The sequence below is a fragment of the Anomaloglossus baeobatrachus genome, chromosome 1 (assembly GCF_048569485.1).
Source record: "Anomaloglossus baeobatrachus isolate aAnoBae1 chromosome 1, aAnoBae1.hap1, whole genome shotgun sequence".
Taxonomy (NCBI): Eukaryota; Metazoa; Chordata; class Amphibia; order Anura; family Aromobatidae; genus Anomaloglossus; species Anomaloglossus baeobatrachus.
In genome coordinates, this window is record NC_134353.1 from 972,235,305 (window position 1) to 972,812,020 (window position 576,716).

Below are 576,716 nucleotides of genomic sequence, written 5' to 3' on the forward strand. Positions count from 1 at the left end.
ACTGTACAGGAGAATATAGTGTAGATAGTGACCTGTGACTGGGGAGGTAATTACTGTACAGGAACAGATAGTGTAGATAGTGACCTGGGACTGGGGGAGGTAATTACTGTACAGGAGAAGATAGTGTAGATAGTGACCTGGGACTGGGGGAGGTAATTACTGTACAGGAGAAGATAGTGTAGATAGTGACCTGGGCTGGGGGAGATCATTACTGTACAGGAGAAGATAGTGTAGATAGTGACCTGGGACTGGGGGAGATCATTACTGTACAGGAGAAGATAGTGTAGATAGTGACCTGTGACTGGGGGAGGTAATTACTGTACAGGAGAATATAGTGTAGATAGTGACCTGTGACTGGGGAGGTAATTACTGTACAGGAACAGATAGTGTAGATAGTGACCTGGGACTGGGGGAGGTAATTACTGTACAGGAGAAGATAGTGTAGATAGTGACCTGGGACTGGGGGAGGTAATTACTGTACAGGAGAAGATAGTGTAGATAGTGACCTGGGACTGGGGGAGGTAATTACTGTACAGGAGAAGATAGTGTAGATAGTGACCTGGGACTGGGGCAGGTAATTACTGTACAGGAGAAGATAGTGTAGATAGTGACCTGTGACTGGGGGAGGTAATTACTGTACAGGAGAAGATAGTGTAGATAGTGACCTGGGACTGGGGGAGGTAATTACTGTACAGGAGAAGATAGTGTAGATAGTGACCTGGGACTGGGGGAGGTAATTACTGTACAGGAGAAGATAGTGTAGATAGTGACCTGGGACTGGGGGGGTAATTACTGTACAGGAGAAAATAGTGTAGATAGTGACCTGGGACTGGGGGAGGTAATTACTGTACAGGAGAAGATAGTGTAGATAGTAACCTGGGACTGGGGGAGGTAATTACTGTATAGGAGTAGATCGTGTAGATAGTGACCTGGGCCTGGGGGAGGTAATTGCTGTACAGGAGAAGATAGTGTAGATAGTGACCTGGGACTGGGGGAGGTAATTACTGTATAGGAGTAGATAGTGTAGATAGTGACCTGGGACTGGGGGGGGGGTAATTACTGTACAGGAGAAAATAGTGTAGATAGTGACCTGGGACTGGGGGAGGTAATTACTGTACAGGAGGGGAAGATAGTGTAGATAGTGACCTGGGACTGGAGGAGGTAATTACTGTACAGGAGAAGATAGTGTAGATAGTGACCTGGGACTGGAGGAGGTAATTACTGTACAGGAGAAGATAGTGTAGATAGTGACCTGGGACTGGGGGAGGTAATTACTGTACAGGAGAAGATAGTGTAGATAGTGACCTGGGACTGGGGGAGGTAATTACTGTACAGGAGAAGATAGTGTAGATAGTGACCTGGGACTGGGGAGGTAATTACTGTATAGGAGAAGATAGTGTAGATAGTGACCTGGGACTGGGGGAGGTAATTACTGTACAGGAGAAGATAGTGTAGATAGTGACCTGGGACTGGGGGAGGTAATTACTGTACAGGAGAAGATAGTGTAGATAGTGACCTGGGACTGGGGAGGTAATTACTGTATAGGAGAAGATAGTGTAGATAGTGACCTGGGTCTGGAGGAGGTAATTACTGTACAGGAGAAGATAGTGTAGATAGTGACCTGGGCCTGGAGGAGGTAATTACTGTACAGGAGAAGATAGTGTAGATAGTGACCTGGGACTGGGGAGGTAATTACTGTATAGGAGTAGATAGTGTAGATAGTGACCTGGGACTGGGGAGGTAATTACTGTACAGGAGAAGATAGTGTAGATAGTGACCTGGGACTGGGGGAGGTAATTACTGTACAGGAGAAGATAGTGTAGATAGTGACCTGGGACTGGGGGAGGTAATTACTGTACAGGAGAAGATAGTGTAGATAGTGACCTGGGACTGGGGGAGGTCATTACTGTACAGGAGAAGATAGTGTAGATAGTGACCTGTGACTGGGGGAAGTAATTACTGTACAGGAGAAGATAGTGTAGATAGTGACCTGGGACTGGGGGAGGTAATTACTGTACAGGAGAAGATAGTGTAGATAGTGACCTGGGACTGGGGGAGGTCATTACTGTACAGGAGAAGATAGTGTAGATAGTGACCTGGGACTGGGGGAGGTAATTACTGTACAGGAGAAGATAGTGTAGATAGTGACCTGGGACTGGGGGAGGTAATTACTGTACAGGAGAAGATAGTGTAGATAGTGACCTGGGACTGGGGAGGTAATTACTGTACAGGAGAAGATAGTGTAGATTCTGACCTGGGACTGGGGGAGGTAATTACTGTACAGGAGAAGATAGTGTAGATAGTGACCTGGGACTGGGGGAGGTAATTACTGTACAGGAGAAGATAGTGTAGATAGTGACCTGGGACTGGGGAGGTAATTACTGTACAGGAGAAGATAGTGTAGATAGTGACCTGGGACTGGGGGAGGTAATTACTGTACAGGACAAGATAGTGTAGATAGTGACCTGGGACTGGGGAGGTAATTACTGTACAGGAGAAGATAGTGTAGATTCTGACCTGGGACTGGGGGATGTAATTACTGTACAGGAGAAGATAGTGTAGATAGTGACCTGGGACTGGGGGAGGTAATTACTGGACTAGCCAGGTAGTCACAAATAGCGCCCCGCATAACACTTGTCCCTCACAAGCTAACACCAGAAAACCACATTAAACCCTAGTCACCTGCCTCAGGGGTTGATGGACACACCAAGGGGCGTGCCCAGGCGGTTGGACATGCCCACTGAGGAGTTCACAGGTCCTGAGGCAGGAAGCACAGTGCAGTCTAGTTAGAGTCAAGGAAAGTGGAGGCAAACCTGTGCCCAGGTCTGCAGCAGTCTGACAGGTGTCTGGGTTGGAGCCCAGGCACCTTTGGCTAGGAGGCATACGGTGGCCTCAGCCTGCAGGAGCCGGGAAAATGGCTAGGTGGAACCGTGGTGGACCGGGACAGGGTAGAGGCCCGCCGGTACCGACCCGGGGACCCGACCAGGAAACCGGAGCACAAAGGGGGGTACTCAGACCCTGAAGCTAGGTCCAGAAGCTACTGGGGACTAGCTAATTAACTGATTGAGGCTAGCACTTTAGGTCCTTTCCCACCCAAAGTCCCGACTGAAGACAACGTCCCAACGAAGGGGATAAAAAGCCACCGCACAGGCAGAGAGATCCCACGGGCCAGCGTCTGCGGGCAGCGGGCTCTCCCAACACCCACAAAGCCGTGAAGCGGGCTAGCGATGCTGAAGCGCAGGCAGCCACAAAGACAACACGGTGCAGGAGAAAGGCAGAGACCACCAGCCGGGTAGGGGACCAGACGCAGCCGGCTGCGGGCACCGACCACCATCATCTTGGTTTACCAGAGACTTGTGTGTGTTACTAATCGTGAGTACAACAGTGCCCTCCGGCCGCGCACCTTCCTGCACCACCCATCACACAGACACCCCAACGGGTCCCGGGGCCACCATCCCTACCCACGGAGGGGTTAACATCTTGCTGCGCAACATCTCCCCCAGGTGCCCAGTAACCGCAGCGGTGGTGCCCACCTTCACCACAACCCATGGGTGGCGTCACAAACTCAATCATGGCTCCGGTCGTACACCTACGTCCCCATAAAGCGCCAGTCCCCCTTCAGATTGAAGTGGACCACGGGGTCCCCGGGTCCTGAGACGCTCGAGCCACCACCCGGAACGTCCGGACCCGAGCGGCTCGGTTGCAGCCGAGCATGGGGCGGTACAGAATATAGTGTGGATACTGACCTAGGACTGCCATAGCCATAGCCACAAGCAGCCTGCTGCGGTTCCTGTTACACCCAGGTGCCGGCCGCCATTTTTGGCCATGCCTTGGGTCGTCCAGCTGGCTGCTTATTCCGCTACTTCTATGTGTGGAGAGGTGGCTAGTGCGCATACAGTCATGGCCAAAAGTTTTGAGAATGCTACAAATATTAATTTTTACAAAGTCTACTGCTTACGTTTTTCTAATGGCAATTTGCATATACTCCAGAATGTCATAAAGAGTGATCAGCTTAACAGCAATTACTTGCAAAGTCAATATTGGCTAAGAAAATGAACTTTAACCCCCAAAACACATTTCAACATCATTGCATTCCTGCCTTAAAGGAGCAGCTAACATTGTTTTAGTGATTGTTCCAGTAACACAGGTGTGGGTGTTGATGAGGACAGGGCTGGCGATCAATCAGTCATGATTAAGTAAGAATGACACCACTGGACACTTTAAAAGGAGGCTGGTGCTTGGTATCATTGTTTCTCTTCAGTTAACCATGGTTATCTCTAAAGAAACACGTGCATCCATCATTGCTCTGCACAAAAATAGCCTAACAGGGAAGAGTGTCGCAGCTACAAAGATTGCACCTCAGTCAACAATCTATCGCATCATCAAGAACTTCAAGGAGAGAGCTTTCATTGTTGCCAAAAAGGCTCCAGGGCGCCCAAGAAGGACCAGCAAACGCCAGGACCGTATCTTAAAACTGTTTCAGCTGCGGGATGGGACTACCAGCAGTGGCGAGCTAGCGCAGCAATGGCAGCAGGCTGGTGTGAGCGCTTCTGCACGCACTGTGAGGCGGAGACTGCTTGAGCAAGGCCTGGTTTCAAGGAGGGCAGCAAAGAAGCCACTTCTCTCCAGAAAAAACATCAGGGACCGACTGATATTCTGCAAAAGGTACAGGGAGTGGACTGCTGAGGACCGGGGTAAAGTCATTTTCTCAGATGAATCCCCTTTGATTGTTTGAGACATCTGGAAAACAGCTTATTAGGAGAAGAAGAGGTGAACGCTACCACCAGTCTTGTCTCATGCCAACTGTTAAGCATCCGGAAACCATTCATGTGTGGGGTTGCTTCTCAGCCAAGGGAATCGCACCACTCACAGTCTTGCCTAAAAACACAGCCGTGAATAAAGAATGGTACCAGAATGTCCTCCAAGAGCAACTTCTCCCAACTGTCCAAGAGCAGTTTGGCGCCCAACAATGCCTTTCCAGCATGATGGAGCACCTTGCCATAAAGCAAAGGTGATCACTAAATGGCTCATGGAACAAAACATAGAGATTTTGGGTCCATGGCCTGGAAACTCCCCAGATCTTAATCCCATTGAGAACTTGTGGGCAATCATCAAGAGACGGGTGGACAAACAAAAACCAACAAATTCTGGCAAAATGCAAGCATTGCTTATGCAAGAATGGACCGCGATCAGTCAGGATTTGCTCCAGAAGTTGATTGAGAGCATGCCCGGGAGAATTGCAGAGGTCCTGAAGAAGAAGGGTCAACACTGCAAATACTGACTTGCTGCATTAACTCATTCTAACTGTCAATAGAACCTTCTGGTCTCATAATATGATTGCAATTATATTTCTGTATGTGATGTAAACATCAGACAAACACAATTAAACACCAGAGGGAACAGATCATGGGAAAATAGCATTCTGGTGTCATTCTCAAAACTTTTGGTCATGACTGTACACGTGTCGATTTACCCCAGCCAGAGCCCAAGTCCAGTGTTTTGCCTAGTGAGCATGCTCAGCCTGTTAGTTAGCCTGTTTGTTAGTTAGTTCAGGCTAATGAGCATGCTCCCACACTTAGTGCAAAAAGCCTCTTCACACAGGTACTTGGACTCCGTTCTGTGTCTAAGTCCTGTGTTGTGCCTACTGAGCATGCTCAGGCTGATAGTCTGATTTCCGAGGCTGTCGGTTGTTCAGGCTACTTAGCATGCTCAGGCACTTGGTGCATTGGAGACTAAGTCCGGTAAGGACTTCACTGGGCATAGCCGTGAGGTGGCAGACCCTGATAGGCTGGATAGCGTCAGGTATCCTGATGACGTGGCCACTCCGGACTTGCTCGCTTGCTGGCACCCCACCATTGGTCATCAGACGATGACTGGTGAGGTGTTTGGGCCATTGTGTCATCAGTGACGTGGCGATTCCGGATAGGCCGCTGGTGACGTCACTGATGATGTGGCACTCCGCAATTGGCCTCTGGAGGCGCCATTGTGGCTCACCCTGGGTTTGGGGCGGACCCTAGGTGATAAAAGGGGCTGCAGACAGCATGGAGGTGCGCAGTCTTCACATATGCTCTGTGATAGCACACCGACATGTGTAGAGCCCATTGCGGCTACAGCCTTTTAGATTGGAAGCGGTAGGTAGGGCTAAGCGTCTGGTGCCTTTCACGCCAAGACTCAGGGTCAGGCACTGCGCTTCCCTCCTACCGTCCAGTCCTGTGTTGTGCCTACTGATCATGCTCATGCTCTGATATCCTAGGCTAAGTTGGTTGTTCAGGCTACTGAGCATACTCAGGCACTTAGCCTCCAATGCGCTAAGTCCAGGAAGGACTTCACTTGGCATGTCTGTAAGGTGGCAGGCCCTGATAGGCCAGAGGGCATCAGGTTCCTGTTGATGTGGCCACTCCGGACTGGTTCGTGGAGGCCCGCCCCTATGACCTGGCACCCCACCATTGGTCGTCAGACGATGACTGGTGAGGCGTTTGGGGCTGTGCTGCTGCAGTGCCCCATGGGGCAGGTGGTTAACCTACTCATCGCTGGGCCTTTTCGAGTTGGGTCAGGTGTTGTCATGGGGTGGCCTTGGCTGGTTCCGTTGCCCTGAGGCGTGCAGTAAATGGTGGGTAAAACGGGGTGATTGGGGAAAGTTTTTCGTGACGCCACCTGTGGTGTGCGGCCAAAGAGTACCCGCTGCTGCAGGGTTCCTCTCCGGGGCAGGTGTTATGGCAGCCGGGATGATATCGCTCCCCAGAGGCGGAACGGACTCTGGGTGAAAGATGAGGGTTGTAACCGCAGTTGGCGCCTAAGCGCTGGGCGGCGGCCCCGGTAAGGATGAGCCAACACAGTGTCTGCGGGTTGAGGGTGTAGTTTACTCACAACTTCAGCTGCCAGCCCGGTCACACTGGTCACTGCCGTGATGGACTCCAGTCAATCTCAGATCCGGTAAGGGGTCACCACAAGTGCTTTGAAAGAGAGAAGGAGTGAGAGTCCTATTTCTAGGGTGTCCCCCTCCGCAGTAGGTACCCTGGCTGAGCTCCCGCCCCAGGGCCCAATAAAGTCCACATTCTCCAGCGATCTCTTGTCAGAACTATGGTCCTGACGGGTCTGCTGCCCTTGATGTGCGTATGTTGTGCCTATTACTACCCCAAGTGGAACCCGCCCCCCAGGTGGCTGAATACAGTGATCGGGAAGTCTTTGTTCGTATTGCCACCCCCCTGTGTTGCGGGTGGGGGCTGCTGCTGCTTCTCTCGGGGGACTGCTCGGATCCGGGTTCGCTGCTGCGGCTCGAGTGGTGACCGGACCCGGTCTCGCACGGCCGCCCGTCCTCACAACCGAAGGAAAGGGGATATTTACAAGGGAGGTGTTGTGTCTGTGACGCCACCTGTGGGTTGCGGTGAGGGATGGTGGCACCGTCGCGGCCTGGTGATGGGGCGCCCGGGGCTAATGGAGCAGGGCAGCAAGATGGGATCCCCTCCACGGGTAGGGGAGGTGTAGTCCCGGGGCCCTGTGTCGGAACACGAGAGTGATGGCTGCTGGAGGTGGCGCACCGGGCTGGACCGGGGGACGATGGTGTACTCACAGTTCAGTAATTTTACACAAGTCCAGTAGTAAACCAAGTTGCCAGTGGCGGTCTGCCTTAGGAGGGTGCATTCGGGTCCCGCACCCAGGTTGATGAACAGGTATCCCTTCCTCCTGCACTTTGTGTTTGTCTTTCCTTTTTGGACGACATCACTTGGAACGGAGAAGTCCACTCCTGGTTCTATGTGTGTTGGGAGCTGTGGCCCGCGAAAGCTGACCCTTGGGATTTCAGTGGGTTCTGGCGGACACCCTATTCCCTGCGTTGGGCTTCCATTTCGCTCTATCTGGGCAGTTAATGGGACAAAGTCTGGAACCTTGTTCCCGGCTGGTCAATTGGAGAGGGGCTTGCAACCTTCCTCGCCCTAGGGTCTAGGCACCTCGACTGTGCACGGCCTCCAGACTGGATTCCCGCTGTCTGCACCGGCGGGCTACAACGCTGCCCTGGTCCACTTTAGGTCTCCCGCGACCGGATCTCCATCGCCTGTGGCCCTGTTCACTAGTCTGCCACCTAGCCGGGTAGTCCAAGGGCTCCTACCCCGGGCTACACTGCACAGTCGGCACTTCACTTCCACTACAACTATCAGCTTCAACTGTCAACTCTTGTCTCTCAACTCAACTGACTTGTTCCTGCCTCTGTCACCTCAGGACCCCTAGGTGGGCGTTCTCAACCACCTGATCCCGCCCACTGGTGTGTCCTTATTATCATGAGGGGGTGGCTAGGGTTTAATGGCTGTGTGTTATGCCTAAGTGTTGGTTTCTGGTGGTAACAAGGAGGATGTACAACTTTTGTGACTACCTGGTTTTGCCAGGGCGTCACACCTGCCTACCCTGAGCCAACCCCCTTTGTGGGAAGGCTCCTGAGCCATATGTAGTGCGTGAATGTGGAAAACCGGTGATTAACCACCTTCCTTTTTTACCTGAGATTGATACCGCACTTTAACTGAGGTGCAGTACCCTGTGGCGACAAAAGCCTCAGGGGCGCCACACTACCATTGTGTCATCAGTGACGTGGTGGTTCTGGATAGGCTGCTGGTGACGTCACTGATGATGTGGCACTCCGCAATTGGCTCCTGGAGGCACCATTGTGGCTCACCCTGGGTTCGGGGCAGACCCTAGGTGACAAAAGGGGCTGGAGACAGCATGGAGATGCGCAGTCTTCACATATGCTCTGTGAAGGTGTACCGCCCCGGTGTTGGTCGGGCTGCTCGGATCCGGGATTGTGGCTCGAGGGGGTCGTCTGGACCCGGCTTGGCAGACACTTCAATCCGTAAATGGGAATATTTACAGGGGAGAAGTTCGTGACACCACCTGTAGGTTGCGGTAATAGGAGTACCGCCGCTGCTGTAAGGAGTACCAGGGAAGATGGAGTTAATCAGCCTCCACAGTTAGGGAAGGCCCCGGGGCTCAAGGGAATGTTAGTTGGTGGTTATTTGGGAAGGTAGGATGCAGGGATCAGAGTACTCACTGTGGTAGTCGTGGTGTTGGATGAGGTTTATAAAGTAGACACACACACTGCAGGTAAACCAAAGGCTCTGTGTACCGCTGCCTCTATGAGGAGCCTGTACAGGTGCCTGCTCCCACCGGCATTGCTTGGTAATCCAGAGCCTGCCTCCGTGCACTATTTAATTGTCTGTTTGTGGCCCTCTAGGCTTGAAGCTGGTAGGGCCCCGCTCACTATGTATAGTGTAGCTGTGCTCTTGATGGCTGACACTTGGGATTTCAGTGGGTTGCTTTATCTAGAAAACCCTGTCCCCCACTGATGCCTTCAATCTCTGAGCTCTTAGGGAAGTTCATGAAGATTAATCATAATCACAGACGAGGATTCTTTACTGTACAAGCAGTGAGACTATGGAACTCTCTGCCGCATGATGTTGTAATTAGTGATTCACTACTAACATTTAAGCAGAGCCTGGACGCCTTTCCTGAAAAATGTAATATTACCAGTTATGTATATTAGATTTTATGACAGGGTATTGATCCAGGGAACTAGTCTGATTGCCGGATGTGGAGTCAGGAAGGAAATTTTTTTCCCCATTGGAACTTGTTTGCCACATTGGGGTTTTTTTTGCCTTCCTCTGGATCAACATGTTAGGCTACGGGTTGAACTAGATGGACTTAGAGTCTCCCTTCAACCTTAAAAACTATGATACTATGATACTCTCCCTCCCAGCTTAATTATCAGGACGTTGAATCGGTTCCTGACCAAGGGTCTGTAACCTGTCGTGCTTGGTACCGGTCCAGTTATTGGGCTTTCTGGTGCCAACAGTCCTCCAAAACTATGTCCGTTGCACCCTTTTCCAATGTCACTGTTACCAGTCCTCGAATACTGTGGTCCCGGACCACCGTCTGCGACCCAACCTAGGTCTCGCTCCTCGGGAACCACTACTCCCAGCTCCTCACTCTTTGAGGGTTCTCACTGGCTGTCTTGGTCCTCTTCCACCAGTCTGCCTGACCCCTAGGTGGGTGGCCCTATTCCAGCTTCACCAACCCACTGGTGTGTCTGACAGGTTTGATGTGAGGTATGGTTGGGATTTGTGGTGCTGATAGTAGTGACACTGGTTTTTGGGAACCTGCAACCATGGGGGGTAGGTCTTGCACCCTGGGGAGAGGCTGCAGTTCCCTGTAGCACTGTGATGTAGTCAGGGGCGCTACATTCCCCCTTGCTTAAACGTAGCTCATCCGCGAGCTACAGGGCACACAGAGTTTTTTTTTTTATTGAACTGAAAAAAACATTTTTATATTAGAGACTCTTCCCACACAGGGGAGGCAATACACTTACAGTAAACATTGCAAAACTCACAGTCTAACAGTAGAACACCTGGGAATGCTACCGGTTGTAGCGGTAGTCGGAGACTCAGTCTACTCTGCTGCAGCTACTTCCTGTGACAGTCCATTCCTATTGTTCCTTTCAATTTAACTCACCACCCAAAACACCTGAACCCTGGTGCCATCTCTAATCAGGGTGTTGCACCACCCTGAGTTCCTTGCTGTGTTCGTGGTGACAGGATTGAAGCCCTGATGGTTCAGGGGACGACTCTGGTAGGCACACGATGTGCAACTATTTACAAGAAGCACAAGTTCATGCTGGCTGCTGCCAGTCCTGCAGCCATGGTCCATTTTTAATACTAAGGTCCATGCACCGGGTGAAATAATTGTAAACTTTAAATCATGTGACTCATTCGGGTAATTGGCATTTTCAAATAATCAGCATTTTACAAACATTTACATTAACATAACACACAACATTGTAACTAGATAGCCAGGTTCCGCTACCATTTTATTCGCGAAGGTAATCTGGGGCGGTTGCAGGAGCTTGCACTATTTTCTCTCCCGCCACGGCATACCTATTAACTTCCAAGGCATACCAGCCCCGCTCCTCACAATGCCGACAATATGAAACCAAGTCACTTGGTTTCAGGTTTCGATCAGGGTGTTCCTTTGGGAGGTGTTCTGCGACATCCCTCCTGGAGACAAACACCCCAGCAGCAAGGCCCGGCTCAGAGATGAACCCACACCCCTTGATGGGGTCAAAACGCTCCACTTGGCCTCGGTACCGTGGCTCTCTGACCCAGAACGTAGCCTTTATCAGGTGCTCCTTTTCTCTATTAGTACGGGCGGTAACCACCACTCAATGCTGCTCTCTGGCGGACATCTCTGCAAGCAACTGCTACTGGTGTCATTCCCAATAGGGGGCACTGACCTCGGGTTCTGCCTCCTCCAGGGGAACTGGCTGCAATCGGATACCTGTGGCTCCGGCAGTTACCGTGAGGCTGCGCTGCAGTTGAACCAGCATGTCGGCGGGCTTCTCCACTGCAGCGGTGACTAGATGAACCGGCTGTTCCACAGCCAGGATAACAGGGGCCGGGTGCTCTGTACTGAGGTACGGGCCCAGTGATGCGGTTGGGTCTGGTCTGGCCGTAGATGGTACCGGAGGCGTTGCGGCCTGGTCTGCTCTGGTCTGGTTGGTGGTAGGGCTGGAGGAGTTGTGGCCTGCTCGTCTGCCACAGGGGCTGGAGACTCCGCTGCCAGTGTCAGAAGCAGCTCCTCGACTATAGCTTCAGCCGAAGGTGGAGGAGGTGGCATGGCTGTCGCGGTGGACGGGGACAGATCGGGTTCCGCGTCCGGGTAGGCCGGATCAACTGGGACTGGGATTCTGCTTACTCGCTCCACACACAGGGCTTCCATCTCACGGGCCCGTACCGCCGTGGCCACACTCCTCATCTCGATCCTCCAGTAGTCCAGCACGAAGAGGAACTGCGTCCGCATCCTCCTGCAAAGCCTTTCCGCCTCCTCCTTGATCCAGGTAGCCATTCCTGGAACGGAACGCACAGGCGACCAGTCTCTCGGCTCCAACATCCTGCTTCTTCAAGTTCCAGGAACTTTTTGTGCAGAGTCCTGGTGTTCCTGCGCCTGCTCCCGCTCTCACATCCTGCTCCCCCTTGGTTTTCGTCACCAAGCTCTCTGGAACAGATTCAGAAGTTATTCAGTTCAAAGACGGGTAACTAGACTACTACAAGGAATGGAGATCGCCCTATGATGAGTAATGGAGGCCGCATGTATGATGAGTAATGGAGGCCGCCCGTATGATGAGTAATGGAGGCCCGCCCGTGTGATGAGTAATGGAGGCCGCCCGTATGATGAGAGGTTGAAAAACTTAGATATGTTTAACTTAGAAAAAAGACACCTCAGAGGAGCTCTCATTTAAATGTATAAATACATGTGTGGTCAATATAAAGGACTGGCACATGACTTATTTCTTCCACAGACAATACTAAGGACCAGGGGACACTCACTGCGAGTGGAAGATAAGCGATTCCAGCAGCTAAATAGGAAAGGGTTCTTTACAGTCAGAGCAGTCAAATTGTGGAATGCCGACCGCAACAGGTAGTAAAGGCAGACACTATAACAGCTTTTAGATCAGGGCTGGATGATTTCCTCACTACAACATTGTCTGTTATAAATGTCTTAATGACAAAACGTATATTTGGTGGAGGAAAGTTGAACTAGATGGACCTAGGTCTTTTTTCAACCTATGAAACTATGTAACTATGTTGTCATGCTCTATAATTTACCCCTCCTCCTCTTCCTGATCTAACATCACAGTACAGTGCGTGTGCCCCTCAGATACCTGAGTCTCATCTTCATCACCTCCATCCCCGGGGGTTAACATCAGTTGACGAGGGTCGGGATCCTGCTGGGATGCTACTTTGTCCAAGCCAAGATCCAGAATCCAACTCACAAAGACTTTACGTGTCGGTGCTTTCCTCCTCTTGAGTCTGGGAATCTTTGGGGCAGACTTGTGATGCCCATGGAATATAATGTGTGAACACCTCTGCAGACTCGCCCATGTGTGGTTACCCACAGTCCGTTTGCTGGCTGGAGATTTGTCACACAGGTGCAAGCAAGTGTAATTGGGTGGCACCTCTGAGGAATGAACTCTTAGTGATGTTGAGGTGGAGGAAGAGGAGGAGAGGCCACTTGATACAGCGCTTGCCATCCACTCTAGCACATGCTGTTAGCAGCCTCATTTCAAAGATGAAGTGATGTGCGGCTGCCAGAGAAATCTAGTGGAGTAGACTGTGCAGTACCGGAAGTTGTTCTCATTTCTCTTGGGATAGGATGAGCCAGCGATTGCTCACTAGAGGTTTGACTAACAGAACTTCCCACACGTGCACCTCCAACACCCCGTCCCTTCCACAACAACCTTATTGGGATTTACCTCTCATGGTTATTGTACCCTTTCCCTTTGAAACAGGTGCTTTGCAACCCTATGACCACACCTGTCAGACACCTGACACATAGGATACATTTTTTAGTTACTGCCTGAGTTGGCAACATTGTGAAGGCACTAAAAAGTATCGCTACCTACAAAAGCAGTTCACTGCATCATTTGGAGCAGGTTAGCAAGACTCCATGATGCCATAATAATCATACCTGCGGTCCCAGTGCCACCAATAGGTCACATGCCGCAAGCATGAATTCTATGTAAATGCATGAAAAACAGGAGAGAAAGGAATAAATTGTGCAAATAGTTTATTTTCAAAAAGGGGAACAAAAGGGGGTTCAAGTAGATATACATAAAACATTAAGTGATTAAAAACACACAAAAGTGGGAGCTGGGTATGGGCATATAAAACACATTATACATAGCTGTAATTAAGGAAGATGGGTACACAAACAACAGGTAGAAATAAGAAGAGTATTATAAAGACTGCAGGCAGAATACTATAAAAGTGTCAGTGCACATCCAAGATATCTCAAAGAGAGAATAAGCAGTAGAATGCCTTCATGTTAAGTGATGATTTTTAAAGTGTCAAATGCATAAATAGCCTGACGTACAAGGCATAATATCCACCATTAAGTATAGGTACCCACCAGTAAAGTGCAATTTGTGGATGTCAGTAATAAAAGCCCAGACAGCCAGGTCCCAGGAAGGAGAGTTCCCCCCAACCCACCGACACATGTTTCGCTGTCAGGGAGCAAGTGCACCCCGTTAGCTTCATCAGGGAGGGAGAGAATGGAAAAAGTTCTTCACTAGAGCGAGTATATTTAAATAGCCCGCCCTGCACTATTACCGCCCACGTCATCCACTTGAATGACGCATGCGCAGATATCCGCCCCACCACCGCGGGTGAGGGAGCCGTCAGACAGGCACGGCGCACGTGCAGGAGCGGAGACGCGTCATTCCGATCCCGCACATGCGCCGGCGTCACCAAGATAGCACTTTTATTGAAGGGCATATAACATGTTCTTATGCCAGGGAGAACAAAAGAATAAAGAAATTTTAAAACCATAAAACAAATATGCATATCACCCAGGAAGAGGTTGGTGTACGAAGGCACACAGGCCGTGCCCATCGCAGTGCCCCACCTCTGAAGATAAAATTGATCCTTGAAAAGAAAAAAATTGTGAGTAAGGGTAAAGTGGAGCAACTCGATAATTAAATCCCCCATCCTGCCACACTGACTGTCCATCCCAAGGAATAATACCTTCTTAAAAACCATTCCTCGACATTTCAAGGCGTTTCACTCCTGTGACTCCTCTAAGTTGGAGATAAGGGGTATCGATGTGGTTCAAAGGCGGTGACCTAAAAAAAAAGTTGGCCCAATATGAGGCCCGGTGGATCAGCATTCTTGACACATTGGTCCCCAAGGGACTAAATGAAACTACCATTTTTGTAATATGCTGCCCACCTTTATCAACCCCTCTTTTATTATGATATGCATATTTGTTTTATGGTTTTAAAATTTCTTTATTCTTTTGTTCTCCCTGGCATAAGCACATGTTATATGCCCTTCAATAAAAGTGCTATATCTTTTTCTTATTTAATTTAGACCTGGATTATTCGCCATTTATCTGTCTTGAGAGACCGACATATTGAAGATTGCTCCATTGGATGACTTTGCCCCTTATGTCACAGAAAAAGAACAAAATGAATATCTCCCCTGCCATTGAAGTGACAGGGAATTTATGTATACTCCTGTTCCTGCCATATATGTGTATATAATATGGCATGTTCTCCTTTCCCTTTGACAACACTTTGTACTATTATATCCTACTTCTCTCATGACAGTTCTGGTCTATGTTTACCTACTATTACCATCTGTGCCTGCCGCGTACGTCATCCCTCTGAACGCATGCGCTGTTGGCCCCTGCATCATCGCTGGCATGGTGCTGTCTTGGTGACGCCGGCGCATGCGTGGGATCAGAATGACGCATCTCCACTCCTGCGCGTGCGCCGTGCCCGTCTGATGGCTCCCTCACCCACGGTAGTGGGGCGGACATCTGTGCATGAGTCAATCAAGTGGATGATGTGGGCGGTAATAGTGCAGGGCGGGCTATTTAAATGTACTCGCTCTAGTGAAGCGCTTTTTCCATTCTCTCCCTCCCTGATGAAGCTAACCGGGTGCACTTGCTCCCTGACAGCGAAACACGTGTCGGTGGGTTGGGGGGAACTCTCCTTCCTGGGACCTGGCTGTCTGGGCTTTTGTTACTGACATCCACAAATTGCACTTTACTGGTGGGTACCTATACTTAATGGTGGCTATTATGCCTTGTACGTCAGGCTATTTATGCATTTGACACTTTAAAAATCATCACTTAACATGCAGGCATTCTATTGCTTATTCTCTCTTTGAGATATCTTGGATGTGCACTGACACTTTTATAGTATTCTGCCTGCAGTCTTTATAATACTCTTCTTATTTCTACCTGTTGTTTGTGTACCCATCTTCCTTAATTACAGCTACGTATAATATGTGTTTTATATGCCCCATACCCAGCTCCCACTTTTGTATGTTTTTAATCACTTAATGTTTTATGTATATCTACTTGAACCCCCTTTTGTTCCCCTTTTTGAAAATAAACTATTTGCACAATTTATTCCTTTTTCTCCTGTTTTTCATACATTTACATAGAATTCGTGCTTGCGGCATGTGACCTATTGGTGGCACTCTGACTGCAGGTCAAATGGCGCCGAGCCAACATTGTCTACGATTCATATGCATACGGATATATGACTTAGGCAGCCAATCACAGAAGCCCCTCTGTCTGAACCTTGTGGATGTTTGTTGTGCCGTGATTGGCTGCAGCAACATCCACAAATTATGTTATGGGAAAAAAACATGGTGCCGCACGTCTGGCTTCTCCCAGGCCAGAGTCCCTTCCTCATCCACTGATTTTACACCCCCCCCACATCAAACAGCACCACAATCCTATCCAAAAGTAGAAAATACTCTTAAAAAGCATTTTTGTAAATGTAGACAGCGTTCAGGGGCAGCAAATGAACAAAGACGACCATTAACGACTTTTGAAGAAGGGGCTTGGAGTTGCTGAGCCTGAACAAACAAGCTCAGGCGCATAGCGAATCTGAAATTGGTGAACCTTTGCTGTACAGGTTCGCTCATCTCTAGTTGCAAACTATTTTTATTTGACTTTATTAATATATAACAATATTTCATATGCTATCCTGTGTTTTGGGTGGTTCTATAAATGCTATGTTGTCTATATTTTTAAGAAATGCAGAATTTTGCATTATCTCTACGTCAGATGATACTATTTAGAAATTGCTTCCTGTTTCAAGATTAATTTAATGGGTAACACTACGGGACCGCCATGGGGTCTAATGCAGCCCAGTGTACTTTTATATAACCAGTGCGGAGCTCAGGTGTTGTTTGTTGACTGTAGATAGGCTTTTATTTCACATTGTACGATCAACCTGTGTTACAATGATGCGATCGTCTTTATGTGCACTGACAATATTTCACTGTACCACATGATAAATACACAATACTAAATTTGAAAATTCACAATGGTTCATCCAAAGATTGAGTTTAGCTTTCCTGATACATCGGTGAATCCATGCAATGGCAAGTTACTGATTGACGTGGCCATAAAAAAAACGGGCAGGCCTTTTTGTTAATTATAGTTTCCATTTTTAAAGCCACCACAAGGGCCTCACCAAGAGCCAACTGAATAATAATAATAATTGATTGCGAAAATTAACCAAATGTCAACAAGATTGGATGTAAAAATTCAAGAGAAGAGGGTAACAACTGGCTAATAAGGAAGCCAAAGCTGCCTCTGTGTTTGATGAAAGTGTTAATCCTCAATCATCATCATCAGGCTCCATGTTATCAGATATGCGTGAGCTGGAAAAATTATTGTTTATAGAAAATAAAACGTGGTGGGATTGTACAACCTTAAACAAATACATCTCAAAGGATATGATTCCGAGAGGTCTTCGTATTAAAAAATCACCTACCACGATTTTTTGTTCTGCCTTTCAAGAGGAATGGAATCAGATTCTCAGTACCTGTTCATTGAACCTGATGCGACTCATTGTCAAGTATGAGGAGCTCAAATTAACAGAACTTCAAAAGGACATTTCCACATTAAAGCAGAGTGTTATCTCACAATATAACAAACAGGAATTTGATACTGCCATGGAACGAATTAACAAATCAGTTTCTAATTTGGATGACGACATTATGTTTTTAAAAAGGAAAAAGTTCCAAAGGGATCTCAATGACTATGCTGCAAATAAAATTTATGATTGGCATGAAGAATTCTTCTATAACAGGACACCAAAATCCATTCTCAAGAAGAAAAAATGTAATCGAGCTTCACGTGTGAGTTTCAGTTCTTCTGAGGCAGAAAAGTCTGATGGACATAATGTGGACACTGATAATGTTTCCAATAATTCCTCCTTCAATGAATTGCCCAGGACTTTTGTACCTTCTAAATCAAAAAACGGAGGAGGGGGAGGAAACATCGGAGGAACCTACAATGTTATAACAAGAGGCAAGAAGCACAATTACCGCTAAATCAGAACAGCGTTCTTAATTTGTCATCGCGTCTTTTATCAGATGACCATATTGAACTCTTATCACGAGGTATGAACTTTGTTCCTGCACGGGACTTTAATCTATTTTCAACATTACTGGATATTAACAGGTTTATGAGAATTCTCACTGTCAAAAAACATTTTTTTCATGATGATGTTGGAAAGGATTTTTTTAATGTGAATAGTCCTGTCAGTATTAACCCTTATCGTGCTTATGACTTTTCAGAACAACGTGCAGTGTTGTGCTTGGAGGATTTGAGTGTGAATACTGCTGATGATAATTCCATTGATCAAGCTATCCAGTTTTTTCCAAAAACCCTGCATTTTATCCAATAAATTCACGGGTTGAATGCATGGATAGATTTCAGGATTTAATAGAACAGGATTTAAAAAAGCTGCATGACCGTGTTCACACTCTACCTGCCAGGCACAATTTGTCTTTTAAATTAAGAAAAGCACTGCAGGATCTTGAAACAATGACTGATATTGTAATTAGAATGTCAGATAAGGGTGGGGTTGTTGTAGTAATGGATTCACTGGCTTATTGCACCCAGGTAGAATCCATGCTCAACGACCCCACTGTATACAAAAAATTGGATTTTGATCCCACTGAGAAATTTTCTGCATTGATTGTCCGATTGATTGATGAAGGTGTACATTTGAATTATATTACTGAGAAACAAAGGGATTATCTCATTGTACAACATCCTGTTACCCCAACTCTGCACGCTTTACCCAAAACACACAAGGGAATATCCCCTCCCCCAATGAGGCCAATAGTCTCAGGTATCGGCTCTTCCAATGAACACATGAGTGAATGGCTGGATTCAATACTGCAGCCTTTAACCCATAGAACTCCAGGGTACATCAAAGATAGTATTGACATTCTTGATCAGTTTTCTAACAAAATTTGGCAAACAGGCTTTAGTTGGCTTAGTTGCGATGTTATATCACTGTACACTACCATTCCTCTATCTGTAGCTATACAAGCTTTGATTTTTCATTTGAATAAATATAGGTCCTATTCTTCAGTGTTTCAAAATTATATCGTACAAGTTGTGCAATTTTTGATGGAGCATAATTTTTTTGTGTTCAACAAACAGTTTTATTTACAGCACCACGGAGTTTCTATGGCTGCTACATTTTCGCCTTCAATTGCGAATTTGGTTATGGCTCATTGGGAGGAAAAATACTTATATGATATTAATAACCCTTACTGTAAATTTATCCACTGGTACGGTAGATTTATTGATGACCAGTTATTCATTTGGAATGGTCCCATCTTATTAATTCTGGAGTTCATGAATTATTTAAACAATAATCAATTCAATTTAAAATTTACCCATTTTTGTGACAGTAATAAAATTAATTTTTTGGATTTGACTTTCACAGGCATGCCTAACCAGATTATATCCACTTGTATTTATCGTAAACCACTGGCCGGAAATACAATTTTACATGCTATGAGTAGTCATCCCAATCATACAATCAAAGCTGTACCAGTGGGTGAATTCACCAGGGTTTTGCGTAATTGCAGTGAGCATTCTGTATATAACAATGAAGTCAGATCAGCTGAATCCAGATTAAGTGCAAGGGGTTATCCATCCTGGACACTTCAGAGAGCACGCAAGATAGTAGAAAATAAAAAACGTGATCAATTGATAGATTTTTCAAATAAAAATTCTGAATGTAAAAAATAATAATAAGAATAATATGAAATTGCATAATAAAATAGTGCTATCTTTACAATACAGCACGCAATTTAATCACATCAAAAACATCATTAAACGTTATTTACCCGTTTTAAATGAGGATCCTGTTCTTGCAACCATACTGCAATCTGGTTGCAATGTGGTTGCTAAAAAAGCACCTTCACTGGGCAACATTCTTTCACCCAGTTTTTTTGTAAAAAATAAACCTGTTTCCACCTGGCTTGAACACAAGGGATTTTTTAGGTGCTGCACCTCACACTACCGCACATGTGAATTTGCTTTACCTTGTAGCTCATTTTCAAATACTGGTGAGACTGTCACATATTCCATTTTGAGGTACATTAATTGTAATACCACCAATGTGGTTTATTGCATTAAATGCACCAGCTGTAATTTACTTTATATTGGTTGCACAGTGAGAAAACTCAAGGTGCGTTTTAATGAACATATCCGGGATATTTATAATTCTAAGGGCACTGTTATTCCAATAGTATGAATCAGCTCACCGTGGAAAAAGCTCAGTCTTGATTTCGTCCTGGAGCACAGACAGGCACTGCCACAGCCCAAAATAATGCAAAAGATGAGGATGTCCAGCTCTTCAGGCAAAAAAATCACGTCTTTATTTTATCATGCAGACACAAAGAATGACATGACCAGCACAACGCGTTTCAGGTGAAAGCACTCACCCTTTATCATGATACTGGATAGATGGTGCTGCAAAGCTTATATGCAAATGCTAATCAATGTAACAGATGTTTAAATTACTTCAGCACCTTACATGCACGAAATAGGTTTTACCATGAAAAACATTACATACATATACAATTAAAAAACAATGATACAATACAATACACATTTTTCAATGGTTTTCTGGATTTGAAGATATATATGTTTATAACCAAACCAGTTGCAGTGCGCCATTCAGTGTGTGCAGATATAACACCTTCAAGTGTAATGCACATACATATGTGCCAATATACCATATTTAAATACATAAATCTGCACTCAACAAATAGCGCACACCGAAATTTTTTTACAAACATATTTACTCATGTATATCCCCATGTATATGCACACATATTGCCCTTCTATGTATGTGCTCAGTTGTCATACTATGTAAAAGCTTTTAAGTTCCGACATGGAAGTTTAATATCTATATTATGTGGATTTTCCTGCACTTCGGAGTACCTCAATGCTTATATATGAACTCAAATAGATTTATATACTTTGAAAGAAGCCTCATTTTTTATTGTCAAAAGTTTATTTTAATTATTTAAAAAAAAAAAAAATTTGAAAAACCTTTTTTATTTTTTTGGTTAAATTATTATTTAAACTATGCTTCAATGAAAGAAACACATGGTTGTTCTATATTATGGTAGAACACAAAGCGCCATGTTGAATGCAACGCAATATAACCGCACAAGTCGCAGATGGTGTAAATTTGGTGTGAATTAAAAACGCAAGTAAGAGTTTTGGCTATGTATGCATGCACACTGCCTCTATATTAGTGCTCGATTTATATTGTGTGGGGGCTGTTAGAAGATTTAATATCTGTGTTATATAAGTTTCATCCTACTCAGGAAACATTTTTTATCAATTGATGTCTATGAAACATGCTTTAATAAATTTATATGCTTGAAAAAAAAAAAAAATATACCACAGCCAAATATATAATGAGCTGACCTTCAGCTTTAACATTAGGGGTTAAACTCGCAACAATTGTTCCAAAGAGGCTAAAACACACCCTGTAGTTAGCATTTGTGAAAAAAAAAAAAAAAATTTTTTGAAAAACCTTTTTTTGTTTTTTTGGTTAAATTGTTATTTAAACTATGCTTCGATGAAAGAAACACATGGTTATCCTATATTATGATAGAACACAAAGCGCCATATTGAATGCAACGCAATATAACCGCACAAGTCGCAGATGGTATAAATTTGGTGTGAATTAAAAGCACAAGTAAGAGTTTTGGCTATGTATGCATGCACACTGCCCTTCTATATTAGTGCTCGATTTATATTGTGTGGGGGCTGTTAGGTTTAAACTAGAAGGTTTGATATCTGTTATATAAGTTTCATCCTACTCAGGAAAAATGTATCAATTGATGTCTGTGAAACATGCTTTAGTAACTTTGTATGCTTGAAGAGAAATACCACAGCCAAATATATAATAAGCTGACTTTCAGTTTTAACATTAGGGGTTAAACTACAACAATTATTCCAAAGAGGCTAAAACACACCCTGCAGTTAGCATTTGTGTCAACCACACAGAGGAGCCAAGTATCTCCAACAATGAGGGGAAAAAAAAAAAAAATGCAACGAGCGCATAGAAATTGCAACTCTCAGAAAAACCTCCAAACTGAAGTAGACACCATTAATATAAGTCTCAAAAAAAGAGGTTATAAAGAATGGATGTTAAATTGAGCACAAAAGGTTGTAAAATCAAAAATTAATTCTACGAAAACCACCACTCAGACCACGACTAAAAAACAACCAATTGCTAATTCAGCCATCACTTTAGCCTTACGATATAGTAATCAGTTTGCGGACATACGAAAGATTTTTTTCCGCAATCTAACTATATTAAAAACAGACACAACCTTGAAAAAAATTCTCAATAATAATTGTAGAGTAGTTGCCAAAAAAGCAATGTCACTGGGAGATAAGTTATCTCCAAGTGACATCAAAAATAAAAATAAACAATCGAATCTTCTAGGCACCAACTGGCTGTCTCTAAAGGGTTTTTACCATTGTGCGAGAAAACAGTGTAAGATGTGCCCATTGACTCCTAAAAAGATCACATCTTTTGAAAACAGTGATGCTAGCAGTAGCTATGCGATAAAAACTTTTATAAATTGTAGAAGTTCATATATAGTGTATTTGGCAGAATGCATAACTTGCAAACTAAAATATATTGGAAGTACAAAACGAGAACTGCACACACGCATAAAAGAACATATATACGATGTAATACATAAAAAAAACCTCTGGGGGCACATCTCAGTTATCAAAACATTTTATCAGCAAACATCAAGGCACATTGGATACTTTGCGGGTGTATGGCATAGAAAAAATACAAAAGTCGCATAGAGGGGGTAACATGGAAAAACTTTTGCGTAAGAGAGAGGCCTGGTGGATATTCAAATTAAAAACCACCTTCCCCTGTGGTCTGAATCTCCGCAGGGATCTCATGATTTTCTATTAGGTGATAGAAACTAAAGCCTTGTCTTGCACTGCTTCTGGTGGGTGGGAAAAACAATCTTGTGCCAATAAATCCATTGCCATATTGTTATAACATTGGTATATTGGCTTCAAAAATTAAAGGGGGAAACAAATATACATCAATGATTATGTTATAACTCAAGAACCCACAGCCAAAGTTGTAACGTGCGTTTTTAATTTACACCACTTGTGATTTATGTGGCTATAGGCGTCACACTTATTTAGTTGTTGTGTGAATTTTTTTTCCCTCATTGTTGGAGATACTTGGCTCCTCTGTGTGGTTGCAGCAAATGCTAACTGCAGGGTGTGTTTTAGCCTCTTTGGAACAATTGTTGCGAGTTTAACCCCTAATGTTAAAGCTGAAGGTCAGCTCATTATATATTTGGCTGTGGTATATTTTTTTTTTCAAGCATATACATTTATTAAAGCATGTTTCACAGACATCAATTGATAAAAAAAATTTCCTGAGTAGGATGAAACTTATATAACACAGATATCAAACCTTCTAGTTTAAACCTAACAGCCCCCACACAATATAAATCGAGCACTAATATAGAAGCAGTGTGCATGCATACATAGCCAAAACTCTTACTTGTGCTTTTAATTCACACCAAATTTACACCATCTGCGACTTGTGCGGTTATATTGCGTTGCATTCAACATGGCGCTTTGTGTTCTACCATAATATAGAATAACCATGTGTTTCTTTCATTGAAGCATAGTTTAAATCAGGGCTGTGGAGTCGGAGTCGGAGTCGGAGTCGGAGTCGGAGCTCATTTTGGTGGAGTCGGAGTCGGAGTCGGAGTCGGTATAAAATGCACCGACTCCGACTCCTAAAATATATAATAAATTGGGGACAGGAGTGCAATGCAGAATGTGCTGAATATTTTACTAAATAATAACATTTAGTATAATGCTTATATTTAAGTGAAACATTTATTGTAGTACAATGTGAACATCAGACATTTAATTGTTTTTATGATACAATAATCAAGATATTTGGATAGAACATAAAATATTTATTGGAATACAACTTTAGAACACAAAAAACTACCGTATATGCCGGCGTATAAGACGACTGGGCGTATAAGACGACCCCCAACTTCTGCCCTAAAAATATAGAATTTGGGATATACTCACTGTATAAGACTACCCCGCTCCCAAATGAAAAAAAGTCTGCTTTGATTGCAACATGTTAATTTTAATTCCGCGAGAGCCGTACAATATGTTTTTAAAGGGCCATTGACAGATCAAATCGCTCCAATGTTCACTTAGTACAGCAAGGAATGCTCCTCCCTGCTGTATAAAGCCACAACTGGACTGAAACAATGGTACTACACTCTGCTACAAACAGACACACACAACTCTGCTACAAACAGACAAACACACACAACTCTGCTACAAACAGACAAACACACACAACTCTGCTACAAACAGACAAACACACACAACTCTGCTACATACAGACAAACACATACAACTCTGCTACATACAGACAAACACATACAACTCTGCTACATGCAGACAAACACATACAACTCTGCTACATACAGACAAACACATACAACTCTGCTACATACAGACAAACACATACAACTCTGCTACATACAGACAAACACATACAACTCTGCTACATACAGACAAACACATACAACTCTGCTACATACAGACAAACACGTACAACTCTGCTACATACAGACAAACACGTACAACTCTGCTACATACAGACAAACACATACAACTCTGCTACATACAGACAAACACATACAACTCTGCTACATACAGACAAACACATACAACTCTGCTACATACAGACAAACACATACAACTCTGCTACATACAGACAAACACATACAACTCTGCTACATACAGACAAACACATACAACTCTGCTACATACAGACAAACACATACAACTCTGCTACATACAGACAAACACGTACAACTCTGCTACATACAGACAAACACGTACAACTCTGCTACATACAGACAAACACGTACAACTCTGCTACATACAGACAAACACATACAACTCTGCTACATACAGACAAACACATACAACTCTGCTACATACAGACAAACACATACAACTCTGCTACATACAGACAAACACATACAACTCTGCTACATACAGACAAACACGTACAACTCTGCTACATGCAGACAAACACGTACAACTCTGCTACATGCAGACAAACATGTACAACTCTGCTACATACAGACAAACACATACAACTCTGCTACATACAGACAAACACATACAACTCTGCTACATACAGACAAACACATACAACTCTGCTACATACAGACAAACACATACAACTCTGCTACATACAGACAAACACGTACAACTCTGCTACATACAGACAAACACGTACAACTCTGCTACATACAGACAAACACATACAACTCTGCTACATACAGACAAATACACACAACTCTGCTGCTCTGTGGGGCCTGCACCCGCGGCTCGGCGGGTACAGCACCCGCGGCATCGGCGGGGGGGGGATTGGCAGGGCATACATCTGGGGGGTTAGAAGCAGCTCACCGGGGCCCATAATGGGCACAAGTTCCCCTGTGTTAGATATCGCCCCCATAGTGCTGCCCATGGCCCCTATATAGATCGCACAAGTCCCCCTGTGTCAGATATCGCCCCCATAGTGCTGCCCATGGCCCCTATAGATCGCACAAGTCCCCCTGTGTCAGATATCGCCCCCATAGTGCTGCCCATGGCCCCTATAGATCGCACAAGTCCCCCTGTGTCAGATATGGCCCCTAGGCTGCTGCCCAAAGTAAAATAAAACCCTCTTTCCTTACCTCCTCCAGCGCTGAGCTCCCTCCTGTCTGCTCCGTGCTTCTGTTCTTCCACTTCCTGGTTCTCAGTGCGGTCATGTGATCGGCACAGCAGCCTGAGATCTCTGCCTGATCACAGTGGAAGCAGGGACACGGGGAGAAACACTGCAGGGGGTAAGTAAAGCTTTTTTATTTTAGAATGAGCAGCAGCCTGGGGGCCAAATCTAACACATGGGGGACATGTGCGATCACAGTGGGACGCAGGCTCATAATATGCACTGCTGCCCCAGCCCCTCACTGCGTGCGATTTCAGCACCATTGGAGATGGACAGCGGCTGTGCATATTATATGAGCGGGTGCAGGAGATCAAAGGATGCAGCCCGCAGCGTTCCCCTGTGCTCCAGAGCTGCTTCCACCACCTCCCCTGGACGCTGCAGTGTACATATATATATATATATATACACCCCCCCCCCCCCGTATATCCGGCGTATAAGACGACCCCCCCCACTGTAGCCATTATTTTAAGGGGGTAAAAAGTCGTCTTATACGCCAGTATATACGGTAATAAATTGTAAATATGTAATATATATATATATATATATATATATATATATATATATATATATATATACACACAGTGTATATACACACACAAGATATATATGTAATCTACTGTATATTACATAGTGTATTACATATTTACAATTTATTACAGTTTTTTGTGTTCTAAAGTTGTATTCCAATAAATATATTTTATGTTCTATCCAAATATCTTGATTATTGTATCATAAAAATTATTAAATGTCTGATGTTCACATACACACATTCATGTACTACAATAAATTTTTCACCTAACTATAAGCAATATATGTAGGAGTCGGAGTCGGAGCCGGAGTCGGAGTCGGTGCAAGAGAATTTGAGGAGTCGGAGTCGGAGTCGGAGTCGAAGGTTTGGCTTACCGACTCCACAGCCCTGGTTTAAATAATAATTTAACCAAAAAAATAAAAAAGGTTTTTCAAAATTTTTTTTTTTTTTTTTTTAAATAATTAAAACAAACTTTTGACAATAAAAAATGAGGCTTCTTTCAAAGTATATAAATCTATTTGAGTTCATATATAAGCATTGAGGTACTCCGAAGTGCAGGAAAATCCACATAATATAGATATTAAACTTCCATGTCGGAACTTAAAAGCTTTTACATAGTATGACAACTGAGCACATACATAGAAGGGCAATATGTGTGCATATACATGGGGATATACATGAGTAAATATGTTTGTAAAAAAATTCCGGTGTGCGCTATTTGTTGAGTGCAGATTTATGTATTTAAATATGGTATATTGGCACATATGTATGTGCATTAAACTTGAAGGTGTTATATCTGCACACACTGAATGGCGCACTTCAACTGGTTTGGTTATAAACGTATATATCTTCAAATCCAGAAAACCATTGAAAAATGTGTATTGTATTGTATCATTGTTTTTTAATTGTATATGTATGTAATGTTTTTCATGGTAAAACCTATTTCGTGCATGTAAGGTGCTGAAGTAATTTAAACATCTGTTACATTGATTAGCATTTGCATATAAGCTTTGCAGCACCATCTATCCAGTATCATGATAAAGGGTGAGTGCTTTCACCTGAAACGCGTTGTGCTGGTCATGTCATTCTTTGTGTCTGCATGATAACATAAAGACGTGATTTTTTTGCCTGAAGAGCTGGACATCCTCATCTTTTGTACTGTTATTCCAGCCAGAAATCTCTCATCGGCATCCAGACATTTCATTTCACATCATAATTGCAATACTAATTCCCTGCGTATTTTTGGTTTAGAAAAATCTCTCCTCGTGGTGGTGATATCCAACATCAGGTTCTCACTAGAGTTGAGCGCGGTTCGTGGTTCGTGGTTCTCCAGTTCGCGGCTCGAGTGATTTTGGGGCATGTTCTAGATCGAACTAGAACTCGAGCTTTTTGCAAAAGCTCGATAGTTCTAGAAACGTTCGAGAACGGTTCTAGCAGCCAAAAAACAGCTAATTCCTAGCTTGGTTTCCGCTGTAATAGTGTAAGTCACTCTGTGAATCACACTATTATGACATTTCAGTGTATAGTGTGCGTGAACAGCGCCTTCAGATCACTGCTGTTTCTATAATGGCGATCGCCATTTTTTTTTTTTTTTCTTGTCTTCCTTCCCTAAGCGCGCGCGTCTTGTGGGGCGGGCCAGCATGTCAGCCAATCACAGACACACACACAGCTAAGTGGACTTTTAGCCAGAGAAGCAACGGCATGTGTGATAGGATGTCCATGTCACATATCCCTGCATTATAAAACCGGACATTTTCTTCACGAACGCCATTATCTGCCTTCTGCGTCTTTGGTGTCAGACATCAGTGTCGCAGCTCCGTCCTCCTGAGTCCTATAGCCGATACAGCTGTATGTGCTGCATACACAGCGTAAGGCCTGCGCCACACATCCGTGCCTCCGGCACGTGTTTGTCATTTTTTACACGTACCGGCGGCACGGAGACACTTTAACCAATGCTACCCTATTGTAGCAGGCACACACACGTAAAACCACACGGAACGTGTGTCCGTGTGCGTTTGTACGTGTGTGCGATTTTCAAAGCGCTGACATGTCCGGTTTTTCGCCGGCAGCACGGGTGTTACACGGCCCGCACCCGTACTACACGGGTGTAGTGTGGATGCGGTCCCGTGTGACACGCGCCGGAGAAAACACACATGTCAGTGGAAAAAAAAAAAAAACATTAACTCACCTTCTCCAGCCCTCCTGTCTCTGCCGCTGCTGCCTCTTGCTGCCGACCGCCGCTCATTATTCTCATTGAATATTCACTTCACAGCCTGGCAGCAGAAGCAGCGGGGAGACGGGAGGGCTGGAGCCGAAGATCAGCACCACGGACAGCAGCGCGGACAGCAGGAAGGACCAGGTGAGTATAATAATTACTGATTCTACGTGTGCTATCGCGGATAGCACACGTAGAACACACGTGTCACGCACGTACCAGAGACACGTACTTACCTGCACACAACACGCAGGGAAAATACGTGTCTCTCGGCACGTGCGTGAAATTCACGTGAGTGTGGCAGAGGCCTTAGACAGCTTAGGGAGAGCACTTTATAGCAGTCCTTTTAAGGGCTCAAAGCGGCAGGGTCAGAGCCATAGGTGACAGGTCCTGCAAACAGCAACAGCGTCTGTGTAGCCCAGGTCAGGGATTTCCTCCCTGCATTTCACCATTAGGAGGGAATAGAAAGGCAGGCTTCCTTTCCTCTACCCAGAGCCCCACAATCCTGCCACTGTACCCTCCTGTCCTCTGCACACTCCAACTCATTATAACTAAGCCATTATACTAGCACACACTCAGTGTACCTAGTGGCATCCTAAACGTGGCTATTGGACTTTGCTATAGTCCCACTAGTGCCAAGACATTTGCAGAGCGCATCTGCCTGCGTTGCACACTCCAACTCATTCTAACTAAGCCATTATACTAGCAAACACTCAGTGTACCTAGTGGCATCCTATACGTGGCTATTGGACTTTGCTATAGTCCCACTAGTGCCAAGACATTTGCAGAGCGCATCTGCCTGCGTTGCACACTCCAACTAATTATAACGAAGCCATTATACTAGCAAACACTCAGTGTACCTAGTGGCATCCTATACGTGGCTATTGGACTTTGCTATAGTCCCACTAGTGCAAAGACATTTGCAGAGCACATCTGCCTGCATTGCACACTCCAACTCATTCTAACTAAGCCATTATACTAGCAAACACTCAGTGTACTTAGTGGCATCCTATACGTGGCTATTGGACTTTGCTATAGTCCCACTAGTGCAAAGACATTTGCAGAGCACGTCTGCCTGCATTGCACACTACAACTTTTTTAAACTAAGCAATTTTACTAGCAAACACTCAGTGTACCTAGTGGCATCCTATACGTGGCTATTGGACTTTGCTATAGTCCCACTAGTGCAAAGACATTTGCAGAGCACGTCTGCCTGCGTTGCACACTCCAACTAATTATAACGAAGCCATTATACTAGCAAACACTCAGTGTACCTAGTGGCATCCTATACGTGGCTATTGGACTTTTGTCAATTCACAGTATTGGAACGTTATTTGCAGCACGTCTGCCTGCATTGCACACTCAAACTTTTTTAAACTCAGCCATTATACTAGCAAACACTCAGTGTACCTAGTTGTATCCTAAACGTGGCTATTGTACTTTTGTCTATTCACACTACTGCAAATCTATGTGCAGCACCTCTGCATGACAACCTCCTGCTCTGTTTTTAATAAGCTATAATGATAGCACAAAATACTGCCATTTAGTGGCATCATAGAACTGGCTGTTGTATTCCATTAGTGCCCCACTGGTGCCAAGCTATTTCTAGCACCTCTACATCACACCCTCATGCACATTTTGCTACGCTAATGTTATAGCAAACTCATGGAATTCATTGCTGCATTTCATAATTCGGAGGGATAGAAAGTCAGGCTTCCTTTAGCTTTTCCTTCTGTTCATAGACAGCATCTCCAAGACAAATTTCCCCTCCACGTCTAAGTGTGGAGAGGCAGCTAGTGCGCATGCGTGTGCCGATGTACCCCAGCTGCAGCATAATTACAGTGTTTCGCCTAGTGAGTATGCTCAGCCTGACTGTGCCATTCCTGACGCTAAGTTTTCATTTCGGGATACAGCGCATGCTCCCACACTAAGTGTGAAAAGCCTCTTTGCACAGGTGCTTGCATTCCGTGCCGGGTCTAAGTCCTGTTTTGGGCATAGACACCATGCTAAAGCTGATAGTCTTTTTTCAGAGACTGTATTTCATGCTACTGAGCATGCTCAGGCACTTACTGCATCAGAGACTAGGTCCGGTAATGAACTCTTTGGCCCTGGCCCTGATGTGGGGGTCCCATATAGACCACAGGGCATCAGGTGTCCTCCCAAATGGCTTGCAGAGGCCCACACCTATGACTTGTCACCGCATTATTGATGCTCAGACGATGACTGGTGAGGTGTTTGGGTCATGGCAGCCATGAGGTCATCATTGAAGTTGCGTTTCCAAATAGGACGCTAGTTATGCCACTCATGACGTGTCACTCTACTTTTGTCTCCAGGAGGTGCATTGTGGTTCACCCTGGTTTGGGGTGGACCCAGGTTATAAAAGGGGCTGGAGCCAACAAGGAGGTGCGCAGTCTTCTATTATGCTCCGAAAGAGCACACCTCCATGTGTTGAACCCATTGCGGCTTTAGGCCAGAGGTAGGCAGGGATCGGGTGGTGGATGCAGGCCACCACCACAGTTGGTAACGCAGAACGGTTAAGACCAGCTCCTGTCCTAACAGTCCTGCTTGTGCAGCCCAGTGGCATTAACAGGCCTGCTGCTGCTGATGCGCCTGCTGTCCACAGGTGTGGCCCCTACGCACACGGTCAGCGTACTCAATGGCCCCTGTGTTGTTAACAGGGAGTTCCTGGGCTGGGTGGGCGTGTGGACCCTGTGACGCTAACAGGGCTCACAGTCTCCAGATCCGAGTGGCGTCTAACTCGGTTCAGGCTACTATTAGTTTCATAGCCACACAGCTCTGTATCCTCCACCTAACCTTCCAGTTGCCAACCTCTCCTTTTCCAACTGGGAGCACGGTGGACACTGACTGCTGATGGGGATATATACCTTTCTCTTTTTTTTCTTATTAATTTTCGTTATATAGCGGTAACATAGTATATACCACTTTATCCAAATCTGCCAGTCCCACTGTAACAGATGGTGTTTCTTCAGCAAATGTTACTTTTGCTTAACCACCAAATCCACGGACCAAAACTTTTTTCCCCTTTCCAACACACCTGTTCCCCTTTCCAACAGCATCTGTCCTTTTTCAACTCATTTTGTATATGACCAAAAGTGCAACTCTGCAGAGACACCGTACTCAACGCCATCTCAGCACAGCAGCCAGCCCTCGGTCCCTCAGATGTGGACAAGTAAAAGACCATTTCCTCCTATCCATGACAAAGCGTTGAGATTCACTCTGTGCAGCACTGGTGTTTAGTGTAAAAGCAGATCTAAGATTGCGTACCACATTCTGCAGATACTCCTGCACACGTGCGTCCCTTTCTATGGCAGGAATTAGTTCGCCAAATTTTGTCTTGTACCGGGGATCTAACAGTGTGGCAACCCAGTAGTCAGGATTACTTTGAATTCGTACAATCCGAGGGTCATGTAGGTAGTGCAGCAAGAAGGCGCTCATGTGTCTTGTGCATCCAGGAGGACCAAGTCCTTGGTGTGTTGGTGGCAGAGAGGTGAGAATCGTGCATCCTTCCTCTGCCCTCTCCCCCCAACCGAAATGTGAGCAAGCTCTCACTCATCTGCTGAGTCTTCCATGCCCATCGCCAGTTCGTCCTCCATTTCTTCATGGGCTCCTGCACTTTCATCAACACTTTTTGCTGATACTATGCGCCCTTGTTAATCCCTCTCCCTCACCATGACTGCCGCATAGGTGCCGCTGACCATCTGGACCTCGTAGATCTTGTTATCCCTTCCGCATATGACTCCTCCTGTACTTCCTCCCCTTCCTCTTGTCCCAACACCTGACTCAGAATAATAATTACAGTGTGCTCCATCATGTAGATGACCAGAATTGTCACGCTGAGAATGGCATCGCCAGCGCTAAACATCTTCGTCGACATTTGTAAACTGTGTAGCAGGGTGCATAGGTCCTTGATCTGACACCACTCCAGCAGCGTGATCTGCACCACCTCTGGATCAAGTTATCCCAGGCTATATGTCTTACCGTATTTCAGCAGGGCTCTGCGGTGCTGCCACACACGCTGCAACATGTGCAGATTCCAATTCCTGCGTGTCGAAACATCGCATTTACGGCGTTTAACTGCCAGACCCTAAGACTTCCGGAGTGATGAAAGTTGTTGAGCTGCTGTGTGCGCACGATGGAAGTGAGCACATAGCGAGCGTGCCCACTGCACAAGGCCATGTAGGCCGTGATGGTGTTTTAAAAATTGCTGGCGAATTCGGTTCAACACGTGAGCCCTAAAAGGCACGTGTGTCACATTGCCCTTAGGATGGCCCGCAGCGAGGTTTGCATCATTGCCGCACACGGCTGTTAAGTCACCAACGGAGTCCGCTCCGTCAATTTGTACTCCGGTCGCCAGGTGACAACGTGTTCCTTTCATGAATAGTGCTGATGATGGGAGAGTAGTCGATGCCAGCGGCGCAGGTGGACGCAGGTTATGCTCACCCACTGGGCTGCATTACCTTGACAGATGCAGAATCTCTGGCTGAATGTAGGTGGTGGGTGTCTCACAGATGAAGTACCATCATTCAGCTACAACCAATGGGAAGACACCACACCCTTTTTTAGGCCCCTCCTGTCTGCAGACCACTGCCAGACATAGCTATGAACCTCTGGTTAATTTTACCCCCAGTTCAGTTTTATGATTTTGTGTGCTTGTTACCTGACTACTTTTCCTGCTTGCTGTTTATGTACCTTGTTGGCCGATCCGCATTTCACCTCTGCTTGTTTTCTGATTAAGTCCTGGCCGTCCCATTCTGTTCCTCTTCCTCAATTAATGTTTTGACCCTGCCTGACTACTATTCTCTGGAATAGCGGTGTGACTCACATTTCCCATACATTTCACAGTAAAGCTTTGACCGCCTGATGGCATTGAGCTCTGCTGCCAGCATAGTAAGGAGGTGTGTGGTAGTCCTTGTGCGCAGTTGCAAGGAAGGGTGGCCTGACCACACAGGGTTTGCGCCAAGGTAGAGGACCCACACGAGGTTGAAGAGGCAGAAGCAGTGTATTAACTTCTACATACAGAACAAGGATTGAAACAACTCGTGGGGACGGCAAGACTTGTACAGCAGACCCTTCTCCATCTCTCACCATAGTTTGCCAGTGCCCAGTCAGTGACATGTAATGACCCTGTCTATGCTTACTGGTCCAAGTATCTGTGTTGAAATGCACCCTGTCGCACACAGATTTTCTCAAGGAAGTGGTGATGTTGTGTGCGACATGCTGGTGTACCGCGGGCATGCTTTTCTTGGAGAAGCAGTGGTGATTGGGCATCTGGTACTGGGGCACAGCGACAGACATAAGGTCTGTAAAATCCTGTGTGTCCACTAGGCGGAAAGGCAGCATTTCGGTAGCCAACAGCTTACAGAGGGATAGAGTCAACCACTTAGCTTTGTCATGGGTCGCAGTAAGTGGCCTTTTATTTGACCACATCTGAGGGACAGAGATCTGGCTGCTGTCTGTAGACGGTGTTGAGTAGGGTGTCCCTGGAAAAATGCAGGTTTGTGAGAAAAGTGCAGGCGGAGACATGATGTTGCCTTCATCTTGCCTTCAGATCTGTTCATCTTGTATCATTTTTAAAAAACACAGCAAGCAAGGGTTACTCCAAGCGGAGTCTACCTTTTTTCCCCAAATTGGGCACACAGACACCCCATCAGTGGCAGGACTTGTGCCCTAGTTGCAAACAGGATGTTTTGATTTGCATCAAGCACATTCCAAATCCACAAGCATTTACTCTCCCCAGGATGACACAGGGGTAGTAAATTCCTTCTGGATCCATGACTTGTTCATTTTGATGAACGTCAGTCTGTCCACATTGTCACTGGACAGACGCGTGCGCTTATCTGTCAGCACACACCCAGCAGCACTGAAGACACGTTCAGAGACAACGCTGGCAGCTGGACACGACAAAATCTTCAAGGCGTAACTGGAGAGCTCTTGACATTTTTCTAGATTTGAAGCACAAAAGGAGCAAGGCTCCATTTGCAAAGTCATTGCATCGATGTTCATTTGGAGATACTCCTGTATCATCCTCTCCATCCGTTGACTATGTGTCAGACTTGTTGTCTCTGGTGGCCTTGCAAAGGAGGGTCTAAAAAAATTATGAAAAGATTCCATAAAATTGCTGTTACCGGCACCAGATACGGTCCTACTGGTACGGGTAGACTGTTGAAGATGACGAGGCCGTCCCATGTTTGTCAAGTTACAACTGGGAGAATCACTCCCTTCACCTGCACGGTTGTTTGGTGGAAAAGCCGAGCTAAGATCGAGTAACAGCTTCTGCTGATACTCCTGCATACGTGCGTCCCTTTCTATGGCTGGAATTATGTCACAAAATTTGGACTTGTCCCGGGGATCTAATAGTGTGGCAAGCCAGTAGTCATCATCACTTCTAATTTTGACAATACGAGGGTCATGTTGGAGGTAGTGCAACAAGAAGGCACTCATGTGTCTTGCGCAGCCATGCGGACCAAGTCCACGCTGTGTTTGTGGCATAGAGGTGCTAACCGTTCTTTCTTCCTCTGTCATCTCCCCCCAACCTCTTTCAACTTAAATTTGACCAAGGTCCCCCTCATCAGCTGAGTCTTCCATGTCCATGGACAGTTCGTCCTCCATATCTTCATGTCCTCCTGCACCTTCCTCAACATCTCGCCTGCTACCATGCGCCCTTGTTGATCCCTGTCCCCCATGGTCCCATGCCTGCCGCGTTGGTGATGATGAACGTCTGGACCTTGGTGATGTTGTTGTGTCTTGCGCATATGAATCCTCCTGTAGTTCCTCCCCTTCCTGTTGTCCCACCCCCTGACTCCGAATAGTGTTTAGCGTGTGCTCCAGCATGTAAATGACTGTAATCGTCATGCTGATAATGGCATTGTCAGCGCTAAACATATTCGTCGCCATGTCGAAACTGTGCAGAAGGGTGCATAGGTCCGTGATCTGAGATCACTCCATCAGGGTGATCTGCCCCACCTCTGCATCTCGTTGGCCCAGGCTATACGTCATGACGTATTGCACCAGGGCTCTGCGGTGCTGCCACAGTCGCTGTAACATGTGGAGAGTTGAATTCCAGCGTGTCGCCACATCGCATTTCAGGTGATGAACCGGCAGGCCGAAAGACTTCTGGAGCGATGCAAGTCGCTCAGCTGCGGCGCTTGAACGGCGGAAGTGAGCACTGCAGACAGTTTCCGTGCCCTGGTCAGAAGGCCATCTAGGCCGGGATAGTGTGTTAAAAATTGCTGGACAACAAGGTTCAACACGTGAGCCATACAAGGCACGTGTGTCACCTTGCCCAGTTGAAGGGCCGCACCCAGGTTTGCAGCATTGTCGCACACGGCCTTACCAGGCTGCAGGTTGAGTGGAGACAACCATTTATTAAACTCGGACCGCAGAGCTGACCACAACTCCTCAGCTGTGTGACTCTTATTCCCAAGACATGTCAAGCTAAAGACCGCCTGATGCCGTTGCGCTCTGCTGCCAGCATAGTAATGAGGGGTGCGTGATTCCTTCTGCGCAGTGAGAACGCTGGTGGCCTGACCAGGCAGGCTTGGGGCGGAGGTGGAGGACCCAGATGAGGTGGAGGATGCAGAAGCAGTGGCGGAACTTGGACAGACAGAGGATTGACACACAAGTCGTGGGGACGGCAAGACTTGTGCAGCAGACCCTTCACCATCTATCACCATAGTTACCCAGTGCCCAGTCAGCGACATGTAACGTCCCTGTCCATGCTTACTGGTCCAAGTATCGGTGCTGAAATTCACCCGTTCACACACAGAGTTTCTCAAGGAAGCGGTGATATTGTGTGCGACATGCTGGTGTAGCGCGGGCACACCTTTCTTAGAGAAGTAGTGGCGACTAGGCATCTGGTACTGGGGCACAGCGACAGATATAAGGTCTCTAAAATCCTGTGTGTCCACTAGGCGGAAAGGCAGCATTTCTGTAGCCAACAGCTTACAGAGGGATAAAGTCAACCTCTTTGCTTTGTCATGGGTCGGAGGAAGTGGCCTTTTATTTGACCACATCTGAGGGACAGAGATCTGGCTGCTGTGTGTAGACGGTGTTGAGTAGGGTGTCCCTGGAAAAATGCAGCTTTGGGAGGAAAGTGCAGGCGGAGACATGATGTTGCCTTCATCCAAAGTTGGTGCTATCGATGTCTGAGAGAGCTGTACACACTCACTTGTTTCCCCTTCCAAACCAACTGACGACCTACCAAGCAAACTGCCTGTTGCGGTTACAGTGGTGGAAGTTGTGGGTGGAAAAACAGGTGTGACAGCTGTCCCCACAGTCCTAGAAGATGACGAGCGCGCGGATGCCCTGGAAGGGGCAGGCGGTGGATGGTTGGCTCCACTAGGCCGCATTGCAGCACGGTGAGCTTCCCACCAGGCCATATGATATTTATTCATGTGACGATTCATGGAAGAAGTTGTCAAACTGCTGAGGTTTTGACCTCTACTAAGATAACCATGGCAAATGTTACAGATCACATAATTTGGCCGATCTTTTTTTATGTCAAAAAAGGACCAGGCTAGGCAAGGCTTAGAGGCCATGCGACCTGTTGATCCACCCCGAATAATGCTCAGAGGCAGAGTGGTGGCTGAGGATGCAGTTGTAGACGTGCTACCAGTGCTCCGACTGTGTCCAGGAAGGCGCCAGGTTACTTCGACGTCGGTTGCATCCTCCTCCACCGCCTCTATTGACCTCCTCGAGTGTCTGACTGTGGGTTGACAGTAGGTGGGATCTAGAACTTCATCATCAATTGTTGTGTTTGCACTCCCCTCCCCCTCAGACCGAGTTTCTTCTTGCCCTGACCGAATATTTAAGTTGTCATCCCAATCGGGTATCTGCGTCTCATCTTCATCAGTATGTTCCTCATTGCCTATAACCACAGTTGTTGGAAAGGCAGCATTTTGGTAGCCAACAGTTTGCATTTTATGAAAGTCAACCTCCAAGCCATGTCATGCCCTTCTAAAAGCATGTATAACACAGCGAGGGGACTCCAACCACAGTCTCCCTCGTTGCCACTCACTGGGCCACACACACCCCACTTGACTGGCATCGGTTGAGCCCCCTTTTGAAAAAGAAAAAGATGCTTTGCATGAAGCACTCTCAAAAATACGCGTGCCTTTCCCGTCCCCTGGCTGACCCCGGGGAAGAAAAGTCCTCTGAGAGCCATGACTTGTTCATCTTGGTTCTTTTAGAAACACAGCGAGGGGACTCCAACCACAGTCTCCCTCGTTGCCACTCACTGGGCCACACACACCCCACTTGACTGGCATCGGTTGAGCCCCCTTTTGAAAAAGAAAAAGATGCTTTGCATGAAGCACTCTCAAAAATACGCGTGCCTTTCCCGTCCCCTGGCTGACCCCGGGGAAGAAAAGTCCTCTGAGAGCCATGACTTGTTCATCTTGGTTCTTTTAGAAACACAGCGAGGGGACTACAACCACAGTCTCCCTCGTTGCCACTCACTGGGCCACACACACCCCACTTGACTGGCATCGGTTGAGCCCCCTTTTGAAAAAGAAAAAGATGCTTTGCATGAAGCACTCTCAAAAATACGCGTGCCTTTCCCGTCCCCTGGCTGACCCCGGGGAAGAAAAGTCCTCTGAGAGCCATGACTTGTTCATCTTGGTTCTTTTAGAAACACAGCGAGGGGACTCCAACCACAGTCTCCCTCGTTGCCACTCACTGGGCCACACACACCCCACTTGACTGGCATCGGTTGAGCCCCCTTTTGAAAAAGAAAAAGATGCTTTGCATGAAGCACTCTCAAAAATACGCGTGCCTTTCCCGTCCCCTGGCTGACCCCGGGGAAGAAAAGTCCTCTGAGAGCCATGACTTGTTCATCTTGGTTCTTTTAGAAACACAGCGAGGGGACTCCAACCACAGTCTCCCTCGTTGCCACTCACTGGGCCACACACACCCCACTTGACTGGCATCGGTTGAGCCCCCTTTTGAAAAAGAAAAAGATGCTTTGCATGAAGCACTCTCAAAAATACGCGTGCCTTTACCGTCCCCTGGCTGACCACGGGGAAGAAAAGTCCTCTGAGAGCCATGACTTGTTCATCTTGGTTCTTTTAGAAACACAGCGAGGGGACTCCAACCACAGTCTCCCTCGTTGCCACTCACTGGGCCACACACACCCCACTTGACTGGCATCGGTTGAGCCCCCTTTTGAAAAAGAAAAAGATGCTTTGCATGAAGCACTCTCAAAAATACGCGTGCCTTTCCTGTCCCCTGGCTGACCCCGGGGAAGAAAAATCCTCTGAGAGCCATGACTTGTTCATCTTGGTTCTTTTAGAAACACAGCGAGGGGACTCCAACCACAGTCTCCCTCGTTGCCACTCACTGGGCCACACACACCCCACTTGACTGGCATCGGTTGAGCCCCCTTTTGAAAAAGAAAAAGATGCTTTGCATGAAGCACTCTCAAAAATACGCGTGCCTTTCCCGTCCCCTGGCTGACCCCGGGGAAGAAAAGTCCTCTGAGAGCCATGACTTGTTCATCTTGGTTCTTTTAGAAACACAGCGAGGGGACTCCAACCACAGTCTCCCTCGTTGCCACTCACTGGGCCACACACACCCCACTTGACTGGCATCGGTTGAGCCCCCTTTTGAAAAAGAAAAAGATGCTTTGCATGAAGCACTCTCAAAAATACGCGTGCCTTTCCCGTCCCCTGGCTGACCCCGGGGAAGAAAAGTCCTCTGAGAGCCATGACTTGTTCATCTTGGTTCTTTTAGAAACACAGCGAGGGGACTCCAACCACAGTCTCCCTCGTTGCCACTCACTGGGCCACACACACCCCACTTGACTGGCATCGGTTGAGCCCCCTTTTGAAAAAGAAAAAGATGCTTTGCATGAAGCACTCTCAAAAATACGCGTGCCTTTCCCGTCCCCTGGCTGACCCCGGGGAAGAAAAGTCCTCTGAGAGCCATGACTTGTTCATCTTGGTTCTTTTAGAAACACAGCGAGGGGACTCCAACCACAGTCTCCCTCGTTGCCACTCACTGGGCCACACACACCCCACTTGACTGGCATCGGTTGAGCCCCCTTTTGAAAAAGAAAAAGATGCTTTGCATGAAGCACTCTCAAAAATACGCGTGCCTTTCCCGTCCCCTGGCTGACCCCGGGGAAGAAAAGTCCTCTGAGAGCCATGACTTGTTCATCTTGGTTCTTTTAGAAACACAGCGAGGGGACTCCAACCACAGTCTCCCTCGTTGCCACTCACTGGGCCACACACACCCCACTTGACTGGCATCGGTTTAGCCCCCTTTTGAAAAAGAAAAAGATGCTTTGCATGAAGCACTCTCAAAAATACGCGTGCCTTTCCCGTCCCCTGGCTGACCCCGGGGAAGAAAAGTCCTCTGAGAGCCATGTCCACATTGTCAGTGGACAGACACGTGTGCTTATCTGCCAGCAGACCCACAGCAGCACTGAAGACAGGTTCAGAGAGAACGCTGGCTGCAGGACACGACAAGATCCCCAAGACGTACGTGGCGAGCTCAGGCAATTTATCAAGATTGGAAGCCAAGAATGAGCAGGGCTCAAGTTGCACAATAATGGCATGTTTCCTTGCATATACTCATATATCTGTGTGTCCTCCTCTTTTTCCTTGTCCAGCTCTTTTGTTTTCGCATGAGTATATGTCCTTGTCACTTTCCCATGTGTTGTGAGTTGTTTGTGACCTTTTGGACACCTTTGAGGGTGTTTTCTAGGTGTTTTTCTGTGTTTGTGATTGCCTGCCATTGTTTCCTATGCAGTTCGAGTTCGGTTCGTCGAACGTTCGACGAACCGAACTCGAACGGGAGGTCCGTTCGGCGAACCAACCTCGAGCCGAACCGCGACCGGTTCGCTCATCTCTAGTTCTCACACGTGAGGCTTTTTGGATATTTCATTTGGGAACTGGAATACCCAATGGTCTTAATCTGAGACGAGATGTCATGTTTCATTATTAAATCTTATTAAATCTTGGTAGATCATGTTCACTTGTACATTTCGGATGATAGAAAAAATAATTTTTTTTTTTTCTTTTTTATGCGGAATTTTAAGATTAAAAATTCTTCTTTTATGTATATATATATATATATATATATATATATATATAAGAGATTTATATATTTTTTATTGTTGAATTTTTGTATTGTTGTTTTGTATATTATCTACCCCATGTTGGTGTGTCGCCCTGGGCAAGCCAGGGGACACAGGTCACAACACCACCACACCCCACACTCCAGGTAGGCACACCATGCTAACCAGAAATCCTTGTTGCCTTCCTCCAGGAGTCTGTTGGTGCACACCAGGGGGTGGGCCAGGCGGTTGGCTCCGCCCACCGAGGAGCTCACAACTCTGGAGGCAGGAAGTTCCAGGCAGAGTAGCCCAGGCAGGGCTTGAGTAAACAGCAGTTTAGCCCGGGGAGGGCAAGAGTAAACAACGGAGTTGAGTGAGGAGCAGATAAGAGAAGTGAAAGAGGAGGAAAGAAGAGTAGAAAAGGAGGAAAGCAAGAAGTGGTGGCAGCGCAGAGAGTGTGCAAAGCCTGAGAGCCCAGCTTTGTGTAGGGCCAGAACAGCAAGGTCAGCGACGGCGGTGACTGTCCGGAGGGGGACCGTTTGGAAGTTCCTGGAAGGACCCCGTTGGCTGTGTGCCCAGTGGTCTGGAGCAGTGTTCCGAAGGACAGTCAGCACCAGGGCAGGGGCCTCTCGGACCCCGGCAAGGCTAGGAGTCGCCAAATTTGCCGAATCCGTCAGTGAAGGGGACGTAGATCCCCCAACAACCAAGTCCCGATTGACGGCAACAGCCCGACCATTACCGGGGAGACACCGCCACCGCCAGGGCACCAGTTTCCCCAGGACCAGCGCCTGCGGGCAAAGTGCAGAGCTCCTCCGGCCCAGATTGCAGTCGGGGAGCGGGTAACCGGAGGGAATCCACCGCTACCATCAGACAACACAGGTGCAAGGAAGAGGGACATCACCGTCACCTACCGGGAGTGCAGGTGCAGCCGTCTGTGGGACCGTCCTACCAGCCGTTTGGTTTACCGTACAAACTGTGTCCGTGTCTCAGGCTGAGTGAGTACCACAGTGCCGCGAGGCACAGCGCTGCCCCCGCGTCCCTGCGCCCACCAGGCCCCGCACCTCACAACCCATCACCGGGTCCCGGGATCACCAACCCCTACCCACGGAGGGGCAACACAACACCTGGCTGCTCCCATCACCATCCCCGGGATCCCCATCCAGAGCAGCGGTGGTGCAATCACCACAACCGTGGGTGGCGTCACGAACTATAACAATCCCCACACCCAACCACAATTTCCCTTTCACTCACGGGCGAGGAGTGCCGCTCGAGAAACCCCGGGATCCGGCCCACAGCTCGAGCCACCACTGAGCAGCTGCCGGACCCGAGCAGAAGGGGTGAGCACGGTGTGCTGACACCCTCCTCCCCGCCCGCGACAACTTGGCGTCACGAACAGGATCTTACCGCTCTGCCGTCTGGTAGAGGTGCGCCTTGTTACCGCCGGAGGTATCCGGCAGAAAAATTTCAGAAGCCGCCATCTTTGGCGCGAAAAGTTCCCGCTCGAGCGTCTTCTCGAGCAGTAGAGGCGCGAAGGCCAAAACCCCGCCCCGAGAGAGGAGGGGCCGGAAAGAGCTAAGGGGGACGCGATGGCGGCTGGCGGCATGTAGTCGCCGCTATAAAAGCAAGGACGCCAGGACCTTGCCAGAAAACCGTTCCTGGAAGCAAACAGAAAAGACACCATGTGGATGCCGTCCCGAAGCACCGTGGCCCCCGCATCGGGAACCGCAGCGTGGGTGGAGATCCGGACCGCGCAGCTCCACCTAAGGCTGCAGGTCAAGATGCAGCTCCTCTTGGAGGAGTGGGAGACCGACATGGCGGATGTTATAGCCACCGTGCGGAGACGCGAGGAGGAAGCGGAGGAAGGGAGGGTGAGTGACCCACGCCCCTATGTCCCGGAGGGACTGGTCGCTGCGGCTGAGGGACCCGGTCCAAGCCCTCTCCCCCCGTTGCCTCCCTCGCCACCCGTCTCGGGGGCCGTGACCCCGCCACTAGGCCCGCTACCACCGCCACCGGTAGCGATACCCAGCCCGTCCGCCCCAGCGGACCGACCTGTAGCCGGAGCCCGTAGCAAACCGGAGGCATTGCCTTGGAAGGCCCCGAAGATTGTGCCAGAGACAGTCCCCGAGCAGATTCCCGAGCCGGAGCCGATGACCCGCTCCGAGCCGAAGGCCCAACTGCGGAAAGCCCCTGTGCCCATCCCCCACACCTCGGCTGAGATGGCGGTGGGTTGTTGCTGCAAGGCAGCGCCCAAGGCCATGACACCGCGGGATACGCTACCCACCTTCCTGACAGTGGGTAACGTGCTGGATGTCCCGCGGGGCTCAACCCGTGCGCCGGAGCTGGCAGCAGCTCCATACTGGGACAGGGAGCCGACAAAGCTGGGCCTGGAGATCGCGGAGAGGGAGCGAAGGAAAGCCAAGCTGGTGGCCCGAGCCATAAGGGAAAAGAAAACCTGTGGCAAGCGACCTTCCGTGTTCGGGGCCCGTTCTACGAGGGGCAGGTGAGGCGGTTTGATGTCCGCCGGGGCTACGGATTCATATACGAACCGGGCCTGGAGGCCGAGGTGTTTGTAGCCCGGCGGGATGTGAATGCCCACCTGCCCGAGGAGCATCCTGGCCGCAATCTCATACCGGGAGACATGGTGCGTTACACCCGGCACTGCGGAGAGAGGGGGTGGTTTGCCCTGGATGTAAGGCTGAGGGGCAGCCCGGAGAGCAAGGTGAGCTCTGCACCCCCTCCCTCGGATGAAGCAGCAAAAGGACCGGAGTAGGGCAGCGGATGCCCGTTGCACCGTCCCCGTGGGGACCACCAGAAGTTTGAGTTGTTTGTTGAAAAAGTTTTGAAAGTTCTGATGATGATGAAAATGATAATTTACCGAGTTTTAACCTGATTTGTTTGTTGATTTGCAACCGGCTGCAGCCGGCACCGTTGTCCCCGTGGGGACCGTTTAAAATACATGGGAACTATCCATGGACAAGCCCGTGAACTTGCAGGGCACCACAAACGTTAAGTGGCTTGTAAATATGTTGGTTACCGTTACCGTTTTCCGCAATGCCGCCTCCGGAGAGGCAGGTTGGAGGGAGGGCCCTGAGCAGAGCAGGCCAGGGCCCAGCCACCAAAGGAACCGGTGGCTACCCTCTGGAGGGAAGGACAGATCCCGCTCGGGTACCGTGTGCTGGACTGTGGGTCAAGGGGTGCTGCCTGGGCTTTAGGGGCAGCATCAGGGCCAGGTTGCTTGGGTGGGAGAGAGCGGAAACCGTAGCCGTAAACCGTTGCAACGTTAAAAGTAAATGTGCCTCCCGTCTAGGGAAGAGTTTTGATTAAAAATGTTATCTATGTTTGTTTAACCCTGTTATCCCCTTTTTACAGAAAAATAAAACCGGTGTAGGACGGCAGCCCGCGGACGGTCTGCATTTTGCTAAGGGGGAATGTGTCGCCCTGGGCAAGCCAGGGGACACAGGTCACAACACCACCACACCCCACACTCCAGGTAGGCACACCATGCTAACCAGAAATCCTTGTTGCCTTCCTCCAGGAGTCTGTTGGTGCACACCAGGGGGTGGGCCAGGCGGTTGGCTCCGCCCACCGAGGAGCTCACAACTCTGGAGGCAGGAAGTTCCAGGCAGAGTAGCCCAGGCAGGGCTTGAGTAAACAGCAGTTTAGCCCGGGGAGGGCAAGAGTAAACAACGGAGTTGAGTGAGGAGCAGATAAGAGAAGTGAAAGAGGAGGAAAGAAGAGTAGAAAAGGAGGAAAGCAAGAAGTGGTGGCAGCGCAGAGAGTGTGCAAAGCCTGAGAGCCCAGCTTTGTGTAGGGCCAGAACAGCAAGGTCAGCGACGGCGGTGACTGTCCGGAGGGGGACCGTTTGGAAGTTCCTGGAAGGACCCCGTTGGCTGTGTGCCCGGTGGTCTGGAGCAGTGTTCCGAAGGACAGTCAGCACCAGGGCAGGGGCCTCTCGGACCCTGGCAAGGCTAGGAGTCGCTAAATTTGCCGAATCCGTCAGTGAAGGGGACGTAGATCCCCCAACAACCAAGTCCCGATTGACGGCAACAGCCCGACCATTACCGGGGAGACACCGCCACCGCCAGGGCACCAGTTTCCCCAGGGCCAGCGCCTGCGGGCAAAGTGCAGAGCTCCTCCGGCCCAGATTGCAGTCGGGGAGCGGGTAACCGGAGGGAATCCACCGCTACCATCAGACAACACAGGTGCAAGGAAGAGGGACATCACCGTCACCTACCGGGAGTGCAGGTGCAGCCGTCTGTGGGACCGTCCTACCAGCCGTTTGGTTTACCGTACAAACTGTGTCCGTGTCTCAGGCTGAGTGAGTACCACAGTGCCGCGAGGCACAGCGCTGCTCCCGCGTCCCTGCGCCCACCAGGCCCCGCACCTCACAACCCATCACCGGGTCCCGGGATCACCAACCCCTACCCACGGAGGGGCAACACAACACCTGGCTGCTCCCATCACCATCCCCGGGATCCCCATCCAGAGCAGCGGTGGTGCAATCACCACAACCGTGGGTGGCGTCACGAACTATAACAATCCCCACACCCAACCACAATTTCCCTTTCACTCACGGGCGAGGAGTGCCGCTCGAGAAACCCCGGGATCCGGCCCACAGCTCGAGCCACCACTGAGCAGCTGCCGGACCCGAGCAGAAGGGGTGAGCGCGGTGTGCTGACACCCTCCTCCCCGCCTGCGACATTGGCACATGTGTTTTCTGATTAAGCACACTCCTCCCATTGGTAGGAGTGAGTTTAAATACTTGTGAGCAAGATCTATTCACTTAGGCTTGACAAAAAACGCAGGCAGCGTTCGAAATGCGTAGCCTCATGCCACATATGGGCTCCCTATTTTTGTCATTGTGTCATTTTTCACGTCCTTAAAAAAATTGCAGCAGTTTTACTATTATTCCGGAAGCTGGACATATTTTCTTCTCTTTCATTTAACAACCACATACAGCTTGAGTTCACAATATAATAGTAAAAGAAGCTACAAGTGAGAACATAGGGGTTGATTGATTTCATGACCCCAAAAGATTTTTCAAATACCATAAAAAACATTTTTTTCTAGAATCACTGATGAAGGCTTAACACTAGAAGTCCCAGGAATTTCGAACTCCATAGGGTTTCAATGGTAGAAATGTTAAATGACCCCTCTCTGGGACTTCTAGTGTTAAAATGAACCCAGATCTATTTTGGATGATTTAGTTCTGCAGACATCGGTCACACGGGATTTGTGTCACAGACATGTGGACATAGAAGGACTTACGAAACTTCTGTGTTTATTTTCTGCAGAAAACTTAGTTTCACCAGTGCTCATGTAGTGTAATGACCTCAGCGGTTTCTTTGTTCTTCAGTGGAATCGGAGTGAATATTTTCTCACGCTATGGGTCTTATGTAAACTCCTTACATCTATAAGTGGGGGCTTCCAGGAGGCAGCAGCAATCACTCTGAGCTGAAACCCTCATCCTGAAACAGACCAAGAAGCCCAAAATGAGCAAGATCGAGCTGTTTGCTACAGAAGGCTTTGGTGGAGATGAAGTTAAAATCTTGTCGGACATAAAGGACTTTAAATCTGTGTCCAACATCGAAGAAGTGAAGTCCATTAAAGTATCGGATGGGATCTGGATCGTGTTTTCTGAAGTCGACTACAAAGGAGAGATCGCTGTGTACAAGGAAGGAGACTACAGCCATGGCATAAAGATCCCAAGAATCGGCTCGTTGAGAAAGTTACCTGGTGGTTTGGAGGACCACATTATTACAGTCTACCCGGACACGGACTTTAAGGTGGACTGTCAAATCTTTAAAGGTGAATCTTACAAAAAAGTTGCCTTCAGAGTCTTTTCTCATGAGGTGGAGAAAGGTGTTTGGCTTCTTTATGATGATACTGATTTTGGAGGAAATAGTATTGTCAGCGTCATTGGAGATAAATTTCCGAATGAAATCGCAAAAGCCTTGAATGGACCTGTGAAGTCTTTGAAAGCCTACACATCCTATGAGTAACCATAAGAAAGATGGAAGCCAGGAAATCCACCAGTGTTGAGATCTATGTCATCGGCTTACTGGATCACTGCCTGCCTAACCTGCATCCATCTCCAGGGCCTCCATGGAAGAATGTTCCTGACACCACCCGAGCAGATGGGAGATTTTGTGTTCTTAATTATTCAAGTTTGGTCACTTCTGTGGGGTGAACTGTTCTAGGCTAGATGTATGGTTCCTTCATTTGGTATCCAAGAGAAGTTAGTCATTGTTTCATGTCAAACTGATCAGAGCCCTATTTTCTGTTAAATGTGGATTGTCTGTTAATTATGCATTTCCTCAGCGCCTTTGACAACATAATTAAGGGGCAAATTATGCCATCAGATTGAACTAGCAACCAATGAGACAACAGCCATGTCTATTAATCCTGTGAAACCTAATACCCTGAAATGTGAACTGAGGGATATAAAAGGGGCTTTACTTCTGTCACAATGTTGATATTATACAAGACTTCAGCCTAGGATCCACGGTTCCAGCTGGAGGATAACAAAACTGCTTCACTGCTCAAAGCTAAGCCCAAAATCTCACTTGGAGAACTCAGGTTGGGACAATTAGGTGGCCTAGCGGCATACTTTGCTGTGCTCAATCAGCTTCCTAAGCTTGCCTCTATCTCCTCTCAGTGGGTGCCTGCCAAAAGCGGGGTGCTGCTGGCTGGGATAGTTGGCCCTGGAAGCACTGAAGTCACAGAGACTCTAATCCCTGGCGGGCCAGTGGAAGGGTGAGACTGTCACTTGTATTACCTTGTGTTTTACTGGGAATGTACTATATGTCTTTGCCTGTTGGTGACTAATAAAGTCTTACCAATGTGTGGTTCCCTCACCCTGTGTTGTCTGAGTAGTGTTCTGCCCATGGGGAATGAGTGTGAGCATTCAGTGGGATGAGCCCTGGTCCGTATGGTCTTTCTGAAGACATCCAGACCAGCAGATGAGAGCACCTGCTGACCCTCGTGTCTCCACAGAGAGCACCCACTGACCCTCGTGTTTCCACAGTAGAGCACCCAGTGACCCTCGTGTCTCCACAGTAGAGAACCCATTGACCCTCGTGTCTCCACAGTAGAGCACCCATTGACCCTTGTGTCTCCACAGTAGAGCACCCACTGATCCTCGTGTCTCCACAGTAGAGCACCCACTGACCCTCGTGTCTCCACAGTAGAGCACCCACTGACCCTCGTGTCTCCACAGTAGAGCACCAACTGACCCTTGTGTCTCCACAGTTGAGCACCCACTGACCCTCGTGTCTCCACAGTAGAGCACCCACTGACCCTCATGTCTCCACAGTAGAGCACCAACTGACCCTTGTGTCTCCACAGTAGAGCACCCACTGACCCTCGTGTCTCCACAGTAGAGCACCCAGTGACCCTCGTGTCTCCACAGTAGAGCACCCATTGACCCTCGTGTCTCACTCTCCACAGTAGAGCACCCACTGACCCTTGTGTCTCCACAGTAGAGCACATACTAACCCTTGTGTCTCCACAGTAGAGCACCCACTGACCCTCGTGTCTCCACAGTAGAGCAGCCACTGACCCTCGTATCTCCACAGTAGAGCACCCACTGACCATCGTGTCATCACAGTAGAACACCCACTGACCCTCGTGTCTCCACAGTAGAGCAGCCACTGACCCTCGTGTCTCCAAAGTAGAGCACCCACTGACCCTCGTGTCTCCACAGTAGAACACCCACTGACCCTTGTGTCTCCAAAGTAGAGCACCCACTAACCCTCGTGTCTCCACAGTAGAGCACTCACTGACCCTCGTGTCTCCACAGTAGAGCACCCACTGACCCTTGTGTCTCCACAGTAGAGCACCCACTGACCCTCGTGTCTCCACAGTAGAGAACCCACTAACCCTTGTGTCTCCACAGTAGAGCACCCACTGAGCCTTGTGTCTCCACAGTAGAGCACCCACTAACCCTTGTGTCTCCACAGTAGAGCACCCACTGACCCTTGTGTCTCCACAGTAGAGCACCCACTAACCCTTGTGTCTCCACAGTAGAGCACCCGCTGACCCTTGTGTCTCCACAGTAGAACACCTACTGACCCTCGTGTCTCCACAGTAGAGCACCCACTGACCCTCGTGTCTCCACAGTAAAGCACCCACTGACCCTCGTGTCTCCACAGTAGAGCACCCACTGACCCTCGTGTCTCCACAGTAGAGCACCCACTGACCCTCGTGTCTCCACAGTAGAGCACCCACTGACCCTCGTGTCTCCACAGTAGAGCACCCACTGACCCTCGTGTCTCCACAGTAGAGCACCCACTGACCATCGTGTCATCACAGTAGAACACCCACTGACCCTCGTGTCTCCACAGTAGAGCAGCCACTGACCCTCGTGTCTCCAAAGTAGAGCACCCACTGACCCTTGTGTCTCCACAGTAGAGCACCCACTGACCCTTGTGTCTCCAAAGTAGAGCACCCACTGACCCTCGTGTCTCCACAGTAGAGCACCCACTGACCCTCGTGTCTCCACAGTAGAGCACCCACTAACCCTTGTGTCTCCACAGTAGAGCACCCACTGACCCTTGTGTCTCCACAGTAGAGCACCCACTAACCCTTGTGTCTCCACAGTAGAGCACCCGCTGACCCTCGTGTCTCCACAGTAGAGCACCTACTGACCCTCGTGTCTCCACAGTAGAGCACCCACTGACCCTCGTGTCTCCACAGTAAAGCACCCACTGACCCTCGTGTCTCCACAGTAGAGCACCCACTGACCCTCGTGTCTCCACAGTAGAGCACCCACTGACCCTCGTGTCTCCACAGTAGAGCAGCCACTGACCCTCGTGTCTCCAAAGTAGAGCACCCACTGACCCTCGTGTCTCCACAGTAGAGCACCCACTGACCCTTGTGTCTCCAAAGTAGAGCACCCACTGACCCTCGTGTCTCCACAGTAGAGCACCCACTGACCCTCGTGTCTCCACAGTAGAGCACCCACTAACCCTTGTGTCTCCACAGTAGAGAACCCACTAACCCTTGTGTCTCCACAGTAGAGCACCCACTGACCCTTGTGTCTCCACAGTAGAGCACCCACTAACCCTTGTGTCTCCACAGTAGAGCACCCGCTGACCCTCGTGTCTCCACAGTAGAGCACCTACTGACCCTCGTGTCTCCACAGTAGAGCACCCACTGACCCTCGTGTCTCCACAGTAAAGCACCCACTGACCCTCGTGTCTCCACAGTAGAGCACCCACTGACCCTCGTGTCTCCACAGTAGAGCACCCACTGACCCTCGTGTCTCCACAGTAGAGCAGCCACTGACCCTCGTGTCTCCAAAGTAGAGCACCCACTGACCCTCGTGTCTCCACAGTAGAACACCCACTGACCCTTGTGTCTCCAAAGTAGAGCACCCACTAACCCTCGTGTCTCCACAGTAGAGCACTCACTGACCCTCGTGTCTCCACAGTAGAGCACCCACTGACCCTTGTGTCTCCACAGTAGAGCACCCACTGACCCTCGTGTCTCCACAGTAGAGAACCCACTAACCCTTGTGTCTCCACAGTAGAGCACCCACTGAGCCTTGTGTCTCCACAGTAGAGCACCCACTAACCCTTGTGTCTCCACAGTAGAGCACCCACTGACCCTTGTGTCTCCACAGTAGAGCACCCACTAACCCTTGTGTCTCCACAGTAGAGCACCCGCTGACCCTTGTGTCTCCACAGTAGAACACCTACTGACCCTCGTGTCTCCACAGTAGAGCACCCACTGACCCTCGTGTCTCCACAGTAAAGCACCCACTGACCCTCGTGTCTCCACAGTAGAGCACCCACTGACCCTCGTGTCTCCACAGTAGAGCACCCACTGACCCTCGTGTCTCCACAGTAGAGCACCCACTGACCCTCGTGTCTCCACAGTAGAGCACCCACTGACCCTCGTGTCTCCACAGTAGAGCACCCACTGACCATCGTGTCATCACAGTAGAACACCCACTGACCCTCGTGTCTCCACAGTAGAGCAGCCACTGACCCTCGTGTCTCCAAAGTAGAGCACCCACTGACCCTTGTGTCTCCACAGTAGAGCACCCACTGACCCTTGTGTCTCCAAAGTAGAGCACCCACTGACCCTCGTGTCTCCACAGTAGAGCACCCACTGACCCTCGTGTCTCCACAGTAGAGCACCCACTGACCCTCATGTCTCCACAGTAGAGAACCCACTAACCCTTGTGTCTCCACAGTAGAGCACCCACTGACCCTTGTGTCTCCACAGTAGAGCACCCACTAACCCTTGTGTCTCCACAGTAGAGCACCCGCTGACCCTCGTGTCTCCACAGTAGAGCACCTACTGACCCTCGTGTCTCCACAGTAGAGCACCCACTGACCCTCGTGTCTCCACAGTAAAGCACCCACTGACCCTCGTGTCTCCACAGTAGAGCACCCACTGACCCTCGTGTCTCCACAGTAGAGCACCCACTGACCCTCGTGTCTCCACAGTAGAGCATCCACTGACCCTCGAGTCTCCACAGTAGAGCACCCACTGACCCTCGTATCTCCACAGTAGAGCACCCACTGACCCTCGTGTCTCCACAGTAGAGCATCCACTGACCCTCGAGTCTCCACAGTAGAGCACCCACTGACCCTCGTGTCTCCACAGTAGAGCACCCACTGACCCTCGAGTCTCCACAGTAGAGCACCCACTGACCCTCGTATCTCTATACTTCCATATTCAGCATGTAATTGTGATTTCTTCCAGTTCATTAGACCTGTAGACAGTGGTGACCGGTGGGTGCGGAGTTGCTCATGTCGGTAAACGAGGTGACATGGTGTCCGTTGTTGATTTTAAGCTTTTCTCTAGAAACAGATTGGATAATTCAAGATTCACCTAGAAAGTGACCACAATCTAGGTATAAAGTGTATATCGGGTTCATGTAACGTGGCTTTCCAGTAGATCCCGGGGCTATCTTGTGGTCAGCTTTGTAGATAATTCAGCCTTTTCTTCTCTCTGCGCAGCTGACGCAGCAATGTATGAACGCCGAGAGCTGGAGGGGACTCACAATAGTTTGTGCTTCCGACTTGCATGAATTAGAGTGAATTGTAGAGATCTCTGCGCTCTATCACTGAGCATTTTATCCAGACGCTCAGCACCTCTCCGGATTTATTCCTTCTCACAGCTGAGATTTTGCTGCAATGTTGTACTGCAGCCAAATTCTCTGTGAGTGACACAAATCTCCGATGTGTTCTATTGCTACAATGTATCAGTGTTAGTAAATGCATGACACAACCTTTGTATCCCAGAGGATTGCCAAGTCTGGATACATTGTAACGACACCTCAGCTGTGAAAGTATTACATTTCTTTGTGTGGCTTCTTATTATACCAAAACATGTCTACACCCACAGACAGGTAAAATGACGGAAGCACAAAATAACCAGAAAGTTCTAGAACTGTTTATTATACAACTACTTTCTATAGACGTGAATGTAGCGGGGGGGGGGGGCGGGGGAGCGGGGGGCACTGCTATGGGGTCAGTGGCATTAATGTTCATTATGGGCACCAATAATACTGATCAAGGGACACTAGGGGCAATATTACTAACTAGAAGGTGGCCGGATTCTACGCATCGGGTATTCTAGAATTTACGTATTGTGTAGTTCATGTATGATTTCTGTTATATATATAGATGTTGTTGTGTGTAGTTACCAAGTTTTTGTGTAGGGGCTGTACATGTTCTGGGTGTTGTCTGGGTGTGGCGGGGGGTGAGAGCGGTGTTGTATGTGTGTTGCGTGTGTTGCGTTGTTTGTGGAGCGCTGTGTGTCTGTAGCGTTGTGTGTGTGTGTGTGTTGCGCGGTTTGTGTGTGTGTGGTGTGTTTTGGGGGAGGTATGTTTTGTGCAATGTGTGTGTGTTGCGTGGTATGTGCGTATATTTATGTATGCCGCGGTGTTTGTGTGTTGGGTGTTGTGTGTGTGCAGCGTTGTCTGTGTGTGTGGGTGTCTGTGTAGGGCGGTGTTTGTGGTTCCCAGTGTGTGTGTGTGGTGTGTTGTGTGTGTGTGTGTGTTGGGGGAGGTGTGCATCTCCCATCGTGCTCCATCCCCCATGCTGCGCACCCCCCATCGTGCTCCATCCGCCATGCTGCGCACCCCCCATCGTGCTCCATCCCCCATACTGCGCACTCTCAAACGTGCTCCATCCGCCATGCTGCGCACTCCCAAACGTGCTCCATCCACCATACTGCGCACTCTCAAACGTGCTCCATCCGCCATGCTGCGCACTCCCCATCGTGCTCCATCCGCCATACTGCGCACTCTCAAACGTGCTCCATCCGCCATACTGCGCACTCCCAAACGTGCTCCATCCACCATACTGCGCACTCTCAAACGTGCTCCATCCGCCATACTGCGCACTCCCAAACGTGCTCCATCCACCATACTGCGCACTCTCAAACGTGCTCCATCCGCCATGCTGCGCACTCCCAAACGTGCTCCATCCACCATACTGCGCACTCTCAAATGTGCTCCATCCGCCATGCTGCGCACTCCCAAACATGCTCCATCCGCCATGCTGCGCACTCCCAAACGTGGTCCATCCCCCATGCTGCGCACTCCCCATCGTGCTCCATCCCCCATGCTGCGCACCCCCCATCGTGCTCCATCCCCCATGCTGCACCAGCATCAGCCTCTCTGCCCCCAGCATCAGCCTCTCTCCTCCCAGCATCAGCCTCTCTCCTCCCAGCATCAGCCTCTCTCCTCCCAGCATCAGCCTCTCTGTCCCCAGCATCAGCCTCTCTCCTCCCAGCCTCAGCCTCCCCCAGCATCAGCCTCTCTTCTCTCACCCTCCCCCCTCCCAGCCTCCCTCCTCCCAGCCTCCCCCAGCATCAGCCTCTCTCCTCCCAGCCTCCCCCTCCCAGCCTCCCCCAGCATCAGCCTCCCCCAGCATCAGCCTCTCTCCTTCCAGCCTCCCCCAGCATCAGCCTCCCCCAACATCAGCCTCTCTCCTCCCAGCCTCCCTCCTCCCAGCCTTCCCCAGGATCAGCCTCTCTCCTCCCAGCCTCCCTCTTCCCAGCCTTCCCCAGCATCAGCCTCCACCTCCCAGCCTCCCTCAGCATCAGCCTCCCCCAGCATCAGCCTCTCTCCTTCCAGCCTCCTACAGCATCAGCCTCCCCCAGCATCAGCCTCTCTCCTTCCAGCCTCCCCCAGCATCAGCCTCCCCCAGCATCAGCCTCTCTCCTCCCAGGCTCCCTCCTCCCAACCTCCCCCAGCATCAGCCTCCCCCTCCCAGCCTCCCCCAGCATCAACCTCCCCCAGCATCAGCCTCTCTCCTTCCAGCCTCCCCCAGCATCAGCCTCCCTCAGCATCAGCCTCCGCCTCCCAGCCTCCCCCAGCATCAGCCTCCGCCTCCCAGCCTTTCCCAGCATCAGCCTCTCTCCTCCCAGCCTCCCCCATCATCAGCCTCTCTCCTCCCAGCCTCCTCCAGCATCAGCCTTTCTCCTCCCAGCCTCCCCTAGCATCAGCCTCCCCCTCCCAGCCTCCCCCAGCATCAGCCTCCCCCAGCATCAGCCTCTCTCCTTCCAGCCTCCCCCAGCATCAGCCTCTCTCCTCCCAGCCTCCCCCAGCATCAGCCTCCCCCTCCCAGCCTCCCCCAGCATCAGCCTCTCTCCTCCCAGCCTCCCCCAACATCAGCCTCCCCCAGCATCAGCCTCTCTCCTTCCAGCCTTTCCCAGCATCAGCCTCCCCCAGCATCAGCCTCTCTCATCCCAGCCACCCCCAGCATCAGCCTCCCCCAGCATCAGCCTCTCTCCTCCCAGCCTCCCCCAGCATCAGCCTCCCCCAGCATCAGCCTACACCCTCCCAGCCTCCCCCAACTTCAGCCTCCCCCAGCATCAGCCTCCCCCTCCCAGCCTTCCCCAGGATCAGCCTCTCTCCTCCCAGCCTCCTCCAGCACGCCGTCCTCCTCTGCCGACACTCACAGATCCGATCGCATACACTCACACTCACACACACACACACCCACCCGATCGCATACACTCACACCCACCCGATCGCATACACTCACACCCACCCGATCGCATACACTCACACCCACCCGATCGCACACACTCACACACACCCGATCGCATACACTCACACACACCCGATCGCATACACTCACACACACCCGATCGCATATACTCACACACACCCGATTGCATACACTCACACACACCCGATTGCATACACTCACACACACACTGACGATATTGCACATACGCGCTCACACTCACAACATCCGGAGATACCACATGCTTCTGGCCATGTGATCCTCCGGCAGGTCCTGGAAGCTCACAGCACAGTATCGCGGCCGAGAAGCAAGCTATATCTCCGGATGCTGTGAGTGTGTGGATGCGATGTGATGTGTGTGTGAGGTGTGTGTGAGAGTGAGTGTGATCTGATGTGTGTGTGTGTGTCTGTTGTTATGTGTGTGCGTGTGTATGTTCCACCGCTGCAGGACCTTGATGCGCTGGTAACTATGCTACATTGGTTACCAGCGCATCACGTCCCCCACTCGCATGGGAGCCCACACCAGCATACGGCGGCAAACCCCAGCAATGCGAGGGTATGTGTCGGCTGGGTTGGCGGCGTATGCTGGTGTGGGCTCCCGGGGGTACAGTACTCACCTGGTAGTCGTGTCTCCGTGTCAGTTCGGGGGATGCGTGTGGGGGGCGGGGCCAGAGCGAGCGTGCATTGCGTGAGGGGGGGCGGGGCGTGGCCGAGTTGCCAATACGTGCAGGTTCCGGGGCGAGAGGCCAATCCGTGTGGGGGGCAGAGCCTGTGCGAGCGGCCGGTCAATCCGTGTGGGGGGAGCCAGGGCGAGCGACCAATCCGTGCGGGGGGGGCGGGGCCATGGCGAGGCCAGCGGCCAATCCGCTTTGTGTCACCGTAAGGACACAATTTTGGAGCAAGACAGACAGACAGACAGACAGACAGAATAAGGCAATTATATATATAGATTAAGGGGAGCTATGGGTAATATTACTGATTGGGGCGCTATGGGTAATATTACTGATTGGGGTGTTATGGACAATATTACTGATTGGGGCGCTATGGGCAATATTACTGAATGGGGCGCTATGGACAATATTACTGATTGGGGTGTTATGGACAATATTACTAATTAAGGGGAGGTATGGGTAATATTACTGATTGGGGTGTTATGGGTAATATTACTCATTGGGGTGTTATGGGTAATATTACTGATTGGGTGTTATGGACAATATTACTGATAGGGGTGTTATGGGCAATATTACTAATTAAGGGGAGGTATGGGTAATTTTACTGATTGGGGCGCTGTGGACAATATTACTAATTAAGGGGAGGTATGGACAATATTACTGACTGGGGTGTTATGGACAATATTACTGATTGGGGCGCTATGGGCAATATTACTGACTGGGGTGTTATGGGTAATATTACTGATTGGGGCGCTATGGGCAATATTACTGATTGGGGCGCTATGGACAATATTACTGACTGGGGTGTTATGGGTAATATTACTGATTGGGGCGCTATGGGTAATATTACTGATTGGGGCGCTATGGACAATATTACTGATTGGGGTGTTATGGACAATATTACTGATTGGGGCGCTATGGGTAATATTACTGATTGGGGCGCTATGGACAATATTACTGATTGGGGTGTTATGGACAATATTACTGATTGGGGCGCTATGGGTAATATTACTGATTGGGGCGCTATGGACAATATTACTGATTGGGGCGCTATGGACAATATTACTGATTGGGGTGTTATGGGTAATATTACTGATTGGGGCGCTATGGACAATATTACTGATTGGGGCACTATGGGCAATATTACTGATTGGGGTGTTATGGGTAATATTACTGATTGGGGCGCTATGGACAATATTACTGATTGGGGCGCTATGGGCAATATTACTGATTGGGGCGCTATGGGTAATATTACTGATTGGGGTGTTATGGACAATATTACTGATTGGGGTGCTATGGGCAATATTACTGACTGGGGTGTTATGGGTAATATTACTGATTGGGGCGCTATGGGTAATATTACTGATTGGGGTGCTATGGGCAATATTACTGACTGGGGTGTTATGGGTAATATTACTGATTGGGGCGCTATGGGTAATTTTACTGATTGGGGCGCTATGGACAATATTACTGATTGGGGCGCTATGGGTAATATTACTGATTGGGGCGCTATGGACAATATTACTGATTGGGGTGTTATGGACAATATTACTGATTGGGGCGCTATGGGTAATATTACTGATTGGGGCGCTATGGACAATATTACTGATTGGGGCGCTATGGACAATATTACTGATTGGGGTGTTATGGGTAATATTACTGATTGGGGCGCTATGGACAATATTACTGATTGGGGCACTATGGGCAATATTACTGATTGGGGTGTTATGGGTAATATTACTGATTGGGGCGCTATGGACAATATTACTGATTGGGGCGCTATGGGCAATATTACTGATTGGGGTGTTATGGGTAATATTACTGATTGGGGCGCTATGGACAATATTACTGATTGGGACACTATGGGCAATATTACTGATTGGGGCACTATGGGCAATATTACTGATTGGGGTGTTATGGACAATATTACTGATTGGGGCGCTATGGGCAATATTACTGATTGGGGCGCTATGGATAATATTACTGATTGGGGCGCTATGGACAATATTACTGATTGGGGCGCTATGGACAATATTACTGATTGGGGTGTTATGGACAATATTACTGATTGGGGCGCTATGGGCAATATTACTGATTGGGGCGCTATGGGCAATATTACTGATTGGGGCGCTATGGACAATATTACTGATTGGGGTGTTATGGACAATATTACTGATTGGGGCGCTATGGGCAATATTACTGATTGGGGCGCTATGGGCAATATTACTGATTGGGGTGTTATGGACAATATTACTGATTGGGGCGCTATGGGCAATATTACTGATTGGGGCGCTATGGGCAATATTACTGATTGGGGCGCTATGGACAATATTACTGATTGGGACACTATGGGCAATATGACTGATTGGGGCGCTATGGGCAATATTACTGATTGGGGCTCTAGGGTGTATACAGCACTGGGGTGGGGGAACATACAACTCTGGGGGTATACATCACTGGGGTGTGGGGACATACAGCTCTGAGGGGGTATACAGCACTGGATGGGGGGACATACAGCTCTGAGGGGGTAAACAGCACTGGATGGGGGGCATACAGCTCTGAGGGGGTATACAGCACTGGATGGGGGGGACATACAACTCGGCGGGACGCTAGCGCTGCTACTTTCTCACTTCATGTGTGGAACGAGAGCACGTGGTGCGCTAGCTCTGCCCACAGATGAACTTTAATGCGCCGGTATGCAGTGTTCAGCAGTGAAAGAAAGCCATGGAACCCATAGGGTGGAGGGGCGACATGACTAGAGGGAAGGGAAGGAGTGATGGGGTTAATGGAAACAGGAATGGTTTGTTTATAAGGCAGAATAGAGGGATTGGTGGGTAGGAGGAGTTCCCTGGAGGAAGAGGTGGGACAGTTGAGGGGTGTAGGTAAAGGACCTTGACTTACCCCCTCTCTCTTGACTTCCGGATATGGAACGATCTGACTGGAGAGGTTCCTATAAGGTGTCAGGACGTCACCTTCTATTTCTCCATGGAGGAGTGGGAGTATTTAGAAGGACACAAAGATCTGTACAAGGACGTCATGATGGAGGTTCCCCAGCCCCTCACATCACCAGACTTCCGGATATGGAACGATCCGGACGTGCGACAGGATGGCTGCTACCCGGGAGCAGCGGATTCATCATGGCAGTGCACGGGCCCCTGGCAGCACGGTCCCACGTCTTGGCTGCTGGGGGTTAACCCGTTGGCACTTTCCCCTCGCTCCCCTGTCAGCTGCGGGCGGCGTCCCCCCTCCCTCATATCTCAGGTACTTGCCGTGTGCGGGGGGAGCGAGGAGGAGATGCGAGAGCCCCTTTGGGGACCCTCCGCGGTAGGACGTGGGCAGGGCAGTACTCAGCTGCTGCTCCGGCCGCGGGAGGAATCTCCGTCCGGGCCGCGGCAGCCGGGAGGGGGGCGTGGCTTGGCTGCGGCCTACTTCCGGTCCGAGCCGCGGCCTGGATTGCTGGATGCGGCGGCTCCCGGACGGGGAGAGCGCCCGGCGGTGACAGAGGCCAGCTTTACCCCTCGCGGAAGGCGGGGGGGGCCGCGGAGCTGCAGCCAGTGGTGGGTCCGGCACCAGGGCAGGCGGGCCTGGGGCGACGGGTGCCCAGGAAGCGTCGGTGAGTGGGGGTGACGGCAGGGGCCCTGCAGTTCCTGCTTGGTCACCCAGATCAGGTTGCAGCTCCCGGCCGCGGCGGTCTCCCCCAGGAGGGGGAGGGCCCAGCGGACAGAGGCTTTCATGGGGCCCAGGAGGGCTGGATGCGGCGGCTCCTGGCCAGGAGAGCGCCCGGCGAGGACGGAGGCCAGCGTTACCCCCCTTCCCCCCCGCGGGTGGAGGGGGGGGGGCCGGGGGGCTGCAGCCAGCAAGGGGTCCGGCACCAGGGCAGGCGAGCATGGTGCGACGGATGCCCGGGAGGCGTCGGTACGTGGGGGTGACGGCGGGGGCCCTGCGGTCCCTGCCTGGTCACCCAGAGCAGGCGTGCAGCTCCCGGCAGCGGCGGTCTCCCCCAAGGGGGGGAGGGCCCGGCGGACGGATGCCTTCTGGGCCCAGGAGGGCAGGAGGCTGGCGGCTCTGGATGGGAGTCTGCTGGCAGCGGGTCGGGCCACAGGTACCCCCTGTCCTTGCAGGTAGCAAGGGGGGGGTCAGGCCAGAAGATGAGGCCCGCGGTGGCAGCCCGTAGGACGGGACGGTTTCCGGGGTTGTCGCCGCGGGACAGAAGATGGAGCTTGGAGGATGGTGCCCACGCGGCGTACCAGGAGGACGGCCGTGGTGGTGGCAGCGCTTCGGCGGCGTCTGCATTACATGAGCCAGAGGCGGTCGGCTCCAGCGAGGAGGAGGAGGAAGCAGCGACGGATGAATCAGACGTCCGGATGGCGTGATTTTTATTCCAGGATATGCCGGGTCGCGGTCGGGTGAGACGGCCGTGGATTTGCCAGGGCTGGGGGGGGGGGGCGGCTGCGGACACGGCAGCGCCGAGTGGGTTGGTGTTTTGACCAGGTATGGGGTTTACTGAAGTGGTGTATACGGTTGTGGAGAGTGCGCATGCACCGCCGGCGGCATGGACGGGATCGGTGGTTAGTAGGCGCAGGTGCGGCAGGCAGAGTGAGGGCGCATGAGGCGGCAGGGGAGCATTTTCGGGCAGAGGCGGCAAGGGCTGTGACAGAGTGAGTGGTGAGGAACGAAGAGGGGGATGAGGTGGTGCGTCTGGCTGACAGTGGCCAAGTGTGAGAGGTATGGGTGCTTCAAAGGCCCGCTGGGGGGGCTCACTTGCTGGAGGATGTGAGGGATAAGATTTGAATGGGGAACGTGTAGCAATAGTTTCGCTGCTCCCCCGGGAACAGTTTCACCTGGATTAGGTTAAGCCAAGTGATTCCAGGAAGGATAAGTAGAGGGAGGGGAGCGCCGGTGGAGGCTCACCCTCGTACATTTGCAACGTGGCTGCGGGCATTTGCGTTTTTTGGCAAGGGTATCGGGGGAAGGAATTGGGTAATTGGTTCGGCATGGTTCGGTTATATGGATCCATTTGGGGTGGCTTGTTAGGTCATATGGCGGTTTAGTCTGGCTTCAGTACGCCGAGTAATTTCAGCAAGGGAAGGTGTTGCGTGCCAGTATGCGGTAGGATCATACGGGCACATCCTTATGGCTGCAGTGGATGGCGGCTCCTAGTCAGCCCCCCCCCCCCCTTTTTGGGGGGTAGTTGGCTGTTCGGGGCTTGGAACCCCGGCGACACGGACGATGAGGGTTTTTTGGGGGGAATAGAAGGATGGGTGGTGCAGATTTGGCGCGGACGGTTGTCTTAAGCATAAGTGTTGGGTTGTGGTAAGGAACATAGTAATTCTGCGTCATTCTATTTATATTGGTGGATCTTTGCCTCCTTATTGGAAGTTTGCGCTGGGCTAGGGGACACCTGGTGGTTGTCAGTGGAAAGAGGGGTCAGGAAGTGGTGTTGGGCAGGATGGGTGGGCCATTCGGGGCCCTCCTTGTCACGATTGGGTTTCTCTGTTGGGGGGTAGTGCCGGAAATGAGCCGTATATAGATGTATATATTTCGGCTTGTTCAAAACGTATCTTATCTGGAGGAGTCATCGGTGTATGCCTGCTTGGCTCCAGAATTGTCGGCGGTTTATTATGTGTCGTTTGACAGAGGGTGGGGTTTGGTAAAGGCGGTGAGCCGGGGAGCATTGATGGCAAATGCGAATTTGGAGGTGGCATTTAGGTTGTTACTGGTCCACCCTGCTAGCTAGCAGTTCTGGTGCTGCGGTGGGGAGGGGAGTTATTATTATGTTGATCGGTGGGTGCTAATGGGTTGTTGTCCCATTTTATGTTCCTTTGGAGGCGGTTATTTCTTGGTGGAGTGGTTTGTGCGTGGTGTGTCCAAGCTTACACCTCTTATTCATTATAGGTTGATTCTCTTTACATCGGGTTGGCGGGTTGATGATTCGTTGAGGTTGATTGTTTTATTACAGATGGTGGTGGATACTCTTTTGGGCCTGTTGGCGCAGGCGAAGACTGAGGGTCCAACGCCAGTGATACGGTTTGTGGGGATAAAGTTTGATGTTCTGGTCAGAGGGGTAGGATTCGTGGGTAATGGTGTGGTCCTATGGGCTGCGATAGAGGCAGTTAGGTCAGCTAAGACGGTGCGGTTTCAGGCGGTGCAGTCTTTGCAGGGGCGGTCGAACCACGGGTGCAGAGTTACGCCGCTGGGGTGCGTGTCTGCTGGACGGCTGGCGATGGCTGCGCCAAGGGTGCAGCCATCGGATCCTTTGTGTGTGGTCACGAGGGAGATCAATGATGATCTGATGGTGTAGGAGGTTTTTTCTTACGGCGATTTAGTGGCCGCGGATTGTGGCTGGGTAAGGTGCTACCTGATGGAACGTAGCTGCGGTACTCGGAGGCAGCGGGTCCAGTTGTTTTCTGGTTGGGCATTGTGGGGTAGCGCTTCCAACCGGTGGTAGTGGTCGGGTGGTGGAGGTTGGCAGTTTTTTCCAAGAGGAAGGTGTGCTGTCATTCTGGCTATCAGTTGGTGGAGAATTCGATTAATAGTTGGTTTGCTAATCCTGGGGCCAAGGGTGGCGTACTTGCGACAGTTGGTTTCTCAATTGGATGTGTTTTTAAAAAAAAAAAAAAAAAAAATGTTATGCGTGGCGCAACCAGTACTGGGGTTCGCCAAGGGAATAGCAGCTGCTGTGTTTCCTTCCAGTTCTGCAGGTCTCGGGAGTTGAGGCCGGGTAGCAGACGAGGTGGGCACGGTGTGTCCGGAGGGCTTGTGGAGTCTGGTGTGGCTGTGTTGGGGAGCGGCTCGGTGCCCAGTGACTGAGGTTATTTGGGGCTGATATTCAGAAGTATGGGTGGCGCGGATAACGTTTGGGACAATGTGTGAGGAAGGCCCAGTGGAGTATTTGATGGTGGCGTTGGCAGTGGTGAGTAACGGTTTTCAGGCTGCTAGGCCGGCGTCCGCAGTGGAGCAGAGGGTGGCGGCTGTGGCTGTCTTGTTAAGGATTAGATGTGGAGAGATGTTTTCGCAGGATCTTAGGGCGCGGCAGGCCTTGAAGGGTTTGGTCGTAAGGGTGTGAGGGAGCGGGATACAAGGGTCCGTCTCCGTTGTTTTGTGGCAGCGTTTGGTGAGTGGTTTGTGGCGGCTATGTTCATCTGAGCACGAGCGGGTTTTTGTTTCCCTTGTCCAAAACGGTTTGTGTTAGCCTTTTGGGGGGCTTTGAGATTGTGGGGTTGGTCAGCCCATCTACGGTCAAGAGCGGAGGTTGGATGTTGGAGGATGTGTCCGAGGTGGTGCAGTGGGTTGAGCGCCGGCTTTGTCGCTCACCGAATTAGATTAGGCGGGTGGTGAAGGTTGGTGTTGTTATACGCGGTCCCGGGTGCGGAATTATGTTGTGAGGGCGCCCAGGCTCATTATTGTGTCGCGTTTGTTAAGGTACCATTTTGTGGCAGTGCTGCAGACTTGATTGCAGGTGGCGGGGGTGGGCGCCCGGAATACTATGGGTCGTATTCCTTCTGGATTGGGCTGCCACGGAGGCCCCTCGGTGGGCTCAGAAAAGGGGTTGTGAGAAGTATTGGGAGGTGGGAGTCCTCTTGTTTCGGTGTTACGTTTGGCCTCAGTTGTTATCGGGTTAAGGCAATGGGGGCATTTGAGTCTTTTGGGAGTGGAATGGGTTGGCGTAACAGGTTGGTGTTATCTGTGGGTTTATAACCCCTGGGCTTTTGTGGTGAGGGTGTGCCTCATTTGGATATTTGGGCATTCGTTGGTTCTCGGGGCCTCGACGGTCTGAGGCTCGCCTGAATGTTGCCAGTTGGGTCTGGACGGGTCGATGGTACTGGTCCAGTAAATTGGAGGCAGCGATTTGGTATCTCGAGAAGTTATTTATGAATGTTTTAAAAAAAAAAAAAAAAAAAAATTGTTGGTTGTTGCATTGTGTAAGACATACCTGAGCTTAATCGTGGGGTAGTTTTGATAGTGTGACCAGGTTGGAATGGCGTGTGGCTCGTGCGATAGGCAGTATCAATTGAGCCTTATTGGGGGGGCGGCGCCAAAAGTTGGTGGCGCTGAACGGGTGGTTTTGGGGATGCGATGGGGGTGCATCTTCACGTGCTTGGTGCTGTTTTGTGGACGCTGGGATTGCGTGGAGGTGTGGTACAAGCTTTTGGTGTGTGGCGGGTCCAGGCCACGTAAGGAGTCACGTGCCCTGTCCTGTGGCGGGGGGTAGGTCTGGTCCAGAGGCGGTTGAAGGCAATGGTAACTGGACAGAGAGACACCATCTTGGTATGGTGGCTCCAGGTTCCGGGATGTTGCAGGCACGGGGTTCTGCAAAGTTGGGGGGTTAATCCGTAGGTGATTAATACCTCATCTCTGGGTCGGTGTGTTGCGGCCAGGGATACTGGGGTGAGAAGTGGTTCCTGGACTGGGCCTACTCAGGGTTGTATATTTACTGTATTGGTTACTGTGTTACCTATTGTTATTTGTTGGGGTCGCCCGTTGGACGGCGCCCCCTTGTGTTAGTATGTAAATAATAGGTAATAAAGGCTGCTGTGGCCAATTTTAAACCAAGTCACATGCAGTTCGTGTATTATTTACAGATGGTATTGGTGGGTAACACACATACAGCACGACTGGAGAATCCTTCCTCAATGGTCATGCTGCATGCAAATATGGATTTAAAGAGCCGGCAGCCAGGAAAGTGCGGCTGCTGACCCGAGCATTGCACTCCCAGAACTTGGCCCCAGGGGCCACAGAATACATCACCACCAATGCCGTTGGCTAGTGGGCCCACCTGTCTGTTTAGGGCTCCAGCACTTGCTAGGGTGCACCGTGTGCTAACACCGGCCCTTGTTGTAGGTTGTAGCTAGAGATGAGTGAACCTATTTGGTTCGCGTTCGCCAATTTCAATTTGAGATTCAGATTCGACAATTTCTGGTTTGCTCGGGCTCGGCTTACCGACTACTTTGCTCAAAAGTCAGCAATGGTTCGGTAAGTGTCTCCACCAGATTTCAGCACCAAATTTGCACTTCCTGCCATAAAACAGCACTGAAATGGCATCAAAACCGTTTTTATGCATTTTGTTTCCAAGAGATGAAGATTTGGTGCTGAAATTTTTACACCATATTCCTTCACACAATCTGCATCTCCTGGCAAAAAAATTACATCACTTTCGCATTGTACCACATGCGGTAATGTTGCTTTTTTTTTTTTTGGCAGGAGGTGTAGATTGGGTGCAGGAATATGACGTAGAAATTTCAGCACTAAATCTGCATCTCTTGGCAAAAAAGCCACAATTTTCTGCGAGGAGATGCAGGTCAGTGATTTCAATGAGAGTTCATTGAGGTCCCCTGAGATCAAGTTTCCTGCAGTCACAGGTGGAGGACTGTGGGAACCTCCAGCTGTGGCTGCAACTAACCAGAGTGACCTGATCGCTCATTGTTGCTGCTCAGTCTCTGCCTGAAACTCACAGCGGGCAGTCATGTAGTATGAAGCCACACGCTATCAGTTCAATGTAGCAGAGCTGGAATCATTGTGGGAGCTCATGTGGATTACGTCAGACCTGGTGTTTTGGGGGTTAATAAAGTGTTTAAAGAGGGTTTTTTGTATTTGATTTAAAATAAAGGATTTAATCAGTGTTTGTGTTTATTTACTTTCACTTAGATTAGTAATGGGGTTCTCATAGACACCTCCCATTGTTAATCTAGGTGTTACTGGCAGCTATGAGCTGACATTAACTCCTTATTACCCCAATTGCCACCTTATCAGCGCAATTGGGAAGAGTCGGGTAAAATGCAACTGTCATATAATGGATGTGACAATCCTGCGTGGCTGTAGGTTTCTATTTTTAGGCTGGGCCTTCCCAGTCTGAAAATACCAGCCCCCAGCTGTGGGCTTTATCTTGGCTGATTGTGAAAATTGGGGGGACCGCAGTCCATTTTTTTTTATTATTTATTTAAATGCTTTAAAAAAAAAAAAAAAAAAAGCATGTGGTTCCTCTTATTTTTATATAGAGCCAAGATAAGTGCACAGTGAGGGGCTGCAGCCTGTAGCCATGGCCTTTATCAGACCTGGTATCAATTTTAATTATTTACTAGCTGTAGCACCCGGTGTTGCCCGGGATAGTAACTGTCTCTCTGTCAATCTCCCAGTCTCTGTCTGCCTCTCTTTGTCTGTGTCTGTCTGTCTCTCTTTGTCTGTCTCTTTCCTTGTCTGTCTGTCTTTCTCTTTCCCTGTCTATCTCTCTATTTTTTTTCCATGTCTGTCTCTCCATCTCTTTCCCTTTCTGTCTCTTTCCCTGTCTCTTTGTCTGTTTCTTTCCCTGTGTCTGTTTCTTTCCGTCTGTCTCTTTCCCTGTCTGTCTGTCTATTTCCCTGTCTCTTTGTCTGTCTGTGTCTTTCTGTCTTTTTCCCTGGCTGCATTGTGACATACCAACATTCCATTTAAGGGTGTGGCTGCGCATTCTTCTGAGGTTTTGGCTCCACTGTAGCTCCCAGCTCCATTGACTTTAATGGAGACAGGTTTTTTGGTGAATAACTGTAAAGCACGGGGTTACAATTTCCCCTCAAAACATAGTCTATGACGTTCCCTGATTCAACTGGAGTGTCTGTGCAAAATTTTGTGATTGTACATGCGACGGTGCAAATTCTTTTAGCGGACATACACACACACACATACATACATACACAGCTTTATATATTAGACTAGTTGTAGTACCCGGCGTCGCCCGGGATAGTAACTGTCTCTCTGTCTCTCTCCCAGTCTCTGTCTGTCTGTCTATCTGTCTGTCTCTTTCCCTGTCTGTTTCTGTGTGTCTGTCTGTGTCTATCTCTCTGTTTCTGTATCAGTCTTTCTGTGTCACTCTATCTCTGTGTCTGTCTGTCTCTCTGTGTCTGTCTCTCTCTGTGTCTGTCTCTCTCTCTCTGTGTCTGTCTCTCTCTTTCCCCATCTGACTCTTTCCCCGCCTGACTCTTTCCCCATCTGACTCTTTCCCCATCTGACTCTTTCCCCGCCTGACTCTTTCCCCGCCTGACTCTTTCCACGCCTGACTCTTTCCACGCCTGACTCTTTCCACGCCTGACTCTTTCCACGCCTGACTCTTTCCACGCCTTACTCTTTCCACGCCTGACTCTTTCCCCATCTGACTCTTTCCCCGTCTGACTCTTTCCCAGTCTGTCTCTTTCCTTGTCTGTCTTCATCTGTCTGTTTCCCCTTCTCTCTCTTTCCCCGTCTGTCTTCATCTTTCTCTTTTCCCGTCTGTCTCTTTCCCCGTCTGTCTCATTCCCCGGTCTGTCTCTTTCCCCGATCTGTCTCTTTCCCCGGTCTGTCTCTTTCCCCGGTCTGTCTCTTTCCCCATCTGACTCTTTCCCCGTCTGACTCTTTCCCCGTCTGTCTCTTTCCCCGTCTGTCTTCATCTTTCTCTTTTCCCGTCTGTCTCTTTTCCTCTTTTCCCGTCTGTCTCTTTCCCTGTCTGTCTCTTTCCCCATCTGTCTCTTTCCCCGGTCTGTCTCTTTCCCCGGTCTGTCTCTTTCCCCGATCTGTCTCTTTCCCCGATCTGTCTCTTTCCCCGATCTGTCTCTTTCCCCGGTCTGTCTCTTTCCCTGGTCTGTCTCTTTCCCCAGTCTGTCTCTCTCCCCTTCTGACTCTTTCCCAGTCTGTCTCTTTCCTTGTCTGTCTTCATCTGTCTCTTTTCCCGTCTGTCTCTTTCCCTGTCTGTCTCATTCCTTGTCTGTCTCTTTCCCTGGTCTGTCTCTTTCCCCGATCTGTCTCTTTCCCCGATCTGTCTCTTTCCCCGGTCTGTCTCTTTCCCCGGTCTGTCTCTTTCCCCGGTCTGTCTCTTTCCCCTTCTGTCTCTTTCCCTGTCTGTCTCTTTGGCTGTCTTTGTCTATCTCTTTTGATGTCTGTGTCTTTTGCTGTCTGTCTCTTTTGTTGTCTGTCTCTTTCCCGGTCTGTCTCTTTCCCCATCTGTCTCTTTCCCCGTCTGTCTCTTTCCCCGTCTGTCTCTTTCCCCGGTCTGTCTCTTTCCCCGGTCTGTCTCTTTCCCCGGTCTGTCTCTTTCCCCGGTCTGTCTCTTTCCCCGGTATGTCTCTTTCCCTGTCTGTCTCTTTCCCTGTCTGTCTCTTTGGCTGTCTTTGTCTATCTCTTTTGCTGTCTGTGTCTTTTGCTGTCTGTCTCTTTTGTTGTCTGTCTCTTTCCCGGTCTGTCTCTTTCCCCATCTGTCTCTTTCCCCGGTCTGTCTCTTTCCCCGGTCTGTCTCTTTCCCCGGTCTGTCTCTTTCCCCGGTCTGTCTCTTTCCCCGGTCTGTCTCTTTCCCCGGTCTGTCTCTTTCCCCGGTCTGTCTCTTTCCCCGGTCTGTCTCTTTCCCCATCTGTCTCTTTCCCCATCTGTCTCTTTCCCCATCTGTCTCTTTCCAGGTGTGTCTCTTTCCAGGTGTGTCTCTTTCTCTGTCTGTCTTTGTCTGTCTCTCTCCTTGTCTGTCTCTCTCTGTCTTTTTCCCTGCCTGTCTTTCTCTGTCTCTTTCCCTGTCTTACTTTGTCTGTCTCTCTTTCTGTCTCTTTCCCCGTCTGTCTCTTTGCAAGTCTGTCTCTTTCCAGTTCTCTTTCTAGGTCTGTCTCTTTCCCCGTCTGTTTCTTTCCCTGTCTGTCTCTTTCCCCATCTGTCTCTTTCCCCATCTGTCTCTTTCCCCGTCTGTCTCTTTCCCCGGTCTGTCTCTTTCCCCGGTCTGTCTCTTTCCCCGGTCTGTCTCTTTCCCCGGTCTGTCTCTTTCCCCGGTCTGTCTCTTTCCCCGGTCTGTCTCTTTCCCCGGTCTGTCTCTTTCCCCGGTCTGTCTCTTTCCCCGGTCTGTCTCTTTCCCCGGTCTGTCTCTTTCCCCGGTCTGTCTCTTTCCCCGGTCTGTCTCTTTCCCTGGTCTGTCTCTTTCCCCGGTCTGTCTTTCTCCCCTTCTGACTCTTTCCCAGTCTGTCTCTTTCCCCGGTCTGTCTTCATCTTTCTCTTTTCCCGTCTGTCTCTTTCCCTGTCTGTCTCTTTCCCTGTCTGTCTCATTCCTTGTCTGTCTCTTTCCCTGGTCTGTCTCTTTCCCCGATCTGTCTCTTTCCCCGGTCTGTCTCTTTCCCCGGTCTGTCTCTTTCCCCGGTCTGTCTCTTTCCCCGGTCTGTCTCTTTCCCCTTCTGTCTCTTTCCCTGTCTGTCTCTTTGGCTGTCTTTGTCTATCTCTTTTGATGTCTGTGTCTTTTGCTGTCTGTCTCTTTTGTTGTCTGTCTCTTTCCCGGTCTGTCTCTTTCCCCATCTGTCTCTTTCCCCGTCTGTCTCTTTCCCCGGTCTGTCTCTTTCCCCGGTCTGTCTCTTTCCCCGGTCTGTCTCTTTCCCCGGTATGTCTCTTTCCCTGTCTGTCTCTTTCCCTGTCTGTCTCTTTGGCTGTCTTTGTCTATCTCTTTTGCTGTCTGTGTCTTTTGCTGTCTGTCTCTTTTGTTGTCTGTCTCTTTTGTTGTCTGTCTCTTTCCCCATCTGTCTCTTTCCCCGTCTGTCTCTTTCCCCGGTCTGTCTCTTTCCCCGGTCTGTCTCTTTCCCCGGTCTGTCTCTTTCCCCGGTCTGTCTCTTTCCCCGGTCTGTCTCTTTCCCCGGTCTGTCTCTCTCCCCTTCTGACTCTTTCCCAGTCTGTCTCTTTCCTTGTCTGTCTTCATCTGTCTCTTTCCCCGTCTGTCTCTTTCCCCGTCTGTCTTCATCTTTCTCTTTTCCCGTCTGTCTCTTTCCCTGTCTGTCTCATTCCTTGTCTGTCTCTTTCCCTGGTCTGTCTCTTTCCCCGATCTGTCTCTTTCCCCGGTCTGTCTCTTTCCCCGGTCTGTCTCTTTCCCCGGTCTGTCTCTTTCCCCGGTCTGTCTCTTTCCCCGGTCTGTCTCTTTCCCCGGTCTGTCTCTTTCCCCGGTCTGTCTCTTTCCCTGTCTGTCTCTTTGGCTGTCTTTGTCTATCTCTTTTGATGTCTGTGTCTTTTGCTGTCTGTCTCTTTTGTTGTCTGTCTCTTTCCCGGTCTGTCTCTTTCCCCGGTCTGTCTCTTTCCCCGTCTGTCTCTTTCCCCGGTCTGTCTCTTTCCCCGGTCTGTCTCTTTCCCCGGTCTGTCTCTTTCCCCGGTCTGTCTCTTTCCCCGGTCTGTCTCTTTCCCCGGTCTGTCTCTTTCCCCGGTATGTCTCTTTCCCGGTCTGTCTCTTTCCCCATCTGTCTCTTTCCCCATCTGTCTCTTTCCCCATCTGTCTCTTTCCAGGTGTGTCTCTTTCCAGGTGTGTCTCTTTCTCTGTCTGTCTTTGTCTGTCTCTCTCCTTGTCTGTCTCTCTCTGTCTTTTTCCCTGCCTGTCTTTCTCTGTCTCTTTCCCTGTCTTACTTTGTCTGTCTCTCTTTCTGTCTCTTTCCCCGTCTGTCTCTTTGCAAGTCTGTCTCTTTCCAGTTCTCTTTCTAGGTCTGTCTCTTTCCCCGTCTGTCTCTTTCCCCATCTGTCTTTGTCTGTCTGTCTCTTTCCTTGTCTGTCTCTCTTTGCCTCATTCCCTGTCTGCCTCTTTCTCCGTGTGTCTTTCTGTCTGTCTCTTTCTGTCTGTCTGGCTTTTTTTTCCTATATGTCTCTGTTTGTCTCGGTCTCTTTCCCTGTGTGCCTCTTTCTGTCTATGCCTGTCTGTCTCTGTCTGTTTCTGTCTGTCTGTCTCTCAGTCTGTGTCTGTCTCTCCACCGACATCATATAACCTCACACATAAGCTTGTTATACTATGAATGTCCTTTGTTCCTATAACAACCAATCACAGCTATAGGAGAGTAACTGTAAAGCTCCGGGTTAAATTTTCTTGTCAAAACAAAGTCTATGACGTTCCCGGGGTCACATGGGGTGTCTGTGCAAAGTTTTGTGATTGTAAATGTGATGTTGCGGATTCCTTTAGCGGACACAAATACATACAAATACATAAACACATAAATACTACACACAGCTTTATATATTAGATTCTATACTATGATATCTCTCTCTGTCTCTGTCTCTCTGTCTCTTTCCCTGTCTGTCTCTTTCCCTGTTTGTGTATTTGCATGTCTGTCTCTTTCCTCCCTGTTTGTCTCTTTCCTTGTCTGTTTCTTCCCTGTCTGTCTTGTTCTCTGTCTGTCTGTCTCTTATCATGTCTGTATCTTTCTGTCTCTCTCTATCCATCTTCCTACCGACATCTTATTACCTCACACATAAGCTTATCTAATAATGTCCTTTGTTGCCTATAGCAACCAATCACAGCTCCTATTAATGAGCTGTAGCTTCCAGCTCCATTCACTTTAATGTAAGCAGGTTTTTTGGAGAGTAACTGTAAAGCGCAGGGTTAAATTTTCCCCCTTAAAACATAGTCTATGACGTTCCTTGAGTCACATGAGGCGTCTGTGCAAAATTTTGTGATTGTAAATGCGACTGTGCAGATTCCTTTAGCGAGCGGACATACATACACACACACACATATACACACACACACACATATACACACACACACACATATACACACATACATACACATATATACACACACACACACTGTATACACACATATATACACACACATACATACGCACACATACATACACACATACACACATTTATACACACACACACACACACACACAGCTTTATATATTTGATAAATACTCTGACAAAGGGGATTACACTTGAAGCCTTTACAAATGGAGCTGAACACAAGGTTTAAAAATTATTTTATTTTATTTATGATACTTTTAATATTTTTTCATTTTAATGTAAGAGAGGATGACACAGAAAACAAACAAGAGAGACCTGATCAGTGACTGAGATAGACACCAAGGTTAGTATACAGAACACTGTCACACAAAATTATGCAATCTATATAATTATTGCTTACAAATGTATTAATACATCATGTAGAAAACAATGATATAAGGTGGATATCTAATATATAAAACTCAGTGTATGTATGTATGTATGTATGTGTATGTATGTGTCTGTGTGTATGTATGTATGTATCTGTATGTATGTGTGTGTGTGTATTGGGTGTGTGTGTGGGGATGTGTGTGTGTCTGCTAAATGAATCCGCACCGTCGCATTTACAATCATGAAATTTTGCACAGACACCCCATGTGACTCAGGGAATGTCATAGACTATGTTTTGACCAGAAAATGTAACCCCGTGCTTTACAGTTACTCTCCAAAAATCAAACTTTTCAGCATTAAACTGAATGGGGGTGGGAGCTACAGGCTATTAATAGGAGCTGCGATTGGTTGTTATAAGAACAAAACTAAATTGTTAGTATAAGAAGCTTATGTGTGAGGTAATATGATATCAGTGGGGAGATGGATAGAGAGAGACAGAAAGAGACAGAGACGAACAGACAGAGAGAGACAGAGAGAGGGAGACAGGGAAAGATAGACAGAGAGAGACAGACAAAGAGACAGACAGAGGCAGCCATACACAGCCAGACAGGGAAAGAGACAGAGAGGGAAAGAGACAGAGAGGGAAAGAGACAGAGAGGGAAAGAGACAGAGAGGGAAAGAGACAGAGAGGGAAAGAGACAGAGAGGGAAAGAGACAGAGAGGGAAAGAGACAGAGAGGGAAAGAGACAGAGAGGGAAAGAGACAGAGAGGGAAAGAGACAGAGACGAACAGACAGAGAGAGACAGAGAGAGGGAGACAGGGAAAGATAGACAGAGAGAGACAGACAAAGAGACAGACAGAGGCAGACAGTCACAGCCAGACAGGGAAAGAGACAGAGACAGAAAGGGAAAGAGACAGAAAGGGAAAGAGACAGAAAGGGAAAGAGACAGAAAGGGAAAGAGACAGAGATGGAAAGAGAAAGACAAGGAAAGAGAAAGACAAGGAAAGAGACAAGGAAAGAGACAAAAACAGGGAAAGAGACAGAGACAGATGGGGAAAAAGACAGATGGGGAAAGAGACAGATGGGGAAAGAGACAGAGACAGGGAAAGAGAAAACAGAAAGAAACACAGACAAGGTACAAGATAGAGAAAGAGACAGGGAAAGAGACAGAGACAGGGAAAGAAACAGAGACAGGGAAAGAGACAGACAGACGGGGAAAGCATACCTCCCAACTTTTGAAGAAAGGAAAGAGGCAAGTTTTGACCACGCCCCTAACCAGACCCCCTAGCCACACCCATTTGGCAGTAAGGGTCATTCAGCAGATGCCCCGGACTGTTCGTTAATAGTCATAGCAGCCAGAATTTTCTTATATTTCTATGTGTCACTATATGACATGTTGCTTATTCGGCCTATAAGGCCGTGTTCACACGTTGCATAAATCCTGTTTCTTTTTGTTTCTGTCTGCACCAAACTGCACAATAACAATCTTCTCTGATCTTTTCAGTTTTGCTGCATTTTTTCTGCCGTTTCTCCATTATTTAATGTGTTTTTGGTTCAGATGTGAATCTGCGTTTTTAGTTGTTTTTATTGTAGAAAAGCTTTTCCCTGCGTTTTTTTAAGCTCCACATAGAAACCTCCAGAGAAAAAAAAACCCCGAAAACCGCAGAATTCAGCGGCGTCTTCTCGTGGAATCTGTGACGGGAGTGTACAACAGAGCAAAGGATGGACGAGGCCGAGGGACGATCCAACAGGTTTATTAACAGGAATACAGGAACAGCACACGATAAGTCCACGTAAAACAGATTCGGGGGCCCTTCCCGACAATCCTCGGACCGGATTACAAAGCAATCGTCCTTACAGTAGTCCAAAGAGTTTCACACAATCCCACGGGCCGCCACACAGGCCTAGCTCCGTCCGTGTCCACAGCCACCCAGGCTGGGGCTCCTGCTCTCTTCAAGTTTCAGCTCACTCAGACTGAATCTCCCAGGTAAGCAGAGTTTACACTAGTTGGACTCTAGGCCCACCTCCCCCTACTCCCAGGGATGGAAGTGCCTCAAGAGGATATAACCTTGCATTTTAGGGGGGTGATTACCTACAACAATAGAAATGTACACAGAAGTAGTTCAAATAAGACAATGAACCCAGCTTGAAATAGGAATCTGTACAGCATATACAGTGAGAGGGTAAATTACATCTTCACAGAATCCACTTTACTTGGATAATTAAATACAGCAGAATAAATGTGAAAAAAAACAGCAGAAAAACCCGGCATTTACACTACATGTGAACACGGACTAATTGTCCAAGCAAAGTGGATGAGACGTCCTGAAATCTCCGCCCCTGGTGTCTAAAGACGCCGCTGAACTGTGCGGATTTGAGTGTTTTTTTCTTTATAAGTTTCAGGACTCACATCTGCAACAATCATGTATCAAATAAGAGGATAATGCATAAAAAAATACCGCAAACACGCAATAATCAGATAAGAATGTTATCACGCTTGTGGTGCGGACAGCGGCAAAAAAAACGCAGCATTTACGCTACGTGTGAACACGGCCTCAGTGATACATTTTTATTACATTTATTATGGGTTTTAATAAAGAAAAATAATAAATTGCACCATTATTTTATGCCATTTACCGATCCCCATAAATAATCTGATCGCTGCGTTGATCGGATTGTTATGATTACAGGGACACCAAATATGTCCAAGTTATTTGCTGATTTGTGATGTTTATTATATTATAAAAAAAAGTGTAATAAAATGACATTATTCTATTTTTTTTATTATTTTTAGTAATTTTATTAGAAGAAAAAAACCTCTTTTCCTCTCCCTCTAGAATAAAGGAGATAGAGACACTGCTGTGTACAATGGAGCTGTGTCCTGTGTAATCTGCTGTGTAAGAGGCTGCATTGTAGGTTCATTTATGTAAAATCCTCCCTCTGACATTGTCATTCTTAGTGGCTCAACAGCTTAGATGAGCTAGAAAAGCCAGGAGGCTGCTGGATACATGTATGAACGTTGCTGGTTTGAATCCAGGGTGGTGAAAATAAAAAAAATTGTATTTTTTTTCCTCATTACTTTATAGTAGTTTTATGGGAACAAATGAATCTGACTCTTTCCTTCACCTACAAAGAGATACAGTATTTATCTATCTATCCCTCTATCTATTTATCTGTCTATCTATCTCTCTATCCATTGTCTATCTATCTATCTATCCATCCAGCTATCCTATATCTGTCCATCTAATATCTATCCAATATCTATCTATTGAATCTATTTTCTAACCTATCTATTCATCCCCATCTATCCCTCTATCTACTGTATCTATCCCTCTATCTATCTATCTATCTATCTATCATCTATCTATCCCTCTATCTATCTACTGTATCTATCCCTCTATCTATCCATCTATCTATCTATCATCTATCTATCTATCTATCTATCTATCTATCCCTCTATCTATCCATCTATCTATCTATCATCTATCTATCCCTCTATCTATCTACTGTATCTATCTATCTATCTATCTATCATCTATCTATCTATCTATCCCTCTATCTATCTATCTATCTATCTATCTATCTATCTATCCCTCTATCTATCCATCTATCAAATCAAAATCAAATCAAATCAAATAAGCTTTATTGGCAGGACCAAATACAAATTAGTTTTGCCAAAGCAGGTGTACATTAGGGGCTGGGGCTGTGGGGATGGGGGGTGGGGACTGTAGGAAGGATGGATGGGGCACATCCAGGGTGGGGACTGTGGGGGCACTTCTAGGATGGGGGCTATGGAAGTCCATGGCTTATGATGGGGCATATCCACGGTGGGGACTGTGGTAACGGTGGATGGGACATATCCAGGGTGGGGATTGGGGGGCCACATCTGGGATGGGGGGCTATGGAAGTCCATGGCTTATCATAGTTCTCTTTCTCGAAGTCTATGACATTCGCTCACATACCGCGCTGCTATCTCCACTGCGCTCTCTTCTTCCCCCAGCAGGATATATATTTTCTCTTCCTCCTTCATGGAGCTGAAATCCGGGAAGAGATGGGAGAGTCTCCTGAAGTGAGTGTCCCTCACTGCTGAGTACTTGGTGCAGTGTAGCAGGAAGTGGGTTTCATCCTCCAGGGCCTCCAGGTCACAGTGTTGGCACAGTCTGTCCTCCCCTGGCTTGTAGCTCTGCTTGTGTCGACCGGATTCGATGGCTAGACTGTGGGCACTGAGTCTATATCGGCTCAGGGTCCTGCGGTCTCTGGGGTCCGGGATTTTCTCCAGATACGGGGCCAGTCTGTAGTCTCTCTGTAGTCTCTGGTACGTGGTCAGTTTCTGTGAGGTGTTGATGTCGGTCCTCCAGTCACTGACATACCTCTCCTGGCCCTCGTCTACCATCTTCCTGATTCTGGTTCTTGTCAGGCTGCTGTGATTGGTTATTTTGTCCAGTTGGGTTTGGGAGAGCTGTGCCAGGGGTCCTGGTTCATCTGGCCCACGTATATGTATCAGAGCTTTGTGGTGATGGGAGCTTGGATTGCTGCTCTGTAGGTGAGCCTGAAATGATAGTGACCTCTTCAGAGCTGCTAGGTGTAGAGGGAATCTGCCCAGCTCAGCTCGACAGGCGCTGTTGGAGGTGCTTCGATGGACCTGGAGAAGGTGCTTACAGAATTCCAGGTGGAATATTTCTGTTGGGCTGGAATCCCACCTTGACCAATCTGGGTAAGTGTGAGGGCCCCAGACTTCGCTGCCGTACAGGAGGATTGGGGCAATGATGGAATCGAAGATTTTTAGCCAGACCCTCACTGGTGGCTTCAGATGATACAATTTCCTTCGGATGGCATAAAAGGTTTTGCAGGCCTTGTTTTTCAGGGTCTCTATGGCTTGTTTGAAGCTCCCTGACTGGTGAATTTCCAGGCCCAAGTAGGTGTATTTGTCTGTTCCTGTTAGAGTGCAGCCGTTTACGACAAATGAAGGATGCTGGTCAAATCTTCTTTTTCTCTTCTGGAACACCATGATGTTGGTTTTCTTTAGATTGATCGGTAGTGCCCATGTGGAGCTGAATTTCTCCAAAATTTGTAGGTTGTCTTGGAGACCTTTCTCGGTTGGTGACACCAGCAGTAGGTCATCTGCATAGAGCAAGAATTTCACCTGGGCGTCATGGAGTGTGAGACCTGGAGCAGGTGAAGATTCCAGAGCAGCAGCCAGCTCATTGATGTAAATATTGAAGAGCGTTGGACTTAGGCTGCAGCCCTGTCTGACTCCTCGGCTCTGCTGGAAATAAGCCGTTCTTCTACCGTTCACACTCACGCTGCAGAGGTTCTCGGTGTAGGAGCTTTTGATGACATCGTAGGTCTTTCCTCCTATTCCGCTTTCCAGCATTTTTAAGAACAAGCCCGGGTGCCACACTGAGTCAAAGGCCTTTTTAAAGTCTACAAAGCAGGCGTATATCTTCCCATGCTTTGTATTGTGGACGTGGCTCTGAATGAGACTGTGCAGGGTGTAGATGTGGTCCGTGGTGCGGTGGTTTGGCACGAACCCTGCTTGGCTTTTGCTCAGGACATTGTGCTCGGTAAGGAAACTGATGATCCTTTTGTTTAGGATGCTGTTGAACAGTTTTCCCAAGTTACTGCTGACACATATGCCTCTGTAGTTGGCAGGGTCATACCTGTCCCCACTCTTGTGGATCGGTGTAATGAGTCCTTGGTTCCAGGTACGAGGGAAGTAACCAGCACTCAGCACAATGTTGAACAGTTTAACCATTGCAGCTTGAATTTCTGGTGGGCTGTACTTCAACATCTCTGGGGGGATTCCATCCAGACCACTAGATTTTTTACACTTTATGGAAGTGATTTTCTCTGCAACTTCCTGTAATGTAATTGGTGTGTCCAGTGGGTTTTGGAAGTTTTTGATTTTCTCTTCCATTGCCTTTAGTTTTGATGTTATGTTTTCCTGCTCTTGGCTTAGTCCTTCTTTTGGGATGTCTTTGTAGAGGTCTCTGAAGTACTGGAGCCAGATGTTGCCATTTTGGATATGGGTATCAGTCTTTTTCTTGCTCTTTGTGTCCATGTGGCTCCATATTTCCCAGAAGGAGTTGTCTTGGAGGGCGTCTTGGAGTTGGCTAAGTTTGGTAGAGATGTAGCTCTGCTTCTTCCTCCTGAGGATGGTTTTGTACTGCTTTTGTATGGTGTCATAGGCTTCCCTCAGGTCTGGGTTGTTGGGGTCTCTGTGTTTATTGTTTGAGGCTGTTCTCAGGGTCTTTCGAACGGCTTTACACTCTTTGTCAAACCAACCATTGATCTGCTTTTCTTTTGGCCTCTTGTAGTTGACTTGTTTGAGGTTGGACAATTTGGCCATGGTGTGGAATATTTTGTTGAGGTCTTTTGCAGCTTGATTCACTCCTTCTGGGTTTGACTTGTACTTGTAGCTGTAGAAGTTGTGGAGCATCTCTTGTAATTCCGGTCTGTTGGGAGCCTCTTTATGTGAAGCCCCACAGGTGTAGTGTCGGTGCATTACCTTCAGGGACTCCACGTAGCTGGATCCTGTCACAGGTAGGAGATCTTCTTCTTGTCGTGACGCCACTCTCAGTATTGCGGCCAGTAGGGACCGCCACTGCAGGTTGAGGGACGCCTGGGGCTGATGGTGAGTGCAGTTAGTTGGAATAGCCTCCTGAGAGTGAGGCAAGCCCCAGGGCCCTGTGTAGGTGCGTAGAACCACAAGGCGCAGAATAACTCCACACAGGCAGAATGTCTTTCAGGGTTTTTACTCACTTCAGGTGGCAGGGTGAGTAACCCGGGCGTAGCTGGGATGAACCAGGCGGGAACCAGGTATCCTTCAGGCTGACTTCTGATGGTGACTACCAACTCGCCTTCCTTAGCCCTTGGTGGTTTGGGGTAACCCCGACTTTTAGTCCCTATGGGGGTCACCCAGGGAAGTTGCTGAAGCCTCACTCCCCTTCGTTTGCCGTTTGCTTGTGGCCTGGACCAGCTCACTCCAGCTGCTTGCCTCCTGTGAGCTATGGGCCCTAACTGTGGCTACGTGGCTGCGGCTTTTGTGGTGTTGTGGTGTGGGCTTTGAGGGCCCCACACCGGCAGGTTTAGCAGGGAAAGGTGGATCTATCCCCACTCCGGGATCTGCCGCCCGTTTGGGCCTGGTTCTCCCTAGCAGTCTCCTTACTTCCCACTCTGTGCTCTCTCTCTAGCTGGAGATGGGTTTCGGGTAGCACTCCTAGGTGACCGTTCTCCCCCGTCGGTAGCCACTGCGCGGACGCTGTCAGACTACAGCAGCCCAGGGGAAGGGGTCAGCTCTCCTCGGAGCTCCCTGGACTCTGCACTGAACCGGCTCACTCGTGGGACCTGCACTGCTGCTCCTGTCTGAGCTCCACTTCCATGCTCCTCACTCCTCCACACTCTGCTGCAGACTCTTTACTCCTCCTTCTCTTTTCCCTTTTGTGCCTGCCTACGCCACCTAGCAACCAGATTCTCTTACCACACCCCTTGAGAGGAGATGGAGGCTTTTGGCCCCCTCCACTATTCCAGTGGAGGTGAAGGCTTTTCCCCCTCCTGGGATCCCCAGGGGTCCTCTCATAGGTACATGTGTGAGACCTGATCACTATGCGCCTGTGTAGTCACACCTCGGTCAGCCTTCTGGATTACCTGTATTGTACTGTCCCCAGCCTGGGTGCAGTACTCAGTGGTGCCTGACCAGGTCAGGGGCGCCACATTTATATTTTATTTCTGACGTCTTGGACCATTTATAGGATGGAGGTCGCTTGTAGAGGCTGCTCTGCTGTGGCTTTTGTGTGGATGGTTTCTCTGTAGATTTCATGTACAGGAGAAGTTGGCTGTGGTCTGACAGGTGCGTTTGTGGGGTGACTATGAAGGCGCTAATATTTGCCGGGTCCATATCTGTAATGGCGTAGTCTACTACACTCCTTCCTACATGGGAGTTTAGTGTGTATCTTCCCAGTGAGTCTCCCTTTGTACGTCCATTAAGAATATGAAGACCTAAACTTTTACATAAGTTCAGGAGCTTTTTGCCACTTTTGTTGACTGTACTGTCATAGCTGTTTCTCTCTGAGTGTTCTGAGTCGTGACTGTCATTCTCTGCCCCAAATATGTAGATGTTTCCATCTGTGGTCAGAAAGTCTTTTTCTCTCCCTGTTCTTGCATTGAGGTCTCCAAAGATGAGAACTTTGCCCAGGACCTGATAATGGGTGGCTTCTTCTTGTAAGATCTCAAAGCTGTCTGGATTGAAGTAGGGGGACTCTGGCGGTGGTATATAGGTGGTGCAGAGGTAGACATCGGACTGAGAGGTGAGGATGGAGCTGCTGATTCTGATCCATATGTGGCTGCCTCCTCTCTTCACTGGTGTGATGTACTGGTGGAGCTCTTCTTTATACCAGATCAATATATCTATCTATAGATAGATAGATAGATCTATCTATCTATCATCTATCTATCCCTCTATCTATCTACTGTATCTATCTATCTATCTATCATCTATCTATCTATCTATCTATCTATCCCTCTATCTATCTATCTATCTATCCCTCTATCTATCTATCTATCCCTCTATCTATCCTCTATCTATCTATCCCTCTATCTATCTATCTATCTATCTATCTATCTATCTATCTATCCCTCTATCTATCTATCTATCTATCTATCTATCTATCTATCTATCCCTCTATCTATCTATCTATCTATCTATCTATCCATCTATCTATCTATCTATCTATCTATCCCTCTATCTGTCTATCTATCCCTCTATCTATCTATGTATCTATCTATCTATCCCTCTATCTATCTATCTATCTATCCATCTATCTATCTATCTATCTATCTATCTATCTATCCCTCTATCTATCTATCCATCTATCTATCTATCTATCCCTCTATCTGTCTATCTATCCCTCTATCTATCTATCTATCTATCTATCTATCTATCTATCCATCTATCTATCTATCCCTCTATCCCTCTATCTATCTATCTATCCATCTATCTATCTATCTATCTATCTATCTATCTATCTATCCCTCTATCTATCTATCCCTCTATCTATCTATCCCTCTATCTATCTATCTATCTATCTATCTATCTATCCCTCTATCTATCTATCTATCTATCTATCTATCTACTGTATCTATCCCTCTATCTATCTATCTATCTATCTATCTATCTATCTATCTATCTATCTATCTATCCCTCTATCTATCTACCCATCTACCCATCTATCCCTCTATCTATCTATCTATCTATCTATCTATCTATCTATCTATCTATCTATCTATCCCTCTATCTATCTATCTATCCCTCTATCTATCCCTCTATCTATCTATCCCTCTATCTATCTATCTATCCCTCTATCTATCTATCCCTCTATCTATCTATCTATCTATCCCTCTATCTATCCATTATCTATCTATTATCTATCTACTGTATCTATCTCTATCCATCTATCTATCTATCTATCTATCCCTCTATCTATCTATCTATCTATCTATCTATCTATCCCTCTATCTATCCCTCTATCTATCTATCCCTCTATCTATCTATCCCTCTATCTATCTATCCCTCTATCTATCCATTATCTATCTATTATCTATCTACTGTATCTATCTATCCATCTATCTATCTATCTATCTATCTATTACACTGGGGAACAATTTGAAAAACGTTTTCTGTTGAGTTAGGTTTTTGAGCTGATTTATAGTAAAATTGCTGATTCCAAAAATGTAGTCAGTTTTTTTCTATCACGTCAGGTTTTTCCTCCTCAGTAGTGATGAGTGAGTACTAAAAATCTCGGGTGCTCGAGGCTTGGGCCGAGCATCCCAAGATACTCTTGTACTCGGCCCGAGCACCGAGCCCAATGTTATCCTATGGGAGACCCGAGTATTATTCTGAAATGACCCCCGGCAGCATGTAGAAACCCTAAAAATGTAAATTATAAAAAAAAAACGTGCGTGTGTGTGTAAGCGTGCATATATATATACATGCGGAGTGGAGTGCGGGAGGGGCTGTAGCCGAGCGGGGAAGTGTCGAGATAAAGGCACGGTCACGCTGTGAGGGCCGGCCAATCACTGCAATTCCACAACTAACGGCTGTGGCATTGCAGTGGTCTGCCAGCCAATCCCTGCATGAAGGCTGGCGCTAAAAAGAGCGCCAACATGCAGACCACGAGTACAGCACGAGTATCGCGAAATTACTCGGTCCCCGCCGAGCAGCCCGAGTACAGTGATACTCGTGCGAGTACCGAGTAGTAACAAGCATACTCGCTCATCAGTACTCCTCCGCTTCCTGCCATAGAAGCAGAATTGCACTGATTTCTGTAATAAGACTTGTTATCTGAGCACAATGCGCCTCATATAGAGCTACGTGGCCACTTGTAATAGTCACAGCTGCGACAGTGGTGAGAGGTGTGTGCAACTCCCAATACCTCATAATTATCAATATCTACACAAAAAATGTATCACAGTAGGAATAAATAGGATTTGTGATGGCTTTTCTCTTTACATTGGGCGCTTAGTTGTAATTTATATATCTTTTATGATTTTTTCCTTTGTTAGTTTTCAAAGCTTGTAACTTTCCATCTCAGTGTTTTATTTACTTATGTACATATTTCCTTTGTTTCAGATCATGTCTGCTCCTTCTTCCTCTCGTCGTAAATGCCTAAACAACCCTGACTCCTTCTGCTATATTTGGGGTGTTTTCACCATTCCAGTTCAAAGGGCAAACATCAGTGCATTTGTCAAACAAGCATATTTGCATATTTTAAAGTAAAACTCGGTGATGAAGATAAGCCATGGGCCCCTCACATAGTGGCAAGCAGCGTGTCGAGAGTTTACGGGTGTGCACCAAAGGAACACGTGAAAAGTTGGCATTTGGTATCCCCATGGTGTGGAGAGAGCAAAAAAGTCATTCCACAGACTGTTACTTCTGTTTAGTGAAAACATCAGGATTTACCAGGAAAAATAAAAGTAAAATAGAATCTCCAAATCTCCCGTCAGCATCAGACCAATGCCTCATTCAGCTGAAATTCCAGAGCCAGTGAACAGCGACCATCTCTAGAGGTTCTGAGCGATGGTGAGGAACACAGTGACAGCAATGATGCAGAATGTGACATTCCAGTGCCAGTGAGCAGCGGCCATCTCTAGAAGTTCTGAGTGATGTTGAGGAACACAGTGACCGCAATGATGCAGAATGTGAAATTCCAGAGCCAGTGACCAGCGGCCATCTCTAGAAGTTCTGAGTGATGTTGAGGAGCACAGTGACCGCAATGATGCAGAATGTGACAGTCACAAGGATTCAGTGCGTAAGGGATCTGATCAGCACGAGTTAATGATTTAGCACGTGAATTGGGCTTATCAAAAAAAGCTTCAGAATTACCAGCATCAAGGCTGAAGGAGAACAGTTACTTGAACAAGGAGCGAAGGTATCATACTTTCCTACTAGAGAAAGTACATTTGTGCAGCACTTTCGGTGTGACAGCGGTTTTGTGTTTTGCCCTAATATTCCTGGTTTACTACAAGAATTAGGGCTTTCAATGTACTATCCAAATGAATGGCGACTGTTTATTGATAGCTCAAAGCGGAGTCTTAAGTGTGTCCTTCTACACAATGGCAATTTATTTGGTGAGGTCCCTATTGGGCATTCTGTCTCTTCGTGAAGAACATGGAGATGTAAAGAGAGTTATTGAGTTATTGAAATATGACACAATTGGATCATCTGTGTTGACTTTAAAATGGTTTGCTTCCTTCTTGGTCAGCAACGTGGGTACACAAAGTATCCCTGCTTTCTCTGTATGTGGGATAGCAGAGCTCGAGAAAAGCATTGGGTTGAGTCGAATTGGCCTCCAAGATCTGGTCTTAAACCTGGAGATCCGAACATTCTACATCAGCCACTTGTTGTCAGGAAGAATATACTATTCCCACCTCTGCACATAAAACTAGGTCTCATGAAGCCATTGCCAACTGACAGCGACTGTTTTAGGCCCGTTTCACATGTCAGTGAAAAACAGTGACGTTTTTCACTGGCGTGTAAAACACGCACATGTCCCTCCGTGTACCGAAAATAACGGCACACGTGGGTCGTCTAAGTGCAATCCGGGCTCCGTTCTCCGTGGCCCGTGATTACACTTAGAGATTCACTCACCTGTGCCCGCTCCCGCTCTCCATGGTGCTGAATCCTCCCGCGACGCAGCATCCAGTCGGCGGTGACCCCTGCAGGAGCTGCTTCCGGGTCGGCTGTGTCGTGCATAATGAATATGCGCGACAGTAATCAGCCGGCACAGAAGGAGCAGGGAGAACGGGCTGCAGAGGACATCGCTGGACGCCGGGTGAGTTAAAATGTTTTTTATTTTAAAAGCACGTTTTTTTCTGGCACGTGTTTCACGGATCACACCACTGCGTGGTCCGTGGGACACCAGTGATGCCAGAAAAAAATGGACATGTCTCCGTGCAGCAATCACGCACACGCGGGTACGCCGCATGGAGACACGTGCAGTGACAAATCACTGACGTGTGAGCAGACCCATTCATTATAATGTGTCTGCGTATGTCAGTGATCCTGGTACGTTTAAAAAAAAGCACAAACGTCCCAGAATCACTGACGTGTGAAAGGGGCCTTAAGTACATCATGTTGGCACTTCCTGGACTGTCCATTGAAAAAATCAAGGCTGGTGTGTTTGATGGTTCACAAATTCCACAGCTCATCAAAGATGAACATTTCACCGGGACTAGGTCAGATCTTGAGAAGAATGCTTGGTTATCATTGAAAGACGTCGTCAAGAACTTTCTTGGAAATACACGTGCAAGTAATTACAAAGAAATTGTTCAGAAACTATTGGAGAGCTACAAAGTGCTTGGTTGCACCATGAGTATTAAACTACATTTTCTGCATTGCCATCTCGCCAACTTTCCGGAAAATCTTGGTGCTGTTAGCGATGAGCAAGGTGAACTATTTCACCAAGATATGAAGGTTATGAAAGCCCGTTACCAGGGTAGATGGGATGTACATATGATGGCTGACTATTGCAGGAGCATCAAACGGGATTGTCCTCAAGTTACACACTCCAGAAAAAGCTATCAATGTACATTTATATATATATATATATATATATCCTTTGTAAAAAACATGATAGTGTTAAAAAACATATTTGTCAAGCCTATTTCTTATATATTTCATTTTTTGTTCATATTTGTACTATTTAAAAAAAACCAAAACACTTTTTAGGTACAGTAGTTTACATATTTTTGAGAAGACAAAAATCCTATAGTTCAAAAACTTGACGTGATAGAGAAAAACTGAGATCATTTCTGGATTCAGCATCCAGAAATTAATTAAGAACAGTTGTCTGACCTAACGCCTAAAAAATTGCGTTCCCCAGTGTTATCTATCTTTCTCTCTCTCTCTCTCTCTCTCTCTCTCTCTCTCTCTCTCTATCTATCTATCTATCTATCTATCTATCTATCTATCTATCTATCTATCTATCTATCTATCTATCTATCTCTCTGTCTATCTATCTCTCTGTCTATCTATCTCTCTGTCTATTATCGATCTAATATATATCTATCATGTATCTATCTATCTATCCTTTACCTATCCATCCATCTGTATGTCTATGTATCATGCATGCATGTATCTATTATCTATCGTATATCTATATTTCCATCCATCCCTCCATCCATCTTTGCAGCTGAATAATCTGCTTCTGGTGTCTCACCTGCAATATAGAGGTCAAGATTACCAAATCTCCCTGTGCTTTTCAATACAGGCAGTGGCTCAGTGGTAGAGCTGCTGCCTATGGACAATTAATTTATTCACTGCACTGAGGGGAGGAGCCGGGAAATCAGCTGTGAGCCTCTAAAATCAGGGCTGTTGGGAGGTATGGGAAAGAGACAGACGAGGGAAAAAGACAGATGAGGGAAAGAGACAGATGAGGGAAAGAGACAGACAAGGGAAAGAGACAGACAGACAGACACAGCGATAGAGAGAGACACAGAGAAAGAGAGAGACAGACAGAGAGATAGACAGTGCCAGACAAACAGACAGACATGGATAGAGAGAGACAGACAGTCGGACAGAGCATTCAAACAGGAGAAGAGAAGGGGTTAACACTACAACTTTAAATCTTCATTTGGCTGATGCGTGGCGTTAACCCCTTCTCTTCTCCTGTTTGAATGCTCATCCACGTGGGGCTGCAGCAGACGCCATTATCTCATGCTTAAACAGTGGTTGTGACGTTCACAGCCACAGTAGGTGAGTGTATATATCCTTATATATTACTCGTGTCATCTGGTAATACCCTATCAGCTCTTCTTTTCTTCTAGTTTTATACTAGATAGTCGGACAGAGACAGACAGAAAGAGACACAGACAGACAGACAGACAGAGACAGACAGAGACTGGGAGACAGACAGAGAGACAGCTACTATCCCGGGCAACGACAGGTACTACAGCTAGCTATATAATAAATGTCATAATATGAGGTAAATAATAAATAATATGAGGTAAATAGATATAGTATGTCACAAACAGCCGGGGGAGTCACTCAGATATCCCGCAGCGGTTCACTAATTTGTCATGAACATGGCTACTCTCTAGCACCCCTCTTGTCTGCAGGCCACTTTTGGTACTGCAGGACAATGAACAAAATGAGGCTGCTGAGCTAATAATGCCAAATATTGGAGGTCTCACAGCAAGGGTAAATGCATATATCACCGATTCCCGCTAATGGAATATACTGTATATATACCTCGGTACCCTTAATGATAGCACCCCAATAATTCTATGCAAGAATAATTCCGCTGCCACAACCGAAACTTTCTACAGGTGGTTCGGACACCCGTTACAGATAGCAGAAGGCTTTTCGGACGAGTTTGGGTTTGTATATAGAACAGGAGGAAACAAACTATTAAATTTTATATATTATATAATCCGAAAATAGGCAGTGTTTAAAAAATATACAAGAATTTACAAAAGGGAACAACACAAATACAGTATAGAAAGTTACATAAAATAAAAGGTAAAACCGTGAAACTTACTAAACTCGTGCCATAGATGTGACGTCCAAACTTAGGGAGGGAGGGGCTCCAAGAGAAGAAGATGGTAGAAAGATGGCCAGCATCACCCCTTACTGATGCCTTCTAATACTGACTCCCCCCAGCAAGGAGCTAATTGCTCTTATGCCCTCAGGTAACCCCCCTTCTCTGTGACCTCATTTTACAGTCTATTGTGGGCTGTGTCAAGATTGTCACAAAGTTCTGTAATTCTAGCTTTTCACATATCTTTGCCCTTGGGCCACACAGGTGAAAGATATTAGCGTCAGATTTTATATCTGGATTTTACATTTACATAGATACCAAACAACGCATCTAGCATGATTTTACTGGCCAATACTAATTTGTCGTGATACCAGCAATCTCCTAGTAAAGCTAAACGGTGCACTGGGTTCAGCGCTCCACAGAGATTCTGGCAATATGTTTTTCATTTTTCTAGCATTAACGGGCCATGTAAAAAACTGTATTAGAAGATTTCCCTCCAACAGATCAAAGAGATGTATTTTCTATGCATCCTTTGGCTGTAGCTCTACCATCACCTGAGTCGTAAATTACTAAACTTTCAGGCCGATCAGATAATCGTCATGACAATCTATGGCTGATGGTGGGGAGGGGGGTAAGGACCCTTCAAGAGTTTTACATGACACAGTATATAAAGTGCATACAGTATGTTATATTCTTGTATAAAAGAGGTAATTACTGGTCCTAACAAAACCTCCAACAGTAATAAGTAATGTGAGCTGTTATATCAATTGTGGCCATTAGATGGCAGCAATGAACCTTTAAAAGGGAAAAAATACCCAATGGCTGTGTGTGTGTGTGTGTGTGTGTGTGTTGGGGGGAATGTGACATTTTATAGCAGCAGATCGTAACACAAGTTGCCAGGTATGATGAACAAGATAAACTTCCCAAGTACGATAAAGTAATTGCCTCTATATATACGGTTATATCTCAAGTCCCTCCACCCCGACGCACGTTTATGGGGGGCGGGGGTCACAAAGTGCAGAGTAGGAGCTTCTTAATGAAAGAAATATCAGGTCTGTGATCACATACTTATTTCATGCAATAAAATGCAAATAATCATTTATAATTCATACAATGGGATTTTCTGGATTTTGTTTTATTCTGTCACAGGTGAAGTTACCTACGATAATAATTACAGCCGGCTCCAATCTGTGTAGAGAAAACTGCAAAATCAGCAGAGGATCCAATCCTTATTTTCCTCCCTGTGTACTAAGTCTCTTTCCATGTATTTCATTGCTGCTCCTGTTCTCTGCCGTTATGATATTATTGGGTGTTTATATTGCATGGATTACGGCGATGTTCTGAAGTCCCGGGATCCCCTGTCGATTCAATGGTGCGCATGCGCACTGGCTGTTCATCTCTTGCTGTCTCCATTGGGGTCTTTCTTATTTATGGTGGGATTGTCTTGGTTACATGTAAATTATTTGTTCTTGTGGGCGTCTCCGTTGCTTCACGGTCTTCCCCATTCTGTGACGCCTTTGGAGTGACTAACCGCCTATCCAGATCAGCATTGCATGCACCAATCAGCATCTGAGTTATACACGGACACCATGTATGGGGCATATTCATTGGCTGGCCTTTAACTTCTGGATCTCCACCAGAAAAAAGCTGAAACGAGTGTAGAGCTAGCGGTGCTGTAGTAATCCAGGTATAATATCTCCCATATACACTGGCATGCAAAAGTTTGGGCACCCCTGACCAAAGTTACTGTTATTATGAACAGATTAGCAAATAGAAGATGAATGATCTCTAAAAGGCAGAAAGTAAAGATAACACATTTCCTTTCTATTTTAAGAGGAAACAAACATTTACATCTATGACATTTTAAAAATAACAAAAAGGAAAATGGGCCAATGCAAAAATTTGGGCACCCTGCATGGTTAGTATCTAGTCGCACCACTTTTTCAAATGTATCACAGCTTGTAAACGCCTTTTGTAGCAGCCAAGAGTCTTTCAGTTCTTGTCTGAGGGATTTTCATTCATTCTTCCATAGACAAGTCTTCCAGTTCTGTGAGATTCCTTGCTCATCTTGCAAACACAACTCTTCCTTGGAGACATCTTCCAGTTCTGTGAGATTCCTGGCTCTTCTTGCATGCACTGCTCTTCCTAGGAAAAGTTTTTCAGGTCTGTGTGATTCCTGGCTCATCTTCCAGTTCTGTGAGATTCCTGCTTTATCTTCCAGTTCTTTGAGATTCCTGGCTCACCTTGCAAACACTGCTCTTCCGTGGAGACATCTTCCAGTTCTGTGAGATTCCTGGCTTGTTTTGCATGCACTGCTCTTACTAGGAAAAGCTTTCCAGTTTTGTGAGATTTCTGGCTTGTCTTGCATGCATTGCTCTTTCTAGGAGAAGTCTTCCAGTTCTGTGAGATTCCTGCCTCCTCTTCCAGTTGTTTGAGATTCCTGGCTCGTCTTGCAAACACTGTTCTTCCTTGGAGAAGTCCTGTAGTTCTGTAAGATTCCTGGCTCATCTTGCAGGCACTGCTCTTCCTTGGAGACGTCTTCAGGTTCTATGAGATTCCAGGCTTGTCTTGCATGCACTGCTCTTCCTTGGAGACCTCTTCCAGTTCTGTGAGATTCCTGGCTCGTCTTGCATGATCTGCTCTTCCTTGGAGACGTATTCCAGTTCTGTGAGATTCCTAGCTCGTCTTCCAGTTCTGTGAGATTCCTGGCTTGTCTTGCATGCACTGCTCTTCCTTGGAGATGTCTTCCAGTTCTGTGAGATTTCTGGCTCATCTTCCAGTTCTGTGAGATTCCTTGCTCATCTTCCAGTTCTGTGAGATTCCTGGCTCATCTTCCAGTTCTGTGAGATTCCTGGCTCATCTTCCAGTTCTGTGTGATTCCTGGCTCATCTTCCAGTTCTGTGAGATTCCTGGCTCATCTTCCAGTTCTGTGAGATTCCTGGCTCATCTTCCAGTTCTGTGTGATTCCTGGCTTGTCTTGCATGTTCTGCTCTTTTGAGCTCTAGCCACAGATTTTCACTGATGTTCAGATCAGGTGACTCAGGTGACTGAGGCCATTGTAAAATCTTCAGCTTGAACATTATGAGGTCGTCTATTGTGGATTTTGACGTGCTTATCATTATCTATTTGTAAAAGCCATCCTCTCTTCTCCTCTTTTTAACTTCAGATTTTTCCCAGATGCTATTATGTTTGAATCAAGAATATATTGCAATTTAATTGAATCCATTCTTGCCTCTACCTAGGAATTGTTCTCAGTGCCATTGTCTGCAACACAACCCCAAAGCATGATGATACAGGAGTGTCGAGTTAACTAAAGCAGGTACCTCTAAATTGGCCCTCAGACTTAAGACCCTGCACTGTCCCTTATCCCAGAGGTAGGCTTGATAGTAGGCACGTCTAGACTGACAGCATTACCCTAACTCCTGTCCAAACCCTGAGCTAACACCCCCTCTCCTCCACCACAGGAGAGGGCAGGGACCTGCGAAGCAAACCCCACAAATACCACAGAAAGAAGAAAAACCAAAACACATGCACACTGCAATCAGACAGAAGGGAGAAACAATAGGTTCCCAGGAAGACATAAAACACAGGGAGGAAATAAACTATCAAGAGGGATATTTCCACACCACTGAGCAAACCACACCATAGATCACCAGGCTCTGGATCACTAAAAGAAGGACCAGTATCGCTGAAGCAATGCTGAGCTATATTCGGCGAGGAGCAACTGGATCCAGTACCTTATAAAGAGTGAAGGAGGCTGTGAGTGGTCAAAGTAGTCTGAGCTCCTAATAGCAGTTCATAAAGCCAGCAGGAATTAACTCCTGCTGGACTGGAGAGCAGTGAAGCTAAAACAGCCAATGCCCGAGTCAGGCTAAGCAACTACGAGAGCTCAGGTTCTTTGTCAGACTTTATGGTGTGCATAGAGTCCGATGCTGCCATGACACCAAGAGAGTGAAAAGCTGAACACCGAATGACAGTACCTCTCCTTCTACAAGGGACATCTGGACCCTCGGGACCACTAATACCGGTTTCTTAGGATGGCGGCAATGAAAAGCCCTGACAAAAATGCTCTGCATGTGTCGCGGGCAGAGGAGGGGACGCTGCGCTCTCCCACTGCTCGGGTCCGGCTGCCGCTGCTGCTGCGGCCTCTGCTGCTCGGTGGCTCGAGCGATGGGCCGGATCCCGGGGACTCGAGCGGCGCTCCTCGCCCGTGAGTGAAAAGGGGATTGGTTTTGGGGATTTATTGTCCGTGACGCCACCCACGGTTGTGGTGATTGTGTGGACACCACCGCTGCTCTGTATGGGGATCCCGGGAGCGGTGACAGGGAGCAGCAGAGTTGTTAGTTCTCCCCTCCGTGGGTAGGGGTTGGTTGTCCCGGGGCCCAGTGATGGGGTGGAGGATGAGGGATGGCAGGCCAGGTGCGGGGCCTGGTGAGGTGCAGGGTCGCGGGGGGGGCAGCGCTGTGCCTCACGGCACGCTGGTACTCACTCAGCCTGAGACGGTGACACAGTTCTCGGTAAAACACACGGCTGGAAAGACGGTTCCCACGGACGGCTGCTGTTGCTTTTCCCCGGTAGTTAACGGTGACTGTCTCTTTCCCTGCACCTTGTATAATGTTAGTAGCGATGGGTTCCCACCGGTAACCCGCTCCCCGACTTGGATATGGGCCGGAGGAGCCCCTCTTTGCCCGCAGGCGTTGGCCCTGAGAAACTGGTGCCTTGGCGGTGGCGGTGTCTCTCTCATACGGTTGGATGGTTGCCTTCAATCGGGACTTAGTTGTTTGGAGACCCGGAGGTCCCCTTCACTGACGGATTTGGCAAATTCACGGCGACTCCTAGCCTTGCCGGGATCCGAAAGGCCCCTGCCAATGGTGCTGGCTTCTCCTTGTGTACCGGTCCGGTACCGCCGGGCCACCACCCATCCACGGTCCTTATGGCACCTCCGATAGGCCACTCCTGAAGACGGTCACCGCCGTCTGCTAACCTTGCTGTCCCTGTCCGGGGTACACACCCGGACCAACTTCAGGCTGCTCTTTTACTACTTTCCTAGCTTCACTCCCACTCCTCTCACTTGCTCCTCTACGACTCAACTCCAACTTCAAAACTCTTCTGCCTGGTTTTCCCGCCTCCAGGACTGTGAACTCCTTGGTGGGCGGAGCCAACCGCCTGGCCCACCCCCTGGTGTGGACATCAGCCCCTGGAGGAAGGCAACAAGGATTTCTGGTCTAGCTTAGGTGTACCTAACCGGGGTGTAGGGTGTGGTGATGTCATTACCTGTGACCCCTGGCTTGCCCAGGGCGTCACATTCCCCCTTAGCAAAATGCAGACCGCCCGCGGGCTGCCCATCCAACGCCGGTTTTATTTTTCTGAAAAAGATAAAAAACGGTAACACATACAATCATATTAACATCATCCCACAACGGGAGGCACTTTTCTTAAACGTTGCAAACAGTAAACGGTTACGGCTTCCGCTCTCTCCCACCCAAGCAACCTGGCCCTGATGCTGCCCCTAAGAAACAGGCAGCACCCCTTGACCCCAGTCCAGCACCAAGTTACCCGAGCGGGATCTGTCCTTTCCAGGGGACCCACGTCCATGGGGAGCCCCTGGAACCCCCAGAGGATAGCCACCGGTTCCGGTGGTGGCTGGGCCCCAGCCTGCTCCACTGCGGGCCCTCCCTCCAATCTGCCTCTCCGGAGGCGATAACGGTGGAAGCTGCAACAACAACATATTTACAAGCCACTAACGTTTGTGGTTGCCCTGCAAGTTCACGGGCTTGTCCGTAAGGAGGCCCTTACGCAACCTTAAACGGTCCCCATGGGGACAACGGTGCCGGCAACGACCGGTTCAATCACGGTTCAATCAGATGACTTCCTCAGTTGATCACTTATCATTTTCTCATAACTTTCAAAACCTTTAAAACTTTTAACACACATGGTGGTCCCAACGGGGACTGTGACAACGGTATCCCGCTGCCTTTACTGTGACTCTTCTGTGTCTATTGGGTCCTCTGCCACCAGCATATCAAACATGCAGTGACAGGCTTGCTGTGACATGGGCGCCCGGTATCTATTCCCACCATTACGCGCGGTGTAATAAACTACCGGTTCTCCCACATAGCGGAGACGCTCACTTGCCTCCTCACCTTCAAGGGCGGGTTCAGCACCAGAGCTGGAGTCACTGGAGTCACCATCACTTGCATCTGCGTCAGGCGGATTGCCGCCAGCTGCCGCAGCTTCCTGGCCTTCAGCATCCAGCACATCAGATCCTTCTGCAGTAGCACGGGGCAGCAGGTCAGGCGAGTTTACACCGAGGCGCCCCATAAGTAACGGCAAGGGTGATGCATAGGTCGAAACTAGGCCGGGCCCCTCAGCCGCAGCGGCCGATCCTGGTAGGACATAGGGACGTGGGTCACCAGTCGACTCTGTTACATCTGTTCCCCCCTGTACATCGGGGCAGTTGCAATCAGCATCTCCACCTCGTTGGTCCACTGCTCCATCATCCGGAAGATCTGATCCTGCTGACGCTGGAGAAATTTAATCACCCGGGCCTTCATCCATGCCACGGTCCCGGGCTCGGGGTCTGGCGCAATCACTGCTGGGACTTCTGGCACATTTTTGTTAAGGGGCCGCGGTCCTAGCGGTTCCCCCGGGAGGGATTCAGGAACGTCCTGGGCGTCTGAAGCCGGTGGATCCGCCAGGGCGGATTGGCAGGGTATCGCTACCGGTTGCGGTGGCAGCGGGCCTAGTGGCGGGGCGGTAGCAGCTAACACGGGTGGCGGGGAGAGAGGCAGAGTGAGCGGATGCGGGCCGGGCTCCTCAGCCTCAGTGGCCGATCCCTCGGGAATACAGGGGCGTGGGTCTCCTACCCGCTACTCCAAATCCTCTTCCATCTCGCGTCTCCGCATAGCAGCCACTACGTCCGCCATGTCGGTCTCCCACTCCTCCAGGAGGAGCTGCATATGGGCCTGCAGACAGTTACTCAACGGGGCAGTCCGGCCTCTCAGTCACATCGCCGTGCCAGGTGCGGGAGCGTCCTCGTTGGCGGTCAGACTGTACATCTTGGCAATCGTGCCTTCCAGGAACCCAGTATTGCTGCAGAGTCCTGGCGTCTCTGCTTTTATAGCCGCGGCTACATGCGACCAGTCGCCATTTCATCCCCCTTAGCCTCTTCCCGGCTCCTCCTCTATCGGGGCGGGATTTTGGCCTTCGCGCCTCCACTACTCGAGGAGACGCTCGAGCGGGAACTTCTCGCGCCAAAGATGGCGGCTTCGGAAATTTTTCAGTCGGACACCTCCGGCGGTAACAAGGCGCACCTCTACCAGACGGCAGAGCGGTAAGATCCTGTTCGTGACGCCAAGTTGTCGCGGGCGGAGGAGGGGACGCTGCGCTCTCCCACTGCTCGGGTCCGGCTGCCGCTGCTTCTGCGGCCTCTGCTGCTCGGTGGTACTCACTCAGCCTGAGACGGTGACACAGTTCTCGGTAAAACACACGGCTGGAAAGACGGTTCCCACGGACGGCTGCTGTTGCTTTTCCCCGGTAGTTAACGGTGACTGTCTCTTTCCCTGCACCTTGTGTAATGTTGGTAGCGATGGGTTCCCACCGGTAACCCGCTCCCCGGCTTGGATATGGGCCGGAGGAGCCCCTCTTTGCCCGCAGGCGCTGGCCCTGAGAAACTGGTGCCTTGGCGGTGGCGGTGTCTCTCTCATACGGTTGGACGGTTGCCTTCAATCGGGACTTAGTTGTTTGGAGACCTGGAGGTCCCCTTCACTGACAGATTTGGCAAATTCACAGCGACTCCTAGCCTTGCCGGGATCCGAAAGGCCCCTGCCAATGGTGCTGGCTTCTCCTTGTGTACCGGTCCGGTACCGCCGGGCCACCACCCGTCCACGGTCCTTACGGCACCTCCGATAGGCCACTCCTGCAGACGGTCACCGCCGTCTGCTAACCTTGCTTTCCCTGTCCGGGGCACACACCCGGACCAACTTCAGGCTGCTTTTTTACTACTTTCCTAGCTTCACTCCCACTCCTCTCACTTGCTCCTCTACCACTCAACTCCAACTTCAAAACTCTTCTGCCTGGTTTTCCCGCCTCCAGGACTGTGAACTCGTTGGTGGGCGGAGCCAACCGCCTGGCCCACCCCCTGGTGTGGACATCAGCCCCTGGAGGAAGGCAACAAGGATTTCTGGTCTAGCTTAGGTGTACCTAACCGGGGTGTAGGGTGCGGTGATGTCATTACCTGTGACCCCTGGCTTGCCCAGGGCGTCACACATGAATAACTGATGCTGGCACCCAAGTCCTCTCCTCCACACCATAATCCCCCCAGTGCACCAGATACTGTAGAGAATGACGAACCAACTGGGAGTCAATGATTCCAGACATCTCAAATGCCAAGAAACTGTTAACCAAAACTGGACATAGAGGGGCAGGAAGAGAGGTTCCTGCACCCACAAATCTCTTTAAAAGAGATTTGTTGAACACATGCTGCTGTGATGGCCCCCACACTGTATGATGGTTGCTACGGTGGCTTCCACACTGTATGATGGCTGCTGCGATGGTCCCTACACTGTATTATGGCTACTACAGTGTCTCTCACATTGTATGAAGGCTGCTATGGTGTCTACCATATTGGATGATGTCTCCTATGGTGGCACTCACACTGCGTAATGGCTGCTAAAGTGGCTCACACATTGGATGGTGTCTCCTATGGTGGCCCCCACATTTGATGATGGCTCCCACATTGTATGAAGGCTGCTATGGTGGCTACCATATTGGATGATGTCTCCTATGGTGGCACTCACACTGCGTAATGACTGCTACAGTGGCTCCCACATTGGATGATGTGTCCTATGGTGGCCCCCACATTGTATGATGGCTGCTACGATATCCCCCACACTGTATGATTTTCCTACACTGTATAATTGTGTCGCCCGGGGACCAGGGGGTATTCAGATCCGGGCCACGGGGTCACTTCTGTGGGTATCACGGTGGCGTGACCCGGTCTGTGATCCCAGGCTCCACAGTAAAAGGGGATTTGGTAAGGGAGATTTATTGTTTATTGTCCGTGATGCCACCCACGGTTGTGGTGAGGTTGTGACACCACCGCTGCTCTGGACGGGGATCCCGGGAGCGATGGTATGGAGCAGCTAGATGTTATTTCTCTCCTCCGTGGGTAGGGGGTTGGCTGTCCCGGGGCCCAGTGATGGGGTAAGCAGGGAGCAGGGCGCAGTGCTGCGGTGCGGTGCCCAAGGGCACGGGCGTACTCACAAGTAATTCACACGGAGTCACTGGTAAACTAGGAATTGCCGGTGTCCGCATCCTTCGGTACGGGGGTGTTAGTGTCCCACACACGGTGCAGCAGCTCCTGTTCTTTCCCTGCAGCCAGGTGCCTTTCTCTCCACTCTCTTCCTCTTTCTCCTCAGCCGGGAACGGGGAATCCACTCCCCTGTAGCGATCCGGGTCACCCTAGGTACCGAGGGGCCACTACCCTGCTCCGGCTACCTCTGGCCCCTTCCTCACTACGGCCTGTCCCGGCTCTCTCGGAGCACGCTTCACTTTCAGCCTGGGAGCTACAACTCCAGGCTTCTCTTCTCTCTGTCTCTCCAAACACTCTGCTCCAGCCCCTCCCCTCTGCTCTGCTTTTCTCTTACACTGGGGGCTGTGGTTTGTCCTGCTGCACCGGTGGGAGATCAGATTACCAAGGAGGATTAACTCTTTCTGTGACAACCTGGCTTTGCCAGTGCGTCACACACCCCCTTGGTAAAACACGGCCCGTCCTCGGGCCGTCTGGCCACCAACATTTATTAAAACTGGAAAAAGGAAAAATAAACACATTACAATCATACATCTTCCCACATCGGGAGGTACGTTTTCTTAACTCTAAACTGTTCTGCCGCCCCCACCTGCTGTGCAGATGGCCTCCTCCTGAACTTGAGGGCGCTCAACAGGGGTGACAGTCCATAAAACAGTCAACTTTTTAACTTGTGGGTAGCCGTCCATGCTCCACTACCACTGCCACTGCCGCCACTCCCAGTACGGGGCACGGGTTCCGTGCTCTGCCTCCTGCTCAGAAGCCAGGCCCACTTGGATGCCCTCGGCGCCGGCTACAACCAGCCTCGCTAACTGCCGAGGGCTCCATCTCTCACTAGCCTGCTCCTCCTCCCTGCAGGTGCACTCCGGCTGCTCCACAGCCGTGACGGGGTACCTGGGAGCGGCTGGCGCCACATCTGGGGCAGACTTCCAATCGGTTGCCACCTCCGTTGCGGCCGGGCGGACTGCCGGAGCCGACGTCATCACCGTGGCGGCTGGGCGGACTGCCATAGCCGGGTAAGATGTCATCGGGGTTACGGCTACTGCTTGTCCAGGAACGGAATTAGGCAAAGTCCTGGCGTCCCTGCCTTTACAGTCCTGGTCACATGAACTGCGGTTCCTTCCTCCTGCTCCCCCTTGGTACTCGGGAGCAGTCCTTCTAGCAACTTTTAAAGTTTTCCATTCGCTTCCGGTCCTCCGGAACTTCACTTCCGCCCGCGTTCTCAGGGGACGAAGCCTCTTTTTCGCGCCCACCGCTTGGGGAAGAAGGCACTGGGCGGGATATTTTCACTCCCAAAATGGCGGAAAAGATGGCGACTTTCAAAATATTTGCAGCGGAGTACCGCTGACAGTCCAGAACAAGGCGCACTTCCTCCAGGTAACTGGATGGGTTTGATCCTGTTCGTGACGCCAAATGTGTCGCCCGGGGACCAGGGGGTACTCAGATCCGGGCCACGGGGTCACTTCTGTGGGTATCACGGTGGCGTGACCCGGTCTGTGATCCCAGGCTCCACAGTAAAAGGGGATTTGGTAAGGGAGATTTATTGTTTATTGTCCGTGACGCCACCCACGGTTGTGGTGAGGTTGTGACACCACCGCTGCTCTGGACGGGGATCCCGGGAGCGATGGTATGGAGCAGCTAGATGTTATTTCTCTCCTCCGTGGGTAGGGGGTTGGCTGTCCCGGGGCCCGGTGCTGGGGTAAGCAGGGAGCAGGGCGCAGTGCTGCGGTGCGGTGCCCAAGGGCACGGGCGTACTCACAAGTAATTCACACGGAGTCACTGGTAAACTAGGAATTGCCGGTGTCCGCAGCCTTCGGTACGGGGGTGTTAGTGTCCCACACACGGTGCAGCAGCTCCTGTTCTTTCCCTGCAGCCAGGTGCCTTTCTCTCCACTCTCTTCCTCTTTCTTCTCAGCCGGGAACGGGGAATCCACTCCCCTGTAGCGATCCGGGTCACCCTAGGTACCGAGGGGCCACTACCCTGCTCCGGCTACCTCTGGCCCCTTCCTCACTACGGCCTGTCCCGGCCCTCTCGGAGCACGCTTCACTTTCAGCCTGGGAGCTACAACTCCAGGCTTCTCTTCTCTCTGTCTCTCCAAACACTCTGCTCCAGCCCCTCCCCTCTGCTCTGCTTTTCTCTTACACTGGGGGTTGTGGTTTGTCCTGTTGCACCGGTGTGAGATCAGATTACCAAGGAGGATTAACTCTTTCTGTGACAACCTGGCTTTGCCAGGGCATCACATAATGATCCCCGCTGTGGCCCTAAGACTGAATAATGCTCCCACAGTAGTCACCATACTGTATGATGGCCTCCACACTGTGTATTGGCCTTCACCCTGTATGATGCCCCATTCATGTCTACCTTCTGTACTGCAGAGCATGCTACGCTTATTGATAGAGTGAAGAGTGGTGAATGCTACGGGTGGGCCCTCTGAGCGGCCCGGAGCAACTGCCCCACGTGACCCAACATTACTGGAGTAATTAACCTCCTTCAGAACAGCTGCCCCTCTCATCTCCTGGACAGACAGAAATAAACTTTTTATACTATACTATAATTAACTTTCATAAACAATAAAACATTTACAAGAAAATGGAGAATTCTCTGGAAAGACAACACAGAGATGAAGCAGCAACCCTGGAAGCCCGGTACAAAGGTCCATCTTCTTGTTTCAAGCATAAACTCACAAAACATTTACTAGACCAATTTAATCTGTTCAGAATTTTATTATGGATTTTTTTAACTTTCTAATGCGGAATAAGACGTTCAGGAAAGCAGCGAGGAATGAAGGAGCGGTACACATGGGATGCAAGGGCAGCCCTGCAAGAAGACATGAGTGGAAATGCAAAGGGCTGCGGCTGAAGAAAGACTCCCATTTCTTGTAGCACAAGGGTAATAAATCTTTCCACAGCTTGGAGAATCTTTACAGAGTGATTCCTTTATCTCATATAGTCCCATATTTGGGAAAGAGTGGGAGGAATCTCTCGACATGGAGGGTCGCTGACCGGCCTGCTGAGACCTAGAAACCACCCATCAGGTCTAGATCAGAGGGAAATATACAATATATTCCGCAGACCAGAAAAGCCACAGGCAAGCTAGAGGAAATGTCATGACTCATGTCCACATAGATTATATATGTCCATAAGCGATGCAGTAGATGTATTGGGGAAAAATGTGGAAAGTTGGGAGATGCTGAATATAAAAATATTCACCCATTTCCCACAACTTATCTATCAGGTCTTTATGTATCAGCCTTTGCTGAAATCCAGATGGGTGATATCCTCGGTTCCACATTCATCCACCACAGTGACATGGAGAAATCAGATCAGCGTGACATGATCGGCAATATATAGGCAATGTGGAGGACCTTCGCGAACCCAGCGTCAATCACTGCTCCTGATGATTCTCTCCAATCATCCCCATCTTCTCGCCCATACAGCGCAGAGCCTCCGGACTGGCGGTGGCCACCATGGTCCTCATCTCACAGATCCAGGGCAGCGGGATACTACACCTCTCCGGGGACAGCAGAGGACTCGCCTTCACACATATCTGAGGACTCTTCGTTTCAAAATCTCTCCTGTGTAAAGAGAGAAAAATATAAAGAGAAAAAAATGACAAGAAGAAGAAGTGTCCACAGTGATGAGGACCTGGGATTGCCTATTACTAACAGTTATATGGACAGACAGCTAGTCATTTCCATGGACAGCTGAGGACAGGTGGTCAATCGAGGACAGGCGGTCAGTAACTTCCATGGCGAACAGAGCACAGGCAGTCAGTCTCTTCCATGAACAGCCAAGGACAGGCAATCAGTCACTACCATGGACAGCTGAGGACAGGTGGTCAATCGAGGACAGGCAATCAGTCACTACCATGGACAGCTGAGCAAGCCGGTCAATTACTTCCATGGACAGCTAAGTACAGGCGGTCAGTCGAGGACAGGCGGTCAGTCACTTCCATGGCGAACCGAGCACAGGCAATCAGTCTCTTCCATGGACAGCTGAGGACAGGTGGTCAGTCGGAGACAAGCGGTCAGTCACTTCCATGGTGAGCCGAGTACAAGCAATCAGTCTCTTCCATGGACAGCCGAGGACAGGTGGTCAGCCTCTTCGATAGCGAGCTGAGTACAGGCAGTCAGTCTCTTCCATTGACAGCCAAGGACAGGCGGTCAGTCTCTTCCATTGACAGCCAAGGACAGGCGGTCAGTCTCTTCCATTGACAGCCAGGGACAGGCGGTCAGTCTCTTCCATGAACAGCTGGGAACAAGCGGTCAGTCACTTCCATGGACAGCCAGGGAAAGGAGGTCAGTCACTTTCATGGACAGTCGAGGACAGTCAGTCACTTCCATGAACAGCTGGGGACAGGCAATCAGTCACTTTCATGGACAGCTCGAGACAGGCATTCAGTCACTTCCATGGACAGTTGAGGACAGTCACTTCCATGGACAGCTGAGGACAGCTGGTCAGTCACTTCCATGGACAGCCAGGAACAAAATAAACACATACAGCTGCACTCTAGAATGCCAACAATGAATAAGTGAACTCTGCTATTGCATTACTGCTATAGGAATATTTGAGAAAAGAGATACTTGCCTTTTGTATTGGCCAATGCATGTGAGCCCGATAACCAACTGCAATGTGAGGTCTTTTCTCAAATATTCCTATAGCAGTAATGCAATACCAGAGTTCCCTTATTCACTGTTAGCATTCTAGAGTGCAGCTGTGTGTGTTTTGTAGTTATATTTTGTTTTCAACTAGCACCTGTTCACACCCGTTGGATGTCCAGATTAGTCTTTTTGATATATTTGTAGCCAGGAACAAACAGTCACTTCCATGGACAGCTGAGTACAGGCAGTCAGTCACTTCAATGGACAGCCGGTCAGTCACTTCCATGGACAGCCGAGGATAGGCAATCACTCACTTCCATGGACAGCCGGTCAGTCACTTCCATGGACAGCCGAGGACAGGCAATCACTCACTTCCATGGACAGCCGGTCAGTCACTTCCATGGACAGTTGGGGACAGGCAGTCAGTCACTTCTATGGACAGCTGAGAAGAAGCAGTCACTTTCATGGACAGTCAGAAACAGTCAGTCAGTTACTTCCATGGACAGCCAAGGACAGGAAGTCACTTATTTCCATGGACAGCTGGAGAAAGGTGGTTAGTCTCTTCCATTGACAGCCCGGAACAGGCAATTACTCACTTCCATGGACAACCAGGGACAGTCAGTCAGTCACTTCTATGGACAGCTAGAGACAGTCAGTTAGTCACTTGCATGGACAGTCAGAGACTGGCAGTCAATAATTTCCATGGACAGCCAGGGACAGGCAGTCCCTGCCATGGACAGTCAAGGACAGGCAGTCAGTCACTTCCATGGAGAGCCAGGGACAGTCAGTCAGTCACTTCCATGGAAAGCTGGATACAGGCAGTCAGTCACTTCTATCCACAGCCAGGAAAAGGCAGTCAGTCAATTCCATGGACAACCAAGGACAGATCAGTCACTGCCATGGACAGTCAAGGGCAGGCAGTCAATCACTTTCATGGAGAGCCAGGGACAGTCAGTCAATCACTTCCATGGAAAGCTTGATACAGGCAGTCAGTCACTTCCATGGAAAGCTTGATACAGGCAGTCAGTCACTTCCATGGACAGCCAGGGACAGGCAATCAGTCAGTTCCATGGACAGCCAGGGACAGGCAGTCAGTCACTTCTATGGACAGTCAGGGACAGGCAGTCAGTCACATTTATGGACAGCCAGGGACAGCCGGTCAGTCACTTCTATGCACAGCCAGGGACAGGCAGTTAGTCACTTCCATAGACAGTTGGAGAGAGGAAGTCAGTTACTAATACTCTCATGGGCAGTTAAACATAACAGGAAACTAAGGTGACCACTGTCCTAGGCCAAGCTGCAGAGGCCTCTCTAATGTGCCAGACTGACACACTCCTCAATGTGGAAATTACTGCACTAAGCAGGAAACACCTTGACATGATGGAAATCATCAGATGAAGACACTAATGATCTGTAAAATGGTGAAAAATGGAAACTCACCAGCCTCGGCTGCTATCACTGAGGTTATTAATGGCATCTGAGGAAGGTTCTGCTGCTGAATACACTTGTACAAATCATCAAGATCCGCTGCTGGCAGCTCCTGTGTAATTTCTAACCAATGTCATCCCTAATGTGGTTGATTGAGAGAATTCCAGATACAATGCAGCCATGGGAGACAAGTCTGGAGACTCTGCATCCATGGGAGACAAGTCTAGAGACATTGCAGCCACGGGAGACAAGTCTGGAGACTCTGCATCCACGGGAGACAAGTCTGGAGACATTACAGCCACGGGAGACAAGTCTGGAGACTCTGCATCCATGGGAGACAAGTCTGGAGACATTACAGCCACGGGAGACAAGTCTGGAGACTCTGCAACCATGGGAGACAAGTGTGGAGACTCTTCAGCCATGGCAGAAAAGTCTGGAGACTGTGAAGCCATGGGAGACAAGTCTGGAGACTCTGCAGCCATGGGAGACAAGTCTGGACACTCTGCAGCCATGGGAGACAAGTCTGGACACTCTGCAGCCATGGGAGACAAGTCTGGAGTCTCTGCAGCCATGGGAGACAAGTCTGGAGACTCTTCAGCCATGGGAGACAAGTCTGGAGACTCTGCAGCCATGGGAGACAAGTCTGGAGACTCTTCAGCCATGGGAGACAAGTCTGGAGACTGTGCAGCCATGGGAGACAAGTCTGGAGACTCTGCAGCCATGGGAGACAAGTCTGGAGACTCTGCAGCCATGGGAGACAAGTCTGGAGACTCTGCAGCCATGGGAGACAAGTCTGGAGACTCTGCAGCCATGGGAGACAAGTCTGGAGACTCTGCAGCCATGGGAGACAAGTCTGGAGACTCTGCAGCCACGGGAGAAAAGTCCAGAGACTGTGCAGCCACGGGAGAAAAGTCCGGAGACTCTGCAGCCACGGAAGACAAGTCTGGAGACTCTGCAGCCATGGAAGACAGGTCTGGAGACTCTGTAGCCATGGGAGACAAGTCTGGAGACTCTGCAGCCATAAGACACATGTCTGGACACTCTGTAGCTATGGGACACAAGTCTGGAGACTCTGCAGCCACAGGAGACAAGTCTGGAGAATTTGCAGCCATGGGACACAAGTCTGGAGACTCTGCAGCCATGGGAGACAAGTCTGGAGACTCTGCAGCCATGGGAGACAAGTCTGGAGACTCTGCAGCCATGGGAGACAAGTCTGGAGACTCTGCAGCCATGGGAGCAGGTTTGGGCCTTGCAGGCTGCTAACAGTAGTACAAGGAAATTGCAGCCTGGGGGTGCCATGTGGAAAATGGCTCCTGGGACATTTTGATGAAATAGCTGCACCACTGATTGCGTATTTTCTCATGAAGGCATATTTATGGCATTGCCTATTGAATTTCCAGACTAATCTCCATCTATTATGGCAGCAAAGACCAAAGCCGCACTCCTGACTGAGGAGGACAGCCGTCCACTCCAGCCTCCATTGCCATTTTGTTCTCTACCATGATGGCCTGTGAGAGCCTATTAACCTATTATTCTCTTTTTTCCCCCACTGATCTTCATCCCCCTATCTGTACAGTTTATTCTCCCACTGGTCCCACAACCAAATCAATGTAATGCCAAGGTGTTATTGCCCCTGGAGTGAAGACTAGAGGGGTCCTCCAGCATCATTCCAGCATCATTCCAGGTGTAGAACTGGTGTGACGTTCCCTCAGGGAGGCATCCTATGATCTCCATCATCCACCACTTCTTTTGTGGTCATTTCCTTCTTGAGGACCATATGTTGTATAGATACACAGATATGGCACCAGGAGCGGTCAGGTAGAGGTTTTTCTCTATGGCACAGGCCTAAAATGACTTATTGGCTGCAGTCACGCACGTCTTCAGAGGTCACTCACTTGATGTTCCTGTCCGGCCACTCCCAGGAGCCGTTTTTATTGTGTAGCCCGATCCAGTAACTGCCACCACTCCTCCTAATCAGCTCCTAAAACCAAGATATGAGCAAGGGTTAAAGGGATTGTCCAGCTTCTCAGACTGAGCGCTGTGCACATAGAGCTTTAGGGTATGTGCCCACGCTGCAGACATTTTCTGCACCCAAAAATGCATGTGTTTGGTGAATTTTTTTGATTAATTCAATGATCAATAATTGACGCTGCTTCTTTTTTCTGCATCAAAAGCTGCAAGGTAAAAAGAAGCAACATGTGCACAGAGCTTTAGAATTCACATAGACTTTGCTGGAATAAGGATAGACATGCACATGTGTTCAGCAAACTACACGATAAACTGCATCAAAAATGCATCAAAAACTGCACCGTGCGCACAGGGCCTTATACTGCTTTGCTTCTATTGAGCAATTTCAGGACCTCAGCTTGCCACCAGTGAATGACTGCACTCTTCCATTTACAGGCAGCACCTGTTCTCAGCAGAGAGGTTGATACAATTGTGTCCAGTGTGGGCAACGCTCTGTGAGCGGACCAATGACGGATACATGGTAACAAACTATCAGAGATGTGTGCAGCTCACAGAGCGTTGTCCACACTGGAGAGAGTTGTACCAAACCCTCAGCTGACATTGCGCCTCTCGGGCTCAGGATGACGACGTCTGGCTGTGCAAGCCGTCCTATTCACTGACCGCAAGGGGAAGTCTTCAAAATGGTTCCAGCAGCGACATGCTGGCACTGATCCTACAACTGGGCCTTTCTGGGGTAATGAACCCTTCATGGTGCTCCGCAGCGAGAGTCCCACAAGCACCGAAAAAGCAGAATCAATGTGGCGCTCACCAGCCGAGACATTTGTATTCACTGACCCGTCCTCTGGCCCTGAGGAGTCTAAGGACTAGAGTTGAGCGCGGTTCGTGGTTCGCGGTTTTCCAGTTCTAGGCTCGAGTGATTTTGGGGCATGTTCTAGATCGAACTAGAACTCGAGCTTTTTGCAAAAGCTCGATAGTTCTAGAAACGTTCGAGAACGGTTCTAGCAGCCAAAAAACAGCTAAATCTTAGCTTGGTTTCTGCTGTAATAGTGTAAGTCACTCTGTGAATCACACTATTATGACATTTCAGTGTATAGTGTGCGTGAACAGCGCATTCAGATCACTGCTGTTTCTATAATGGCGATCGCCATTTTTTTTTTTTTTTCTTGTCTTCCTTCCCTAAGCGCGCGCGTGTAGTGGGGCGGGCCAGCATGTCAGCCAATCCCAGACACACACACAGCTAAGTGGACTTTGAGCCAGAGAAGCAACGGCATGTGTGATAGGATGTCCATGTCACATGTCCCTGCATTATAAAACCGGACATTTTCTTCCAGGACGCCATTATCTGCCTTCTGCGTCTTTGGTGTCAGACATCACTGTCGCAGTTCCGTCCTTTGTCCTATCGCTGATACAGCTGTATGCGCTCCATACACAGCGCTGGACAGCTTAGGGAGAGCACTTTATAGCAGTCCTTTTAAGGGCTCAAACCGGCAGGGTCAGAGCCATAAGTGACAGGTCCTGCAAACAGCAACAGCGTCTGTGTAGCCAAGGTCAGGGATTTCCTCGCTGCATTTCACCATTAGGAGGGAATAGAAAGGCAGGCTTCCATTCCTCTACCCAGAGCCCCACAACCCTGCCACTGTACCCTCCTGTCCTCTGCACACTCCAACTCATTATAAGTAAGCCATTATACTAGCAAACACTCAGTGTACCTAGTGGCATCCTAAACGTGGCTATTGGACTTTGCTATAGTCCCACTAGTGCCAAGACATTTGCAGAGCGCATCTGCCTGCATTGCACACTCCAACTCATTATAACTAAGCCATTATACTAGCAAACACTCAGTGTACCTAGTGGCATCCTATACGTGGCTATTGGACTTTGCTATAGTCCCACTAGTGCCAAGACATTTGCAGCACGTCTGCCTGCATTGCACACTCCAACTCATTATAACTAAGCCATTATACTAGCAAACACTCAATGTACCTAGTGGCATCCTATACGTGGCTATTGGACTTTGCTATAGTCCCACTAGTGCCAAGACATTTGCAGCGCGCATCTGCCTGCGTTGCACACTCCAACTAATTATAACTAAGCCATTATACTAGCAAACACTCAGTGTACCTAGTGGCATCCTATACGTGGCTATTGGACTTTGCTATAGTCCCACTAGTGCCAAGACATTTGCAGCGCGCATCTGCCTGCGTTGCACACTCCAACTAATTATAACTAAGCCATTATACTAGCAAACACTCAGTGTACCTAGTGGCATCCTATACGTGGCTATTGGACTTTGCTATAGTCCCACTAGTGCCAAGACATTTGCAGCGCGCATCTCCCTGCGTTGCACACTCCAACTAATTATAAGTAAGCCATTATACTAGCAAACACTCAGTGTACCTAGTGGCATCCTATACGTGGCTATTGGACTTTGCTATAGTCCCACTAGTGCCAAGATATTTGCAGCACCTCTGCCTGCATTGCACACTCCAACTAATTATAACTAAGCCATTATACTAGCACACACTCAGTGTACCTAGTGGCATCCTATACGTGGCTATTGGACTTTGCTATAGTCCCACTAGTGCCAAGACATTTGCAGCACGTCTGCCTGCGTTGCACACTCCAACTAATTATAACTAAGCCATTATACTAGCAAACACTCAGTGTACCTAGTGGCATCCTATACGTGGCTATTGGACTTTGCTATAGTCCCACTAGTGCCAAGACATTTGCAGCACGTCTGCCTGCGTTGCACACTCCAACTAATTATAACTAAGCCATTATACTAGCAAACACTCAGTGTACCTAGTGGCATCCTATACGTGGCTATTGGACTTTGCTATAGTCCCACTAGTGCCAAGACATTTGCAGCGCGCATCTGCCTGCGTTGCACACTCCAACTAATTATAACTAAGCCATTATACTAGCAAACACTCAGTGTACCTAGTGGCATCCTATACGTGGCTATTGGACTTTGCTATAGTCCCACCAGTGCCAAGACATTTGCAGCACGTCTGCCTGCGTTGCACACTCCAACTAATTATAACTAAGCCATTATACTAGCAAACACTCAGTGTACCTAGTGGCATCCTATACGTGGCTATTGGACTTTGCTATAGTCCCACCAGTGCCAAGACATTTGCAGCACGTCTGCCTGCGTTGCACACTCCAACTAATTATAACTAAGCCATTATACTAGCAAACACTCAGTGTACCTAGTGGCATCCTATACGTGGCTATTGGACTTTGCTATAGTCCCACTAGTGCCAAGACATTTGCAGCACGTCTGCCTGCGTTGCACACTCCAACTAATTATAACTAAGCCATTATACTAGCAAACACTCAGTGTACCTAGTGGCATCCTATACGTGGCTATTGGACTTTGCTATAGTCCCACTAGTGCCAAGACATTTGCAGCACGTCTGCCTGCGTTGCACACTCCAACTAATTATAACTAAGCCATTATACTAGCAAACACTCAGTGTACCTAGTGGCATCCTATACGTGGCTATTGGACTTTGCTATAGTCCCACCAGTGCCAAGACATTTGCAGCACGTCTGCCTGCGTTGCACACTCCAACTAATTATAACTAAGCCATTATACTAGCAAACACTCAGTGTACCTAGTGGCATCCTATACGTGGCTATTGGACTTTGCTATAGTCCCACTAGTGCCAAGACATTTGCAGCGCGCATCTGCCTGCGTTGCACACTCCAACTAATTATAACTAAGCCATTATACTAGCAAACACTCAGTGTACCTAGTGGCATCCTATACGTGGCTATTGGACTTTGCTATAGTCCCACTAGTGCCAAGACATTTGCAGCGCGCATCTGCCTGCGTTGCACACTCCAACTCATTATAACTAAGCCATTATACTAGCAAACACTCAGTGTACCTAGTGGCATCCTATACGTGGCTATTGGACTTTGCTATAGTCCCACTAGTGCCAAGACATTTGCAGCACGTCTGCCTGCGTTGCACACTCCAACTAATTATAACTAAGCCATTATACTAGCAAACACTCAGTGTACCTAGTGGCATCCTATACGTGGCTAATGGACTTTGCTATAGTCCCACTAGTGCCAAGACATTTGCAGCACGTCTGCCTGCGTTGCACACTCCAACTAATTATAACTAAGCCATTATACTAGCAAACACTCAGTGTACCTAGTGGCATCCTATACGTGGCTATTGGACTTTGCTATAGTCCCACTAGTGCCAAGACATTTGCAGCGCGCATCTGCCTGCATTGCACACTCCAACTAATTATAACTAAGCCATTATACTAGCAAACACTCAGTGTACCTAGTGGCATCCTATACGTGGCTATTGGACTTTGCTATAGTCCCACCAGTGCCAAGACATTTGCAGCACGTCTGCCTGCGTTGCACACTCCAACTAATTATAACTAAGCCATTATACTAGCAAACACTCAGTGTACCTAGTGGCATCCTATACGTGGCTATTGGACTTTGCTATAGTCCCACTAGTGCCAAGACATTTGCAGCACGTCTGCCTGCGTTGCACACTCCAACTAATTATAACTAAGCCATTATACTAGCAAACACTCAGTGTACCTAGTGGCATCCTATACGTGGCTATTGGACTTTGCTATAGTCCCACTAGTGCCAAGACATTTGCAGCGCGCATCTGCCTGCGTTGCACACTCCAACTAATTATAACTAAGCCATTATACTAGCAAACACTCAGTGTACCTAGTGGCATCCTATACGTGGCTATTGGACTTTGCTATAGTCCCACTAGTGCCAAGACATTTGCAGCGCGCATCTGCCTGCGTTGCACACTCCAACTAATTATAACTAAGCCATTATACTAGCAAACACTCAGTGTACCTAGTGGCATCCTATACGTGGCTATTGGACTTTGCTATAGTCCCACTAGTGCCAAGACATTTGCAGCACGTCTGCCTGCGTTGCACACTCCAACTCATTATAACTAAGCCATTATACTAGCAAACACTCAGTGTACCTAGTGGCATCCTATACGTGGCTATTGGACTTTGCTATAGTCCCACCAGTGCCAAGACATTTGCAGCACGTCTGCCTGCGTTGCACACTCCAACTAATTATAACTAAGCCATTATACTAGCAAACACTCAGTGTACCTAGTGGCATCCTATACGTGGCTATTGGACTTTGCTATAGTCCCACTAGTGCCAAGACATTTGCAGCACGTCTGCCTGCGTTGCACACTCCAACTAATTATAACTAAGCCATTATACTAGCAAACACTCAGTGTACCTAGTGGCATCCTATACGTGGCTATTGGACTTTGCTATAGTCCCACCAGTGCCAAGACATTTGCAGCACGTCTGCCTGCGTTGCACACTCCAACTAATTATAACTAAGCCATTATACTAGCAAACACTCAGTGTACCTAGTGGCATCCTATACGTGGCTATTGGACTTTGCTATAGTCCCACTAGTGCCAAGACATTTGCAGCGCGCATCTGCCTGCGTTGCACACTCCAACTAATTATAACTAAGCCATTATACTAGCAAACACTCAGTGTACCTAGTGGCATCCTATACGTGGCTATTGGACTTTGCTATAGTCCCACTAGTGCCAAGACATTTGCAGCGCGCATCTGCCTGCGTTGCACACTCCAACTCATTATAACTAAGCCATTATACTAGCAAACACTCAGTGTACCTAGTGGCATCCTATACGTGGCTATTGGACTTTGCTATAGTCCCACTAGTGCCAAGACATTTGCAGCACGTCTGCCTGCGTTGCACACTCCAACTAATTATAACTAAGCCATTATACTAGCAAACACTCAGTGTACCTAGTGGCATCCTATACGTGGCTAATGGACTTTGCTATAGTCCCACTAGTGCCAAGACATTTGCAGCACGTCTGCCTGCGTTGCACACTCCAACTCATTATAACTAAGCCATTATACTAGCAAACACTCAGTGTACCTAGTGGCATCCTATACGTGGCTATTGGACTTTGCTATAGTCCCACCAGTGCCAAGACATTTGCAGCACGTCTGCCTGCGTTGCACACTCCAACTAATTATAACTAAGCCATTATACTAGCAAACACTCAGTGTACCTAGTGGCATCCTATACGTGGCTATTGGACTTTGCTATAGTCCCACTAGTGCCAAGACATTTGCAGCACGTCTGCCTGCGTTGCACACTCCAACTAATTATAACTAAGCCATTATACTAGCAAACACTCAGTGTACCTAGTGGCATCCTATACGTGGCTATTGGACTTTGCTATAGTCCCACCAGTGCCAAGACATTTGCAGCACGTCTGCCTGCGTTGCACACTCCAACTAATTATAACTAAGCCATTATACTAGCAAACACTCAGTGTACCTAGTGGCATCCTATACGTGGCTATTGGACTTTGCTATAGTCCCACTAGTGCAAAGACATTTGCAGCGCGCATCTGCCTGCGTTGCACACTCCAACTAATTATAACTAAGCCATTATACTAGCAAACACTCAGTGTACCTAGTGGCATCCTATACGTGGCTATTGGACTTTGCTATAGTCCCACTAGTGCCAAGACATTTGCAGCGCGCATCTGCCTGCGTTGCACACTCCAACTCATTATAACTAAGCCATTATACTAGCAAACACTCAGTGTACCTAGTGGCATCCTATACGTGGCTATTGGACTTTGCTGTTTGGCACTGGGAGGATCAGTTCTGATATAGTCCTGGTATGGTGCAGAGCTTGCTCCACATGCTGGGACCTGGGCTGGTCTCTATCCACAAGCGCCTTTTTTGCAACATAGAAGCGGTTATATACAGGTTACAGGTATGTGTGCTCTATTATGGTTCTGCTTTTAACTTTATCTAGGAGGCCGCATGGCACATGAAATACAGAATGTAGAGTAGGACCCCCCTATTGAGATTTGCCGTGACGTTGGCAGGGGTGGCTCAAAAAATTGATCAATTATTTGCTAAAAATCTCATTTTTTTTATTGTAGTACAGTTGGAATAAATCTGTGAATTTTCACTTTTTATATGATGCATGCCAATTTCAGATCGTGCTGGCTCCCCTCTCAAACACTCAGTGTACCTAGTGGCATCCTATACGTGGCTATTGGACTTTGCTATAGTCCCAATAGTGCCAAGACATTTGCAGCGCGCATCTGCCTGCGTTGCACACTCCAACTAATTATAACTAAGCCATTATACTAGCAAACACTCAGTGTACCTAGTGGCATCCTAAACGTGGCTATTGGACTTTGCTATAGTCCCAATAGTGCCAAGACATTTGCAGCACGTCTGCCTGCGTTGCACACTCCAACTAATTATAACTAAGCCATTATACTAGCAAACACTCAGTGTACCTAGTGGCATCCTATACGTGGCTATTGGACTTTGCTATAGTCCCACTAGTGCCAAGACATTTGCAGCACGTCTGCCTGCGTTGCACACTCCAACTAATTATAACTAAGCCATTATACTAGCAAACACTCAGTGTACCTAGTGGCATCCTATACGTGGCTATTGGACTTTGCTATAGTCCCACTAGTGCCAAGACATTTGCAGCGCGCATCTGCCTGCGTTGCACACTCCAACTAATTATAACTAAGCCATTATACTAGCAAACACTCAGTGTACCTAGTGGCATCCTATACGTGGCTATTGGACTTTGCTATAGTCCCACTAGTGCCAAGACATTTGCAGCGCGCATCTCCCTGCGTTGCACACTCCAACTAATTATAACTAAGCCATTATACTAGCAAACACTCAGTGTACCTAGTGGCATCCTATACGTGGCTATTGGACTTTGCTATAGTCCCACTAGTGCCAAGACATTTGCAGCGCGCATCTGCCTGCATTGCACACTCCAACTAATTATAACTAAGCCATAATACTAGCAAACACTCAGTGTACCTAGTGGCATCCTATACGTGGCTATTGGACTTTGCTATAGTCCCACTAGTGCCAAGACATTTGCAGCGCGTCTGCCTGCGTTGCACACTCCAACTAATTATAACTAAGCCATTATACTAGCAAACACTCAGTGTACCTAGTGGCATCCTATACGTGGCTATTGGACTTTGCTATAGTCCCACTAGTGCCAAGACATTTGCAGCACGATCTGCCTGCGTTGCACACTCCAACTAATTATAACTAAGCCATTATACTAGCAAACACTCAGTGTACCTAGTGGCATCCTATACGTGGCTATTGGACTTTGCTATAGTCCCACTAGTGCCAAGACATTTGCAGCGCGCATCTGCCTGCGTTGCACACTCCAACTAATTATAACTAAGCCATTATACTAGCAAACACTCAGTGTACCTAGTGGCATCCTATACGTGGCTATTGGACTTTGCTATAGTCCCACTAGTGCCAAGACATTTGCAGCGCGCATCTGCCTGCGTTGCACACTCCAACTAATTATAACTAAGCCATTATACTAGCAAACACTCAGTGTACCTAGTGGCATCCTATACGTGGCTATTGGACTTTGCTATAGTCCCACTAGTGCCAAGACATTTGCAGCACGTCTGCCTGCGTTGCACACTCCAACTAATTATAACTAAGCCATTATACTAGCAAACACTCAGTGTACCTAGTGGCATCCTATACGTGGCTATTGGACTTTGCTATAGTCCCACTAGTGCCAAGACATTTGCAGCACGGTCTGCCTGCGTTGCACACTCCAACTAATTATAACTAAGCCATTATACTAGCAAACACTCAGTGTACCTAGTGGCATCCTATACGTGGCTATTGGACTTTGCTATAGTCCCACTAGTGCCAAGACATTTGCAGCACGTCTGCCTGCGTTGCACACTCCAACTAATTATAACTAAGCCATTATACTAGCAAACACTCAGTGTACCTAGTGGCATCCTATACGTGGCTATTGGACTTTGCTATAGTCCCACTAGTGCCAAGACATTTGCAGCACGTCTGCCTGCGTTGCACACTCCAACTAATTATAACTAAGCCATTATACTAGCAAACACTCAGTGTACCTAGTGGCATCCTATACGTGGCTATTGGACTTTGCTATAGTCCCACTAGTGCCAAGACATTTGCAGCGCGCATCTGCCTGCGTTGCACACTCCAACTAATTATAACTAAGCCATTATACTAGCAAACACTCAGTGTACCTAGTGGCATCCTATACGTGGCTATTGGACTTTGCTATAGTCCCACTAGTGCCAAGACATTTGCAGCGCGCATCTGCCTGCGTTGCACACTCCAACTAATTATAACTAAGCCATTATACTAGCAAACACTCAGTGTACCTAGTGGCATCCTATACGTGGCTATTGGACTTTGCTATAGTCCCACTAGTGCCAAGACATTTGCAGCACATCTGCCTGCGTTGCACACTCCAACTAATTATAACTAAGCCATTATACTAGCAAACACTCAGTGTACCTAGTGGCATCCTATACGTGGCTATTGGACTTCTATAGTCCCACCAGTGCCAAGACATTTGCAGCACGTCTGCCTGCGTTGCACACTCCAACTAATTATAACTAAGCCATTATACTAGCAAACACTCAGTGTACCTAGTGGCATCCTATACGTGGCTATTGGACTTTGCTATAGTCCCACTAGTGCCAAGACATTTGCAGCACGTCTGCCTGCGTTGCACACTCCAACTAATTATAACTAAGCCATTATACTAGCAAACACTCAGTGTACCTAGTGGCATCCTATACGTGGCTATTGGACTTTGCTATAGTCCCACTAGTGCCAAGACATTTGCAGCACGTCTGCCTGCGTTGCACACTCCAACTAATTATAACTAAGCCATTATACTAGCAAACACTCAGTGTACCTAGTGGCATCCTATACGTGGCTATTGGACTTTGCTATAGTCCCACTAGTGCCAAGACATTTGCAGCGCGCATCTGCCTGCGTTGCACACTCCAACTAATTATAACTAAGCCATTATACTAGCAAACACTCAGTGTACCTAGTGGCATCCTATACGTGGCTATTGGACTTTGCTATAGTCCCACTAGTGCCAAGACATTTGCAGCGCGCATCTGCCTGCGTTGCACACTCCAACTAATTATAACTAAGCCATTATACTAGCAAACACTCAGTGTACCTAGTGGCATCCTATACGTGGCTATTGGACTTTGCTATAGTCCCACTAGTGCCAAGACATTTGCAGCACGTCTGCCTGCGTTGCACACTCCAACTCATTATAACTAAGCCATTATACTAGCAAACACTCAGTGTACCTAGTGGCATCCTATACGTGGCTATTGGACTTTGCTATAGTCCCACCAGTGCCAAGACATTTGCAGCACGTCTGCCTGCGTTGCACACTCCAACTAATTATAACTAAGCCATTATACTAGCAAACACTCAGTGTACCTAGTGGCATCCTATACGTGGCTATTGGACTTTGCTATAGTCCCACTAGTGCCAAGACATTTGCAGCACGTCTGCCTGCGTTGCACACTCCAACTAATTATAACTAAGCCATTATACTAGCAAACACTCAGTGTACCTAGTGGCATCCTATACGTGGCTATTGGACTTTGCTATAGTCCCACCAGTGCCAAGACATTTGCAGCACGTCTGCCTGCGTTGCACACTCCAACTAATTATAACTAAGCCATTATACTAGCAAACACTCAGTGTACCTAGTGGCATCCTATACGTGGCTATTGGACTTTGCTATAGTCCCACTAGTGCCAAGACATTTGCAGCGCGCATCTGCCTGCGTTGCACACTCCAACTAATTATAACTAAGCCATTATACTAGCAAACACTCAGTGTACCTAGTGGCATCCTATACGTGGCTATTGGACTTTGCTATAGTCCCACTAGTGCCAAGACATTTGCAGCGCGCATCTGCCTGCGTTGCACACTCCAACTCATTATAACTAAGCCATTATACTAGCAAACACTCAGTGTACCTAGTGGCATCCTATACGTGGCTATTGGACTTTGCTATAGTCCCACTAGTGCCAAGACATTTGCAGCACGTCTGCCTGCGTTGCACACTCCAACTAATTATAACTAAGCCATTATACTAGCAAACACTCAGTGTACCTAGTGGCATCCTATACGTGGCTAATGGACTTTGCTATAGTCCCACTAGTGCCAAGACATTTGCAGCACGTCTGCCTGCGTTGCACACTCCAACTAATTATAACTAAGCCATTATACTAGCAAACACTCAGTGTACCTAGTGGCATCCTATACGTGGCTATTGGACTTTGCTATAGTCCCACTAGTGCCAAGACATTTGCAGCGCGCATCTGCCTGCGTTGCACACTCCAACTAATTATAACTAAGCCATTATACTAGCAAACACTCAGTGTACCTAGTGGCATCCTATACGTGGCTATTGGACTTTGCTATAGTCCCACTAGTGCCAAGACATTTGCAGCACGTCTGCCTGCGTTGCACACTCCAACTCATTATAACTAAGCCATTATACTAGCAAACACTCAGTGTACCTAGTGGCATCCTATACGTGGCTATTGGACTTTGCTATAGTCCCACCTAGTGCCAAGACATTTGCAGCACGTCTGCCTGCGTTGCACACTCCAACTAATTATAACTAAGCCATTATACTAGCAAACACTCAGTGTACCTAGTGGCATCCTATACGTGGCTATTGGACTTTGCTATAGTCCCACTAGTGCCAAGACATTTGCAGCACGTCTGCCTGCGTTGCACACTCCAACTAATTATAACTAAGCCATTATACTAGCAAACACTCAGTGTACCTAGTGGCATCCTATACGTGGCTATTGGACTTTGCTATAGTCCCACCAGTGCCAAGACATTTGCAGCACGTCTGCCTGCGTTGCACACTCCAACTAATTATAACTAAGCCATTATACTAGCAAACACTCAGTGTACCTAGTGGCATCCTATACGTGGCTATTGGACTTTGCTATAGTCCCACTAGTGCAAAGACATTTGCAGCGCGCATCTGCCTGCGTTGCACACTCCAACTAATTATAACTAAGCCATTATACTAGCAAACACTCAGTGTACCTAGTGGCATCCTATACGTGGCTATTGGACTTTGCTATAGTCTCACTAGTGCCAAGACATTTGCAGCGCGCATCTGCCTGCGTTGCACACTCCAACTCATTATAACTAAGCCATTATACTAGCAAACACTCAGTGTACCTAGTGGCATCCTATACGTGGCTATTGGACTTTGCTATAGTCCCACTAGTGCCAAGACATTTGCAGCACGTCTGCCTGCATTGCACACTCCAACTCATTATAACTAAGCCATTATACTAGCAAACACTCAATGTACCTAGTGGCATCCTATACGTGGCTATTGGACTTTGCTATAGTCCCACTAGTGCCAAGACATTTGCAGCGCGCATCTGCCTGCGTTGCACACTCCAACTAATTATAACTAAGCCATTATACTAGCAAACACTCAGTGTACCTAGTGGCATCCTATACGTGGCTATTGGACTTTGCTATAGTCCCACTAGTGCCAAGACATTTGCAGCGCGCATCTGCCTGCGTTGCACACTCCAACTAATTATAACTAAGCCATTATACTAGCAAACACTCAGTGTACCTAGTGGCATCCTATACGTGGCTATTGGACTTTGCTATAGTCCCACTAGTGCCAAGACATTTGCAGCGCGCATCTCCCTGCGTTGCACACTCCAACTAATTATAAGTAAGCCATTATACTAGCAAACACTCAGTGTACCTAGTGGCATCCTATACGTGGCTATTGGACTTTGCTATAGTCCCACTAGTGCCAAGATATTTGCAGCACCTCTGCCTGCATTGCACACTCCAACTAATTATAACTAAGCCATTATACTAGCACACACTCAGTGTACCTAGTGGCATCCTATACGTGGCTATTGGACTTTGCTATAGTCCCACTAGTGCCAAGACATTTGCAGCACGTCTGCCTGCGTTGCACACTCCAACTAATTATAACTAAGCCATTATACTAGCAAACACTCAGTGTACCTAGTGGCATCCTATACGTGGCTATTGGACTTTGCTATAGTCCCACTAGTGCCAAGACATTTGCAGCACGTCTGCCTGCGTTGCACACTCCAACTAATTATAACTAAGCCATTATACTAGCAAACACTCAGTGTACCTAGTGGCATCCTATACGTGGCTATTGGACTTTGCTATAGTCCCACTAGTGCCAAGACATTTGCAGCGCGCATCTGCCTGCGTTGCACACTCCAACTAATTATAACTAAGCCATTATACTAGCAAACACTCAGTGTACCTAGTGGCATCCTATACGTGGCTATTGGACTTTGCTATAGTCCCACCAGTGCCAAGACATTTGCAGCACGTCTGCCTGCGTTGCACACTCCAACTAATTATAACTAAGCCATTATACTAGCAAACACTCAGTGTACCTAGTGGCATCCTATACGTGGCTATTGGACTTTGCTATAGTCCCACCAGTGCCAAGACATTTGCAGCACGTCTGCCTGCGTTGCACACTCCAACTAATTATAACTAAGCCATTATACTAGCAAACACTCAGTGTACCTAGTGGCATCCTATACGTGGCTATTGGACTTTGCTATAGTCCCACTAGTGCCAAGACATTTGCAGCACCTCTACCTGCATTGCACACTCCAACTAATTATAACTAAGCCACTATACTAGCAAACACTCAGTGTACCTAGTGGCATCCTAAACGTGGCTATTGGACTTTGCTATAGTCCCACTAGTGCCAAGACATTTGCAGCGCGCATCTGCCTGCATTGCACACTCCAACTCATTATAACTAAGCCATTATACTAGCAAACACTCAGTGTACCTAGTGGCATCCTATACGTGGCTATTGGACTTTGCTATAGTCCCACTAGTGCCAAGACATTTGCAGCGCGCATCTGCCTGCGTTGCACACTCCAACTAATTATAACTAAGCCATTATACTAGCAAACACTCAGTGTACCTAGTGGCATCCTATACGTGGCTATTGGACTTTGCTATAGTCCCACTAGTGCCAAGACATTTGCAGCGCGCATCTCCCTGCGTTGCACACTCCAACTAATTATAACTAAGCCATTATACTAGCAAACACTCAGTGTACCTAGTGGCATCCTATACGTGGCTATTGGACTTTGCTATAGTCCCACTAGTGCCAAGACATTTGCAGCGCGCATCTGCCTGCGTTGCACACTCCAACTAATTATAAATAAGCCATTATACTAGCAAACACTCAGTGTACCTAGTGGCATCCTATACGTGGCTATTGGACTTTGCTATAGTCCCACTAGTGCCAAGACATTTGCAGCGCGCATCTGCCTGCGTTGCACACTCCAACTAATTATAAATAAGCCATTATACTAGCAAACACTCAGTGTACCTAGTGGCATCCTATACGTGGCTATTGGACTTTGCTATAGTCCCACTAGTGCCAAGACATTTGCAGCGCGCATCTCCCTGCGTTGCACACTCCAACTAATTATAAGTAAGCCATTATACTAGCAAACACTCAGTGTACCTAGTGGCATCCTATACGTGGCTATTGGACTTTGCTATAGTCCCACTAGTGCCAAGATATTTGCAGCACCTCTGCCTGCATTGCACACTCCAACTAATTATAACTAAGCCATTATACTAGCACACACTCAGTGTACCTAGTGGCATCCTATACGTGGCTATTGGACTTTGCTATAGTCCCACTAGTGCCAAGACATTTGCAGCACGTCTGCCTGCGTTGCACACTCCAACTAATTATAACTAAGCCATTATACTAGCAAACACTCAGTGTACCTAGTGGCATCCTATACGTGGCTATTGGACTTTGCTATAGTCCCACTAGTGCCAAGACATTTGCAGCACGTCTGCCTGCGTTGCACACTCCAACTAATTATAACTAAGCCATTATACTAGCAAACACTCAGTGTACCTAGTGGCATCCTATACGTGGCTATTGGACTTTGCTATAGTCCCACTAGTGCCAAGACATTTGCAGCGCGCATCTGCCTGCGTTGCACACTCCAACTAATTATAACTAAGCCATTATACTAGCAAACACTCAGTGTACCTAGTGGCATCCTATACGTGGCTATTGGACTTTGCTATAGTCCCACCAGTGCCAAGACATTTGCAGCACGTCTGCCTGCGTTGCACACTCCAACTAATTATAACTAAGCCATTATACTAGCAAACACTCAGTGTACCTAGTGGCATCCTATACGTGGCTATTGGACTTTGCTATAGTCCCACCAGTGCCAAGACATTTGCAGCACGTCTGCCTGCGTTGCACACTCCAACTAATTATAACTAAGCCATTATACTAGCAAACACTCAGTGTACCTAGTGGCATCCTAAACGTGGCTATTGGACTTTGCTATAGTCCCACTAGTGCCAAGACATTTGCAGCACGTCTGCCTGCGTTGCACACTCCAACTAATTATAACTAAGCCATTATACTAGCAAACACTCAGTGTACCTAGTGGCATCCTATACGTGGCTATTGGACTTTGCTATAGTCCCACTAGTGCCAAGACATTTGCAGCACGTCTGCCTGCGTTGCACACTCCAACTAATTATAACTAAGCCATTATACTAGCAAACACTCAGTGTACCTAGTGGCATCCTATACGTGGCTATTGGACTTTGCTATAGTCCCACTAGTGCCAAGACATTTGCAGCACCTCTACCTGCATTGCACACTCCAACTAATTATAACTAAGCCACTATACTAGCAAACACTCAGTGTACCTAGTGGCATCCTAAACGTGGCTATTGGACTTTGCTATAGTCCCACTAGTGCCAAGACATTTGCAGTGCGCATCTGCCTGCATTGCACACTCCAACTCATTATAACTAAGCCATTATACTAGCAAACACTCAGTGTACCTAGTGGCATCCTATACGTGGCTATTGGACTTTGCTATAGTCCCACTAGTGCCAAGACATTTGCAGCGCGCATCTGCCTGCGTTGCACACTCCAACTAATTATAACTAAGCCATTATACTAGCAAACACTCAGTGTACCTAGTGGCATCCTATACGTGGCTATTGGACTTTGCTATAGTCCCACTAGTGCCAAGACATTTGCAGCGCGCATCTCCCTGCGTTGCACACTCCAACTAATTATAACTAAGCCATTATACTAGCAAACACTCAGTGTACCTAGTGGCATCCTATACGTGGCTATTGGACTTTGCTATAGTCCCACTAGTGCCAAGACATTTGCAGCACGTCTGCCTGCGTTGCACACTCCAACTAATTATAACTAAGCCATTATACTAGCAAACACTCAGTGTACCTAGTGGCATCCTATACGTGGCTATTGGACTTTGCTATAGTCCCACTAGTGCCAAGACATTTGCAGCACGTCTGCCTGCGTTGCACACTCCAACTAATTATAACTAAGCCATTATACTAGCAAACACTCAGTGTACCTAGTGGCATCCTATACGTGGCTATTGGACTTTGCTATAGTCCCACTAGTGCCAAGACATTTGCAGCGCGCATCTGCCTGCGTTGCACACTCCAACTAATTATAACTAAGCCATTATACTAGCAAACACTCAGTGTACCTAGTGGCATCCTATACGTGGCTATTGGACTTTGCTATAGTCCCACTAGTGCCAAGACATTTGCAGCGCGCATCTGCCTGCGTTGCACACTCCAACTAATTATAACTAAGCCATTATACTAGCAAACACTCAGTGTACCTAGTGGCATCCTATACGTGGCTATTGGACTTTGCTATAGTCCCACTAGTGCCAAGACATTTGCAGCACGTCTGCCTGCGTTGCACACTCCAACTCATTATAACTAAGCCATTATACTAGCAAACACTCAGTGTACCTAGTGGCATCCTATACGTGGCTATTGGACTTTGCTATAGTCCCACCAGTGCCAAGACATTTGCAGCACGTCTGCCTGCGTTGCACACTCCAACTAATTATAACTAAGCCATTATACTAGCAAACACTCAGTGTACCTAGTGGCATCCTATACGTGGCTATTGGACTTTGCTATAGTCCCACTAGTGCCAAGACATTTGCAGCACGTCTGCCTGCGTTGCACACTCCAACTAATTATAACTAAGCCATTATACTAGCAAACACTCAGTGTACCTAGTGGCATCCTATACGTGGCTATTGGACTTTGCTATAGTCCCACCAGTGCCAAGACATTTGCAGCACGTCTGCCTGCGTTGCACACTCCAACTAATTATAACTAAGCCATTATACTAGCAAACACTCAGTGTACCTAGTGGCATCCTATACGTGGCTATTGGACTTTGCTATAGTCCCACTAGTGCCAAGACATTTGCAGCGCGCATCTGCCTGCGTTGCACACTCCAACTCATTATAACTAAGCCATTATACTAGCAAACACTCAGTGTACCTAGTGGCATCCTATACGTGGCTATTGGACTTTGCTATAGTCCCACTAGTGCCAAGACATTTGCAGCACGTCTGCCTGCGTTGCACACTCCAACTAATTATAACTAAGCCATTATACTAGCAAACACTCAGTGTACCTAGTGGCATCCTATACGTGGCTAATGGACTTTGCTATAGTCCCACTAGTGCCAAGACATTTGCAGCACGTCTGCCTGCGTTGCACACTCCAACTAATTATAACTAAGCCATTATACTAGCAAACACTCAGTGTACCTAGTGGCATCCTATACGTGGCTATTGGACTTTGCTATAGTCCCACTAGTGCCAAGACATTTGCAGCGCGCATCTGCCTGCATTGCACACTCCAACTAATTATAACTAAGCCATTATACTAGCAAACACTCAGTGTACCTAGTGGCATCCTATACGTGGCTATTGGACTTTGCTATAGTCCCACCAGTGCCAAGACATTTGCAGCACGTCTGCCTGCGTTGCACACTCCAACTAATTATAACTAAGCCATTATACTAGCAAACACTCAGTGTACCTAGTGGCATCCTATACGTGGCTAATGGACTTTGCTATAGTCCCACTAGTGCCAAGACATTTGCAGCACGTCTGCCTGCGTTGCACACTCCAACTAATTATAACTAAGCCATTATACTAGCAAACACTCAGTGTACCTAGTGGCATCCTATACGTGGCTATTGGACTTTGCTATAGTCCCACTAGTGCCAAGACATTTGCAGCGCGCATCTGCCTGCGTTGCACACTCCAACTAATTATAACTAAGCCATTATACTAGCAAACACTCAGTGTACCTAGTGGCATCCTATACGTGGCTATTGGACTTTGCTATAGTCCCACTAGTGCCAAGACATTTGCAGCACGTCTGCCTGCGTTGCACACTCCAACTCATTATAACTAAGCCATTATACTAGCAAACACTCAGTGTACCTAGTGGCATCCTATACGTGGCTATTGGACTTTGCTATAGTCCCACCAGTGCCAAGACATTTGCAGCACGTCTGCCTGCGTTGCACACTCCAACTAATTATATCTAAGCCATTATACTAGCAAACACTCAGTGTACCTAGTGGCATCCTATACGTGGCTATTGGACTTTGCTATAGTCCCACTAGTGCCAAGACATTTGCAGCACGTCTGCCTGCGTTGCACACTCCAACTAATTATAACTAAGCCATTATACTAGCAAACACTCAGTGTACCTAGTGGCATCCTATACGTGGCTATTGGACTTTGCTATAGTCCCACCAGTGCCAAGACATTTGCAGCACGTCTGCCTGCGTTGCACACTCCAACTAATTATAACTAAGCCATTATACTAGCAAACACTCAGTGTACCTAGTGGCATCCTATACGTGGCTATTGGACTTTGCTATAGTCCCACTAGTGCAAAGACATTTGCAGCGCGCATCTGCCTGCGTTGCACACTCCAACTAATTATAACTAAGCCATTATACTAGCAAACACTCAGTGTACCTAGTGGCATCCTATACGTGGCTATTGGACTTTGCTATAGTCCCACTAGTGCCAAGACATTTGCAGCGCGCATCTGCCTGCGTTGCACACTCCAACTCATTATAACTAAGCCATTATACTAGCAAACACTCAGTGTACCTAGTGGCATCCTATACGTGGCTATTGGACTTTGCTATAGTCCCACTAGTGCCAAGACATTTGCAGCACGTCTGCCTGCATTGCACACTCCAACTCATTATAACTAAGCCATTATACTAGCAAACACTCAATGTACCTAGTGGCATCCTATACGTGGCTATTGGACTTTGCTATAGTCCCACTAGTGCCAAGACATTTGCAGCGCGCATCTGCCTGCGTTGCACACTCCAACTAATTATAACTAAGCCATTATACTAGCAAACACTCAGTGTACCTAGTGGCATCCTATACGTGGCTATTGGACTTTGCTATAGTCCCACTAGTGCCAAGACATTTGCAGCGCGCATCTGCCTGCGTTGCACACTCCAACTAATTATAACTAAGCCATTATACTAGCAAACACTCAGTGTACCTAGTGGCATCCTATACGTGGCTATTGGACTTTGCTATAGTCCCACTAGTGCCAAGACATTTGCAGCGCGCATCTCCCTGCGTTGCACACTCCAACTAATTATAAGTAAGCCATTATACTAGCAAACACTCAGTGTACCTAGTGGCATCCTATACGTGGCTATTGGACTTTGCTATAGTCCCACTAGTGCCAAGATATTTGCAGCACCTCTGCCTGCATTGCACACTCCAACTAATTATAACTAAGCCATTATACTAGCACACACTCAGTGTACCTAGTGGCATCCTATACGTGGCTATTGGACTTTGCTATAGTCCCACTAGTGCCAAGACATTTGCAGCACGTCTGCCTGCGTTGCACACTCCAACTAATTATAACTAAGCCATTATACTAGCAAACACTCAGTGTACCTAGTGGCATCCTATACGTGGCTATTGGACTTTGCTATAGTCCCACTAGTGCCAAGACATTTGCAGCACGTCTGCCTGCGTTGCACACTCCAACTAATTATAACTAAGCCATTATACTAGCAAACACTCAGTGTACCTAGTGGCATCCTATACGTGGCTATTGGACTTTGCTATAGTCCCACTAGTGCCAAGACATTTGCAGCGCGCATCTGCCTGCGTTGCACACTCCAACTAATTATAACTAAGCCATTATACTAGCAAACACTCAGTGTACCTAGTGGCATCCTATACGTGGCTATTGGACTTTGCTATAGTCCCACCAGTGCCAAGACATTTGCAGCACGTCTGCCTGCGTTGCACACTCCAACTAATTATAACTAAGCCATTATACTAGCAAACACTCAGTGTACCTAGTGGCATCCTATACGTGGCTATTGGACTTTGCTATAGTCCCACCAGTGCCAAGACATTTGCAGCACGTCTGCCTGCGTTGCACACTCCAACTAATTATAACTAAGCCATTATACTAGCAAACACTCAGTGTACCTAGTGGCATCCTATACGTGGCTATTGGACTTTGCTATAGTCCCACTAGTGCCAAGACATTTGCAGCACGTCTGCCTGCGTTGCACACTCCAACTAATTATAACTAAGCCATTATACTAGCAAACACTCAGTGTACCTAGTGGCATCCTATACGTGGCTATTGGACTTTGCTATAGTCCCACTAGTGCCAAGACATTTGCAGCACCTCTACCTGCATTGCACACTCCAACTAATTATAACTAAGCCACTATACTAGCAAACACTCAGTGTACCTAGTGGCATCCTAAACGTGGCTATTGGACTTTGCTATAGTCCCACTAGTGCCAAGACATTTGCAGCGCGCATCTGCCTGCATTGCACACTCCAACTCATTATAACTAAGCCATTATACTAGCAAACACTCAGTGTACCTAGTGGCATCCTATACGTGGCTATTGGACTTTGCTATAGTCCCACTAGTGCCAAGACATTTGCAGCGCGCATCTGCCTGCGTTGCACACTCCAACTAATTATAACTAAGCCATTATACTAGCAAACACTCAGTGTACCTAGTGGCATCCTATACGTGGCTATTGGACTTTGCTATAGTCCCACTAGTGCCAAGACATTTGCAGCGCGCATCTCCCTGCGTTGCACACTCCAACTAATTATAACTAAGCCATTATACTAGCAAACACTCAGTGTACCTAGTGGCATCCTATACGTGGCTATTGGACTTTGCTATAGTCCCACTAGTGCCAAGACATTTGCAGCGCGCATCTGCCTGCGTTGCACACTCCAACTAATTATAACTAAGCCATTATACTAGCAAACACTCAGTGTACCTAGTGGCATCCTATACGTGGCTATTGGACTTTGCTATAGTCCCACTAGTGCCAAGACATTTGCAGCGCGCATCTCCCTGCGTTGCACACTCCAACTAATTATAAGTAAGCCATTATACTAGCAAACACTCAGTGTACCTAGTGGCATCCTATACGTGGCTATTGGACTTTGCTATAGTCCCACTAGTGCCAAGATATTTGCAGCACCTCTGCCTGCATTGCACACTCCAACTAATTATAACTAAGCCATTATACTAGCACACACTCAGTGTACCTAGTGGCATCCTATACGTGGCTATTGGACTTTGCTATAGTCCCACTAGTGCCAAGACATTTGCAGCACGTCTGCCTGCGTTGCACACTCCAACTAATTATAACTAAGCCATTATACTAGCAAACACTCAGTGTACCTAGTGGCATCCTATACGTGGCTATTGGACTTTGCTATAGTCCCACTAGTGCCAAGACATTTGCAGCACGTCTGCCTGCGTTGCACACTCCAACTAATTATAACTAAGCCATTATACTAGCAAACACTCAGTGTACCTAGTGGCATCCTATACGTGGCTATTGGACTTTGCTATAGTCCCACTAGTGCCAAGACATTTGCAGCGCGCATCTGCCTGCGTTGCACACTCCAACTAATTATAACTAAGCCATTATACTAGCAAACACTCAGTGTACCTAGTGGCATCCTATACGTGGCTATTGGACTTTGCTATAGTCCCACCAGTGCCAAGACATTTGCAGCACGTCTGCCTGCGTTGCACACTCCAACTAATTATAACTAAGCCATTATACTAGCAAACACTCAGTGTACCTAGTGGCATCCTATACGTGGCTATTGGACTTTGCTATAGTCCCACCAGTGCCAAGACATTTGCAGCACGTCTGCCTGCGTTGCACACTCCAACTAATTATAACTAAGCCATTATACTAGCAAACACTCAGTGTACCTAGTGGCATCCTATACGTGGCTATTGGACTTTGCTATAGTCCCACTAGTGCCAAGACATTTGCAGCACGTCTGCCTGCGTTGCACACTCCAACTAATTATAACTAAGCCATTATACTAGCAAACACTCAGTGTACCTAGTGGCATCCTATACGTGGCTATTGGACTTTGCTATAGTCCCACTAGTGCCAAGACATTTGCAGCACCTCTACCTGCATTGCACACTCCAACTAATTATAACTAAGCCACTATACTAGCAAACACTCAGTGTACCTAGTGGCATCCTAAACGTGGCTATTGGACTTTGCTATAGTCCCACTAGTGCCAAGACATTTGCAGCGCGCATCTGCCTGCATTGCACACTCCAACTCATTATAACTAAGCCATTATACTAGCAAACACTCAGTGTACCTAGTGGCATCCTATACGTGGCTATTGGACTTTGCTATAGTCCCACTAGTGCCAAGACATTTGCAGCGCGCATCTGCCTGCGTTGCACACTCCAACTAATTATAACTAAGCCATTATACTAGCAAACACTCAGTGTACCTAGTGGCATCCTATACGTGGCTATTGGACTTTGCTATAGTCCCACTAGTGCCAAGACATTTGCAGCGCGCATCTCCCTGCGTTGCACACTCCAACTAATTATAACTAAGCCATTATACTAGCAAACACTCAGTGTACCTAGTGGCATCCTATACGTGGCTATTGGACTTTGCTATAGTCCCACTAGTGCCAAGACATTTGCAGCGCGCATCTGCCTGCATTGCACACTCCAACTAATTATAACTAAGCCATTATACTAGCAAACACTCAGTGTACCTAGTGGCATCCTATACGTGGCTATTGGACTTTGCTATAGTCCCACCAGTGCCAAGACATTTGCAGCACGTCTGCCTGCGTTGCACACTCCAACTAATTATAACTAAGCCATTATACTAGCAAACACTCAGTGTACCTAGTGGCATCCTATACGTGGCTATTGGACTTTGCTATAGTCCCACTAGTGCCAAGACATTTGCAGCACGTCTGCCTGCGTTGCACACTCCAACTAATTATAACTAAGCCATTATACTAGCAAACACTCAGTGTACCTAGTGGCATCCTATACGTGGCTATTGGACTTTGCTATAGTCCCACTAGTGCCAAGACATTTGCAGCGCGCATCTGCCTGCGTTGCACACTCCAACTAATTATAACTAAGCCATTATACTAGCAAACACTCAGTGTACCTAGTGGCATCCTATACGTGGCTATTGGACTTTGCTATAGTCCCACTAGTGCCAAGACATTTGCAGCGCGCATCTGCCTGCGTTGCACACTCCAACTAATTATAACTAAGCCATTATACTAGCAAACACTCAGTGTACCTAGTGGCATCCTATACGTGGCTATTGGACTTTGCTATAGTCCCACTAGTGCCAAGACATTTGCAGCACGTCTGCCTGCGTTGCACACTCCAACTCATTATAACTAAGCCATTATACTAGCAAACACTCAGTGTACCTAGTGGCATCCTATACGTGGCTATTGGACTTTGCTATAGTCCCACCAGTGCCAAGACATTTGCAGCACGTCTGCCTGCGTTGCACACTCCAACTAATTATAACTAAGCCATTATACTAGCAAACACTCAGTGTACCTAGTGGCATCCTATACGTGGCTATTGGACTTTGCTATAGTCCCACTAGTGCCAAGACATTTGCAGCACGTCTGCCTGCGTTGCACACTCCAACTAATTATAACTAAGCCATTATACTAGCAAACACTCAGTGTACCTAGTGGCATCCTATACGTGGCTATTGGACTTTGCTATAGTCCCACCAGTGCCAAGACATTTGCAGCACGTCTGCCTGCGTTGCACACTCCAACTAATTATAACTAAGCCATTATACTAGCAAACACTCAGTGTACCTAGTGGCATCCTATACGTGGCTATTGGACTTTGCTATAGTCCCACTAGTGCCAAGACATTTGCAGCGCGCATCTGCCTGCGTTGCACACTCCAACTAATTATAACTAAGCCATTATACTAGCAAACACTCAGTGTACCTAGTGGCATCCTATACGTGGCTATTGGACTTTGCTATAGTCCCACTAGTGCCAAGACATTTGCAGCGCGCATCTGCCTGCGTTGCACACTCCAACTCATTATAACTAAGCCATTATACTAGCAAACACTCAGTGTACCTAGTGGCATCCTATACGTGGCTATTGGACTTTGCTATAGTCCCACTAGTGCAAAGACATTTGCAGCGCGCATCTGCCTGCGTTGCACACTCCAACTAATTATAACTAAGCCATTATACTAGCAAACACTCAGTGTACCTAGTGGCATCCTATACGTGGCTATTGGACTTTGCTATAGTCCCACTAGTGCCAAGACATTTGCAGCGCGCATCTGCCTGCGTTGCACACTCCAACTCATTATAACTAAGCCATTATACTAGCAAACACTCAGTGTACCTAGTGGCATCCTATACGTGGCTATTGGACTTTGCTATAGTCCCACTAGTGCCAAGACATTTGCAGCACGTCTGCCTGCATTGCACACTCCAACTCATTATAACTAAGCCATTATACTAGCAAACACTCAATGTACCTAGTGGCATCCTATACGTGGCTATTGGACTTTGCTATAGTCCCACTAGTGCCAAGACATTTGCAGCGCGCATCTGCCTGCGTTGCACACTCCAACTAATTATAACTAAGCCATTATACTAGCAAACACTCAGTGTACCTAGTGGCATCCTATACGTGGCTATTGGACTTTGCTATAGTCCCACTAGTGCCAAGACATTTGCAGCACGTCTGCCTGCTTTGCACACTCCAACTAATTATAACTAAGCCATTATACTAGCAAACACTCAGTGTACCTAGTGGCATCCTATACGTGGCTATTGGACTTTGCTATAGTCCCACTAGTGCCAAGACATTTGCAGCACCTCTACCTGCATTGCACACTCCAACTAATTATAACTAAGCCACTATACTAGCAAACACTCAGTGTACCTAGTGGCATCCTAAACGTGGCTATTGGACTTTGCTATAGTCCCACTAGTGCCAAGACATTTGCAGCGCGCATCTGCCTGCATTGCACACTCCAACTCATTATAACTAAGCCATTATACTAGCAAACACTCAGTGTACCTAGTGGCATCCTATACGTTGCTATTGGACTTTGCTATAGTCCCACTAGTGCCAAGACATTTGCAGCGCGCATCTGCCTGCGTTGCACACTCCAACTAATTATAACTAAGCCATTATACTAGCAAACACTCAGTGTACCTAGTGGCATCCTATACGTGGCTATTGGACTTTGCTATAGTCCCACTAGTGCCAAGACATTTGCAGCGCGCATCTCCCTGCGTTGCACACTCCAACTAATTATAACTAAGCCATTATACTAGCAAACACTCAGTGTACCTAGTGCCATCCTATACGTGGCTATTGGACTTTGCTATAGTCCCACTAGTGCCAAGACATTTGCAGCGCGCATCTGCCTGCGTTGCACACTTTAACTAATTATAACTAAGCCATTATACTAGCAAACACTCAGTGTACCTAGTGGCATCCTATACGTGGCTATTGGACTTTGCTATAGTCCCACTAGTGCCAAGACATTTGCAGCGCGCATCTCCCTGCGTTGCACACTCCAACTAATTATAAGTAAGCCATTATACTAGCAAACACTCAGTGTACCTAGTGGCATCCTATACGTGGCTATTGGACTTTGCTATAGTCCCACTAGTGCCAAGATATTTGCAGCACCTCTGCCTGCATTGCACACTCCAACTAATTATAACTAAGCCATTATACTAGCACACACTCAGTGTACCTAGTGGCATCCTATACGTGGCTATTGGACTTTGCTATAGTCCCACTAGTGCCAAGACATTTGCAGCACGTCTGCCTGCGTTGCACACTCCAACTAATTATAACTAAGCCATTATACTAGCAAACACTCAGTGTACCTAGTGGCATCCTATACGTGGCTATTGGACTTTGCTATAGTCCCACTAGTGCCAAGACATTTGCAGCACGTCTGCCTGCGTTGCACACTCCAACTAATTATAACTAAGCCATTATACTAGCAAACACTCAGTGTACCTAGTGGCATCCTATACGTGGCTATTGGACTTTGCTATAGTCCCACTAGTGCCAAGACATTTGCAGCGCGCATCTGCCTGCGTTGCACACTCCAACTAATTATAACTAAGCCATTATACTAGCAAACACTCAGTGTACCTAGTGGCATCCTATACGTGGCTATTGGACTTTGCTATAGTCCCACCAGTGCCAAGACATTTGCAGCACGTCTGCCTGCGTTGCACACTCCAACTAATTATAACTAAGCCATTATACTAGCAAACACTCAGTGTACCTAGTGGCATCCTATACGTGGCTATTGGACTTTGCTATAGTCCCACCAGTGCCAAGACATTTGCAGCACGTCTGCCTGCGTTGCACACTCCAACTAATTATAACTAAGCCATTATACTAGCAAACACTCAGTGTACCTAGTGGCATCCTATACGTGGCTATTGGACTTTGCTATAGTCCCACTAGTGCCAAGACATTTGCAGCACGTCTGCCTGCGTTGCACACTCCAACTAATTATAACTAAGCCATTATACTAGCAAACACTCAGTGTACCTAGTGGCATCCTATACGTGGCTATTGGACTTTGCTATAGTCCCACTAGTGCCAAGACATTTGCAGCACCTCTACCTGCATTGCACACTCCAACTAATTATAACTAAGCCACTATACTAGCAAACACTCAGTGTACCTAGTGGCATCCTAAACGTGGCTATTGGACTTTGCTATAGTCCCACTAGTGCCAAGACATTTGCAGCGCGCATCTGCCTGCGTTGCACACTCCAACTAATTATAACTAAGCCATTATACTAGCAAACACTCAGTGTACCTAGTGGCATCCTATACGTGGCTATTGGACTTTGCTATAGTCCCACTAGTGCCAAGACATTTGCAGCGCGCATCTCCCTGCGTTGCACACTCCAACTAATTATAACTAAGCCATTATACTAGCAAACACTCAGTGTACCTAGTGGCATCCTATACGTGGCTATTGGACTTTGCTATAGTCCCACTAGTGCCAAGACATTTGCAGCGCGCATCTGCCTGCATTGCACACTCCAACTAATTATAACTAAGCCATTATACTAGCAAACACTCAGTGTACCTAGTGGCATCCTATACGTGGCTATTGGACTTTGCTATAGTCCCACCAGTGCCAAGACATTTGCAGCACGTCTGCCTGCGTTGCACACTCCAACTAATTATAACTAAGCCATTATACTAGCAAACACTCAGTGTACCTAGTGGCATCCTATACGTGGCTATTGGACTTTGCTATAGTCCCACTAGTGCCAAGACATTTGCAGCACGTCTGCCTGCGTTGCACACTCCAACTAATTATAACTAAGCCATTATACTAGCAAACACTCAGTGTACCTAGTGGCATCCTATACGTGGCTATTGGACTTTGCTATAGTCCCACTAGTGCCAAGACATTTGCAGCGCGCATCTGCCTGCGTTGCACACTCCAACTAATTATAACTAAGCCATTATACTAGCAAACACTCAGTGTACCTAGTGGCATCCTATACGTGGCTATTGGACTTTGCTATAGTCCCACTAGTGCCAAGACATTTGCAGCGCGCATCTGCCTGCGTTGCACACTCCAACTAATTATAACTAAGCCATTATACTAGCAAACACTCAGTGTACCTAGTGGCATCCTATACGTGGCTATTGGACTTTGCTATAGTCCCACTAGTGCCAAGACATTTGCAGCACGTCTGCCTGCGTTGCACACTCCAACTCATTATAACTAAGCCATTATACTAGCAAACACTCAGTGTACCTAGTGGCATCCTATACGTGGCTATTGGACTTTGCTATAGTCCCACCAGTGCCAAGACATTTGCAGCACGTCTGCCTGCGTTGCACACTCCAACTAATTATAACTAAGCCATTATACTAGCAAACACTCAGTGTACCTAGTGGCATCCTATACGTGGCTATTGGACTTTGCTATAGTCCCACTAGTGCCAAGACATTTGCAGCACGTCTGCCTGCGTTGCACACTCCAACTAATTATAACTAAGCTATTATACTAGCAAACACTCAGTGTACCTAGTGGCATCCTATACGTGGCTATTGGACTTTGCTATAGTCCCACCAGTGCCAAGACATTTGCAGCACGTCTGCCTGCGTTGCACACTCCAACTAATTATAACTAAGCCATTATACTAGCAAACACTCAGTGTACCTAGTGGCATCCTATACGTGGCTATTGGACTTTGCTATAGTCCCACTAGTGCCAAGACATTTGCAGCGCGCATCTGCCTGCGTTGCACACTCCAACTAATTATAACTAAGCCATTATACTAGCAAACACTCAGTGTACCTAGTGGCATCCTATACGTGGCTATTGGACTTTGCTATAGTCCCACTAGTGCCAAGACATTTGCAGCGCGCATCTGCCTGCGTTGCACACTCCAACTCATTATAACTAAGCCATTATACTAGCAAACACTCAGTGTACCTAGTGGCATCCTATACGTGGCTATTGGACTTTGCTATAGTCCCACTAGTGCCAAGACATTTGCAGCACGTCTGCCTGCGTTGCACACTCCAACTAATTATAACTAAGCCATTATACTAGCAAACACTCAGTGTACCTAGTGGCATCCTATACGTGGCTAATGGACTTTGCTATAGTCCCACTAGTGCCAAGACATTTGCAGCACGTCTGCCTGCGTTGCACACTCCAACTAATTATAACTAAGCCATTATACTAGCAAACACTCAGTGTACCTAGTGGCATCCTATACGTGGCTATTGGACTTTGCTATAGTCCCACTAGTGCCAAGACATTTGCAGCGCGCATCTGCCTGCATTGCACACTCCAACTAATTATAACTAAGCCATTATACTAGCAAACACTCAGTGTACCTAGTGGCATCCTATACGTGGCTATTGGACTTTGCTATAGTCCCACCAGTGCCAAGACATTTGCAGCACGTCTGCCTGCGTTGCACACTCCAACTAATTATAACTAAGCCATTATACTAGCAAACACTCAGTGTACCTAGTGGCATCCTATACGTGGCTATTGGACTTTGCTATAGTCCCACTAGTGCCAAGACATTTGCAGCACGTCTGCCTGCGTTGCACACTCCAACTAATTATAACTAAGCCATTATACTAGCAAACACTCAGTGTACCTAGTGGCATCCTATACGTGGCTATTGGACTTTGCTATAGTCCCACTAGTGCCAAGACATTTGCAGCGCGCATCTGCCTGCGTTGCACACTCCAACTAATTATAACTAAGCCATTATACTAGCAAACACTCAGTGTACCTAGTGGCATCCTATACGTGGCTATTGGACTTTGCTATAGTCCCACTAGTGCCAAGACATTTGCAGCGCGCATCTGCCTGCGTTGCACACTCCAACTAATTATAACTAAGCCATTATACTAGCAAACACTCAGTGTACCTAGTGGCATCCTATACGTGGCTATTGGACTTTGCTATAGTCCCACTAGTGCCAAGACATTTGCAGCACGTCTGCCTGCGTTGCACACTCCAACTCATTATAACAAAGCCATTATACTAGCAAACACTCAGTGTACCTAGTGGCATCCTATACGTGGCTATTGGACTTTGCTATAGTCCCACCAGTGCCAAGACATTTGCAGCACGTCTGCCTGCGTTGCACACTCCAACTAATTATAACTAAGCCATTATACTAGCAAACACTCAGTGTACCTAGTGGCATCCTATACGTGGCTATTGGACTTTGCTATAGTCCCACTAGTGCCAAGACATTTGCAGCACGTCTGCCTGCGTTGCACACTCCAACTAATTATAACTAAGCCATTATACTAGCAAACACTCAGTGTACCTAGTGGCATCCTATACGTGGCTATTGGACTTTGCTATAGTCCCACCAGTGCCAAGACATTTGCAGCACGTCTGCCTGCGTTGCACACTCCAACTAATTATAACTAAGCCATTATACTAGCAAACACTCAGTGTACCTAGTGGCATCCTATACGTGGCTATTGGACTTTGCTATAGTCCCACTAGTGCCAAGACATTTGCAGCGCGCATCTGCCTGCGTTGCACACTCCAACTAATTATAACTAAGCCATTATACTAGCAAACACTCAGTGTACCTAGTGGCATCCTATACGTGGCTATTGGACTTTGCTATAGTCCCACTAGTGCCAAGACATTTGCAGCGCGCATCTGCCTGCGTTGCACACTCCAACTCATTATAACTAAGCCATTATACTAGCAAACACTCAGTGTACCTAGTGGCATCCTATACGTGGCTATTGGACTTTGCTATAGTCCCACTAGTGCCAAGACATTTGCAGCACGTCTGCCTGCGTTGCACACTCCAACTAATTATAACTAAGCCATTATACTAGCAAACACTCAGTGTACCTAGTGGCATCCTATACGTGGCTATTGGACTTTGCTATAGTCCCACTAGTGCCAAGACATTTGCAGCACGTCTGCCTGCGTTGCACACTCCAACTAATTATAACTAAGCCATTATACTAGCAAACACTCAGTGTACCTAGTGGCATCCTATACGTGGCTATTGGACTTTGCTATAGTCCCACTAGTGCCAAGACATTTGCAGCGCGCATCTGCCTGCGTTGCACACTCCAACTAATTATAACTAAGCCATTATACTAGCAAACACTCAGTGTACCTAGTGGCATCCTATACGTGGCTATTGGACTTTGCTATAGTCCCACTAGTGCCAAGACATTTGCAGCACGTCTGCCTGCGTTGCACACTCCAACTCATTATAACTAAGCCATTATACTAGCAAACACTCAGTGTACCTAGTGGCATCCTATACGTGGCTATTGGACTTTGCTATAGTCCCACCAGTGCCAAGACATTTGCAGCACGTCTGCCTGCGTTGCACACTCCAACTAATTATAACTAAGCCATTATACTAGCAAACACTCAGTGTACCTAGTGGCATCCTATACGTGGCTATTGGACTTTGCTATAGTCCCACTAGTGCCAAGACATTTGCAGCACGTCTGCCTGCGTTGCACACTCCAACTAATTATAACTAAGCCATTATACTAGCAAACACTCAGTGTACCTAGTGGCATCCTATACGTGGCTATTGGACTTTGCTATAGTCCCACCAGTGCCAAGACATTTGCAGCACGTCTGCCTGCGTTGCACACTCCAACTAATTATAACTAAGCCATTATACTAGCAAACACTCAGTGTACCTAGTGGCATCCTATACGTGGCTATTGGACTTTGCTATAGTCCCACCAGTGCCAAGACATTTGCAGCACGTCTGCCTGCATTGCACACTCCAACTAATTATAACTAAGCCATTATACTAGCAAACACTCAGTGTACCTAGTGGCATCCTATACGTGGCTATTGGACTTTGCTATAGTCCCACCAGTGCCAAGACATTTGCAGCACGTCTGCCTGCATTGCACACTCCAACTAATTATAACTAAGCCATTATACTAGCAAACACTCTGTGTACCTAGTGGCATCCTATACGTGGCTATTGGACTTTGCTATAGTCCCACTAGTGCAAAGACATTTGCAGCGCGCATCTGCCTGCGTTGCACACTCCAACTAATTATAACTAAGCCATTATACTAGCAAACACTCAGTGTACCTAGTGGCATCCTATACGTGGCTATTGGACTTTGCTATAGTCCCACTAGTGCCAAGACATTTGCAGCGCGCATCTGCCTGCGTTGCACACTCCAACTCATTATAACTAAGCCATTATACTAGCAAACACTCAGTGTACCTAGTGGCATCCTATACGTGGCTATTGGACTTTGCTATAGTCCCACTAGTGCCAAGACATTTGCAGCGCGCATCTGCCTGCGTTGCACACTCCAACTAATTATAACTAAGCCATTATACTAGCAAACACTCAGTGTACCTAGTGGCATCCTATACGTGGCTATTGGACTTTGCTATAGTCCCACTAGTGCCAAGACATTTGCAGCGCGCATCTGCCTGCGTTGCACACTCCAACTCATTATAACTAAGCCATTATACTAGCAAACACTCAGTGTACCTAGTGGCATCCTATACGTGGCTATTGGACTTTGCTGTTTGGCACTGGGAGGATCAGTTCTGATATAGTCCTGGTATGGTGCAGAGCTTGCTCCACATGCTGGGACCTGGGCTGGTCTCTATCCACAAGCGCCTTTTTTGCAACATAGAAGCGGTTATATACAGGTTACAGGTATGTGTGCTCTATTATGGTTCTGCTTTTAACTTTATCTAGGAGGCCGCATGGCACATGAAATACAGAATGTAGAGTAGGACCCCCCTATTGAGATTTGCCGTGACGTTGGCAGGGGTGGCTCAAAAAATTGATCAATTATTTGCTAAAAATCTCATTTTTTTTTTTTTTATTGTAGTACAGTTGGAATAAATCTGTGAATTTTCACTTTTTATATGATGCATGCCAATTTCAGATCGTGCTGGCTCCCCTCTCTCTCTGTTTGGTCGTAGTTATGCTACAAATTCTGGTGGCCGGTCACCACCATGCTATGCACGCCTGATTTTGGTTTGCTATGTATTCCTCCTGTTGGTAGCTGTTCAGATTCAGTTACCTCACCCCTTTCCACAGGCAATGCTAATTAAGCACCATCTTGGATCTGGTCCGCCTTTATCAATGGTTGCTGTTTGGCACTGGGAGGATCAGTTCTGATATAGTCCTGGTATGTGCAGAGCTTGCTCCACATGCTGGGACCTGGGCTGGTCTCTATCCACAAGCGCCTTTTTTGCAACATAGAAGCGGTTATATACAGGTTACAGGTATGTGTGCTCTATTATGGTTCTGCTTTTAACTTTATCTAGGAGGCCGCATGGCACATGAAATACAGAATGTAGAGTAGGACCCCCCTATTGAGATTTGCCGTGACGTTGGCAGGGGTGGCTCAAAAAATTGATCAATTATTTGCTAAAAATCTCATTTTTTTTATTGTAGTACAGTTGGAATAAATCTGTGAATTTTCACTTTTTATATGATGCATGCCAATTTCAGATCGTGCTGGCTCCCCTCTCTCTGTTTGGTCGTAGTTATGCTACAAATTCTGGTGGCCGGTCACCACCATGCCATGCACGCCTGATTTTGGTTTGCTATGTATTCCTCCTGTTGGTAGCTGTTCAGATTCAGTTACCTCACCCCTTTCCACAGGCAATGCTAATTAAGCACCATCTTGGATCTGGTCCGCCTTTATCAATGGTTGCTGTTTGGCACTGAGAGGATCAGTTCTGATATAGTCCTGGTATGGTGCAGAGCTTGCTCCACATGCTGGGACCTGGGCTGGCCTCTATCCACAAGCGCCTTTTTTGCAACATAGAAGCGGTTATATACAGGTTACAGGTATGTGTGCTCTATTATGGTTCTGCTTTTAACTTTATCTAGGAGGCCGCATGGCACATGAAATACAGAATGTAGAGTAGGACCCCCCTATTGAGATTTGCCGTGACGTTGGCAGGGGTGGCTCAAAAAATTGATCAATTATTTGCTAAAAATCTCATTTTTTTTATTGTAGTACAGTTGGAATAAATCTGTGAATTTTCACTTTTTATATGATGCATGCCAATTTCAGATCGTGCTGGCTCCCCTCTCAAACACTCAGTGTACCTAGTGGCATCCTATACGTGGCTATTGGACTTTGCTATAGTCCCACTAGTGCCAAGACATTTGCAGCACGTCTGCCTGCGTTGCACACTCCAACTAATTATAACTAAGCCATTATACTAGCAAACACTCAGTGTACCTAGTGGCATCCTATACGTGGCTATTGGACTTTGCTATAGTCCCACTAGTGCCAAGACATTTGCAGCACGTCTGCCTGCGTTGCACACTCCAACTAATTATAACTAAGCCATTATACTAGCAAACACTCAGTGTACCTAGTGGCATCCTATACGTGGCTATTGGACTTTGCTATAGTCCCACTAGTGCCAAGACATTTGCAGCGCGCATCTGCCTGCGTTGCACACTCCAACTAATTATAACTAAGCCATTATACTAGCAAACACTCAGTGTACCTAGTGGCATCCTATACGTGGCTATTGGACTTTGCTATAGTCCCACTAGTGCCAAGACATTTGCAGCGCGCATCTGCCTGCGTTGCACACTCCAACTCATTATAACTAAGCCATTATACTAGCAAACACTCAGTGTACCTAGTGGCATCCTATACGTGGCTATTGGACTTTGCTATAGTCCCACTAGTGCCAAGACATTTGCAGCACGTCTGCCTGCGTTGCACACTCCAACTAATTATAACTAAGCCATTATACTAGCAAACACTCAGTGTACCTAGTGGCATCCTATACGTGGCTAATGGACTTTGCTATAGTCCCACTAGTGCCAAGACATTTGCAGCGCGCATCTGCCTGCGTTGCACACTCCAACTAATTATAACTAAGCCATTATACTAGCAAACACTCAGTGTACCTAGTGGCATCCTATACGTGGCTATTGGACTTTGCTATAGTCCCACTAGTGCCAAGACATTTGCAGCGCGCATCTGCCTGCGTTGCACACTCCAACTAATTATAACTAAGCCATTATACTAGCAAACACTCAGTGTACCTAGTGGCATCCTATACGTGGCTATTGGACTTTGCTATAGTCCCACTAGTGCCAAGACATTTGCAGCACGTCTGCCTGCGTTGCACACTCCAACTAATTATAACTAAGCCATTATACTAGCAAACACTCAGTGTACCTAGTGGCATCCTATACGTGGCTATTGGACTTTGCTATAGTCCCACTAGTGCCAAGACATTTGCAGCGCGCATCTGCCTGCGTTGCACACTCCAACTAATTATAACTAAGCCATTATACTAGCAAACACTCAGTGTACCTAGTGGCATCCTATACGTGGCTATTGGACTTTGCTATAGTCCCACTAGTGCCAAGACATTTGCAGCACGTCTGCCTGCGTTGCACACTCCAACTAATTATAACTAAGTTGCATTGTCAGGGATATTTATTCTTTATTATTCTGCTGTTTATAAAGCTAGACCACCACTGCAATCTTCACCACCTCTCAATTTTTACTACCACATTTTCAGTCCACAATCTTGTCGCAATCAACATGAGTGGCAAAATGACAGATGCTGGTGGAAAGGGGAAGAGGCGTGGTGGAAAAGGCAAAAAAGGTTTTGTCCGTGGGGAAGGTGGCAAAGCTCCATTATCATCTGCTGAAGATAGACCATCTACCAGCAAAAGTAAGATGTCTACTACTTACCGTGGACAATCCGATGTGCTCCCTTTTTTACGGACACGAACAACAGGAAGAAAGGTAGATGATGGGCAAAAAAGGAAAATGCTTGAATGGATCTCAAGTGGTCCAACAAGTGCCCTCTCAGCCACTTCAAGTACCGCATCCAAAAAACACCAGTCCTCTGAGTTGTCATCCCAATCACACTTGATTTCTCCCAGCTCTGAAGTCTCCATCAGCCCTGCACAGTATGGTGGAACTGAGATGGCTGAGTCTGCAGAGCTGTTCAGTCACACTATAGCCTGGGAATCAGAGGTCTGCTCCCAAGCTACACTATGGGGAGATAAGGTATGCACACCAGTGACTATGGAAGGGGAATACATGGAATAGCAGAAACTGCTGTGTGAATACTGACATGAAAAATTCAATAGCTATTTGTAAGAATGAAATGTGAAAAATGGAACCTGCATTACTGCCATGAATATATGAATAAAGAGAAATTTAGCTACTGAATTGATCAATGCAGAAGAGCCCCAACACTACGCCAAAGTATTTCTCTACGTTGGGGTCCCTAGCTTGTGTGTGTCCTCTCATGCAGTTAAAAAACTTACCGTGTATGGGACGCTGAGACCCAGGCTATATATGCGTATAATGTGGATTGGCAATAGGTGTGTATGGGGAGGGTTCACAAACGAAAAACTACTAACATTAAGGAATAACGTTTGGAACTCCATTCTATGTCTGAACTGGGTGCAAAAAACCTAAAAAACATCACTATGGGGAGATAAGGTATGCACACCAGTGACTATGGAAGGGGAATACATGGAATAGCAGAAACTGCTGTGTGAATACTGACATGAAAAATTCAATAGCTATTTGTAAGAATGAAATGTGAAAAATGGAACCTGCATTACTGCCATGAATATATGAATAAAGAGAAATTTAGCTACTGAATTGATCAATGCAGAAGAGTTAACTGCATGAGAGGACACACACAAGCTAGGGACCCCAACGTAGAGAAATACTTTGGCGTAGTGTTGGGGCTCTTCTGCATTGATCAATTCAGTAGCTAAATTTCTCTTTATTCATATATTCATGGCAGTAATGCAGGTTCCATTTTTCACATTTCATTCTTACAAATAGCTATTGAATTTTTCATGTCAGTATTCACACAGCAGTTTCTGCTATTCCATGTATTCCCCTTCCATAGTCACTGGTGTGCATACCTTATCTCCCCATAGTGATGTTTTTTAGGTTTTTTGCACCCAGTTCAGACATAGAATGGAGTTCCAAACGTTATTCCTTAATGCTCCCAAGCTACAGTGAGTACAGAACAGGAAATGGTCTGCAGTGATGCCCAGAACCTTTGTGACTCTGATTCAGGCCGTGAGGACCAAGTTTCTGAGCATAATGTTGACCCTTTGTCACAAACTGTAACACCTGTGGTTATAGACAATGAGGAACATACTGATGAAGATGAGACGCAGATACCCGATTGGGATGACAACTTAAATATTCGGTCAGGGCAAGAAGAGGCTCGGTCTGAGGGGGAGGGGAGTGCAAACACAACAATTGATGATGACGTTCTAGATCCCACCTACTGTCAACCCCCAGTCAGGCACTCGAGGAGGTCAACAGAGGCGGTGGAGGAGGATGCAACCGACGACGAAGTTACCTTGCGCCTTCCTGGACAGAGTCGGAGCACTGGTAGCACGTCTACAACTGCATCCTCAGCCACCACTCTGCCTATGAGCATTATTCGGGGTGGATCAACAGGTCGCATGGCCTCTAAGCCTTGCCTAGCCTGGTCCTTTTTTGACATCGAAAAAGATCGCCCAACTCATGTGATATGTAACATTTGTCATGATTCTCTTAGTAGAGGTCAAAACCTCAGCAGTTTGACAACTTCTTCCATGAATCGTCACATGAATAAATATCATAAGTCCCGGTGGGAAGCTCACCGTGCTGCAATGCGGCCTAGCGGAGCGAACCATCCACCGCCCGCCCCTTCCAGTGCATCCGCGCGCTCTTCATCTTCTAGGACTGTGGGGACAGCTGTCACACCTGTTTTTCCACGCAAAACTTCCACCACTGTAACCGCAACAGGCAGTTTGCTTGGTAGGTCGTCAGTTGGTTTGGAAGGGGAAACAAGTGAGTGTGTACAGCTCTCTCAGACATCGATAGCACCAACGTTGGATCAAGGCAACATCATGTCTCCGCCTGCACTTTCCTCACAAACCTGCATTTTTCCAGGGACACCCTACTCAACACCGTCTACACACAGCAGCCAGATCTCTGTCCCTCAGATGTGGTCAAATAAAAGGCCACTTCCTCCGACCCATGACAAAGCTAAGAGGTTGACTCTATCCCTCTGTAAGCTGTTGGCTACCGAAATGCTGCCTTTCCGCCTAGTGGACACACAGGATTTTAGAGACCTTATGTCTGTCGCTGTGCCCCAGTACCAGATGCCTAGTCGCCACTACTTCTCTAAGAAAGGTGTGACCGCACTACACCAGCATGTCGCACACAACATCACCGCTTCCTTGAGAAACTCTGTGTGTGAACGGGTGCATTTCACCACCGATACTTGGACCAGTAAGCATGGACAGGGACGTTACATGTCGCTGACTGGGCACTGGGTAACTATGGTGATAGATGGTGAAGGGTCTGCTGCACAAGTCTTGCCGTCCCCACGACTTGTGTGTCAATCCTCTGTCTGTCCAAGTTCCGCCACAGCTTCTGCATCCTCCACCTCATCTGGGTCCTCCACCTCCGCCCCAAGCCTGCCTGGTCAGGCCACCAGCGTTCTCACTGCGCAGAAGGAATCACGCAGCCCTCATTACTATGCTGGCAGCAGAGCGCAACGGCATCAGGCGGTCTTTAGCTTGACATGTCTTGGGAATAAGAGTCACACAGCTGAGGAGTTGTGGTCAGCTCTGCGGTCCGAGTTTAATAAATGGTTGTCTCCACTCAAACTGCAGCCTGGTAAGGCCGTGTGCGACAATGCTGCAAACCTGGGTGCGGCACTTCGCCAGGGCGAGGTGTCACAAACCACCGGGGGGGTCACTCAGAAATCCCCCGCGCTGGCTACCAGTACGTCACAATCGGGGGGTAGCAAGGGGGTGTCACCCCTCCTTTATACCTCCCGACAGACAGAGCACATGACGCGCTCTCTAGCGCCCCTCTTATAGTCAGGCCAATTATGGAATTGCCCGACGATAAGCAAGGAGGCCGCTATACTACTTATGCCGATTATTGCAGGGTCCCCGGTGAGAGTAAGGTATATATTCCCCCGACCTCCGCGGGCGGAATATATAAAATCTCCCCGAATCTCACTGGCCTCCCCACAATAATCCTTGGCACAATTCGCTGCCACCAACCGCTTCACGGTAACTATTAGCCGAACACCCAGACGTGGGATTCAAGATCGAGATAACAGAACAGCCCAAGATTAATTATATAATTTAATCAGCCTAAAGCACACTAGAAACTACAATATATACAATAGGGAATCTACAGAATATACATATGTCAGAGTACAGTTACAATCAAAGCATGGGTTACAAACAGGCATACACAGTTCCAGCAGTTACCTTGTTGCGTCTGGCCACAGGGGGGCGCTGTACCCAGGTTTCTAGGATCCTTCCCACAGATGTTTCCTACACGTGCCCCCAGCGAAAAGAACCCTGGAAAAAGGCCGAAGTAGGGTTATCAACCTGGGCAGATCCAGGTCTCCTCCTACCTTCGTGACCTCACAGGGAGCACTGCTCCACCCCTGGCTTGAGTTATGGACAATATCCCAACATGGAATATGGGCCATAACTTTGCCTGGGAGCGTCGTAGGCGGACGCCAACGCTCTCATTGTGACAGTTATGAATTTAGCTACAGAACGAGGGGACTCATGACCTGTCTGCCAGTTCCCCATTGGCTGATATCACGCCTGGGGCATTTCCCAATGTCCTGCTCCCATAAAAAGGGGGTGCCGGCATCGTCCACATGCGGAGACACCATTTTTATGGTTGCCATATTTATCGGAAATATGGCTTGCGAGATATGAACCATTTTTTACTGGAGTCGTTCTGTCTAGCTAGTTCCATAGCCTTGCTAATGAGATACAACTCTTGTTACAGGGTGACGGCAGGGAGTCATCCTGTGTCCATTGTTCCCACACCACCTCATCTCCATATCACAGGACATGGCCATGGAGGTGTAAGTGGAACACTGAGAACAAGAAGGGAGGGGGCACTGCCAGGGAGTGATGAGGGATTATGACTGGAGTCATAATTCATCTTCATATCCCGGGATTTGCCTCACACCTCCCCCCTTTTGAGGGCGCTAGGGGGCAGCACACTCCGGTGTTCCCCCGTGCGCCCGTCCGCGACCTCTCCTTGTCGGGACAGCCCGTCTGCGTTACCGTGGTCACGGCCCCTTTTGTGGCGAATGGTGAAGTTGTATTGCTGGAGCGCAAGGCTCCATCGCAACAATCGCCCATTCGTCCCAGAGACGGTGTGCAACCAGCTGAGGGGATTGTGGTCCGTCTCCACGATGAAGTGGCGCCCGTATAGATAGGGTTGCAGACGCTGCAGGGCCCACACTATGGCCAGGCACTCCTTCTCCATCGTGGAATAGGCAACTTCCCTTGGTAACAGCTTCCTGCTCAGGTACAAGACTGGGTGCTCTTGGCTCGCAGAGTCCACCTGGCTGAGCACCGCACCGAGGCCGAAGTCACTGGCGTCGGTCTGTACTACAAACGGCCGCGTGAAGTCGGCTGCCTGTAGCACGGGCGGGCTGGACAGGGCGTCCTTTAGGGCCCGGAAGGCTGTCTCGCAGTCCATTGTCCAATCGACTGCAGAGGGCAGCTTCTTCTTGGTGAGGTCCGTCAAGGGCTTTGCCAGGCTACTATAGCATGGAACAAACCTCCTATAGTACCCAGCGGTCCCCAAGAAGGACATCACCTGCTTCTTGGTCCTGGGGGTGGGCCAGGATGCGATGGCTTCCACTTTCTCAGGCTCGGGCTTCAGTGTTCTCCCACCTACCCGGTGACCGAGGTACTGGACCTCGCTCATGGCCAGCTGACACTTTCCCGGCTTGATGGTCAAACCTGCCCGGTGGATCCGCCTGAGCACCTGGGCTAGATGCTCTAGGTGGTCCTCCCAGGTGGGACTGAAGACGGCAATGTCATCCAGGTACGCGGCCGCGTACCCTTCAAGTCCCTTGAGCAGGGTGTTGACCATCCGCTGGAAAGTGGCAGGGGCATTCCTCATCCCGAATGGCATCACCGTGGACTCGTACAGTCCAAATGGGGTAATAAAGGCAGAGCGTTCCCTGGCCTTGCGAGTCAGGGGGATCTGCCAATATCCCCGGCTCAGATCCATGATGGTCAGGTACTGAGCCCCGGCCAACTGATCGAGCAGGTCATCGATGCGTGGCATTGGGTACGCATCGGCGACCGTGACCGCATTGAGCCCCCTGTAGTCCACGCAGAACCGAGTGGTTCGGTCCTTCTTAGGGACGAGGACTACCGGCGAGGCCCAAGCGCTGTTGGAGGCCTGGATCACCCCCAGCTTCAGCATCTCGTCAATCTCCTGGCGCATGTGTTGCTGCACCTCCAGGGAGACCCGATATGCTGAACGCCGGATCGGGGGATGATCCCCAGTGTCCACGTGATGGACAGCCAAGTCAGTCCTTCCGGGCTGGTTGGTAAACAACCCCCGGAAGGGGAGGAGGGTGGCCCACAGCTGGGACCGTTGGTCTTCCAAGAGCTGGTGGCCAACCTCCACATCCTCAATGGATCCGCCTGCCCTAACCTGGGCTAGCATATCCAAGAGGGTTTCCGCTTCTCCCTCCTCGGGCAGGTTGCACACGGGGAGCGCACATGCCTCCCGCTCATGATGTGCCTTCATCATGTTCACATGGAAGGGCTTCCGCCTTCCACGGGCAGGGTCCAGGGTGACCAGGTACGTCACAGGGTTGAGCTGCTGGTACACGAGGTATGGGCCTTCCCAGGCTGCCTGAAGCTTGTCCTGTGGTACGGGGACCAGTACCCACACCTTTTGACCCACTTGGTAGGTCCTCTCACAAGCGTTCTGGTCGTACCAACGCTTCTGATCGGCCTGGGCTTGAGCCATATTGTCGTGTACCAGTTGCGTCAAGGCCTGCATTTTGTCCCGGAAGCGCATGACATACTCGATAACCGACACTCCAGGGGTGGCCAAATCCCCTTCCCAAGCCTCTTTCACCAGAGCCAGGGGGCCCCGCACACGTCGCCCGTACAGGAGCTCAAACGGTGAGAATCCTGTTGAGGCCTGTGGAACCTCCCGGTAAGCAAATAACAGGTGTGGGAGATACCGCTCCCAGTCACGCCCATGGGAGTCGACCAACATCTTAAGCATCTGCTTTAAGGTGCCATTGAACCGCTCGCACAGGCCATTAGTCTGTGGATGGTACGGGCTGGCCACCAGATGTCGCACCTGGACTTGCTTACAGAGGGCCTCCATCAGCTGGGACATGAATTGGGTCCCCCGGTCAGTGAGCATTTCCTGGGGAAAACCCACTCGGGAGAAAATCTCCAGCAATGCGGTGGCCACCTTGTCAGCCCGAATGGACGACAAGGCCACTGCTTCTGGGTACCGGGTGGCATAGTCCACTACCGTCAGTAGGAAGCGTTTCCCGGAGCTGCTGGGGATGGCCAGCGGGCCGACCAGATCCACAGCCACCCTCCTGAAAGGCTCATCGATGATTGGCAGAGATACTAGTGGGGCTTTGGGGCGTGGCCCCGCCTTCCCCACTCTCTGACAGGTTTCACACGAACGGCAGTAGGCAGCCACATCGGCCCCCATTTTTGGCCAGTAGAAATGCTGGTTTAACCTGGCCTTGGTCTTAGCGATCCCTAGGTGTCCGGCCATCGGAATCTCATGTGCGATCCGCAACAACTCCGTCCGGAACGGATAGGGTACCACCAACTGTCGGTCCCTGGGCCACGCCTCCGGTGAACCCTGCTGGACCGTGGCCCGGTACAGCCGTCCTTGGTCCCAGACCACTCGCTCCGGGTCCGAGTCCGAGGGAGGCTGTGCCGCCTGCTCCTTTAGAGCTTTCAGGCTGTCGTCAGCTTCTAACGCTGCCTGAAACCCCTGACCAGATGTGGCCAGAATCGACGAGACTGTCACATCTTCGGTCAGTACCCCGGGACCTGTGTCCTGGCCTCCACCTGACTCGGCTGCCACTTGGTCAGAAGGGGAAGAGCTATCGGACCTCCGGGAGGCCCCTTGGCTTCCAGCACTCCCACTGCGGGTGACAGCGCCCACAGCCGCTGCGACCGTGGGTCGTGCCTGCTCCTCCTCCGTTCCTGACCAAGTCGCCGGTTCAGGCAGACCTACCTGGCTTCCTGACACCCCGGTTGTGGGGGAACCCTGCACCGAGATCTTACCTGGGAGCACTTCCGCTCCTGGACCGGCCCCAATCTCACCTGCCTGTTCCCCCTCTGCAGCAACAGAACTCCGCTGTGAAATCTCTGGGGACCCCACATTTGCTGTGGTAGCCCCCACCCCACACACTGGTCCTCCCCCTGCAGCACCCTGCTCTCTGCTTATCCCTGCAGAGGGCAACAGATCCCAGCTCACAGGCTGGTTACTTGTAGAGGCATTGTCACACCTTTCCCTGACCCCCTCCCCTCCTGTCACAGCTGCAGCTGCGTGTGTGTCTATGGTGTCTGTGCAAGCAGAAATATCAGAGTTCACTCCCTCCTCCCTTACATCATTCATAGATAACACATTAACATTGTCAGGAGTCATGTCAGTACGGGCTGAAGGTTCAGCCCTTGGTTGGGGCCCAAACTGGGAGGTTATCTGCCCCAAATCTGTCCCAAGTAGCACGTTTGCAGGGATCCGATCAGTTACCCCCACCTCCCTCACCCCTCGCCCTGCGCCCCAGTCCACATAAATGTCAGCAACAGGCAGCGCCGGGTCAATGCCTCCAATCCCGGAGACAGCGAGGGTTTTTCCAGGGATCAAGTCTTGGGGGGACACCATCTCAGGCCGCACCAGAGTCACCTCCGAGGCGCTGTCTCGCAGTCCTATGGTCACAGACTGGCCGACGGTGACAGGTTGGAAGCTGTCCAGGGACCTACCACCACCCCCACCCACACAATACACCTTGGGCGGCCCTTGGGACGGGGACGGAGCCGGGGCCTTGGGACGCTGAGGGCACATGGCCTTGAAGTGTCCAGGTAGGTTGCACTGGTGGCACCGTCTTGGTTCCGCCACGGGCCTGGAGAGGGGAGTTGAGGGGGACACCCCCTGCAGTCTAGGGGCAGGTGGGGCAGTCGCAGAATTCATCTTACCCCCTCTCCAGGTGCTGCTGGTGGCCGCTCTCCTGGCCTCAGGGGCCCGGTTGTTGGTGTAGTCATCGGCAAGGGCAGCTGTAGCCGTGGACCCCTTTGGCTTCTGGTCTCGGATGAACTGGCGGAGATCCTCAGGGCAGTTCCACAAGAGTTGCTCCGTGATGAACAAGTCCAGGATCTCCGGTCCGGTGGAAAGCTGCAGGCCTTGGGTCCAGTGGTCGGCAGCTCGGGCAAGTGCCCGCCGGTGGTCAGCCCAGGAGTCCTTTGGTCCCTTCTGTAGGCTCCGGAACTTCTTGCGGTAGGACTCTGGAGTGAGGTTGTACTGTTGGATCAGGGCCCGCTTGATGGTGTCGTAGCCCTGATCTGCCTCAGCAGGCAAGTCCCCAAGGACATCCAGGGCCTTACCCCTTAAACGGGGGGTCAGGTATTTGGCCCACTGGTCCTTGTCCAGATGGTGCTGCAAGCAAGTCCGTTCAAAAGCAGTCAAGAAAGAGTCCAAGTCTCCATCCTTCTCCAGCACTGGGAAGTCCTCAACACGGACCTTTGGAAGTTTGGTGTCTTGAAGGTCACGTGTGGCTGATGAGGGCTGGAGCTTGGCTAGATGCAGCTGGTAGTCACGGTCTGCCTGTCGCTCCGCAGCCTCACGCTCTGCCTGGCGCTCTTCACGCGCTGCTTGCCGCTCCGCAGCCTCAGCATCACGCGCTGCCTGCCGCTCTGCCCTGCGCTCTGCCAGGAGTTCCTTGTAGCCCTTCTGGTCTCCAGCCTGGAGAAGGGCCATAGCCATTTGAAGAAGGCTATCCGAGCCTCCCAGGCTCGGTGGAATGGCACGTGGTGATCTGCGGCCCGCTGCGGAGCCTGGTGCTTCACTGTCCATTGCAGAGCGGAGGGCTGGCATCTGGCTCGTTGAGGACCCTTGGGTGAGCTGCTCCTCATCTTGTCCATAATTGCTAGGTTGTGCAATGTCCTCTGCAGAGCTGTTTTCTGGCGTCGAGCTCCTGGAGGACTCGTGGCAACCTCCTCATTGCTGTCCACAGCACCGTCCTCCCTCTCTTCGGCTCCTGCCTTAGCATTGGCCAGTTGCATAGCTCTGCTCCTGGTGCCATCAGCCATTCTTGCAGACTTTTGGTCACTGACACAGAACTGACACCTGATGCCTCCACACACCTTACAGTATCTGCACTCTGACACTCTAGTGTTGAGCTAGTCTGAAGACCCCAGCAGCCACAGCTGCTGCAGGCAGTCTTTAGTGTCTGGGAGTATGGGTCTCACACTCACACACACTATTATCTCGATCCCACCGCTATGCCACCAATATGTCACAAACCACCGGGGGGGTCACTCAGAAATCCCCCGCGCTGGCTACCAGTACGTCACAATCGGGGGGTAGCAAGGGGGTGTCACCCCTCCTTTATACCTCCCGACAGACAGAGCACATGACGCGCTCTCTAGCGCCCCTCTTATAGTCAGGCCAATTATGGAATTGCCCGACGATAAGCAAGGAGGCCGCTATACTACTTATGCCGATTATTGCAGGGTCCCCGGTGAGAGTAAGGTATATATTCCCCCGACCTCCGCGGGCGGAATATATAAAATCTCCCCGAATCTCACTGGCCTCCCCACAATAATCCTTGGCACAATTCGCTGCCACCAACCGCTTCACGGTAACTATTAGCCGAACACCCAGACGTGGGATTCAAGATCGAGATAACAGAACAGCCCAAGATTAATTATATAATTTAATCAGCCTAAAGCACACTAGAAACTACAATATATACAATAGGGAATCTACAGAATATACATATGTCAGAGTACAGTTACAATCAAAGCATGGGTTACAAACAGGCATACACAGTTCCAGCAGTTACCTTGTTGCGTCTGGCCACAGGGGGGCGCTGTACCCAGGTTTCTAGGATCCTTCCCACAGATGTTTCCTACACGTGCCCCCAGCGAAAAGAACCCTGGAAAAAGGCCGAAGTAGGGTTATCAACCTGGGCAGATCCAGGTCTCCTCCTACCTTCGTGACCTCACAGGGAGCACTGCTCCACCCCTGGCTTGAGTTATGGACAATATCCCAACATGGAATATGGGCCATAACTTTGCCTGGGAGCGTCGTAGGCGGACGCCAACGCTCTCATTGTGACAGTTATGAATTTAGCTACAGAACGAGGGGACTCATGACCTGTCTGCCAGTTCCCCATTGGCTGATATCACGCCTGGGGCATTTCCCAATGTCCTGCTCCCATAAAAAGGGGGTGCCGGCATCGTCCACATGCGGAGACACCATTTTTATGGTTGCCATATTTATCGGAAATATGGCTTGCGAGATATGAACCATTTTTTACTGGAGTCGTTCTGTCTAGCTAGTTCCATAGCCTTGCTAATGAGATACAACTCTTGTTACAGGGTGACGGCAGGGAGTCATCCTGTGTCCATTGTTCCCACACCACCTCATCTCCATATCACAGGACATGGCCATTAAGGTGTAAGTGGAACACTGAGAACAGGAAGGGAGGGGGCACTGCCAGGGAGTGATGAGGGATTATGACTGGAGTCATAATTCATCTTCATATCCCGGGATTTGCCTCACACGAGGTGACACACGTACCTTGTATGGCTCACGTGTTGAACCTTGTCGTCCAGCAATTTTTAACACACTATCCCGGCCTAGATGGCCTTCTGAACAGGGCACGAAAACTGTCAGCTCACTTCCGCCGTTCAAGCGCCGCAGCTGAGCGACTTGCATCGCTCCAGAAGTCTTTCGTCATGTCATGACGTATAGCCTGGGCCAACGAGACGCAGAGGTGGGGCAGATCACCCTGATGGAGTGGTCTCAGATCAAGGACCTATGCACCCTTCTGCACAGTTTCGACATGGCGACGAATATGTTTAGCTCTGACAATGCCATTATCAGCATGACGATTCCAGTCATTTACATGCTGGAGCACACGCTAAACACTATTCGGAGTCAGGGGGTGGGACAACATGAAGGGGAGGAACTACAGGAGGATTCATATGTGCAAGGGACAACAACATCACCAAGGTCCAGACGTTCATCATCACCAACGCAGCAGGCATGGGACCATGGGGGACAGGGATCGACAAGGGCGCATAGTAGCAGGCGAAATGTTGAGCAAGGTGCAGGAGAACATGAAGAAATGGAGGACGAACTGTCCATGGACATGGAAGACTCAGCGGATGAGGGAGACCTTGGTCAAATTTCAGTTGAAAGAGGTTGGGGGGAGATGTCAGAGGAAGAAAGAACGGGTAGCACCTCTATGCCACAAACACAGCGTGGACTTGGTCCGCATGGCTGCGCAAGACACATGAGTGCCTTTTTGTTGCACTACCTCCAACATGACTCTCGTATTGTCAAAATTAGAAGTGATGATGACTACTGGATTGCCACACTATTAGATCCCCGGTACAAGTCCAAATTTTGTGACATAATTCCAGCCATAGAAAGGGACGCACGTATGCAGGAGTATCAGCAGAAGCTGTTACTCGATCTTAGCTCGGCTTTTCCACCAAACAACCGTGCAGGTGCAGGGAGGGAATCTCCCAGTTGTAACTTGACAAACATGGGACGGTCTCGTCATCTTCAACAGTCTACCCGTACCAGTAGCACTGTATCTGGTGCCGGTAACAGCAATTTTATGGAATCTTTTCATAATTTTTTTAGACCCTCTTTTGCAAGGCCACCAGAGACAACAAGTCTGACACATAGTCAACGGCTGGAGAGGATGATACAGGAGTATCTCCAAATGAACATCGATGCCATGACTGTGCAACTGGAGCCTTGCTCCTTTTGGGCTTCAAACCTAGAAAAATGGCCAGAGCTCGCAACTTACGCCTTGGAGATTTTGTCGTGTCCAGCTGCCAGCGTTGTCTCTGAACGTGTCTTCAGTGCTGCTGGGTGTGTGCTGACAGATAAGCGCACGCGTCTGTCCAGTGACAATGTGGACAGACTGACGTTCATCAAAATGAACAAGTCATGGATCCAGAAGGAATTTACTACCCCTGTGTCATCCTGGGGAGAGTAAATGCTTGTGGATTTGGAATGTGCTTGATGCAAATCAAAACATCATGTTTGCAACTAGGGCACAAGTGCTGCCACTGATAAGGTGTCTGTGTGGCCCAATTTTTGGAAAAAAGGGAGACTCCGCTTGGAGTAACCCTTGCTTGCTGTGTTTTTAAAAGAAGCCAAGATGAACAGAGCTGGGATCAGGAAAGACTTTGCTACCTACCCCGGTGTCATCCTGGGGACGGATAAGAATGGCGTATTTTTGAATGTGCTTGCTGCAAATCTAGCTGTGAATTGTACAACTGGGGCCCAACTGCTGCCACTGAATGGGTGGGTGGGTGTGGGGCCCAATTTTTGGAAAAAAAGGGAGACTATGCTTGGAGTCACCTTGCGGTGTTTTACATGATTTTAGAATGGCGTGCCATGCCTATATCTGTGTCTCCTCCTCTTTTTCCTTGTCCAGCTGTTTTGTTTTCGCATGAGTATATGTCCTTGTCACTTTCCAATGTGTTTGAGTTGTTTGTCACCTTTTGGACACCTTTGAGGGTGTTTTCTAGGTGTTTTTCTGTGTTTGTGATTGCCTGCCATTGTTTCCTATTGGCTCGAGTTCGGTTCGTCGAACGTTCGACGAGCCGAACTCGAACGGGAGGTCCGTTCGGCGAACCGACCTCGAGCCGAACCGGGACCGGTTCGCTCATCTCTACTAAGGACATAAAAGCTTAAATGTTGATTTCATTGAAATAACCGCACCCCATGACACTAGTCCAATCTGTGAAAAGATGCACTTATTTAAAGCACCCCTCCAGCGTCTGGTTTTATTTCCGTGTTGTAGTGGTGTTTAAATCCGAGATAACATTTTTATCTGTAAAAAAATCCAAAAATGGCCTTTTTTACCATCTCCCAAAGATCCATAAAGATCTGAATAATCCTCCAGGGCAGCCCATTTTTTCAGGCATTGATTCCAAGACTTCCAATTTGGCCTCCTATAGCCACAGATTATGCATGTTCACATCCAAAATGTAGCCAGCTATTTAAGGGATTCCTCGCAATTAACCTCCTTGATCAAAGAGATTCCCTGCAAGGACTCAGCCCTTTATTCGAATATCCTCCACAATTTGGGGTTTATGTGTTTCAACCATTTTTTGGAACCTGATACAAGGATTCCTAACATATAAGCATTTATTCTACAAGGCATGGTGTTATGAACTGGTAACCGATGACTATCACAAAAAATCCCATTAAACAGGAAAAAATAAAACCACAAGAGTAGTTGGAAACTGAGCTGACCGCAATCCCCTATCTATCGGACAACACAAGAAGTAGCAGTAGGATGTTCCTTACACACCTAGACACCTCGTCGAGAATCTTGCTACACCTCAAAGATAGAAATGAGGAATCCTGACTTGCCTCAGAGCAGTCCCCAAAGAAATAGCAAGCCCCCAACATATAAAGCCAATGGTGATGTAAGAAAACACAATACACAGATAGGAAATATAGATTAGCAAAGGTGAGACCCGACTTACTAGATACAACAGGAGAGAAAAGTTAACTGATTGCAGCCATAAAAAAACACTGTAAAAAATACCAAATTCCTGATAGAAAAAATTCTCTAAGACCACATGGTCTCTCTCTCACTATATTAGGTACTCTTGTGCCAGACACTTTAAACAGAACTGCAGATATATTGGGAAGAAACAAAATCACATAACAAATAATATTGGCGTCCTGCAGAGTATAAAGAACCCTGAGCCCTGTCTCCAGTCAGTCTAAGCTGGCGGCCTGCAGGGTATCCGGATCCATGAGCCTTGTCTCCAGTCAGTCTAAGCTGGCGGCCTGCAGGGTATCCGGATCCATGAGCCTTGTCTCCAGTCAGTCTAAGCTGGCGGCCTGCAGAGTATCCGGATCCCCGAGCCCTGTCTCCAGTCAGTCTAAGCTGGCGGCCTGCAGGGTATCCAGATCCATGAGCCTTGTCTCCAGTCAGTCTAATCTGGCGGCCTGCAGAGTACCCGGATGTTGGAGCCCCGTTTCCAGTCAGTCTATGCTGGCTGCCTGCAGGATATCCAGATCCCTGAGCCCTGTCTCCGGTCAGTCTAAGCTGGTGGCCTGCAGAGTATACGGACCCCTGAGTCCTATCTCCAGTCAGTCTAAGCTGGCTGCCTGCAGGGTATCCAGACCCCTGAGCCCTGTCTCCGGTCAGTCTAAGCTGGCGGCCTGCAGAGCATCCGGATCTCTGAGCCCTGTCTCCAGTCAGTCTAAGCTGGCGGCCTGCAGAGTATCCGGATCCCTGAGCCCTGTCTCCAGTCAGTCTAAGCTGGTGGCCTGCAGAGTATCCGGACCCCTGAGTCCTATCTCCAGTCAGTATAAGCTGGCGGCCTGCAGAGTATCCGGACCCCTGAGTCCTATCTCCAGTCAGTATAAGCTGGCGGCCTGCAGAGTATCCGGATCCCTGAGTCCTATCTCCAGTCAGTATAAGCTGGTGGCCTGCAGAGTATCCGGATCTCGATATCCAGTCATTGTCTCTTACCGGCAGGATGGACATCTCGTCTTCTACCTTGGCCAGAGTGGCCGATCTCCCCTCACAGTCACCCAAAGCAAAAATCCTCGATTTCTTCTGAGTGGACAAGTAGTAACACAGTGCCCCGATCTGATGCCACCCCGGGGGGCAAAAGTCAATGCCATCTGAAGGGTTCCCTACCAACACAAGAAGTATTTATTATTCATCTTGTGGCAGATAGCATGTATACAGTGCTGAGTATAAATGAGTACAAACCCTACATACAGTTAGGTCCAGAAATCTTTGGACAGTGACACAATTTTCGCGAGTTGGGCTCTGCATGCCACCACATTGGATTTGAAATGAAACCTCTACAACAGAATTCAAGTGCAGATTGTAACGTTTAATTTGAAGGTTTGAACAAAAAGATCTGATAGAAATTGTAGGAATTGTACACATTTCTTTACAAACACTCCACATTTTAGGAGGTCAAAAGTAATTGGACAAATTAACCAAACCCAAAAAAAAAATTTTTATTTTCAATATTTTGTTGCGAATCCTTTGGAGGCAATCACTGCCTTAAGTCTGGAACCCATGGACATCACCAAACGCTGGGTTTCCTCCTTAATGCTTTGCCAGGCGTTTACAGCCGCAGCCTTCAGGTCTTGCTTGTTTGTGGGTCTTTCCGTCTTAAGTCTGGATTTGAGCAAGTGAAATGCATGCTCAATTGGGTTAAGATCTGGTGATTGACTTGGCCATTGCAGAATGTTCCACTTTTTTGCACTCATGAACTCCTGGGTAGCTTTGGCTGTATGCTTGGGGTCATTGTCCATCTGTACTATGAAGCGCCGTTCGATCAACTTTGCGGCATTTGGCTGAATCTGGGCTGAAAGTATATCCCGGTACACTTCAGAATTCATCCGGCTACTCTTGTCTGCTGTTATGTCATCAATAAACACAAGTGACCCAGTGCCATTGAAAGCCATGCATGCCCATGCCATCACGTTGCCTCCACCATGTTTTACAGAGGATGTGGTGTGCCTTGGATCATGTGCCGTTCCCTTTCTTCTCCTAACTTTTTTCTTCCCATCATTCTGGTACAGGTTGATCTTTGTCTCATCTGTCCATAGAATACTTTTCCAGAACTGAGCTGGCTTCATGAGGTGTTTTTCAGCAAATGTAACTCTGGCCTGTCTATTTTTGGAATTGATGAATGGTTTGCATCTAGATGTGAACCCTTTGTATTTACTTTCATGGAGTCTTCTCTTTACTGTTGACTTAGAGACAGATACACCTACTTCACTGAGAGTGTTCTGGACTTCAGTTGATGTTGTGAACGGGTTCTTCTTCACCAAAGAAAGTATGCGGCGATCATCCACCACTGTTGTCATCTGTGGACGCCCAGGCCTTTTTGAGTTCCCAAGCTCACCAGTCAATTCCTTTTTTCTCAGAATGTACCCGACTGTTGATTTTGCTACTCCAAGCATGTCTGCTATCTCTCTGATGGATTTTTTCTTTTTTTTCAGCCTCAGGATGTTCTGCTTCACCTCAATTGAGAGTTCCTTAGACCGCATGTTGTCTGGTCACAGCAACAGCTTCCAAATGCAAAACCACACCTGTAATCAACCCAAGACCTTTTAACTACTTCATTGATTATAGGTTAACGAGGGAGACGCCTTCAGAGTTAATTGCAGCCCTTAAAGTCCCTTGTCCAATTACTTTTGGTCCCTTGAAAAAGAGGAGGCTATGCATTACAGAGCTATGATTCCTAAACCCTTTCTCCGATTTGGATGTGAAAACTCTCATATTGCAGCTGGGAGTGTGCACTTTCAGCCCATATTATATATAGAATTGTATTTCTGAACATGTTTTTGTAAACAGCTAAAATAAAACTTGTCTCACTGTCCAAATATTTCTGGACCTAACTGTATACAGTGCTCAGTATAAATGAGTACACCCACTATATATACAGTGCTCAGTATAAATGACCCCCTATATATGCAGTGATCAAGATACACGAGTACACCAACTATATATACAGTACTCAGCATAAATAAGTCCACCGGTTGTGATGGTGGGATATGGTGGTTCATGTACCATTTTGTGTAGGTTCATGTTTTAGGCGTGGTTCACTGTCCATTCTGTATTCCTTGTGTGTACATTGTCCTGTTTGCAGGTCTAATCCCTCCCCTGCCGGGCTTTTGTTCCTAAATCTGGGGAGGGGGCCTGGGATCCACCTAAACTTTCTGCTTACCTGAAGAATTGGTCAGTCTGGCTGAGCAGGAGAAGAGAGAAGAGAAGACTGATCCTCTGGGCGGAAGCTGCGGCTCCTCAGAGAGACCGGACATTTGTTTATCGCTTTCTGGGTTATATTCGGGTTTCTTTACCCTCTGTGTGGTGGATTATGTTATGGACCGTTTGATTTGCTTGGAATAAATATTCTTGGATTGTACCGCCATCTCTCGCTCTGCTGATTGTGTGATATGGGAGAAGGACCCCGCCACACCCCCTATATATACAGTGCTCAATTTATATGAGTACACTTTATATACTCCATGCTCAGTATAAATGAGTAGATGTGTGATGTGTTGGGGGCACATGAGCTGCTGGTGTTGGGGGCACATGAGCTGCTGGTGTCAGGGGGCACATGAGCTGCTGGTGTTGGGGGCACATGAGCTGCTGGTGTTGGGGGCACATGAGCTGCTGGTGTCGGGGGCACATGAGCTGCTGGTGTCAGGGGGCACATGAGCTGCTGGTGTCAGGGGGCACATGAGCTGCTGGTGTTGGGGGCACATGAGCTGCTGGTGTCGGGGGCACATGAGCTGCTGGTGTTGGGGGCACATGAGCTGCTGGTGTCGGGGGCACATGAGCTGCTAGTGTCGGGGGCACATGAGCTGCCGGTGTCGGGGGGCACATGAGCTGCTGGTGTTGGGGGCACATGAGCTGCTGGTGTTGGGGGCACATGAGCTGCTGGTGTCGGGGGCACATGAGCTGCTGGTGTCAGGGGCGCATGAGCTGCTGGTGTCGGGGGCACAAGAGCTGCTGATGTCGGGGGCACATGACCTGCTGGTGTTGGGGGCACATGACCTGCTGGTGTTGGGGGCACATGACCTGCTGGTGTCGGGGGGTCACACGAGCTGCTGGTGTCGGGGGCACATGACCTGCTGGTGTCTGGGGGTCACACGAGCTGCTGGTGTCGGGGGCACATGACCTGCTGGTGTTGGGGGCACATGACCTGCTGGTGTCGGGGGTCACATGAGCTGCTGGTGTTGGGGGCACATGACCTGCTGGTGTTGGGGGCACATGACCTGCTGGTGTCGGGGGGTCACACGAGCTGCTGGTGTCGGGGGCACATGACCTGCTGGTGTCTGGGGGTCACACGAGCTGCTGGTGTCGGGGGCACATGACCTGCTGGTGTTGGGGGCACATGACCTGCTGGTGTCGGGGGGTCACATGAGCTGCTCGTGTCTGGGCCACATGAGTTGCTGGTGTCGGGGGGTCACACGAGCTGCTGGTGTTGGGGGTACATGAGCTGCTAATGTCGGGGGTCATATATACACCCCCACCCCTCAAACTGACATTATACATACACCTGCACCCCTGACATACACCTACTTCATACTGATTCTATACACACATTTCTATCTTTAATACTCAGATCATATATGTACCTCAACTCATCATACTAGCCCCATATATACACTTCTACCCCTGACAATGACCATACATGCACCTATACTCCTCACACTTACACCTTACATACACATATACCACTTGTACTGACACTATACATACATGTGTTCCCCTTACACTGACACCATATATACACCCCCATCCTCAATACTGACACCACACATACCTGTATACCTCTGATACTGACACAGTATATACACGTGTACCCCTGATACTGACACCTCACATACACCTTTACCCCCGATACTGACACCTCACATACACCTTTACCCCTGATACTGACACTGTATATACACAAGTACACCTGATACTGACACCTCACATACACGTGTACCCCTGATACTGACACCTCACATACACCTTTATCCATGATACTGACACCTCACATACACCTTTACCCCTGATACTGACACCTCACATACACCTTTACCCCCGATACTGACACCCCACATACACCTTTACCCCTGATACTGACACCTCACATACACCTTTACCCCTGATACTGACACCTCACATACACCTTTACCCCTGATACTGACACCTCACATACACCTTTACCCCTGATACTGACACCTCACATACACCTTTACCCCTGATACTGATGTGGCGCCCTGGACAAGCCAGGTCGTTACAGAACTACACCAACACACCCCACACCCCGGTTAGGCACACCGAAGCCAAACACAAAATCCTTGTTGCCTTCCTCCAGGGGCTGATGTCCACACCAGGGGGTGCGCCAGGCGGTTGGACCCACCCACCGAGGAGTTCACAGTCCTGGAGGCGGGAAAAGGAGAGATGAGATTAGAGTGTTGAAGTGAGAGGAAGTAAAGTGGTAGAGGAGCAGTCTGAAGGCGGTCCGGGTGTGTGGCCCGGACGGAACAGCAAGGTTGGCAGATGGTGGTGACCGTCTGCAGGAGAGGCTAATTGGAGCAAACCGTATGGACCGTGGACGGGCGGTGGCCCGGCGGTACCGGATCGGAGAGTAAAGAGAAGCCAGCACCATTCGGCAGGGCTTACGAACCCCAACAATGCTAGGAGTCGCCGTTAAATTTGTCAAATCCGTTAGCGAAGGGAACCTCCGACTGAAGGCAACCACTCAAACCGTAGAGGGAAACACAATCACTGCCAAGGCTACAGTTCCCAGGGCCAGAGCCTGCGGGCAAAAGGGGCTCCTTCAGCACCCATCCAAGCTGGGAACGGGTTACCGGTGGGAAGCCATTGGAACCGTAACACAACGCAGGTGCAGGGAAAGGCAGTCACCATCAACCTGCCGGGAGGAGAAACACCGCAGCCATCTGTGGGGCCCGTCCATCCAGCCGTTTGTTTGACCAGAGACTTTGCATTCATCATTGGCTGAGTACCACCGTGCAGTGCGGCACAGCGCTGCCCCCGCGCCCCTGCACCTCACCAGGCCCCGTAACCCGCCTGCCATCCATCCCTACCCCTCACCGGGCCCCGGGACAACCAACCCCCCTACCCACGGAGGGGAGAACCAACATCCAAGCTGCTCCCTGTCATCGCTCCCGGGATCCCCGTCCAGAGCAGCGGTGGTGTCACCAATCTCACCACAACCGTGGGTGGCATCACGGACAATATCCCTAAAACCAAACCACCCCCCTTTCACTCACGGGCGAGGAACGCCGCTCGAGTCCCCGGGATCCGGCCCACCGCTCGAGCCACCACCGAGCAGCAGCAGCAGCCGGACCCGAGCAGTGGTTGAGCGCAGCGTCCCCTCCTCCGCCCGCGACAACTTGGCGTCACGAACAGGATCTTACTGCTCTGCCGTCTGGTAGAGGTGCGCCTTGTGACCGCCGGAGGTGTCCGGCCAAAAATTTGGAGAAGCCGCCATTTTGGGCGCGAAAAGTCTCTGCTCGAGCGTCTCCTCGAGCAGTGGAGGCGCGAAAATCAAAACCCCGCCCCTGTAGAGGAGGAGCCGGAAAAAGACTAAGGGGGACGGATGGCGTCTGGCCGCATGTAGCCCGCGGCTATACAAGCAGGGATGCCAGGACTCTGCAGCGATACTGGGTTCCTGGAAAACCTCATTGCCGGGATGCACAGTCCAACTACCAACAGTGAAGCCCCCGTGCCCGGCACGGCGGCGTGGGCGAGGGACCGGACCGCCCCGCTGAGTGACCGTCTGCAGGCCCACATGCAGCTCCTCCTGGAGGAGTGGGAGACCGACATGGCGGACGTGGTGGCTGCTATGCGGAGACGCGAGGTGGAGGAGGATTTGGAGGAGCGGGTAAGAGACCCACGCCCCTGTATTCCCGAGGAATCGGCCACTGCGGCTGAGGGGCCCAGCCCGCACCCGCTCACCCTGCCTCCTTCCCCGCTACCCGTGTTAGCTGCTTCCGCCCCACCACTAGGCCCGCTACCCGTCCAACCGGTAGCGATACCCTGCCAATCCGCCCCGGTGGACCGACCGGCTGCAGACGCACAGGGCCGCCCAGAACCGCTCCTACGGGAGCCACCGAGGCCGCGGCCACTTAACGAAGATGTATCGGAGGCCCCGGCCAGGATGGCACCAGTCGCTGTGCCCGAGCCCGGGACCATGATGTGGATGAAGGCCAGAATAATTGAGTTCAACCAACGCCAGCAGAATCAGATATACCTCATGATGGTTGCGGCTGCCCCAATGTATGGGATGGGAGCAGATGTGACGGAGCCGATGGGTGACCCACGTCCCCATGTCCTACCAGGACTGGCCACTGCGGCTGGGGGCCCCGGCCCAGTCTCGGCCCTCGCATCGTCCCTGCCATTACTTATGGGGCGCCTCAGCGTTAACCAACCTGACCTGCTACCCTGTGCTACTACAGAAGGATCTGATATGCTGGATGCTGGAAGCCAGGAGGCTGCGGCAGCTGGCGGCAACCCGCCTGGCGCAGAGACAAGTGACAGTGACTCCAGCTCCGGCGCCGAGCCCACCTCTGAATTCGGGAAGGCGAGTGAGCGTCTCCGCTACGAGGGAGAGCCGGTGGTTTATTACATTCCGCGCACCGGTGGGAACGGATACCGGGCACCCCTCTCCCAGCAGGCCTGTCACTGCATGTTCGATATGTTGGTGGCAGAGGATGAGGCCACCTCAGCGGAAGGTGAGCAGTGATGGCAGCGGAGCTCCGCTGCAAGTTGTCCCCGTTGGGACCACCAGTACAGTTTAAAAGTTTTGAATGATAAGTGAAAATGATCAACAGAAAGTTTACCTGATTAACAACCGAGATTGAACCGGTCGTTGCCGGCAACTGTTGTCCCCGTGGGGACTGTCTGTATCCTTGCGTAAGGAACTGCTTACGGACAAGCCCGAGAACTTGCAGGGCAACCATGAACTAGTCGAATGTAAATAAAAATCTTGTTGGCTTGAAACCGTGACCGCCTCCGGAAAGGCTGATTTGGAGGATGGGCCTGGAGGAAAGTGATGGCCCAGGCCCGCCACTACCGTAACCGGTGGCGATCCTCTGGGTGTTCAGGGGTCCCCATGGACGCGGGTCCCCTGAAAGAGAAAGAACCCGCTCGGGCAACTTGGTGCTTGGCTGGGGTCAAGGGGTGCTGCCCATTTGCTTAGGGGCAGCATCAGGGTCAGGTTGCTTGGGTGGGAGAAGAGCGGAAGCCGTAACCGTATTGATTAAAAATGTTGGTAACGTGTAAGAAATGTGCCTCCCGATGTGGGAAGATTGAAAAATGCTTGATAACATGTTTACCGTTTTTATCTTTTTGCAGTTAAAATAAAACCGGTGATGGACGGGCAGCCCACGGACGGTCTGCATTTTACTAAGGGGGAATGTGGCACCCTGGACAAGCCAGGTCATCACAGAACTACACCAACACACCCCAAACCCCGGTTAGGCACACCGAAGCCAAGCACAAAATCCTTGTTGTCTTCCTCCAGGGGCTGATGTCCACACCAGGGGGTGGGCCAGGCGGTTGGTCCCGCCCACCGAGGAGTTCACAGTCCTGGAGGTGGGAAAAGGAGAGATGAGATTAGAGTGTTGAAGTGAGAGGAAGTAAAGTGGTAGAGGAGCAGTCTGAAGGCGGTCCGGGTGTGTGGCCCGGATGGAACAGCAAGGTTGGCAGACGGTGGTGACCGTCTGCAGGAGAGGCTAATTGGAGAAAACCGTATGGACCGTGGACGGGCGGTGGCCCGGCGGAACCGGATCGGAGAGTAAAGAGAAGCCAGCACCATCCGGCAGGGCTTACGGACCCCGACAAGGCTAGGAGTCGCCGTTAAATTTGTCAAATCCGTTAGCGAAGGGAACCTCCGGAGTTTCCCAGCAGTCAAGACCTGATTGAAGGCAACCACTCAAACCGTAGAGGGAAACACAGTCACCACCAAGGCTACAGTTCCCAGGGCCAGAGCCTGCGGGCAAAAGGGGCTCCTTCAGCATCCATCCAAGCTGGGGAGCGGGTTACCGGTGGGAAGCCATTGGAACCGTAACACAACGCAGGTGCAGGGAAAGGCAGTCACCATCAACCTGCCGGGAGGATAAACACCACAGCCATCTGTGGGACCCGTCCATCCAGCCGTTTGTTTCATCAGAGACTCTGTGTACATCATTGGCTGAGTGAGTACCACCGTGCCGTGCGGCACAGCGCTGCCCCCGCGACCCTGCACCTCACCAGGCCCCGTAACCCGCCTGCCATCCATCCCTACCCCTCACCGGGCTCCGGGACAACCAACCCCCCTACCCATGGAGGGGAGAACCAACATCCAAGCTGCTCCCTGTCATCGCTCCCGGGATCCCCGTCCAGAGCAGCGGTGGTGTCACCAATCTCACCACAACCATGGGTGGCGTCACGGACAATATCCCTAAAACCAAACCACCCCCCTTTCACTCACGGGCGAGGAACACCGCTCGAGTCCCCGGGATCCGGCCCACCACTCGAGCCACCACCGAGCAGCAGCAGCAGCCGGACCCGAGCAGTGGGTGAGCGCAGCGTCCCCTCCTCCGCCCGCAACACTGACACCTCATATACACCTTTACCCCTGATACTGACACCTCCCATACACCTTTACCCCTGATACTGACACCTCCCATACACCTTTACCCCTGATACTGACACCTCACATACACCTTTACCCCCGATACTGACACCTCACATGCACCTTTACCCCTGATACTGACACCTCACATACACAAGTACCCCTGATACTGACACCTCACATACACGTGTACCCCTGATACTGACACCTCACATACACCTTTACCCCGATACTGACACCTCACATACACCTTTACCCCTGATACTGACACCTCACATACACCTTTACCCCTGATACTGACACCTCACATACACCTTTACCCCTGATACTGACACCTCACATACACCTTTACCCCTGATACTGACACCTCACATACACCTTTACCCCTGGTACGGACACCTCACATACACCTTTACCCCTGATACTGACACCTCACATACACCTTTACCCCTGATACTGACACCTCACATACACCTTTACTCCTGATACTGACACCTCACATACACCTTTACCCCTGATACTGACACCTCACATACACCTTTACCCCTGATACTGACACCTCACATACACCTTTACCCCTGATACTGACACCTCACATACACAAGTACCCCTGATACTGACACCTCACATACACCTTTACACCTGATACTGACACCTCACATACACCTTTACCCCTGATACTGACACCTCACATACACAAGTACCCCTGATACTGACACCTCACATACACCTTTACCCCTGATACTGACACCTCACATACACAAGTACCCCTGATACTGACACCTCACATACACCTTTACACCTGGTACTGACACCTCACATACACCTTTACACCTGATACTGACACCTCACATACACGTGTACCCCTGATACTGACACGTCACATACACGTGTACCCCTGATACTGACACCTCACATACACAAGTACCACTGATACTGACACCTCACATACACCTTTACCCCTGATACTGACACCTCACATACACCTTTCCCCCGATACTGACACCTCACATACACCTTTACCCCTGATACTGACACCTCACATACACAAGTACCCCTGATACTGACACCTCACATACACCTTTACCCCTGATACTGACACCTCACATACACAAGTACCCCTGATACTGACACCTCACATACACGTGTACCCCTGATACTGACACCTCACATACACCTTTACCCCTGATACTGACACCTTACATACACGTGTACCCCTGATACTGACACCTCACATACACCTTACCCCTGATACTGACACCTCACATACACCTTTACCCCTGATACTGACACCTCACATACACCTTTACCCCTGATACTGATACCTCACATACACGTGTATCCCTGATACTGACACCTCACATACACCTTTACCCCTGATACTGACACCTCACATACACCTTTACCCCTGATACTGACACCTCACATACACCTTTACCCCTGATACTGACACCTCACATACACCTTTACTCCTGATACTGATACCTCACATACACGTGTATCCCTGATACTGACACCTCACATACACCTTTACCCCTGATACTGACACCTCACATACACCTTTACCCCTGATACTGACACCTCACATACACCTTTACCCCTGATACTGACACCTCACATACACCTTTACCCCTGATACTGATACCTCACATACACGTGTATCCCTGATACTGACACCTCACATACACCTTTACCCCTGATACTGACACCTCACATACACCTTTACCCCTGATACTGACACCTCACATACACCTTTACCCCTGATACTGACACCTCACATACACCTTTACCCCTGATACTGATACCTCACATACACGTGTATCCCTGATACTGACACTTCACATACACCTTTACCCCTGATACTGACACCTCACATACACCTTTACCCCTGATACTGACACCTCACATACACCTTTACCCCTGATACTGACACCTCATATACACCTTTACCCCTGATACTGACACCTCACATACACCTTTACCCCCGATACTGACACCTCACATACACCTTTACCCCCGATACTGACACCTCACATACACGTGTACCCCCGATACTGATGTGTCGCCCTGGGCAAGCCAGGGGACACAGATAACAACACACACACCCCACATTCCCTGTAGGTACACCAGCTAACCCATAAATCCTTGTTGCCTTCCTCCAGAGGCTGATGATTCACACCAGGGGGTGGAGCCAGGCGGTTGGTGTCCGCCCACCTAGGAGATCACAGCTCTGGAGGCAGGAAGTAACCAGGAGTCCAGTGAGGGATGTGAGAGAGTGAGCAGCCGAGTAGCCCAGGCAGGGCAAGAGTGCAGTTCTGTCAGGGAGGAGGAAGTGGAAGGAGTAACAACAGAGATAGCTCAGGAGGGAGCTAGAGCGAAACAGCAGTGAAGTGACAGAAAGCCTGAAGTTGGTCTGTGGCTGTGTGCCCAGACGGAGTCAGCAAGGTCAGCAGACAGTGGTGAAGATCTGCAGTGGGACTGTCTGGAGGTTGCTGGAAGGGCCACGGAGGCTGTGTGTATCCGGGGGCCTGGAGCAGTATACGAAGGGCAGTCGGCACCAGAGCAGGGGCTTTCGGATCCCAGCAAGGCTTGGAGTCGCTGTAAATTGCTAAATCCGTTAGTGAAGAGGACGTAGATCCCCCAACAAGCAAGTCCTGATTGACGGCAAAGGTCCAACCACAACGGGGAAACACCACCACCGCCAAGGCACCAGTTTCCCAGGGCCGGCGCCTGCGGGCAAAGTGTGGAGCTCCTCCGGCACAGATTGCAGTCGGGGAGCGGGTAACCGGTGGGAATCCACCGCTACCAAACAGACATTTCAAAGGTGCAAGGAAGAGACCGTCACCGCTAACTGCAGGGAACCGCAGCACCGTGAACCGTCCGAGGGACCCGTCCAACCAGCCGTTTGTTTACCGAGAACTGTGTCGTGTTTACTGGCTGAGTGAGTACCTCCGTGCCGCAAGGCACAGCGCTGCCCCTGCGCCCCTGCACCCCACTAGGTCCCGGGATCACCAACCCCTACCCACGGAGGGGCAACACAACAACTGGCTGCTTCACATCACCATCCCCGGGATCCCCACATTGAGCAGCGGTGGTGAAATCACCACAACCGTGGGTGGCGTCACGAACTATAACCCCAACAAACACCCCCCCTTTCACTCACGGGCGAGGAGTGTCGCTCGAGACACCCCGGGATCCGGCCCACGGCTCGAGCCACCAGGAGCAGCTGCCGGACCCGAGCAGAAGGGGTGAGCGCGGTGTGCTGACACCCTCCTCCCCGCCCGCGACAACTTGGCGTCACGAACAGGATCTTACCGCTCTGCCGTCTGGTAGAGGTGCGCCTTGTTACCGCCGGAGGTGTCCGGCAGGAAAATTTCAGAAGCCGCCATCTTTGGCGCGAAAAGTTCCCGCTCGAGCGTCTTCTCGAGCAGTAGAGGCGCGAAGGCCAAAACCCCCGCCCCGAGAGAGGAGGGGCCGGAAAGAGCTAAGGGGGACGGAAACAAGATGTCTGCGCCCGACGGAGCCGCTGGAGGAGCGGTGGTCGCAGCCGCAGCGGCACCCGCGGATGGGAATGGGCCTGCCCAGGTCCCGGCCGTACTGGCGGGAGGTGCCGCGGCCCCCGCGCTTGCTCAGGTCATGCCGTTTTCCTTGCCCTATGCGCCCGGCGCTGCCTGGCTACCGCAGTATGACGGGAAACCGGATGCCTTGCAGGCCTTCCGAAAAAAACTTAACCCGTTGCTAGAGCTGTACCCCCTGACTGATAAGCAACGTGCAGCGATAGTGCTAGGCCAGTTAACCGGTGCGGCGGAGCAGGAAGCGGAGACCTGGGCCGAGGGGGACCGGCTCTCTGTAGCCACCATCTTCGAGAAGCTACAGACTGCCTTCGAGACCCGGACTGAAGCTGAGCTGAGGATGCAGTTTTACCAGTGCCGACAACGAGCTGGGGATAGCATTCGGGACTATGCTCTACGTCTGCAGACCGCCCTCCGCACGCTGAAGCGGGTGAACTCTATTAATGAGGCGGATAGCAACAAGATGTTAGTGGAGCAATTTGCGCAGGGGATGAGGTCCCCTGAGGATCGTAAACAACTCCGGCTGTGGGCCCTGGAACACCCTGATGTGGACTTTGCTGTGTTAAAGGAGCGGGCTATCAAAGCACTACAGCCCCCAGCTGCTGAAGTTCTGGAACCCGTCCCGTGGCCCGTCGAGACAGCTCCCGTTGTGGCGGCCCCAGCCAAACCAACCTCCTTACTACCTGCAGCCTCGAGCAGCACAGTGGAAGAACTGGCAGCCCAGGTCCGTCGCCTGGACGGAGATCTTGCCAAAATCCTTGCTGCACTACAACCTCTGACCAGATCTCAGCCCCCAGCGCAGATACAGCTTGCTGACAGTCCCGAAGATGTTCCCTGGATGCAGCGGAGAAGCGCTAACAACCCGCGGAGCAGACCTCCAATCTGCTACAAGTGCCGTAAGCCGAGCCATTATTACCGACAGTGCCCGTTAAACGAGCAACCCCTGGGGCCCCGGGCCAATCCTCAGGAGTAGAACACCGTGGCCCCCCGGACTGGCGAGACCGATATGTCGGGGCCCGCCCTATCATCCCTGTGGCTGTGGACGGCATACCAGTGATGGCTCTCTTGGACACTGGATCACAGGTAACTACCATACCGTACACGTTGTATCAGCAATATTGGGCCACAGACGAGCTGGTGCCTCCAGACAATAGTATAAATTTGATTGCCGCTAATGGACTTCCATTGACCCAGGTGGGGTATAAAGAGGTGGCTATAACAGTGGGGCAAGCTGAACTGCAACACCAGGGTATGATTGTGATCATGAATGAACCCAGTGATCATAACCCGAAAATAGTGCTGGGAACCAATGTGATGGAACACTGCATGGCTGATGTGTTGAACCTTTTGCAACAGCTAGCCGCCACGGCGGCGGGGAGCCGGCAGAGGGCTGTGCAGCGTGAGATCCGCGCCCTGATGTACCGCCAGCATGTAAGCTCAACCGGAGGGGAGATTGGTGGAGTGCGAGTGATGGATGTTGCTCCCTTGACTGTGCCCCCTAGGAGTGAGATGATGATCTGGTGTAGGGCAGCAGTAGGGCCTCAGGGGCGTGACTACCCGGCGATGATGGAGCCCATGCCTTCCGAGCACTGGCCCACTGTAGTGGCCGCCCGAGGGGTGGTAGATGTGAAGAAAGGGAGAGTGCCTGTGAGAGTGTTGAACTGTGGGGAGGAAGAAGTCAGGCTCCCCCGGTATGCCACCATTGCCAAGCTGCTCACCCTGGACCCTCACACTATCCAGGAAGCCCGTCCATCCACACTCCCACCTACCACCAGCACTTCCCCACCCCAGGGGGACACCAAGGAGTGGCACCAACAGCTACATGTAGGCACTGATGACACCCCTACAAATCACCGGGCAGGGGTACACAGGGTGGTGCAGGAGTACGAACAGGTTTTCAGTAAGCACCCCCTAGACTTTGGGCAGATCAAGGGGGTCCAACACCACATTCCCACGGGTGAACATCCCCCTATCAAAGAGAGGTATAGACCTATTCCCCCTGCACATTACCAGTGTGCCAAAGATATGTTGAAGAATATGAAGGAGGCAGGGGTTATTCGGGACAGTTGTAGTCCCTGGGCCGCTCCGTTGGTACTGGTCAAGAAGAAGGATGGTACCATGCGGATGTGTGTGGACTACCGGAAGATCAACCAGATAACCCATAAAGATGCCTATCCATTGCCTCGTATTGAAGAATCTTTGGCTGCACTGAGAACTGCAAACTACTTCTCGACCCTTGATCTCACCAGCGGATACTGGCAAGTGGCCGTGGCCCCCGAGGACCGGGAGAAGACCGCCTTCACCACCCCGATGGGGCTCTGCGAATTCAATAGCATGCCGTTTGGGCTGTGCAATGCCCCCGGGACCTTCCAACGATTGATGGAGTGCTGTCTGGGACATTTAAACTTCGAGACCGTCCTGCTGTATTTGGATGATGTGATTGTTTATTCCCAGACGTATGAGGCCCATCTGGAGCACCTGGCCGAGGTGTTCGCGTCCCTTGCCAAGTTCGGGATGAAGTTGAAGCCCTCAAAGTGCCATCTGCTGAAACCCAGGGTGCAGTATCTAGGACATGTGGTGAGTGCGGATGGTGTCGCCCCCGACCCTGAGAAGATCACTGCCATCCAGAGCTGGCCGAGACCAACCACAGTGGGGGAAGTAAGGCAGTTCCTGGGTCTGGTGGGGTACTATCGGCGCTTTATAAAGGGGTACACGAAGATGGCTGCCCCCATGCAAGATCTCCTCGTGGGACAGACCAAAGGTGGTAGACCCATTGGAGCCCCACTGTTGTGGGAGGACAAGCATGAGGAGTCCTTTGGCCAGTTGAAGGCGGCCTTGACCGGAGAAGAGGTCTTGGCGTACCCTGACTATGGGCGCCCGTTCATCCTCCACACGGACGCCAGTAACGTGGGGCTAGGAGCGGTCTTGTCCCAGGTTCAGGATGGAAAGGAGAAGGTGATTGCCTACGCCAGCCGAAAACTCCGGCCGACCGAAAGGAACCCTGAGAACTATAGCTCCTTCAAGCTCGAGCTATTGGCGTTGGTGTGGGCTATCACAGAGCGGTTCCGCCACTACCTGGCGGCGGCAAAATTCACCGCGTTTATGGACAACAATCCGCTGACCCACCTGAACACGGCCAAGTTGGGCGCGCTGGAGCAGCGGTGGGTAGCCCGGTTAGCCAACTATGATTTCACCATAAAGTACCGAGCTGGTCGTGTCAACATCAATGCAGATGCACTCTCCCGGATGCCCCATTTGTCAGAAGAGGGGTGTGAGGATGACGACCTCGAGGAGATTGAGTTGCCTGCGTTTCACCGGCCGCCTACTGAGAGGGTACAAGTATGTCAGCAAAGGGTGGATCTGGACCCGCGGCCCAGTCAAGAGTGGCAGGACGCCCAGGACCAAGCGCCGGCTGTCCGCCTTGTCAAGACTCTGGTGGAACAAGGCGCCATGGGGATGGACCCCAGCACTCCAGCCGAAGCCCAACGCTTGTGGAAAGAACGGAAACGGCTTTACCTACACCAAGGGAGGCTGTACCGTGAGCTGATCAACCCGAAGACCCATGAGAAAATATGCCAGTTAATCGTTCCTCAAGCTGATGTCGCTACTGTACTGCGGGCATACCATGATGGTGCTGGCCACTTCGGGTGGAAGAAGCTGGAGATGCTGTTGAGGGAGCGGTTCTATTGGAGTGGGATGCGTGAATCGGTGGAAGCCTGGTGCCGAGAGTGCGGTCCTTGTACGCTGAGGAGAAAGGACGAGACTAGCCAGAGGGCACCGTTACATCCCATAGTCACCCATCAGCCGCTGAAACTGGTCGCTTTAGACCATGTTAAGCTCACCCCTAGCCGAAGTGGGTACACCTACGCATTGACCATGGTAGACCACTACTCAAGATTTATGGTGGTAGTCCCCGTCAAGGACCTGACTGGTCGAACTGCTGCTCGAGCGTTCCAGGCTTATTTTTGCCGACCCCATGGGTACCCCGAGAAAGTGCTGACTGACCAAGGCCCGGCTTTTGAAGCAGAAGTGTTTCACGAATTCTGTCAGTTGTACGGCTGCAAGAAGATCCGGACCACTCCATACCACGCCCAAACCAACGGCATGTGCGAGAAAATGAACCACTTGGTCCTGGGGCTCCTCAAGACGCTGCCGCTGGAAGAACGGAACATGTGGCCGGAAAAGTTGCCCGACTTGGTCGACATGTACAATAATATCCCGTCCAGCTCGACGAAGTGTACCCCAGCGTATCTGATGAGGGCTCGGCCTGGCCGCCTGCCGGTGGATCTGGAGATGGGGTTGGAGGCTCCGGAAGCACTCCCTTCAACGGCAGAGTGGGAAAGTCGGAGGAGGGCCCAGTACCGGCAAATCCAGAAGTATGTGGAGAAAAACCTCAGTCGAAGTCGAGAACAGCAAGAGCACCGGTTCAACCAGAAGGCGCCTGCAGGTCCTTTCCAGCCAGGAGATGTGGTGCTGAAACGGAAGAGAAAAGCCCACAAACTGGATGACCAGTGGGAGCAAGTCCCTTACGTTGTACAACCCACCGAATGGGACAATGGGAAGACCTACCAGATCAGTCGTGACCAGGGGGGCACCCTGGCCACAGTTTCTCGGGACCATCTAAAAAAATGCCCCCCAGCGTTGAAAGCAGAGGCTGAGGTACCGGTTCCTCCACCAGTGGAAAAGGCAGCAGAGGTAATCCACACTGTAATGGGTGACTTCCCAGCAAACTGGCCTACACAGAACGGCGCGGTGATACTTCCAGTGATACTGTTCCCACAACCCGTGGATGAAGAAGTAGTGGAAGCGGTTAACCGTGAGCCAGAACCAGTGCCAGTGCCCAGGGATGAACCTGTACCCAGCCCCCCTGCACCTCCGCCTGCTCCACACTATAGCAGGGAGGAGGAACCGATTATTCCCTCTACCCCACTGTCTAGCACCACTGACACCGGGCCCCGAAGGTCCACCCGTTCCAACCTAGGTAGACCCCCACTTAGGTACAGGGAGACCGTTTTATGAGAAAGAGGGGCCCGCAAATGTAAAAGAGTGTTGTGTGTTTGGTTGAAAAAGTTATGAAAGAATGATAAGTGAAAATGATCCGAAGTTCACCTGATTCACCGTGTGATTAGCAACCGGCAGGAGCCGGCACCGTTGTCCCCGTGGGGACCGTTTAAAGTTTAAAAGTTTGCATGGGAACTATCCATGGACAAGCCCGTGAACTCTGCAGGGCAACCACAAACGTTAGTGGCTTGTAAATATGTTGGGTACCGTTACCGTTTCCGCTATGCCGCCTCCGGAGAGGCAGGTTGGAGGGAGGGCCCTGAGCAGAGCAGGCTAGGGCCCAGCCACCAAAGGAACCGGTGGCTACCCTCTGGAGGGAAGGACAGATCCCGCTCGGGTAACTTGTGCTGGACTGTGGGTCAAGGGGTGCTGCCTGGGCTTTAGGGGCAGCATCAGGGCCAGGTTGCTTGGGTGGGAGAGAGCGGAAACCGTGACCGTATACCATTGAAACGTTAAAAGTAAATGTGCCTCCCGTCTTGGGAAGAGTTGTGATTAAAAATGTATATTATTTACCGTTTATAATGTTATACCGTTTACCTTTTCAGAAAACAAAAAGGAAAATAAAACCGGTGTTGGACGGGCAGCCCGAGGACGGTCTGTGTTTTGCTAAGGGGGAATGTGTCGCCCTGGGCAAGCCAGGGGACACAGATAACAACACACACACACCCCACATTCCCTGTAGGTACACCAGCTAACCCATAAATCCTTGTTGCCTTCCTCCAGAGGCTGATGATTCACACCAGGGGGTGGAGCCAGGCGGTTGGTGTCCGCCCACCTAGGAGATCACAGCTCTGGAGGCAGGAAGTAACCAGGAGTCCAGTGAGGGACGTGAGAGAGTGAACAGCCGAGTAGCCCAGGCAGGGCAAGAGTGCAGTTCTGTCAGGGAGGAGGAAGTGGAAGGAGTAACAACAGAGATAGCTCAGGAGGGAGCTAGAGCGAAACAGCAGTGAAGTAAAGAAAGAGAGCCTGAAGTTGGTCTGTGGCTGTGTGCCCAGACGGAGTCAGCAAGGTCAGCAGACAGTGGTGAAGATCTGCAGTGGGACTGTCTGGAGGTTGCTGGAAGGGCCACGGAGGCTGTGTGTATCCGGGGGCCTGGAGCAGTATACGAAGGGCAGTCGGCACCAGAGCAGGGGCTTTCGGATCCCAGCAAGGCTTGGAGTCGCTGTAAATTGCTAAATCCGTTAGTGAAGAGGACGTAGATCCCCCAACAAACAAGTCCTGATTGACGGCAAAGGTCCAACCACAACGGGGAAACACCGCCACCGCCAAGGCACCAGTTTCCCAGGGCCGGCGCCTGCGGGCAAAGTGTGGAGCTCCTCCGGCACAGATTGCAGTCGGGGAGCGGGTAACCGGTGGGAATCCACCGCTACCAAACAGACATTTCAAAGGTGCAGGGAAGAGACCGTCACCGCTAACTGCAGGGAACCGCAGCACCGTGAACCGTCCGAGGGACCCGTCAAACCAGCCGTTTGTTTACCGAGAACTGTGTCGTGTTTACTGGCTGAGTGAGTACCTCCGTGCCGCAAGGCACAGCACTGCCCCTGCGCCCCTGCACCCCACTAGGTCCCGGGATCACCAACCCCTACCCACGGAGGGGCAACACAACAACTGGCTGCTCCACATCACCATCCCCGGGATCCCCACATTGAGCAGCGGTGGTGAAATCACCACAACCGTGGGTGGCGTCACGAACTATAACCCCAACAAACACCCCCCTTTCACTCACGGGCGAGGAGTGTCGCTCGAGACACCCCGGGATCCGGCCCACGGCTCGAGCCACCAGGAGCAGCTGCCGGACCCGAGCAGAAGGGGTGAGCGCGGTGTGCTGACACCCTCCTCCCCGCCCGCGACACTGACACCTCACATACACCTTTACCCCTGATACTGACACCTCACATACACCTTTACACCTGATACTGACACCTCACATACACCTTTACCCCCGATACTGACAACTCACATACACGTGTACCCCCGATACTGACACCTCACATACACCTTTACCCCTGATACTGACACCTCACATACACCTTTACCCCCGATACTGACACCTCACATACACCTTTACCCCCGATACTGACACCTCACATACACGTGTACCCCCGATACTGACACCTCACATACACCTTTACCCCTGATACTGACACCTCACATACACCTTTACTCCTGATACTGACACCTCACATACACCTTTACCCCTGATACTGACACCTCACATACACCTTTACCCCTGATACTGACACCTCACATACACCTTTACCCCTGATACTGACACCTCACATACACCTTTACCCCTGATACTGACACCTCACATACACCTTTACCCCTGATACTGACACCTCACATACACCTTTACCCCTGATACTGACACCTCACATACACCTTTACCCCTGATACTGACACCTCACATACACCTTTACCCCTGATACTGACACCTCACATACACCTTTACCCCTGATACTGACACCTCACATACACCTTTACCCCTGATACTGACACCTCACATACACCTTTACCCCTGATACTGACACCTCACATACACAAGTACCCCTGATACTGACACCTCACATACACCTTTACCCCTGATACTGACACCTTACATACACGTGTACCCCTGATACTGACACCTCACATACACCTTTACCCCTGATACTGACACCTCACATACACCTTTACCCCTGATACTGACACCTCACATACACCTTTACCCCTGATACTGACACCTCACATACACCTTTACCCCCGATACTGACACCTCACATACACGTGTACCCCCGATACTGACACCTCACATACACCTTTACCCCTGATACTGACACCTCACATACACGTGTACCCCTGATACTGAAACCTCACATACACGTGTACCCCCGATACTGACACCTCACATACACCTTTACCCCTGATACTGACACCTCACATACACGTGTACCCCTGATACTGACACCTCACATACACCTTTACTCCTGATACTGACACCTCACATACACCTTTACTCCTGATACTGACACCTCACATACACCTTTACCCCCGATACTGACACCTCACATACACCTTTCCCCCTGATACTGACACCTCACATACACCTTTACCCCTGATACTGACACCTCACATACACCTTTACCCCTGATACTGACACCTCACATACACCTTTACCCCTTATACTGACACCTCACATACACCTTTACCCCTGATACTGACACCTCACATACACCTTTACCCCTGATACTGACACCTCACATACACCTTTACCCCTGATACTGACACCTCACATACACCTTTACCCCTGATACTGACACCTCACATACACGTGTACCCCTGATACTGACACCTCACATACACCTTTACCCCTGATACTGACACCTCACATACACCTTTACCCCTGATACTGACACCTCACATACACCTTTACTCCTGATACTGACACCTCACATACACCTTTACCCCCGATACTGACACCTCACATACACCTTTACCCCTCGTACTGACACCTCACATACACCTTTACCCCTGATACTGACACCTCACATACACCTTTACCCCTGACACTGACACATCACATACACCTTTACCCCTGATACTGACACCTCACATACACCTTTACTCCTGATACTGACACCTCACATACACCTTTACCCCCGATACTGACACCTCACACCTTTACCCCCGATACTGACACCTCACATACACCTTTACCCCTGATACTGACACCTCACATACACCTTTACCCCTGACACTGACACATCACATACACCTTTACCCCTGATACTGACACCTCACATACACCTTTACTCCTGATACTGACACCTCACATACACCTTTACCCCTGACACTGACACATCACATACACCTTTACCCCTGATACTGACACCTCACATACACCTTTACCCCCGATACTGACACCTCACATACACCTTTACCCCTGATACTGACACCTCACATACACCTTTACCCCTGATACTGACACCTCACATACACCTTTACCCCTGATACTGACACCTCACATACACCTTTACCCCCGATACTGACACCTCACATACACCTTTACCCCTGATACTGACACCTCACATACACCTTTACCCCTGATACTGACACCTCACATACACCTTTACCCCTGACACTGACACATCACATACACCTTTACCCCTGATACTGACACCTCACATACACCTTTACTCCTGATACTGACACCTCACATACACCTTTACCCCCGATACTGACACCTCACACCTTTACCCCCGATACTGACACCTCACATACACCTTTACCCCTGATACTGACACCTCACATACACCTTTACCCCTGACACTGACACATCACATACACCTTTACCCCTGATACTGACACCTCACATACACCTTTACTCCTGATACTGACACCTCACATACACCTTTACCCCTGACACTGACACATCACATACACCTTTACCCCTGATACTGACACCTCACATACACCTTTACCCCCGATACTGACACCTCACATACACCTTTACCCCTGATACTGACACCTCACATACACCTTTACCCCTGATACTGACACCTCACATACACCTTTACCCCTGATACTGACACCTCACATACACCTTTACCCCTGATACTGACACCTCACATACACCTTTACCCCTGATACTGACACCTTACATACACCTTTACCCCCGATACTGACACCTCACACCTTTACCCCCGATACTGACACCTCACATACACCTTTACCCCTGATACTGACACCTCACATACACCTTTACCCCTGACACTGACACATCACATACACCTTTACCCCTGATACTGACACCTCCCATACACCTTTACTCCTGATACTGACACCTCACATACACCTTTACCCCCGATACTGACACCTCACACCTTTACCCCCGATACTGACACCTCACATACACCTTTACCCCTGATACTGACACCTCACATACACCTTTACCCCTGACACTGACACATCACATACACCTTTACCCCTGATACTGACACCTCCCATACACCTTTACTCCTGATACTGACACCTCACATACACCTTTACCCCTGACACTGACACATCACATACACCTTTACCCCTGATACTGACACCTCACATACACCTTTACCCCTGACACTGACACCTCACATACACCTTTACCCCTGACACTGACACCTCACATACACCTTTACCCCTGATACTGACACCTCACATACACCTTTACCCCTGATACTGACACCTCACATACACCTTTACCCCTGATACTGACACCTCACATACACCTTTACCCCTGATACTGACACCTCACATACACGTGTACCCCTGATACTGACACCTCACATACACGTGTACCCCTGATACTGACACCTCACATACACCTTTACCCCTGATACTGACACCTCACATACACCTTTACCCCTGATACTGACACCTCACATACACCTTTACTCCTGATACTGACACCTCACATACACCTTTACCCCCGATACTGACACCTCACATACACCTTTACCCCTCGTACTGACACCTCACATACACCTTTACCCCTGATACTGACACCTCACATACACCTTTACCCCTGACACTGACACATCACATACACCTTTACCCCTGATACTGACACCTCACATACACCTTTACTCCTGATACTGACACCTCACATACACCTTTACCCCCGATACTGACACCTCACACCTTTACCCCCGATACTGACACCTCACATACACCTTTACCCCTGATACTGACACCTCACATACACCTTTACCCCTGACACTGACACATCACATACACCTTTACCCCTGATACTGACACCTCACATACACCTTTACTCCTGATACTGACACCTCACATACACCTTTACCCCTGACACTGACACATCACATACACTTTTACCCCTGACACTGACACCTCACATACACCTTTACCCCTGATACTGACACCTCACATACACCTTTACCCCCGATACTGACACCTCACATACACCTTTACCCCTGACACTGACACCTCACATACACCTTTACCCCTGATACTGACACCTCACATACACCTTTACCCCCGATACTGACACCTCACATACACCTTTACCCCCGATACTGACACCTCACATACACCTTTACCCCTGATACTGACACCTCACATACACCTTTACCCCTGATACTGACACCTCACATACACCTTTACCCCTGACACTGACACATCACATACACCTTTACCCCTGATACTGACACCTCACATACACCTTTACTCCTGATACTGACACCTCACATACACCTTTACCCCTGACACTGACACATCACATACACCTTTACCCCCGATACTGACACCTCACACCTTTACCCCCGATACTGACACCTCACATACACCTTTACCCCTGATACTGACACCTCACATACACCTTTACCCCTGACACTGACACATCACATACACCTTTACCCCTGATACTGACACCTCACATACACCTTTACTCCTGATACTGACACCTCACATACACCTTTACCCCTGACACTGACACATCACATACACCTTTACCCCTGATACTGACACCTCACATACACCTTTACCCCCGATACTGACACCTCACATACACCTTTACCCCTGATACTGACACCTCACATACACCTTTACCCCTGATACTGACACCTCACATACACCTTTACCCCTGACACTGACACATCACATACACCTTTACCCCCGATACTGACACCTCACACCTTTACCCCCGATACTGACACCTCACATACACCTTTACCCCTGATACTGACACCTCACATACACCTTTACCCCTGACACTGACACATCACATACACCTTTACCCCTGATACTGACACCTCACATACACCTTTACTCCTGATACTGACACCTCACATACACCTTTACCCCTGACACTGACACATCACATACACCTTTACCCCTGATACTGACACCTCACATACACCTTTACCCCCGATACTGACACCTCACATACACCTTTACCCCTGATACTGACACCTCACATACACCTTTACCCCTGATACTGACACCTCACATACACCTTTACCCCTGATACTGACACCTGACATACACCTTTACCCCTGATACTGACACCTCACATACACCTTTACTCCTGATACTGACACCTCACATACACCTTTACTCCTGATACTGACACCTCACATACACCTTTACCCCCGATACTGACACCTCACACCTTTACCCCCGATACTGACACCTCACATACACCTTTACCCCTGATACTGACACCTCACATACACCTTTACCCCTGACACTGACACATCACATACACCTTTACCCCTGATACTGACACCTCCCATACACCTTTACTCCTGATACTGACACATCACATACACCTTTACCCCTGATACTGACACCTGACATACACCTTTACCCCTGACACTGACACCTCACATACACCTTTACCCCTGACACTGACACATCACATACACCTTTACCCCTGACACTGACACATCACATACACCTTTACCCCTGATACTGACACCTCACATACACCTTTACCCCTGATACTGACACCTCACATACACCTTTACCCCTGACACTGACACATCACATACACCTTTACCCCTGATACTGACACCTCCCATACACCTTTACTCCTGATACTGACACATCACATACACCTTTACCCCTGATACTGACACCTGACATACACCTTTACCCCTGACACTGACACATCACATACACCTTTACCCCTGACACTGACACATCACATACACCTTTACCCCTGATACTGACACCTCACATACACCTTTACCCCTGACACTGACACCTCACATACACCTTTACCCCTGACACTGACACCTCACATACACATTTACCCCTGATACTGACACCTCACATACACCTTTACCCCTGACACTGACACCTCACATACACCTTTACCCCTGATACTGACACCTCACATACACCTTTACCCCTGATACTGACACCTCACATACACCTTTCCCCCTGATACTGACACCTCACATACACCTTTACCCCTGATACTGACACCTCACATACACCTTTACCCCTGATACTGACACCTCACATACACCTTTACCCCTGACACTGACACATCACATACACCTTTACCCCTGATACTGACACCTCACATACACCTTTACCCCTGATACTGACACCTCACATACACCTTTACCCCTGATACTGACACCTCACATACACCTTTACCCCTGATACTGACACCTCACATACACCTTTACCCCTGATACTGACACCTCACATACACCTTTACCCCTGATACTGACACCTCACATACACCTTTACCCCTGATACTGACACCTCACATACACCTTTACCCCTGATACTGACACCTCACATACACCTTTACCCCTGATACTGACACCTCACATACACACATACTTTTCTTACCCGCTGTCCTGGTGAAGCATTTTTCAGCCTCACTTATTCTCTGTTGCAGGTCATTCAGCGTCTTCTTCTGCTCCTCTGAATATCTCTTGTTGGCCTCCAGATTATTCTGAGTCTCCTGTAACGATTTTTTAACATTAGAGAGTTCTTTCTCCTTCAGGAGTAAATCGTCCTCTTTGTCCTTTAGTTTCCCCTGCGTCATCCTGAGGTTGCTTCTTGTTTGAGTCAACGTGGACTCTGATGTCTTCTTCTGTGTGTTCACCAATTTGAGGTTCTTCTCACATCTAGAGTATAAAGCAAGAAGTAGAAGTGAGGACAATTGTAGAGGATCCATGGAAGAAGGGTCTGTGAGGAGGTGAGACGTCTTACAGGCCATGCATGTACAGTTAGGTCCAGAAATCTTTGGACAGTGACACAATTTTGGCGAGTTGGGCTCTGCATGCCACCACATTGGATTTGAAATGAAACCTCTACAACAGAATTCAAATGCAGATTGTAACGTTTAATTTGAAGGTTTGAACATAAATATCTGATAAGAAATGTGACAATTCCTACAATTTCTTACAAACACTCCACATTTTAGGAAGTCAAAAGTAATTGGACAAATAAACCAAACCCAAACAAAATATTTTTATTTTCAATATTTTGTTGCGAATCCTTTGAAGGCAATCACTGCCTTAAGTCTGGAACCCATGGACATCACCAAACGCTGGGTTTCCTCCTTCTTAATGCTTTGCCAGGCCTTTACAGCCGCAGCCTTCAGGTCTTGCTTGTTTGTGGGTCTTTCCGTCTTAAGTCTGGATTTGAGCAAGTGAAATGCATGCTCAATTGGGTTAAGATCTGGTGATTGACTTGGCCATTGCAGAATGTTCCACTTTTTTGCACTCATGAACTCCTGGGTAGCTTTGGCTGTATGCTTGGGGTCATTGTCCATCTGTACTATGAAGCGCCGTCCGATCAACTTTGCGGCATTTGGCTGAATCTGGGCTGAAAGTATATCCCGGTACACTTCAGAATTCATCCGGCTACTCTTGTCTGCTGTTATGTCATCAATAAACACAAGTGACCCAGTGCCATTGAAAGCCATGCATGCCCATGCCATCACGTTGCCTCCACCATGTTTTACAGAGGATGTGGTGTGCCTTGGATCATGTGCCGTTCCCTTTCTTTTCCAAACTTTTTTCTTCCCATCATTCTGGTACAGGTTGATCTTTGTCTCATCTGTCCATAGAATACTTTTCCAGAACTGAGCTGGCTTCATGAGGTGTTTTTCAGCAAATGTAACTCTGGCCTGTCTATTTTTGGAATTGATGAATGGTTTGCATCTAGATGTGAACCCTTTGTATTTACTTTCATGGAGTCTTCTCTTTACTGGTGACTTAGAGACAGATACACCTACTTCACTGAGAGTGTTCTGGACTTCAGTTGATGTTGTGAACGGGTTCTTCTTCACCAAAGAAAGTATGCGGCGATCATCCACCACTGTTGTCATCCGTGGACACCCAGGCCTTTTTGAGTTCCCAAGCTCACCAGTCAATTCCTTTTTTCTCAGAATGTACCCGACTGTTGCTTTTGCTACTCCAAGCATGTCTGCTATCTCTCTGATGGATTTTTTCTTTTTTTTCAGCCTCAGGATGTTCTGCTTCACCTCAATTGAGAGTTCCTTAGACCGCATGTTGTCTGGTCACAGCAACAGCTTCCAAATGCAAAACCACAGACCTGTAATCAACCCCAGACCTTTTAACTACTTCATTGATTACAGGTTAACGAGGGAGACGCCTTCAGAGTTAATTGCAGCCCTTAGAGTCCCTTGTCCAATTACTTTTGGTCCCTTGAAAAAGAGGAGTCTATGCATTACAGAGCTATGATTCCTAAACCCTTTCTCCGATTTGGATGTGAAAACTCTCATATTGCAGCTGGGAGTGTGCACTTTCAGCCCATATTATATATAGAATTGTATTTCTGAACATGTTTTTGTAAACAGCTAAAATAACAAAACTTGTGTCACTGTCCAAATATTTCTGGACCTAACTGTATGTATTTACGTATGTATGTGCCCTAACATATATTTAACCCCTTAGTGACGGAGCTAATTTTCACCTTAATGACCAGACCAAATTTTGCAATTCTGACCAGTGTCACTTCATGAGGTTATAACTCTAGAACGCTTCAACGGATCCCGGTGATTCTGAGATTGTTTTTTCGTCACATATTGGACTTCGTGTTAGTACCAAATTTAGGACAATACTTTTTGCGTTTATTTATGAAAAAAATTGAATATTGGCAAAAATTTTGAAAATTTTGCAATTTTCAACTTTTGAATTTTTATACCGTTAAACCAGAGATTTCTGTGACACAAAATAGTTAATAAATAACATTTCCCACATGTCTACTTTACATCAGACCAATTTTGGAAACAAAATTTTTTTTTGTTAGGAAGTTAGAGGGGTTCAAAGTTTATCAGCGATTTCTCATTTTTACATCAAAATTTACAAAACCATTTTTTTAGGGACCACATCACATTTGAAGTGACTTTGAGAGGCCTAGATGATAGAAAATACCCAAAAGTGACACCATTCTAAAAACTGCACCCCCCAAAGTACTCAAAACCACGTTCAAGAAGTTTATTAACCCTTCAGGTGCTTCACATGAACAAAAGCAATGTGGAATGAAAAAAAAGCAAAAATTAAATTTTACCTAAAAATGTTGCTCTAACCCAAATTTATTCACTTTTAGAAGAAATAACACAACAAAATGGACCCCAAAACTTGTTCCCCACTTTCTTATGAGTGCGCCGATACCCCACATGTGGTCAGAAACCTCTGTTTGGACAAATGGGAGGGCTCGGAACAGAAGGAGCAATATTTGAATTTTGGAAAGCAAATTTGGCTGAAATAGATTGCGGGCACCATGTTGCATTTACAGGTCCGCTAAGGTACCTAAACAGAAGAAATCCCTCACAAGTGACACCATTTTGGAAACTAGACCCCTCAAGGCTTCTATCTAGGGGTATAGTGAGCATTTTAGATCCACAGGTACTTCTCAGATTTTGTTAACGTTACGTTGTCATATTGAAAATTTTAATAATTTTCTCAAAAATGTTGCTTTAGCATCAATTTTCTCACTTTTTCAAGAGGTAATTCCAAAAATTTGACCTCAAGGTTTGTTAACCACTTTTTTATGAGCGCGGTGATACCTCACATGTGGTCTGAAACCTTTGTTTGGACAAATGGGAGGGCTTGGAACGAAAGGGGCAATATTTGAATTTTGGAAAGGAAATTTGGCTGAAAAAGATTGCGGGCACCATGTCACATTTGGAGGACCCCTAAGGTACCTAAACAGCAGAAACCCCGCACAAGTGACCCCATTTTGGAAACTAGGCCCCTCAAGGAATTTATCTAGATGTTTGGTGAGTACCCTGAACCCCCAGGTGCTTCACAGAATTTTATAACGTTGAGCCATGAAAAAAAAAAAATAAAATTTTACCACAAAATTGTTATTTCAACCAGGTAGCTTTTTTTTTTACAAGAGTAAAAGGAAAATATTCAGCATAACATTTATTGTGCAATTTCTCCTGAGTTTGGCGATACCTTATATGTGGTGGAAATCAACTGTTTGGGAACGCGACAGGGCTCGGAAGGGAAGGAGTGCCATTTGACTGCAAAATTGGCTGGAATCAATAGCGGACGCCAGGTTGCATTTGGAGAGCCCCTGAGGTGCCTAAACAGTGGCTGTCCCCCACAAGTGACTCCATTCTGGAAACAAGACACCTCAAGGCTTTTATCTAGGTGTATAGTGAGCAGTTTGAATCCACGAATACTTCACAGATTTTGATAAGCTTAGGTTGCCATATTGAAAATTTTCATTTTTTTCACAAAAATGTTGCTTCAGCATCAAATTTCTCACTTTTTCAAGAGACAACAACAAACCGTGGACCCAACAGGTTGTTATCCAATGTCTTATGAGCACAGGGATACCCCACATGTGGCCAAAAACCTCTGTTTGGATAAATGGGAGGGCTTGGAATGGAAGGAGCACCATTTGAATTCTGGAAAAGTTGAGATAAATTGCGGGCACCATGTCACATTTGCAGGGCCCCTTGGGTACCTATACATCAGAAAACCCCCACAAGTGACTCCATTTTGGAAACTGGATTTTATTCAGGAGTATAGTAGCATTTTGAATCCACAGGTACTTCACAAAAATGTTGCTGTAGCAACAAATGTCTCACTTTTAGGCTATGTGGCCATGATCCAGCGACACGGCGTCCAGTACACAGTGTCAGCCTCCTGCAGAGATGTGAGTGTTGTCCACGGGATAACGCAGCTGCCCATGCCCACGATTTGGGTTCAGGCCGCTGTGGAGCTCTATGCTACCTGCAGAGAACACTCATCTCCGCAGCATAAATTGACATGCTGAGGCTCGGGAAGCTGCGCCACAGGTCGGTTTATGCTGCGGAGAAGAGAAGCACAGTGGGCATGAGATTTCTAAAAATCCTTCCACTGTGCTTCTACTGCACAACGCAGCGTTATGGACGCAGGGAAAACACTCTGCGCCCAAAACGCTGCAAAACCCTGATTGTGGGCACACAGCCTAAAATGCTACAATGGATGAATGGATAGATGTCAAACAAATATAACGTCCCACCCCCTGCATATTCTAAGCTGGCGCCCTTTAGTGCCTTTCATGTGGCACTAAAGGGTGCCTAGCCTTGTATTTAGCCCCCCAAAAAATTAATTAAAATAAACGACGTGGGGTCCCCCCTATTTTTGATAGCCAGCTAGGGTAAAGCAGACAGCTGTAGCCTGCAAACCACAGCTGACAGCTTCACCTTGGCTGGTGATCAATTTGGAGGGCTCCCCAGGCGTTTTTTAAAAAAAAAAAAACAAAACGTGGGGTCCCCCCAAATTAGATCACCAGCCAAGGTGAAGCAGACAGCTGGGGTCTGGTATTCTCAGGGTGGGAAGAGCCATGGTTATTGGACTCTTCCCAGCCTAAAAATAGCAGGCCGCAGCCGCCCCAGAAGTGGCGCATCCATTAGATGCGCCAATCCTGGCGCTTCGCTCCAGCTCATCCCGCGCCCTGGTGCGGTGGCAGACGGGGTAATATATGGGGTTGATACCAGCTGTAATGTCACCTGGCATCAAGCCCTGGGGTTAGTGATGTCACGGCATCTGAACAGATACCCGACATCACTAACCCAGTCAAGAAATAGAAAAAAATAAAGACAAAAAAAAATTTTATTTGAAAAAAAACTCCCCGAAACATTCCTCTTTTACCAATTTATTGTAAATAAATAAATTTCGGTCGCTGTAATCCATTTTTGAGGTCCCACGCCGTCTCTGGATCTTCTAGAATATGGGGGGCACGTTCAGGGAACGTATCCCCCATTTTCTGGAAGAGCAAGCTCTCCATGAGCAGTGTGGGTGCAGTAATCTGAGAATACTGCACTCACACTGCCCCGGTCCAACCTAGGGCAGAGTGACCTGCAGTAACCTCATTCCAGAATATGAGGGGCACGCTCACAGAACGTACCCCCCATTTTCTGGAACAGCAGCCTCTCCATGTGAGGAGTGTGGCTGCAGATCACTGCACTCACCCTCCCCCGGTCCACAGTGGAGCCTGTGCATCAGCGACGTCAGCAGGATCCCTGCTTGCAGGGATCCAGCTGACAGCCGCTGTCTGCGCATGCGCCGCCAGCATTCAAGAGAAGGAGGCGGCGTGATCGCGGGGCCGGAGCACCAGCAGACAGGTAACGTATGACCGGGGGCTGGGGGGGGGTGACGGAGGGTGACGGGGGGACCTGGGGACAACTTTCTGCCGCATGTGACGTGTCACATGCGGCAGAAAGAGTAGGATGAATGCGGCCGCCATTTTCCACGCTCCGGAGGGGGGAGGGGGGAGGCGGCTCTGGAGAACCGGAGGGGGCTCCGGGGACCAGAGATCTCCGGTGTACCGGAGGAGGGGTCAGGGGGAGGACATTTCCCTCCGATCTGAAATGTTTGATCATTTCAGATCGGAGGGAAATGAATGCAGAGCCGGCGGCGGCGGCAGTTTTCAGCGCGCGTCGGCGCCATCTTGGATTTTCCGGAGGGGGGGTAGGGGTGGTGGGGGGGACTCTCCGGTACCGGGGGCTTTTGGGGCACTAGAGGATTATATTTATTTCTCATCTGACATGTTTGATCACGTCAGATGAGAAATAAATCAATTTTACCGGCCATTTTTTTTTTTTTAATGTTGTCGCCGGTATACGGTGTATACCGGCGATCGCATTAACGGGGTCCAAAAAAAACACCCCGATTCATAATCTTGGGGGTCTCAGCTACCTCCGGTAGCTGAAACCCCCGAGATTTTTCGTCACTGGGGGGCGCTACAAGCTTTTTCCGGCCTGACGTCTCAAGACGTCGGAACAGAATAAGTACCCTGTTTTTCCGACGTCTTGAGACGTTAGGCCGTCGCTATGGGGTTAATACTGTTTGGTTTTATTATGCCACGTTTTCATATGTTATTTTGCCTATGCTGGAAAAAAAAGGTGACCCACGTTATGTGGTAGAGTTGTGGTGTGCAGAAACCGGGGACTCTACACCGGTGCTAAAAAGAGAAGTCTGCAAAGAGTCTACACCGGTGCTAAAGAGAGAAGCCTCAACAGAGTCTACACCGGTGCTCAAGAGAGAAGCCTGCACAGAGTCTACACCGGGGCTAAAGAGATAATACTGCACAGAGTCTACACCGGTGCTAAAGAGATAATACTGCACAGAGTCTACACCGGTGCTAAAGAGATAATACTGCACAGAGTCTACACCGGGGCTAAAGAGATAATACTGCAGAGTCTACACCGGTGCAAAAAGAGACGTCTGCAAAGAGTTTACACTGGTGCTAAAGAGAGAAGTCTGCAAAGAATCTACACCGGTGCTAAAGAGAGAAGCCTCAACAGAGTCTACACCGGTGCTAAAGAGATAATACTGCACAGAGTCTACACCAGAGCTAAAGAGATAATACTGCACAGAGTCTACACCGGTGCTAAAGAGAGAAGCCTGCACAGAGTCTACACCAGTGCTAAAGAGAGAAGCCTGCACAGAGTCTACACCAGTGCTAAAGAGAGAAGCCTGCACAGAGTCTACACCGGTGCTAAAGAGATAATACTGCACAGAGTCTACACTGGTGCTAAAGAGAGAAGCCTGCACAGAGTCTACACCAGTGCTAAAGAGAGAAGCCTGCACAGAGTCTACACCGGTGCTAAAGAGATAATACTGCACAGAGTCTACACCGGTGCAAAAGAGAGAAGCCTGCACAGAGTCTACACCGGAGCTAAAGAGAGAAGCCTCAACAGAGTCTACACCGGTGCTCAAGAGAGAAGCCTGCACAGAGTCTACACCGGGGCTAAAGAGATAATACTGCACAGAGTCTACACCGGTGCTAAAGAGATAATACTGCACAGAGTCTACACCGGGGCTAAAGAGATAATACTGCAGAGTCTACACCGGTGCAAAAAGAGACGTCTGCAAAGAGTTTACACTGGTGCTAAAGAGAGAAGTCTGCAAAGAATCTACACCGGTGCTAAAGAGAGAAGCCTCAGCAGAGTCTACACCGGTGCTAAAGAGATAATACTGCACAGAGTCTACACCAGAGCTAAAGAGATAATACTGCACAGAGTCTACACCGGTGCTAAAGAGAGAAGCCTGCACAGAGTCTACACCAGTGCTAAAGAGAGAAGCCTGCACAGAGTCTACACCAGTGCTAAAGAGAGAAGCCTGCACAGAGTCTACACCGGTGCTAAAGAGATAATACTGCACAGAGTCTACACTGGTGCTAAAGAGAGAAGCCTGCACAGAGTCTACACCAGTGCTAAAGAGAGAAGCCTGCACAGAGTCTACACCGGTGCTAAAGAGATAATACTGCACAGAGTCTACACCGGTGCAAAAGAGAGAAGCCTGCACAGAGTCTACACCGGTGCTAAAGAGAGAAGCCTGCACAGAGTCTACACCGGAGCTAAAGAGAGAAGCCTGCACAGAGTCTACACCGGTGCTAAAGAGATAATACTGCACAGAGTCTACACCGGTGCTAAAGAGAGAAGCCTGCACAGAGTCTACACCGGTGCTAAAGAGATAATACTGCACAGAGTCTACACCGGTGCTAAAGAGATAATACTGCACAGAGTCTACACCGGTGCTAAAGAGAGAAGCCTGCACAGAGTCTACACCAGTGCTAAAGAGAGAAGCCTGCACAGAGTCTACACCGGTGCTAAAGAGAGAAGCCTGCACAGAGTCTACACCGGTGCTAAAGAGATAATACTGCACAGAGTCTACACCGGTGCAAAAGAGAGAAGCCTGCACAGAGTCTACACCGGTGCTAAAGAGAGAAGCCTGCACAGAGTCTACACCGGAGCTAAAGAGAGAAGCCTGCACAGAGTCTACACCGGTGCTAAGGAGAGAAGCCTGCACAGAGTCTACACTAGAGTTGAGCGTGGTTCGCGGTTCGTAATTCTCCAGTTCGCGGTTCGAGTGATTTTGGGGGCTGTTCTAGATCAAACTAGAACTCGAGCTTTTTGCTAAAGCTCGATAGTTCTAGTTACGTTCGAGAACGGTTCTAGCAGCAAAAAGCCAAGCTAATTACTAGCTGGCTTTCCGCTGTAATAGTGTAAGTCTCTCTCTGACTCACACTATTATAAATTTCAGTGTATAGTGTGCGGTAACAGTGCATTCAGATCACTGCTGTTTGGATAATGGCGTTCGCCATTTTTCTTTTTTTTCCTTGTCTTCCTTCCCTAAGCGTGCGCGTGTAGTGGGGCGGGCCAGCATGTCAGCCAATCCCAGACACACACACAGCTAAGTGGACTTTTTGCCAGAGAATCAACGGCATGTGTGATAGGATGTCCATGTCACATGTCCCTGCATTATAAATACGGGCATCTGCCCGTCTGGACACCATTATCTGCCTTCTGCGTCTGGGTGTCAGTCACCGCTGGCGTAGCTCCTGTCTCCGATACTGCTGTGTACGCTCTACACACAGCGCTATACAGAATAGGGATAGAAGTTTCTTTCAGCTCTTGTAAGGGCTAATTACAGCTGGCTCAGAGCCATAGGTGACAGTCAGGTCCGTGAAAACAGATTCTAACAGCTACAGATAAGAGCGTCTGTGTAGCTAAGGTCAGGGACTTCCTCGCTGCATTTCACCATTAGGAGGGATAGAAAGGGAGGCTTCCTTTCCTCTACCCAGACCCACAACCCTGCCACTGTACCCTCCTGCCCTTTGCACACTCAAGCTCATTGTTACCAAGCCATTATACTAGCAAACACTGAGGAAACTTAGTGGCATCCTAAACGTGGCTGTTGGACTTCATTAGTGTCCCACTGGTGCCAAGATATTTGCAGCACCTCTGCATTGCCCACTCAAGCTCATTGTTACTAAGCCATTATACTAGAAAGTGTGACGCCCTGGACTAGCCAGGTCGTCACAAAAATACCAACACACACACCCCCACCCTAGGCAGTTACACCAGCCAAACCAAAAACCCTTGTTGCCTCCCTCCAGAGTCTGATGTCCACACCAGGTGAGATGGAGCCAGGCGGTTGGCCCCACCCACCGAGGAGTTCACAGGCCTGGAGGTGGGAAAGGTGTCAGATTAGTCTTGGAGGTGAAAGAGAGAGGAGTGACCACTGAGGTGTCTGGGTTGGAGCCCAGACACTGACAGCAAGGTTGGCAGACGGTGGTGGCCATCTGCAGGAGTTGGTGGAACTCCGCAGAGCCGAAAGGACCGGGGTCGGGCGTCGGCCCGCCGGTACTGGACCGGGGAACGGAGTGAAGCTAAGCACACAGGCAGGGCCATCGGACCTTGGCCAGGCTTGGAGCCACCGTCAATAGTCAAATCCGAATGTGACATGAACCCCCGGGGTTCCCTAACTACCAAGTTCCGATTGAAGGCAACCGTCCACCCAGAGAGGATATACAGCCACCGCCACAGGCTAGAGATCCAAGGGCCAGCACCTGTGGGCACAACGGGCTCCTACGGCACCTATATGCCGGGGAGCGGACTACCGGTGGGCAACCATAGGAGTCAAGAACATTCTTAAAGGTGCAGGGAAAGACAGCCACCATCAGACGTCAGGGGAGAGCACAACAACAACACTGCAGCCGGCTGCGGGACCTGTCCATCCGGCCGTTTTGGTTTACCATAGACGTTGTCAGTGATTGTCTGAGTGAGTACACCAGTGCCGTCCGGCACCGTGCCGCGCAGTCCCTGCACCCCAGCCATCCAGCCTCCCCGTCACCACCACCAGGCCCCGGGAACACCAAACCCCCTACCCACGGAGGGGACAACATCTCAGCTGCACCCTACCATCTCTCCCGGGATCCCCGTTACCAGCAGCGGTGGTGCCCTCATCACCACGACCCGTGGGTGGCATCACGAACAATCTCCCTAACCAAACCATCCCCATTTCACTCATGGGTGAGGAGCGCTGCTCGAGTCCCCGGGTCCGGCCCACCGCTCGAGCCACCGAGCAGCAGCAGCCGCAGCACCGGACCCGAGCGTGGCGAGCGCGCCTCCCTCCGCCCGCGACACAAACACTGAGGAAACTTAGTGGCATCCTAAAAGTGGCTGTTGGACTTCATTAATGTCCCACTGGTGCAAATCTATTTCTAGCACCTCTGCATTGCACACTCAAACTCATTTTTACTAAGTTATTATACTAGCAAACTGTGCTGCCAGTTTAAGGGCCATAGTTGCATTGTAATGGATAGTCAGTGTTGGTTCTTCAGCTGTCAATAAAGCTAGACCACCGCTGCAATCTACACCACCTCTCAATTTTTACGAACACATTTTAAGTGCACAATCTTGTCGCAATATAAATGATTGGCAAAATGACAGATGCTGGTGGAAAGGGGAACAGGCGTGTTGGAAAAGGAAAAAAGTTTGTGTCCGTGGGGAAGGTGGCAAAGCTCCATTAACATCTGCTGAAGACAGACCATCTACCAGCAAAATGAAGATGTCTACTACTTTCCGTGGACAATCAGATGTGCTCCCTTTTTTACGAACACAAACAACTGGAACAAAGGTAGATGATGGCCAAAAAAAGAAAATGCTTGAATGGATCTCAAGTGGTCCAACAAGTGCCCTCTCCTCCACCTCAACTACCGCATCCAAAAAACACCAGTCCTCGGAGTTGTCATCCCAATCACACTTGCTTTCTCCCAGCTCTGAAGTCTCCATCCGCCCTGCACAGTATGGTGGAGCAGAGATGGCTGAGTCTGCAGAGCTGTTCAGTCACACTATAGCCTGGGAATCAGAGGTCTGCTCCCAAGCTACAGTGAGTACAGACCAGGAAATGGTCTGCAGTGATGCCCAGAACCTTTGTGACTCAGATTCAGGCCGTGATGACCAAGTTTCTGAGCATAATGTTGACCCTTATTCACAAACTGAAACACCTGTTGTAATAGACAATGAGGAACATACTGATGACGATGAGACGCAAATACCAGATTGGGATGACAACTTAAATATTCGGTCAGGGCAAGAAGAGGCTCGGTCTGAGGGGGAGGGGAGTGCAAACACAATGCTTGATGAGGAAGTTATAGATCCCACCTACTGTCAACCCACAGTCAGGCACTCGAGGAGGTCAACAGAGGCGGTGGAGGAGGATGCAACTGACGACAAAGTTACGTTGTGCCTTCCTGGACAGAGTAGGAGTACTGGTAGCACGTCTACAACTGCATCCTCAGCCACCACTCTGCCTCTGAGCACTAGTCGGGGGGGCTCAGCAGGTCGCATGCCCTCTAAGCCTTGCCTAGCCTGGTCCTTTTTTGACCTTGCAAAGGATCGCCCAGATCATGTGATCTGTAAAATTTGTCAGGAATCTGTTAGTAGAGGCCAAAACCTCAGCAGTTTGACAACTTCTTCAATGAATCGTCACATGAATAAATATCATATGTCCCAGTGGGAAGCTTACCGTGCTGCAATGCGGCCTAGCATAGTGAACCATCCACCGCCTGCCCCTTCCAGTGCATCCGCGTGCTCTTCATCTTCTAAGACTGTGGGGACAGCTGTCACACCTGGTTTTCCACGCACAACTTCCACCACTGTAACTGCAACAGGCAGTTTGCTTGGTAGGTCGTCAGTTGGTTTGGAAGGGGAAAAAAGTGCGTGTGTACAGCTCTCTCAGGCATCGATAGCATCAACGTTGGATGAAAGCAACATCATGTCTACGCCTGCACTTTCCTCACAAACCTGCATTTTTTCAGGGACACCCTACTCACCACCATCTCCACACAGCAGCCAGATCTCTGTCCCTCAGATGTGGACAAATAAAAGGCCATTTCCTGCGACCCATGACAAAGCTAAGAGGTTGACTTTATCCCTCTGTAAGCTCTTGTCTACCGAAATGCTGCCTTTCCGCCTGGTGGACACACAGGATTTTAGAGACCTTATGTCTGTCGCTGTGCCCCAGTACCAGATGTCCAGTCGCCACTACTTCTCTAAGAAAGGTGTGCCTGCGCTACACCAGCATGTCGCACACAACATCACCGCTTCCTTGAGAAACTCTGTGTGAACGGGTGCATTTCACCACCGATACTTGGACCAGTAAGCATGGACAGGGACGTTACATGTCGCTGACTGGGCACTGGGTTACTATGGTGATAGATAGTGAAGGGTCTGCTGCACAAGTCTTGCCGTCCCCACGACTTGGGCGTCAATCCTTTGTCTGTCCAAGTTCCTCCACTGCTTCTGCCTCCTCAACCTCGTCTGGGTCCTCCACCTCCGCCCCAAGCCTGCCTGGTCAGGCCACCAGCGTTGGAACTTCGCAGAAGGAATCACGCACCCCTCATTACTATGCTGGCAGCAGAGCGCAACGGCATCAGGCGGTCTTTAGCTTGACATGTCTTGGAAATAGGAGTCACACAGCGACTGAGTTGTGGGCAGCTCTGGAGACTGAGTTTAATAAATGGTTGTCTCCACTCAACCTGCAGCCTGGTAAGGCCGTGTGCGACAATGCAGCAAACCTGGGTGCGGCCCTTCGCTTGGGCAAGGTGACACACGTGCCTTGTATGGCTCACGTGTTGAACCTTGTTGTCTAGCAATTTTTAACACACTATCCCGGCCTAGATGGCCTTCTGACCAGAGCACGAAAACTGTCTGCTCACTTCCGCCGTTCAACCACCGCAGCTGAGCGACTTGCATCGCTCCAGAAGTCTTTCGGCCTGCCGGTTCATCGCCTGAAATGCGATGTGCCGACACGCTGGAATTCGACTCTCTACATGTTACACAAGATGCAGAGGTGGGGCAGATCACCCTGATGGAGTGGTCTCAGATCAAGGACCTATGCACCCTTCTGCACAGTTTCGACATGGCGACGAATATGTTTAGCGCTGACAATGCCATTATCAGCATGACAATTCCAGTCATTTACATGCTGGAGCACACGCTAAACACTATTCGGAGTCAGGGGGTGGGACAACAGGAAGGGGAGGGACTACAGGAGGATTCATATGCGCAAGACACATCAACATCACCAAGGTCCAGACGTTCATCATCACCAACGCGGCAGGCATGGGACCATGGGGGACAGGGATCAACAAGGGCGCATGGTAGCAAGCGAAATGTTGAGAAAGGTGCAGGAGAACATGAAGAAATGGAGGATGAACTGTGGACATGGAAGACTCAGCGGATGAGGGAGACCTTGGTCAAATTTCAGTTGAAAGAGGTTGGGGGGAGATGACAGAGGAAGAAAGAACGGTTAGCACCTCTATGCCACAAACACAGCGTGGACTTGGTCCGCATGGCTGCGCAAGACACATGAGTGCCTTCTTGTTGCACTACCTCCAACATGACCCTCGTATTGTCAAAATTAGAAGTGATGATGACTACTGGCTTGCCACACTATTGGATCCCCGGTACAAGTCCAAATTTTGTGACATAATTCCAGCCATAGAAAGGGACGCACGTATGCAGGAGTATCAGCAGAAGCTGTTACTCGATCTTAGCTCGGCTTTTCCACCAAACAACCGTGCAGGTGCAGGGAGGGAATCTCCCAGTTGTAACTTGACAAGCATGGGACGGTCTCGTCATCTCCAACAGTCTACCCGTACCAGTAGGACCGTATCTGGTGCTGGTAACAGCAATTTTATGGAATCTTTTCATAATTTTTTTAGACCCTCCTTTGCAAGGCCACCAGAGACAACAAGTCTGACACATAGTCAATGGCTGGAGAGGATGATACAGGAGTATCTCCAAATGAACATCGATGCCATGACTTTGCAAATGGAGCCTTGCTCATTTTGGGCTTCAAATCTTGAAAAATGGCCAGAGCTCTCCCCTTACGCCTTGGAGATTTTGTCGTGTCCAGCTGCCAGCGTTGTCTCTGAACGTGTCTTCAGTGCTGCTGGGTGTGTGCTGACAGATAAGATTGTTTCCTATGTGGTTTGAGCGGTTCGCTCATCTCTAGTCTACACCGCTGCTAAAGAGAGAAACCTACACAGAGTCTACACCGGAGCTAAAGAGATAATACTGCACAGAGTCTACACCGGTGCTAAAGAGAGAAGCCGCCACAGAGTCTACACCGGTGCTAAAAAGAGAAGCCTGCACAGAGTTTACACCGGTGCTAAAGACAGAAGCCTGCACAGAGTCTACACTGGTGCTAAAGAGAGAAGCCTGCACAGAGTCTACACCGGTGCTAAAGAGAGAAGCCTGCACAGAGTCTACACCGGTGCTAAAGAGAGAAGCCTGCACAGAATCTACACTGGTGCTAGAGAGAGAAGGCTGCACAGAGTCTACACCGGTGCTAAAGAGATAAGCCTCCACAGAGTCTACACCGGTGCTAAAGAGAGAAGGCTGCACAGAGTCTACACCGGGGCTAAAGAGATAATACTGCACAGAGTCTACACCGGTGCTAAAGAGATAATACTGCACAGAGTCTACACCGGGGCTAAAGAGATAATACTGCAGAGTCTACACCGGTGCAAAAAGAGACGTCTGCAAAGAGTTTACACTGGTGCTAAAGAGAGAAGTCTGCAAAGAATCTACACCGGTGCTAAAGAGAGAAGCCTCAGCAGAGTCTACACCGGTGCTAAAGAGATAATACTGCACAGAGTCTACACCAGAGCTAAAGAGATAATACTGCACAGAGTCTACACCGGTGCTAAAGAGAGAAGCCTGCACAGAGTCTACACCAGTGCTAAAGAGAGAAGCCTGCACAGAGTCTACACCAGTGCTAAAGAGAGAAGCCTGCACAGAGTCTACACCGGTGCTAAAGAGATAATACTGCACAGAGTCTACACTGGTGCTAAAGAGAGAAGCCTGCACAGAGTCTACACCAGTGCTAAAGAGAGAAGCCTGCACAGAGTCTACACCGGTGCTAAAGAGATAATACTGCACAGAGTCTACACCGGTGCAAAAGAGAGAAGCCTGCACAGAGTCTACACCGGTGCTAAAGAGAGAAGCCTGCACAGAGTCTACACCGGAGCTAAAGAGAGAAGCCTGCACAGAGTCTACACCGGTGCTAAAGAGATAATACTGCACAGAGTCTACACCGGTGCTAAAGAGAGAAGCCTGCACAGAGTCTACACCGGTGCTAAAGAGATAATACTGCACAGAGTCTACACCGGTGCTAAAGAGATAATACTGCACAGAGTCTACACCGGTGCTAAAGAGAGAAGCCTGCACAGAGTCTACACCAGTGCTAAAGAGAGAAGCCTGCACAGAGTCTACACCGGTGCTAAAGAGAGAAGCCTGCACAGAGTCTACACCGGTGCTAAAGAGATAATACTGCACAGAGTCTACACCGGTGCAAAAGAGAGAAGCCTGCACAGAGTCTACACCGGTGCTAAAGAGAGAAGCCTGCACAGAGTCTACACCGGAGCTAAAGAGAGAAGCCTGCACAGAGTCTACACCGGTGCTAAGGAGAGAAGCCTGCACAGAGTCTACACTAGAGTTGAGCGTGGTTCGCGGTTCGTAATTCTCCAGTTCGCGGTTCGAGTGATTTTGGGGGCTGTTCTAGATCAAACTAGAACTCGAGCTTTTTGCTAAAGCTCGATAGTTCTAGTTACGTTCGAGAACGGTTCTAGCAGCAAAAAGCCAAGCTAATTACTAGCTGGCTTTCCGCTGTAATAGTGTAAGTCTCTCTCTGACTCACACTATTATAAATTTCAGTGTATAGTGTGCGGTAACAGTGCATTCAGATCACTGCTGTTTGGATAATGGCGTTCGCCATTTTTCTTTTTTTTCCTTGTCTTCCTTCCCTAAGCGTGCGCGTGTAGTGGGGCGGGCCAGCATGTCAGCCAATCCCAGACACACACACAGCTAAGTGGACTTTTTGCCAGAGAATCAACGGCATGTGTGATAGGATGTCCATGTCACATGTCCCTGCATTATAAATACGGGCATCTGCCCGTCTGGACACCATTATCTGCCTTCTGCGTCTGGGTGTCAGTCACCGCTGGCGTAGCTCCTGTCTCCGATACTGCTGTGTACGCTCTACACACAGCGCTATACAGAATAGGGATAGAAGTTTCTTTCAGCTCTTGTAAGGGCTAATTACAGCTGGCTCAGAGCCATAGGTGACAGTCAGGTCCGTGAAAACAGATTCTAACAGCTACAGATAAGAGCGTCTGTGTAGCTAAGGTCAGGGACTTCCTCGCTGCATTTCACCATTAGGAGGGATAGAAAGGGAGGCTTCCTTTCCTCTACCCAGACCCACAACCCTGCCACTGTACCCTCCTGCCCTTTGCACACTCAAGCTCATTGTTACCAAGCCATTATACTAGCAAACACTGAGGAAACTTAGTGGCATCCTAAACGTGGCTGTTGGACTTCATTAGTGTCCCACTGGTGCCAAGATATTTGCAGCACCTCTGCATTGCCCACTCAAGCTCATTGTTACTAAGCCATTATACTAGAAAGTGTGACGCCCTGGACTAGCCAGGTCGTCACAAAAATACCAACACACACACCCCCACCCTAGGCAGTTACACCAGCCAAACCAAAAACCCTTGTTGCCTCCCTCCAGAGTCTGATGTCCACACCAGGTGAGATGGAGCCAGGCGGTTGGCCCCACCCACCGAGGAGTTCACAGGCCTGGAGGTGGGAAAGGTGTCAGATTAGTCTTGGAGGTGAAAGAGAGAGGAGTGACCACTGAGGTGTCTGGGTTGGAGCCCAGACACTGACAGCAAGGTTGGCAGACGGTGGTGGCCATCTGCAGGAGTTGGTGGAACTCCGCAGAGCCGAAAGGACCGGGGTCGGGCGTCGGCCCGCCGGTACTGGACCGGGGAACGGAGTGAAGCTAAGCACACAGGCAGGGCCATCGGACCTTGGCCAGGCTTGGAGCCACCGTCAATAGTCAAATCCGAATGTGACATGAACCCCCGGGGTTCCCTAACTACCAAGTTCCGATTGAAGGCAACCGTCCACCCAGAGAGGATATACAGCCACCGCCACAGGCTAGAGATCCAAGGGCCAGCACCTGTGGGCACAACGGGCTCCTACGGCACCTATATGCCGGGGAGCGGACTACCGGTGGGCAACCATAGGAGTCAAGAACATTCTTAAAGGTGCAGGGAAAGACAGCCACCATCAGACGTCAGGGGAGAGCACAACAACAACACTGCAGCCGGCTGCGGGACCTGTCCATCCGGCCGTTTTGGTTTACCATAGACGTTGTCAGTGATTGTCTGAGTGAGTACACCAGTGCCGTCCGGCACCGTGCCGCGCAGTCCCTGCACCCCAGCCATCCAGCCTCCCCGTCACCACCACCAGGCCCCGGGAACACCAAACCCCCTACCCACGGAGGGGACAACATCTCAGCTGCACCCTACCATCTCTCCCGGGATCCCCGTTACCAGCAGCGGTGGTGCCCTCATCACCACGACCCGTGGGTGGCATCACGAACAATCTCCCTAACCAAACCATCCCCATTTCACTCATGGGTGAGGAGCGCTGCTCGAGTCCCCGGGTCCGGCCCACCGCTCGAGCCACCGAGCAGCAGCAGCCGCAGCACCGGACCCGAGCGTGGCGAGCGCGCCTCCCTCCGCCCGCGACACAAACACTGAGGAAACTTAGTGGCATCCTAAAAGTGGCTGTTGGACTTCATTAATGTCCCACTGGTGCAAATCTATTTCTAGCACCTCTGCATTGCACACTCAAACTCATTTTTACTAAGTTATTATACTAGCAAACTGTGCTGCCAGTTTAAGGGCCATAGTTGCATTGTAATGGATAGTCAGTGTTGGTTCTTCAGCTGTCAATAAAGCTAGACCACCGCTGCAATCTACACCACCTCTCAATTTTTACGAACACATTTTAAGTGCACAATCTTGTCGCAATATAAATGATTGGCAAAATGACAGATGCTGGTGGAAAGGGGAACAGGCGTGTTGGAAAAGGAAAAAAGTTTGTGTCCGTGGGGAAGGTGGCAAAGCTCCATTAACATCTGCTGAAGACAGACCATCTACCAGCAAAATGAAGATGTCTACTACTTTCCGTGGACAATCAGATGTGCTCCCTTTTTTACGAACACAAACAACTGGAACAAAGGTAGATGATGGCCAAAAAAAGAAAATGCTTGAATGGATCTCAAGTGGTCCAACAAGTGCCCTCTCCTCCACCTCAACTACCGCATCCAAAAAACACCAGTCCTCGGAGTTGTCATCCCAATCACACTTGCTTTCTCCCAGCTCTGAAGTCTCCATCCGCCCTGCACAGTATGGTGGAGCAGAGATGGCTGAGTCTGCAGAGCTGTTCAGTCACACTATAGCCTGGGAATCAGAGGTCTGCTCCCAAGCTACAGTGAGTACAGACCAGGAAATGGTCTGCAGTGATGCCCAGAACCTTTGTGACTCAGATTCAGGCCGTGATGACCAAGTTTCTGAGCATAATGTTGACCCTTATTCACAAACTGAAACACCTGTTGTAATAGACAATGAGGAACATACTGATGACGATGAGACGCAAATACCAGATTGGGATGACAACTTAAATATTCGGTCAGGGCAAGAAGAGGCTCGGTCTGAGGGGGAGGGGAGTGCAAACACAATGCTTGATGAGGAAGTTATAGATCCCACCTACTGTCAACCCACAGTCAGGCACTCGAGGAGGTCAACAGAGGCGGTGGAGGAGGATGCAACTGACGACAAAGTTACGTTGTGCCTTCCTGGACAGAGTAGGAGTACTGGTAGCACGTCTACAACTGCATCCTCAGCCACCACTCTGCCTCTGAGCACTAGTCGGGGGGGCTCAGCAGGTCGCATGCCCTCTAAGCCTTGCCTAGCCTGGTCCTTTTTTGACCTTGCAAAGGATCGCCCAGATCATGTGATCTGTAAAATTTGTCAGGAATCTGTTAGTAGAGGCCAAAACCTCAGCAGTTTGACAACTTCTTCAATGAATCGTCACATGAATAAATATCATATGTCCCAGTGGGAAGCTTACCGTGCTGCAATGCGGCCTAGCATAGTGAACCATCCACCGCCTGCCCCTTCCAGTGCATCCGCGTGCTCTTCATCTTCTAAGACTGTGGGGACAGCTGTCACACCTGGTTTTCCACGCACAACTTCCACCACTGTAACTGCAACAGGCAGTTTGCTTGGTAGGTCGTCAGTTGGTTTGGAAGGGGAAAAAAGTGCGTGTGTACAGCTCTCTCAGGCATCGATAGCATCAACGTTGGATGAAAGCAACATCATGTCTACGCCTGCACTTTCCTCACAAACCTGCATTTTTTCAGGGACACCCTACTCACCACCATCTCCACACAGCAGCCAGATCTCTGTCCGTCAGATGTGGACAAATAAAAGGCCATTTCCTGCGACCCATGACAAAGCTAAGAGGTTGACTTTATCCCTCTGTAAGCTCTTGTCTACCGAAATGCTGCCTTTCCGCCTGGTGGACACACAGGATTTTAGAGACCTTATGTCTGTCGCTGTGCCCCAGTACCAGATGTCCAGTCGCCACTACTTCTCTAAGAAAGGTGTGCCTGCGCTACACCAGCATGTCGCACACAACATCACCGCTTCCTTGAGAAACTCTGTGTGAACGGGTGCATTTCACCACCGATACTTGGACCAGTAAGCATGGACAGGGACGTTACATGTCGCTGACTGGGCACTGGGTTACTATGGTGATAGATAGTGAAGGGTCTGCTGCACAAGTCTTGCCGTCCCCACGACTTGGGCGTCAATCCTTTGTCTGTCCAAGTTCCTCCACTGCTTCTGCCTCCTCAACCTCGTCTGGGTCCTCCACCTCCGCCCCAAGCCTGCCTGGTCAGGCCACCAGCGTTGGAACTTCGCAGAAGGAATCACGCACCCCTCATTACTATGCTGGCAGCAGAGCGCAACGGCATCAGGCGGTCTTTAGCTTGACATGTCTTGGAAATAGGAGTCACACAGCGACTGAGTTGTGGGCAGCTCTGGAGACTGAGTTTAATAAATGGTTGTCTCCACTCAACCTGCAGCCTGGTAAGGCCGTGTGCGACAATGCAGCAAACCTGGGTGCGGCCCTTCGCCTGGGCAAGGTGACACACGTGCCTTGTATGGCTCACGTGTTGAACCTTGTTGTCTAGCAATTTTTAACACACTATCCCGGCCTAGATGGCCTTCTGACCAGAGCACGAAAACTGTCTGCTCACTTCCGCCGTTCAACCACCGCAGCTGAGCGACTTGCATCGCTCCAGAAGTCTTTCGGCCTGCCGGTTCATCGCCTGAAATGCGATGTGCCGACACGCTGGAATTCGACTCTCTACATGTTACACAAGATGCAGAGGTGGGGCAGATCACCCTGATGGAGTGGTCTCAGATCAAGGACCTATGCACCCTTCTGCACAGTTTCGACATGGCGACGAATATGTTTAGCGCTGACAATGCCATTATCAGCATGACAATTCCAGTCATTTACATGCTGGAGCACACGCTAAACACTATTCGGAGTCAGGGGGTGGGACAACAGGAAGGGGAGGGACTACAGGAGGATTCATATGCGCAAGACACATCAACATCACCAAGGTCCAGACGTTCATCATCACCAACGCGGCAGGCATGGGACCATGGGGGACAGGGATCAACAAGGGCGCATGGTAGCAAGCGAAATGTTGAGAAAGGTGCAGGAGAACATGAAGAAATGGAGGATGAACTGTGGACATGGAAGACTCAGCGGATGAGGGAGACCTTGGTCAAATTTCAGTTGAAAGAGGTTGGGGGGAGATGACAGAGGAAGAAAGAACGGTTAGCACCTCTATGCCACAAACACAGCGTGGACTTGGTCCGCATGGCTGCGCAAGACACATGAGTGCCTTCTTGTTGCACTACCTCCAACATGACCCTCGTATTGTCAAAATTAGAAGTGATGATGACTACTGGCTTGCCACACTATTGGATCCCCGGTACAAGTCCAAATTTTGTGACATAATTCCAGCCATAGAAAGGGACGCACGTATGCAGGAGTATCAGCAGAAGCTGTTACTCGATCTTAGCTCGGCTTTTCCACCAAACAACCGTGCAGGTGCAGGGAGGGAATCTCCCAGTTGTAACTTGACAAGCATGGGACGGTCTCGTCATCTCCAACAGTCTACCCGTACCAGTAGGACCGTATCTGGTGCTGGTAACAGCAATTTTATGGAATCTTTTCATAATTTTTTTAGACCCTCCTTTGCAAGGCCACCAGAGACAACAAGTCTGACACATAGTCAATGGCTGGAGAGGATGATACAGGAGTATCTCCAAATGAACATCGATGCCATGACTTTGCAAATGGAGCCTTGCTCATTTTGGGCTTCAAATCTTGAAAAATGGCCAGAGCTCTCCCCTTACGCCTTGGAGATTTTGTCGTGTCCAGCTGCCAGCGTTGTCTCTGAACGTGTCTTCAGTGCTGCTGGGTGTGTGCTGACAGATAAGATTGTTTCCTATGTGGTTTGAGCGGTTCGCTCATCTCTAGTCTACACCGCTGCTAAAGAGAGAAACCTACACAGAGTCTACACCGGAGCTAAAGAGATAATACTGCACAGAGTCTACACCGGTGCTAAAGAGAGAAGCCGCCACAGAGTCAACACCGGTGCTAAAAAGAGAAGCCTGCACAGAGTTTACACCGGTGCTAAAGACAGAAGCCTGCACAGAGTCTACACTGGTGCTAAAGAGAGAAGCCTGCACAGAGTCTACACCGGTGCTAAAGAGAGAAGCCTGCACAGAGTCTACACCGGTGCTAAAGAGAGAAGCCTGCACAGAATCTACACTGGTGCTAGAGAGAGAAGGCTGCACAGAGTCTACACCGGTGCTAAAGAGATAAGCCTCCACAGAGTCTACACCGGTGCTAAAGAGAGAAGGCTGCACAGAGTCTACACCGGTGCTAAAGAGAGAAGCCTCCACAGAGTCTACACCGGTGCTAAAGAGAGAAGGCTGCACAGAGTCTACACCAGTGCTAAAGAGAGAAGCCTCCACAGAGTCTACACCGGTGCTAAAGAGAGAAGCCTCCACAGAGTCTACACCGGTGCTAAAGAGAGAAGCCTCCATAGAGTCTACACCGGTGCTAAAGAGAGAAGGCTGCACAGAGTCTACACCGCTGCTAAAGAGAGAAACCTACACAGAGTCTACACCGGAGCTAAAGAGATAATACTGCACAGAGTCTACACCAGTGCTAAAGAGAGAAGCCTGAACAGAGTCTACACCGGTGCTAAAGAGAGAAGCATGCACAGAGTCTACACCGGAGCTAAAGAGAGAAGCCTGCACAGAGTCTACACTGGTGCTAAAGATAGAAGTTTGCACAGAGTCTACACCGGAGCTAAACAGAGAAGCCTGCACAGAGTCTACACCGGTGCTAAAGAGAGAAGCCTGCACAGAGTCTATACCGGTGCTAAAGAGAGAAACCGCCACAGATTCTACACCGGTGCTAAAAAGAGATGCCTGCACAAAGTCTACACCGGAGCTAAAGAGAGAAGCCTGTACAGAGTCTACACCGGTGCTAAAGAGAGAAGCCTGCACAGAGTCTACACCGGTGCTAAGGAGAGAAGCCTGCACAGAGTCTACACCAGTGCTAAAGAGAGAAGCCTGCACAGAGTCTACACCGGTGCTAAAGAGAGAAGCCTGCAGAGAGTCTACACCGGTGCTAAAGAGAGAAGCCTGCACAGAGTCTACACCGGTGCTAAAGAGAGAAGCCTGCACAGAGTCTACACTGGTGCTAAAGAGAGAAGCCTGTACAGAGTCTACACCGGTGCTAAAGAGAGAAGCCTGTACAGAGTCTACACCGGTGCTAAAGAGAGAAGCCTGCACAAAGTCTACACCGGTGCTAAAGAGAGAAGCCTCCACAGAGTCTACACTACACTACAGTTTTGTACAGGACTTGGTTTCACCACTTTGTATCAGGGGCTGTATATGGGACTTCACTTGTACATACACAGCTGTGCATTTAGGAGGGAATTCTATAAAAGGTAAAGGTATTCTGGTATCATGAACTATCAAAGGTGAACAAGTGGCCGATTCCACCTACATACAAACTCTGGGAGGCTATCTCCTGTCACAGCTTGCCCTAACTAGAGACCAGCACTGGGAGGCTATCCCCTGCTACAGCTTGCCCTAACTAGAGACCAGCACTGGGAGGCTATCCCCTGCTACAGCTTGCCCTGCCTAGAGACCAGCTCTGGGAGGCTATCCCCTGTCACAGCTTGCCCTGCCTAGAGACCAGCTCTGGGAGGCTATCCCCTGTCACAGCTTGCCCTAACTAGAGACCAGCACTGGGAGGCTATCCCCTGCTACAGCTTGCCCTGCCTAGAGACCAGCTCTGGGAGGCTATCCCCTGCCACAGCTTTCACTAACTAGAGACCAGCTCTGGGAGGCTATTCCCTGCCACAGCTTGCCCTGCCTAGAGACCAGCTCTGACAAAACAATGACTGATCTCGTGGAGACCAGCCAGAGAAAACACTGCCATTCTCCAGCGAGGGCGCTCAACACAGTGAAATCCTAGGTGCATTGTCCCCTGGGAAGTATGCAAATCAAAAAGGTCCGTGGAGCCTCTGTTAGGAGTCTCAACACAGAAAATAGCCAGATATCCCTCCGGGAAGGACCTAGCCTAGGAGTGGCTCTTTTTTGGAGACCACCATGACCACCATATTAAGTGGCCCTTTTAGTCAATATCCAGCTCTTGACGAGTTTAGAGATATGACAAGGGAAATACCAAGGCCAGGTATCCATCCATAGACAGCTGTTTCGGGGTATTGCTCCTCATCAGTGTGGAGTAGGATTCTGGCTGGGTGGGAGCAATGCATAGTAGACCAGCAAGACAAAACAATCACTGATCTCGGGGAGACCAGCCAGAGAAAACAATATCCAGCTCTTGGTGATTTTAAAGATATGACAAGGGAAATGCCCCCTAGCCAAAATCGTACTCCACACTGATGAGGGGCAATCCCCCGAAACAGCTGTCTGTGGATGGATACGTGGCCTTGGTATTTCCCTTGTCATATCTTTAAACTAAGAGCTGGATATCGACTAAAAGGGCCACTTAATATGGTGGTTATGGTGCTCTCCTAAAAAGAGCCACTCCTTGGCTAGGTCCTTCCCTGAGGGATATCTGGCTATTTTCTGTGTTGAGACTCCTAACAGAGGCTCCACGGACCTTTTTTCATTTAGAGATCAGCTCTGGGAGGGTATCCCCTGTCACAGCTTGCCCTTACTATAGAGCAGCTCTGGGAGGCTATCCCCTGCCACAGCTTATCCTGCCTAGAGATCAGTTCTGGGAGGCTATCCCCTGCCACAGCTTACCCTACGTAGAGACCAGCGCTAGGAGGCTATCCCCCTTCTACAGTTTGCCCTGACTAAAGAACAGCTCTGGGAGGCTATCCCCTTCCACAGTTTTTTGCCCTGCCTAGAGTCTAGCTCTGGGATGGTATCCAATTGTTTGCCCTTACTATAGAGCATCTTTGGCAAGCTATCCCCTGCCACAGCATGCCCTGCCAAGAGACCAGCTCTGGGAGGCTATCCACTTCCACAGTTTGCCATGACTAGAGAGCAGCTCTGGGAAGCTATCCCCTGCCACAGTTTGCCCTATGTATAGACCAGCTCTGGGAAGCTATCCCCTGCCGCAGTTTGCCCTATGTATAGACCAGCTCTGGGAAGCTATCCCCTGCCGCAGTTTGCCCTATGTATAGACCAGCTCTGGGAAGCTATCCCCTGCCACAGTTTGCCATGCCTTTAGAGCAGCTCTGGGAAGCTATCCCCTTCCACAGTTTACCCTGCCTAGAGACCAGCTCTGGGAGGCTATCCCCTTCCACAGTTTGCCCTGCCTAGAGAGCAGCTCTGGGAAGCTATCCCCTGCCGCAGTTTGCCCTATGTATAGACCAGCTCTGGGAAGCTATCCCCTGCCGCAGTTTGCCCTATGTATAGACCAGCTCTGGGAAGCTATCCCCTGCCGCAGTTTGCCCTATGTATAGACCAGCTCTGGGAAGCTATCCCCTGCCACAGTTTGCCATGCCTAGAGAGCAGCTCTGGGAAGCTATCCCCTTCCACAGTTTGCCCTGCCTAGAGACCAGCTCTGGGAGGCTATCCCCTTCCACAGTTTGCCCTGCCTAGAGAGCAGCTCTGGGAAGCTATCCCCTGCCGCAGTTTGCCCTATGTATAGACCAGCTCTGGGAAGCTATCCCCTGCCGCAGTTTGCCCTATATATAGACCAGCTCTGGGAAGCTATCCCCTGCCGCAGTTTTCCCTATGTATAGACCAGCTCTGGGAAGCTATCCCCTGCCGCAGTTTGCCCTATGTATAGACCAGCTCTGGGAAGCTATCCCCTGCCGCAGTTTGCCCTATGTATAGACCAGCTCTGGGAAGCTATCCCCTGCCGCAGTTTGCCCTATGTATAGACCAGCTCTGGGAAGCTATCCCCTGCCGCAGTTTGCCCTATGTATAGACCAGCTCTGGGAAGCTATCCCCTGCCACAGTTTGCCATGCCTAGAGAGCAGCTCTGGGAAGCTATCCCCTGCCGCAGTTTGCCACATGTATAGACCAGCTCTGGGAAGCTATCCCCTGCCACAGTTTTCCATATGTATAGACCAGCTCTGGGAAGCTATCCCCTGCCGCAGTTTGCCCTATGTATAGACCAGCTCTGGGAAGCTATCCCCTGCCGCAGTTTGCCCTATGTATAGACCATCTCTGGGAAGCTATCCCCTGCCGCAGTTTGCCCTATGTATAGACCAGCTCTGGGAAGCTATCCCCTGCCACAGTTTGCCCTATGTATAGACCAGCTCTGGGAAGCTATCCCCTGCCGCAGTTTGCCCTATGTATAGACCAGCTCTGGGAAGCTATCCCCTGCCGCAGTTTGCCCTATGTATAGACCAGCTCTGGGAAGCTATCCCCTGCCGCAGTTTGCCCTATGTATAGACCAGCTCTGGGAAGCTATCCCCTGCCGCAGTTTGCCCTATGTATAGACCAGCTCTGGGAAGCTATCCCCTGCCACAGTTTGCCCTATGTATAGACCAGCTCTGGGAAGCTATCCCCTGCCGCAGTTTGCCCTATGTATAGACCAGCTCTGGGAAGCTATCCCCTGCCGCAGTTTGCCCTATGTATAGACCAGCTCTGGGAAGCTATCCCCTGCCACAGTTTGCCCTATGTATAGACCAGCTCTGGGAAGCTATCCCCTGCCGCAGTTTGCCCTATGTATAGACCAGCTCTGGGAAGCTATCCCCTGCCACAGTTTGCTCTGCCTAGAGACCCATAGAAGCACAGAAGGTTCAGGCAAGAAAAAGCATGGGAAGATGCAGCCCTGCTCAGGAATAAGCAGTTTCTATCATGTCTTTGGCCCCAGTAATATTTCTTGTATTGTGTGTACAGTTCAGTGACGATGCCGTCCTGCTCCTCTCAGAATAGCGTTTACCTCCAGTTTGGTGGCTATATTCAGCAGTGTACAGGTACACCAGCAGATGGCGCTCTGTTCATTGTGGATTAGCTACTGGATTTCAATTCACCGACAAGATACAGAAAATAGTAAATAGCAAAATGAATGGTAAGAAAAAACGCCTAAAATATACCTTTTAATGTGTTTAGAATAGAAAGGTCAAGCCATGACCTATAATAAAACGGACAAGGACAATATACATAGAGATGGTCCTGAAGCCAATAACTCGCTCATAAAGATCCTATAAAACGGATCTACTGACTTTCACCCAAAAAAATGGCTCCAGAATGGCGTGATATAAGCAAAAAATGCCACTACAACAATTCCGCCAATATGCAATAAAAGGCGAGAAAGGGAACGGTCTTACCCCATCTGCCGTATTAACCCTTTCCTACTAGGCAAAGCACTGGTGCTGGAATAGATTGACTACCAAAGGATAGATAGCCTGGTCCTTATCTTTATGACTCAGGATCCTCATAAGTTTCAAACAATCATCCAGCGGTGTGCATTGTTCTCCCATGAAATATTTTAGGCGTTTTTTCTTACCATTCACCTTGCTATTTACTATTTTCTGCGCTCTGTTCTGGCGTCGGCGCACTCTGCGGCATTATTTAGCTGCCACATGGCTCATTTGTTTGGACATTACTGTGGTGTAATCAGGGCACTGTCTGGAGAAAGAATTTAGGGCTTTATTGATACAATTATTTGGACACTGTGTAATGCTCATATTTGGGGCCCCGCGTTATGACAATATTTGGACATTTTCTGATGATATTATTGGGGCCCCGTATGATGATATTATTTATACACAGTGTCATGATGTTATTTAGGCCCCGTGTGATTACATTAGTTGGGCAATACATGATCATATCATTTGATCACTTGTGATTTTGGCATTTTATGTTGATATTATTATCATGGCCATTTGTGAAGGTATTGGGGCCCCGTGTGATGGTATTGGGGCCCCTGTGTGATGGTATTGGGGCCCCGTGTGATGGTATTGGGGCCCCGTGTGATGATATTGGGGCCCCGTGGGATGGTATTGGGGCCCCGTGTGATGGTAATGGGGCCCCGTGTGATGGTATTGAGGCCCCGTGTGATGGTATTGGGGCCCCGTGTGATGGTATTGGGGCCCCGTGTGATGGTAATGGGGTCCCGTGTGATGGTATTGGGGCCCCGTGTGATGATATTGGGGCACCGTGTGATGGTATTGGGGCCCCTTGTGATGATATTGGGGCACCGTGTGATGGTATTGGGGCCCCGTGTAATGGTATTGGGGCCCCGTGTGATAATATTATTGGGCCCCTGTGTGATGGTATTGGGGCCCCGTGTGATGATATTGGAGCCCTGTGTGATGATATTGGGGCACCGTGTGATGGTATTGGGGCCCCGTGTGATGGTATTGGGGCACCGTGTGATGGTATTGGGGCCCCGTGTAATGGTATTGGGGCCCCGTGTGATAATATTATTGGGCCCCTGTGTGATGGTATTGGGGCCCCGTGTGATGATATTGGAGCCCTGTGTGATGATATTGGGGCACCGTGTGATGGTATTGGGGCCCCGTGTGATGGTATTGGGGCCCCATGTGATGGTATTGGGGCCCCGTGTGATGATATTGGAGCCCTGTGTGATGGTAATGGGGCCCCGTGTGATGGTAATGGGGCCCCGTGTGATGGTAATGGGGCCCCGTGTGATGGTATTGGAGCCCCGTGTGATGATATTGGGGCACCGTGTGATGGTATTGGGGCCCCGTGTGATGGTATTGGGGCCCCGTGTGAAGGTATTGGGGCCCTGTGTGATGGTAATGGGGCCCCATGGGATGGTAATGGGGCCCCGTGTGATGGTAATGGGGCCCCGTGTGATAGTATTGGGGCCCCGTGTGATGATATTGGGGCACCGTGTGATGGTATTGGGGCCCCGTGTGATGGTATTGGGGCCCCGTGTGATAATATTGGGGCACCGTGTGATGGTATTGGGGCCCCGTGTGATGGTATTGGGGCCCCGTGTGATGATATTGGAGCCCTGTGTGATGGTAATGGGGCCCCGTGTGATGGTAATGGGGCCCCGTGTGATGGTAATGGGGCCCCGTGTGATGGTATTGGAGCCCCGTGTGATGATATTGGGGCACCGTGTGATGGTATTGGGGCCCCGTGTGATGGTATTGGGGCCCCGTGTGAAGGTATTGGGGCCCTGTGTGATGGTATTGGGGCCCCGTGTGATGGTATTGAGGCCCCGTGTGATGGTATTGGGGCACCGTGTGATGATATTGGGGCCCCGTGTAATGATATTGGGGCACCGTGTGATGGTATTGGGGCCCCGTGTGATAATATTGGGGCACCGTGTGATGGTATTGGGGCCCCGTGTGATGATATTGGGGCACCGTGTGATGGTATTGGGGCACCGTGTGATGGTATTGGGGCCCCGTGTGATGGTATTGGGGCCCCGTGTGATGGTATTGGGGCACCGTGTGATGGTATTGGGGCCCCGTGTGATGGTATTGGGGCACCGTGTGATGGTATTGGGGCCCCGTGTGATGGTATTGGGGCCCCGTGTGATGGTATTGGGGCCCCGTGTGATGATATTGGAGCCCCGTGTGATGATATTGGGGCACCGTGTGATGGTATTGGGGCCCCGTGTGATGGTATTGGGGCCCCGTGTGAAGGTAATGGAGCCCCGTGTGATGGTAATGGGGCCCCGTGTGATGGTAATGGGGCCCCGTGTGATGGTATTGGAGCCCCGTGTGATGATATTGGGGCCCCGTGTGATGGTATTGGGGCCCCGTGTGAAGGTATTGGGGCCCCTGTGATGGTAATGGGGCCCCGTGTGATGGTAATGGGGCCCCGTGTGATGGTATTGGGGCCCCGTGTGATGGTATTGGGGCCCCGTGTGATGGTATTGAGGCCCCGTGTGATGGTATTGGGGCACCGTGTGATGGTATTGGGGCCCCGTGCGATGGTATTGGGGCCCCGTGTGATGGTATTGGGGCCCCGTGTGATGATATTGGAGCCCCGTGTGATGATATTGGGGCACCGTGTGATGGTATTGGGGCCCCGTGTGATGGTATTGGGGCCCCGTGTGAAGGTAATGGAGCCCCGTGTGATGGTAATGGGGCCCCGTGTGATGGTAATGGGGCCCCGTGTGATGGTATTGGAGCCCCGTGTGATGATATTGGGGCCCCGTGTGATGGTATTGGGGCCCCGTGTGAAGGTATTGGGGCCCCTGTGATGGTAATGGGGCCCCGTGTGATGGTAATGGGGCCCCGTGTGATGGTATTGGGGCCCCGTGTGATGGTATTGGGGCCCCGTGTGATGGTATTGAGGCCCCGTGTGATGGTATTGGGGCACCGTGTGATGGTATTGGGGCCCCGTGCGATGGTATTGGGGCCCCGTGTGATGGTATTGGGGCCCCGTGTGATAATATTGTTGGGCCCCTGTGTGATGGTATTGGGGCCCCGTGTGATGGTATTGGGGCCCCGTGTGATAATATTATTGGGCCCCTGTGTGATGGTATTGGGACCCCCTGTGATGGTATTGGGACCCCCTGTGATGGTATTGGGACCCCCTGTGACGGTATTGGGACCCCGTATGATATTATTTGGGAAGGTTCTAGTTCTGGTTCTGCCCCTTGCTGCTTACAATGTGGTTTGCGGGGGATTACATGACGAGATCACAATGGGTTATGGGCTCAGTTACCGGGAGAGCTCGTCCTGCTTGCCTTCCAGTTGGGTCTTGGTGGTCTGGAGGTCGTCTTGTAGACTTCTCAGGGAGGACTCTGTGTTTTCCTTGTCTCTTCTGGTTCTCTCCATCTCCTGGGCGATGGTCTTCATCTGATTCTGCACCTGATACAAGGAGGATAAGGTGTTCTGCACTTCGTGTTGGCTCTGCATCTGGTTCTCTCTGAGCTTCTCAATCATGGAGTCTTTTCTTGCATTATTCTGGGAAGATCTGGAGCTGAGCTGATCATATTCTCTCTCGAGTTGTTGTAGATCAGCCTCTGCGCTGCGCTGAAGCTCCGACACCTGAGATACTGAGACATTATACCATATATTCATTGGGCGTATTAATAAACATGACAATATGTAAATATCTGGTGAAAAAGACCAAGGTGTAACCATAGGAAGGAGACGAGTGACCACCTATGGCTATGAATCAGTCACACCAGGGCCCATTCTAGCATCCTTGTTGTTTGAGGCAAGAATTGAAATGGTGCCACATCCCGCAGTTCACTGGAAACCGGCAGTGACAACACACAATTCTGCCATTAATATTGATTTTGTTCTAAGGTATTCATCGTGCGGTGACCAGTGAAAATGATCCTCCAGGTCCGTGCAATTGCAGCCGTACTAACCTCGTTTCTTTTCTTTTTGGAAAATCACAAATGTTTGGTTTGTGATGCCATTTTTTAACATTTTTATTATTCCATCCCTGGAGTTCTATGAGGAGATCACACTCGGCAAGAGATCGCCTGGCCCATAGCGAAACACAGAGGTTACAATGCAGATGGAAAGGGAGAGGCAGGCCCTAATGATGGGAAGCGGGAGCGGGGCACCTCCTGACACTAACCTGAACCCTGAACTCCCCTAACATTGCTATACAAGTCCTTTCCCTCGTTGCCGTCCTGTGCCTAGTCCTTAACTGTCCCTCCACTCACCGTGTATGGTGCCAACGCCGATGAGTGCACTAGATGTCACCACTACTGCAATAACTGTCAGGGGAAGGAGGACAGAAAGAGGGACCTGAACAAAAGGATATCCAGCAAAACTTCACTGCTGCAGCCAAACACCAGGGCTGCAGATGACTCGGCTCCAAAAGCAGATCTGCAGCGACAGAATATCTCCAGCGACAGAAGATCTCCAGCAACAGAAGATCTCCAGCGACAGAAAATATCCAGGCGCTACTAGAGACTTCCTCCCTTAAAGATGGTCAGCACAGAATAAATATATTACCAGCATCAGGTGATGGATCATGAGACTATTTAAAGGGCAGGGGAGTGGTCGCAAACCATCTGCAACTGAGATTAACTAAAAAGCAGCTAGCAGCAAAGAAAGATTCATTAACCCTTGCTGCACCAACAGAAAGCAAATACATTAATCCAGAGTCTCACAAGTTCATGTGAAGCTTAGATCCCAGAGCTGCCACAAGGCTCCTGAATATGATAGACAGTTATGACAGTGACCCATGGTTACCGGTAGGCCACTTCTATCTTTGTCATGTTTCTCTGGCTTTATATAGTGACTTACACAACATTGCACCAGTCTAAGTTAACGTGTTGTAAGTCTACCTCACTTTTGCCCTCCAGTGTCCAGCTTTTGGGAGTAGATGATACCTGAGTGTAAAGAAGAGCAGCCACACCAGAGAAGATGAGAAGCTGATACCTGAGTGTAGAGAGGAGCAGCCACACCAGAGAAGATGAGAAGCTGATACCTAAGTGTAGAGAGGAGCAGCCACACCAGAGAAGATGAGAAGCTGATACCCGCTACCATCGCACCTCATCCCCAACATCACCGCAGTCCTCATCCCAGCCCTAACCCATCTCCCATCTCTTCAACCTATCACTAACAACTGGTGTATTCCCTTCATGCTTTAAACATGCCTCTATTACACCCATCCTCAAAAAACCCTCCCTTGACCCATCCTCTGTGTCAAACTATGGCCCCATATCCCTTCTCCCCTACGCTTCAAAACTACTGGAACAGCATGTCCATCTTGAATTGTCCTCATACCTCTCCTCCTGCTCCCTCTTTGACCGGCTTCAATCTGGCTTCCGACCACATCATTCTACCGAAACTGCCCTAACCAAAGTCACCAATGATCTACTAACCGCCAAAGCCAAGCGACACTACTCTATCCTCCTCCTCCTGGACCTGTCCTCTGCCTTCGACACAGTAAACCATTCCCTCCTACTACAGATTCTCTCATCTCTGGGCATCACAGACTTGGCCCTATCTTGGATCTCCTCATACCTAACCGACCAAACTTTCAGCGTCTCCCATTCTCACACCACTTCCTCATCTCGCCCCTATCTGTCGGTGTCCCCCAAGGCTCAGTTCTTGGACCCCTGCTGTTCTCCATCTACACCTTCGGCCTGGGACAGCTCATAGAGTCCCACGGCTTCCAGTATCATCTCTATGCCGATGACACACAGATCTACCTCTCTGGACCTGACATTACCTCTCTACTAACCAAAATACCACAATGTCTGTCTGCTATTTCATCCTTCTTCTTTGCACGATTCCTAAAACTTAACATGGACAAAACAGAGTTCATTGTCTTTCCTCCTCCTCACTCATCTCCTCCAACAAGCCTTTCCATCAAACTTGATGGTTGCTCACTCACCTCAGTCTCACAAGCTCATTGCCTTGGAGTAACCCTCGACTCTGCTCTATCCTTCAAGCCACACATTCAAGCCCTCTTCAACTCATGCCGATTACAACTCAAAAATATCTCCCGGATCCGTGCTTTCCTTAACCAAGAATCTGCAAAAACATTAGTGCATGCCCTCATCATCTCCCCCCTTGACTACTGCAACCTCCTGCTCTCTGGCCTCCCTTCCAACACTCTTGCACCCCTCCAATCTATCCTAAACTCTGCGGCCCGCTTAATCCACCTCTCCCCTCGATACTCCCCAGCCTCGACACTCTGCCAATCCCTTCACTGGCTTCCCATCGCCCAACGACTCCAGTTCAAAACATTAACCATGACATACAAAGCCATGCACAACCTGTCTCCTCCCTACATCTGTGACCTAGTCTCCCGGTACCTACCTGCATGCAACCTTAGATCCTCACAAGATCTCCTTCTCTGATCCTTTCTTATCTCCTCTTCCCACAATCGCGTACAAGATTTCTCCCGTGCATCCCCCATACTCTGGAACGCTCTACCTCAGCAGATCAGACTCTCCACTACCGTGGAAAGCTTTAAGAGGAACATCAAGACCCACCTCTTCCAACAAGCCTACAACCTACAATAGCCTTCAGTCCAGTAGACCACTGCGCAACCAGCTCTGTCCTCACCTATTGTACCATCACCCATTCCCTGGACACTGTGAGCCCTCGCGGGCAGGGTCCTCTCTCCTCCTATACCAATCTGTCTTGTACTGTTAATGATTGTTGTACGTATACCCTCTTTCACTTGTAAAGCGCCATGGAATAAATGGCGCTATAATAATAAATAATAATAATAATACCTGAGTGTAGAGAGGAGCAGCCACACCAGAGAAGATGAGAAGCTGATACCTGAGTGTAGAGAGGAGCAGCCACACCAGAGGAGATGAGAAGCTGATACCTAAGTGTAGAAAGGAGCATCCACACTAGAGAAGATGAGAAGCTGATACCTGAGTGTAGAGAGGAGCATCCACACCAGAGGAGACAAGAAGCTGATACCTGAGTGTGGAAAGGAGCATCCACACCAGAGGAGACAAGAATCTGATACCTGAGTGTAGAGAGAAGCATTCACACCAGAGGAGACAAGAAGCTGATACCTGAGTGTAGAGAGGAGCAGCCACACCAGACAAGACAAGAAGCTGATATTTGAGTGTAGAGAAGAGCAGCCACACCAGAGGAGACAAGAAGCTGATACCTGAGTGTAGAGAGAAGCAACCACACCAGAGGAGACAAGAAGCTGATACCAGAGTGTAGAGAGGAGCATCCACACCAGAGGAGACAAGAAGCTGATATCTGAGTGTAGAGAGGAGCAGCCACACCAGAGGAGACAAGAATCTGATACCTGAGTGTAGAGAGAAGCATTCACACCAGAGGAGACAAGAAGCTGATACCTGAGTGTAGAGAGAAGCAGCCACACCAGAGGAGACAAGAAGCTGATACCTGAGTGTAGAGAGGAGCATCCACACCCGAGGATACAAGAAGCTGATACCTGAGTGTAGAGAGAAGCATCCACACCATAGGAAACAAGAAGCTGATATCTGAGTGTAGAGAGGAGCAGCCACACCAGAGGAGACAAGAAGCTGACACCTGAGTGTAGAAAGGAGCATGCACACCAAAGGAGACAAGAAGCTGATACCTGAGTGTAGAGAGGAGCATCCACACCAGAGGAGACAAGAAGCTGATACCTGAGTGTAGAGAGGAGCATCCACACCAGATGAGACAAGAAGCTGATACCTTAGTGTAGAGAGGATCTGCCACACCAGAGGAGACAAGAAGCTGATACCTGAGTGTAGAGAGGAACAGCCACACCAGAGGAGACAAGAAGCTGATACCTGAGTGTATAGAGGAGCATCCACACCAGAGGAGACAAGAAGCTGATACCTGAGTGTAGAGAGGAGCAGCCACACCAGAGGAGACAAGAAGCTGATACCTGAGTGTATAGAGGAGCATCCACACCAAAGGAGACAAGAAGCTGATACCTGAGTCTAGAGAGGAGCATCCACACCAGAGGAGACAAGAAGCTGATACCTGAGTGTAGAGAGGAGCATCCACATCAGAGGAGACAAGAAGCTGATACCTGAGTGTAGAGAGGAGCATCCACACCAGAGAAGCTGAGAACCTGATACCTGAGTGTAGAGAAAAGCAGCCACATCAGAGGAGACAAGAATCTGATACCTGAGTGTAGAGAGAAGTAGCCACACCAGAGGAGACAAGAAGCTGATACCTGAGTGTAGAGAGGAGCATCCACACCAGAGGAGACAAGAAGCTGATACCTGAGTGTAGAGAGGAGCATCCACACCAAAGAAGATGAGAACCTGATACCTGAGTGTAGAGAAAAGCAGCCACATCAGAGGAGACAAGAAGCTGATACCTGAGTGTAGAGAGAAGCAGCCACACCAGAGGAGACAAGAAGCTGCTACCTGAGTGTATAGAGGAGCATCCACACCAGAGGAGACAAGAAGCTGATACCTGAGTGTAGAGAGGAGCATCCACACCAGAGGAGACAAGAAGCTGATACCTGAGTGTAGAGAGGAGCATCCACATCAGAGGAGACAAGAAGCTGATACCTGAGTGTAGAGAGGAGCATCCACACCAGAGAAGATGAGAACCTGATACCTGAGTGTAGAGAAAAGCAGCCACATCAGAGGAGACAAGAAGCTGATACCTGAGTGTAGAGAGAAGCAGCCACACCAGAGGAGACAAGAAGCTGATACCTGAGTGTAGAGAAGAGCAGCCACACCAGACAAGACAAGAAGCTGATATCTGAGTGTAGAGAGGAGCAGCTACACCAGAGGAGACAAGAAGCTGATACCTGAGTGTATAGAGGATCATCCACACCAGAGGAGACAAGAAGCTGATACCTGAGTGTAGAGAGGAGCATCCACACCAGAGGAGACAAGAAGCTAATACCTGAGTGTAGAGAGGAGCATCCACACCAGAGGAGACAAGAAACTGATACCTGAGTGTAGAGAGGAGCATCCACACCAGAGGAGACAAGAAGATGATACCTGAGTGTAGAGAGGAGCAACCACACCAGAGGAGACAAGAAGCTGATACCTGAGTGTAGAGAGAAGCATCCACACCAGAGGAGACAAGAAGCTGATACCTGAGTGTAGAGAAGAGCAGCCACACCAGACAAGACAAGAAGCTGATATCTGAGTGTAGAGAGGAACAGCTACACCAGAGGAGACAAGAAGCTGATACCTGAGTGTATAGAGGATCATCCACACCAGAGGAGACAAGAAGCTGATACCTGAGTGTATAGAGGAGCATCCACACCAGAGGAGACAAGAAGCTGATACCTGAGTGTAGAGAGGAGCATCCACACCAGAGGAGACAAGAAGCTGATACCTGAGTGTAGAGAGGAGCATCCACATCAGAGGAGACAAGAAGCTGATACCTGAGTGTAGAGAGGAGCATCCACACCAGAGAAGATGAGAACCTGATACCTGAGTGTAGAGAAAAGCAGACACATCAGAGGAGACAAGAAGCTGATACCTGAGTGTAGAGAGAAGAAGCCCCACACCAGAAGAGACAAGAAGCTGATACCTGAGTTTAGAGAGGAGCATCCACACCAGCGGAAACAAGAAGATGATACCTGAGTGTAGAGAGGAGCAGCCACACCAGAGAAGATGAGAACCTGATACCTGAGTGTAGAGAAAAGCAGCCACATCAGAGGAGACAAGAAGCTGATACCTGAGTGAAGAGAGAAGCAGCCACACCAGAGGAGACAAGAAGCTGATACCTGAGTGTAGAGAAGAGCAGCCACACCAGACAAGACAAGAAGCTGATATCTGAGTGTAGAGAGGAGCAGCTACACCAGAGGAGACAAGAAGCTGATACCTGAGTGTATAGAGGATCATCCACACCAGAGGAGACAAGAAGCTGATACCTGAGTGTAGAGAGGAGCATCCACACCAGAGGAGACAAGAAGCTAATACCTGAGTGTAGAGAGGAGCATCCACACCAGAGGAGACAAGAAACTGATACCTGAGTGTAGAGAGGAGCATCCACACCAGAGGAGACAAGAAGATGATACCTGAGTGTAGAGAGGAGCAACCACACCAGAGGAGACAAGAAGCTGATACCTGAGTGTAGAGAGAAGCATCCACAACAGAGGAGACAAGAAGCTGATACCTGAGTGTAGAGAAGAGCAGCCACACCAGACAAGACAAGAAGCTGATATCTGAGTGTAGAGAGGAGCAGCTACACCAGAGGAGACAAGAAGCTGATACCTGAGTGTATAGAGGATCATCCACACCAGAGGAGACAAGAAGCTGATACCTGAGTGTAGAGAGGAGCATCCACACCAGAGGAGACAAGAAACTGATACCTGAGTGTAGAGAGGAGCAGCCACACCAGAGGAGACAAGAAGCTGATACCTGAGTGTATAGAGGAGCATCCACACCAGAGGAGACAAGAAGCTGATACCTGAGTGTAGAGAGGAGCATCCACACCAGAGGAGACAAGAAGCTGATACCTGAGTGTAGAGAGGAGCATCCACATCAGAGGAGACAAGAAGCTGATACCTGAGTGTAGAGAGGAGCATCCACACCAGAGAAGCTGAGAACCTGATACCTGAGTGTAGAGAAAAGCAGCCACATCAGAGGAGACAAGAAGCTGATACCTGAGTGTAGAGAGAAGTAGCCACACCAGAGGAGACAAGAAGCTGATACCTGAGTGTAGAGAGGAGCATCCACACCAGAGGAGACAAGAAGCTGATACCTGAGTGTAGAGAGGAGCATCCACACCAAAGAAGATGAGAACCTGATACCTGAGTGTAGAGAAAAGCAGCCACATCAGAGGAGACAAGAAGCTGATACCTGAGTGTAGAGAGAAGCAGCCACACCAGAGGAGACAAGAAGCTGCTACCTGAGTGTAGAGAGGAGCAGCCACACCAGAGGAGACAAGAAGCTGATACCTGAGTGTATAGAGGAGCATCCACACCAGAGGAGACAAGAAGCTGATACCTGAGTGTAGAGAGGAGCATCCACACCAGAGGAGACAAGAAGCTGACACCTGAGTGTAGAGAGGAGCATCCACATCAGAGGAGACAAGAAGCTGATACCTAAGTGTAGAGAGGAGCATCCACACTAGAGAAGATGAGAACCTGATACCTGAGTGTACAGAAAAGCAGCCACATCAGAGGAGACAAGAAGCTGATACCTGAGTGTAGAGAGAAGCAGCCACACCAGAGGAGACAAGAAGCTGATACCTGAGTGTAGAGAGGAGCAGCCACACCAGAGGAGACAAGAAGCTGATACCTGAGTGTAGAGAGGAGCATCCACACCAGAGGAGACAAGAAGCTGATACCTGAATGTAGAGAGGAGCATCCACACCAGAGGAGATAAGAAACTGATACCTGAGTGTAGAGAGGAGCAGCCACACCAGAGGAGACAAAAAGCTGATACCTGAGTGTAAAGAGGAGCAACCACACCAGAGGAGACAAGAAGCTGATACCTGAGTGTAGAGAGGAGCATCCACACCAGAGGAGACAAGAAGCTGATACCTGAGTGTAGAGAGGAGCATCCACACCAGAGGAGACAAGAAGCTGATACCTGAGTGTAGAGAGGAGCATCCACATCAGAGGAGACAAGAAGCTGATACCTGAGTGTAGAGAGGAGCATCCACACCAGAGAAGCTGAGAACCTGATACCTGAGTGTAGAGAAAAGCAGCCACATCAGAGGAGACAAGAAGCTGATACCTGAGTGTAGAGAGAAGTAGCCACACCAGAGGAGACAAGAAGATGATACCTGAGTGTAGATAGGAGCATCCACACCAAAGAAGATGAGAACCTGATACCTGAGTGTAGAGAAAAGCAGCCACATCAGAGAAGACAAGAAGCTGATACCTGAGTGTAGAGAGAAGCAGCCACACCAGAGGAGACAAGAAGCTGCTACCTGAGTGTAGAGAGGAGCAGCCACACCAGAGGAGACAAGAAGCTGATACCTGAGTGTATAGAGGAGCATCCTCACCAGAGGAGACAAGAAGCTGATACCTGAGTGTAGAGAGGAGCATCCACACCAGAGGAGACAAGAAGCTGACACCTGAGTGTAGAGAGGAGCATCCACATCAGAGGAGACAAGAAGCTGATACCTGAGTGTAGAGAGGAGCATCCACACTAGAGAAGATGAGAACCTGATACCTGAGTGTACAGAAAAGCAGCCACATCAGAGGAGACAAGAAGCTGATACCTGAGTGTAGAGAGAAGCAGCCACACCAGAGGAGACAAGAAGCTGATACCTGAGTGTAGAGAGGAGCAGCCACACCAGAGGAGACAAGAAGCTGATACCTGAGCGTATAGAGGAGCATCCACACCAGAGGAGACAAGAAGCTGATACCTGAGTGTATAGAGGAGCATCCACACCAGAGGAGACAAGAAGCTGATACCTGAGTGTAGAGAGGATCATCCACACCAGAGGAGATAAGAAGATGATACCTGAGTGTAGAGAGGAGCAACCACACCAGAGGAGACAAGAAGCTGATACCTGAGTGTAGAGAGAAGCATCCACACCAGAGGAGACAAGAAGCTGATACCTGAGTGTAGAGAAGAGCAGCCACACCAGACAAGACAAGAAGCTGATATCTGAGTGTAGAGAGGAGCAGCTACACCAGAGGAGACAAGAAGCTGATACCTGAGTGTATAGAGGATCATCCACACCAGAGGAGACAAGAAGCTGATACCTGAGTGTAGAGAGGAGCATCCACACCAGAGGAGACAAGAAGCTGATACCTGAGTGTAGAGAGGAGCATCCACACCAGAGGAGACAAGAAACTGATACCTGAGTGTAGAGAGGAGCATCCACACCAGAGGAGACAAGAAGATGATACCTGAGTGTAGAGAGGAGCAACCACACCAGAGGAGACAAGAAGCTGATACCTGAGTGTAGAGAGAAGCATCCACACCAGAGGAGACAAGAAGCTGATACCTGAGTGTAGAGAAGAGCAGCCACACCAGACAAGACAAGAAGCTGATATCTGAGTGTAGAGAGGAGCAGCTACACCAGAGGAGACAAGAAGCTGATACCTGAGTGTATAGAGGATCATCCACACCAGAGGAGACAAGAAGCTGATACCTGAGTGTAGAGAGGAGCATCCACACCAGAGGAGACAAGAAGCTGATACCTGAGTGTAGAGAGGAGCATCCACACCAGAGGAGACAAGAAGCTGATACCTGAGTGTAGAGAGGAGCATCCACACCAGAGGAGACAAGAAGCTGATACCTGAGTGTAGAGAGGAGCATCCACACCAGAGGAGACAAGAAGCTGATACCTGAGTGTAGAGAGGAGCATCCACACCAGAGGAGACAAGAAGCTGATACCTGAGTGTAGAGAGGAGCATCCACATCAGAGGAGACAAGAAGCTGATACCTGAGTGTAGAGAGGAGCATCCACACCAGAGAAGCTGAGAACCTGATACCTGAGTGTAGAGAAAAGCAGCCACATCAGAGGAGACAAGAAGCTGATACCTGAGTGTAGAGAGAAGTAGCCACACCAGAGGAGACAAGAAGATGATACCTGAGTGTAGATAGGAGCATCCACACCAAAGAAGATGAGAACCTGATACCTGAGTGTAGAGAAAAGCAGCCACATCAGAGAAGACAAGAAGCTGATACCTGAGTGTAGAGAGAAGCAGCCACACCAGAGGAGACAAGAAGCTGCTACCTGAGTGTAGAGAGGAGCAGCCACACCAGAGGAGACAAGAAGCTGATACCTGAGTGTATAGAGGAGCATCCTCACCAGAGGAGACAAGAAGCTGATACCTGAGTGTAGAGAGGAGCATCCACACCAGAGGAGACAAGAAGCTGACACCTGAGTGTAGAGAGGAGCATCCACATCAGAGGAGACAAGAAGCTGATACCTGAGTGTAGAGAGGAGCATCCACACTAGAGAAGATGAGAACCTGATACCTGAGTGTACAGAAAAGCAGCCACATCAGAGGAGACAAGAAGCTGATACCTGAGTGTAGAGAGAAGCAGCCACACCAGAGGAGACAAGAAGCTGATACCTGAGTGTAGAGAGGAGCAGCCACACCAGAGGAGACAAGAAGCTGATACCTGAGCGTATAGAGGAGCATCCACACCAGAGGAGACAAGAAGCTGATACCTGAGTGTATAGAGGAGCATCCACACCAGAGGAGACAAGAAGCTGATACCTGAGTGTAGAGAGGATCATCCACACCAGAGGAGATAAGAAGATGATACCTGAGTGTAGAGAGGAGCAACCACACCAGAGGAGACAAGAAGCTGATACCTGAGTGTAGAGAGAAGCATCCACACCAGAGGAGACAAGAAGCTGATACCTGAGTGTAGAGAAGAGCAGCCACACCAGACAAGACAAGAAGCTGATATCTGAGTGTAGAGAGGAGCAGCTACACCAGAGGAGACAAGAAGCTGATACCTGAGTGTATAGAGGATCATCCACACCAGAGGAGACAAGAAGCTGATACCTGAGTGTAGAGAGGAGCATCCACACCAGAGGAGACAAGAAGCTGATACCTGAGTGTAGAGAGGAGCATCCACACCAGAGGAGACAAGAAACTGATACCTGAGTGTAGAGAGGAGCATCCACACCAGAGGAGACAAGAAGATGATACCTGAGTGTAGAGAGGAGCAACCACACCAGAGGAGACAAGAAGCTGATACCTGAGTGTAGAGAGAAGCATCCACACCAGAGGAGACAAGAAGCTGATACCTGAGTGTAGAGAAGAGCAGCCACACCAGACAAGACAAGAAGCTGATATCTGAGTGTAGAGAGGAGCAGCTACACCAGAGGAGACAAGAAGCTGATACCTGAGTGTATAGAGGATCATCCACACCAGAGGAGACAAGAAGCTGATACCTGAGTGTAGAGAGGAGCATCCACACCAGAGGAGACAAGAAACTGATACCTGAGTGTAGAGAGGAGCAGCCACACCAGAGGAGACAAGAAGCTGATACCTGAGTGTATAGAGGAGCATCCACACCAGAGGAAACAAGAAGCTGATACCTGAGTGTAGAGAGGAGCATCCACACCAGAGGAGACAAGAAGCTGATACCTGAATGTAGAGAGGAGCATCCACACCAGAGGAGATAAGAAACTGATACCTGAGTGTAGAGAGGAGCATCCACACTAGAGGAGACAAGAAGCTGACACCTGAGTGTAGAGAGGAGCATCCACATCAGAGGAGACAAGAAGCTGATACCTGAGTGTAGAGAGGAGCATCCACACTAGAGAAGATGAGAACCTGATACCTGAGTGTACAGAAAAGCAGCCACATCAGAGGAGACAAGAAGCTGATACCTGAGTGTAGAGAGAAGCAGCCACACCAGAGGAGACAAGAAGCTGCTACCTGAGTGTAGAGAGGAGCAGCCACACCAGAGGAGACAAGAAGCTGATACCTGAGTGTATAGAGGAGCATCCACACCAGAGGAGACAAGAAGCTGATACCTGAGTGTAGAGAGGAGCATCCACACTAGAGGAGACAAGAAGCTGACACCTGAGTGTAGAGAGGAGCATCCACATCAGAGGAGACAAGAAGCTGATACCTGAGTGTAGAGAGGAGCATCCACACTAGAGAAGATGAGAACCTGATACCTGAGTGTACAGAAAAGCAGCCACATCAGAGGAGACAAGAAGCTGATACCTGAGTGTAGAGAGAAGCAGACACACCAGAGGAGACAAGAAGCTGCTACCTGAGTGTAGAGAGGAGCAGCCACACCAGAGGAGACAAGAAGCTGATACCTGAGTGTATAGAGGAGCATCCACACCAGAGGAGACAAGAAGCTGATACCTGAGTGTAGAGAGGAGCATCCACACTAGAGGAGACAAGAAGCTGACACCTGAGTGTAGAGAGGAGCATCCACATCAGAGGAGACAAGAAGCTGATACCTGAGTGTAGAGAGGAGCATCCACACTAGAGAAGATGAGAACCTGATACCTGAGTGTACAGAAAAGCAGCCACATCAGAGGAGACAAGAAGCTGATACCTGAGTGTAGAGAGAAGCAGCCACACCAGAGGATTCAAGAAGCTGATACCTGAGTGTAGAGAGGAGCAGCCACACCAGAGGAGACAAGAAGCTGATACCTGAGTGTAGAGAGGAGCAGCCACACCAGAGGAGACAAGAAGCTGATACCTTAGTGTATAGAGGAGCATCCACACCAGAGGAGACAAGAAGCTGATACCTGAGTGTAGAGAGGAGCATCCACACCAGAGGAGACAAGAAGATGATACCTGAGTGTATAGAGGAGCATCCACACCAGAGGAGACAAGAAGCTGATACCTGAGTGTAGAAAGGAGCATCCACACCAGAGGAGACAAGAAGATGATACCTGAGTGTAGAGAGGAGCAACCACACCAGAGGAGACAAGAAGCTGATACCTGAGTGTAGAGAGAAGCATCCACACCAGAGGAGACAAAAAGCTGATACCTGAGTGTAGAGAAGAGCAGCCACACCAGACAAGACAAGAAGCTGATATCTGAGTGTAGAGAGGAGCAGCTACACCAGAGGAGACAAGAAGCTGATACCTGAGTGTATAGAGGATCATCCACACCAGAGGAGACAAGAAGCTGATACCTGAGTGTAGAGAGGAGCATCCACACCAGAGGAGACAAGAAGCTGATACCTGAGTGTAGAGAGGAGAATCCACACCAGAGGAGACAAGAAACTGATACCTGAGTGTAGAGAGGAGCATCCACACCAGAGGAGACAAGAAGATGATACCTGAGTGTAGAGAGGAGCAACCACACCAGAGGAGACAAGAAGCTGATACCTGAGTGTAGAGAAGAGCAGCCACACCGGACAAGACAAGAAGCTGATATCTGAGTGTAGAGAGGAGCAGCTACACCAGAGGAGACAAGAAGCTGATACCTGAGTGTATAGAGGATCATCCACACCAGAGGAGACAAGAAGCTGATACCTGAGTGTAGAGAGGAGCATCCACACCAGAGGAGACAAGAAACTGATACCTGAGTGTAGAGAGGAGCAGCCACACCAGAGGAGACAAGAAGCTGATACCTGAGTGTATAGAGGAGCATCCACACCAGAGGAGACAAGAAGCTGATACCTGAGTGTAGAGAGGAGCATCCACACCAGAGGAGACAAGAAGCTGATACCTGAGTGTAGAGAGGAGCATCCACATCAGAGGAGACAAGAAGCTGATACCTGAGTGTAGAGAGGAGCATCCACACCAAAGAAGATGAGAACCTGATACCTGAGTGTAGAGAAAAGCAGCCACATCAGAGGAGACAAGAAGCTGATACCTGAGTGTAGAGAGAAGTAGCCACACCAGAGGAGACAAGAAGCTGATACCTGAGTGTAGAGAGGAGCATCCACACCAGAGGAGACAAGAAGCTGATACCTGAGTGTAGAGAGGGGCATCCACACCAAAGAAGATGAGAACCTGATACCTGAGTGTAGAGAAAAGCAGCCACATCAGAGGAGACAAGAAGCTGATACCTGAGTGTAGAGAGAAGCAGCCACACCAGAGGAGACAAGAAGCTGCTACCTGAGTGTAGAGAGGAGCAGCCACACCAGAGGAGACAAGAAGCTGATACCTGAGTGTATAGAGGAGCATCCACACCAGAGGAGACAAGAAGCTGATACCTGAGTGTAGAGAGGAGCATCCACACCAGAGGAGACAAGAAGCTGACACCTGAGTGTAGAGAGGAGCATCCACATCAGAGGAGACAAGAAGCTGATACCTGAGTGTAGAGAGGAGCATCCACACTAGAGAAGATGAGAACCTGATACCTGAGTGTACAGAAAAGCAGCCACATCAGAGGAGACAAGAAGCTGATACCTGAGTGTAGAGAGAAGCAGCCACACCAGAGGAGACAAGAAGCTGATACCTGAGTGTAGAGAGGAGCAGCCACACCAGAGGAGACAAGAAGCTGATATCTGAGTGTAGAGAGGAGCATCCACACCAGAGGAGACAAGAAGCTGTTACCTGAATGTAGAGAGGAGCATCCACACCAGAGGAGATAAGAAACTGATACCTGAGTCTAGAGAGGAGCAGCCACACCAGAGGAGACAAAAAGCTGATACCTGAGTGTAAAGAGGAGCAACCACACCAGAGGAGACAAGAAGCTGATACCTGAGTGTAGAGAGGAGCATCCACACCAGAGGAGACAAGAAGCTGATACCTGAGTGTAGAGAGGAGCATCCACACCAGAGGAGACAAGAAGCTGATACCTGAGTGTAGAGAGGAGCATCCACATCAGAGGAGACAAGAAGCTGATACCTGAGTGTAGAGAGGAGCATCCACACCAGAGAAGCTGAGAACCTGATACCTGAGTGTAGAGAAAAGCAGCCACATCAGAGGAGACAAGAAGCTGATACCTGAGTGTAGAGAGAAGTAGCCACACCAGAGGAGACAAGAAGCTGATACCTGAGTGTAGATAGGAGCATCCACACCAGAGGAGACAAGAAGCTGATACCTGAGTGTAGAGAGGAGCATCCACACCAAAGAAGATGAGAACCTGATACCTGAGTGTAGAGAAAAGCAGCCACATCAGAGAAGACAAGAAGCTGATACCTGAGTGTAGAGAGAAGCAGCCACACCAGAGGAGACAAGAAGCTGCTACCTGAGTGTAGAGAGGAGCAGCCACACCAGAGGAGACAAGAAGCTGATACCTGAGTGTATAGAGGAGCATCCACACCAGAGGAGACAAGAAGCTGATACCTGAGTGTAGAGAGGAGCATCCACACCAGAGGAGACAAGAAGCTGACACCTGAGTGTAGAGAGCAGCATCCACATCAGAGGAGACAAGAAGCTGATACCTGAGTGTAGAGAGGAGCATCCACACTAGAGAAGATGAGAACCTGATACCTGAGTGTACAGAAAAGCAGCCACATCAGAGGAGACAAGAAGCTGATACCTGAGTGTAGAGAGAAGCAGCCACACCAGAGGAGACAAGAAGCTGATACCTGAGTGTAGAGAGGAGCAGCCACACCAGAGGAGACAAGAAGCTGATACCTGAGCGTATAGAGGAGCATCCACACCAGAGGAGACAAGAAGCTGATACCTGAGTGTATAGAGGAGCACCTACACCAGAGGAGACAAGAAGCTGATACCTGAGTGTAGAGAGGAGCATCCACACCAGAGGAGACAAGAAGATGATACCTGAGTGTAGAGAGGAGCAACAACACCAGAGGAGACAAGAAGCTGATACCTGAGTGTAGAGAGAAGCATCCACACCAGAGGAGACAAGAAGCTGATACCTGAGTGTAGAGAAGAGCAGCCACACCAGACAAGACAAGAAGCTGATCTCTGAGTGTAGAGAGGAGCAGCTACACCAGAGGAGACAAGAAGCTGATACCTGAGTGTATAGAGGATCATCCACACCAGAGGAGACAAGAAGCTGATACCTGAGTGTAGAGAGGAGCATCCACACCAGAGGAGACAAGAAGCTGATACCTGAGTGTAGAGAGGAGCATCCACACCAGAGGAGACAAGAAACTGATACCTGAGTGTAGAGAGGAGCATCCACACCAGAGGAGACAAGAAGATGATACCTGAGTGTAGAGAGGAGCAACCACACCAGAGGAGACAAGAAGCTGATACCTGAGTGTAGAGAGAAGCATCCACACCAGAGGAGACAAGAAGCTGATACCTGAGTGTAGAGAAGAGCAGCCACACCAGACAAGACAACAAGCTGATATCTGAGTGTAGAGAGGAGCAGCTACACCAGAGGAGACAAGAAGCTGATACCTGAGTGTATAGAGGATCATCCACACCAGAGGAGACAAGAAGCTGATACCTGAGTGTAGAGAGGAGCATCCACACCAGAGGAGACAAGAAACTGATACCTGAGTGTAGAGAGGAGCAGCCACACCAGAGGAGACAAGAAGCTGATACCTGAGTGTATAGAGGAGCATCCACACCAGAGGAGACAAGAAGCTGATACCTGAGTGTAGAGAGGAGCATCCACACCAGAGGAGACAAGAAGCTGATACCTGAATGTAGAGAGGAGCATCCACACCAGAGGAGATAAGAAACTGATACCTGAGTGTAGAGAGGAGCAGCCACACCAGAGGAGACAAAAAGCTGATACCTGAGTGTATAGAGGAGCAGCCACATCAGAGGAGACAAGAAGCTGATACCTGAGTGTAGAGAGAAGTAGCCACACCAGAGGAGACAAGAAGCTGCTACCTGAGTGTAGAGAGGAGCAGCCACACCAGAGGAGACAAGAAGCTGATACCTGAGTGTATAGAGGAGCATCCACACCAGAGGAGACAAGAAGCTGATACCTGAGTGTAGAGAGGAGCATCCACACTAGAGGAGACAAGAAGCTGACACCTGAGTGTAGAGAGGAGCATCCACATCAGAGGAGACAAGAAGCTGATACCTGAGTGTAGAGAGGAGCATCCACACTAGAGAAGATGAGAACCTGATACCTGAGTGTACAGAAAAGCAGCCACATCAGAGGAGACAAGAAGCTGATACCTGAGTGTAGAGAGAAGCAGCCACACCAGAGGAGACAAGAAGCTGCTACCTGAGTGTAGAGAGGAGCAGCCACACCAGAGGAGACAAGAAGCTGATACCTGAGTGTATAGAGGAGCATCCACACCAGAGGAGACAAGAAGCTGATACCTGAGTGTAGAGAGGAGCATCCACACTAGAGGAGACAAGAAGCTGACACCTGAGTGTAGAGAGGAGCATCCACATCAGAGGAGACAAGAAGCTGATACCTGAGTGTAGAGAGGAGCATCCACACTAGAGAAGATGAGAACCTGATACCTGAGTGTACAGAAAAGCAGCCACATCAGAGGAGACAAGAAGCTGATACCTGAGTGTAGAGAGAAGCAGCCACACCAGAGGATTCAAGAAGCTGATACCTGAGTGTAGAGAGGAGCAGCCACACCAGAGGAGACAAGAAGCTGATACCTGAGTGTAGAGAGGAGCAGCCACACCAGAGGAGACAAGAAGCTGATACCTTAGTGTATAGAGGAGCATCCACACCAGAGGAGACAAGAAGCTGATACCCCAGTGTAGAGAGGAGCATCCACACCAGAGGAGACAAGAAGATGATACCTGAGTGTATAGAGGAGCATCCACACCAGAGGAGACAAGAAGCTGATACCTGAGTGTAGAAAGGAGCATCCACACCAGAGGAGACAAGAAGATGATACCTGAGTGTAGAGAGGAGCAACCACACCAGAGGAGACAAGAAGCTGATACCTGAGTGTAGAGAGAAGCATCCACACCAGAGGAGACAAAAAGCTGATACCTGAGTGTAGAGAAGAGCAGCCACACCAGACAAGACAAGAAGCTGATATCTGAGTGTAGAGAGGAGCAGCTACACCAGAGGAGACAAGAAGCTGATACCTGAGTGTATAGAGGATCATCCACACCAGAGGAGACAAGAAGCTGATACCTGAGTGTAGAGAGGAGCATCCACACCAGAGGAGACAAGAAGCTGATACCTGAGTGTAGAGAGGAGAATCCACACCAGAGGAGACAAGAAACTGATACCTGAGTGTAGAGAGGAGCATCCACACCAGAGGAGAGAAGAAGCTGATATCTGAGTGTAGAGAGGGGAAGCCACACCAGAGGAGAAAAGAAGCTGATACCTGAGTGTATAGAGGAGCATTCACACCAGAGGAGACAAGAAGCTGATACCTGAGTGTAGAGAAGAGCATCCACACCAAAGGAGACAAGAAACTGATACCTGAGTGTAGAGGAGCAGCCACACCAGAGGAGACAAGAAGCTGATACCTGAGTGTAAAGAGGAGCATCCACACCAGAGGAGACAAGAAGCTGATATCTGAGTGTAGAGAGGAGCATCCACACCAGAGGAGACAAGAAGCTGATATCTGAGTGTAGAGAGGAGCATCCACACCAGAGGAAACAAGAAGCTGATACCTGAGTGTAGAGAGGAGCATCCACACCAGAGGAGACGAGAAACTGATACCTGAGTGTAGAGAGGAGCATCCACACCAGAGGAGACAAGAAGCTGATACCTGAGTGTAGAGAGGAGCAGACACACGAGAGGAGACAAGAAGCTGATATCTGAGTGTAGAGAGGAGCATCCACACCAGAGGAGACAAGAAGCTGATATCTGAGTGTAGAGAGGAGCATCCACACCAGAGGAAACAAGAAGCTGACACCTGAGTGTAGAGAGGAGCATCCACACCAGAGGAGACGAGAAACTGATACCTGAGTGTAGAGAGGAGCATCCACACCAGAAGAGACAAGAAACTGATACCTGAGTGTAGAAAGGAGCATCCACACCAGAGAAGATGAGAACCTGATACCTGAATGTAGAGAGGAGCAGACACACCAGAGGAGACAAGAAGCTGATACCTGAGTGTAGAGAGGAGCAGACACACCAGAAGAGACAAGAAGCTGATACCTGAGTGTAGAGAGGAGCAGCCACACCAGAGGGACAAGAAGCTGATACCTGAGTGTATAGTGGAGCATCCACACCAGAGGAGACAAGAAGATGATAGCTGAGTGTAGAGAGGAGCATCCACACCAGAGGAGACAAGAAGCTGATACCTGAGTGTAGAGAGGAGCATCCACACCAGAGGAGACAAGAAGCTGATACCTGAGTGTAGAGAAAAGCAGCCAGATCAGAGGAGACAAGAAGCTGATACATGAGTGTAGAGAGAAGCAGCCACACCAGAGGAGACAAGAAGCTGATACCTGAGTGTAGAGAGGAGCAGCCACACCAGAGGAGACAAGAAGCTGATACCTGAGTGTATAAAGGAGCATCCACACCAGAGGAGACAATAAGCTGATACCTGAGTGTAGAGAGGAGCTTCCACATCAGAGGAGACAAGAAGCTGATACCTGAGTGTAGAGAGGAGCATCCACACCAGAGGAGACAAGAGACTGATACCTGAGTGCAGAGAGGAGCATCCACACCAGAGGAGTCAAGAAGCTGATACCTGAGTGTAGAGAGGAGCATCCACACCAGAGAAGATGAGAACCTGATACCTGAGTGTAGAGAAAAGCAGCCACATCAGAGGAGACAAGAAGCTGATACCTGAGTGTAGAGAGAAGCAGCCACACCAGAGGAGACAAGAAGCTGATACCTGAGTGTAGAGAGGAGCAGCCACACCAGAGGAGACAAGAAGCTGATACCTGAGTGTATAGAGGAGCATCCACACCAGAGGAGACAAGAAGCTGATATCTGAGTGTAGAGAGGAGCATCCACACCAGAGGAGACAAGAAACTGATACCTGAGTGTAGAGAGGAGCATCCACACCAGAGGAGACAAGAAGCTGATACCTGAGTGTATAGAGGAGCATCCACACCAGAGGAGATAAGAAACTGATACCTGAGTGTAGAGAGGAGCATCCACACCAGAAGAGACAAGAAACTGATACCTGAGTGTAGAGAGGAGCATCCACATCAGAAGAGACAAGAAGCTGATACCTGAGTGTAGAAAGAAGCATCCACACCAGAGAAGATGAGAACCTGATACCTGAATGTAGAGAGGAGCAGACACACCTGAGGAGACAAGAAGCTGATACCTGAGTGTAGAGAGGAGCAGACACACCAGAAGAGACAAGAAGCTGATACCTGAGTGTAGAGAGGAGCAGCCACACCAGAGGGAGAAGAAGCTGATACCTGAGTGTATAGTGGAGCATCCACACCAGAGGAGACAAGAAGATGATAGCTGAGTGTAGAGAGGAGCATCCACACCAGAGGAGACAAGAAGCTGATACCTGAGTGTAGAGAGGAGCATCCACACCAGAGGAGACAAGAAGCTGATACCTGAGTGTAGAGAAAAGCAGCCAGATCAGAGGAGACAAGAAGCTGATACATGAGTGTAGAGAGAAGCAGCCACACCAGAGGAGACAAGAAGCTGATACCTGAGTGTAGAGAAAAGCAGCCACACCAGAGGAGACAAGAAGCTGATACCTGAGTGTATAAAGGAGCATCCACACCAGAGGAGACAAGAAGCTGATACCTGAGTGTAGAGAGGAGCTTCCACATCAGAGGAGACAAGAAGCTGACACCTGAGTGTAGAGAGGAGCATCCACACCAGAGGAGACAAGAGACTGATACCTGAGTGCAGAGAGGAGCATCCACACCAGAGGAGTCAAGAAGCTGATACCTGAGTGTAGAGAGGAGCATCCACACCAGAGAAGATGAGAACCTGATACCTGAGTGTAGAGAAAAGCAGCCACATCAGAGGAAACAAGAAGCTGATACCTGAGTGTAGAGAGAAGCAGCCACACCAGAGGAGACAAGAAGCTGATACCTGAGTGTAGAGAGGAGCAGCCACACCAGAGGAGACAAGAAGCTGATACCTGAGTGTATAGAGGAGCATCCACACCAGAGGAGACAAGAAGCTGATATCTGAGTGTAGAGAGGAGCATCCACACCAGAGGAAACAAGAAGCTGATACCTGAGTGTAGAGAGGAGCATCCACACCAGAGGAGACAAGAAACTGATACCTGAGTGTAGAGAGGAGCATCCACACCAGAGGAGACAAGAAGCTGATACCTGAGTGTATAGAGGAGCATCCACACCAGAGGAGATAAGAAACTGATACCTGAGTGTAGAGAGGAGCATCCACATCAGAAGAGACAAGAAGCTGATACCTGAGTGTAGAAAGGAGCATCCACACCAGAGAAGATGAGAACCTGATACCTGAATGTAGAGAGGAGCAGACACACCTGAGGAGACAAGAAGCTGATACCTGAGTGTAGAGAGGAGCAGACACACCAGAAGAGAAGGGAAGCTGATACCTGAGTGTAGAGAGGAGCAGCCACACCAGAGGGACAAGAAGCTGATACCTGAGTGTATAGTGGAGCATCCACACCAGAGGAGACAAGAAGATGATAGCTGAGTGTAGAGAGGAGCATCCACACCAGAGGAGACAAGAAGCTGATACCTGAGTGTAGAGAGGAGCATCCACACCAGAGGAGACAAGAAGCTGATACCTGAGTGTAGAGAAAAGCAGCCAGATCAGAGGAGACAAGAAGCTGATACATGAGTGTAGAGAGAAGCAGCCACACCAGAGGAGACAAGAAGCTGATACCTGAGTGTAGAGAGGAGCAGCCACACCAGAGGAGACAAGAAGCTGATACCTGAGTGTATAAAGGAGCATCCACACCAGAGGAGACAAGAAGCTGATACCTGAGTGTAGAGAGGAGCATCCACATCAGAGGAGACAAGAAGCTGATACCTGAGTGTAAAGAGGAGCATCCACACCAGAGGAGACAAGAGACTGATACCTGAGTGCAGAGAGGAGCATCCACACCAGAGGAGTCAAGAAGCTGATTCCTGAGTGTAGAGAGGAGCATCCACACCAGAGAAGATGAGAACCTGATACCTGAGTGTAGAGAAAAGCAGCCACATCAGAGGAGACAAGAAGCTGATACCTGAGTGTAGAGAGAAGCAGCCACACCAGAGGAGACAAGAAGCTGATACCTGAGTGTAGAGAGGAGCAGCCACACCAGAGGAGACAAGAAGCTGATACCTGAGTGTATAGAGGAGCATCCACACCAGAGGAGACAAGAAGCTGATACCTGAGTGTATAGAGGAGCATCCAAACCAGAGGAGACAAGAAGCTGATACCTGAGTGTAGAGAGGAGCATCCACACCAGAGGAGACAAGAAACTGATACCTGAGTGTAGAGAGGAGCATCCACACCAGAGGAGTCAAGAAGCTGATACCTGAGTGTAGAGAGGAGCATCCACACCAGACAAGACAAGAAGCTGATATCTGAGTGTAGAGAGGAGCAGCTACACCAGAGGAGACAAGAAGCTGATACCTGAGTTTATAGAGGATCATCCACACCAGAGGAGACAAGAAGCTGATACCTGAATGTAGAGAGGAGCATCCACACCAGAGGAGACAAGAAACTGATACCTGAGTGTAGAGAGGAGCATCCACACCAGAGGAGACAAGAAGCTGATACCTGAGTGTAGAGAGGAGCATCCACACCAGAGGAGACAAGAAGCTGATACCTGAGTGTATAGAGGAGCATCCACACCAGAGGAGACAAGAATATGATACCTGAGTGTATAGAGGAGCATCCACACCAGAGGAGACAAGAAGCTGATACCTGAGTGTAGAGAGGAGCATCCACACCAGAGGAGACAAGAAGCTGATACCTGAGTGTAGAGAGGAGCATCCACACCAGAGGAGACAAGAAACTGATACCTGAGTGTAGAGAGGAGCATCCACACCAGAGGAGACAAGAAGCTGATACCTGAGTGTATAGAGCAGCATCCACACCAGAGGAGATAAGAAACTGATACCTGAGTGTAGAGAGGAGCATCCACACCAGAGGAGACAAGAAACTGATACCTGAGTGTAGAGAGGAGCACCCACATCAGAAGAGACAAGAAGCTGATACCTGAGTGTAGAGAGGAGCATCCACACCAGAGAAGATGAGAACCTGATACCTGAGTGTAGAGAGGAGCAGACACACCAGAGGAGACAAGAAGATGATACCTGAGTGTAGAGAAAAGCAGCCACATCAGACGAGACAAGAAGCTGGTACCTGAGTGTAGAGAGAAGCAGCCACACCAGAGGAGACAAGAAGCTGATACCTGAATGTAGAGAGGAGCAGCCACACCAGAGGAGACAAGAAGCTGATACCTGAGGGAAGAGAGGAGCATCCACACCAGAGGAGACAAGAAACTGATACCTGAGTGTAGAGAGGAGCATCCACACCAGAGGAGACAAGAAACTGATACATGAGTGTAGAGAGGAGCATCCACATCAGAGGAGACAAGAAGCTGATACCTGAGTGTAGAGAGGAGCATCCACACCAGAGAAGATGAGAACCTAATACCTGAGTGTAGAGAAAAGCAGCCACATCAGAGGAGACAAGAAGCTGATACCTGAGTGTAGAGAGAAGCAGCCACACCAGAGGAGACAAGAAGATGATACCTGAGTGTAGAGAGGATCAGCCACACCAGAGGGACAAGAAGCTGATACCTGAGTGTATAGAGGAGCATCCACACCAGAGAAGATGAGAACCTGATACCTGAGTGTATAGAGGAGCATCCACACCAGAGGAGACAAGAAGCTGATACCTGAGTGTAGAGAGAGCAGCCACACCAGAGGAGACAAGAAGCTGATACCTGAGTGTATAGAGGAGCAGCCACACCAGAAGAGACAAGAATCTGATACCTGAGTGTATAGAGGATCATCCACACAAGAGGAGACAAGAAGCTGACACCTGAGTGTAGAGAGGAGCATCCACACCAGAGAAGATGAGAACCTGATACCTGATTGTATAGAGGAGCATCCACACCAGAGGAGACAAGAAGCTGATACCTGAGTGTATAGAGGAGCATCCACACCAGAAGAGACAAGAATCTGATACCTGAGTGTATAGAGGAGCATCCACACCAGAGGAGACAAGAAGATGATAGCTGAGTGTAGAGAGGAGCATCCACACCAGAGAAGATGAGAACCTGATACCTGAGAGTAGAGAAAAGCAGCCACATCAGAGAAGACAAGAAGCTGATACCTGAGGGAAGAGAGGAGCAGCCACACCAGAGGAGACAAGAAGCTGATACCTGAGTGTATAGAGGAACATCCACACCAGAGGAGACAAAAAGCTGATACCTGAGTGTATAGAGGAGCATCCACACCAGAGGAGACAAGAAGCTGATACCTGAGTGTAGAGAAGAGCAGCCACACCAGACAAGACAAGAAGCTGATATCTGAGTGTAGAGAGGAGCAGCCACACCAGAGGAGACAAGAAGCTGATACCTGAGTGTATAGAGGAGCATCCACACCAGAGACAAGAAGCTGATACCTGAGTGTAGAGAGGAGCATCCACACCAGAGGAGAAAAGAAACTGATACCTGAGTGTAGAGAGGAGCATCCACACCAGAGGAGACAAGAAGCTGATACCTGAGTGTAGAGAGGAGCAGCCACACCAGATGACACAAGAAGCTGATACCTGAGTGTATAGAGGAGCATCCACACCAGATGAGACAAGAAGCTGATACCTGAGTGTAGAGAGGAGCATCCACACCAGAGGAGACAAGAAGCTGATACCTGAATGTAGAGAGGAGCATCCACACCAGAGGAGATAAGAAACTGATACCTGAGTGTAGAGAGGAGCATCCACACCAGAGGAGAAAAGAAGCTGATACCTAAGTGTAGAGAGAAGCAGCCACACCAGAGGAGACAAGAAGCTGATACCTGAGTGTAGAGAGGAGCAGCCACACCAGAGGAGACAAGAAGCTGATACCTGAGTGTAGAGAGTAGCAGCCACACCAGAGGGGACAAGAAGCTGATACCTGAGTGTATAGAGGAGCATCCACACCAGAGGACACAAGAAGCTAATACCTGAGTGTATAGAGGAGCAGCCACACCAGAGAAGACAAGAAGCTGATACCTGAGTGTAGAGAAGAGCAGCCACACCAGACAAGACAAGAAACTGATATCTGAGTGTAGAGAGGAGCAGCCACACCAGAGGAGACAAGAAGCTGATACCTGAGTGTATAGAGGAGCATCCACACCAGAGGAGACAAGAAGCTGATACCTGAGTGTAGAGAGGAGCAGCCACACCAGAGGAGACAAGAAGCTGATACCTGAATGTAGAGAGGAGCATCCACACCAGAGGAGATAATAAACTGATACCTGAGTGTAGAGAGGAGCAGCCACACCAGAGGAGACAAGAAGCTGATATCTGAGTGTAGAGAGGAGCATCCACATAAGAGGAGACAAGAAACTGATACCTGAGTGTAGAGAGGAGCAGCCACACCAAAGGAGACAAGAAGCTGATACCTGAGTGTAGAGAGGAGCATCCACATCAGAGGAGACAAGAAGCTGATACCTGAGTGTAGAGAAGAGCATCCACACCAGAGGAGACAAGAAACTGATACCTGAGTGTAGAGAGGAGCATCCACACCAGAGGAGACAAGAAGCTGATACCTGAGTGTAGAGAGGAGCAGCCACACCAGAGGAGACAAGAAGCTTATACCTGAGTGTATAGAGGAGCATCCACACCAGAGGAGACAAGACGCTGATACCTGAGTGTAGAGAGGAGCATCCACACCAGAGGAGACAAGAAGCTGATACCTGAATGTAGAGAGGAGCATCCACACCAGATGAGACAAGAAGCTGATACCTGAGTGTAGAGAGGAGCATCCACACCAGAGGAGACAAGAAGTTGATACCTAAGTGTAGAGAGTAGCAGCCACACCAGAGGAGACAAGAAGCGGATACCTGAGTGTAGAGAGGAGCAGCCACACCAGAGGAGACAAGAAGCTGATACCTGAGTGTATAGAGGAGCATCCACACCAGAGGAGACAAGAAGCTGATACCTAAGTGTAGAGAGGAGCATCCACACCAGAGGAGACAAGAAACTGAAACCTGAGTGTAGAGAGGAGCATCCACACCAGAGGAGACAAGAAGCTGATACCAGAGTGTAGAGAGGAGCATCCACATCAGAGGAGACAAGAAGCTGATACCTGAGTGTAGAGAGGAGCATCCACACCAGAGAAGATGAGAACCTGATACCTGAGTGTAGAGAGGAGCATTCACACCAGCGGAGACAAGAAGATGATACCTGAGTGTAGAGAGTAGCAGCCACACCAGAGGAGACAAGAAGCGGATACCTGAGTGTAGAGAGGAGCAGCCACACCAGAGGAGACAAGAAGCTGATACCTGAGTGTATAGAGGAGCATCCACACCAGAGGAGACAAGAAGCTGATACCTAAGTGTAGAGAGGAGCATCCACACCAGAGGAGACAAGAAGCTGATACCTAAGTGTAGAGAGGAGCATCCACACCAGAGGAGACAAGAAACTGATACCTGAGTGTAGAGAGGAGCATCCACACCAGAGGAGACAAGAAGCTGATACCTGAGTGTAGAGAGGAGCATCCACACCAGAGAAGATGAGAACCTGATACCTGAGTGTAGAGAGGAGCATTCACACCAGCGGAGACAAGAAGATGATACCTGAGTGTAGAGAGGAGCATCCACACCAGAGGAGACAAGAAACTGATACCTGAGTGTAGAGAAAAGCAGCCACATCAGAGGAGACAAGAAGCTGATACCTGAGTGTAGAGATAAGCAGCCACACCAGAGGAGACAAAAAGCTGATACCTGAGTGTAGAGAGGAGCAGACACACCAGAGAAGATGAGAACCTGATACCTGAGTGTAGAGAAAAGCAGCCACACCAGAGGAGACAAGAAGCTGATATCTGAGTGTAGAGAGGAGCAGCCACACCAGAGGAGACAAGAAGCTGATACCTGAGTGTATAGAGGGGCATCCACTCCAGATGAGACAAAAAGCTGATACCTGAGTGTAGAGAGGAGCAGCCACACCAGAGAAGATGAGAACCTGATACCTGAGTGTAGAGAAAAGCAGCCACACCAGAGGAGACAAGAAGCTGATATCTGAGTGTAGAGAGGAGCAGCCACACCAGAGGAGACAAGAAGCTGATACCTGAGTGTAGAGAGGAGCATCCACACCAGAGGAGACAAGAAACTGATACCTGAGTGTAGAGAAGAGCATCCACATCAAAGGAGACAAGAAGCTGATACCTGAGTGTAGAGAGGAGCATCCACACCAGAGGAGACAAGAAGATGATAGCTGAGTGTAGAGAGGAGCATCCACACCAGAGGAGACAAGAAGCTGATACCTGAGTGTAGAGAGGAGCATCCACATCAGAGATGATGAGAACCTGATACCTGAGTGTAGAGAAAAGCAGCCACATCAGAGGAGACAAGAAGCTGATACCTGAGTGTAGAGAGAAGCAGCCACACCAGAGGAGACAAGAAGCTGATACCTGAGTGTAGAGAGGAGCATCCACACCAGAGGAGACAAGAAGATGATAGCTGAGTGTAGAGAGGAGCATCCACACCAGAGGAGACAAGAAGCTGATATCTGAGTGTAGAGAGGAGCATCCACATCAGAGATGATGAGAACCTGATACCTGAGTGTAGAGAAAAGCAGCCACATCAGAGGAGACAAGAAGCTGATACCTGAGTGTATAGAGAAGCAGCCACACCAGAGGAGACAAGAAGCTGATACCTAAGTGTATAGAGGAGCATCCACACCAGAGGAGACAAGAAGCTGATACCTAAGTGTAGAGAGGAGCATCCACACCAGAGGAGACAAGAAACTGATACCTGAGTGTAGAGAGGAGCATCCACACCAGAGGAGACAAGAAGCTGATACCAGAGTGTAGAGAGGAGCATCCACATCAGAGGAGACAAGAAGATGATACCTGAGTGTAGAGAGGAGCATCCACAACAGAGAAGATGAGAACCTGATACCTGAGTGTAGAGAAAAGCAGCCACATCAGAGGAGACAAGAAGCTGATACCTGAGTGTAGAGAGAAACAGCCACACCAGAGGAGACAAGAAGCTGATACCTGAGTGTAGAGAGGAGCAGCCACACCAGAGGAGACAAGAAGCTGATACCTGAGTGTAGAGAGGAGCATCCACACCAGAGGAGACAAGAAGCTGATACCTGAGTGTAGAGAGGAGCAGCCACACCAGAGGAGACAAGAAGCTGATACCTGAGTGTAGAGAGGAGCAGCCACACCAGAGGAGACAAGAAGCTGATACCTGAGTGTAGAGAGGAGCAGCCACACCAGAGGAGACAAGAAGCTGATACCTGAGTGTAGAGAGGAGCATCCACACCAGAGGAGACAAGAAGCTGATACCTGAGTGTAGAGAGGAGCAGCCACACCAGAGGAGACAAGAAGCTGATACCTGAGTGTAGAGAGGAGCAGCCACACCAGAGGAGACAAGAAGCTGATACCTGAGTGTAGAGAGGAGCAGCCACACCAGAGGAGACAAGAAGCTGATACCTGAGTGTAAAGAGGAGCATCCACACCAGAGGAGACAAGAAGCTGATACCTGAGTGTATAGAGGAGCATCCACACCAGAGGAGACAAGAAGCTGATATCTGAGTGTAGAGAAGAGCATCCACACCAGAGGAGACAAGAAGCTGATACCTGAGTGTATAGAGGAGCATCCACACCAGACGAGACAAGAAGCTGATACCTGAGTGTAGAGAGGAGCAGCCACACCAGAGGAGACAAGAAGCTGATACCTGAGTGTAGAGAGGAGCATCCACACCAGAGGAGACAAGAAGCCGATACCTGAGTGTAGAGAGAAGCATCCACACCAGAGGGGACAAGAAGCTGATATCTGAGTGTAGAGAGGAGCATCCACAACAGAGGAGACAAGAAGCTGATATCTGAGTGTAGAGAGGAGCATCTACACCAGAGAAGATGAGAACCTGATACCTGAGTGTAGAGAGGAGCATCCACACCAGCGGAGACAAGAAGATGATACCTGAGTGTAGAGAGGAGCATCCACACCAGAGGAGACAAGAAGCTGATACCTGAGTGTATAGAGGATCATCCACACCAGAGGAGACAAGAAGCTGATACCTGAGTGTAGAGAAGAGCAGCCACACCAGACAAGACAAGAAGCTGATATCTGAGTGTAGAGAGGAGCAGCCACACCAGAGGAGACAAGAAGCTGATACCTGAGTGTATAGAGGACCATCCACACCAGAGGAGACAAGAAGCTGATACCTGAGTGTAGAGAGGAGCAGCCACACCAGAGGAGACAAGAAACTGATACCTGAGTGTAGAGAGGAGCATCCACACCAGAGGAGACAAGAAGCTGATACCTGAATGTAGAGAGGAGCATCCACACCAGAGGAGATAAGAAACTGACACCTGAGTGTAGAGAGGAGTATCCACACCAGAGGAGACAAGAAGCTGATACCTAAGTGTAGAGAGAAGCAGCCACACCAGAGGAGACAAGAAGCTGATACCTGAGTGTAGTGAGGAGCAGCCACACCAGAGGAGACAAGAAGCTGATACCTGAGTGTATAGAGGAGCATCCACACCAGAGGAGACAAGAAGCTGATACCTAAGTGTAGAGAGGAGCATCCACACCAGAGGAGACAAGAAGCTGATACCTGAGTGTATAGAGGAGCATCCACACCAGAGGAGACAAGAAGCTGATACATGAGTGTATAGAGGAGCAGCCACACCAGAAGAGACAAGAATCTGATACCTGAGTGTATAGAGGAGCATCCACACCAGAGGAGACAAGAAGCTGATACCTGAGTGTAGAGAAGAGCAGCCACACCAGACAAGACAAGAAGCTGATATCTAAGTGTAGAGAGGAGCAGCCACACCAGAGGAGACAAGAAGTTGATACCTGAGTGTAGAGAGGAGCATCCACACCAGAGGAGACAAGAAGCTGATACCTGAGTGTAGAGAGGAGCAGCCACACCAGAGGAGACAAGAAGCTGATACCTGAGTGTAGAGAGGAGCATCCACACCAGAGGAGACAAGAAGCTGATACCTGAATGTAGAGAGGAGCATCCACACCAGAGAAGATGAGAACCTGATACCTGAGTGTAGAGAAAAGCAGCCACATCAGAGGAGACAAGAAGCTGATACCTGAGTGTAGAAAGAAACAGCCACACCAGAGGAGACAAGAAGCTGATACCTGAGTGTAGAGAGGAGCATCCACATCAGAGGAGACAAGAAGCTGATACCTGAGTGTAGAGAGGAGCATCCACACCAGAGGAGACAAGAAGCTGATACCTGAGTGTAGAGAGGAGCATCCACACCAGAGGAGACAAGAAGATGAAAGCTGAGTGTAGAGAGGAGCATCCACACCAGAGGAGACAAGAAGCTGATACCTGAGTGTAGAGAGGAGCATCCACATGAGAGATGATGAGAACCTGATACCTGAGTGTAGAGAAAAGCAGCCACATCAGAGGAGACAAGAAGCTGATACCTGAGTGTAGAGAGAAGCAGCCACACCAGAGGAGACAAGAAGCTGATACCTGAGTGTAGAGAGGAGCATCCACACCAGAGGAGACAAGAAGATGAAAGCTGAGTGTAGAGAGGAGCATCCACACCAGAGGAGACAAGAAGCTGATACCTGAGTGTAGAGAGGAGCATCCACACCAGAGAAGATGAGAACCTGATACCTGAGTGTAGAGAAAAGCAGCCACATCAGAGGAGACAAGAAGCTGATACCTGAGTGTAGAAAGAAACAGCCACACCAGAGGAGACAAGAAGCTGATACCTGAGTGTAGAGAGGAGCATCCACATCAGAGGAGACAAGAAGCTGATACCTGAGTGTAGAGAGGAGCATCCACACCAGAGGAGACAAGAAGCTGATACCTGAGTGTAGAGAGGAGCTTCCACACCAGAGGAGACAAGAAGATGATAGCTGAGTGTAGAGAGGAGCATCCACACCAGAGGAGACAAGAAGCTGATACCTGAGTGTAGAGAGGAGCATCCACATGAGAGATGATGAGAACCTGATACCTGAGTGTAGAGAAAAGCAGCCACATCAGAGGAGACAAGAAGCTGATACCTGAGTGTAGAGAGAAGCAGCCACACCAGAGGAGACAAGAAGCTGATACCTGAGTGTAGAGAGGAGCATCCACACCAGAGGAGACAAGAAGATGAAAGCTGAGTGTAGAGAGGAGCATCCACACCAGAGGAGACAAGAAGCTGATACCTGAGTGTAGAGAGGAGCATCCACACCAGAGAAGATGAGAACCTGATACCTGAGTGTAGAGAAAAGCAGCCACATCAGAGGAGACAAGAAGCTGATACCTGAGTGTAGAAAGAAACAGCCACACCAGAGGAGACAAGAAGCTGATACCTGAGTGTAGAGAGGAGCAGCCACACCAGAGGAGACAAGAAGCTGATACCTGAGTTTAGAGAGGAGCATCCACACCAGAGGAGACAAGAAGCTGATACCTGAGTGTAGAGAGGAGCAGCCACACCAGAGGAGACAAGAAGCTGATACCTGAGTGTAGAGAGGAGCAGCCACACCAGAGGAGACAAGAAGCTGATACCTGAGTGTAGAGAGGAGCAGCCACACCAGAGGAGACAAGAAGCTGATACCTGAGTGTAGAGAGGAGCAGCCACACCAGAGGAGACAAGAAGCTGATACCTGAGTGTAAAGAGGAGCATCCACACCAGAGGAGACAAGAAGCTGATACCTGAGTGTATAGAGGAGCATCCACACCAGAGGAGACAAGAAGCTGATACCTGAGTGTAGAGAGGAGCAGTCACACCAGAGGAGACAAGAAGCTGATATCTGAGTGTAGAGAAGAGCATCCACACCAGAGGAGACAAGAAGATGATACCTGAGTGTAGAGAAGAGCAGCCACACTAGACAAGACAAGAAGTTGATATCTGAGTGTAGAGAGGAGCATCCACACCAGAGGAGACAAGAAGCTGATACCTGAGTGTATAGAGGAGCAGACACACCAGAGGAGACAAGAAGCTGATATCTGAGTGTAGAGAGGAGCATCCACATCAGAGGAGACAAGAAGCTGATTTCTGAGTGTAGAGAAGAGCAGCCACACCAGAGGAGACAAGAAGCTGATACCTGAGTGTAGAGAGGAGCAGCCACACCAGAGGAGACAAGAAGCTGATACCTGAGTGTAGAGAGGAGCATCCACACCAGAGGAGACAAGAAGCTGATACCTGAGTTTAGAGAGGAGCATCCACACCAGAGGAGACAAGAAGCTGATACCTGAGTGTAGAGAGGAGCAGCCACACCAGAGGAGACAAGAAGCTGATACCTGAGTGTAGAGAGGAGCAGCCACACCAGAGGAGACAAGAAGCTGATACCTGAGTGTAGAGAGGAGCAGCCACACCAGAGGAGACAAGAAGCTGATACCTGAGTGTAGAGAGGAGCATCCACACCAGAGGAGACAAGAAGCTGATACCTGAGTGTAGAAAGGAGCAGCCACACCAGAGGAGACAAGAAGCTGATACCTGAGTGTAGAGAGGAGCAGCCACACCAGAGGAGACAAGAAGCTGATACCTGAGTGTAGAGAGGAGCAGCCACACCAGAGGAGACAAGAAGCTGATACCTGAGTGTAAAGAGGAGCATCCACACCAGAGGAGACAAGAAGCTGATACCTGAGTGTATAGAGGAGCATCCACACCAGAGGAGACAAGAAGCTGATACCTGAGTGTAGAGAGGAGCAGTCACACCAGAGGAGACAAGAAGCTGATATCTGAGTGTAGAGAAGAGCATCCACACCAGAGGAGACAAGAAGATGATACTTGAGTGTAGAGGAGCAACCACACCAGAGGAGACAAGAAGCTGATACCTGAGTGTAAAGAAGAGCAGCCACACTAGACAAGACAAGAAGTTGATATCTGAGTGTAGAGAGGAGCATCCACACCAGAGGAGACAAGAAGCTGATACCTGAGTGTAGAGAGGAGCAGCCACACCAGAGGAGACAAGAAGCTGATACCTGAGTGTAGAGAGGAGCAGCCAGACCAGAGGAGACAAGAAGCTGATATCTGAGTGTAGAGAGGAGCATCCACATCAGAGGAGACAAGAAGCTGATACCTGAGTGTATAGAGGAGCAGCCACACCAGAGGAGACATGAAGCTGATATCTGAGTGTAGAGAGGAGCAGACACACCAGAGGAGACAAGAAGCTGATATCTGAGTGTAGAGAGGAGCATCCACATCAGAGGAGACAAGAAGCTGATTTCTGAGTGTAGAGAAGAGCAGCCACACCAGAGGAGACAAGAAGCTGATACCTGAGTGTAGAGAGGAGCAGCCACACCAGAGGAGACAAGAAGCTGATACCTGAGTGTAGAGAGGAGCATCCACACCAGAGGAGACAAGAAGCTGATATCTGAGTGTAGAGAGGAGCATCCACACCAGAGGAGACAAGAAGCTGATACCTGAGTGTATAGAGGAGCATCCACACCAGAGGAGACAAGAAGCTGATACCTGAGTGTAGAGAGGAGCAGCCACACCAGAGGAGACAAGAAGCTGATACCTGAGTGTAGAGAGGAGCATCCACACCAGAGGAGACAAGAAGCCGATACCTGAGTGTAGAGAGAAGCATCCACACCAGAGGAGACAAGAAGCTGATATCTGAGTGTAGAGAGGAGCATCCACAACAGAGGAGACAAGAAGCTGATATCTGAGTGTAGAGAGGAGCATCTACACCAGAGAAGATGAGAACCTGATACCTGAGTGTAGAGAGGAGCATCCACACCAGCGGAGACAAGAAGATGATACCTGAGTGTAGAGAGGAGCAGCCACACCAGAGGAGACAAGAAGCTGATACCTGAGTGTAGAGAGGAGCATCCACACCAGAGGAGACAAGAAGCCGATACCTGAGTGTAGAGAGAAGCATCCACACCAGAGAAGACAAGAAGCTGATTTCTGAGTGTAGAGAGGAGCATCCACATCAGAGGAGACAAGAAGCTGATTTCTGAGTGTAGAGAAGAGCAGCCACACCAGAGGAGACAAGAAGCTGATACCTGAGTGTAGAGAGGAGCAGCCACACCAGAGGAGACAAGAAGCTGATACCTGAGTGTAGAGAGGAGCAGCCACACCAGAGGAGACAAGAAGCTGATATCTGAGTGTAGAGAAGAGCATCCACAACAGAGGAGACAAGAAGATGATACCTGAGTGTAGAGAGGAGCAACCACACCAGAGGAGACAAGAAGCTGATACCTGAGTGTAGAGAAGAGCAGCCACACTAGACAAGACAAGAAGTTGATATCTGAGTGTAGAGAGGAGCATCCACACCAGAGGAGACAAGAAGCTGATACCTGAGTGTAGAGAGGAGCAGCCACACCAGAGGAGACAAGAAGCTGATACCTGAGTGTAGAGAGGAGCATCCACACCAGAAAAGACAAGAAGCTGATACCTGAGTGTAGAGAGGAGCATCCACACCAGAGGAGACAAGAAGCTGATACCTGAGTGTAGAGAGGAGCAGCCACACCAGAGGAGACAAGAAGCTGATATCTGAGTGTAGAGAGGAGCATCCACACCAGAGGAGACAAGAAGCTGATACCTGAGTGTAGAGAGGAGCATCCACACCAGAGGAGACAAGAAGCTGATACCTGAGTGTAGAGAGGAGCATCCACACCAGAGGAGACAAGAAGCTGATACCTGAGTGTAGAGAGGAGCAGCCAGACCAGAGGAGAAGAGAAGCTGATACCTGAGTGTAGAGAGGAGCATCCACACCAGAGGAGACAAGAAGATGATAGCTGAGTGTAGAGAGGAGCATCCACACCAGAGGAGACAAGAAGCTGATACCTGAGTGTAGAGAGGAGCATCCACAGCAGAGGAGACAAGAAGATGATTCCTGAGTGTAGAAAGGAGCATCCACACCAAAGGAGACAAGAAGCTGATACCTGAGTGTATAGAGGAGCATTCACACCAGAGGAGACAAGAAGCTGTTACCTGAGTGTAGAGAAAAGCAGCCACACCAGAGGAGAAAAGAAACTGATACCTGAGTGTAGAGAGGAGCATCCACACCAGAGGAGACAAGAAGATGATACCTGAGTGTAGAAAGGAGCATCCACACCAGAGGAGACAAGAAGATGATACCTGAGTGTAGAAAGGAGCATCCACACCAAAGGAGACAAGAAGCTGATACCTGAGTGTAGAGAGGAGCATCCACACCAGAGGAGACAAGAAGATGATACCTGAGTGTAGAAAGGAGCATCCACACCAAAGGAGACAAGAAGCTGATACCTGAGTGTATAGAGGAGCATTCACACCAGAGGAGACAAGAAGCTGATACCTGAGTGTAGAGAGGAGCATCCACACCAGAGGAGACAAGAAGCTGATACCTGAGTGTAGAGAGAAGCATCCACACCAGAGGAGACAAGAAGCTGATACCTGAGTGTAGAGAGAAGCAGCCACACCAGAGGGGACAAGAAACTGATACCTGAGTGTAGAGAGGAGCATCCACACCAGAGAAGACAAGAAGCTGATAACTGAGTGTAAAGAGGAGCATCCACACCAGAGGAGACAAGAAGCTGATACCTGAGTGTAGAGAGGAGCATCCACACCAGAGGAGACAAGAAACTGATACCTGAGTGTAGAGAGGAGCAGCCACACCAGAGGAGACAAGAAACTGACACCTGAGTGTAGAGAGGAGCATCCACACCAGAGAAGACAAGAAGCTGATACCTGAGTGTAGAGAGAAGCAGCCACACCAGAGGAGACAAGAAGCTGATACCTGAGTGTAGAGAGGAGCAGCCAGACCAGAGGAGACAAGAAGCTGATACCTGAGTATAGAGAGGAGCATCCACACCAGAGGAGACACGAAACTGATACCTGAGTGTAGAGAGGAGCATCCACACCAGAGGAGACAAGAAGATGATAGCTGAGTGTAGAGAGGAGCATCCACACCAGAGGAGACAAGAAGCTGATACCTGAGTGTAGAGAGGAGCATCCACATCAGAGATGATGAGAACCTGATACCTGAGTGTAGAGAAAAGCAGCCACATCAGAGGAGACAAGAAGCTGATACCTGAGTGTAGAGAGAAACAACCACACCAGAGGAGACAAGAAGCTGATACCTGAGTGTAGAGAGGAGCATCCACACCAGCGGAAACAAGAAGATGATACCTGAGTGTAGAGAGGAGCATCCACACCAGAGGAGACAAGAAGATGATACCTGAGTGTAGAGAGGAGCATCCACACCAGAGGAGACAAGAAGATGAAAGCTGAGTGTAGAGAGGAGCATCCACACCAGAGGAGACAAGAAGCTGATACCTGAGTGTAGAGAGGAGCATCCACACCAGAGAAGATGAGAACCTGATACCTGAGTGTAGAGAAAAGCAGCCACATCAGAGGAGACAAGAAGCTGATACCTGAGTGTAGAGAGAAACAACCACACCAGAGGAGACAAGAAGCTGATACCTGAGTGTAGAGAGGAGCAGCCACACCAGAGGAGACAAGAAGCTGATATCTGAGTGTAGAGAAGAGCATCCACAACAGAGGAGACAAGAAGATGATACCTGAGTGTAGAGAGGAGCAACCACACCAGAGGAGACAAGAAGCTGATACCTGAGTGTAGAGAAGAGCAGCCACACTAGACAAGACAAGAAGTTGATATCTGAGTGTAGAGAGGAGCATCCACACCAGAGGAGACAAGAAGCTGATACCTGAGTGTAGAGAGGAGCAGCCACACCAGAGGAGACAAGAAGCTGATACCTGAGTGTAGAGAGGAGCATCCACACCAGAGGAGACAAGAAGCTGATATCTGAGTGTAGAGAGGAGCATCCACACCAGAGGAGACAAGAAGCTGATACCTGAGTGTAGAGAGGAGCATCCACACCAGAGGAGACAAGAAGCTGATACCTGAGTGTAGAGAGGAGCATCCACACCAGAGGAGACAAGAAGCTGATACCTGAGTGTAGAGAGGAGCAGCCAGACCAGAGGAGAAGAGAAGCTGATACCTGAGTGTAGAGAGGAGCATCCACACCAGAGGAGACAAGAAGATGATAGCTGAGTGTAGAGAGGAGCATCCACACCAGAGGAGACAAGAAGCTGATACCTGAGTGTAGAGAGGAGCATCCACACCAGAGGAGACAAGAAGATGATTCCTGAGTGTAGAAAGGAGCATCCACACCAAAGGAGACAAGAAGCTGATACCTGAGTGTATAGAGGAGCATTCACACCAGAGGAGACAAGAAGCTGTTACCTGAGTGTAGAGAAAAGCAGCCACACCAGAGGAGACAAGAAACTGATACCTGAGTGTAGAGAGGAGCATCCACACCAGAGGAGACAAGAAGATGATACCTGAGTGTAGAAAGGAGCATCCACACCAGAGGAGACAAGAAGATGATACCTGAGTGTAGAAAGGAGCATCCACACCAAAGGAGACAAGAAGCTGATACCTGAGTGTAGAGAGGAGCATCCACACCAGAGGAGACTAGAATATGATACCTAAGTGTAGAAAGGAGCATCCACACCAAAGGAGACAAGAAGCTGATACCTGAGTGTATAGAGGAGCATTCACACCAGAGGAGACAAGAAGCTGATACCTGAGTGTAGAGAGGAGCAGCCACACCAGAGGAGACAAGAAGCTGATACCTGAGTGTAGAGAGGAGCATCCACGCCAGAGGAGACAAGAAGCTGATACTTGAGTGTATAGAGGAGCATTCACACCAGAGGAGGCAAGAAGCTGATACTTGAGTGTATAGAGGAGCATCCACACCAGAGGAGACAAGAAGATGATACCTGAGTGTAGAGAGGAGCATCCACACCAGCGGAAACAAGAAGATGATACCTGAGTGTAGAGAGGAGCATCCACACCAGAGGAGACAAGAAGATGATACCTGAGTGTAGAGAGGAGCATCCACACCAGAGGAGACAAGAAGATGAAAGCTGAGTGTAGAGAGGAGCATCCACACCAGAGAAGATGAGAACCTGATACCTGAGTGTAGAGAAAAGCAGCCACACCAGAGGAGACAAGAAGCTGATACCTGAGTGTAGAGAGGAGCAGCCACACCAGAGGAGACAAGAGGCTGATATCTGAGTGTAGAGAAGAGCATCCACACCAGAGGAGACAAGAAGATGATACCTGAGTGTAGAGAGGAGCAACCACACCAGAGGAGACAAGAAGCTGATACCTAAGTGTAGAGAAGAGCAGCCACACTAGACAAGACAAGAAGTTGATATCTGAGTGTAGAGAGGAGCATCCACACCAGAGGAGACAAGAAGCTGATACCTGAGTGTATAGAGGAGCATCCACACCAGAGGAGACAAGAAGCTGATATCTGAGTGTAGAGAGGAGCATCCACATCAGAGGAGACAAGAAGCTGATTTCTGAGTGTAGAGAAGAGCAGCCACACCAGAGGAGACAAGAAGCTGATACCTGAGTGTAGAGAGGAGCATCCACACCAGAGGAGACAAGAAGCTGATATCTGAGTGTAGAGAGGAGCATCCACACCAGAGGAGACAAGAAGCTGATACCTGAGTGTAGAGAGGAGCATCCACACCAGAGGAGACAAGAAGCAGATACCTGAGTGTAGAGAGGAGCATCCACACCAGAGGAGACAAGAAGCTGATACCTGAGTGTATAGAGTAACAGCCACACCAGAGGAGACAAGAAGCTGATATCTGAGTGTAGAGAGGAGCATCCACACCAGAGGAGACAAGAAGCTGATACCTGAGTGTAGAGAGGAGCATCCACACCAGAGGAGACAAGAAGCTGATACCTGAGTGTAGAGAGTAACAGCCACACCAGAGGAGACAAGAAGCTGATATCTGAGTGTAGAGAGAAGCATTCACACCAGAGGAGACAAGAAGATGATACCTGAGTGTAGAGAGGAGCATCCACACCAGAGGAGACAAGAAGCTGATACCTGAGTGTAGAGAGGAGCATCCACACCAGAGGAGACAAGAAGCTGATACCTTAGTGTAGAGAGGAGCATCCACACCAGAGGAGACAAGAAGCTGATATCTGAGTGTAGAAAGGAGCAACCACACAGAGGAGACAAGAAACTGATATCTGAGTGTAGAGAGGAGCAGCCACACCAGAGGAGACAAGAAGCTGATACCTGAGTGTAGAGAGGAGCATCCACACCAGAGGAAACAAGAAGCTGATACCTGAGTGTAGAGAGAAGCATTCACTCCAGAGGAGACAAGAAGATGATACCTGAGTGTAGAGAGAAGCATCCACACCAGAGGAGACAAGAAGCTGATACCTGAGTGTAGAGAGGAGCAGCCACACCAGTGGAGAGAAGAAGCTGATACCTGAGTGTAGAGAGAAGCATTCACACCAGAGGATACAAGAAGCTGATATCTGAGTGTAGAGAGGAGCAGCCACACCAGAGGAGACAAGAAGCTGATATCTGAGTGTAGAGAGGAGCAGCCACACCAGAGGAGACAAGAAGCTGATACCTGAGTGTAGAGAGGAGCATCCACACCAGAGGAGACAAGAAGCTGATACCTGAGTGTAGAGAGGAGCATCCACACCAGAGGAGACAAGAAGCTGATACCTGAGTGTAGAGAGGAGCAGCCAGACCAGAGGAGAAGAGAAGCTGATACCTGAGTGTAGAGAGGAGCATCCACACCAGAGGAGACAAGAAGATGATAGCTGAGTGTAGAGAGGAGCATCCACACCAGAGGAGACAAGAAGCTGATACCTGAGTGTAGAGAGGAGCATCCACACCAGAGGAGACAAGAAGATGATTCCTGAGTGTAGAAAGGAGCATCCACACCAAAGGAGACAAGAAGCTGATACCTGAGTGTATAGAGGAGCATTCACACCAGAGGAGACAAGAAGCTGATACCTGAGTGTAGAGAGGAGCATCCACACCAGCGGAAACAAGAAGATGATACCTGAGTGTAGAGAGGAGCATCCACACCAGAGGAGACAAGAAGATGATACCTGAGTGTAGAGAGGAGCATCCACACCAGAGGAGACAAGAAGATGAAAGCTGAGTGTAGAGAGGAGCATCCACACCAGAGGAGACAAGAAGCTGATACCTGAGTGTAGAGAGGAGCATCCACACCAGAGAAGATGAGAACCTGATACCTGAGTGTAGAGAAAAGCAGCCACACCAGAGGAGACAAGAAGCTGATACCTGAGTGTAGAGAGGAGCAGCTACACCAGAGGAGACAAGAGGCTTATATCTGAGTGTAGAGAAGAGCATCCACACCAGAGGAGACAAGAAGATGATACCTGAGTGTAGAGAGGAGCAACCACACCAGAGGAGACAAGAAGCTGATACCTAAGTGTAGAGAAGAGCAGCCACACTAGACAAGACAAGAAGTTGATATCTGAGTGTAGAGAGGAGCATCCACACCAGAGGAGACAAGAAGCTGATACCTGAGTGTATAGAGGAGCATCCACACCAGAGGAGACAAGAAGCTGATATCTGAGTGTAGAGAGGAGCATCCACATCAGAGGAGACAAGAAGCTGATTTCTGAGTGTAGAGAACAGCAGCCACACCAGAGGAGACAAGAAGCTGATACCTGAGTGTAGAGAGGAGCATCCACACCAGAGGAGACAAGAAGCTGATATCTGAGTGTAGAGAGGAGCATCCACACCAGAGGAGACAAGAAGCTGATACCTGAGTGTAGAGAGGAGCATCCACACCAGAGGAGACAAGAAGCTGATACCTGAGTGTAGAGAGGAGCATCCACACCAGAGGAGACAAGAAGCCGATACCTGAGTGTAGAGAGGAGCATCCACACCAGAGGAGACAAGAAGCTGATACCTGAGTGTATAGAGTAACAGCCACACCAGAGGAGACAAGAAGCTGATATCTGAGTGTAGAGAGGAGCATCCACACCAGAGGAGACAAGAAGCTGATACCTGAGTGTAGAGAGTAACAGCCACACCAGAGGAGACAAGAAGCTGATATCTGAGTGTAGAGAGAAGCATTCACACCAGAGGAGACAAGAAGATGATACCTGAGTGTAGAGAGGAGCATCCACACCAGAGGAGACAAGAAGCTGATACCTGAGTGTAGAGAGGAGCATCCACACCAGAGGAGACAAGAAGCTGATACCTTAGTGTAGAGAGGAGCATCCACACCAGAGGAGACAAGAAGCTGATATCTGAGTGTAGAGAGGAGCAACCACACAGAGGAGACAAGAAACTGATATCTGAGTGTAGAGAGGAGCAGCCACACCAGAGGAGACAAGAAGCTGATACCTGAGTGTAGAGAGGAGCATCCACACCAGAGGAAACAAGAAGCTGATACCTGAGTGTAGAGAGAAGCATTCACTCCAGAGGAGACAAGAAGATGATACCTGAGTGTAGAGAGAAGCATCCACACCAGAGGAGACAAGAAGCTGATACCTGAGTGTAGAGAGGAGCAGCCACACCAGTGGAGAGAAGAAGCTGATACCTGAGTGTAGAGAGAAGCATTCACACCAGAGGATACAAGAAGCTGATATCTGAGTGTAGAGAGGAGCAGCCACACCAGAGGAGACAAGAAGCTGATATCTGAGTGTAGAGAGGAGCAGCCACACCAGAGGAGACAAGAAGCTGATACCTGAGTGTAGAGAGGGGCAGCCACACCAGAGGAGACAAGAAGCTGATATCTGAGTGTAGAGAGGAGCAGCCACACCAGAGGAGACAAGAAGCTGATTCCTGAGTGTAGAGAGAAGCATTCATACCAGAGGAGACAAGAAGCTGATACCTGAGTGTAGAGAGGAGCATCCACACCAGAGGAGTCAAAAAGCTGATACCTGAGTGTAGAGAGGAGCAGCCACACAGAGGAGACAAGAAGCTGATACCTGAGTGTAGAGAGGGGCAGCCACACCAGAGGAGACAAGAAGCTGATACCTGAGTGTAGAGAGGAGCATCCACACCAGAGGAGTCAAGAAGCTGATACCTGAGTGTAGAGAGGAGCATCCACACCAGAAGAGTCAAAAAGCTGATACCTGAGTGTAGAGAGGAGCAGCCACACAGAGGAGACAAGAAGCTGATACCTGAGTGTAGAAAGGAGCATCCACACCAGAGGAGTCAAGAAGCTGATACCTGAGTGTAGAGAGGAGCATCCACACCAGAAGAGTCAAAAAGCTGATACCTGAGTGTAGAGAGGAGCAGCCACACAGAGGAGACAAGAAGCTGATACCTGAGTGTAGAGAGGGGCAGCCACACCAGAGGAGACAAGAAGCTGATACCTGAGTGTAGAGAGGAGCAGCCACACCAGAGGAGACAAGAAGCTGATACCTGAGTGTAGAGAGGAGCAGCCACACCAGAGGAGACAAGAAGCTGATACCTGAGTGTAGAGAGGAGCATCCACACCAGAGGAGACAAGAAGCTGATACCTGAGTGTAGAGAGGAGCATCCACATCAGAAGAGACAAGAAGCTGATACCTGAGTGTAGAGAGGACCAGCCACACAGAGGAGACAAGAAGCTGATACCTTGTTGTAGAGAGGAGCATCCACACCAGAGGAGACAAGAAGATGATACCTGAGTTTAGAGAGGAGCAGCCACACCAGAGGAGACAAGAAGCCGATACCTGAGTGTATAGAGGAGCATCCACACCAGAGGATACAAGAAGCTGATACCTAAGTGTAGAGAGGAGCATCCACACCAGAGGAGACAAGAAGCTGATACCTGAGTGTATAGAGGAGCATCCACACCAGAGGAGACAAGAAGATGATACCTGAGTGTAGAGAGGAGCAGCCACACAGAGGAGACAAGAAGCTGATACCTGAGTGTAGAGAGGAGCATCCACACCAGAGGAGACAAGAAGATGATACCTGAGTGTAGAAAGGAGCATCCACACCAGAGGAGACAAGAATATGATACCTGAGTGTAGAAAGGAGCATCCACACCAAAGGAGACAAGAAGCTGATACCTGAGTGTAGAGAGGAGCATCCACACCAGAGGAGACAAGAAGATGATACCTGAGTGTAGAAAGGAGCATCCACACCAAAGGAGACAAGAAGCTGATACCTGAGTGTATAGAGGAGCATTCACACCAGAGGAGACAAGAAGCTGATACCTGAGTGGAGAGAGGAGCATCCACACCAGAGGAGACAAGAAGCTGATATCTGAGTGTAGAGAGGAGCATCCACACCAGAGGAGACAAGAAGCTGATACCTGAGTGTAGAGAGGAGCATCCACACCAGAGGAGACAAGAAGCTGATACCTGAGTGTAGAGAGGAGCATCCACACCAGAGGAGACAAGAAGCCGATACCTGAGTGTAGAGAGGAGCATCCACACCAGAGGAGACAAGAAGCTGATACCTGAGTGTATAGAGTAACAGCCACACCAGAGGAGACAAGAAGCTGATATCTGAGTGTAGAGAGGAGCATCCACACCAGAGGAGACAAGAAGCTGATACCTGAGTGTAGAGAGTAACAGCCACACCAGAGGAGACAAGAAGCTGATATCTGAGTGTAGAGAGAAGCATTCACACCAGAGGAGACAAGAAGATGATACCTGAGTGTAGAGAGGAGCATCCACACCAGAGGAGACAAGAAGCTGATACCTGAGTGTAGAGAGGAGCATCCACACCAGAGGAGACAAGAAGCTGATACCTTAGTGTAGAGAGGAGCATCCACACCAGAGGAGACAAGAAGCTGATATCTGAGTGTAGAGAGGAGCAACCACACAGAGGAGACAAGAAACTGATATCTGAGTGTAGAGAGGAGCAGCCACACCAGAGGAGACAAGAAGCTGATACCTGAGTGTAGAGAGGAGCATCCACACCAGAGGAAACAAGAAGCTGATACCTGAGTGTAGAGAGAAGCATTCACTCCAGAGGAGACAAGAAGATGATACCTGAGTGTAGAGAGAAGCATCCACACCAGAGGAGACAAGAAGCTGATACCTGAGTGTAGAGAGGAGCAGCCACACCAGTGGAGAGAAGAAGCTGATACCTGAGTGTAGAGAGAAGCATTCACACCAGAGGATACAAGAAGCTGATATCTGAGTGTAGAGAGGAGCAGCCACACCAGAGGAGACAAGAAGCTGATATCTGAGTGTAGAGAGGAGCAGCCACACCAGAGGAGACAAGAAGCTGATACCTGAGTGTAGAGAGGGGCAGCCACACCAGAGGAGACAAGAAGCTGATATCTGAGTGTAGAGAGGAGCAGCCACACCAGAGGAGACAAGAAGCTGATTCCTGAGTGTAGAGAGAAGCATTCATACCAGAGGAGACAAGAAGCTGATACCTGAGTGTAGAGAGGAGCATCCACACCAGAGGAGTCAAAAAGCTGATACCTGAGTGTAGAGAGGAGCAGCCACACAGAGGAGACAAGAAGCTGATACCTGAGTGTAGAGAGGGGCAGCCACACCAGAGGAGACAAGAAGCTGATACCTGAGTGTAGAGAGGAGCATCCACACCAGAGGAGTCAAGAAGCTGATACCTGAGTGTAGAGAGGAGCATCCACACCAGAAGAGTCAAAAAGCTGATACCTGAGTGTAGAGAGGAGCAGCCACACAGAGGAGACAAGAAGCTGATACCTGAGTGTAGAAAGGAGCATCCACACCAGAGGAGTCAAGAAGCTGATACCTGAGTGTAGAGAGGAGCATCCACACCAGAAGAGTCAAAAAGCTGATACCTGAGTGTAGAGAGGAGCAGCCACACAGAGGAGACAAGAAGCTGATACCTGAGTGTAGAGAGGGGCAGCCACACCAGAGGAGACAAGAAGCTGATACCTGAGTGTAGAGAGGAGCAGCCACACCAGAGGAGACAAGAAGCTGATACCTGAGTGTAGAGAGGAGCAGCCACACCAGAGGAGACAAGAAGCTGATACCTGAGTGTAGAGAGGAGCATCCACACCAGAGGAGACAAGAAGCTGATACCTGAGTGTAGAGAGGAGCATCCACATCAGAAGAGACAAGAAGCTGATACCTGAGTGTAGAGAGGACCAGCCACACAGAGGAGACAAGAAGCTGATACCTTGTTGTAGAGAGGAGCATCCACACCAGAGGAGACAAGAAGATGATACCTGAGTTTAGAGAGGAGCAGCCACACCAGAGGAGACAAGAAGCCGATACCTGAGTGTATAGAGGAGCATCCACACCAGAGGATACAAGAAGCTGATACCTAAGTGTAGAGAGGAGCATCCACACCAGAGGAGACAAGAAGCTGATACCTGAGTGTATAGAGGAGCATCCACACCAGAGGAGACAAGAAGATGATACCTGAGTGTAGAGAGGAGCAGCCACACAGAGGAGACAAGAAGCTGATACCTGAGTGTAGAGAGGAGCATCCACACCAGAGGAGACAAGAAGATGATACCTGAGTGTAGAAAGGAGCATCCACACCAGAGGAGACAAGAATATGATACCTGAGTGTAGAAAGGAGCATCCACACCAAAGGAGACAAGAAGCTGATACCTGAGTGTAGAGAGGAGCATCCACACCAGAGGAGACAAGAAGATGATACCTGAGTGTAGAAAGGAGCATCCACACCAAAGGAGACAAGAAGCTGATACCTGAGTGTATAGAGGAGCATTCACACCAGAGGAGACAAGAAGCTGATACCTGAGTGGAGAGAGGAGCAGCCACACCAGAGGAGACAAGAAGCTGATACCTGAGTGTAGAGAGGAGCATCCACACCAGAGGAGACAAGAAGCTGATACTTGAGTGTATAGAGGAGCATTCACACCAGAGGAGGCAAGAAGCTGATACTTGAGTGTATAGAGGAGCATCCACACCAGAGGAGACAAGAAGATGATACCTGAGTGTAGAGAGGAGCATCCACACCAGCGGAAACAAGAAGATGATACCTGAGTGTAGAGAGGAGCATCCACACCAGAGGAGACAAGAAGATGATACCTGAGTGTAGAGAGGAGCATCCACACCAGAGGAGACAAGAAGATGAAAGCTGAGTGTAGAGAGGAGCATCCACACCAGAGGAGACAAGAAGCTGATACCTGAGTGTAGAGAGGAGCATCCACACCAGAGAAGATGAGAACCTGATACCTGAGTGTAGAGAAAAGCAGCCACACCAGAGGAGACAAGAAGCTGATACCTGAGTGTAGAGAGGAGCAGCCACACCAGAGGAGACAAGAGGCTGATATCTGAGTGTAGAGAAGAGCATCCACACCAGAGGAGACAAGAAGATGATACCTGAGTGTAGAGAGGAGCAACCACACCAGAGGAGACAAGAAGCTGATACCTAAGTGTAGAGAAGAGCAGCCACACCAGAGGAGACAAGAAGCTGATATCTGAGTGTAGAGAGGAGCATCCACACCAGAGGAGACAAGAAGCTGATACCTGAGTGTATAGAGGAGCATCCACACCAGAGGAGACAAGAAGCTGATATCTGAGTGTAGAGAGGAGCATCCACATCAGAGGAGACAAGAAGCTGATTTCTGAGTGTAGAGAAGAGCAGCCACACCAGAGGAGACAAGAAGCTGATACCTGAGTGTAGAGAGGAGCATCCACACCAGAGGAGACAAGAAGCTGATATATGAGTGTAGAGAGGAGCATCCACACCAGAGGAGACAAGAAGCTGATACCTGAGTGTAGAGAGGAGCATCCACACCAGAGGAGACAAGAAGCTGATACCTGAGAGTAGAGAGGAGCATCCACACCAGAGGAGACAAGAAGCCGATACCTGAGTGTAGAGAGGAGCATCCACACCAGAGGAGACAAGAAGCTGATACCTGAGTGTATAGAGTAACAGCCACACCAGAGGAGACAAGAAGCTGATATCTGAGTGTAGAGAGGAGCATCCACACCAGAGGAGACAAGAAGCTGATACCTGAGTGTAGAGAGTAACAGCCACACCAGAGGAGACAAGAAGCTGATATCTGAGTGTAGAGAGAAGCATTCACACCAGAGGAGACAAGAAGATGATACCTGAGTGTAGAGAGGAGCATCCACACCAGAGGAGACAAGAAGCTGATACCTGAGTGTAGAGAGGAGCATCCACACCAGAGGAGACAAGAAGCTGATACCTTAGTGTAGAGAGGAGCATCCACACCAGAGGAGACAAGAAGCTGATATCTGAGTGTAGAGAGGAGCAACCACACAGAGGAGACAAGAAACTGATATCTGAGTGTAGAGAGGAGCATCCACACCAGAGGAGACAAGAAGCTGATACCTGAGTGTAGAGAGTAACAGCCACACCAGAGGAGACACGAAGCTGATACCTGAGTGTAGAGAGGAGCAGCCACACCAGAGGAGACAAGAAGCTGATACCTGAGTGTAGAGAGGAGCAGCCACACCAGGAGAGACAAGAAGCTGATATCTGAGTGTAGAGAGGAGCAGCCACACCAGAGGAGACAAGAAGCTGATACCTGAGTGTAGAGAGGAGCATCCACACCAGAGGAGACAAGAAGCTGATACCTGAGTGTAGAGAGTAACAGCCACACCAGAGGAGACACGAAGCTGATACCTGAGTGTAGAGAGGAGCAGCCACACCAGAGGAGACAAGAAGCTGATACCTGAGTGTAGAGAGGAGCAGCCACACCAGAGAAGAAAAGAAGCTGATACCTGAGTGTAGAGAGGAGCATCCACACCAGAGTAGACAAGAAGCTGATACTTGAGTGTAGAGAGGAGCATCCACACCAGAGGAGACAAGAAACTGATACCTGAGTGTAGAGAGGAGCAGCCACACCAAAGGAGACAAGAAGCTGATACCTGAGTGTATAGAGGAGCATCCACACCAGAGGAGAAAAGAAGATGATACCTGAGTGTAGAGAGGAGCAGCCACACCAGAGGAGACAAGAAGATGATACTTGAGTGTAGAGAGGACCAGCCACACAGAGGAGACAAGAAGCGGATACCTGAGTGTAGAGAGGAGCATCCACACCAGAGGACACAAGAAGCTAATACCTGAGTGTATAGAGGAGCAGCCACACCAGAGGAGACAAGAAGCTGATACCTGAGTGTAGAGAAGAGCAGCCACACCAGACAAGACAAGAAACTGATATCTGAGTGTAGAGAGGAGCAGCCACACCAGAGGAGACAAGAAGCTGATGCCTGAGTGTATAGAGGAGCATCCACACCAGAGGAGACAATAAGCAGATACCTGAGTGTAGAGAGGAGCAGCCACACCAGAGAAGACAAGAAGCTGATACCTGAATGTAGAGAGGAGCATCCACACCAGAGGAGATAATAAACTGATACCTGAGTGTAGAGAGGAGTATCCACACCAGAGGAGACAAGAAGCTGATACCTAAGTGTAGAGAGAAGCAGCCACACCAGAGGAGACAAGAAGCTGATACCTGAGTGTAGAGAGGAGTAGCCACACCAGAGGAGACAAGAAGCTGATACCTGAGTGTATAGAGGAGCATCCACACCAGAGGAGACAAGAAGCTGATACCTAAATGTAGAGAGGAGCAGCCACACCAGAGGAGACAAGAAGCTGATACCTGAGTGTAGAGAGGAGCAGCCACACCAGAGAAGAAAAGAAGCTGATACCTGAGTGTAGAGAGGAGCATCCACACCAGAGTAGACAAGAAGCTGATACCTGAGTGTAGAGAGGAGCATCCACAACAGAGGAGACAAGAAACTGATACCTGAGTGTAGAGAGGAGCAGCCACACCAAAGGAGACAAGAAGCTGATACCTGAGTGTATAGAGGAGCATCCACACCAGAGGAGACAAGAAGATGATACCTGAGTGTAGAGAGGAGCAGCCACACCAGAGGAGACAAGAAGATGATACTTGAGTGTAGAGAGGAGCAGCCACACAGAGGAGACAAGAAGCGGATACCTGAGTGTAGAGAGGAGCATCCACACCAGAGGACACAAGAAGCTAATACCTGAGTGTATAGAGGAGAAGCCACACCAGAGGAGACAAGAAGCTGATACCTGAGTGTAGAGAAGAGCAGCCACACCAGACAAGACAAGAAACTGATATCTGAGTGTAGAGAGGGGCAGCCACACCAGAGGAGACAAGAAGCTGATGCCTGAGTGTATAGAGGAGCATCCACACCAGAGGAGACAAGAAGCTGATACCTGAGTGTAGAGAGGAGCATCCACACCAGCGGAGACAAGAAGCTGATACCTGAGTGTAGAGAGGAGCAGCCACACCAGAGGAGACAAGAAGCTGATACCTGAGTGTAGAGAGGAGCATCCACATCAGAGGAGACAAGAAGCTGATACCTGAGTGTAGAGAGGAGCATCCACACCAGAGGAGCCAAGAAGCTGATACCTGAGTGTAGAGAGGAGCAGCCACACCAGACAAGACAAGAAACTGATATCTGAGTGTAGAGAGGGGCAGCCACACCAGAGGAGACAAGAAGCTGATACCTGAGTGTAGAGAGGAGCATCCACACCAGAGGAGACAAGAAGCTGATGCCTGAGTGTATAGAGGAGCATCCACACCAGAGGAGACAAGAAGCTGATACCTGAGTGTAGAGAGGAGCAGCCACACCAGAGGAGACAAGAAGCTGATACCTGAATGTAGAGAGGAGCATCCACACCAGAGGAGATAATAAACTGATACCTGAGTGTAGAGAGGAGTATATACACCAGAGGAGACAAGAAGCTGATACCTAAGTGTAGAGAGAAGCAGCCACACCAGAGGAGACAAGAAGCTGATACCTGAGTGTAGAGAGGAGTAGCCACACCAGAGGAGACAAGAAGCTGATACCTGAGTGTATAGAGGAGCATCCACACCAGAGGAGACAAGAAGCTGATACCTAAATGTAGAGAGGAGCAGCCACACCAGAGGAGACAAGAAGCTGATACCTGAGTTTATAGAGGAGCATCCACACCAGAGGAGACAAGAAGCTGATACATGAGTGTATAGAGGAGCAGCCACACCAGAAGAGACAAGAATCTGATACCTGAGTGTATAGAGGAGCATCCACACCAGAGGATACAAGAAGCTGATACCTAAGTGTAGAGAGGAGCATCCACACCAGAGGAGACAAGAAGCTGATACCTGAGTGTATAGAGGAGCATCCACACCAGAGGAGACAAGAAGATGATACCTGAGTGTAGAGAGGAACAGCCACACCAGAGGAGACAAGAAGATGATACTTGAGTGTAGAGAGGACCAGCCACACAGAGGAGACAAGAAGCTGATACCTGAGTGTAGAGAGGAGCATCCACACCAGAGGAGACAAGAAGATGATACCTGAGTGTAGAGAGGAGCAGCCACACCAGAGGAGACAAGAAGCTGATACCTGAGTGTATAGAGGAGCATCCACACCAGAGGAGACAAGAAGATGATACCTTGGTGTAGAGAGGAGCAGCCACACCAGGAGAGACAAGAAGCTGATATCTGAGTGTAGAGAGGAGCAGCCACACCAGAGGAGACAAGAAGCTGATACCTGAGTGTAGAGAGGAGCATCCACACCATAGGAGACAAGAAGCAGATACCTGAGTGTAGAGAGGAGCAGCCACACCAGAGGAGACAAGAAGCTGATACCTGAGTGTAGAGAGGAGCATCCACACCAGAGGAGACAAGAAGCTGATATCTGATTGTAGAGAGGAGCAGCCACACCAGGAGAGACAAGAAGCTGATATCTGAGTGTAGAGAGGATCTGTCACACAAGAGGAGACAAGAAGCTGATACCTGAGTGTAGAGAGGAGCAGCCAGACCAGAGGAGACAAGAAGCTGATACCTGAGTGTATAGAGGATCATCCACACCAGAGGAGATAAGAAGCTGATACCTGAGTGTAGAGAGGATCTGTCACACAAGAGGAGACAAGAAGCTGATATCTGAGTGTAGAGAGGAGCAGCCACACCAGAGGAGACAAGAAGCTGATACCTGAGTGTAGAGAGGAGCATCCACACCAGAGGAGACAAGAAGCTGATACCTGAGTGCATAGAGGAGCATCCACACCAGAGGAGGCAAGAAGCTGATACCTGAGTGTAGAGAGGAGCATCCACACCAGAGAAGACAAGAAGCTGATATCTGAGTGTATAGAGGAGCATCCACACCAGAGGAGACAAGAAGCTGATATCTGAGTGTAGAGAGGAGCATCCACACCAGAGGAGACAAGAAGCTGATACCTGAGTGTAGAGAGGATCTGTCACACAAGAGGAGACAAGAAGCTGATACCTGAGTGTAGAGAGGAGCAGCCAGACCAGAGGAGACAAGAAGCTGATACCTGAGTGCATAGAGGAGCATCCACACCAGAGGAGGCAAGAAGCTGATACCTGAGTGTAGAGAGGAGCATCCACACCAGAGGAGACAAGAAGCTGATATCTGAGTGTAGAGAGGAGCAGCCACACCAGAGGAGACAAGAAGCTGATACCTGAGTGTAGAGAGGAGCATCCACACCAGAGGAGACAAGAAGCTGATACCTGAGTGTAGAGAGGATCTGTCACACAAGAGGAGGCAAGAAGCTGATATCTGAGTGTAGAGAGGAGCATCCACACCAGAGGAGACAAGAAGCTGATACCTGAGTGTAGAGAGGAGCATCCACACCAGAGGAGACAAGAAGCTGATACCTGAGTGTAGAGAGGAGCAGCCACACCAGAGAAGATAAGAAGCTGATACCTGAGTGTAGAGAGGAGCATCAACACCAGAGGAGACAAGAAGCTGATATCTGAGTGTAGAGAGGAGCATCCACACCAGAGGAGACAAGAAGCTGATACCTGAGTGTAGAGAGGAGCAGTCACACCAGAGGAGACAAGAAGCTGATACCTGAGTGTAGAGAGTAACAGCCACACCAGAGGAGACAAGAAGATGATACCTGAGTGTAAAGAGGAGCATCCACACCAGAGGAGACAAGAAGCTGATACCTGAGTGTAGAGAGGAGCATCCACACCAGAGGAGACAAGAAGCTGATACCTGAGTGTAGAGAGTAACAGCCACACCAGAGGAGACAAGAAGCTGATACCTGAGTGTAGAGAGGAGCATCCACACCAGAGGAGACAAGAAGCTGATACCTGAGTGTAGAGAGGATCTGTCACACAAGAGGAGACAAGAAGCTGATACCTGAGTGTAGAGAGGAGCAGCCACACCAGAGGAGACAAGAAGCTGATACCTTTGTGCATAGAGGAGCATCCACACCAGAGGAGGCAAGAAGCTGATACCTGAGTGTAGAGAGGAGCATCCACACCAAAGGAGACAAGAAGCTGATACCTGAGTGTAGAGAGGAGCAGCCACACCAGAGGAGACAAGAAGCTGATACCTGAGTGTAGAGAGGAGCATCCACACCAGAGGAGACAAGAAGCTGATACCTGAGTGTAGAGAGGAGCAGCCACACCAGAGGAGACAAGAAGCTGATACCTGAGTGTATAGAGGAGCATCCACACCAGAGGAGACAAGAAGCTGATATCTGAGTGTAGAGAGGAGCAGTCACACCAGAGGAGACAAGAAGCTGATATCTGAGTGTAGAGAGGAGCAGCCACAACAGAGGAGACAAGAAGCTGATACCTGAGTGTAGAGAGGAGCAGCCACACCAGAGGAGACAAGAAGCTGATATCTGAGTGTAGAGAGGAGCAGTCACACCAGAGGAGACAAGAAGCTGATACCTGAGTGTAGAGAGGAGCATCCACACCAGAGGAGACAAGAAGCTGATATCTGAGTGTAGAAAGGGGCAGTCACACCAGAGGAGACAAGAAGCTGATGCCTGAGTGTAGAGAGGAGCAGTCACACCAGAGGAGACAAGAAGCTGATACCTGAGTGTAGAGAGGAGCATCCACACCAGAGGAGACAAGAAGATGATACCTGAGTGTAGAGAGGAGCATCCACACCAGAGGAGACAAGAAGCTGATACCTTAGTGTAGAGAGGAGCATCCACACCAGAGGAGACAAGAAGTTGATACCTGAGTGTATAGAGGAGCAGCCACACCAGAGGAGACAAGAAGATGATACCTGAGTGTAGAGAGGAGCATCCACACCAGAGGAGACAAGAAGTTGATACCTGAGTGTATAGAGGAGCATCCACACCAGAGGAGAGAAGAAGCTGATACCTGAAGGTAGAGAGGAGCAGCCACACCAGAGGAGACAAGAAGCTGATACCTGAATGTAGAGAGGAGCAGTCACACCAGAGGAGACAAGAAGATGATACCTGAGTGTAGAGAGGAGCATCCACACCAGAGGAGACAAGAAGATGATATCTGAGTGTAGAGAGGAGCAGCCACACCAGAGGAGACAAGAAGCTGATATCTGAATGTAGAGAGGAGCAGCCACGCCAGAGGAGACAAGAAGCTGATACCTGAGTTTAGAGAGGAGCATGCACACCAGAGGAGGCAAGAAGCTGATACCTGAGTGTAGAGAGGAGCATCCACACCAGAGGAGACAAGAAGCTGATATCTGAGTGTAGAGAGGAGCAGCCACACCAGAGGAGACAAGAAGCTGATACCTGAGTGTAGAGAGGAGCAGCCACACCAGAGGAGACAAGAAGCTGATACCTGAGTGTATAGAGGAGCAGCCACACCAGAGGAGACAAGAAGCTGATATCTGAGTGTAGAGAGGAGCAGTCACACCAGAGGAGACAAGAAGCTGATATCTGAGTGTAGAGAGGAGCAGCCACAACAGAGGAGACAAGAAGCTGATACCTGAGTGTAGAGAGGAGCAGCCACACCAGAGGAGACAAGAAGCTGATATCTGAGTGTAGAGAGGAGCAGTCACACCAGAGGAGACAAGAAGCTGATACCTGAGTGTAGAGAGGAGCATCCACACCAGAGGAGACAAGAAGCTGATATCTGAGTGTAGAAAGGGGCAGTCACACCAGAGGAGACAAGAAGCTGATGCCTGAGTGTAGAGAGGAGCAGTCACACCAGAGGAGACAAGAAGCTGATACCTGAGTGTAGAGAGGAGCATCCACACCAGAGGAGACAAGAAGATGATACCTGAGTGTAGAGAGGAGCATCCACACCAGAGGAGACAAGAAGCTGATACCTTAGTGTAGAGAGGAGCATCCACACCAGAGGAGACAAGAAGTTGATACCTGAGTGTATAGAGGAGCAGCCACACCAGAGGAGACAAGAAGATGATACCTGAGTGTAGAGAGGAGCATCCACACCAGAGGAGACAAGAAGTTGATACCTGAGTGTATAGAGGAGCATCCACACCAGAGGAGAGAAGAAGCTGATACCTGAAGGTAGAGAGGAGCAGCCACACCAGAGGAGACAAGAAGCTGATACCTGAATGTAGAGAGGAGCAGTCACACCAGAGGAGACAAGAAGATGATACCTGAGTGTAGAGAGGAGCATCCACACCAGAGGAGACAAGAAGATGATATCTGAGTGTAGAGAGGAGCAGCCACACCAGAGGAGACAAGAAGCTGATATCTGAATGTAGAGAGGAGCAGCCACGCCAGAGGAGACAAGAAGCTGATACCTGAGTTTAGAGAGGAGCATGCACACCAGAGGAGACAAGAAGCTGATACCTGAGTGTAAAGAGGAGCATCCACACCAGAGGAGAGAAGAAGCTGATACCTGAGTGTAGAGAGGAGCAGCCACACCAGAGGAGACAAGAAGCTGATACCTGAGTGTAGAGAGGAGCAGCCACACCAGAGGAGACAAGAAGCTGATACCTGAGTGTATAGAGGAGCAGCCACACCAGAGGAGACAAGAAGCTGATATCTGAGTGTAGAGAGGAGCAGCCACACCAGAGGAGACAAGAAGCTGATACCTGAGTGTATAGAGGAGCAGCCACACCAGAGGAGACAAGAAGCTGATATCTGAGTGTAGAGAGGAGCAGTCACACCAGAGGAGACAAGAAGCTGATATCTGAGTGTAGAGAGGAGCAGTCACACCAGAGGAGACAAGAAGCTGATACCTGAGTGTAGAGAGGAGCATCCACACCAGAGAAGACAAGAAGCTGATACCTGAGTGTAGAGAGGAGCAGCCACACCAGAGGAGACAAGAAGCTGATATCTGAGTGTAGAGAGGAGCAGTCACACCAGAGGAGACAAGAAGCTGATATCTGAGTGTAGAGAGGAGCATCCACACCAGAGAAGACAAGAAGCTGATACCTGAGTGTAGAGAGGAGCAGCCACACCAGAGGAGACAAGAAGCTGATACCTGAGTGTAGAGAGGAGCATCCACACCAGAGAAGACAAGAAGCTGATACCTGAGTGTATAGAGGAGCAGCCACACCAGAGGACACAAGAAGCTGATATCTGAGTGTAGAGAGGAGCATCCACACCAGAGAAGACAAGAAGCTGAAACCTGAGTGTAGAGAGGAGCAGCCACACCAGAGGAGACAAGAAGCTGATACCTGAGTGTAGAGAGGAGCATCCACACCAGAGAAGACAAGAAGCTGATACCTGAGTGTATAGAGGAGCAGCCACACCAGAGGAGACAAGAAGCTGATATCTGAGTGTAGAGAGGAGCAGTCACACCAGAGGAGACAAGAAGCTGATACCTGAGTGTAGAGAGGAGCATCCACACCAGAGGAGACAAGAAGCTGATATCTGAGTGTAGAGAGAAGCATCCACACCAGATGAGACAAGAAGCTGATACCTGAGTGTAGAGAGGAGCATCCACAACAGAGGAGACAAGAAGCTGATACCTGAGTGTAGAGAGGAGCAGCCACACCAGAGGAGACAAGAAGCTGATATCTGAGTGTAGAGAGGGGCAGCCACACCAGAGGAGACAAGAAGCTGATACCTGAGTGTAGAGAGGAGCATCCACACCAGAGGAGACAAGAAGATGATACCTGAGTGTAGAGAGGAGCATCCACACCAGAGGAGACAAGAAGCTGATACCTGAGTGTAGAGAAGAGCTTCCACACGAGAGGAGACAAGAAGATGATACCTGGGTGTAGAGAGAAGCTGTCACACCAGAGGAGACAAGAAGCTGATACCTGAGTGTAGAGAGGAGCAGCCACACCAGAGGAGACAAGAAGCTGATACCTGAGTGTAGAGAGGAGCATCCACACCAGAGGAGACAAGAAGCTGATACCTGAGTGTAGAGAGGAGCATCCACACCAGAGAAGACAAGAAGCTGATACCTGAGTGTAGAGAGGAGCAGCCACACCAGATGAAACAAGAAGCTGATACCTGAGTGTAGAGAGAAGCATCCACACCAGAGGAGACAAGAAGCTGATACCTGAGTGTAGAGAGGAGCATCCACACCAGAGGAGACAAGAAGCTGGTACCTGAGTGTAGAGAGGAGCATCCACACCAGAGGAGACAAGACGCTGATACCTGAGTGTAGAGAGAAGCATCCACACCAGAGGACGCAAGAAGCTGATACCTGAGTGTAGAGAGGAGCATCCACACCAGAGGAGACAAGAAGCTGATACCTGAGTGTAGAGAGGAGCATCCACACCAGAGGAGACAAGAAGCTGATACCTGAGTGTAAAGAAGAGCATCCACACCAGAGGAGACAAGAAGCTGATACCTGAGTGTAGAGAGGAGCAGCCACACCAGAGGAGACAAGAAGCTGATACCTGAGTGTAGAGAGGGGCAGCCACACCAGAGGAGACAAGAAGCTGATACCTGAGTGTAGAGAGAAGCAGCCACACCAGAGGAGACAAGAAGCTGATACCTGAGTGTAGAGAGGAGCATCCACACCAGAGGAGACAAGAAGCTGATACCTGAGTGTAGAGAGGAGCATCCACACCAGAGGAGACAAGAAGCTGATACCTGAGTGTAGAGAGGAGCAGTCACACCAGAGGAGACAAGAAGCTGATATCTGAGTGTAGAGAGGAGCATCCACACCAGAGGAGACAACAAGCTGATACCTGAGTGTAGAGAGGAGCATCCACACCAGAGGAGACAAGAAGCTGATACCTGAGTGTAGAGAGGAGCATCCACACCAGAGGAGAAAAGAAGCTGATACCTGAGTGTAGAGAGGAGCATCCACACCAGAGGAGACAAGAAGCTGATACCTGAGTGTAGAGAGAAGCATCCACACCAGAGGAGACAAGAAGCTGATACCTGAGTGTAGAGAAGAGCATCCACACCAGAGGAGACAAGAAGATGATACCTGAGTGTAGAGAGAAGCATCCACACCAGAGGAGACAAGAAGCTGATACCTGAGTGCATAGAGGAGCATCCACACCAGAGGAGACAAGAAGCTGATACCTGAGTGTATAGAGGAGCATCCACACCAGAGGAGACAAGAATATGATACCTGAGTGTAGAGAGGAGCAGCCACACCAGAGGAGACAAGAAGCTGATATCTGAGTATAGAGAGGAGCAGCCACACCAATGGAGATAAGAAGCTGATACCTGAGTGTAGAGAGGAGCATCCACACCAGAGGAGACAAGAAGCTGATATCTGAGTGTAGAGAGGGGCAGTCACACCAGAGGAGACAAGAAGCTGATATCTGAGTGTAGAGAGGAGCAGCCACACCAGAGGAGACAAGAAGCTGATATCTGAGTATAGAGAGGAGCAGCCACACCAATGGAGATAAGAAGCTGATACCTGAGTGTAGAGAGGAGCATCCACACCAGAGGAGACAAGAAGCTGATATCTGAGTGTAGAGAGGGGCAGTCACACCAGAGGAGACAAGAAGCTGATATCTGAGTGTAGAGAGGAGCAGCCACACCAGAGGAGACAAGAAGCTGATACCTGAGTGTAGAGAGGAGCATCCACACCAGAGGAGACAAGAAGCTGATATCTGAGTGTAGAGGGGGGCAGCCACACCAGAGGAGACAAGAAGCTGATACCTGAGTGTAGAGAGGAGCATCCACACCAGAGGAGACAAGAAGCTGATACCTGAGTGTAGAGAGGAGCATCCACACCAGAGGAGACAAGAAGCTTATACCTGAGTGTAGAGAAGAGCTTCCACACGAGAGGAGACAAGAAGATGATACCTGGGTGTAGAGAGAAGCTGTCACACCAGAGGAGACAAGAAGCTGATACCTGAGTGTAGAGAGGAGCAGCCACACCAGAGGAGACAAGAAGCTGATACCTGAGTGTAGAGAGGAGCATCCACACCAGAGGAGACAAGAAGCTGATACCTGAGTGTAGAGAGGAGCAGCCACACCAGAGGAGACAAGAAGCTGATATCTGAGTGTAGAGAGGAGCATCCACACCAGATGAGACAAGAAGCTGATACCTGAGTGTAGAGAGGAGCATCCACAACAGAGGAGACAAGAAGCTGATACCTGAGTGTAGAGAGGAGCAGCCACACCAGAGGAGACAAGAAGCTGATATCTGAGTGTAGAGAGGGGCAGCCACACCAGAGGAGACAAGAAGCTGATACCTGAGTGTAGAGAGGAGCATCCACACCAGAGGAGACAAGAAGCTGATACCTGAGTGTAGAGAGGAGCATCCACACCAGAGGAGACAAGAAGCTTATACCTGAGTGTAGAGAAGAGCTTCCACACGAGAGGAGACAAGAAGATGATACCTGGGTGTAGAGAGAAGCTGTCACACCAGAGGAGACAAGAAGCTGATACCTGAGTGTAGAGAGGAGCAGCCACACCAGAGGAGACAAGAAGCTGATACCTGAGTGTAGAGAGGAGCATCCACACCAGAGGAGACAAGAAGCTGATACCTGAGTGTAGAGAGGAGCATCCACACCAGAGAAGACAAGAAGCTGATACCTGAGCGTAGAGAGGAGCAGCCACACCAGATGAGACAAGAAGCTGATACCTGAGTGTAGAGAGAAGCATCCACACCAGAGGAGACAAGAAGCTGATACCTGAGTGTAGAGAGGAGCATCCACACCAGAGGAGACAAGAAGCTGGTACCTGAGTGTAGAGAGGAGCATCCACACCAGAGGAGACAAGACGCTGATACCTGAGTGTAGAGAGAAGCATCCACACCAGAGGACGCAAGAAGCTGATACCTGAGTGTAGAGAGGAGCATCCACACCAGAGGAGACAAGAAGCTGATACCTGAGTGTAGAGAGGAGCATCCACACCAGAGGAGACAAGAAGCTGATACCTGAGTGTAAAGAGGAGCATCCACACCAGAGGAGACAAGAAGCTGATACCTGAGTGTAGAGAGGAGCAGCCACACCAGAGGAGACAAGAAGCTGATACCTGAGTGTAGAGAGGGGCAGCCACACCAGAGGAGACAAGAAGCTGATACCTGAGTGTAGAGAGAAGCAGCCACACCAGAGGAGACAAGAAGCTGATACCTGAGTGTAGAGTGGAGCAGCCACACCAGAGGAGACAAGAAGCTGATACCTGAGTGTAGAGAAGAGCAGCCACACCAGAGGAGACAAGAAGCTGATACCTGAGTGTAGAGAGGAGCATCCACACCAGAGGAGACAAGAAGCTAATACCTGAGTGTAGAGAGAAGCTGTCACACCAGAGGAGACAAGAAGCTGATACCTGAGTGTAGAGAGGAGCATCCACACCAGAGGAGACAAGAAGATGATACCTGAGTGTAGAGAGAAGCTGTCACACCAGAGGAGACAAGAAGCTGATACCTGAGTGTAGAGAGGAGCAGCCACACCAGAGGAGACAAGAAGCTGATACCTGAGTGTAGAGAGGAGCATCCACACCAGAGGAGACAAGAAGCTGATACCTGAGTGTAGAGAGGAACATCCACACCAGAGGAGACAAGAAGCTGATACCTGAGTGTAGAAAGGAGCAGCCACACCAGAGGAGACAAGAAGCTGATACCTGAGTGTAGAGAGGAGCAGCCACACCAGAGGAGACAAGAAGCTGATATCTGAGTGTAGAGAGGAGCAGCCACACCAGAGGAGACAAGAAGCTGATACCTGAGTGTAGAGAGGAGCAGCCACACCAGAGGAGACAAGAAGCTGATATCTGAGTGTAGAGAGGAGCAGTCACACGAGAGGAGACAAGAAGCTGATATCTGAGTGTAGAGAGGAGCAGTCACACCAGAGGAGACAAGAAGCTGATATCTGAGTGTGGAGAGGAGCAGTCACACCAGAGGAGACAAGAAGCTGATACCTGAGTGTAGAGAGGAGCAGCCACACCAGAGGAGACAAGAAGCTGATATGTGAGTGTAGAGAGGAGCATCCACACCAGAGAAGACAAGAAGATGATACCTGAGTGTAGAGAGGAGCAGCCACACCAGAGGAGACAAGAAGCTGATACCTGAGTGTAGAGAGGAGCATCCACACCAGAGGAGACAAGAAGATGATACCTGAGTGTAGAGAGGAGCATCCACACCAGAGGAGACAAGAAGCTGATACCTGAGTGTAGAGAGGAGCATCCACACCAGATGAGACAAGAAGCTGATACCTGAGTGTAGAGAGGAGCATCCACACCAGAGGAGACAAGAAGCTGATATCTGAGTGTAGAGAGGAGCAGCCACACCAGAGGAGACAAGAAGATGATACCTGAGTGTAGAGAGGAGCATCCACACCAGAGGAGACAAGAAGCTGATACCTGAGTGTAGAGAGGAGCATCCACACCAGATGAGACAAGAAGCTGATACCTGAGTGTAGAGAGGAGCATCCACACCAGAGGAGACAAGAAGCTGATACCTTAGTGTAGAGAGGAGCAGCCACACCAGAGGAGACAAGAAGTTGATACCTGAGTGTATAGAGGAGCAGCCACACCAGAGGATACAAGAAGCTGATATCTGAGTATAGAGAGGAGCAGCCACACCAGAGGAGACAAGAAGCTGATACCTGAGTGTAGAGAGGAGCATCCACACCAGAGGAGACAAGAAGCTGATACCTTAGTGTAGAGAGGAGCATCCACACCAGAGGAGACAAGAAGTTGATACCTGAGTGTATAGAGGAGCAGCCACACCAGAGGATACAAGAAGCTGATATCTGAGTATAGAGAGGAGCAGCCACACCAGAGGAGACAAGAAGCTGATACCTGAGTGTAGAGAGGAGCATCCACACCAGAGGAGACAAGAAGCTGGTACCTGAGTGTAGAGAGGAGCAGTCACACCAGAGGAGACAAGAAGCTGATACCTGAGTGTAGAGAGAAGCATCCACACCAGAGGAGACAAGAAGCTGACACCTGAGTGTAGAAAGGAGTAGCCACACCAGAGGAGACAAGAAACTGATACCTGAGTGTAGAGAGGAGCAGCCACACCAGAGGAGACAAGAAGCTGATACCTGAGTGTAGAGAGGAGCATCCACACCAGAGGAGACATGAAGCTGATACCTGAGTGTAGAGAGGAGCAGCCACACCAGAGGAGACAAGAAGATGATACCTGAGTGTATAGAGGAGCATCCACACCAGAGGAGACAAGAAGCTGATACCTGAGTGTAGAGAGGAGCAGCCACACCAGAGGAGACAAGAAGCTGATACCTGAGTGTAGAGAGGAGCAGCCACACCAGATGAGACAAGAAGTTGATACCTGAGTGTAGAGAGGAGCAGCCACACCAGAGGAGACAAGAAGCTGATACCTGAGTGTAGAGAGGAGCAGCCACACCAGAGGAGACAAGAAGCTGATACCTGAGTATAGAGAGGAGCATCCACACCAGAGGAGAAAAGAAGCTGATACCTGAGTGTAGAGAGTCGCAGCCACACCAGAGGAGACAAGAAGCTGATACCTGAATGTAGAGAGGTGCAGTCACACCAGAGGAGACAAGAAGATGATACCTGAGTGTAGAGAGGAGCATCCACACCAGAGGAGACAAGAAGATGATATCTGAGTGTAGAGAGGAGCAGCCACGCCAGAGGACACAAGAAGCTGATACCTGAGTGTAGAGAGGAGCAGCCACACCGGATGAGACAAGAAGTTGATACCTGAGTGTAGAGAGGAGCAGCCACACCAGAGGAGACAAGAAGCTGATACCTGAGTGTAGAGAGGAGCAGCCACACCGGATGAGACAAGAAGTTGATACCTGAGTGTAGAGAGGAGCAGCCACACCAGAGGAGACAAGAAGCTGATACCTGAGTGTAGAGAGGAGCAGCCACACCAGAGGAGACAAGAAGCTGATACCTGAGTATAGAGAGGAGCATCCACACCAGAGGAGAAAAGAAGCTGATACCTGAGTGTAGAGAGTCGCAGCCACACCAGAGGAGACAAGAAGCTGATACCTGAATGTAGAGAGGAGCAGTCACACCAGAGGAGACAAGAAGATGATACCTGAGTGTAGAGAGGAGCATCCACACCAGAGGAGACAAGAAGCTGATATCTGAATGTAGATAGGAGCATCCACGCCAGAGGACACAAGAAGCTGATACCTGAGTTTAGAGAGGAGCATGCACACCAGAGGAGACAAGAAGCTGATACCTGAGTGTAAAGAGGAGCATCCACACCAGAGGAGACAAGAAGCTGATATCTGAGTGTAGAGAGGAGCAGCCACACCAGATGAGACAAGAAGTTGATACCTGAGTGTAGAGAGGAGCAGCCACACCAGAGGAGACAAGAAGCTGATACCTGAGTGTAGAGAGGAGCATCCACACCAGAAGAGACAAGAAGCTGATACCTGAGTGTATAGAGGAGCATCCACACCAGAGGAGACAAGAAGCTGATACCTGAATGTAGAGAGGAGCAGTCACACCAGAGGAGACAAGAAGCTGATACCTGAGTGTATAGAGGAGCATCCACACCAGAAGAGACAAGAAGCTGATACCTGAGTGTAGAGAGGAGCAGCCACACCAGAGGAGACAAGAAGCTGATACCTGAGTGTAGAGAGGAGCAGCCACACCAGATGAGACAAGAAGTTGATACCTGAGTGTAGAGAGGAGCAGCCACACCAGAGGAGACAAGAAGCTGATACCTGAGTGTAGAGAGGAGCAGCCACACCAGAGGAGACAAGAAGCTGATACCTGAGTATAGAGAGGAGCATCCACACCAGAGGAGACAAGAAGCTGATACCTGAGTGTAGAGAGTCGCAGCCACACCAGAGGAGACAAGAAGCTGATACCTGAATGTAGAGAGGAGCAGTCACACCAGAGGAGACAAGAAGATGATACCTGAGTGTAGAGAGGAGCATCCACACCAGAGGAGACAAGAAGATGATATCTGAGTGTAGAGAGGAGCAGCCACACCAGAGGAGACAAGAAGCTGATATCTGAATGTAGATAGGAGCATCCACGCCAGAGGAGACAAGAAGCTGATACCTGAGTTTAGAGAGGAGCATCCACACCAGAGGAGACAAGAAGCTGATATCTGAGTGTAGAGAGGAGCAGCCACACCAGAGGAGACAAGAAGCTGATACCTGAGTGTAGAGGAGAAGCCACACCAGAGGAGACAAGAAGCTGATACCTGAGTGTATAGAGGAGCAGCCACACCAGAGGAGACAAGAAGCTGATATCTGAGTGTAGAGAGGAGCAGTCACACCAGAGGAGACAAGAAGCTGATATCTGAGTGTAGAGAGGAGCAGCCACACCAGAGGAGACAAGAAGCTGATACCTGAGTGTAGAGAGGAGCAGCCACACCAGAGGAGACAAGAAGCTGATATCTGAGTGTAGAGAGGAGCAGTCACACGAGAGGAGACAAGAAGCTGATATCTGAGTGTAGAGAGGAGCAGTCACACCAGAGGAGACAAGAAGCTGATATCTGAGTGTAGAGAGGAGCAGTCACACCAGAGGAGACAAAAAGCTGATACCTGAGTGTAGAGATGAGCAGCCACACCAGATGAGACAAGAAGCTGATACCTGAGTGTAGAGAGGAGCATCCACACCAGAGGAGACAAGAAGCTGATACCTGAGTGTAGAGAGGAGTATCCACACCAGAGGAGACAAGAAGCTGATACCTGAGTGTAGAGAGGAGCAGCCACACCAGAGGAGACAAGAAGCTGATACCTGAGTGTAGAGAGGAGCATCCACACCAGAGGAGACAAGAAGCTGATATCTGAGTGTAGAGAGGAGCATCCACACCAGAGGAGACAAGAAGATGATACCTGAGTGTAGAGAGGAGCAGCCACACCAGAGGAGACAAGAAGCTGATACCTGAGTGTAGAGAAGAGCAGCCACACCAGAGGAGACAAGAAGCTGATACCTGAGTATAGAGAGGAGCATCCACACCAGAGGAGACAAGAAGCTGATACCTGAGTGTAGAGAGTCGCAGCCACACCAGAGGAGACAAGAAGCTGATATCTGAGTGTAGAGAGGAGCAGCCACACCAGAGGAGACAAGAAGCTGATACCTGAGTGTAGAGAGGAGCAGCCACACCAGAGGAGACAAGAAGCTAATATCTGAGTGTAGAGAGCAGCAGCCTCACCAGAGGAGACAAGAAGCTGATATCTGAGTGTAGAAAGGAGCAGCCACACCAGAGGAGACAAGAAGCTGGTACCTGAGTGTAGAAAGGAGCAGCCACACCAGAGGAGACAAGAAGCTGATACCTGAGTGTATAGAGGAGCAGCCACACCAGAGGAGACAAGAAGCTGATATCTGAGTGTATAGAGGAGCATCCACACCAGAGTAGACAAGAAGCTGATACCTGAGTGTAGAGAGGAGCAGCCACACCAGAGGAGACAAGAAACTGATATCTGAGTGTAGAGAGGAGCAGCCACACCAGAGGAGACAAGAAGATGATACCTGAGTGTAGAGAGGAGCAGCCACACCAGAGGAGACAAGAAACTGATATCTAAGTGTAGAGAGGAGCAGCCACACCAGAGGAGACAAGAAGCTGATACCTGAGTGTAGAGAGAAGCAGCCACACCAGAGGAGACAAGAAGCTGATACCTGAGTGTAGAGAGGAGCAGCCACACCAGAGGAGACAAGAAGCTGATACCTGAGTGTAGAGAGGAGCAGCCACACCAGAGGAGACAAGAAGCTGATATCTGAGTGTAGAGAGGAGCAGCCTCACCAGAGGAGACAAGAAGCTGATATCTGAGTGTAGAGAGGAGCAGTCACACTAGAGGAGACAAGAAGCTGATACCTGAATGTAGAGAGGAGCATCCACACCAGAAGAGACAAGAAGCTGATACCTGAGTGTAGAGAGGAGCATCCACACCAGAGGAGACAAAAGTTGATAACTGAATGTAGAGAGGAGCAGCCACACCAGAGAAGACAAGAAGCCGATACCTGAGTGTAAAGAGGAGCAGCCACACCAGAGGAGACAATAAACTGATACCTGAGTGTAGAGAGGAGCAGCCACACCAGAGGAGACAAGAAGCTGATACCTGAGTGTAGAGAGGAGCATCCACACCAGAGAAGACAAGAAACTGATACTTGAGTGTAGAGAGGAGCAGCCACACCAGATGAGACAAGAAGCTGATATCTGAGTGTAGAGAGGAGCTGTCACACCAGAGGAGACAAGAAGCTGATACCTGAGTGTAGAGAGGAGCATCCACACCAGAGGAGACAAGAAACTGATACTTGAGTGTAGAGAGGAGCAGCCACACCAGAAGAGACAAGAAGCTGGTACCTGAGTGTAGAGAGGAGCATCCACACCAGAGGAGACAAGAAGCTGATACCTGAGTGTATAGAGGAGCAGCCACACCAGAGGAGACAAGAAGCTGATACCTGAGTGTATAGAGGAGCATCCACACCAGAGGAGACAAGAAACTGATACCTGAGTGTAGAGAGGAGCATCCACACCAGAGGAGACAAGAAACTGATATCTGAGTGTAGAGAGGAGCAGCCCCACCAGAGGAGACAAGAAGCTGATATCTGAGTGTAGAGAGGAGCAGCCACACCAGAGGAGACAAGAAGCTGATACCTGAGTGTAGAGAGGAGCAGCCACACCAGAGGAGACAAGAAGCTGATACTTGAGTGTATAGAGGAGCAGCCACACCAGAGAAGATGAGAAGCTGATACCTGAGTGTAGAGAGGAGCAGCCACACCAGTGGAGACAAGAAGCTGATATCTGAGTGTAGAGAGGAGCAGTCACACCAGAGGAGACAAGAAGCTGATATCTGAGTGTAGAGAGGAGCAGCCACACCAGAGGAGACAAGAAGCTGATACCTGAGTGTAGAGAGGAGCAGCCACACCAGAGGAGACAAGAAGCTGATATCTGAGTGTAGAGAGGAGCATCCACACCAGAGGAGACAAGAAGCTGATACCTGAGTGTAGAGAGGAGCATCCACACCAGACAAGACAAGAAGCTGATATCTGAGTGTAGAGAGAAGCATCCACACCAGAGAAGACAAGAAGCTGATACCTGAGTGTAGAGAGAAGCATCCACACCAGAGAAGACAAGAAGCTGATACCTGAGTGTATAGAGGAGCATCCACACCAGAGGAGACAAGAAGCTGATAGCTGAGTGTAGAGAGGAGCAGTCACACGAGAGGAGACAAGAAGCTGATATCTGAGTGTAGAGAGGAGCAGTCACACCAGAGGAGACAAGAAGCTGATATCTGAGTGTAGAGATGAGCAGTCACACCAGAGGAGACAAGAAGCTGATACCTGAGTGTAGAGATGAGCAGCCACACCAGATGAGACAAGAAGCTGATACCTGAGTGTAGAGAGGAGCATCCACACCAGCGGAGACAAGAAGCTGATACCTGAGTGTAGAGAGGAGCATCCACACCAGAGGAGACAAGAAGCTGATACCTGAGTGTAGAGAGGAGCATCCACACCAGAGGAGACAAGAAGCTGATACCTGAGTGTAGTGAGGAGCATCCACACCAGAGAAGACAAGAAGCTGATACCTGAGTGTAGAGAGGAGCATCCACACCAGAGGAGACAAGAAGTTGATACCTGAGTGTATAGAGGAGCATCCACACCAGAGGAGACAAGAAGCTGATACCTGAATGTAGAAAGGAGCAGCCACACCAGAGGAGAAAAGAAGCTGATACCTGAGTGTAGAGAGGAGCAGCCACACCAGAGAAGACAAGAAGCCGATACCTGAGTGTAGAGAGGAGCAGCCACACCAGAGGAGACAAGAAGCTGATACCTGAGTGTAGAGAGAAGCATCCACACCAGAGGAGACAAGAAGCTGATACCTGAGTGTAGAGAGGAGCATCCACACCAGAGGAGACAAGAAGATGATACCTGAGTGTAGAGAGGAGCATCCACACCAGAGAAGACAAGAAGATGATACCTGAGTGTAGAGAGGAGCAGCCACACCAGAGGAGAAAAGAAGCTGATACCTGAGTGTAGAGAGGAGCAGCCACACCAGAGGAGACAAGAAGTTGATACCTGAGTGTATAGAGGAGCATCCACACCAGAGGAGAAAAGAAGCTGATACCTGAGTGTAGAGAGGAGAATCCACACCAGAGGAGACAAGAAGATGATACCTGAGTGTAGAGAGGAGCAGCCACACCAGAGAAGACAAGAAGCCGATACCTGAGTGTAGAGAGGAGCAGCCACACCAGAGGAGACAAGAAGCTGATACCTGAGTGTAGAGAGAAGCATCCACACCAGAGGAGACAAGAAGCTGATACCTGAGTGTAGAGAGGAGCATCCACACCAGAGGAGACAAGAAGATGATACCTGAGTGTAGAGAGGAGCATCCACACCAGAGAAGACAAGAAGATGATACCTGAGTGTAGAGAGGAGCATCCACACCAGAGAAGACAAGAAGCTGATACCTGAGTGTAGAGAGGAGCAGCCACACCAGATGAGACAAAAAGCTGATACCTGAGTGTAGAGAGGACCAGCCACACCAGAGAAGACAAGAAGCTGATACCTGAGTGTAGAGAGGAGCATCCACACCAGAGAAGACAAGAAGCTGATACCTGAGTGTAGAGAGGAGCATGCACACCAGAGGAGACAAGAAGCTGATACCTGAGTGTAGAGAGGAGCAGCCACACCAGAGAAGACAAGAAGCTGATACCTTAGTGTAGAGAGGAGCATCCACACCAGAGGAGACAAGAAGCTGATATCTGAGTGTAGAGAGGAGCAGCCACACCAGAGGAGACATGAAGCTGATACCTGAGTGTAGAGAGGAGCATTCACACCAGAGGAAACAAGAAGCTGATACCTGAGTGTAGAGAGGAGCATCCACACCAGAGGAGACAAGAAGCTGATACCTGAGTGTAGAGAGGAGCATCCACACCAGAGGAGACAAGAAGCTGATACCTGAGTGTAGAGAGGAGCATCCACACCAGAGGAGACAAGAAGATGATACCTGAGTGTAGAGAGAAGCATCCACACCAGAGGAGACAAGAAGCTGATACCTGAGTGTAGAGAGGAGCATCCACACCAGAGAAGACAAGAAGCTGATACGTAAGTGTAGAGAGGAGCATCCACACCAGAGGAGACAAGAAGATGATACCTGAGTGTATAGAGGAGCATCCACACCAGAGGAGACAAGAAATTGATACCTGAGTGTAGAGAGGAGCATCCACACCAGAGGAGAGAAGAAGCTGATACCTGAGTGTAGAGAGGAGCAGCCACACCAGAGGAGACAAGAAGCTGATACCTGAATGTAGAGAGGAGCAGTCACACCAGAGGAGACAAGAAGATGATACCTGAGTGTAGAGAGGAGCATCCACACCAGAGGAGACAAGAAGATGATATCTGAGTGTAGAGAGGAGCAGCCACACCAGAGGAGACAAGAAGCTGATATCTGAATGTAGATAGGAGCATCCACACCAGAGGAGACAAGAAGCTGATATCTGAGTGTAGGGAGGAGCAGCCACACCAGAGGAGACAAGAAGCTGATACCTGAGTGTAGAGGAGCAGCCACACCAGAGGAGACAAGAAGCTGATACCTGAGTGTATAGAGGAGCAGCCACACCAGAGGAGACAAGAAGCTGATATCTGAGTGTAGAGAGGAGCAGTCACACCAGAGGAGACAAGAAGCTGATATCTGAGTGTAGAGAGGAGCAGCCACACCAGAGGAGACAAGAAGCTGATACCTGAGTGTAGAGAGGAGCAGCCACACCAGAGGAGACAAGAAGCTGATATCTGAGTGTAGAGAGGAGCAGTCACACGAGAGGAGACAAGAAGCTGATATCTGAGTGTAGAGAGGAGCAGTCACACCAGAGGAGACAAGAAGCTGATATCTGAGTGTAGAGAGGAGCAGTCACACCAGGGGAGACAAGAAGCTGATACCTGAGTGTAGAGATGAGCAGCCACACCAGATGAGACAAGAAGCTGATACCTGAGTGTAGAGAGGAGCATCCACACCAGAGGAGACAAGAAGCTGATACCTGAGTGTAGAGAGGAGCATCCACACCAGAGGAGACAAGAAGCTGATATCTGAGTGTAGAGAGGAGCATCCACACCAGAGGAGACAAGAAGATGATACCTGAGTGTATAGAGGAGCATCCACACCAGAGGAGACAAGAAGCTGATACCTGAGTGTAGAGAGGAGCAGCCACACCAGAGGAGACAAGAAGCTGATACCTGAGTGTAGAGAGGAGCAGCCACACCAGATGAGACAAGAAGTTGATACCTGAGTGTAGAGAGGAGCAGCCACACCAGAGGAGACAAGAAGCTGATACCTGAGTGTAGAGAGGAGCAGCCACATCAGAGGAGACAAGAAGCTGATACCTAAGTGTAGAGAGGAGCAGACACACCAGAGGAGACAAGAAGCTGATACCTAAGTGTAGAGAGGAGCAGCCACACCAGAGGAGACAAGAAGCTGATACCTGAGTGTAGAGAGGAGCAGCCACACCAGAGGAGACAAGAAGCTGATACCTGAGTGTATAGAGGAGCAGCCACACCAGAGGAGACAAGAAGCTGATACCTGAGTGTAGAGAGGAGCATCCACACCAGAGGAGACAAGAAGCTGATATCTGAGTGTAGAGAGGAGCAGCCACACCAGAGGAGACAAGAAGCTGATATCTGAGTGCAGAGAGGAGCAGTCACACCAGAGGAGACAAGAAGCTGATACCTGAGTGTAGAGAGGAGCAGCCACATCAGAGGAGACAAGAAGCTGATACCTGAGTGTAGAGAGGAGCATCCACACCAGAGGAGACAAGAAGCTGATACCTGAGTGTAGAGAGAAGCAGCCACACCAGAGGAGACAAGAAGCTGATACCTGAGTGTAGAGAGGAGCAGCCACACCAGAGGAGACAAGAAGCTGATACCTGAGTGTAGAGAGGAGCAGCCACACCAGAGGAGACAAGAAGCTGATATCTGAGTGTAGAGAGGAGCAGCCTCACCAGAGGAGACAAGAAGCTGATATCTGAGTGTAGAGAGGAGCAGTCACACTAGAGGAGACAAGAAGCTGATACCTGAATGTAGAGAGGAGCATCCACACCAGAGGAGACAAGAAGCTGATACCTGAGTGTAGAGAGGAGCATCCACACCAGAGGAGACAAAAGTTGATAACTGAGTGTAGAGAGGAGCAGCCACACCAGAGAAGACAAGAAGCCGATACCTGAGTGTAAAGAGGAGCAGCCACACCAGAGGAGACAATAAACTGATACCTGAGTGTAGAGAGGAGCAGCCACACCAGAGGAGACAAGAAGCTGATACCTGAGTGTAGAGAGGAGCATCCACACCAGAGAAGACAAGAAACTGATACTTGAGTGTAGAGAGGAGCAGCCACACCAGATGAGACAAGAAGCTGATATCTGAGTGTAGAGAGGAGCTGTCACACCAGAGGAGACAAGAAGCTGATACCTGAGTGTAGAGAGGAGCATCCACACCAGAGGAGACAAGAAACTGATACTTGAGTGTAGAGAGGAGCAGCCACACCAGAAGAGACAAGAAGCTGGTACCTGAGTGTAGAGAGGAGCATCCACACCAGAGGAGACAAGAAGCTGATACCTGAGTGTATAGAGGAGCAGCCACACCAGAGGAGACAAGAAGCTGATACCTGAGTGTAGAGAGGAGCAGCCAAACCAGAGGAGACAAGAAGCTGATACCTGAGTGTAGAGAGGAGTAGCCACACCAGAGGAGACAAGAAGCTGATACCTGAGTGTAGAGAGGAGCAGCCACACCAGAGGAGACAAGAAGCTGATACCTGAGTGTATAGAGGAGCAGCCGCACCAGAGGAGACAAGAAGCTGATATCTGAGTGTAGAGAGGAGCAGCCACACCAGAGGAGACAAGAAGCTGATACCTGAGAGTAGAGAGGAGCAGCCACACCAGAGGAGACAAGAAGCTGATACCTGAGTGTATAGAGGAGCAGCCGCACCAGAGGAGACAAGAAGCTGATATCTGAGTGTAGAGAGGAGCAGTCACACCAGAGGAGACAAGAAGCTGATATCTGAGTGTAGAGAGGAGCAGCCACACCAGAGGAGACAAGAAGTTGATACCTGAGTGTAGAGAGGAGCAGCCACACCAGAGGAGACAAGAAGCTGATATCTGAGTGTAGAGAGGAGCAGTCACACGAGAGGAGACAAGAAGCTGATATCTGAGTGTAGAGAGGAGCAGTCACACCAGAGGAGACAAGAAGCTGATATCTGAGTGTAGAGAGGAGCAGTCACACCAGAGGAGACAAGAAGCTGATACCTGAGTGTAGAGATGAGCAGCCACACCAGAGGAGACAAGAAGCTGATATCTGAGTATAGAGAGGAGCAGCCACACCAATGGAGACAAGAAGCTGATACCTGAGTGTAGAGAGGAGCATCCACACCAGAGGAGACAAGAAGCTGATATCTGAGTGTAGAGGGGGGCAGCCACACCAGAGGAGACAAGAAGCTGATACCTGAGTGTAGAGAGGAGCATCCACACCAGAGGAGACAAGAAGCTGATACCTGAGTGTAGAGAGGAGCAGCCACACCAGAGGAGACAAGAAGCTGATATCTGAGTGTAGAGAGAAGCATCCACACCAGATGAGACAAGAAGCTGATACCTGAGTGTAGAGAGGAGCATCCACAACAGAGGAGACAAGAAGCTGATACCTGAGTGTAGAGAGGAGCAGCCACACCAGAGGAGACAAGAAGCTGATATCTGAGTGTAGAGAGGGGCAGCCACACCAGAGGAGACAAGAAGCTGATACCTGAGTGTAGAGAGGAGCATCCACACCAGAGGAGACAAGAAGATGATACCTGAGTGTAGAGAGGAGCATCCACACCAGAGGAGACAAGAAGCTGATACCTGAGTGTAGAGAAGAGCTTCCACACGAGAGGAGACAAGAAGATGATACCTGGGTGTAGAGAGAAGCTGTCACACCAGAGGAGACAAGAAGCTGATACCTGAGTGTAGAGAGGAGCAGCCACACCAGAGGAGACAAGAAGCTGATACCTGAGTGTAGAGAGGAGCATCCACACCAGAGGAGACAAGAAGCTGATACCTGAGTGTAGAGAGGAGCATCCACACCAGAGAAGACAAGAAGCTGATACCTGAGTGTAGAGAGGAGCAGCCACACCAGATGAAACAAGAAGCTGATACCTGAGTGTAGAGAGAAGCATCCACACCAGAGGAGACAAGAAGCTGATACCTGAGTGTAGAGAGGAGCATCCACACCAGAGGAGACAAGAAGCTGGTACCTGAGTGTAGAGAGGAGCATCCACACCAGAGGAGACAAGACGCTGATACCTGAGTGTAGAGAGAAGCATCCACACCAGAGGACGCAAGAAGCTGATACCTGAGTGTAGAGAGGAGCATCCACACCAGAGGAGACAAGAAGCTGATACCTGAGTGTAGAGAGGAGCATCCACACCAGAGGAGACAAGAAGCTGATACCTGAGTGTAAAGAAGAGCATCCACACCAGAGGAGACAAGAAGCTGATACCTGAGTGTAGAGAGGAGCAGCCACACCAGAGGAGACAAGAAGCTGATACCTGAGTGTAGAGAGGGGCAGCCACACCAGAGGAGACAAGAAGCTGATACCTGAGTGTAGAGAGAAGCAGCCACACCAGAGGAGACAAGAAGCTGATACCTGAGTGTAGAGAGGAGCATCCACACCAGAGGAGACAAGAAGCTGATACCTGAGTGTAGAGAGGAGCATCCACACCAGAGGAGACAAGAAGCTGATACCTGAGTGTAGAGAGGAGCAGTCACACCAGAGGAGACAAGAAGCTGATATCTGAGTGTAGAGAGGAGCATCCACACCAGAGGAGACAACAAGCTGATACCTGAGTGTAGAGAGGAGCATCCACACCAGAGGAGACAAGAAGCTGATACCTGAGTGTAGAGAGGAGCATCCACACCAGAGGAGAAAAGAAGCTGATACCTGAGTGTAGAGAGGAGCATCCACACCAGAGGAGACAAGAAGCTGATACCTGAGTGTAGAGAGAAGCATCCACACCAGAGGAGACAAGAAGCTGATACCTGAGTGTAGAGAAGAGCATCCACACCAGAGGAGACAAGAAGATGATACCTGAGTGTAGAGAGAAGCATCCACACCAGAGGAGACAAGAAGCTGATACCTGAGTGCATAGAGGAGCATCCACACCAGAGGAGACAAGAAGCTGATACCTGAGTGTATAGAGGAGCATCCACACCAGAGGAGACAAGAATATGATACCTGAGTGTAGAGAGGAGCAGCCACACCAGAGGAGACAAGAAGCTGATATCTGAGTATAGAGAGGAGCAGCCACACCAATGGAGATAAGAAGCTGATACCTGAGTGTAGAGAGGAGCATCCACACCAGAGGAGACAAGAAGCTGATATCTGAGTGTAGAGAGGGGCAGTCACACCAGAGGAGACAAGAAGCTGATATCTGAGTGTAGAGAGGAGCAGCCACACCAGAGGAGACAAGAAGCTGATATCTGAGTATAGAGAGGAGCAGCCACACCAATGGAGACAAGAAGCTGATACCTGAGTGTAGAGAGGAGCATCCACACCAGAGGAGACAAGAAGCTGATATCTGAGTGTAGAGGGGGGCAGCCACACCAGAGGAGACAAGAAGCTGATACCTGAGTGTAGAGAGGAGCATCCACACCAGAGGAGACAAGAAGCTGATACCTGAGTGTAGAGAGGAGCAGCCACACCAGAGGAGACAAGAAGCTGATATCTGAGTGTAGAGAGGAGCATCCACACCAGATGAGACAAGAAGCTGATACCTGAGTGTAGAGAGGAGCATCCACAACAGAGGAGACAAGAAGCTGATACCTGAGTGTAGAGAGGAGCAGCCACACCAGAGGAGACAAGAAGCTGATATCTGAGTGTAGAGAGGGGCAGCCACACCAGAGGAGACAAGAAGCTGATACCTGAGTGTAGAGAGGAGCATCCACACCAGAGGAGACAAGAAGCTGATACCTGAGTGTAGAGAGGAGCATCCACACCAGAGGAGACAAGAAGCTTATACCTGAGTGTAGAGAAGAGCTTCCACACGAGAGGAGACAAGAAGATGATACCTGGGTGTAGAGAGAAGCTGTCACACCAGAGGAGACAAGAAGCTGATACCTGAGTGTAGAGAGGAGCAGCCACACCAGAGGAGACAAGAAGCTGATACCTGAGTGTAGAGAGGAGCATCCACACCAGAGGAGACAAGAAGCTGATACCTGAGTGTAGAGAGGAGCATCCACACCAGAGGAGACAAGAAGCTGATACCTGAGTGTAGAGAGGAACATCCACACCAGAGGAGACAAGAAGCTGATACCTGAGTGTAGAAAGGAGCAGCCACACCAGAGGAGACAAGAAGCTGATACCTGAGTGTAGAGAGGAGCATCCACACCAGAGGAGACAAGAAGCTGATACCTGAGTGTATAGAGGAGCATCCACACCAGAGGAGACAAGAAGCTGATACCTGAGTATAGAGAGGAGCATCCACACCAGAGGAGACAAGAAGCTGATATCTGAATGTAGAGAGGAGCATCCACATCAGAGAAAATGAGAAGCTGATACCTGAGTGTAGAGAGGAGCTTCCACACCAGAGGAGACAAGAAGCTGATATCTGAGTGTAGAGAGGAGCAGCCACAACAGAGAAGATAAGATGATACCTGAATGTAGAGAGGAGCAGCCACACCAGAGGAGACAAGAAGCTGATAGCTGAGTGTAGAGAGGAGCAGCCACACCAGAGGAGACAAGAAACTGATACCTGAGTGTAGAGAGGAGCAGCCACACCAGAGGAGACAAGAAGCTGATACCTGAGTGTAGAGAGGGGCATCCACACCAGAGGAGACAAGAAGCTGATACCTGAGTGTAGAGAGGAGCAGCCACACCAGAGGAGACAAGAAGCTGATATCTGAGTGTAGAGAGGGGCAGCCACACCAGAGGAGACAAGAAACTGATACCTGAGTGTAGAGAGGAGCATCCACACCAGAGGAGACAAGAAGCTGATACCTGAGTGTAGAGAGAAGCATCCACACCAGAGGAGACAAGAAGCTGATACCTGAGTGTAGAGAAGAGCATCCACACCAGAGGAGACAAGAAGCTGATACCTGAGTGTAGAAAGGAGCAGCCACACCAGAGGAGACAAGAAGCTGATACCTGAGTGTAGAGAGGAGCATCCAAACCAGAGGAGACAAGAAGCTGATACCTGAGTGTATAGAAGAGCATCCACACCAGAGGAGACAAGAGGCTGATACCTGAGTGTAGAGAGGAGCAGCCACACCAGATGAGACAAGAAGCTGATACCTGAGTGTAGAGAGGAGCATCCACACCAGAGGAGACAAGAAGCTGACACCTGAGTGTAGAGAGGAGCAGCCACACCAGAGGAGACAAGAAGCTGATACCTGAGTGTAGAGAGGAGCAGCCACACCAGAGGAGACAAGAAGCTGATACCTGAGTGTATAGAGGAGCAGCCACACCAGAGGAGACAAGAAGCTGATACCTGAGTGTAGAGAGGAGCAGCCACACCAGAAGAGACAAGAAGCTGATACCTGAGTGTAGAGAGGAGCATCCACACCAGAGGAGACAAGAAGCTGATACCTGAGTGTAGAGAGGAGCAGCCACACCAGAGGAGACAAGAAGCTGATATCTGAGTGTAGAGAGGGGCAGCCACACCAGAGGAGACAAGAAACTGATACCTGAGTGTAGAGAGGAGCATCCACACCAGAGGAGACAAGAAGCTGATACCTTAGTGTAGAGAGGAGCATCCACACCAGAGGAGACAAGAAGCTGATACCTGAGTGTAGAGAGGAGCATCCACACCAGAGGAGACAAGAAGCTGATATCTGAGTGTAGAGAGGAGCATCCACACCAGAGGAGACAACAAGCTGATACCTGAGTGTAGAGAGGAGCATCCACACCAGAGGAGACAAGAAGCTGATACCTGAGTGTAGAGAGGAGCATCCACACCAGAGGAGAAAAGAAGCTGATACCTGAGTGTAGAGAGGAGCATCCACACCAGAGGAGACAAGAAGCTGATACCTGAGTGTAGAGAGAAGCATCCACACCAGAGGAGACAAGAAGCTGATACCTGAGTGTAGAGAAGAGCATCCACACCAGAGGAGACAAGAAGATGATACCTGAGTGTAGAGAGAAGCATCCACACCAGAGGAGACAAGAAGCTGATACCTGAGTGTATAGAGGAGCATCCACACCAGAGGAGACAAGAAGCTGATACCTGAGTGTATAGAGGAGCATCCACACCAGAGGAGACAAGAAGCTGATATCTGAGTATAGAGAGGAGCAGCCACACCAATGGAGACAAGAAGCTGATACCTGAGTGTAGAGAGGAGCATCCACACCAGAGGAGACAAGAAGCTGATATCTGAGTGTAGAGAGGGGCAGCCACACCAGAGGAGACAAGAAGCTGATATCTGAGTGTAGAGAGGAGCAGCCACACCAGAGGAGACAAGAAGCTGATATCTGAGTATAGAGAGGAGCAGCCACACCAATGGAGACAAGAAGCTGATACCTGAGTGTAGAGAGGAGCATCCACACCAGAGGAGACAAGAAGCTGATATCTGAGTGTAGAGGGGGGCAGCCACACCAGAGGAGACAAGAAGCTGATACCTGAGTGTAGAGAGGAGCATCCACACCAGAGGAGACAAGAAGCTGATACCTGAGTGTAGAGAGGAGCAGCCACACCAGAGGAGACAAGAAGCTGATATCTGAGTGTAGAGAGGAGCATCCACACCAGATGAGACAAGAAGCTGATACCTGAGTGTAGAGAGGAGCATCCACAACAGAGGAGACAAGAAGCTGATACCTGAGTGTAGAGAGGAGCAGCCACACCAGAGGAGACAAGAAGCTGATATCTGAGTGTAGAGAGGGGCAGCCACACCAGAGGAGACAAGAAGCTGATACCTGAGTGTAGAGAGGAGCATCCACACCAGAGGAGACAAGAAGCTGATACCTGAGTGTAGAGAGGAGCATCCACACCAGAGGAGACAAGAAGATGATACCTGAGTGTAGAGAAGAGCTTCCACACGAGAGGAGACAAGAAGATGATACCTGGGTGTAGAGAGAAGCTGTCACACCAGAGGAGACAAGAAGCTGATACCTGAGTGTAGAGAGGAGCAGCCACACCAGAGGAGACAAGAAGCTGATACCTGAGTGTAGAGAGGAGCATCCACACCAGAGGAGACAAGAAGCTGATACCTGAGTGTAGAGAGGAGCATCCACACCAGAGAAGACAAGAAGCTGATAACTGAGTGTAGAGAGGAGCAGCCACACCAGATGAGACAAGAAGCTGATACCTGAGTGTAGAGAGAAGCATCCACACCAGAGGAGACAAGAAGCTGATACCTGAGTGTAGAGAGGAGCATCCACACCAGATGAGACAAGAAGCTGGTACCTGAGTGTAGAGAGGAGCATCCACACCAGAGGAGACAAGACGCTGATACCTGAGTGTAGAGAGAAGCATCCACACCAGAGGACGCAAGAAGCTGATACCTGAGTGTAGAGAGGAGCATCCACACCAGAGGAGACAAGAAGCTGATACCTGAGTGTAGAGAGGAGCATCCACACCAGAGGAGACAAGAAGCTGATACCTGAGTGTAAAGAGGAGCATCCACACCAGAGGAGACAAGAAGCTGATACCTGAGTGTAGAGAGGAGCAGCCACACCAGAGGAGACAAGAAGCTGATACCTGAGTGTAGAGAGGAGCATCCACACCAGAGGAGACAAGAAGCTGATACCTGAGTGTATAGAGGAGCATCCACACCAGAGGAGACAAGAAGCTGACACCTGAGTGTAGAAAGGAGCATCCACACCAGAGGAGACAAGAAGCTGATACCTGAGTGTAGAGAGGAGCATCCACACCAGAGGAGACAAGAAGCTGATACCTGAGTGTAGAAAGGAGCATCCACACCAGAGGAGACAAGAAGCTGATACCTGAGTGTATAGAGGAGCATCCACACCAGAGGAGACAAGAAGCTGATACCTGAGTGTAGAGAGGAGCATCCACACCAGAGGAGACAAGAAGCTGATATCTGAATGTAGAGAGGAGCATCCACATCAGAGAAGATGAGAAGCTGATACCTGAGTGTAGAGAGGAGCATCCACACCAGAGGAGACAAGAAGCTGATATCTGAGTGTAGAGAGGAGCAGCCACAACAGAGAAGATAAGATGATACCTGAATGTAGAGAGGAGCAGCCACACCAGAGGAGACAAGAAGCTGATAGCTGAGTGTAGAGAGGAGCAGCCACACCAGAGGAGACAAGAAGCTGATACCTGAGTGTAGAGAGGGGCATCCACACCAGAGGAGACAAGAAGCTGATACCTGAGTGTAGAGAGGAGCAGCCACACCAGAGGAGACAAGAAGCTGATACCTGAGTGTAGAGAGGAGCAGCCACACCAGATGAGACAAGAAGCTGATACCTGAGTGTATAGAGGAGCATCCACACCAGAGGAGACAAGAAGCTGATATCTGAGTATAGAGAGGAGCAGCCACACCAGTGGAGACAAGAAGCTGATACCTGAGTGTAGAGAGGAGCATCCACACCAGAGGAGACAAGAAGCTGATACCTGAGTGTAGAGAGGAGCAGCCACACCAGAGGAGACAAGAAGCTGATACCTGAGTGTAGAGAGGAGCAGCCACACTAGAGGAGACAAGAAGCTGATACCTGAGTGTAGAGAGGAGCATCCACACCAGATGAGACAAGAAGCTGATACCTGAGTGTAGAGAGGAGCAGCCACACTAGAGGAGACAAGAAGTTGATACCTGAGTGTAGAGAGGAGCATCCACACCAGATGAGACAAGAAGCTGATATCTGAGTGTTAAGAGGAGCATCCACACCAGAGAAGACAAGAAGCTGATACCTGAGTGTTAAGAGGAGCATCCACACCAGAGAAGACAAGAAGATGATACCTGAGTGTAGAGAGGAGCAGCCACACCAGAGGAGACAAGAAGCTGATACCTGAGTGTAGAGAGGAGCAGCCACACCAGAAGAGACAAGAAGCTGATACCTGAGTGTATAGAGGAGCATCCACACCAGATGAGACAAGAAGATGATACCTGAGTGTAGAGAGGAGCATCCACACCAGATGAGACAAGAAGATGATACCTGAGTGTAGAGAGGAGCAGCCACACCAGAGGAGACAAGAAGCTGATATCTGAGTGTTAAGAGGAGCATCCACACAAGATGAGACAAGAAGATGATACATGAGTGTAGAGAGGAGCAGCCACACCAGAGGAGACAAGAAGCTGATATCTGAGTGTTAAGAGGAGCAGCCACACCAGAGGAGACAAGAAGCTGATACCTGAGTGTAGAGAGGAGCTGTCACACCAGATGAGACAAGAAGCTGATATCTGAGTGTAGAGAGGAGCAGCCACACCAGAGGAGACAAGAAGCTGATACCTGAGTGTAGAGAGGAGCAGCCACACCAGAGGAGACAAGAAGCTGATACCTGAGTGTATAGAGGAGCATCCACACCAGAGGAGACAAGAAGCTGATACCTGAGTGTAAAGAGGAGCAGCCACACCAGAGGAGACAAGAAGCTGATACCTGAGTGTAGAGAGGAGCATCCACACCAGAGGAGACAAGAAGCTGATATCTGAGTGTTAAGAGGAGCATCCACACCAGAGAAGACAAGAAGCTGATACCTGAGTGTTAAGAGGAGCATCCACACCAGAGAAGACAAGAAGATGATACCTGAGTGTAGAGAGGAGCAGCCACACCAGAGGAGACAAGAAGCTGATACCTGAGTGTAGAGAGGAGCAGCCACACCAGAGGAGACAAGAAGCTGATACCTGAGTGTATAGAGGAGCATCCACACCAGAGGAGACAAGAAGCTGATACCTGAGTGTATAGAGGAGCATCCACACCAGAGGAGACAAGAAGCTGATACCTGAGTGTAGAGAAAAGCAGCCACACCAGAGGAGAAAAGAAACTGATACCTGAGTGTAGAGAGGAGCATCCACACCAGATGAGACAAGAAGATGATACCTGAGTGTAGAGAGGAGCATCCACACCAGATGAGACAAGAAGATGATACCTGAGTGTAGAGAGGAGCAGCCACACCAGAGGAGACAAGAAGCTGATACCTGAGTGTAGAGAGGAGCAGCCACACCAGAGGAGACAAGAAGCTGATATCTGAGTGTTAAGAGGAGCATCCACACCAGATGAGACAAGAAGATGATACCTGAGTGTAGAGAGGAGCAGCCACACCAGAGGAGACAAGAAGCTGATATCTGAGTGTTAAGAGGAGCAGCCACACCAGAGGAGACAAGAAGCTGATACCTGAGTGTAGAGAGGAGCTGTCACACCAGATGAGACAAGAAGCTGATATCTGAGTGTAGAGAGGAGCAGCCACACCAGAGGAGACAAGAAGCTGATACCTGAGTGTAGAGAGGAGCAGCCACACCAGAGGAGACAAGAAGCTGATACCTGAGTGTATAGAGGAGCATCCACACCAGAGGAGACAAGAAGCTGATACCTGAGTGTAAAGAGGAGCAGCCACACCAGAGGAGACAAGAAGCTGATACCTGAGTGTAGAGAGGAGCATCCAAACCAGAGGAGACAAGAAGCTGATACCTGAGTGTAGAGATGAGCAGCCACACCAGAGGAGACAAGAAGCTGATACCTGAGTGTAGAGAGGAGCATCCACACCAGAGGAGACAAGAAGCTGATACCTGAGTGTAGAGAGGAGCAGCCACACCAGAGGAGACAAGAAGCTGATACCTGAGTGTAGAGAGGAGCAGCCACACTAGAGGAGACAAGAAGCTGATACCTGAGTGTAGAGAGGAGCATCCACACCAGATGAGACAAGAAGCTGATACCTGAGTGTAGAGAGGAGCAGCCACACTAGAGGAGACAAGAAGCTGATACCTGAGTGTATAGAGGAGCATCCACACCATAGGAGACAAGAAGCTGATATCTGAGTGTTAAGAGGAGCAATCACACCAGAGAAGACAAGAAGCTGATACCTGAGTGTTAAGAGGAGCATCCACACCAGAGAAGACAAGAAGATTATACCTGAGTGTAGGGAGGAGCAGCCACACCAGAGGAGACAAGAAGCTGATACCTGAGTATAGAGAGGAGCAGCCACACCAGAGGAGACAAGAAGCTGATACCTGAGTGTATAGAGGAGCATCCACACCAGATGAGACAAGAAGATGATACCTGAGTGTAGAGAGGAGCATCCACACCAGATGAGACAAGAAGATGATACCTGAGTGCAGAGAGGAGCAGCCACACCAGAGGAGACAAGAAGCTGATACCTGAGTGTAGAGAGGAGCAGCCACACCAGAGGAGACAAGAAGCTGATATCTGAGTGTTAAGAGGAGCATCCACACCAGATGAGACAAGAAGATGATACCTGAGTGTAGAGAGGAGCAGCCACACCAGAGGAGACAAGAAGCTGATATCTGAGTGTAGAGAAGAGCTTCCACACCAGAGGAGACAAGAAGATGATACCTGGGTGTAGAGAGAAGCTGTCACACCAGAGGAGACAAGAAGCTGATACCTGAGTGTAGAGAGGAGCAGCCACACCAGAGGAGACAAGAAGCTGATACCTGAGAGTAGAGAGGAGCATCCACACCAGAGGAGACAAGAAGCTGATATCTGAGTGTAGAGAAGAGCTTCCACACCAGAGGAGACAAGAAGATGATACCTGGGAGTAGAGAGAAGCTGTCACACCAGAGGAGACAAGAAGCTGATACCTGAGTGTAGAGAAGAGCAGCCACACCAGAGGAGACAAGAAGCTGATACCTGAGTGTAGAGAGGAGCATCCACACCAGAGGAGACAAGAAGTTGATACCTGAGTGTAGAGAGGAGCATCCACACCAGAGAAGACAAGAAGCTGATACCTGAGTGTAGAGAGGAGCATCCACACCAGATGAGACAAGAAGCTGATACCTGAGTGTAGAGAGAAGCATCCACACCAGAGGAGACAAGAAACTGATACTTGAGTGTAGAGAGGAGCAGCCACACCGGAAGAGACAAGAAGCTGGTACCTGAGTGTAGAGAGGAGCATCCACACCAGAGGAGACAAGAAGATGATACCTGAGTGTAGAGAGGAGCAGCCACACCAGAGGAGACAAGAAGCTGATACCTGAGTGTATAGAAGAGCATCCACGCCAGAGGAGACAAAAAGCTGATACCTGAGAGTAGAGAGGAGCAGCCACACCAGATGAGACAAGAAGCTGATACCTGAGTGTAGAGAGGAGCATCCACACCAGAGGAGACAAGAAGCTGATACCTGAGTGTAGAGAGGAGCAGCCACACCAGAGGAGACAAGAAGCTGATACCTGAGTGTAGAGAGAAGCATCCACACCAGAGGAGACAAGAAGCTGATACCTGAGTGTAGAGAAGGGCATCCACACCAGAGGAGACAAGAAGATGATACCTGAGTGTAGAGAGAAGCATCCACACCAGAGGAGACAAGAAGCTGATACCTGAGTGTAGAGAGGAGCAGCCACACCAGAAGAGACAAGAAGCTGATACCTGAGTGTAGAGAGGAGCATCCACACCAGAGGAGACAAGAAGCTGATATCTGAGTGTAGAGAGGGGCAGCCACACCAGAGGAGACAAGAAGCTGATACCTGAGTGTAGAGAGGAGCATCCACACCAGAGGAGACAAGAAGCCGATACCTGAGTGTAGAGAGGAGCAGCCACACCAGAGGAGACATGAAGCTTATACCTGAGTGTAGAGAGGAGCATCCACACCAGAGGAGACAAGAAGCTGGTACCTGAGTGTAGAGAGGAGCATCCACACCAGAGGAGACAAGACGCTGATACCTGAGTGTAGAGAGAAGCATCCACACCAGAGGACGCAAGAAGCTGATACCTGAGTGTAGAGAGGAGCATCCACACCAGAGGAGACAAGAAGCTGATACCTGAGTGTAGAGAGAAGCAGCCACACCAGAGGAGACAAGAAGCTGATACCTGAGTGTAGAGTGGAGCAGCCACACCAGAGGAGACAAGAAGCTGATACCTGAGTGTAGAGAGGAGCATCCACACCAGAGGAGACAAGAAGCTGATACCTGAGTGTAGAGAGGAGCAGCCACACAAGAGGAGACAAGAAGCTGATACCTGAGTGTAGAGAGGAGCAGCCACACTAGAGGAGACAAGAAGCTGATACCTGAGTGTAGAGAGGAGCATCCACACCAGATGAGACAAGAAGCTGATACCTGAGTGTAGAGAGGAGCAGCCACACTAGAGGAGACAAGAAGTTGATACCTGAGTGTAGAGAGGAGCATCCACACCAGATGAGACAAGAAGCTGATATCTGTGTGTAGAGAGGAGCATCCACACCATAGGAGACAAGAAGCTGATATCTGAGTGTTAAGAGGAGCAGCCACACCAGAGAAGACAAGAAGCTGATACCTGAGTGTTAAGAGGAGCAGCCACACCAGAGGAGACAAGAAGCTGATACCTGAGTGTAGAGAGAAGCATCCACACCAGAGGAGACAAGAAGCTGATACCTGAGTGTAGAGAAGGGCATCCACACCAGAGGAGACAAGAAGATGATACCTGAGTGTAGAGAGAAGCATCCACACCAGAGGAGACAAGAAGCTGATACCTGAGTGTAGAGAGGAGCAGCCACACCAGAAGAGACAAGAAGCTGATACCTGAGTGTAGAGAGGAGCATCCACACCAGAGGAGACAAGAAGCTGATATCTGAGTGTAGAGAGGGGCAGCCACACCAGAGGAGACAAGAAGCTGATACCTGAGTGTAGAGAGGAGCATCCACACCAGAGGAGACAAGAAGCCGATACCTGAGTGTAGAGAGGAGCAGCCACACCAGAGGAGACATGAAGCTTATACCTGAGTGTAGAGAGGAGCATCCACACCAGAGGAGACAAGAAGCTGGTACCTGAGTGTAGAGAGGAGCATCCACACCAGAGGAGACAAGACGCTGATACCTGAGTGTAGAGAGAAGCATCCACACCAGAGGACGCAAGAAGCTGATACCTGAGTGTAGAGAGGAGCATCCACACCAGAGGAGACAAGAAGCTGATACCTGAGTGTAGAGAGAAGCAGCCACACCAGAGGAGACAAGAAGCTGATACCTGAGTGTAGAGTGGAGCAGCCACACCAGAGGAGACAAGAAGCTGATACCTGAGTGTAGAGAAGAGCAGCCACACCAGAGGAGACAAGAAACTGATACCTGAGTGTAGAGAGGAGCATCCACACCAGAGGAGACAAGAAGCTGATACCTGAGTGTAGAGTGGAGCAGCCACACCAGAGGAGACAAGAAGCTGATACCTGAGTGTAGAGAAGAGCAACCACACCAGAGGAGACAAGAAGCTGATACCTGAGTGTAGAGAAGAGCATCCACACCAGAGGAGACAAGAAGATGATACCTGAGTGTAGAGAGAAGCTGTCACACCAGAGGAGACAAGAAGCTGATACCTGAGTGTAGAGAGGAGCAGCCACACCAGAGGAGACAAGAAGCTGATACCTAAGTGTAGAGAGGAGCATCCACACCAGAGGAGACAAGAAGCTGATACCTGAATGTAGAGAGGAGCATCCACACCAGAGGAGACAAGAAGCTGATACCTGAGTGTAGAGAGGAGCAGCCACACCAGAGGAGACAAGAAGCTGATACCTGAGTGTAGAGAGGAGCAGCCACACCAGAGGATACAAGAAGCTGATACCTGAGTGTAGAGAGGAGCATCCACACCAGAGGAGACAAGAAGCTGATACCTGAATGTAGAGAGGAGCATCCACACCAGAGGAGACAAGAAGCTGATACCTGAGTGTAGAGAGGAGCATCCACACCAGAGGAGACAAGAAGCTGATACCTGAGTGTATAGAGGAGCATCCACACCAGAGGATACAAGAAGCTGATACCTGAGTGTAGAGAGGAGCAGCCACACCAGAGGAGACAAGAAGCTGATATCTGAATGTAGAGAGGAGCATCCACATCAGAGAAGATGAGAAGCTGATACCTGAGTGTAGAGAGGAGCATCCACACCAGAGGAGACAAGAAGCTGATATCTGAGTGTAGAGAGGAGCAGCCACACCAGAGAAGATAAGATGATACCTGAATGTAGAGAGGAGCAGCCACACCAGAGGAGACAAGAAGCTGATAGCTGAGTGTAGAGAGGAGCAGCCACACCAGAGGAGACAAGAAGCTGATACCTGAGTGTAGAGAGGGGCATTCACACCAGAGGAGACAAGAAGCTGATACCTGAGTGTAGAGAGGAGCAGCCACACCAGAGGAGACAAGAAGCTGATACCTGAGTGTAGAGACGAGCAACCACACCAGATGAGACAAGAAGCTGATACCTGAGTGTAGAGAGGAGCAGCCACACCAGAGGAGACAAGAAGCTGATACCTGAGTGTAGAGAGGAGCAGCCACACCAGAGGAGACAAGAAGCTGATATCTGAGTGTAGAGAGGAGCATCCACACCAGAGGAGACAAGAAGCTGATATCTGAGTATAGAGAGGAGCAGCCACACCAGTGGAGACAAGAAGCTGATACCTGAGTGTAGAGAGGAGCATCCACACCAGAGGAGACAAGAAGCTGATACCTGAGTGTAGAGAGGAGCAGCCACACCAGAGGAGACAAGAAGCTGATACCTGAGTGTAGAGAGGAGCAGCCACACTAGAGGAGACAAGAAGCTGATACCTGAGTGTAGAGAGGAGCATCCACACCAGATGAGACAAGAAGCTGATACCTGAGTGTAGAGAGGAGCAGCCACACTAGAGGAGACACGAAGTTGATACCTGAGTGTAGAGAGGAGCATCCACACCAGAGAAGACAAGAAGCTGATACCTGAGTGTAGAGAGGAGCATCCACACCAGAGAAGACAAGAAGATGATACCTGAGTGTAGAGAGGAGCAGCCACACCAGAGGAGACAAGAAGCTGATACCTGAGTGTTAAGAGGAGCATCCACACCAGAGAAGACAAGAAGCTGATACCTGAGTGTTAAGAGGAGCATCCACACCAGAGAAGACAAGAAGATGATACCTGAGTGTAGAGAGGAGCAGCCACACCAGAGGAGACAAGAAGCTGATACCTGAGTGTAAAGAGGAGCAGCCACACCAGAGGAGACAAGAAGCTGATACCTGAGTGTTAAGAGGAGCATCCACACCAGAGAAGACAAGAAGCTGATACCTGAGTGTTAAGAGGAGCATCCACACCAGAGAAGACAAGAAGATGATACCTGAGTGTAGAGAGGAGCAGCCACACCAGAGGAGACAAGAAGCTGATACCTGAGTGTAAAGAGGAGCAGCCACACCAGAGGAGACAAGAAGCTGATACCTGAGTGTATAGAGGAGCATCCACACCAGATGAGACAAGAAGATGATACCTGAGTGTAGAGAGGAGCATCCACACCAGATGAGACAAGAAGATGATACCTGAGTGTACAGAGGAGCAGCCACACCAGAGGAGACACGAAGCTGATACCTGAGTGTTAAGAGGAGCATCCACACCAGAGAAGACAAGAAGCTGATACCTGAGTGTTAAGAGGAGCATCCACACCAGAGAAGACAAGAAGATGATACCTGAGTGTAGAGAGGAGCAGCCACACCAGAGGAGACAAGAAGCTGATACCTGAGTGTAAAGAGGAGCAGCCACACCAGAGGAGACAAGAAGCTGATACCTGAGTGTATAGAGGAGCATCCACACCAGATGAGACAAGAAGATGATACCTGAGTGTAGAGAGGAGCATCCACACCAGATGAGACAAGAAGATGATACCTGAGTGTAGAGAGGAGCAGCCACACCAGAGAAGACAAGAAGCTGATACCTGAGTGTAGAGAGGAGCAGCCACACCAGAGGAGACAAGAAGCTGATATCTGAGTGTTAAGAGGAGCATCCACACCAGATGAGACAAGAAGATGATACCTGAGTGTAGAGAGGAGCAGCCACACCAGAGGAGACAAGAAGCTGATATCTGAGTGTTAAGAGGAGCATCCACACCAGATGAGACAAGAAGATGATACCTGAGTGTAGAGAGGAGCAGCCACACCAGAGGAGACAAGAAGCTGATATCTGAGTGTTAAGAGGAGCAGCCACACCAGAGGAGACAAGAAGCTGATACCTGAGTGTAGAGAGGAGCTGTCACACCAGATGAGACAAGAAGCTGATATCTGAGTGTAGAGAGGAGCAGCCACACCAGAGGAGACAAGAAGCTGATACCTGAGTGTAGAGAGGAGCAGCCACACCAGAGGAGACAAGAAGCTGATACCTGAGTGTATAGAGGAGCATCCACACTAGAGGAGACAAGAAGCTGATACCTGAGTGTAAAGAGGAGCAGCCACACCAGAGGAGACAAGAAGCTGATACCTGAGTGAAGAGAGGAGCATCCAAACCAGAGGACAAGAAGCTGATACCTGAGTGTAGAGAGGAGCAGCCACACCAGAGGAGACAAGAAGCTGATACCTGAGTGTAGAGAGGAGCAGCCACACTAGAGGAGACAAGAAGCTGATACCTGAGTGTAGAGAGGAGCATCCACACCAGATGAGACAAGAAGCTGATACCTGAGTGTAGAGAGGAGCAGCCACACTAGAGGAGACAAGAAGTTGATACCTGAGTGTAGAGAGGAGCATCCACACCAGATGAGACAAGAAGCTGATATCTGTGTGTAGAGAGGAGCATCCACACCAGAGGAGACAAGAAGCTGATATCTGAGTGTTAAGAGGAGCATCCACACCAGAGAAGACAAGAAGCTGATACCTGAGTGTTAAGAGGAGCATCCACACCAGAGAAGACAAGAAGATTATACCTGAGTGTAGGGAGGAGCAGCCACACCAGAGTAGACAAGAAGCTGATACCTGAGTGTAGAGAGGAGCAGCCACACCAGAGGAGACAAGAAGCTGATACCTGAGTGTATAGAGGAGCATCCACACCAGAGGAGACAAGAAGCTGATACCTGAGTGTAGAGAGGAGCATCCACACCAGATGAGACAAGAAGATGATACCTGAGTGTAGAGAGGAGCAGCCACACCAGAGGAGACAGGAAGCTGATACCTGAGTGTAGAGAGGAGCAGCCACACCAGAGGAGACAAGAAGCTGATATCTGAGTGTTAAGAGGAGCATCCACACCAGATGAGACAAGAAGATGATACCTGAGTGTAGAGAGGAGCAGCCACACCAGAGGAGACAAGAAGCTGATATGTGAGTGTTAAGAGGAGCAGCCACACCAGAGGAGACAAGAAGCTGATACCTGAGTGTAGAGAGGAGCTGTCACACCAGATGAGACAAGAAGCTGATATCTGAGTGTAGAGAGGAGCAGCCACACCAGAGGAGACAAGAAGCTGATACCTGAGTGTAGAGAGGAGCAGCCACACCAGAGGAGACAAGAAGCTGATACCTGAGTGTATAGAGGAGCATCCACACCAGAGGAGACAAGAAGCTGATACCTGAGTGTAAAGAGGAGCAACCACACCAGAGGAGACAAGAAGCTGATACCTGAGTGTAGAGAGGAGCATCCAAACCAGAGGAGACAAGAAGCTGATACCTGAGTGTAGAGATGAGCAGCCACACCAGAGGAGACAAGAAGCTGATAGCTGAGTGTAGAGAGGAGCATCCAAACCTGAGGAGACAAGAAGCTGATACCTGAGTGTAGAGAGGAGCATCCACACCAGAGGAGACAAGAAGCTGATACCTGAGTGTAGAGAGGAGCATCCACACCAGAGGAGACAAGAAGCTGATACCTGAGTGTAGAGAGGAGCAGCCACACTCGAGGAGACAAGAAGCTGATACCTGAGTGTAGAGAGCAGCATCCACACCAGAGGAGACAAGAAGCTGATAGAGGAGCAGCCACACTCGAGGAGACAAGAAGTTAATACCTGAGTGTAGAGAGGAGCAGCCACACCAGATGAGACAAGAAGCTGATACCTGAGTGTAGAGAGGAGCAGCCACACCAGAGGAGACAAGAAGCTGATACCTGAGTGTAGAGAGGAGCAGCCACACCAGAGGAGACAAGAAGCTGATAGCTGAGTGTAGAGAGGAGCATCCAAACCAGAGGAGACAAGAAGCTGATACCTGAGTGTAGAGAGGAGCATCCACACCAGAGGAGACAAGAAGCTGATACCTGAGTGTAGAGAGGAGCATCCACACCAGAGGAGACAAGAAGCTGATACCTGAGTGTAGAGAGGAGCAGCCACACTCGAGGAGACAAGAATTTGATACCTGAGTGTAGAGAGGAGCAGCCACACCAGAGGAGACAAGAAGCTGATACCTGAGTGTAGAGAGGAGCAGCCACACCAGAGGAGACAAGAAGCTGATAGCTGAGTGTAGAGAGGAGCATCCAAACCAGAGGAGACAAGAAGCTGATACCTGAGTGTAGAGAGGAGCATCCACACCAGAGGAGACAAGAAGCTGATACCTGAGTGTATAGAGGAGCATCCACACCAGAGGAGACAAGAAACTGATACCTGAGTGTAGAGAGGAGCAGCCACACCAGAGGAGACAAGAAGCTGATACCTGAGTGTAGAGAGGAGCAGCCACACCAGAGGAGACAAGAAGCTGATATCTGAGTGTTAAGAGGAGCATCCACACCAGATGAGACAAGAAGATGATACCTGAGTGTAGAGAGGAGCAGCCACACCAGAGGAGACAAGAAGCTGATATCTGAGTGTTAAGAGGAGCAGCCACACCAGAGGAGACAAGAAGCTGATACCTGAGTGTAGAGAGGAGCTGTCACACCAGATGAGACAAGAAGCTGATATCTGAGTGTAGAGAGGAGCAGCCACACCAGAGGAGACAAGAAGCTGATACCTGAGTGTAGAGAGGAGCAGCCACACCAGAGGAGACAAGAAGCTGATACCTGAGTGTATAGAGGAGCATCCACACCAGAGGAGACAAGAAGCTGATACCTGAGTGTAAAGAGGAGCAGCCACACCAGAGGAGACAAGAAGCTGATACCTGAGTGTAGAGAGGAGCATCCAAACCAGAGGAGACAAGAAGCTGATACCTGAGTGTAGAGATGAGCAGCCACACCAGAGGAGACAAGACGCTGATAGCTGAGTGTAGAGAGGAGCATCCAAACCTGAGGAGACAAGAAGCTGATACCTGAGTGTAGAGAGCAGCATCCACACCAGAGGAGACAAGAAGCTGATACCTGAGTGTAGAGAGCAGCATCCACACCAGAGAAGACAAGAAACTGATAGAGGAGCAGCCACACTCGAGGAGACAAGTAGTTAATACCTGAGTGTAGAGAGGAGCAGCCACACCAGAGGAGACAAGAAGCTGATACCTGAGTGTAGAGAGGAGCAGCCACACCAGAGGAGACAAGAAGCTGATACCTGAGTGTAGAGAGGAGCATCCACACCAGAGGAGACAAGAAGCTGATACCTGAGTGTAGAGAGGAGCATCCACACCAGAGGAGACAAGAAGCTGATACCTGAGTGTAGAGAGGAGCATCCACACCAGAGGAGACAAGAAGCTGATACCTGAGTGTAGAGAGGAGCAGCCACACTCGAGGAGACAAGAAGCTGATACCTGAGTGTAGAGAGGAGCATCCAAACCAGAGGAGACAAGAAGCTGATACCTGAGTGTAGAGAGGAGCATCCACACCAGAGGAGACAAGAAGCTGATACCTGAGTGTAGAGAGGAGCATCCACACCAGAGGAGACAAGAAGCTGATACCTGAGTGTAGAGAGGAGCAGCCACACTCGAGGAGACAAGAAGCTGATACCTGAGTGTAGAGAGGAGCATCCACACCAGAGGAGACAAGAAGCTGATAGAGGAGCAGCCACACTCGAGGAGACAAGTAGTTAATACCTGAGTGTAGAGAGGAGCAGCCACACCAGAGGAGACAAGAAGCTGATACCTGAGTGTAGAGAGGAGCAGCCACACCAGAGGAGACAAGAAGCTGATAGCTGAGTGTAGAGAGGAGCATCCAAACCAGAGGAGACAAGAAGCTGATACCTGAGTGTAGAGAGGAGCATCCACACCAGAGGAGACAAGAAGCTGATACCTGAGTGTAGAGAGGAGCATCCACACCAGAGGAGACAAGAAGCTGATACCTGAGTGTAGAGAGGAGCAGCCACACTCGAGGAGACAAGAAGCTGATACCTGAGTGTAGAGAGGAGCATCCAAACCAGAGGAGACAAGAAGCTGATACCTGAGTGTAGAGAGGAGCATCCACACCAGAGGAGACAAGAAGCTGATACCTGAGTGTAGAGAGGAGCATCCACACCAGAGGAGACAAGAAGCTGATACCTGAGTGTAGAGAGGAGCAGCCACACTCAAGGAGACAAGAAGCTGATACCTGAGTGTAGAGAGGAGCATCCACACCAGAGGAGACAAGAAGCTGATAGAGGAGCAGCCACACTCGAGGAGACAAGAATTTGATACCTGAGTGTAGAGAGGAGCAGCAACATCAGAGGAGACAAGAAGCTGATACCTGAGTGTAGAGAGGAGCAGCCACACCAGAGGAGACAAGAAGCTGATAGCTGAGTGTAGAGAGGAGCATCCAAACCAGAGGAGACAAGAAGCTGATACCTGAGTGTAGAGAGGAGCATCCACACCAGAGGAGACAAGAAGCTGATACCTGAGTGTATAGAGGAGCATCCACACCAGAGGAGACAAGAAACTGATACCTGAGTGTAGAGAGGAGCAGCCACACCAGAGGAGACAAGAAGCTGATACCTGAGTGTAGAGAGGAGCATCCACACCAGAGGAGACAAGAAGCTGATACCTGAGTGTAGAGAGGAGCAGCCACACTCGAGGAGACAAGAAGCTGATACCTGAGTGTAGAGAGGAGCATCCACACCAGAGGAGACAAGAAGCTGATAGAGGAGCAGCCACACTCGAGGAGACAAGAATTTTATACCTGAGTGTAGAGAGGAGCAGCCACATCAGAGGAGACAAGAAGCTGATACCTGAGTGTAGAGAGGAGCAGCCACACCAGAGGAGACAAGAAGCTGATAGCTGAGTGTAGAGAGGAGCATCCAAACCAGAGGAGAGAAGAAGCTGATATCTGAGTGTAGAGAGGAGCAGCCACACCAGAGGAGACAAGAAGCTGATATCTGAGTGTAGAGAAGAGCAGCCACACCAGAGGAGACAAGAAGCTGATACCTGAGTGTAGAGAGAAGCATCCACACCAGAGGAGAGAAGAAGCTGATATTTGAGTGTAGAGAGGAGCATCCACACCAGAGGAGACAAGAAGCTGATACCTGAGTGTAGAGAGAAGCATCCACACCAGAGGAGACAAGAAGCTGATATCTGAGTGTAGAGAGGAGCAGCCACACCAAAGGAGACAAGAAGCTGATACCTGAGTGTAGAGAGGAGCATCCACACCAGAGGAGACAAGAAGCTGATACCTGAGTGTAGAGAGGAGCAGCCACACCAGAGGAGACAAGAAGCTGATATCTGAGTGTAGAGAGGAGCATCCACACCAGAGGAGACAAGAAGCTGATACCTGAGTGTAGAGAGGAGCAGCCACACCAGAGGAGACAAGAAGCTGATACCTGAGTGTAGAGAGGAGCATCCACACCAGAGGAGACAAGAAGCTGATACCTGAGTGTAGAGAGGAGCATCCACACCAGAGGAGACAAGAAGCTGATACCTGAGTGTAGAGAGGAGCAGCCACACCAGTGGAGACAAGAAGCTGATACCTGAGTGTAGAGAGGAGCATCCACACCAGAGGAGACAAGAAGCTGATACCTGAGTGTAGAGAGGAGCAGCCACACCAGAGGAGACAAGAAGCTGATACCTGAGTGTAGAGAGGAGCAGCCACACCAGAGGAGACAAGAAGCTGATACCTGAGTGTAGAGAGGAGTATCCACACCAGAGAAGACAAGACGCTGATACCTGAGTGTAGAGAGGAGCATTCACACCAGAGGAGACAAGAAACTGATACCTGAGTGTAGAGAGGAGCAGCCACACCAGAGGAGACAAGAAGCTGGTGTGACGACATGGGTTAAAGTTTCTTAAAATCCAGCCAGACAGCATGATAGATTGTCTGTAGACGGGGGAGAAGTCCCTCATTGTTTTTACAAGACTCTTGTTGACTCAATGTACTTGTGTTGGCCACTGAAAGCTAGACGTATTGTAGTTGTGTATTGATAATGTAATTACCTTAGTAGCAATTGTCTTGACGGTGACTCCCAGTTTACATGTACACCCTCAGGCTTTCTACCCATATCATTTAAATGAACATTGTCCATGCAGCTTGAAATTCCTCCAATGGGAGAAGCAATCTTGTCCAACCAATCGATGAGGACACAGTGTACCCAAGTGGAAGGTTGTGGCTATAAAAAGGACTTCTTTAAGCCACCAGGGGTTGTTGATGGTTGTTGGATTTAGTCTAAGCTCTTTGGAGCTGACTGGAGGATCAGGACATCTTATGGCTTCAATCTAGGGACTCCGGATCCGGTTGGAGACCATATCCACAGCCTAGGGATTTCGACTCCGGCTGCCAGGATTGTAACAGCAAACCAGGACTACCTAAGGAGGACACGCAGGTTGGGACAGTTCAGTCACCTGTTACAGACTTTGCAGACCTCAGACAGCTTGGAACCTGTGAGGCATGGACATTCTAATCCCTGGTGAGCCAGCGGAAGGGTGAGACTCTGTTGCCTGTTACATTTGTGTGTTTTGCTGGTTATGTGTTATGTGCTGTTAATTGTTTGGGGATCCAATAAAGTCTAATTATTGTGGTTCCCTCACCCTGTGTTGTCTGAGTAGTGTTACGCCCACGGTTAAGGAGGCCGGCGTTCAGTTGGGATGAGCCCTGAGCCTTGCTGTCTTTCTAAAGGCGGTGGGTTTTAGTGGACGAGAGCGCCCACTGAGCCCCGTGTCTCCACAATTGGTGGCAGCAGTGGGATACTACTCAGCCTGGTTTACCCAGGGGAGCTGCAGTGGACTGGTGTTTTCGGACACCGTCCAGGGCTCAACAACCAGGGAGGCACATAAGCATACCCAGCAGGCCATAGGGGAGGCATTCAGGTTTCGGACGCTGCCATGTCCAACCCCACCAGCTCAGCCATGGGACAAGGACCAGAGAGGAGTTACGACCGCTGCAGTAAATGGATGCTACAGGATCTGTGCCAGATGCGAAATATTGACTACAGGAACACTGACACTCGGTCAGACTTGATCCGGAAATTAGTCTGTTGGGATGCCCAGAATGATGCAGAGGATGATGAGGACACTGCCGTTGTGGTATCAGAGGAGGTAAACCCTGTATCTCATCCTAGATACAGTGACAGTCTGGAAACAAACCAAAACCAAGCAGACCGAGTCAAGGAATTGTTTACTGCATTGGGGCCTGAAGCTTCAAGGGAAGAGAGGGCTGGTGTTCTGCAATTTGTGTTTGGATTTCCAATTTCCTCACCATCAGCACCTACCTCCAGGATAGACCACCACCAAGGAAGTCATCTTCGCTACAGGGATGTGCCAGTGTTTAATGATTCCAGCACTGAGATAGATGAACACTTGCAAAACTTTGAGATGCTAATGCGTATGCACCAGGTGCCCACAGATGAGTGGTCCAAATACCTGTGGACAAGCTTGCCGGTCCGGGCCCAGGAGGCTGTCCGATCACTTGGGCCTCAGGACTGCTTGGACTACGGAATTATTAAGGACACTTTGTTGGCCCTTTTTACCATAACACCCGAGAGACATCGCACTAAGTTCCGGACTATGTCTCGCCAGGGTGTCTCGTACGTCGAATTTGGCAGTCAACTCCGACGACACTGTAATCGCTGGCTCGATGGACGGGCTGCCCACTCCGCTGCTGCCCTCCGTGATGTGATAGTGCTTGAACAGCTGCTGGTGCAGATGGACCCGGAAATCCGAGAATGGGTAGCTGACAGGAAGCCCGACACCCCAGAGCAAGCAGCGCGATTGGCTGACGAATTTATAGCCAACCGACCCAGCTGGAGGCCCAATAGGTCCCTCAACCATGGATCCAAGCGACCCCCAGACTCACGTGCTGGACTAACTCGTTACCCCACAGAAGCCCCAACAAGACAAAGGTTTACCAACAGGGTGGGTGACTTGTCTAACCCACGGCGCTGTTATACGTGTGGGCGCCTTGGACACATGGCCAAAGAGTGTCTACAAAACCGGGGCCCCATGCCTGGAGCCCGTCTACCAGTCAACATATGCCGAGATGAACCAACGAGACCTGAGGAATGCTACTCCCGAGAAACACCAATAGCTGAGGAAGTGGTTTATCCAGTCCACACCCTACGGCAGGCCGGACACCGTACACCAGCTAACCTCCATCCCCACATCCAGACGGTCAAGGTCGGTGATATACAGGCTCAGGGACTTCGAGACTCGGGATCTTCCATCACCCTGGTCAGCCCAGATATTGTTCCCACAGAACATCATTTACCTGGCCGCCAAGTGACCATCATCCTTGCTGGGGGCCAGCGCTCGAACATCCCTCTGGCACGAGTGCAGTTGGACTGGGGAACTGACCAAGGAGAGGTTGAAGTGGGGCTCATGGACGGCCTCCCCACCCCTGTAATTTTGGGAAATGACCTAGGACAAGGACTATCCAGCCAGTTTGTCACCGCCATCACCCGCAGCCAAGCCAAACACCATCCTGGTGCAGGTCTTTCTTCCAGCCCATCAGAGGAGAACCCAACTCCTCAATCTTCAGCCTCCTCATCAGAGCCAACAAATGTGAGTACATCAGACCCAACTGTGGCCATTGATTGGGGGGAGATAGATCGTAAAGAGTTCAGGGAAGCTCAACTGTCAGACCCCACCTTAGAGCATATCCGTAGTGCGGCCACCCAACCTGGGGGAGGAAATCAGGGGGAGGTATATAGATGGGAAAAAGGCCTCTTATATCGGGAGAAGCCCGCATCCTGCCCAGAAAAACCCTGGACCCGTGTACATCAGCTTGTGGTACCCCAGCCATACCGACCCCAACTGTTGCGTTTAGCTCATGATGTTCCTGCGGCTGGGCACATGGGGACCAAGAAGACTCGGGCCCGCCTGCTGCGTAGTTTTTTCTGGCCAAGGGTCACTCAAGAAGTGCAAAAATACAGAGCCTCTTGCCCAGTGTGTCAGCGTATGGGGGGAGCCCCATGCCGTGCCCCACTTCAACCCATGCCCTTGATAGGAGAACCGTTCCAGAGAGTTGCCATTGATATAGTAGGCCCCTTAGCCATCCCCAGCCGCAGTGGAAAAAGATTCATCCTCACCCTGGTAGACTTTGCCACCCGTTACCCAGAAGCCGTTGCCTTAACCTCCATAGATGCAGAGCACGTGGCTCAAGCTCTACTGGACATCTTTAGCCGGGTAGGGTTTCCACAGGAAGTATTGACTGACCAGGGGGCACAGTTCCAAAGTGAACTGATTCACACCCTGTGGGAAAAACATGGAGTCCGCCCCATGCGCACAACCCCCTACCATCCTGAAACAAATGGATTGTGTGAGCGCTTCAACAAAACGCTCAAACAGCTCATTAGCCGATATGTGGAGTCCGAGGGGGGGGACTGGGAGAAAAACTTGCAGCAGCTCCTTTTTGCTTACCGGGAGGTGCCGCAGGACTCCACTGGGTTCTCTCCCTTTGAATTGCTGTACGGCCGAAAAGTACGAGGGCCCCTAGAGCTGGTACGAGAGAGTTGGGAGGGCACCTTCCCCACAGAAGAGGTTCCCATACTGGACTATGTTCAAAAGTTTAGGGAAAGGATGAGGCACCTCATGGCGTTAGCCCATGGGAATTTAGAAGTGGCTCAGGAAAGGCAAAAACGATGTTACGACCGCACTGCCCGGTCCCGAGAATTTGCCTGTGGACAGAAGGTCCTAGTACTAGTACCAGTGCGGAAAAACAAGCTGCAAGCCATGTGGGCGGGTCCATTCACCATTACCAAGAAATGTGGCAATACTGACTACACCGTGGCCCTGGATCGAGCAGGTGTTCGTGAGCGTACCTACCACATCAATAGGCTAAAAGCTTATGAGGAACGAGAAGTCACCAATTTAGCAGTTTGCTGTCCAGAGTTAGATGATCCAGAGTTGGACCAGATCCCAGACCTATTAGTGGACTCCAAAAGGGAAATGGGGGTAAAAGATGTATCACTAGGGGAGCAGCTTTGTCCATCACAGAAGCGACAGATATCAGACATACTCGGAACATATGAAACCCTGTTCACAAGTCAGCCTGGTAGAACCCCCCTGGTCCAGCATTATGTCAATACAGGGGCAGCCACACCACTAAGACAACCCGCCTACCGGGTGACCCCTCCTGTGTTGGCAATGATGAAGGCCGAGGTGGATGACATGTTAAATATGGGAGTCATAGTCCCCTCCCATAGCCCATGGGCTGCCAGTGTGGTATTGGTGCCAAAAAAGGACAAGAGTACTCGTTTCTGTGTGGACTATAGACGGCTCAATGAGGTCACGATTACAGATGCTTACCCCATGCCCCGGGTGGATGAACTACTAGATAGGTTAGGGGGGTCTCGGTTTATATCTACCCTCGATTTGAGCAAGGGATACTGGCAGATCCCACTCACAAAAGACGCTCAAGAGAAATCGGCCTTCATAACCCCTTTTGGCCTCTTTGAGTTTACCAGCATGCCTTTTGGGATGAAAAACGCCCCAGCCACCTTCCAGAGGATGGTAGACCATTTACTAGAGGGATGTCAGGGGTATGCCCAGGCCTATTTGGATGACATCGCTATCTTCAGCGACACTTGGGAAGAGCATCTTCAGCATGTGTCCCAGGTGCTGCAGAGGGTAGCCAAAGCCCAGCTCACCATCCGACCTGACAAATGCCAAATGGGGATGGCCGAAGTGCTATACCTGGGACATCGGGTGGGAAGTGGGTGCATTCGTCCCGAACCTGCAAAAGTAGAAGCCATTATCCAGTGGCCACGCCCGGTCAATCAAAAACAGGTCCGTGCATTTCTAGGAACCGCAAACTACTATCGAAAGTTTATCCCCAATTACAGTACCATAGCAAAACCGCTCACTGACCTCACAACCAAAAGATATGCCCGTAACCTTATCTGGACCCCAGAATGTGAAACTGCGTTCCTCCAATTGAAAGACCGGCTAGCCCAAAGCCCAGTCTTGACTGCTCCTGACTTCCGTCGCAGATTCATTGTCCAAACAGACGCATCGGACACAGGACTAGGAGCTGTACTTAGCCAAGTGGGGGACAACGGTGAGGAACATCCGATAGCTTACCTCTCCCGGAAACTGTTGGACCGAGAGAGGGCTTATGCCACCATAGAAAAAGAATGCCTGGCCATAGTCTGGGCCCTAAAAAAATTGCAGCCCTACCTCTATGGCAGGGGTGGGGAACCTTTTTTCTGCCAGGGGCCATGTGGAACTTTCTACCAAACTTCGGGGGCCGCAAAAAATTAGCTTGAAAATTACCCTAATATATTTTGTCAAACAATTAACTCACCCCTACTGTAGTGGCTGAAGCTGCTTCTCTTTGATGCGGCTGTGATGTTCGGCGATACTGATCATGTTACTTCTCACAACTGCTTTTCCAGGTTTGTCTCAGTCTGGAGCGCAGTCAGATTGGTAATTCATATACTGGACATCACATAGGGGACACTGGAGGCACATATATCACAGGAGTGGCTGGGGGCATATACACATGACAGGAGGGGTTGGGGATCGGAAATCACTGGGGCGGGGGTGGGGGGGGGAGGTCACAGACATTACTGGCGGCAGCAAACATCACCGGGGGCAGCTCACAGTACTGGCGGGAGGCTCACAGTACTGGCGGGAGGCTCACAGCACAGGGCGGCATCTACAAAAGCGAGGCTGGTAAACCTGATGCCTCCTCTTGGTCTGTGGGATGGGAGCGCAGCGCATCTCACACTTTCCCCAACAAAAAAGTACATCCTCAGGAGGCTGGGGACCTAATGGCATGTGCATCACACATGGTGATTTAAAGGGCCAGCAGCCGACTGGACCGCAGCTGCCGCCTGAGTACTGCAGTCCCTAGGAATGTGCCCAGGGGCCACATAAAAAGTCATCAGGGACCGCATACGGCCCGCGGGCCATAGGTTCCCCACCCCTGCTCTATGGCAATGAGTTCACAGTCCTCACTGACCACAATCCATTGAGTTGGCTAAATCGCACTGCCGGGGACAACGGACGCTTGCTCAGGTGGAGTCTGGCATTACAATCTTACAATTTTTCCATCTCCCATAAACAAGGCAAGAACCATGGAAATGCGGATGGGCTTTCCCGACAAGAGGAGAAGGATGATCGGAAGCCTATCATGTCTGGCTAATATTAAGAAGGGGGAGGAATGTGACGACATGGGTTAAAGTTTCTTAAAATCCAGCCAGACAGCATGATAGATTGTCTATAGACGGGGGAGAAGTCCCTCATTGTTTTTACAAGACTCTTGTTGACTCAATGTACTTGTGTTGGCCACTGAAAGCTAGACGTATTGTAGTTGTGTATTGATAATGTAATTACCTTAGTAGCCATTGTCTAGACGGTGACTCCCAGTTTACATGTACACCCTCAGGCTTTCTACCCATATCATTTAAATGAACATTGTCCATGCAGCTTGAAATTCCTCCAATGGGAGAAGCAATCTTGTCCAACCAATCGATGAGGACACAGTGTACCCAAGTGGAAGGTTGTGGCTATAAAAAGGACTTCTTTAAGCCACCAGGGGTTGTTGATGGTTGTTGGATTTAGTCTAAGCTCTTTGGAGCTGACTGGAGGATCAGGACATCTTATGGCTTCAATCTAGGGACTCCGGATCCGGTTGGAGACCATATCCACAGCCTAGGGATTTCGACTCCGGCTGCCAGGATTGTAAAAGCAAACCAGGACTACCTAAGGAGGACACGCAGGTTGGGACAGTTCAGTCACCTGTTACAGACTTTGCAGACCTCAGACAGCTTGGAACCTGTGAGGCATGGACATTCTAATCCCTGGTGAGCCAGCGGAAGGGTGAGACTCTGTTGCCTGTTACATTTGTGTGTTTTGCTGGTTATGTGTTTTGTGCTGTTAATTGTTTGGGGATCCAATAAAGTCTAATTATTGTGGTTCCCTCACCCTGTGTTGTCTGAGTAGTGTTACGCCCACGGTTAAGGAGGCCGGCGTTCAGTTGGGATGAGCCCTGAGCCTTGCTGTCTTTCTAAAGGCGGTGGGTTTTAGTGGACGAGAGCGCCCACTGAGCCCCGTGTCTCCACAGCTGGTACCTGAGTGTAGAGAGGAGCAGCCAAACCAGATGAGACAAGAAGCTGATACCTGAGTGTAGAGAAGAGCATCCACACCAGAGGAGACAAGAAGCGGATATCTGAGTGTAGAGAGGGGCAGCCACACCAGAGGAGACAAGAAGCTGATATCTGAGTGTAGAGAAGAGCATCCACACCAGAGGAGACAAGAAGCTGATGCCTGAGTGTAGAGAGAAGAAGCCACACCAGAGGAGACAAGAAGCTGATACCTGAGTGTAGAAAGGAGCATCCACACCAGAGGAGACAAGAAGCTGATACCTGAGTGTAGAGAAGAGCATCCACACCAGAGGAGACAAGAAGATGATACCTGAGTGTAGAGAGGAGCATCCACACCAGAGAAGACAAGAAGATGATACCTGAGTGTAGAGAGAAGCATCCACACCAGAGGAGACAAGAAGCTGATACCTGAGTGTAGAGAGGAGCAGCCACACCAGAGGAGACAAGAAGCTGATATCTGAGTGTAGAGAAGAGCATCCACACCAGAGGAGACAAGAAGATGATACCTGAGTGTAGAGAGGAGCAGCCACACCAGAGAAGACAAGAAGCTGATACCTGAGTGTAGAGAGGGGCAGCCACAACAGAGGAGACAAGAAGCTGATACCTGAGTGTAGAGAGGAGCATCCACACCAGAGGAGACAAGAAGCTGATACCTGAGTGTAGAGAGGAGCAGCCACACCAGAGAAGACAAGAAGCTGATATCTGAGTGTAGAGAAGAGCAGTCACACCAGAGGAGACAAGAAGCTGATGCCTGAGTGTAGAGAGAAGAAGCCACACCAGAGGAGACAAGAAGCTGATATCTGAGTGTAGAGAGGAGCAGCCACACCAGAGGAGACAAGAAGCTGATACCTGAGTGTAGAGAAGAGCATCCACACCAGAGGAGACAAGAAGCTGATACCTGAGTGTAGAGAGGAGCAGCCACACCAGAGGAGACAAGAAGCTGATACCTCAGTGTAGAGAGGAGCAGCCACACCAGAGGAGACAAGAAGCTGATATGTGAGTGTAGAGAGGAGCAGCCACACCAGAGGAGACAAGAAGCTGATACCTGAGTGTAGAGAAGAGCATCCACACCAGAGGAGACAAGAAGATGATACCTGAGTGTAGAGAGGAGCATCCACACCAGAGGAGACAAGAAGCTGATACCTGAGTGTAGAGAAGAGCATCCACACCAGAGGAGACAAGAAGCTGATATCTGAGTGTAGAGAGGAGCAGCCACACCAGAGGAGACAAGAAGCTGATACCTGAGTGTAGAGAGGAGCAGCCACACCAGAGGAGACAAGAAGCTGATATGTGAGTGTAGAGAGGAGCAGTCACACCAGAGGAGACAAGAAGCTGATATCTGAGTGTAGAGAAGAGCATCCACACCAGAGGAGACAAGAAGCTGATGCCTGAGTGTAGAGAGAAGAAGCCACACCAGAGGAGACAAGAAGCTGATATCTGAGTGTAGAGAGGAGCATCCACACCAGAGGAGACAAGAAGCTGATACCTGAGTGTAGAGAAGAGCATCCACACCAGAGGAGACAAGAAGATGATACCTGAGTGTAGAGAGGAGCATCCACACCAGAGAAGACAAGAAGATGATACCTGAGTGTAGAGAGAAGCATCCACACCAGAGGAGACAAGAAGCTGATACCTGAGTGTAGAGAGGAGCAGCCACACCAGAGGAGACAAGAAGCTGATATCTGAGTGTAGAGAAGAGCATCCACACCAGAGGAGACAAGAAGATGATACCTGAGTGTAGAGAGGAGCAGCCACACCAGAGAAGACAAGAAGCTGATACCTGAGTGTAGAGAGGAGCATACACACCAGAGGAGACAAGAAGCTGATACCTGAGTGTAGAGAGGAGCATCCACACCAGAGGAGACAAGAAGCTGATACCTGAGTGTAGAGAGGAGCATCCACACCAGAGGAGACAAGAAGCTGATACCTGAGTGTAGAGAGGAGCAGCCACACCAGAGGAGACAAGAAGCTGATATCTGAGTGTAGAGAAGAGCATCCACACCAGAGGAGACAAGAAGATGATACCTGAGTGTAGAGAGGAGCAGCCACACCAGAGAAGACAAGAAGCTGATACCTGAGTGTAGAGAGGAGCATACACACCAGAGGAGACAAGAAGCTGATACCTGAGTGTAGAGAGGAGCATCCACACCAGAGGAGACAAGAAGCTGATACCTGAGTGTAGAGAGGAGCATCCACACCAGAGGAGACAATAAGCTGATATCTGAGTGTAGAGAGGAGCATCCACACCAGAGGAGACAAGAAGCTGATATCTGAGTGTAGAGAGGAGCATCCACACCAGAGGAGACAAGAAGCTGATACCTGAGTGTAGAGAGGAGCATCCACACCAGAGGAGACAAGAAGCTGATACCTGAGTGTAGAGAAGAGCATCCACACCAGAGGAGACAAGAAGCTGATAACTGAGTGTAGAGAGGAGCAGCCACACCAGAGGAGACAAGAAGCTGATATCTGAGTGTAGAGAGGAGCAGCCACACCAGAGGAGACAAGAAGCTGATACCTGAGTGTAGAGAGGAGCAGCCACACCAGAGGAGACAAGAAGCTGATATCTGAGTGTAGAGAGGAGCATCCACACCAGAGGAGACAAGAAGCTGATATCTGAGTGTAGAGAGGAGCAGCCACACCAGAGGAGACAAGAAGCTGATATCTGAGTGTAGAGAAGAGCAGTCACACCAGAGGAGACAAGAAGCTGATGACTGAGTGTAGAGAGAAGAAGCCACACCAGAGGAGACAAGAAGCGGATATCTGAGTGTAGAGAGGAGCAGCCACACCAGAGGAGACAAGAAGCTGATACCTGAGTGTAGAGAAGAGCATCCACACCAGAGGAGACAAGAAGCTGATACCTGAGTGTAGAGAGGAGCAGCCACACCAGAGGAGACAAGAAGCTGATACCTCAGTGTAGAGAGGAGCAGCCACACCAGAGGAGACAAGAAGCTGATATGTGAGTGTAGAGAGGAGCAGCCACACCAGAGGAGACAAGAAGCTGATACCTGAGTGTAGAGAAAAGCAGCCACACCAGAGGAGACAAGAAGCTGATACCTGAGTGTATAGATGAGCATCCACACCAGAGGAGACAAGAAGATGATACCTGAGTGTAGAGAGGAGCATCCACACCAGAGGAGACAAGAAGCTGATACCTGAGTGTAGAGAAGAGCATCCACACCAGAGGAGACAAGAAGCTGATAACTGAGTGTAGAGAGGAGCAGCCACACCAGAGGAGACAAGAAGCTGATATCTGAGTGTAGAGAGGAGCAGCCACACCAGAGGAGACAAGAAGCTGATACCTGAGTGTAGAGAGGAGCAGCCACACCAGAGGAGACAAGAAGCTGATATGTGAGTGTAGAGAGGAGCAGTCACACCAGAGGAGACAAGAAGCTGATATCTGAGTATAGAGAGGGGCAGCCACACCAGAGGAGACAAGAAGCTGATATGTGAGTGTAGAGAGGAGCAGCCACACCAGAGGAGACAAGAAGCTGATATGTGAGTATAGAGAGGGGCAGCCACACCAGAGGAGACAAGAAGCTGATATCTGAGTGTAGAGAGGAGCATCCACACCAGAGGAGACAAGAAGCTGATACCTGAGTGTATAGAGGAGCAGCCACACCAGAGGAGACAAGAAGCTGATATCTGAGTGTAGAGAGGGGCAGCCACACCAGAGGAGACAAGAAGCTGATATCTGAGTGTAGAGAGGGGCAGCCACACCAGAGGATACAAGAAGCTGATATCTGAGTGTAGAGAGGAGCATCCACACCAGAGAAGATGAGAACCTGATACCTGAGTGTAGAGAGGAGCATCCACACCAGAGAAGATGAGAACCTGATACCTGAGTGTAGAGAGGAGCAGCCACACCAGAGGAGACAAGAAGCTGATACCTGAGTTTAGAGAGGAGCAGCCACACCAGAGGAGACAAGAAACTGATACCTGAGTGTAGAGAGGAGCAGCCACACCAGAGGAGACAAGAAGCTGATACCTGAGTGTAGAGAAGAGCATCCACACCAGAGGAGACAAGAAGCTGATACCTCAGTGTAGAGAGGAGCAGCCACACCAGAGGAGACAAGAAGCTGATATCTGAGTGTAGAGAGGGGCAGCCACACCAGAGGAGACAAGAAGCTGATACCTGAGTTTAGAGAGGAGCAGCCACACCAGAGGAGACAAGAAACTGATACCTGAGTGTAGAGAGGAGCAGCCACACCAGAGGAGACAAGAAGCTGATACCTGAGTGTAGAGAAGAGCATCCACACCAGAGGAGACAAGAAGCTGATACCTGAGTGTAGAGAAGAGCATCCACACCAGAGGAGACAAGAAGATGATACCTGAGTGTAGAGAGGAGCATCCACACCAGAGGAGACAAGAAGCTGATGCCTGAGTGTAGAGAGAAGAAGCCACACCAGAGGAGACAAGAAGCTGATATCTGAGTGTAGAGAGGAGCAGCCACACCAGAGGAGACAAGAAGCTGATACCTGAGTGTAGAGAAGAGCATCCACACCAGAGGAGACAAGAAGCTGATACCTGAGTGTAGAGAGGAGCAGCCACACCAGAGGAGACAAGAAGCTGATACCTCAGTGTAGAGAGGAGCAGCCACACCAGAGGAGACAAGAAGCTGATACCTGAGTGTAGAGAAGAGCATCCACACCAGAGGAGACAAGAAGATGATACCTGAGTGTAGAGAGGAGCATCCACACCAGAGGAGACAAGAAGCTGATACCTGAGTGTAGAGAAGAGCATCCACAACAGAGGAGACAAGAAGCTGATAACTGAGTGTAGAGAGGAGCAGCCACACCAGAGGAGACAAGAAGCTGATATCTGAGTGTAGAGAGGAGCAGCCACACCAGAGGAGACAAGAAGCTGATACCTGAGTGTAGAGAGGAGCAGCCACACCAGAGGAGACAAGAAGCTGATATCTGAGTGTAGAGAGGAGCATCCACACCAGAGGAGACAAGAAGCTGATACCTGAGTGTAGAGAGGAGCAGCCACACCAGATGAGACAAGAAGCTGATATCTGAGTATAGAGAGGGGCAGCCACACCAGAGGAGACAAGAAGCTGATATCTGAGTGTAGAGAGGAGCAGCCACACCAGAGGAGACAAGAAGCTGATACCTGAGTGTAGAGAGGAGCATCCACACCAGAGGAGACAAGAAGCTGATACCTGAGTGTAGAGAGGAGCAGCCACACCAGAGGAGACAAGAAGCTGATACCTGAGTGTAGAGAAGAGCATCCACACCAGAGGAGACAAGAAGCTGATACCTGAGTGTAGAGAGGAGCAGCCACACCAGAGGAGACAAGAAGCTGATATCTGAGTGTAGAGAGGAGCAGCCACACCAGAGGAGACAAGAAGCTGATACCTGAGTGTAGAGAAGAGCATCCACACCACAAAAGACAAGAAGCTGATACCTGAGTGTAGAGAGGAGCATCCACACCAGAGGAGACAAGAAGCTGATACCTGAATGTAGAGAGGAGCATCCACACCAGAGGAGACAAGAAGCTGATACCTGAGTGTAGAGAGGAGCATCCACACCAGAGGAGACAAGAAGCTGATACCTGAATGTAGAGAGGAGCATCCACACCAGAGGAGACAAGAAGCTGATACCTGAGTGTAGAGAGGAGCAGCCACTCCAGAGGAGACAAGAAGCTGATACCTGAGTGTAGAGAGGAGCAGCCACACTAGAGGAGACAAGAAGCTGATACCTGAGTGTAGAGAGGAGCATCCACACCAGAGGAGACAAGAAGCTGATACCTGAGTGTAGAGAGGAGCATCCACACCAGAGGAGACAAGAAGCTGATACCTGAATGTAGAGAGGAGCATCCACACCAGAGGAGACAAGAAGCTGATACCTGAGTGTAGAGAGGAGCATCCACACCAGAGGAGACAAGAAGCTGATACCTGAGTGTATAGAGGAGCATCCACACCAGAGGAGACAAGAAGCTGATACCTGAGTGTATAGAGGAGCATCCACACCAGAGGAGACAAGAAGCTGATACCTGAATGTAGAGAGGAGCATCCACACCAGAGGAGACAAGAAGCTGATACCTGAGTGTAGAGAGGAGCAGCCACTCCAGAGGAGACAAGAAGCTGATACCTGAGTGTAGAGAGGAGCAGCCACACTAGAGGAGACAAGAAGCTGATACCTGAGTGTAGAGAGGAGCATCCACACCAGAGGAGACAAGAAGCTGATACCTGAGTGTAGAGAGGAGCATCCACACCAGAGGAGACAAGAAGCTGATACCTGAGTGTAGAGAGGAGCTGTCACACACGAGGAATCTGGAAACAGATGCTCAAGTATATAAGGAAGAGCCATCCCAAGTACGGCAGGAGACTGGTGATTGATGATAGGGACTGTAATTTGTTAACTGTGAAGGGTAAGGCTCAGTAGTGTGCAGATCCCCAGAGAAGCTACTGCAGGCCGCTGTTACCCTAGGTGAATGCTAGAGCTATGGTGACCCGCTCTGCAGATGTATAATGTACAAGAATGACAGAATCTCTGCAAGAATGAAGAGCTGCTCCGAGGACGCTGCCTGCAGACTGCCACGAGTGTCAGAAAATCGTCAAAATGTCAGAAACTATGATAAGTGCATTACCAACATCCGTGTAAGTGTGTTACTTTAGATAATTCTGTAACTATTAAGCTCATTGCCTAATAGTGAGTAATGTTATTCAACTGCAACCTCTTAACTTTCCTAATTAAGTAGAGGCGAAGTCCTAGTCCCGGGAAATGGGCGGAGGCCGGCATGACAAGGGGACGGAGGGAGGTGGGGGCAAATCTTAGTGGAGTAGGAATATGGTAATTGGGGTTCCCTTTATAAGGCTGGCTCATGGATGGAGTCTTCCATTCTCCCGCGCTCTCGGTCACAGCCCGATTCCCATCTGCTTTCCCTTCATTTCAAAATCATTACTGGTGTGTTGGTAGTTTTTGGGTGACGTTGGCTAGTGATGTTTGGTTGCTTTAAACCTGTTTGGGGGATTCATCAGGATATGGATCCCTAACTAATAAGTTTGGTTATTTGGTCTGTTGAATTGTGGACCTTCCGGAAAGGGAGCGTGAAGTCTCTAGGTATTGCTTATTCGTGAAGGAACCCTTTTGGTTAAGGTGCACCAAGCCTGTAGGTTATGGCCGGGAGTAACCGCGTTTACTCAAGGCCTTTACCACTTTTTACTAAATGTGTTTTCCTAAATGTTCATATTGGTCATAATGAAGGCTGTTGTGGCCAATATCATCCAAAATATTGAGTCTGTCTTAATTGGGGCAAGTGAGTAGGTTGTTAGTGATGGGGAAGAAGGAGAGAAGGTATCTTGACCACCGAATGATCGACACTACCAGAGTCAAGGATCCACGATACATCCTATATTTATTGGGGCACACCATCCTGCATCTCTACTTAGGACTGACACTTCTGCTAGAACAACATCAATCCTGACTCCCGAGGGACCAATATTGCAGGTAATGGGTAAAATTATAAGGTTGGGACGTGTTGTGCAGTTGGAGTTGCACTTTATGTTCACATGAATAAATTCTGCTAATACTCACATCGTACAGAAAGCCCAATGACAGCAGCCGTAAGAGTGCAGGACATGAGGATGAGAGGGATCTTCACATGAGGAGGAAGAGCCTGGAAATCTGAACACAAACCACCAGACGGGATCATTGCATGTCCTACAACTGCTGTATATAAAGACTGCAGCAGAGTGCCTAGCTATATATAATATACAGATTGCAGTGCAGTATACAGCTATACAGTGCCTTGAGAAAGCATGCATATGAAGCGATGGACCAAGGTCCCGCCGCTCCGCAAAGCAAGTCACAGGATCACCTTGGCGTGGTTTTGGGGCTCTTTTGCATTGATCAATACAATGGCTAAACATCTCCTGTATTCCTATTATTCATTGCAGTTATGCATATTCCATTTTCATGTTTTTCATTTTTTCCGATAGTTCATTGTATTTTTCATTCTAGTATCCCCATATATACATTGTGACTGGTGTGCAACTCTTTATCCTATTGTTTAGTTGTATATTTTTGAGTCTTGCACCTTGTTCACACCATTGGTGTTCCAGACGTACACTTTTTAATTAAGTCACCGGATCAGACTGACTTAACAGGTAAACCAAGAAGAAAGTTTATTTATCAGGGCAAGAAAAGCAAGCTGCAGAGCAGTGGGATGGGGCAAAAAGGAACAAACGGTAAAAGAGACAAGTCCAGATACAATCGTGTATAGTATAGCTGAGGAGGACAGGTCAGGTCGCCACAACTAGTACAACAAGCAATACCAGTTCAAATAGCAATACAACGATATGCACATATACAAGATTAGCCAATCCTACTCTATCCACTAACCTGGCTGGTATCCTCTAAAGGAACCGTGCAGATACTGCACTCTCACTATAGAGGGTAGTTCCCTCACCGCCATACCCAGGTACTCCCGGCTCTCTCTCTCTATTTCTTTGTCTGTCTCTGTCTCTTTCCCTGTCTGTCTCTTTCAGTGTCTGTCTCTCTTATTTCCCTGCCTGTCTCTCTGTCTCTTTCCCTGTCTGTGTCTGTCTCTTTCCCTGGCTGCATTGTGACATGTCAACATTCCATATAAGGGCGTGGCTGCGCATTCTTCTGAAGTTCTCGCTGCACTGTATATCCCAGCTCCATTCACTTTAATGATTGCAGTTTTTTTGGCGAATAACTGTAAAGCGCAGGATTTAAATTTCCCCTCAAAACATAGTCTATGACTTTCCCTGAGTCAAATGGAGTGTCTGTGCAAAATTTCGTGATTGTACATGCGACGGTGCAAAGTCCTTTAGCGGACATACACAAACACACATACACTCCGCTTTATATAATAGATAAGTCTTCCTTGGCTCCCATCTCCTCCCTCTCCTGTGCAGACTCGGCAGTGTCACATTATAATAAGACATTGCAGAGTGCCCTGGATGAAGCTGCACCAGCTACATGCAGAAAAAGACCACACAGGCAGCGACAGCCCTGGCACACGCTTCACACACGTGTCCTCCAGCGCTGTTCTAGGTGCGCAGAGCGTCTGTGGAGAAAATCCTTCTCAGCTGAAGACTTCATCCACTATAAGTTCATGTGTCACGGGCGGCGGGGCGCTGCGCTCGCTAACGCTCGGGTCCGGCGCTGCGGCTGCTGCTTGGTGGCTCGAACGGTGGGCCGGATCCGGGGACTCGAGCGGCGCTCCTTGCTCATGAGTGAAAAGGGGGTGGTTTGTTTGGGGATTTAGTCCGTGACGCCACCCACGGGTTGTGGTGAAGATGGGCACCACCGCTGCTGGTGACGGGGATCCTGGGAGCGATGGTATGGAGCAGCTGGGATGTTGTTTTCCCCCGCAGTGGGTAGGGGTTGGTGGTCCCGGGGCCCGGTGGTGTGATGGGGAGGCAGGGTCGGTGAGGTGCAGGGTTGCAGGGACAGCGCGGCGCGGTGCCGGATGGCACGGGTGTACTCACTCAGCAATAGATGCACAAAGTCTCCGGTAAACCAAACGGCTGGATTGATGGGTCCCGCAGCTGGCTGCAGTGTCTCTCCCTGGACAGGTGATGGTGGCTGTCTCTCCCTGCACCTTTGTGTACTGTGTTGACTCCAATGGCTTCCCAATGGTAGTCCGTTCCCCGGTGTATAGATACCGGAGGAGCCCGTTTTGCCCGCAGGCACTGGCCCTTGGATTTATAGCCGGTGGCGGTGGCTGTGTATCCTCACGGTGTGAGCGGTTACCTTCAATCGGGACTTGGTTGTTACGGAAACCCGGGGGTTCCTGTCACATTCGGATTTGACTATTGACGGCGGCTCCAAGCCTGGTCGGGGTGCGATGGCCCTGCCTGTGTGCTTAGCTTCACTCCGTTCCCCGGTCCGGTACCGGTGGGCCACTGCCCAGCCCCGGTCCTTACGGCTCTGCGGAGTTCCACCAACTCCTGCAGACGGCCACCACCGTCTGCCAACCTTGCTCTCAGTGCCTGGGCTCCAACCCAGACACTCGCAGTACGTGACCTCTCACTTTCACCTCCTGAACTAAACTACTGCTTTTCCCGCCTCCAGGCCTGTGAACTCCTCGGTGGGTGGGGCCAACCGCCTGGCTCCGCCCCACCTGGTGTGGACATCAGACCCTGGAGGGAGGCAACAAGGGTTTTTGTCTGACTAATGTAACTGTCTGGGGGGTGGGGGTGTGTGTGTGTTTTGTCTGTGGCTACCTGGCTAGTCCAGGGCGCCACACATGCTTAAAACCTATAACTCTGCTCTCCATCTGGCTAAACAAGTCTACTTTACCACTCTCATCACTTCACTAGCCAACAATCCTAAACGACTCTTTGAAACCTTCCACTACCTCCTGAGCCCTAAAGCCCAGACCCCGGTTACCAACCTAAGCTCTGACGATGTGGCCACTTTCTTCTTACAAAAGATCAACGACATCCGTAAAGTAATCTTTGAAAAATCCCCTCAGAGCCTGGATCCCCTCCTCTCCCGCACCTCAAGCTCACTATCAATATTCGAGCCGGTCACTGAAGAAGTGACTCCTTGCCTCTTCCCGCCCAACAACATGCACCAGTGACATTATTCCCTCACATCTCCTTCAGGCTCTTGTACCGCCCTGAGAGGGGCCCGGCCACTTCCTCCGCTTGCTCGGGCCAAGCCGCTCGAGGTCCGGGCACGGGTTCTCGGTGGCACTAGCGCCTCCGGACCGGGGGCTACGTCGCTCTTGTTAAGGGGAGGCAGTGTGGGTTTTGGTGGTCGTGTAACGGGTTGTGACGCCACCCACGGGTCGTGGTGAAGGGGGATGCACCACCACTGTGGCTGGAGTGATGGTGGGCTCATCCGGGGTCGGTGTTGCGGCCACAGCTGAGATGTTAGCCCCTCCGTGGGTAGGGGCGGTGTGTCCCGGGGCCCCCCGGTGTTGGGGACTGGATGAGGGGAGTGATGTCGTCGTCGTGCAGGATGCCGTGCCGCGGTGTAGCGTCGTGCCCAGATGGCACTGGTGTACTCACAAATGATTCACACTCAGAGTCACTGGTAAACCAAAGTTCGGTAGTGGTCGGTGCCCGCGGCCGGCTGCTGATGTCCACTGTTGGGTTGATGGTGGCCCCTTTTCCCGTGCACCTCTAGATGTTTGTGTTTCGGCCCCCCCTGCCTAAGCAGTGGTGGCCCGCTCCCCGGCGTTGAGCTGCCGGAGGAGCCCTCGGTTGCCCGCAGGCACTGGCCCGTCGGGTGTTTGGCCCTTGGCGGTGGCGCTCACCCGGACTCGGTGGGCTTTTGCCTTCTTTCGGGACTTTGGGTGTGGATGAACCCGTGAGGTCCGGCCAGCAATCAGTCAATTTTCCTATACTCAGTGGTTTGTAAGCTAGGACGGGGTCTGAGTACCCTCCTGTTGGTGCTCCTGTACATGGTTGACTCCCCGGTTCGGGACCGGCGGGCTCCAACCCAGGCCCGGTCCGTACGGTTCCGCCAGTTGCTGTACCAGTACTCCTGCAGACGGCCACCACCGTCTGCCTGCCTGACGTTCTCTAAAGGGGCCCAGGCTCCTACCCGGGTCCCTGACAGCTGCTCCTCTACCACTCACTGTCAACTCAAAACTTATCTGTTTAAACTTCTTGCCCCAGGAAAGTAGTCTCCTCGGTGGGCGTGTCTTTCCGCCTGACTCCGCCCACCTGGTGTGCTCTACTAGCCCTGAGGGAGGCATCAGGTCTCCCTTTCGGGTGACATGTGTGTGACCTCACAGGGGGCGGGGGGTGTGTGTGTATGTGGCAGGTGTAATTACCTGTGACCCCTGGGGTCCAGGGCATCACACTCTCTCCCCAGCTGTCACTACCTATCTAACCAAAATGTTTAACCTCTCTCTTTCATCAGGTATCTTTCCTTCATCATTTAAACACGCCATCATAACCCCTCTACTTAAAAAACCTTCCCTGGTCTGTGCCGCTAACTACAGAGCAGTCTCTAACCTTCCCTTTATCTCCAAGCTCCTGGAACGCTTGGTCCACTCTCGGCTAATCCGCTATTTATCTTTAAACTCACTTCTTGATCCCGCTCAATCTGGTTTCCGCTCTTTACACTCCACCGAAACGGCCCTCACCAAAGTCTCTAATGATCTATTAACAGCAAAATCTAGCGGCCACTATTCCCTATTGTTTCTCTTGGATCTCTCAGCTGCTTTTGACACTGTGGATCACCAACTTCTCCTCACCATGCTCCGCTCTATTGGCCTCAAGGACACCGCTCTCGCCTGGTTCTCCTCCTATCTCTCCGACCGTTCCTTCACTGTTTCCTTTGCTGGCTCTGACTCCACTCCCACTCACCTTTGGGGTTCCTCAAGGCTCGGTCTTGGGCCCTCTCCTTTTCTCCCTATACACCTATACACATATACATTATTGGACAAACCATCAGCAGATTTGGTTTCCAATACCACTTCTATGCTGATGACACCCAACTGTACACATCTTCTCCTGATATCACCCCTGCATTATTACACAATACCAGGCATTGTCTGTCTGCCGTCTCCAGCATCATGTCCTCCCTCTAGCTAACACTGAATTTCTTCAAAACCGAGTTTCTTGTGTTTCCTCCCTCTACTACCAACCTACACCCGACATCTCAGTTACCTTCGATGATTTAATCATTACACCAGGCGGCCGCTCACTGTCTTGGGGTCATATTTCACTCAGAACTTTCCTTCATTCCCCATATACAATCACTCGCTCAGGTCACCTGCATTTTAAAACATCTACAGAAGCCGACCATTTCTCACCTTTTAAACTGCAAAACCCTTACTGTCGCTCTTATTCATTCCCGCCTGGATTACTGCAACTCTTTACTGATCGGTCTCCCTCGGACCAAACTCTCCCCTCTCCAATCCATCCTGAATGCAGCTGCCAGGGTCATATTCCTGTCCAGCCGCTTCACTGATGCCTCCACCTTGTGCCAGTCACTACACTGGCTACCTATAAGCTACAGAATACAATACAAACTCATATCCCTCACCCACAAAGCTCTCCACAGCTCTGCACCACCATATATCTTATCCATCTTCTCTGTTTATCATCCTACCCGCCCTCCCCATTCTGCAAATAATCTTAGACTAGCATCCTCCATTATCCGAATCTCACACCTCATCTCCAAGACTTTTCTCGTGCTGCACCAGTTTTCTGGAATGCACTACCCCAAAGAATGAGACTAATATCCAGCCCCCAAGTTTTTAAGCGTGACAAGCTTATCATAACTTACTAACCTAACTCTCTCCTGTCCCGCTTTCTAAATGCTATTCACAACCTTCTCCTCCTATTTCTGTCCTCACAGGCTCCATACAACCAATAGCACGTAAATGACTGGTTCATTCATCTTTACATGAAATCAATAAATTATCATAACGATGGCTTTCGAGCAGGGCCCTCATCCTACTGGAGCTGCTGAACTATCTGCTATTTTATTTTTGTCTGTACATGCCCCCACTTGATTGTACAGTGCTGCGGAATATGTTGGCGCTATATAAATAAACGTCATCATCATTATTATTAGTCTCTTGTAGTCAATACAAATAGGGTGCGGCCCCTTCTCGCTGAGCCGGGCATTTCATCTAGAGCTTCCTATGGTTGTCTGTCCATAGTCGGGACAAAGCCACTCTCTGCCTTATTCACATTGAGTTCTATTAGGACCCATGGTGAGGTCTTAATATCAGCGAGTGTAGATCCGGACCTGGGCACACCTTGTCGCGGTGGGATGGCTTTATGCTTCTCTGATCATAAACAGTGTTTACCAAGTCTCCTATGTTTATTTATATGCACTGTGCTTTTATTTAGTTACAGCAGAGTATACGTCCATATTATTTTCATCTTGGGTCTTATTTAAAAATGGAATGAAGATGGCACAACTGCAAACCGAGAGGGCCATAGTCACTGCAGGAGCAGCAGAGATCACAGATCCAGGGGGAGAATCTGTCCAGAGGACGAGCAGAGATTACAGATCCAGGGGGAGAATCTGTCCAGAGGACGAGCAGAGATCACAGCTCAGGAGGAGAATCTGTCCACAGGATGAGCAGAGATCACAGCTCAGGAGGAGAATCTGTCCACAGGACGAGCAGAGATCACAGCTCAGGAGGAGAATCTGTCCACAGGACGAGCAGAGGTCACAGCTCAGGAGGAGAATCTGTCCACAGGACGAGCAGAGATCACAGCTCAGGAGGAGAATCTGTCCACAGGACGAGCAGAGATCACAGCTCAGGAGGAGAATCTGTCCACAGGACGAGCAGAGATCACAGCTCAGGGGGAGAATCTGTCCACAGGACGAGCAGAGATCACAGCTCAGGAGGAGAATCTGTCCACAGGACGAGCAGAGATCACAGCTCAGGAGGAGAATCTGTCCACAGGATGAGCAGAGATCACAGATCCAGGGGGAGAATCTGTCCACAGGACGAGCAGAGATCACAGCTCAGAGGGAGAATCTGTCCACAGGATGAGCAGAGATCACAGCTCAGGAGGAGAATCTGTCCACAGGACGAGCAGAGATCACAGCTCAGGAGGAGAATCTGTCCACAGGACGAGCAGAGATCACAGCTCAGGAGGAGAATCTGTCCACAGGACGAGCAGAGATCACAGCTCAGGAGGAGAATCTGTCCACAGGACGAGCAGAGGTCACAGCTCAGGAGGAGAATCTGTCCACAGGACGAGCAGAGATCACAGCTCAGGGGGAGAATCTGTCCACAGGATGAGCAGAGATCACAGCTCAGGAGGAGAATCTGTCCACAGGACGAGCAGAGATCACAGCTCAGGAGGAGAATCTGTCCACAGGACGAGCAGAGATCACAGCTCAGGAGGAGAATCTGTCCACAGGACGAGCAGAGATCACAGCTCAGGAGGAGAATCTGTCCACAGGACGAGCAGAGGTCACAGCTCAGGAGGAGAATCTGTCCACAGGATGAGCAGAGATCACAGCTCAGGGGGAGAATCTGTCCACAGGATGAGCAGAGATCACAGCTCAGGGGGAGAATCTGTCCACAGGACGAGCAGAGATCATAGCTCAGGAGAGAATCTGTCCACAGGACGAGCAGAGATCACAGCTCAGGAGGAGAATGTGTCCACAGGACGAGCAGAGATCACAGCTCAGGAGGAGAATCTGTCCACAGGACGAGCAGAGATCACAGCTCAGGAGGAGAATCTGTCCCCAGGACAAGCAGAGATCACAGCTCAGGAGAGAATCTGTCCAGAGGACGAGCAGAGATCACAGCTCAGGAGGAGAATGTGTCCACAGGACGAGCAGAGATCACAGCTCAGGAGGAGAATCTATCCACAGGACGAGCAGAGATCACAGCTCAGGAGGAGAATCTATCCACAGGACGAGCAGAGATCACAGCTCAGGAGGAGAATGTGTCCACAGGACGAGCAGAGATCACAGCTCAGGAGGAGAATCTGTCCACAGGACGAGCAGAGATCACAGCTCAGGAGAAGAATCTGTCCACAGGACGAGCAGAGATCACAGCTCAGGAGAATCTGTCCACAGGACAAGCAGAGATCACAGATCAGGAGAAGAACCTGTCCACAGGACGGGCAGAGATCACAGCTCAGAGGAGAATCTGTCCAGAGGACAAGCAGAGATCACAGCTCAGAAGGAGAATCTGTCCACAGGACAAGCAGAGATCACAGCTCAGGAGGAGAATCTGTCCACAGGACGAGCCGAGATCACAGCTCAGGAGGAGAATCTGTCCACAGGACAAGCAGAGATCACAGCTCAGAGGAGAATCTGTCCACAGGATGAGCCGAGATCACAGCTCAGGAGAGAATCTGTCCACAGGACGAGCAGAGATCACAGCTCAGGAGGAGAATCTGTCCACAGGACGAGCAGAGATCACAGCTCAGGAGAGAATCTGTCCACAGGACAAACAGAGATCACAGCTCAGGGGAGAATCTGTCCACAGGACAAGCAGAGATCACAGCTCAGGAGAAGAATCTGTCTACAGGACGAGCAGATGTCGCGGGCAGGGAGGTGTGCCGCCGCTGCGCTCACTAACTCTCGGGTCTGGCGTTGCTGTGGCTGCTGCTGCTCGGTGGCTCGAGCGGTGGGCCGGATCTGGGGACTCGAGCGGCGCTCCTCGCCCGTGAGTGAAAGGGGGGGTTGGTTTGGGGGATTTAGTCCGTGACGCCCCCCACGGGTAGTAGTGAAGATGGGCACCACTGCTGCTTTCGACGGGGATCCCGGGAGCGATGGTAGGGAGCAGCTTGATTGTTGTTTTCCCCCCTCCGTGGGTAGGGGTCGGTGGTCCCGGGGCCCGATGGTGTGACGGGGAGACAGGGTAGGTGAGGTGCAGGGTTGCAGGGACAGCGCGGCGCGGTGCCGGATGGCACCGGTGTACTCACTCAGTAAGAGATGCACAAAGTCCTCGGTAAACCAAACGGCTGGATGGACGGGTCCCGCAGCCGGCTTCAGTGTCCCTCCCCGGACAGGTAATGGTGGCTGTCTTTCCCTGCACCTTTGTGTACTTGTTTGACTACGGTGGATCCCCAACGGTAGTCCGCTCCCCGGTGTAGGGATGCCGGAGGAGCCCGTTTGCCCGCAGGTGCTGGCCCTTGGGTGTCTAGCCTTAGGCGGTAGCTGTATACCCTCACGGTGTGGGCGGTTGCCTTCTATCGGGTCTTTGGCTGTTAGGAAACCCCTGGGGTCTCTGTCACACTCGGATTTGACTGTTGACGGCGACTCCAAGCCTAGTCGGGGTCCGATGGCCCTGCCTGTGTGTGCTGGCTTCACTTCGCTCCCCGGTCGGTACCGGTGGGCAAACGCCCGACCCCGGTCCTACGGTTCCGCATCAATTCACCACTCCTGCAGAGGGCCACCACCGTCTGCCAACCTTGTTGTCCGTGCCTGGGCCCCAAACCCAGATACTCTTCACTTCAACCTCCTCCACTGAACTCCTGAACTCCACTCTTCCACTCCTAAAACTGAACTGTCACTTTTCCCGCCTCCAGGCCTGTGAACTCCTCGGTGAGTGGGGCCAACCGCTTGGCTCCGCCCCACCTGGTGTGGACATCAGACCCTGGAGGGAGGCAACAAGGGTTTTGTGTTTGGCTAATGTTACTGTCTAGTGGGGGTGGGGGTGTGTGAGTGTTACCTGTGACGACCTGGCTAGTCCAGGGCGCCACACAGATATCACAGCTTGGGAGGAGAATCTGTCCACAGGACAAGCAGAGATCACAGCTCAGAGGAGAATCTGTCCACAGGACAAGCAGAGATCACAGCTCAGAGGAGAATCTGTCCACAGGACAAGCAGAGATCACAGCTCAGAGGAGAATCTGTCCACAGGACGAGTCGAGATCACAGCTCAGGAGGAGAATCTGTCCACAGGACGAGCAGAGATCACAGCTCAGGGGGAGAATCTGTCCACAGGACGAGCAGAGATCACAGCTCAGAGGAGAATCTGTCCACAGGACGAGCAGAGATCACAGCTCAGGAGGAGAATCTGTCCACAGGATGAGCAGAGATCACAGCTCAGGAGGAGAATCTGTCCACAGGATGAGCAGAGATCACAGCTCAGAGGGAGAATCTGTCCACAGGACGAGCAGAGATCACAGCTCAGAGGAGAATCTGTCCACAGGACGAGCAGAGATCACAGCTCAGGAGAGAATCTGTCCATAGGACGAGCAGAGATCACAGCTCAGGAGGAGAATCTGTCCACAGGACGAGCAGAGATCACAGCTCAGAGGGAGAATCTGTCCACAGGACGAGCAGAGATGACAGCTCAGAGGAGAATCTGTCCACAGGACGAGCAGAGATCACAGCTCAGGAGAGAATCTGTCCACAGGACGAGCAGAGATCACAGCTCAGGAGGAGAATCTGTACACAGGACGAGCAGAGATCACAGCTCAGAGGAGAATCTGTCCACAGGACGAGCAGAGATCACAGCTCAGGAGAGAATCTGTCCACAGGACGAGCAGAGATCACAGCTCAGGAGGAGAATCTGTCCATAGGACGAGCACAGATCACAGCTCAGGGGGAGGATCTGTCCACAGGATGAGCAGAGATCACAGCTCAGGAGGAGAATGTGTCCACAGGATAAGCAGGGATCACAGAACTGGGGGGAGAATCTGTCCACAGGACGAGCAGAGATCACAGCTCAGGAGGAGAATGTGTCCACAGGACGAGCAGAGATCACAGCTCAGGAGGAGAATGTGTCCACAGGACGAGCAGAGATCACAGCTCAGAGGGAGAATCTGTCCACAGGACAAGCAGAGATCACAGCTCAGGAGGAGAATCTGTCCACAGGACGAGCAGAGATCACAGCTCAGGAGAGAATCTGTCCACAGGACGAGCAGAGATCACAGCTCAGGAGGAGAATCTGTACACAGGACGAGCAGAGATCACAGCTCAGAGGAGAATCTGTCCACAGGACGAGCAGAGATCACAGCTCAGGAGAGAATCTGTCCACAGGACGAGCAGAGATCACAGCTCAGGAGGAGAATCTGTCCATAGGACGAGCACAGATCACAGCTCAGGGGGAGGATCTGTCCACAGGATGAGCAGAGATCACAGCTCAGGAGGAGAATGTGTCCACAGGATAAGCAGGGATCACAGAACTGGGGGGAGAATCTGTCCACAGGATGAGCAGATATCACAGCTCAGGGGGAGAATCTGTCCACAGGACGAGCAGAGATCACAGCTCAGGGGGAGAATCTGTCCACAGGACAAGCAGAGATCACAGCTCAGGAGGAGAATCTGTCCACAGGACGAGCAGAGATCACAGCTCAGGGGGAGAATCTGTCCACAGGACGAGCAGAGATCACAGCTCAGAGGGAGAATCTGTCCACAGGACGAGCAGAGATCATAGCTCAGAGGGAGAATCTGTCCACAGGACGAGCAGAAATCACAGCTCAGGGGGAGAATCTGTCCACAGGATGAGCAGAGATCACAGCTCAGGGGGATAATCTGTCCACAGGACGAGCAGAGATCACAGCTCAGGAGGAGAATGTGTCCACAGGACGAGCAGAGATCACAGCTCAGAGGGAGAATGTGTCCACAGGACGAGCAGAGATCACAGCTCAGAGGGAGAATCTGTCCACAGGACAAGCAGAGATCACAGCTCAGGAGGAGAATCTGTCCACAGGACGAGCAGAGATCACAGCTCAGGAGGAGAATCTGTCCACAGGACAAGCAGAGATCACAGCTCAGGAGGAGAATCTGTCCACAGGACGAGCAGAGATCCCAGCTCAGAGGGAGAATCTGTCCACAGGACAAGCAGAGATCACAGCTCAGGAGAAGAATCTGTCCACAGGACGAGCAGAGATCACAGCTCAGGAGGAGAATCTGTCCACAGGACAAGCAGAGATCACAGCTCAGGAGGAGAATCTGTCCACAGGACGAGCAGAGATCACAGCTCAGGGGGAGAATCTGTCCACAGGACGAGCAGAGATCACAGCTCAGGGGAAGAATCTGTCCACAGGACGAGCAGAGATCACAGCTCAGGGGGAGAGTCTGTCCACAGGACGAGCAGAGATCACAGCTCAGAGGAGAATCTGTCCACAGGACGAGCAGAGATCACAGCTCAGGAGGAGAATCTGTCCACAGGAGCAGCAGAGATCACAGCTCAGGGGGAGAATCTGTCCACAGGACGAGCAGAGATCACAGCTCAGAGGAGAATGTGTCCACAGGACGAGCAGAGATCACAGATCAGGAGGAGAATCTGTCCACAGGACGAGCAGAGATCACAGCTCAGGAGGAGAATCTGTCCACAGGACGAGCAGAAATCACAGCTCAGGAGGAGAATCTGTCCACAGGACAAGCAGAGCTCACAGCTCAGGAGGAGAATCTGTCCACAGGACGAGCAGAGATCACAGCTCAGGAGGAGAATGTGTCCACAGGACGAGCAGAGATCACAGCTCAGGAGGAGAATGTGTCCACAGGACGAGCAGAGATCACAGCTCAGGAGGAGAATGTGTCCACAGGACGAGCAGAGATCACAGCTCAGAGGAGAATCTGTCCACAGGACGAGCAGACATCACAGCTCAGAGGGAGAATCTGTCCACAGGACGAGCAGAGATCACAGCTCAGAGGGAGAATCTGTCCACAGGACAAGCAGAGATCACAGCTCAGGGGGAGAATCTGCCCACAGGACGAGCAGAGATCACAGCTCAGGGGGAGAATCTGTCCACAGGACGAGCAGAGATCACAGCTCAGAGGAGAATGTGTCCACAGGACGAGCAGAGATCACAGCTCAGGAGGAGAATCTGTCCACAGGACGAGCAGAGATCACAGCTCAGGGGGAGAATCTGTCCACAGGACGAGCAGAGATCACAGCTCAGAGGGAGAATCTGTCAACAGGACGAGCAGAGATCACAGCTCAGGGGGAGAATCTGTCAACAGGACGAGCAGAGATCACAGCTCAGGGGGAGAATCTGTCAGCAGGACGAGCAGAGATCACAGCTCAGGAGGAGAATGTGTCCACAGGACGAGCAGAGATCACAGCTCAGGAGGAGAATGTGTCCACAGGATGAGCAGAGATCACAGCTCAGGAGAAGAATCTGTCCACAGGACGAGCAGAGATCACAGCTCAGGAGGAGAATCTGTCCACAGGACAAGCAGAGATCACAGCTCAGGAGGAGAATCTGTCCACAGGACGAGCAGAGATCACAGCTCAGGGGGAGAATCTGTCCACAGGACGAGCAGAGATCACAGCTCAGGGGAAGAATCTGTCCACAGGACGAGCAGAGATCACAGCTCAGGGGGAGAGTCTGTCCACAGGACGAGCAGAGATCACAGCTCAGAGGAGAATCTGTCCACAGGACGAGCAGAGATCACAGCTCAGGAGGAGAATCTGTCCACAGGAGCAGCAGAGATCACAGCTCAGGGGGAGAATCTGTCCACAGGACGAGCAGAGATCACAGCTCAGAGGAGAATGTGTCCACAGGACGAGCAGAGATCACAGATCAGGAGGAGAATCTGTCCACAGGACGAGCAGAGATCACAGCTCAGGAGGAGAATCTGTCCACAGGATGAGCAGAAATCACAGCTCAGGAGGAGAATCTGTCCACAGGACAAGCAGAGCTCACAGCTCAGGAGGAGAATCTGTCCACAGGACGAGCAGAGATCACAGCTCAGGAGGAGAATGTGTCCACAGGACGAGCAGAGATCACAGCTCAGGAGGAGAATGTGTCCACAGGACGAGCAGAGATCACAGCTCAGAGGAGAATCTGTCCACAGGACGAGCAGACATCACAGCTCAGAGGGAGAATCTGTCCACAGGACGAGCAGAGATCACAGCTCAGAGGGAGAATCTGTCCACAGGACGAGCAGAGATCACAGCTCAGAGGGAGAATCTGTCCACAGGACAAGCAGAGATCACAGCTCAGGGGGAGAATCTGCCCACAGGACGAGCAGAGATCACAGCTCAGGGGGAGAATCTGTCCACAGGACGAGCAGAGATCACAGCTCAGAGGAGAATGTGTCCACAGGACGAGCAGAGATCACAGCTCAGGAGGAGAATCTGTCCACAGGACGAGCAGAGATCACAGCTCAGGGGGAGAATCTGTCCACAGGACGAGCAGAGATCACAGCTCAGAGGGAGAATCTGTCAACAGGACGAGCAGAGATCACAGCTCAGGGGGAGAATCTGTCAACAGGACGAGCAGAGATCACAGCTCAGGGGGAGAATCTGTCCACAGGACGAGCAGAGATCACAGCTCAGGAGGAGAATGTGTCCACAGGACGAGCAGAGATCACAGCTCAGGAGGAGAATGTGTCCACAGGATGAGCAGAGATCACAGCTCAGGAGAAGAATCTGTCCACAGGACGAGCAGAGATCACAGCTCAGAGGGAGAATCTGACCACAGGACGAGCAGAGATCACAGCTCAGGAGGAGAATCTGACCACAGGACGAGCAGAGATCACAGCTCAGAGGGAGAATCTGTCCACAGGAGGAGCAGAGATCACAGCTCAGAGGGAGAATCTGTCCACAGGAGGAGCAGAGATCACAGCTCAGAGGGAGAATCTGTGCACAGGACGACTATTATAAATCTGCCCTTTATGGAAGAGCAGCAAGAAAAAAACATGTAGGGGCCACAGCAAGCAGTGGAGGAAGAGACTCCGGTCAGATCAAAGGAGAGCAGAGTTAAATGCAAAATACTGTGTGTGGCACATCACCCTGAGAAACCCATCCCCCCAGTCACACATGGTGGAGCCAGCATCCTGCAGCTAGAGGCTGCAAAAGACTTGAGACCTTCCAGCAGGACAACGTCCTTAAACATCCTGCATATCTACAAAGGAGGGTTCAGATCAGAGCATATTCTTGTGTGTGAGCGGCCGAGTCACAGCCCAGACCCAAATCCACCGAGAATCAAGACGAAAGTACTGATCACAGACGTCTCCATCCAACCTCACTGAGTGAGAGTGAGTGTGCAAAGAAGAGGTACATTTCACATCTAGATGAGCAAAGGTTGTGAGACAGAGTCCAAAAGACAGAGAAAGGTGGTCCTACAAAGTGGTGACTCCAGGGGCTGAATACAAATGGAAGACAGAGATAGGTGGTCCTACAAAGTACTACTGTGAGGTAGCGACTGGCTATAAAGTGAATGGCCCTTATGTATCGCAGAGGCTGGGGTCCTCTGCAATTTAGACCTGGAATGTTAACTATGGGACATGTAGTTCCACAAGGGTTGTTAATTTTTGCTGGGCCAGGCTTAAGAATAGCCAGAAGTGTGGGTGGCTCTGGTTATTCACATACCTCCACTCCTGTTTTATCTCAGGTGTTATAATGAGACTGTGTGTCTGAGCACATGGGTACCCTGTATTTGAGAGCTTCAGTTTTCTTGGGAGACACTGGAGGGGATAGCGTGCCCTTTGTGGTTGGAGCTGGGAGACTTTCTGGAAGACACTGGAGGGGATAGCGCGTCCTCTGTGGCTGGAAGCTGGGAGACTTTCTAGAAGACACTGGAGGGGATAGTGCGCCCTCTGTGGTTGGAAGCTGGGAGACTTTCTGGAAGACATTAGAGGGGATAGCGTGCCCTTTGTGGTTGGAGCTGGGAGACTTTCTGGAAGACACTGGAGGGGATAGTGCGCCCTCTGTGGTTGGAAGCTGGGAGACTTTCTGGAAGACACTGGAGGGGATAGCGCATGCTCTGTGGTTGGAAGCTGGGAGACTTTCTAGAAGACACTGGAGGGGATAGCGCGCCCTCTGTGGTTGGAAGCTGGGAGACTTTCTGGAAGACAATGGAGGGGATAGCGCATGCTCTGTGGTTGGAAGCTGGGAGACTTTCTAGAAGACACTGGAGGGGATAGCGCGCCCTCTGTGGTTGGAAGCTGGGAGACTTTCTGGAAGACATTAGAGGGGATAGCGCGCCCTTTGTGGTTGGAGCTGGGAGACTTTCTGGAAGACACTGGAGGGGATAGCGCGCCCTCTGTGGTTGGAAGCTGGGAGACTTTCTAGAAGACACTGGAGGGGATAGTGCGCCCTCTGTGGTTGGAAGCTGGGAGACTTTCTGGAAGACAATGGAGGGGATAGCGCATGCTCTGTGGTTGGAAGCTGGGAGACTTTCTGGAAGACAATGGAGGGGATAGCGCATGCTCTGTGGTTGGAAGCTGGGAGACTTTCTAGAAGACACTGGAGGGGATAGCGCGCCCTCTGTGGTTGGAAGCTGGGAGACTTTCTGGAAGACAATGGAGGGGATAGCGCATGCTCTGTGGTTGGAAGCTGGGAGACTTTCTAGAAGACACTGGAGGGGATAGCGCGCCCTCTGTGGTTGGAAGCTGGGAGACTTTCTGGAAGACACTGGAGAGGATAGCGCGCCCTTTGTGGTTGGAGCTGGGAGACTTTCTGGAAGACACTGGAGGGGATAGCGCGCCCTCTGTGGTTGGAAGCTGGGAGACTTTCTAGAAGACACTGGAGGGGATAGTGCGCCCTCTGTGGTTGGAAGCTGGGAGACTTTCTGGAAGACACTGGAAGGGATAGCGCACCCTCTGTGGTTGGAAGCTAGGAGACTTTCTGGAAGACACTGGAAGGGATAGCGCGCCCTCTGTGGTTGGAAGCTGGGAGACTTTCTGGAAGACAATGGAGGGGATAGCGCATGCTCTGTGGTTGGAAGCTGGGAGACTTTCTAGAAGACACTGGAGGGGATAGCGCGCCCTCTGTGGTTGGAAGCTGGGAGACTTTCTGGAAGACATTAGAGGGGATAGCGCGCCCTTTGTGGTTGGAGCTGGGAGACTTTCTGGAAGACACTGGAGGGGATAGCGCGCCCTCTGTGGTTGGAAGCTGGGAGTCTTTCTGGAAGACACTGGAGGGGATAGCGCGCCCTCTGTGGTTGGAAGCTGGGAGACTTTCTGGAAGACACTGGAGGGGATAGCGCGCCCTCTGTGGTTGGAAGCTGGGAGTCTTTCTGGAAGACACTGGAGGGGATAGCGCATGCTCTGTGGTTGGAAGCTGGGAGACTTTCTGGAAGACACTGGAGGGGATAGCGTGCCCTCTGTGGTTGGAAGCTGGGAGACTTTCTGGAAGACACTGGAGGGGATAGCGCATGCTCTGTGGTTGGAAGCTGGGAGACTTTCTGGAAGACATTAGAGGGGATAGCGCGCCCTCTGTGGTTGGAAGCTGGGAGACTTTCTGGAAGGCACTGGAGGGGATAGCGCGCCCTCTGTGTTTGGAATGGGGCATTAGGGTACTCGTCACCGGGCCAGTGGTTCCTCGCGATAGCTGTGACTGGCCTGACCCAGTTCCGCTACATGAAAACTGAACAACAAACAAACAAGTGTTCCGTACAGATGGGGATGGAAGGAGGGTGACAGGCTCCTGGGAAGCGTGTCACCAGTTGCAGCAGTTTACTGGGGTCTCGGCCTCCTCCGCTGCCGACCCTTCCTGTGATTAGTGCTCCCCCAGGAGCAGTACTGGATGAGGAACGGAGATGCTTTGCAGCGCCACCCATATGCGGCCAGGGATTAGCCACCGCTGCATAGTCTCTCTCTGGGGTAGGTGTTAGGTGCAGCCGGGATGATATTGCTCCACATGGACAGAGCGGGGAACCCCAAGAGGTTGGTGAGAACGGGGGCGGTAGTCCACGGGAGCGCCAAAGAGCAGGGCGGCGGCAGTTACTCACAGAGTCACCGGGTACGGGTTCCAGTCACTTTATTTACTGGCTCAGGTGGTATTGTAGCGCCTCTGAGCCACTCAGGGCACTACTGGGTACTGCATCCCCACAAGGAGGCAGGGCCCACCCTCTGGGAGGAGGTCGGGGAGGCCTGCCAAGCCACCATATGGCAGCTGAACCAGGAGCAGCAGGCTCGGGCTGCCAAGAAAAGGCAAGTGGCAGCTTGGGATTTGCAGGAGAAAGAAAACCTGTGCCAAGCCAGCTGGGGAGCCCGTGGAGTCCAGTACCAGGGCACCGTCGACAAGTTTGACCAGCAAAAAGGTTGGGGGTTCATAAAGGATGCCGGTATGCATGCAGGCATATTTGTGTCCGCAAGGATGTGCTTGACCACTTGAAACAGGGACATCCCAACCGTGACCTGCACCTGGGTGACGTGGTCACGTACACCAGGCACCATGGAGAGAGGGGCTGGTATGCTCTTGATGTGCAAAAGATCCGTGGTCTGTCCCTGCCAGCTACCCCTACTCCTCCACCATTTCCCAGATTATCCACTCTGTGGTAGCAGAACCAGGCTACCCCAGCAGTTAAACTGTTATTATTGTTTGTTTGATATTTTTATTGAAAAGCTGCTGCAAAAGTTTAGTGTTTACATAATAATCTGAACAATGTTTTGAAAATACTTGAAAAATGTTTTTTTAAATGTTGATAAAATTGCCTACATAATCCCTGAAGAAGTCACCTGATTGTCTACAGTGTTTGAAAAGTTGATATAAATATGGACCACTGGTCATTGGACTGGGAATGACCCAAACTCTCGCAGTGTAAATAGTTGCACCAAGTGTGCCTCCCACAGTAACTTTTTTTGCCATCAGTACATTGACACCACTACCAAGGAGAGGACGATTGGAGGAAAGGTCTGGGATAGAGCTAGCCCAGACCTGGTCACCAAAAGGACCGGTGACCTGCCTCCTTAGAGGGTTCTGGGGACCAGGACCTTTGGGTGGTGGGTTGATGGAGGGATACTCATGCAATGTTAAAGTTTGAACCTCCCCTGCGCATGAAGAATGTTATTTAATGTTTTCCTTTGCTGTTTAATAAACCCTTTATTCTCTTTACAGCCCGAGGATGTGCTGTGTTTAACCAAGGGGGAATGTAGCACCCATGAGCCACTCAGGGCACTACTAGGTACTGCATCCCCACAAGGATGCAGGGCCTACCCTCTGGGACCTAGAACACCAGTGCCAGTAACACCAACACACAACTAAATTCCTAGTTCCCACAGCACACTATGGGGCACTGCTAGTAATATAAGGGGAGGGTCACCCAGTGGGCAGAGCCTGACTAGGGAACTAGACAGCCTGATGGGTGTGAATTAGAAGCAGTCTGTTAGAATGTAGTGAGGAGAGCAGACATGCTTCTAGCTGGGTCTGTGTAACGGTAACCCGAGGGCATGGGAAGCAGGTTGCCAGCATAAGGGCACTTAAGGACCTCTGGGCCAGAGTCAAGACCCCAGGGACGGTTTGAGGGAGCACCACTGGAACCTGGTCACGCATGGGGCACAGGGCCTTAGGTCAGGCAACAGTTTCAGACGGCCTGGCACATCCTGCACAGTGAGGGTCATCCACAGGCCTCACTGACCTACAGATCCGGGGGCATCAGCAGTAAAGCGAGGATCGGGGTTTGGACACATACCTCCCCACAGAGTCCACACTGCCAGCCGAATGGACAGAACGCTGTATCACAGATGAGGGACCCCCTAAGTTTCAAGCTTCGGGGTCTCAACTACACTGAGAGTGCTGGGGACAGAGCAACTGGGTCATTAAATTGGCACTGGAAAGACAGGGACCTGAACCAGCCGTCCACAGGTTAAAGTGAGTGGAGACTGTTCATTACAACCCCAGTGTGGTCTCTTTCATTATAAAGTGCAAAGCTCCCATCTCACAAATCCCCTAGCTCAGCCCTGCCTGCGGAGGGCCTACCACCATAGCTGCTATCACCATCAGCCCAGGGGTCATTCCACTAAGCAGCGGCGGTTCCATCTTATTAACCGCAACCCGCAGGTGGCGTCACATGAACATTAACTCTTATCTCCCATGTAAATAAGCCCCTTTATAAAAAGCATCCAGGGCATAAGACTGGGCAACGGCCACCACAGTGACATCCCCAATTGTATATACTGCCTGGAACCGAGTACCCCATTCCCTGGGTGACACATTATTGCACCCCGGGTGCTGGTCCTCGCCATCAGAGACTCTGGTTGATCCCGGGCAGGTCAGAGGCTGGATCTGGTTTGGTAATCTGTGGCCTTTCTCCTCCATGCACAACTCTGCACTCTCCCCTGGCCCGTACGGCCGGCAGCCTGGGCCTCTTGTGGGTTGAACCTCTGTCCCGTCTCCCGGGCTCCCTTTCTGCTGCCGCGCCGCGGCCGATTGAACTAGGGCTCTGTACCTCTCTTGTGCTCAGTCCCATTCTCTGGTGACTGCGCGCTTTTAGTCCACGATTACAGGTGCCGGGTCCCGTCTCTCTAGGTGTTACTGGCTCCGACTTGGTTGTCCAGTCTCTATGGTGTTACATCCAGACAGCTGTGTTCTGCCTCCCTGAGGAGCCTGGCAGCCCTCACTTGGGGAGCTACACACCGTGCTTCCACTCTGTCTCGTGTCCAAGCTGTTCTGCCTGACTAAAAGTGAAACTGCTTTATTTTCCACTCCTTACTGCCCATGCCCCCACCTTTGCAAGTTGCTATGGCAACCACTCTTGTTCTAACTAGTGGAGGCCGAGTCTGCCAGGAACTGTGTGTGTAGAAACATTGTTAACCCTTTCCTAGTGACTGCTTCTCCCTGCTGTATGGCGGTGTGAGGTGTGTGTAAACTTACCGGACCAACCTCTCCCTGACTGAGAAGGATATAATAATATACCCTATAGCGACCAGTCTCAGCGGCACTACAGGAAGCTGGGAGACTTTCTGGAAGACACTGGAGGGGATAAGGCGCCCTCTGTGGTTCGAAGCTGGGAGACTTTCTGGAAGACACTGGAGGGGATAGCGCGCCCTCTGTGGTTGGAAGCTGGGAGACTTTCTGGAAGACACTGGAGGGGATAGCGCATGCTCTGTGGTTCGAAGCTGGGAGACTTTCTGGAAGACACTGGAGGGGATAGCGCGCCCTCTGTGGTTGGAAGCTGGGAGACTTTCTGGAAGACACAGGAGGGGATAGCGCGCCCTCTGTGGTTGGAAGCTGGGAGACTTTCTGGAAGACACTGGAGGGGATAGCGCGCCCTCTGTGGTTGGAAGCTGGGAGACTTTCTGGAAGACACAGGAGGGGATAGCGCATGCTCTGTGGTTGGAAGCTGGGAGACTTTCTGGAAGACACTGGAGGGGATAGCGCGCCCTCTGTGGTTGGAAGCTGGGAGACTTTCTGGAAGACACTGGAGGGGATAGCGCGCCCTCTGTGGTTGGAAGCTGGGAGACTTTCTGGAAGACACTGGAGGGGATAGCGCGCCCTCTGTGGTTGGAAGCTGGGAGACTTTCTAGAAGACACAGGAGGGGATAGCGCGCCCTCTGTGGTTGGAAGCTGGGAGACTTTCTGGAAGACACAGGAGGGGATAGCGCGCCCTCTGTGGTTGGAAGCTGGGAGACTTTCTGGAAGACACTGGAAGGGATAGCGCGCCCTCTGTGGTTGGAAGCTGGGAGACTTTCTGGAAGACACTGGAGGGGATAGCGCGCCCTCTGTGGTTGGAAGCTGGGAGACTTTCTGGAAGACACTGGAGGGGATAGCGCGCCCTCTGTGGTTGGAAGCTGGGAGACTTTCTGGAAGACACTGGAGGGGATAGCGCGCCCTCTGTGGTTGGAAGCTGGGAGACTTTCTGGAAGACACTGGAAGGGATAGCGCGCCCTCTGTGGTTGGAAGCTGGGAGACTTTCTGGAAGACACTGGAGGGGATAGCGCGCCCTCTGTGGTTGGAAGCTGGGAGACTTTCTGGAAGACACAGGAGGGGATAGCGTGCCCTCTGTGGTTGGAAGCTGGGAGACTTTCTGGAAGACACAGGAGGGGATAGCGCGCCCTCTGTGGTTGGAAGCTGGGAGACTTTCTGGAAGACACTGGAGGGGATAGCGCGCCCTCTGTGGTTGGAAGCTGGGAGACTTTCTGGAAGACACTGGAAGGGATAGCGCGCCCTCTGTGGTTGGAAGCTGGGAGACTTTCTGGAAGACACTGGAGAGGATAGCGCGCCCTCTGTGGTTGGAAGCTGGGAGACTTTCTGGAAGACACTGGAGGGGATAGTGCGCCCTCTGTGGTTGGAAGCTGGGAGACTTTCTGGAAGACACTGGAGGGGATAGCGCGCCCTCTGTGGTTGGAAGCTGGGAGACTTTCTGGAAGACACTGGAAGGGATAGCGCGCCCTCTGTGGTTGGAAGCTGGGAGACTTTCTGGAAGACACTGGAGGGGATAGCGCGCCCTCTGTGGTTGGAAGCTGGGAGACTTTCTGGAAGACACTGGAGGGGATAGCGCGCCCTCTGTGGTTGGAAGCTGGGAGACTTTCTGGAAGACACTGGAGGGGATAGTGCATGCTCTGTGGTTTTAAGCTGGGAGACTTTCTGGAAGACACTGGAGGGGATAGTGCGCCCTCTGTGGTTGGAAGCTGGGAGACTTTCTGGAAGACACAGGAGGGGATAGCGCGCCCTCTGTGGTTGGAAGCTGGGAGACTTTCTGGAAGACACTGGAGGGGATAGCGCATGCTCTGTGGTTGGAAGCTGGGAGACTTTCTGGAAGACACTGGAGGGGATAGCGCGCCCTCTGTGGTTGGAAGCTGGGAGACTTTCTAGAAGACTCAGGAAGGGATAGCGCGCCCTCTGTGGTTGGAAGCTGGGAGACTTTCTGGAAGACACTGGAGGGGATAGCGCATGCTCTGTGGTTGGAAGCTGGGAGACTTTCTAGAAGACAATGGAGGGGATAGCGCGCCCTCTGTGGTTGGAAGCTGGGAGACTTTCTAGAAGACACAGGAAGGGATAGCTCATGCTCTGTGGTTGGAAGCTGGGAGACTTTCTGGAAGACACTGGAGGGGATAGCGCATGCTCTGTGGTTGGAAGCTGGGAGACTTTCTGGAAGACACTGGAGGGGATAGCGCATGCTCTGTAGTTGGAAGCTGGGAGACTTTCTAGAAGACACAGGAAGGGATAGCGCATGCTCTGTGGTTGGAAGCTGGGAGACTTTCTGGAAGACACTGGAGGGGATAGCGCGCCCTCTGTGGTTGGAAGCTGGGAGACTTTCTGGAAGACACTGGAGGGGATAGCGCGCCCTCTGTGGTTGGAAGCTGGGAGACTTTCTGGAAGACACTGGAGGGGATAGCGCGCCCTCTGTGGTTGGAAGCTGGGAGACTTTCTGGAAGACACAGGAGGGGATAGCGCGCCCTCTGTGGTTGGAAGCTGGGAGACTTTCTGGAAGACACTGGAGGGGATAGCGCGCCCTCTGTGGTTGGAAGCTGGGAGACTTTCTAGAAGACACAGGAAGAGATAGCGCGCCCTCTGTGGTTGGAAGCTGGGAGACTTTCTGGAAGACACTGGAGGGGATAGCGCATGCTCTGTGGTTGGAAGCTGGGAGACTTTCTAGAAGACACAGGAAGGGATAGCGCATGCTCTGTGGTTGGAAGCTGGGAGACATTCTAGAAGACACTGGAGAGGATAGCGCGCCCACTGTGGTTGGAAGCTGGGAGACTTTCTAGAAGACACAGGAAGGGATAGCGCATGCTCTGTGGTTGGAAGCTGGGAGACTTTCTGGAAGACACTGGAGGGGATAAGGCGCCCTCTGTGGTTGGAAGCTGGGAGACTTTCTAGAAGACACAGGAAGGGATAACGCGCCCTCTGTGGTTGGAAGCTGGGAGACTTTCTGGAAGACACTGGAGGGGATAGCGCATGCTCTGTGGTTGGAAGCTGGGAGACTTTGTGGAAGACACTGGAGGGGATAAGGCGCCCTCTGTGGTTGGAAGCTGGGAGACTTTCTGGAAGACACTGGAGGGGATAGCGCGCCCTCTGTGGTTGGAAGCTGGGAGACTTTCTAGAAGACACAGGAAGGGATAGCGCATGCTCTGTGGTTGGAAGCTGGGAGACTTTCTAGAAGACACAGGAAGGGATAGCGCATGCTCTGTGGTTGGAAGCTGGGAGACTTTCTGGAAGACACTGGAGGGGATAGCGCATGTTCTGTGGTTGGAAGCTGGGAGACTTTCTGGAAGACACTGGAGGGGATAGCGCGCCCTCTGTGGTTGGAAGCTGGGAGACTTTCTGGAAGACACTGGAGGGGATAGCGCATGTTCTGTGGTTGGAAGCTGGGAGACTTTCTGGAAGACACTGGAGGGGATAGCGCATGTTCTGTGGTTGGAAGCTGGGAGACTTTCTGGAAGACACTGGAGGGGATAGCGCATGTTCTGTGGTTGGAAGCTGGGAGACTTTCTGGAAGACACTAGAGGGGATAGCGCATGCTCTGTGGTTGGAAGCTGGGAGACTTTCTGGAAGACACTGGAGGGGATAGCGCATGTTCTGTGGTTGGAAGCTGGGAGACTTTCTGGAAGACACTGGAGGGGATAGCGCGCCCTCTGTGGTTGGAAGCTGGGAGACTTTCTGGAAGACACTGGAGGGGATAGCGCATGCTCTGTGGTTGGAAGCTGGGAGACTTTCTAGAAGACACAGGAAGGGATAGCGCGCCTTCTGTGGTTGGAAGCTGGGAGACTTTCTGGAAGACACTGGAGGTGAAAGTGCAGCCAGGATAGAGATTCTGTGCTGGGAAGAAGTAAGCTCCCAAAGCTATGGACTGACAGGAGTCAGCGTGAGTAGCATGGCTGCTGAAAGGTAGCCTCACACATGGGGTTGTGTGCTGCGGTCAGGGAGGGGCTGTTGCAATACTTCTGCTGGGGTATCTATGGGGTTTATCTGAAGCCGTGCAGCCGCATCCACGGATGAAATGGACTGTATGTTACTTTCATTTCTGTAAAGCTGAAGGAAGGTTCATGCATTGTTTCTGGAAGATGGTTTATGTGCTAAATAAACTGGCCAGACTATTAAATATGAAATATATATAAAATTAAAAAAAACATGTAGCGTTTCCTTTACACTTCACCAATACTTGTACTCAGTGTTGGTGTCACATACAATCCCAATAAAATACATATAACTTTGTAGGTTTTACATGAAAATAGATGGAAAGGTTTAGAGGGTATGAATACTTTTTCAAGGCACTGTGTATTATATTCACATTACAGTGCAGTATAAGCTTTATCCTCTGATTACGGCAGGTTGCCGGGGTCTCTTACCTCTGGGACACGTCCTCAGTGGTTGGGTTTGATCCCTCGGTCTCGGGACGGTCACATTTTCATATGTTATGTCCCAGTTTTCATCCTCCCGCTCCTGGGTGACACCTGTGAATGAGAAACCCAAGATGGCGCCATCTGTCATCATTCAATGTTCTGGGGAGATCACGGATCCCTTTGTGATGTGGTGTAGGGGTCCGGCTTCCCCTCGGTATAGTTATTACTGTATATAATGAAGCATTCACCCTATATTTGTAGAATATGGCTCCTCCATAGCTCCTGGAGCACCGACCTCACCAGCCCCCTATGGCTCCCACTTAAAGACCCAATTCTGTACTATACAGGGGATTCCAGAACAGGTCTCTCCCCCCCCCCCCCCATAGGAAGTGATGGGTCCTACTGACCTGGGTCCTGACCGGGGGCTCTGGTAAATCTCAGGTCAGCATAGACGACGGCCATTAATGATCAGATCACTTGTCTTCAACAGTGAGAAGAAAAAGGGAAGACTGATGACGAGAAGGAAACCAAAAACTGAACCCATGAGCGGTCAAGTGTGAGGAGACAGATGGTGAAAACGCCTCATTATCACAGGAGGGGGCGAACATCACTGACACAGCCAGAGAATTAAGAAGAGATACAATTAAACAAGTATTCACAGTGCCCCCCTAACACCAGCGACCTCTACAATGCCCCCCTGTGATAGCGGCAACCTCCACAGTGCCCCCCTGTGATAGCGGCAACCTCCACAGTGCCCTCCTGTGATAGCTGCAACCTCCACAGTGTCCTGTAACAACGATAACCTCCACAGTGCCCTCCTGTAACAACGATAACCTCCACAGTGCCCCTCTGTAAAACCGGCGACATCCACAGTGCCCCCCTAACACCGGCAACCTCTACAGTGCCCCACTGTGATAGCGGCAACCTCCACAGTGCCCCTCTGTAACACCAGCGGCCTCCACAGTGCCCCCCTAACACCGGCAACCTCTACAGTGCCCCACTGTGATAGCGGCAACCTCTACAGTGCCCCTCTGTAACACCAGCGGCCTCCACAGGGCCCCCTAACACCGGCAACCTCTACAGTGCCCCTCTGTAACACCAGCGGCCTCCACAGTGTCCCCCTAACACCGGCAACCTCTACAGTGCCCCCCTTTGATAGCTGCAACCTCCACAGTGCCCTCCTGTGATAGCTGCAACCTCCACAGTGCCCTCCTGTAACAACGATAACCTCCACAGTGCCTCTCTGTAAAACCGGCGACATCCACAGTGCCCCTCTGTAACACCAGCGGCCTCCACAGTGCCCCCCTAACACCGGCAACCTCTACAGTGCCCCACTGTGATAGCGGCAACCTCCACAGTGCCCCTCTGTAACACCAGCGGCCTCCACAGTATCCCCCTAACACCGGCAACCTCTACAGTGCCCCCCTTTGATAGCAGCAACCTCCACAGTGCCCCTCTGTAACACCAGCGACCTCCACAGTGCCCTCCTGGAACAACGATAACCTCCACAGTGCCCCTCTGTAAAACTGGCGACCTCCACAGTGCCCCCTGTAACAGCGGCAACTTCCACAGTGCCGCCCCTGACACCAGCAACCTCCATATTGTCGCCCCCCACACCGGCAATCTCCATATTGCCACGCCCGACACTGGCAACCTCCACAGTGTCCCTCTGTAACACCAGCAACCTCCACAGTGCCCCCCATAACACCAGCGAACTCCACAGTTCTCCCCCCTTGACACCAGCGACCTCCACGGTGCCCCCACATTGAAACCGGTGACCTCCACAGTGCTCCCCCCATGACACAGGTGACTCGCCCCCCCCAGGGTCGGGGTACTCGGAACTGGGCCAGACTAGTCTGGAGATGTCAGCGGTAGCGGTGCTCGGCTCCGTGACCCTGGCGGAGTCCATTTATAAATGAAGGGGAGATGATGATGGGAGTTATAGTTAATATTAAGTAAAGTTCGTGACGCCACCTGTGGATTGCGGCTTTGGAGCCGTGGCTGCTGGACGGGACACCCGGGGATGGTGTTATGGCAGCTGAGGTATTTCTGTTCCCCACAGGTGGAGCGGGTAGCCCCGGGGCAACCGTTAGGATAGTCAATGGAAGGGATCAAGTAAACTTCAGCGGCAGGAGCGGGATGTCTGGGAGTTGTAGTACTTCTAGCAGTAATTCTTCAGGACTGACAGGGCGCGCGAAGAAGTAGGCGACACAAGGGCTGCAGTTCAAGATGTCTTTACGCACATATTATCTGATTGCCCGCAGGGTGCCGGTCTCTACCAAGATGGGCTCCAGGCGGTCCCGAACTCCTCGGATCCCGGTGCTGGTATTGTGACTGGTGGGCCCTTCCTCAAAGCACTTTGTTGTTTCCGGGTCCCTGTGGTTTGAAGCTACTTGGGGTCCCCTCCTGGTCTTTTGTGTAAAAAGTCCTGGTTCGTTCGCAGGCAGCGCAAACCTGTCAATGGGTTGGACCTCTGTCCCAATTCCCAGGTTCTAGGTCTGCTGCTGTGCCCCGGACACTTTGATATGCCAAGAAACATAAAATCTTCTCTCCCGGTAGATTTATTAGGCGAGCCTAAAGCATCCCCTAGTCTAGCGCTCTACACCCCGTCTGTGCTCGGTCCTGTGAGTACTGACACCATACTCTCTCAGCGACCGTACTCCTTTTTTCTCCAAAATCACTAAGTGAGCTCGTCCCTAGACCGAAGTCCCTTCCTCCCTCTGCGTCAACTCCTGACTGACTCTGTCAACTATAACTTACCAACTTATCTCCGCCCACTAGATGGTTCTAGATACAGTGCATGGGGATTAAGTACCATAACCAGGTTACTGGTCGCAATGCATTAATGGGACCTGCCCAAGCCCTGATCTAATGTGTGAGCTAATAATGGGATGTGGTGCTGTGTGATACCAGCACTGATCACCCAGGAATCCGGGAAGAGCACAGCACCTAAAATCAGGTGCCGTACCCTGTGGAGACTGAAGCCTCAGGGGTGCCACACAGGCGACCACCACAGTGCTCCCCCATGACACCGGTGACTTCCACAGTGCTCCCCCCATGACTCAGGCGACCGCTACAGTGCTCCCTCATGACACCCGGACACCTCCACAGTGCCGTCCTCAATTTTGGCAACCTCCACTGTGCTGTCCTGACTCCGGTGACCTCTACAGTACCCGCATAATAGCAGTGATAGCCACAGTGACTATATAAAAGGATCCTATTCTGAGCTGTGTCCTCCTCAGTTTCCTTTGCGCTGAGTCCACAGTCACTTTCTTAGTCCCATAATTGAACCGCAGGAGGAAATGAGAGGCCTTTATAGTGAAGTGAAGGTAGAGATGCTCAGGATGTGGTCTGGACGGTCACAAATACTGTAACATTTCACTGACTTTTCTTGTGTAGGAGGCAATTGCAAGAAATGGAGGAATTTGTGTCAGAACCGATGATGTGGTGTCATCTGGATAAAGCAGAGGAGATGTGTCAGCTCCGCAGTGGACCGGTCCGGGCTTCAGCTGTATATGGAGTCTTTGATCAGCTCCTAGTCTGGGGAAGAGCAGGTGGAGCCGGTCAGTCTGGCCATCACCACAGCAGGAATGGGGTGGACAGTCTCACCACAATAAGAAGGTTATGCAAATCTTGCCCAAAAATGGCTGGGCTTAGGCAGTTTAGGGGCATTCCTAGGTGGTCCCAAGGTGCATAATAACTGATCTACCTTTAGTAGAGCGCCATGTAAAATAAATCTGTGTAGAAGCCTGGCAGCCCTTCTTCGGACTTCCATGGATGGACTTCACACTAGCTACTCCGCTTAGCAGACTGACTCGCCCACCCCAGGGCTATGGGACACCCGGTGCCGGGCCGGACTAGTCCGGGGGTCATCAGTGGTGGCGGGGCCCGGCTCCGTGGCCCTGGTGGGTGTCAGTTTAAATATGGCTGGTGACTTGGGGTTTGAATAAAGTTTGTGTTCGTGACGCCACCTGTGGTATGCGGCTATTAAGCCGCCGCTGCTCTATGGGGCCTCCGGGGCTGTTGGAATGGCAGCTAGGATGGTCCTGCTCCCCACAGGTGGAGCGGTACCCCGGGGCAACAGTTGGTGTTCATGAGAGTCTATGGTGTGAATAACACGGTGCAGAGCCGACAGGCAATGAAAGAAACAGGCACAAACAGTAGTCTCTTTACCTTCTCCTCTTTTACTCGGCAGCAGTATAGTCCAGGGAGACCGTCACAGATGGTAAAGATGGTCCGGCCGGCCTGGAAGTGCCTGGGGGTGATCTTTGGCCAGTTGAGTATGAGGCCTACTCCCTAATCCTTCTTTTCTTTACTATTAGAGGACCCTGCACTCTGAATTTAGCAAAGGCCCTCCTGCTGCTGGGACCAGTGGTTTGTCCCTTTTTCTGTGTGGTAGACTGCGCAGGCCCTCTCTGGTGCTTCTCTGCTGGAGTCCACACCGGGCCCTTGGGATGCAGCTGTACCTTCAGATTGCTTCTGGGCCAGGGGGCTTGCAGCTCTCCTGCCCTCCGGATTTGGCTACCAGGGAAGGATTTTATACCCTGGCAACCACAGACTCCGATGTCTGAGTCTCTTCTGTGCCTCTCTGCACTTCTTGCTTCACTGGGCCAAGCTATTCCAGCTCTAGGCCCCAGTTCCACAAGGCAGCACTACTCTGCGTCTGTTCCCTTTGCTTCCTTTCTACAGACTGAACCCTACTTCCTCCCTCAGGTCAGACTTAAGGAATACTCCCTGGAATTCCAGGTTCAAAGCTCCCCCTGCTGGCCGGAGGGAGAACTGCGTTGGATGTTAAACTTACTGGCCAATAGATCTCCCAATTACCTCCAGGCTCAGCATTAACCCTTTGAGAGGGCAATGCTGTTGTGGTGACCAGGTCCTGGGGCGCCACACTCTCCCTTAGTTAAATTCAGTACTCCCGGACTGTAGAAACAAACATAACATGTTAGAACATTTCATCCCATTATGGGAGGCGCATTACTTAAACGTTACAAACTTAAACACTACTATAAGAGTCCAGTGTGGCTCCCTGCCGGGTGTCCATTACGCTGCTCCATGGGGGACCCGCCGCGATCAAACCCCCAACATAGGCTCTGGGCGTGCATCAGAGCATTGATGACCCCACTCTATGCACGCCGGACGGGTTTTTCTTCAGGGGTGTTGAGCACACTGGTGCTAACTATGTACAATTAGAGTGTTGGCCACCCATAGTCCAGTGGCCCAATTGTCCATTTACTTAACCACCTTAAACAAAACATTACATACAAGACATTTTCACATAACTATTTACACTCTGTTAGGTATTTTACTTTCTATGTTCTATACCTTGGAAGGGGCTGTCCCCGAGAGCTACGTTGGGACCGGCGTAGCTCTGGGGTTTGTCCCTGACTACTTGGAGTGTCTGCCCCCCCCCGTGTTATTGGTAGGCCTAACCCTGACAGGGATGCATGTTGGTTGCCTACGGGGTCTCAGATTCGCCAAGGGTACAGCAGGTTCACCACTAGCAGGGGGTTGAGCCTCCTGTTCTACTGCTGGCGTGTCATCTTGTGTTGGAGCGGACGGTTCTTTAGGTGGATCTGGAACCTCTTCTGTTTCTGGCTCGACCAACTGCGGGAACGTCAAGACTGGTACCACTATGGCATTGTTTATTCGGGTCCAAGTTTTGGGGAATTTTCCAAGGATTGTTTGGATCATCTCTTCCTCTTTTTCTTGACTTTGGGGACTTTCTTGTACTTCTTCTACTTCTTTTTGGATTCTGCACCGTTCAGGGCACGCTTTCAGGCGGTCTCGAGAAACTGCTTGATAGGTCTTGCTTTCATCTTTGCTTATGAGGCATACCTTACTATTCTCAAAGTTGTAGGGAATAATGGTGTAGGGTTCATTCTCCCACTGATCATCTAATTTATGCACCCTCCGCTTTTTCTTGAGGACCTGTTCTCCAGGTGACAAGGGAGTTGCTGGGGCTGTTTGATTGTAGTTCTGCTCTTGTCTCGTTCTTGCTTGGGACAGGCTCCTTTCTACGCATTCCTGGACTTTGCGGTACTGCTGTTGTAGCTCTGCATCCCAATCTTCTATCTCCTGAACCGCTTCAGGTGACACAGTCCCCATCTCAAAGTTTACAGGTAACTTGCCAGGTCTTGCTCGCATCAGGTAAGCAGGGCTGCAGTTGGTAGGTGAACAGTCGTCCCCTCTCCTTCCACAACTGCTGGGCTTCTTGTGGAACGTCTGGACCGAGATGGGTCTCAGCTTGTGCTAGCTTTTTTTTGACCAATCGCACGGCCGGGTCACCGTTCTGTGTCTCTTCCCAATTATAGTGGAGTAATGGGTTGACCGAGACCTCGTGCGGGCTCAAGCGCTTCACTCCTACAGCATGCTCACACTGGGAGACACCTTGGGGATGGAAAGCCGGTAACTCTATCTCTTCGAGTTCATCCAGGTCTTCTCCAGACTCGGGTAAGTGAGGCATTCTGGACAGCGCATCAGCATTGTTATTCTTCTTGCCAGCCCGGTACTTGATGGTAAAGTCAAAGTTAGACAGCCGGGCCATCCATCGCTGCTCCAACGCACCTAACTTGGCTGTTGCCAGATGTGTCAATGGATTGTTGTCCGTGAAGATGGTGAACTTGACGCCAGATAGTGCTTGAAGCGTTCAGTCACTGCCCAAACAATAGCGAGGAACTCCAGCTTGAAGGAACTGTAGTTTTCTGGATTCCTTTCTGTGGGCCGAAGCTTCCTACTGGCGTACGCTATCACCCTCTCTCTACCTCCCTGCACCTGGGACAGAACTGCTCCCAGTCCCACGTTGCTGGCGTCTGTATACAGTACAAACGGCTGGCTGTAGTCAGGGTAGGCCAGAATTTCTTCTCTCGTGAGAGCCCCTTTCAGCCGGACAAAAGATGTTTCTATTTGGCTGTTCCATTCAAATGGAGGGCTCTGCTTCTTAGCCTGCTTTGGCTGGCCCACCAGGAGATCTTGAAGAGGCGCTGCTATCTTTGTGAAACCATCAATGAACCTTCGGTAGTAGCCCACCAGCCCAAGGAACTGCCGCACCTCCTTTACCGTGGTGGGTCTTGGCCAGTCCTTGATTACGGTGACTTTCTCCGGATCAGGTGCCACACCTTCTGCGCTGACCACATGACCCAGGTACTGTACCTTTGGCTTCAAGAGGTGACATTTGGACGGCTTTATCTTCAGGCCATACTCCGACAGGGACTCAAACACTTCTGCTAAGTGCCTCAGGTGATCTTCGTAGGTCTTTGAGTAGACTATGACGTCATCCAGGTACAACAGCACGGTTTCAAAGTTGTGGTGGCCCAAGCAGCACTCCATCAATCTCTGAAATGTCCCTGGGGCATTGCAGAGCCCGAAAGGCATACAGTTGACCTCGCAGAGGCCCATTGGTGTCGTGAATGCAGTCTTCTCCTTGTCCGCCTCTGCCACGGGAACCTGCCAATACCCACTGGTGAGATCCAAGGTGGAGAAATAGTTAGCTGACTTTAAGGCTGTTAGTGACTCCTCTATTCTGGGCAGTGGATAAGCATCTTTATGTGTAATGCGGTTAATTTTCCTGTAATCTACGCACATTCTCATTGTACCATCTTTTTTCTTTACGAGCACTAGTGGAGCTGCCCAGGGGCTACAACTATCTCTGATAACCCCAGCCTCCTTCATTTCCCGTAGCATTTCTTTGGCACGCTGATACTGTGCGGGGGGTACAGGGTGGTATCTCTCTTTAATGGGATGGTGATCACCCGTGGGGATTTGATGTTTAACCCCTTTTACCTGCCCAAAATCTAGGGGGTGTTTGCTCAAGACCCGCTCGTACTCCTGTACCACCCGGTAAACCCCATGCTTTTGGTGTGAGGGGGTGGAGTCGGTGCCCACATGTAATTTTTGGCACCAGTCTTCCAGCTGTCCCTTGGAGCCATTGTCTTCCGCCTGGTCGGACGGGATCAAGGGTTCCACTGCTTTGATGGTATTGTTACTGACAGTGTACAGTTTTGCTACAGTGGCGTACCGGGGCAATTTGGCTTCCTCCTCCCCACAATTCAGGACACGGACGGGCACTCTTCCCTTGCGGACGTCTGCTACCCCTCTGGCTATCAGGACACCAGGCCTACTTTCTGAATACACAGGTTCCACCAGGGCCTGGTAATCCTGACCCTTGAGGCCTATTGCTGCCCGACACCATATCAACATTTCACTTTTGGGGGGAATTGCAATGGGGAGAGGGTCACTTACCCTCACACTGCCAATTTCTCCTCCGGCCAGCTCTACCTGCTGCCTCCTCACCAGGGCTCTGATCTCCCTCTGTAGGGCACGCTGCTGCCTGGAGCTGGCAGTTTCAGACGGCTGTTGCAACAAAATTATCACTTCGGCAATACAATTTTCTATCACATTTGTACCAATGGTTAGCAGTGGTTCGGATTCTTTGCAATCAATATCTACAATTATCATCCCCTGACATGGCAATTCTACCCGCCCCACTTTAATGGTTACTTCCTTGTACCCAATTTGAGGCAAGGGCTGACCATTACTGGCCACAATTGTTAAATCATCATCTGGGCCATGGTCAATGTCTGAATCAGCCCAATATCTTTTGTACAGTTTATAAGGGATGGTTGTTACCTGGGACCCCGTATCCAGGAGGGCATTCAAAGGGATCCCGTCCAGCACAATAGGAAGGACCGGGCGTCCTCCCACATACTTGCTGCGGCTGGGGGTTGAGCCGGGCTTCCTCACACCTGGGGGTTGGCTCCTGGCCCCAGGCTCGGCCCATTTAAAGGACAGTGTCGTGCAATGTGGCCCGCCTGGCTGCAGCGGCGGCAGATCGGTTGTCCCGTTGAATCATACCAGTCTGTGTCTTTTCCTCGGGTCGGCGGAATCCTCCTCTGTCGCATCCATGGGACGTCATCTGGGCTGGAGGCCAACTCGATTATTGCAGGCGATGGGGGTCACTTGTAGAGACTGCACGGTCTTGGCAAGGGCAGCCACTGTCTTGGTCAGCTCCTGGACCTGCTGTCTGAGCTCTGCAGCGGGATCCTTATCCAGGGACTGCGCCTCAGCCCCTGCAGCGGCTCGTGTTGCAGGCACCACCCCGGGGTACGTGATAGCAAGAGGCCGGAGGGGTACTGGGTCATTCGGTGTAGATTCTCTCAGTACCCGGATGGCCTGGTCCTTAAACTTTGCAAAGTTCAGAGCAGGGTTCTGCAGGACCATGATACGCAGCTGGGTCCTGTGGGCGTCTGACAGGAGCCCTTCTATGAACTGCTCAGTTAGGAGTTTGTCTTCTTCACGTACACTCTCTGGGTCCACCTGTTTAACTGCTCTCAGGGCCTCCTGCAAGTTTAAGGAATAGTCCCTTATGCTGTCTGTGGCCCGTTGTTTGCACCCAAAGAATCTCATCTTAATTTCTGCTGCGGTGCGGGTGTCGAAAGTACTCTTTAACTTGGCCAGTATCTGGGTTGCTGTCCCTTTATCTGTATCAGGCCAGGACTTCACTTCACGCTGGGCCGCGCCGGCTAGCTGCCCCATTAATATGCCCACCTTCTGGCTCTCAGTCAGCGGATACACTATGAAAAAGTCGTGCAGCCTTTCTCTGAAGTCGCTCAGGGTATGTGACTCCCCGGAGTACTGCGGCAGCCATTCTGCTCCCGGGATGTACGGCATTGTGATCGGCATTACCGGCGCTACCGCGGGGGCTGGGGCGACGGCGACTGGGATTACATCGGCCGGCGCTGCTGCGTCTTGAACTACTACAGCCACCGGCTCTCCATTGGTGTCGGACAACTTCCTCCCCCTTAGTGAACCTTACCAGGCTCCGCTTTCTTTTACAATCTCTTCCGGGTAGCGCGAGGTTAACAACCCTCCGCTCTGATGGCGCGCTCCCTTCGCGCTCTTTTTCGGGCACGCCCCCCTTTTTCCTGCACTCAGCGAAGCTAATGGCGGCGGCAGTCTTCAAACAGTAAACACACAGTCTTTTCAAAGGCGCACAGTACCCGGTGGGCGCCGGGCACGAAATCCTGTTCGTGACGCCAAAGTTGACTCGCCCACCCCAGGGCTATGGGACACCCAGTGCCTGGCCGGACTAGTCCGGGGGTCGTCAGTGGTGGCGGGCCCGGCTCCGTGGCCCTGGTGGGTGTCAGTTTAAATATGGCTGGTGACTTGGGGTTTGAATAAAGTTTGTGTTCGTGACGCCACCTGTGGTTTGCGGCTATTAAGCCGCCGCTGCTGTATGGGGCCTCCGGGGCTGTTGGAATGGCAGCTAGGATGGTCCTGCTCCCCACAGGTGGAGCGGTACCCCGGGGCAACAGTTGGTGTTCATGAGAGTCTATGGTGTGAATAACACGGTGCAGGGCCGACAGGCAATGAAAGAAAGAGGCACAAACAGTAGTCTCTTTACCTTCTCCTCTTTTACTCGGCAGAAGTTTAGTCCAGGGAGACCGTCACAGATGGTAAAGATGGTCCGGCCGGCCTGGAAGTGCCTGGGGGTGATCTTTGGCCAGTTGAGTATGAAGCCTACTCCCTAATCCTTCTTTTCTTTACTATTAGAGGACCCTGCACTCTGAATTTAGCAAAGGCCCTCCTGCTGCTGGGACCAGTGGTTCGTCCCTTTTTCTGTCTGGTAGACTGCGCAGGCCCTCTCTGGTGCTTCTCTGCTGGAGGCCACACCGGGCCCTTGGGATGCAGCTGTACCTTCAGATTGCTTCTGGGCCAGGGGGCTTGCAGCTCTCCTGCCCTCCGGATTCGGCTACCAGGGAAGGATTTTATACCCTGGCAACCACAGACTCCGATGTCCGAGTCTCTTCTGTGCCTCTCTGCACTTCTTGCTTCACTGGGCCAAGCTATTCCAGCTCTAGGCCCCAGTTCCACAAGGCAGCACACTCTGTGTCTGTTCTCTTTGCTTCCTTTCTACAGACTGAACCCTACTTCCTCCCTCAGGTCAGACTTAAGGAATGCTCCCTGGAATTCCAGGTTCAGAGCTCCCCCTGCTGGCCGGAGGGAGAATTGCGTTGGATGTTAAACTTACTGGCCAATAGATCTCCCAATTACCTCCAGGCTCAGCATTAACCCGTTGGGAGGGCAATGCTGTTGTGGCGACCAGGTCCTGGGGCGCCACAAGACTCCAAAGGAATCTTTACCCTTTAACCCCTGTACTGGGATCTGGACTTACAACATATTTCCTCTGGGTGATGTCCACGAAGTGTCTGCTGGCTGGTGGAGCAAGCTGGCAAAACAGATTGTCTAGTTGGATCAGAATCAAAGAAGATACAGGACAAACTCAGAAGTCAGGAGAATTGTGTCAAAATCAGAATCACCAGCAAAGTCAGAAAGGGGTCAGGATCCACCAAAAAACATTCCGGGGTCACAATAAGCTGAATACTGGCAACTCATACTGAAGGTACTAAGAAAGAGTAAATTGCTCCAGAAGAGTGGGGAATCGGAGGCCAGGAGTGGGGTGCAAGGCTCACAGAATACTCCAGCAGCACATAGCCACCCGACCAACCTTATCTTACAAGTCTTATGTGAGGATATCAAAGGAGCTCAAAGAGTTCCTTGTAGAGATGACTGGACCCGTGGATGTTCAAGTTTGACCAGACTAAAAAAGTTTGGACCCAAACAACAAACCCCATACAAGTCAATGGGGACCTGAATTTTATTGCTGAAAAATGGATGTAAAGTGGTCATAATAAGGGCTAAGTGGCTGCAAAAGGAAGATAAATGGAGGTAAGTGCAGGACAATTGCCTGCACACAAATGTGCCTGGGAAATGACTTAAAGGGCTTCTGTCACCAGAACAGTCCTGGTTACATGGCAAGTAAGTGGAGAAAGTAAACATTTTCACAGTGACCCCACAGAGACGGATTTCACCATTTCACCATAGAGCAAAAATGTTTCAAAAAGCCTCCAACAAAAGCCCGTTTCCACAGTTGACCCACACATTCAAGAAACCTAACCAAAACTTGTCTGCCAAGCAGGCAGCCGTGACTGACTATGACAGCTTGGTTTCCATTTTGGGTTTGGTTGTTCTGAAGCCGTGATGAAGAGGCGACTCGGCCACACTTCAGTGATGGAATTAACTATGGCACCTTATCCTACTAGAAGCGGGCATCCAGCATGGTGTTCACCCAGTAATCAGCACTGCTAACAGTCAGGGGAACAAAATGGTCACTTGACTGTCACGGCATCAAGGATTTGCCCACGTTAGCCACGTTGCCCTCAGGCAACAGTAAGCTGTCATCGGTGGGAGTGTACCGCCCCGCGGGCTCGGCTACAGCTGCCGAGCCGCTCGGATCCGTGCTCGTGTACTGCGGGTGGTGGCTCGAGCCTCTCGCGGACCCGGGGGTCATGTCGCTCTGCAAGGAGGTTGGCGCTACACAGGGGATGCGGGGGTGTTTGGGTTTGAGGTGATAGTTCGTGACGCCACCCACGGGTTGTGGTGATCGTGGACACCACCGCTGCAGTGAACGTACGGGGACTCCCGGGAGCGATGTAGTGGCGCAGCTAGGTGTTGACCCCTCCGTGGGTAGGGGATGTTGGTCCCGGGGCCCGGTTGTGGGGGCCAGGGTGCAAGGCGCGGTGTTGCAGTGCAGCGTGGTGCGGTGCCTGATGGCTAACTCTGACACAAGACACTGGAGTCACTGGTAAACCAAACGGAGTGATGAACGGGGCCCGCAGCCGGCTGCAGCTTTTCCTGTTAGGTTGGTATTGTCCGCCTTTCTCCTGCACCTATATATGTGAATCTTGACTCCTGTGCCTAGGCACCGGTAGTCCGCTCCCCGGCGTATAAGTGTCGTAGGAGCCCGTTTGCCCGCAGACGCTGGCCCTTTGGATCTCTTGCCTTTAGCGGTGGCACTTATCCGGAATGGTTGGGCTGTTGCCTTCAATCGGGACTTAGGTGGGAATGAACCCCTGAGGTCCAGACCGCAATCAGTTAATTTGACTATGGTGGTGGCTTATAGCCTAGTTCAGGGTCTGAGTACCCTGCTTGGTGCTCCGGTATCCAGTTGGCTCCCCGGTTCAGTTCCGGCAGGCCACTACCCTGTCCCGGTTCCTTACAGTTCCACTGGTCGTATTCTCGGTCACCATCAGGCGGCCACTACCGTCTGCCTGCCTGACTGATCTGGGGTCCTAGGCTCCGACCCAGGCCCCACACAGTTCTGAGCTCCTCTCTCTCCTCTCTCCTCACTTCACTCTCCTAACTTCACTCTTTGTGTTTTTCCTGCCTAAGGCCAGCAGACTCCTCGGAGGGCGAGTCTTTCCGCCCAACTCCGCCCACCTGGTGTGCCTGTCTGACTCTGAGGGAGGCAATCAGGTCTTTTGGTTGATTGTTGGTACCTTACTGGGGTGGGGGTGTATGTGGTGAGTGTAATGACCTGTGGCCCCTGGGGTGTCCAGGGCGTCACATTCCCCCTTGGTTTAATGCAGACCATCCGTGAGCTGCCCGTCCATCACCGGTTTTTATTTTCTGTAAAGATATAAACAGATTAAAACATTCAAAAGCATTTTTCATTTTTTCCCTTACGGGAGGCACATTACTTGAACTGTTGCAAACTGGAACATTTTTTTTAAACATACGGGAACAGGTCCATGTCCTTCCGCTTTCCCACCCAAGCAACCTAGACCTTGATGCTGCCCCTAAGAAATGGGCAGCACCCCTTTTCCCCAGTCCGGAAACAGGAACCTGGCCAGGCTACCCAAGCGGGAACGGGTACGGTGCTTCGCACCCGGCAGTCATTCAGAGGCCCCACATCCAAGGGGACCCTTGCCCGGAGGATGGTCACCGGTTCTGATGGTGACTGGACCCCAGCCTGCTCTGCTGCGGGTCCTTTCTCCAACCAGCCTCTCCGGAGACTGGCAGTTGCGGAAAGGGCAGTTTGGCAATATTTACAAGCCCAATAGTTATTGGGTGGCTTGCTAGTTCTCAGCCGTGTCTTTAGGGAAAAGGGGACATCATCAGTTCCAACCGGGAAGGGCACTTCAGCAGCCAACGGGCTACCACAAAACTAACTGTTGGGTAAAACTTCGCTGCTGGCGCAGCCTCTTCCAGTCACTTTCCCCTGTCTGCCACAGGGCAGCACGGGTTCCCAATGCCACACTCACTCGCGGTGGCACTGTCCATAAAGACCCCGTCTTCCACTGCCTGCAGTGCGGGTACGGTGTACCGGGCTCCACTTGCAGAACTGTCCTTGCTCCTCTAACTCCCTGCCGTCCTCCACCAGGGGCTCCGACCCCTGATGGTGCCCACTGGGGTTCCGGCCCCAGCGACGTTCAACAAGTCAGGCAGGGTCCGGCTCCTTCCACCCGGCACACCGGATGGCGCCCCACGGGAACATGGGGGCGTTCAACAAAGGAAGACGGTGATGCAGGAACGGTACCTTTAAAAGTTCAACTTTAAAACATCAAACTTGAAACTTCAGGGGTTAATTCTTGTATGTAGTGCGGCTACCACAGCAGGGGACTGGACTGGCCGACGGTCTGACGATCGATCGGACTTCCCATCCAGGTGCAGCGGGTTCTGGGGCTTTAGGCCGTTAATAGGAACGTACACTGGACCCCCTCCTCCATAAGCTGCGCCACCTCGAGCTCACTGGTTGCGGTACTGGCGGGCTCCAGCTCCCAACTGATCAGGGACAACATGGGGGTTTGCGTGGCCCCTTGCTCACGGGCCCATACTATGGCAACTAGTCTGCGGACCTCTGCCCTCCAGTCGAGTAACTGCTGCAGACTCTGCGCCCTTGCTTTCATGCAGAACCGACCCAGCTCCCGCTCCAACCAGGCAGCGGTTCCAGCGGGAAACTCACCCGGGCCACAGTCCCCGAAGACTACTCCTCTGCCTCTTCTGGGCCCCGCGGCTCCGGCAGCAGGTGCCTCGCCGCTCCCGTCCGGGAACGCAGACATTCTCCTTTTTCTTCTCCCGCGAGCATCAGCAGCCGCTGGCTCACCCGCTCCCCCCCTGGTTTTTCTACCGCACTTCTCTCTTTGGGGGCGGTGCTTCACTTTCGCGCCTTCACTGCTCGGGGAAGACGACTCGAGCAAGAAACTTTCGCTCCCAAGATGGCGGATCTTCAGATTTTTCGGCGGGACGCCACTGACGGGAACCACAAGGCGCACGTCTACCGGTAAGTAGACTCGTTCTATCCTGTTCGTGACACCAGAAGAGTCAATGTATACCACCCCGCGGCCTCGGCTGCGACCGCCGAGCCACTCGGGTCCGGGCTCGCGTGTGTCGGTGGCTCGAGCGCCTCCGGACGCGGGGGCCACGTCGCTCTGGAAGGGTGTAGTGGTGGTGCACGCAGGGGTTGTGGAGTGGTTGTGTTGTAATGTTCGTGACGCCACCCACGGGTTGTGGTGATGGTGGCCACCACCGCTGCGGCAAAGGTGCGGGGAATCCCGAGAGCGGTGTAGGGGCGCAGCTAGGTGTTGACCCCTCCGTGGGTAGGGGATGTTGGTCCCGGGGCCCGGTGCAAGGGCAGTATTGCGGTGCAGCGTGGTGCGGTGCCTGATGGCACTGGTGTACTCACGATTAAACCACACAGAGTCACTGGTAAACCAAACGGGGTGACGAACAGGGCCCGCAGCCAGCTGCAGTTTCTCCAGATAGGTTGGTAATGTCCGCCTTTCTCCTGCACCTGTATGTGATCTTGGCTACCGTGCCTTGGCACTGGTAGCCCGCTCCCCGGCGTGTATGTGTCGTAGGAGCCCGTTTGCCCACAGATGCTGGCCCTTGGATCTCTGGCTTATAGCCTAGTTCGGGGTCTGAGTACCCTGCCTGGTGCTCCGGCATCCAGTTAGCTCCCCAGTTCGGTTCTGGCGGGCCACTACCCTGTCCCAGTCCCTTACAGTTCCGCTGGTCGCATTCCCGGTCACCTGCAGGCGGCCACTACCGTCTGCCTGCCTAACTGATCTGGGGTCCTAGGCTCCAACCCAGGCCCCACACAAAACTGAGCTCCTCTCTCTCCTCTCTCCTCACTTCACTCTCCTAACTTCACTCTTTGTGTTTTTCCTGCCTCAAGCAAGCAGAGTACTCGGAGGGCGTGTCTTTCCGCCTGACTCCGCCCACCTGGTGTGCCTGTCTGACTCTGAGGGAGGCAATCAGGTCTTTTGGTTGACTGTTGGTACCTTACTGGGGTGGGGGTGTTTGTGGTGAGTGTAAGGACCTGTGACCCCTGGGGTGTCCAGGGCGTCACATATACACCAGCATAAATAAAGATGTAGCACTCACGGGGCAAAATTATTATCTGAACCTTAGTGCTAAAAATATAGCAAAACATATAGTCCCAGGTTACAGTGGTCCGGTCAGCCGGGGAGCAGTGAGAAGTCCCTTATCTGCCAGGTACGTTGAAGGCCTTCCTTAATGCACTCTCAATGTGGGTCACTGTGGCCTGGAGCAGCGCAGCATCCCTCTGTCTAAGTGCAATTTGCCTTGTCCCTTGTGGCGGGCAGCGCGAGACGGATATAGGGCCCATTGGTACTTCTGCGGCCCTGGGCTCTATTATGCTGCTGCACCTTGGGAGTCTCTGTTGGGCCAGGCGATGTGGAATCTCCTGCCTTCCGGGTTTACTGCTAGGCCGTTAGTACCCAACAGTCGAGAACCCCGGTGTCCTGATTCAGCTCTCGGTCATGGAAAGCTCAAGACAGCTCTCAAACAGCGATTGCTCTCTTTCACTGCTACTAGAGTTCTCAGGTCTCTCTTCCTGTTTAACTTTCTCTAACGCCTCCACAGCCCAGAATGCACAGGGAAGCTCGCCCCAAACAGGACTTGAGCTCCCCCTTCTGGCCTGGATTATGAAGTGTCTTGTGTGATTGTACCTTGCATAGATGTCTCCCCGCTGCCTTCAGGCATAGCATTGCCCTCCAGTGAGGAGAACAACGCCACTGTGGCTCCCATGACCACTGGGGTTCCACAAAGAGATCTATAGAAAAAGTATTTCTAAAGATCTTTACTGTATGCAAATGAGCACAGTGACTAGCCATCTAGTCGGCTCCATTAGCATGTTAGTACACCCCTGTGGGTCCCTGTGGGTGTGCTAACATGATAATGAACGCACAGCGTCACAGGGTGATCTCACTCACCTCTTCACCGCCATCGCGTCCAACACTGGATTTTGGCTTAATGATCCCAGACTTTCGGTCATGCGCACTACTTCAGTTTGAAGCCATGACACGTACACCTGGCTTCATAGTGCGCATGACCGAAACTCCGGGGTCATGCGCACTAAGCTGAAATTCAGCGACGGGCATGGTGGCAGTGGAGAGGTAAGTGAGATCATCCTGTGACGCGTATTCATTAGCAAGTTAGCACATCCACAGGGGAGTACTAACATGCTAATGGAGACAATTAACCAAGGGAAGTAACGCCCAGGGGACTAGTCCCCGTGCTCATTAGCATACGATAAAAGATCTTTAGAAATCCTTCTTCTATAGATCTCTTTATCTATACTAGTTTATACAGGGACGGTTAGGCAGGGATTAGCAATATGCACCCAGAACTGCCCATTGTTCTGGGTGCATATTGCACCTGACAGGTTCCCTTTAAACCAGGAGTCTCAAAGACGTGGCCCCCAAGGCTCATTCTTGTGGCCCACAGGCACATAGACCTCTTGACGATTGCTCTCTGCAAACTATACCAATGGCAGCTGCCAGTCAATCAGAGGCCAACAGCTGATGTCATACACCAATGTCAGGTGCTTGCCTCTGATTGTCTGATTGGCGGCTGCCATTGTTAAAGCTCTGTGCAGACAGCATCTCTGTACGGTGCCGCTAATATGCTGAACTGAAATGAAATGCTGTCTCTACACTGGCCCTGATCATCAAGGGGGTCTATGTGACTGCGGGCCACAAGAAGCAGGAAAGAGGACACAGAGGGAATGGAGGAGAGGTGATAAGAAGCCTTATTTTCTTCTTTTCTTTATGTGTATGTGAAGAGCGGCATATTAAGGGAAATTATTACAGGATAGGACATTGCTAGAAGATGGGCATAAGGATGACCATATTACTACAAGATGAGCACATTACTATAGGATCGGACAAGTATGGTCACATTGCTACAGTATGCGGGACATTACTACAGGACGGGGACAAAGATGGGCACATTACTACAAAGAGACAAAGATGGGCACATTAATACAGGATGGGGACAAAGATGGGGCACATTACTACAGAATGGGGATAAGGATGGGCACATTACTACAGGATGAAGAGGGAAGAGTTCTGCCCAGCGCAAGAAGGAGAGATACGTCAGTAAATTTCCAGGTGCTTTACTCATTATTATTATTCACTGAATAAAGCACCTGGAAATTTACTGACGTATCTCTCCTTCTTGCGCTGGGCAGAACTCTTCCCTCTTCATTATACACAGGTAACAGCACCTGCAGCCCGAGCAGCAGAAGGATATCTGAGCACATGGAATGGGTGAGCTGAAAGTTTCTCTTTTTATTACTACAGGATGGTGACAAGGATGGGAACATTGCTAAAGGATGGTGACAAGGATGGGCACATTGCTACAGGATGGGGCATATTACTACAGGATGGGGCACATCACTACAGGACAGGGACAAAGATGGGAACATTACTACAAGGGAACCAGGATGGGCACATTACTACATGATAGGGGCAAGAATGGGCACATTACTATAGGATGTTGACAAGATGGGCACATTAGTACAGAGGACAAGAATAGGCACATTACTACAGGATGGGCTTATCACTACAAGGTGACAAGGATGGGTACATTACTACAGGATGGGGACAAAGATGGACACATTACTACAGGATGGGGACAAAGATGGACACATTACTACTGGATGGGGACAAGGATGGACACATTGCTACAGGATGGGGGCAAGGATAAGCAAATTACTACAGGATGGGCACAAGAATGGGCACATTACTACAAGACATTGGCCAAAATGACAATATGGCTCAAAGAAAGTTAAAAAAAAATGATCTAAAGGTGTATAAAGGAATTGCAGCTGTATATTGCTCAGGCCAAAAGACTACTACTACTCCAGGAGGATACAGCTAAACCCCCACTAGGTGGAGGCAACACAGGTGCAGGTGGAGCCATTCACACTCACAGCCATTCACACTTACTTCCAAATATGGAGGAGGTAATGGCTGGATGGTAAAACTGCACACTGGTGGCTTGCATAGAGCACTGTTCACACTAGCAGATGCACAGTCACAAACCCGCAGCCTATTGGGTGACGCCCATACTATTAGATCAGGCGGGCCGCCAAGCCGTACCCCCACTGCGCGCTACGTAGGGACAGAAACTCTGATAGCAAGGCCTAACAAAAAGGGGCCTGGCTGTATCCTGTACAAAAAAAGTTTTTGAGGTTTTTTGTTAGCGTTATGGCCATAAGACGTAAGCCTACAACCCTCGTCACGGGAACCTCATGCTTGTAGGTCCCTACACTATATATAATATAAAAAAGCAAAAAAGAAAATACTTACAGCAAGATGGAATTGCAGCTGTATATTGCTCAGGCCAAAAGACTACTACTACTCCAGCAGGATAGCTAAACCCCCACTAGGTGGAGGCAACACAGGTGCAGGTGGAGCCATTCACACTCACTTCCTCAACTTCAAAAACTTTTTTTGTACAGGATACAGCCAGGCCCCTTTTTGTTAGGCCTTGCTATGAGAGTTTCTGTCCCTACGTAGCGCGCAGTGGGGGTACGGCTTGGCAACCCGCCTGATCTAATAGTATGGGCGTCACCTAATAGGCTGCGGGTTTGTGACTGTGCGTCTGCTAGTGTGAACAGTGCTCTATGCAAGCCACCAGTGTGCAGTTTTACCATCCAGCCACCACCTCCTCCATATTTACAAGTGAGTGTGAATGGCTCCACCTGCACCTGTGTTGCCTCCACCTAGTGGGGGTTTATCTATATCCTGCTGGAGTAGCAGTAGTCTTTTGGCCTGAGCAATATACAGCTGCATTTCCATCTTGCTGTAAGTAATGATATTCTTTTTTGCTTTTTTTATAACGGTGTATAAAAAAACAAAATAACAAAGAATGTGGCCCCTCAAATTAAAGAGTTTTTTTATATGTGGCACATGTACCCAGCTGAGTTTGCGACCCCTGCATTAAACTCTACATAGAGATCAGATCCCCAAAAAATTCCCAAAAAGTCCCATAGAGAGCCTGTTTTCGGTGTTCCCCCTTCACAGCCTAATTTTCTGATCTTGTGGTGTAAACTATAGCGGTTGCAGTTATAAAGCTTGTCACTGTATTAACGATTGTGCTGGCGGTCTGGCAGATAGCCTTGTGTCACAGGGTGCTTCTCACATATCACACAATCAACAGAGCGAGAGATTGAACAATCCAAAGAACATGTATTCCAAGCAAGTTAGAAGGTCCATAAAAATAATCCACCACACAGAGGGTAAAATAGTCAGTAATGGCATAAATGTCCCAAGAGGTTCGTCATAATCCTCCAGCAGTCCTTTTCCATGGAAATCGGGGTTTCTCACAGTCTCTCTGGGGTGTCAGCTTCTCCGTCAGAGGATCAATCTTACTCCTTCTCTCTTGTCTTTCTCAGCCAGACTGAATAATCTCCCAGGTAAACAGAGAGTTTAGGTGGATCCCAGGCCCCCTTCCCCCAGACATAGGGACAAAAGCCCAGCAGGGGGTGATTAACCTGCAAACAGGACAATGTACACACAAGGAATACACAGAATGGACAGAGCACCACACCTAAAATATGAACCTACACAAAATTATACACAACCCCCCATATTCCACTGTAGCGCCCCTGAGACCTTCAGGGCACTACAGGGAACTGCATCCTCTTGGGGATGCAGGATCTACCCCCTGGGACCTGGAGTACCAGTGCCGATTCCATCAAAACACGACCAAAATCCTAGTTCTCCACTCGACACTGAGCATAGAGGGTTAACCATGGAAGGGGATGGAACGAATCCCTGCGTATAGCCAGCCTAGTGGGAGGGGTCATTCAGTCGGTAGTGAGTAGTGAGTCGAGTAGCACACAGAAGAGGTGTGCGGACGTGCCTGAGCTGGGTCTGTGTAACGGTGACCCCGGGGTCACAGGAGAGGGGTCACCAGGATGGGTACCGGCACAGGGCCCTAGGTCGAATGTCACTTTCAAATGGTTTGATAAATACCTGTCCGCTGAGGACACCTTCACGGACTTCACTGAACCAAATAATCCGGGGGCATCAGCAGTAAACTAGGATCGTGGTTCTGACACTTACCTCCCCGCAGGGTCCGCACTGCCCGCTGTACAGAGAAGGAGACTGTACCCGAAAGGGACAGTCAGGGCTCCCAAACGCTCCATGCTACAGGGACCCAATCAACTGAAAGTGGCGGGGTCAGAGCAACCTGGGTCACTACATTGGCACTGATACTCCTGGGACTGGAACCAGCAATCCCTGGGTCCACAGTGAGTAGAGACTGTTAAAGACAACCTTGCATGGTCTCCATTATTGCCCCCGTTACATCTCCCAGGCACAGCCCTACCTGCGGAGGACCTACCATCACAGTTGCTACTACCACCAGCCCTGGGAGTACCCACATTCAGCAGCGGCGGTTCTCCATCCTTAACCACAACCCGCAGGTGGCGTCACATGACAAAAACTCTTATCTCCCCTGTAAATACCCTCCATTACAAACGGGGCCCAGGGCACGGGACCGGGCAACGGCCACCAGAGTGACATTCCATTTGTTACTGCCCGGGACCAAGTACCTCATATGCCTGGGCGCTACACCACCATCACACCTTGATATTGACAGTCCTAGCCCCTTTGCCTTTGTGGTCTCCCCGATGCTGATCACTGAGTGTCCCGGGTGCCTGAAGTGTTTATTTAAAAAAATTATTGTTCAAGGCAGCCAGCCTCGTCTGAATACAAGAGCTTTGAATAACAGACTAGCGCGCCATTGTGATTGCTTATTGTAGTTAATGGTGCCATGATTAACCCCTTAATAACCTTGGACATATCTATACGTCTCAGGTTGTATCTGACCCTTTAAGGCGGCTCGTGTGGTGAGCCCGCATTATTCCCCACACGTCAGCTAATCTGAAAAGCAGACATGTGCAGCTAACAGGCGTGGGTTGATCAGAAATAAGAGATCCACCCGCGTCTGATAACTAGTTAGATCCCGATGTCAAGTCTGACAGTGCAATCTAATGCACTCCAATGGGGATCTCGCCATTCATTGCCTCGTAAGACGGTCATAGGGCACCTATAGGTTGCCATGATAGCATGGGGTCATCTCATGACCATTGTCGCTACCAAGCCATGTTTCCTGCGAATGTCAGTAGAGCGCCACCATCACAGGAGAGTCACATTTCTCCTGATCAGAGCAATGTAGATGCTGATAAAGATGAGGATGAAGCATCGCTGTGATCAGGAGAAATGATCGAACAGTGTGAGTTTCAAGTACCCTATGGAGACTACTAAAATCAATAAAAAGTAAAAAAAAAAAACAAAAAAAAACACGCTCACGTTTTTAAAAATATGAAATAAAACAAAAACCCTAAATGAACAAATCCCACTTTTTTCCCCATTGAAAATAAAACAATGAGAAAATACCCCTTTCCCCACATTTTTGGTATCACTGCCCTCAAAAATGCCCCAAAATTTCAAAATATAAAATCAATTAGTCAATGGGTGCACGGTGTGGCGAGAAAAAAATCTTTTTGTTTTTGTGGCCACTGCACTATTGTATTAAAATCTTATAACAAGCGATCAAAATATCGTATTTACTCAAAAATAATTAAAACATCAGCTCAAGACACAAGAATAATCCATCACTGAGCTCCGGGTCCCAAGAAATAAGAACGCCGCGGGTGTCGGAAAATGGCGACAAAAACACTATTCTTTTTTTGACAAGTTTCAGAATTTTTTTCACAGCTTAGATAAAAGTAAAACTCTACATGATTGATATCTACAAACTCGTACAACGTGAGGCATCATACTGACGTGTCACCTTTACCATACAGAGAACATGGTACGGTAAATAAAAAAACCCAAAAAACTGTGAACACGTTCTTAACCCTTGTCTCACCCTCGGCGTGTGTGCACTTCGTGGTTATTGTTGTTTTGTGTTATACTATTGTCGCGGGCGGGGAGGAGGGTGTCAGCACACCGCGCTCACCCCTTCTGCTCGGGTCCGGCAGTTGCTCCTGGTGGCTCGAGTCGTGGGCCGGATCCCGGGGTGTCTCGAGCGACACTCCTCGCCTGTGAGTGAAAGGGGGGTGTTTGTTGGGTGTGGGGATTGTTAGAGTTCGTGACGCCACCCACGGTTGTGGTGATTGCACCACCGCTGCTCAGTGTGGGGGTCCCGGGGATGGTGATGCGGAGCAGCCAGGTGTTGTGTTGCCCCTCCGTGGGTAGGGGTTGGTGATCCCGGGGCCCGGTGATGAGATGTGAAGTGTAGGGCCTGGAGGGCGCAGGGGCGCGGGGGCAGCGCTGTGCCTTGCGGCACTATGGTACTCACTCAGCCTGACACACGGACACAGTTTGTACGGTAAACCAACGGCTGGTAGGACGGTCCCACAGACGGCTGCACCTGCACTCCCGGTAGGTGACGGTGACGTTACTCTTCCTTGCACCTATGTTGTCTGATGGTAGCGGTGGATTCCCTCCGGTTACCCACTCCCAGACTGCAATCTGGGCCGGAGGAGCTCTACACTTTGCCCGCAGGCGCTGGCCCTGGGGAAACTTGTGCCTTGGCGGTGGCGGTGTCTCCCCGGTAATGGTCGGGCTGTTGCCGTCAATCGGGACTTGGTTGCTGGGGGATCTGCGTCCCCGTCACTGACGGATTTGGCAAATCTGGCGACTCCTAGCCTTGCCGGGGTCCGAGAGGCCCCTGCCCTGGTGCTGACTGTCCTTCGGAACACTGCTCCAGACCACCGGGCACACAGCCAACGGGGTCCTTCCAGGAACTTCCAAACTGTCCCCCTCCAAACAGTCACCGCCGTCGCTGACCTTGCTGTTCTGGCCCTACACAAAGCTGGGCTCTCAGGCTTTCTTTCCTTCTGTCACTTTGCTTGCTTTCCTCCTTTACTCCCTTCACTTTCACTGTGTTGTTTACTTTAGCCCCTGCCTGGGCTACTCCTCACTCCTTCCACTTCCTCCTCCCTGACTAGACTCTCTCTCGACTCTAACTGGACTCTCACTGCCTGGTTACTTCCTGCCTCCAGAGTTGTGAGCTCCTCGGTGGGCGGAGCCAACCGCCTGGCCCACCCCCTGGTGTGCATCATCAACCTCTGGAGGAAGGCAACAAGGATTTCTGGTTAGCAGGTGTGCCTACCTGGAGTGTGGGGTGTGGTGGTGTTGTGACCTGTGTCCCCTGGCTTGCCCAGGGCGACACATTCCCCCTTAGCAAAATGCAGACCGTCCGCGGGCTGCCGTCCTACACCGGTTTTATTTTTCTGTAAAAGGGGGTAACAAGGGTTAATCAAACATCAATAACATTTTTAATCATAAACTCTTCCCAAGACGGGAGGCACATTTTCTTAAACGTTGCAACGGTGTACGGTCACGGTTTCCGCTCTCTCCCACCCAAGCAACCTGGCCCTGATGCTGCCCCTAAAACCCGGGCAGCACCCCTTGACCCACAGTCCAGCACAAGTTACCCGAGCGGGATCTGTCCTTCCCCTCCAGAGGGTGGCCACCGGTTCCTTTGGTGGCTGGGCCCTGGCCTGCTCTGCTCAGGGCCCTCCCTCCAACCTGCCTCTCCGGAGGCGGCATAGCGGAAACGGTAACGGTACCCAACATATTTACAAGCCACTTAACGTTTGTGGTTGCCCTGCAGAGTTCACGGGCTTGTCCATGGATAGTTCCCATGCGAATAAACTTAAACGGTCCCCACGGGGACAACGGTGCCGGCTCCAGCCGGTTGCAAATCACACGGTGAATCAGGTGAAAACTCGGTTCAATCAGTGTTTTTCCATTTTTCAAAACTTTCAACTTTTTCAAACAAACAGCAAACTTCTGGTGGTCCCCACGGGGACGGTGCAACGGGCATCCGCTGCCCTACTCCGGTCCGTCTGCGGCTTCTTCCGAGGGAGGGGGTGCAGAGCTCACCTTGCTCTCCGGGCTGCCCCTCAGCTTCACATCCAGGGCAAACCACCCCCTCTCTCCGCAGTGCCGAGTATACCGCACCATGTCTCCCGGTATCAAATTGCGGCCAGGATGCTCTTCGGGCAGGTGAGCATGTACATCCCGCCGGGCTACAAACACCTCGGCCTCCAGGCCCGGTTCGTATATGAACCCGTAGCCCCGGCGGATATCGAATCGCCTCACCTGCCCCTCGTAGAACGGGCCCCGGACACGGAAGGTCGCTTGCCGCAGGTTTTCCTTCTCCCTTATGGCTCGGGCCACCAGCTCGGCTTTCCTTCGCTCCCTCTCCGCGATCTCCAGGCCCAGCTTGGTCGGCTCCCTGTCCCAGTATGGCTCCGGCGCACGGGTTGAGCCCCGCGGGACATCCAGCACGTTACCCACTGTCAGGAAGGTGGGTAGCGTATCCCGCGGTGTCATGGCCTTGGGCGCTGCCTTGCAGCAACAACCCGGCGCCACCTCAGCCGAGGTGTGGGGGATGGGCACAGGGGCTTTCCGCAGCCGGGCCTTCGGCTCGGAGCGGGTCGTCGGCTCCGGCTCGGGAAACTGCTCGGGGACGGTCTCTGGCACAATCTTCGGAGCCTTCCATGGTAATGCCTCCGGTTTGTTGCGGGCTCCGGCTACAGGTCGGTCCGCTGGGGCGGACGGGCTGGGTATCGCTACCGGTTGCGGTGGTAGCGGGCCTAGTGGCGGGGTCACGGCCTCCGAGACGGGTGGCGAGGGAGGCAACGGGGGGAGAGGGCTTGGACCGGGCCCCACAGCCGCGATGACCGGCCCTGCAAGGGCATCGGGACGTGGGTCACTCACCCTCCCTTTCTCCGCCTCCTCCACGCGTCTCCGCACGGTGGCTACAACGTCCGCCATGTCGGCCTCCCACTCCTCCATGAGGAGCTGCATCTTCACCTGCAGCCGTTGGGAGAGCCGCGCGGTCCGGATCTCCACCCACGCCGCGGCTCCAGGCGCGGGGGGTACGGTGTCGCGGGACGGCATCCAAATGGTGTCTTCACTGTTTGCTTCCAGGAACGGTATTTTCGCAAGGTCCTGGCGTCCCTGCTTCTACAGCCGCAGCTACATGCGGCCAGCCGCCATCGCGTCCCCCTTAGCTCTTTCCGGCCCCTCCTCTCTCGGGGCGGGGTTTTGGCCTTCGCGCCTCTACTGCTCGAGAAGACGCTCGAGCGGGAACTTTTCGCGCCAAAGATGGCGGCTTCTGAAATTTTTCTGCCGGATGCCTCCGGCGGTAACAAGGCGCACCTCTACCTGACGGCAGAGCGGTAAGATCCTGTTCGTGACGCCAAGTTGTCGCGGGCGGGGAGGAGGGTGTCAGCACACCGCGCTCACCCCTTCTGCTCGGGTCCGGCAGTTGCTCCTGGTGGCTCGAGTCGTGGGCCGGATCCCGGGGTGTCTCGAGCGACACTCCTCGCCCGTGAGTGAAAGGGGGGTGTTTGTTGGGTGTGGGGATTGTTAGAGTTCGTGACGCCACCCACGGTTGTGGTGATTGCACCACCACTGCTCAGTGTGGGGGTCCCGGGGATGGTGATGCGGAGCAGCCAGGTGTTGTGTTGCCCCTCCGTGGGTAGGGGTTGGTGATCCCGGGGCCCGGTGATGAGATGTGAAGTGTAGGGCCTGGAGGGCGCAGGGGCGCGGGGGCAGCGCTGTGCCTTGCGGCACTATGGTACTCACTCAGCCTGACACATGGACACAGTTTGTACGGTAAACCAACGGCTGGTAGGACGGTCCCACAGACGGCTGCACCTGCACTCCCGGTAGGTAACGGTGACGTTTCTCTTCCTTGCACCTATGTTGTCTGATGGTAGCGGTGGATTCCCTCCGGTTACCCGCTCCCCGACTGCAATCTGGGCCGGAGGAGCTCTACACTTTGCCCGCAGGCGCTGGCCCTGGGGAAACTTGTGCCTTGGCGGTGGCGGTGTCTCCCCGGTAATGGTCGGGCTGTTGCCGTCAATCGGGACTTGGTTGCTGGGGGATCTGCGTCCCCGTCACTGACGGATTTGGCAAATCTGGCGACTCCTAGCCTTGCCGGGGTCCGAGAGGCCCCTGCCCTGGTGCTGACTGTCCTTCGGAACACTGCTCCAGACCACCGGGCACACAGCCAACGGGGTCCTTCCAGGAACTTCCAAACTGTCCCCCTCCAAACAGTCACCGCCGTCGCTGACCTTGCTGTTCTGGCCCTACACAAAGCTGGGCTCTCAGGCTTTCTTTCCTTCTGTCACTTTGCTTGCTTTCCTCCTTTACTCCCTTCACTTTCACTGTGTTGTTTACTTTAGCCCCTGCCTGGGCTACTCCTCACTCCTTCCACTTCCTCCTCCCTGACTAGACTCTCTCTCGACTCTAACTGGACTCTCACTGCCTGGTTACTTCCTGCCTCCAGAGTTGTGAGCTCCTTGGTGGGCGGAGCCAACCGCCTGGCCCACCCCCTGGTGTGCATCATCAACCTCTGGAGGAAGGCAACAAGGATTTCTGGTTAGCATGGTGTGCCTACCTGGAGTGTGGGGTGTGGTGGTGTTGTGACCTGTGTCCCCTGGCTTGCCCAGGGCGACACACTATGTTTATAGTTTAGGGTGCAGTTAAGAACACTCAGGGTCAGCCGGCGTGGAGAGGGGGCGCCATTGCGTAATCTTATGGTACCAACCTTATGGTTGTAATGAGGGATTCACTACTAACATTAAGCAGAGCCTGGACGCCTTTCCTGAAAAATGTAATATTACCAGTTATGTATATTAGATTTTATGACAGGGTATTGATCCAGGGAACTAGTCTGATTGCCGGATGTGGACGAAGGAAGGACATTTTTTCCCCATTGGAGCTTATTTGACACATTGGGTTTTTTTTGCCTTCCTCTGGATCAACATGTTAGGCTACGGGTTGAACTAGATGGACTTAGAGTCTCCCTTCAACCTTAAAAACTATGATACTATGATACTATGATACTATGAACCTCCGCGGTCAGGCAGGGTAAAATCAGGGTCAGATGTAGGGCTGCTCCTAGTCTGAATATGGACCTGTGGATTGGAGGGTTCTCATCTCTCATGATTTTGTCCATCCGTGTGGGAGAGCTAGGGCTCAGTCATAAACTATATGGATGTAACGTCCCAAAGACAGATGATACGTTGATATAGGAATTGGAGTGTGGCACATCTCTAGGATGATAGTACTACCGTATAGAGTGTTTGTAGTGTCCGGATCTGAGGAAGGGTCTTAGGCCACACAGCACACAATCCATTGACGATAAATGATTAGAGCAGTATCCTGACAGTGTGTCCTCATCTCCATTCTCCATGACACTAGTTTAGAATGTGTGAGGTGCCTTCATGGTAACAGATGAAGACATCAGGCAATCCTCCATCACACAGACCCAAGGAGCATTGGGCAGAGAGGAGTCAGATTGTGAACCTTCATCTGTTCTTCTAATGGTCAGTCACCCCACGAAGCAAGGTGCAGGAAACTACATCTGAGGAAGTGAGAACCAGAACTGAAGAGTACAGAAGCAGTGAGATACACAGAGGCGAGAAGATGGCCAAGAGCGAGGTGTCTGTCCACACCAGGGAGAAGACCCCTGCCCCTCACCATTCAGGTAGGAGATTCAATACCAGATATGTTCTACCTCACATTCCCTAGAGATGTCCCCCAGTAGATGACGATGATTGTACTACTGAACAATAGTGATGAGCGAGTACTAAAAAGCTCGGGTGCTCGAAGCTCGGGCCGAGCCTCCCAAGATACTCGTGTACTCGGCCCGAGCAACGAGCCCAATGTTATCCTATGGGAGACCCGAGTATTTTTGTGAAATGACCTCCCGGCAGCATGGAGAAACCCTAAAAATGGCACAAAAGTCTCAGAAGAGTGCTCAAATGACATGGCAACAGCATGGGGAAGACCCCTTGAAGCATTTATCACTCAAAAGTCACAGCTGTGAACAATTTTGTCCGCGTTTTACGCCATTTTTACGGACTCACCAGAAAACCTTCCAAAATGACCCCAAAATGATTTTTCATGGCAGAAATGTTAAGGGCACATACCCAATAGTGAGATAGAGCTGGTGTATGTTACTTTTTGAGATTAATACATGAAAGATTTTACGTGAAAACATTGTGTGGCACTCCGATGTCCCTGAGAAGAGACGTACATGAAGGCCTCTTGAGTCTAATGTGCCCATTTTGAGGAAGTGAGTCTTTGTAGTATTTTCCTTTGCCAGGGCAGTCCAAAATTGTGAGGTTCACCAATGTCCCTGGATAGAGACGTGCATGATGGCCTGTAAACCTGAAGTGCCCATTGTAAGGAAGTGGGTCTATTTCAGTATAGCCCTTTGCCAGGGCAGCCAAAAATTGGGAGGCTCCACATTGTCCCTGGATAGAGACGTGCATGATGGCCTGTAAACCTGAAGTGCCCATTGTAAGGAAGTGGGTCTATTTCAGTATAGCCCTTTGCCAGGGCAGCCAAAAATTGGGAGGCTCCACATTGTCCCTGGATAGAGACGTGCATGATGGCCTGTAAACCTGAAGTGCCCATTGTAAGGAAGTGGGTCTATTTCAGTATAGCCCTTTGCCAGGGCAGCCAAAAATTGGGAGGCTCCACATTGTCCCTGGATAGAGACGTGCATGATGGCCTGTAAACCTGAAGTGCCCATTGTAAGGAAGTGGGTCTATTTCAGTATAGCCCTTTGCCAGGGCAGCCAAAAATTGGGAGGCTCCACATTGTCCCTGGGTAGAGACGTGCATGATGGCCTCAAAACATTAAGTGTCCATTTTAAGGAAGTGGGTCTATTTCAGTATAGCCCTTTGCCAGGGCAGCCAAAAATTGGGAGGCTCCACATTGTCCCTGGATAGAGACGTGCATGATGGCCTGTAAACCTGAAGTGCCCATTGTAAGGAAGTGGGTCTATTTCAGTATAGCCCTTTGCCAGGGCAGCCAAAAATTGGGAGGCTCCACATTGTCCCTGGGTAGAGACGTGCATGATGGCCTCAAAACATTAAGTGTCCATTTTAAGGAAGTGGGTCTATTTCAGTATAGCCCTTTGCCAGGGCAGCCAAAAATTGGGAGGCTCCACATTGTCCCTGGATAGAGACGTGCATGATGGCCTGTAAACCTGAAGTGCCCATTGTAAGGAAGTGGGTGTATTTCAGTATAGCCCTTAGGCAGGGCAGCCAAAAATTGGGAGGCTCCACGTTGTCCCTGGGTAGAGACGTGCATGAGGGCCTCAAAACATTGTTCCCATTGCAAAGGAGCGGGTCTCCTGTCGTTGTAATGTCCATTCTGCAAAGAATGGGCGAAAAAATTTACCACTGGGGGTATACCTGAAACAAAGACCTAACTATTGTAACGGTCATCATGATGGCGCATGAGGAGAAGGAGGAGCAGTCCAGCGATTATCCAAAGTCGAGAAGTGTACCCATGGGTGAGTGGAGGTACATGGCAAACTTTAAACTCCGCTCTCATTTGCTGGTGGTGTGGTGAAGTCTGGCCCAATCCAACCCTTGTTCATCTTTATCAGAGTCAGCCTGTCAGCATTTTCAGTTGACAGGCGGGTGCGTTTATCTGTAATGATTCCACCTGCGGCACTAAAAACACGCTCTGACAAAACGCTAGCAGCAGGGCAGGCCAGGACTTCCAAGGCGTAGAGAGCCAATTCATGCCACGTGTCCACCTTGGATACCCAATAATTGTAAGGCACAGAGGAATGTCGGAGTACAGTTGTTCGATCTGCAAGGTACTCCTTCAGCATCTGGGCAAACTTAGGATTTCTTGTGGCACTACCCCGCACCTCAGGGGCTGTGGTACGTGAGGGGCTGAGAAAACTGTCCCACATCTTAAAGACTGTTCCCCTACCTCTGGCGGATTGGACTTGTGCCTCTCTCGGCTGTACGCCTCGGTTGTCCACTGATTCCTGACCTATGCCGCTAGCGTTTTGTGAGGGGAATGCTTTGCCTACTTCCGTGAGTATGGCCTTCCGAAACTGCTGCATTTTGGTTGACCTCTCCTCCACGGGAATAAGAGACAAAAAGTTCTCCTTGTAGCGTGGGTCTAACAGTGTTACCAACCAGTAATGATTGTCGGCCAAGATGTTCTTAACGCGAGGGTCACGAGACAGGCAGCTTACCATAAAGTCAGCCATGTGCGCCAGACTCTTAACAGCCAGGACTTCAGTAGCCTGACCAACAAGATGACTGAACATGCTGTCCTCCTCCTCCTCCTCCTCCTCCTCCTCCTCCTCATCTACCCTGTCCTCTGGCCAGCCACGCTGAATCGAGGATATGACTGGTGTGCATGTCATATCCTCAATTTGGCCGGAGAGTTGCTCCATGTCTTCATCCTCCTCCTCGTCATAGTCCTCCACTGCACGTTGTGATGAGACGAGGCTGGGCTGTGTGTTATCACCCACACCCACTACTGTTTCTTGCTGCAACTCATCGCGCTCCGCCTGCAATGCATCATGTTTGTTTTTCAGCAGGGACCGTTTTAGAAGGCAGAGTAGCGGTATGGTGACGCTAATAATGGCGTCATCACCACTCACCATCTTGGTGGAGTCCTCAAAGTTTTGGAGGATGGTACATAGGTCTGACATCCATCTCCACTCCTCAGGTGTTATGTGTGGAGTTTGACCCATTTCCCGACGGCTTAGGTGATGCAGGTACTCAACAACTGCCCTCTTCTGCTCACATATCCTGACCAACATGTGCAGAGTTGAATTCCAACGCGTGGGGACATCACACACCAGTCTGTGAGCCGGAAGATGCAAACGGCGCTGAAAGCCGGCAAGGCCGGCTGAAGCAGTAGGTGACTTTCGAAAATGTGCAGACAGGCGGCGAACTTTTACCAGCAGATCAGACAGCTCTGGGTATGACTTTATAAACCGCTGAACCACGAGGTTGAGCACATGGGCCACGCATGGAACATGTGTCAGCTGGCCTCGCCTCAAAGCCGCCACCAGGTTCCGGCCATTGTCACAAACGACCTTTCCTGGCTTTAGGTTCAGAGGTGTGAGCCAGTGATCTGCCTGCTGTTTCAGAGCTGTCCACAGCTCTTCTGCATTGTGGGGTTTGTCACCTATGCAGATTAGCTTCAGCACAGCCTGTTGCCGCTTCGCCGAGGCAGTGCTGCAGTGCTTCCAGCTTGTGACTGGTGTGGAGGGCACAGTGGATGAGGATGCGCAGGAGGAGGAGGAGGCTGAAGAGCATGACATTCCGGAGCTGTAGAGTGTGGGTGAAACACTGACTGAGGTAGGGCCTGCAAACCTTGGTGTGGGAAGGACGTGTTCCGTCCCTCGCTCAGACTGGGTCCCAGCTTCCACAATATTAACCCAGTGTGCCGTCAACGAGATGTAGCGGCCTTGCCCACAAGCACTTGTCCACGTGTCTGTGGTTAGGTGGACCTTGGGTGAAACAGCGTTGTTCAGGGCACGTGTGATGTTTTGTGACACGTGGTTATGCAACGCGGGGACGGCACACCGGGACAAATAGTGGCGGCTGGGGACCGAGTAACGTGGGACAGCTGCCGCCATCAGGTCACGGAATGCTTCTGTCTCCACCAGCCTAAAAGGCAACATTTCCAGCGCAAGCAGTCGCGAAATGTTAGCATTTAGAACTGTGGCATGTGGGGTGTTGGCAGTGTATTTGCGCCTGCGTTCAAAGGTTTGCTGAATGGATAACTGAACGCTGCGCTGGGACAAGGACGTGCTTGATGATGGTGTTCTTTCTGCGTAGGCAACTGCAGGTGCAGGAGTGGAGGAGGCTTGTTCGCAGGCAGCATGGACAGAGGATTGGCTCGCATGCACAACCAGCGAAGACGTAGCAGTGACATCAGCAAGCACTGCTCCTCGACTCTGTTGTACTTCCCACAAAGTCGGGTGCTTGGCTGACATGTGCCTGATCATGCTGGTGGTGGTCAGGCTGCTAGTTTTGGTACCCCTGCTGATGCTGGCACGGCAGGTGTTGCAAATGGCCTTTTTTGAATCATCTGGATCCAACTTAAAAAACTGCCAGACTCGTGAAGACCTAACATTTGTACAGGCACCTTGTGTCGTCGTGTTGTTCCGGGGAACGGTTGCCTGACTTCTGCCTGGGGCCACCACCCTGCTTCTTACTGCCTGTTGTGATGCTACGCCTCCCTCCCCCTGTGCACTGCTGTCCTCGCTCTCCATATCCTCCTGCCAGGTTGGGTCAGTTACTGGATCATCCACCACGTCGTCTTCCTCTTCCGCACCCTGCTCCTCCTCCTGACTTGCTGACAATTGTGTCTCATCATCGTCCACCACTTGTTGAGACACGTTGCCAACTTCGTGAGAACGTGGCTGCTCAAATATTTGGCCATCTGTACAGACGATCTCCTCATGACCCACTTCAATATGAGCTGGCGAGAGGCCAGAATGTGTGAATGGAAACGTGAACAGCTCTTCCGAGTGTCCAAGTGTGGGATCATTAATGTCCGAGGAGGACGTGTACTCAGCCTGGTGGTAGGAAGGAGGATCAGGTTCAGAAATGTGCGGTGCAGTATCACGGCTACTGACACTTGACCGTGTGGAAGACAGAGTGTTTGTGGTGGTGCCAATCTGACTGGAAGCATTATCCGCTATCCAACTAACAACCTGTTGACACTGGTCTTGGTTCAAGAGCGGTGTACTGCTGCGGTCCCCAAGAATTTGGGACAGGACGTGCGAGCGACTAGATGTGGCCCTTTGTTGTGGCGAAATTAGAGCTTGCCCACGACCTCGGCCTCTGCCTGCACCACCATCACGTCCACTTCCTTGTTCCTTGCCAATGCCCTTGCGCATTTTGCAATGCTGTGCACTGCTGACGTGTATATTCACTACTTGTGCGTTATATCAAAGTTTCTGGAAATTGCACACCAGTGCACCTGTACGCTGCCACCAACAGGCACACACGTGCGGTTTTTAAATGCAAGCACGGACGCACTAAGAACCTAACACAGGTTTTAGGAGCAAAAATTAAGAACTCTGACACTATCAGCCACTGCTGACTGACGTGTATTATACACTACACTTGTGCGTTATATAATAGTTTGGTAAAAACGCACACCAGTGCACCTGTACGCTGCCACCAACAGGCACACACGTGCGGTTTTAAAAACCAAGCACGGACGCAATAATAACCTAACACAGGTTTTAGGAGCAAAAATTAAGAACTCTGACACTATCAGCCACTGCTGACTGACGTGTATTATACACTACACTTGTGCGTTATATAATAGTTTGGTAAAAACGCACACCAGTGCACCTGTACGCTGCCACCAACAGGCACACACGTGCGGTTTTAAAAACCAAGCACGGACGCAATAATAACCTAACACAGGTTTTAGGAGCAAAAATTAAGAACTCTGACACTATCAGCCACTGCTGACTGACGTGTATTATACACTACACTTGTGCGTTATATAATAGTTTGGTAAACGCACACCAGTGCACCTGTACGCTGCCACCAACAGGCACACACGTGCGGTTTTAAAAACCAAGCACGGACGCAATAATAACCTAACACAGGTTTTAGGAGCAAAAATTAAGAACTCTGACACTATCAGCCACTGCTGACTGACGTGTATTATACACTACACTTGTGCGTTATATAATAGTTTGGTAAACGCACACCAGTGCACCTGTACGCTGCCACCAACAGGCACACACGTGCGGTTTTAAAAACCAAGCACGGACGCAATAATAACCTAACAGGTTTTTTTGGGGAGCGACAATTACAGTACAGACAAGTCAGACACTATCTGGACTGTTTTACACTGTGTACACCAGCCCCAGATATGATGAAGGCTGGTATACGGTCACCACTACCCTGCCTGCCTGCCTGCCTGTATACTGCTACAATAGTCCTGACAAGGACTCTTTTGGTCACTAGCCTGTATTCAGACCTGGCTATACCCTGCCTGTATATAGCAACAATAGTCCTGAGAAGGACTCTGCTACTGTACTCCGACCTGGCTATACCCTGCCTGCCTGTATACAACTAGAATAGTCCTGAGAAGGACTTTTGGTCACACTGTTTGCAGCCCTGCAACTGAAAAAGCTATAAAGGGCCGCAAAGCTTTCCCTGAATCAGCGACACTCTCCCTACACTGACTGTCTGGATAGCTGTGAGCAGAGCACAGCGCGCCGGCCGATATAAAGGCTCGGTGACGCTGTGCAGGCCGGCCAATCACTGCAATTCCACAACTAACAGGGCTGTGGCATTGCAGTGGTCTGCCAGCCAATCCCTGCATGAGGGCTGGCTCTCAAAAGAGCGCCAACATGCAGAAATGAAGACCACGAGTAAAGCACGAGTATCGCGAGATTACTCGGTCCCCGCCGAGCAGCCCGAGTACAGCGATACTCGTGCGAGTACCGAGTAGTGACAAGCATGCTCGCTCATCACTACTGAACAACTATGCCCATGAGGTCTGCTATATCCTGATATGATATAGTATAAGTATTCACACCCTCATTACAGGGTGTGAATACTTATACTAGGTCTCAGATATCCTGATATTCCATGTATTATGTATGGACACAGGATGTGCATACTTAAAGAAGGCTGAACTCCAGGTATATGGGGTCTCCTATATCATGTATGAGCTCATTATAGGGCATGTATACTTATAGAAGGCTTTAATCTAGGTTCAGGGGTTCATCTATATCCTGATACTAGCTGTAGTACCTAGTGTTGCCTGGGATAGTAACTGTCTCTCTGTCGCTCTCCCAGTCTCTGTCTGTCTCCCTCTCTAACTCTCTGTCTGTCTCTGTCTGTCTCCCTCTCTAACTCTGTGTCTGTCTCTGTCTGTCTCCCTCTCTAACTCTCTGTCTGTCTCTCTCCCAGTCTCTGTCTGTCTCCCTCTCTAACTCTCTGTCTGTCTCTGTCTGTCTCTGTCTGTCTCCCTCTCTAACTCTCTGTCTGTCTCTGTCTGTCTCTGTCTGTCTCCCTCTCTAACTCTCTGTCTGTCTCTGTCTGTCTCCCTCTCTAACTCTGTCTGTCTCTCTCCCAGTCTCTGTCTGTCTCCCTCTCTAACTCTCTGTCTGTCTCTGTCTGTCTCTCTCTTTGTCTGTCGCTCTCTCTTTGTCTGTCTGTGTGTGCCGTCCCCACGTCAGCAGCCGGACTGCTCAAATCCGGATCCGCGGTGGCTCGAGGGGTCTCCGGACCCGGGGGGTCGGGGTCGCGCGGCCACTCAAATAAAAGGGGTGATAGTTACATGGGGCTGTTTAGTTAAAGTTCGTGACACCACCCGTGGTGTGTGCTAAGGGTGAAGTACCACCGCTGCAGCTGGGAGTACCCGGTGGCGATGGAGTGGGCAGTCAGGTGTTTAACCCCTCCACGGGTAGAGGGGGTGCCCCAGGACTCGGTGATGGTGTCGGGAAGGTGCCATCGGGCCGGTAAGGGATAAATGCGTACTCACTCAGTCCAATAACGCTGACGCTGACAACCATGGTAAACCAGACTTCTTGATGCCACTGTAGCAGGGAGGGAGCATGCCTGGATACCGTGCCCGTTGGTGTTGCTTGTTAGCCTATGACCTTAACCTTGGCACCTCTTTTCTGTAGTTGGTCCCTTTTAGCATGAAACTAAACAGGCCCCGCTCACCAGTGTGGCTCACTGGGTGAGCTTGCTCCCAGGGTTCACGCTTGGGATTTTCTGGACAATGCAGTGGGAAAGTCCTATCCCCCTCATTGCGCTAGTACCCCGATTTTGGAACGGGTGGAGAATGGATCTTGAAGGCTCCGTCCTCGTCGGGTAAATTACCAGGACGCCTGAAGCTACTTCCTGGCCTAGGGTCCACGTACCCCGTCGTGCCCGGGCCCCTGCCCGGTGATGGCACAAGGCCACCGGCTGTCCTCCTCGACAGTCCGTGCCCCTTGTCATGATACCCTGCGACTGGGGTCCAGCTCCTACCAGGCCCAGACCAACATCTGCCACCTAGTAGTCTCAAGGAGCCCAGCACCTGACCTCTCCTCTCGAGAGTCACTGCTTAACTGACTGTCTCCTGACACTCCTAACCTCCCCTAAACCAACCCCTCAAGTGGCCAACCCTATTCATTTCAGGCTTTCCACTGGTGTGTCTGGTGGGTGTGGTGCAGAGTGTTCCTAGGATTTTGATTAGCTTGTTCTTAGCAACACCAAAGGTCAGGGACCCGTAACCAAGGAGGAGGTGGATATCATGCAGAGGGGCAGATTGCACAATACCCTGTGATGACCTGATAGGCCAGGGCGTCACATGTGTCTGTCTATTTCCCTGTCTTTCCTTGTCTGTCTCCTTGTTTGTGTCTGTCTCTATGTCTGTGTCTATCTGTGTCTGTCTGTTTCTCTGTCTGTCTGTCTCTGCCTGTATGCCTGTATATTTCCCTGTCTGTCTCTTTCTGCCTCTTTGTCTGACTCTCTTTATCTCTTTCCCTGTCTGTCTGTCTCTTTCCCTGTCTATCTCTGTCTGTCTCTTTCCATGTCTGTCTCTTTCTCTGTGTCTGTATCTTTCCCTGTCTATCTCTTTCCCTGTCTGTCTATCTCTGTCTGTCCCTTTCCCTGTCTGTCTATCCCTTTCCCTGTCTGTCTGTCCCTTTCCCTGTCTGTCTGTCTCTTTCCCCGTCTGTCCCTTTCCCTGTCTGTCCCTTTACCTGTCTGTCCCTTTCTCTGTGTCTGTCTCTTTACCTGTCTGTCTCTTTCCCTGTCTGTCTCTTTCCCTGTCTGCCTGAATATTTCACTGTTTCTTTGTCTGTCTATCTCTGTCTGTCTCATTCTGTCTCTTTCCCTGTCTGTCACTTTCTTTGTCTGTTTGTGTCTGTCTCTGTCTGTCTATTTTTCTTTCTCTGTCTCTTTCCCTGTCTGTCTGTGTCTGTGTCTCTTTCTCTGCCTCTTTCCCTGTCTGTCTGTCTCTTTCCCTGTCTGTGTCTGTCTCTTTCCCCGTGTCTGTCTCTTTCCCCGTCTCTGTGTCTGTCTGTCTCTTTCCCCGTGTCTGTCTCTCTCCCTGTCTCTTTCCCTGTCTGTTTCTTTGCCCGTGTCTGTCTCTTTTCCCGTCTCTATGTCTGTCTGTCTCTTTCCCTATCTGTCTCTTTCCCTGTCTGTCTGTCTCTTTCCCTGTCTGTCTGTCTCTTTCCCTGTCTGTCTGTCTCTTTCGCTGTCTCAGTGTCTGTGTCTGTCTCTTTCCCTGGCTGCAGTGTTACACACCAACATTCCATTTAAGGGTGTGGCTGCACATTCTTCTGAAGTTCTGGCTGCACTGTGGCTCCCAGCTCCATTGACTTTAATGGTGGCAGGTTTTTTGTCGAAGAACTGTAAAGCACGGGGTTAAAATTTCCACTCAACACATAGTCTATGACGTTCCCTGAGTCACATGAGGTGTCTGTGCAAAATTTTGTGATTGTAAATGTGACATTGCGGATTCCTTTAGCAGACACACACACATACACACATACTGTACATACATACATACATACACTCAGCTTTACATATTCAATATCATGTATTATGTATGGGCTCATTATAGGGCGTGTATATTTATAGAAGGCCGCACTACTGGTATACCAGGTCCCTATATCATGATGTATTGTGTATTATGTATGGACTCATTATGGGGCGTGTATACTTATAGAAGGCTGCACTGCAGGTATACAGGGTCTCATACATCCTTATATATTGTATATTATGTATAGGGCATTGTAGGCGTTGAAGCTTTCTAGCAGCAGTTGAGGGGACACATAGGCACGGTTATGGCTTCCGGCTCAGTCTGTCCACTATTAGAGCTCGGCCCCATCTCCACTACATCAGATACAGCTGAGATAGCTTGGATACCTTACATAGGACCTGTAAAGCTCAGACTGGAGGTACAGGAGTGACAATTCCCACCCAAATTTTTTTAGTCACCCCTAATACCCAAGTCCAGAATCTGGTCCTAAAAGAAAAATAAAAACAAAACACTGCAACCTATTGTTGCTGGAACCGTCACCCCCGGGACATACATTAGCGAGGATAGCCATCTCGATGACACATACCACCTGCTTTTTTACATACTCTCCCTCTGCCAAAAGTTGGGGGTTTGGCACCTTCTGCCACCAGTGTGCTCATGCGTTGCCATGAAACCTACCTGGTATATATAATATTGTAAATCCAAGAATCATCCGGTTACCCGGCATTATTCCATCTTTTTCACATCCAGTTTACCGGGCCGTGGTCCACGACCAACAAAAATTTCCAGCCCGATAGGTTGTACCTCAGTGTATCCAGTGTCCATTAGATGGCCAAGCATTCTTATCATAGACCGGATTTTCCCCCTAGAGAGGAGAATTGGGAACAGGAGACGCCGCGGCGCTGCTCAGAGTGTATCAATAGTTCATGAGAAGGAGAACAATAGTCAGATTGTCCTCACCAAATAGTAGGTGCAAATAGGGACAAAGATGAACAATACGATCCCAGTCCGGTGTGCTGCTGACCCGCGAGCTGCGGATGAGGTCCTCCATTGGGACTGCTACCAAGGGGTCATAGAGGTGTAATAAATGCCGCGCTCCAGGGACCACCATGGAATCCGTACAGGTACATTTTGTTTATTTAATTGGTACTAAAGGTCATACAACGCGTTTCTGCCCTCAAAGGGCCTTCATCAGGTGCAAATAAAGAAAAACATTTGGGGCATGATACATGAATTGTTATATAGACTGAGGAGCTTTGTTAAGGGCTGGAGATAATGGAGGTACATGACTGGCCCACCCCAGGGCTATGGGAAACCCGATGCCGGGCCGGACTAGTCCGGGGGACGTCAGTGGTGGCTGGGCCCGACTCCGTACCCTGGTGGGGTCCATTAATATGGCTGGTGACTTGGGGGTGATTAAAGTTTGTATTATTCGTGACGCCACCTGTGGTTTGCGGCTATTATGCCGCCGCTGCTGTATGGGGCCTCCGGGGCTGATGTAATGGCAGCTTGGATGGTCCTGCTCCCCACAGGTGGAGCGGTGCCCCGGGGCAACAGTTGGTGCTCATAAGAGTCTAGGTAGTGATGGAATAGTGCAGGCGGAATAACGGAGACAACACCAGGGGGTGCAATTTCAAGATGTTTACTCACAGTTCCTGGGCTGCAGCACACTGGTGCCTTTGGGCTGCTGGAATCCACTGTCAGGGACCTCCGCCGATCCTGGGTAGATCCTGGAATGAAAGCCGGTGCACCCCTCTATGTGTTCCTTTCTTCAGCTGACTCCCTAAGCCTTGCCCTTGTTGGCTGAACCTGGCTCGGCCTCCACTACAGCCTCCGGGCCAGAGGCTTGCCTGTCGGTAATTTATTCCCTTTCTAGAGGTTCTGCTGTGGGCTGTGGCCCGGGGAGCTTGCAGCTTTCCCTGGGCCTCGGTTTTTACTTTTGGAGATGACTTTTCCTCCTCCGGTTTCTAGGGACCGTCCCCTGTGTGCAGCTTGATCCCTCCAACGATGTTCCTGTGGAACAGGCCACGAGCCTGAAAGCTATCTGTGGCCCTGGAATCTCTTCTTTTCTCTACTTGGTGTCACCTGGACCTTCTGGGTCCCAGGGTCTTCACCAGGAAGCGTCACTTTCTTCTCTTGCTCCTGACTGACTAGAGCTCTTTCCTACTGCCTCTCCTTCTCCTCTGCCTCCCACAGAACTCCTTCCTTCTCCTTCCACTTCCACTTCGTCTCTCTCTCTAACTTCAACTGACTAAACTTGACCTTCCTTGTCTACTCTACACTCAGCTGGCTCCTCCCACCCACCCAGTTGCTAAGCTACCACCCTATGGGAGCAGGGATGGGTCTTACGGCCCCTCCCAGCATGCAGCATGGGAGGGTTGCTGCCACGGTCCCTGTGTGTACCTAACAATGGGTGTAGTGCAGATTTGCCTGTGGACCGGCGTTCACTCCTTTCCTTACCCAGGATGGGACATCACACCGCTGGATGGGGTGCAATGTTCCTGTGGCGACGGAAGCCTCAGGGGCGCCACATACACACCCTAAAACCTGCTGAGAACCCAGCGAGGAGCAGAAGAAAAGATAAAATCATTAGAGATTTCCAGATTTCATTTAGACTAAAAGTTATTATTTAAAACCAAGATTGTCTTCGTATAAAAATCAATACGTGCAAAAATGAAATATATATATATATATATAAGTGAAAAATAGAATATTTTCCATGGAAACCAAATTTGTCATGGTAAATAGTAATAATAAAATTAATACAAGTAGTAATTAAGCCAAAAAGGTTGCAAGGCGCAGGGTCAAGAAGTGAAATTCTAACCATGGCGTGGCTGCGGTTACATCCCATATGCCCGGCGAAGTCACAAGAACTGAACAGAAATGAGCTTGTCATTGTGATTTCCTCATCTGTGTTATACATTGTAGTCGGGGGCTACGATATGTGGCCGCACTGCACAGACCCTCTATGCCAGAATGAATGGCCATAGACATAATGTGAAAAATGTGCTCCACATAAGGTCATACCTGGGTCTCCTCCCGTACCCCTGACCATTACCGGCCATCACATGACCTGTTACTGGACTCACTCAGCCACTCGGCTCTGGCAGCACAGTCATATATACTCCCCAATCTGATCTGAGTCACATACAGCAATGGAGACCTCAGCAAAATATAAGGGTGCGAGTATAAGAGGAACCCAGCCCGTATTACTGACAGATTTATTTATGGCAAAGACATACTATATTGCGGTGCTACATATAACAGGCTTCCCGCATAGGAGTGACATATTGGTGGTTGCAGATATGGACACGGTACCTCTGTGCGAATCTCAAACTTGGCCAAGGGATAGGTCTTACTGTTGTGGATAATTCTAAAGGGGGCTTTACACGCTGCAACCTCGCTAGCGATAGTACCCGCCCCCGTTGTTCGTGCGACATGTGGTGATCGCAGCCGTAGCGAACAATATCGCTACGGCAGCGTCACACGCACATACCTGGGAACTAGTCTGATTGCCGGATGTGGAGTCAGGAAGGAAATTTTTTCCCCATTGGAACTTGTTTGCCACATTGGGGGTTTTTTTGCCTTCCTCTGGATCAACATGTTAGGCTACGGGTTGAACTAGATGGACTTAGAGTCTCCCTTCAACCTTAAAAACTATGATACTATGATACTATGATACTATGATACCTGTTCAGCGACGTCGCTGTGACTGCCGAATAATCCCTCCTTCAAGGGGGAGGTGCGTTCGGCGTCACAGCGACGTCACAGCGGCGTCACTAAACGGCCGCCAAATAGAAGAGGAGGGGATGAGATGAGTGGCCGGAACATGCCGCCCACCTCCTTCCTTCCTCATTGCCGGTGGAGGCAGGTAAGGAGATGTTCGTCGTTCCTGCGGTGTCACACACAGCGATGTGTGCTGCCGCAGGAACGATGAACAACCTTCGGAATGAAACACCAGCGACATTATGATTAGGAGCGACGTGTCAACAATCAACTATTTTGCCGTTTTTGCGATCGTTGATCGTCGCTCCTAGCTGTCACACGCTGCGATGTCGCTAACGACGCCGGATGTACGTCACAAACACCGTGACCCCGACGATATATCGTTAGCGATGTCGCAGCGTGTAAAGCACCCTTAAGTATCACCATGGATGCACCTTACCCCCAACCCCTTCTTAGGAGCTGGCATATGTGTAAGTGTGACCCTTATCTAAGTCCAGGAGTCCTGTCACGATGACACTGTTCAGGGTTACCTGGCATGCCTGAGGCCACTCACCAGGATGAGAAATAACATTGAAGACAGGCTCCGGCCTAGGCAGCAGTCCATTAGCTCTGTGGTCATTGGACACTGAGCAGCACCATGTCCTGGATATGACAATGCCAATAAACAATGGCACCAGAGGAATTCCTCAGAAGTGGTTCTCACCCCTCCTGGGTCTTTGGGCAGTTCCCAAGCAAGGACTTGGAGTCCTTCTTTGGATATCTCAGTAATGGGACCTCACACTACGTTGACTGTTCAGAGAGTTCTCCACAGTCAGGTATCTCTCCACAAGACTCAGCAGGTCATTGGTGTTCTGGGGATTTCTCTGGGCAACCCAGCATTGTACCAACTTTGGCAGGGAGTGGATAAACAAGTCTGTCACCACTTTTCTACCATCTGTGCCAGGGAACTGGTCTTCATCCACTTCTGCACTAAGTGCAATAGGTTAAACATTGAGGAACGGAGAAGCTTGTCCCTGTGTTAGCCCCAGTGATGCGCCTATTATGCCCTGACAATTTCCTCCTTCATTGTGCTGTTCTTATTGGCATTTGTCGCGGGCGGAGGGGACGCGCTCACTACGCTCGAGTCTGGGGCTTCTGCTGCTGCTCGGTGGCTCGAGTGGTGGGCCGGACCCGGGGACTCGAGCAGCGCTCCTCGCCCACGAGTGAAAAGGGGTGGTTTGTTTGGGGAGATATTTCGTGACGCCACCCACAGGTCGTGGTGATATTGGGCACCACCGCTGCTGGTGACGGGGATCCCGGGAGCGTTGGCAGGGAGCAGCTAGGATGTTGGTTCCCCCTCCGTGGGTAGGGGTTGGTGATCCTGGGGCCCGATGGCGATACGGGGAGGCTGGATGGCCGGGGTGCAGGGTTGCAGGGGCAGCGCGGCGCGGTGCCAGATGGCACTGTTGTACTCACTCAGACACAGATTCACAGAGTCTCTGGTAAACCAAACGGCTGGATAGACGGGTCCCGCAGCCGGCTGCAGTGTCATTGCTCTCCCCGGACAGGTTGATGGTGGCTGTCTTTCCCTGCACCGTTGTGTATGTATTGACTCCGATGGTTTCCCAATTGTAGTCCGCTCCCCGGCGTATATGTACCGAAGGAGCCCGTTTTACCTGCAGGCGCTGGCCCTTGGATCTCTAGCCTATGGCGGTGGCTTTCTATCCTCACTGTGTGGACGGTTGCCTTCTGTCGGGTCTTGGGTGTTAGGGAACCCCTGAGGTTTCGGTCACTCTCGGATTTGACCATTGTCGGCGGCTCCCAGCCTAGTCGGGGTCCGATGGCCCTGCCTTTGTGTGCTTGGTACAACTCTGCTCCCCGGTTCGGTACCGGCGGGCCACTGCCCGTCCCCGGTCCTACGGTTCCGCGGACTTGTACCACCTCCTGCAGACGGCCACCACCGTCTGCCGACCTTGTTGACAGTGCCTGGGCTCCGACCCAGACACTAACAGTTTCTGTCCTCTCACTTTCAACTCCAAACTGCATCTGTCACTTTTCCCGCCTCCAGGCCTGTGAACTCCTCGATGGGCGGGGCCAACCGCCTGGCTCCACCCCACCTGGTGTGGACATCAGACCCTGAAGAGAGGCAACAAGGATTTTGTTGACTGATGTAGACTATCCAGGGGAGGGGGTGTGTGTGATGTTGTGGTTGTGACTAGCTGGCTAGTCCAGGGCATCACACATTCTGAAGGGCAAAGCCAAAGTAGGTTTTCTGCATTTCCCCAGCCAGTACAGAAATAGGTCCTCTGCCCATTGTTCTGGGGTCAATTTCGCCTTGCGACCAAACAAAGTTAGTACACCACAATTTTTTAGTATGCAATAAACAAATTCAGGCTGCTCGGATCTGGATCCGCAGTGTGGCTAGAGGGATTCTTCCGGACCCGGGTGTCGCATGGACATTTCAAATAAAAGGAGACGTATTTGTACAGGATTTGCATGGACACTTCAAATAAAAGGAGACGTATTTGTACAGGATTTGCCATAAACACTCTGTGACGCCACCCACGGTGTGTGGTAAAGTGTGGCACCACCGCTGCTGTTGCGGGGAACCGGGGGCGTTGGGATGGCAGCTGGATATTAACCCCTCTGTGGGTAGGGATGGATGCCCCGGGGCCCAGTGTTTCTGTGCCGGGGATGGCGATGGCAGGGGCCGGCGCACCCGGTCAGACCGGGAAGTGTTAGTTTACTCACGATTGAAGGAATCACACAAGTTCAATGGTAAACCAAGGTGCTGGTGGCCGGCTGCCACGGCCGGGTGTATTCTGGTCCCTCACCCAGGCTGATGGTCTGTGTCACTTTCCTCTGCACTGTGTTTCTGGTATTGTGGACTTCCCGGTGTGGAACACAGGAGTCCGCTCACGGTACTTTTGTTGGGAGCCTTGCCCGCTGACGCTGACCCTTGGGATCTACGGGCCCTGGCGGATGCCCTATCCCCCGCGGTGGGTGGTTGTCTGCTTTTGGGACTTTGGTTGGGACAGGACCTGTAATCCTGTCCTCAATGGTTAATTAACAAAGCCGGTGGTTCCGGTCTCTGCATCAGGGTCCATGTACCCCCTCTGTGCACGGTTTCCGGGTCGGTTCTCTGGTGTCGGTACCGGCGGGCTCCAACCCTGCCCCGGTCCACCTCAGGACTCCGGCAGCCGTCTTCCCATCTCCTGACAGACACGGACCACCGTCTGCCACCTAGCCAGCACGCCGGGGCTCCAACCCCGACGCCTTTCCTTTCTGTGTTCCGCTTCACTTTCTCCTCTCCTTTCTCACTCCTCCAGACTTCAACCTCCACCTTTCACTGACTCTTGAACTTCACACTTAACACAAATCCAAACTGAAACTCAAACTTCAACTTCAACTGACTCTTTTCCCGCCCCAGGTTCTCTAGACCCTTAGGTGGGCATTCTCCATCCACCTGGTCCCGCCCACTGGTGTGTCTGTCCTACCCTGAGGGGCATGACTAGGGTTTTGTCGGCTTGGTGTAACCCTTTGAGTGAAGGTGTTGTGCGGGAGCCTATTCTGTGTGACCACCTGGCGCAGCCAGGGCGTCACATTTGCATATGAAAACAGTTACTCTTGTTTGGCTGCTGGTGGTTCCAGAGGGCTGGTCTCAGCCCCCTGGCTCTGAGCGCTCAAGGGACATCCCAAGGCAAAGTGTCCAACCTTGTCGCAGCGCCGTCAGATCGGCTGCCTGTCAGCATTGTACCGGTCAGATAAATACATGAATCAATGTGAACCTTTTTCTTTGGGAAAGTTATAAGTGTGCCGGAGTTCTCTTTTTTCAGTATTGTCTTCATTACTCCAGAGCACCTACCCTAGGTGACGCTAGGTCTTATTTCTCTTTTTGTACCGGTCAGAGACTTGTGGCAGGGGGTTTCTTCCACATCATCGCCAGGGGAGGTCATCAGCACTGGAAGCCAGTTCAATGAATACAGGTTGCTAAGTCCCTTGCTTAGATTGCACCGCTTTGGTCAGAATAGTCACACCTTTGATCAATTCCAGGATCTGGAACCGAAGTTCATTGATAGAATTCTCACCCACGGTTTGTTCCTTGGCTCCTACCAGCACTTGTGTAGCTGGCACCAACCCCGGTTGCTGAAGCAGAGCACTGCAGTGATCCGGCCCAGTCTTTAAATTCCACAAAGCTAAGGTCAGGGTTTTGAATGGACACAATGCGCAGCTGGGTCCAGTGGGCATTGGACAGAAGCCCCTCGATAAACTGGTCAGTCAGCAGACGGTTCTCATCCGTTACCCCCTCCGGTTCCACTTGCCGAACAGCTCTCATGGCCTCCTGCACATTTAAAGCATAGTCCTATATACTATCCTTTACCTTTTGCTTACATCCATAAAATTGCATCTTTATCTCGACTGCTGTACGGGTATTAAAGGTTTCCTTGAGTTTAGTCAAAATGTCCTTTGCAATTTATTTATTGGTCTCCGGCCAGGACTTGACTTCTCGCCAAGCTGCCCCGGTCAGTTGGCCAATAAAGACGCTGGCTTTCTGGTCCTCTGTCATAGGGTACACCCAGAATAAACTGTACAGTCTCTCCTTGAAGTCAGCCAGGGTATATGCCTCCCCGGAATACTGGGGTAGCCACGTTGCTCCCGGGATGTATGGCATTGTAAATGGTAGCACCGGAGCTGGGTTTAATGCTGCAGCTTTGGCCACAGGGACAGCTTGGTCTCCTTCCTCTCTGGACATGTCTTTGCAGGGCTTCCTGCTAATTTCCAGCAGTAAGGCTCTCTTTTGTGCTCTTCCTGGGCTCCACCCACGCTTTCGCACTCTTTTCGGGTCCCACCCATGATGGCACGCCCCTTCTTTTCCCACGCGGAATAGTCAATGGCGACTGTCTTTTTTAAGCAATATGTTTAACACAGTCCTGTAAGGCGCACAGTACCCATTTTGCCTGGGCACGTTATCCTGTTCGTGACGCTAAGTGGAGCACTCCACGGGGCCTGAGGGGTTACTCGTTGCCGGGCTGTTGAAGGGTCAGGGGAATGTCACGGGTGGCCAGCCCGGTTTCGTGATCCTGAGATGTCCATGGAAAGGGGAGATGAGGATGGATGGGATGATTTCCTGATGCCACCTGTGGTATGCGGCCAGGGATTAGCCGCCGCTGCTGTCGCTGTCCTCTGGGGCAGATCGTACTAGCAGCAAACCACCTTCTCCCCACAGGTGGAGCAGGCCCCGGGGAGGAGGTTGAGGGGAGTAATGGCCATCGGCGCCGAAGCACGGGGCGGCGGCGCCGGCAATCAAACAGTTCTTTAGAATGTTCTGGAGGTACCAGTCAGAGTTAAGTCAGAGGTAGCCACTGGTATTTTAAAAGTATCCTTTCTAAGAGTTGCCCCTCCAGGAGTGAAGAACCCGAGCTGAGTGGAATGGAGTCCGTCTTGACTTGACTGAGGAATGTGTGAAGGTTGCTCCTACTTCTACCCCAAGTGGTGCCCGCCCCCAGTTGGCTGTCCTAGTGACTGGGAAAGTCCCCTGCTTCGCGATGGCCATCCCCCTATCTACCCTAGTTCAGTCCCCAGTGGGAAGGCACCTAAATTGTATGTAAAGTGTAAATGTGGAATCACCGGTGATTAACCCTCACCGTACCCGAGATGAATACTGCAGCTTAATTGAGCGTGTGAGATGAGATGTGCTATATAATTTGACCAGATGGAAAAAAGTCTGATTTTGCGGTATTGTGTCAGGATATGGCGGTGGTTATGATGGATTGCAGCCTGATGAAGGATTCTCTAGTAAATCCCAATAATGTATTAGATTTGCATAAAAATAAATTTGATTCCTTAAAGGAGATCTGCCTGAGACTGAAGATGCCGGAGCCACAAACTGGGTGCACAGATACACCGGAGCCACAGGCAGAGTGACCCAGACACACCGGAGCCACAGACAGAGTGACACAGACACACCGGAGCCACAGACAGAGAGCCACAGACACATCAGAGCCACAGACAGAGAAACACAGACACAGCGGAGTCACAAACAGAGCGACACAGACACACCGGAGCCACAGACAGAGCAACACATAAACACCGGAGCCACAGACAGAGCAACACATAAACACCGGAGCCACAGAGAGAGCTACACAGAAACACCGGAGCCACAGAGAGAGCGACACAGACACACCGGAGCCATAGATAGAGAGACACAGACACACCGGAGCCACAGACAGAGCGACACAGACACACCGGAGCCACAGACAGAGAGACACAGACACACCGGAGCCACAGACAGAGTGACCCAGACACACCGGAGCCACAGACAGAATGACCCAGACACACCGGAGCCACAGACAGAAAGACACACACACACCGGAGCCACAGACAGAGTGACCCAGACACACCGGAGCCACAGACAGAGTGACACAGACACACCGGAGCCAAAGACAGAGAGACACAGACACACCGGAGCCACAGACAGAGAGACACAGACACACCGGAGCCACAGACAGAGCGACACAGACACATCAGAGCTACAGACAGAGAAACACAGACACAGCGGAGTCACAGACAGAGCGACACAGACACACCGGAGCCACAGACAGAGCAACACAGAAACACCGGAGCCACAGAGAGAGCGACACAGAAACACCGGAGCCACAGAGAGAGCGACACAGACACACCGGAGCCATAGATAGAGAGACACAGACACACCGGAGCCATAGACAGAGAGACACAGACACACCGGAGCCACAGACAGAGAGACACAGACACACCGGAGCCACAGACAGAGAGACACAGACACACCAGAGCCACAGACAGAGAGACACAGACACACCGGAGCCACAGACAGAGCGACACAGACACACCAGAGCCACAGACAGAGCAACACAGACACACCGGAGCCACAGAGAGAGCGACACAGAAACACCGGAGCCACAGAGAGAGCGACACAGACACACCGGAGCCATAGATAGAGAGACACAGACACACCGGAGCCATAGACAGAGAGACACAGACACACCGGAGCCACAGACAGAGAGACACAGACACACCGGAGCCACAGACAGAGAGACACAGACACACCAGAGCCACAGACAGAGAGACACAGACACACCGGAGCCACAGACAGAGCGACACAGACACACCAGAGCCACAGACAGAGCAACACAGACACACCGGAGCCACAGAGAGAGCGACACAGAAACACCGGAGCCACAGAGAGAGCGACACAGACACACCGGAGCCATAGATAGAGAGACACAGACACACCGGAGCCATAGACAGAGAGACACAGACACACCGGAGCCACAGACAGAGAGACACAGACACACCGGAGCCACAGGCAGAGTGACCCAGACACATTTGAGCCACAGACAGAAAGACACACACACACCGGAGCCACAGACAGAAAGACACACACACACCGGAGCCACAGACAGAGAGACACAGACACACCGGAGCCATAGACAAAGGGACACAGACACACCGGAGTCACAGAGAGAGCGACACAGACACACCGGAGCCACAGACAGAGCGACCCAGACACACCGGAACCACAGACAGAGCGACACAGACACACCGGAGCCATAAACAAAGCAACACAGGCACACCGGTGCCACAGACAGAGCGACACAGGCACACCGGTGCCACAGACAGAGCGACACAGACACAACGGAGCCACAGACAAAGAAACACAGACACACCGGAGTCATAGACAAAGCAACACAGGCACACCGGTGCCACAAACTGTGTGACACAGATACACCGGAGCCACAGGCAGAGTGACCCAGACACACCGGAGCCACAGACAGAGTCACACAGACACAGCGGAGCCACAGACAGAAAGACACAGACACAGCAGAGCCATAGAAAAAGGGACACAGACACACCAGAGTCACAGAGAGAGCGACATAGATACACCGGAGCCACAGACAGAGCAACACAGAAACACCGGAGCCACAGACAGAGCAACACAGACACACCAGAGTCACAGAGAGAGCGACACAGACACACCGGTGCCACAGACAGAGCGACACAGACACAACGGAGCCACAGACAAAGCAACACAGACACACCGGAGCCATAGACAAAGCAACACAGGCACACCGGTGCCACAAACTTGGTGACACAGATACACCGGAGCCACAGGCAGAGTGACCCAGACACACCGGAGCCACAGACAGAGTCACACAGACACACCGGAGCCACAGACAGAGAGACGCAGACACACTGGAGCCATAGAAAAAGGGACACAGACACACCAGAGTCACAGAGAGAGCGACACAGACACACCGGAGCCACAGACAGAGTGACACAGACACACCGGAGCCACAGACAGAGCGACCCAGACACACCGGAGACACAGACAAAGCTACACAGACACACCGGAGCCATAAACAAAGCAACACAGGCACACCAGTGCCACAGACAGAGCCACACAGACACACTGGAGCCACAGACAGAGCGACCCAGACACACTGGAACCACAGACAGAGCGACACAGACAAACCAGAGCCATAGACAAAGCAACACAGACACACCGGAGCCACAGACAAAGCGACACAGATACACCAGAGCCACACACAGAGTGACCCAGACACACCAGAGCCATAAACAGAGTGACCGAGACACACCAGAGCCACAGGCAGACAGACACAGACACACCGAAGCCACAGACAGAGCGACACAGACACACCGAAGCCACAGACAGAGCGACACATACACACAGGAGCCACAGAGAGAGCAAGACAGACACACAAGAGCCAAAGACAGAGCGAGACAGACCCACCGGAGCCACAGACAGAGCGACACAGACACACCAGAGCCACAGACAGAGTGACCCAGACACACCGGAGCCACAGACAGAGCAACACAGACACACCGGAGCCACAGACAGAGCGACACTGACACACCGGAGCCACAGACATAGCGACACACACACCAGAGTCACAGACAGAGCGACACAGAAACACCGATGCCACAGACAGAGCGACACAGACACACTGGAGCCAAAGACAGAGCAAGACAGACACACCGGAGCCACAGACAGAGTGACCCAGACACACCAGAGCCACAGACAGAGTGACACAGACACACCAGAGCCACAGACAGAGTGACCCAGACACACCGGAGTCACAGACAGAGCAACACAGACACACCGGAGCCACAGACAGAGCGACACTGACACACCGGAGCCACAGACATAGCGACACAGACACACCAGAGACACAGATAGAGCAACACAGACACACCGGAGCCACAGACAGAGCAACACAGACACACCGGAGCCACAGACAGAGCGACACAGACACACCAGAGACACAGACAGAGTGACCCAGACACACCGGAGTCACAGACAGAGCAACACAGACACACCGGAGCCACAGACAGAGCGACACTGACACACCGGAGCCACAGACATAGCGACACAGACACACCGGAGTCACAGATAGAGCAACACAGACACACCGGAGCCACAGACAGAGCAACACAGACACACCGGAGCCACAGACAGAGCGACACAGACACACCGGAGACACAGACAGAGCGACACAGACACACCGGAGGCACAGACAAAGCGACACAGATACACCAGAGCCACAGACAGAGCGACACAGAAACACCGATGCCACAGACAGAGCGACACAGACACACCGGAGCCAAAGACAGAGCAAGACAGACACACCGGAGCCACAGACAGAGTGACCCAGACACACCAGAGCCACAGACAGAGTGACACAGACACACCAGAGCCACAGACAGAGTGACCCAGACACACCGGAGTCACAGACAGAGCAACACAGACACACCGGAGCCACAGACAGAGCGACACTGACACACCGGAGCCACAGACATAGCGACACAGACACACCAGAGACACAGATAGAGCAACACAGACACACCGGAGCCACAGACAGAGCAACACAGACACACCGGAGCCACAGACAGAGCGACACAGACACACCAGAGACACAGACAAAGAGAAACACAGACACACCAGAGCCACAGACAGAGCGACACAGACACACCGGAGCCACAGACAGAGCGACACAGACACACCGGAGCTACAGACAGAGTGACCCAGACACATCAGAGCCTCAGACAGAGCAACACAGACACACCAGAGCCACAGACAGAGCGACACAAACACACCGGAGCCACAGACAGAGTGACACAGACACACCGGAGCCACAAACAGAGCGACACAGACACACTGGAGCCAGAGACAGAGCGACACAGACACACCGGAGCCACAAACAGAGTGACACAGACACACTGGAGCCACAAACAGAGCGACACAGACACACCGGAGCCACAGACAGAGTGACCCAGACACACCGGAGCCACAGACAGAGCGACACAGACACACCGGAGCCACAAACAGAGCAACACATACACACCGGAGCCACAGACAGAGCAACACATACACACCAGAGCCACAGACAGAGCAACACATACACACCGGAGCCACAGACAGAGTGACACAGACACAGCGGAGCCACAGACAGAGCGACACTGACACACCAGAGCCACAGACAGAGCAACACAGACACACCGGAGCCACAGACAGAGTGACACAGACACACCGGAGCCACAAACAGAGCGACACAGACACACTGGAGCCACAGACAGAGCGACACAGACACACCGGAGCCACAAACAGAGCGACACAGACACACAGGAGCCACAGACAGAGCGACACAGACACACCGGAGCCACAGACAAAGAGAAACACAGACACGCCAGAGCCACAGACAGAGCGACATAGACACACCGGAGCCACAGACAGAGCGACACAGACAAACCGGAGCCACAGACAGAGTGACCCAGACACATCAGAGCCTCAGACAGAGCAACACAGACACACCAGAGCCACAGACACAGCGACACAAACACACCAGAGCCACAGACAGAGTGACCCAGACACATCAGAGCCTCAGACAGAGCAACACAGACACACCGGAGCCACAGACAGAGTGACACAGACACACCAGAGCCACAGACAGAGCGACACAGACACACCGGAGCCACAGACAGAGCGACACAGACACACCGGAGCCACAGACAGAGCAACACAGACACACCGGAGCCACAGACAGAGTGACACAGACACACCGGAGCCACAGACAGAGTGACACAGACACACCGAAGCTACAGACAGAGCAACACAGACACACCGGAACCACAGACAGAGCAACACAGACACACCGGAGCAACATACAGAGCGACACAGACAAACTGGAGCCACAGACAGAGCGACCCAGACACAACAGAGCCACAGACAGAGCGACACAGACACACCAGAACAACAGACAAAGCAACACAGGCACACCGGAGCCACAGACAAAGCAACACAGGCACACCGGAGCCACAGACAAAGCAACACAGGCACACCAGAGCCACAGACAAAGCAACACAAGCACACCAGAGCCACAGACAAAGCAACACAGGCACACCAGAGCCACAGACAAAGCAACACAGGCACAACGGAGCCACAGACAAAGCAACACAGGCACAATAGAGCCACAGACAAAGCAACACAGGCACACCGGAGCCACAGACATAGTGACACAGACACAATCTTATTGCAGACATTTATAGCTTATAAAAACATGGGAACAAGGGGGGACACTTATAGGGGTGAGTCCACACCAGCTTATTCCCATGCAGCTCAAAATAACTGACTGATTGCTCACAATACATTACTGGAGATCTGTGCATGGACGGCCTGTCCCTATTTAATTCTGCGTCCATCGCACAGCTGTCAATCACCTGACTGGTGCTCATTACATTTGGGTGATGGTAGCGGTGCACACATCTGTATATCATGACGGATCTAGAGCTAAATACACAATTCCTGGTAATCAGCCCAGGCTGATCTGTTTCCCCAGATAACTGGTCTAAGAAGACGGCCTTACTGATATGGACACTGCTGACCACAAACCTCCTCCTACTGATCGTGGTTGTGAGACTGAAGGTGACCTACAAGGAGAGACACATTAACCCCAGGGAAGGTGAGTACTGTTACTGCTCCACTAGAAGGGAGATGATTACTGGTACTGCTCTACTAGAAGGCAGATGATTACTGGTACTGCTCAACTAGAAGGGAGATGATTACTGGTACTGCTCTACTAGAAGGCAGATGATTACTGGTACTGCTCTACTAGAAGGTAGATGATTACTGGTACTGCTCCACTAGAAGGTAGATGATTACTGGTACTGCTTTACTAGAAGGCAGATGATTACTGGTACTGCTGTACCAGAAGGGAGATGATAACTGGTACTGCTCTAATAGAAGAAAGATGATTACTGGTACTGCTTTACTAGAAGGCAGATGATTACTGGTACTACTCTACTAGAAGGGAGATGATAACTGGTACTGCTCTAATAGAAGAAAGATGATTACTGGTACTGCTCTACTTGAAGGGAGATGATTACTGGTACTGCTCCACTAGAAGTTAGATGATTACTGGTACTGCTCCACTAGAAGGTAGATGATTACTGGTACTGCTATACTAGAAGGCAGATGATTACTGGTACAGCTCTACCAGAAGGGAGATGATTACTGGTACTGCTCTAATAGAAGAAAGATGATTACTGGTACTGCTCCACTAGAAGGGAGATGATTACTGGTACTGCTCTACTAGAAGGTAGATGATTACTGGTACTGCTCTACTAGAAGGGAGAAGATTACTGGTACTGCTCTACTAGAAGGGAGATGATTACTGGTACTGCTCCACTAGAAGAGAGATGATTACTGGTACTGCTCTACTAGAAGGTAGATGAATACTGGTACTGCTCTACTAGAAGGAGATGATTACTGGTACTGCTCCACTAGAAGGGAGATGATTACTGGTACTGCTCCACTAGAAGAGAGATGATTACTGGTACTGCTCCACTAGAAGGGAGATGATTACTGGTACTGCTCCACTAGAAGAGAGATGATTACTGGTACTGCTCCACTAGAAGATAGATGATTACTGGTACTGTTCCACTAGAAGGGAGATGATTACTGGTACTGCTCCACTAGAAGGGAGATGATTACTGGTACTGCTCTACTAGAAGGCAGATGATTACTGGTACTGCTCCACTAGAAGGGAGATGATTACTGCTACTGCTCCACTAGAAGGCAGATAATTACTGGTACTGCTTCACTAGAGGGCAGATGATTTCTGGTACTGCTCTACTAGAAGGGAGATGATTACTGGTACTGCTCTACTAGAAGGTAGATGATTACTGGTACTGCTCCACTAGAAGGTACATGATTACTGGTACTGCTCTACTAGAAGGTAGATGATTACTGGTACTGCTCTACTAGAAGGAACATGATTACTGGTACTGCTCTACTAGAAGGGAGATGATTACTGGTACTGCTCCACTAGAAGGGAGATGATTACTGGTACTGCTCCACTAGAAGGTACATGTTTACTGGTACTGCTCTACTAGAAGGGAGATGATTACTGGTACTGCTCTACTAGAAGGGAGATGATTACTGGTACTGCTCCACTAGAAGGGAGATGATTACTGGTACTGCTCTACTAGAAGGTAGATGATTACTGGTACTGCTCCACTAGAAGGAAGATGATAACTGGTACTGCTCTACTAGAAGGTAGATGATTAATGGTACTGCTCTACTAGAAAGGAGATGAGTACTGGTACTGCTCTACTAGAAGGGAGATGATTACTGGTACTGCTCTACTAGAAGGTACATGATTACTGGTACTGCTCCATTAGAAGGTACATAATTACTGGTACTGCTCTACTAGAAGGTAGATGATTACTGGTACTGCTCTACTAGAAGGTAGATGATTACTGGTACTGCTCTACTAGAAGGCAGATGATTACTGGTACTGCTCTACTAGAAGGGAGATGATTACTGGTACTGCTCTACTAGAAGGTACATGATTACTGGCACTGCTCCACTAGAAGGTACATGATTACTGGTACTGCTCTACTAGAGGGTAGATGATTACTGTTACTGCTCTACTAGAAGGTAGATGATTACTGGTACTGCTCTACTAGAAGGGAGATGATTACTGGTACTGCTATACTAGAAGGTAGATGATTACTGGTACTGCTCCACTAGAAGGTACATGATTACTGGTACTGCTATACTAGAAGGGAGATGATTACTGGTACTGCTCTACTAGAAGGTAGATGATTACTGGTACTGCTCTACTAGAAGGGAGATGATTACTGGTACTGCTCTACTAGAAGGTAGATGATTACTGGTACTGCTCTACTAGAAGGGAGATGATTGATGGTACTGCTCTACTAGAAGGGAGATGATTACTGGTACTGCTCTACTAGAAGGTAGATGATTACTGGTACTGCTCTACTAGAAGGCAGATGATTACTGGTACTGCTCTACTAGAAGGGAGATGATTACTGGTACTGCTCTACTAGAAGGTACATGATTACTGGTACTGCTCCACTAGAAGGTACATGATTACTGGTACTGCTCTACTAGAAGGGAGATGATTACTGGTATTGCTCTACTAGAAGGGAGATGATTACTGGTACTGCTCTACTAGAAGGGAGATGATTACTGGTACTGCTCTACTAGAAGGTAGATGATTTCTGGTACTGCTCTACTAGAAGGCAGATGATTACTGGTACTGCTCTACAAGAAAGGAGATGATTACTGGTACTGCTCTACTAGAAGGTACATGATTACTGGTACTGCTCCACTAGAAGGTACATTATTACTGGTACCACTCTACTAGAAGGTAGATGATTACTGGTACTGCTCTACTAGAAAGGAGATGATTACTGGTACTGCTCCACTAGAAGGTACATGATTACTGGTACTGCTCTACTAGAAGGGAGATGATTACTGGTACTGCTCCACTAGAAGATAGATGATTACTGGTACTGTTCCACTAGAAGGGAGATGATTACTGGTACTGCTCCACTAGAAGGGAGATGATTACTGGTACTGCTCTACTAGAAGGCAGATGATTACTGGTACTGCTCCACTAGAAGGGAGATGATTACTGCTACTGCTCCACTAGAAGGCAGATAATTACTGGTACTGCTTCACTAGAGGGCAGATGATTTCTGGTACTGCTCTACTAGAAGGGAGATGATTACTGGTACTGCTCCACTAGAAGGTACATGATTACTGGTACTGCTCTACTAGAAGGTAGATGATTACTGGTACTGCTCTACTAGAAGGAACATGATTACTGGTACTGCTCTACTAGAAGGGAGATGATTACTGGTACTGCTCCACTAGAAGGGAGATGATTACTGGTACTGCTCCACTAGAAGGTACATGTTTACTGGTACTGCTCTACTAGAAGGGAGATGATTACTGGTACTGCTCTACTAGAAGGGAGATGATTACTGGTACTGCTCTACTAGAAGGGAGATGATTACTGGTACTGCTCTACTAGAAGGTAGATGATTACTGGTACTGCTCCACTAGAAGGAAGATGATAACTGGTACTGCTCTACTAGAAGGTAGATGATTACTGGTACTGCTCCACTAGAAGGAAGATGATAACTGGTACTGCTCTACTAGAAGGTAGATGATTAATGGTACTGCTCTACTAGAAAGGAGATGAGTACTGGTACTGCTCTACTAGAAGGGAGATGATTACTGGTACTGCTCTACTAGAAGGTACATGATTACTGGTACTGCTCCATTAGAAGGTACATAATTACTGGTACTGCTCTACTAGAAGGTAGATGATTACTGGTACTGCTCTACTAGAAGGTAGATGATTACTGGTACTGCTCTACTAGAAGGCAGATGATTACTGGTACTGCTCTACTAGAAGGGAGATGATTACTGGTACTGCACTACTAGAAGGTACATGATTACTGGCACTGCTCCACTAGAAGGTACATGATTACTGGTACTGCTCTACTAGAGGGTAGATGATTACTGTTACTGCTCTACTAGAAGGTAGATGATTACTGGTACTGCTCTACTAGAAGGGAGATGATTACTGGTACTGCTATACTAGAAGGTAGATGATTACTGGTACTGCTCCACTAGAAGGTACATGATTACTGGTACTGCTATACTAGAAGGGAGATGATTACTGGTACTGCTCTACTAGAAGGTAGATGATTACTGGTACTGCTCTACTAGAAGGGAGATGATTACTGGTACTGCTCTACTAGAAGGTAGATGATTACTGGTACTGCTCTACTAGAAGGGAGATGATTGATGGTACTGCTCTACTAGAAGGGAGATGATTACTGGTACTGCTCTACTAGAAGGTAGATGATTACTGGTACTGCTCTACTAGAAGGCAGATGATTACTGGTACTGCTCTACTAGAAGGGAGATGATTACTGGTACTGCTCTACTAGAAGGTACATGATTACTGGTACTGCTCCACTAGAAGGTACATGATTACTGGTACTGCTCTACTAGAAGGGAGATGATTACTGGTATTGCTCTACTAGAAGGGAGATGATTACTGGTACTGCTCTACTAGAAGGGAGATGATTACTGGTACTGCTCTACTAGAAGGTAGATGATTTCTGGTACTGCTCTACTAGAAGGCAGATGATTACTGGTACTGCTCTACAAGAAAGGAGATGATTACTGGTACTGCTCTACTAGAAGGTACATGATTACTGGTACTGCTCCACTAGAAGGTACATTATTACTGGTACCACTCTACTAGAAGGTAGATGATTACTGGTACTGCTCTACTAGAAAGGAGATGATTACTGGTACTGCTCCACTAGAAGGTACATGATTACTGGTACTGCTCTACTAGAAGGGAGATGATTACTGGTACTGCTCCACTAGAAGGTACATGATTACTGGTACTGCTCCACTAGAAGGGAGATGATTACTGGTACTGCTCTACTAGAAGGTAGATGATTACTGGTACTGCTCTACTAGAAGGGAGATGATTACTGATACTGCTCTACTAGAAGGGAGATGATTACTGGTACTGCTCCACTAGAAGGAAGATGATAACTGGTACTGCTCTACTAGAAGGTAGATGACTACTGGTACTGCTCTACTAGAAGGTAGATGATTACTGGTACTGCTCTACTAGAAGGCAGATGATTACTGGTACTGCTCTACAAGAAAGGAGATGATTACTGGTACTGCTCTACTAGAAGGTACATTATTACTGGTACCACTCTACTAGAAGGTAGATGATTACTGCTACTGCTCTACTAGAAAGGAGATGATTACTGGTACTGCTCCACTAGAAGGTACATGATTACTGGTACTGCTCTACTAGAAGGGAGATGATTACTGGTACTGCTCCACTAGAAGGTACATGATTACTGGTACTGCTCCACTAGAAGGGAGATGATTACTGGTACTGCTGTACTAGAAGGCAGATGATTACTGGTACTGCTCTACTAGAAGGTAGATGATTACTGGTACTGCTCTACTAGAAGGAAGATGATTACTGATACTGCTCTAGTAGAAGGGAGATGATTACTGGTACTGCTCCACTAGAAGGAAGATGATAACTGGTACTGCTCTACTAGAAGGTAGATGATTACTGGTATTGCTCTACTAGAAGGCAGATGATTACTGGTACTGCTCTACTAGAAGGTAGATGATTACTGGTACTGCTCTACTAGAAGGAAGATGATTACTGATACTGCTCTAGTAGAAGGGAGATGATTACTGGTACTGCTCCACTAGAAGGAAGATGATAACTGGTACTGCTCTACTAGAAGGTAGATGATTACTGGTACTGCTCTACTAGAAGGGAGATGATTACTGATACTGCTCTACTAGAAGGGAGATGATTACTGCTACTGCTCCACTAGAAGGAAGATGATTACTGGTACTGCTCTACAAGAAAGGAGATGATTACTGGTACTGCTCTACTAGAAGGTACATGATTACTGGTACTGCTCCACTAGAAGGTACATTATTACTGGTACCACTCTACTAGAAGGTAGATGATTACTGCTACTGCTCTACTAGAAAGGAGATGATTACTGGTACTGCTCCACTAGAAGGTACATGATTACTGGTACTGCTCTACTAGAAGGGAGATGATTACTGGTACTGCTCCACTAGAAGGTACATGATTACTGGTACTGCTCTACTAGAAGGGAGATGATTACTGGTACTGCTCTACTAGAAGGTACATGATTACTGGTACTGCTCTACTAGAAGGTAGATGATTACTGGTACTGCTCTACTAGAAGGTAGATGATTACTGGTACTGCTCTACTAGAAGGTACATGATTACTGGTACTGCTCTACTAGAAGGTAGATGATTACTGGTACTGCTCTACTAGAAGGGAGATGATTACTGGTACTGCTCTACTAGAAGGTAGATGATTACTGGTACTGCTCTACTAGAAGGGAGATGATTACTGGTACTGCTATACTAGAAGGTAGATGATTACTGGTACTGCTCTACTAGAAGGGAGATGATTACTGGTACTGCTCCACTAGAAGGCAGATGATTACTGGTACTGCTCTACTAGAAGGTAGATGATTACTGGTACTGCTCCACTAGAAGGCAGATGATTACTGGTACTGCTCTACTAGAAGGGAGATGATTACTGATACTGCTCCGCTAGAAGGGAGATGATTACTGGTACTGCTTCACTAGAAGCCAGATGATTTCTGGTACTGCTGAACTAGAAAAGAGATGATTACTGGTACTGCTCCACTAGAAGGAAGATAATTACTGGTACTGCTCTACTAAAAGGGAGATGATTTCTGGTACTGCTCTACTAGAAGGTAGATGATTACTGGTACTGCTCTACTAGAAGGTAGATGATTACTGGTACTGCTCTACTAGAAGGTAGATGATTACTGGTACTGCTCTACTAGAAGGAAGATAATTACTGGTACTGCTCTACTAAAAGGGAGATGATTTCTGGTACTGCTCTACTAGAAGGTTGATGATTACTGGTACTGCTCTACTAGAAGGTAGATGATTACTGGTACTGCTCTACTAGAAGGGAGATGATTACTGGTACTGATCCACTAGAAGGTAGATGATTACTGGTACTGCTCTACTAGAAGGGAGATGATTACTGGTACTGCTCTACTAGAAGGTAGATGATTACTGGTACTGCTCTACTAGAAGGCAGATGATTTCTGGTACTGCTCTACTAGAAGATAGATGATTACTGGTACTGCTCTACTAGAAGGCAGATGATTTCTGGTACTGCTCTACTAGAAGGCAGATAATTACTGGTACTGCTCTACTAGAAGGGAGATGATTACTGGTACTGCTCCACTAGAAAATAGATGATTACCGATACTGCTCCACTAGAATGTAGATGATTACTTGTACTGCTGTACTAGAAGGTAGATGATTACTGGTACTGCTCTACTAGAAGGGAGATGATTACTGGTACTGCTCTACTAGAAGTAAGATGATTACTGGTACTGCTCCACTAGAAGGGAGATGATTACTGGTACTGCTCCACTAGAAAGTAGATGATTAATGGTACTGCTCTACCAAAAGGCAGATAATTACTGGTACTGCTCTACTAGAAGGTAGATGATTACTGGTACTGCTCTACTAGAAGGCAAATGATTACTGGTACTGCTCTACTAGAAGGCAGATAATTACTGGTACTGCTCTACTAGAAGGGAGATGATTACTGGTACTGCTCTACTAGAAAGTAGATGATTACTGGTACTGCTTCACTAGAAGGCATATGATTTCTGGTACTGCTGTACTAGAAGGTACATGATTACTGGTACTGCTCTACTAGAAGGCAGATGATTACTGGTACTGCTTCAATAGAAGGGAGATGATTTCTTGTACTGCTCTACTAGAAAAGAGATGATTACTGGTACTGCTCTACTAGAAGGCAGATAATTACTGGTACTGCTCTATTAGATGGTAGATGATTACTTGTACTGCTCTACTAAAAGGGAGATGATTACTGGTACTGCTGTACTAGAAGGTAGATGATTACTGGTATTGCTTCACTAGAAGGTAGGTGATTTCTGGTACTGCTCTACTAGAAGGCAGATAATTACTGGTACTGCTCTACTAGAAGGTAGATGATTACTGGTACTGCTCTACTAGAAGGTAGATGATTACTGGTACTGCTTCACTAGAAGGCATATGAATTCTGGTACTGCTGTACTAGAAGGTACATGATTACTGGTACTGCTCTACTAGAAGGTACATGATTACTAGTACTGCTCTACTAGAAGGCAGATGATTACTCGTAGTGCTTCACTAGAAGGGAGATGATTTCTTGTACTGCTAAACTAGAAAAGAGATGATTACTGGTACTGCTCTACTAGAAGGCAGATAATTACTGGTACTGCTCTACTAAAAGGGAGATGATTACTGGTACTGCTGTACTAGAAGGTAGATGATTACTGGTAGTGCTTCACTAGAAGGCAGATGATTTCTGGTACTGCTCTACTAGAAGGCAGATAATTACTGGTACTGCTCTACTAGACGGTAGATGATTACTGGTACTGCTCTACTAGAAGGGAGATGATTACTGGTACTACTCCACTAGAAGGTAGATGATTACTGGTACTGCTCCACTAGAAGGGAGATGATTACTGGTACTGCTGTACTAGAAGGTAGATGATTACTGGTACTGCTCTACTAGAAGGGAGATAATTACTGGTACTGCTCCACTAAAAAGTAGATGATTAATGGTACTGCTCTACCAAAAGGCAGATAATTACTGGTACTGCTCTACTAGAAGGTAGATGATTACTGGTACTGCTCTACTAGAAGGCAAATGATTACTGGTACTGCTCTACTAGAAGGTAGATGATTACTGGTACTGCTTCACTAGAAGGCATATGATTTCTGGTACTGCTGTACTAGAAGGTACATGATTACTGGTACTGCTCTACTGGAAGGTACATGATTACTAGTACTGCTTTACTAGAAGGCAGATGATTACTGGTACTGCTTCACTAGAAGGGAGATGATTTCTTGTACTGCTAAACTAGAAAAGAGATGATTACTGGTACTGCTCTACTAGAATGTAGATGATTACTGGTACTGCTCTACTAGAAGAAAGATGATTAATGGTACTGCTCTACTAGAAGGGAGATGATTACTGGTACTGCTCTACTAGAAGGGAGATGATTACTGGTACTGCTCTACTAGAAGGCAGATGATCACTGGTAGTGCTTCACTAGAAGGGAGATGATTTCTTGTACTGCTAAACTAGAAAAGAGATGATTACTGGTACTGCTCCACTAGAAGGCAGATAATTACTGGTACTGCTCTACTAGAAGGGAGATGATTACTGGTACTGCTCTACTAGAAGGGAGATGATTACTGGTACTGCTCTACTAGAAGGTAGATGATTACTGGTACTGCTCTACTAGAAGGGAGATGATTACTGGTACTGCTCCACTAGAAGGGAGATGATTACTGGTACTGCTCTACTAGAAGGGAGATGATTACTGGTACTGCTCTACTAGAAGGCAGATAATTACTGGTACTGCTCTACTAGATGGTAGATGATTACTTGTACTGCTCTACTAAAAGGGAGATGATTACTGGTACTGCTCTATTAGAAGGCAGATGATTACTGGTACTGCTCTACTAGAAGGGAGATGATTACTGGTACTGCTCAACTAGAAGGGAGATGATTTCTAGTACTGCTCCACTAGAAGGGAGATGATTACTGGTACTGCTCCACTAGAAAGTAGATGATTAATGGTACTGCTCTACCAAAAGGCAGATGATTACTGGTACTGCTCTACTAAAAGGTAGATGATTACTGGTACTGCTCTACTAGAAGGCAGATGATTACTGGTACTGCTCTACTAGAAGGTAGATGATTACTGGTACTGCTTCACTAGAAGGCATATGATTTCTGGTACTGCTGTACTAGAAGGTACATGATTACTGGTACTGCTCTACTAGAAGATAGATGATTACTAGTAGTGCTTCACTAGAAGGGAGATGATTTCTGGTACTGCTAATCTAGAAAAGAGATATTTACTGGTACTGCTATACTAGATGGTAGATGATTACTGGTACTGCTCCATTAGAAGGGAGATGATTACTGGTACTGCTGTACTAGAAGGTAGATGATTACTGGTACTGCTCTACTAGAAGGTAGATGATTAATGGTACTGCTCTACTAGAAGAAAGATAATTACTGGTACTGCTCAACTAGAAGGGAGATGATTACTAGTACTGCTCTACTAGAAGGCAGATGATTTCTGGTACTGCTCCACTAGAAGGGAGATGATTACTAGTACTGCTCTACTAGAAGGGAGATGATTACTAGTACTGCTCTACTAGAAGGGAGATGATTACTAGTACTGCTCAACTAGAAGGGAGATGATTACTAGTACTGCTCTACTAGAAGGGAGATGATTACTGGTACTGCTCCACTAGAAAGTAGATGATTAATGGTACTGCTCTACCAGAAGGCAGATGATTACTGGTACTGCTCTACTAGAAGGCAGATGATTACTGGTACTGCTCTACTAGAAGGTAGATGATTACTAGTATTGCTCCACTAGAAGGTAGATGATTACTAGTACTGCTCTACTAGAAGGTAGATGATTACTGGTACTGCTCTACTAGAAGGCAGATAATTACTGGTACTGCTCTACTAGATGGTAGATGATTACTTGTACTGCTCTACTAAAAGGGAGATGATTACTGGTACTGCTGTACTAGAAGGTAGATGATTACTGGTATTGCTTCACTAGAAGGTAGATGATTTCTGGTACTGCTCTACTTGAAGGCAGATAATTACTGGTACTGCTCTACTAGAAGGTAGATGATTACTGGTACTGCTCTACTAGAAGGTAGATGATTACTGGTACTGCTTCACTAGAAGGCATATGAATTCTGGTACTGCTGTACTAGAAGGTACATGATTACTGGTACTGCTCTATTAGAAGGTACATGATTACTAGTACTGCTCTACTAGAAGGCAGATGATTACTCGTAGTGCTTCACTAGAAGGGAGATGATTTCTTGTACTGCTAAACTAGAAAAGAGATGATTACTGGTACTGCTCTACTAGAAGGCAGATAATTACTGGTACTGCTCTACTAAAAGATAGATGATTACTGGTACTGCTGTACTAGAAGGTAGATGATTACTGGTAGTGCTTCACTAGAAGGCAGATGATTTCTGGTACTGCTCTACTAGAAGGCAGATAATTACTGGTACTGCTCTACTAGACGGTAGATGATTACTGGTACTGCTCTACTAGAAGGGAGATGATTACTGGTACTACTCCACTAGAAGGTAGATGATTAATGATACTGCTGTACTAGAAGGTAGATGATTACTGGTACTGCTCCACTAGAAGGGAGATGATTACTGGTACTGCTGTACTAGAAGGTAGATGATTACTGGTACTGCTCCACTAGAAAGTAGATGATTAATGGTACTGCTCTACCAAAAGGCAGATAATTACTGGTACTGCTCTACTAGAAGGTAGATGATTACTGGTACTGCTCTACTAGAAGGCAAATGATTACTGGTACTGCTCTACTAGAAGGTAGATGATTACTGGTACTGCTTCACTAGAAGGCATATGATTTCTGGTACTGCTGTACTAGAAGGTACATGATTACTGGTACTGCTCTACTGGAAGGTACATGATTACTAGTACTGCTCTACTAGAAGGCAGATGATTACTGGTACTGCTTCACTAGAAGGGAGATGATTTCTTGTACTGCTAAACTAGAAAAGAGATGATTACTGGTACTGCTCTACTAGAAGGCAGATAATTACTGGCACTGTTCTACTAGATGGTAGATGATTACTTGTACTGCTCTACTAAAAGGGAGATGATTACTGGTACTGCTCCACTAGAAAGTAGATGATTAATGGTACTGCTCTACTAGAAGGCAGATGATTAATGGTACTGCTCTACTAGAAGGGAGATGATTATTGGTACTGCTCTACTAGAAGGGAGATGATTACTGGTACTGCTCTACTAGAAGGCAGATGATCACTGGTAGTGCTTCACTAGAAGGGAGATGATTTCTTGTACTGCTAAACTAGAAAAGAGATGATTACTGGTACTGCTCCACTAGAAGGCAGATAATTACTGGTACTGCTCTACTAGAAGGGAGATGATTACTGGTACTGCTCTACTAGAAGGGAGATGATTACTGGTACTGCTCTACTAGAAGGTAGATGATTACTGGTACTGCTCTACTAGAAGGGAGATGATTACTGGTACTGCTCCACTAGAAGGGAGATGATTACTGGTACTGCTCTACTAGAAGGGAGATGATTACTGGTACTGCTCTACTAGAAGGCAGATAATTACTGGTACTGCTCTACTAGATGGTAGATGATTACTTGTACTGCTCTACTAAAAGGGAGATGATTACTGGTACTGCTCTATTAGAAGGCAGATGATTACTGGTACTGCTCTACTAGAAGGGAGATGATTACTGGTACTGCTCAACTAGAAGGGAGATGATTTCTAGTACTGCTCCACTAGAAGGGAGATGATTACTGGTACTGCTCCACTAGAAAGTAGATGATTAATGGTACTGCTCTGCCAAAAGGCAGATGATTACTGGTACTGCTCTACTAAAAGGTAGATGATTACTGGTACTGCTCTACTAGAAGGCAGATGATTACTGGTACTGCTCTACTAGAAGGTAGATGATTACTGGTACTGCTTCACTAGAAGGCATATGATTTCTGGTACTGCTGTACTAGAAGGTACATGATTACTGGTACTGCTCTACTAGAAGGCAGATAATTACTGGTACTGCTATACTAGATGGTAGATGATTACTGGTACTGCTCCATTAGAAGGGAGATGATTACTGGTACTGCTGTACTAGAAGGTAGATGATTACTGGTACTGCTCTACTAGAAGGTAGATGATTAATGGTACTGCTCTACTAGAAGGGAGATGATTACTGGTACTGCTCAACTAGAAGGGAGATGATTACTAGTACTGCTCTACTAGAAGGGAGATGATTACTAGTACTGCTCAACTAGAAGGGAGATGATTACTAGTACTGCTCTACTAGAAGGGAGATGATTACTGGTACTGCTCCACTAGAAAGTAGATGATTAATGGTACTGCTCTACCAGAAGGCAAATGATTACTGGTACTGCTCTACTAGAAGGCAGATGATTACTGGTACTGCTCTACTAGAAGGTAGATGATTACTAGTATTGCTCCACTAGAAGGTAGATGATTACTAGTACTGCTCTACTAGAAGGTAGATGATTACTGGTACTGCTCTACTAGAAGGCAGATGATTACTGGTACTGCTCCATTAGAAGGTAGATGATTACTGGTACTGCTCTACTAGAAGGCAGATGATTACTGGTACTGCTCTACTAGAAGGCAGATGATTACTGGTACTGCTCTACTACAAGGTAGATGATTACTGGTACTGCTGTACTAGAAGGTATATGATTACTAGTATTGCTCCACTAGAAGGTAGATGATTATTGGTACTGCTCCACTAGAGGGTTGATGATTACTGGTACTGCTCTACTAGAAGGCAGATGATTACTGGTACTGCTCTACTAGAAGGCAGATGATTACTGGTACTGCTCCATTAGAAGGTAGATGATTACTGGTACTGCTCTACTAGAAGGCAGATGATTACTGGTACTGCTCTACTACAAGGCAGATGATTACTGGTACTGCTCTACTAGAAGGGAGAGGATTACGTGTACTGCTCTACTAGAAGGGAGATGATTACTGGTACTGCTGTAGTAGAAGGGAGATGATTACTGGTACTGCTCTACCAGAAGGCAGATGATTACTAGAGATGAGCAAACCTCTTAAAGCTCGAATTCGGTTTGGTTCGTCGAATGGCGGACTGGTTCGCCGAACGTTCGATGAACGGTTCGACGAACCTTTCGAACTCCATTGAAACCAATGGCAGGCAAACACAAACACATAAAAACATGCAGTGTGGAAGTAGAAAAAAAATATAGCACTCACCAGTTTATTTTGCTGTGCAGGATCCTGTTTATTAGACAGCGGAGGTTACATGTGCGGAGAGGGCTGGTGGGGAGAGGGAGTGAACGCCGTGGCAGACGACGGCCGTTTCGCACCTGTCCGGTGCTTCAGCTGGTCTGATTAGGTATGACATCATGTCCGTTTTATCCACATCCAAAAAATGTGGATGATGTCAAATAATTAAAACATATATTAAAAACAAAAAATACATGCAAAACTTGAATTTCAGCAACAATTTACAGCAAACATATATGAATATACACGGATGAAGTCAAATGCTTCTTAAATCAACCTAGAAACACACTAAGGTCATTTTTATCATTTAACCCTAGAGGGCCTGTTGCATTAAATCTCATAATATATTCAGCCTCCTTTCTTAGTAGCGTTTTATGCGTATCACCTCCCCTGGCATTAGGCTCAACCAATTCTAACCCTGCAAAGGACAATACATTACAATCAGAATTATGATATTCTTTTATATGGTTAATTAACCTAGTTGCCCCTATGCCACTATGAATGGAGTTCCTATGCTCACGAAATCTTACAAAGAGCTGTCGTATCGTCTTCCCAATGTAAAAATATTGGCACGGGCAGAAAATCACGTAAACGACCATTTTGGTCCTACAGGTTATCAAATGCCGCACATAATGTGAATGGCCACCAATTTTAAAGGAATTACCCGTCATGTGAAAACTACAAAACGAACAGTTTCCACATCTGTAATTACCTATAGGACCCTCCTGGTGTAACCAGGTTTTAGGAGGTACATACCGTTTTTTGACTATAATATCACCAATATTTTTACATCTTCTGTGCGTTATTAGGGGTTTATTGAGGGCCATTTCCCTAAGCTCTGATACTCCTTCAATTATGTGCCAATTTTTATTTATGATTGTTTTGATCATCCGATCCATCGGGCCATATTTGAAGTTAAAAATGAAACGATCCAATTTTTTAGCAGATGTAATGCTCTGATTTTCACTGGAAATATTTTTCTCATGTTGAATCTTGCATTCAGCTTGTTTTTGCATAGAATTAATGAGATTGGAGGGATAGCCCCTTTCTAAAAACCTTTGTTTTAGATCATTCCTCTGTGCAATGAAAGTATCAGGGTTATTCGTGATTCTATTTAACCTTAAGAATTGACTAAAGGGGACAGATCTCAGTACATGAGCCGGATGGGCACTATCAAAATGCAACAAAGCATTAACAGTGGTGGGTTTTCTATAGAGTTCACGCACAATTCTCCCTTCTTGAACCGTCAATTTAATGTCAAGGAACTCTATAGTTTTATCACCAAAATGGTGTGTGAACAGCATATTATAGTTGTTATTCTCATTCAGATATGCAACAAAAGACTCAAACTGAGATCTGTCCCCGTCCCAAACTATCAATACATCATCCACAAAACGCATACATTTCTTTATGTGTCTTATGAAAGGATTACTAGGGCCGTATACGAGATTATCCTCCATATGTGCAAGGAAAAGGTTTGCAAAGGTGCAAGCCGCAGGGGTCCCCATTGCCACCCCGCTGTTTTGCTGGTACCAGGTGTGGCCAAATTTAAAGGTGTTATTTTTCAGTACAAAGGAAAGAGCCTCATCCACAAAATTTATCAATAAATCATCTTCACCGAGTCCCTTCAGCATCTCAATAATAACATCGACACCCAAATGCTGTGGTATTCTTGTGAATAAACTTTCCACGTCTAATGACGCCCAGCAAAAAGTGTCCTGCCATTCAAACTGATTTAATTGCGTCACTAGATCCCCTGTGTCCCTCACAAAGGAGGGAATTAATTCTAACAGAGGATGTAGTAACCAATCAAGGTATGCCGACAGGGGCTCCGTGAGTGAGTCTGAGCCGGAGACAATGGGTCTCCCCGGAGGTGTAAATTCAGACTTGTGCACCTTTGGTAAAAAATACCAATGCGGCTTTGTGGGGAATAAAGGAAAAAGTTTTTCCGCCCTATTCTTTGTAATAAAACCTAGCACCACATGCCTATTCAGAATGGTTCGCAATTTTTCTTTCAACTTATTAGTGGGGTCACACTCTAATTTCCGATATACACTAATGTTATCTAGGTGACGTTTTGACTCCTCAAGATAATATTTAGTGGTCATGAGCACCGTGGCCCCACCCTTGTCTGCCTTCCTTATTACCACATTTTTGAGGGATTTAATTTTTTTCAAAGCAGATTTTTCAATATTAGACAAATTATTTTTCAACACTGGGTAGTTCAATGCTCTCATATCCTTCATGACAATTTCTTGAAATAAATCAATATTATTGCCCGGGGATATGGGTGGAACAAATGAGGATTTTAGACCTTTGGAAAATCTTGCAGCTGCATTATTTTTCCCTGAGGGAAAGGGTGCGTTATCTATGCTGTTATCCGTTAGACTCAAAAGCTGCAGGGCGTCTTTACTAATCTTACTGTATTCCGAACCTTCATATGAAAAGCCAAGGGGACTACTCTGACACTGCCTTTCATTTTTACAATCCTGCACTGCGCCCTTATTAATGTTGGCAAAGTGTTTCTTTAAATGTAATTTTCGACACGCTTTATATAATCAGATAATATGATCAGATTGAGGAGAGAGCTTGAGACACGTCTTTCTAATGACCAGTGGAAGAAATTTTTACAGCATCTGGATAAAAAACTTATCCCCTATCAGTCCATAATAAAAGAATGTAAAAAAGAGAAATTTATGAGGGACAAGGCTGATTACGAGTCCAACAATGTTTTCAGTTGGAATAAGAATACTGATAAATTTTCCTTTTTTAAGAAGAGTAAATCTAAGAGGAAATTTCACAAAGCTGGCAATAATAATAAAAAACCTGCTTGGACGAAGACTCCGATTCCAGTGGACAGGAGGAACCTCCGCCTCCTAAGAGGAGATTTAGTGATGACAAGGCTATACATAATCAATCAAATCGCCCTTTAGAAGGAGGACAAGGAGAGGTCGCGGCAGGAACAAGCGATCAGCATAAGGGGAAGAGAAAGATGGTCTCCTGGAGGGACTAGCATCGGATCCTGCAGAGAATTCTGAAAAGAAAAAAATCTATAATCTTACGGACCATCTGCTTGATAGAGCAATGATCTCGATCTTGGAGAAAGGGTTGAACTTTTGCATTCCAGAACCTTTTGATCTAGTTCAGTTTGAAGTTGATTTATATAAAGCGTGTCGAAAATTACATTTAAAGAAACACTTTGCCAACATTAATAACGGCGCAGTGCAGGATTGTAAAAATGAAAGGCAGTGTCAGAGTAGTCCCCTTGGCTTTTCATATGAAGGTTCGGAATACAGTAAGATTAGTAAAGACGCCCTGCAGCTTTTGAGTCTAACGGATAACAGCATAGATAACGCACCCTTTCCCTCAGGGAAAAATAATGCAGCTGCAAGATTTTCCAAAGGTCTAAAATCCTCATTTGTTCCACCCATATCCCCGGGCAATAATATTGATTTATTTCAAGAAATTGTCATGAAGGATATGAGAGCATTGAACTACCCAGTGTTGAAAAATAATTTGTCTAATATTGAAAAATCTGCTTTGAAAAAAATTAAATCCCTCAAAAATGTGGTAATAAGGAAGGCAGACAAGGGTGGGGCCACGGTGCTCATGACCACTAAATATTATCTTGAGGAGTCAAAACGTCACCTAGATAACATTAGTGTATATCGGAAATTAGAGTGTGACCCCACTAATAAGTTGAAAGAAAAATTGCGTACCATACTGAATAGGCATGTGGTGCTAGGTTTTATTACAAAGAATAGGGTGGAAAAACTTTTTCCTTTATTCCCCACAAAGCCGCATTGGTATTTTTTACCAAAGGTGCACAAGTCTGAATTTACACCTCCGGGGAGACCCATTGTCTCCGGCTCAGGGTCACTCACGGAGCCCCTGTCGGCATACCTTGATTGGTTACTACATCCTCTGTTAGAATTAATTCCCTCCTTTGTGAGGGACACAGGGGATCTAGTGACACAATTAAATCAGTTTGAATGGCAGGACACTTTTTGCTGGGCGTCATTAGACGTGGAAAGTTTATTCACAAGAATACCACAGCATTTGGGTGTCGATGTTATTATTGAGATGCTGAAGGGACTCGGTGAAGATGATTTATTGATAAATTTTGTGGATGAGGCTCTTTCCTTTGTACTGAAAAATAACACCTTTAAATTTGGCCACACCTGGTATCAGCAAAACAGCGGGGTGGCGATGGGGACCCCTGCGGCTTGCACCTTTGCAAACCTTTTCCTTGTACATATGGAGGATAATCTCGTATACGGCCCTAGTAATCCTTTCATAAGACACATAAAGAAATGTATGCGTTTTGTGGATGATGTATTGATAGTTTGGGACGGGGACAGATCTCAGTTTGAGTCTTTTGTTGCATATCTGAATGAGAATAACAACTATAATATGCTGTTTACACACCATTTTGGTGATAAAACTATAGAGTTACTTGACATTAAATTGACGGTTCAAGAAGGGAGAATTGTGCGTGAACTCTATAGAAAACCCACCACTGTTAATGCTTTGTTGCATTTTGATAGTGCCCATCCGGCTCATGTACTGAGATCTGTCCCCTTTAGTCAATTCTTAAGGTTAAATAGAATCACGAATAACCCTGATACTTTCATTGCACAGAGGAATGATCTAAAACAAAGGTTTTTAGAAAGGGGCTATCCCTCCAATCTCATTAATTCTATGCAAAAACAAGCTGAATGCAAGATTCAACATGAGAAAAATATTTCCAGTGAAAATCAGAGCATTACATCTGCTAAAAAATTGGATCGTTTCATTTTTAACTTCAAATATGGCCCGATGGATCGGATGATCAAAACAATCATAAATAAAAATTGGCACATAATTGAAGGAGTATCAGAGCTTAGGGAAATGGCCCTCAATAAACCCCTAATAACGCACAGAAGATGTAAAAATATTGGTGATATTATAGTCAAAAAACGGTATGTACCTCCTAAAACCTGGTTACACCAGGAGGGTCCTATAGGTAATTACAGATGTGGAAACTGTTCGTTTTGTAGTTTTCACATGACGGGTAATTCCTTTAAAATTGGTGGCCATTCACATTATGTGCGGCATTTGATAACCTGTAGGACCAAAATGGTCGTTTACGTGATTTTCTGCCCGTGCCAATATTTTTACATTGGGAAGACGATACGACAGCTCTTTGTAAGATTTCGTGAGCATAGGAACTCCATTCATAGTGGCATAGGGGCAACTAGGTTAATTAACCATATAAAAGAATATCATAATTCTGATTGTAATGTATTGTCCTTTGCAGGGTTAGAATTGGTTGAGCCTAATGCCAGGGGAGGTGATACGCATAAAACGCTACTAAGAAAGGAGGCTGAATATATTATGAGATTTAATGCAACAGGCCCTCTAGGGTTAAATGATAAAAATGACCTTAGTGTGTTTCTAGGTTGATTTAAGAAGCATTTGACTTCATCCGTGTATATTCATATATGTTTGCTGTAAATTGTTGCTGAAATTCAAGTTTTGCATGTATTTTTTGTTTTTAATATATGTTTTAATTATTTGACATCATCCACATTTTTTGGATGTGGATAAAACGGACATGATGTCATACCTAATCAGACCAGCTGAAGCACCGGACAGGTGCGAAACGGCCGTCGTCTGCCACGGCGTTCACTCCCTCTCCCCACCAGCCCTCTCCGCACATGTAACCTCCGCTGTATAATAAACAGTATCCTGCACAGCAAAATAAACTGGTGAGTGCTCTATTTTTTTTTTCTACTTCCACACTGCATGTTTTGCTATCTATGGATATAAGCACCCCAGTGTTTGCTTCTAGCCTCTGAATATGAGAGACTTTTTCCTGCATTGGATAGAATGGCTTGCTATATGCTAAGTAGTGCCCTGGAATCTCTCCTCCACTTACAAACACATAAAAACACATTATACATGTACACATACAGTTAATAAACATTGCCATTACACTTACAGGTCCCCGCGACGCGTCCTGCACTCGGTCTCCTGCCGCTTTTCCTTCCGATCATCGCTACGTCCTCCCGGTAACCTGCACTGATGCTAGGACCTTCTGTGACATCAAAAAAGCTTGTGACCAGTCACCTGTCTATTATCTCATTGTCTACAGACTTGTCACATGGCTAGACATCATGCTAGGTCCTGTCATTGCATCTGTCCAGTACTCGGTGATTGTTCCAGCATCTCCGTGTACCGGCAAAATGCTTTGGCACATGGTCTGCTTCCCCGTTCCTGCATGTGGGCACTCTTTACAGAGTCAGCCCTCATGCAAGGACTGGTGGCCACAGTTGATAAATAGCGGCATCGGCGGGAATCACGTGATCGGAGATTGCCGTTGCTATAGTAACGGTGGCAGCGGTGACGTCTCCGCTTATAGCCCGCAGCTGCTGCTCACTCACTGAGTGATTAGACTGCATGGGAGCAGCAGCGTCTTCCTCCCATGCTGTGCTGTCTGATGTAGCAGAGCTGCATGGGTTGAAGGAGAAAGAAAACAGAAGACCATGGATCATGGAGGGATGAGAGGGAGTAATAAACATGGAGTCTCTAAGTGTGTTTGTGTATTTATTTCTATTAAAGTATTTTTTCTCTGTGTGGTGTCTTTTTTTTAACCCTTTATTGGAGATTCTTAATGGCCGGGTCAAACTTGCCTGACATTAGGAATCTCTGGCTTAATACTAGCTAGTAAAACAAAGGTAGTATTAACCCACTATTACCCAGCAAGCCACCCGGCTTCAGGGCTGCTGGAAAAGTTGGATACAGCGCCAAATGATGGCGCTTCTATGAGAGCGCCATTTTCTGGAGCGGCTGCGGACTGCAATTCGCAGCAGAGGGGCCCAGAAAGCTCAGGCTAACCTGAGCTGCGGATTCCAATCCCCAGCTGCATAGTTGTACCTGGCTGGACACAAAAATGGAGCCAAGCTCATGTCGATTTGTTTTTTAATTATTTCAGGAAATTCATGAAATAATTAAAAAAATAGCTTCCCTAATTTTTTAGTTCCCAGCCGGATACAAATAGACAGCTGGGGGTTGGGGGCAGCCGTACCTGCTTCTGTACTTGGCTAGCATACAGTGCCTACAAGTAGTATTCAACCCCCTGCAGATTTAGCAGGTTTGATAAGATGCAAATAAGTTAGAGCCTGCAAACTTGAAACAAGAGCAGGATTTATTAACAGATGCATAAATCTTACAAACCAAAAAGTTATGTTGCTCAGTTAAATTTTAATAAATTTTCAACATAAAAGTGTGGGTCAATTATTATTCAACCCCTAGGTGTAATATTTTGTGGAATAACCCTTGTTTGCAATTACAGCTAATAATCGTCTTTTATAAGACCTGATCAGGCCGGCACAGGTCTCTGGAGTTATCTTGGCCCACTCCTCCATGCAGATCTTCTCCAAGTTATCTAGGTTCTTTGGGTGTCTCATGTGGACTTTAATCTTGAGCTCCTTCCACAAGTTTTCAATTGGGTTAAGGTCAGGAGACTGACTAAGCCACTGCAACACCTTGATTTTTTCCCTCTTGAACCAGGCCTTGGTTTTCTTGGCTGTGTGCTTTGGGTCGTTGTCTTGTTGGAAGATGAAATGATGACCCATCTTAAGATCCTTGATGGAGGAGCGGAGGTTCTTGGCCAAAATCTCCAGGTAGGCCGTGCTATCCATCTTCCCATGGATGCGGACCAGATGGCCAGGCCCCTTGGCTGAGAAACAGCCCCATAGCATGATGCTGCCACCACCATGCTTGACTGTAGGGATGGTATTCTTGGGGTCATATGCAGTGCCATCCAGTCTCCAAACGTCACGTGTGTGGTTGGCATCAAAGATCTCGATCTTGGTCTCATCAGACCAGAGAACCTTGAACCAGTCTGTCTCAGAGTCCTCCAAGTGATCATGAGCAAACTGTAGACGAGCCTTGACATGACGCTTTGAAAGTAAAGGTACCTTACGGGCTCATCTGGAACGGAGACCATTGCGGTGGAGTACGTTACTTATGGTATTGACTGAAACCAATGTCCCCACTGCCATGAGATCTTCCCGGAGCTCCTTCCTTGTTGTCCTTGGGTTAGCCTTGACTCTTTGGACAAGCCTGGCCTCGGCACGGGTGGAAACTTTCAAAGGCTGTCCAGGCCGTGGAAGGCTAACAGTAGTTCCATAAGCCTTCCACTTCCGGATGATGCTCCCAACAGTGGAGACAGGTAGGCCCAACTCCTTGGAAAGGGTTTTGTACCCCTTGCCAGCCTTGTGGCCCTCCACGATCTTGTCTCTGATGGCCTTGGAATGCACCTTTGTTTTTCCCATGTTGACCAAGTATGAGTGCTGTTCACAAGTTTGGGGAGGGTCTTAATTAGTCAGAAAAGGCTGGAAAAAGAGATAATTAATCCAAACATGTGAAGCTCATTGTTCTTTGTGCCTGAAATACTTCTTAATACTTTAGGGGAACCAAATAGAATTCTGGTGGTTTGAGGGGTTGAATAATAAATGACCCTCTGAATAAACTTTTCACAATTTAAAAAAAAATAAAAAAAGAAATAACATTCTTTTTTGCTGCATTTCACACTTCCAGGCTGATCTACAGTCCAAATGTCACAATGCCAAGTTATTCCGAATGTGTAAACCTGCTAAATCTGCAGGGGGTTGAATACTACTTGTAGGCACTGTACAAAAATATGGCGAAGCCCATGTAATTTTTTTGGTGGGCAAAAAGCTCCTGCATACAGTCCTGGATGGAGTATGCTGACCCTTGTAGTTCTGCAGCTGCTGTCTGCTCTCCTGCATACACTAGTGAATGGAGCATGCTGAGCCTTGTTGTTCTGCAGCTGCTGTCTGCTCTCCTCCATAGATACAGACAGCACACAGCAGCTGCAGAACTACAAGGCTCAGCATACTCCATCCAGGACTGTATGCAGGAGATTTTTGCCCCCCCCCAAAAAATTACGTGGGCTTCGCCATGTTTTTGTATGCTAGCCAGGTACAGCAGGCAGCTATGGGCTGCCCCCAATCCCAGCTGCCTATTTGTACCCGGCTGGGAACCAAAAATATAGGGCAGCCCTTTTTTTTTTAATTATTTCATGAATTTCAAGACAAAGATGAAAATGACAAGGGCTTCACCCAATTTTTGTGTCCAGCTAGGTACAACTAGGCAGCTGGGCATTGGAATCCACAGCTCAGGGTGCCCAAGCTTTCTGGGCACCCCTGCTGCGACTTGTAGTCCGCTGCCTCCCCAGAAAATGGAGCTTTCATAGAAGCGCCATCTTCTGGCGCTGTATCCAACTCTTCCAGCTGCCCTGGTGATGGGTGGCTCACTGGGTAATAATGGGGTTAGGGCTAGCTGTATATTATCAACTGGCCCTAAGCCCGAAATTCATGGTGTCACGCCAATATTAGACATGGCCACCATGAATTTCTAGTATAGATAAAAAAAAACACAAGGCAGATGATTACTGGTACTGCTCTACTAGAAGGCAGATGATTACTGGTACTGCTCTACTAGAATGGAGAGGATTACTTGTACTGCTCTACTAGAAGGGAGATGATTACTGGTACTGCTGTAGTAGAAGGGAGATGATTACTGGTACTGCTCTGCTAGAAGGGAGATGATTACTGCTACTGCTCTACTAGAAGGCAGATGATTACTGGTACTGCTCTACTAGAAGGCAGATGATTACTAGAGATGAGGAAACCTCTTAAGGCTCGAGTTCGATTTGGTTCGTCGAACGATGGACTGGTTCGCCGAACGTTCGACGAACCGTTTGACGAACCTTTCGAACCCCATTGAAACCAATGACAGGCAAACACAAACACATAAAAACACATTATACATGTACACATATAGTTAATAAACATTGCCATTACACTTACAGGTCCCTGCGACGCGTCCTGCACTCGGCAGATGATTACTGGTACTGCTCTACTAGAAGGTAGATGATTACTGGTACTGCTCTACTAGAAGGTAGATGATTATTGGTACTGCTCTACTAGAAGGTAGATGATCACTAGTACTGTTTTACTAGAAGGTAGATGATTACTGGTACTGCTCTACTAGAATGTAGATGATTACTGGTACTGCTCTACTAGAAGAAAGATGATTACTGGTACTGCTCTACTAGAAGAAAGATGATTACTGGTACTGCCCTGGTGATGGGTGGCTCGCTTGGTAATAATGGGGTTAGGGCTAGCTGTATATTATCAACTGGCCCTAAGCCCGAAATTCATGGTGTCACGCCAACATTAGACATGGCCACCATGAATTTCTAGTACAGATAAAAAAAAAACACAACACACAGAAATATAATTTTATTAGAAAGAAAACACAACACAATTAGTGACTTCATCTTTATTGAAATAAAAAAAAAACCCCTGCAGTAATCCTGGGTCAAGGGTCCCGTGCCGTCCAATCCGGATCCAATATCATCTGATCAGTTTGGCAAAGCGATCAGATGATGTGTCAGGTTCAAGGACCTGAATCACATGACACAGCAGCTGATTGTATAAACGGCTTTTATACAATCAGCTGATGCATCAGTGCAAAAAAAAACAAACAAACAAACTACACACTTCTGTGCAGACTCCTGTCCGACAGCAGCAACTGATAGTTTAGCCGGCCGGGCGGTAAAAAGCCGGCCTCACCGCTCGACTTATAGTGATAGCTGATGCCGTCAGGTGACCGCATCAGCTGATCATTGCCAGGTCTGAGAGAGAGAGAAAGAGAAAAGAGAGAGAAAAGAGAAGAGAGAGAGGGAAAAGAGAAGAAAGAGAGGGATAGAGAGAAGACACTAGAGGGGATAGCGCATGCTCTGTGGTTGGAAGCTGGGAGACTTTCTGGAAGACACTGGAGGGGATAGCGCATGTTCTGTGGTTGGAAGCTGGGAGACTTTCTGGAAGACACTGGAGGGGATAGCGCGCCCTCTGTGGTTGGAAGCTGGGAGACTTTCTGGAAGACACTGGAGGGGATAGCGCATGCTCTGTGGTTGGAAGCTGGGAGACTTTCTGGAAGACACTGGAGGGGATAGCGCATGTTCTGTGGTTGGAAGCTGGGAGACTTTCTGGAAGACACTGGAGGGGATAGCGCGCCCTCTGTGGTTGGAAGCTGGGAGACTTTCTGGAAGACACTGGAGGGGATAGCGCATGCTCTGTGGTTGGAAGCTGGGAGACTTTCTAGAAGACACAGGAAGGGATAGCGCGCCTTCTGTGGTTGGAAGCTGGGAGACTTTCTGGAAGACACTGGAGGTGAAAGTGCAGCCAGGATAGAGATTCTGTGCTGGGAAGAAGTAAGCTCCCAAAGCTATGGACTGACAGGAGTCAGCGTGAGTAGCATGGCTGCTGAAAGGTAGCCTCACACATGGGGTTGTGTGCTGCGGTCAGGGAGGGACTGTTGCAATACTTCTGCTGGGGTATCTATGGGGTTTATCTGAAGCCGTGCAGCCGCATCCACGGATGAAATGGACTGTATGTTACTTTCATTTCTGTAAAGCTGAAGGAAGGTTCATGCATTGTTTCTGGAAGATGGTTTATGTGCTAAATAAACTGGCCAGACTATTAAATATGAAATATATATAAAATTAAAAAAAACATGTAGCGTTTCCTTTACACTTCACCAATACTTGTACTCAGTGTTGGTGTCACATACAATCCCAATAAAATACATATAACTTTGTAGGTTTTACATGAAAATAGATGGAAAGGTTTAGAGGGTATGAATACTTTTTCAAGGCACTGTGTATTATATTCACATTACAGTGCAGTATAAGCTTTATCCTCTGATTACGGCAGGTTGCCGGGGTCTCTTACCTCTGGGACACGTCCTCAGTGGTTGGGTTTGATCCCTCGGTCTCGGGACGGTCACATTTTCATATGTTATGTCCCAGTTTTCATCCTCCCGCTCCTGGGTGACACCTGTGAATGAGAAACCCAAGATGGCGCCATCTGTCATCATTCAATGTTCTGGGGAGATCACGGATCCCTTTGTGATGTGGTGTAGGGGTCCGGCTTCCCCTCGGTATAGTTATTACTGTATATAATGAAGCATTCACCCTATATTTGTAGAATATGGCTCCTCCATAGCTCCTGGAGCACCGACCTCACCAGCCCCCTATGGCTCCCACTTAAAGACCCAATTCTGTACTATACAGGGGATTCCAGAACAGGTCTCTCCCCCCCCCCCCCCCCCATAGGAAGTGATGGGTCCTACTGACCTGGGTCCTGACCGGGGGCTCTGGTAAATCTCAGGTCAGCATAGACGACGGCCATTAATGATCAGATCACTTGTCTTCAACAGTGAGAAGAAAAAGGGAAGACTGATGACGAGAAGGAAACCAAAAACTGAACCCATGAGCGGTCAAGTGTGAGGAGACAGATGGTGAAAACGCCTCATTATCACAGGAGGGGGCGAACATCACTGACACAGCCAGAGAATTAAGAAGAGATACAATTAAACAAGTATTCACAGTGCCCCCCTAACACCAGCGACCTCTACAGTGCCCCCCTGTGATAGCGGCAACCTCCACAGTGCCCCCCTGTGATAGCGGCAACCTCCACAGTGCCCTCCTGTGATAGCTGCAACCTCCACAGTGTCCTGTAACAACGATAACCTCCACAGTGCCCTCCTGTAACAACGATAACCTCCACAGTGCCCCTCTGTAAAACCGGCGACATCCACAGTGCCCCCCTAACACCGGCAACCTCTACAGTGCCCCACTGTGATAGCGGCAACCTCCACAGTGCCCCTCTGTAACACCAGCGGCCTCCACAGTGCCCCCCTAACACCGGCAACCTCTACAGTGCCCCACTGTGATAGCGGCAACCTCTACAGTGCCCCTCTGTAACACCAGCGGCCTCCACAGGGCCCCCTAACACCGGCAACCTCTACAGTGCCCCTCTGTAACACCAGCGGCCTCCACAGTGTCCCCCTAACACCGGCAACCTCTACAGTGCCCCCCTTTGATAGCTGCAACCTCCACAGTGCCCTCCTGTGATAGCTGCAACCTCCACAGTGCCCTCCTGTAACAACGATAACCTCCACAGTGCCTCTCTGTAAAACCGGCGACATCCACAGTGCCCCTCTGTAACACCAGCGGCCTCCACAGTGCCCCCCTAACACCGGCAACCTCTACAGTGCCCCACTGTGATAGCGGCAACCTCCACAGTGCCCCTCTGTAACACCAGCGGCCTCCACAGTATCCCCCTAACACCGGCAACCTCTACAGTGCCCCCCTTTGATAGCAGCAACCTCCACAGTGCCCCTCTGTAACACCAGCGACCTCCACAGTGCCCTCCTGGAACAACGATAACCTCCACAGTGCCCCTCTGTAAAACTGGCGACCTCCACAGTGCCCCCTGTAACAGCGGCAACTTCCACAGTGCCGCCCCTGACACCAGCAACCTCCATATTGTCGCCCCCCACACCGGCAATCTCCATATTGCCACGCCCGACACTGGCAACCTCCACAGTGTCCCTCTGTAACACCAGCAACCTCCACAGTGCCCCCCATAACACCAGCGAACTCCACAGTTCTCCCCCCTTGACACCAGCGACCTCCACGGTGCCCCCACATTGAAACCGGTGACCTCCACAGTGCTCCCCCCATGACACAGGTGACTCGCCCCCCCCAGGGTCGGGGTACTCGGAACTGGGCCAGACTAGTCTGGAGATGTCAGCGGTAGCGGTGCTCGGCTCCGTGACCCTGGCGGAGTCCATTTATAAATGAAGGGGAGATGATGATGGGAGTTATAGTTAATATTAAGTAAAGTTCGTGACGCCACCTGTGGATTGCGGCTTTGGAGCCGTGGCTGCTGGACGGGACACCCGGGGATGGTGTTATGGCAGCTGAGGTATTTCTGTTCCCCACAGGTGGAGCGGGTAGCCCCGGGGCAACCGTTAGGATAGTCAATGGAAGGGATCAAGTAAACTTCAGCGGCAGGAGCGGGATGTCTGGGAGTTGTAGTACTTCTAGCAGTAATTCTTCAGGACTGACAGGGCGCGCGAAGAAGTAGGCGACACAAGGGCTGCAGTTCAAGATGTCTTTACGCACATATTATCTGATTGCCCGCAGGGTGCCGGTCTCTACCAAGATGGGCTCCAGGCGGTCCCGAACTCCTCGGATCCCGGTGCTGGTATTGTGACTGGTGGGCCCTTCCTCAAAGCACTTTGTTGTTTCCGGGTCCCTGTGGTTTGAAGCTACTTGGGGTCCCCTCCTGGTCTTTTGTGTAAAAAGTCCTGGTTCGTTCGCAGGCAGCGCAAACCTGTCAATGGGTTGGACCTCTGTCCCAATTCCCAGGTTCTAGGTCTGCTGCTGTGCCCCGGACACTTTGATATGCCAAGAAACATAAAATCTTCTCTCCCGGTAGATTTATTAGGCGAGCCTAAAGCATCCCCTAGTCTAGCGCTCTACACCCCGTCTGTGCTCGGTCCTGTGAGTACTGACACCATACTCTCTCAGCGACCGTACTCCTTTTTTCTCCAAAATCACTAAGTGAGCTCGTCCCTAGACCGAAGTCCCTTCCTCCCTCTGCGTCAACTCCTGACTGACTCTGTCAACTATAACTTACCAACTTATCTCCGCCCACTAGATGGTTCTAGATACAGTGCATGGGGATTAAGTACCATAACCAGGTTACTGGTCGCAATGCATTAATGGGACCTGCCCAAGCCCTGATCTAATGTGTGAGCTAATAATGGGATGTGGTGCTGTGTGATACCAGCACTGATCACCCAGGAATCCGGGAAGAGCACAGCACCTAAAATCAGGTGCCGTACCCTGTGGAGACTGAAGCCTCAGGGGTGCCACACAGGCGACCACCACAGTGCTCCCCCATGACACCGGTGACTTCCACAGTGCTCCCCCCATGACTCAGGCGACCGCTACAGTGCTCCCTCATGACACCCGGACACCTCCACAGTGCCGTCCTCAATTTTGGCAACCTCCACTGTGCTGTCCTGACTCCGGTGACCTCTACAGTACCCGCATAATAGCAGTGATAGCCACAGTGACTATATAAAAGGATCCTATTCTGAGCTGTGTCCTCCTCAGTTTCCTTTGCGCTGAGTCCACAGTCACTTTCTTAGTCCCATAATTGAACCGCAGGAGGAAATGAGAGGCCTTTATAGTGAAGTGAAGGTAGAGATGCTCAGGATGTGGTCTGGACGGTCACAAATACTGTAACATTTCACTGACTTTTCTTGTGTAGGAGGCAATTGCAAGAAATGGAGGAATTTGTGTCAGAACCGATGATGTGGTGTCATCTGGATAAAGCAGAGGAGATGTGTCAGCTCCGCAGTGGACCGGTCCGGGCTTCAGCTGTATATGGAGTCTTTGATCAGCTCCTAGTCTGGGGAAGAGCAGGTGGAGCCGGTCAGTCTGGCCATCACCACAGCAGGAATGGGGTGGACAGTCTCACCACAATAAGAAGGTTATGCAAATCTTGCCCAAAAATGGCTGGGCTTAGGCAGTTTAGGGGCATTCCTAGGTGGTCCCAAGGTGCATAATAACTGATCTACCTTTAGTAGAGCGCCATGTAAAATAAATCTGTGTAGAAGCCTGGCAGCCCTTCTTCGGACTTCCATGGATGGACTTCACACTAGCTACTCCGCTTAGCAGACTGACTCGCCCACCCCAGGGCTATGGGACACCCGGTGCCGGGCCGGACTAGTCCGGGGGTCATCAGTGGTGGCGGGGCCCGGCTCCGTGGCCCTGGTGGGTGTCAGTTTAAATATGGCTGGTGACTTGGGGTTTGAATAAAGTTTGTGTTCGTGACGCCACCTGTGGTATGCGGCTATTAAGCCGCCGCTGCTCTATGGGGCCTCCGGGGCTGTTGGAATGGCAGCTAGGATGGTCCTGCTCCCCACAGGTGGAGCGGTACCCCGGGGCAACAGTTGGTGTTCATGAGAGTCTATGGTGTGAATAACACGGTGCAGAGCCGACAGGCAATGAAAGAAACAGGCACAAACAGTAGTCTCTTTACCTTCTCCTCTTTTACTCGGCAGCAGTATAGTCCAGGGAGACCGTCACAGATGGTAAAGATGGTCCGGCCGGCCTGGAAGTGCCTGGGGGTGATCTTTGGCCAGTTGAGTATGAGGCCTACTCCCTAATCCTTCTTTTCTTTACTATTAGAGGACCCTGCACTCTGAATTTAGCAAAGGCCCTCCTGCTGCTGGGACCAGTGGTTTGTCCCTTTTTCTGTGTGGTAGACTGCGCAGGCCCTCTCTGGTGCTTCTCTGCTGGAGTCCACACCGGGCCCTTGGGATGCAGCTGTACCTTCAGATTGCTTCTGGGCCAGGGGGCTTGCAGCTCTCCTGCCCTCCGGATTTGGCTACCAGGGAAGGATTTTATACCCTGGCAACCACAGACTCCGATGTCTGAGTCTCTTCTGTGCCTCTCTGCACTTCTTGCTTCACTGGGCCAAGCTATTCCAGCTCTAGGCCCCAGTTCCACAAGGCAGCACTACTCTGCGTCTGTTCCCTTTGCTTCCTTTCTACAGACTGAACCCTACTTCCTCCCTCAGGTCAGACTTAAGGAATACTCCCTGGAATTCCAGGTTCAAAGCTCCCCCTGCTGGCCGGAGGGAGAACTGCGTTGGATGTTAAACTTACTGGCCAATAGATCTCCCAATTACCTCCAGGCTCAGCATTAACCCTTTGAGAGGGCAATGCTGTTGTGGTGACCAGGTCCTGGGGCGCCACACTCTCCCTTAGTTAAATTCAGTACTCCCGGACTGTAGAAACAAACATAACATGTTAGAACATTTCATCCCATTATGGGAGGCGCATTACTTAAACGTTACAAACTTAAACACTACTATAAGAGTCCAGTGTGGCTCCCTGCCGGGTGTCCATTACGCTGCTCCATGGGGGACCCGCCGCGATCAAACCCCCAACATAGGCTCTGGGCGTGCATCAGAGCATTGATGACCCCACTCTATGCACGCCGGACGGGTTTTTCTTCAGGGGTGTTGAGCACACTGGTGCTAACTATGTACAATTAGAGTGTTGGCCACCCATAGTCCAGTGGCCCAATTGTCCATTTACTTAACCACCTTAAACAAAACATTACATACAAGACATTTTCACATAACTATTTACACTCTGTTAGGTATTTTACTTTCTATGTTCTATACCTTGGAAGGGGCTGTCCCCGAGAGCTACGTTGGGACCGGCGTAGCTCTGGGGTTTGTCCCTGACTACTTGGAGTGTCTGCCCCCCCCCCGTGTTATTGGTAGGCCTAACCCTGACAGGGATGCATGTTGGTTGCCTACGGGGTCTCAGATTCGCCAAGGGTACAGCAGGTTCACCACTAGCAGGGGGTTGAGCCTCCTGTTCTACTGCTGGCGTGTCATCTTGTGTTGGAGCGGACGGTTCTTTAGGTGGATCTGGAACCTCTTCTGTTTCTGGCTCGACCAACTGCGGGAACGTCAAGACTGGTACCACTATGGCATTGTTTATTCGGGTCCAAGTTTTGGGGAATTTTCCAAGGATTGTTTGGATCATCTCTTCCTCTTTTTCTTGACTTTGGGGACTTTCTTGTACTTCTTCTACTTCTTTTTGGATTCTGCACCGTTCAGGGCACGCTTTCAGGCGGTCTCGAGAAACTGCTTGATAGGTCTTGCTTTCATCTTTGCTTATGAGGCATACCTTACTATTCTCAAAGTTGTAGGGAATAATGGTGTAGGGTTCATTCTCCCACTGATCATCTAATTTATGCACCCTCCGCTTTTTCTTGAGGACCTGTTCTCCAGGTGACAAGGGAGTTGCTGGGGCTGTTTGATTGTAGTTCTGCTCTTGTCTCGTTCTTGCTTGGGACAGGCTCCTTTCTACGCATTCCTGGACTTTGCGGTACTGCTGTTGTAGCTCTGCATCCCAATCTTCTATCTCCTGAACCGCTTCAGGTGACACAGTCCCCATCTCAAAGTTTACAGGTAACTTGCCAGGTCTTGCTCGCATCAGGTAAGCAGGGCTGCAGTTGGTAGGTGAACAGTCGTCCCCTCTCCTTCCACAACTGCTGGGCTTCTTGTGGAACGTCTGGACCGAGATGGGTCTCAGCTTGTGCTAGCTTTTTTTTGACCAATCGCACGGCCGGGTCACCGTTCTGTGTCTCTTCCCAATTATAGTGGAGTAATGGGTTGACCGAGACCTCGTGCGGGCTCAAGCGCTTCACTCCTACAGCATGCTCACACTGGGAGACACCTTGGGGATGGAAAGCCGGTAACTCTATCTCTTCGAGTTCATCCAGGTCTTCTCCAGACTCGGGTAAGTGAGGCATTCTGGACAGCGCATCAGCATTGTTATTCTTCTTGCCAGCCCGGTACTTGATGGTAAAGTCAAAGTTAGACAGCCGGGCCATCCATCGCTGCTCCAACGCACCTAACTTGGCTGTTGCCAGATGTGTCAATGGATTGTTGTCCGTGAAGATGGTGAACTTGACGCCAGATAGTGCTTGAAGCGTTCAGTCACTGCCCAAACAATAGCGAGGAACTCCAGCTTGAAGGAACTGTAGTTTTCTGGATTCCTTTCTGTGGGCCGAAGCTTCCTACTGGCGTACGCTATCACCCTCTCTCTACCTCCCTGCACCTGGGACAGAACTGCTCCCAGTCCCACGTTGCTGGCGTCTGTATACAGTACAAACGGCTGGCTGTAGTCAGGGTAGGCCAGAATTTCTTCTCTCGTGAGAGCCCCTTTCAGCCGGACAAAAGATGTTTCTATTTGGCTGTTCCATTCAAATGGAGGGCTCTGCTTCTTAGCCTGCTTTGGCTGGCCCACCAGGAGATCTTGAAGAGGCGCTGCTATCTTTGTGAAACCATCAATGAACTTTCGGTAGTAGCCCACCAGCCCAAGGAACTGCCGCACCTCCTTTACCGTGGTGGGTCTTGGCCAGTCCTTGATTACGGTGACTTTCTCCGGATCAGGTGCCACACCTTCTGCGCTGACCACATGACCCAGGTACTGTACCTTTGGCTTCAAGAGGTGACATTTGGACGGCTTTATCTTCAGGCCATACTCCGACAGGGACTCAAACACTTCTGCTAAGTGCCTCAGGTGATCTTCGTAGGTCTTTGAGTAGACTATGACGTCATCCAGGTACAACAGCACGGTTTCAAAGTTGTGGTGGCCCAAGCAGCACTCCATCAATCTCTGAAATGTCCCTGGGGCATTGCAGAGCCCGAAAGGCATACAGTTGACCTCGCAGAGGCCCATTGGTGTCGTGAATGCAGTCTTCTCCTTGTCCGCCTCTGCCACGGGAACCTGCCAATACCCACTGGTGAGATCCAAGGTGGAGAAATAGTTAGCTGACTTTAAGGCTGTTAGTGACTCCTCTATTCTGGGCAGTGGATAAGCATCTTTATGTGTAATGCGGTTAATTTTCCTGTAATCTACGCACATTCTCATTGTACCATCTTTTTTCTTTACGAGCACTAGTGGAGCTGCCCAGGGGCTACAACTATCTCTGATAACCCCAGCCTCCTTCATTTCCCGTAGCATTTCTTTGGCACGCTGATACTGTGCGGGGGGTACAGGGTGGTATCTCTCTTTAATGGGATGGTGATCACCCGTGGGGATTTGATGTTTAACCCCTTTTACCTGCCCAAAATCTAGGGGGTGTTTGCTCAAGACCCGCTCGTACTCCTGTACCACCCGGTAAACCCCATGCTTTTGGTGTGAGGGGGTGGAGTCGGTGCCCACATGTAATTTTTGGCACCAGTCTTCCAGCTGTCCCTTGGAGCCATTGTCTTCCGCCTGGTCGGACGGGATCAAGGGTTCCACTGCTTTGATGGTATTGTTACTGACAGTGTACAGTTTTGCTACAGTGGCGTACCGGGGCAATTTGGCTTCCTCCTCCCCACAATTCAGGACACGGACGGGCACTCTTCCCTTGCGGACGTCTGCTACCCCTCTGGCTATCAGGACACCAGGCCTACTTTCTGAATACACAGGTTCCACCAGGGCCTGGTAATCCTGACCCTTGAGGCCTATTGCTGCCCGACACCATATCAACATTTCACTTTTGGGGGGAATTGCAATGGGGAGAGGGTCACTTACCCTTACACTGCCAATTTCTCCTCCGGCCAGCTCTACCTGCTGCCTCCTCACCAGGGCTCTGATCTCCCTCTGTAGGGCACGCTGCTGCCTGGAGCTGGCAGTTTCAGACGGCTGTTGCAACAAAATTATCACTTCGGCAATACAATTTTCTATCACATTTGTACCAATGGTTAGCAGTGGTTCGGATTCTTTGCAATCAATATCTACAATTATCATCCCCTGACATGGCAATTCTACCCGCCCCACTTTAATGGTTACTTCCTTGTACCCAATTTGAGGCAAGGGCTGACCATTACTGGCCACAATTGTTAAATCATCATCTGGGCCATGGTCAATGTCTGAATCAGCCCAATATCTTTTGTACAGTTTATAAGGGATGGTTGTTACCTGGGACCCCGTATCCAGGAGGGCATTCAAAGGGATCCCGTCCAGCACAATAGGAAGGACCGGGCGTCCTCCCACATACTTGCTGCGGCTGGGGGTTGAGCCGGGCTTCCTCACACCTGGGGGTTGGCTCCTGGCCCCAGGCTCGGCCCATTTAAAGGACAGTGTCGTGCAATGTGGCCCGCCTGGCTGCAGCGGCGGCAGATCGGTTGTCCCGTTGAATCATACCAGTCTGTGTCTTTTCCTCGGGTCGGCGGAATCCTCCTCTGTCGCATCCATGGGACGTCATCTGGGCTGGAGGCCAACTCGATTATTGCAGGCGATGGGGGTCACTTGTAGAGACTGCACGGTCTTGGCAAGGGCAGCCACTGTCTTGGTCAGCTCCTGGACCTGCTGTCTGAGCTCTGCAGCGGGATCCTTATCCAGGGACTGCGCCTCAGCCCCTGCAGCGGCTCGTGTTGCAGGCACCACCCCGGGGTACGTGATAGCAAGAGGCCGGAGGGGTACTGGGTCATTCGGTGTAGATTCTCTCAGTACCCGGATGGCCTGGTCCTTAAACTTTGCAAAGTTCAGAGCAGGGTTCTGCAGGACCATGATACGCAGCTGGGTCCTGTGGGCGTCTGACAGGAGCCCTTCTATGAACTGCTCAGTTAGGAGTTTGTCTTCTTCACGTACACTCTCTGGGTCCACCTGTTTAACTGCTCTCAGGGCCTCCTGCAAGTTTAAGGAATAGTCCCTTATGCTGTCTGTGGCCCGTTGTTTGCACCCAAAGAATCTCATCTTAATTTCTGCTGCGGTGCGGGTGTCGAAAGTACTCTTTAACTTGGCCAGTATCTGGGTTGCTGTCCCTTTATCTGTATCAGGCCAGGACTTCACTTCACGCTGGGCCGCGCCGGCTAGCTGCCCCATTAATATGCCCACCTTCTGGCTCTCAGTCAGCGGATACACTATGAAAAAGTCGTGCAGCCTTTCTCTGAAGTCGCTCAGGGTATGTGACTCCCCGGAGTACTGCGGCAGCCATTCTGCTCCCGGGATGTACGGCATTGTGATCGGCATTACCGGCGCTACCGCGGGGGCTGGGGCGACGGCGACTGGGATTACATCGGCCGGCGCTGCTGCGTCTTGAACTACTACAGCCACCGGCTCTCCATTGGTGTCGGACATCTTCCTCCCCCTTAGTGAACCTTACCAGGCTCCGCTTTCTTTTACAATCTCTTCCGGGTAGCGCGAGGTTAACAACCCTCCGCTCTGATGGCGCGCTCCCTTCGCGCTCTTTTTCGGGCACGCCCCCCTTTTTCCTGCACTCAGCGAAGCTAATGGCGGCGGCAGTCTTCAAACAGTAAACACACAGTCTTTTCAAAGGCGCACAGTACCCGGTGGGCGCCGGGCACGAAATCCTGTTCGTGACGCCAAAGTTGACTCGCCCACCCCAGGGCTATGGGACACCCAGTGCCTGGCCGGACTAGTCCGGGGGTCGTCAGTGGTGGCGGGCCCGGCTCCGTGGCCCTGGTGGGTGTCAGTTTAAATATGGCTGGTGACTTGGGGTTTGAATAAAGTTTGTGTTCGTGACGCCACCTGTGGTTTGCGGCTATTAAGCCGCCGCTGCTGTATGGGGCCTCCGGGGCTGTTGGAATGGCAGCTAGGATGGTCCTGCTCCCCACAGGTGGAGCGGTACCCCGGGGCAACAGTTGGTGTTCATGAGAGTCTATGGTGTGAATAACACGGTGCAGGGCCGACAGGCAATGAAAGAAAGAGGCACAAACAGTAGTCTCTTTACCTTCTCCTCTTTTACTCGGCAGAAGTTTAGTCCAGGGAGACCGTCACAGATGGTAAAGATGGTCCGGCCGGCCTGGAAGTGCCTGGGGGTGATCTTTGGCCAGTTGAGTATGAAGCCTACTCCCTAATCCTTCTTTTCTTTACTATTAGAGGACCCTGCACTCTGAATTTAGCAAAGGCCCTCCTGCTGCTGGGACCAGTGGTTCGTCCCTTTTTCTGTCTGGTAGACTGCGCAGGCCCTCTCTGGTGCTTCTCTGCTGGAGGCCACACCGGGCCCTTGGGATGCAGCTGTACCTTCAGATTGCTTCTGGGCCAGGGGGCTTGCAGCTCTCCTGCCCTCCGGATTCGGCTACCAGGGAAGGATTTTATACCCTGGCAACCACAGACTCCGATGTCCGAGTCTCTTCTGTGCCTCTCTGCACTTCTTGCTTCACTGGGCCAAGCTATTCCAGCTCTAGGCCCCAGTTCCACAAGGCAGCACACTCTGTGTCTGTTCTCTTTGCTTCCTTTCTACAGACTGAACCCTACTTCCTCCCTCAGGTCAGACTTAAGGAATGCTCCCTGGAATTCCAGGTTCAGAGCTCCCCCTGCTGGCCGGAGGGAGAATTGCGTTGGATGTTAAACTTACTGGCCAATAGATCTCCCAATTACCTCCAGGCTCAGCATTAACCCGTTGGGAGGGCAATGCTGTTGTGGCGACCAGGTCCTGGGGCGCCACAAGACTCCAAAGGAATCTTTACCCTTTAACCCCTGTACTGGGATCTGGACTTACAACATATTTCCTCTGGGTGATGTCCACGAAGTGTCTGCTGGCTGGTGGAGCAAGCTGGCAAAACAGATTGTCTAGTTGGATCAGAATCAAAGAAGATACAGGACAAACTCAGAAGTCAGGAGAATTGTGTCAAAATCAGAATCACCAGCAAAGTCAGAAAGGGGTCAGGATCCACCAAAAAACATTCCGGGGTCACAATAAGCTGAATACTGGCAACTCATACTGAAGGTACTAAGAAAGAGTAAATTGCTCCAGAAGAGTGGGGAATCGGAGGCCAGGAGTGGGGTGCAAGGCTCACAGAATACTCCGGCAGCACATAGCCACCCGACCAACCTTATCTTACAAGTCTTATGTGAGGATATCAAAGGAGCTCAAAGAGTTCCTTGTAGAGATGACTGGACCCGTGGATGTTCAAGTTTGACCAGACTAAAAAAGTTTGGACCCAAACAACAAACCCCATACAAGTCAATGGGGACCTGAATTTTATTGCTGAAAAATGGATGTAAAGTGGTCATAATAAGGGCTAAGTGGCTGCAAAAGGAAGATAAATGGAGGTAAGTGCAGGACAATTGCCTGCACACAAATGTGCCTGGGAAATGACTTAAAGGGCTTCTGTCACCAGAACAGTCCTGGTTACATAGCAAGTAAGTGGAGAAAGTAAACATTTTCACAGTGACCCCACAGAGACGGATTTCACCATTTCACCATAGAGCAAAAATGTTTCAAAAAGCCTCCAACAAAAGCCCGTTTCCACAGTTGACCCACACATTCAAGAAACCTAACCAAAACTTGTCTGCCAAGCAGGCAGCCGTGACTGACTGGCAGCTTGGTTTCCATTTTGGGTTTGGTTGTTCTGAAGCCGTGATGAAGAGGCGACTCGGCCACACTTCAGTGATGGAATTAACTATGGCACCTTATCCTACTAGAAGCGGGCATCCAGCATGGTGTTCACCCAGTAATCAGCACTGCTAACAGTCAGGGGAACAAAATGGTCACTTGACTGTCACGGCATCAAGGATTTGCCCACGTTAGCCACGTTGCCCTCAGGCAACAGTAAGCTGTCATCGGTGGGAGTGTACCGCCCCGCGGGCTCGGCTACAGCTGCCGAGCCGCTCGGATCCGTGCTCGTGTACTGCGGGTGGTGGCTCGAGCCTCTCGCGGACCCGGGGGTCATGTCGCTCTGCAAGGAGGTTGGCGCTACACAGGGGATGCGGGGGTGTTTGGGTTTGAGGTGATAGTTCGTGACGCCACCCACGGGTTGTGGTGATCGTGGACACCACCGCTGCAGTGAACGTACGGGGACTCCCGGGAGCGATGTAGTGGCGCAGCTAGGTGTTGACCCCTCCGTGGGTAGGGGATGTTGGTCCCGGGGCCCGGTTGTGGGGGCCAGGGTGCAAGGCGCGGTGTTGCAGTGCAGCGTGGTGCGGTGCCTGATGGCTAACTCTGACACAAGACACTGGAGTCACTGGTAAACCAAACGGAGTGATGAACGGGGCCCGCAGCCGGCTGCAGCTTTTCCTGTTAGGTTGGTATTGTCCGCCTTTCTCCTGCACCTATATATGTGAATCTTGACTCCTGTGCCTAGGCACCGGTAGTCCGCTCCCCGGCGTATAAGTGTCGTAGGAGCCCGTTTGCCCGCAGACGCTGGCCCTTTGGATCTCTTGCCTTTAGCGGTGGCACTTATCCGGAATGGTTGGGCTGTTGCCTTCAATCGGGACTTAGGTGGGAATGAACCCCTGAGGTCCAGACCGCAATCAGTTAATTTGACTATGGTGGTGGCTTATAGCCTAGTTCAGGGTCTGAGTACCCTGCTTGGTGCTCCGGTATCCAGTTGGCTCCCCGGTTCAGTTCCGGCAGGCCACTACCCTGTCCCGGTTCCTTACAGTTCCACTGGTCGTATTCTCGGTCACCATCAGGCGGCCACTACCGTCTGCCTGCCTGACTGATCTGGGGTCCTAGGCTCCGACCCAGGCCCCACACAGTTCTGAGCTCCTCTCTCTCCTCTCTCCTCACTTCACTCTCCTAACTTCACTCTTTGTGTTTTTCCTGCCTAAGGCCAGCAGACTCCTCGGAGGGCGAGTCTTTCCGCCCAACTCCGCCCACCTGGTGTGCCTGTCTGACTCTGAGGGAGGCAATCAGGTCTTTTGGTTGATTGTTGGTACCTTACTGGGGTGGGGGTGTATGTGGTGAGTGTAATGACCTGTGGCCCCTGGGGTGTCCAGGGCGTCACATTCCCCCTTGGTTTAATGCAGACCATCCGTGAGCTGCCCGTCCATCACCGGTTTTTATTTTCTGTAAAGATATAAACAGATTAAAACATTCAAAAGCATTTTTCATTTTTTCCCTTACGGGAGGCACATTACTTGAACTGTTGCAAACTGGAACATTTTTTTTAAACATACGGGAACAGGTCCATGTCCTTCCGCTTTCCCACCCAAGCAACCTAGACCTTGATGCTGCCCCTAAGAAATGGGCAGCACCCCTTTTCCCCAGTCCGGAAACAGGAACCTGGCCAGGCTACCCAAGCGGGAACGGGTACGGTGCTTCGCACCCGGCAGTCATTCAGAGGCCCCACGTCCAAGGGGACCCTTGCCCGGAGGATGGTCACCGGTTCTGATGGTGACTGGACCCCAGCCTGCTCTGCTGCGGGTCCTTTCTCCAACCAGCCTCTCCGGAGACTGGCAGTTGCGGAAAGGGCAGTTTGGCAATATTTACAAGCCCAATAGTTATTGGGTGGCTTGCTAGTTCTCAGCCGTGTCTTTAGGGAAAAGGGGACATCATCAGTTCCAACCGGGAAGGGCACTTCAGCAGCCAACGGGCTACCACAAAACTAACTGTTGGGTAAAACTTCGCTGCTGGCGCAGCCTCTTCCAGTCACTTTCCCCTGTCTGCCACAGGGCAGCACGGGTTCCCAATGCCACACTCACTCGCGGTGGCACTGTCCATAAAGACCCCGTCTTCCACTGCCTGCAGTGCGGGTACGGTGTACCGGGCTCCACTTGCAGAACTGTCCTTGCTCCTCTAACTCCCTGCCGTCCTCCACCAGGGGCTCCGACCCCTGATGGTGCCCACTGGGGTTCCGGCCCCAGCGACGTTCAACAAGTCAGGCAGGGTCCGGCTCCTTCCACCCGGCACACCGGATGGCGCCCCACGGGAACATGGGGGCGTTCAACAAAGGAAGACGGTGATGCAGGAACGGTACCTTTAAAAGTTCAACTTTAAAACATCAAACTTGAAACTTCAGGGGTTAATTCTTGTATGTAGTGCGGCTACCACAGCAGGGGACTGGACTGGCCGACGGTCTGACGATCGATCGGACTTCCCATCCAGGTGCAGCGGGTTCTGGGGCTTTAGGCCGTTAATAGGAACGTACACTGGACCCCCTCCTCCATAAGCTGCGCCACCTCGAGCTCACTGGTTGCGGTACTGGCGGGCTCCAGCTCCCAACTGATCAGGGACAACATGGGGGTTTGCGTGGCCCCTTGCTCACGGGCCCATACTATGGCAACTAGTCTGCGGACCTCTGCCCTCCAGTCGAGTAACTGCTGCAGACTCTGCGCCCTTGCTTTCATGCAGAACCGACCCAGCTCCCGCTCCAACCAGGCAGCGGTTCCAGCGGGAAACTCACCCGGGCCACAGTCCCCGAAGACTACTCCTCTGCCTCTTCTGGGCCCCGCGGCTCCGGCAGCAGGTGCCTCGCCGCTCCCGTCCGGGAACGCAGACATTCTCCTTTTTCTTCTCCCGCGAGCATCAGCAGCCGCTGGCTCACCCGCTCCCCCCCTGGTTTTTCTACCGCACTTCTCTCTTTGGGGGCGGTGCTTCACTTTCGCGCCTTCACTGCTCGGGGAAGACGACTCGAGCAAGAAACTTTCGCTCCCAAGATGGCGGATCTTCAGATTTTTCGGCGGGACGCCACTGACGGGAACCACAAGGCGCACGTCTACCGGTAAGTAGACTCGTTCTATCCTGTTCGTGACACCAGAAGAGTCAATGTATACCACCCCGCGGCCTCGGCTGCGACCGCCGAGCCACTCGGGTCCGGGCTCGCGTGTGTCGGTGGCTCGAGCGCCTCCGGACGCGGGGGCCACGTCGCTCTGGAAGGGTGTAGTGGTGGTGCACGCAGGGGTTGTGGAGTGGTTGTGTTGTAATGTTCGTGACGCCACCCACGGGTTGTGGTGATGGTGGCCACCACCGCTGCGGCAAAGGTGCGGGGAATCCCGAGAGCGGTGTAGGGGCGCAGCTAGGTGTTGACCCCTCCGTGGGTAGGGGATGTTGGTCCCGGGGCCCGGTGCAAGGGCAGTATTGCGGTGCAGCGTGGTGCGGTGCCTGATGGCACTGGTGTACTCACGATTAAACCACACAGAGTCACTGGTAAACCAAACGGGGTGACGAACAGGGCCCGCAGCCAGCTGCAGTTTCTCCAGATAGGTTGGTAATGTCCGCCTTTCTCCTGCACCTGTATGTGATCTTGGCTACCGTGCCTTGGCACTGGTAGCCCGCTCCCCGGCGTGTATGTGTCGTAGGAGCCCGTTTGCCCACAGATGCTGGCCCTTGGATCTCTGGCTTATAGCCTAGTTCGGGGTCTGAGTACCCTGCCTGGTGCTCCGGCATCCAGTTAGCTCCCCAGTTCGGTTCTGGCGGGCCACTACCCTGTCCCAGTCCCTTACAGTTCCGCTGGTCGCATTCCCGGTCACCTGCAGGCGGCCACTACCGTCTGCCTGCCTAACTGATCTGGGGTCCTAGGCTCCAACCCAGGCCCCACACAAAACTGAGCTCCTCTCTCTCCTCTCTCCTCACTTCACTCTCCTAACTTCACTCTTTGTGTTTTTCCTGCCTCAAGCAAGCAGAGTACTCGGAGGGCGTGTCTTTCCGCCTGACTCCGCCCACCTGGTGTGCCTGTCTGACTCTGAGGGAGGCAATCAGGTCTTTTGGTTGACTGTTGGTACCTTACTGGGGTGGGGGTGTTTGTGGTGAGTGTAAGGACCTGTGACCCCTGGGGTGTCCAGGGCGTCACATATACACCAGCATAAATAAAGATGTAGCACTCACGGGGCAAAATTATTATCTGAACCTTAGTGCTAAAAATATAGCAAAACATATAGTCCCAGGTTACAGTGGTCCGGTCAGCCGGGGAGCAGTGAGAAGTCCCTTATCTGCCAGGTACGTTGAAGGCCTTCCTTAATGCACTCTCAATGTGGGTCACTGTGGCCTGGAGCAGCGCAGCATCCCTCTGTCTAAGTGCAATTTGCCTTGTCCCTTGTGGCGGGCAGCGCGAGACGGATATAGGGCCCATTGGTACTTCTGCGGCCCTGGGCTCTATTATGCTGCTGCACCTTGGGAGTCTCTGTTGGGCCAGGCGATGTGGAATCTCCTGCCTTCCGGGTTTACTGCTAGGCCGTTAGTACCCAACAGTCGAGAACCCCGGTGTCCTGATTCAGCTCTCGGTCATGGAAAGCTCAAGACAGCTCTCAAACAGCGATTGCTCTCTTTCACTGCTACTAGAGTTCTCAGGTCTCTCTTCCTGTTTAACTTTCTCTAACGCCTCCACAGCCCAGAATGCACAGGGAAGCTCGCCCCAAACAGGACTTGAGCTCCCCCTTCTGGCCTGGATTATGAAGTGTCTTGTGTGATTGTACCTTGCATAGATGTCTCCCCGCTGCCTTCAGGCATAGCATTGCCCTCCAGTGAGGAGAACAACGCCACTGTGGCTCCCATGACCACTGGGGTTCCACAAAGAGATCTATAGAAAAAGTATTTCTAAAGATCTTTACTGTATGCAAATGAGCACAGTGACTAGCCATCTAGTCGGCTCCATTAGCATGTTAGTACACCCCTGTGGGTCCCTGTGGGTGTGCTAACATGATAATGAACGCACAGCGTCACAGGGTGATCTCACTCACCTCTTCACCGCCATCGCGTCCAACACTGGATTTTGGCTTAATGATCCCAGACTTTCGGTCATGCGCACTACTTCAGTTTGAAGCCATGACACGTACACCTGGCTTCATAGTGCGCATGACCGAAACTCCGGGGTCATGCGCACTAAGCTGAAATTCAGCGACGGGCATGGTGGCAGTGGAGAGGTAAGTGAGATCATCCTGTGACGCGTATTCATTAGCAAGTTAGCACATCCACAGGGGAGTACTAACATGCTAATGGAGACAATTAACCAAGGGAAGTAACGCCCAGGGGACTAGTCCCCGTGCTCATTAGCATACGATAAAAGATCTTTAGAAATCCTTCTTCTATAGATCTCTTTATCTATACTAGTTTATACAGGGACGGTTAGGCAGGGATTAGCAATATGCACCCAGAACTGCCCATTGTTCTGGGTGCATATTGCACCTGACAGGTTCCCTTTAAACCAGGAGTCTCAAAGACGTGGCCCCCAAGGCTCATTCTTGTGGCCCACAGGCACATAGACCTCTTGACGATTGCTCTCTGCAAACTATACCAATGGCAGCTGCCAGTCAATCAGAGGCCAACAGCTGATGTCATACACCAATGTCAGGTGCTTGCCTCTGATTGTCTGATTGGCGGCTGCCATTGTTAAAGCTCTGTGCAGACAGCATCTCTGTACGGTGCCGCTAATATGCTGAACTGAAATGAAATGCTGTCTCTACACTGGCCCTGATCATCAAGGGGGTCTATGTGACTGCGGGCCACAAGAAGCAGGAAAGAGGACACAGAGGGAATGGAGGAGAGGTGATAAGAAGCCTTATTTTCTTCTTTTCTTTATGTGTATGTGAAGAGCGGCATATTAAGGGAAATTATTACAGGATAGGACATTGCTAGAAGATGGGCATAAGGATGACCATATTACTACAAGATGAGCACATTACTATAGGATCGGACAAGTATGGTCACATTGCTACAGTATGCGGGACATTACTACAGGACGGGGACAAAGATGGGCACATTACTACAAAGAGACAAAGATGGGCACATTAATACAGGATGGGGACAAAGATGGGGCACATTACTACAGAATGGGGATAAGGATGGGCACATTACTACAGGATGAAGAGGGAAGAGTTCTGCCCAGCGCAAGAAGGAGAGATACGTCAGTAAATTTCCAGGTGCTTTACTCATTATTATTATTCACTGAATAAAGCACCTGGAAATTTACTGACGTATCTCTCCTTCTTGCGCTGGGCAGAACTCTTCCCTCTTCATTATACACAGGTAACAGCACCTGCAGCCCGAGCAGCAGAAGGATATCTGAGCACATGGAATGGGTGAGCTGAAAGTTTCTCTTTTTATTACTACAGGATGGTGACAAGGATGGGAACATTGCTAAAGGATGGTGACAAGGATGGGCACATTGCTACAGGATGGGGCATATTACTACAGGATGGGGCACATCACTACAGGACAGGGACAAAGATGGGAACATTACTACAAGGGAACCAGGATGGGCACATTACTACATGATAGGGGCAAGAATGGGCACATTACTATAGGATGTTGACAAGATGGGCACATTAGTACAGAGGACAAGAATAGGCACATTACTACAGGATGGGCTTATCACTACAAGGTGACAAGGATGGGTACATTACTACAGGATGGGGACAAAGATGGACACATTACTACAGGATGGGGACAAAGATGGACACATTACTACTGGATGGGGACAAGGATGGACACATTGCTACAGGATGGGGGCAAGGATAAGCAAATTACTACAGGATGGGCACAAGAATGGGCACATTACTACAAGACATTGGCCAAAATGACAATATGGCTCAAAGAAAGTTAAAAAAAAATGATCTAAAGGTGTATAAAGGAATTGCAGCTGTATATTGCTCAGGCCAAAAGACTACTACTACTCCAGGAGGATACAGCTAAACCCCCACTAGGTGGAGGCAACACAGGTGCAGGTGGAGCCATTCACACTCACAGCCATTCACACTTACTTCCAAATATGGAGGAGGTAATGGCTGGATGGTAAAACTGCACACTGGTGGCTTGCATAGAGCACTGTTCACACTAGCAGATGCACAGTCACAAACCCGCAGCCTATTGGGTGACGCCCATACTATTAGATCAGGCGGGCCGCCAAGCCGTACCCCCACTGCGCGCTACGTAGGGACAGAAACTCTGATAGCAAGGCCTAACAAAAAGGGGCCTGGCTGTATCCTGTACAAAAAAAGTTTTTGAGGTTTTTTGTTAGCGTTATGGCCATAAGACGTAAGCCTACAACCCTCGTCACGGGAACCTCATGCTTGTAGGTCCCTACACTATATATAATATAAAAAAGCAAAAAAGAAAATACTTACAGCAAGATGGAATTGCAGCTGTATATTGCTCAGGCCAAAAGACTACTACTACTCCAGCAGGATAGCTAAACCCCCACTAGGTGGAGGCAACACAGGTGCAGGTGGAGCCATTCACACTCACTTCCTCAACTTCAAAAACTTTTTTTGTACAGGATACAGCCAGGCCCCTTTTTGTTAGGCCTTGCTATGAGAGTTTCTGTCCCTACGTAGCGCGCAGTGGGGGTACGGCTTGGCAACCCGCCTGATCTAATAGTATGGGCGTCACCTAATAGGCTGCGGGTTTGTGACTGTGCGTCTGCTAGTGTGAACAGTGCTCTATGCAAGCCACCAGTGTGCAGTTTTACCATCCAGCCACCACCTCCTCCATATTTACAAGTGAGTGTGAATGGCTCCACCTGCACCTGTGTTGCCTCCACCTAGTGGGGGTTTATCTATATCCTGCTGGAGTAGCAGTAGTCTTTTGGCCTGAGCAATATACAGCTGCATTTCCATCTTGCTGTAAGTAATGATATTCTTTTTTGCTTTTTTTATAACGGTGTATAAAAAAACAAAATAACAAAGAATGTGGCCCCTCAAATTAAAGAGTTTTTTTATATGTGGCACATGTACCCAGCTGAGTTTGCGACCCCTGCATTAAACTCTACATAGAGATCAGATCCCCAAAAAATTCCCAAAAAGTCCCATAGAGAGCCTGTTTTCGGTGTTCCCCCTTCACAGCCTAATTTTCTGATCTTGTGGTGTAAACTATAGCGGTTGCAGTTATAAAGCTTGTCACTGTATTAACGATTGTGCTGGCGGTCTGGCAGATAGCCTTGTGTCACAGGGTGCTTCTCACATATCACACAATCAACAGAGCGAGAGATTGAACAATCCAAAGAACATGTATTCCAAGCAAGTTAGAAGGTCCATAAAAATAATCCACCACACAGAGGGTAAAATAGTCAGTAATGGCATAAATGTCCCAAGAGGTTCGTCATAATCCTCCAGCAGTCCTTTTCCATGGAAATCGGGGTTTCTCACAGTCTCTCTGGGGTGTCAGCTTCTCCGTCAGAGGATCAATCTTACTCCTTCTCTCTTGTCTTTCTCAGCCAGACTGAATAATCTCCCAGGTAAACAGAGAGTTTAGGTGGATCCCAGGCCCCCTTCCCCCAGACATAGGGACAAAAGCCCAGCAGGGGGTGATTAACCTGCAAACAGGACAATGTACACACAAGGAATACACAGAATGGACAGAGCACCACACCTAAAATATGAACCTACACAAAATTATACACAACCCCCCATATTCCACTGTAGCGCCCCTGAGACCTTCAGGGCACTACAGGGAACTGCATCCTCTTGGGGATGCAGGATCTACCCCCTGGGACCTGGAGTACCAGTGCCGATTCCATCAAAACACGACCAAAATCCTAGTTCTCCACTCGACACTGAGCATAGAGGGTTAACCATGGAAGGGGATGGAACGAATCCCTGCGTATAGCCAGCCTAGTGGGAGGGGTCATTCAGTCGGTAGTGAGTAGTGAGTCGAGTAGCACACAGAAGAGGTGTGCGGACGTGCCTGAGCTGGGTCTGTGTAACGGTGACCCCGGGGTCACAGGAGAGGGGTCACCAGGATGGGTACCGGCACAGGGCCCTAGGTCGAATGTCACTTTCAAATGGTTTGATAAATACCTGTCCGCTGAGGACACCTTCACGGACTTCACTGAACCAAATAATCCGGGGGCATCAGCAGTAAACTAGGATCGTGGTTCTGACACTTACCTCCCCGCAGGGTCCGCACTGCCCGCTGTACAGAGAAGGAGACTGTACCCGAAAGGGACAGTCAGGGCTCCCAAACGCTCCATGCTACAGGGACCCAATCAACTGAAAGTGGCGGGGTCAGAGCAACCTGGGTCACTACATTGGCACTGATACTCCTGGGACTGGAACCAGCAATCCCTGGGTCCACAGTGAGTAGAGACTGTTAAAGACAACCTTGCATGGTCTCCATTATTGCCCCCGTTACATCTCCCAGGCACAGCCCTACCTGCGGAGGACCTACCATCACAGTTGCTACTACCACCAGCCCTGGGAGTACCCACATTCAGCAGCGGCGGTTCTCCATCCTTAACCACAACCCGCAGGTGGCGTCACATGACAAAAACTCTTATCTCCCCTGTAAATACCCTCCATTACAAACGGGGCCCAGGGCACGGGACCGGGCAACGGCCACCAGAGTGACATTCCATTTGTTACTGCCCGGGACCAAGTACCTCATATGCCTGGGCGCTACACCACCATCACACCTTGATATTGACAGTCCTAGCCCCTTTGCCTTTGTGGTCTCCCCGATGCTGATCACTGAGTGTCCCGGGTGCCTGAAGTGTTTATTTAAAAAAATTATTGTTCAAGGCAGCCAGCCTCGTCTGAATACAAGAGCTTTGAATAACAGACTAGCGCGCCATTGTGATTGCTTATTGTAGTTAATGGTGCCATGATTAACCCCTTAATAACCTTGGACATATCTATACGTCTCAGGTTGTATCTGACCCTTTAAGGCGGCTCGTGTGGTGAGCCCGCATTATTCCCCACACGTCAGCTAATCTGAAAAGCAGACATGTGCAGCTAACAGGCGTGGGTTGATCAGAAATAAGAGATCCACCCGCGTCTGATAACTAGTTAGATCCCGATGTCAAGTCTGACAGTGCAATCTAATGCACTCCAATGGGGATCTCGCCATTCATTGCCTCGTAAGACGGTCATAGGGCACCTATAGGTTGCCATGATAGCATGGGGTCATCTCATGACCATTGTCGCTACCAAGCCATGTTTCCTGCGAATGTCAGTAGAGCGCCACCATCACAGGAGAGTCACATTTCTCCTGATCAGAGCAATGTAGATGCTGATAAAGATGAGGATGAAGCATCGCTGTGATCAGGAGAAATGATCGAACAGTGTGAGTTTCAAGTACCCTATGGAGACTACTAAAATCAATAAAAAGTAAAAAAAAAAAACAAAAAAAAACACGCTCACGTTTTTAAAAATATGAAATAAAACAAAAACCCTAAATGAACAAATCCCACTTTTTTCCCCATTGAAAATAAAACAATGAGAAAATACCCCTTTCCCCACATTTTTGGTATCACTGCCCTCAAAAATGCCCCAAAATTTCAAAATATAAAATCAATTAGTCAATGGGTGCACGGTGTGGCGAGAAAAAAATCTTTTTGTTTTTGTGGCCACTGCACTATTGTATTAAAATCTTATAACAAGCGATCAAAATATCGTATTTACTCAAAAATAATTAAAACATCAGCTCAAGACACAAGAATAATCCATCACTGAGCTCCGGGTCCCAAGAAATAAGAACGCCGCGGGTGTCGGAAAATGGCGACAAAAACACTATTCTTTTTTTGACAAGTTTCAGAATTTTTTTCACAGCTTAGATAAAAGTAAAACTCTACATGATTGATATCTACAAACTCGTACAACGTGAGGCATCATACTGACGTGTCACCTTTACCATACAGAGAACATGGTACGGTAAATAAAAAAACCCAAAAAACTGTGAACACGTTCTTAACCCTTGTCTCACCCTCGGCGTGTGTGCACTTCGTGGTTATTGTTGTTTTGTGTTATACTATTGTCGCGGGCGGGGAGGAGGGTGTCAGCACACCGCGCTCACCCCTTCTGCTCGGGTCCGGCAGTTGCTCCTGGTGGCTCGAGTCGTGGGCCGGATCCCGGGGTGTCTCGAGCGACACTCCTCGCCTGTGAGTGAAAGGGGGGTGTTTGTTGGGTGTGGGGATTGTTAGAGTTCGTGACGCCACCCACGGTTGTGGTGATTGCACCACCGCTGCTCAGTGTGGGGGTCCCGGGGATGGTGATGCGGAGCAGCCAGGTGTTGTGTTGCCCCTCCGTGGGTAGGGGTTGGTGATCCCGGGGCCCGGTGATGAGATGTGAAGTGTAGGGCCTGGAGGGCGCAGGGGCGCGGGGGCAGCGCTGTGCCTTGCGGCACTATGGTACTCACTCAGCCTGACACACGGACACAGTTTGTACGGTAAACCAACGGCTGGTAGGACGGTCCCACAGACGGCTGCACCTGCACTCCCGGTAGGTGACGGTGACGTTACTCTTCCTTGCACCTATGTTGTCTGATGGTAGCGGTGGATTCCCTCCGGTTACCCACTCCCAGACTGCAATCTGGGCCGGAGGAGCTCTACACTTTGCCCGCAGGCGCTGGCCCTGGGGAAACTTGTGCCTTGGCGGTGGCGGTGTCTCCCCGGTAATGGTCGGGCTGTTGCCGTCAATCGGGACTTGGTTGCTGGGGGATCTGCGTCCCCGTCACTGACGGATTTGGCAAATCTGGCGACTCCTAGCCTTGCCGGGGTCCGAGAGGCCCCTGCCCTGGTGCTGACTGTCCTTCGGAACACTGCTCCAGACCACCGGGCACACAGCCAACGGGGTCCTTCCAGGAACTTCCAAACTGTCCCCCTCCAAACAGTCACCGCCGTCGCTGACCTTGCTGTTCTGGCCCTACACAAAGCTGGGCTCTCAGGCTTTCTTTCCTTCTGTCACTTTGCTTGCTTTCCTCCTTTACTCCCTTCACTTTCACTGTGTTGTTTACTTTAGCCCCTGCCTGGGCTACTCCTCACTCCTTCCACTTCCTCCTCCCTGACTAGACTCTCTCTCGACTCTAACTGGACTCTCACTGCCTGGTTACTTCCTGCCTCCAGAGTTGTGAGCTCCTCGGTGGGCGGAGCCAACCGCCTGGCCCACCCCCTGGTGTGCATCATCAACCTCTGGAGGAAGGCAACAAGGATTTCTGGTTAGCAGGTGTGCCTACCTGGAGTGTGGGGTGTGGTGGTGTTGTGACCTGTGTCCCCTGGCTTGCCCAGGGCGACACATTCCCCCTTAGCAAAATGCAGACCGTCCGCGGGCTGCCGTCCTACACCGGTTTTATTTTTCTGTAAAAGGGGGTAACAAGGGTTAATCAAACATCAATAACATTTTTAATCATAAACTCTTCCCAAGACGGGAGGCACATTTTCTTAAACGTTGCAACGGTGTACGGTCACGGTTTCCGCTCTCTCCCACCCAAGCAACCTGGCCCTGATGCTGCCCCTAAAACCCGGGCAGCACCCCTTGACCCACAGTCCAGCACAAGTTACCCGAGCGGGATCTGTCCTTCCCCTCCAGAGGGTGGCCACCGGTTCCTTTGGTGGCTGGGCCCTGGCCTGCTCTGCTCAGGGCCCTCCCTCCAACCTGCCTCTCCGGAGGCGGCATAGCGGAAACGGTAACGGTACCCAACATATTTACAAGCCACTTAACGTTTGTGGTTGCCCTGCAGAGTTCACGGGCTTGTCCATGGATAGTTCCCATGCGAATAAACTTAAACGGTCCCCACGGGGACAACGGTGCCGGCTCCAGCCGGTTGCAAATCACACGGTGAATCAGGTGAAAACTCGGTTCAATCAGTGTTTTTCCATTTTTCAAAACTTTCAACTTTTTCAAACAAACAGCAAACTTCTGGTGGTCCCCACGGGGACGGTGCAACGGGCATCCGCTGCCCTACTCCGGTCCGTCTGCGGCTTCTTCCGAGGGAGGGGGTGCAGAGCTCACCTTGCTCTCCGGGCTGCCCCTCAGCTTCACATCCAGGGCAAACCACCCCCTCTCTCCGCAGTGCCGAGTATACCGCACCATGTCTCCCGGTATCAAATTGCGGCCAGGATGCTCTTCGGGCAGGTGAGCATGTACATCCCGCCGGGCTACAAACACCTCGGCCTCCAGGCCCGGTTCGTATATGAACCCGTAGCCCCGGCGGATATCGAATCGCCTCACCTGCCCCTCGTAGAACGGGCCCCGGACACGGAAGGTCGCTTGCCGCAGGTTTTCCTTCTCCCTTATGGCTCGGGCCACCAGCTCGGCTTTCCTTCGCTCCCTCTCCGCGATCTCCAGGCCCAGCTTGGTCGGCTCCCTGTCCCAGTATGGCTCCGGCGCACGGGTTGAGCCCCGCGGGACATCCAGCACGTTACCCACTGTCAGGAAGGTGGGTAGCGTATCCCGCGGTGTCATGGCCTTGGGCGCTGCCTTGCAGCAACAACCCGGCGCCACCTCAGCCGAGGTGTGGGGGATGGGCACAGGGGCTTTCCGCAGCCGGGCCTTCGGCTCGGAGCGGGTCGTCGGCTCCGGCTCGGGAAACTGCTCGGGGACGGTCTCTGGCACAATCTTCGGAGCCTTCCATGGTAATGCCTCCGGTTTGTTGCGGGCTCCGGCTACAGGTCGGTCCGCTGGGGCGGACGGGCTGGGTATCGCTACCGGTTGCGGTGGTAGCGGGCCTAGTGGCGGGGTCACGGCCTCCGAGACGGGTGGCGAGGGAGGCAACGGGGGGAGAGGGCTTGGACCGGGCCCCACAGCCGCGATGACCGGCCCTGCAAGGGCATCGGGACGTGGGTCACTCACCCTCCCTTTCTCCGCCTCCTCCACGCGTCTCCGCACGGTGGCTACAACGTCCGCCATGTCGGCCTCCCACTCCTCCATGAGGAGCTGCATCTTCACCTGCAGCCGTTGGGAGAGCCGCGCGGTCCGGATCTCCACCCACGCCGCGGCTCCAGGCGCGGGGGGTACGGTGTCGCGGGACGGCATCCAAATGGTGTCTTCACTGTTTGCTTCCAGGAACGGTATTTTCGCAAGGTCCTGGCGTCCCTGCTTCTACAGCCGCAGCTACATGCGGCCAGCCGCCATCGCGTCCCCCTTAGCTCTTTCCGGCCCCTCCTCTCTCGGGGCGGGGTTTTGGCCTTCGCGCCTCTACTGCTCGAGAAGACGCTCGAGCGGGAACTTTTCGCGCCAAAGATGGCGGCTTCTGAAATTTTTCTGCCGGATGCCTCCGGCGGTAACAAGGCGCACCTCTACCTGACGGCAGAGCGGTAAGATCCTGTTCGTGACGCCAAGTTGTCGCGGGCGGGGAGGAGGGTGTCAGCACACCGCGCTCACCCCTTCTGCTCGGGTCCGGCAGTTGCTCCTGGTGGCTCGAGTCGTGGGCCGGATCCCGGGGTGTCTCGAGCGACACTCCTCGCCCGTGAGTGAAAGGGGGGTGTTTGTTGGGTGTGGGGATTGTTAGAGTTCGTGACGCCACCCACGGTTGTGGTGATTGCACCACCACTGCTCAGTGTGGGGGTCCCGGGGATGGTGATGCGGAGCAGCCAGGTGTTGTGTTGCCCCTCCGTGGGTAGGGGTTGGTGATCCCGGGGCCCGGTGATGAGATGTGAAGTGTAGGGCCTGGAGGGCGCAGGGGCGCGGGGGCAGCGCTGTGCCTTGCGGCACTATGGTACTCACTCAGCCTGACACATGGACACAGTTTGTACGGTAAACCAACGGCTGGTAGGACGGTCCCACAGACGGCTGCACCTGCACTCCCGGTAGGTAACGGTGACGTTTCTCTTCCTTGCACCTATGTTGTCTGATGGTAGCGGTGGATTCCCTCCGGTTACCCGCTCCCCGACTGCAATCTGGGCCGGAGGAGCTCTACACTTTGCCCGCAGGCGCTGGCCCTGGGGAAACTTGTGCCTTGGCGGTGGCGGTGTCTCCCCGGTAATGGTCGGGCTGTTGCCGTCAATCGGGACTTGGTTGCTGGGGGATCTGCGTCCCCGTCACTGACGGATTTGGCAAATCTGGCGACTCCTAGCCTTGCCGGGGTCCGAGAGGCCCCTGCCCTGGTGCTGACTGTCCTTCGGAACACTGCTCCAGACCACCGGGCACACAGCCAACGGGGTCCTTCCAGGAACTTCCAAACTGTCCCCCTCCAAACAGTCACCGCCGTCGCTGACCTTGCTGTTCTGGCCCTACACAAAGCTGGGCTCTCAGGCTTTCTTTCCTTCTGTCACTTTGCTTGCTTTCCTCCTTTACTCCCTTCACTTTCACTGTGTTGTTTACTTTAGCCCCTGCCTGGGCTACTCCTCACTCCTTCCACTTCCTCCTCCCTGACTAGACTCTCTCTCGACTCTAACTGGACTCTCACTGCCTGGTTACTTCCTGCCTCCAGAGTTGTGAGCTCCTTGGTGGGCGGAGCCAACCGCCTGGCCCACCCCCTGGTGTGCATCATCAACCTCTGGAGGAAGGCAACAAGGATTTCTGGTTAGCATGGTGTGCCTACCTGGAGTGTGGGGTGTGGTGGTGTTGTGACCTGTGTCCCCTGGCTTGCCCAGGGCGACACACTATGTTTATAGTTTAGGGTGCAGTTAAGAACACTCAGGGTCAGCCGGCGTGGAGAGGGGGCGCCATTGCGTAATCTTATGGTACCAACCTTATGGTTGTAATGAGTGATTCACTACTAACATTTAAGCAGAGCCTGGACGCCTTTCCTGAAAAATGTAATATTACCAGTTATGTATATTAGATTTTATGACAGGGTATTGATCCAGGGAACTAGTCTGATTGCCGGATGTGGACGAAGGAAGGACATTTTTTCCCCATTGGAGCTTATTTGACACATTGGGTTTTTTTTGCCTTCCTCTGGATCAACATGTTAGGCTACGGGTTGAACTAGATGGACTTAGAGTCTCCCTTCAACCTTAAAAACTATGATACTATGATACTATGATACTATGAACCTCCGCGGTCAGGCAGGGTAAAATCAGGGTCAGATGTAGGGCTGCTCCTAGTCTGAATATGGACCTGTGGATTGGAGGGTTCTCATCTCTCATGATTTTGTCCATCCGTGTGGGAGAGCTAGGGCTCAGTCATAAACTATATGGATGTAACGTCCCAAAGACAGATGATACGTTGATATAGGAATTGGAGTGTGGCACATCTCTAGGATGATAGTACTACCGTATAGAGTGTTTGTAGTGTCCGGATCTGAGGAAGGGTCTTAGGCCACACAGCACACAATCCATTGACGATAAATGATTAGAGCAGTATCCTGACAGTGTGTCCTCATCTCCATTCTCCATGACACTAGTTTAGAATGTGTGAGGTGCCTTCATGGTAACAGATGAAGACATCAGGCAATCCTCCATCACACAGACCCAAGGAGCATTGGGCAGAGAGGAGTCAGATTGTGAACCTTCATCTGTTCTTCTAATGGTCAGTCACCCCACGAAGCAAGGTGCAGGAAACTACATCTGAGGAAGTGAGAACCAGAACTGAAGAGTACAGAAGCAGTGAGATACACAGAGGCGAGAAGATGGCCAAGAGCGAGGTGTCTGTCCACACCAGGGAGAAGACCCCTGCCCCTCACCATTCAGGTAGGAGATTCAATACCAGATATGTTCTACCTCACATTCCCTAGAGATGTCCCCCAGTAGATGACGATGATTGTACTACTGAACAATAGTGATGAGCGAGTACTAAAAAGCTCGGGTGCTCGAAGCTCGGGCCGAGCCTCCCAAGATACTCGTGTACTCGGCCCGAGCAACGAGCCCAATGTTATCCTATGGGAGACCCGAGTATTTTTGTGAAATGACCTCCCGGCAGCATGGAGAAACCCTAAAAATGGCACAAAAGTCTCAGAAGAGTGCTCAAATGACATGGCAACAGCATGGGGAAGACCCCTTGAAGCATTTATCACTCAAAAGTCACAGCTGTGAACAATTTTGTCCGCGTTTTACGCCATTTTTACGGACTCACCAGAAAACCTTCCAAAATGACCCCAAAATGATTTTTCATGGCAGAAATGTTAAGGGCACATACCCAATAGTGAGATAGAGCTGGTGTATGTTACTTTTTGAGATTAATACATGAAAGATTTTACGTGAAAACATTGTGTGGCACTCCGATGTCCCTGAGAAGAGACGTACATGAAGGCCTCTTGAGTCTAATGTGCCCATTTTGAGGAAGTGAGTCTTTGTAGTATTTTCCTTTGCCAGGGCAGTCCAAAATTGTGAGGTTCACCAATGTCCCTGGATAGAGACGTGCATGATGGCCTGTAAACCTGAAGTGCCCATTGTAAGGAAGTGGGTCTATTTCAGTATAGCCCTTTGCCAGGGCAGCCAAAAATTGGGAGGCTCCACATTGTCCCTGGATAGAGACGTGCATGATGGCCTGTAAACCTGAAGTGCCCATTGTAAGGAAGTGGGTCTATTTCAGTATAGCCCTTTGCCAGGGCAGCCAAAAATTGGGAGGCTCCACATTGTCCCTGGATAGAGACGTGCATGATGGCCTGTAAACCTGAAGTGCCCATTGTAAGGAAGTGGGTCTATTTCAGTATAGCCCTTTGCCAGGGCAGCCAAAAATTGGGAGGCTCCACATTTTCCCTGGATAGAGACGTGCATGATGGCCTGTAAACCTGAAGTGCCCATTGTAAGGGAGTGGGTCTATTTCAGTATAGCCCTTTGCCAGGGCAGCCAAAAATTGGGAGGCTCCACATTGTCCCTGGGTAGAGACGTGCATGATGGCCTCAAAACATTAAGTGTCCATTTTAAGGAAGTGGGTCTATTTCAGTATAGCCCTTTGCCAGGGCAGCCAAAAATTGGGAGGCTCCACATTGTCCCTGGATAGAGACGTGCATGATGGCCTGTAAACCTGAAGTGCCCATTGTAAGGAAGTGGGTCTATTTCAGTATAGCCCTTTGCCAGGGCAGCCAAAAATTGGGAGGCTCCACATTGTCCCTGGGTAGAGACGTGCATGATGGCCTCAAAACATTAAGTGTCCATTTTAAGGAAGTGGGTCTATTTCAGTATAGCCCTTTGCCAGGGCAGCCAAAAATTGGGAGGCTCCACATTGTCCCTGGATAGAGACGTGCATGATGGCCTGTAAACCTGAAGTGCCCATTGTAAGGAAGTGGGTGTATTTCAGTATAGCCCTTAGGCAGGGCAGCCAAAAATTGGGAGGCTCCACGTTGTCCCTGGGTAGAGACGTGCATGAGGGCCTCAAAACATTGTTCCCATTGCAAAGGAGCGGGTCTCCTGTCGTTGTAATGTCCATTCTGCAAAGAATGGGCGAAAAAATTTACCACTGGGGGTATACCTGAAACAAAGACCTAACTATTGTAACGGTCATCATGATGGCGCATGAGGAGAAGGAGGAGCAGTCCAGCGATTATCCAAAGTCGAGAAGTGTACCCATGGGTGAGTGGAGGTACATGGCAAACTTTAAACTCCGCTCTCATTTGCTGGTGGTGTGGTGAAGTCTGGCCCAATCCAACCCTTGTTCATCTTTATCAGAGTCAGCCTGTCAGCATTTTCAGTTGACAGGCGGGTGCGTTTATCTGTAATGATTCCACCTGCGGCACTAAAAACACGCTCTGACAAAACGCTAGCAGCAGGGCAGGCCAGGACTTCCAAGGCGTAGAGAGCCAATTCATGCCACGTGTCCAGCTTGGATACCCAATAATTGTAAGGCACAGAGGAATGTCGGAGTACAGTTGTTCGATCTGCAAGGTACTCCTTCAGCATCTGGGCAAACTTAGGATTTCTTGTGGCACTACCCCGCACCTCAGGGGCTGTGGTACGTGAGGGGCTGAGAAAACTGTCCCACATCTTAAAGACTGTTCCCCTACCTCTGGCGGATTGGACTTGTGCCTCTCTCGGCTGTACGCCTCGGTTGTCCACTGATTCCTGACCTATGCCGCTAGCGTTTTGTGAGGGGAATGCTTTGCCTACTTCCGTGAGTATGGCCTTCCGAAACTGCTGCATTTTGGTTGACCTCTCCTCCACGGGAATAAGAGACAAAAAGTTCTCCTTGTAGCGTGGGTCTAACAGTGTTACCAACCAGTAATGATTGTCGGCCAAGATGTTCTTAACGCGAGGGTCACGAGACAGGCAGCTTACCATAAAGTCAGCCATGTGCGCCAGACTCTTAACAGCCAGGACTTCAGTAGCCTGACCAACAAGATGACTGAACATGCTGTCCTCCTCCTCCTCCTCCTCCTCCTCCTCCTCATCTACCCTGTCCTCTGGCCAGCCACGCTGAATCGAGGATATGACTGGTGTGCATGTCATATCCTCAATTTGGCCGGAGAGTTGCTCCATGTCTTCATCCTCCTCCTCGTCATAGTCCTCCACTGCACGTTGTGATGAGACGAGGCTGGGCTGTGTGTTATCACCCACACCCACTACTGTTTCTTGCTGCAACTCATCGCGCTCCGCCTGCAATGCATCATGTTTGTTTTTCAGCAGGGACCGTTTTAGAAGGCAGAGTAGCGGTATGGTGACGCTAATAATGGCGTCATCACCACTCACCATCTTGGTGGAGTCCTCAAAGTTTTGGAGGATGGTACATAGGTCTGACATCCATCTCCACTCCTCAGGTGTTATGTGTGGAGTTTGACCCATTTCCCGACGGCTTAGGTGATGCAGGTACTCAACAACTGCCCTCTTCTGCTCACATATCCTGACCAACATGTGCAGAGTTGAATTCCAACGCGTGGGGACATCACACACCAGTCTGTGAGCCGGAAGATGCAAACGGCGCTGAAAGCCGGCAAGGCCGGCTGAAGCAGTAGGTGACTTTCGAAAATGTGCAGACAGGCGGCGAACTTTTACCAGCAGATCAGACAGCTCTGGGTATGACTTTATAAACCGCTGAACCACGAGGTTGAGCACATGGGCCACGCATGGAACATGTGTCAGCTGGCCTCGCCTCAAAGCCGCCACCAGGTTCCGGCCATTGTCACAAACGACCTTTCCTGGCTTTAGGTTCAGAGGTGTGAGCCAGTGATCTGCCTGCTGTTTCAGAGCTGTCCACAGCTCTTCTGCATTGTGGGGTTTGTCACCTATGCAGATTAGCTTCAGCACAGCCTGTTGCCGCTTCGCCGAGGCAGTGCTGCAGTGCTTCCAGCTTGTGACTGGTGTGGAGGGCACAGTGGATGAGGATGCGCAGGAGGAGGAGGAGGCTGAAGAGCATGACATTCCGGAGCTGTAGAGTGTGGGTGAAACACTGACTGAGGTAGGGCCTGCAAACCTTGGTGTGGGAAGGACGTGTTCCGTCCCTCGCTCAGACTGGGTCCCAGCTTCCACAATATTAACCCAGTGTGCCGTCAACGAGATGTAGCGGCCTTGCCCACAAGCACTTGTCCACGTGTCTGTGGTTAGGTGGACCTTGGGTGAAACAGCGTTGTTCAGGGCACGTGTGATGTTTTGTGACACGTGGTTATGCAACGCGGGGACGGCACACCGGGACAAATAGTGGCGGCTGGGGACCGAGTAACGTGGGACAGCTGCCGCCATCAGGTCACGGAATGCTTCTGTCTCCACCAGCCTAAAAGGCAACATTTCCAGCGCAAGCAGTCGCGAAATGTTAGCATTTAGAACTGTGGCATGTGGGGTGTTGGCAGTGTATTTGCGCCTGCGTTCAAAGGTTTGCTGAATGGATAACTGAACGCTGCGCTGGGACAAGGACGTGCTTGATGATGGTGTTCTTTCTGCGTAGGCAACTGCAGGTGCAGGAGTGGAGGAGGCTTGTTCGCAGGCAGCATGGACAGAGGATTGGCTCGCATGCACAACCAGCGAAGACGTAGCAGTGACATCAGCAAGCACTGCTCCTCGACTCTGTTGTACTTCCCACAAAGTCGGGTGCTTGGCTGACATGTGCCTGATCATGCTGGTGGTGGTCAGGCTGCTAGTTTTGGTACCCCTGCTGATGCTGGCACGGCAGGTGTTGCAAATGGCCTTTTTTGAATCATCTGGATCCAACTTAAAAAACTGCCAGACTCGTGAAGACCTAACATTTGTACAGGCACCTTGTGTCGTCGTGTTGTTCCGGGGAACGGTTGCCTGACTTCTGCCTGGGGCCACCACCCTGCTTCTTACTGCCTGTTGTGATGCTACGCCTCCCTCCCCCTGTGCACTGCTGTCCTCGCTCTGCATATCCTCCTGCCAGGTTGGGTCAGTTACTGGATCATCCACCACGTCGTCTTCCTCTTCCGCACCCTGCTCCTCCTCCTGACTTGCTGACAATTGTGTCTCATCATCGTCCACCACTTGTTGAGACACGTTGCCAACTTCGTGAGAACGTGGCTGCTCAAATATTTGGCCATCTGTACAGACGATCTCCTCATGACCCACTTCAATATGAGCTGGCGAGAGGCCAGAATGTGTGAATGGAAACGTGAACAGCTCTTCCGAGTGTCCAAGTGTGGGATCATTAATGTCCGAGGAGGACGTGTACTCAGCCTGGTGGTAGGAAGGAGGATCAGGTTCAGAAATGTGCGGTGCAGTATCACGGCTACTGACACTTGACCGTGTGGAAGACAGAGTGTTTGTGGTGGTGCCAATCTGACTGGAAGCATTATCCGCTATCCAACTAACAACCTGTTGACACTGGTCTTGGTTCAAGAGCGGTGTACTGCTGCGGTCCCCAAGAATTTGGGACAGGACGTGCGAGCGACTAGATGTGGCCCTTTGTTGTGGCGAAATTAGAGCTTGCCCACGACCTCGGCCTCTGCCTGCACCACCATCACGTCCACTTCCTTGTTCCTTGCCAATGCCCTTGCGCATTTTGCAATGCTGTGCACTGCTGACGTGTATATTCACTACTTGTGCGTTATATCAAAGTTTCTGGAAATTGCACACAAGTGCACCTGTACGCTGCCACCGACAGGCACACACGTGCGGTTTTTAAATGCAAGCACGGACGCACTAAGAACCTAACACAGGTTTTAGGAGCAAAAATTAAGAACTCTGACACTATCAGCCACTGCTGACTGACGTGTATTATACACTACACTTGTGCGTTATATAATAGTTTGGTAAAAACGCACACCAGTGCACCTGTACGCTGCCACCAACAGGCACACACGTGCGGTTTTAAAAACCAAGCACGGACGCAATAATAACCTAACACAGGTTTTAGGAGCAAAAATTAAGAACTCTGACACTATCAGCCACTGCTGACTGACGTGTATTATACACTACACTTGTGCGTTATATAATAGTTTGGTAAACGCACACCAGTGCACCTGTACGCTGCCACCAACAGGCACACACGTGCGGTTTTAAAAACCAAGCACGGACGCAATAATAACCTAACACAGGTTTTAGGAGCAAAAATTAAGAACTCTGACACTATCAGCCACTGCTGACTGACGTGTATTATACACTACACTTGTGCGTTATATAATAGTTTGGTAAACGCACACCAGTGCACCTGTACGCTGCCACCAACAGGCACACACGTGCGGTTTTAAAAACCAAGCACGGACGCAATAATAACCTAACAGGTTTTTTTGGGGAGCGACAATTACAGTACAGACAAGTCAGACACTATCTGGACTGTTTTACACTGTGTACACCAGCCCCAGATATGATGAAGGCTGGTATACGGTCACCACTACCCTGCCTGCCTGCCTGCCTGTATACTGCTACAATAGTCCTGACAAGGACTCTTTTGGTCACTAGCCTGTATTCAGACCTGGCTATACCCTGCCTGTATATAGCAACAATAGTCCTGAGAAGGAATCTGCTACTGTACTCCGACCTGGCTATACCCTGCCTGCCTGTATACAACTAGAATAGTCCTGAGAAGGACTTTTGGTCACACTGTTTGCAGCCCTGCAACTGAAAAAGCTATAAAGGGCCGCAAAGCTTTCCCTGAATCAGCGACACTCTCCCTACACTGACTGTCTGGATAGCTGTGAGCAGAGCACAGCGCGCCGGCCGATATAAAGGCTCGGTCACGCTGTGCAGGCCGGCCAATCACTGCAATTCCACAACTAACAGGGCTGTGGCATTGCAGTGGTCTGCCAGCCAATCCCTGCATGAGGGCTGGCTCTCAAAAGAGCGCCAACATGCAGAAATGAAGACCACGAGTAAAGCACGAGTATCGCGAGATTACTCGGTCCCCGCCGAGCAGCCCGAGTACAGCGATACTCGTGCGAGTACCGAGTAGTGACAAGCATGCTCGCTCATCACTACTGAACAACTATGCCCATGAGGTCTGCTATATCCTGATATGATATAGTATAAGTATTCACACCCTCATTACAGGGTGTGAATACTTATACTAGGTCTCAGATATCCTGATATTCCATGTATTATGTATGGACACAGGATGTGCATACTTAAAGAAGGCTGAACTCCAGGTATATGGGGTCTCCTATATCATGTATGAGCTCATTATAGGGCATGTATACTTATAGAAGGCTTTAATCTAGGTTCAGGGGTTCATCTATATCCTGATACTAGCTGTAGTACCTAGTGTTGCCTGGGATAGTAACTGTCTCTCTGTCGCTCTCCCAGTCTCTGTCTGTCTCCCTCTCTAACTCTCTGTCTGTCTCTGTCTGTCTCCCTCTCTAACTCTGTGTCTGTCTCTGTCTGTCTCCCTCTCTAACTCTCTGTCTGTCTCTCTCCCAGTCTCTGTCTGTCTCCCTCTCTAACTCTCTGTCTGTCTCTGTCTGTCTCTGTCTGTCTCCCTCTCTAACTCTCTGTCTGTCTCTGTCTGTCTCTGTCTGTCTCCCTCTCTAACTCTCTGTCTGTCTCTGTCTGTCTCCCTCTCTAACTCTCTGTCTGTCTCTCTCCCAGTCTCTGTCTGTCTCCCTCTCTAACTCTCTGTCTGTCTCTGTCTGTCTCTCTCTTTGTCTGTCGCTCTCTCTTTGTCTGTCTGTGTGTGCCGTCCCCACGTCAGCAGCCGGACTGCTCAAATCCGGATCCGCGGTGGCTCGAGGGGTCTCCGGACCCGGGGGGTCGGGGTCGCGCGGCCACTCAAATAAAAGGGGTGATAGTTACATGGGGCTGTTTAGTTAAAGTTCGTGACACCACCCGTGGTGTGTGCTAAGGGTGAAGTACCACCGCTGCAGCTGGGAGTACCCGGTGGCGATGGAGTGGGCAGTCAGGTGTTTAACCCCTCCACGGGTAGAGGGGGTGCCCCAGGACTCGGTGATGGTGTCGGGAAGGTGCCATCGGGCCGGTAAGGGATAAATGCGTACTCACTCAGTCCAATAACGCTGACGCTGACAACCATGGTAAACCAGACTTCTTGATGCCACTGTAGCAGGGAGGGAGCATGCCTGGATACCGTGCCCGTTGGTGTTGCTTGTTAGCCTATGACCTTAACCTTGGCACCTCTTTTCTGTAGTTGGTCCCTTTTAGCATGAAACTAAACAGGCCCCGCTCACCAGTGTGGCTCACTGGGTGAGCTTGCTCCCAGGGTTCACGCTTGGGATTTTCTGGACAATGCAGTGGGAAAGTCCTATCCCCCTCATTGCGCTAGTACCCCGATTTTGGAACGGGTGGAGAATGGATCTTGAAGGCTCCGTCCTCGTCGGGTAAATTACCAGGACGCCTGAAGCTACTTCCTGGCCTAGGGTCCACGTACCCCGTCGTGCCCGGGCCCCTGCCCGGTGATGGCACAAGGCCACCGGCTGTCCTCCTCGACAGTCCGTGCCCCTTGTCATGATACCCTGCGACTGGGGTCCAGCTCCTACCAGGCCCAGACCAACATCTGCCACCTAGTAGTCTCAAGGAGCCCAGCACCTGACCTCTCCTCTCGAGAGTCACTGCTTAACTGACTGTCTCCTGACACTCCTAACCTCCCCTAAACCAACCCCTCAAGTGGCCAACCCTATTCATTTCAGGCTTTCCACTGGTGTGTCTGGTGGGTGTGGTGCAGAGTGTTCCTAGGATTTTGATTAGCTTGTTCTTAGCAACACCAAAGGTCAGGGACCCGTAACCAAGGAGGAGGTGGATATCATGCAGAGGGGCAGATTGCACAATACCCTGTGATGACCTGATAGGCCAGGGCGTCACATGTGTCTGTCTATTTCCCTGTCTTTCCTTGTCTGTCTCCTTGTTTGTGTCTGTCTCTATGTCTGTGTCTATCTGTGTCTGTCTGTTTCTCTGTCTGTCTGTCTCTGCCTGTATGCCTGTATATTTCCCTGTCTGTCTCTTTCTGCCTCTTTGTCTGACTCTCTTTATCTCTTTCCCTGTCTGTCTGTCTCTTTCCCTGTCTATCTCTGTCTGTCTCTTTCCATGTCTGTCTCTTTCTCTGTGTCTGTATCTTTTCCTGTCTATCTCTTTCCCTGTCTGTCTATCTCTGTCTGTCCCTTTCCCTGTCTGTCTATCCCTTTCCCTGTCTGTCTGTCCCTTTCCCTGTCTGTCTGTCTCTTTCCCCGTCTGTCCCTTTCCCTGTCTGTCCCTTTACCTGTCTGTCCCTTTCTCTGTGTCTGTCTCTTTACCTGTCTGTCTCTTTCCCTGTCTGTCTCTTTCCCTGTCTGCCTGAATATTTCACTGTTTCTTTGTCTGTCTATCTCTGTCTGTCTCATTCTGTCTCTTTCCCTGTCTGTCACTTTCTTTGTCTGTTTGTGTCTGTCTCTGTCTGTCTATTTTTCTTTCTCTGTCTCTTTCCCTGTCTGTCTGTGTCTGTGTCTCTTTCTCTGCCTCTTTCCCTGTCTGTCTGTCTCTTTCCCTGTCTGTGTCTGTCTCTTTCCCCGTGTCTGTCTCTTTCCCCGTCTCTGTGTCTGTCTGTCTCTTTCCCCGTGTCTGTCTCTCTCCCTGTCTCTTTCCCTGTCTGTTTCTTTGCCCGTGTCTGTCTCTTTTCCCGTCTCTATGTCTGTCTGTCTCTTTCCCTATCTGTCTCTTTCCCTGTCTGTCTGTCTCTTTCCCTGTCTGTCTGTCTCTTTCCCTGTCTGTCTGTCTCTTTCGCTGTCTCAGTGTCTGTGTCTGTCTCTTTCCCTGGCTGCAGTGTTACACACCAACATTCCATTTAAGGGTGTGGCTGCACATTCTTCTGAAGTTCTGGCTGCACTGTGGCTCCCAGCTCCATTGACTTTAATGGTGGCAGGTTTTTTGTCGAAGAACTGTAAAGCACGGGGTTAAAATTTCCACTCAACACATAGTCTATGACGTTCCCTGAGTCACATGAGGTGTCTGTGCAAAATTTTGTGATTGTAAATGTGACATTGCGGATTCCTTTAGCAGACACACACACATACACACATACTGTACATACATACATACATACACTCAGCTTTACATATTCAATATCATGTATTATGTATGGGCTCATTATAGGGCGTGTATATTTATAGAAGGCCGCACTACTGGTATACCAGGTCCCTATATCATGATGTATTGTGTATTATGTATGGACTCATTATGGGGCGTGTATACTTATAGAAGGCTGCACTGCAGGTATACAGGGTCTCATACATCCTTATATATTGTATATTATGTATAGGGCATTGTAGGCGTTGAAGCTTTCTAGCAGCAGTTGAGGGGACACATAGGCACGGTTATGGCTTCCGGCTCAGTCTGTCCACTATTAGAGCTCGGCCCCATCTCCACTACATCAGATACAGCTGAGATAGCTTGGATACCTTACATAGGACCTGTAAAGCTCAGACTGGAGGTACAGGAGTGACAATTCCCACCCAAATTTTTTTAGTCACCCCTAATACCCAAGTCCAGAATCTGGTCCTAAAAGAAAAATAAAAACAAAACACTGCAACCTATTGTTGCTGGAACCGTCACCCCCGGGACATACATTAGCGAGGATAGCCATCTCGATGACACATACCACCTGCTTTTTTACATACTCTCCCTCTGCCAAAAGTCGGGGGTTGGGCACCTTCTGCCACCAGTGTGCTCATGCGTTGCCATGAAACCTACCTGGTATATATAATATTGTAAATCCAAGAATCATCCGGTTACCCGGCATTATTCCATCTTTTTCACATCCAGTTTACCGGGCCGTGGTCCACGACCAACAAAAATTTCCAGCCCGATAGGTTGTACCTCAGTGTATCCAGTGTCCATTAGATGGCCAAGCATTCTTATCATAGACCGGATTTTCCCCCTAGAGAGGAGAATTGGGAACAGGAGACGCCGCGGCGCTGCTCAGAGTGTATCAATAGTTCATGAGAAGGAGAACAATAGTCAGATTGTCCTCACCAAATAGTAGGTGCAAATAGGGACAAAGATGAACAATACGATCCCAGTCCGGTGTGCTGCTGACCCGCGAGCTGCGGATGAGGTCCTCCATTGGGACTGCTACCAAGGGGTCATAGAGGTGTAATAAATGCCGCGCTCCAGGGACCACCATGGAATCCGTACAGGTACATTTTGTTTATTTAATTGGTACTAAAGGTCATACAACGCGTTTCTGCCCTCAAAGGGCCTTCATCAGGTGCAAATAAAGAAAAACATTTGGGGCATGATACATGAATTGTTATATAGACTGAGGAGCTTTGTTAAGGGCTGGAGATAATGGAGGTACATGACTGGCCCACCCCAGGGCTATGGGACACCCGATGCCGGGCCGGACTAGTCCGGGGGACGTCAGTGGTGGCTGGGCCCGACTCCGTACCCTGGTGGGGTCCATTAATATGGCTGGTGACTTGGGGGTGATTAAAGTTTGTATTATTCGTGACGCCACCTGTGGTTTGCGGCTATTATGCCGCCGCTGCTGTATGGGGCCTCCGGGGCTGATGTAATGGCAGCTTGGATGGTCCTGCTCCCCACAGGTGGAGCGGTGCCCCGGGGCAACAGTTGGTGCTCATAAGAGTCTAGGTAGTGATGGAATAGTGCAGGCGGAATAACGGAGACAACACCAGGGGGTGCAATTTCAAGATGTTTACTCACAGTTCCTGGGCTGCAGCACACTGGTGCCTTTGGGCTGCTGGAATCCACTGTCAGGGACCTCCGCCGATCCTGGGTAGATCCTGGAATGAAAGCCGGTGCACCCCTCTATGTGTTCCTTTCTTCAGCTGACTCCCTAAGCCTTGCCCTTGTTGGCTGAACCTGGCTCGGCCTCCACTACAGCCTCCGGGCCAGAGGCTTGCCTGTCGGTAATTTATTCCCTTTCTAGAGGTTCTGCTGTGGGCTGTGGCCCGGGGAGCTTGCAGCTTTCCCTGGGCCTCGGTTTTTACTTTTGGAGATGACTTTTCCTCCTCCGGTTTCTAGGGACCGTCCCCTGTGTGCAGCTTGATCCCTCCAACGATGTTCCTGTGGAACAGGCCACGAGCCTGAAAGCTATCTGTGGCCCTGGAATCTCTTCTTTTCTCTACTTGGTGTCACCTGGACCTTCTGGGTCCCAGGGTCTTCACCAGGAAGCGTCACTTTCTTCTCTTGCTCCTGACTGACTAGAGCTCTTTCCTACTGCCTCTCCTTCTCCTCTGCCTCCCACAGAACTCCTTCCTTCTCCTTCCACTTCCACTTCGTCTCTCTCTCTAACTTCAACTGACTAAACTTGACCTTCCTTGTCTACTCTACACTCAGCTGGCTCCTCCCACCCACCCAGTTGCTAAGCTACCACCCTATGGGAGCAGGGATGGGTCTTACGGCCCCTCCCAGCATGCAGCATGGGAGGGTTGCTGCCACGGTCCCTGTGTGTACCTAACAATGGGTGTAGTGCAGATTTGCCTGTGGACCGGCGTTCACTCCTTTCCTTACCCAGGATGGGACATCACACCGCTGGATGGGGTGCAATGTTCCTGTGGCGACGGAAGCCTCAGGGGCGCCACATACACACCCTAAAACCTGCTGAGAACCCAGCGAGGAGCAGAAGAAAAGATAAAATCATTAGAGATTTCCAGATTTCATTTAGACTAAAAGTTATTATTTAAAACCAAGATTGTCTTCGTATAAAAATCAATACGTGCAAAAATGAAATATATATATATATATATAAGTGAAAAATAGAATATTTTCCATGGAAACCAAATTTGTCATGGTAAATAGTAATAATAAAATTAATACAAGTAGTAATTAAGCCAAAAAGGTTGCAAGGCGCAGGGTCAAGAAGTGAAATTCTAACCATGGCGTGGCTGCGGTTACATCCCATATGCCCGGCGAAGTCACAAGAACTGAACAGAAATGAGCTTGTCATTGTGATTTCCTCATCTGTGTTATACATTGTAGTCGGGGGCTACGATATGTGGCCGCACTGCACAGACCCTCTATGCCAGAATGAATGGCCATAGACATAATGTGAAAAATGTGCTCCACATAAGGTCATACCTGGGTCTCCTCCCGTACCCCTGACCATTACCGGCCATCACATGACCTGTTACTGGACTCACTCAGCCACTCGGCTCTGGCAGCACAGTCATATATACTCCCCAATCTGATCTGAGTCACATACAGCAATGGAGACCTCAGCAAAATATAAGGGTGCGAGTATAAGAGGAACCCAGCCCGTATTACTGACAGATTTATTTATGGCAAAGACATACTATATTGCGGTGCTACATATAACAGGCTTCCCGCATAGGAGTGACATATTGGTGGTTGCAGATATGGACACGGTACCTCTGTGCGAATCTCAAACTTGGCCAAGGGATAGGTCTTACTGTTGTGGATAATTCTAAAGGGGGCTTTACACGCTGCAACCTCGCTAGCGATAGTACCCGCCCCCGTTGTTCGTGCGACATGTGGTGATCGCAGCCGTAGCGAACAATATCGCTACGGCAGCGTCACACGCACATACCTGGGAACTAGTCTGATTGCCGGATGTGGAGTCAGGAAGGAAATTTTTTCCCCATTGGAACTTGTTTGCCACATTGGGGGTTTTTTTGCCTTCCTCTGGATCAACATGTTAGGCTACGGGTTGAACTAGATGGACTTAGAGTCTCCCTTCAACCTTAAAAACTATGATACTATGATACTATGATACTATGATACCTGTTCAGCGACGTCGCTGTGACTGCCGAATAATCCCTCCTTCAAGGGGGAGGTGCGTTCGGCGTCACAGCGACGTCACAGCGGCGTCACTAAACGGCCGCCAAATAGAAGAGGAGGGGATGAGATGAGTGGCCGGAACATGCCGCCCACCTCCTTCCTTCCTCATTGCCGGTGGAGGCAGGTAAGGAGATGTTCGTCGTTCCTGCGGTGTCACACACAGCGATGTGTGCTGCCGCAGGAACGATGAACAACCTTCGGAATGAAACACCAGCGACATTATGATTAGGAGCGACGTGTCAACAATCAACTATTTTGCCGTTTTTGCGATCGTTGATCGTCGCTCCTAGCTGTCACACGCTGCGATGTCGCTAACGACGCCGGATGTACGTCACAAACACCGTGACCCCGACGATATATCGTTAGCGATGTCGCAGCGTGTAAAGCACCCTTAAGTATCACCATGGATGCACCTTACCCCCAACCCCTTCTTAGGAGCTGGCATATGTGTAAGTGTGACCCTTATCTAAGTCCAGGAGTCCTGTCACGATGACACTGTTCAGGGTTACCTGGCATGCCTGAGGCCACTCACCAGGATGAGAAATAACATTGAAGACAGGCTCCGGCCTAGGCAGCAGTCCATTAGCTCTGTGGTCATTGGACACTGAGCAGCACCATGTCCTGGATATGACAATGCCAATAAACAATGGCACCAGAGGAATTCCTCAGAAGTGGTTCTCACCCCTCCTGGGTCTTTGGGCAGTTCCCAAGCAAGGACTTGGAGTCCTTCTTTGGATATCTCAGTAATGGGACCTCACACTACGTTGACTGTTCAGAGAGTTCTCCACAGTCAGGTATCTCTCCACAAGACTCAGCAGGTCATTGGTGTTCTGGGGATTTCTCTGGGCAACCCAGCATTGTACCAACTTTGGCAGGGAGTGGATAAACAAGTCTGTCACCACTTTTCTACCATCTGTGCCAGGGAACTGGTCTTCATCCACTTCTGCACTAAGTGCAATAGGTTAAACATTGAGGAACGGAGAAGCTTGTCCCTGTGTTAGCCCCAGTGATGTGCCTATTATGCCCTGACAATTTCCTCCTTCATTGTGCTGTTCTTATTGGCATTTGTCGCGGGCGGAGGGGACGCGCTCACTACGCTCGAGTCTGGGGCTTCTGCTGCTGCTCGGTGGCTCGAGTGGTGGGCCGGACCCGGGGACTCGAGCAGCGCTCCTCGCCCACGAGTGAAAAGGGGTGGTTTGTTTGGGGAGATATTTCGTGACGCCACCCACAGGTCGTGGTGATATTGGGCACCACCGCTGCTGGTGACGGGGATCCCGGGAGCGTTGGCAGGGAGCAGCTAGGATGTTGGTTCCCCCTCCGTGGGTAGGGGTTGGTGATCCTGGGGCCCGATGGCGATACGGGGAGGCTGGATGGCCGGGGTGCAGGGTTGCAGGGGCAGCGCGGCGCGGTGCCAGATGGCACTGTTGTACTCACTCAGACACAGATTCACAGAGTCTCTGGTAAACCAAACGGCTGGATAGACGGGTCCCGCAGCCGGCTGCAGTGTCATTGCTCTCCCCGGACAGGTTGATGGTGGCTGTCTTTCCCTGCACCGTTGTGTATGTATTGACTCCGATGGTTTCCCAATTGTAGTCCGCTCCCCGGCGTATATGTACCGAAGGAGCCCGTTTTACCTGCAGGCGCTGGCCCTTGGATCTCTAGCCTATGGCGGTGGCTTTCTATCCTCACTGTGTGGACGGTTGCCTTCTGTCGGGTCTTGGGTGTTAGGGAACCCCTGAGGTTTCGGTCACTCTCGGATTTGACCATTGTCGGCGGCTCCCAGCCTAGTCGGGGTCCGATGGCCCTGCCTTTGTGTGCTTGGTACAACTCTGCTCCCCGGTTCGGTACCGGCGGGCCACTGCCCGTCCCCGGTCCTACGGTTCCGCGGACTTGTACCACCTCCTGCAGACGGCCACCACCGTCTGCCGACCTTGTTGACAGTGCCTGGGCTCCGACCCAGACACTAACAGTTTCTGTCCTCTCACTTTCAACTCCAAACTGCATCTGTCACTTTTCCCGCCTCCAGGCCTGTGAACTCCTCGATGGGCGGGGCCAACCGCCTGGCTCCACCCCACCTGGTGTGGACATCAGACCCTGAAGAGAGGCAACAAGGATTTTGTTGACTGATGTAGACTATCCAGGGGAGGGGGTGTGTGTGATGTTGTGGTTGTGACTAGCTGGCTAGTCCAGGGCATCACACATTCTGAAGGGCAAAGCCAAAGTAGGTTTTCTGCATTTCCCCAGCCAGTACAGAAATAGGTCCTCTGCCCATTGTTCTGGGGTCAATTTCGCCTTGCGACCAAACAAAGTTAGTACACCACAATTTTTTAGTATGCAATAAACAAATTCAGGCTGCTCGGATCTGGATCCGCAGTGTGGCTAGAGGGATTCTTCCGGACCCGGGTGTCGCATGGACATTTCAAATAAAAGGAGACGTATTTGTACAGGATTTGCATGGACACTTCAAATAAAAGGAGACGTATTTGTACAGGATTTGCCATAAACACTCTGTGACGCCACCCACGGTGTGTGGTAAAGTGTGGCACCACCGCTGCTGTTGCGGGGAACCGGGGGCGTTGGGATGGCAGCTGGATATTAACCCCTCTGTGGGTAGGGATGGATGCCCCGGGGCCCAGTGTTTCTGTGCCGGGGATGGCGATGGCAGGGGCCGGCGCACCCGGTCAGACCGGGAAGTGTTAGTTTACTCACGATTGAAGGAATCACACAAGTTCAATGGTAAACCAAGGTGCTGGTGGCCGGCTGCCACGGCCGGGTGTATTCTGGTCCCTCACCCAGGCTGATGGTCTGTGTCACTTTCCTCTGCACTGTGTTTCTGGTATTGTGGACTTCCCGGTGTGGAACACAGGAGTCCGCTCACGGTACTTTTGTTGGGAGCCTTGCCCGCTGACGCTGACCCTTGGGATCTACGGGCCCTGGCGGATGCCCTATCCCCCGCGGTGGGTGGTTGTCTGCTTTTGGGACTTTGGTTGGGACAGGACCTGTAATCCTGTCCTCAATGGTTAATTAACAAAGCCGGTGGTTCCGGTCTCTGCATCAGGGTCCATGTACCCCCTCTGTGCACGGTTTCCGGGTCGGTTCTCTGGTGTCGGTACCGGCGGGCTCCAACCCTGCCCCGGTCCACCTCAGGACTCCGGCAGCCGTCTTCCCATCTCCTGACAGACACGGACCACCGTCTGCCACCTAGCCAGCACGCCGGGGCTCCAACCCCGACGCCTTTCCTTTCTGTGTTCCGCTTCACTTTCTCCTCTCCTTTCTCACTCCTCCAGACTTCAACCTCCACCTTTCACTGACTCTTGAACTTCACACTTAACACAAATCCAAACTGAAACTCAAACTTCAACTTCAACTGACTCTTTTCCCGCCCCAGGTTCTCTAGACCCTTAGGTGGGCATTCTCCATCCACCTGGTCCCGCCCACTGGTGTGTCTGTCCTACCCTGAGGGGCATGACTAGGGTTTTGTCGGCTTGGTGTAACCCTTTGAGTGAAGGTGTTGTGCGGGAGCCTATTCTGTGTGACCACCTGGCGCAGCCAGGGCGTCACATTTGCATATGAAAACAGTTACTCTTGTTTGGCTGCTGGTGGTTCCAGAGGGCTGGTCTCAGCCCCCTGGCTCTGAGCGCTCAAGGGACATCCCAAGGCAAAGTGTCCAACCTTGTCGCAGCGCCGTCAGATCGGCTGCCTGTCAGCATTGTACCGGTCAGATAAATACATGAATCAATGTGAACCTTTTTCTTTGGGAAAGTTATAAGTGTGCCGGAGTTCTCTTTTTTCAGTATTGTCTTCATTACTCCAGAGCACCTACCCTAGGTGACGCTAGGTCTTATTTCTCTTTTTGTACCGGTCAGAGACTTGTGGCAGGGGGTTTCTTCCACATCATCGCCAGGGGAGGTCATCAGCACTGGAAGCCAGTTCAATGAATACAGGTTGCTAAGTCCCTTGCTTAGATTGCACCGCTTTGGTCAGAATAGTCACACCTTTGATCAATTCCAGGATCTGGAACCAAAGTTCATTGATAGAATTCTCACCCACGGTTTGTTCCTTGGCTCCTACCAGCACTTGTGTAGCTGGCACCAACCCCGGTTGCTGAAGCAGAGCACTGCAGTGATCCGGCCCAGTCTTTAAATTCCACAAAGCTAAGGTCAGGGTTTTGAATGGACACAATGCGCAGCTGGGTCCAGTGGGCATTGGACAGAAGCCCCTCGATAAACTGGTCAGTCAGCAGACGGTTCTCATCCGTTACCCCCTCCGGTTCCACTTGCCGAACAGCTCTCATGGCCTCCTGCACATTTAAAGCATAGTCCTATATACTATCCTTTACCTTTTGCTTACATCCATAAAATTGCATCTTTATCTCGACTGCTGTACGGGTATTAAAGGTTTCCTTGAGTTTAGTCAAAATGTCCTTTGCAATTTATTTATTGGTCTCCGGCCAGGACTTGACTTCTCGCCAAGCTGCCCCGGTCAGTTGGCCAATAAAGACGCTGGCTTTCTGGTCCTCTGTCATAGGGTACACCCGGAATAAACTGTACAGTCTCTCCTTGAAGTCAGCCAGGGTATATGCCTCCCCGGAATACTGGGGTAGCCACGTTGCTCCCGGGATGTATGGCATTGTAAATGGTAGCACCGGAGCTGGGTTTAATGCTGCAGCTTTGGCCACAGGGACAGCTTGGTCTCCTTCCTCTCTGGACATGTCTTTGCAGGGCTTCCTGCTAATTTCCAGCAGTAAGGCTCTCTTTTGTGCTCTTCCTGGGCTCCACCCACGCTTTCGCACTCTTTTCGGGTCCCACCCATGATGGCACGCCCCTTCTTTTCCCACGCGGAATAGTCAATGGCGACTGTCTTTTTTAAGCAATATGTTTAACACAGTCCTGTAAGGCGCACAGTACCCATTTTGCCTGGGCACGTTATCCTGTTCGTGACGCTAAGTGGAGCACTCCACGGGGCCTGAGGGGTTACTCGTTGCCGGGCTGTTGAAGGGTCAGGGGAATGTCACGGGTGGCCAGCCCGGTTTCGTGATCCTGAGATGTCCATGGAAAGGGGAGATGATGATGGATGGGATGATTTCCTGATGCCACCTGTGGTATGCGGCCAGGGATTAGCCGCCGCTGCTGTCGCTGTCCTCTGGGGCAGATCGTACTAGCAGCAAACCACCTTCTCCCCACAGGTGGAGCAGGCCCCGGGGAGGAGGTTGAGGGGAGTAATGGCCATCGGCGCCGAAGCACGGGGCGGCGGCGCCGGCAATCAAACAGTTCTTTAGAATGTTCTGGAGGTACCAGTCAGAGTTAAGTCAGAGGTAGCCACTGGTATTTTAAAAGTATCCTTTCTAAGAGTTGCCCCTCCAGGAGTGAAGAACCCGAGCTGAGTGGAATGGAGTCCGTCTTGACTTGACTGAGGAATGTGTGAAGGTTGCTCCTACTTCTACCCCAAGTGGTGCCCGCCCCCAGTTGGCTGTCCTAGTGACTGGGAAAGTCCCCTGCTTCGCGATGGCCATCCCCCTATCTACCCTAGTTCAGTCCCCAGTGGGAAGGCACCTAAATTGTATGTAAAGTGTAAATGTGGAATCACCGGTGATTAACCCTCACCGTACCCGAGATGAATACTGCAGCTTAATTGAGCGTGTGAGATGAGATGTGCTATATAATTTGACCAGATGGAAAAAAGTCTGATTTTGCGGTATTGTGTCAGGATATGGCGGTGGTTATGATGGATTGCAGCCTGATGAAGGATTCTCTAGTAAATCCCAATAATGTATTAGATTTGCATAAAAATAAATTTGATTCCTTAAAGGAGATCTGCCTGAGACTGAAGATGCCGGAGCCACAAACTGGGTGCACAGATACACCGGAGCCACAGGCAGAGTGACCCAGACACACCGGAGCCACAGACAGAGTGACACAGACACACCGGAGCCACAGACAGAGAGCCACAGACACATCAGAGCCACAGACAGAGAAACACAGACACAGCGGAGTCACAAACAGAGCGACACAGACACACCGGAGCCACAGACAGAGCAACACATAAACACCGGAGCCACAGACAGAGCAACACATAAACACCGGAGCCACAGAGAGAGCTACACAGAAACACCGGAGCCACAGAGAGAGCGACACAGACACACCGGAGCCATAGATAGAGAGACACAGACACACCGGAGCCACAGACAGAGCGACACAGACACACCGGAGCCACAGACAGAGAGACACAGACACACCGGAGCCACAGACAGAGTGACCCAGACACACCGGAGCCACAGACAGAATGACCCAGACACACCGGAGCCACAGACAGAAAGACACACACACACCGGAGCCACAGACAGAGTGACCCAGACACACCGGAGCCACAGACAGAGTGACACAGACACACCGGAGCCAAAGACAGAGAGACACAGACACACCGGAGCCACAGACAGAGAGACACAGACACACCGGAGCCACAGACAGAGCGACACAGACACATCAGAGCTACAGACAGAGAAACACAGACACAGCGGAGTCACAGACAGAGCGACACAGACACACCGGAGCCACAGACAGAGCAACACAGAAACACCGGAGCCACAGAGAGAGCGACACAGAAACACCGGAGCCACAGAGAGAGCGACACAGACACACCGGAGCCATAGATAGAGAGACACAGACACACCGGAGCCATAGACAGAGAGACACAGACACACCGGAGCCACAGACAGAGAGACACAGACACACCGGAGCCACAGACAGAGAGACACAGACACACCAGAGCCACAGACAGAGAGACACAGACACACCGGAGCCACAGACAGAGCGACACAGACACACCAGAGCCACAGACAGAGCAACACAGACACACCGGAGCCACAGAGAGAGCGACACAGAAACACCGGAGCCACAGAGAGAGCGACACAGACACACCGGAGCCATAGATAGAGAGACACAGACACACCGGAGCCATAGACAGAGAGACACAGACACACCGGAGCCACAGACAGAGAGACACAGACACACCGGAGCCACAGACAGAGAGACACAGACACACCAGAGCCACAGACAGAGAGACACAGACACACCGGAGCCACAGACAGAGCGACACAGACACACCAGAGCCACAGACAGAGCAACACAGACACACCGGAGCCACAGAGAGAGCGACACAGAAACACCGGAGCCACAGAGAGAGCGACACAGACACACCGGAGCCATAGATAGAGAGACACAGACACACCGGAGCCATAGACAGAGAGACACAGACACACCGGAGCCACAGACAGAGAGACACAGACACACCGGAGCCACAGGCAGAGTGACCCAGACACATTTGAGCCACAGACAGAAAGACACACACACACCGGAGCCACAGACAGAAAGACACACACACACCGGAGCCACAGACAGAGAGACACAGACACACCGGAGCCATAGACAAAGGGACACAGACACACCGGAGTCACAGAGAGAGCGACACAGACACACCGGAGCCACAGACAGAGCGACCCAGACACACCGGAACCACAGACAGAGCGACACAGACACACCGGAGCCATAAACAAAGCAACACAGGCACACCGGTGCCACAGACAGAGCGACACAGGCACACCGGTGCCACAGACAGAGCGACACAGACACAACGGAGCCACAGACAAAGAAACACAGACACACCGGAGTCATAGACAAAGCAACACAGGCACACCGGTGCCACAAACTGTGTGACACAGATACACCGGAGCCACAGGCAGAGTGACCCAGACACACCGGAGCCACAGACAGAGTCACACAGACACAGCGGAGCCACAGACAGAAAGACACAGACACAGCAGAGCCATAGAAAAAGGGACACAGACACACCAGAGTCACAGAGAGAGCGACATAGATACACCGGAGCCACAGACAGAGCAACACAGAAACACCGGAGCCACAGACAGAGCAACACAGACACACCAGAGTCACAGAGAGAGCGACACAGACACACCGGTGCCACAGACAGAGCGACACAGACACAACGGAGCCACAGACAAAGCAACACAGACACACCGGAGCCATAGACAAAGCAACACAGGCACACCGGTGCCACAAACTTGGTGACACAGATACACCGGAGCCACAGACAGAGTCACACAGACACACCGGAGCCACAGACAGAGAGACGCAGACACACTGGAGCCATAGAAAAAGGGACACAGACACACCAGAGTCACAGAGAGAGCGACACAGACACACCGGAGCCACAGACAGAGCGACACAGACACACCGGAGCCACAGACAGAGCGACCCAGACACACCGGAGACACAGACAAAGCTACACAGACACACCGGAGCCATAAACAAAGCAACACAGGCACACCAGTGCCACAGACAGAGCCACACAGACACACTGGAGCCACAGACAGAGCGACCCAGACACACTGGAACCACAGACAGAGCGACACAGACAAACCAGAGCCATAGACAAAGCAACACAGACACACCGGAGCCACAGACAAAGCGACACAGATACACCAGAGCCACACACAGAGTGACCCAGACACACCAGAGCCATAAACAGAGTGACCGAGACACACCAGAGCCACAGGCAGACAGACACAGACACACCGAAGCCACAGACAGAGCGACACAGACACACCGAAGCCACAGACAGAGCGACACATACACACAGGAGCCACAGAGAGAGCAAGACAGACACACAAGAGCCAAAGACAGAGCGAGACAGACCCACCGGAGCCACAGACAGAGCGACACAGACACACCAGAGCCACAGACAGAGTGACCCAGACACACCGGAGCCACAGACAGAGCAACACAGACACACCGGAGCCACAGACAGAGCGACACTGACACACCGGAGCCACAGACATAGCGACACACACACCAGAGTCACAGACAGAGCGACACAGAAACACCGATGCCACAGACAGAGCGACACAGACACACTGGAGCCAAAGACAGAGCAAGACAGACACACCGGAGCCACAGACAGAGTGACCCAGACACACCAGAGCCACAGACAGAGTGACACAGACACACCAGAGCCACAGACAGAGTGACCCAGACACACCGGAGTCACAGACAGAGCAACACAGACACACCGGAGCCACAGACAGAGCGACACTGACACACCGGAGCCACAGACATAGCGACACAGACACACCAGAGACACAGATAGAGCAACACAGACACACCGGAGCCACAGACAGAGCAACACAGACACACCGGAGCCACAGACAGAGCGACACAGACACACCAGAGACACAGACAGAGTGACCCAGACACACCGGAGTCACAGACAGAGCAACACAGACACACCGGAGCCACAGACAGAGCGACACTGACACACCGGAGCCACAGACATAGCGACACAGACACACCGGAGTCACAGATAGAGCAACACAGACACACCGGAGCCACAGACAGAGCAACACAGACACACCGGAGCCACAGACAGAGCGACACAGACACACCAGAGACACAGACAGAGCGACACAGACACACCGGAGGCACAGACAAAGCGACACAGATACACCAGAGCCACAGACAGAGCGACACAGAAACACCGATGCCACAGACAGAGCGACACAGACACACCGGAGCCAAAGACAGAGCAAGACAGACACACCGGAGCCACAGACAGAGTGACCCAGACACACCAGAGCCACAGACAGAGTGACACAGACACACCAGAGCCACAGACAGAGTGACCCAGACACACCGGAGTCACAGACAGAGCAACACAGACACACTGGAGCCACAGACAGAGCGACACTGACACACCGGAGCCACAGACATAGCGACACAGACACACCAGAGACACAGATAGAGCAACACAGACACACCGGAGCCACAGACAGAGCAACACAGACACACCGGAGCCACAGACAGAGCGACACAGACACACCAGAGACACAGACAAAGAGAAACACAGACACACCAGAGCCACAGACAGAGCGACACAGACACACCGGAGCCACAGACAGAGCGACACAGACACACCGGAGCTACAGACAGAGTGACCCAGACACATCAGAGCCTCAGACAGAGCAACACAGACACACCAGAGCCACAGACAGAGCGACACAAACACACCGGAGCCACAGACAGAGTGACACAGACACACCGGAGCCACAAACAGAGCGACACAGACACACTGGAGCCAGAGACAGAGCGACACAGACACACCGGAGCCACAAACAGAGTGACACAGACACACTGGAGCCACAAACAGAGCGACACAGACACACCGGAGCCACACTGAGTGAAAGTCCGGCTCACTGATTGAGGTGCTCAGGGGAAACAACACGTATAAAAATATAGAAAAAACCCCGGCACACAAAATGAAACTTGGAATAAACTTTTATTCAGTTTTTATTCAGTTTTTTTGTTGACGTTTCGGCAAAAGTTGCCTTTTTCAAAACTAAAGAAATAAACATATATACATATATATTAGTACCATAAATACATAGAATATTATTAATCATATCCATATAAATCATGATAACATCATATATACCTAATGAAATCCTGGAAACATGTATATCTTGTGAAGAATATCATTAGACTTGATAGAAATATTGATCTCTAAGTATAATATTCTTAATAAGAGGATGGTATGGGTGAAATGTATTAACAAAGGAAATTAGAGGACCCAATCTCCTAGGTTTACGAGTAGAATGTAAACTCTCCTGAAATGCAGACTCAACTATTGACGCGGGATAACCGCGCTGAAGAAATTTTAACGACATTTCTTCATGCCTCCGTGAACGCTGATTCGCCATAGTAACATTACGTGATACCCTTTTATGCTGTGAAATTGGCAGGGAATTTTTCAAATGCCGTGGATGATTACTCGTGTAATGTAACAAACTATTACGGTCTGTGGGTTTCACATACATGTCAGAAAGAATTCTGCCTCCTTGGTCCAAATGAATCAATGTATCAAGAAAATTGATACAAGATGCATTCACATGTTGAGTAAAAGAAAGACCAGTTACCCTGGTATTTAAGTACTGAAAGAATTCATCAAAAAGCAACTGAGATCCAGTAAAGACAATGAAAATGTCATCTATGTATCGTTTATAAAACGCTACATGATTGCGAAACAACTGATGGGTATACACAAACAAAGACTCAAAATGAGTCATATATATGTTTGCGTACGGTGGGGCGACATTCGAGCCCATCGCTGTGCCTTTAATCTGAAAATAAAATTGATCCTGAAAAAGGAAATAATTTTTATGAAGAACGATGGACAAAAGATCAAGGCAGAAATCTTTCTGAACTGAGGAAAAATCACTATATTGATTCAAAAACCAAGAAACCGCTGAGATACCTAAGGAGTGATCAATACTTGTATACAGGGAATTGACATCCAAAGTGATAAGGAGTGAGCCAGGTGGGAACGGACTAAGAGTCTGTAGCTGATGTAAAAAATCCCCCGTATCACGTAAATACGAAGGAGTTTTGGAAACTAAAGGTGATAAGATACGATCCAACGTTATTGCTAAAGGTGATAGCAAAGAGTCAACAGCAGCCACTATAGGTCGTCCAGGGGGATGCCACAAATCTTTGTGTATTTTTGGCAAAGTATACAAGACTGGAGTGACAGGATTGACTTTGTTCAAATAAGTTGCCAATTTAGAATCAATAATTCCTAGACTAGAATAACGTTGGATCATATCTGAAATATCTTTCTTAATGTTTCCAGATGGATCATGTGATAATGGTAAATATGTGGATTCATCAGCTAATTGAGTTTTAATCTCAGATACATAATAGCTCTTGTCCATCACCACCAAGGATCCGCCCTTATCCGCTGGTTTTATTATGATTGTGGGGTTATTCTGAAGAGACCGTAATGCTTGGGTTTCCCCAGGAGTAAGATTTTTCTTAATCCGCAACTCCCCATTTTTTACAGTATTCACAAGTTGATCCACATCCGATTTAACAAGAGAAATAAAGGTCTCAGCGGGATGGTAGGTTCTCGGAGGCATGAAGCTACTAGGCATTGTTAAGTTAAGTTTGCTAAAGGAGAATTGAGTATCAAGCTGAGTATCTGGCACTACAGGATTCTGATCTAAGGGTCCTTGATTGAAATGAACCTTAAGTCTTACCGATCTATAAAATTTATTTAATTCCTGTTCAAGTAGAAAAGAATCAAAATGAGGAGTTGGACAAAAGGATAAACCTTTTTGTAAAACCTGGGACTCTAGGGGGGACAGGGTATAGGAGGAGATATTAAAAATGAGGTCCGTCCTACCTGTGATCTCGTTGTCATACGATCCCCCAACAGTGGATCTCCTCTGCCCCCTCCTCGTCTTCTTTGTGGAATGGCGCGACGTGGTCCTAAAAAAGGTACCTGATGTGATTCCATATCACTACCAGAACTTGCAGAGGAAGAGAAACCAGTCCTGGGCTGGAAACGTCTGCGCAGAGGAGGCTCACCGCACCGCCACCTGTATACTTGACCACGTTTATAATCCTCCTCATCACGTATAAACTTATTCCGCTTACGTTCTTGAAGAATTTTCTTGTAATCCGAAATGGTTGAGTCCATTTTGGACTTCATACTTGATAGATCGGTAGGAGAAAATGTTTTTGATAACTGTCCTTCAATAGATGATATTTGATTTGAAATTGTGGCCAATTCTTTATGCAAATAATCAATCGTAAGAGTCATTAAATCATATGAACATTTGTTCAAAATATGCTCAAATGTTGTACAGAAATCCTGGTTGTCAGAAAACAATGTGGGTCGCAATGATACACGCAAACCACGTGGTATCCTTCTAACCTTATAATATTCAGCTAATGTGACAATATGGAGCTCCAGGGCTACCTGGCGTCTCAACTCACGCTCATATTCTTTAGTCCTGGATTCTTCACTTGGAATAGACAAAAATTGACCAGAAGTAGTAACTCTTGAATGAATAGCAGATAGTTCTTCTTCATTATAAGAAAAAATATTTGAAGCCATAGTAGATATGGTACGTCAGGAGCTCAGGCTAAAAAATATATAATAACACTGAGTGAAAGTCCGGCTCACTGATTGAGGTGCTCAGGGGAAACAACACGTATAAAAATATAGAAAAAACCCCGGCACACAAAATGAAACTTGGAATAAACTTTTATTCAGTTTTTATTCAGTTTTTTTGTTGACGTTTCGGCAAAAGTTGCCTTTTTCAAAACTAAAGAAATAAACATATATACATATATATTAGTACCATAAATACATAGAATATTATTAATCATATCCATATAAATCATGATAACATCATATATACCTAATGAAATCCTGGAAACATGTATATCTTGTGAAGAATATCATTAGACTTGACAGAGTGACACAGACACACCGGAGCCACAAACAGAGCGACACAGACACACTGGAGCCACAGACAGAGCGACACAGACACACCGGAGCCACAAACAGAGCGACACAGACACACAGGAGCCACAGACAGAGCGACACAGACACACCGGAGCCACAGACAAAGAGAAACACAGACACGCCAGAGCCACAGACAGAGCGACATAGACACACCGGAGCCACAGACAGAGCGACACAGACAAACCGGAGCCACAGACAGAGTGACCCAGACACATCAGAGCCTCAGACAGAGCAACACAGACACACCAGAGCCACAGACACAGCGACACAAACACACCAGAGCCACAGACAGAGTGACCCAGACACATCAGAGCCTCAGACAGAGCAACACAGACACACCGGAGCCACAGACAGAGTGACACAGACACACCAGAGCCACAGACAGAGCGACACAGACACACCGGAGCCACAGACAGAGCGACACAGACACACCGGAGCCACAGACAGAGCAACACAGACACACCGGAGCCACAGACAGAGTGACACAGACACACCGGAGCCACAGACAGAGTGACACAGACACACCGAAGCTACAGACAGAGCAACACAGACACACCGGAACCACAGACAGAGCAACACAGACACACCGGAGCAACATACAGAGCGACACAGACAAACTGGAGCCACAGACAGAGCGACCCAGACACAACAGAGCCACAGACAGAGCGACACAGACACACCAGAACAACAGACAAAGCAACACAGGCACACCGGAGCCACAGACAAAGCAACACAGGCACACCGGAGCCACAGACAAAGCAACACAGGCACACCAGAGCCACAGACAAAGCAACACAAGCACACCAGAGCCACAGACAAAGCAACACAGGCACACCAGAGCCACAGACAAAGCAACACAGGCACAACGGAGCCACAGACAAAGCAACACAGGCACAATAGAGCCACAGACAAAGCAACACAGGCACACCGGAGCCACAGACAGAGTGACACAGACACAATCTTATTGCAGACATTTATAGCTTATAAAAACATGGGAACAAGGGGGGACACTTATAGGGGTGAGTCCACACCAGCTTATTCCCATGCAGCTCAAAATAACTGACTGATTGCTCACAATACATTACTGGAGATCTGTGCATGGACGGCCTGTCCCTATTTAATTCTGCGTCCATCGCACAGCTGTCAATCACCTGACTGGTGCTCATTACATTTGGGTGATGGTAGCGGTGCACACATCTGTATATCATGACGGATCTAGAGCTAAATACACAATTCCTGGTAATCAGCCCAGGCTGATCTGTTTCCCCAGATAACTGGTCTAAGAAGACGGCCTTACTGATATGGACACTGCTGACCACAAACCTCCTCCTACTGATCGTGGTTGTGAGACTGAAGGTGACCTACAAGGAGAGACACATTAACCCCAGGGAAGGTGAGTACTGTTACTGCTCCACTAGAAGGGAGATGATTACTGGTACTGCTCTACTAGAAGGCAGATGATTACTGGTACTGCTCAACTAGAAGGGAGATGATTACTGGTACTGCTCTACTAGAAGGCAGATGATTACTGGTACTGCTCTACTAGAAGGTAGATGATTACTGGTACTGCTCCACTAGAAGGTAGATGATTACTGGTACTGCTTTACTAGAAGGCAGATGATTACTGGTACTGCTGTACCAGAAGGGAGATGATAACTGGTACTGCTCTAATAGAAGAAAGATGATTACTGGTACTGCTTTACTAGAAGGCAGATGATTACTGGTACTACTCTACTAGAAGGGAGATGATAACTGGTACTGCTCTAATAGAAGAAAGATGATTACTGGTACTGCTCTACTTGAAGGGAGATGATTACTGGTACTGCTCCACTAGAAGTTAGATGATTACTGGTACTGCTCCACTAGAAGGTAGATGATTACTGGTACTGCTATACTAGAAGGCAGATGATTACTGGTACAGCTCTACCAGAAGGGAGATGATTACTGGTACTGCTCTAATAGAAGAAAGATGATTACTGGTACTGCTCCACTAGAAGGGAGATGATTACTGGTACTGCTCTACTAGAAGGTAGATGATTACTGGTACTGCTCTACTAGAAGGGAGATGATTACTGGTACTGCTCTACTAGAAGGGAGATGATTACTGGTACTGCTCCACTAGAAGAGAGATGATTACTGGTACTGCTCTACTAGAAGGTAGATGAATACTGGTACTGCTCTACTAGAAGGAGATGATTACTGGTACTGCTCCACTAGAAGGGAGATGATTACTGGTACTGCTCCACTAGAAGAGAGATGATTACTGGTACTGCTCCACTAGAAGGGAGATGATTACTGGTACTGCTCCACTAGAAGAGAGATGATTACTGGTACTGCTCCACTAGAAGATAGATGATTACTGGTACTGTTCCACTAGAAGGGAGATGATTACTGGTACTGCTCCACTAGAAGGGAGATGATTACTGGTACTGCTCTACTAGAAGGCAGATGATTACTGGTACTGCTCCACTAGAAGGGAGATGATTACTGCTACTGCTCCACTAGAAGGCAGATAATTACTGGTACTGCTTCACTAGAGGGCAGATGATTTCTGGTACTGCTCTACTAGAAGGGAGATGATTACTGGTACTGCTCTACTAGAAGGTAGATGATTACTGGTACTGCTCCACTAGAAGGTACATGATTACTGGTACTGCTCTACTAGAAGGTAGATGATTACTGGTACTGCTCTACTAGAAGGAACATGATTACTGGTACTGCTCTACTAGAAGGGAGATGATTACTGGTACTGCTCCACTAGAAGGGAGATGATTACTGGTACTGCTCCACTAGAAGGTACATGTTTACTGGTACTGCTCTACTAGAAGGGAGATGATTACTGGTACTGCTCTACTAGAAGGGAGATGATTACTGGTACTGCTCCACTAGAAGGGAGATGATTACTGGTACTGCTCTACTAGAAGGTAGATGATTACTGGTACTGCTCCACTAGAAGGAAGATGATAACTGGTACTGCTCTACTAGAAGGTAGATGATTACTGGTACTGCTCCACTAGAAGGTAGATGATTACTGGTACTGCTATACTAGAAGGCAGATGATTACTGGTACAGCTCTACCAGAAGGGAGATGATTACTGGTACTGCTCTAATAGAAGAAAGATGATTACTGGTACTGCTCCACTAGAAGGGAGATGATTACTGGTACTGCTCTACTAGAAGGTAGATGATTACTGGTACTGCTCTACTAGAAGGGAGATGATTACTGGTACTGCTCTACTAGAAGGGAGATGATTACTGGTACTGCTCCACTAGAAGAGAGATGATTACTGGTACTGCTCTACTAGAAGGTAGATGAATACTGGTACTGCTCTACTAGAAGGAGATGATTACTGGTACTGCTCCACTAGAAGGGAGATGATTACTGGTACTGCTCCACTAGAAGAGAGATGATTACTGGTACTGCTCCACTAGAAGGGAGATGATTACTGGTACTGCTCCACTAGAAGAGAGATGATTACTGGTACTGCTCTACTTGAAGGGAGATGATTACTGGTACTGCTCCACTAGAAGTTAGATGATTACTGGTACTGCTCCACTAGAAGGTAGATGATTACTGGTACTGCTATACTAGAAGGCAGATGATTACTGGTACAGCTCTACCAGAAGGGAGATGATTACTGGTACTGCTCTAATAGAAGAAAGATGATTACTGGTACTGCTCCACTAGAAGGGAGATGATTACTGGTACTGCTCTACTAGAAGGTAGATGATTACTGGTACTGCTCTACTAGAAGGGAGATGATTACTGGTACTGCTCTACTAGAAGGGAGATGATTACTGGTACTGCTCCACTAGAAGAGAGATGATTACTGGTACTGCTCTACTAGAAGGTAGATGAATACTGGTACTGCTCTACTAGAAGGAGATGATTACTGGTACTGCTCCACTAGAAGGGAGATGATTACTGGTACTGCTCCACTAGAAGAGAGATGATTACTGGTACTGCTCCACTAGAAGGGAGATGATTACTGGTACTGCTCCACTAGAAGAGAGATGATTACTGGTACTGCTCCACTAGAAGATAGATGATTACTGGTACTGTTCCACTAGAAGGGAGATGATTACTGGTACTGCTCCACTAGAAGGGAGATGATTACTGGTACTGCTCTACTAGAAGGCAGATGATTACTGGTACTGCTCCACTAGAAGGGAGATGATTACTGCTACTGCTCCACTAGAAGGCAGATAATTACTGGTACTGCTTCACTAGAGGGCAGATGATTTCTGGTACTGCTCTACTAGAAGGGAGATGATTACTGGTACTGCTCTACTAGAAGGTAGATGATTACTGGTACTGCTCCACTAGAAGGTACATGATTACTGGTACTGCTCTACTAGAAGGTAGATGATTACTGGTACTGCTCTACTAGAAGGAACATGATTACTGGTACTGCTCTACTAGAAGGGAGATGATTACTGGTACTGCTCCACTAGAAGGGAGATGATTACTGGTACTGCTCCACTAGAAGGTACATGTTTACTGGTACTGCTCTACTAGAAGGGAGATGATTACTGGTACTGCTCTACTAGAAGGGAGATGATTACTGGTACTGCTCCACTAGAAGGGAGATGATTACTGGTACTGCTCTACTAGAAGGTAGATGATTACTGGTACTGCTCCACTAGAAGGAAGATGATAACTGGTACTGCTCTACTAGAAGGTAGATGATTAATGGTACTGCTCTACTAGAAAGGAGATGAGTACTGGTACTGCTCTACTAGAAGGGAGATGATTACTGGTACTGCTCTACTAGAAGGTACATGATTACTGGTACTGCTCCATTAGAAGGTACATAATTACTGGTACTGCTCTACTAGAAGGTAGATGATTACTGGTACTGCTCTACTAGAAGGTAGATGATTACTGGTACTGCTCTACTAGAAGGCAGATGATTACTGGTACTGCTCTACTAGAAGGGAGATGATTACTGGTACTGCTCTACTAGAAGGTACATGATTACTGGCACTGCTCCACTAGAAGGTACATGATTACTGGTACTGCTCTACTAGAGGGTAGATGATTACTGTTACTGCTCTACTAGAAGGTAGATGATTACTGGTACTGCTCTACTAGAAGGGAGATGATTACTGGTACTGCTATACTAGAAGGTAGATGATTACTGGTACTGCTCCACTAGAAGGTACATGATTACTGGTACTGCTATACTAGAAGGGAGATGATTACTGGTACTGCTCTACTAGAAGGTAGATGATTACTGGTACTGCTCTACTAGAAGGGAGATGATTACTGGTACTGCTCTACTAGAAGGTAGATGATTACTGGTACTGCTCTACTAGAAGGGAGATGATTGATGGTACTGCTCTACTAGAAGGGAGATGATTACTGGTACTGCTCTACTAGAAGGTAGATGATTACTGGTACTGCTCTACTAGAAGGCAGATGATTACTGGTACTGCTCTACTAGAAGGGAGATGATTACTGGTACTGCTCTACTAGAAGGTACATGATTACTGGTACTGCTCCACTAGAAGGTACATGATTACTGGTACTGCTCTACTAGAAGGGAGATGATTACTGGTATTGCTCTACTAGAAGGGAGATGATTACTGGTACTGCTCTACTAGAAGGGAGATGATTACTGGTACTGCTCTACTAGAAGGTAGATGATTTCTGGTACTGCTCTACTAGAAGGCAGATGATTACTGGTACTGCTCTACAAGAAAGGAGATGATTACTGGTACTGCTCTACTAGAAGGTACATGATTACTGGTACTGCTCCACTAGAAGGTACATTATTACTGGTACCACTCTACTAGAAGGTAGATGATTACTGGTACTGCTCTACTAGAAAGGAGATGATTACTGGTACTGCTCCACTAGAAGGTACATGATTACTGGTACTGCTCTACTAGAAGGGAGATGATTACTGGTACTGCTCCACTAGAAGATAGATGATTACTGGTACTGTTCCACTAGAAGGGAGATGATTACTGGTACTGCTCCACTAGAAGGGAGATGATTACTGGTACTGCTCTACTAGAAGGCAGATGATTACTGGTACTGCTCCACTAGAAGGGAGATGATTACTGCTACTGCTCCACTAGAAGGCAGATAATTACTGGTACTGCTTCACTAGAGGGCAGATGATTTCTGGTACTGCTCTACTAGAAGGGAGATGATTACTGGTACTGCTCCACTAGAAGGTACATGATTACTGGTACTGCTCTACTAGAAGGTAGATGATTACTGGTACTGCTCTACTAGAAGGAACATGATTACTGGTACTGCTCTACTAGAAGGGAGATGATTACTGGTACTGCTCCACTAGAAGGGAGATGATTACTGGTACTGCTCCACTAGAAGGTACATGTTTACTGGTACTGCTCTACTAGAAGGGAGATGATTACTGGTACTGCTCTACTAGAAGGGAGATGATTACTGGTACTGCTCCACTAGAAGGGAGATGATTACTGGTACTGCTCTACTAGAAGGTAGATGATTACTGGTACTGCTCCACTAGAAGGAAGATGATAACTGGTACTGCTCTACTAGAAGGTAGATGATTAATGGTACTGCTCTACTAGAAAGGAGATGAGTACTGGTACTGCTCTACTAGAAGGGAGATGATTACTGGTACTGCTCTACTAGAAGGTACATGATTACTGGTACTGCTCCATTAGAAGGTACATAATTACTGGTACTGCTCTACTAGAAGGTAGATGATTACTGGTACTGCTCTACTAGAAGGTAGATGATTACTGGTACTGCTCTACTAGAAGGCAGATGATTACTGGTACTGCTCTACTAGAAGGGAGATGATTACTGGTACTGCTCTACTAGAAGGTACATGATTACTGGCACTGCTCCACTAGAAGGTACATGATTACTGGTACTGCTCTACTAGAGGGTAGATGATTACTGTTACTGCTCTACTAGAAGGTAGATGATTACTGGTACTGCTCTACTAGAAGGGAGATGATTACTGGTACTGCTATACTAGAAGGTAGATGATTACTGGTACTGCTCCACTAGAAGGTACATGATTACTGGTACTGCTATACTAGAAGGGAGATGATTACTGGTACTGCTCTACTAGAAGGTAGATGATTACTGGTACTGCTCTACTAGAAGGGAGATGATTACTGGTACTGCTCTACTAGAAGGTAGATGATTACTGGTACTGCTCTACTAGAAGGGAGATGATTGATGGTACTGCTCTACTAGAAGGGAGATGATTACTGGTACTGCTCTACTAGAAGGTAGATGATTACTGGTACTGCTCTACTAGAAGGCAGATGATTACTGGTACTGCTCTACTAGAAGGGAGATGATTACTGGTACTGCTCTACTAGAAGGTACATGATTACTGGTACTGCTCCACTAGAAGGTACATGATTACTGGTACTGCTCTACTAGAAGGGAGATGATTACTGGTATTGCTCTACTAGAAGGGAGATGATTACTGGTACTGCTCTACTAGAAGGGAGATGATTACTGGTACTGCTCTACTAGAAGGTAGATGATTTCTGGTACTGCTCTACTAGAAGGCAGATGATTACTGGTACTGCTCTACAAGAAAGGAGATGATTACTGGTACTGCTCTACTAGAAGGTACATGATTACTGGTACTGCTCCACTAGAAGGTACATTATTACTGGTACCACTCTACTAGAAGGTAGATGATTACTGGTACTGCTCTACTAGAAAGGAGATGATTACTGGTACTGCTCCACTAGAAGGTACATGATTACTGGTACTGCTCTACTAGAAGGGAGATGATTACTGGTACTGCTCCACTAGAAGGTACATGATTACTGGTACTGCTCCACTAGAAGGGAGATGATTACTGGTACTGCTCTACTAGAAGGTAGATGATTACTGGTACTGCTCTACTAGAAGGGAGATGATTACTGATACTGCTCTACTAGAAGGGAGATGATTACTGGTACTGCTCCACTAGAAGGAAGATGATAACTGGTACTGCTCTACTAGAAGGTAGATGACTACTGGTACTGCTCTACTAGAAGGTAGATGATTACTGGTACTGCTCTACTAGAAGGCAGATGATTACTGGTACTGCTCTACAAGAAAGGAGATGATTACTGGTACTGCTCTACTAGAAGGTACATTATTACTGGTACCACTCTACTAGAAGGTAGATGATTACTGCTACTGCTCTACTAGAAAGGAGATGATTACTGGTACTGCTCCACTAGAAGGTACATGATTACTGGTACTGCTCTACTAGAAGGGAGATGATTACTGGAACTGCTCCACTAGAAGGTACATGATTACTGGTACTGCTCCACTAGAAGGGAGATGATTACTGGTACTGCTGTACTAGAAGGCAGATGATTACTGGTACTGCTCTACTAGAAGGTAGATGATTACTGGTACTGCTCTACTAGAAGGAAGATGATTACTGATACTGCTCTAGTAGAAGGGAGATGATTACTGGTACTGCTCCACTAGAAGGAAGATGATAACTGGTACTGCTCTACTAGAAGGTAGATGATTACTGGTATTGCTCTACTAGAAGGCAGATGATTACTGGTACTGCTCTACTAGAAGGTAGATGATTACTGGTACTGCTCTACTAGAAGGAAGATGATTACTGATACTGCTCTAGTAGAAGGGAGATGATTACTGGTACTGCTCCACTAGAAGGAAGATGATAACTGGTACTGCTCTACTAGAAGGTAGATGATTACTGGTACTGCTCTACTAGAAGGGAGATGATTACTGATACTGCTCTACTAGAAGGGAGATGATTACTGCTACTGCTCCACTAGAAGGAAGATGATTACTGGTACTGCTCTACAAGAAAGGAGATGATTACTGGTACTGCTCTACTAGAAGGTACATGATTACTGGTACTGCTCCACTAGAAGGTACATTATTACTGGTACCACTCTACTAGAAGGTAGATGATTACTGCTACTGCTCTACTAGAAAGGAGATGATTACTGGTACTGCTCCACTAGAAGGTACATGATTACTGGTACTGCTCTACTAGAAGGGAGATGATTACTGGTACTGCTCCACTAGAAGGTACATGATTACTGGTACTGCTCTACTAGAAGGGAGATGATTACTGGTACTGCTCTACTAGAAGGTACATGATTACTGGTACTGCTCTACTAGAAGGTAGATGATTACTGGTACTGCTCTACTAGAAGGTAGATGATTACTGGTACTGCTCTACTAGAAGGTACATGATTACTGGTACTGCTCTACTAGAAGGTAGATGATTACTGGTACTGCTCTACTAGAAGGGAGATGATTACTGGTACTGCTCTACTAGAAGGTAGATGATTACTGGTACTGCTCTACTAGAAGGGAGATGATTACTGGTACTGCTATACTAGAAGGTAGATGATTACTGGTACTGCTCTACTAGAAGGGAGATGATTACTGGTACTGCTCCACTAGAAGGCAGATGATTACTGGTACTGCTCTACTAGAAGGTAGATGATTACTGGTACTGCTCCACTAGAAGGCAGATGATTACTGGTACTGCTCTACTAGAAGGGAGATGATTACTGATACTGCTCCGCTAGAAGGGAGATGATTACTGGTACTGCTTCACTAGAAGCCAGATGATTTCTGGTACTGCTGAACTAGAAAAGAGATGATTACTGGTACTGCTCCACTAGAAGGAAGATAATTACTGGTACTGCTCTACTAAAAGGGAGATGATTTCTGGTACTGCTCTACTAGAAGGTAGATGATTACTGGTACTGCTCTACTAGAAGGTAGATGATTACTGGTACTGCTCTACTAGAAGGTAGATGATTACTGGTACTGCTCTACTAGAAGGAAGATAATTACTGGTACTGCTCTACTAAAAGGGAGATGATTTCTGGTACTGCTCTACTAGAAGGTTGATGATTACTGGTACTGCTCTACTAGAAGGTAGATGATTACTGGTACTGCTCTACTAGAAGGGAGATGATTACTGGTACTGATCCACTAGAAGGTAGATGATTACTGGTACTGCTCTACTAGAAGGGAGATGATTACTGGTACTGCTCTACTAGAAGGTAGATGATTACTGGTACTGCTCTACTAGAAGGCAGATGATTTCTGGTACTGCTCTACTAGAAGATAGATGATTACTGGTACTGCTCTACTAGAAGGCAGATGATTTCTGGTACTGCTCTACTAGAAGGCAGATAATTACTGGTACTGCTCTACTAGAAGGGAGATGATTACTGGTACTGCTCCACTAGAAAATAGATGATTACCGATACTGCTCCACTAGAATGTAGATGATTACTTGTACTGCTGTACTAGAAGGTAGATGATTACTGGTACTGCTCTACTAGAAGGGAGATGATTACTGGTACTGCTCTACTAGAAGTAAGATGATTACTGGTACTGCTCCACTAGAAGGGAGATGATTACTGGTACTGCTCCACTAGAAAGTAGATGATTAATGGTACTGCTCTACCAAAAGGCAGATAATTACTGGTACTGCTCTACTAGAAGGTAGATGATTACTGGTACTGCTCTACTAGAAGGCAAATGATTACTGGTACTGCTCTACTAGAAGGCAGATAATTACTGGTACTGCTCTACTAGAAGGGAGATGATTACTGGTACTGCTCTACTAGAAAGTAGATGATTACTGGTACTGCTTCACTAGAAGGCATATGATTTCTGGTACTGCTGTACTAGAAGGTACATGATTACTGGTACTGCTCTACTAGAAGGCAGATGATTACTGGTACTGCTTCAATAGAAGGGAGATGATTTCTTGTACTGCTCTACTAGAAAAGAGATGATTACTGGTACTGCTCTACTAGAAGGCAGATAATTACTGGTACTGCTCTATTAGATGGTAGATGATTACTTGTACTGCTCTACTAAAAGGGAGATGATTACTGGTACTGCTGTACTAGAAGGTAGATGATTACTGGTATTGCTTCACTAGAAGGTAGGTGATTTCTGGTACTGCTCTACTAGAAGGCAGATAATTACTGGTACTGCTCTACTAGAAGGTAGATGATTACTGGTACTGCTCTACTAGAAGGTAGATGATTACTGGTACTGCTTCACTAGAAGGCATATGAATTCTGGTACTGCTGTACTAGAAGGTACATGATTACTGGTACTGCTCTACTAGAAGGTACATGATTACTAGTACTGCTCTACTAGAAGGCAGATGATTACTCGTAGTGCTTCACTAGAAGGGAGATGATTTCTTGTACTGCTAAACTAGAAAAGAGATGATTACTGGTACTGCTCTACTAGAAGGCAGATAATTACTGGTACTGCTCTACTAAAAGGGAGATGATTACTGGTACTGCTGTACTAGAAGGTAGATGATTACTGGTAGTGCTTCACTAGAAGGCAGATGATTTCTGGTACTGCTCTACTAGAAGGCAGATAATTACTGGTACTGCTCTACTAGACGGTAGATGATTACTGGTACTGCTCTACTAGAAGGGAGATGATTACTGGTACTACTCCACTAGAAGGTAGATGATTACTGGTACTGCTCCACTAGAAGGGAGATGATTACTGGTACTGCTGTACTAGAAGGTAGATGATTACTGGTACTGCTCTACTAGAAGGGAGATAATTACTGGTACTGCTCCACTAAAAAGTAGATGATTAATGGTACTGCTCTACCAAAAGGCAGATAATTACTGGTACTGCTCTACTAGAAGGTAGATGATTACTGGTACTGCTCTACTAGAAGGCAAATGATTACTGGTACTGCTCTACTAGAAGGTAGATGATTACTGGTACTGCTTCACTAGAAGGCATATGATTTCTGGTACTGCTGTACTAGAAGGTACATGATTACTGGTACTGCTCTACTGGAAGGTACATGATTACTAGTACTGCTTTACTAGAAGGCAGATGATTACTGGTACTGCTTCACTAGAAGGGAGATGATTTCTTGTACTGCTAAACTAGAAAAGAGATGATTACTGGTACTGCTCTACTAGAATGTAGATGATTACTGGTACTGCTCTACTAGAAGAAAGATGATTAATGGTACTGCTCTACTAGAAGGGAGATGATTACTGGTACTGCTCTACTAGAAGGGAGATGATTACTGGTACTGCTCCACTAGAAGGGAGATGATTACTGGTACTGCTCTACTAGAAGGCAGATGATCACTGGTAGTGCTTCACTAGAAGGGAGATGATTTCTTGTACTGCTAAACTAGAAAAGAGATGATTACTGGTACTGCTCCACTAGAAGGCAGATAATTACTGGTACTGCTCTACTAGAAGGGAGATGATTACTGGTACTGCTCTACTAGAAGGGAGATGATTACTGGTACTGCTCTACTAGAAGGTAGATGATTACTGGTACTGCTCTACTAGAAGGGAGATGATTACTGGTACTGCTCCACTAGAAGGGAGATGATTACTGGTACTGCTCTACTAGAAGGGAGATGATTACTGGTACTGCTCTACTAGAAGGCAGATAATTACTGGTACTGCTCTACTAGATGGTAGATGATTACTTGTACTGCTCTACTAAAAGGGAGATGATTACTGGTACTGCTCTATTAGAAGGCAGATGATTACTGGTACTGCTCTACTAGAAGGGAGATGATTACTGGTACTGCTCAACTAGAAGGGAGATGATTTCTAGTACTGCTCCACTAGAAGGGAGATGATTACTGGTACTGCTCCACTAGAAAGTAGATGATTAATGGTACTGCTCTACCAAAAGGCAGATGATTACTGGTACTGCTCTACTAAAAGGTAGATGATTACTGGTACTGCTCTACTAGAAGGCAGATGATTACTGGTACTGCTCTACTAGAAGGTAGATGATTACTGGTACTGCTTCACTAGAAGGCATATGATTTCTGGTACTGCTGTACTAGAAGGTACATGATTACTGGTACTGCTCTACTAGAAGATAGATGATTACTAGTAGTGCTTCACTAGAAGGGAGATGATTTCTGGTACTGCTAATCTAGAAAAGAGATAATTACTGGTACTGCTATACTAGATGGTAGATGATTACTGGTACTGCTCCATTAGAAGGGAGATGATTACTGGTACTGCTGTACTAGAAGGTAGATGATTACTGGTACTGCTCTACTAGAAGGTAGATGATTAATGGTACTGCTCTACTAGAAGAAAGATAATTACTGGTACTGCTCAACTAGAAGGGAGATGATTACTAGTACTGCTCTACTAGAAGGGAGATGATTACTAGTACTGCTCAACTAGAAGGGAGATGATTACTAGTACTGCTCTACTAGAAGGGAGATGATTACTGGTACTGCTCCACTAGAAAGTAGATGATTAATGGTACTGCTCTACCAGAAGGCAGATGATTACTGGTACTGCTCTACTAGAAGGCAGATGATTACTGGTACTGCTCTACTAGAAGGTAGATGATTACTAGTATTGCTCCACTAGAAGGTAGATGATTACTAGTACTGCTCTACTAGAAGGTAGATGATTACTGGTACTGCTCTACTAGAAGGCAGATAATTACTGGTACTGCTCTACTAGATGGTAGATGATTACTTGTACTGCTCTACTAAAAGGGAGATGATTACTGGTACTGCTGTACTAGAAGGTAGATGATTACTGGTATTGCTTCACTAGAAGGTAGATGATTTCTGGTACTGCTCTACTTGAAGGCAGATAATTACTGGTACTGCTCTACTAGAAGGTAGATGATTACTGGTACTGCTCTACTAGAAGGTAGATGATTACTGGTACTGCTTCACTAGAAGGCATATGAATTCTGGTACTGCTGTACTAGAAGGTACATGATTACTGGTACTGCTCTATTAGAAGGTACATGATTACTAGTACTGCTCTACTAGAAGGCAGATGATTACTCGTAGTGCTTCACTAGAAGGGAGATGATTTCTTGTACTGCTAAACTAGAAAAGAGATGATTACTGGTACTGCTCTACTAGAAGGCAGATAATTACTGGTACTGCTCTACTAAAAGATAGATGATTACTGGTACTGCTGTACTAGAAGGTAGATGATTACTGGTAGTGCTTCACTAGAAGGCAGATGATTTCTGGTACTGCTCTACTAGAAGGCAGATAATTACTGGTACTGCTCTACTAGACGGTAGATGATTACTGGTACTGCTCTACTAGAAGGGAGATGATTACTGGTACTACTCCACTAGAAGGTAGATGATTAATGATACTGCTGTACTAGAAGGTAGATGATTACTGGTACTGCTCCACTAGAAGGGAGATGATTACTGGTACTGCTGTACTAGAAGGTAGATGATTACTGGTACTGCTCCACTAGAAAGTAGATGATTAATGGTACTGCTCTACCAAAAGGCAGATAATTACTGGTACTGCTCTACTAGAAGGTAGATGATTACTGGTACTGCTCTACTAGAAGGCAAATGATTACTGGTACTGCTCTACTAGAAGGTAGATGATTACTGGTACTGCTTCACTAGAAGGCATATGATTTCTGGTACTGCTGTACTAGAAGGTACATGATTACTGGTACTGCTCTACTGGAAGGTACATGATTACTAGTACTGCTCTACTAGAAGGCAGATGATTACTGGTACTGCTTCACTAGAAGGGAGATGATTTCTTGTACTGCTAAACTAGAAAAGAGATGATTACTGGTACTGCTCTACTAGAAGGCAGATAATTACTGGCACTGTTCTACTAGATGGTAGATGATTACTTGTACTGCTCTACTAAAAGGGAGATGATTACTGGTACTGCTCCACTAGAAAGTAGATGATTAATGGTACTGCTCTACTAGAAGGCAGATGATTAATGGTACTGCTCTACTAGAAGGGAGATGATTATTGGTACTGCTCTACTAGAAGGGAGATGATTACTGGTACTGCTCTACTAGAAGGCAGATGATCACTGGTAGTGCTTCACTAGAAGGGAGATGATTTCTTGTACTGCTAAACTAGAAAAGAGATGATTACTGGTACTGCTCCACTAGAAGGCAGATAATTACTGGTACTGCTCTACTAGAAGGGAGATGATTACTGGTACTGCTCTACTAGAAGGGAGATGATTACTGGTACTGCTCTACTAGAAGGTAGATGATTACTGGTACTGCTCTACTAGAAGGGAGATGATTACTGGTACTGCTCCACTAGAAGGGAGATGATTACTGGTACTGCTCTACTAGAAGGGAGATGATTACTGGTACTGCTCTACTAGAAGGCAGATAATTACTGGTACTGCTCTACTAGATGGTAGATGATTACTTGTACTGCTCTACTAAAAGGGAGATGATTACTGGTACTGCTCTATTAGAAGGCAGATGATTACTGGTACTGCTCTACTAGAAGGGAGATGATTACTGGTACTGCTCAACTAGAAGGGAGATGATTTCTAGTACTGCTCCACTAGAAGGGAGATGATTACTGGTACTGCTCCACTAGAAAGTAGATGATTAATGGTACTGCTCTGCCAAAAGGCAGATGATTACTGGTACTGCTCTACTAAAAGGTAGATGATTACTGGTACTGCTCTACTAGAAGGCAGATGATTACTGGTACTGCTCTACTAGAAGGTAGATGATTACTGGTACTGCTTCACTAGAAGGCATATGATTTCTGGTACTGCTGTACTAGAAGGTACATGATTACTGGTACTGCTCTACTAGAAGGCAGATAATTACTGGTACTGCTATACTAGATGGTAGATGATTACTGGTACTGCTCCATTAGAAGGGAGATGATTACTGGTACTGCTGTACTAGAAGGTAGATGATTACTGGTACTGCTCTACTAGAAGGTAGATGATTAATGGTACTGCTCTACTAGAAGGGAGATGATTACTGGTACTGCTCAACTAGAAGGGAGATGATTACTAGTACTGCTCTACTAGAAGGGAGATGATTACTAGTACTGCTCAACTAGAAGGGAGATGATTACTAGTACTGCTCTACTAGAAGGGAGATGATTACTGGTACTGCTCCACTAGAAAGTAGATGATTAATGGTACTGCTCTACCAGAAGGCAGATGATTACTGGTACTGCTCTACTAGAAGGCAGATGATTACTGGTACTGCTCTACTAGAAGGTAGATGATTACTAGTATTGCTCCACTAGAAGGTAGATGATTACTAGTACTGCTCTACTAGAAGGTAGATGATTACTGGTACTGCTCTACTAGAAGGCAGATGATTACTGGTACTGCTCCATTAGAAGGTAGATGATTACTGGTACTGCTCTACTAGAAGGCAGATGATTACTGGTACTGCTCTACTAGAAGGCAGATGATTACTGGTACTGCTCTACTACAAGGTAGATGATTACTGGTACTGCTGTACTAGAAGGTATATGATTACTAGTATTGCTCCACTAGAAGGTAGATGATTATTGGTACTGCTCCACTAGAGGGTTGATGATTACTGGTACTGCTCTACTAGAAGGCAGATGATTACTGGTACTGCTCTACTAGAAGGCAGATGATTACTGGTACTGCTCCATTAGAAGGTAGATGATTACTGGTACTGCTCTACTAGAAGGCAGATGATTACTGGTACTGCTCTACTACAAGGCAGATGATTACTGGTACTGCTCTACTAGAAGGGAGAGGATTACGTGTACTGCTCTACTAGAAGGGAGATGATTACTGGTACTGCTGTAGTAGAAGGGAGATGATTACTGGTACTGCTCTACCAGAAGGCAGATGATTACTAGAGATGAGCAAACCTCTTAAAGCTCGAATTCGGTTTGGTTCGTCGAATGGCGGACTGGTTCGCCGAACGTTCGATGAACGGTTCGACGAACCTTTCGAACTCCATTGAAACCAATGACAGGCAAACACAAACACATAAAAACATGCAGTGTGGAAGTAGAAAAAAAATATAGCACTCACCAGTTTATTTTGCTGTGCAGGATCCTGTTTATTAGACAGCGGAGGTTACATGTGCGGAGAGGGCTGGTGGGGAGAGGGAGTGAACGCCGTGGCAGACGACGGCCGTTTCGCACCTGTCCGGTGCTTCAGCTGGTCTGATTAGGTATGACATCATGTCCGTTTTATCCACATCCAAAAAATGTGGACGATGTCAAATAATTAAAACATATATTAAAAACAAAAAATACATGCAAAACTTGAATTTCAGCAACAATTTACAGCAAACATATATGAATATACACGGATGAAGTCAAATGCTTCTTAAATCAACCTAGAAACACACTAAGGTCATTTTTATCATTTAACCCTAGAGGGCCTGTTGCATTAAATCTCATAATATATTCAGCCTCCTTTCTTAGTAGCGTTTTATGCGTATCACCTCCCCTGGCATTAGGCTCAACCAATTCTAACCCTGCAAAGGACAATACATTACAATCAGAATTATGATATTCTTTTATATGGTTAATTAACCTAGTTGCCCCTATTCCACTATGAATGGAGTTCCTATGCTCTCGAAATCTTACAAAAAGCTGTCGTATCGTCTTCCCAATGTAAAAATATTGGCACGGGCAGAAAATCACGTAAACGACCATTTTGGTCCTACAGGTTATCAAATGCCGCACATAATGTGAATGGCCACCAATTATAAAGGAATTACCCGTCATGTGAAAACTACAAAACGAACAGTTTCCACATCTGTAATTACCTATAGGACCCTCCTGGTGTAACCAGGTTTTAGGAGGTACATACCGTTTTTTGACTATAATATCACCAATATTTTTACATCTTCTGTGCGTTATTAGGGGTTTATTGAGGGCCATTTCCCTAAGCTCTGATACTCCTTCAATTATGTGCCAATTTTTATTTATGATTGTTTTGATCATCCGATCCATCGGGCCATATTTGAAGTTAAAAATGAAACGATCCAATTTTTTAGCAGATGTAATGCTCTGATTTTCACTGGAAATATTTTTCTCATGTTGAATCTTGCATTCAGCTTGTTTTTGCATAGAATTAATGAGATTAGAGGGATAGCCCCTTTCTAAAAACCTTTGTTTTAGATCATTCCTCTGTGCAATGAAAGTATCAGGGTTATTCGTGATTCTATTTAGCCTTAAGAATTGACTAAAGGGGACAGATCTCAGTACATGAGCCGGATGGGCACTATCAAAATGCAACAAAGCATTAACAGTGGTGGGTTTTCTATAGAGTTCACGCACAATTCTCCCTTCTTGAACCGTCAATTTAATGTCAAGGAACTCTATAGTTTTATCACCAAAATGGTGTGTGAACAGCATATTATAGTTGTTATTCTCATTCAGATATGCAACAAAAGACTCAAACTGAGATCTGTCCCCGTCCCAAACTATCAATACATCATCCACAAAACGCATACATTTCTTTATGTGTCTTATGAAAGGATTACTAGGGCCGTATACGAGATTATCCTCCATATGTGCAAGGAAAAGGTTTGCAAAGGTGCAAGCCGCAGGGGTCCCCATCGCCACCCCGCTGTTTTGCTGATACCAGGTATGGCCAAATTTAAAGGTGTTATTTTTCAGTACAAAGGAAAGAGCCTCATCCACAAAATTTATCAATAAATCATCTTCACCGAGTCCCTTCAGCATCTCAATAATAACATCGACACCCAAATGCTGTGGTATTCTTGTGAATAAACTTTCCACGTCTAATGACGCCCAGCAAAAAGTGTCCTGCCATTCAAACTGATTTAATTGTGTCACTAGATCCCCTGTGTCCCTCACAAAGGAGGGAATTAATTCTAACAGAGGATGTAGTAACCAATCAAGGTATGCCGACAGGGGCTCAGTGAGTGAACCTGAGCCGGAGACAATGGGTCTCCCCGGAGGTGTAAATTCAGACTTGTGCACCTTTGGTAAAAAATACCAATGCGGCTTTGTGGGGAATAAAGGAAAAAGTTTTTCCACCCTATTCTTTGTAATAAAACCTAGCACCACATGCCTATTCAGTATGGTACGCAATTTTTCTTTCAACTTATTAGTGGGGTCACACTCTAATTTCCGATATACACTAATGTTATCTAGGTGACGTTTTGACTCCTCAAGATAATATTTAGTGGTCATGAGCACCGTGGCCCCACCCTTGTCTGCCTTCCTTATTACCACATTTTTGAGGGATTTAATTTTTTTCAAAGCAGATTTTTCAATATTAGACAAATTATTTTTCAACACTGGGTAGTTCAATGCTCTCATATCCTTCATGACAATTTCTTGAAATAAATCAATATTATTGCCCGGGGATATGGGTGGAACAAATGAGGATTTTAGACCTTTGGAAAATCTTGCAGCTGCATTATTTTTCCCTGAGGGAAAGGGTGCGTTATCTATGCTGTTATCCGTTAGACTCAAAAGCTGCAGGGCGTCTTTACTAATCTTACTGTATTCCGAACCTTCATATGAAAAGCCAAGGGGACTACTCTGACACTGCCTTTCATTTTTACAATCCTGCACTGCGCCCTTATTAATGTTGGCAAAGTGTTTCTTTAAATGTAATTTTCGACACGCTTTATATAATCAGATAATATGATCAGATTGAGGAGAGAGCTTGAGACACGTCTTTCTAATGACCAGTGGAAGAAATTTTTACAGCATCTGGATAAAAAACTTATCCCCTATCAGTCCATAATAAAAGAATGTAAAAAAGAGAAATTTATGAGGGACAAGGCTGATTACGAGTCCAACAATGTTTTCAGTTGGAATAAGAATACTGATAAATTTTCCTTTTTTAAGAAGAGTAAATCTAAGAGGAAATTTCACAAAGCTGGCAATAATAATAAAAAACCTGCTTGGACGACCGACTCCGATTCCAGTGGACAGGAGGAACCTCCGCCTCCTAAGAGGAGATTTAGTGATGACAAGGCTATACATAATCAATCAAATCGCCCTTTAGAAGGAGGACAAGGAGAGGTCGCGGCAGGAACAAGCGATCAGCATAAGGGGAAGAGAAAGATGGTCTCCTGGAGGGACTAGCATCGGATCCTGCAGAGAATTCTGAAAAGAAAAAAATCTATAATCTTACGGACCATCTGCTTGATAGAGCAATGATCTCGATCTTGGAGAAAGGGTTGAACTTTTGCATTCCAGAACCTTTTGATCTAGTTCAGTTTGAAGTTGATTTATATAAAGCGTGTCGAAAATTACATTTAAAGAAACACTTTGCCAACATTAATAAGGGCGCAGTGCAGGATTGTAAAAATGAAAGGCAGTGTCAGAGTAGTCCCCTTGGCTTTTCATATGAAGGTTCGGAATACAGTAAGATTAGTAAAGACGCCCTGCAGCTTTTGAGTCTAACGGATAACAGCATAGATAACGCACCCTTTCCCTCAGGGAAAAATAATGCAGCTGCAAGATTTTCCAAAGGTCTAAAATCCTCATTTGTTCCACCCATATCCCCGGGCAATAATATTGATTTATTTCAAGAAATTGTCATGAAGGATATGAGAGCATTGAACTACCCAGTGTTGAAAAATAATTTGTCTAATATTGAAAAATCTGCTTTGAAAAAAATTAAATCCCTCAAAAATGTGGTAATAAGGAAGGCAGACAAGGGTGGGGCCACGGTGCTCATGACCACTAAATATTATCTTGAGGAGTCAAAACGTCACCTAGATAACATTAGTGTATATCGGAAATTAGAGTGTGACCCCACTAATAAGTTGAAAGAAAAATTGCGTACCATACTGAATAGGCATGTGGTGCTAGGTTTTATTACAAAGAATAGGGTGGAAAAACTTTTTCCTTTATTCCCCACAAAGCCGCATTGGTATTTTTTACCAAAGGTGCACAAGTCTGAATTTACACCTCCGGGGAGACCCATTGTCTCCGGCTCAGACTCACTCACGGAGCCCCTGTCGGCATACCTTGATTGGTTACTACATCCTCTGTTAGAATTAATTCCCTCCTTTGTGAGGGACACAGGGGATCTAGTGACGCAATTAAATCAGTTTGAATGGCAGGACACTTTTTGCTGGGCGTCATTAGACGTGGAAAGTTTATTCACAAGAATACCACAGCATTTGGGTGTCGATGTTATTATTGAGATGCTGAAGGGACTCGGTGAAGATGATTTATTGATAAATTTTGTGGATGAGGCTCTTTCCTTTGTACTGAAAAATAACACCTTTAAATTTGGCCACACCTGGTATCAGCAAAACAGCGGGGTGGCGATGGGGACCCCTGTGGCGTGCACCTTTGCAAACCTTTTCCTTGCACATATGGAGGATAATCTCGTATACGGCCCTAGTAATCCTTTCATAAGACACATAAAGAAATGTATGCGTTTTGTGGATGATGTATTGATAGTTTGGGACGGGGACAGATCTCAGTTTGAGTCTTTTGTTGCATATCTGAATGAGAATAACAACTATAATATGCTGTTTACACACCATTTTGGTGATAAAACTATAGAGTTCCTTGACATTAAATTGACGGTTCAAGAAGGGAGAATTGTGCGTGAACTCTATAGAAAACCCACCACTGTTAATGCTTTGTTGCATTTTGATAGTGCCCATCCGGCTCATGTACTGAGATCTGTCCCCTTTAGTCAATTCTTAAGGTTAAATAGAATCACGAATAACCCTGATACTTTCATTGCACAGAGGAATGATCTAAAACAAAGGTTTTTAGAAAGGGGCTATCCCTCCAATCTCATTAATTCTATGCAAAAACAAGCTGAATGCAAGATTCAACATGAGAAAAATATTTCCAGTGAAAATCAGAGCATTACATCTGCTAAAAAATTGGATCGTTTCATTTTTAACTTCAAATATGGCCCGATGGATCGGATGATCAAAACAATCATAAATAAAAATTGGCACATAATTGAAGGAGTATCAGAGCTTAGGGAAATGGCCCTCAATAAACCCCTAATAACGCACAGAAGATGTAAAAATATTGGTGATATTATAGTCAAAAAACGGTATGTACCTCCTAAAACCTGGTTACACCAGGAGGGTCCTATAGGTAATTACAGATGTGGAAACTGTTCGTTTTGTAGTTTTCACATGACGGGTAATTCCTTTAAAATTGGTGGCCATTCACATTATGTGCGGCATTTGATAACCTGTAGGACCAAAATGGTCGTTTACGTGATTTTCTGCCCGTGCCAATATTTTTACATTGGGAAGACGATACGACAGCTCTTTGTAAGATTTCGTGAGCATAGGAACTCCATTCATAGTGGCATAGGGGCAACTAGGTTAATTAACCATATAAAAGAATATCATAATTCTGATTGTAATGTATTGTCCTTTGCAGGGTTAGAATTGGTTGAGCCTAATGCCAGGGGAGGTGATACGCATAAAACGTTGCTAAGAAAGGAGGCTGAATATATCATGAGATTTAATGCAACAGGCCCTCTAGGGTTAAATGATAAAAATGACCTTAGTGTGTTTCTAGGTTGATTTAAGAAGCATTTGACTTCATCCGTGTATATTCATATATGTTTGCTGTAAATTGTTGCTGAAATTCAAGTTTTGCATGTATTTTTTGTTTTTAATATATGTTTTAATTATTTGACATCATCCACATTTTTTGGATGTGGATAAAACGGACATGATGTCATACCTAATCAGACCAGCTGAAGCACCGGACAGGTGCGAAACGGCCGTCGTCTGCCACGGCGTTCACTCCCTCTCCCCACCAGCCCTCTCCGCACATGTAACCTCCGCTGTATAATAAACAGTATCCTGCACAGCAAAATAAACTGGTGAGTGCTATATTTTTTTTTTCTACTTCCACACTGCATGTTGCTATCTATGGATATAAGCACCCCAGTGTTTGCTTCTAGCCTCTGAATATGAGAGACTTTTTCCTGCATTGGATAGAATGGCTTGCTATATGCTAAGTAGTGCCCTGGAATCTCTCCTCCACTTACAAACACATAAAAACACATTATACATGTACACATACAGTTAATAAACATTGCCATTACACTTACAGGTCCCCGCGACACGTCCTGCACTCGGTCTCCTGCCGCTTTTCCTTCCGATCATCGCTACGTCCTCCCGGTAACCTGCACTGATGCTAGGACCTTCTGTGACATCAAAAAAGCTTGTGACCAGTCACCTGTCTATTATCTCATTGTCTACAGACTTGTCACATGGCTAGACATCATGCTAGGTCCTGTCATTGCATCTGTCCAGTACTCGGTGATTGTTCCAGCATCTCCGTGTACCGGCAAAATGCTTTGGCACATGGTCTGCTTCCCCGTTCCTGCATGTGGGCACTCTTTACAGAGTCAGCCCTCATGCAAGGACTGGTGGCCACAGTTGATAAATAGCGGCACCGGTGGGAATCACGTGATCGGAGATTGCCGTTGCTATAGTAACGGTGGCAGCGGTGACGTCTCCGCTTATAGCCCGCAGCTGCTGCTCACTCACTGAGTGATTAGACTGCATGGGAGCAGCAGCGTCTTCCTCCCATGCTGTGCTGTCTGATGTAGCAGAGCTGCATGGGTTGAAGGAGAAAGAAAACAGAAGACCATGGATCATGGAGGGATGAGAGGGAGTAATAAACATGGAGTCTCTAAGTGTGTTTGTGTATTTATTTCTATTAAAGTATTTTTTCTCTGTGTGGTGTCTTTTTTTTAACCCTTTATTGGAGATTCTTAATGGCCGGGTCAAACTTGCCTGACATTAGGAATCTCTGGCTTAATACTAGCTAGTAAAACAAAGGTAGTATTAACCCACTATTACCCAGCAAGCCACCCGGCTTCAGGGCTGCTGGAAAAGTTGGATACAGCGCCAAATGATGGCGCTTCTATGAGAGCGCCATTTTCTGGAGCGGCTGCGGACTGCAATTCGCAGCAGAGGAGCCCAGAAAGCTCAGGCTAACCTGAGCTGCGGATTCCAATCCCCAGCTGCATAGTTGTACCTGGCTGGACACAAAAATGGGGCCAAGCTCATGTCGATTTGTTTTTTAATTATTTCAGGAAATTCATGAAATAATTAAAAAAATAGCTTCCCTAATTTTTTAGTTCCCAGCCGGATACAAATAGACAGCTGGGGGTTGGGGGCAGCCGTACCTGCTTCTGTACTTGGCTAGCATACACTGCCTACAAGTAGTATTCAACCCCCTGCAGATTTAGCAGGTTTGATAAGATGCAAATAAGTTAGAGCCTGCAAACTTCAAACAAGAGCAGGATTTATTAACAGATGCATAAATCTTACAAACCAACAAGTTTTGTTGCTCAGTTAAATTTTAATAAATTTTCAACATAAAAGTGTGGGTCAATTATTATTCAACCCCTAGGTGTAATATTTTGTGGAATAACCCTTGTTTGCAATTACAGCTAATAATCGTCTTTTATAAGACCTGATCAGGCCGGCACAGGTCTCTGGAGTTATCTTGGCCCACTCCTCCATGCAGATCTTCTCCAAGTTATCTAGGTTCTTTGGGTGTCTCATGTGGACTTTAATCTTGAGCTCCTTCCACAAGTTTTCAATTGGGTTAAGGTCAGGAGACTGACTAGGCCACTGCAACACCTTGATTTTTTCCCTCTTGAACCAGGCCTTGGTTTTCTTGGCTGTGTGCTTTGGGTCGTTGTCTTGTTGGAAGATGAAATGATGACCCATCTTAAGATCCTTGATGGAGGAGCGGAGGTTCTTGGCCAAAATCTCCAGGTAGGCCGTGCTATCCATCTTCCCATGGATGCGGACCAGATGGCCAGGCCCCTTGGCTGAGAAACAGCCCCACAGCATGATGCTGCCACCACCATGCTTGACTGTAGGGATGGTATTCTTGGGGTCATATGCAGTGCCATCCAGTCTCCAAATGTCACGTGTGTGGTTGGCATCAAAGATCTCGATCTTGGTCTCATCAGACCAGAGAACCTTGAACCAGTCTGTCTCAGAGTCCTCCAAGTGATCATGAGCAAACTGTAGACGAGCCTTGACATGACGCTTTGAAAGTAAAGGTACCTTACGGGCTCATCTGGAACGGAGACCATTGCGGTGGAGTACGTTACTTATGGTATTGACTGAAACCAATGTCCCCACTGCCATGAGATCTTCCCGGAGCTCCTTCCTTGTTGTCCTTGGGTTAGCCTTGACTCTTTGGACAAGCCTGGCCTCGGCACGGGTGGAAACTTTCAAAGGCTGTCCAGGCCGTGGAAGGCTAACAGTAGTTCCATAAGCCTTCCACTTCCGGATGATGCTCCCAACAGTGGAGACAGGTAGGCCTAACTCCTTGGAAAGGGTTTTGTACCCCTTGCCAGCCTTGTGGCCCTCCACGATCTTGTCTCTGATGGCCTTGGAATGCACCTTTGTTTTTCCCATGTTGACCAAGTATGAGTGCTGTTCACAAGTTTGGGGAGGGTCTTAATTAGTCAGAAAAGGCTGGAAAAAGAGATAATTAATCCAAACATGTGAAGCTCATTGTTCTTTGTGCCTGAAATACTTCTTAATACTTTAGGGGAACCAAATAGAATTCTGGTGGTTTGAGGGGTTGAATAATAAATGACCCTCTGAATAAACTTTTCACAATTTAAAAAAAAATAAAAAAAGAAATAACATTCTTTTTTGCTGCAGTGCATTTCACACTTCCAGGCTGATCTACAGTCCAAATGTCACAATGCCAAGTTAATTCCGAATGTGTAAACCTGCTAAATCTGCAGGGGGTTGAATACTACTTGTAGGCACTGTACAAAAATATGGCGAAGCCCATGTAATTTTTTTGGTGGGCAAAAAGCTCCTGCATACAGTCCTGGATGGAGTATGCTGACCCTTGTAGTTCTGCAGCTGCTGTCTGCTCTCCTGCATACACTAGTGAATGGAGCATGCTGAGCCTTGTTGTTCTGCAGCTGCTGTCTGCTCTCCTCCATACATACAGACAGCACACAGCAGCTGCAGAACTACAAGGCTCAGCATACTCCATCCAGGACTGTATGCAGGAGATTTTTGCCCCCCCCAAAAAATTACGTGGGCTTCGCCATGTTTTTGTATGCTAGCCAGGTACAGCAGGCAGCTATGGGCTGCCCCCAATCCCAGCTGCCTATTTGTACCCAGCTGGGAACCAAAAATATAGGGCAGCCCTTTTTTTTTTAATTATTTCATGAATTTCAAGACAAAGATGAAAATGACAAGGGCTTCACCCAATTTTTGTGTCCAGCTAGGTACAACTAGGCAGCTGGGCATTGGAATCCACAGCTCAGGGTGCCCAAGCTTTCTGGGCACCCCTGCTGCGACTTGTAGTCCGCTGCCTCCCCAGAAAATGGAGCTTTCATAGAAGCGCCATCTTCTGGCGCTGTATCCAACTCTTCCAGCTGCCCTGGTGATGGGTGGCTCACTGGGTAATAATGGGGTTAGGGATAGCTGTATATTATCAACTGGCCCTAAGCCCGAAATTCATGGTGTCACGCCAATATTAGACATGGCCACCATGAATTTCTAGTATAGATAAAAAAAAACACAAGGCAGATGATTACTGGTACTGCTCTACTAGAAGGCAGATGATTACTGGTACTGCTCTACTAGAAGGCAGATGATTACTGGTACTGCTCTACTAGAATGGAGAGGATTACTTGTACTGCTCTACTAGAAGGGAGATGATTACTGGTACTGCTGTAGTAGAAGGGAGATGATTACTGGTACTGCTCTGCTAGAAGGGAGATGATTACTGCTACTGCTCTACTAGAAGGCAGATGATTACTGGTACTGCTCTACTAGAAGGCAGATGATTACTAGAGATGAGGAAACCTCTTAAGGCTCGAGTTCGATTTGGTTCGTCGAACGATGGACTGGTTCGCCGAACGTTCGACGAACCGTTTGACGAACCTTTCGAACCCCATTGAAACCAATGACAGGCAAACACAAACACATAAAAACACATTATACATGTACACATATAGTTAATAAACATTGCCATTACACTTACAGGTCCCTGCGACGCGTCCTGCACTCGGCAGATGATTACTGGTACTGCTCTACTAGAAGGTAGATGATTACTGGTACTGCTCTACTAGAAGGTAGATGATTATTGGTACTGCTCTACTAGAAGGTAGATGATCACTAGTACTGTTTTACTAGAAGGTAGATGATTACTGGTACTGCTCTACTAGAATGTAGATGATTACTAGTACTGCTCTACTAGAATGTAGATGATTACTGGTACTGCTCTACTAGAAGAAAGATGATTACTGGCACTGCTCTACTAGAAGAAAGATGATTACTGGTACTGCCCTGGTGATGGGTGGCTCGCTTGGTAATAATAGGGTTAGGGCTAGCTGTATATTATCAACTGGCCCTAAGCCCGAAATTCATGGTGTCACGCCAACATTAGACATGGCCACCATGAATTTCTAGTACAGATAAAAAAAAAACACAACACACAGAAATATAATTTTATTAGAAAGAAAACACAACAAAATTAGTGACTTCATCTTTATTGAAATAAAAAAAAAACCCCTGCAGTAATCCTGGGTCAAGGGTCCCGTGCCGTCCAATCCGGATCCAATATCATCTGATCAGTTTGCCGGAAGGCAAAGCGATCAGATGATGTGTCAGGTTCAAGGACCTGAATCACATGACACAGCAGCTGATTGTATAAACGGCTTTTATACAATCAGCTGATGCATCAGTGCAAAAAAAAACAAACAAACTACACACTTCTGTGCAGACTCCTGTCCGACAGCAGCAACTGATAGTTTAGCCGGCCGGGCGGTAAAAAGCCGGCCTCACCGCTCGACTTATAGTGATAGCTGATGCCGTCAGGTGACCGCATCAGCTGATCATTGCCAGGTCTGAGAGAGAGAGAAAGAGAAAAGAGAGAGAAAAGAGAAGAGAGAGAGGGAAAAGAGAAGAAAGAGAGGGAGAGAGAGAAGAGAGAGGAGGAGAGAAAAGAGAGAGTTGAGCGAGAGAGAGAGAGGAGAGAGAGGAGAGAGAGAGAGAGAGAGAGGAGAGAGAAAGAGAGAGAGAAGAGAGAGGAGAGAGGAGAGAGGAGAGAGAGGAGAGAGAGGAGAGGGAAGAGAGGGAAGAAAGGGAAGAGAGAGGAGAGAGAAGAGAGAGAGAAGAAAGAGGAGAGAGGAGAGAGAGGGAAAAAGTGAAAGAGACACTGAGAAAAAGAGAGAGAGAAAAAGAGAGAGAGAGAAAGAGAGAGAGAGAGAAAAAGAGAGAGAGAAAGAGAGAGAGAAAGAGAGAGAGAGAGAGAAAAAGAGAGAGAGGACTTTTAGAGCCCAAATTGTGCGCCTAACTCCCCATAACCCTGATCCCCTCCCAACGTACTTACTGTATCTCTCTTGCTTTGGCAACACTATTGTATTTTGGTCCTGCCAATAAAGCATATTTGAATTGAATTTGAATTGAATTGAATTGAGAGAGGGAGAGAGAGAGCGAGAGAGAGAAGAGAGAGAGGAGAGAGAGAGAGAGAGAGAGAGAGAGGAGAGAGAGAGAGGAGAGAGAGAGAGAGAAAGAGAGAGAGAAGAGAGAGAGAGGAGAGAGAGAGGAGAGAGAGAGGAGAGAGAGAGAGGAGAGAGAGAGAGAGGAGAGAGAGAGAGAAAGAGAGAGGAGAGAGAGAGGGAGAAGAGAGAGAGGGGAGAGAGAAGAGAGAGGAGAGAGAGAGAGGGAGAGAGGGAGAAGAGAGAGAAGAGAGAGAGGAGAGAGGAGAGTGGAGAGAGGAGAGTGGAGAGAGGAGAGAGAGAGGGAAAAAGAGAGACTGACAAAAAGAAAGAGAAAAAGAGAGGGAGAGAAAGAGAGGGAGAGAGAGAAGAGAGAGGAGAGAGCATTGCAGCCTCATTCCGCGAACTGCTCCGATTTTAGAGGTGTGTCCCACGGCTCACAGCTGATGTCCGGCTCCTCCCCTCAGTGCAGAATTAAATTATAATTATAAATATATAATAATAATAATAATTCTTTACCGGGACGGCCGTGACTTGAACTCGTGAACTAATGCTTCTTAGGCGGTTGCTCCATCCATTGAGCCACTGCCTCTAATGAGTACCATAGGCAGGTTTGGTAATCTTTAGGTCTATACTGCAGGAGATAATCTAGAAGCAGATTGTTCAGCTGCAAGGATGGATGGATGGATGGGCGGATGGGCGGGCAAAAACCGGCAGTACCGCACTCATCACCGCACACACGCAGGCACTACAACCCCCATCATCACCGCACCCTCATCATCCTCCCCTCTGTGCATCATTAAATTAAAGGAAATTATAATTATAAATAAATAATAATAATTATAATTTAAAATTAAAAATAAATTAAATTCTTTACCGGGACGTCCGGGACTTCAACTCGTGAACTAATGCTTCTTAGGCGAGTGCTCTAACCATTGAGCCACTGGCTCTAATGAGTAATATAGGCAGATTTGGTAATCTTGACCTCTGTTTTGCAGACTGAAGTCTCATGTGACAGCGCGATTCACTTCAGGTGCTACGTGGAGCTGATACAGAGCGATCATGTTCTACAGAGCTCCTGCATCTTCATGTAGCAGTGCTGACAGTGTCGTGTGGATTACGTCGGATCTGGAGGGGTATTTGGGGATTTTAATAAAATGGTGAAAGAGGGTGTTTTTTGTCTTTAATTCCAAATAAAGGATTTTTCGCTGTGTGTGTTTCTTTCACTCACAGGTTAATCATGGAAGGTATCTCGGGGAGATGCCTGGCATGATTAAACTCATTATTACCCCGATTGCCACCGCACCAGGGCAATTCGGGATGAGCTGGCTGGAGTCCCGGGCCTGCCGCATCTAATGGATGCGGCAATTCCGGGCGGCTGCTGGGTGATATTGTTAGGGTGGTGGGCTCTCCATACCGTGGCGCTCTCCATCCTGACAATACCAGCCTCCAGCCATGCAGCTTTATCCTGGCTGGTATCAAATATGGGGGGAATCGCATTTTTTTTTTTAATTATTTATTTATTTTACTGCACGATATAGACCCGCCCACCGACGGCTGTGATTGGTTGCAGTGAGACAGCTGTCACTCATCGTGGGGGTGTGTCTGACTGCAACCAATCATGGGCGCTGGTGTGCGGGGGAAAGCACGGAATACCTGATGGAATAATGAAGCGGCAGCCATTTTCTAAAGAGGAAAAGACGCCGCAGATTTGTGACATCCGTGAAGCGAGACGCCCGTCATCGGTGAGTAGGAAAGAGAGAGGGATTGTGCTGGGGACGCAGGACGCATGCACATACGCAAAGTGCGCACATAGCCTTACTGTGAAAAGCCACGCTTTTGGTGATCGAACCATACTCGTACATAACTCGAACTGCTGAACTTTTAGCAAAAAACTCGAGTTCGTCGAATGACTCGAACACCCATCAAAATCACTCGAACATGAAATTGGCGAACCTCGAACATCGCTCATCTCTAATGATTACTGGTACTGCTCTACTGGAAGGGAGATGATTACTGGTACTGCTCTACTAGAAGGGAGATGATTACTGATACTGCTCTACTAGAAGGTAGATGATTACTGGTACTGCTCTACTAGAAGGCAGATGATTACTGGTACTGCTCTACTAGAAGGTAGATGATTACTGGTACTGCTCTACTAGATGGGAGATGATTACTGGTACTGCTTTACTAGAAGGGAGATGATTACTGATACTGCTCTACTAGAAGGTAGATGATTACTGGTACTGCTCTACTAGAAGGCAGATGATTACTGGTACTGCTCTACTAGAAGGTAGATGATTACTGGTACTGCTCTACCAGAAGGGAGATGATTACTGGTACTGCTCTACTAGAAGGTAGATGATTACTGGTACTGCTCCACTAGAAGGCAGATGATTACTGGTACTGCTCTACTAGAAAGTAGATGATTGCTGGTACTGCTCCGCTAGAAGGTAGATGATTACTGGTACTGCTCCACTAGAAGGCAGATAATTACTGGTACTGCTCTACTAGAAGGTAGATGATTACTGGTACTGCTCTACTAGAAGGCAGATAATTACTGGTACTGCTCTACTAGAAGGTAGATGATTACTGGTACTGCTCTACTAGAAGGCAGATGATTACTGGTACTGCTCTACTAGAAGGGAAATGATTAAAGGTACTGCTCTACTAGAAGGCAGATGATTACTGGTACTGCTCTACTAGAAGGGAGATGATTACTGGTACTGCTCTACTAGAAGGCAGATGATTGCTGGTACTGCTCTACTAGAAGGGAAATGATTAAAGGTACTGCTCTACTAGAAGGCAGATGATTACTGGTACTGCTGTACTAGAAGGGAGATGATTACTGGTACTGCTCTACTAGAAGGGAGATGATTGCTGGTACTGCTGTACTAGAAGGGAGATGATTACTGGTACTGCTCTACTAGAAGGGAGATGATTACTGCTACTGCTCTACTAGAAGGCAGATGATTACTGGTACTGCTGTACTAGAAGGGAGATGATTACTGGTACTGCTGTACTAGAAGTTAAAAATAGCAACAAAAAGAGGAGCTAAAAACTCCCCCAAAAATGTATTATAAAATGTACTCACAGCAAAAAAGGGCAACCAGTCCAGTTAGCCCAGGCCAACACATCTAATGCACAAACAGGATGCAGACAAGCCTCTCAACATGATGGACACTTCACAGGTGCAAGGTAAATTGCACACCAGTGGCGCGCATAGGGCACTGTTCACACTCGTATGCACATGGTGTCCAGCCAGCAACCTATTACCATGCCCTTACTATTAGATTAGGCGGGTTACCCGGACACTACTCACTGCAGCACGTAAGGGACAGAAATTCCACTATGCATGGCCGTATTAAGAGGCCCGGCTGCACCCCGCATAGTCAAAGTGCAAAAAATACATAGAAAATATATGTGAGGTATTAGTTTGTAAATTGGCCAATGTACGTCAGCCCACAATCCTCATCACGGATCCTCACGCTTGCGGGTCCCTACACTGATAAATATCAAAAATAGCAACAAAAAGAGGAGCTAAAAACTCCCCCAAAAATGTATTATAAAATGTACTCACAGCAAAAAGGGCAACCAGTCCAGTCAGCCCAACTAGAACTAGAAGTTCTGTACTAGAAGTTAGTATTAATACTGTTCTTCAAAAAGGCAACCTCGTACTGGTGTTGCTCTATTAGACAACAAATGAATACTGGTACTGCACTATTAGTTGTAAGTTGATTGCGGGTCCTGCTCTTCTTGAATTCACGTATTGGCACTGCTCTACGGTGGCAGAGCCATGCAGGATTTATGACAGTTCCCCTGTTTGTGTTTATGGTCTTCGGGTGCATGGTAAGGATCCATCCTTCTCTCTGAAATCTCGTCATTGATTTGCACAGTCTAATTTTTTTAGCCACTTTGACTTTTTTATTTGCAGAAGATTTCACAAATCAGAGTCTTCCCGATGAGATGACAGGTGAGTGCACATGTGCTGCAGAGCGGGATCAGATCCTCATGGGAGGAGTATTGCCCCAGACTCCTCTTTTTTGAGGACCCCTCACATCAGAAGTGTACCTTTGGCCACCACACCGGTCTCATGTCCTCCTGTGGCAGCTACGCAGTTTCAGATGATCTTTAGCACCCTCCTCTTAACCCCTTAACAACCGCGGGCAGTTAAATTATGTCCTAAGCGGTAATAGTGTAATTCCTGCTGGCTGCAGCTGGTGGGGATCAGCGCACATGTCAGCTGATTTGTACAGCTGACATGTGTGCCTCTCAGGCATGAGTGGATCCACGTTCTTCCCATGCCAGTTAACCCCTTAAATGGCACTATGAAAATGTCACAGCGCCATTTAAATGCCGGTTGTGGTAAATCTTTACTCACTTGGCAACATCGGCATGGTAGCATAGGGTCATGTGATCACTCCTGAAGCTCATATGACACTTCCTGTTTCAACCGGCCGGCTGCTGTCAGTGACAAGAGTGGAGTATTTCTGCTGATCTGAGCTGTATAGCTGTGATCAGCAGAAATAAATGAGCAATCAGACTGCTGATCCTTATAGTCCCCTAAGGGGACTAGTAAAATAAAAAAAGTTTTAAAAAATGAAAAAAAATATATAAACTAAACGTTCAAATCAGCCCACTTTCGTCCCATTGAAACTTAAAGAGTTAACAAAAATTAAAAATAGACACACATTTGGTATCACTGCATTCAGAAATGCTCAATCTATCAAAATATAAAATCAATTAATCTGATTGGTAAATGGCGTAGCTGTAAAAATATTCCAAAATGACATTTATTTGGTTGCCACAAATTTTGCGTAAAATGCAATAACAGGCGATCAAAACGTAGCATCTGTCCAAAAATGGCACCTTTAAAAACATCAGCTCGAGATGCAAAAATTAAGCCATCACTGAGCTATTGATCCTGAAACAGAGAATGCTGCGGGTTGTGAAAAATGGCGCAAAAGGTGCGCCACTTTTTTTGTACAGATGTCTGATTTTTTTATAACCCATTAGATAAAAGCAGTCCTATACATGTTTGGTGTCTACGACTTCACACCGACCTGAGGCATCACAACAACACATCAGTTTTACCATATAATGACCATGGTGAATAAAATATCCCAAACTAATCATGCAATCGCACTTTGTTTTGCAATTTTTCCACACTTGGAATTTTTTTGCCTTTTTCCAGTACATTAAATAGTAAAACGTATGGTTTCATTTAAAAGTACAATTTGTCCCGCAAAAAAAAAAAAGCCCTCATATGGCAAAACTGACGAGAAATAAAAAAGTTACGGCCCTCGGAAAAAGGGGAGCAAAATAAACCCAAAACGGAAAATCAGCTGGGGGTGAAGGGGTTAATTTAACCCTGATTCAAATCCTTTTTAACCTCCTGACTAATTTCCATTATGATGGTGTTTTGGATCTCACATTATTCTGTTTCTATACATCGGCACTGTTGCCTAAATATGTTTCATTTGTTACATATAGAACATTTTTCCTGCTTACTGTGCTTATATTCCTCGATCTGTGATGGGTTCTTTATATCTTGTGTCTTGCACACTTTGTTACATTTACAGAGGGGGCAAAAAAAGTACCGTACTTAGCCAGCCCCCAATTATACAAGTTCTCCCCTTATAAAGATGAGATTTGCCTGTAATTGACATCATAGGTGACCACAACTATGAGAGGGAAAATGAGAAAACAAATCCAGAAAATCACCGCGTCTGATTTGGTAATATTTTTTTTGCAACTTATGGTGGAAAATAAGTGTTTAGTCGTCTAAAAACATGCAAGATTTCTGTCTCTCACAGACCTGTAACTTCTATAAGAGTGTTACGGGGGGGGTGTCTGATAATAACCTAAAGGAGTATCAGACAGTCAGGGTCCACCGTGCAAAGACTCTGCTGCAGACTATGGCAGAGTGCAATACCTCTGTTAACTCACAGAAGGATATAATAAGTAAGTAAAGCAATTCCTCCCTTACTTGGAGGGCATGTGGAATGATCTCTGTTAATAATCACAGAGACAAAGGCAATGTGTGCGAAATGGCACCTACCTAGGTCCGCTCTTCTAGTGGTGCAAAAGAGACGAACAGCAGCGTAAGCCGCACAAAGCTCCTACCTGCGTTCGCTCCCCTAGTGTGCGAGGATACGAACAACTGCCAGACGCAGTATAAGGAACGTTACCCTAGCGGCAACGTCCACCTATGAGTCGAACCACAAGGCCCAGCCAGACCATGTGCCTCAGGCACCTGCCTATGTCCGCTCCCCTAAGAGGTAAGGATACGGACAGCAGCCGAAGCTGTAAGGTATAAGAACGCTACCCTGCCGGTAGCGCTCACCTAGCATAGACAGAGGAATGCCTAGAGAAACGCGCACAGAGCGTCTACTCTTATGCATGAACCAAGAGGACTGAGCGCCATGCGGCGTGTGTCAGGGTCTTATATAGACTCTGTGCCTCATCCAAGATGGAGGACACCAGAGCCAATCCGCTGCCAGAACGACAGTAGTGACGTCATGCTGGCCTATCACTGAGCAAGGCATCACAAGCACATGACCAGCGACCAATCGGCATAGAAGGTGTCAGAGACATGTGACCTCGTGTCAGCGATGATGTCACCCGCACATGTGCAATGGCTCCAAGATAGGACTTAGTCTCCAGCGCTCGCACATGTGCAGTAGCAAGAAATCTGGACTTAGTCTCCAGCGCTCGCACATGTGCAGTAGCAAGAAATCTGGACATAGTCTCCAGTGCTCGCAGCAACCGTAACAAAGAGGCTCCTCTTGTCCTCCACTATTTACCTGCAGTAATGGCCCCTGCTTAAGCCAGTACATGTCTGAGTCCATTTGAAGTTTGCTAGAGAGCATTTGGATTATCCAGAAGATTATTGGGAAAATGTCAGTTCTCATGATACCAAAGTAGAACTGTTTGGTAGAAACACAACTCGTCATCTTTGGAGGAGACAGAATGCTAAGTTGCATCCAAAGAACATCATACCTACTGTGAAGCATGGGGGTGGCAACATTATGCCTTGGGGCTGTTTCTCTGCAAGGGGACCAGGACGACTGATCCGTGTACATGAAAGAATGAATGGGGCCATGTATCGTGAGATTTGAGTGCAAACCACCTTCCATCAGGAAGGGCATTGAAGATGAAACGTGGCTGGGTCTTTCAGCATGATAATGATCGTAAGCACAATGCCAGGGCAACGAAGGAGTGGCTTCATAAGAAGCATATGAAGGTCCTGGAGTGGCCTAGCCAGTCTCCAGATATCAACCCCATAGAAAACCTTTTGAGGGAGTTGACAGTCTGTGTTGCCTAGTGACAATCCCAAAACATCACTGCTCTAGAGGAGATCTGCGTAGAGGAATGGGCCAACATATCACCAACCATGTGTGCCAACCGGAGGAATGGGCCAACATACCACAAACAGTGTGTGCCAACCGGAGGAATGGGCCAACATACCACCAACAGGATGTGCCAACAGGAGGAATGAGCCAACATACCACCAACAGTGTGTGCCAACCTTGTGAAGACTTGCAGAAAACATTTCACCTCTGTCATTGCCAACAAAGGATGTAACAAAATATTGAGATGAACTTTTGTTATTGACCAAATACTTATTTTCCACCATAATTTGCAAATAAAATCTTCCAAATCAGACGGTGATTTTCTGGATTTTCTCTCTCGTAGTTGTGGTCACCTGTGATGTCAATTACAGGCAAATCTCATCTTTATAAGGGGGAGAACTTATACAATTGGGGGCTGAATAATGACTTTATTTGCCCCACTGAATATCTTGCACACTTTGTTACATTTATATCTTGTGCTCTTGCACACTTTTAAATTTATATATTGCGCTCCTTCACACTTTGTTACATTTGTATCTTCGCTAGAGATGAGCCAGCCTCTAAAGGCTCGAGTTCGGTTCGGTTCGTCAAACGGAGGCCGCGTTCGAGTTTGGTTCGGCGAACTGTTCGACAAACCTCTTGAACCCCATTGAAACCAATGGGAGGCAAACACAAACACATAAAAACACATTATAAATGTACACATACAGTTAATAAACATTGCCATCTGTGTCCTGCACTCTGTCTCCCGACGCTTTTCCTTCCGATAATCGCTGCGTCCTCCCGGTAACCAGCACTGATGATAGGACCTTCCGTGACGTCAAAAAAAGTATGTGACCAGTCACGTGTCTATTATCTCATTGGCTACAGACTGGTCACATGGCTATGACGTCATGCTAGGTCCTGTCGGTTCATCTCTCTATGCGGTGATCGTTCCAGCATCTCCGTATACCGGCGAAATGCTTTGGCACATGATCGGCTTCCCCGTTCTGCTTCCCCGTTCCGTTATTTAGCGGCTGCCACAGCCGGTCAATAACGGAAATCACCGTTGCTATAGCAACCCGCCTGTCAGTGGTGACGTCACCGCTTAAAGCCCGCAGCGGCACCGGGAATCACATGATCGGAGCACCGTTGCTATGGCAACCCGCTTGTCAGCGGTGACGTCACCGCTTACAGCCGGCAGCCTCTGGTCACACACTGAGTGATTACTGCATGGGAAGGAGCAGCGTCTTCCTCCCATGCAGCGCTGTTTGATGTAGCAGAGCTGCATGGGTTAAAGGAGAAAGAAGACAAGACCATAGATCGTGGAGGGCTGAAAGGGAGTAATAAACATGGAGTCTCTAATGTGTTTGTGTATTTATTTCTATTAAAGTATTTTTTCTCTGTGTGGTGTCTTTTTTTTTTAACCCTTTATTGGAGATTCTTAATGGCCTGGTCAAACTTGCCTGACATTAAGAATCTCTGACTTAATACTAGCTAGTATTAACTCATTATTACCCAGCAAGCTTCCCATCACCAGGGCAGCTGGAAGAGTTGGATACAGCGTCAGATGATGGCGCTTCTATGAAAGCATCATTTTCTGGGGTGGCTGCGGACTGCAATTTTCAGCAGAGGGGCCCAGAAAGCTCGGGCTAACCTGTGCTGCGGAATCCAATCCCCAGCTGCCTAGATGTACCTGGCTGGACACAAAAATGGGGCGAAGCTCATGTCGATTTTTTTTTTAATTATTTCATGAAATTCATGAAATAATTAAAAAAAGGGCTTCCCTATTTTTTTTAGTTCCCAGCCGGGTACAAATAGGCAGCTGGGAGTTGGGGGCAGCCGTACCTGCCTGCTGTACCTGGCTAGCATACAAAAATATAGCGAAGCCCAGGTAAATTTTTTGGTGGGCAAAAAACTCCTGCATACAGTCCTGGATGGAGTATGCTGAGCCTTGTAGTTCTGCAGCTGCTGTCTGCTCTCCTCCATACAGACAGACAGCAGCTGCAGAAGTACAAGGCTCAGCATACTCCATCCAGGACTGTATGCAGGAGTTTTTTGCTCCCCAAAAAAATTACGTGGGCTTCACCATGTTTTTGTATGCTAGCCAGTACAGCAGGCAGCTACGGGCTGCCCCAACCCCCAGCTGCCTATTTGTACCTGGCTGGGAACCAAAAATATAGGGAAGCCCTTTTTTTTTTTAATTTTTTCATGAATTTCATGAAATAATTAAAAAAAAAATGACGTGGGCTTCGCCCAATTTTTGTGTCCAGCCGGGTACAACTAGGCAGCTGGGGATTGGAATCGTCAGTTCAGGGTGCCCAAGCTTTCTGGGCACCCATGCTGAGAATTTCAGTCCGCAGCTGCCCCAGAAAATAGCACTTTCTTAGAAGCGCCATCATCTGGCGCTGTATCCAACTCTTCCAGCTGCCCTGGTGACGGTGGCTCGCTGGGTAATTATGAGTTAATTCTAGCTTTGTTTTACTAGCAAGTTTGACCCGGCCATTAAGAATCTCCAATAAAGGGTTAAAAAAAACACACCACACAGAGAAAAAATACTTTAATAGAAATAAATACACAGACACATTAGAGACTCCATGTTTATTACTCCCTCTCATCCCTCCACGATTCTGCTCTTCTGTCTTCTTTCTCCTTCAACCCATGCAGCTCTTCTACATCAGCAGCACTGCATAGGAGGAAGACGCTGCTGCTTCCGTGCAGTCTATATCACTCAGTGAGTGAGCAGCAGCTGCGTGCTGTAAGCAGAGATGTCACCGCTGACAGGCGCGTTGCTATAGTGTGGCGCCCCTGACCTGGTCAGGCACCACAGAGTATTGCACCCATGCGGGAGCAATGCTTCCAGGTAATCTCCAAAGGCCAGGATGAGGTGCACACACAAACATATAGTGATCAGGCCTCCCACATTACCAGAGGGGACCCTTGGGTAGCCAGAAGAGGTTAACTTTCAATTCCCAGCTGGGGGTGTGTTCAGGGGCTAGTTGCTAGGAAGCAGGGCAGAGAGAGAGAGGAAGGAGGGGAGTCTGGAGAGAAGAGGGTTGAAGTGTGAGGAAGCAGGGCAGAGGAGCTCTAGAGTGTGAGACAGGTCCTGAGGAGTGCAGTAGCTGAAAGCGGGGGAGAAAGGAGTACCGTGGGTCGGCCTGAAAATCATCCAGAGAGAGAAGGGTGGCTGAGTACGGAGATCCCGGTATCCGAGCACACAAGGGGAACTAGGTCCCCAGTACAGGCAGCAGATCATCCAGAGCTGCTTAACCTACAGGTGGGGGGGGTACTTCATGCCCTCACCACGACTACACAGAGCTTGAGCCAAGCAGCAATCACCAGGCCCATAAGGGGACAGGGCCAGAAGCCATCCCACCAAGGCCACGCTGCCGGCAGACGAGCCAGAGAGAGGGGAGCAGGGTGGTAACAGCTTCCCTGGAGGGGTCCTACCACGCTTCAAGCAAAGGATCCTCCTAAAACAGAAAGAGTGCAAGGAAGGCGAGCGGACAGCTACCCTCAGAACGGCCTCCTGGAATTCCTGGTTCCACCTGGTTATCACAGTGTCGCCCGGGCATCTCACCGTGACCTCCAAACAGTGAGTAAACACGTTGAAAGACTTCTTGGACTGTGTTTGAGTCATTCTGCGACCTGTGGTCCCACACACATACACCGGGGCCTGGGGCTTGCCTCACTCTCAGGGGGCTAATATACTGACTGCACCCACCATCAGCCCCAGGCATCCCTTAATCTGCAGTGGCGGTCCCCGCTGACCGCAATACTGAGAGTGGCGTCACGACAATCCTAAAAGAAGGTTCCCTACCTGTGACCAGACTGTTCCATCCACGTGGAGTCCCTGAAGGTACTGCACCGACACATACTAGCGGGGCTTCACAATAGCAACGGTGATCTCCGTTATTGACCGGCTGTGGCAGCCAGTGAATAACGGAACGGGGAAGCAGAACGGGGAGCCGATCATGTGCCAGAGCATCTCGACGGTACAGGGGGATGCACAAACGAGCACCTCGTACCGGAGAGATGCAATAACAGGACCTAGCATGACGTCATAGCCATGTGACCAGTCTGTAGCCAATGAGATAATAGACACATGACTGGTCACATGGCTATTTTGACGTCAAGATAGGTTCTATGCTGGTGCTGGTTACCGGGAGGACGCAGCGATTATCGGAAAGAAAAGCGGCGGGAGACAGAGTGCAGGACGCGTGGTGGGGACAGGTAAGTGTTATGGCACTGTTTATTAACTGTATGTGTACATTTATAATGTCTTTTTATGTGTTTGTGTTTGCCTCCCATTGGTTTCAATGGAGTTCGAGAGGTTCGTCGAATGGCTCGCCGAACCGAACTCGAACGCGGCCTCCGTTCGACTAACCGAACCGAACTCGAGCCTCTAGAGGGTGGCTCATCTCTAATCTTGCACTCTTGCACACTTTCTTACATTTATATCTTGTGCTCTTGCACACTTTGTTACATTTATATCTTGCGCTCTTGCACACTTTGTTACATTTATATCTTGCGCTCTTGCACACTTTGTTACATTTATATCTTGCGCTCTTGCACACTTTGTTACATTTATATCTTGCGCTCTTGCACACTTTGTTACATTTATATCTTGCGCTCTTGCACACTTTGTTACATTTATATCTTGCACTCTTGCACACTTTGTTACATTTATATCTTGCGCTCTTGCACACTTTGTTACATTTATATCTTGCGCTCTTGCACACTTTGTTACATATATATCTTGCGCTCTTGCACACTTTGTTACATTTATATCTTGCACTCTTGCACACTTTGTTACATTTATATCTTGCACTCTTGCACACTTTGTTACATTTATATCTTGCACTCTTGCACACTTTGTTACATTTATATCTTGCGCTCTTGCACACTTTGTTACATATATATCTTGCGCTCTTGCACACTTTGTTACATTTATATCTTGCGCTCTTGCACACTTTGTTACATTTATATCTTGCGCTCTTGCACACTTTGTTACATTTATATCTTGCGCTCTTGCACACTTTGTTACATTTATATCTTGCACTCTTGCACACTTTCTTACATTTATATCTTGCGCATAATAGCCCTGTGTCCTCTGCACTGAGGGTCTACACTGATTCTTTAAGGGGTGTCGTCCTTTTAACTGTAAGAAAAAAATGTAAGTTTCATTTGTCAGGAGATTGTCTTTTAATTTTGCTATTAGGAGATGTAATTCTGCCATTATTTCGGAGCTGTCCAGTCTGGGGTCTCCTGACACTGATTTGTTTCTTTCTTGCAGACCCTCATCAGCAGAATGTGACCACAGGTGAGGAGCGCGGCTCTGTTCCCTGCTCGATGCTCTGGCCTCCTACTTTTTATACTTCGCTGGTGGATCTCGGTGACGTCTGCTTCGGTCTTCACAGTGGCTACTCTCTCCAGTCTTCTCCTCTCTCTGCCTTTTTTCTTCACTCTTTCTTTATCTTTTTCCATTCTCCTCTCTCTGTTCTGACTTCTGTATCTTCCGCTTTCCACACTATATTCCTTTTCTTCTTTTTTCCCCTTTTCTCTCTGTTTCCTGTTTTTGGCCTCCCTGCTCTCCTTTTCTGTTTTCCTTTCACCTCTCATTTCTCTTTTCTCTTTCATTATTCTTGCCATCATCCCTTTCTTTTCACCTATCTTCTGTTGCCTCTATTCCTTCATCTCTTTTATCTCCATTCTCTTCTCTTCATTTTCTTTTCTTTATACTCACTTTTTCCTCTTTGCTCTGTTTTTCTTTCTCTGCTCTCCTCTCTGTATTCCCTGCTTTGTTCCTTATTCTCGCTCTGCTCTCTTTTTACCTCTTTGTTGTCTTTCCTCTCTGCTCTTCCCTTTGTCTCTGTTCTCTTTGCTGTTTCCCTATTTGATCTTTATTTTTGCTCCATTCTCCACTAGTTTCCTTTTTTTTCCTTCTCTTCCGATTTCTCCTATTCTCTTATCAGTATTCTTTGTCTATTCTCCTTTCCTCTCTGTTCTCTTGTTTCATTTCCTCTCATTTCATCTCTTCTCTTTGCATTCTCATTTCCTCTGTTCATTTCTCCATTATCATTTCTTGAGTCCCTTCACCTCTATCCTCGTCTTTGCTTACTATACTTGTCTCTCTTTTGTGTTTCCCTTTTCTCTCTCACCAGACTGTTTGCAGGATAATGGCCTGGATGTGTATCTACCCCATTATACATGTCTTTTCTTCTGCAGTCTCCAAGCCTCAAGTGGAGAGTCGCAGGGTTAATTTTCCCTATCCTCAGGTTAATCTTAGGCCTCAGTGTCCCCCCCTCTTTTCTTGTCTCTTCTTTTTTCCTCTTTTCTCTCCCTGCTTCCTCTTCCTCTTTTCTCTTCACCCTCTCTTCTCCTCTTTGTTCACTGTTTGTCTCTTTCCTTTGTGTTTCTCCTTTCTCTCTTCTCTTTTCCTCTTTTCTCTTCCTGCTTCCTCTCCCTCTTTTCTCTTCACCTCCCTTCTCCTCTTTGCTCACTATTTGTCTCTTTGCTGTGACTTTCCCTTTTCTTTTTTCATCTTTTCTTCTCCCTTCTTCCCACTCCCGGTTTTCCTCTCCCCTCTCTTCTCCTCTTTGCTCACTATTTGTCTCTTTGCTTTGGCTTTCCCTTTTCTTTCTCCGACTTTTCTCTCCTTGTTTCCTCTTCCTCTTTTCTCTTCACCTCTGTTCTCCTCTTTGCTATTTGTCTTTCCTTTGTGTTCCCCTTTTCTTCTCTCTTCTTTTTTCCTCTTTTCTCACCCTGCTCATTCTCCCTGTTTTCCCTTTACCTCTGTTCTCCTCTTTGCTCACTATTTGTCTCTTTGCTTCCTGTTTCCCTTTTCTTCTCTCTTCTTTTTTCCTCGTTTCTCTCCCTGCTTCCTCTTCCTGTTTTCCCTTCATCTCTCTTCTCCTCTTTGCTCACTATTTGTCTTTCCTTTGTGTTTACCTTTTCTTCTCTCTTCTTTTTTCCTCTTTTCTCTCCTGCTTCCTCTTCCTATTTTCCCTTCACCTCTATTCTCCTCTTTGCTCACTATTTGTCTCTTTGCTTTGTGTTTCCCTTTTCTTCTCTCTTCTTTTTTCCTCTTTTCTCTCCCTGCTTCCTCTTCCTCTTTTCCCATCACATCTGTTCTCCTCTTTGCTCACTATTTGTCTCTTTGTTTTGAGTTTCCTTTTCTTTTTTCCTCTTTTCTTCTCCCTTCTTCCCTCTCCCTGTTTTCCTTTCCCCTCTCTTCTCCTCTTTGCTCACTATTTGTCTTTCCTTTGTGTTTACATTTTTCTTCTCTCTTCTTTTGTCCTCTTTTCTCTTCCTGCTTCCTCTTCCTCTTTTCCCTTCACCTCTGTTCTCCTCTTTGCTCACTATTTGTCTCTTTGCTTTGTGTTTCCCTTTTCTTCTCTCTTCTTTTTTCCGTCTTTTCTCTCCCTGCTTCCTCTTTTCCCTTCACCTCTGTTCTCCTCTTTGCTCACTATTTGTCTTTCCTGTGTGTTTCCATTTTCTTCTCTCTTCTTTTTTCCTCTTTTCTCTCCCTGCTTCCTCTTCCTGTTTTGCCTTCACCTCTCTTCTCCTCTTTGCTCACTATTTGTCTCTTTGCCATGTGTTTCCCTTTTCTTCTCTCTTCTTTTTTCCTCTTTTCTCTTTTCTCTCCCTGCTTCCTCTTCCTCTTTTCCCTTCACATCTGTTCTCCTCTTTGCTCACTATTTGTCTCCCTTCTTCCCTCTCCCTGTTTTCCTTTCCCCTCTCTTCTCCTCTTTGCTCACTATTTGTCTTTCCTTTGTATTTCCCTTTTTCGTCTCTCTTCTTTTTTCCTCTTTTCTCTCCCTGCTTCCTCTTCCTCTTTTCCCTTCACCTCTGTTCTCCTCTTTGCTCACTATTTGTCTCTTTGCTTTGTGTTTCCCTTTTCTTCTCTCTTCTTTTTTCCTCTTTTCTCTCCCTGCTTCATCTTCCTATTTTCCCTTCACCACTATTCTCCTCTTTGCTCACTATTTGTCTCTTTGCTTTGAGTTTCCTTTTCTTTTTTCCTCTTTTCTTCTCCCTTCTTCCCTCTCCCTGTTTTCCTTTCCCCTCTCTTCTCCCTTTTGCTCACTATTTGTCTTTCCTTTGTATTTCCCTTTTTCGTCTCTCTTCTTTTTTCCTCTTTTCTCTCCCTGCTTCCTCTTCCTCTTTTCCCTTCACCTCTGTTCTCCTCTTTGCTCACTATTTGTCTCTTTGCTTTGTGTTTCCCTTTTCTTCTTTTTTCTTCTTTTTCTCTCCCTGCTTCCTCACCTCCTTTTCCCTTCACCTCTGTTCTCTCTCCATTCTCTTTCTTTTCTGTACACATCTTTCCAGTCTTTTCACCTTCTTTTTCTTTTCTGTCTTCTCTGTAGTCTGTGCCCTATATTAGTCTCTGCTTTGTTCTTTATCCTCTATTATTTTTCTTTTCACATCTATCTATTTTCCTCTTTTCATTCTGTTCCCTTCGCTCTTCTTTTTTCTCTGTGTTCTATTTCTTTTCTTTCTACCCCTTTCATTTTTGTTCTCTTCTTTCTCTTTCATTTCCTCTCTATTCTCTTTCTTCTCTGTTCTCCTTTTCTCTTTAGTCTCTTGTCTTTTTTCCTTTCTAATCTCCCCCTTCTTTGTTTTTTTTTGTCTCTTTTCACATCTTTTCATTCTCTTCCCTTTCTTTTGTCTTCTTTCGTCAGTTCTTTTTTCCACTTTTTCAGCTGTTTTTCCTCCCTTTGCTTTTATCTCTATTATATCTCTGTTCACCTCTATCTGTTCTTTTTCCTCTCTGTTATCTTTTCTTTCCTCACTCTTTTCCCATTTCTTTGCCTTTACTCTTCAGCTCTCTTCTCTCTATTAATTCATCTTTGTTGTTCTCCGTTCTCTTCTGTTCTCATTTCCTCTCTCTTCTCCTCTTTTCTATTTGTTTTTCTTTCTTTCAGCTGTCTTCCCTTTCTTTTGCAGGGTTCACTATTTTCATCTCCTTTTTCTCTGGCCTCTTTTCTTCTTCCATGTCCTCTTTTCTTTCAGCTGTCTTCCCTCTTTCTCTGCCTTCTATTCTTTCATCTCCTTTCTTCTTGTTCTGTTCTTTTTTTCCCTCTCTTTTTTTCTTTCCTCTTTATTCTCCTCTTCTTTTAGCTGTCTTCTCTCCACTCTGCTTTTTATTCTTTCTTCTTTGTTCTCTTCAGTTCTTCTCTTTACTCCTGTTTTCCTCTTCTCTTTTCTTTCCTCTCTCTTCTCTTTTCTCCTCTTATTTCTTCTCTTTTCTTTCATCTGTCTTCTCTCTCTTCTTTCCTCTTCTCTCTTCTTTCAGATGTATTTTCTCTCTTTTTTCCTCTTCTCTTAGCTGTCTTTTCTCTTTTTTTCCTCTTCTCTGTTCTTTCAGCTGTCTTCTCTCTCTCTTCTTTCCTCTTCTCCTCGTTTCTTTCCTCGTTCTTCTCTTTTTTCCTCTTATTTCTTCTCTTTTCTTTCCTCTGTCTTCTCTCGCTTTTTTCCTCTTCTCTTTTCTTTCCTCTGTCTTCTCTCGCTTTTTCCTCTCCTATCTTCTTTCCTCTGTCTTCTTTCTTCTTCTCTCTTCTTTAAGCTGGATTTTCTCTCTTTTATCCTCTTCTCTCTGCTGTCTTTTCTCTCTTTTTTCCTCTTCTCTGTTCTTTCAGCTGTCTTCTCTCTCTTCTCTCTTCTCCTCGTTTCTTTGCTCATTCTTCTCTTTTTTCTTCTTATTTCTTCTCTTTTCTTTCCTCTGTCTTCTCTCGCTTTTTTCCTCTTCTATCTTCTTTCAGCTGTCTTCTCTCTCTTCTTTCCTCTTCTCCTCTTTTCTTTCCTCTCTCCTCTCTTTTTCCCCCTCTTATTTCTTCTCTTTTCTTTCCTCTGTCTTCTCTCTCTTCTTTCCTCTTCTCTTTTCTTTCCTCTGACTTCTCTCGCGTTTTTCCTCTTCTTTCTTCTTTCTCTGTCTTCGCTCTTTCTTCTCTGTTCTTCTCTCTACTCCTTTGTTTTCCTCTTCTTCTCTTTACTCTCCGGTTTTCCCTCTTCTTTCTTCCATCCTGCTGTAGACTCTTTGGCTGATGTGATGTGTATTGATCTAGGAGTTGATTGATGATGTGTAACCGTCCATCATCCTGTGTCTGCAGAGCTCTGCCGGCCATGTCCACATTTCTGGATCCAAATTAAGGATAAATGTTATTTCTTTGCTGAAAACAAGAAAACCAGAGATGAAAGTCAGAAAAACTGCAGCCGCATGGACGCACATCTGGCAACTATAAGGGATGAATTCTTACCGGTCAGTGAAGACGGGCTGTGATGTGCACCATGTGTAGTGCCGCCTACAATCTTTCCATCTGCACAGTGCCACCAACTGTCCCATGTACAATGCTTCAACTCCATACCAATGTTACATGCAGATAGCCCCATACTGTGCCACATAAAGTGTGGCCCTCATACTGTGCCATCTACAGTGTGCCCCCCATACTGTGCCACCTACAGTGTGCCCCCCATACTGTGCCATCTAAAGTGTGACTCCTTTACTGTGCAATTTACAGTGTGCCTCTCATACTGTGCCATCTACAGTGTGCCCCCCCATACTGTGCCACCTACAGTGTGCCCCCCATACTGTGCCACCTACAGTGTGCCCCCCATACTGTGCCATCTAAAGTGTGACTCCTTTACTGTGCAATTTACAGTGTGCCTCTCATACTGTGCCATCTACAGTGTGCCCCCCCATACTGTGCCACCTACAGTGTGCCCCCCATACTGTGTCACCTACAGTGTGCCCCCCATACTGTGCCATCTAAAGTGTGCCCCTCCATACTGTGCAATCCACAGTGTGCCCACCCATACTGTGCCACCTACAGTGTGACCCCTTTACTGTGCTAAACACTATTTTCCCGAAGGGCAACAAGAGGTACCCTAACTAAACACCTAATCAAATAAACTTTATTAAATTATATAAATGGACAAAAGTTAAAATTGTCAGGTGGGAAGCCAATTCCGTATAAGATAAGTGCGGCTGCGGACCGACACTACTCTGGATAAATTCCTAACGTAATATGGCTGGCTATCACCTACACTGCCTGTTAAAAACTAACAGCTAATAGCCTCCCCGACATGTTTCGCCATGACTGGCTTCATCAGGGGGCTGAGGCTATAGAACGCTGAAAACCGGTTACATCCCCTTTTAAAACCTCTGATGGTGACCGCACCATAGGGCTACCAATAGTGGTGGACTACAGTGGCCAAATCAAATTCAGGATAACTTCCATTCACACTTCACTTGGATGTGATCGATCGAGTTATGTGTTCTACGCTATGATTTGCCAATATATCAGTCACTCATAAGTGAGCACCTATGAAGGTGACCGATATAACGCCAGGCATTTCCACAGTTTAATATGGCTTTATGTCTCCCTCTATAATAGGGTTGTTAATCAGTCAATCAATAAAGTCCACCAATGAAAAGCTTCCCAGCTGGTGACCCTGCCGCCTATCAGAACAAGCATCCAGGAGCTAAGTTCGATCATGTGACATTCATCTCCTTCACAATGAACTATGGGTAATCCCACAATGAACTATGGGTAATCTCACAGTTGTAAACTGAGCATGCTCATGGATTTAGAAAATATTAGATGCAGAGAACGAAACGGAGCATGCTCATGGACTTAGAAAAACACACCACAGATACAAAGAACGAAACAGCGCATGCTCATAGACTTAGAGAATATCTCACAGATGTAAACTGAGCATGCTCATGAACTTAGAAAATATCAGATACAGACAGCCAGACAGCGCATGCTTATGGACTTTAAAAATATCAAATACAGAGAGTGCACAGTACATACTCATGAAAATATCACTTAAGAAGAGCGAATTATTAGTCCAATACGTTAGACACTATATAAACGGTTCAATGTCACAAAAAGGCTGAAAAAGTGAAGCCCTCATTTAAGCCCACAGGGGATCGCGAATTCAATCTGTAGATCCATTTGGGTTCTTCTTGTAGCAGCCTATCCCGGTTGCCTTTTTACTTGGGCAAAGGAAAATTTTTCTAATGCCCCGGAAATGTAAATCCTAAGGGGTATCCGCATGTTTAGTTCTCATATGTATAGAGAGGGGCGAATCAGCCTTGGTATTAATACAACTGATATGTTTGGAAATTCTTCTACGGAAGTCCTGTATTGTCTTCCCACGTAAAGTTTGGGACAGGGGCAAGATGCAATATATACTACCCCTTTAGTCTTACAATTAATATTGTCCCTTATTGTATATCTCCTGTTATCCGCTGGATTTACAAATTCGCGTATGCTGGGTAAATACTTACAAAAGGAGCATGTGGAGCATGGATATGAACCACCCTGTCTAGTTCCTAAATGATCCGTGCATTGATGCTGTGTAAAGTGACTGGAAACGAGTGTATCTCTCAGACTTTTCCCTCTCCTGTACGTAATGTTAGGATATTCACCAATTCTATCCTTAAGGTCACTATCCGCTTGAAGTAAAGGCCAATAACTTCGTAGAACCCTTGATACCCCATTACTCTGTGCGTCAAAGGTACCAATAATCCTGATAAAATCGGAATTTTGTCTACATGCAGTATCTCCCAGAAGACTGTCACGACACGTGGATCTTGCCCGGTGATAAGCACGATGTAACATCTTCTTGGGGTAACCTCTTACAGAGAATCTATTATAGAGGTTACTACACTCTTTTTCAAAAAGCTGCTCATTCGAGCAGTTCCTCCGAGCCCGGAGATACTGACCCACTGGGATGCCAGCCTTCAAAGATGTTGGGTGCCAACTATCCCAGTGGAGTAGACAATTAGTTGACGTCGGTTTCCGATAAATATCGGTGTGTACCCATCCGTTTTCATCAATTGAGATACTAAGGTCCAGAAAATTAATAGACTTAAGGCCAATCTCAGATGTTAAGAACATGCCTATCTGATTGTTGTTGAGGATATGTACAAAGTCAGTAAATATCGAGACTGGTCCGTCCCATAGGATAAGCACATCATCGATGTACCTACCCCAAAAACAAATATGGCTGACAAAAAAACTCAAATCATCACAGAAAACAAAATTATCCTCCCACCATCCTAAAAAAAGATTTGCAAAATTTGGTGCACATGATGTACCCATAGCGGTACCTCTTATCTTATCAAAGAGGGTACCGCCAAAGGTAAAAAAAATATGTGTTAACACAGACTTCAATAACTCCAAAAGAAACTCATTATGTAGCTGATATTTCTGGCTTTTAGTATCAAGAAAGGTCTTAACTGCTCTTAGACCAATGTCATGGCGTATGTTGCTATACAGCGCCTCCACATCGAGGCTGACCAAAATCATACTTTCTGAAACTGATATCTCGTTCAACTTCCGGACCATATCCTTAGTATCTCTGACAAAAGACGGGAGACTTTCCACAAATGGGGACAGTAGTTCATCAAGGTATTGGCTCGCTCCTTCCGTAAGACAATTATTCCCAGAAACAATTGGTCTGCCCTTAATTGGAAATGTTTGTTTATGCACTTTGGGTAGTGCATAAAAAGTAGCCATGGTTGGGTTGGGATTAAACATGAATTTAAATTCATCATCGGAAATCAGATTAGATTCAAGTGCTCCTTTTAAGAGGCAATTCAAATCTTTCAAAAAATTCTCTGTAGAGTCATTTCTTAAAATACAATATATATCTCTATCACTTAAAAGTGCATGGACCATGTTCACATAATCGGTGGTGCTCATAACAACGATATTCCCCCCCTTATCGGAGGGTTTGATGGTCAATTTATCATTGTTCCTCAGTTCATCCATGGCCCTTAATTCATCTGGGCTCAGATTTCCCTTGTTCTGACTCGATTTACGTAGTTTTTTCAGGTCAGCTGTAACCATAGTAACAAACGTGTCTATACTATGTTACTGTGAGAAAGGTGGGGTATTCCTACTTTTAGGTTTTAATTTAGAGAAGGGAGGAATAACATCATATCCCAATCCCAAAGATAACTCCTCGAGGGTTCTGAGAGTTTTATCATCCTTTCTTCTGATTACTGAAGGGTCATAGTATCATAGTTTTTAAGGTTGAAGGGAGACTCTAAGTCCATCTAGTTCAACCCGTAGCCTAACATGTTGATCCAGAGGAAGGCAAAAAAAACCCAATGTGGCAAACAAGTTCCAATGGGGAAAAAATTTCCTTCCTTCGTCCACATCCGGCAATCAGACTAGTTCCCTGGATCAATACCCTGTCATAAAATCTAATATACATAACTGGTAATATTACATTTTTCAGGAAAGGCGTCCAGGCTCTGCTTAATGTTAGTAGTGAATCCCTCATTACAACATCATGCGGCAGAGAGTTCCATAGTCTCACTGCTCGTACAGTAAAGAATCCTCGTCTGTGATTATGATTAAACCTTCTTTCCTCAAGACGTAGCGGATGCCCCCGTGTTCCAGTCGCAGGCCTAGGTGTAAAAAGATCTTTGGAAAGGTCTCTGTACTGTCCCCTCATATATTTATACATTGTGATTAGATCCCCCCTAAGCCTTTGTTTTTCCTGTCTTGGTATTGCAGCCCACCCATTCCTCTAATAATCTTGGTGGCTCTTCTCTGCACCCTCTCCAGTTCAGCTATGTCCTTCTTATATATCGGTGACCAGAATTGTACACAGTATATAAGTGCGGTCGCACTAGTGACTTGTACAGAGGTAGAACTATATTTTTTTCATGAACACTTCTACCTCTTTTAATACATCCCATTATTTTATTAGCCCTGGCAGCAGCTGCCTGACACTGGCCACTAAAGTGAAGTTTACCATCCACCCATACACCCAAGTCTTTTTCTGTGTCTGTTTTACCCAGTGTTCTACAATTAAGTACATAATCATAAATGTTATTTCCTCTACCCAAGTGCATGACCTTACATTTATCTACATTAAACTTCAATTGCCACTTCTCAGCCCAATCCTCCAATTTACATAAATCTCCCTGTAATATAAAATTATCCTCCTCTGTATTGATTACCCTGCAGAGTTTAGTATCATCTGCAAATATTGAAATTCTACTCCGCATGCCCCCAACAAGGTCATTTATAAATATGTTGAAAAGAAGCGGGCCCAATACTGACCCCTGTGGTACCCCACTATGACCTGAGACCCAGTCCGAGTACGTACCATTAATAACCACTCTTTGTTTCCTATCACTGAGCCAGTTTTTAACCCAGTTACACATATTTTCCCCTATCCCCATTATTCTCATTTTATGTACCAAACCTTTTGTGTGGCACCGTATCAAAAGCTTTTGAAAAGTCCATATACACAACATCCACTGCATTTCCCTGGTCCAGGCTTGAACTTACCTCTTCATAGAAGCTGATCAGTTTGACAGGATCGATCCCTCATAAACCCATGTTGATACTCTGTCATAAGGTTATTTTTCTTGAGATACTCCAGTATAGCATCTCTCAAGAAACCCTCAAGGATTTTACCAACCGTAGAGGTTAAACTTACCGGCCTATAATTTCCCGGCTCAGTTTTTGTCCCCTTTTTGAATATTGGCACCACATTTGCTATGCGCCAGTCCTGCGGTACCGACCCTGTTATTAAGGAATCTGAGAAGATTAAAAATAATGGTCTATCTATCACAGAACTCAATTCCTGTAGTACTCTGGGGTGTATGCCATCCGGGCCCGGAGATTTGTCAACCTTAGTGATTTCGAGGCGGCGGCGTACTTCCTGCTGGGTTAAGCAGGTAATATTCAAGGGTGAATTTATGGTATCACTGGTCATGTCATCTGCCATGGCATTTTCTTGTATAAAAACCGTAGAAAAAAAGTCATTCAGCAGGTTGGCTTTACCCTCATCCCCTTCCACCATTTCACCAAGACTATTTTTAAGGGGGCCAACACTATCGCTTTTCAATTTTTTACTGTTTATGTAGTTAAAGAATATTTTAGGATTATTTTTACTTTCTCTCGCAATGAGTCTCTCTGTCTCAAACTTAGCTAACTTAATTTGCTTTTTACATATTTTATTTAATTTTCTATAATTATATAATGCCTCATCACTACCTACCCTCTTTAATTCTTTTAAGGCTTTCTTTTTTTTTATTGCTTCCCCTACAGCTCTATTTAGCCATAGGGGTTTCCTCCTATTTCTAGCATGTTTATTCCCATAGGGTATATTTTCTGCACAAGCCCTATTCAGGATGCTCATAAAAGTCTCCCATTTGCTTTGTGTACTTTTATTACTTAGTACATCATCCCAGTTTATTGCACTAAGATCATCTCTCAACCGTTTAAAATTTGCTTTCCTGAAGTTTAGTGTCCTTGTAGCCCCTCTACTATACATCTTACTAAAGAATACATGAAAACTTATTATTTTGTGATCACTATTCCCCAAGTAACCCCCAACTTGTATATTTGATATGCGGTCTGGCCTATTGGTTAGTACAAGGTCTAGTAGTGCTCCCCCTCTTGTGGGGTCCTGTACCATTTGTGAAAGGTAATTATCTTTCATTGTTATCAAAAATCTATTTCCTTTGCTGGAACTGCAAGTTTCTGTTCCCCAATTTATATCAGGATAGTTAAAGTCCCCCATAATAATTACCTCTCCGAGACTCGCTGCTTTATCAATTTGCTTTATGAGGAGATTCTCTACCTCTTCCATAATATTCGGTGTCTTATAACACACCCCTATCAGTATTTTATTATTCATTCTCCCCCCCCCCTTATCTCCACCCATAGGGACTCTACATTCTCAGTAACCTCACATATGTTGTGGTCACCTGCTTTCGCCACATGATATTTATGTAGAGCCAACTTACGGGCAAAGAGATTCACATCCTTTGTCCATGTAAAGGCATCATAAAGGGGGGGTAGGTGTAAAGGACAAACCCTTTTGCAACAATGAAATATGTGGTCCTTCCAGAGGAAAAGACGACAAATTAAAGATCTGAAGGTTTGTTGTATCACTCCCAGAATTTAGGGTTTCCTTGTCCCTAAAAAAGTAAATGATCGAGAAGATGTAGATTCCACCATTGGGGTAGTCGGTCTCGTTCCGGTGCCTTGGCTGCCCTGGTTCACAGAGAGTGTAGATATATAGATTTGAAACCTACCTACAAAGAAAGATAGTGTATAGAGGGCTGAGAATTAGGAGAACCCCGAATTTACATAAAGAGGATATTAACTTTATTAAAGGTTGGGAGAACCTTCTAACAGATAACTCATTACGTATGATTGAATACTTATTGACATATGAGAAAATCTGTTTAGGAAGGATTAACGAACAACTCGATAAAGAGATTGCCGAATTACAGAAACAGTCCTCTCAACCTGACTTTATTAAACTTGAACTTGCCCTACAAAACAATCTTGAAAAGTTCAAAAAAGATCTAAAAGATCGTAAACACCAGAAGTTTATTAGGGATCTAAAAGACTTCGAAACAGGGCAAGTGTATCAAATATATAAAGGGAATAGCAGGCCCTCCCAATACACTAGGACTAGCAATACCGACTTGTCAGAAACAGAATTATCGGAATCAGATAGCTCAATTGGTGCTTCAAATAATAGATGGACAGGAACGAAACGCAAAAGTGGGAAAAATAGGAATTGGAAACAAAGAAAGAATCCCGTTTCCAGATCATGGGAAGTAACAGCAATGGGAGAGAACCGAAGAGTCGGCGATTCTGGCAATTTAGTACATGGTGCCTCTGGTTTCTCCTCGTTGGGATTGTACAATTCACAGGTGGGCCTTACTAAACAAACAATTCCAACAATGTTTGGAGGCCACACTTCCTTGATAAACAAGGAACCCAGTATACAACGAATTGTACCTTCATCCACATTAACTGGCATATCTTAACAACAAAATGCACTGCAGGGTGTAGGCACTATGTCTGTTGTGCCTACTATACAACAAATAACGTCACAAATTGGTGGAACACCACAGACCATGAATATGTTACAGAGTCTGTCGATGCCTATGTCATCTATGCAGCAAAACAATGCAAATACTGTAGGCACCAATGTAAATCCTATCATACAACAGGCGGTGTCACAGATTGGTATATCGACAAATAACATACACCTCAATGTGCAGATATACAGCAGAGTTTATCTACACTCTCTGTGAACCAGGGCAGCCAAGGCACTGGAACGATACCGACTACCCCAATGGTGGAATCTACATCTTCTCGATCATTTACTTTTTTAGGGACAGGGAAACCCTAAATTCTGGGAGTGATACAACAAAGCTTCAGATCTTTAATTTGTCGTCTTTTCCTCTGGAAGGACCACATATTTCATTGTTGCAAAAGGGTTTGTCCTTTACACCTACCCCCCTTTATGATGCCTTTACATGGACAAAGGATGTGAATCTCTTTGCCCGTAAGTTGTCTCTACATAAATATCATGTGGCGAAAGCTCGTGACCCTTCAGTAATCAGAAGAAAGGATGATGAAACTCTCAGAACCCTCGAGGAGTTATCTTTGGGATTGGGATATGATGTTATTCCTCCCTTCTCTAAATTAAAACCTAAAAGTAGGAATACCCCACCATTCTCACAGTACCATAGTATAGACATGTTTGTTACTATGGTTACAGCTGACCTGAAAAAACTACATAAATCGAGTCAAAACAAGGGAAATCTGAGCCCAGATGAATTAAGGGCAATGGATGAACTGACGAACAATGATAAATTGACCATCAAACCCTCCGATAAGGGGGGGAATATCGTTGTTATGAACACCACCGATTATGTGAACATGGTCCATGCACTTTTAAGTGATAGAGATATGTTACGAGGGGGACCCGGGGAAGCGTGCCAAGATGGGAAATGGACAGCTTCCGCCGGTCAAGGTCCACTGTGCGGTGTAAGGGACCGCTGCTATGGTCAGGAAAGAGTGAGCGGGTTGCTACTAGTGATCGTCTGGAACGTCACAGACGATCTATGTACACCGGTCCGCCCTAACCCGTGAGGGTTGTATGGCTCGGGGCTTCTCGTACGGTGTACCTGTTGCACGGGGACGCACAGAGGTGCCTACGCACGTGTGCCAGCGGGAGTCACAGGATATGGCACGAGGGTAGCACAGAGGTGCCCACGCACTTGTGCTTTCAATAACCAGGTGAGTCCGGTGGAGACTCGAGGAGCTCACCTGGGACAGGAACACGGCCTGTTGAAGGAGATACTGCCGGAGCAGCAAGGCAGGAACACGGCCTGCAAACCAGGTGCTGCCTGAGCAGCAAGGGCAAAGCCCACGAAAGACAATGACGTCTGTACAGTGGCGTGGCAGCACGCTGCCAGACATCCAAACATAGAAGGACGGTCGCGCACCGCCATGATGGCAGGGGGAGCTTTTAAGGAGGTGTAGCTCCACCCAAGGGCGGGCGCGAGACGGGCGTGACTCAATCAGCGTTCGTGACGTCCTGGCCCAGCCAGTCAGGATTCAGCACATCACCAGCCTCGTCATGGGGCCGTGTGATATCAGTGAGCGAATCAGAAGACGTCACGTGGAGCACATGCTCATCCTCCTGCCTCTGGGTCATAAAGGCGGGATCCCCGGTTTCACAATGTGCAGAGACATGGGAAGTCTTGCTGCTTCCCTGAGCATCTATTCTTTGCACACTGCGCAACTTCCCAGAGCCTCCATGATGCTGAGCAGGAGAGCTCATGGCAGGCAAGGGATGGGAGACCGCTCCATTCCCTGCAAGGGGAGAACCACTAGGTGTCACCCTTCTGCTGTGTCTCTGAGAAGGCAACTCCTGCAGACTGCACAGTCTTCCAGACCTTTGGTGCTGCTGAGCAGTAGGGCTCGTGGCCGACAAGGAATGGGGGACCACCTCATTCCTTGCAACAAGAGAGCCACGACGTGTAACATTACCCCCCCGTCTAGGGCCCCCCCCTCGCCTGCACCTGAAGGCCGCCACCAAACCTGGGGCGTGGAGATGCTCCTCCAATTCCCAGGACCTATGCTCCGGGCCACGATCGACCCACTCCACAAGGAAGTACCTCTTGCCCTGTACAATTTTTGTTCTTACTAGCTTCGCTACTTCAGGGTCGTCGGATGAGAAGCCAACCTGGGACAGCAGAGACCCCGAGGTTTTAGGTCGTACGGGTTTCAGGAGAGATACATGAAAAGTATTAGAAATAGCCCAGCGCGGAGGGAGCTGGAGTCGATATGTTACCGGGGTTACCTGCTCTATTACTGTAAACGGACCCAGGTACCTAGGAGCGAACTCGACTGTCTGTACCGGAAGGTTAACATGTTTAGAAGACAGCCACACTAGGTCACCAGGTGCGAAAGATGGCACAGGATATGGAAGACCCGCAGGCCTCCTCCTGAACGGTATATTATACGCACACGACGTACGGACTCCCATATTCTTCTGTACATCCTGAGCTACCGCCGGCCCCCAATAATGCCTGACCCCTAGGTCTCTGGTCCTGTCGCCCCCTAAGTGGGCCCCAACTTTGGAGGCATGATCCCATGACAGCACACCGTTCCGTGAGTCAGAGGAAGTGAGGGTCTTACTAGGTGGCACCTGGTCTTGGGAAGTGGAAATGACCCTCCTCACGCTGATTGAAGGTGAAACAAGACACTGACTTTCTTCCGAAGGTTTCAAACATCGGGTAGCTACATGTCCCCCCTGCCCACAGGCAAAGCAATCGGCCGACGGCACAGAACCTGTGGTAGAGGAGACCACTTTGGAGACTTCCATTGGCTCCACAGAGTCATCAACAGAGCTGGCTGGGAGACCGGTCTGGTGGGGAAGGGAAGTCAGAGGCTCTGTAGACCAGGTAAACGTGGGCGCCGAAGAGACCTCGAGCCTCCGCTCCGCGTGGCGGATGTCTATGCGAGAGGCAAGCCGAATCAAGGACTCTAAGGTGGTCGGCACGTCACGCGTGGCCAGCACGTCTTTGACGAACCCTGCCAGACCCTCCCAGAACACAGGGACCAGGACTTTATCTGGCCAGTCCAGCTCTGCGGCGAGTGTCCTGAATTGTACTGCAAAGTCCCCGACTGAAGTGGACCTTTGCCGAAGGCGTAGGAGCCGCAGCGCGGAGTCGTGGGTGACTTGAGGCACAAGGAACACCTTTCTCATGGCCTCAAGATAAACTGGAAGGTGATTCACCACCCGATCTACGCGCTCCCATAACGGCGTGGACCATTTTAGCGCTTTCCCTGTGAGCAGGGACTGGACGAAGGCTACCTTCGCCTTCTCAGTAGCGTAATCAGTCGCGGACAACTCCAAGTAGGTGGTAACCTGGTTTATGAAACCACGGCACTCAGAGCTGTCCCCGCTGAAGCGCTCTGGGAGCGCAAGGCGAGGCGACCTTCCGCACAATTCCACAGCCTGAGTAGCCGCCTGGGTGGCGACTGTTGCTAGAGCAGCCTTATCGGGGGAAGACCGCTCCACTGCTGCCAATCGTGACTCCAACTGCTGCACATAACGCAGCAACTGCTGCTGCTCTTCCGCCATAGCCAGACCTTTGGGCGCGACCGTAATGTTACGAGGGGGACCCGGGGAAGCGTGCCAAGATGGGAAATGGACAGCTTCCGCCGGTCAAGGTCCACTGTGCGGTGTAAGGGACCGCTGCTATGGTCAGGAAAGAGTGAGCGGGTTGCTACTAGTGATCGTCTGGAACGTCACAGACGATCTATGTACACCGGTCCGCCCTAACCCGTGAGGGTTGTATGGCTCGGGGCTTCTCGTACGGTGTACCTGTTGCACGGGGACGCACAGAGGTGCCTACGCACGTGTGCCAGCGGGAGTCACAGGATATGGCACGAGGGTAGCACAGAGGTGCCCACGCACGTGTGCTTTCAATAACCAGGTGAGTCCGGTGGAGACTCCAAACATAGAAGGACGGTCGCGCACCGCCATGATGGCAGGGGGAGCTTTTAAGGAGGTGTAGCTCCACCCAAGGGCGGGCGCGAGACGAGCGTGACTCAATCAGGGTTCGTGACGTCCTGGCCCAGCCAGTCAGGATTCAGCACATCACCAGCCTCGTCATGGGGCCGTGTGATATCAGTGAGCGAATCAGAAGACGTCACGTGGAGCACATGCTCATCCTCCTGCCTCTGGGTCATAAAGGCGGGATCCCCGGTTTCACAATGTGCAGAGACATGGGAAGTCTTGCTGCTTCCCTGAGCATCTATTCTTTGCACACTGCGCAACTTCCCAGAGCCTCCATGATGCTGAGCGGGAGAGCTCGTGGCAGGCAAGGGATGGGAGACCGCTCCATTCCCTGCAAGGGGAGAACCACTAGGTGTCACCCTTCTGCTGTGTCTCTGAGAAGGCAACTCCTGCAGACTGCACAGTCTCCCAGACCTTTGGTGCTGCTGAGCAGGAGGGCTCGTGGACGACAAGGAATGGGGGACCACCTCATTCCTTGCAACAAGAGAGCCACGACGTGTAACAGAGATATATATTGTATTTTAAGAAATGACCCTACAGAGAATTTTTTGAAAGATTTGAATTGCCTCTTAAAAGGAGCACTTGAGTCTAATCTGATTTCCGATGATGAATTTAAATTCATGTTTAATCCCCACCCAACCATGGCTACTTTTTATGCACTACCTAAAGTGCATAAACAAACATCTCCAATTAAGGGCAGACCAATTGTTTCTGGGAATAATTGTCTTACGGAAGGAGCGAGCCAATACCTTGATGAACTACTGTCCCCATTTGTGGAAAGTCTCCCGTCTTTTGTCAGAGATACTAACGATATGGTCCGGAAGTTGAACGAGATATCAGTTTCAGAAAGTACGATTTTGGTCAGCCTCGATGGGGAGGCGCTGTATAGCAACATACGCTATGACATTGGTCTAAGAGCAGTTAAGACCTTTCTTGATACTAAAAGCCAGAAATATCAGTTACATAATGAGTTTCTTTTGGAGTTATTGAAGTCTGTGTTAACACATAATTTTTTTACCTTTGGCGGTACCCTCTTTCATCAGATAAGAGGTACCGCTATGGGTACATCATGTGCACTAAATTTTGCAAATCTTTTTTTAGGATGGTGGGAGGATAATTTTGTTTTCTGTGATGATTTGAGTTTTTTTCAGCCTTATTTTTTTTTGGGGTAGGTACATCGATGATGTGCTTATCCTATGGGATGGACCAGTCTCGATATTTACTGACTTTGTACATATCCTCAACAACAATCAGATAGGCATGTTCTTCACATCTGAGATTGGCCTTAAGTGTATTAACTTTCTGGACCTTAGTATCTCAATTGATGAAAACGGATGGGTACACACCGATATTTATCGGAAACCGACATCAACTAATTGTCTACTCCACTGGGATAGTTGGCACCCAACATCTTTGAAGGCTGGCATCCCAGTGGGTCAGTATCTCCGGGCTCGGAGGAACTGCTTGAATGAGCAGCTTTTTGAAAAAGAGTGTAGTAACCTCTATAATAGATTCTCTGTAAGAGGTTACCCCAAGGTGTTACATCGTGCTTATCACCGGAGATCCACATGTCGTGACAGTCTTCTGGGAGATACTGCATGTAGACAAAATTCCGATTTTATCAGGATTATTGGTACCTTTGACGCGCAGAGTAATGGGGTATCAAGGGTTCTACGACGTTATTGGCCTTTACTGCAAGCGGATAGTGACCTTAAGGATAGAATTGGTGAATATCCTAACATTACGTACAGGAGAGGGAAAAATCTGAGAGATACACTCGTTTCTAGTCACTTTACACAGCATCAATGCACGGATCATTTAGGAACTAGACAGGGTGGTTCATATCCATGCTCCACATGCTCCTTTTGTAAGTATTTACTCAGAATACGCGAATTTGTAAATCCAGCGGATAACAGGAGATATACAATAAGGGACAATATTAATTGTAAGACTAAAGGGGTAGTATATATTGCATCTTGCCCCTGTCCCAAACTCTACGTGACAAGAAAGCTGTGGAAAAAAAAGCGCATATAGGGTCTTACCCCAGTATATAAGGGGTGGGAGGAGGGTGAAACTACTCACCAGATATCGTTGTGAAAGTCACAACAACTGTAGTCGCATGTAGAATCTGATCAAAGGCTGCAGCCACCCGAAACGGCAGATAACAGAGAGAAAGAAGAGAGGGGTGTTTGATACTGCGCCAAAAGATCACTGGAACAGATGTTTAGATTACTGTATCTTTCATCCAGGTCTACGCGTTTCAGGAGCCACTGCCCCCTTCCTCAGGACCGTCAGGAAAGACAAACATCAAATCACTCATTGATGTTTGTCTTTCCTGACGGTCCTGAGGAAGGGGGCAGTGGCTCCTGAAACGCGTAGACCTGGATGAAAGATACATTAATCTAAACATCTGTTCCAGTGATCTTTTGGCGCAGTATCAAACACCCTTCTCTTCTTGCTCTCTGTTACCAAACCTTACGTGGGAAGACAATACAGGACTTCCGTAGAAGAATTTCCAAACATATCAGTTGTATTAATACCAAGGCTGATTCGCCCCTCTCTATACATATGAGAACTAAACATGCGGATACCCCTTATGATTTACATTTCTGGGGCATTAGAAAAATGTTCCTTTGCCCAAGTAAAAAGGCAACCGGGATAGGCTGCTACAAGAAGAATCCAAATGGATCTACAGATTGAATTCACGATCCCCTGTGGACTTAAATGAGGGCTTCACTTTTTCAGCCTTTTTGTGACATTGAACCGTTTATATAGTGTCTAACGTATTGGACTAATAATTATGTAACCCACTTCCCTGATTATCCTTTTGGACCCAGTATAGAACTGAAGGTGATAACTGATCGCCCAAATTATATGAATCATTGGTGTGTTTATAGTGGCCAAAGTAAATTGATGATAGATCACTTTAAATCTGTGAGCATATAGAATAATTCTATATTTATATTTAGTGTCTGAGCATATAATGGCTATGTCAGCTTATTCCTAAGTCCATGAGCGTGCGCAATGGAAAATTGCCTAAGTCCATGAGCACGCGCTGCATGAGGGAATTTCCCCTCCCCCCTCCCTGTTTATTGGAGACTAAGTGTGTGAGCATGCGCTATTCGCTCTTCTTATTTGATATTTTCATGAGTATGTACTGTGCACTCTCTGTATTTGATATTTTTAAAGTCCATAAGCATGCGGTGTCTGGCTGTCTGTATCTGATATTTTCTAAGTCCATGAACATGCTCAGTTTACATCTGTGAGATATTCTCTAAGTCCAGGAGCATGCGCTGTTTACAATTGTGAGATATTCTCTAAGTCTATGAGCATGCGCTGTTTACAATTGTGAGATATTCTCTAAGTCCAGGAGCATGCGCTGTTTACAATTGTGAGATATTCTCTAAGTCCAGGAGCATGCGCTGTTTCGTTCTTTGTATCTGTGGTGTGTTTTTCTAAGTCCATGAGCATGCTCCGTTTTGTTTTCTGCATCTGATCTTTCTGAGTCCATGAGCATGCTCAGTGTGCATCTGTAAGTGTATGCGTTGTTTCGTTCTCTGCATCTAATATTCATGTCAATGAACATGCTCAGTTTACAACTGTGAGATTACCCATAGTTCATTGTGAGATTACCCATAGTTCATTGTGGGCTTACCCATAGTTCATTGTGAAGGAGATGAATGTCACATGATCGAACTTAGCTCCTGGACGCTTGTTCTGATAGGCGGCAGGGTCACCTGCTGGGAAGCTTTTCATTGGTGGACTTTATTGATTGACTGATTAACAACCCTATTATAGAGGGAGACATAAAGCCATATTAAACTGTGGAAATGCCTGGAGTTATATCGGTCACCTTGATAGGTGCTCACTTATGAGTGACTGATATATTGGCAAATCATAGCGTAGAACACATAACTCGATCGATCACATCCAAGTGAAGTGTGAATGGAAGTTATCCTGAATTTGATTTGGCCACTGTAGTCCCCCACTATTGGTAGTCCTATGGTGCGTTCACCATCAGAGGTTTTAAAAGGGGATGTAACTGGTTTTCAGCGTTCTATAGCCTCAGCCCCCTGATGAAGCCAATCATGGCGAAACATGTCGGGGAGGCTATTAGCTGTTAGTGTTTAACAGGCAGTGTAGGTGATAGCCAGCCATATTACGTTAGGAATTTATCCAGATTAGTGTCGGTCCGTGGCCGCACTTATCTTATACGGAATTGGCTTCACACCTGCCAATTTTAACTTTTGTCCATTTATATAATTTAATAAAGTTTATTTGATTCTGTCTTTTGTTAGGGTACCTCTTGTTGCCCTTCGGGCAAATAGTGTTTGTATAATTACCCGTATGCTGACCGGGTGTGACAATCAGAGGTTAGTGTTTGCCCTTTACTGTGCCAGCTACAGTGTGACCTCCCCCATACTGTGCCAGCTACAGTGTGACCCCCCTCCATATTATGCCATCTATAGTGTGACCCCCCCTCCATATTGTGCCATCTATAGTGTGACCCCCCTCTATATTGTGCCATCTACAGTGTGTCCCCCATACTGTGCCAGCTACAGTGTGACCCCCTCCATATTATGCCAGCTACAGTGTGACCCCCCCTCCATATTGTGCCATCTATAGTGTGACCCCCCTCTATATTGTGCCATCTACAGTGTGTCCCCCATACTGTGCCAGCTACAGTGTGACCCCCCCCTCCATATTGTGCCATCTATAGTGTGACCCCCCTCTATATTGTGCCATCTACAGTGTGTCCCCCATACTGTGCCAGCTACAGTGTGACCCCCCTCCATATTATGCCAGCTACAGTGTGACCCCCCCTCCATATTGTGCCATCTATAGTGTGACCCCCCTCTATATTGTGCCATCTACAGTGTGTCCCCCATACTGTGCCATCTAAAGTGTGCCCCCCAGACTGTGCCATCTACTGTGTGACCCCCCACACCACCTGCCCCATCCAATGATGGTGCCTTGCTCTGCTGTGTATTGTATTCTCTTGTATGCCGTGTCACATCCACCATGAAACGAGGTAGTATTTATTGTTATTTATGCGTCGTGCCTTTGCCTTTGGTCCCTCAGTTTCAGCTCCTCATTAGCTTTGTGTGATAGTGAGGTTCTTGGGGACAATCATTGGGTTTTTATTGCCTCATTTCTTTCAGAGATTGGTGTCCTTCATGGCCCAGGAGTTCTGGGTTGGAGTAGCTGCATCTGGATCGCATTACCAGGGAGAATCATGGACTGGTGTGTGGTCAGACAACAGCACCGTGTAGGTACCGCGCGCGCTCCATTGCTGTACGTCACTGGGGGGTGCAGACCATTGTCCTGCCTGGCATGGCAGACTGAAGCTTTTATGTGCTTCCATTTAATCCAGGGAAAATTATCTCTCAATCATCGAGAAGAAAGCAGCTGACAAGTGACACCTACAAGACGTAGCCAATCTATATGCCAATGGATGACCCAAGGGCCAGCTTCAGGTTTTGTGGGCCCCAGGCGGATGGGTGTCAGTGGGCTCCATGCACATGCAAAGCTTGGGTGGAGAGGGGAGCCCATACAGCTCGGGTGGAGCCCAGACAGCCTGGGTGGAGGGAGGAGCCCATACAGCTCGGGTGGAGGGGGGGGGCCATACAGCTTGGGTGGAGGAGGTTTCATACAGCTCAGGGGGGCCATACAGATCAGGGTTGGGGGGGTGGAATATACTGCTTAGGTGGAGGAGGCCATACAGTTGGGGGGGTCATATAGCTCAGGAGGGCATACAGATCAGGGTGGGGGGTGGAACATACAGCTCAGGTGGAGGGGGTGGAACATACAGCTTGTGAGTGGGGAGCCCCATACAGCTCAGGACTCAGGAGGGGTGGAGGAACATACAGCTCAGTGGAGGGGGGAGCCATACAGCATGGAAGGGCATATGCTGTGCTGGGGGATGCTGACTGGCGCTGTACCTCCTCTTCATCTGTGGGACAGGAGCACACTAGCGCTAGCTCTGCCCACAGATGAACTTCACTGCACCTTCACCCAGTGCTCAGGAGTGAACGCTACGTGGCAGTGTAGATTTAAAGGTCCAGCAGCCAGGAAAGTGCGGCCCGAGCACTGCAGTCCACGAAAGTCGTCCCCGAGGGCCGCATAACTGACGAATACAAGTGGGCCCCCCCGGGTGTGCCAGGTGCTGGCGCCAGCCCTGGCCAACCTGTTGTGCAGCCTTACCAATTATATTTAGCAAGAATAATAAAGGTTCTCATATTGCCACAGCCAGACGGGTCGTGCAGATGGATGTAACTGCCCGCAATGGTGTTTTGGTTCAGTAATGCACAGTGCCATTACTCTGAAGATCTCCCACACATGGAGTCTCCTCTCCTTCTGGACCTTCAGTGTTCAAACAAGCCAACCCATGACTTCAATGAAGAACATGATCGGCATCAATCTTTAGGCGGCCATGTGAACCGACCTATACACTTATTAGGCAAATGAGTATTTTGATCCCATGATACTTGTTATACATGTTGTCCTACTCCAAGCTGTATAGGCTGAGAGCCAACTACCAATGAAGTAAATCCGGTGATGTGCATCTCTGTAATGAGGAGGGGTGCGGTGTAATGACACAACACCCTATATAACGTGTGCTTAATTATTAGGCAACTTCCTTTCCTTTGATAAAATGGATCAGAAGAGAGATTTGACGGGCTCTGAAAAGTCCATATTGTGCGCTGTCTTGCAGAGGGATGCAGCAGTCTTGAAATTGCCAAACTTTTGAAGCGTGATCACCGAAGCGTTTCATGGCAAATAGCCAACAGGGTCGCAAGAAGCGTGTTGGGCAAAAAAGGTGCAAAATAACTGCCCATGAATTGAGGAAAATCAAGCGTGATGCTGCCAAGATGCCATTTGCCAACAGTTTGGCCATATTTCAGAGCTGCAACGTTACTGGAGTATCACAAAGCACAAGCTGTGCCATACTCAGGGACATGGCCAAGGTAAGGAAGGCTGAAAAACCACCACCTCTGACCAAGAAACATAAGATAAAACCTCAAGACTGGGCCAAGAAATATCTGAAGACTGATTCTTCACAGGTTTCATGGACTGATGAAATGAGCATGACTCTTGATGGGCCAGATGGATGGGCCAGAGGCTGGATCAGTAAAGGGCAGACAGCCCCACTCCGACTCAGACGCCAGCGAGGTGGAGGTGGGGTACTGGTATGGGCTGGTGTCATCAAAGATCAACTTGTGGGACCTTTTCGGGTTGAGGATGGAGTGAAGCTCAACTCCCAGACCTACTGCCAGTTTCTGGAAGACAACTTCTTCAAGCAGTGGTACAGGAAGAAGCCGGTATTGCTCAAGAAAAACATGATTTTCATGCAGGACAATGCTCCATCACATGCATCCAACTACTCCACAGTGTGGCTGGCCAGTAAAGGTCTAAAAGATGAGAAAATAATGACATGGCCCCCTTGTTCACCTGATCTGAACCCCATAGAGAACCTGTGGTCCCTCATAAAATGTGAGATCTACAAGGAGGGAAAACAGTACACCTCTGGAAACAGTGTCTGGAGGCTGTGGTGGCTGCTGCACGCAATGTGGATCGTAAACAGATCAAGCAATGACAGAATCTATGGATGGTGGCTGCTGAGTGTCCTCAGAAAGAAAGGGGGCGATATTGGACACTCATTTTTTGGGTTTTGTTTTTGCATGTCACACATGTTTATTTCTAAATTTTGTGCAGTTATATTTGTTACCTGGTGACAATAAAAAAGTGAGATTGGAATATATTTGGTTTTTATTAAGCTGTCTAATAATTCTGCACAGTAATAGTCACCTGCACAAACAGATCCTCCTAAGAAGTTGAATCTAAAAAACCCCTCTAACTGCCAAAAATAGTAAGCTTTGATATTTGAGTCTTTTGGGTGATTGAGAACATACTTGTTAATCAATAATAAAAAAATCAGCTAAAATACAACTTGCCTAATAATTCTGCACACGGTGTAGACAGAAGCTTCCACCGCCTTTGCATCATCCTAACCCCTGAGACGTCTAATCTGATCTTATTTCCATCCTCAGGTCTATTCAAAATGGAGCTGGGACCTGCGCTAAGTTAGGACTTAAACTAACGTTGGAGAATTGTTACAAGGAACTGTCCTGGATCTGTGAGAAGGACATGTAGCATCAGCGGGATTCCCAGAAGAAGAGAATGACTCGGAGCTTCTGCCTGGGACAGTCTGTATATCTATATGTAACTGCTGAAAACCAGAAGCTTCAATGAATGCAAATGTTATTATGTGGCATCAATTCCATCATACTTCAGAAGAATCGTATATGGACCATGGTGGACCCCTGAGAGCAGCCCTCCATTCAGAACCACTGTAGTGCCAGGCAGACACTTTCCTCATGAGGGCATTAATAGTCTTCTTTAATCCAGACCCTATGTACTGGAATTACTACGGAGAGACTTCACCAGTCCGGACTATGATGCTGATGGTGTTGCTGGCCATGATGACAGTGGTGATAGTGGATAGGGTGAGATTGATGATCGTGGTGTGGAGAGCAGGGGTCAATGTGATGGTGCTTGTAGGGGAGTAAAATATGGTTAATCTTGTACATTGTCTGTGCAATGGGGTTAGCAGAAATCAGAGCTGAGGGGTCATCTCTTGGAAAATAGAGACCTGATCATATTGTCGAGCTTCAAAATATAGGCTTGTTATTCAACGAGGGCATTGCCAATCTCATAACATAGAGGGAATGTAGGAAAATGCACTATTGAACTGAGTGTCGTCGCATGGTAGGGGTTAGCCAGGTCCGAGGGGGTCACATGGAGGAGGTCAGCCAGGTCTGAGGGGGGTGTCACATGGAGGGGGTAAGCCAGGTCTTAAGGAGTCAAATGGAGGGTGTCAGCCGGGTCTGACGAGGTCACATGGAGGATGTCAGCCAGGTCTGAGGGGTTCACATGGAGGAGGTCAGCCAGGTCTGAGGGGGTCACATGGAGGAGGTCAGCCAGGTCTGAGGGGGTCACATGGAGGGGGTAAGCCAGGTCTTAAGGAGTCAAATGGAGGGTGTCAGCCGGGTCTGACGAGGTCACATGGAGGATGTCAGCCAGGTCTGAGGAGTTCACATGGAGGAGGTCAGCCAGGTCTGAGGGGGTCACATGGGGGTGTCAGCCAGGCCTGAGGGGGTCACATGGAGGAGGTCAGCCAGGTCTGAGGGGGTCACATGGAGGGTGTCAGCCAGGCCTGAGGGGGTCACATGGAGGAGATCAGTCAGGTCTGAGTGTGATCACATGGAGGGGGTCAGCCAGGTCTGAGTATGATCACATGGAGGGGTCAGCCAGGTCTGAATGAGGTTGTGGATATATGACGGGTGTTAGTCAGATTTGAGTGTGGTTGAGGTCACATGGAGGGTGTCAGCCAGATCTGAGTGTGATCACATGGAGGGTGTCAGCCTGATCGCAGTGTGATCACATGGACGGTGTCAGCCAGATCTGAGTGTGATCACATGGAGGGTGTCAGCCTGATCGCAGTGTGATCACATGTACGGTGTCAGCTAGACTGGAGTGTGATCACATGGAGGGTGTCAGCCAGATCGGAGTGCGATCACATGGAGGGTGTCTGCCAGATCGGAGTGTGATCACATGGAGGGTGTCAGCCAGATCGGAGTGTGATCACATGAAGGGTGTCAGCCAGATTGGAGTGTGATCACATGGAGGGTGTCAGCCAGATCTGAGTGTGATCACATGGAGGGTGTCAGCCAGATCGGAATGTGATCACATGGAGGGTGTCAGCCAGATCTGAGTGTGATCACATGGAGGGTGTCAGCCAGATCTGAGTGTGATCACATGGAGGGTGTCAGCCAGATCGGAATGTGATCACATGGAGGGTGTCAGCCAGATCAGAGTGTGATCACATGAAGGGTGTCAGCCAGATTGGAGTGTGATCATATGGAGGGTGTCAGCCAGATCTGAGTGTGATCACATGGAGGGTGTCAGCCAGATCTGAGTGTGATCACATGGAGGGTGTCAGCCAGATCTGAGTGTGATCACATGGAGGGTGTCAGCCAGATCTGAGTGTGATCACATGGAGGGGGTCAGCCAGGTCTGAGTGTGATCACATGGAGGGTGTCAGCCAGGTCTGAGGGGGGGTCATATGGAGGGGGTCAGCCAGGTCTGAGGGGGGGTCATATGGAGGGGGTCAGCCAGGTCTGAGTATGATCACATGGAGGGGGTCAGCCAGGTCTGAGTGTGATCACATGGAGGGGGTCAGCCAGGTCTGAGCGGGGTCACATGGAGGGGGTCAGCCAGGTCTGAGCGGGGTCACATGGGGGGGGTCAGCCAGGTCTGAATGAGGTTGCTGATATATGACGGGTGTTAGGCAGATTTGAGTGTGGTTGAGGTCACATGGTGGGGTCAGCCAGGTCTGAGTGTAATCACATGGAGGGGATCAGCCCGGTGTGAGTGTGATCACATGGAGGGGGTCAGCCAGGTCTGAGTGTGATCACATGGAGGGGATCAGCCCGGTGTGAGTGTGATCACATGGAGGGGGTCAGCCAGATCTGAGTGTGATCACATGGAGGGGGTCAGCCAGGTCTGAGTGTGATCACATGGAGGGTGTCAGCCAGGTCTGAGGGGGGGTCATATGGAGGGGGTCAGCCAGGTCTGAGGGGGGGTCATATGGAGGGGGTCAGCCAGGTCTGAGTATGATCACATGGAGGGGGTCAGCCAGGTGTGAGTGTGATCACATGGAGGGGGTCAGCCAGGTCTGAGCGGGGTCACATGGAGGGGGTCAGCCAGGTCTGAGTGTGATCACATGGGGGGGGGGTCAGCCAGGTCTGAATGAGGTTGCTGATATATGACGGGTGTTAGGCAGATTTGAGTGTGGTTGAGGTCACATGGTGGGGTCAGCCAGGTCTGAGTGTAATCACATGGAGGGGATCAGCCCGGTGTGAGTGTGATCACATGGAGGGGGTCAGCCAGGTCTGAGTGTGGTCACATGGAGGGTGTCAGCCAGATCTGAGTGGGATCACATGGGGGGGGTCAGCCAGGTCTGAATGAGGTTGTGGACATATGATGGGTGTTAGTCAGATTTGAGTGTGGTTGAGGTCACATGGTGGGGTCAGCCAGGTCTGAGGGGGGGTCATATGGAGGGGGTCAGCCAGGTCTGAGTGTGATCACATGGAGGGGGTCAGCCAGGTCTGAGCGGGGTCACATGGAGGGGGTCAGCCAGGTCTGAGTATGATCACATGGAGGGTGTCAGCCAGGTCTGAGTGTGATCACATGGAGGGGGTCAGCCATGTCTGAGTGTGGTCACATGGAGGGTGTCAGCCAGGTCTGAGTGTGATCACATGGGGAGGGGGTCAGCCAGGTCTGAGTGTGATCACATGGGGGCGGGGGTCAGCCAGGTCTGAATGAGGTTGCTGATATATGATGGGTGTTAGTCAGATTTGAGTGTGGTTGAGGTCACATGGTGGGGTCAGCCAGGTCTGAGGGGGGGTCATATGGAGGGGGTCAGCCAGGTCTGAGTGTGATCACATGGAGGGGGTCAGCCAGGTCTGAGCGGGGTCACATGGAGGGGGTCAGCCAGGTCTGAGTATGATCACATGGAGGGTGTCAGCCATGTCTGAGTGTGGTCACATGGAGGGTGTCAGCCAGGTCTGAGTGTGATCACATGGGGAGGGGGTCAGCCAGGTCTGAGTGTGATCACATGGGGGCGGGGGTCAGCCAGGTCTGAATGAGGTTGCTGATATATGACGGGTGTTAGGCAGATTTGAGTGTGGTTGAGGTCACATGGTGGGGTCAGCCAGGTCTGTTTCTCCTACTGTCAGGGTAACAGAAGGGCAGCTATGTTGGTATTTTCTGTTATTTCTCTCTTTATGTTACACTGGGTCATCTGTCTGATGCTTTATTGTCTCTTATTTACACATTTTCTTGGAATTGCCGGACTTTTTATATTAAACTGTTGAACTTTAATGCCCTTGTGCCTGACATGTTCTTGATAATCCATAGCCTTTGTCACAGTTTTACATCTTTGACAATTGTGATGATGATGGTGATGAGGAGGACAGGGGTGATGAAAACAGTGACGACAGAGGATGATGATAAATGATGATGATGGTGAGGACAGGGGTGGCTGTGACAGATGATTACTGTGGTGATGATGATAGTGGAGATATGGAGAGAGATAAGAACACGGGTTACATTGGTGATGAAAGTGGCAGAAAGAATGATTGATGACGATGTGAGGACTGTGCTATGGTGACCATGGTGGTGGTAAGTATAGTGGAGAGGACGGTGATTGAGGATGATGATGACGATGTGAGGACCATGCTATGGTGACCATGGTGGTGGTAAGTATAGTGGAGAGGATGGTGATTGAGGCTGATGATGACGATGTGAGGACCATGCTATGGTGACCATGGTGGTGGTAAGTATAGTGGGGAGGATGGTGATTGAGGATGATGATGACGATGTGAGGACCGTGCTATGGTGACCATGGTGGTGGTAAGTTAAGTGGGGAGGATGGTGGTTGAGGATGATGATGATGATGTGAGGACCGTGCTATGGTGACCATGATGGTGGTACGTATAGTGGAGAGGTCGATGGTTGAGGATGATGATGACAATGTGAGGACCGTGCTATGGTGACCATGGTGGTGGTAAGTATAGTGGAGAGGACGGTGGTTGAGGATTATGATGTGAGGATCGTGCTATGGTGACCATGGTGGTGGTAAGTATAGTGGGGAGGATGGTGGTTGAGGATATGATGTGAGGACCGTGCTATGGGGACCATGGTGGTGGTAAGTATAGTGGAGAGGTGGGTGGTTGAGAATGATGAGTAAAAGGCGATAATTGTGGGGAAAATTGTAATGACATGTTGTGAGCACAGTTGTGGTGCTAGTGATAATGGTGAAGAGGATGATGATGCGAAGGACAGTGGTGGTGGTGATGATGGTAATGATAGAGATGTACTTCACATGGTTGTAGATATTAGACTGGCAGTGATGGTGAAGGTGCTAAGGATATCAGAGGTAATGCTCATGTGGACAGTTGTGAACTCAGTACGGATATGTAGGGCTGGGTTGGGCGATGGCCGAGGCCTGGGGTTGTAGTGGTGCCCCCGCCCGGTGCACTACATGAGCAGGGGTGGGGGACTGTGGCGGAGCCGGTGTGGTTACCTGAGGGCTGCGGGTTCATCTCACAGGCTGCCGGTCTTGGTCCTGAAGAATCACAGACACTCAGTTTCTGAATAACATTATAACTTTACTCCAATCTTCTTCTCCTATGGAGAGGCACAGGATTTTTACAGGCTTTGTAACAGTGTAATGTACCGCCCCCGTGCCAGCGACCGAGCCGCTCGGATCTGGAGCCGCGATGGCTCAAGGGGTCTCCGAACCCGGGGGTTCGCGCGGACACTTGAATTTAAAGAAGGGGGTATATACAGCGGAGTTAGAAGTTTGTGACACCACCCACGGTGCGTGGTAATGTGTAATACCACCGCTGCTGTTGGGGAGGGGGGAGCCCGGTGGTGGTGTTGTAGCAGCAGGATGTGTTAACGCCTCCGTGGGTAGGGGGTTTGTGCCCCGGGGCCCATTAGGTGTTGGTGACAGGGTGCCGTTGGGAAAAGGAAAAGGTTTTTTTTTCAGTATACTCAGTCCAGGAATAATGACACCGACAGCTTGTAAACCAGAATTCTGAGCACCACTGCAGCTTGTATGGAGCACGCTGGGGTCCATGCCCTTGGTGTTGCTGTTAGCCTGTGGCCTTTTCTGTGGCACCTTCTCACTATTGGACCCTCAAGTTTGGAACTATTCGGGTCCTGCTCACCCATATGGCTAACGGAGTGAGCTTGCTCTCAGGGTTCACGCGTAGGATTTCTTTGGACTGTAATTTGGGAAAGTCCTATCCCCTCGGTGCACTAGTACCCATATTTTGGAGCGGATTGGGGATGAATCTTGAAGTCTTCACCCCCGTCGGGTAAATTACCGGGATGTGTGAAGCTACTTCCCGGCCTAGGGTCCACGTACCCTGTTGTGCCATGGCCCCTGCCCGGTGATGGCTAAAGGCCGCCGGCTGCCCTCCTCGGCAGTCCGTGCCCCTTGACATTGTGAAGCCCCGCCGGTGCTGTATCGGTGCATACCTTCAGGGACTCCACGTAGCTGGTGCTGGTCACAGGTAGGAAATCTTCAGTTTTGATCGTGACGCCACTCTCAGTATTGCGGTCAGTGGGGACCGCCACTGCAGGTTAGGGGACGCCTGGGGCTGATGGTGTGTGCAGTTAGTTGGAATAGCCTCCTGAGAGTGAGGCAAGCCCCAGGGCCCGGTGTAGGTTTGTAGTACCACAAGGCGCAGAATAACTCCACACAGGCAGAATTGTCTTTCAAGGGCTTTACTCACATTTGATGGCAGGGTGAGTAGCCCGGGCGTAGCTGAGATGAACCAGATGGGAACCAGGTATCCTTCAGGCTGACTTTATGAGGGTGACTACTGACTCGCCTTCCTTAGCCCTTGGTGGTTTGGGGTGACCCCGACTTTTAGTCCCTATGGGGGTCGCCCAGGGAAGATGCTGCAGCCTCTCTCCCCCTTTTGTTTGCCGTTTGCTTGTTCCCCGGACCAGGCCACTCCAGCTTCTTGCCTCCTGTGACCTATGGGCCCTCACTGCGGTTACGTGGCTGCGGCTTTTGTGGTGTTGTGGTGTGGGCTTTGAGAGCCCCACACCGGCAGGTTTAGCAGAAGAAAGCTGGATCTATCTTCGCTTCGGGATCTGCCGCCCGGTTGGGCCTGGTGCTCTCTAGCAGTCTCCTTACTTCCCACTCCGTGCTTTCTCTCTAGCTGAAGCTGGCTTTCAGGCAGCACTCCTAGTTGACCGTTCTCCCCCGTCAGTAGCCACTGCGCGGGCGCTGTTAGACAGCATCAACCCCACAGGTCTGCTCCTCACTGAGCCCTATGGAGTTCTCTGCTCTAACTGACTCACTGCTCCTCCTCTCCTGTTCTTGCCTACGCCACCTAGCAACCAGACTCTCTTACCACACCCCTTGAGAGGAGATGGAGGCTTTTGGCCCCCTCCACTATTCCAGTGAAGGTCAAGGCTTTTCCCCCTCCTGGGATCCCCAGGGGTCCTCTCATGGGTACATGTGTGAGAGCTGATTACTATGCGCCTGTGTTCCACACCCCTGTCAGCCTTCTGGATTACCTGTATTGTACTGTCCCCAGCATGGGTGCAGTACTCAGTGGTGCCTGACCAGGTCAGGGGCGCCACATTCCCCCTTAGTTATCACCAGCACGTCCTCGGGCTGCAAGACAACATTTTAAAATGCATAAAACATTAAAACATGTAAAACATTTAAAAGCACCAGGTACCATACATCACCACCCTCCACCCACAAGTCCGTTAACCCACCCAAAACCCTTTCACGTTGGCCGCGGCTTCAGCCACTTCTGGCAGGATGTAGAGGCGGCTTACATGGGCTGGTGGTTTCAGGGTATACCTGGCCTGGTGGATCCGCGCCTTCAGCCTCTTCTGGCAGGATGCAGAGGCGGCCTCCACAGTTGGTGCTGACCAGGTACCCTCTTTGTGGTGGTGAGCCAAGGCCCCATAAACAGGCGTGCTCTCTGGTTGCAGGTGAGCCAAGGCCCTATATACGGACGGGCTCCTCCTGGTTGCAGACGAGCCAAGCCCCTAAACAGGCTGACTCTGGTGGCGGTGGTGCCCTCTGGTGTAACTATTTACACTGCGAGAGTTTGTGGCTATAGCCAGTTCATAGCCTTAAGGTTTATGGTTTTCTCACAATAGTTTTTGTGGGCACATGCTTAAACGTGAACGTTGCAAAACAAAACTTTCAAACTGGTCGAAACAGTAACTTCTTACTTTCCTTTACTTTACTTTACTCCTCTTTACCAGGGCTTGAGCCTGTATGGCGGCGGCACCTGCTGCTTTCCTGCTCTTTATCGTCGTCTGTGGTCGTTTCATCTGTAGGTTCCTTGTCTTTTCTTTCTTGATCTTCATCTGTGTCTTTATCTCTGTCTTTTCTTTCTTGTAGCATGGGGTGGCTGTAAGGTTTGCTGGTACATAGTGCTACGTCAAGCGCGTACAGTCCTCTTTCGCCTTCATGCATAGTGAATTGTACTGAATCCCCCATCTTTAGGTTTCTGCCAGGGTGTCCTCTAGGCAGATGAGCGCTCACATATCTTCTGTTGACAAATATCCCTTCTTTGATACCAGGGGCTACAATAAAGCCGTATCCGCTTTTCAAGTTGAAATCCTCCACTACTCCTCTGCAAAGGGGTCCTCTGACCTGGGCTCTGGACCTTCTCAGTAACCTTTTCTCCTGTAGGTCTCTGGCTGCAACTTCTCTCTGCTCTGGAGACTGTGGTGCAGGGGACAGCGTTGTTCTATTGCGACGCCTTGTCTTGCGGGCTGGGTTCTGCTGAGCTGTTACCTCAATGCCTGCAGGGCCCCAGGTGAGGTTTCTGGGCTGGTCTTCATCAGCAGACGGTGTCAAGTCCTCCTCATCCCAACGGGAATAGGGTAACATCTCCGGCTCTGAGTATTGCTCCACTGCCGGTGGCTCCGGAGTCAGCTCCTCAGCTTCCTGGCCTCCTCTCCCCCTTAGTTCTTCCTGGCACTCCTTTGGTGGCAGTGCTGGGGATGGGCTTTCTTCCGCAGGCCCAGGCGGGGGACTCTTTGGCGTGGTTGCTGCAGGGGTTGCCGGAACCCTCTTGGGGGTGTGCGGAGGGAGCAGATACCGATCCACCATCTCTTGTGGGAACTGGGCCTCTAGGTCAGCCTTCAGCTTCCAGTATTCGGGGTCCTCTCCTATCAGGGACTTCCTAGCAGGGACCTCTTTGGACTGGGGAGCGGTGTCTGCTCTGGCCTTGCAGGCCGGGGTAAATGGTGATGCAATCTCTTTGCGGGCCGCGCCCTGTATGGCGGCGGCCTGGTCTTGGCGGGCCGCGCCCTGTATGGCGGCGGCCTGGTCTTGGCGGGCCGCGCCTGGCATGGCGGCGGCCTGGATCGGCGTCGCAGCTGCGATGGGGTCTGTGCAAGCTGGGCTGGGCATCGCTGCAGGGACCGGGTCTTGGTGGGCCGAGCAGGGCATCGCTGCGGCGGCCGGGGCTTGGCGGGCCGAGCAGGGCATCGCTGCGGCGGCCGGGGCTTGGCGGGCCGAGCAGGGCATCGCTGCGGCGGCCGGGGCTTGGCGGGCCGCACCTGGCGTGGCGGCGGCCTGGCTCAGCGTCGCCGCGCCTGGCGCCTCTTCAGGGACCGCGGACGTGGCAGCAGGGGTCGGGGCACTCGCGCTGGCAGGGGCATCACTGGACTCACCCATCGGTGGCAGCATCGGGGTCGGAGTCGTCACCGCCCGGTCTGGCACTCGGCGCGCGGCTCTCCCTTCATAGGCCTGAACCGCGGCAGCCATCTCCAGAAGTTCCATGCGTTCTTCTCTGATCTGCTCCACGACCCGGGTCTCCAGTCGGTCGCAGAACTGGGCCAGCTCCCGATACCACCAGGCAGCGGAGCCCGGTTCTGGATTTCTGCGGTCAGACGCCATTTCTTCTGCGCCCTCTTCTGCACGACTCTCCAGCTGTGGACTCGCCGTTGCCTCTGATAGCAAGCTGTTCAGTTTCTGCTCTGCCTCTTTCAGCAGCTCCTCTCCCAGCAGCAGGCTTCTGGCTCCCTTTCTGTCCCGACGTCTCTGGACGCTTCCACTCTCATAGCTGGCAAGGTCCGAACTCTGCAGGGGATCTCTGGGTAGCCACACCTCTTCGTGGGCGGTAACTTCTTCCAGCGCGGGCTGCTGTTGTTTTTCAGCGCGCTTTTCATGGTGGCAATATGGCGGCGCTTCCAATTTTTCAAGCGGACCGCCTAGGCACATGGTCACCTGTCTGAACAGGTCTAGTCCTTATCCTGTTCGTGACGCCAGATGTGAAGCCCCACAGGTGTTGTGTCGGTGCATACCTTCAGGGACTCCACGTAGCTGGTGCTGGTCACAGGTAGGAAATCTTCGGTTTTGATCGTGACGCCACTCTCAGTATTGCGGTCAGTGGGGACCGCCACTGCAGGTTAGGGGACGCCTGGGGCTGATGGTGTGTGCAGTTAGTTGGAATAGCCTCCTGAGAGTGAGGCAAGCCCCAGGGCCCGGTGTAGGTTTGTAGTACCACAAGGCGCAGAATAACTCCACACAGGCAGAATTGTCTTTCAAGGGCTTTACTCACATTTGATGGCAGGGTGAGTAGCCCGGGCGTAGCTGAGATGAACCAGATGGGAACCAGGTATCCTTCAGGCTGACTTTATGAGGGTGACTACTGACTCGCCTTCCTTAGCCCTTGGTGGTTTGGGGTGACCCCGACTTTTAGTCCCTATGGGGGTCGCCCAGGGAAGATGCTGCAGCCTCTCTCCCCCTTTTGTTTGCCGTTTGCTTGTTCCCCGGACCAGGCCACTCCAGCTTCTTGCCTCCTGTGACCTATGGGCCCTCACTGCGGTTACGTGGCTGCGGCTTTTGTGGTGTTGTGGTGTGGGCTTTGAGAGCCCCACACCGGCAGGTTTAGCAGAAGAAAGCTGGATCTATCTTCGCTTCGGGATCTGCCGCCCGGTTGGGCCTGGTGCTCTCTAGCAGTCTCCTTACTTCCCACTCCGTGCTTTCTCTCTAGCTGAAGCTGGCTTTCAGGCAGCACTCCTAGTTGACCGTTCTCCCCCGTCAGTAGCCACTGCGCGGGCGCTGTTAGACAGCATCAACCCCACAGGTCTGCTCCTCACTGAGCCCTATGGAGTTCTCTGCTCTAACTGACTCACTGCTCCTCCTCTCCTGTTCTTGCCTACGCCACCTAGCAACCAGACTCTCCACCACACCCCTTGAGAGGAGATGGAGGCTTTTGGCCCCCTCCACTATTCCAGTGAAGGTCAAGGCTTTTCCCCCTCCTGGGATCCCCAGGGGTCCTCTCATGGGTACATGTGTGAGAGCTGATTACTATGCGCCTGTGTTCCACACCCCTGTCAGCCTTCTGGATTACCTGTATTGTACTGTCCCCAGCATGGGTGCAGTACTCAGTGGTGCCTGACCAGGTCAGGGGCGCCACAACATGATCCCCTGCGACCGGGGTTCCAGCTCCTACCAACCAACGTCTGCCACCTAGTAACTTCAGGAGCCCTGCTCCAGACCGGTGACCTCTCAATCATAGAGAGTCACTTTTTACCTCCTTCTCCTTCCACTCCCTTTTCACTTCTCCTGTCACTTTCTCCCTTTCCCTACAAACACCCCATATGGGCGGCCCTATTCCCTTCAGGACCCCAAATGGTGTGTCTGGTGGGTACAGTGTAAAGTGTTCCTAGGGTTTTGACTGGATAAGCTGTTAGCAACACCAAAGGACCAGGATCCGTAACCAAGGAGGGTGGATACTGTGCAGAAGGGCAGATTGCACAATACCCTGTGACCACCTGATGAGGGCGTCACAGTGACATGGCTCTTCCCATACCGACTATGTACAGCGGCCCACTGGCTCTGAAGAGTATACAGATCCTCCACTCTGAGTCCCTAGCTTCTCCCCTAAGGATAGGCTAAGGATAGGCTACCCTGAGGGACATCCGAGGACCCCAGAACTGGCAGTAATGGAATAAGGCACTGCTTTTCTCCCGCAGTACCTCAGTGTGCCTGCTGACCCTGGAGGCGCTGCTGATACGTCTCCCAGACACCGCTCTGTACAATCTGATGTAGGTCACTGCTTCTATCTTCCTCCTGCACGATTCTTTCGCCGGTTTCGTCACACACCGCTCCCTCTGTTCCTTCTACTTCATCTCTACACTAACTGACTAAACCCAGGACGTTCCACCTCCTATCTCCCCCCCTAAGCTGTGGGCCGGGGTCCTACATTAACCCTTCCTGCCACTGTACTTTCTATCTGAACTACTTCCTGGCATTTGGGGAGCGCAGTGCCATCTGGTGGTAGCTGGCAGGACTGTGTCATAACCCTCATCCATCCTTCATATAATGCACTAAAAGGCAGAACACAGTAAACAGATAAATAATACGTACTCACTACAACCACCGGTGTCTTCAGGGGGTTTGCAGGGCACCGGTCGCCCTCCTACAGCTACATTCACACAGGGCGTTTCTTGATGTTTTTTCATTGGTTTTATGCAAATACACGTCAATAAAAAGCTGCTTTTTACAAAACCAGCAAATCCTATGAGATTCCAGAAATTGCATGTGCACACACTGAGATGGAAATTGTAAGATCCCTAGAGGTCCAATAATGATTCTCCTCAATAGTCCAAAGCAGACGCTGCAGATGATTCCTCAAAGCAGGAGTTGGTTTATTCAAGAGCACCCAGCAGAATTGGGAGACTGGTCAGAAGGCAGCGGGCACGCGCAGGTCAGAAGGCAGGCGGGCACGCGCAGGTCAGAAGGCAGCGGGCACGCGCAGGTCAGAAGGCAGCGGGCACGCGCAGGTCAGAAGGCAGGCGGGCACGCGCAGGTCAGATGGCAGCGGGCACGCGCAGGTGTCCAGATTGGGTGGTCTGGCTATCTGGCCCCGAACTATGGTCTAGTCTAGGGGCGGTTTTTTACCTTGTTTAGACAAAGGGCCACATTTTGCAGAAAAGGCGTAGATAAGTTACATCATACTGCGGAAAAGGAGGTCATATTCTAAGACGCGAGTCCAATATGTCAGTATAGATGCACATCCATACCCAATTCTGTTATAAAGCATAAGTTTCCATGCTCTTATCAACTAACATCACTAATTACATCACGGCACTTACTATGCTCCTGTAGTGCCCCTAAACCCTTCAGGGCACTACTAGGTACTGAATCCTGTCACAGATGCAGGCCTAACCCTAGGTACCTGGAAGACTAATGCCGGTACCACCATAGCACATAACATCCTCAGTTCTCTCGCCCAATCAGGGATGACTGACTAGTTGGGAACCCAAGGGATGGCCACCTTCGGGTGGAGCCGATCCAGGTCACTAGCTAACAACCCGGGGGGGGGAGAGGAGAAAGACAGTAGTTCAGTCTGCAGTGACAGTAGTAGGAGATGGACGTGTCTCGAGCATGGTCGTGTAGCAGTAAGCTGACTGGTACAGGAGAGTGATTGCCAGAGAGAGTACGATGAGGTACCCCTGGAACCAAAGCACCGAAGGGGCACAGGGTGCTAGGTTAGGTGAACGCTTTAAGCTGCCTGACAAATATCTGCACAGTGAGGGGACCATCCAGGATCTCACTGACCCAAGAATCTGGAAGCACCAGCAGTAACGGGAGAGCCAGGGACCCTACATGGTTCACACTGTCCGCCGTACGGACCAGAGCATGACGATAAACAGGAGGGGACCCCCCAGACGCTACAAGCCACGGGGTTCCACAGAACTACTGAAAGGTGCAGGGGAAAGAAGCCACCAGGTTACCACACCGGTACTGGGACTACAGGGACCAGGGGTCTGAACCAGCCGTCCAGCATTACCATCGATGTGACTAAACGACAGTTGCACTGCATCCCCATCGTGTGGTCGCCCTTCTTTCCATGCTACTGTACCGCCCTGAGAGGGGCCCGGCCGCTTCTCCACTGCTTGGGCCTAGCCACTCGAGGTCCGGGCTCGGGTTGTCGGTAGCACAAGCGCCTCCAGACCATGGGCCACGTCGCTCTGTTAAGGGGGAGGCAGGAGGGTGGTGGTGGTGTGGGATGAGGCGCGCAGCGCCGGGGAAGGCCGCGTTGTCGTTGTACGGGTCGTGACGCCACCTACGGGTCGTGGTGACGGGATGCACCACCGCTGCGGCTGGAGTGAAGGCAGGCTCATCCGGGATCGGTGTTGCGGCCGCAGCTCAGATGTTAGCCCCTCCGTGGGTAGGGGCGGTGTGTCCCAGGGCCCGGCGGTGGGGGGGACCGATGGCGACGGTGTTGTTGTTGGGGTGCAGGGTACCGTGCTGCGGTGCAGTGTCGTGCCCGGATGGCACTGGTGTACTCACGATTAATTCACACTCAGAGTCACTGGTAAACCAAAGTTTGGGTATGGTTGGGTCCAGCAGTCGGCTGTTAGTGTCCCCCGTGAGGTTGATGGTGGCCTCTCTCCCTTGCACCTCTTGTGTGGTTTTTTGGCTCCCCTGCCTTGACAGTGGTACCCCGCTCCCCGGCGTTGAGCTGCCGGAGGAGCCCTCGGTTGCCCGCAGGCGCTAGCCCGTCGGGTGTTTGACCCTTGGCGGTGGCACTCACCTGGAATCGGTGGGCTTTTGCCTTCTTTCGGGACTTTGGGTGTGGATGAACCTGTGAGGTCCAGCCAGCAATCCGTCAATTTGCCTAAACTCAGTGGCTTCTAAGCTAGGACGGGGTCTGAGTACCCGGTTTCTGGTGCTCCGGTACACGGTTGACTCCCCGGTTCAGGGCCGGCGGGCTCCAACCCTGGCCCGGTCCTTACGGTTCCGCCGGTTGCTGTACCGGTACTCCTGCAGACGGCCACCACCGTCTGCCTGCCTGACGGTTCAAGGGTCCCAGGCTCCTACCCGGGTAACTGACAGCTCTGCAACTCTACTCCTCTCACTGTCACTCTCAAAACTCTACTGTTTGTGTTTCCTGCCTCAGGACAGTAGTCTCCTTGGTGGGCGTGCCTTTCTGCCTGACTCCGCCCACCTGGTGTGCCCTACTGGCCCTGGGGAAGGCATCAAGTCTCCCTTTCGGGTGACGGGTGCGTCCTTACAGAGGATGGGGGTGGGTGTGTAATGTGGTAGGTGTTATTACCTGTGACCCCTGGGGTCCAGGGCGTCACACTGCACTCCATCATCTATCCCCTGGGGCTCAGCCCTACTTGTGGAGGGCCCAACATCCAAGCTGCCATTGTGATGCCCTGGGCTAGTCAGGTCATCCCAGGTAGTCCCATGCACACACACTCCTCCCCTTAGTAAGGTGACAGCAGCCAAACTACAAACCTTTGTCACCACCCTCCGGGTTTGATGTTCACACCAGGGGGGCGGAGCCAGGCGGTTGGCTCCGCCCACCGAGGAATTCACAGGCCCGGAGGCGGGAAAAACAGTTAGTTGTAGATTAGTCTTGACAGTGGAGTGAAGTGGAGTCAAGTTCAAGGGCAGACCTGTGCTCAGGCCTGCCAAAGTCTACACCAGGTGTCTGGGTTGGAGCCCAGTCACCTCTGGCAAAGAGGCAGACGGTGGTGGCCGCCTGCAGGAGCTGGGATTACAGCCGGTGGAACCGTAGGGACTGGGGACGGGCGGTGGCCCGCCGGTACCGAACCGGGGAACCGATTGGAAACCGGAACACCAAGAGGGGTACTCAGACCCAGTACGAGTCGAATCAACTGATTGAGGACTGGACTTTAGGACCTTTCCCACACAAGACCCGACTGAAGACAATAGCCCAACGATTAGGGTAAAGCCACCGTCAAGGCATAGAGACCCAAGGGTCCAGCATCTGCGGGCAAACAGGGCTCTCCCGACACACAGCATGCCGTGGAGCTGACTACCGTTGCTTAGGCATAAGAGTCATAGCTTTCACACAAGAGAGGTGCAGGAGAAAAGCGGAAACCACCAACCTGTTAAGGGGAAGACTGCAGCCGGCTGCGGGCACCGTTCACCATCTTGTTTGGTTTACCAGAGACTTCAGCGTGTTTTCTCATAGTGAGTACAACAGTGCCTTCGGGCCGCGCAGTGCGCCGCACCGCACCGACACCCCAGCACGCATTGGTCCCCTCACCTCAGCACCTCCATCGGGCCTCCGGGACCACCATCCCCCTGCCCACGGAGGGGGTCAACACCAAGCTGCGCAACACCGTCCCCGGGAGCCTAGTCATCGGCAGCGGTGGTGTCCATCCATTCACTACAACCTGTGGGTGGCGTGACGAACTTAAATCTCTTACAAACCACCGCGGCTCCGGCCGTGGATCTCCCCACCGAAGTCCCTACGTGTAGCGCCAAGCCCCCCCTTTCAGAGCGACGTGACCCCTGGGTCCGTGGAGAGCTTGAGCCACCCACCAACGAGCACGGATCCGAGCGGCTCGGCAGCCGGCCGAGCCCTGGGGTGGTACACATCGACTCTTCTGGCGTCACAAACAGGATTGAACCAATCCACTTACCTGTCTAAGTGCACCTTGAAGTTATCGTCAGCGGAGTCCTCGTTGAAAAATTGCAGAATCCGCCATCTTGTCACCTTCCTGTGGCGCGAAGTTTCCCGCCCAAGCCGTCTTCTCCGAGCAAAAGGGCGCGAAAGTGAAGCCCCGCCCCCTGAGAGCAGAGTGGTGCAGAAGGCAAGCGGAGTCCCCCGAAAAGACCAAGGGGGGCGGGTGAAGATTTTGCCTCATGTGACCGAAGGGATAAAGGGCAGGGACTCCAGGACTCTGCCACCCATCTGGTTCCTGGAAGTACAAGCCGCAACATGTGCGCCCCGTCACAGAAGCCCGAATTACCGGAGCACGCGCCCGGAACAGCGGCGTGGGTGGAAGCCCGGACAACCCTGATGTGTTACAGCCTACAGGTGCAGGTGAGGTACCTTATGGAGCAATGGGCGGCTGAGATGGGGGAGATAACTTCGGCACGTGAGAGATGGAGACGAATTTGGAGGAGCGGGTGAGCGACCCACGCCCCTGTGTCCTTGAGTGACCGGCCGCTGCGGCTGAGGGACTTGGTCTGCCCCTGCTTCCCCTGTCGCCTCCTCCACCGCTCGTATCAGTTGCAGCTGCTTCCCAGCTCAGTCTGTCACCCCCCGACACCGGTGTCGGAACCTGTTCCAACTGCCCGTGAGGACCCACCTGCAGAAGCGGCTCGCGGGCGGCCGTACGTTCGGCCAGAACCGACCCCGCTACCTTGGAAGGTGCCCGCCCCGAACGTAGTCCCACCTGTCCTGGAGGGAGCGACGCCTAGAGAGACCCCAGCCCCGGCAGTCCGCCCAGCCAAGAGGGAGGTGATCGCTAACCAGAGACCCGCCCAGCAGGCAAAGCTGGCCGCTTCCCGACCCAAGCCTCGGCGGAGGCAGCCCAGGGTTGTTGCTGCAAGGCAGCACTCCAGGCCGTGACACAGCGGGGTTCCCCAGATGAGGTGCAGGTTGTGGCCGGCACGGGGGAGCTCCGGCTGGGCCCAACCCGCGCGCAAGGAGGGCAACTGGATACCCCGTACTGGGAGCGGTAGCAGCGCCAGTCGGGCTTGGAGATCGCAGCCCGGGAGAAGAAGAAGGCAGAGATCCTGGCCCGCACCATAAAGGAAAAGGAGAACCTCTGGAGTACCACCTATCGGGTGTGGAGCCCGCGGTACGAAGGCCAGGTCAGGTGTTTTGACCCCGACAAAGGCTGGGGGTTCGTGTTTGAGCCCGGTCTAGAAGCGGAAATCTTTATGTCCCGTCGGGACGTCTACCCCCACCTGCTCATGGGTCACCCGGACCGTGACCTGATCCCCGGAGAGCTGGTCAGCTATACCCGTCATTGTGGGGAAAGGGGCTGGTTTGCCCTGAGCGTTCAGAGGAGGGCACACCATGAAGGCCCGGAGCGCTCCCGGAGCCCTTCCCCACCGTACAACCCTGAAGTCACCGTAGAGGCTGAATACGAGGAAGAGGATGCTGAGTAAAGGCAGCGCATCCCGGCTGCCAAGTTGAACACAGTCCCCGTTGGGACCATACTGCCCGTCCCCGTTGGGACTTTGTTTTTGCCCCGTTCTAAAGAGACAAGGCCGAGAACTTGCAGGCCACCCAAAAACTTTTGGGTTTGTAAATAAATCCCCTGACTGGCTTGTCCCATTTCACAACCTCCGGAGAGGCAGACTGGAGGATGGGGCTGCGGGAAAGAGATGGCCGAGGCCCTCCACCATTGCAACCGGTGGCGATCCTCCGGATCAGGAATCCCCTGGACGTGGGGCCTCTGAGAGACAAGCAGGTGTGAAACCCTGTACCCGTCCCGTAAAGCAATACCTGGGCCCGTTCCTGGACTGAGGAAAAGGGGTGCTGCCCATTTCTTAGGGGCAGCATCAAGGCGAGGTTTGTTTGTTTGTGTGGGTGAATGAAGGACCCGGTCCCGTTCCCGCATTAATAAAAATGTTATTTTGCAACGTTTAAGCATGTGCCTCCCGTAAGGGAAGAATGAAGACGAATCCTTGAAGTTTATACCAATGTTATTATGCTTGTAACCTGTTTATCTTTTTCAGTTTAAAAGCAACAAAATAAACCGATGGTGGACGGGCAGCCCGCGGACGGTCTGCATTAAACCAAAAGGGAATGTGACGCCCTGGACTAGTCAGGTCGTCCCAAGTAGTCCCATGCACACACAACCCTCCCCTTAGTAAGGTGACAGCAGTCAAACTACAAACCTTTGTCACCACCCTCCGGGTTTGATGTTCACACCAGGGGGGCGGAGCCAGGCAGTTGGCTCCGCCCACCGAGGAGTTCACAGGCCCGGAGGCGGGAAAAACAGTTAGTTGTAGATTAGTCTTGACAGTAGAGGGAAGTGGAGTCAAGTTCAAGGGCAGACCTGTGCTCAGGCCTGCCAAAGTCTACACCAGTTGTCTGGGTTGGAGCCCAGTCACCTCTGGCAAAGAGGCAGACGGTGGTGGCCGCCTGCAGGAGCTAGGATTACAGCCGGTGGAACCGTAGGAACCGGGGACGGGCGGTGGCCCACCGGTACCAAACCGGGGAACCGATTGGAAACCGGAGCACCAGGAGGGGTTCTCAGACCCAGTACGAGGCCCAGAAACAACTAGGCTAAGTCGAATCAACTGATTGAGGACAGGACTTTAGGACCTTTCCCACACAAGACCCGACTGAAGACAACAGCCCAACGATTAGGGTAAAGCCACCACCAAGGCATAGAGACCCAAGGGTCCAGCATCTGCGGGCAAACAGGGCTCTCCCGACACACAGCAAGCCAGGGAGCGGACTACCATTGCTTAGGCATAAGAGTCATAGCTTTCACACGAGAGGTGCAGGAGAGAGGCGGAAACCAGCAACCTGATAAGGGGAAGACTGCAGCCGGCTGCGGGCACAGTTCACCATCTTGTTTGGTTTACCAGAGACTTCAGCGTGTTTTCTCATAGTGAGTACAACAGTGCCTTCGGGTCGCGCACCGCGCCGCACCGCACCGACACCCTAGCACGCATCGGCCCCCTCGCCTCAGCACCTCCATCGGGCCCCCGGGACCACCATCCCCCTACCCACGGAGGGGGTCAACACCAAGCTGTGCAACACCGTCCCTGGGAGCCTAATCAATGGCAGCGGTGGTGTCCATCCATTCACCACACCCTGTGGGTGGCGTCACGAACTTAAATCTCTTACAAACCACTGCGGCTCCGGCCGTGGATTTCCCCACCAAAGTCCCTAAGTGTAGCGCCAAGCCCCCCCTTTCAGAGCGACGTGACCCCTGGGTCCATGGAGAGCTCGAGCCACCTACCGACGAGCATGGATCCAAGCGGCTCGGCAGCCGGCTGAGCCGCAGATTGGGAGCGCCCACCTAGGGGTCTTGAGGATCCGAGGGCGGGAACCAGTTAGTTGAGTTTTCAGTTTAGTTAAGTGGAGCGTGGAAATTGACAGCCTAGTGAAAGGTAGCAAGGGTAGTGGCTCTGGTCTACTGGCTAGGTGGCAAGCAGTGTACCATGTCCAAAGACGACGGGAGTCCAGTCGCGGGAAATCCAGAGTGGACCGGGACAAGGGTTGGAGCCCGCCGGTACCGACAATGGAGATCCGGTCTGGAAACCGTGCACAGGCGGGGTACCTGGACCCTAGTTAGAAGACGGTTGCAAGCCCCTTCTCTAAAGCGGGCTTTAAATGCTACGATATATCTAACGAGATGTCGGCGGGGTCACGTCGTAAGTAGAGATGAGCCACCCCCCTAGAGTTCGAGTTCGGTTCGGTTCGTCGAACGGTGCCCCATTCGACGAACCGTTCGACGAACCTCTCGAACCCCATTGAAAACAATGGGAGGCAATCACAAACACCTAAAAACACCTGGAAAACACCCTCAAAGGTGTCCAAAAGGTGACAAACAACTCCCAAGACAACACAAACACATGGAAAAGTGACAAGGACAAATACCCATGCGAAAACTAAACAGCTGGATGAGGAAAAAGAGGACGAGGCATAGATATAGGCATGTCATGCCCTTCTAAAGTCATGAAAAACACAGCAAGGAGACTCCAAGCTTAGTCTTCCTTTTTTCCCAAAATTGGGCCACACAGACACCCCTTCAGTGGCATCACTTGTGCCCCAGTTGCAAACTTGACAGGTAGATTTGCATCAAGCACAATCCAAAATACGCCAGCCTTAACTGTCCCCAGGATGACACCGCGGTAGGTAGCAAAGTCTTTGCTGAACCATGACTTGTTCATCTTGGCTCGTTTTTAAAAACCCAGCAAGCAAGGGTTACTCCAAGCGGAGTCTCCCTTTTTTCCAAAAATTGGGTCCCACAGACATCACTTCAGTGGCAGCACTGCGGGGCACATCAGACCCTGGAGGGAGGCAACAAGGGTTTTTTGTCTGACTAATGTAACTGTCCGGGGGTGTGTGTGTGTGTGTTTTGTCTGTGGCTACCTGGCTAGTCCAGGGCGCCACATTCCCCCTTGGTAAAATGCAGACCGTCCGCGGGCTGCCCGTCTATCATCGGTTTTATTTTTCAAACTGCAAAAATATAAATAACATGGTAAACGGTAAAACATGAAAAATAAGTATACTTTAGGTCCTCTTAAACGTTACAGAAAATAGAAAAAGTAGTTCAGTTCACCCTTCCTAAAGTCCAGGTCAGGATCAATGTTGGTGCACGGAGCTGCCCTGGCCTCAGGCAGAACACAGACAAGGAAACTAGAGTATGATCTCCAGCACTTCAAAGAAGGTTAAAAATATTTATTGAGGTTCTATTAAAAAAGATCCATCGATCATGAAAACAGTGAGGGGGGACACATTAAGAGAAATCCAACATGTTTCAGCTAGTAGAGCCTTATTCAAGGATTGCCATATAAACATTTTTAATAACGGATGGACGGATGTCTTCCGCTCTCCCACCCAAGCAACCTAGCCCTGATGCTGCCCCTAAGAAGTGGGCAGCACCCCTTTACCCCAGTCCAGGTTCAGGCTGCTCGAGCGGGAATGGGTACGGTAACTCGCACCCGACTGTCACTTCAGGGGACCCCACGTCCAAGGGGGACCCCTGACCCCAGGAGGATGGCCACCGGTCCTGGTGGTGGCCGGGCCCCAGCCTGCTCTGCTGCGGGCCCTTACTCCAATCTGCCTCTCCGGAGGCGGCAACGGTATCCATCCCACAACATTATTTACAGGCCCACAAGTTTGTGGGTGGCCTGCTAGTTCTCGGCCATGTTCATGAGGAGTTTCTCATGTGGGTATGGGAATGAACTTAACAACAGGGGCAACTCCAGTCCCAACGGGGACGGTTCTCTTCTCGGACGGTAATCTGGTGATTTTTCGGATTGATTAATTGTGCTGAGGGTCCCAACGAGGGACAACAGGGTGCAACGGTGGACCGCTGCCTTCACTTTAGGTCGACCTCCTCATAGACCTTCTCCACCTCGACATCCTGGCAGCAAGGTGGGGGGAGGGGACTGGGACTGCGCCTGGAAACTGCGGCCTTCCCTCACCTTCACATCGAGGGCATACAAGCCCCTCTACCCGCAGTGTCGAGTGTAGGCCACCAGGTCTCCCGACAGCAGGTCTCGACCCGGGTGGCCCGTCGGCAGATGGGCATGTACATCCCGGCGGGCTACAAACACTTCGGCCTCCAGGCCCGGTTCGTATATGAAGCCGTACCCCCGGTGAGGGTCAATTCTCCGAACCTGCCCCTCGTACACCGGGCCTCGTACCCGGAAGGTGGCATTTCGGAGGTGGTCCTTTTCACGGAAAGTACTTGCCACCATCTCGGCCCTCTGGTGCGCTCTCTCAGCGATTTCCCGGCCCAGCGGGGTCGGTTCCCTGTCCCAGTAAGGGGCGTCTGCATGCCCCCGCGCACGAGTCGGGCCCCGCGGAACTTCCTTCACGCTGCCTACAACTGGCGCCCTTTTTGGAAGGTCCCGCGGTGACGTGGCCTGGGGTGCTGCCTCACAGCGACGACCCGGCGCAGCCTCAGCTGAGGTTTGGGGTTTGGGAACAGGGGTCCTCACCGGCTGGACCTCCACCTCCTTCTGGACCGGATGGACTACCGGAACCGGGACGGTCTTGGGTGCGGCCACTTCTGGTGCCGACGGCTCCTCTTCGCGGATGGGCACCTCCCGCTGGATCTTCCATGGCAGCGGTGCGGGTCGTCTGCGGACATCGCTTGCAGGCTGGTCCTCCAAGGCGGACGGGCGGAGCTCCGCTACCGGTGGTGGGGGGTAGCGGGCCTAGTGGCGGGGCAGCAGCAGCCGAGACGGATAGCGGGGGAGGCAGCAGGGTGAGCGGGCGCAGACTGGGCCCCTCACCCGCAGCGACCGGTCCCTCGGGGACACAGGGGCGTGGGTCGCTTACCCGCTCCTCCAACTCTGTCTCCACCTCGCGTCTCCGCACGGATGCCGCCACTTCCGCCATGTCGGCCATCCATCCTTCCAAGATGGACTGCACTTGGGCCTGCAGGCGGCTGCACATTTGTGTGGTCCGGACCTCCACCCACACCGCTGTTCCTGGCGTGGGCTCTGGGGTTTCAGCGGTGCTGGACGGACGGGACATCTTGTGCAGCAGTGTTCCAGGAACCAAATAGCTTGCAGAGTCCTGGCGTCCCCGCTTTTATGGCCTCGGTTACATTAGGCAGGTTTTCACCCGCCCCCCCTTGGTTCTCTTTAGTACTTCCGCTTTGGGGGCGGGGCTTCACTTTCGCGCCTTCCCTGCTTGGGGAAGACGCTCGAGCGGGAAATCTTCGCGCCAAAGATGGCGGTGCTTCAAATTTTTCGGCCAGACACCGCCGGCGGAGACCACAAGGCACACTTCTACTGGTAAGTAGATCGGTTCTATCCTGTTCGTGACGCCAAGTTATCGCTGGTGGCAGGGCGCTGCGCTCGCTAACGCTCGGGTTCGGCGCTGCGGCTGCTGCTCGGTGGCTCGAGCGGTGGTCCGGATCCGGGTACTCGAGCGGCGCTCCTCGCCTGTGAGTGAAAGGGGGGTGGTTTGTTTGGGGATTTAGTCCGTGACGCCACCCACGGGTTGTGGTGAAGATGGGCACCCCCGCTGCTGCTGACGGGGATCCCGAGAGCGATGGTAGGGAGCAGCTGGGATGTTGTTTTCCCCCTCCGTGGGTAGGGGTTGGTGGTCCCGTGGCCCGGTGGTGTGACGGGGAGGCAGGGTTGGTGAGGTGCAGGGTTGCAGGGATGGCGCGGCGCGGTGCCGGATGGCACGGGTGTACTCACTCAGCAATAGATGCACAAAGTCTCCGGTAAACCAAACGGCTGGATGGACGGGTCCCGCAGCTGGCTGCAGTGTCTCTCCCCGGACAGGTGATGGTGGCTGTCTCTCCCTGCACCTTTGTGTACTGTGTTGACTCCAATGGCTTCCCAACGGTAGTCCGCTCCCCGGTGTATAGATACCGGAGGAGCCCGTTTTGCCCGCAGGCGCTGGCCCTTGGATTTCTAGCCGGTGGCGGTGGCTGTATATCCTCATGGTGTGAGCGGTTGTCTTCAATCGGAACTTGGTTGTTAGGGAACCCCGGGGGTTCCTGTCACATTCGGATTTGACTATTGACGGCGGCTCCAAGCCTGGTCAGAGTCCGATGGCCCTGCCTGTGTGCTTAGCTTCACTCCGTTCCCCGGTCCGGTACCGGTGGGCCACCGCCCAGCCCCGATCCTTACGGCGCTGCGGAGTTCCACCAACTCCTGCAGACGGCCACCACCGTCTGCCAACCTTGCTGTCATTGCCTGGGCTCCAACCCAGACACTCGCAGTACGTGACCTCTCACTTTCACCTCCAAACTCTAACTGTCACTTTTCCCGCCTCCAGGCCTGTGAACTCCTCGGTGGGCGGGGCCAACCGCCTGGCTCCGCCCCACCTGGTGTGAACATCAGACCCTGGAGGGAGGCAACAAGAGTTTTGTGTCTGACTAATGTAACTGTCCGGGGGTGGGGGTGTGTGTGTGTTTTGTCTGTGGCTACCTGGCTAGTCCAGGGCGCCACATACACTTCACAGGTAGATTTGCATCAAGCACATTCAAAAATACACCAGCCTTAACTGTCCCCAGGATGACATCGGGGAAGGTCTAGCAAAGTCTTTGCTGATCCCAGAACTGTTCATCTTGGATCATTTTTAAAAACACAGCAAGCGGACTCAAAGCAGAGTCTCCCTTTTTTCCAAAAATTGGGCCACACACATCACTTCAATGGCAGTACTTGTGCCCCAGTTGTACACTTCACAGGTAGATTTGCATCAAGCACACTCCAAAATACACAAGCCTTAACTGTCCCCGGGATGACACCGGGGTAGGTAGCAAAGTCTTTGCTGAACCATGACTTGTTCATCTTGGATCGATTCTAAAAACACAGCAAGGGGACTCCAAGCGGAGTCTCCCTTTTTTCCAAAAATTGGGCCACACAGACACCCCTTCAGTGGCAGCACTTGTGTCCCAGTTGTACACTTCACAGGTAGATTAGCATCAAGCACATTCCAAATCCACAAGCATTTACTCTCCCCAGGATGACACCGGGGTAGTAAATTCCTTGTAGATCCATGACTTGTTCATTTTGATGAACGTCAGTCTGTCCACATTGTCACTGGACAGACGCGTGCGCTTATCTGTCAGCACACACCCAGCAGCACTGAAGACACGTTCAGAGACAACGCTGGCAGCTGGACACGACAAGATCTCCAAGGCGTAAGTGGAGGGCTCTGGCCATTTTTCTAGATTTGAAGCCCAAAATGAGCAAGGCTCCAGTTGCAAAGTCATGGCATCGATGTTCTTTTGTAGATACTCCTGTATCATCCTCTCCAGCCGTTGACTATGTGTCAGACTTGTTGTCTCTGGTGGCCTTGCAAAGGATGGTCTAAAAAAAATATGAAATGATTTAATAAAATTGCTGTTCCCAGCACCAGATACGGTGCTGCTGGTACGGGTAGACTGTTGAAGATGAAGAGACCGTCCCTTGTTTGGCAAGTTACAACTGGGAGATTCACTCCGTGCACCACGGGTGTTTGGTGGAAAAGCCAAGCTAAAATTGAGTAACAGCTTCTGCTGATACTCCTGCATACGTGCGTCCCTTTCTATGGCTGGAATTATGTCACAAAATTTGGACTTGTACCGGGGATCTAATAATGTGGCAACCCAGTAGTCATCATCACTTCTAATTTTGACAATCCGAGGGTCATGTTGTAGGTAGTGCAACAAGAAGGCACTCATGTGTCTTGCGCAGCCATGCGGACCAAGTCCACGCTGTGTTTGTGGCATAGAGGTGCTAACCGTTGTTTCTTCCTCTGACATCTCCCCCCAACCTCTTTCAACTGAAATGTGACCAAGGTCTCCCTCATCTACTGAGTCTTCCATGTCCATGGACAGTTCGTCCTCCATTTCTTCATGTTCTCCTGCACCTTCCTCAACATTTTGCCTGCTACCATGCGCCCTTGTTAATCCCTCTCCCCCATCGTCCCATGCCTGCCGCCTTGGTGATGATGAACGTCTGGACCTTGGTGATGTTGTTTTCCCTTGTGCATATGAATCCTCCTGTACTTTCTCCCCTTCCTGTTGTCCCACCCCTGACTCCGAATAGTGTTTAGCGTGTGCTCCATCATGTAAATGACTGGAATTGTTTTACGCTGATAATGGCATTGTCAGCGCTAAACATATTCGTCGCCATGTCGAAACTGTGCAGAAGGGTGCATAGGTCCTTGATCTGAGACCACTCCATCAGGGTGATCTGCCCCACCTCTGCATCTCGTTGGCCCAGGCTATACGTCATGACGTATTGCACCAGGGCTTGGCGGTGCTGCCACAGTCGCTGTAACATGTGGAGAGTCGAATTCCAGCGGGTCGGCACATCGCATTTCAGGCGATGAACCGGCAGGCCGAAAGACTTCTGGAGCGATGCAAGTCGGTCAGCTGCGGTGGTTGAACAGTGGAAGTGAGCAGACAGTTTTCATGCCCTGTGCAGAAGGCCATCTAAGCCAGGATAGTGTGTTAAAAATTGCTGGACAACAAGGTTCAACACGTGAGCCATACAAGGCACCTTGTCCAGGCGAAGGGCCGCACCCAGGTTTGCAGCATTGTCGCACACGGCCTTACCTGGCTGCAGGTTGAGTGGAGACAACCACTTATGAAACTCGGACCGTCGAGCTGCCCACAACTCAGCCGCTGTGTGACTCTTATTTCCAAGACATTTCAAGCTAAAGACAACCTGATGCCGTTGCGCTCAGCTGCCAGCATAGTAAGGAGGTGTGCGTGATTCCTTGTGCGCAGTTACAACGCTGGTGGCCTGACGAGGCAGGCTTGGGGCGGAGGTGGAGGACCCAAACGAGGTTGAGGAGGCAGAAGCAGTGGAGGAACTTATACATACAGAGGATTGACACACAAGTCGTGGGGACGGCAAGACTTGTTCAGCAGACCCTTCACCATCTATCACCATAGTTACCCAGTGCCCAGTCATCGACATGTAACATCCCTGTCCATGCTTACTGGTCCACGTATCTGTGGTGAAATGCACCCGGTCACACAGAGAGTTTGTCAAGGAAGCAGTGATGTTGTGTGCGACATGCTGGTGTAGCGCAGGCACACCTTTCTTAGAGAAGTAGTGGCGACTGGGCATCTGGTACTGGGGCACAGTGACGGACATAAGGTCTCAAAAATCCTGTGTGTCCACCAGGCGGAAAGGCAGCATTTCGGTAGCCAAGAGCTTACAGAGGGATAAAGTCAACCTCTTAGCTTTGTCATGGGTCGGAGGAAATGGCCTTTTATTTGTCCACATCTGAGGGACAGAGATCTGGCTGCTGTGTGTAGACGGTGTTGAGTAGGGTGTCCCTGGAAAAATGCAGGTTTGTGAGGAAAGTGCAGGCAGAGACATGATGTTGCCTTCATCCAACGTTGGTGCTATCGATGTCTGAGAGAGCTGTACACCCGCACTTGTTTCCCCTTCCAAACCAACTGACGACCTACCAAGCAAACTGCTTGTTGCGGTTACAGTGGTGGAAGGTGTGCTTGGAAAACCAGGTGTGACAGCTGTCCCCACAGTCATAGAAGATGAAGAGCGCGCGGATGCACTGGAAGGGGCAGGCGGTGGTTGGCCCGCTATGCTAGGCCGCATTGCAGCACAGTGAGCTTCCTACTGGGAATTATGCTTGGTATTCATGTGACGATTCATTGAAGAAGTTGTCAAACTGGTGAGCTTTTTGCTTCGACTTAAAGATTCCCGACAAATGTTACAGATCACATGATTTGGGAGATCCTTTGCAAGGTCAAAAAAGGACCAGACTAGGCAAGGTTTAGAGGGCATGTGACCTGCAGAGCCACCCCGACTTGTGCTCAGAGGCAGAGTGGTGGCTGAGGATGCAGTTGTAGACGTGCTACCAGTACTCCGACTCTGACCAGGAAGGCGCAAGGTAACTTCGTCGTCAGTTGCATCCTCCTCCACCACCTCTGTTGACCTCCTCAAGTGCCTGACTGTGGGTTGACAGTAAGTGGGATCTAGAACTTCATCATCAAGCGTTGTGTTTGGACTCCCCTCGCCCTCAGACTTAGCCTCTTCCTGCCCTGACCGAATATTTAAGTTGTCATCCCAATCTGGTATCTCTGTCTCATCGTCATCAGTATGTTCCTCATTGCCTACACCAACAGGTGTTACAGTTTTTGAATTAGGGTCTACATTATGCTCTTAAACTTGGTCATCAGGGCCTGAATCTGCGTCACAAAGCTTCTGGGCATCACTGCAGACCATTTCCTGGTCTGTACTCATTGTAGCTTGCGAGCAGACCTCTGATTCCCAGGCTATAGTGTGACTGAACAGCTCTGCAGACTCAGCCATCTCTGTTACACCATACTCTGCAGGGCGGGTGGAGACTTGAGAGCTGGGAGAAAGCAAGCGTGATTGGGATGACAACTCAGAGGACTGGGTTTTTTTTATGTGGTAGTTGAGGTGGAGGAGAGGGCACTTGTTGGAGAACTTAAGATCCATTCAAGCATGTTCTTTTTTTGTGCATCATCTACCTTTCTTACAGTTGTTTGGGTCCGTAAAAAAAGGAGCACATCGGATTGTTTACGGAAAGTAGTAGACATCTTACTTTTGCTGGAAGATGGCTTATCTTCAGCAGAAGTTAATGTAGCTTTGCCACCTTCCCCACGGACACAAACTTTTTTCCTTTTCCAACACGCCTGTTCCCCTTTCCACCAGCATCTGTCCTTTTGCCACTCATTTTGTTAGCGACAAGATTAGCCACTTAAAATGTGGTAGCAAAAAATGAGAGGTGGTGTAGATTGCAGAGGTGGTCTAGCTTTATTGATAGCTGAAGAACCAACACTGACTATAGGATACATGACATATAGGATATATGACATAGGCTACGGGTTGAACTAGATGGACTTAGAGTCTCCCTTCAACCTTAAAAACTATGATACTATGATGATACTATGACTATCCCTGACAATGCAACTATGGCCCTAAAACTGGCAGCACTGTTTGCTATAAAAATGGCGTAGCAAACATGGGCAGGAGGGTAGAAAGCAGAGGTGGTGGGACTTGCTTGGCACCAGTGGGACACTAAATTAGTATAGCAGACACTTTGTGGATGCCACTTATGTTCAGCACTGTTTGCTATAAAAATAGCATAGCAAAATGTGCATGAGGGTAGAATGCAGAGGTGCTGGAAATTGCTTGGCACCAGTGGGACAACAATGGAGTATAGCAGCCACTTTTTGGATGCCACTAAGTTTCAGCACTGTTTGCTATAAAAATAGCGTGGCAAAATTGGGCAGGTGGTACAGTGGCCAGGTTCTCTGAGTCAGTGGACAGGAAAGGAAGCCTCTCTTTCTATCCCTCCTAATGGTGAAAGGCAGCAAGGAATTCCCTGAGCTTAGGTAACACAGACGCTGTTATCTGAAGCTGTATACAGCGTTTCCACAGACCTGCCTGTCACCTATGGCTCTGAGCCCGAGGAAATGAGCCCTGAAAAGGGCTGAAATAAACTTCTGTCCCTAATCTGGAGAGCGCTGTGTGTATAGCGTACACAGCAGGAGTGGCGACAGGAGCTGCGTGAGCGGTGACTGTCACCTCCACGCAGAAAGCAGATAATGGCGCCGTGAGGGAAAATGGCCGTATTTATAATCCAAGGACATCTGACATTCACAGCCTATGACACATGCCCTTGCTTGTCTGGCAAAAAAGACCACTTAGCTGTGTGTGTGTCTGGGATTGGCTGACATGCTGGCCTGCCCCACTGAACGCGCGCTTAGGGAAAAAAAAAAATGGCGATCGCCATTATCCCAGCAGCATTGATCTAAACGCGCCCCCCCCCGCACGCTATACGCTGAAATTAGATAATAGCGTGAAACACAGTGACTCACACTATTACAGTGAAAAGCCAGCTAGTAATTAGCTTGGCTTTTTGCTGATCGAACCGTTCTCGAACGTAACTCGAGCTGTCGTGCTTTTAGCAAAAAGCTCGAGTTCTAGTTCTATCTAGAACACCCCCCAAAATCACTCAAACATGAAATTGGCGAACCTCGAACATCGCTCAACTCTAGTCGTAAGTGACGCACATCCGGCATCGTTAGTGATATCGTAGAATGTGACAGCTATGAACGAGCAGAAATACTCACCTTCTCATTCATCGTTGACACGTCAATCATTTTCTAAAAATCGAACGTCCGGTTGTTCAATGTTCCCGAGGCAGCACACATCGCTCTGTGTGACACCCCAGGAACGATGAACACAGCTTACCTGCGTCCCGCCGGCTATGCTGAAGGAAGGAGGTGGGCGGGATGTTTACATCCCGCTCATCTCCGACCCTGGGCTTCTATTGGCCGGCCGCTGTGTGACGTCGCTGTGACGCCGAACATCTCTCCCCCTTCAGGAAGTGGATGTTCGCCGCCCACAGCGAGGTCGTTCGGGAGGTAAGTACGTGTGATGGGGGGTTACAGCATTGTGCGACATGGGCAAGAAATTGCCCGTGCCGCACAAACGATGGGGGCGGTTGCGATCGCAAATGCGATCGCAGACAAATTGTTACAAGTAAAGCAGCCTTAATTCACCAGGGCGGGAACAAGGTTCCAGACACTGCTCCAGGAGTGTTAGCCCAGATAGAACGAAACGGCAGCCCACCGCGGAAGATAGGGTATCCGCAAACATCCACTGAGATAATAATAATCTTTATTTCTATAGCGCCAACATATTCCGCAGCACTTTACAATTCAGGAGGATCATATACAAACAAGTAACAGTTATAGAAATACAATATTTAGAGGGAAAAAAAAGACAACCCTGCTCGTGAGAGCTTACAATCTAGAATGAGATGGGGGGGCAAGGTACAAGTGCTTCTTTACAATGACAATCCAGCCATCTCAAGGAAATGGGGGATAGATAATGGTTTCCTGGACCAGTTGGCCAGAGCCTTGAGATGCATTTGGGTGCCATGGCGTTTGACGTGGAGTTATGTTGTGAGAAGTTGTAGAGGGACTATGAATTGAATCTGATTAGGGAGTGTGATAGGCAGCCCTAAAAATATGCGTTTTTAGGGTGCGTCTGAAGCTGAGTAAGTTGCGATTCGTCCTAACTTCTTGGGGTAGAGCGTTCCAGAGGGTTGGTGCAGCTCAGGAGAAGTCTTGGATCCGGGAATAGGAGGTTCAAATTAGTGTGGATGTTAGTCGAAAGTCATTTGCAGAGCGTAGCGAACAGGTGGGGTGATAGACAGAGAGGAGGGTGGAGATGTAGGGGGTGCTGCACTGTGGAGAGCTTTGTGGTGATAGACAGAGATGAGGGTGGAGATGTAGGGGGGTGCCACACTGTGGAGTGCTTTGTGGGTGAGAACAAGCAGTTTGAATTGGATCCTGTGATATATGGGCAGCCAGTGCAATGACTGGCACAGAGAAGAGGCATCCGAGTAGCGGTTAGCCAGATAGGTGACCCTGGCTGCTGCATTAAGGATGGACTGTAGAGGAGAGAGTCTAGTTAGGGGGAGACCAATTAATAGAGAGTTACAGTAGTCAAGGCGAGAGTGGATCAGGGCCACGGTGAGGGTTTTTGTCGTTTCCATTGTGAGAAAGGGGCGGATTCTAGAGATGTTCTTGAGGTACAAGTGTACCGCCCCGCGGGCTCGACTGCGAACGCCAAGCCGCTCGGATCCATGCTCGTACTGCGGGTGGTGGCTCGAGCCTCTCACGGACCCGGGGGTCACGTTGCTCTGCAAGGGAGTTGGCGCTACACGCAGGGATTTTGGTGTTTGTTTTGGGATGATAGTTCGTGACGCCACCCACGGGTTGTGGTGATTATGGACACCACCGCTGCGGTGAAGGTATGGGGCTCCCGGGAGCGATGTAATGGCGCAGCTAGGTGTTGGCCCCTCCGTGGATAGGGGGTGTTGGTCCCGGGGCCTGGTAGGCCAGGGCCGGGGTGCAGGGTGAGGTGTCGCGGTGCAGTGCGGTGCGGTGCCTGATGGCACTGGTGTACTCACTCTGACACAAGACACTGGAGTCTCTGGTAAACCAAATGGAGTGATGAATGGGGCCCGCAGCCGGCTGCAGCTTCTTCCAGACTAGGTTGGTGATTTCCGCCTTTCTCCTGCACCTCTGTGTATAAGTGTTTTGACTCCTGTGCCTAGACACCGGTAGTACGCTCCCCGACTGGTATATGCCGGAGGAGCCCGTTTGCCCGCAGACGCTGGCCCTTTGGGTCTCTATGCCTTGGCGGTGGCTTTACCCTGTATGGTTGGGCTGTTGTCTTCTAAAGGGACTTGTGTGGGGTAGGTCCTTGAGTCTAGCCTGCAATCAGTTGGTTCGACTCGGCCCTGGCGGTTCAGGGCTTTGTGCTGGGTCTGAGTACCCTGCCTGGTGCTCTGGTATCCAGTTGGCTCCCCGGTTCGGTTCCGGCGGGCCACTACCTTGTCCCGGTCCCTTATGGTTCCACCGGTCGTTTTCCCGGTCTCCTGCAGGTGGCCACCACCATCTGCCTCCTTGCCAATGGCAACTGGGCTCTGACCCAGCCACCTGGTAGTCTCTTGTTCACTGACACAGGACTGCCCGTGACCTTGTCTGCTCTCTCCTCGCACATAATCTTCACTCCTCTAGAACCTGAACTTGACTACTGTGTTTCCCGCCTCCAGGCCTGTGAACTCCTCGGTGGGTGGAGCCAACCGCCTGGCTCCGCCCCCCAGGTGTGGCCATCAAACCTGGAGGGTGGTGACAAGGGTTTTGGTTTGGCTGGTGTTACCTAACCGGAGGGGGTGTGGTGTTGTGTGTGACTACCTGGGACGACCTGGATAGTCCAGGGCGTCACACAAGCGGCAGGAGCGGCCAAGAGATTGTATGTGGGAGGTGAAGGAGAGATCAGTGTCAAGTATAACACCCAGACAGCGGGCTTGCTGCCTAGGACTTATCGTTGTGCCACAAACCGAGAGGGAAATGTCAGGTTTAGGAAGGTTGGAGAACGGAGGAAAAAGAAGAAGTTCAGTTTTGGAAAGGTTAAAGGTACAGATAGAGAGCAGACATGATGTTGCAAACTGCAGTCATGCAGTCACTTGTGTTCTGTAGTACAGCGGGGGTGAGCTCCGGGGATGAGGTGTATAGCTGTGTGTCATCAGCATAAAGATGGTACTGGAAGCCAAATCTGCTGATGGTCTGTCCAATTGGGGCAGTGTAGAGGGAGAAAAGAAGAGGGCCAAGGACTGAACCTTGAGGGACCCCAACAGTGAGAGGAAGAGGAGAAGATGTGGAGCCAGCAAATGATACACTGAATGAGCGGCCAGAAAGATAGGAAGAGAACCAGGAGAGCACAGTGTCCTTTAGGCCGATAGAATGGAGCATAGAGAGAAGGAGATGGTGGTCAACAGTGTCGAAGGCGGCAGAGAGGTCAAGTAGAATAAGCAGAGAGTGGTCACCATTACGTTTTGCGGTCAAAAGGTCATTGGTCACTTTGACAAGGGCAGTTTCTGTTGAGTGTAAAGGGCGGAAACCAGAAAAGAGTGGGTGGAAAAGTAGCGGGTGAGGCGAGAGTAGACCAGGCGCTCTAAGAGTTTGGAGATGAAGGGGAGATTGGAGACTGGTCTGTAGTTGCTTGTGCAGGACGGATCAAGGGAGGTTTCTTTAATAATGGAGTAATGATAGAGTGTTTGAGTGAGGAAGGGAAGATACCAGAAGAGAGGGATTGAAGATTTTAGTTAGGTGAGTGGTGACAACCGGAGAGAGGGACTGGAGTAGGTGTGAGGGGAAGGGATCACTAGGGCAAGTGGTAGGAAGAGAAGAGGATAGGAGCCTGGAGACTTCTTCCTCTGTGACTGGGTCAAATGTGGAAAGTGAGCTGGATGGGATATGGGGAGGGATGGGATTCACAAAGCTTAGTGGCTGGGAGCTGATCTCGGTGGATGTTTTCTATTTTCTCTGTGAAATACATGGCCATGTCATCAGCATAAAGGTCTGTGATAGGGGTCTGTACTTTGGGACTGAGGAGGGAGGAAGGTGTCGAAGAGCTTTTTTGGACTGTTGGCTAGTGAGGAGATAAGGGTGGTGAAGTAGGTCTGTTTGGCGAGGTGAAGGGAAGAGTTGTAGGTCCTTAACATGAACTTGTAGTGGATGAAGTTTTATGGTGTGTGCGGTTTTTCCTCTATAGGCGTTCAGCACTCCTAGAGCATCGCTGGAGAAATCCAGTTTGGGATGTGAGCCAAGGCTGTTTTACTCCATGTTTGGTCTTTCGGAAGGTGAGGGACGCTACTTGGTCTAGGGTACTTGTGAGTGTGTCATTGTAGTGCTTTACAGCCAGATCAGGACAGGAAAGTGAAGAGATGGGGGAGAGTGATGAGTGTAGAGAGTCTGTAAGTGTCTGAGAGTCAATGGCCTGTAGGTTTCTCAATGTGTGATAGGTGGGCGTGTGCTGGGGTGGGCGAGGGTTTGTGAGCTTGAAGGAGAGGATGTACTCAGTACACAAAACATTGTTGGTTATAAATGACTAAGTGACCAAATGTAGAACTTGTGGAGGAAGGTTGAACTAGATGGACCTAGGTCTTTTTTCAACCTTAGTAACTATGTAACTATGTTGTGGTCAGAGAGGGGAAGAGGTGAGTTGTCAACATGAGAGATTGAGCAGAGGCTGATAAAG

At 49.5% G+C, this 576,716-nt stretch overlaps 2 protein-coding genes across 3 annotated transcripts; one reads left to right on the forward strand and one right to left on the reverse strand.

Annotated features, from left to right (window-relative positions):
* Positions 1–46,005: 46,005 nt before the first annotated feature.
* LOC142265786 (epidermal differentiation-specific protein-like) lies at positions 46,006–46,515 on the forward strand. The gene has a single exon (XM_075332283.1). The coding sequence runs from the start codon at positions 46,006–46,008 to the stop codon at positions 46,513–46,515; it is 510 nt and encodes a 169-aa protein (XP_075188398.1).
* A 51,558-nt stretch (positions 46,516–98,073) lies between these two features.
* LOC142302968 (uncharacterized) lies at positions 98,074–422,223 on the reverse strand. Of its 2 annotated transcripts, XM_075344072.1 has the most exons (9): positions 422,151–422,223; positions 421,747–421,851; positions 341,853–341,957; positions 317,052–317,141; positions 209,817–210,150; positions 179,286–179,566; positions 153,666–153,832; positions 103,278–103,363; positions 98,074–98,928 (listed from the first exon to the last, which is right to left on the reverse strand). In XM_075344072.1, exons 1-9 carry the CDS (start codon positions 422,203–422,205, stop codon positions 98,739–98,741), a joined length of 1,413 nt encoding a protein of 470 aa, XP_075200187.1. In that variant the 5' UTR covers positions 422,206–422,223; the 3' UTR covers positions 98,074–98,738. The 2 variants fall into 2 exon arrangements, with proteins under 2 accessions (XP_075200187.1, XP_075200194.1); XM_075344079.1 differs by lacking the exons at positions 421,747–421,851; positions 422,151–422,223 and adding an exon at positions 342,254–342,326.
* Between the last annotated feature and the right edge of the window lie 154,493 nt (positions 422,224–576,716).

Bases quoted from the DNA above. Each gene is read 5' to 3' on its own strand.
- LOC142265786 (XM_075332283.1), top strand. From the start codon at position 46,006: ATGAGCAAGATCGAGCTGTTTGCTACAGAAGGCTTTGGTGGAGATGAA.
- LOC142302968 (XM_075344072.1), bottom strand. From the start codon at position 422,205: ATGGCCGTCGTCTATGCTGACCTGAGATTTACCAGAGCCCCCGGTCAG. The intron at 421,852-422,150 runs GTCAGTAGGACC...TCTCATTCACAG, and splicing joins AGCCCCCGGTCAGGACCCAG to GTGTCACCCAGGAGCGGGAG. The intron at 210,151-317,051 runs GTGAGTATTAGC...ATAATGTCTCAG, and splicing joins CATTGGGCTTTCTGTACGAT to TATCTCAGGTGTCGGAGCTT.